A 553036-nucleotide genomic window follows, 5' to 3' on the forward strand; every position below is an offset into this window, starting at 1 on the left:
ATGGTAGCCTCCTAATTGGTCTTTCTGCCTTCAGGCTCTCTAATCCATTCTCCACAAGGCTGTCAAAAAGTTCTTCCTAAAAATAAACTGGACACGTCACTCTGCTTTAAAATCTCTAATGGCTCTGCATGGTGAGCTTGGTATTCTGTAGCTGCTCCTGCAGTCCCACTGTTTGCTCTCCTACCTGGCTGGGCCTCACCTTCATGGGCGGCCTCACCTTCATGGATGGCCTCAACCAGGCTCCTTGGCTTTGACTTCTCCTTGGGTGTGGGCAATGGAAGGCAAGGGAAAAAGAAAGAGGGCTGGAGTAGAGCAAAGTTTAGGGTGCTTTTCCTCCAGCTTCTTCTCTGCCAGGCAAGGCCAGCTTCATGGGTGTGTAACCTGGACAAAAGGCACAGGCCCCCTGTGCTCAAGGAAGGCAATACATTTGGTTTAACGCTCTGCTGTTGCCATCTTCAGAGTTTTTGAACACGGTGTCTTCATGCTCGTTTTGCACTGCAGATGCGTCAGCAGTTCTGTGTCCAGGCCACACGCTGCAGAGCCAGTGCTCCTCTGCAAAGGCACAGCTCCTACCTGATGCCCACCTCCTACAACAGGAGTTGTGAGGTTGTTGGGTTCCAGCAACGTTACCCACCTGCCTCTGCAGTCCTGGTGGGGATGTGGCGCCTGCTGCTTGTGACCCCGCATCATCCACCTTTAAATAGTCCCTCCACTGAACTCAGCTTCCCTGGTGGCTCAGAAGGTAAAGAATCTGCCTGCAATGCAGGAGACCCAGCTTCGATACCTGGGTCGGGAAGATCCCCTGGAGGAGGGCATGGCAACCCACTCCAGTATTCTTATCTGGAGAATCCCACGGACAGAGGAGCCTGGTGGTGGTGGGGGGTGTCCCACAGTGCATGGGGTTGCAAAGAGTCAGACAGGACTGAGGGAATTTCACTCACTCACTTTTCACTTTCATTGAACTCACTTCACCCCTTTCAAACTGTCTGCTTCCTTTCGGAACCGTCACTGATAAACAGTCTCCGGGATAATATCTGAAGTCTTGGCATGACAGTCTAAGACCCTTCTCAGGCCAGCCCCTCCTGGTCTTTGTAGCTGGCCCACCACTACCTTGTTCCTACTACCATATACCCCATCAGTCCTCTTGTTTCCACAAACACTATGTCTTTTCAGATCATTGCTGCTGCTGCTGTTAAGTTGCTTCAGTCGTGTCCGACTCTGTGCGACCCCGTATACGGCAGCCCACCAGGCTCCCCTGCCCCTGGAATTCTCCAGGCAAGAACACTGGAGTGGGTTGCCATTCCTTCTCCAATGCATGATTAGTGTTCTGCAATTGCTAAAGATGCCCCAGTTCATGGTTTCCTCTTCTTCCACAGTGATGGCATTTTTAGCTGGGCACCAAGTTATCCAGATTATGACAGCACATCCCAGCTTCCCTTGTAGGCAGCATGGCCCTGAGATGAAATTCTGGCTAAGACTACAAAAGGAGAAGCGTTTGTATCTTTGGCAGGCCCCAGGAACCTTCTCTAAGAGATTCTGCTGACTCTTCTTTGACCCTTCCCCCATCCTGTGGCCTGAGATGTGGGCCATCTTAGACATGCGGATGGAAAACATGCCCTGGGGATGCAACATGATGATTTGGAAGGAATCTGTGTCCCTGAACATTTCTTAGAGCAAAAGTCTTACCAGATGCTCTGGGTTAAATGCCTAAAGGCCTAGGGATTAAATAAGAGAGGGAGAGAAACTCTTTAAGCCATTGATATTTGAGTTTTCTATTTCTTCCCGATGAACCTAACTAATTGTACACCCATCATTATTCACTAAAGAAATACTTATTGAGAACTCCTGTGCACCTTGAACTGTTAGAGCCTCCAGGGATGCAGCTGGAATAAGCAGGGAGCAATGGCGCCACGTGCGGGTGGAGGTGATGGCAACTTGAAGCGGTCATGGCTGGAGAGGGTGCACTTGGAGGAACAGGTGAGGAAGCCTGGAAAGAGCACAGACAAGACTTCAAGACAGAACGTGACGATGACATCAGAGCCAAAGTTCCAGGAACACAAGAAGTTATAACCTGCAAATGATAAAATTCAGCCTCCCAAATGTCAATCATCACACTAAGTGACCAGAAAAGGTGAAAAAAAAAATGAACAAAATATGTTTTGCAAATATAAGCACAAACAGAGCAGCTATTGGTTATTACTGACACTTGGCTATTAATACCAAATACCTAGTTATTTAATACCGAATGAAGACTTTCGAGAGGAATTCTTAACAGGACAAAGTGAACGACTTTTTCTCGATGAAGGAGAAGAAAAAAGACAAAGAAATTCCCATCATGAACAATTATTCCAGATGAATAACACCAAAATACAGAAACTCCAAACAGTTAGAGTTATGTCTAAAATTTTAGAAAAAATAATAATATTGAGAAAATTTTAATATACCCCTACTTAAGGATTCAGTTCAGTTCAGTCATTCAGTCGTGTCCAACTCTTTGCGACCCCATGAATCACAGCACGTCAGGCCTCCCTGTCCATCACCAACTCCCAGAGTTCACCCAAACTCATGTCCATTGAGTCCGTGATGCCATCCAGCCATCTTATCCTCTGTCATCCCCATCTCCTCCTGCCCCCAAGCCCTCCCAGCATCAGAGTCTTTTCCAATGAGTCAACTCTTCGCATGAGGTGGCCAATGTATTGGAGTTTCAGCTTTAGCATCAGTCCTTCCAAAGAACACCTAGGACTGATGTTTAGAATGGACCGGTTGGATCTCCTTACAGTCCAAGGGACTCTCAAGAGTCTTCTCCAACACCACAGTTCAAAAGCATCAATTCTTCAGTGCTCAGCTTTCTTCACAGTCCAACTCTCACATCCATACATGACCACTGGAAAAACCATAGCCTTGACTAGATGGACCTTTGTTGGCAAAGTAATGTCTCTGCTTTTGAATATGCTATCTAGGTTGGTCATAACTTTTCCTCCAAGGAGTAAGCGTCTTTTAACTTAAGGATTAGCAGATACAAAATAATTTTTGATAGAGAAGATCTGAACGATTTATTTTTTAAATGATTTGATGCAAACTCTATACCATAAAACAGATTCTAAACTTTTTTTAAGTACCTTATGCTCTGCCTGTGTGGGGGCAGCGGGTAGATGGGAAATCTCTGCACATCCCCATCAATTTTGCTCTGAACCTAAAACCGTTCTAAAAAAATTAAGTCTTCATATTTTACAAGGTACGTAAATGGAACATTTTCAAAATTCAACCACAAAAAGCATTAATTAATATATAAAGAACAGGTACAAGCACACTATCTAATCACTATGCTATCAAACTTGAAATACTGCAAAAAAAAAAAAAAAAAAAACTACCTAGTTTTCTTAAATGACACACATACACACAGGCATCCACATACACACATTAAATATTTTAAATATTTCTGGGGGTGAAAGAAGAAACCAAAATGGCATCAAGATAATGTTAAGAAAATAACGGTGGTGGTGGTTTAGTTGCTTGGTTGTGTCTGACTCTTTTTGACTCCAGGGACTGTAGCTCACCAGGCTCCTCGTCCATGAGATTGTCCAGGCAAGAATACTAGAGTGAGTTGCCATTTCCATTTCCAGGGGATCTTCCCAACCCAGGGATCAAACTCAAGACTCCTGCATTGGCAGGTAGATTCTTTACTGACTGAGCCACCAGGGAAGCCCAAGGAAATAACCATAAAGAGAAGTTTTCAGACCATTAGCTAAGGCATGAGGAGTCTAACTGGGCTTGGGATGTGGAGAGCCACAAAGGAACCTTGCTTCCACCCTAACGATGACAATCTTGGTGATTAGCAAAACCATAACACTGGTTCAGCCCATCTCAGAGTTAAGATTGCAGGCAATGAAGTGAACCAAATTCGGTGGTGACAAGCCCTCCAAGGAAAATGGAATGTGAGGACTATTCCACCCATGTGGGAGCTCAGAAAGAAGAGGTGGCCGTCATTAACGCCAGGGGGAAGAAAACAACTCAAACATCATGGCTTCTTTAAGGGCCAAGTGCAGACCTCCATGAGGGCTGTGAATTCCTGGGAGCCTAAACACGGGCTATTCAAACCCACTCTGCAACTCTTTTCCTCAGGCTCCCTCAGAGACTCGCAGACAGGGTGGGGCGGGGCAGGGACCCGGGGGCACTCCCTTCCATGACACACGGGCACAGGATCCAGCTCTCATGCCCCGGGGACCCAGGCAAAGATCCTGGGCTGCTGGGGGAGGCATCATGGCCAGAGCTGGGCGATGCCAGGGGTGGGGTGGAAAACGCTCAGTCCCAGAGGAAAACTAACTGATCCTTGAGAGAGGGACAGAGGTGAAAACTGACTGCCGCTGGAGGAGGGCGGGGAGTTCTCTCCTACCAGGGCCACCTCCACACTCACTGCAGAGCTGTGTGTCCTTGGGGGAAGGCACAGGACCAACTGAGCAAGCCCTCCTCCAAGTTCAGACGCTCAGGGTCTGCCTAAGACTGAAGCCAAGACCTCAGGTGACCCAAGAACGTTCCCCTTCGCCCACCACCATCTCACTGAGTACACAGGCAGCAGCCACATACCATGGAGGGAGGGCAAGGGTGATGGGAGCAAGGGGTCTGTGGACCACATGTGCAGAACATACACCCACAGCAGCCCAGTCCCACAGTGAGTGCAGGTGACTTCACCTGAGCGCTCTGAAGGTGTGAAGCACTGCAGATAACTGCAGGAACAGTAAAATAACATGTTTGAAAAACTGATCCCTTCCCAGGAGCAGCTGGCGAGCGCTGCTCTAGGCTTGGCAGAGGACGCCTAGCTAAGATGAAACGAGTCTTTTCCTCGTCCTGGTTCCCGCTGCTGGCCAGACACGTCCTCTCCCAGCAACGGCAGAAGTGCAAGACAGCTGGCCGCATGGCACCAGCACTTTTTAAGGTTTCTCCTTGTACCGCTTCTGTCAACATACAATTGGCCAAGGCAAGTCACGTGGCTGAGCCCAGGCCCAGGAAAACTCACTTTGCCTGGACAACTATGTGGCTTAACGTTGGCTAATTAGAATGAGGAAGAGAGAGAGGCTAAGATCTCTCTGGGCTTTGACATTTTAGAATTGAACCATAGGGCACCTTTTCCAAGTGCGGGGCAAACAATAAATAAGGTGAAGAGTGAGAGTTTTGGGGCTGCCTCGGCCCACTGGGGTGGTCAGGATGGTCCTGACAATAACGCACAATAACACCCAAGAGGGGCTTCCCAGGCAGGAGACTTGGATTCCATCCCTTATCTGGGACGATTCCACATGTCTCAGAGCAACTAAGCCCGCGTGCTACAACTACTGAGCCTGAACTCTCGAGCCTGGGAACTGCAGCTACTGAAGCCTGCGCACCCTAGAGCCTGTTCTCCGCAAAGAGGAGCCAACAAAGAGGAGCCCAGGCACCGCGACTAGAGAGTAGTTCCTGCTTGCTGCAAATAGAGAAAAACCTGTGAGCAGTGAAGACCCAGCACAGCCAATAAATAAATTATATATATATTAAAAACGAATACACCAGAAGTGCCCCCAAACGGAGCCTTCCTCTCTGCCCAAGTTACCAAAGAAAAATAGTCAGGACTTTCTTATAAATACATACCTACTTCCAGGCTTCTCCATTCAATTTGTCATTCACAATTCAGTGGAATCAGTGGCACACATTAAATCGGGTAGAGGAAGATATACAATAAATGCGTATACTTTTAGAAGGCTGCTTCAGTTTCATGGGGGAAAAAAAACAATGGAGAGCCAAGGGACGTAATTGGGAAAGAGGTAAAATTCATAGTCTAAGTCAAAAATGTTAATTCTAGTGTGAATAAGGGAACGGTGCAGGGCCTGCAGGTTTCGAGCTTGGTTTTGAGTGATTCACAGGTTGAGTCACCTTAGTGCGTTGCCAGTTACATCGGAGATGGATCGGAGGTGGCCAGGTGCCCCTGTATAACATCAGAACGAATCAAGTTCACATCACAGGTTCTGTCACAACGCGGCTGGCCTCTGCAGAGCTCTGGGTGCAGCCACGAAGGAGAGCAGCGAAGGGCGAGGCAGCGTGGAACGAAGCCTTACACATCTGAAACTGAGTATTATGGACTCTAAATATAGGTGCAAATAACCGCTCTGACAGGAAATAATATATCACTGAGTTACACTTTCTATGTTTGAAATCTGAAGAGACTTTTCTTTTTCTCTGCTGTGATCTATCTTTAGAAGAAAAAGAAAGCCCTTCACAGTTTGGAAATTCAAGGGCTCAGAATTTAGACACAAGGGATTCCGTGACTTCTCAACCTAGGTCATTAAAAAAAAAAAAATGAAACTGAACTAGTGAGAGTCATTGGGTCCTTTAGCTAAGAATAGTAGTGAGTCTCTGCTATCATCTTGGACCAGGGTTCTGGGGACAGGGTTCCCAAGAAGCACGTGTCTCCAGCAAAATGCCTGCACCCTATCCTCACCTCACCTTCAGCCAGCGCTTTCATCAGAGGAGTACAGTAAGTCCTGTACGTGCGAACAAGCTCCCTTCTGAAAGTGTGCGGAAGTCCAGTTTGGAAGTCCAACAAAGTACTCAAAGTACTCAAAGTCCAAAGTACTCAACTAACACTATCAGCTGTATAAGTACTGTCCTATAATAGGTTTATGATACTTTTCACACAAATAATGGGAACGTAAAAAAAACCAAACACCAAAATAAAGAAAACATTTTTAATCTTACAGTACCTTGGAGTACAGTAGTACAGTAGCTGGCGTACAGGGGCTGGCAGGCACGTTTGCATCTTTGCAAGTTTAAACCTTGAAGATTTGTATGTGAGGGACTTACTGGTATTGTAAACCAGTCCTTTTGAGTTACAGATGATTCAGATGCAAACTAAGGAAAATGATGAAGGGAAGGGGAGTGCTATGACTGAGTCATGTCTCCACCAAAACTCACATATTGAAGCTCTAACTCCCTAGTGTGGCTGTGTTCAGAGGGAAGGGCTTTAAGGAGAGGATTAAGGTTAAGTGAAGTCATCATGGTGGGGCCCTAATCCAATAAGACCAATGACCTGATCAGAAGAGAAAGAAATACGGGGCCACTCACGCAGAGAAGCGGCCACGTGAGGACCTGGCAAGAAGACGGCCAGCTGCAAGCCGAGGGGAGAGGCCTCAGGAGAACCAGCCCTGCTGACACCTTGACCTTGGACTTCCAGGCTGCAGAACTGTAAGAAAATAAATGTCTGATGTTTAGGCCGCCCTGTCCATAGTAATTCGCTATGGCAGTCCTAGCAACCTCATGAGGGAAGTAACATTAATTAATCATCCTCTAGGCTTCCCAGGTGGCACTAGTGGTAAAGAACCCGCCTGCCAGTGCAGGAGACGTAAGAGATGTGGATTGCATCCCTGGGTTGGGAAGATCCCTGGAGGAGGGCATGGCAACCCACTCCAGTATTCTTGCCTGGAGAATCCCATGGACGAGGAGCCTGGCAGGCTACAGTTCATGGGGTTGCAAAGAGTTGGACATGACTGAAGGGACTTAGCATGCACCCAGATGGCCAGCCCTGAGACAAACAGCCCATTAACTTAGTCCTCTCAACAGCCCAGGGAGTAAGTGAAAAGAGAGAACTAAGTTTTAGAGACAAGCTTGCTCAAGGTCACAGGATGATGGCCTTTGAATCTCAATTGTCTATTTGATTTTAAAATTCAAAAGGTTTCTCAAATATTAGTGTGCTTCAGAATATTCAAGGGAATTTGTTTAGATTTTAGATCCCATGAAGATAAGATGTAGGTTCAATCCCTGGGTCAGGAAGATCCCCTGTAGGAGGAAATGGCACCCCACTCCAGTATCCTTGCCTGCAGAATCCCATGGACAGAGGAGCCTGGTGGGCTACAGTCCATAGGGTTGCAAAGAGTCAGACATGACTGAGCACACACACACTCACACACACACACACACACACACACACACACACACACACACACATCTGCTGACTAAGCTTGATGCCTGGGACCTGAGCCTCTGTATTCCTGTTGTTGCCATTGCTGATGTTTGGGCCTCTGTATTTTTACCAAGGTCCCAGGGGATGTGGATTCACACTATTGCCTTGGTTCATGAGGCTGGTCGTTTTTTTCACCTTTCCAGGGTAGATAAGCAGCTGTCTAAGACTAGTAAGGCTAATTCAACATCTTTCTTAAGCTCTCAGCTTTATTAGAACTCTACCAGCTATCACTTTCATTACCTTTTATGGGGGAAATCTCCAACAACATCAATTTTTAAAAAATTATTTATTTGGTCTTAGTTGCAGAATGCAGGATCTTTAGTTGTGGCACGTGAACTCTTAGTTGCAATATGTGAGATCTAGTTCCCTGACCAGGGATTGAACCTGGGCCCCCTGCATTGGGAGCTCAGAGTCTTAGCCACTGGACCACCAGGGAAGGCCCCCAACAACATCAGTTTAAAAAACATTTTAAACACGCAATCACACGACCCTGAAAGTCTTTAGTTTCTGAAGGTATGTCTTACTCTACATTCTGAGGCATTCACATATGAATCTAAGAATTTTTAGCATGGAGGTGTCTACAGTCTCTGACCTGTTTATTGTCAGCCTCATCCCATAAAACAAAATATCACCAGGATAAAAATGCCGAATGGTTTTGGAACGCCAATAACTATGCTTTACTTAATGATGTTTTGTAAATTTGGAGTTCAGTTTATTGCATTCAGTTTATTGCATTCTCAGAAAATACGTGTACCCACAGTTACCTCTGGTTGTTGGGTTATCATTTTGTGCACAGAACTAAATACCAGATATTCCTTCCTTAGCCAGGTTTCCAGAGCTTTCTAATTGGTCTCAAGGAGAAAGATATGTGTGCAGGCCAGCCTATTTTCCAACTGTCAAGCAATATCCTTCTCAGGGAACATCAGATCCCGCAGGCATGGACTGCCAGCCACTTCACCATCAAATAGGAATGTAATTTGCTTCTACGGGATCCTTTTGAGGCCCGGTTCTTGATTTCTTTTCCACTGTTTTAGGAATGCAGTAAAATCAGAAACTTTGTTTGGCTGCAAGGATTGTTAGCTATTTCCTAACTGTTCCTCCAGGGGAAAGGGGACAGTCAGAGGAACGAGAAGATGGCAAAAATCAATAGAGTCTACCTAAGTGACCTCTCTCTCTGCCCTGACATCCGAGCCTGTGCTCACAGCAAACGGGGAAGCCGGTGGACCTGCAAGGCCCCGGTCAAGGCAGATCCACGGCCGGAGGGGGCAGGCACAGGGGGAGCCAGACCTGCTTTCCTCCAGCTCATCCCTGCTGGAGGGCAGGGGGCACTCACAAGAAGAAGCTGCTCCCCAAAACAGCTTCTGCAGAGCCTAGCCAGAGGCACCCAGAGGAGGCACTGGAGGAGGCAGTCTGCCCCGAGGCCACCAGATTGTACACTTGAAAAGGGCAAATTTTATGGCATGTGGATTATTACACCCAGTTTAAAAAGGCTATATGAGGGACTTCCTTGCTGGTGCAGTGGGATAAGAGTTCACCTTCCAATGCAGAGGGTGTGGGTTTGATCCCTGCTTAGGTAGCTAAGATCCCAAATGCCTCCTGGACAAAAAAACAGAACATAAAACAGCAGAAGCAATATTGCAACAAATTCAATAAAGACTTAGGCTATATGAGAAAAAAAAAATCTCCACCAAGAGCTTCCAGTTTAGATACGTTAAGAAGTGAGAGAAAGGCAACAGGCTTGCAAAGATGACCTTGGAAACACCAAGAGACAGGAGGTGGTCACCATCTGGGGAGCAGAGGTCCCTGTTAGCAAGCTGGGCGGGTTGACAGGTCGGCTGTCACAGCTTCCTGGTCTTGCTTCGAGAGAGTCCCATTCCTGAGAAGTCCGAGGAGGAGGTGTTTTGTCCCCAGGGCAGATACAGAGTGGCAGGCTCCCTGAGATCTGATACACCTCCCACTGCTGCCCATGGGGTGAAGGGGGACCCGTCTTTAGGTTGGGCTATAAGTCCACGGCTTCACCCCTTCTATGTCATCCACGCTGACCCTCATTAGTGAGTCACCCAACCCAAGGCCCCTGCAGAAACCGCCTCATCTCAGGCATGAGCTGTCTGCACACGCAGCCTCTTGAGAGCTTCGCTCCTAAAACCAGCGTCTTTGCCCGGCTTTGTCCTCTTTGTGCCTAGGTCATTCAGACTCCGCTGTTCAGCTGCCCGCCCTTAAGCCAAGGGACATGACGGTGCTCCAGGCATCATGGACCATAAAAGGGTCCCAGGTCCCCAGCTGGGGACCGCTGCCCCTCGGTTCCCTCACTCTGACTATTCTGGGCAAGTTTGTGCACACAGCCTAAGGCAGAATTACCAGGCCATGCTCCCTTCTCTGAGATCACAGCCGTCCTCTCTTGATTCAAGTCTTCCTCTCCAGGATTCCTATTTCTTCTGACCCAGGACATCGGTTCTTTCTTCTTGTTGACTGTAAGCGATCAAAGCCAAGGAAGGATGCTTAGGTCAAAGCTGACACTACATTTGGAAGCACAACACGTGAATATGCCTACGTGTGGATATAGAGAACATCTGAAAGGGCATGCTGAAACAGAGTGCTCATCTTTGGGAAGGGGAGTGCAATTAGTAGAGGAGGCCAGAGGACTAGTGCGTTGTCTTGGCTATTTGCTTTATATATATCTTTATGATTTTAATGTTTGATGAGTGGAGAAAAATTTAATTGTATGAAATGATTCTCGCTGGAGCCAGAAAGAGTACACAGACCTAAATAGCTTAAGATGACTGAATCACTTTGCAAAGCCTGCAGAGTCAGGTCTGTTTTCCTTAAAAATAATATACTATCTCGATGTTTAAGATATGCTAAGAATAGGAATAAAGAGTAATAAATGCACATGCCCTCATCAGGGCTTCAGTGGTGAAGAATTCGCCTGCCAATCAGGAGACCTGGGTTCCATCCCTGGGTTGGGAAGATCCTCTGGAGAAGGGAATGGCAATCCACTGCAGTATTCTTGCCTGGAGAATCCCATGGACAGAGAAGCCTGGAGGGGTACAGTCCATGGAGTTGCAAAGAGTCAGGCATGACTGAGCCACTAACACACACACACACGTCCTCATCACGTGGCTTAAGACATCAAACACTGTCCACAGGGCAAAAGCGGGACCCACGACCCTCCTTGTTCGCCTTACTCTAACTTCACCGGGAGGTGGTCCTGCGACTGCAGCTGGGCGACACTGCTGCTTTCTGGAAGCTAGAAATCAAAGGGAAGAGAGGTGGCTGGTGAATGAGGTCTTCTGTGTTCTCTGTTATGAGCACTTGCAATTGGGCTTCCTCTAATAGGTTATGTTCTGCAGACTCAAATGTGATGCATATGTCTTAGAAATTAATGATGCAATTAAATGATCTGTCCTCTCCAGAGTGCTTGCTGGTGGTTCCAGGAGTACTTCATCTTCTTTTTCTTCCAGCAGAATTGATGAAGCCCAAGTTGATTTCATGTAGATAAACTATAAAGAATGCTCACAAAGACTGCCTATAAATAAGAATCACAGATTGAACCTTTTCCTAATGGTGTAGATTCTGTTTCTGATTGTTCCAAAATCCTTTTTTTTTTTCTTTTTGATCAATGATTGGTTTATGTTTTTGTTGTTGCTGCTTGTTTTCCTGAAAGAAATGTAATTTAAGTAGTGCTCAGCATGTCCATTTGTTAATACCTGTGTGTGAGTGTTGGGTGATAAGGCCCGGTTCCCTTCAGTTTAAAAACTGTACTGAGACTAAGACACGTGCATTATCTGAGAAAGAACCCAGTGTTCTGCCAATTGGCAGCATCAGCTCCACTTGTCAACATGAAAAGGTTTAAGTGTGAAGGGCTGGTGTACCCAGACTGGAACGGTCCTTCTTATGTCTGTGCAATTAAAGAGAGGTGCTCCCTGGGTCTGCCTCGTCCATCCATCTCTGGGAAGGGTAAGGACTAGAAATGGCTCACTGCTCAAAATATCAAAATTAGACCCATCTGGCTCACCTCCCTCTCTTTAATGTCATTCAGGGTGTTTGTCTGACTTGGACAATTAAAAAGACCAAAAAAAATCCCTTAAGAACTAAAATGTGTTAGCTATCTTACCCATCCAAAATCATAATACACAATATATACCCATATAGATCATAATATGTTGTGAAATTTACTGAGTTAAATTTAACCAAATATACTACGGATTTCAAACAACAGCTATGTTTTCAAAATATCGCTCTCCCTGATTCCCCCCACGCGCCGTGCCACCCTCAACCTGGGTGGGAGTCAGTTATCTGTCCTGGTTCCAGCCTCTGCTTTCACCATCTCGATCAAGAGTGTCTGATCCATTTCTCAATTCCAGCTTCATCCAGATTTCATGCCGATGTGGTCATGAAATTTGTCCTAACAAATCAGATAATACAGATGAGCCATAATTATTTTAGAGATGGAAAAAAATGAGGGCAGAGAAGCTAGGACTTGCCCAAGATCCTCTGAGTCAGAGATGAAGTCAGACCTAGAATTCCACATTCCTGGTCCCTGATGTGCCACGCTTTACTCAGAGTGCTTTGTGTCTCATAAAGAAGATTGAAAGATGCTAATTAAGAAAACGCTAATTAACCAGTGCAGTGGGTGGGTGGGGCTCTCAACAGGACATGCAGCAAAGTCCAGAGAAAATGTCTGCTTCAGAGACCTCATCTTGACATCCTGTATCTTTTCCTGTATCTTCTTTATAGTGAAACCATCTTTTTGGGACATTTTTACTGAGAATTGAGGACTGATACTTACTTGAGACAACTGTTTCAGAGAATCCCAGAGACCCCAAAGTCCTGCAGATCTGGGCTGTGTTTGGATTTGCCGTGAATTTCTCAGCTACTGTGTTAGCATTTCAAGCCAGCTGGAGATAAGCCAGGAATGAGAAAACGAGCTAGAAGAATCTAATGCCCTTGGTTTAATAGCTGCTTTAAACTCGTAATGGAGTTAACAACAGACTGTTTTTTGGCTAGTGATTAATTCTTGTAATGACTTGGTTTTCGTTTGCCATGGCTTGTCTAAAATACTTTCCTTGCATAATCTTCTGTCATAAACTTTTCTGGTTTAAAGTTAAAAGATGAAGACAGCTAACAAATAGGAAGGGGCATTTTTAGCCATTTCCGTGGAGTGAGGTTAAACCCAGAGTCAGTTTCACCTTGACCTTGAACTGGACGAGTGCTGAGGAGGCTCAGTTCTGCAAGCAAAGCACAAATGTGTTATTCTATCAGACTGAAGCTGCCTGTCCTTTCTAGCTGAGAGAGGGCACTCCAGAAGCAGCTTCCACGCAATGTGCCATGTTTGCCATTGCTCCAAAGGGAAAGGGTTGATTGATCCCTGAGCCTGTAGCTCACAGCCCATGCTTTGGTAAATTCTCCCAAGGCTGTCCTCTGGAAGGTAATTCAGGAGTGGGAGGTATTACTCCTTTGTTTACCATAATAGGGCTCTTGATGAGAGAAAGTGGATGTACCCTCTTTATTCCTACTGCATCTTTGCTGTTGTTTAGTTGCTAAATTGTGTCCAACTTTTTGTGACCCCATGGACTGTAGCCCACCAGGCTCCCCTGGTGAGAATACTGGAGTGGGTTGCCATTTCCTTCTCTAGGGGATCTTCCCGGACCAGGGATCGAACCCAAGTCTCCTGTGTTGGCAGGTGGATTCTTTAAGTGGTCCAGGTTGTTTCTAGACTCCAAGAGTGATACCTTCTGACCTTTGCAAGTTTACAGGGCTCTGGCTGGTTTCTGGGGTGCCACATTCCAGGCTTCGTTGTCCCTGACCTGAAATACGACATGAACGGATGGCGCTGGCCACTGCAGTGATGCACACGTCTTTAGGAAAGGACTCGGGGCTGCTGGAGAAGAGGTTCTGGAGTCCACAGTCCTCGTGGAGACCAGGGGCGTTAAATCAACTCTGTGCATGAAGCACACAGACCATGTCGTCCTGGGATATCAAGAATAAATCTAGTTGATGGAAAATGGTCTGGAGGTTCCTTAAGAAACTAAAGCTAGAGTTGCCATATGATCCAGCAAGCCCACTCCTGGGCTTGGGCGAAAACACTAATTCGAAAAGATACACGCACTCCTAAGTTCACAGCAGCACTATTTACAATAGCCAAGACATAGGAGCAACTAATGTCCACTGACAGATAAATAAAGATGTGAGATATATATGTATACACACTATATACACTATACATACACACTAAAACATTATTCAGCCACAAAAAAATGAAATGATGCCATCTGCAGCAACACGGATGGACCTGGAGATGATTATATCGAGGGAGTAAGAGAACGACGAAAACCGTATGATATCACTTCTCCGCTAAATCTAAACTACGGCACAAACGAACTTACCTGTGAAACAGAAACAGACTCACAGACACAAAGAACAGACTCGGGTTTGCCAAAGGGTGGCGATGGAGGAGAGATGGATAGGAAATTTGGGGTTAGCAGATGCACACTATCATACACAAGACGGATAAACAGCATGGTCCTACTGTATAGCACAGGGACATTCAGTATCCTGTGATAAACCATAATGGAAAAGAACATTTTATATATATATATATATACACATACACACATGTATATATACACACACATGCATACACACACACACACACACACACACACACACAGGCTTCCAGGATTCCAAGAATCCCCCTGCAATCCAGGAGACCTATGTTCGATTCCTGGGTGGAGAAGATCCCCTGGAGCAGGACATGGCAACCCACTCCAGTATTCTTTCCTGGGAAATCCCATGGACAGAGGAGCCTGGGAGGCTATGGGTCCACGGGGTTGCAAAACATGACTTAGCGACTAAACAACAACATTTGAGATGGTGGTTGCTCTGTCATTTGAGTCACGATGATGAGGAGAAGACTCAGCCTTTCCATTTGCAAGGGTCTTTTAAAATGAGTCAGAAATAAACCTTTTTGCATTTATTAAAAACTAAATAAATGATTTAAAAGTGACAGAAAAGGCTACATCAGCTACTGGGGATTTCAGGTGGGGACGAGAAAGAAACAATAAAAGAGATCTGGAAGGCCACGAAGGGGAGAGAAAACTGCTTTCTGCCTGCCCTCTTTGGAGCCCTGGAGGAATAGATGAGTTATGCAACTTATTGCCAGACTGCTTGCCTGTTTGCCAAAACAAGCCATAGCAATTCACACACCTACCTGCCACACAGGAAGATGCTTCTTCATCTGAAACTTTGCCAGGACTGCTTGCCTTAACTACTGCCACTCTGCTGAATAAAATTCTATAGTGTCAATTTGCAGCCCTAGGTTCACAAACAAGATCAAGTCCATCATGGAAATTTAGCATTTGGAAGCCAGACTGGATGTTAGGAATTCCTGCAGCCTTGGGACGTGGAGTGAGGGTCAAAGTCTCAGAGTGAACTGCGATGACCCTTTGGTAGGACAGTTCTCAGATCCATGCTACCCATTAGATGCAAAATTATTCCCAAAAATTCACCTGTAAAAGGAAAGATGGACTTCCCTGGTGGTTCTGTTGCTAAGACCCCAATGCAGGTCAGGGAACTAGATCCCACATGCCACACTAAGAGTTCCCACACTGCAACTAAAGATCCCATATGCCACAACTGAGACCCAGCACAGCCAAGTAAACAAATAAAAGGAAAGATGACCTGCTATGACCCTAAACTTTCTGGCAGTACGATCTCATCGTGATCAAGGCCATTGATTACATTCAGTGGCTACAGGGCTGCGTCTCAAATACTTGGTGTTTGCTGGGCACTAATGTCCAGGTCTATTTAATGGCATCTTGCAGGCTTCTTGTTGCAGTTTTATTTTTTAACTTTCCATATTTGAAGACCTTGGGTTAACCACTTTTTTCTGACAATCTGGTTAGGCCTGTTTCCAGTAGGACAGACAAGTGTTGAGTACACAATGACCCCCACCCCTGAGGCAAATGGCTTTGGAAAAAGTCCAGTGACCAGAACTCACCTACTTTCCAAAAGCTGTATGTAGGTTAGTGAGTTTCACAGCCTTGCATTGCGTGATTTCCAAAGCCCTTCACCTGTGAGGTGGGAGGGGGAGGTGTGGCCCCACGGTCATCTTCTTTCCGTGGATCAGAATATGCTGGCCAATCACACCAGAAAAACAACCATTGGAGAAGATTTCTTCACATATACTGAAGTTTTAATTCATTAATGAAAAAACCACCAGGATGACAAAGTTGGCTCAAGAGGGACTATGCGGGCTTCCCTGGTGGTTCAGTGTTAGAGTCCGCCTGCCAATGCAGGAGACACTGATTAGATACCTGATACAGGAGGATCCTGGAGCAATTTGGAGCAACCAAGTCTGTTCACCGCAACTGCTGAACCTGTGCTCTGGAGCCTGGGAGCCACAATTACCGAGTCTGCGTGCCCACAGCTACTGAAGCCCATGCATCCTGGAGCCTGCGCTCTGCAACAAGAGAAGGCACTGCAACTCGAGAGGAGTCCCTGCTCGCCACAACTAGAGAAAAGCCCATGCAGCAACGAAGACCCAGCAGAGCCAGTAAATAAATAAATAATTTTTTAAAATACATTAAAAAAAGGGGAATATGCAAGTTGAAAATTATAAAGTCAATGGATAAAAAGAAATTCTGAAATAGCATTGCCAATTTTGATAGAAAACTGGCTAATGTCCTACAGGGTGAAAATGATAACACTGAAGGGTCTCTTCTATTAAACAGAAAAATAAATCATCCCCCATTATCCATTTTAGAGAGTTGTAAAATTTCTGGGCTTTAATCAACTGCAAAGTTCTGTTTCCCAGAGAGGCAGAGTTTTTGCTAATATGAACAACATTACCATAGCCATCTTTGTGCACATGTGTGACTCTATCTAAAGGATAAATTCTTAGAAATGAAATTTCTGAGTATACTCATTTTTAATTTCCTGAGTATATTAATTTTTTATTCTGAGGAATCTTGAAGAGCAAAAATATGATAATTTTATTCTCACTCAAAGGGAATAAGAAGCAAAAACCACAAGAGCCACCATCTGTGTCTCCTTCAGCAAGAGCTTAGCTGATCCTAAGTCTCTCGTATATTATGTTTCTCTCAGAAAACACAAAATCACCCCAGTTCAGCTGGTTTAACTTCGGCCTGCTCTCTTAAGATTTCTTTATGCATAGCATCCACAAAGATGAGATTGTGCATGGGTTTTTAAGGCTATTTTACACAAATAGCATGCTTCCTGTGCATTTTCTCAGGTTAGTCTTCCTCAAAATCGTATTATTATCCCACTTGAATTTATCATATAAACTTTTTTTCTTTTCCCTAATACAATTCCCTCTCTCCAATGGCAAAGTTAATTCCCAAGTCCTGCTATGGAGATACAGTGTAATAGAAAGCCATCTATTTTGAAGAGGCATTCACTATGCATTGTCTAGGCAGAGGCACAGATGGCCTATGGCCATAGTTTAAAGAACATGTTTCTAACTGAAGAAAATTACTCTGGTTTTCACAGAAATACAGTCGCTGATAAAGCTGAGGAGGGCACATCTAAAAATGAGAACATGGCCATTCCCCCCGGTGTTTATTTGGTACTTGCTTTATTGCATACTCTTCCAGCTGGACCCCTACTCCTGTCTCCCTCTGCACGTTTAGCCAAAGTCAATATCTCTGTTTCTCCCCACTCCCTGCCCCGAGTCTCTCCTTCACCGTGGGGAGGTGTACACCATCATGTGGGCACGTCCCCCTCTGCCTCCCCCAGACATCACAGCATCACTGATCCACATACTCCCCTTTCCTGAGTCAGTCCTGTCTCCTCGCTCTTCCCCAGTCCTGGAACCACTCCTTTGCTTCCTTCTGAGCTGGAAAGCAATGGCTTTCTTTCCCCTTCCCTTTACTGGCATATGTTTTATTTATTGATGCTTTTTTTTTTTTTTTTTTTTAGATTTCAAAAGCAGAATACAAACCTGTAAAAACATCAAACAGACCGGAAGCAAATAAAACGTAAAAAAGTGCCTCATCCACTCTCCCACTGCCTCCCCATCACTCACTGTTAACAGCTGAGTGTGTATTTTTATCAGGCGTTTGTAACATATAAACAAACATATATTAATAGCTATTTCTGTAAGTTCTGCAACTATAATGGGAACATAGCAAACAGTTCTATATCTTGCTTTATTATTGTTATTTTAAAAAGTTGCTTGAAAAATGTAAACAATACAGAAGCTTTGAAGGCATGAGTAGCACACACACACAGTCAAAAGACGGAAACACATTTTAGCTTTAAGGCCTCCCAAGTAGCTCAGTGGTAAAGAAGCCACCTGCCAAGGCAGGAGACGCAAGAGGCTAGGGTTTGATCCCTGGGTTGGGAAGATCCCTTGGAGAAGAAAATGGCAACCCACTCCGGTTTTCCTGCCTGGAAAATCCCATGGACAGAGTAGCCCGGCTACAGCCCATGGGGTTGCAGAGTCAGACGTGACTGAGCACACATACATATTAGCCTTAAAGGCATAAAGCATAACATGGCTTTTCCAGAAACCCAACCCAATGACTTTCACTTAAATGATCTAAACTAGATTCTAAGGCCACATAACTGTAAAGTCACCTGGGAGAGTCAGGGTCTTAGCTGGACACATTCATACTCCACTGGAAACCAGTGTTTTGCATACAAGAAAGGCAGACTGAAACTGGGGAGGCAACTAACTGTATCTGCCACACCTGCTTGGTTTCTACTTCTCGGAATATCGTGCAGATTAAGAAGTAGAGTTTTGAAAAGTCTATGTAGTTTAAATTAGTGGGGCACAAGTTTTACGAGTCAATCAAAAGAAGCTTGCTAATAGTACTTTTATTTTCTTAATCACTGCTGTCAAACGAAGTTTGATAAAGTCTCTCACCATGATTCTGTATTTTACCTGGCAACACAAGGACTTGAGAATGCTTTATTGAAAATTATTAAAAATCGTAGCTCGTACTTACAAAACACTTGCTACATATCAAGCGTGGTTCTAAGTGGTTCCCCATATGTTAACTAATTTAAGCATCATCAATAACCCTATGAGAAAACACTATTACTCTCCTCATATTAAAAGATGTAGATAGACATACAGAGAGATTAATAAACTCGCCTAATTAGGCTTCCCAGGTGGCGCCATGGTAAAGGTTCAGGATGGGGAGCACGGGTATACCTGTGGCGGATTCATTTTGATGTTTGGCAAAACTAATACAATATTGTAAAGTTTAAAAATAAAATAAAATTAAAAAAAAAAAAAAGAATCTGCCTGCCAATTCAGCATACTGCAGGAAACTCAGGTTTGATCCCTGGGTTAGGAAGATCCCCTGGAGGAGGAAATGGCAACCCACTCCAGTGTTCTTGCCTGGAGAGGAGCCTGGTGGGCTACAGTCCATGGGGTGGCAAAGAGTTGGATGCGACTGAGCGACTGAGCACATACAAAGCAGGGTAGGACATACCAGATAATTAGCACCAGGGTTGGGATTTGAGCCGAAGAAATCTGTATTTAGTATCTGTTCTCTTAACTCTGAAGCACCACTCATCCAGTTGTTCAATATTTTAGTTGTCCTCTATTACCCACACTCCTAAATTAGACACTCTTTTATACCATCTGTATTTACTTATATTTGCTGATACCTTTACTCTCAATTTCTTCTTGTCCCTTGGACATTCCACCAGAGGTTTTTCTCCATATATTTGTAATATGTCCTTTTAATGAGTGTCTCTTAGAGAAAAACACTCCTAGTTTTTAAGTCAGAAAACATTTTTATTTAACCTTTGCTTTTAAAGACAGTGTCAGTATAGAGCACTGTGGGTAACTCTTCAGTATCTCTGAGCACAGTGAAGTCACTGACTCTAATACCACAGACACTGAAAAATAAGATTTTACTCTCACTGCCATTTCTTTGTAAGTAATCTAGCTTTTTTTCTTGGATGCTTTTAAGATCTTTTGTCTTTCTTAATGAATGAATTAATTTTGGGCTGTGCTGGGTCTTCATTGCTGCAAGCAAGCTACTCTCTAGTCACAGGGAGCAGGTTTTTCAAAACGGTGGTTTCTCCAGTTCCAGGCTTTAGGCGTGTGAGCTCAGTCACTGTGGTGCACAGACTTAGGTGCTCCTTGGCGTGTGGAATCTTCTTGGACCAAAGATTGAACCAGTGTCCCTTGCTTCGGCAGGTGGACTCCTATCCACTGTACCACCAGGGAAGTTCAAGACCTTTCATTTTTCATGTCCTATAGCTTCTCTGTGTTGTTTCTAGTTGTGGACTTTTCCCTACTTAAAGTCCACTTGGATTCTTATATTTTAGCATTTAAATCTTATCTGTATTTCCTGGAAAAGTCTTAGTCTTATGTCCTTAAATCTTGTCTCTTTATATATGCTAGAACTTACTACACTTCTTTATTGTTTAATATAGTTCTTTATTTTGCATCTCTGCCCTTTTAGATGGTGCTCCAAATAACTCCTTCTGTTCACGACGTCTCTTTTAATTCAGTGGTGTCTAACCTGCTCTGTAATCTTACAAAGTGAAAAAAGAAAGTGAAGCTGCTCAGTCGTGTCCAACTCTTTGTGACTCCATGGACTGTAGCCTACCAGGCTCCTCCGTCCGTGGGATTTTCCAGGCAAGGGTACTGGAGTGGGTTGCCATTTCCTTCTCCAGGGTTAATTTTACAGACCTGTGACAGACCCCAACTGTGGTTGCTTGAAAGAATTTCCCTTTGGATTTCTGTAGTTTGACTATGGTTGTTTTTCTTTGTCCTGCTTCTGGTTTGCTGGGCTTCTTGAATTTACAAGTTGATCTTTTTTCATCAAGTTTGGAAAATCTCTGTCATTATTTCTTCAGACAGCTTTTCCAGCTAAGTGTATAATTTAGGGCAGAACTGAGTTTATCTTTTGGCCCTACAGTGTGGTGAAAGGACCTGGGTTTAGACTGAAGTCCTTTTGGAAAGTCACTTAACATTCTGAACATCCAGTTTCCTCTTCTGCGGGAAAGGAAATTAAAATCCCCACCTTGTGGGATTTCTTTGAGAGTTAAGCAAAATGGTGCTTTTAAAGGATACATAAGGTGTGCAAGTATTAATAAAAGGTGGGCCTGATGGGGTTTAAACTATTTCTTCAGGGAGCCCAAGTTCGAAAAGCACATATGCTCAATTATCCTCTATTAACATCCTAAAAGACTCTTGTTGAATCACCTGGCAGAGAACAGGGAATTTAGGTATACATATACATATACATATATATATAGGCTTCTCTGATAGCTCAGTTGGTAAAGAATCCGGCTGCAATGCAGGGACCCTGGTTTGATTCCTGGGTCGGAAAGATCCACTGGTGAAGGGATAGGCTACCACTCCAGCATTCTTGGGCTTCCCTTGTGGTTCAGCTGGTAAAGAATCTGCCTGCAATGCAGGAGACCTGGGTTCGATCCCTGGGTTAGGAAGATCCCCTGGAGTAGGGAACGACTACCCACTCCAGAACTCTAGAATTCTCCAGTACTGGAGAATTCCATGGACTCCATGGGGTCCATGGGGTCGCAAAGAGTCGGATACGACTGAGCGACTTTCACTTCATATATGTATATTCTTCTGTTGTCTTTGGAGCGGAAAGCACAGGGAAAGTTCCCAGCATGGGCGCTGAAGGTCCGGGAACGTTGGCACAGGTGAGTGGACACACAGATTCCAGTCATGAGTCATCAGCAGCCCGCCTTTTCCCAGACACTGACCTGTGGGCAGGAGAGCCAGTTTGTTTATCCTTATTACCAGATGTGTGCGGCACAGGAGAGAATGCAAAATGAATGATCTCCATATCGTTACAGACTGTGTGACAGCAAAACAAAATGGTTGAACCATAGTACAGTTAGAACTCACATCTTCTGGTATTCTCAGTTGCTGTTGATTTCATCTGAGAAGTGTTTGCTTTAGACCTGGGCACTCTGTGCGTAATTTTGGGCACCAGAAAAACAACCAAGTCATAACTGGTACACAAGGTCTCCCATGGACTGCTTCTTTCCTTTATGTGGGTGGAACACTAATGCCAGCCTGGAAAGGTCGGTTCACTGTGAGGAGAGGTACCCATCTTGGAGAAGAAGGCTCCTGAGGAATCACCTGTGATAGGTAGGTGGCAGTCTACCTACCCACTCCCTACCAACGCTGGAAATGAATGGGAATGGATGAGGAAAGATGTGCAGATGAGGGGGTCAGTGATGACATGAGTCAGAGGCAGAACAAGAAGATGCTCGCCAGGTGAGAGGGTGGGAACCTGGCCGCCACAGGCATTTGCGTGCTCTTTCCTTCTTTAGGGGTGAATGAGTATAAGAATGAGTGGAGGTGCTGCTCAGGTGGTGCTGCTCAGGTGCAGCACCTGATGCAAATAGATGTTGCACATGTTGCAACATGTGTCTGCTTTGCATCTATTTGCATCTAACTGTTTCTTTTGAATGGCAGTACATCCCATGAATGGGGAGATGGAAGGTCAGGCGCCACTGTAAACATACTTAAGTTGCCATAGTGTCAATCAAGGTATTTTTCCTTTGTTTTAAAAAATTCTACCCATAGTTAATTAGGAAGTCAATGGTTAAATTGACTGCTATGTCAACATTTTGCATATAGGGCTTTTAAAATAATTTTTATTTAGTTTTAATTGAAGGATAATTGCTTTATACTATTGTGTTGGTTTCTGCCATACATCAACATGAATCAGCCATAGGTATACACATGTCCCCTCCCTCTTGAACTTTCCTCCCATCTCCCACCCCATCCCACCCCTCTAGGTTGTCACAGAGTACCACTTTGAGCTCCCTCAGTCATACAGCAAATTCCCACTGGCTATTTATTTTACATATGATAATGTATATATTTCTATGCTACTCTCTCCATCTTCTCCTCACACAGGACTTAAAAAATTTGATAATAGATGGAGAAATATACCGTGTTCATGGATTGGAAGAATCAATATAGTGAAAATGAGTATACTATGCAAGGCAATCTATAGATTCAATGCAATCCCTATCAAGCTACCAATGGTATTTTTCACGGAGCTAGAACAAATAAGTTCACAGTTTGTATGGAAATACAAAAAATCTAGAATAGCCAAAGCAATCTTGAGAAAGAAGAATGGAACTGGAGGAATCAACCTGCCTGACTTCAGGCTCTACTACAAAGCCACAGTCATCAAGACAGTATGGTACTGGCACAAAGGCAGAAATATAGATCAATGGAACAAAATAGAAAGCCCAGAGATAAATCCACGCACCTATGGACACCTTAACTTTGACAAAGAAGGCAAGAATATACAATGGAGAAAAGACAATCTCTTTAACAAGTAGTGCTGGGAAAACTGGTCAGTCACATGTAAAAGAATGAAACTAGAACACTTTCTAACACCATACACAAAAATAAAACTCAAAATGGATTAAGATCTAAATGTAAGACCAGAAACTATAAAACTCCTAGAGGAGAACATAGACAAAGCACTCTCCGACATAAATCACAGCAGGATCCTTTATGACCCACCTCCCAGAATATTGGAAATAAAAGCAAAAATAAACAAATGGGACCTAATTAAAATTAAAAGCTTCTGCACAACAAAGGAAACTATTAGCAAGGTGAAAAGACAGCCTTCAGAATGGGAAAAAATAATAGCAAATGAAGCAACTGACAAAGAATTAATCTCAAAAATATACAAGCAACTCCTGCAGCTCAATTCCAGAAAAATAAATGACCCAATCAAAAAGTGGGCAAAGAACTAAATAGACATTTCTCCAAAGAAGACATATAGATGGCTAACAAACGCATGAAAAGATGCTCAACATCACTCATTATCAGAGAAATGCAAATCAAAACCACAATGAGGTACCATTTCATGCCAGTCAGAATGGCTGTGATCCAAAAGTCTACAAGCAATAAATGCTGGAGAGGATGTGGAGAAAAGGGAACCCTCTTACACTGTTGGTGGGAATGCAAACTAGTACAGCCACTATGGAGAACAGTGTGGAGATTCCTTAAAAAACTGGAAATAGAACTGCCATACGACCCAGCAATCCCACTGCTGGGCATATACACCGAGGAAACCAGAATTGAAAGAGACACGTGTACCCCAATGTTCATCGCAGCACTGTTTATGATAGCCAGGACATGGAAGCAACCTAGATGTCCATCAGCAGATGAATGCATAAGAAAGCTGTGGTACATATACACAATGGAGTATTACTCAGCCATTAAAAAGAATACATTTGGATCAGTTCCAATGAGGTGGATGAAACTGGAGCCTATTATACAGAGTGAAGTAAGCCAGAAAGAAAAACACCAATACAGTATAATAATGCATATATATGGAATTTAGAAAGATGGTAACGATAGCCCTGTATGCGAGACAGCAAAAGAGACACAGATGTATAGAAGAGTCTTTTGGACTCTGTGGGAGAGGGTGAGGGTGGGATGATTTGGGAGAATGGCATTGAAACATGTATATTATCATATGTGAAATGAATCGCCAGTCCAGGTTCAATGCATGATACAGGATGCTCAGGGCTGGTGCACTGGGATGACCCAGAGGGATGGGATGGGGAGGGAGGTGGGAGGGGGGTTCGGGATGGGGAACACATGTACACCTGTGGCAGATTCATGTCAATGTATGGCAAAACCAATACAATATTGTAAAGTAATTAGCCTCCAATTAAAATAAATAAATTTATATTAAAAAATACATAGCTAAAAAAAGAAAACTTGAGAGTTCTATATGAGAACAGAGAACCTCTGCCCTGCACCCTCCCCTCCCCAACCCCAGAGAAAGAAAAGAAGAAATTTATATTTCTTTGTTCCTTGTGACAATCACTTAGAATACCACTCAGTCAGCCTGATGAATGATCAATGGTTAAGTAATAAGCTATTCAGGGTAACTAATGACTAACTCTGGTGACACTTACATAGGAAACTTAATAAGAGACAGAATATTCTCCTCAAAACAAGCAGAGCAGAGGTCCCAGCTTGATATCACTACTGTGCTGAGTTATCAAGCTTGACCCAGTGGGAGGGTGTGGGGTTGGGCTGCCTGAAGCGACTTGGTGTGGAAACTTCTGGGAAGCAACCAACCAAAGCGGAGAGTCCACATGTCCGGGTCAAGGCCGGCCTGGAAGGGGAAGGGCTTTTCTCTTTACAGCCAGTTTTCTCATATGGCATCCTTCAGTCCATGGGAGAGGAGACTGATTAAAAGAAGGGTAAATGAGAACAGTTTCTCTGGGCAGTGGGAACACAGGCAGTGCTGTCCTGTGGCATGGTGTCCTGGGACCATGTGATAAAACCAGCACAGTTGGATGCCAGGCTTGTCTCCCTACCTGGGGCTGGATCAGAGCACAGGAGTGGTCGCTGGAGCCGGATGGTGGTAACACACGAAGAACACGTGGTCCGGATTGTTGCTTATGGCAGCTGTGTGATTCTACTTGGCAGCTGGGCTCATTTCAGGCAGTAACACAACCTGACTTACCCCTCATCTTTCCCTTAGTCCTGAATCCATAGGTACCCCAGTTATTGACTGCTCCCCTCCCCCTCATCCCATGTTGGGGGACTTCTCTGGACATAGATCAGATACCAGGGGCAACACTTCTGGATGCCTGTCTTTTAATAACAGGTGGCCATCCCCACTGCCAGCACCCTGGGACCCAAAATCTGAAGCCGTCCTCTCGGGAAATATGGGGTGTGTACCTCACCCCGGAGCCTAAGGTACATCATCAAAAGTGGTGTATTTCTATTTACAGAGATACCTAGAGGAGAATCACCTCGTAGAAGTTGCTCTGGAAAAGTCCAAAAGTAGATGAATAGCTTGTGACCATCCTTCATGACAAGCTGTCTACAATGTCATTCTGTACTATGATTGGGGAAGATGGGGGAGAAGGTAGTGGTGGGTGAGAAGTCCATACCGGGGAATAACTGGATGCCTTTGAGGTAGAATAATTTCCACCTGACTACTTTGAGCCACCATGATGTTCCCCCCACCTTTTTTTTTTTTTTTTTTTTTTGGCATGTGAGATCTTAGTTCCCCGACCAGGGATCCAACCACGCCCCCTGAAGTGGCAGCGCGGTGGAGTCTTAACTTCTAGACCACCAGGCAAGTACCGCCATAATGGTCTTGGAATGAACTTTGTCTTTGCTACACGAACAACTAAGATCTGCTTTCATCATTGCTTCTTTAAAGAAACTCCCGGCTAAGGCTCAACCATGCAGGAATTATAAGAAGCATATTTAACAAGCATGATGCTGTAGGTACCAGTCCATTAGAAGGGGTAAACAGTGGTCCAGTTGAACTGGTGCTGACCAGCTGAGGTTGAACCCTGCCTGTCAGGATGGCACCATCTCTATTCATCCAGCACCCAGTGCAAGACGATCAGACGTCCCTCTAGGCTAGCAGCTCTCAAAGGAGGGAGGGCAATTTCTGCCTTCTAGAGGCTTTTTGCAACATCGAGGGACATTTTTGCTTGTGTAAGGGTGCAACTGGCACCCAGTAGGTAGAGACCAAGGACTCTGTGGACATCCCTTCCATGCACAGGGTGACCCCCTGAAACACAGCTTTATTTGGCACAAAACATCAACAGTGGAGCGCATGAGAGAGCCTGCTTGCAGTAATGTCCTTCTTCTGAGTTGCCCATGCTCTGGATTCTAGCAAAGCTCTTGCAGATGGGATTGCGGGCTAGTTCCTACCCCCGTGCCAACTTAGGGAGGGTGTGGTGTTGGTGCACCATGAAAAGCTATCTGTAAATACCATTGCTCCTGTGGCTCCCCCTCCACCCTCCTTAGTGACTCCTCTTAGGAGCCAAAGAGTAAAACAAGTGCTGATAAAGTCATCCCTCTGGTATTTGCTTGTATCAGTGGAGCATGCATTAGGTGAAAATCATTGATGAGTATTAACAGTAATCAGTAGCCTTTATGGAGTCATATTATTATAAGCCAGGCACTTCACAGGGGGCTCTCATTATCTCAACTCTTTCAGCAGTTCCTTAGAGATCCCATTTTTCAAATGAGAAAACTGAGGCCCAGAGAGCCTCAGTTACCTGGTGCCAGTCCCACAGATGCTCTGTCTCTACTGTCTGTGTTCTAGGCCACTGCACTATTGCTGTGATGGCCCATGCTCTGAGCAGGGAAGTTCAGCACAAACCATGAGGCCACAGAAGCTCAAGGTAGGAAGGGATGTTGAGGGATATGGACAGAATGTTTAGAACCTGAAATGTCTTTGCATAAAGGTTGTACTTTTGCTTGACAAAGTTAGAAACATCTGGAATGTTAGTGTTAGTTGCTCAGTCGTGTTTGACTCTTTGCAACCCCATGGCCTGTAACCCACGGACAGATCATTGTCATTCATGAAACTGTTAGTCGCTCAGTTGTGTCCCACTCTTTGCAACCCCATGGACTGTAGCCCGCCAGGCTCCTCTGTCCATGGGATTCTCCAGGCAAGAATACTGGAGTATAGTATAGCCATTTCCTTCTCCAGGGTATCATCCCGACCCACAGATCGAACCCAGGTCTCCTGCATTGGCAGGTGGATTCTTCACCATCTGAGCTAACAGGAAAGCCCCTGATGAAACATCTGGGGTGTTAGGGTGAGCTGAGACCTCATTCTTTTTTTATCCTAATATAGCAGGAAAGCGTTATCTGTGATGAGAGCTTTCAGAGTGCAGTCACCACTGTGTCTAGGTTTGATTGAAAATGGTGTATCGCCACACCAAGTGGCACACCCTTTTAGAAATCCAAAGAACGGGATGGTTTTTGTCAAATCAAATTTCTGCAGGAATAAGCTAAGCCCTATGAATGATGGGTTTGATCCCTGGGTTAGAAATACACCCTGGAGAAGGGAATGGCTACCGACTCTAGTATTCTTGGCAGGAAAATCCCATGGACAGAGGAGCCTGGTGGGCTACAGTCCATGGGGTTGCAAAGAGTCGGACATGACTGAACAACTAACAGTTTCACAAATGACAATGATCTGTCCGGGGAGCAGTTTCCAGGTGCCACACAGAACCCCAGGATTCACAGGTGGGGGCCTTACCTGGTTGAGGGGAAATGTAAAAGAATCAGAAACCTGGCTCCAGGGCTGGTGACACTTTCTTCGATTTCATATCTTCCAATGAGAAGGCGGAGGAAGGGACAGTAGAAGCACAGAGGAAAAGAAGATGAGGTCGGGGGCAGCTTGAGTTGTTGACCCCCTCCTTTCACAGGTGATGCAGCCCAGGCTCATGGCCACGTCCAGCTGATGCCAGAGAGCTGTTGTGCCTACTGGCCTCTCTGCTCACAGTGGGGACACCAGCCTTCTGCAGTTGGACCTTGGTGTTCGTCCCCATCTAGGGCCAGCGCTCCTTGTGTTGGCAGCATAGCTATGACACTGCACTGTTTGAGACAAGGAGGCGTCGGAGAACCTCGACGGCTTTCCCACCTTCCACACTAGGCACACGGGACAAGAGGGAGGAGAACAACTGTGGGAAAACACTGAAATCGCTACAGATTGCTAAATAACCCCAACAGAGGCATGGGTCTTCTGTGGTGAGGAGTTCAGCGCTGTCAGCGCCAGGGCCTGGCTGCGTGTGCTTCCCTGTGGTCCTGCAGTCTCGAGACTACGTGGCCTCCAAGCATAATTAGTTTTCTGCCAGTTCACATTCGTTCTTTCCTACCAGGGAGCTGCTAGCTAGAGGGCCTTGTCACAGAGGGTCTCCTATCACCTTTCTGAAGGCGAAGTCTGCTGGGTGGGACTGCTGAACTGGGCACATTGCCGAAAATCTCCTGGATTACGATGACCCATACATCCACCAGGGCCTGGAACACTTGATCTCAGAATTTACAAACACTAACTCTATGTTCCATGTCGGCCACACAAGCAGAGCATCTCTACAATCCATCAAATTTTGTTTTACTTAAAACAAACAAACAAAAAATCCCACAATCTTATTTCAGGCACTAAGGGATAGTCTGCTAAGAACACAGGTTTATAAGCTCCAAACAGAGGTGAGATAGCGTGCAGAAAACCCTACAGGAATGAAGTGGTAGAAAGTGAAAGTCGCTCAGTTGTGTCCGATTCTTTGCAACCCCATGGACCATGGAATTCTCCAGGCCAGAATACTGGAATGGGTAGCCATTCCCTCCTCCAGGGGATCTTCCCAACCCAGGGATCAAACCTAGGTCTCCTGCATTACAGGCAGATTCTTTACCAGCTGAGCCACAAGGGAAACAGTAGAATTCAGATTCAAATCCAGATCAAGGGCAAAGGCAAACCAGGCTTCTTTCTGTCTGTCTGTGTCAGCGTTAAGGAAACTCTGGGATTCAGGAAGGTGGGATTCAGACGGTGGGATTCTCCTCTGCACAGGAGACCTCCTTAATGCAACTTGAGAGCATCACATCACCGACAGACAGTTCCAATTGAAACGTACTGTTTTAAAACAACGCCTATGCAGTCACTCACTATGATTTGAGCACTGTTCCAAGTGGGAAAGTGAAAGTGTTAGTCCCTCAGTTCTGTCGGACTCTTTGGGACCCCATGGACTGTAGCCTGCCAGGCTCCTCTGTCCATGGAATTCTCTAGCCCTGTGCAAAGTGCCTTGCAAATACTAACCTATTTTTATGCATTCATGAAAACATTTCTGAAGCTGGCACCCTGCAGTTACATGCTTTATAAATGAGTAGTAATAGTGTATGGCACTCTGTGACAATATTGCTCTGTGACAATGAGCCCCCATTACTGACCAAGGACATTTGTTGGGGGGGGGGCAGGCGGTTAGGAAGTGTGGAGAGTATTTAAAGGTCGTGGACACCACGCTATGGTTTTTCCTTCTTTCCTACAAAGTTAGGAGGCCGGAAGGATTAATTTATGACCTACTTACCTCTTTCATGTCAAAGGTTACTGGAGTTCTAGAGATCGTGATTCTTGCTTGGGTTTTTGGAGCAAAGAGGAAGCCTGCGAGGTGAGCACGGGGGTAATTCGGTCTCTGCTACCTCCCTCCTGGGGACAGCAGGTGCGGAAGTAACCTCGGTGACATGCCTGCAAAGGCAGGCGCTAGTCCCGCCGCCGGGACACAGGCGCACTCGGGCTTTCTGGTTCTTCCTGACAAGGGGCGAGGATGTGATATTTATTAAAAATAGGCAATAGTCATAAATATTCCGATGACAAAGAAAAGATTTACAATAATACTTAAAAAAAACCCAAAACACCTTCACGTGTCTCCCCAATATTTTCATTTAAGAGGAGGCAAACTGGCCGAGAGCGTGGTGTCTGTCCACTCGCTGGGGCCCGTGATCGGGGGTGGACAGTCCGGGGCGGGGGGTGGGTGTCACACCAGCTTGGTCCACGCTGGGGTGGGGGCGGGGCTGCGGGTAGGGGCGGGCGACGGCCGCCGCGTCTGCAAGCGCCGCCCACGGCGGGGGAATCCCAGGCCGGGGCCCCGTGCGCGAAGCAGACGAGCCCCGCCCCGCGCCCCGCCCCCACCGCGGTCGGCCCCGGGAGCAGCGGCCGCGCCGCGCTGCCATTGGTGCCCGGCGGTGACGCGGGCCCGCTGGCCCGGGCGGCGGGCGGCGGGCGGCGGGCGCCGGGGTGGGCGGGCGCAGGGGAGGGCGGGCGCGGGGCGCGGCTGATGAAACTCGCGCGCAGGATGCCTCCCGCCCTCCACACTTCATTCACTCCGCGCGGGCAGGTGTGAGCCGCGGGTCCCCTGCTAGCGGAGCGCGGGACTACCAGCTGTCGGCTACACCAGCCTCCGATCCCGCGCGCCGTGCCTCCGCCAGATCATCCGGCAGTCCCACCGATCCTCGGCCGAACGTCCGTCCAGTCCAGCTGCGCCTCTGTCCGACCGAGCGTCCATCAGTCCAGCCCTGGCTAGGGCGTCTGTCCAGCGACGGTCCTGCCCGCATCCTGCCTCCCTGCCGGTTCGGTGAGTGCCCGGCCTGCCGAGTCTGGGTCACCTTCGTAGGGTGGGGTGGGGGGGGGGTGATCCCGGCGCTGCGTGGGGCCGCGGCAGGGCAGCGCAGGGTCCGCGCGCGCGGGGGGTCGGGGGTGGGGGTGCGCTGGCACTCTCTGGGTGGGCGCGCGGGCCGGGCTGGCAGGCGGGCGGACGGTGCGCGCGGCCGGTGCCCATGCGGCTGTCTCAGATACGGAGTCCATTTTGCTTCCCTGAAGACGCGGCGTGGTGCATGATGCAACACCCCGTGAGTAAGCGTGGGCGCCCTGGCGCCTCGGGGTGGGTGCCACGCGTGCCCTGCCTGGCACTGGGCGCCGGGACGCACCGGTGGTTACGGGCCGGAGCGGGTGGGTGGGCGCGCACAGGACTCGGCGGGCATCCGGGAGACCTTCCCTTACATGGCGCACAACGGAGCACCCCACCCCGCCACGAGGTCCGCGACGTGTCATCGGCCGCGCGTCCGGAGCCAGCCCCGGGGGCGACGCGGGGTGGTCCCGCGGCAGGTGGCCGGTTGGTGACGGCGCTGCGTACCCCGTGCACTGGCCGCGGCGCCCACCTCTATTCCTCCCTGGAACCCCTGTAAGTTCCCCGGCCTGCCTCCACCTCGTACCCAGTCCCCCACGGGGGGTTACTTAGGGGAAGTTCCCACCCCCCCCACCCCCACCCCCGCACCGGGTGGGCTTCCTTGTGACCCGAACTGACCTCTCCGGCCGGTGATCACGGCTCCCGTATGGTTTTTTTTGGTGGGAGGAAGTTCCGGCTTCACCGAGACGACCTATTCTCCGTGTGTTCCTTTCTACGTAGTAGAAAACTTCCCAGGCCAGGCGGTCGGCGGTCATCCTGAGACCTGTGTGTACACAGCAGCCTCGCGCTGTAGTAGTACTACCGCCGCGTGCCCTGTTCGCTGGTCTTATCCCTTTTCCGTGGCTCTGAGAACCGGAGGGGAGAGGTGCTTGACCTGTGTGATTAGGACAGCCAGGCAAGTGCCCCTGGAAGAAAACCACACTGCCCAGCACCCACCCTGAGGCTCTCAGGTGTAACCTGGAGTAGATTTTATTCCAGACTCCTCGACAGAGGAGGGGGCCAGGGTTTCCATCCCAGGTGTATTTCCCTAAATGAGCTCTTAAACATATGACCGGGGAGAACTGTGTTTTGGCCTCTGGCAGAGCTTCCTCATTGTGCTTAATTTGAATTGCAATTTCTGTGGGATTTATCTTAACAGTTTCTTGCCACTTGTGTGTGGTTCTGATATTAGGAAACCATGATACATTTATCCCCACCCCACCCCAACATTTTTAGTTGATCTCAGTGGAAATGATTATTTTTACACTGAACACACCCATCTGTCATTAAAACGAAAGGCCTTTAAGTCCCACAGTCAGAATAGAAACTTAGGGGGACAAAGTAAACAATGGATTCAAAGAGTTTTGAAAGGTTTTAGCATATTAAGATCATGTTTAATTATTGGAGATAAAATTTAAAGCGTGCCAGAGGAGTTTTCACTTGAACAGGACAAGCATGAATAGAGATCAGAAATGTACTCTCGGTTGTTTAAATCTGGATTGAGCCACATGGATGCTCTTATGCATATAATTATTTGCTTTAAAGGAAAACAGGGCTTGAAACATGAGATTGCTGGCCTTGGGGAGCTTGTTTTTTAAGACACATGTTAATTATATCTGGTAGAAGCTTTCATTCTTTGATGGAATTAAACACATGTCTACTGACTGTTCTAGTCTGTAGTTTCTTGTCTACTCAGGCCAGTAAAAATATGTAATTATGTTGGAGGGCCCTGCCTTGTGTCTAATTAAATTAATCCCTTTCATTATTAACCATGTATTTGGAGGTATTGGTCCGTTAATCCCAGGGAGGAATTTGAAGCTGGAATAAGTGTGTCCTTGTTTGGGGAAGAAACATTTTCCTCTGACCCTGGAGTTGTCTGGACTTCCCCGATGGCTCAGACAGTAAAGAATCTGCTGGCCAATAAGGAGACACAGGTTTGATCCCTGGATTGGGAAGATCCCCTGGAGAAGGCAATGGCAACCTGCTCCAGGATTCTTGCCTAGGAAATACCATGGGCAGAGTGGCCTGGCAGGCTACAGTCCATGGAGTCTCAAAGAGTCAGACACGAACGAGGGAGTAACACTTTAGCTGGAGTTATCTGGGCCATAGGCATCTTCTGAGATGGCCATTCTTCCACCTGGAGTGCATCTGCAGACGGGCCCGCCCCCATCTGCTCCAGCTGAGGGCAGGCCCCTGGGACGGGAGGACTTGACTTTTTTTCTCAGGGACGGAGAGTGGTGGGCAGCTGTCCCAGAGGGCCAGGGTCCCTTCAGACCCGGTGTGGAGAAGAGATGGGGAAGGGGCGGGCACAGAGGCGGGCAGGCCAGCGCAGAGGCTGGTAGTCAGGTCTGGGAAAGAAACGCAAGTCGAGCTTCCTTCTGCGCAAGCGAGAGTGACCGTGTGTCACTTCTGTGCAGGCTGGATGGTGGCAGCTTGGACAGGGTGGAACTGGTAGAAACGTGACTGGTTGAGCTCTGCGCCATCTGTAGGCTGGTGTCCTCGCTCCCTCTGTGGATTTAAAGGAAGAATCCAGGTGAGGCCGGAGAGGTGGGTCCCAGGAGAGCGGAGCCACCGTCCTGGTGAGGTCGGGAAGAGCGTGTTGGGAAGGACTTTGTAACAGGCACAGCTGGCTTTTCTCAGACCCTTGCATGCTCACAGACAGGACTGAGCCCCACCTGCCCTGTTGCAGTCGTGTGCGATACCCCGGCCTCCTGTGCCCTCCAGAGGGCTTCCGGGCTGTGGTTAGTTGGTCGGCCCCGCAGCGGGACAGCAGCCATGGGGTGGGCCTGCTTTTTCATTCCTGGTCTTCAGGATGCCTGCCTTCCAGGGGTTTCTTGGGCTTGAGGCCGCTGGCCCTGGGCTTCAGGCTGAAGTTGTATCCACCCCCAAGGTTTTAGGTCACTTCCAGTGGGAGGAGAAGAGTAGCCTTTTTGGCGGCAGGTTATCAGCCCTGTAGTGACTTCAGCGGCTTCTCTTTCTCTGTATTCTGGTATTCCCCCCAAATTCCAAAGCAGCTTTGACACCAGCCACCCCGACACTTATGCAAAGCGAGTCACAGCCTACCATGGTGGTTCAGTGCGTTCTGTGAAGCTGCTGGAAGGACGGGCAGCACGTGGTGAAAGGACTGGGCGGGCTGCTGTCCTCATTTCCCTGCAAAGGTGTCACGATTCGCTCATCCAGGGGACACAGGCCACATGTTGGAATAGATTCTGACCTGAGGTCCCCCATCACGCCACACATGGGTCTGTCACTTGGCTTTTCCTCTGGTTGTTATCACTAGCAGGGGAGGAGGGGGCACCGCCAAGTGGTAGATTCGGGGAAGAGACCACGTCAGTGTGGAGTTCGAAGGCTTTACAGCTTCAGTGCAGCCTCAGATCATTGCCCTGAAGTGAGGATGCTGCTTCCAGGAGCTGGGGCCTGTGGTCCATTGCCAAGAACGGGGTCCCCGAGGCCCCTGCGGCCAGTTCCGTCGCATCTGTATGCGGCCTCTGGAAGGTCCTGTGGATGGTCCAGCCCCTGCAAACGTGTGAAGCCTCCCTCTCAGCTTTGTAATGATGCAGTGACTCCTCTGGGTAAATACCAAAAGACTGGCGTGCCGGATTGAGTGTGCCTGTGTGCTTAATCGCTCGGTCGTGGCTGACTCTTTTGCAACCATTTGGACTGTAGCCCACCAGGCTCCTCTGTCCTTGGGATTATCCAGGCAAGAATATTGGAGTGGGTTACCATTCCCTCCTCCAGGGGATCTTCCCGACCCAGGGATCGAACCCGTATCTCCTTCATTGACAGGCAGATTCTTTACCATCTGAGCCACCAGGGAAGCCCAATAAAGGTACTAAGTCAACACATTTAGTGTCTTTCGTGAAATAAGTTCTTTCCTCTGCCAGCCTCCTGATAAGTGCAACCAGAAGTCAAGCTCCAGAAAGGCTTCACAGGCTCCCGAGAGGGTGGGTTTAAACAGAGGAGGGAGAAACGAGGTCTTGCGTTAGCAGGACAGTGTGGATTTCCACCCTGTCTCCCTTTTCCCGGAATCACCTTTCCCCTCTGGACGCAGTTGTGTCCTTAACACTCTGTCTTCCTGCCCTAGAGCTTCCAAATATCTGTGCAGATAAGATTCCTGTGTAGGAGAACCAAGTGCTTTCCTACTTACGTAGGAGTAGAGGCTGCTGCGCACGTGCTGGGCACACAGCGGGCTCTGCCTCGAGACCCGCTTACGGTGCCAATCCCGGGCGGCCCCCCCACCCCCGCTCTCTTCATGGCCCCCCTCCCCAGAGCGGGCTCCACTTCTCTCTAAAATGCCTTTTTCTAAGATGTTTCTCAGAGCCGCATTTAAATTCTTTTCTGTATTGCCTGCAGAGTAATTGACTTCTGGTACCCACTGTGTAGGGTTGAGGGGATTTAAATGAGGCCATAATCCAGGTTATGCACCTCACAGAACTCTGATACACACCAAGTGCGTCATGTAAATATTCGCTATTATATGGGAGAGAAAGCTCAGTTCTTTGATTTCAGCATGGAGAAAAACAAAATCAGCTTTGTTTTGCTCGCCCACTTTCCCGAGATGTTAACGTGTAGTCCCTTCTCCTTGGAGCTGGGTCCGCACTGCAGGGGGTGGTGTAGGGCCTGGTGTCAGGGAGGCCGGTTCTGCAGATCTCAGATCCACAACCTTGGGTTTGAATCCTCCTCATGTCTCGGGCTGGCTTCCCTGGTGGTTCAGATGGTAAAGAATCTGCCTTCAATGCAGGAGACATGGGTTCAATCCCTGGTTGGGGAAGATCCCCTGGAGAAGAAAATGGCAACCCACTCCAGTATTCTTGACTGGAGAACCCCCTGGACAGAGGAGACTGGCGGGCTACAGTCCACGGGGTCACAAAGAGTCAGACACGACTGACGAACACTTCCACTTTTTTTCCATGCCTCTGGGAGGCAGAACTCCCGGCCCCGTTCTCAGTGTTTGCCTGCCTATGTCTGTGTGCATGTGCCTATATGTGTGCTTGAGTGAGAAAGGCTGTGCATGTGTGTCTGTTTGGAAGGTGTTCACCCTCATCCATCCCAATCCCAGACATTTTGTCCAACTTACCCTGAGGGCTTTGGGGTTAAAAACTTGGGCCATGTCTGTTTCCCACCGTTTTTCCTCCTTCCTGGAGGGGTGATGTAGATCCTTGAGAGGGGTGGGGTGGGGTGGGGTGGGGTGGGTGGCGGGCCATCACTGGGGATGCTGGCGAGGGGAAAGAAGGGATCGCGGTCTGACTGGTGTTTCATCACATCCTTGTCACCGTTGTCTTCCCGCCCGTGAAGATGCTTGTGCTGACCTTTTCAGGTTGGCACGGAAACGCTCTCTTTCTCTGAATCCTTTTATCTGCCCAAATCTTTTTATTTGCCATTAACCAAAGTCTCTTAGACCAAGTAGGAAGGAAGGGAGAGGCCCTGGGGCTGAGTAAGACTCAGACTACAAGCCCTTGTGAGCGCTCACTGTGGGCTTCGCGCTTTCTGTGTTTTTTATTTAATCCTCACAGCCACCCAGTGAGGTCAGTTCTGCTCTTTGGCTGATGGGGAGGGGGCCTGGAGAAGGGATGCAAGTTGTTAATGGGCACAGGTGTGGGTTGTAAGCGGCAGAGCGTGGATTTGCCCCTGGGACCTAGCCACAGGGTCCTGACACCGAATGTGCCCAGGGCCGTGGGCATCACGGCCTTGTCTGGGGCTGCAGCTGTCTCGGGGCTGTGGTTTGGCATCCGTGTGTGCGCGGGCCTGAGGTGGACCCTGAGATAAGCACATGGACCTGGAGATGTGAGGCCCCCCGGGCTCTGTGGGTTCCAAGTAAGTTCTGGAGGTGCAGGAGCCAGCTGTCCCACCGCTGTGGGGCGGCCCGCGTTATTTCTGTATCTGCCCCTGCGTCTTTGGCGTGCAGCCCTCTTCTCTCTGAGCCCTGGCTCCTGGTGCAGCTGGAGCTCTGGAGTCCCGGGACAGCTGTGCTGGCCAGTGGTCAGACCTGGCGCTGGCACGTGTGTGACAAGGCTGGGCCACGTTCTTTCTGGGTCAGCAGCAGTCTGGCGTTGGCATCACCAGAGCTGGCTGGATGTGGGGCTTCTGGCCAGGCCCCGGGGAGCCCTGCTTCTCTGGTCTGCATCAGTCCTCTCTGCTCCGCCTCCAGCTCTGCTGGGGTGGGGGGCTCTCCGCAGGGGCTCTGATTTGCAGGGAAGCGTGGTTTCCCTCCCGGTTCTGCCCCCGCCTTCTCAAGGCCGGTGGCAGTGGTCCTTGGGCCCAAATCTTTACTTCAGTAGTGTGGGAGGTGGGGCGGGGTCTCCTTCCTTGTGAGATGCTTCTTTGACACCCTCAGAATGCTGGGGACGGGGGCTGTCTGAGCCAGGGTAGCCAGGGTAGCAGCAGTCCTGGAGAGACTGGGCCCCAGTGGCTGGGACCTTGGTCTTGTCGTGAGGCCTGGAGTGCTGCCTGCCTCTCTCCTCTCTTCTTTTACTTTTCAGCTTTTCATGAATAATACTTCTGACTTAAAGAAAAAGTTGCAGGAGTTAGAGGAGCTCCTCAGTTTTTTCAAATCACCCGTTGCTTATATTTTATTCCTTTTTTCTGTTTATCTGTCAATCAGTTAATCTACACACACACATATATGTATTTTTTCCTGAACCCTTTCAGAATAAGTCGAAGACATCATGTCATTTGATTTACCGCCCTGCAAGCTTCAGTGTGTTTCCTAGTAAGGTTATTCTCGTTCTCTTACATGAGCACAGTACGACATCAAAACCAGGAAATTTAACGTTATGACATTGTCATCTCGTCCACAGTCAACTTTCCGTTGTTCAAATAATGTCCCTTCCATGTGCGCATAGGTAGCTTGTTTCTGTTCCCTTTTTCGGGAGAGGCTTTTTCAATGGAACTGTGGTCTAACTTTCTCTTATAAGCCTCTTTAAGGAAAAAATGTTTCTAAAAGTTAGACTGCATTATTGTGAAGAACTGGGAAACTACAGAAAAGTAAGAGGAGGAGGACACGAGGAGGCTGAGCGCCCGACAGGTTAGCGGGCTCGCGGGAAGGTGGGTGGTCGGAAGTCTTCAGCTCAGGGCGACCTGATCCCTCAGACCTGCGCCCCGAACACGCAGGGCGGGAGCCCCGAGCAGAGACTTGGGGCCCCCGGGCAGCAGGCGCCCTGTCTGGAGCCGAAGCTTTCACGCCCCTGCCCACCCCCTGGCCGGTTGCCCACCTGAACAGGCAGTTAACCCCCTCGGGGTGGGGAAGGGTGGAGATCATTATTAAATACCCAGAACTTGTTCACGACTTGAAAAGAAATGTTGCAGGCCCTCTCTTGTCTGCTGTGAAGCCCTGACTCCCCAGACTCAGCAGAGGGTAGGGGCATGGGCCTGCAGGAGAGGCTAGTGGAGAGAGAAAAGGGGACACCCTAAATTGTGCATCCTAGTCTTTGCTGAGGTTCCCGGGGAAGGTTCCAAACTGCTGGATGAGGCGTGGATCTTGCCTGTGCGTTTCGGTTATCGCAGACATCCCCTTGATCATCACCAGCAATGCCCCCAGGGCTCCACTCTGCCAGCTTAGAAGACCTCCTTACTGGGTGGGGCTGGTTTCTTAGGACCTGGCTCCCTGGCGTTTGTGCCTCAGTTTCCCTGGGCTGTGAAATCCACACTGTGTGAGAAAGGGCCTCTGAAGGCCACGATCAAAAGCCTCGAGTATTTTTCCAATGTTTGTTTTTTCTTCTCCCGCACCAGACCCTCTCCTTGAAGGAGCTGGCCTGGAGAGGGGCTGCGGTGGGCAGCCGCCCAGACTCTGCACGCCCCGCTGGGGCCGCGGAACTCCTAACCTGGACCGGCCAGGGCCGGAGGCTGCTCTTCAAAGGAACCCTTTGAAGTGCAAACATTTCCTTTCCTGAAAAGAAGGGAAATTGAAATGAAAACGTATTGTTCTGTGCAGACAATGTTCTCTTGGATCAAAGAGGGAGTAGGGCTTATAAAAAAGGGAGATTCACGAGTTGGGCCTTACCGTGGCCCACGGGGAAGCCGTGACTGTGTGCTTGCCCTCCGTCCGTGATCGGTAAGGTTGTATCTTCCTTTTCCCCGTTAAGGTCCTAAATCTGGGTCTAACATGCTGTGTTTAGCTGCGTCTCTTGTTTGCGTTTTTATCGTGAGGTCAGTGAGCGTTTGAAAATACCTTTGGGCAAATTATGACACTGTCCATGTGGAATATTATGTAGTCAATAAAAGTGTTTTCAGGGAACATCTGATCTTATGGGAAAAACTTTACTGTTAAAAGTGAAAAATTTTCAATTTTTCATATTCAGTGTTATCTCAACGAGTTGCCTGTATTTGTACAGAAAGAAAACACTTAAAAATCAGGCTTTGTTTTGTTCACTCCTGGGCATGTAGCCCCTGAACGAGTGCTTAGCAAATGTTTGTTGAAAGAATTATTTTTATAATTAGTGAAACAGCAGTACAGTTTAAAGTGGGGTGAAGGCGGGGGAGGAGGATGTCTTTAAATGGATAACCAACAAGGACCTAGTGTATAGCACAGGAAACTCTGGTCAATTTATGTGGCAGCCTGGATGGGAGCAGAGTTTTGGGAAGGATGGGTACGTGTATGACTGTCGACCTGGAGCTATCACAGCATTGTGAATCAGCTATACCCCAATATAAGATAAAAAGTTAAAAAATAAACTATGCTAAGATAGAAAAAAAGGAGGGGTGCCTTTGAGCTATGTAGTAACACTTTGGCAAGTGGAAAGAACAAGAAATTATTCTAAATTTAATTTTAAATTATTTTTAATTAACTCTGCCCTGGCATCTTGATTTGGGGTTTATTTGGGGCTTTTTTTGGTACAGACACGTACCACCTTTTGTGCTTTGCTGCAGACCGTCCTGTGACGTTTCTGTTTTGGGAATAATCAGGTCTTGTTGCAAGGAGGGGTTTTCCTGGGTCTGGCCACTAGGCTTCTTCACAGATGGGGCAAGATGACAGCCTCTCACGTGCTGTGTCTGAGGCTCTTTGCATCGGCCTGACCTGTCCTGTTGTTGGGAACTTTGCTTGACTTGCCAGAAGCGTCTCATCTTCGAGCATCAGTGCTACCAAGCTACAATGGTAGGCTGTCTGCCGCCGTGTTTCTGACTTAGAAAGTCCTTTAATAACGCAGCATCTCATTTCAGAGGTCAGCTTGGAGGAACGACCCTGGTCTCAGGGATTGCATGTGCCTGCCCCGGTGAGGGCATTTCGTTCCTCCTTCCAAAGGATGCCGGCACTTGGGTTTCGGAGCCCGGTCCACACAGGGCTCTGGAGGCCCCTGGGGAAGGCATCCTTTGGGCTGGGGAAAGGCTGCTGGGGCCCGTGGTTGGGTGCTCCTGAGGGTGGTGGCCGTCTGTTCCTTGGCTTCAGTCTCTAAGAGGAGATAAGCTGGCATGGCTCAGGTGCACACCCGGGGACACGCGTGTTTACATAGAGATGAAGACGAAACTTCCCCCGCACAGCACGTGTTCTTGGACCTGCGTGTGCTCTGAGAATTCTTACTCTTCTCTGTGGCCTTACAGACAGCCCTGGGGGCGACTCGAAGTTTGCAGGGAGAGCTGGGCCTGGGAGGAATTCTCTGTCCACACTGGTTTGGACAAAGACAGTGTGAGGGTAAAAAGGTTTCTTTTTGTGGTGACTGAGGTTCTCTGACTGAAGTGGACATTATTCTGTGTGAGGACTCCCCAGAAATCAGACAGGGGCACAAGGCAGGATCTGTGTGCATTCCCGGGGTGGTTTGTGCTGATGTAGACGTGGGTCGCTCTGTCCTAAGCTGACCCCACACGCTGGCGTTTTGAATGTGGCCTGGCTGGGCTGTGTGATTTTTTTTTTTTTTCCCAGGGATGGCACAAACATTTGTTAATTTCAACACTTTGATTTTTATTCAGTGTGATTTGAGGAAGAGCCCATCTGAAAGGTGAGCCTTCTCTTTCAGAGTTGAGGATTTGTGGGAAGAAGAGTAAGAAAAGACACTCTTCTTGGAGACGTTAAGTTTTGGACTCTGAGGTCTGATGGATTAAAATTGAGCAGGGCATTGAAAACACAATATTAGCAATAGCAATCATACCATTAAAGTGTTCTTCTTGAAAAGGTTGAATGGATTTTGTTCTCTTGCTTGAGAAGTGTTTGAATTTTTTTGCTAAAAAAATTAGTATTCTGTAACTTACAAATCTGTATATGTAATTTATTGTTGTAATTCTTCAAACAACTGTAAATCAAGGGAATTGATGTATGGAACAAAAGCACAGGGACAAGAGAATTGGAACAGGATAAACTGCCTAGGTTATTGAAACAGTGTACAAATATCTGTCCTTGTTTCTTGTAACTCATTTTACTTACTTTGCTTCTCACCAAATTTAAGGATTGAGAGTGCTAATTTATAGTCTTATTAAAATTCATTTATAAGTTACAAATATCATCACCACTGTTGTTACTATTTGAGAAGAATCCTCAGGAGCTTGATTTTATGCTGTTATATATGTTATTATTATGTGAAATAGGAGATAATCTGTAATTGTAATCGCATAACATATCTCCCAGGGACTTCCCAGGTGTCGCTAGTGGTAAAGAACCTACCTGCCAGTGTAGGAGAGGTAAGAGATGTGGGTTCGATCCCTGGGTTGGGAAGATCCCCCTGGAGGAGGAAATGGCAACCCACTCCAGTGTTCTTGCCTGGAGAATTCCATGGACAGAGGAGCCTGGTGGGCTACAGTTCATGTGATTGCCAAAAGAGTCAGACACAACGGAAGCAACTTGGCAAGCATGCATACAATGTGTCCCTCATAAATCTATCACTTCAAATTTTTAGCAGCAAATTTGGTCTTTGTAGAAAAAACTTTGTTGGGAGACATTTCTTTCTCCCTTGAGGGCAGTCTTAGGAAATGTTAGGCAAGAACATTCCCCAATTCTGTGAGTAATCTGTATTGAAGTGGGAAGAGCATCTCGTGAGTGTCAGAGTTTGATGCACGCAGAATTTTGGAAAATTATCGGATCCAATTTGCGCTAGGATTCAGTCCTCATCCTTGAAAGACTCTTGGGTCTGTGGTCTGATGAGTTCTGGCGAGAGCTCAGCCACCATGAACTTGTCTACAGCTCCCAGAATCGCCTGGAGAGCCTCCGGGTGGCGGGAGATTTTGGAGCCTCCTGGGGGTTGCTGGCTCAGCGCCCTCGCCCCCTGGCAGGGTCTCCCTTTCCAGCAAGGTGTATGGCTGTGCACAGGCCAGAAACACTGTCTTGCCCAGGTGAGGCGCTGGCACCCAGGATGGAGGGAGAGCTCTGAGGCTCTGCAGGAGGAAGCAGCATGGTCCCCAGTTCCAGCGAGTGATGGTGCAGGGACTTCTCCTAGAACCGCCGTCTCCCCCAGACTGCCTCCAGCCAGCAGGGCTCCACGGCTCACTTTAACATGCGTGTGGTCCGTGGGCTTCATCCCGCTCCATGCAGACTCTCTTAGTGTCTGGACCTGCAGAGTGTGCACTAATAAAAATAGAAATTTAAACCGAGGGGGCAGGCCTCACCATGCCTGGGCAGATGGTGCACAGTACAGGAGACCCATGTTGCCTTGTGCCACGTGGCCTCTTCTTTGCTACAGTTCGCCTTCCACCCATAACTGAAACTCATGTGTTGGTGCAGGCGGGGCAGATGTGGCCGCAGGGGCGACGTCAGGATGGAGAAAAGGAATACAGGTGCATTAAGTGTGTAAGTTTGCATGAGATCCCAGGGCCTTTCACATCCTGAAATCAGCCCTCCAGCCCTCCAGTGTCTCAGATGCCTGCACACAGACCCAGGGATCTCCCAGGCCTGCAGGTCTGCGTCTGAAGGCCAGGGGCAGAATTCCTAGCAACTCCCCATCCTCTCGGGTCACTGGCATCTGTCAAACTCCTGGCAGCCGGACCTCATCAAGGAGACCTCAGTGGTGCTTGGACCACAGTCCCCTGAGGCCAGGCTCTGGCACCCGGCGTGGAGCGTGGTGTGGAGCAGACACTCAAAAGATGTCCTTCCAGGAACCCAAGCACTTGCTATTCCTGGACCGTTTATTTGGGCGCCCTTGTGATGGGAGGGGCCAGGGCCCATTCATCTCTGACCGGCCTGGTTATCTGTTTGCCACCAACAGCAGAGAGGAAGTCGTGAGTCAGGCTGCAGGGGTGGAGCTCCAGCCGGGGAGAGGCCCTGGGAGGGGACAGGACGGCCCAGAAAGAGCTGCGAGAACTCCGTGTGTGGGCCCGCCAGCAGCTCTCTGCCTCAGTTTCCCCATGTGGAGAATGGGGACAGTAATAGCCCCCACGTTGCAGGCTGTGCTGAGGATTCAGGATGTAAAATGAGTTTAGAACATTGCCTGGTGTTCATGCCTGTGAGCTCTAGGTCAGGTTGGTGTGCAGAGGGTTAGTCTTCAGGAGGTTTCTGTCCAGAGAAGAGCCCATCCCAGGGGTGGCGGTGGAAGAGGTGATGGAGGAGGCATGGACTGGTATGTAGGGTATCCCTGGAGGCTGCGGTGGGGCTAAGGAGAGGCTGCCCCTTGTTCTCTCCTAGTTGGGAGGTTTTTAATGGAAGAGGAGCTATCAGGACCTTTTGTTACGGGTCCGGTGTTGCTGGACCTGGGGCGGGCCGGGAGGCACGGTGTTAGGGCCCCCTGCTCCTGAGACCTCAGCCCAGGACGCCACTTGGAGAGGTGGGGCATAGGCCCGGGTGGGCGTGCAGGTGCGAAGCCCCTGCAGTTTCCTTCCGTCGGCCTTGGAGGAAGTTTCCAGAACGGACTGGTGCTCAGGTGTGGGTCCATCCTCCCCCGGCAGCCCTGAGGCCCCAGGGGTGTGGCCTTGGTCACTGGCCTTTGAATGGTCAAGGGGAGCTTGGCTGTCTTTGACAACCGTCCAGGTGGGAGCTTCTTGCCCAGTGCATGGATTTGTGTTGGGGGATGAAAGGCAAGCTTGGCCACCAAGCAGATCAGCTTCTTCTCAGCAAGCTTTAAAGGCGGCCTGTTTCCTCACTGCACATGCTGTGGAGACGCCATACTGGAATAATTCTTCAGTCTAAATGTCCCCCCCACTCCCGGGGAGATAGCAAGGGGCACAGTGGTGGAAGTGGAGTATTGTTACATTCAGTTGTAGTCGGGTTTTATTTTTGCTTTATTATCTGGCTCATTAATCCACGTGTTCATTGGAAGGCTAAATCGTACATAGAAACATCATTGATGTTTTTTCTTTAAAATTTGGAACTTGTGATCACTTCTGTAAAGAACCATGAGCCATTACCGGATGTTCTTGGAGGGCTGTGGACGGCAGTGTCCATGGCAGGGTCTGGTGGGGGTCGAGGTGGGGGACTGACCCCTGCCCTTGATCCCATGATCGTTAGTAGCTTCTTTTATATCGTCACCACAGTGTTGTTTCTCGGGCAAAATCAGATTTCATTCCTGGCGCCTCATGCAAAGTGTCTTATAAACAGCTTTCCTCCTCTCTTCTGTGTCTGGAGACATTATTTATGTGTCTCACCAGGTGTTAGGATGAGCAGCGCGTCACATGGGTGAGACCTCGTGGCTGGGCCCTGAATAATCCCTCTGCTTTTTGACACTTGTTACCTTGGCGGAGGGGATGTCCGTCCACTGAGGGGGCCCGGTCTTGACAGCTCAGGACAGCAGCCAGCGAGGAGACACGTGTTAACGTGTGAAGACTGCTTGTGGAGGAGGACGGACCACCCCCCGCCTGCTCGCGGGTCGTCTCCGGGGCCGAGGGCTGACTTGTGGCAGGAAGAGGAGTGTCGTGGATGTCTTGGGTTCCAGGTGTGGTGTCATGAGGGCCGCAGGGGCTGGGGCTGGAACCCCCTGACCCTGCTGCCTCGTCCTGGGGTCCCGCCTGGGGACTCACCACACTCTTCTCTCATGCCCCGGGGAAGGCCTCCCCAGCAGTTTGAGGGGCCTGCAAGTCCAGAGACCTCCTTGCCACTGGCCAGGCCACAGATGGAGTGACCCTGAGCAAGTCTTAACCCTGACCCCTGACTCCTGACCTCAGGGCCACGCTCTCTGCTTCTGGGTTTGAAAGAGATCGAATCAGGATACTCACTTTAGGGGTTCCAGCCCTCAGCAGGAAATGGGTGATAGTGGAGACTAAAGAGCTGCATGGAGCAGTGTAGTGTCCACAGTGTAAAAGTAGGGACAGTACAAATCCGATGCAGCAGAAAACAGAAGCTCTCGAGTTAGGACACTGGCGAAGGTTTTGATTGAGAAGTGCCACTTGGCCTGTGTGAGCCCAGAAACGTAGAGTGGGGTGATTTGTACGACTAGAAGGAGCAGAGTGGCTGTTATTAAAAAAAACACAACAACAAAAACACCCCACCTGGTGACCGGCATCCACATGGACCGCCAGACTTGGATACTGAAGAATCACCGCTTTCCTAGTGTGGGTGGGCCCTCGCGGTGCCACAGGAAGTAGTAGCAGGCGAGAGGCGTGTCCCACACATGGGTTTCCCTCTGCCTCCAGGCCGCCTTCCATCCACCGCTGCTCCTCTGTCTTTGCTCCTCTGGGGTGGATCAGCCTGGAGACAGACCCCGGGATGCCTGGCTGCCTTTCCTGGGTCTCAACTTCCAGGAGCCCCTTGAAGGGCGGGCTTTCTGCCTAAGGTCCTTTAGTTTTTGCCTTGGTGGACAGGATCGGAGATGGCCGAGCACGCCTATTTAGGCACGCAGGTGCGTGCGTGTGAAAATAACACACCCTTGCGTCAGGCCGTGCACACTCAGCTGTGGGGTCAAGGTGGCGTCAGCGTCAGCAGAGACAGAGGATGGCAGATGGTCAGATCTGCAAGAAGCCTTCGATTGCACAGCCGTGGTTCAGATGTCTCGAATGTCTGCTTTCTGGGCAGAATCTGACAAGGGTTGTGTTACAGGAGAGGGGAAACTGCTAGTCTGCAAACCGCTAAGAAGGCTCGGCTTCTGTTTAGGGTGGAGGAGAGCACGTCGGTGGGCTGGGAGGGGATGATTTGGGAACGCCCTGTCTGGCAGTGCCAGCGGAGAGAGAGGTGACCCGGCGGGCGAGGCGACCCTGGGTTCCTGGCCCTCCCCGATGGTGGGCTGGGCCCTCGTCAGGACTTGCAAGGGTCTCAGTGTAAAGGAAGAAAACACAGTGCTTTCCGCGGCTGGTCACCCACAGGCCCAGAAGGAGCGGGGGCGGAAGAGGAAAAGTGGACGTGAGAAGGATGTGATTGTCCTGGCCCGTGGGGCCGGGGTTGTTGCGAATCTCTGGGAATGCTGTCATGGGACAGGCCCCTGTACAAAGCGTGCTTTGTGAGCTTCCCCAGGGATAGGACTCTGGCCAGAGCTGCCCCGTGTGACTGAGATACCCTTCTTTCTGTTCTTGGGACTCTGAGTCAGGACTGTGTGGGCTTTGGGGGAGCAGGACACACTTGGTGTCCATGGTGCCCACCCGAGTCATCTTGTTCACACCCTGGGGTCCCCCTGAAGCAAGCTGGGCACAGCCCTCTGGTCTGAATGAGGAGCCCGCTCTCGGAACCACAGTCTGGAAGGTTCCTTGGCTGTCTCCAGGGCGTCCTCCACCCCCGTCCACTCCCCTATAGTCAGTGCCCCATTCTTACTTCTCTGACCTGACCCAGACGGGCTGGACCGTCGCCAGGTCAGCACGAGAGCAGAGTCAGCCGCAGAGGGGGCAGCCCAGAGGAGAGGCGCGGGGCCCTGTCTGACTGTCAGGGTCACTGCACCTTAGCCGTGTCAGGCCTCGGGAGAGCAGACCGTGTTAAGTATGGAATTGCAGTTGAATTCTAGAGTTGACCTTGTGTTGCTCTGTTGATAATTCGTGAAGGTTCATCTTGGCATTTAAATTGGGCTTCCATGGTGGCTCAGAGGGTAAGGAATCTGACTGTAATGCAGGAGACCTGGGTTTGACCCCTGGGTCCAGACGATCCCCTGGAGGAGGGCATGGCAACCCACTCCAATGTTCTTGCCTGGAGAATCCCATGGACAGAGGAGCCTGACAGGCTACAGTCCATGGGGTCACAGAGTCAGACAGGACTGAGCGACTACCACGCACGTACACGATCGATAAAGAGATTCGGCAGTGGAGGTGACCAGCCGGGGCAAGGGTGGCTCCCACCAGAGCCACCAGGGTGGAGGCGGGAGGAGCAGGAATTGTGTTCCCGGATGGACCCGGGTTCCAGCCCGGCACCTGCGTCCTTCAGATGGACACTACCTGTCCAACTGTCTGGGGCCTGGGTCGGGGGAGCGGCCAACTGGAGGCATCGGCCGGGGGCTGCGCTCTCAGCTCCCGGTCAGTGTGTGCCGGTTCCCATTGGCTGAACTCTTCCTTCCTCTGTTCACTCCTTGATGTCGACAGACCCGGCATGTTTTCATCTGGGAAGACCATGTGCCTGCATCAACGGGTCCTTGGTGGCACGGGGGAGCTGGTGACCCCCAACAGATGGCTTCCAAGCCTGCATCCTGCAGCCCCGGGAGGTCCTGTAGGTCTGATCTGAGATCGGTGTTGTTAGCCTTTAGTGGGGATTGGGGGCCCCGGGAAGCAGTGATGTGGTGCATGACCAAGCCCTGAGATGGACTGAGGCGGTCGTGTGGGCCTTTCCCCCCATCGAAGAGTCTTGTTTTCCTTGACTCGGCCCTTCCTGTGAATGTTTGCTCTTATTCACGGCAACTCTAGGCAGCACAGAGCCTTGATGACGTTTGCTGAAAATTAATGATAAACGTGTATGTCCAGCTCAGAATGGAGGTTGCAGGCAGCAGGGGGATGACCCGAGCTGGCACCTGTGTCCCCCACGCAAGGACAGAGATCGGTTCTTTTGGGCTGAGTCTGAAAAGACACGTTACTGTACTAACAGCATAGACCCCGTTTGAATTTTAACTCTTCAGACATTGGTATGAAAAACCTTTGGCTTGATTTGTACATTAAACTCGCTTTTAGCCATTTTTTTTTTTAACCCCATCATGAAATACTTGAATGTTTAGCAGCAGAAGTAAGAGCAGGTTTGCCGGACACCAGGTGAATTGTATCCCAGGGCTCCACCCAGCGTCCACTGTCCAGGTTCGAAAGTGTCTGTAAACCCTAAGTTATCGGTCTGTTAGCAGAATGGGAAGTTCATAGTTGCAGAGCCAAAGTTTCTTTATAAAATACTCAAAATACACCAGGGATTTATCTGGGAAACAGTGTGCAGTACCCTCTTTTAAAAATATATGTCGTCCTCTTTTTTTTGAAGTTTTTTGTTTGGCTAGGGCGTCCTTGGGACACTTTCCAAGCCAGAGCAAGGGAAATCAGAACAGGGTTGAATAATACTTTTATGTATAAATAAGAAAATTGTGGTGTTCTCAGATGTTTGTTTGATTAGGCGCTCCCGTAACTAAAGACCAGCTACAATGGTCACACAAAGGACCGTAGGAAAAAAAACGTTTTGGGACCAAGGTTCTCTCTTGTCTGGGAGGGGGTGGCCTTGCCCCTCGGCTCTGCGTGTGAATCCTAACAGGTGCTTCGTCGGGTGGACGAGCAGGTGTTTGGGTTCGTTTGTTTGGTTTAGACCCAGCACAGATGCTTGTAACTCGTAGTACAAATAATTCTCAGCTGACAAACTGGCTAAAAAGCAAAGAATATCAGCTGCCCTGGTGAGGTGTGCCAGGGAGTGGAAGATTTACCCTAGACTTGGATTTTTCGATGATTTTAAAATTTCATTGAACAAGTTCTTCAAGAAGTCCAGATTCACTCATCCACTCCCTCATTCGCTCACTCAGCAGACGTTGGTCAGCTGCCACAGGCGTTTGGCCGAGCCACCCAAGTGCTGACCCTCGTGGGCCGCGTTCCGGGGGGTTGGTTCCCCGCAGATGCTGCGAAGATGTAGGCCGCCAGCCAAGGACCCATTTCTTTGTGATTAAGCCAACTGGAGAGGATGCCAGGCTCTTAGCAGCTATCTTCATCCCTCCTGAAACTGCTCCCTTTTAGCCAGTCTTTCCTAATTAGACCCAGTTGTGTGCTCTCAGGAGCCCCCCCACCCATTTCCCCGATGTATTTCATATACTTGGCGGTTTTCCCTTTTCTTGCAGATTCTGTCCTTTTCTGGGTCTGTGATGGGGGCGTCCTCCATGCACACTATGTTGGAGGTGGGGCAAGGCCTTTGCAGAGAGGCCGTCTGTGGGTCAGAGCTGAGGGTCAGGGGCAAGGAGGGTCTGGGGTGGGAGCGAGGTGCTCAGGCCTGGGCCGCGGACACCAGGCTGGGGGTCACCAGGCTGAGCAAATAAGAAGACTGGTCGGATGCCCAGTTAAATTTGGACACGAAGAGAAACTTGAGTTGTAGACAGTCGATGGATCCATTTTAGTATTCACTTTTTTAATACTGAAAAAGAATTTACGGGCGGTATTTGGAACGAAGTCATGATACACTTGGGGCACACTTACACTGAGCCATTACTTGTCCTTGCTCACGTGACAGGCTGGGGTGAGTGGTGTCCCGCCTGTGGTCTGGCCTTGTTTGGAGGGGGGAGGGTGGGGCCCCAGGGGACACACGGAGTCACACCCCTTTCTCCACGTCAGGGGAGTCCGCTGCTCAGGGCCCCTGTGTGGCTACCACATGGCTGTCACATGCCTCCGATCACTTGTATTTTATAAACCAGAGCGGAGGGGACTGGGGAGCCAGAACGGCAGGTCACAGCATCTTGTGTGGGTCTCACCCTCACCTGGAATGCAGAAACTTAGATTTTTGCACCCGAAAACGTACTGCTGACGTTGCCTCTTCATGGTCCTCGGTCTCCCGGGCTTGAGACATCAGTTTCCTTGGCTGCCTTTCCATCTCTTGCCTCCAGTATCAGCGGTTTAGCGCATCCTCCCCCACCGCCCTGTCTCAGCCGTCTTTTCTTCTGTGCAGTAACCTTACTGGCTTCTTCCAGCCTCTCCCACCTCCACCTTTTGGAAGTCCTCCCACGTGTTCCCTCTGTACATTTTTTTAACAGATCCTTTCTGTCTGTGAAACGAACCTCCAGAACAGGGAGCACAGAGCTTTCTCTGTCGCCTGCATTGCCTAACAGGGTGTGTGTGCGTGCGTGCGTGCAGTGGGTGCTCTGTGAGCAGCTCTTGGATGGAGGGTCCCGGGGGGTCTGGGCGGGTGGACCAGGCTTCTCTGGGTGTGGGTGTGGCCGGCGGTAGGTCCAGGGGTCCAGCCTCCTGCCTCTGGCGCCCGAGTCACAGGTAGGCTCAGCTCTGGAGCCGGTGCCCCTGGCCACTGGCCATCTGGCACTCTTCCTAGTGACATTTCACACTGACCTCTCCTTTGAAGAAGGGTTTTGAAGCAATGCTGTGCACGGAAAGGTCAACAAAGAAGAGTGGATGATACGCCGACAGAAACATAAGTTAAAAGGCAGGAAGTGGAGCAGCGTGATGTAACCAGGTTAGAGGGGGATGAGCGGAAAAAATGCCCTTGAAATTACTCTTTAATCACTTGTCTGCAGAGACGTAAAGCGGGACATGGAAAACAAACATTTCCATTCAATGTATGTGCAGTTTGGCAAAACAAACCACAGGGCTTTGTGAGCATCCAGACCTCCTGGCAGGAGGAAAGCGGCCTCATGACTGGGCATCGCTTTCTGCCGGGGTTCATGGTGGGCGCGGCCGCCCTGCCGAGAGCAGGTGAAACAGAGCATCTCGTTTCCTAAAACAGCCGGATTGGGCCCAAGGGCCAGACAGGCAAAGAGGCCCCTGGGTGGAGTGGTCTCAGCCCACAGCCCCCTTCACAGGTGAGCCATCTGACCCATCACCTGCGAAGAGGGTGCCCGAGCGGGTCCCGGCTCCTAAAGGACAGCGGGGACCAGGAGGGTCACCGCCACGGCCAGCCCCAGACCCACGCGCCACAGACCCCGCGGCCGTCAGCTCCGTGGAACCCGAGATGTTTACAGATCCAGAAATAAAAGTCAGTGGTTCTAAACTCAATACTGATTATAATGTGTATGTCCATTTCTTCACACAGTTCATTTCCTTGTATATATATATTCTTAATAGTTTTAAGTCAGTTTACCTATTTTGAGGCAGTAGTCCTCAAACCTGCAACTATCTAAACAGGTGCAGAGGGAAATACGTCAAACAATAAGCTTATTTTTGTTTTTTAAACCGCATGTTTGCACAGCGCTTAGTCAGCTACGGAACCCCGTCATAGACTAGAACAGGTATTGTTTGGAGGACCTGCTTACCCTCTGGCTCGTCTTGCACGGGGGCTGCTGGTAAGATCCCACATGGATGAAGAAGGTGCTCATGACAGCACTGGTGTGCCAGCCGCGCTCCGGGCACCGCGGTGTTAACCCCTTCCTCCCCACCCTGCCGTCGCTGGGAGGTGACCGGAACCAGGACTGGTCTCAGCCTGCAGTGGGGAAAAAGGGAGCCCACAGAGATTAAGTCACTCACCTGCCATGTTCTGAACCCAGTTTTGTCTGAGACTTTAACCTCTGTCTCGCCTCTCTGGTCTCTGGTCTTCACAGTGGGAAGCAAGGCGGGGTGGGTGGGTAGGGAGCTGTATCAGAGGGGTAAGACTGGAAGACTTGAAGGCAGGAGGAGAAGGGGACGACAGAGGATGAGATGGTTGGTTGGCATCACCGACTCAATGGACATGAGATGAGTGAGCTCCAGGAGTCGATGATGGACAGGGAGGCCTGGCGTGGTACAGTCCATGGGGTCACAGAGTCAGACACGACTGAGAGACTGAACTGAAGACGCTCTACCCGGTTTTCAGGGGGTGAAACCAAGACAGAAGACTCTCCCTCGGGGAATGGGGGACTGGTGCTTGTCCGAGCTCACGGTGTCTCCCGTGCGGTCAAGACGTGGCGACCACACCTGCCCAGGGGTTCATATGCAGGCTGAAGCCGCCAGGGGGGTGGGTGTCCACCCTGTGGGCCTGTCCAGGCGGTGCGGTGTGTGAGTGAGGCTGTGGTGGCTGGGGGGCCTTCTGTGTCGCGTCAGGAACTTTCTGCCCCGACCCCCCTGCCCCATCCCCACCTCTTCTTTGTGTCAGCCTAATTCACGTCATGTAACCGGGCTGTGTCTGTGACATACCAGCTGCTCAGGTTTTATTAAATTCAATTGAGAATCTCTTTTAGACGTCTTTATCCTACAGTGTGTTGGAGGAGCCCCTGTGGGCATTTTCGAGAGTAAGGTGGGTGTCAGGTGTTGCAGAGTCGGCAGACAGGGCTGTGACCCAGTCTCGGCAGCACCCTGAACACTCAGCTCGGGAAGTGGCCCCCAGTTGGCCTCCTGTGCGTTCTTCCTTGCAGCTTCTCAAGCTGGGTGTGTCGTCCCCACCTCTCGGGTGGTTTGTTTGTCCTGGTGGTGCACCTTGGCAGTCTTAGAAAATACTCTCCTGGTGCTTAGAGACCTGGTTAGATTTTTTTGCTGCCTGATGATGGTCTCCTCTCTGCTGATTCTCTATTAAATTGGTTGCTTTCTCTGAGGTCCTGGACCATAGTCACACACAGAGCGAGAGGGGTCCCCTCTCCCCTGGACCCTGTGTGAAAGGTGTTAGTCACTCAGTCAAGTCTGACTGTTGCGACCCCACGGACTATAGCCTGCCAGGCTCTTCTGTCCGTGGGATTTTCCCAGGCAAGAATACTGGAGTGGGCTGCCATTCCCTTCTCCAGGGGTGTCTTCCCGACACAGGGATCTAACCTGCCATCTCCTGCATTGCAGGCAGATTCTTTACTGTCTGAACCACCAGGGAAGCCCAGGCCCTGTGTGAGCTGGAATCTTAAACCGTGTGCATCACTTAGACCAACCTTTGTTGCAGGTGTCCTCAGTCAAAGTATTCTGTGCCCTGTGACCATGAAATCTTAAGCTCTGGATTGAAACTGGAGCTTGTGTTCAGTGTCACAGAATGAAGGACGAGGGAGTGCAGTGTAGGGAGGGACTCATGGAACAGGAGCTAAGTCCATGTTCGTGAAACTCTCAGAGCAAAATGACTGGTACGTATAAGTGGCTTGTGCAGATAGAGTGGAGGTTGTCCTACCAACTGCAACCAGAGCTATAATTACTGATTTTGGGGGGAAGTGGCAGAGTTTTGACTTGAGCAGAATTAAAATATGGGGGACACAGTGCTGCTTTTGCAACTGAACTCGTATAGAAGGTGCAGGGTCTGCTTGGCCACCTTTGATAGAAAAGCCATACTTTTCTTGTGAATTGGGTGCCTCTTGTCTTTTAACAGCTTTACTGAATATAATTTAACAGCATAAAGTTCGTCCATTTGAAGTACAAATTCAGTGGCTTTACTATATCCACAATTGGGCAACCATTCCCACAATTTCAGAACATTTTCATCACCCACTCAGGCAAGCCCTCATCTCCTCTGTCTTTATTCCGGATTTTTTCGTGTCCCTGAACTGACACAGCGTGTGGCCTTTTGTGACTGGCTTCTTTCACTTCGCATGTTTTCAAGGTTCATCCATGTTGTCGTTCCTCATCCACGTTCATTCCTCTTTAGGTTGAATAATATTCCCTCATGTGGATAGCATCACTGATTCAGTGGACCTGGATTTGAGCAAACTCCGTGAGATAGTGAAGGACAGGGGAGCCTGGCATGTTGTAGTCCATGGGGCTGCAAAGAGTTGGACACAACTTAGTGACTGAACGACAGCAAATGGATAGACTACATTTTGTTTATCCACTTATGAGTTGATGGGCTTTGGGGTTGTTCAGCCACTTTTCAGCCATTGTGAAAAGTGCTGCTATGAACATCTGTATGCAAATGTGTGTATTAAAGTGTTTTTATAGGCTTTTGTTTATCTTGGTTAGATATCTAGGAGCGGTTGTGTCCTATGGCGATGACTCTGATTTTTTGAGGAATCTTTTCAGTTTTTGAATCATATGTATTTTCTGTTGTACATTTTGAATTACACATTTCAGTGGCATTCAGCCCATTCACCTTGTTGTGCCGTCATCACCACGTTCCCCTCCTAGGCTCTGTTGACGTAATAGGCATCGTCTCTTGGGCCCCAGGAGGGGAAGTTGCTTTGGCTTTGATCTGTCAAAGCGATGGGTTAGTCGTGAGCCTACCCATTGCCCTCTGAGAGTGAGAACAGGTAAAGGGTTCTTGGCCCCAGACCATAGGGTCTCAAAGACAGGAGACGTTGGTTAAGAGGGCAGGAGAGGGTAACTTGCCGAGGCTACCCAGAAACCGGGAGTGGGGCCTGCTGTCTCCTCCTGGGGGGCCCACCCAGTGTGGTGGAGAGACGCCATCCTCCCCGCACATGGGCGTGTTTTCCTGGTCATGCCCAGATCTCCCTTGGCCCTGGCAGAGGGCCTCAGGGAATCCCGAGCATAGAGGCCATGAGGCGTTGTATTTTCTGAGTCTCAGGAGAGGGTATCTGCGTGGGGCCAAAGTGTGTGTTTACGGGGGAACCATCATCAAGTCAGAGGAGATCTTGCAGGTCAGCCTGGACTGTGGGCGCCCCGACCTTGGCTCCCTCCGCCCGCTTATCTGGGACTCCATGTTCCTCACGCCCCGTCCTGTCCCGGGATGCCTGGCCCGGCCTCCCCCTGGCCCACCCCGACAACTCCATCCTGAGGTTCCCCAGGCCTCCTCTCGGCTGCTTGTTTTGGAGAAAGCCCTGGAGTTTTCATATTGTGTTCAATTCTTCCTGAGCAGCCCTTTCACCTTTCCAGCAGTACGTCACTTCCTCACTGGCAGAGATGCTGTTTTATTAAACTCTTTGGGGTAAGTCATTGGCAGACAGAAGCCACAAATGTCCAAATTCAGAACAGGCATCATTGTCGACCTAACAGCTCATTCATGAGCGGATTCTTTGAAAATAGTGACACACTTTGTAAGGGCTGATGAAAAAGTGAAAGTTAATCGCTCAGTCGTGTCTGACTCTTTGCGATCCCACAGACTGTAGCCTGCCTGGCTTCTCTGTCCATGGGACTCTCCAGGCAAGAGTACTGGAGTGGGTTGCCATTTCCTTCTTCAGGGGATCTTCCCGACCCAGGGATCGAACCTGGGTCTCCTGCATTGCAGGCAGATTCTTTATCAAATGAGCCACTGCGGAAGCCTGACTGAATATCAGTAAGGGCTGATATTCATAGTCAAATGGCTGTTCACTTGAATGGGAGGATGCCTTTAAATAGTGGCTCCCCCGGCTGCATGTGTGTGTTGGTGTTGCTCACGTAGCTGTTTGGGCTAGAAGTTCCAGAGTGCCAGCCAGGAGTCTGTGCAGTTGGAAAAACTAGGAAGCAAAGAGGAAGTATTTCTTCTTATGTCCCTTATTCAGAGAAAGTCTCCCTAACGATTCATTGATTTTTAAGAAGTGCTTGATGTAGCTATAGGGATAATAATCTCAATTTTTAATTATTTTTAAGCAATTCTGTGAGCTCGACAGTGGTTTCCGCATTGCAGAAGTGGGGAAGTAGGGGTTCAGAGTAACCTACGAGAGGTCAATCAGGTACTTGGGAGTCAAAACCCAGTCAGGTTGTCTTCAGAAACCATTTCTCCTCTTTCCATTGCCTCTGATGGTTTGCTCAGTGGGAGGAACGTCACTGTGTCTGATTTTACTGTAATTACATTATGGCCTGTTGCCCTGGGCGACCTATGATAAGTCTCACATAGAGTTTCAGAAGCATCAGAGCAGTTTTAGTCAGCTGAGCAGAGGTTTGAGCCACAACTCCGAGTTTCCCCCTACTTTATGAAGCTGCTTTTCTGGAAGTGGAATTGTGTTCCAGTGGGACAAAGTAGGCACTTCACGAAAACGTCAGCCGTCATGATGCTGCTGTCCTCGTTGGGGAGACCCCTGACCCCCAGATGCGTGCCCATCTTTGCTGGGCCAGCGGTGGAGTTCGGAGTCTGGTTGCTGAGCGTGTTTGCAGTGTTGGAGGGAAATGACTGAATGGAAAGCCTGCATGCTTTCTATGCCCCTCTTCCTCTCTCTCTCTGCCACACATTTCCTGCCCTGCTCACTTTTTCCTTTTACAGTCCACGAGGACTTCTGCATCAGGTGGCCATTTGGTCCTGTTCAAGTCGTAGAGTCTAAGATTTCGTCACTTGGATTCTCAGGTGTTAACAAATCGAGACTGGCTGCAGGCTCACAGGTGGAGCTTTTCTGGGGCGGAAGCTGCTGTCCCCACCTGCGGGCCTCGCCTCCTCTGTGCTCATCCAGAATCTCAGAGTCATAGCAAGAGTGGCGGTGGATCGCCTCCTCATGTTCATCCAGAATCTCAGAGTCCACGGTCCTCCTTCCCACTCAGACTCTGATGCAATGACCTTTTCATAACAAGAGTGGCAGGGGAGCCTGAGAATAGCTTGAGCTTCTTACCTGCTCTGAGCCTCACACCCCACCTGTGAAGCATCAGTGGGAGATGCTGCCTGGTTCCTTTCTCTCTTGGGGGCGGGGATGCCTCCCAGCAGCCCATCCCCGCTGACTTCTGAGCATCTCACGTGACTCTCAGTGAACACGCTCCCACGCGTCTTCAAGACCAGGTTCAGTCTTAGAACCACTGTAAGGAGTGGAGCTTGGTCATCAGTTCATTTTTTTCATCTTTTACTTTTTTCCCTTAATCTGCCTGCCTCTTAGTAATTCTCAGTCTTGGTTTGGGGACAAGGTATTGGTTTCTTTGTGAATACGTGCTTATCCCCAGAATTGTTTGTAGGTTTTTAAATTTTGAAACATTACTTTAAAAGATTTTTAAAAACCAATTCATTAAAAATAAACGCATCTGCAGAGCACTTGCTCTCAGCTCCACACTGTGAGGCGGGTTTCCCCTCCTCGACAGCATGCAGTCAAAAAAGACTCAGTCACCTTGTTGTGAAGTATCTCTCATCTCAGAGGGAGGGTGAATCATCAGACTGTGGGCTTTCCTTGCTCCAGAAAAGGCTGCAGTGATTTTAATTATTGCAGGGTTGGGAGTTGGATGGACATCTTGCTGCTTCCTTGACCGCATTTCCTTTAGAGTTTGTAATTTTTTTTCCCCAGTAGGCATTGTAGAACCACACTCGTCTGTATATGTTGTAAGGTCCTTCAAACAGCTTTTATGCATAAGTGTTGTCGCTGCCTTAGGGGGTGGGCAGGAAATGGTGTCGGCCCCAAGTAAAGGTGGCGTCAGGGTGGACACTGGAACTTGGGGGAGACTGGACACTGGAGTCTGCTCCATGAGTTTCTCCGGGAAACCACTAGTAACAGCAGTCAGACCCCCTGTCCTCATGAGCCCCCATCCCCCGTCCTCAGGTGGAAGCCCATCCTTTCTCACTGAGAACCTGTGAGTGAGTGTGTGTGGTCCTGCTGTGGTGGAGATCCAGGTGGCAGGCGGTGTGGGTCGGGGGAGGGCAGGGGCCACGATGTGTAGAGAGTACTTGGGTTTCTGGTCCTGGCCAGGTCTGCCCTCGCGAGCGTATTATCTCGGTTACTACAGTCTGCTCGTTTCTGGGTAAATCCCAAATGCAGAGCCTCAGGCTGGAAGGCTCAGGACAGAGGGGATGGCTCCCAGGTTCCTGTGGTTGGGAAGGCCCTGTGGAGTCACCAGCACGAGGCTCTGGCGAGCGTAGCTGCCGTGATGTCAGTTCTGGACGTATCCCCACGGTGCCCATCCCACAGGGTCCTAACGGAAGGAAGGACAAAGTGCGAGGGTCTCAGAGGACAGTTTTGGATCCTGGGTGGTGCCTGGAGGGCACCCTGCTCCGGTTCTGGAGACCCTGAGGCTTCTGTCCAGCACTCGGGCTTTGAGCCCATCATCCCCTCTCTCCTGGACCAGGAAGGATATTAACTCCTTCTCAGTGATCACCAGCCTCTTTGCCCATGCTCCCTTTAATCATGCTGGAATTTCAAAACTTTTCACCAAAGGAAAAATTTAATTAACATTTGCTTTTTCAAATGAAAGATGCTCTCCTTCCAGGATCCCATCCCCTGCGCATCCCCTCAGGAGATCCTCATCTGTTCTGTGGGCTCCTGGCTGTGGTACTTGGCTGGAGTCAGAAGACTTGTTAGAACCCCCCGTAAGGCCTTGAACCATGTTCCTGTAGCTTCATTCCTTACCATGACCCTCGGATCTGACCTGGCGGGATGAAGCGCTGGCTTGTGTATTTGGGGCTCATCTTATTTCTAATAATTTCATGGAATTGCTTTAATGAATCAGAAACATGTTCTTCCTGTTGATATTTCATTCATCCATATGTTTCAAAGATGTTCCAATCATAAGAGGTACATAAACTCTCAGAGGCAGGAATTTGGTCTCATGAGTTCACTGCTGTGTCCCTGGGTTCCACGACTGTGTCTGACACTCAAGACACTTGTGGCTTGAAGAACAAAACACAGACTCATTCAAAGGCAAAGCAGCTACTTCAGCTGGACAGGGAAGCCCGGCATGCTGCAGTCTATAGGGTCGCAAAGAGTCAGGCAAGACTTAGTAACTGAACAACACCAACCAAAAAAAATTGTGCATTATGTTTAATAAGATAAAGCAAAAAAACCTGTTTAGTAGTTCCTATCAATGTACCTAATGGGAAGGCCTGATTCCTCTTGATTTATAAGTTATTCAGTGGAAGTGTGTTCACTGATGTTTCCAGGTGACTTTGCATAAACACATTTCCCATCAGTGTGCGGGTGTCCCCTGTTGCACAGACACGTGGTGTCGTGATCACACTTGTGCCCTTGGGAGCCTGTCCAGGATGGTGTTGGAATACGGCCTGCTGTATTTATGATGAAATAAGTGAAATAAGATGCTTTCGGTTTGAGGTGGTTGTAGCATTCTTACTACCCTGCTTTTAACAAGTGAAACTTCAAATCCGAAGTAGAATGAATCGGTTGGAACATTCTTGGAGTAAAGAAAAGCAGTGCCAATGAGTTTACTTGCTTTTCATGCCAGCCCCAATAATCCTGGTGGGCTCAGCCTGGTTTAATGTATGGCAGTCTTCTCTAGCACTTAAATTGAGCATCCCTTACCTGCTTTGCTGCTCTGACAGGGAGACACGGGCAGGGAGGCCCTCAGTCAGGCTGCTTCACCCTGCCTGAGGAAGCTGGAGAGCAGCTTTCCTGGGGGGCCGGTGTCAGCCTGGCTGTGTCCACGCCTTAGGGCAGCCCTAAAGCAGTGGTTCTCAAACTGTTTGATCTCGGAACCCCCTACGGTCCTAAAGATTGTGGAGAACTCCACGGAGCTTCTACTTATGTGGGTGGTATGGATCAGTATGTGTCTGACTCTTTTGAACCCCATGGACTGTAGCCAGGATCCTCTGTCCATGGGATCCTCCAGGCCAGAATACTGGAGTGGTTGCCATTCCCTTCTCCAGGGGATCTTCCCGACCCTGGGTCTCCAGGGATGGAACCTGGGTCTCCTGCACTGCAGATGGATTCTTTACTGTCTGAGCTACCAGGGAAGCCATCACATGTATATGTTTATCTAAAAACACATTTGTTAATATCACCACCAGTGTCCTCAGAAAACTCTTAAGTCTTGGGAAACCGTCAACTGAGACCTTGGTGACAGATACAACTTTTCCACAATTCTAGGTTTTTTTTTTGATAGTTCAAATCTTATCATTGTCCCCAAACATCGTCAGTTGTTTTCCTTATCAATTCTGTTCCTTTCATTCCAGGATTTTCCTCCTAAAATATAGATCTAATGATGGCTCTTGGCGGCCAAACTCCATGACTTGTTCCCAGCCCCCAGCACTTGGATGGATTCCAGCCTTGCTTCAAGCCTCTACATTAAAAAAAAAAGAAAAAGAAAATCTTTAAAGAACACAAATTTACTATTTTCAGTTCTGTAGGTCAGAAATCCAAAATAGGTGTCACTGGGCTCCAGGCCAGGTGTTGGGAGGGTGTGTACCTTCTTAGAGCTCTAGGGAGAATCCAGGGCCTTGCCTTTGTTGGCTTCTCGAGGCTGCCTGCCTGCCTTGGCTCCTGGCCCTGGGCAGTTTGAGGTTGGCAGTGCCCCTAGAGCCTCTCCATCCCACTCCTCTGACCGGGACTCCCCCATCCTTCAGGGACGCTGGGGATTACATCAGACCCACCCGAGAACATCTCACCAAAGGTCATCTGGCTCCTCTGTTCGTCTGCAGCCTCCTTGTCATGTAGCCTGCTGTAGTCACATGAGTAGGACCTGGACATCGGGGTTGGGCGGCATGGTTCTGGCTGCCGTAGTCTAGCATCTCCGTCTTTATGTTCCGACCCTGCTCTCTGAGTGATGTCGGGTAAACTCGTCTTCTGAACAGCATCCCCTTGTGGCAGAAGCCTTTCCTGAGGTCTCCAGGTGGAGTTGCCTCTTTCTCTTGGGCCGAGATAGAGACTGGTGGGTGCCCCATCCCCGGGAAGGATCGTGTGTCCATCCGCCCTGTGCTGTGACCTGAGCCTCACGCACCCTCGCTCCTGCCACTGCCCTTGTACTTGGCACATGATAGACAATATCTGGCAATACTGTCAGTTTTGGACGTTTGATCACGGGCTGCGTTTTAGAGGCTGTCGAGCGAATGTTCGGTTTCTTGTCTGTAACAGCAGCGTTAAGAGTTACGTAGGTGAGTGTCATCCTTGTGGGCTATCAGAATACTTAGAGGTCAAGTGTCATGGTAGCCACTGCAGCTCACGCTCAAGGGGTTCGGGAGAAAAGTGTGCATGTATGTAACGATACAGCAAATGTGGCAAAATGTTCAGTGTTGGAAAATGTAGATGAAAAGTACGTAAATATGCCAGCTTTTCTGTAGGTCTGAACATCTGCAAAGGAGGAAGTGGCAAAGAATGGCATCTTAGTGTAGGGTGAACAGAGGAAAGGTGCTGGTTGGGATGGAATAGTTGATTCCAGCTGCTGGAAACTTGGCTTTTCTGAAGTCACAAGCTGGAGCTGTTGGTGAGCAACTTCACGTGTGTGTTTGGCTCAGAGCTGATCCTCGCTGGGGTCACGAAGCATAATAACCAAACCTCTCCTGCTCCTGAGTGAGTGAGGGCATGAGTGCGTGCAGAGTAGAAACCCTGCGGCTAGGAAGACAGAGGACTTGAGGCGTCTCATCCCGGAGGTTCTTCCTGGACGCCCCGTGAGGACTGGCCGTCTCCGCATCTGTTCCTTCTGGGACCGCAGGCACACGGTGACAGGGCCCGCCCACATCGGAGCAGTCTGGGGCCTGCCCCGAAGTCCCTGGGGCCGGCGGGTACTTAGTGCCAACTGAATGGGGTACTGGAGCCATGCCATGGTCCCAGCGAGGACAGGAGAGCGGATGGTCACAGATTGGAGTCCCGAGTTCCCTGGAGGATGCAGCTGAGGCTCTCTGGCCCTGCTGACCTGGAAGTCTCAGTGCCAGCATCCCAGAGGACTCACTGCCCGGCTGGCCCTTCTCAGGGCCTCTGAGTGTGCACAGGCCGGCTCTGTGCCCTTGGTGTGTGGGTGTGGCCTGTCTGGATGATGCTCTGCTGCTGTTCTTACTTGAGACGTGACCCCATGTTTGCAGTGGTGGCAGGGTGGGACCCCTGGTTTGGAGGCCGTCTTGTCCAGTTTCCCGGGTTCTCCCCAGCAGTGCCCCACAACGTCCCCTCTGCACCCCCCACCCATGCTGCTCCATCTACATTGGGACCTCGTCTCCCCACCATTTGTCTGCCCTCTGATGCTGAGCTGAACAGAAGCTTTCCTCCCTGTGTCGGCCGTGGGCTTGGAGGTTCTGGGCCCCCAGATGGAGTCTAACGCGGTCTCTTCCCTTGCCTCCTAGGAGCCAGCGGCCCCCTCTCGAGGCTCCTGAGACGCCATCGCTCCAGGACCAGGGACCCCCCGGTGACGAGGCGACAGTCCTTACATCGTAGTCCAGGTGCAGTCCAGCAGGAGGGTCTGCTCTTGGTGCCGGGATGTTACTCATTTAGGCCTTTCCTTGGCTATTGGCTTTTTAAGTTAACTGACAGCTAAGCCCTAAGTCTTCTTTTTAACATCTCACTGGCCTGCCTCAGTCAGCTCTTCTGTCTCACCTGGAAAGGCTTGTCTTCACTCTCATGGTCTCTTGAGTTTCTGTGTGCACTTCTGCTTGGTCCAGACTGCTTGATGTCCTGGGATGGCAGGGCCTTCGGTGCAGGGCGCGTGGTGGGGAGCAGGTGTCTCCGCGCTCAGGGCTTTGTCTGCGTGGCCTGCCGTCCTCGGAGGGACTGGGCCCCGCGGGCGGCCATAACGCCATGGCCTCAATGTATCTTTTCCTCATCTGCCTGTGATTCTTGGAGCCGTTGCGGTCTCAGGTTCAAGGGCCTGTTCCAGTCTGCATCCTGGCCCCCATGCCTCTCAGTCCTCAGCCTTTCACTCTACTCCTCAAGAGTTCTCCCACAGCTTGTTCCTGGGTGCCGTAACCAGTGTATTTCAGGTTGGTCCTTGGAGCCCCAGAGTCCGGGGGTGGGGGCAAGGTGGGACAGGAACAGGCATGGAGAGCAGGCATGTGGTACAGCCAAAAAATTAAAACCTAATAAATATAGTGAGAGTGGGTCAAGTTTCACCTGTTGCTTATATTTTCATCTGGCAGAGGATGTAGTTTGGTGAAAAAGAATCCTACTATATAAGTGCTGGACAGTTATTGTTCAGGTTATTTTTAGATAAGAAACTGGTCACTGAGTATGGAGGCTTCACTTTTGTCACTGTTTCATTCATCACAAAATTTTTCAGAGGGGTGTGTGTGTGTGTGTGTGTGTGTGTGTAAAAGAACTGCAGTTGCCCACTCACACCCCCGCCCACATTCCTACAGTCCTCTGGGCCCTTCATATTCTTAATTTTGAGTGTGGAGCTGCGTTGAGAAGACACAGTAGTCAGGATCAGTGGCCCTCGCTGAGTCCTTCATCAGGGGACTGGGGGGCGCATAGCTGTGACCTTTGCCACGTAGAGACCTCCCTGTGGGCATGGGGATGCTCTGAGTGAGCCCCGTATGCCTGAGCTTTCCTGTATCACTGAGCGGGAACCAGTTAACTGCAGGCCAGAAAATGAGCCCTGGCTTATGGCGAGGCCCGGGGTCAGGTTCCAGTGGCATTCCGGAGAGACAGCCTGTCTTCAAGGTCATGGCCCTGGAGCTTCCATCACAGCAGAGCCAGGGGCTCTGCCTGTGACGTCGGTGTAACCACTGTCCATCCTTCACACTCAGTACCGCAGGCTGGCCCTGGCCTCCTGTCCGCACTCTTGGCCACTTTGTCCATCTCAGGCTTCACCGTGATCCTCCGCTGCATTTTCTCCTGACTCTTGATTGTCAGTCATGCGTTATGGTGTCCACAGGCCCTTGTGCACTTGGCGGCTTGCTCCCAAATCTGTGGAGTGACTTCAGGTCCACGGTGGCATGTTCTCTGTGAGGGAGACAATTCTGTTACTGCCCGCTGGATGTTTCCCCACGTGTGTGATGTAACAAAAGTCCCCACGCTGGGGAAGTGTACAAACAAGTGCTTGGGAGTTGGCCTGCAGACAGATGGGGTGTGGAGCCAGGAAGGGGGCCACGGTGTTTCCTTCAGACTTTAAATGCTTTTCTCTTGGGGGCGAGTGTCTGAAGTCTTGGCCACCAGAGAAGCAGGCTGTACACACACCAGCACGACCTGTCACGAAACATGCTTTTCCTGCTGGGGCTTATCCCTGCACAGTAAGCCCTGCACAGGTAATCCCCATGGTAACCAGGGGCTCCAAGGGGAGAGGACAGGGATGGAGTAAATGCAGGAATATGGGAAAGGATAGAGTATCTGCTTGCACACAGGCAATTTGTCAGCTGGATCAAAATACCCTGCTCGAAGGCTAATGTGTCGATTCTCCCCAAATAAAGGCGGGTGGCGGTTTGGGACCGTCTCCCCTCGGGTCTGTCCTGCCCAGTAAGACCTGATTAATCCTCCTGGTGGTATGTGGTTGATGCCCTCAACCCTTCCTTTACATAAAAGGTTTACATCTCAAGTGCACATCCCTCAGACGCTCAGCCACAGCTCTCCTGGCTGCTCCCCGCAGCCCAGCCCAGCCTCACCTGTTCAGCCTGGTGGGCCTGAGCTGTGTCTCTTGGGCAGGTGAGCGTGTGACCTGCCAAAAAGTGGGGAGGGTGAACCTGAAATTTCACATATGTCCCGCACCATGGATGGCACAGAAACACGTGTCTGCTGGTTTCTCTCTCCCAGCTTTTGAATAACCTACAAACCACTTTGTTCTTCGCTTTCCTTTAACCTCTTCTTTGGAACTCACATTGGTTTCTGTAATTTCAGGCAAAGTCCCCAAATGGTACAATTTAGGCCCAGAGAAATGTCAGGGACATGGTCCACGACTGCCTATTACAAATCCTTTACTGTTTTTCTAGTTAAAAAAAATTGGCCGAATATTGATAGTTTCATATAGCTCAACCTAATCACGCGTAAGAGACTTTGTACACAGCCGTGTCTTAGCATCAAGGGGCTGCCCTGGGGGTGCAGGTCTCCAGAGGAGTTTCCTTGTTGTTTTCTGGGTCAGCCCAACAGGAAATCCTCTCTCTTGCTTTTGGGAATTTCTCAATGTGCATGTATGCAGAGAGAAAACGTAATGAAACTCCATGTACCCAGGTACCTCCCAGGCGGACTCTTTAAGAGATTTCCTTCCCCTCAGTTTAGAAGCAGTAAGCAGTCACTGAAAGAATGTTAAAATGCTGGTGAAAATGCCAGTAATCTGTCCAGAGACACTGCCTTGATTCTCCTTCCAGTATACACTCACACTTGTGTGTGTTACTGTTAATTTTCTACCAGTCTGAGTATATACACACACATGTGTTCCTGTTATTTTCAACCAGTCTGAGTATACACTCACACGTGTGTGTTCCTGTTATTTTCTACCAGTCTGAGTATACACTCATACTCGCGTGTGTTCCTGTTATTTTCTACCAGTCTGAGTATACACTCACACTCATGTGTGTTCCTGTTATTTTCTATCAGTCTGAGCATACACGCACACTCGTGTGTGTTCCTGTTATTTTCTAGGGCTGCTGCCAGGCTCATTTGACTCTGTCCTCCCCCTTTTCTCAGAGACACGCACTCTCCCAACGCAATATTTGATCTGTCTCCTTGGCAGCTCTTGCTCCATATGATTCTCCAGGCCCCTGCCCTCTGTGTGATTTCCAGAACTCTCCCCTGAGGCCCCTGCTGGGCTTTGCTGCCCCAGTTACCTCCTTGTCCTCAGACCCAGAGAAAGCGCCTGTTGCTTCAAAGCCAGTGGCTCCTGGCCAGCGGCTGCGGGAAGTGGGTGGGTGACGCAGATCCACCCCACCGTGTGAGTAACTCATTGACTGGACTTGACAGGAGTAGTGGCATTCAGAAAGAGGTTGTCTTAACTCATGTGACTCCCTTATTTGTAGGATTTCAGATAAGTGACAAAGTTGAGTGTTGTCAGACGGGAAGAAGAGTATATTTGGTCAAAGTTGTGTCACTCTGGCACCTGCCATGGAACAGGGCTCCTGGAGTCAGAGGACGTGGGTTCAAATCCTGGCTCCCTACTTAAAGTGAGGTGACTGTGGCTGGGGGTCTACCCATCCTCCTGGGAGAGGAGGGAGGCCTGTGACTCGGCTGGTCTCTGGTGAGGACAAAGTGAACCCGTGTGTGTGTGTGTGGCGAGGAGCTGGTGTGTTGGGTTGGTTTCAGGTGGACCCCAGCTCCCGAGAGAGTTTCTTCTCCAGGTCGGTTTGGGGAAGCTGTCCCTGACTTCTCACAGCTACTTTACTTTTGAGCCAGTGCATTTTCTAGAAATTCTGAGTTTTTTCAGAGTAGCCTGTGGCAGTGGGAAGACTGGGGGAAGGGAGGAAGTGACAGGTATTTGAGGATTACAGTGGCCCCAAGCTTACGGGTAAGTAGGTGAGTCTGTGAGAGTTTGCTGAGTGAGTAACTGAGTAAATGGGAAAATAATGGTCTGTGACCGAGCAGTGTGGTCAGATCTGCTGGGCAGGAGTCCCCGCCTTGCTTGGTTCCAGGGGCCGGCTGTCCTGGCGCTTTGTGAAAGAGGACATTTGGAGAAGGAGCCTCTGAAATCTCTAATATGCTTTTCAGGATTCCTTAGAGCCTGGAGAACTAAAGAAACAGTGTTCTGCCAGTAAGTCTGAATTCTGATCCTGGGGGAACTTTATTTAAGACATTTCCATTTGAGGTTGGAGAGCCAGACGAAGTGTCCACAGTTCACACACACGCAACTTTACAAAGCCCGCTCACCAGCCCCTCTGCACCCGCACCCCACTCAGGTCCGGGCCCCTGCTGGGCTCTGGCTCATGGACCCTGCCCTGAGGGGGGGCCCGTCCCCCGGCCCCGGGCCTACCTACAGAGTTTGTCTGTCACTGGCTTCAGTGAATCAGGTGGCACACGTTTGCTTCTTTCCATCCCAGAGAAGTGAGAAGCACTAAGGCACATGTTGGAGGAACTCTGAGCCCCTCACGAAACACAGGTTTCTGTTGTAACGCGTTTCCACACGCAGAACCGGGGCGTGTGTCTTGATAAAGCACAGCTTCCCTGGTGATGGAAACACTGTTGGGAGACGAAAAGACTTAGTCACATCCTGCTGGCTGCAGGAGGAAGCGTTCCTAGATTTTATCTGATTTTTGTGAGGATGCACTTACTGGGTCGTCCACTGGCTTCTTGTCTGCTGTCTCTCTTGGATGTGGGCAAACGCTGTGGACAAGCTTGAGTGTGGGTAAGCCAGCAACGTTGACAGTGTCAGGCCAGGCGTCAATTCATGACCGCCGTGTGATGGGGACCTCAAGCTGCCAGAATTTGTCTGCCTTGCTTCTGTGAGGGAGAAGTGATGGGCAGGTGCTGAGACTTAGAAGAAAGAACCAGAGCTGACTCTGCCTGGGAAGAATTTGCCTCTGAGCATGCCTGCCTGTGTATGCTGACTTGTGTCTGACTCTTTGCGACCCCATGGACTGTAGCCCGCCAGGCTCCTCTGTCCATGGGATTCTCCGGGCCAGAATACTGGAGTGGGTTGCCATGCCCTCCTCCAGGGGATCTTCCCGACCCAGGAATGGAACCCGTATCTCCTGCATTGCAGGCAGATTCTTTACCAAGCCACCAGGGAAGCCGTCTTAGTATACTCCTTGTGCCTTATCTGTCAAGGCAGGACCAGAGAGGCACCCCATTTTTCAGATGTGGAAACTGAGGCCCCAGAGACATGCACTACTTTAACCCAAGGAACCCTGGGCAGAGATGACAGGGACACCAGCTGTCCCCACAGTGGAGCACCTCCCACGACACAAGGAACTGTTGGGAAACTTTCAAGGCCTCAGAGGCAACTCCTTGTTGCTTGGGTTGAATGTTAACCCAAATAGCATCTTCTTACATGTGTATTCATTTAGAGAAACAGAACCGGACTCTTTGGTGATGCGAACCTTTGAATATTCAGCAAATGAGATCTCCTTTGATGGACAGACCCTTTTAAGTCATTGAAGGCAATGGTGAAGATGTTGCCTAAGATGAAGGACAGACGTCCAGCCAGTGTCCTGTTAAGTTTCCTGAAATTAAATCAGTGATCGTACTGAGTGTGAGCTATGGGCCCTGTACGTGTTCTGGTCCCGTACGTTCTGCTCATGGGCCTTGTAGGTGCTGGGGGCAGAGGCGATTAGAGGCGGCCCTGCCAGTGGGACGTGTTGACGCTTAGCTCCGAGATGGGGGCTTACACCACCACCACCCTCCTGCCCACTGCCAGTTAGCTGCCCAGCCTTTCCCCCAACCCCCTCCACGCTCCCGGGGCCCCGGGGATCCTGACTCAGAGGACAGCAGGCTCTGCAGGTGGTGAGGCGTGGGTTTGAGCCCTGACTCCCATCTTTTGTTGGCTGCATGCCCTCCACCAAGTTACTGGCCCCGACTCTGCCTCTTCGGCTGAGATTGCCTTTCTGCTTTCCCCAAGCCCAGCTGTGTCAGCCCAGGGCATCATACCGGGAGTGAGATCCCTGAATTCAGGAGGAGTTCCATTCTGCCCTCAGCTTGTCCATCGCTGCCTGGGGTCAGATGAGTGTAGATCCTGGGAGACTTTAAGAGAGTCCGAGTCCTGAGGTCACATGTCATGGGGGTGTGGCTGGCCCCCCCAGCCACTGCAAACCTTCAGCGCCCTGTGGTCCCCTCCTCCCCTTGCCTCTCCACTGCCCTGCTGTGCCCCAGCTTCAGTTCTGTCGTTTCCTTAACCTCCTTCCACATGCCCATGTGTTGGGTCTTCATCTGCGTCAACCAGTCCCCTCCATCCTTGTTTCTTTTTCTTTAAAAACTTAAAAGTTCTTGCACCTGGGCCTCCTGACACCTGGGGGAAGTGAATCTGGCTTGGAGAACAACTTCCTTCAACGCAGATTGCATTCCTTGCGTGCATCTCTCTTCTTCCGCCGTGGCCCGTGACCTGGAATGCTCTCGCTTTGAACCACGTCTGGTTGAGATGGCTTCACTTCTGCTCCCTTCCTCATTAAAGCTGCAGGTGTTCCGGAGCTTTCAGGACTCCTGGGCAGCCCTGCCCCACGCGGCTGAAGGGGACCTGGGGACCGCCCGTCCCCGGTCAGCGTCCTGTGTAGACCTCAGTGCGTCTGTCTCCTGCTGGAATGACGGGGTTTATTCTACATGACTCCCCTGCTTGGGACCACTCCCAAATGTAATGACCACTTAAAAAAAAAAAAAAAGCAGACGTATGAAGAATCAAATGTCAAGACTTTCTCCAAAGCATTTATGAACTTGGTGTCTATCACAGCCTCCGTCTGTGACCTCTTTCCCTCCCTCCATGAAGCCATTAAGCTCTTCTTTTTCGGTAATGGGACTGTCATTAAATTTGAGTGGAAAAAAAAAAATCATACAGTTCACACCTGCCTGCCTTTGTCAGACGCCTTCAGCACCGCATCCTAAAGTCTTTATCTCAGCAGTCTGGACCCGTTGGGCCATCTTGCTCCGACTGTTATATAGTGATCACTGGAATCAAACTTGGAGTTAGAAATTCTGTGGGAAAGGGACAGATTTCCTTTGCTTTTCTAAGAGGACATTCTTTCATAATGTGTGAGTCGGGAGTGAGAGAGAGCCAAAGCTCTTGCTGTTACAGGATTCCTGTCAAAAACTGGAATGAAAGTGTAGCTCTCGACTGTTGCAGAAATTTCTCCCTGGGAGACAGGATAACGTAATTTCCAGATAATGCTTTCAATGCATATTGGGGACTTTCTGCGTAAATCCTGACTGCAGGAAGTCTGTCCGAGCCTGACACTGGTGAGGCTGGTGTGCTTCGATTGGTTTTACGTGGAGAAGTTTCATTTGTTTTCAGCTGTTGGCTGAATGAGCAGCTCAGGAGCCCGGGCACGAACGTGAATTGTGGGGTAATGTGCACAATACCGACAGATGATGCTGCCTGGAGAACCCAGATTTTTTCCATTACTGCCAAGGGGAAAGAAAGGATGTTACTTTAAAATAAACCCAGGGCGGGGTTAGTGAGCATCTCAATCTCTCCCGCCCTGGGAAGTAGAATTGGACACGGCACTCGTGCTGTCCGCACTCTCAGCCCTGGGGTTCGGCGGCGACTGGTTGCGTTCCTGCCCCAGTGGTTTCCAAGGGACTGGGTTTGCCCTTTCCCCAGACAGAGAGGGCGTGCTGGAGAGGCAGCCCAGGAGGAAACAGCCAGCCCTCCTGCGCTCCTGTTCACTGCACCCGAGCACTTCCCTCCAGCCCAGGACTCTTTCTGAGAAACAGTGGCTGCTGTCTCCCCACTTACAAGAAGTCAGCTATGTCCAGGGAGTCTCAACCAAAAAGTCCCTTTCACGTGTTTGCAGTCCAGTGTCTGGGTCTGAATTTACAGAACTCAGTGCCCCGGCCCCTTTATGTTAAAGATGGTGCTGGGTCCCCAGGGTTGGTTAAGTGGGTTCATGGACAGGGGTAACCAGGGGCATGTGGCATGTTCACTGCAGCTGCAGTGTCCAGGGGGGCTCATTTCAGCCTATAATGAGGTCAGTGGGCTCTCGGAAGGTGTCCCCTGGCATGCCCTTTGCCAGGTGTCCCAGCACAGTCACTCTGGCAGCTCTGGCTTCTTCCTCAGACAGCAGCCCCTGTGAGAAAGGTGTGTGGACTGTGGACCAGCCCTTCCCAGGGCCCAGGATAGAGTGGTCTTTCAGAGGAAGGTGGTGCTCGCTCTAGCCTCCTGGGTCACTTTGGGAAGCCAAGGAGAGACCGTGCTGTCCAATTGCAGTGTCTTTGCTTTGCACTTGGCTTCTGTCGTTTTGAGGAGAGAATCCATTTGTTATGAACTAAAAACTACATCTAGGAGAAAATTCTTAAAGAGATGGGAATACCAGACCACCTGACCTGCCTCTTGAGAAATCTGTATGCAGGTCAAGAAGCAACAGTTAGAACTGGATATGGAACAACAGACTGGTTCCAAATACGGAAAGGGGTATGTCAAGGCTGTATATTGTCACCCTGCTTATTTAACTTATATGCAGAGTACATCATGAGAAATGCTGGACTGGAAGAAGCGCAAGCTGGAATCAAGATTGCCAGGAGAAATATCAATGTCAGATATGCAGATGACACCACCCTTATGGCAGAAAGTAAAAAGGAACTAAAGAGCCTCTTGATGAATGTGAAAGAGGAGAGTGATAAAGTTGGCTTCAAACTCAACATTCAGAAAACCAAGATCATGGCATCTAGACCCATCACTTCATGGCAAATAGATGGGGAAACAGAAACAGTGAAAGATTTTATTTTGGGGGGCTCCAAAATCACTGCAGATGGTGACTGCAGCCATGAAATTAAAAGATGCTTGCTCCTTTTAAGAAAAGCTATGACCAACCTAGACAGCATATTAAAAAGCAAAGACATTACTTTGCCAACAAAGGTCCATCTAGTCAAAGCTATGGTTTTTCCAGTAGTCACGTGTAGATGTGAGAGTTGGACTATAAAGAAAGCTGAGCGCCGAAGAATTGATGCTTTTGAACTGTGGTGTTAGAGAAGACTCTTGAGAGTCCCTTGGACTGCAAAGAGGTCCAACCAGTTCATCCTAAAGGAAATCAGTCCTGAATATTCATTGGAAGGACTGATGCTGAAGCTGAAACTCTAATCCTTTGGCCACCTGATGGGAAGAACTGACTCATTTGAAAAGACCTTGATACTGGGAAAGACTGAAGGCAGGAGGAGAAGGGGATGACAGGATGAGATGGTTAGATAGCATCACTGACTCAATGGACGTGAGTTTGAGCAAGCTCTAGGAGTTGGTGATGGACAGGGAGGCCTAGCATGCTGCAGTCCATGGGGTCGCAAAGAGTTGGACATGACTGAGTGACTGAACTGAACTGAGGAGAGGGTGGGAGTGGGTGCCTGCTCTCTCTAAATGTCGGTCCCATTTACCAATCACTTTAGAAGCAGGACGGGTCGTCAGGTGCTCTCAGGCTCCACTTCCCTTCTGGGTTTTCCCCGAGATGATGCTGCCAAGTTATTCACTGCCTTTCCCACCGTCCCTGGCAGAGCCCTTCCGCTGAGAGTGGTGTTGAAATGGTGCATCTTCCCTTTTAACTTGTTATCCAAGCAGTGGTTTATTATAGGCTTTGTTGTGTTTCATAGTCTGGCTTGAATGAATTCAGGGAAATCCTGGAAGGAAGAAAGAAGAAGGCAGGACCAGGAGGACTTGCACCCCGGGCTTTCCAGCCAGTTGGTCCCCGGCGGGTCCTCAGCACCTGCTGCCCCAGCCCGGCCGCCTCGCTGGAACCCCTCAGGGCTCGGGGCTCCCGACCCAGCGCCAGCAATGGGCCAGCGAGTGGCTGCAAGCATCCTGGGCACTGGCGCTCTCTGTTGTGTCTCCTGTTCTGTCCCTGCCCTCTCAGCTCTTATCAGACCTCTGACTTTCCTGCTCCGCTGCTGTTCCACTAATACGGTCATCTTCCCTCATTTCCTCCCACTTCCGCCCCCCTCACCAAGGGTGATATCATTTCCTACCTCCCCCACCCACCAATGCCAGACCCAGATATGGAGCTGGCCCCCCTGCACCTTCCGAGCTCGTGACCCCATTTGACTCTTGGCTCTCTGCGTTATTTTTCGTCATCTTTACATGAAGGGTTTCCGACCGGAGGAGTTTATTCCCCATTCTAGCTGAAAACTTTTGAGTCTCGAGAAACTGTTTTTTTCTCTTCTCTTGGCCCATCAGATAAAATGTGGAGAGGACCCCCCACCCGTCCCTCTGTGACTCGCAGGGGGCCTGGCCTGAGGCCGGGCAGAGGACCAGCCCACAGGGGTGTGGGCAAGCAGTTCAGGGTTCCAGGTGATTAGGTACGGACTCTGCCAGATCTGCTGTCTCCGCTGAGACGATTGCACTTTCCGGTCACTTAACTGCAGCAAAGTGAGGTAGATCAGGCAACACCAATTGGTCATCAAGGTGAATTTCTCGTGGCTCAGAGTCATAATGGTAGCTTGTCTCTGCACACGTTTAGGTTTGCAGGAAAGCCGTGAGGGTAGTTCCTGCACGCCCACATCGTTTCCTCTGAGATTAGCATCTTAACCCTGGTGTGATATTTCGGCTGTGGCCAACCGCCTGGTATGGATACAGCTGGAGTCCGTGCTTTGTTCAGGCTTCCTGAGCTCTCCCCGCTGTCCTCCTCCCATCCCGGGGCCTCATCCCATCCTCTAGGCTAGTGTCCTGTCTCCCGAGGCTCCTCCTGTTTGCACCAGCTCACGGACTTCTCTTGTTCTTGATGACACCCGAGGACTGGGCACAACTGAAAAGAACGTGCACACATACACCAGGAGCGAAACGCAGGTGTTTCGTAGAGTTCCTCTTCTGTGATTTGTCTGATACTTTTCTCAGGATTAGCCTGGGGTTACGGCTTTGGGGAGGAAGCTCTCTCTCCCTTCTCATCGCATCATACGCTCGAGTATAACCTGTCACTTCCTGATGTGGACCTTGGCCGCCTGGCCGGGGTGATGTTCTGCCAGGGTTCCCGCTTCCCACACTGTCCTCTTTGGAAGGATCGGGGCTCTGGTTCCCCTTCCTTGGGGCTCCAGGCAGGCCCCACTCCCTCGGGATGAATTCTCCTGTGATTGGCCGGGGTCTCCCAGAGGGTGCTGACCAGGGACGTAGTTCAGAAGGTGGGTGGCATCCCGGGCCCCATGGAGTGATAAGGTCCCTGTGAAGGTCAATGACTGGACCCATGTGCACCGTCTGGACTGTATCACATAGCACTCTGCCCACATTTTCATGCAGAGGAAAAGTGCTTCCCAGAGTAGCGGCAGTTACAAGGGCCCTAACTCATAACAGTTCAATGCTTTTCTGCTCTGGGCATACTCTTTGTTAAGCTGGAGACAGCCTGGCTCCTGCTTGGTCCCGGGAAGGTCTGAAAAGTATTGTCACTGCCATTGAAGGCCTCTGGGCTCTGATAGTTAAATTCATGTTTAGTTTGGTTTGCCTTCCACAACAGCACACTTGGAATGTTGTTGTTGTTGTTTAGTCGCTCAGTCGTGTCCAGCTCTTTGCAACCCCATGAACTTGTAGCCTGCCAGGCTCTTCTGTCCCTGGGATTCTCCAGGCAAGAATACTGGAATGGGCTGCCATTTCCTTCTCCAGGGTTTCTTCCCGACCCAGGGATCAAACTTGCGTCTCCTGCATTGGTGGGCGAATTCTTTACCGTCTGAGCCACCAGGGAAACCCATACCCTTAGAATAACAGCTTACTTTTCCTGGTGAATTGTATGACTCTCAGCAGGAACAGTGGGCTTAATTGCGCTTCTCTTGCTATTTCTGCCTGGAGAAGGCTCTCGATTGGGAACTGAAATCAGTGTGGGGGCTCAAGAGACCAGAGTCCCATCAGCAGGTGGGTTGGCCTCTGGGTGTTTCTCCCGCTGGTCACACCTGAGGCCGGGAATCCGTGGGTGGGTGTTCTGCCCGCGGGTGGTGGGATCGTGAGAGGTGAGGGCTTAGCGGCCAGTGACAGTGGGGGACCGCGTGGCCCACCTGCTGCGGTGAAGGGGTCCCTGGGTGAGACCAGAGCGCTAACGCAGCTCCTGCCTCTGTCCTCCCCTCCGCAGACCTGCAGCCGCGGGATGGGGTGCACCATGCTGAAAGGCGTCGGGCAGCAGATGCTGCGGCGGAAGGTGGTGGACTGCAGCCGCGAGGAGAGCCGGCTGTCGCGATGCCTGAACACGTTCGACCTGGTGGCGCTGGGGGTGGGCAGCACGCTGGGGGCCGGCGTGTACGTGTTGGCTGGGGCCGTGGCGCGGGAGAATGCCGGCCCCGCCATCGTCATTTCCTTCCTCATCGCCGCGCTGGCCTCCGTGCTGGCTGGCCTCTGCTATGGCGAGTTTGGCGCGCGGGTCCCCAAGACGGGCTCGGCCTACCTCTATAGCTATGTCACCGTGGGTGAGCTCTGGGCCTTCATCACCGGCTGGAACCTCATCCTGTCCTACATCATCGGTAGGTCTCTGCGCCGGGCCCCACCTCCCTCCTGGTGTTCCCGCCCCAGCCTGGATCCCCAGACCCACGGGGTCTGGCTGCCCCCCTAGCTCGGCACCTCCCGCCTCCCCTTGCTGCTGCAAGCTTTCCCTTTTCCTTTGGTGCAAGGTGGAGGCCTGCCGCACGTGGGACCCAGTGGGAACAAGCCCAGCCCCCAAGAGGCCAGTCTTGTTAGCACAAAAGAGACACAGAATCAGGCTGCTCGTAGCTAGTGAAAAAAGGACCTCGTCTCTTTCAGTCTTTTTCCTGATTACTCAAGTAAATACATCACTGATAACAGAAAAATTTAAGAAATGCAGAAAAGCACAAAGAAGAAATTAGAAATTACCCAGCCTGACAGCCCAGCCTCTTGGTGGGAATGCGACTACTTTAAAAGGGCCTTTACGTTTCCAGAGAGCTTGCCTGCGAATAAAACAGAATGGTGAGCGTGAAGCTCCTGCCGTTCCTAAACCAGCAAGTGACAGTCACCAGCAAGGCACCCTTTACAAATAAAGGAAGACGCCTTTTGTGGTGACTGGAACTTTAGCAGCATTTCCCGGGAAGCGTTGCTGGAAAAGCAGTGACGGGTGTTACTCGGATTGAGAGAACAGTCGGGTGCTCTTGGCTGTTGGGGTGGTGGTGGGGGGTGCTGGACTCCACACCTGTTGTTCCATGCAGTCAGAGCCTCTGGGCCCATGGTCCCCCCAGGCCTGGCACAGAGCGGCAGAGGTGGCTGACTCTGGCGGGGCGGGGGCGGGGGCGGGGGTTGGTGAGCCAGCCACTTGGCTGCTGGGGAGGGGCCAGTCCTGAGCCACCGCCCTTGGCCCTCCGGCCCCCTCTGGGAGGCAGGCCCTGTCAGCTCGGCTGCTGAGGGTCTTCGGGGAGGAATGTGGCCCCCACTGCCTACTGCAACACAGGGGTGGGTCGTGAGGTCCCCTGAATGGTCTGTTCCCAGGATTTCTTGTTACAGTGAAATAAAATAGGTAGAGTCAGTACTGTCAGAGCGCCTCTTGGTGGTCAGGATGGTGTTATTTTGTTAAATTTTACTATGATTCAGCTACACGTAGGTTCAAAACACATGGTACACACACACACACACACACACACACTCACACTCACACACACTCTCACACTCACACACATTTGTGTTGGTTGTGATGGAGAATGCATCTCGTCCCAGGCCCTATGTCTGGCTTCTCTGCAGACTCCAACCAGCGCTCCCTTCTTGGTCAGTACATCCTGGGGTGTGGCGGCTGCCCCGGGGTTCCCTGCTCCCCAGCACCCAAGGGCTGTGAGCCCCCGCGGGTGCTGCAGATGTTGACAACAGGCGCTGTGTTGACTGTTGCCTTCTCTTCCATCTGACAGTGTGTTTCTTGGCAGGTACCTCGAGCGTAGCGCGGGCCTGGAGCGCGACGTTTGATGAGCTGATTGGGAAGCCCATTGGGGAGTTCTCACGGAGGCACATGGCCCTGCATGCACCCGGGGTGCTGGCTGAGAACCCGGACATATTTGCCGTGATCATCATTGTAATCCTCACAGGTACAACCACATGTCGGGTGTGTCAGGAGGGGGACCAGGAGTCTGGGGTGAGGCTCAGGCTCCCTCCTTTTCTCTTTCTCCCATCCCCCCGTTTTCTTGTCTTCTTTAATTGATGCAGACATCTTTTTTTTTTTTTTTGTCAAAGTGGCTTCTCAGAGATTCACATAGGGTTGGCCTATTGAATAGGTTGAGTTGTGCGCTGTTTAATTAAGAGAGACTCTCAGGTGTTTGCATGTTTGTGGAGTAGGATTTCATTAGGGCTGCAGGCTTTGTATAGAGGTGACCTAGGAATACAAGTTCTTCTGACTCAGCGGATGACCATTTAGAAATGAGAGTTGGCCTTTGTCAGCCAGGACGACATGGAGGAACCAGGCCCGATGCTCACTGCACCTTGGGGTTGGAGACAGCTCAGGTGATTTGCACCCAACCAGCCGGCAAAACACCTCCTTAAATAATGAAGTTTCCCCACAAAGTTGCTGGTACAGGATTTTTAAATTGCAGACAGGGCTTGAACACAGCTGATGGCAGCTTCTTCTTAGTGACATTGACCCGAGTCTCAGCCACCAAGTTGGGAGTTCTGTTAATATACCCATTAAGCAGAAACTCAGATAAATTCTCTTTTGAGGTTAGAAGATTTGGGATGGGTTTTAAAAACATCCGTGCCTTGTTTTACACACCATGTAATTGAAATCGTTCTGCACAGGGTCAGTTTCAGTGGTACATCTGGTCCAGCTGGCAGGAACATGGATCAGAAATTAAGTCTTCACGAGTGAGGTTTTCATAAGAACAGGAGGGTGGGAGGCTGAAGAACAAGCACAGCGGAGTGTGATGTGTTCCCTGAATTGCTCCATGCCCTTCTAATGTCTGTATTTCAGAAATCAGTCTATGACGTAGGGCATCTTTTATGCTAAAATGTGTAAGAGACGTCCAGTCAGATGGGTGGTCCCGTGTCACTGGGCGCCTTCCCTGACTCTTCCCTGGCCGAGGGTTCACCACAGACGTGTGTCCTGTGTTCCCCAACCTGTGCTTTTTCACCCAGTACTTTTTTATCTCGAGTTTTCGAGGTAGAGCTGGTCTGGCTCAGACGTTCTACGTGCACTGAGTCCCAGGAGGGGGACTCTGTGGCAGGACCCCCAGGTGGCCGTCACTGCGGACACTGCTAATACCCCACAGAGCATCTGAATGATTCCATGTCTGGAGAACTTTTTTTTTCTCTCGAGACACTGAACAGAGTGTCTCCTTGGAGGAAATGAACTCCTACTCACTGAGTGGTTCTCAGTGATGGAGGTTCAGGGAGAGCCTCCCTTCATTCCAGAGAGGGCTTTGCTATTGAGGGGCGCCATTGGCTCAGACGTCCCCAGCCCTGCTGTCCCTGGGGTGCTCCTGGTTGTTGTCTCAATTCCACAAGCTGGCTGGAAGTCCAGCCCTGATGGCTTTGTTCAACACCCCGCGGACTTGGGTTGTTTTGTTCCCTGCCTCTAGGATGAGAGTCACTGCAGCCTCGTTCCTCTTCGGAGGTTTGACACTGCTCAGATTCTTCTAACGTCACCTTCTCGTCCCCACTCCCCATCCCAGAGGGACTTGTTGGCCCGAGGTCAGCACTGAGGCCGTTTCTGTTTATGCCCTTTTGCAGGACTTTTAACTCTGGGTGTGAAAGAGTCAGCCATGGTCAACAAAATATTCACGTGTATCAACGTTCTGGTGCTGGGCTTCATCATGGTGTCGGGGTTTGTGAAAGGATCAATTAAAAACTGGCAGCTCACGGAGGAGGACTTCCGGAACACGTCGGGTCACCTCTGCCTGAACAAGTGGGTGTCCCTCTGACTCTGGGCGCCTGGGCCTGGTGCGGCTAGGGCGGACCTTGGCTACCACAACACAGTCCAGTACGGTCTCTGTTAAAAAATGTAATTTGAGCTAGGATATTTTGTCATTACTGAATTGTTTTTTTTTTTTTTGCAGTCAGATAGCTGAGGGTGTCTCGTTTGTCTGAAATTTGTGTTTTCTTGCCTTGTATTTGACTGTCTGTTGTACGACACAGGAAGATGCTGGGGGAACAGCGGCATCTCTGGATGCTGATTCCAAAACCCTGCCTCGGTGAGGACCGTGGTCAGGCTCACTCAGTTGTCCCTGTTTCCCCGTATCCTTTTTGATGATGGAACTCTGAATTTCCTTTTCCGAAAGGAAGATTTTCCTCTGCGGTACCACGTGGATGCTGCTTTCTTTTGAAATGCCTTCCTATCTGATCACCTTGAACGAAGAAGTCGGTGGAACTTTTTATCTCAGGTGTTCTTCAGAGTAGTTTTTCAGAACAACTGAAGTTATCACAACGTGATGTTGACAACCTCTTTCACTACCACTCCACGGGGGTGTGTCAGCCCTGAGACGCCGTGGCCTCAGCGTCCTTCCACATTGGGCTCAGGACGCCCAGGGCTGGAAGCAGGTGACCAGCCGGCTCTCCACCCTGTGCCTTTGCAGGCCTCTGGGCAGGCCCTTACCAACAAGCTCACCTTGTTTCGGGAAACAAAAGCCAAACATTGGAATGGATCTCTCTGACCTTTTTTTTTTTGGTCAGATTTTTTGATACATGTTAGGATCTTGGGATGAAGAATGGGGAGTTCTAATTTTGTTTACAATTCTGTTTTAATTGTGGCTAAAGGTTAAACTGGTGCTTTGAAGAGATCCTCCTAAAATGCAGTGGCTTTACAAGGATATCTCAGCTCCAGGAATGATCAGTTGGGGGTGGCTGGCCAGCGTGGACACATGCAGGCTTACAGGGGCCCGATCGTCCACCTTGCTGACCCATTATCCCCAAGGACACAGTGTGGTCAGAGCTGGGCTATGGGTGGGCACAGGCATGACCCAGCTCTCCCACCAGGGACCAGAGTGCAAGGACCATGCACTCAGATCTGGAAGATGTGTTCCTCCTGCCCACATCCCCCTGGCCAGAATCCAGCGGGGGGCCGCGTTCAGCTGCAAGAGAGGCCGGAAAGCCGAGTGGTCACATGTTGCGTTGACCTCTGATTAAGGCCCGGGTGCCCGGCGTGTCCTCCGATGGCCTACTCTGTGGGCAGGCGCTTATCAGCAGCTGGTTCACTAACTGGAGCGCAGACAGGAAACGAACCCATGAAACTAGCTCTAACACCATACGGTCAACAGTTCAAACAAAAAGAGCCTTCCTTTTGGGGACGAAACGTGACTATAGAGAATTGAGAGCTTTTAATAAGTCACTCCCCAGCATTCCTGAGTCTTGTTCGTGCCAAATTTATCAGTGCCCATTAATTCCGGGCGGAGTAGAGCCAATTTGAAATATGTTTTGGAGTAACCCAGTCAACTTGGAAAGCTTCACGGCCCCCTCACCAGTCACTGTGAGCCGGTAAAGAGTTGAACGGAGATGGCGCCTCTTGTCTCCTGGTTGTCTGTCTAGATTTAGTCTTCTTGATGTTGTTTTTTTTTTTTTTTTAATTAATTAATTTATTTTATTTGGAGGCTAATTACTTTACAATACTGTAGTCTTTTTTGCCATACATTGACATGAATCAGCCACTGGTGTACATGTGTCTCCCATCCATACGGAACCCACCTCCCTCCCCATCCCATCCCTCAGGGTTGTCCCAGTTTGATGCATGACACAGGGCATTCATACTGTTCTGAAGAGACTGTTTCTGCCAGCTGATAGAATTTCCTGTCACTGGCCGTCCTTGTGCTCTGTGTCCCTGCGGTGATGACCCGTGCTGGCCTCTGGCCAGAGAGGCATTTGTTTCCCGGCCCCTCGATCACCAGTGAGGTCCTGGAGTTACATCTGCCCACGGCCCTGGGGCTGCTGTCCTGCCAGATGGGGGATGCTGCAGGGCCGGGCCTAGCTGGGCCTCAGGGTGGCTCCTCTTCAGGACCATGAAGCAGGGGGCTGTGACCCTGATGGCAGCTCTCTCTTTCAGTGACACAAAGGAAGGGAAACCCGGTGTTGGTGGGTTCATGCCCTTTGGGTTCTCCGGCGTCCTGTCAGGGGCAGCCACCTGCTTCTACGCCTTCGTGGGCTTTGACTGCATCGCTACCACAGGTAGGTCCACCGCCCTCGGGACACCTGGGCTTGCCTGGCCAGGCGTCTGATTCCCCTCCCCCAGGTATATGCATGCCTGCCGCCGCCCATTTGCTCCTGAGTGCCCGAGTGTGGATTTGCACCTTCCTGCCAATCCCCCTTTCATTGCTCCCCAAGTGGCCTGCCTGTCCCCTGCGGGCCTGGGGTGACGGCACCGTGGCTGCAGCTGATGGCAGACCTCATATGCCCTCCGGGGGAGTGTGGCTACCTAGTCCAACGTTGTCTGGGCGCTCGAGGGGGCCGGGCTCCCAGCCTCCAGTGTGTTATCTTTTCCTCGCTGACCCTCAGCGCAAAGGCTGAGAGCACCTTCCCTGGGTCCGTGGGTGTTGTGGTTTGTGGTCTGAGGGCCTCTCCCCTGGGCTCCCTGGAGCCTGGAAGGGCCCTGGCCCCTCAGGGCCATGAGCTGCAGGGTGGTCTCAAGCCCTCTGGCTGAACTCCTCATGGCTTGCAGGGGAGGAGGTGAAGAACCCACAGAAGGCTATCCCCGTGGGCATCGTTGCATCCCTGCTCATCTGCTTCATCGCCTATTTCGGAGTGTCGGCCGCCCTTACCCTCATGATGCCTTACTTCTGCCTGGACAAGGACAGCCCCCTGCCGGATGCCTTCAAGCACGTGGGCTGGGAGGGCGCCAAGTATGCGGTGGCCGTCGGCTCCCTCTGCGCCCTGTCTACCAGGTGAGGGGCAGAGACGCTCGGGAAGGCAGGTGTGCCGTGACCACTCCTCTCTCCCTTTGAAGTAGAGCCCAACCCAGCCCTGATCGTGGGACTTCTCCCCTTGGGCTGCTCTCCATCAATCCCTGAGGCTGTCTTTGCATTACGGACATTTCATCTCAATAGCCCGAGGCCCACATTTCAGCATTGTCGGCTCAGCAAGGGCTGCTTCTCTTGTCCCTGACTGTGGCCACTGGCCGGACCAGGCCACCTCTGTGATCACTGTCTCCGGCCCTTATTTTGGCCATAAAGCAAAGGCTACCGTTAAAAAGGAGCAAGTGCCGCAAATGCCTTTTAACGAGAGTCATTTTGCTCTCATGCTTCCTGCTAGCTTGTACACACAGGAGGCATTTGTGGACCTCCGGGAGATCTTCATGAAGGCAGTGACGCTTTTCTTTTTGATTCAGCCGGAGATAATCGCAGGAATAAATGCAGAATGTCTCTTCCATAGAACTGTGTCTAGATGCCACGCTGGTTTACTTAGGCGTTTCCCACTCACGCACATGTGCAGACTTGCTGCAAGTGCTCCTCCAAGCTTGGTGTGTCGATGCCTTTATTCCCCCGAGCTTTCTTACGGTTCGCTTTTCCTCCCATCTAGTCTTTTAGGTTCCATGTTTCCCATGCCTCGAGTTATCTATGCCATGGCTGAAGACGGGCTGCTGTTTAAATTTTTGGCCAGAATCAACGACAGGACCAAAACACCGATAATCGCCACCTTAACCTCGGGTGCCATTGCCGGTAAGAACTAGAATGTCCTATCCAGGATTTTAACAGTTGGGTTATTACTCCCTAAGGAAATGTCTTGACCTGTGCTGGTCTGAGAGAAGTTGCGACTGGTCTTTTTAACATTTGGTTTTTACCCTTCGAGTCTGGTTTGTCACAAGGTAACTGAGTGCCTTTTGACAAAAGGCAGATGCCAGTTTCACAGAGGATGTGATGGAATTCTCGAACAGGTTGCATTTTTCAGTGATTACCGTCTCACTGGACTGAGCTCAGCATGCACACTGTCCCTTTAGAGCTGTGTCTTTCCCCTTCCCCAGGTGTCCCTGAGTAGACCTTGGTGGGGTGAAGTCCTTCACGGTACATGCCGTGTCTTGTTGGTGCTGGAAACTCACCTTCCATGTGTCTTAGCTCATGAATTCTCTGGGAAGCGAGAATCCCTTATGATCAGCGTTTTATAAAACATGCCACCTCTTCCCCAGGGGACACTGGGGGTGTGATTGGACCCTGAGCTTATGGACAACAAACGGCAGGACGAGAGGAGGTGGATCTGACGGATCGATATCAGGTCCCTTGCCAAGAGGACAGAAGCGAGCGGAGGGCTGGAGAACCCTTGGGCCTCTGTGTGTGCCTTGAAAGCCAGGGCAGCCCTGGAAAGAGACTCTTGGTTTTCTGTTTCCTCTTTGAGTCGTGTTTCACAGCCCAGAGGCAGGTGCACAGAGGAGAGGCAGAGGCTCAGAAGAGGGTGTGAGGATGCACGCCCAGGGAGGACAGCAGTGGTTCTTGGTTCCCGGTTTGTGTTGGGGCCAGACTGGCTGGGTCCTCCCAGCCCATGGGTGGAGCAGGAGGTCTCCATGGTGAATGAGGACACATGCCAGCCACAGCTGGATCACAGGAACTTCTCAGATAGCCACAGGGGAGGCGTTTGACCCTCTTAATGAGTGAATTGTTAACAGCATCCACACCCTTAGCAAAATTTGCTTAGTTTTATGGGTCAATGTTGTTTAATGAAAGGAAGCCAGTTTTTCTTATTTCACACGCATGCTGTATGAGTCTGCATTCTCAAGCGTGATCACTGTGGGCAGGTTAAGTGACACTGTGTGTCAGTATATGATCCGTGTGTTTAAGGGATTAAGGAACTGGAAATAGCGAGTGTTTTTTCTTTTTTTTTCCAATATTTACATGTAATGTGATCATACTGAAGACTGGCTTTAATTTCCTTCCTGTGCTGATTAAGGGAGATGAAACTATAATCTTTAAAGCCACTGTAAAGTTCTTGTATTACCAGACCAAGGGTTTGCTCTTTTTATTTATTTGGTCAGAGTGATATATAAGTCTTTAGTTTTCTAAGAATCACCTCCCATGGAAGAAATTTGGCTCAGGTTTCTCTGAGTGAGGAGGACGTGAGCATTTGATACACACACAGTGGGTTTTCTAATTATCCAGTAGTCCCTCGCGGCTCTTTAATTCTGTTAGTTAACCTCAGTTTGAATTTGTTTTAGTTGCCATGGTTTGTGTGGATTTGAGAAGTATTTGTGGAAAAGTAATGGCTTTGTGTTTATATTTCAACTTGTGTTGATTGCATGTGATTTGAAAGTATCCCAAAGTAGATTCAGCCAAGTTATTTTTTAAGTGGGAAACTTGACACATATATCCACATAAATAGACGTGCATACACTTATAAAAATCTAGGAATGAAAAAAGAAATCTAGGAATGATTTTCCAAAAAGACTGCGTGTTTTGCTTTGTGTTAAGTGGGGTTGCGGTGAAGGGACTGGTATTGTTTGGGAATAACATCGCTTTCCATGCCCACATTCTGGGTTAGGAGCCCCTGTCAGCCCTCCCAGGGCACCGGACTTGCCCTCACCCAGCTCCTCATCATTGTTGCCTCCTGATGCAGGCTTCAGGTGGTATTCTTGGGAAGACCAAAGTTCAGTGGCATATACCTAGCACCCATTGACTGGTGTGCTCAAGAGTGCCATTGAATGATGGATGGGTGGACGATGGATGGATGGTGGATGGGTGGTGTATGGGTGGATGGATAGATGTGCATGTCTCTCTGTGAGTCTGCATAGTGTAGAGGAAGACATACTGCCCCAGAGCCATAAGAACCTAGCTCAGTGCCTGACTTTTCCACTTATTAGCTATGTGCCCTTACTTAGGTAAGTCTCTCAACATGTCTGGACTTTGCTTTCTCCATCTGTAGTGTAGGGATGGCTGGCAGAATTGCCATGGGGGTCAGCAGGGTCATGTTGATAAAAGTGCTCTCTCTATATAAATGTTATTTATTGTTACTGTCTGTTGGGAGCTGTGTATGTGGTTTAATCCCAAGCTTTCCTTCCTTTTAAGCAGTGCTGCCGTGTTTCTTCATGGAAAGGGCTGGCAGGGGGAAGGGGAGGCTCTCCCTGGTGCCCTGGGTCACGGGTGGGTGGTGGCTCTGGCTGCCAGTGTGTTCAGGCCCGTCCTGATGTTCGTCTCCTCCTCCCCAGCGGTGATGGCCTTCCTCTTCGACCTGAAGGACCTGGTGGACCTCATGTCCATCGGCACTCTCCTGGCTTACTCTCTGGTGGCTGCCTGCGTGTTGGTCTTACGGTAGGTGTGGCTTTCTGGGTTCCAGGACAGAAGAGCAGACGCCCCCTGCCAGCTTCCTGCTACCAGTTCATGTTAACGGTTTATACGCTATAAACTTGAGACTGTGGATCGTTCCTTTGGGAACTGCATGGGAGAGGGTGGGACCTGGTGCTTGAAAGTCTAGTTATAGAGAATAGCCTTGCAAGGAGTCCGGGCTGGCTCCACAGCTGTCGCTCTCTCACGTGCTCTGATTTTTCTGGCTGGATGTCTGGAAGACAGAGACAGGTTATCAACTTGATGGCTGGGGGCTGGATCTTTGGATCAGAATTTTTGAAGGCTGAGGGTAACGATCTCAGTTTGGACTGGAGACTAGGGCCTGGCTCTGGTGGGCACAGGGAGAACTAGGGACACTGTGATGCTTCCGTGGAGGTGAGAGTCCCGTTACAGGGCCTGGAGAGCTGGGGGTAATGTGCAGGAAAACTCTCCAGGTTTTGCTTTGAGTCTCGTCCGGATGGAGCCGGCCCTGTGGAGGGCCATGACACAGCAGATCCGGGCCGGGGCTTGGTGTCCTGGGGTTCCTGGCCGCCACAGCACCCCTCTCTCCATGCTCACTCTGCTCCAATTTTCCTTTGCTCTGGGAGACAGGGCTCTGCTTCCTTGCTCCCAGGGGTGACCTCAGGTAGCATAGACATCCAGTGTGGTCTCCTGGCGAGAGGCCCCCTACTTTGCAGAGCTTTAATCTTGCCAAGTCATGGATTCCATCCCTAACATGCTCTGCAGCTACCGTCCCTGGGCTGAGCCTCAGTAGTGGCTCTGGAGAATCAGCTAGAGCTAGTGTTTCCGACCACGTGTTTCTTCCCAAGAGCTCAGTGCTACAATCTTCTCTGAGTCTCCCCCAACCTTCTTGTTAAGTGAGTCAGTGAAAGAAAAAAATGGTGAAGTATCTTCATACTCACTCGTAGATTATATGCAGAATAATGCAAAAGGACTGCCTGTTTTGAAGCTGGTGGAGGAGATTGGAGCTCTGTTCCTTTTGGCTGGGGAGATAAGTAGCCTCATTTAGAATGAATGCTTCACTTGCAGGTGGCTTGTGTCTTGGAAATCATGCCATAGGGTTGGTCCTTCACCCAGCTTTAAAGAGTTATTTATCCCAAGGCACTTAGAGTTTTTAAATAAATTGATCCAATTAAATCATGCAAATAGAATTTCTCAAATCCATCAGCCTGCAGACATGTTTCTCTGGCTCTCTGCACGGAATAGGATCCTAATATGATTGCTTTCTATTTCTGTCTGTATTTTAGCTTCCTACAACTGCAGTTTTGTTGTGAGTGGCCTCATATCTTAAGGGCTAGTGCTGCTTTTCAGAGTGAGAGAAACGGTCTTAGCATCTTCCTCTGGGCTGTTTCATGGTGGAGGTCAAGTTGCCTCAAAACAGAGACATAAAAGGAAGAAGGTGTTGCCCTGAGGCAGGAGTGAGGCCCAGGTCTCCTCTGTTTCTATTTGCGGAGAGTTAGTGGTAAAGAACCTGCCTGCCAATGCAGGAGACATAAGAGATACAGGTTCGATCCCTGAGTCGGGAAGATTCCCCTGGAGGAGGGCACGGCAACCCACTCCAGTATTCTTGCCTAGAGAATCCCATGGACGGAGGAGTCTTGTGGGCTGCAGTCCACAGAGTCGCAAAGAGTCGGACACAACTGAAGCATCTTAGCATACACACACGTATCATTCTGACCATCTTCTTCCCATTATATGCCTTGTGTCCTAGGCAGCTTCCCTTTGAAGGCTTACTATGAGTTAGGGTGTGTGTACTTCTGCTGAGTTAAAGCCTAATCTGATGGCTAAACAGTATGCTGCCTCACAGATATCAGCCCGAGCAGCCCAACACGGTATACCAGATGGCCAGGACTAGTGATGAGCTTGATCCAGTTGACCAGAATGAATTGGTGAGCAGCAGCGATTCTCAGACGGGCTTTTTACCAGAAGCAGAGAGGCTTTCTTTGAAAACCATACTCTCACCCAAAAATACGGAGCCTTCCAAATTCTCCGGGCTGATCGTGAACATCTCAACCAGCCTCCTAGGTAAGAGACTGCCCTTCCCTATGTGGTGTTTGGGGTCCCAGGGTGACCACGATGTCAGTTATTCTGCCCTAATTGGGATTGGTGCTCGCAGAGATGGAGCCCAACCCTCCTGGGGTTTTGGGAAGGACTGATCTGTCTGTGGGAACCTGGGGAATGACTGAAGTGTGGTTTTCTCTGTCTGTTCCTCTTAGCACTTCTGGTCATCACCTTCTGCCTGGCAGCTGTGCTTGGCAAGGACGCCCTGGTGAAGGGGGAGTTGTGGGCAGTCTTTCTACTCATGGGCTCTGCCTTCCTCTGCTCCGTGGTCACGGCCATCATTTGGCGGCAGCCCGAGAGCAAGACCAAGCTCTCATTCAAGGTAAACAGCTCAGCCTGACAGTTGGAGGGACCCACCCCTTGGAGACCATGATCCTGACTCTCCTGCAGGAGGCCACCCTGCTCTGCTGGGCTCCGGCAGGCCTGGGTGTGCGGAGTGAGGTGCTTGCTGGCCAAACTCAGGGGCATGTGAGCCGGGCACAGACAGTGCTGCTGAGAAAGGCTGGCCCCAGGCCCTTGGGTGGGGCAGTGCCCCGCATCCTGTAAGCTTTTCACAAGTAAACGTCTGCCTGGTGGATCGTGTGTCATTACCAGGCCTCAGAGATGACCAGGGCCTCTTCAGGCGTAGAGTCTACAAATAATAAGATCGTTCAGCAAGCTCAGAAGTGAGACGCAAGTTCACTGTGGCAATTAGTGTCGCTCGGAACAAACTCCCACCTGCGAGGGTTTGCCTGTGGGGTGTACTGGGGGTGCTGAGGGGATGGGGGTTGCTGGAGTGGGGCCTGGCACTCAGCCCCTCCCCACACAGCCCCGCCCGTCCAGATCAGGCCTGGGAGGGCGCGCCCCTCGGGTGGTTCTGCTGTCTCATGCTCTCCGCCCGTCACACCTGATGCTGTGCTGCCTGTCCCCGCAGGTGCCCTTCTTGCCAGTCCTTCCCGTCCTGAGCATCTTCGTGAACGTCTATCTCATGATGCAGCTGGACAAGGGCACGTGGGTCCGGTTTGCCGTGTGGATGCTGATTGGTACGTGAGGCGTGGGTTTCGAGGTGACCAGCACGTGGTGTCCCAGCATCTCTCAGGCCCCCCACTCACCCACTCGCCTCCACCCCGCTCATGCCCAGCAGCTCGTTGTCCTCTCTGCTACTGGCTGGCTGGCTTGCATCCTCCAGCTGCCCCCGTTTCCAATTTCAAAACACAGTGAAAACACGTGTAGTCAGTGGTTTTCTCTCTGACAGTGAGGAACACCTGGTAGGCTGTGGGTCCTCCCTCCCTCGTAGATAATTGTAAAGCCTTTGCCTGAACCAGCTGTCTATTTGGGAAAGAGCTCAATGTTCAAAGAACCAGCCCATGAGTCTGCTGTTGACAGAGCACCACCTTCTTCACCCCAGACAGCATCATCTAGACAGCCCCGCCCTTGGCCCCCTGGGCTACAGGGACTGGCTGGGCCCGTGGAGAACTAGAGGTCCCCCTTGGGGCCTGGCCCTGCTTTGCACCAACCATGGCCCCTCTGCAGGCCTCCAGCAGCCTGAGCTGCAGAAATGGACCCAGTAGTGCTGGTGGCTGGGAGACTGGCCTGACTGGGCTATACCCCTGATGAGAGCAGTGGCCTTCAGGCTGAGTTATGGCCAAACCCCCATTCCCCAGTGACTGAGGGGTAGGGAGGTTAGCTCCCTGCCTCCCTGCAGAGGTGGGGGATGCCTGCTTTTGAGCGCCCTCCACAAGCTCCTCGGCTCCAGGACTGCTCTCCCTTGTCACTGGCACAAAGGTGGCACCCCGCCAGTGTGGGGGGCGGTAGTTAGGGGCACAGATCTCTGGGTCCCACCACAGACCCCCATGGCCCCTGAAACTCACCGGAATGACTGAATTGGTGGGTTGCATGAATTCCCACGTGACCTGGGCGTCTAAGCCACTCATGGGAAAAACAGAAGCTATAACAGACAGCGTGAGGAGCCCAGGGAGCCCTAGTGCCCTTGGAAACCCAGCTCAACTTCTGGAGGGTCTGTCCTGGCTCCTCCAGCAGCCGCAGGGCAGCCGCCCTGCCAGGTGGGCAGTGGATGAGGCAGAGGCACCAGCGCCCCTCCAGGGGTCCCCCCCAGTGGCTTGCCAAGCATGAGGCTGCCCAGAAAGATGCGCCTGCCTTTGCCAGCTGTAGAGGTGACCCTGCCGGAAGTCATGTGGGCTTACTTGGGGGGCAGGCTGCCTGCAGAGGCCTCTCGTGAGGCCCTGACCCCGGGGCCACCTCCCGGACTCACACCCCGTCTCTGCCCTTGGCCCACAGGCTTCTTCATTTACTTTGGCTACGGTCTCTGGCACAGCGAGGAGGCGACCCTGGCCGCCGACCCCTCAAGGACTCCTGACGGTCACTTGGATCATTGCAAGTGACACATGGGCCAGCCCCCGAGAGACCCCCGCAGCACCTTGCACCACCACCCCACCCAGCCCACGCGCCCAGAGCTCAACACAGTCCACGTGTGGCCCGTGGCCCCGACCCCCCGGCAGCTCTCTGCGGGGCCACTTGGCCAGGGCCGGGACTGGCCACCGCCTGCCTCCGAGCCTCCTCCCGGACAAGGACGGCAGCCATTCTCCTCGCCCATCCGGCACTCCGGCTGCTGCGGCCTCGGGCAGAACGGAGGTCACCTTGGGAGCCCGGGCCTCCATCCCGGGGGTGCCGTGCCGGGTCCCGTCCCTGCCTTGGCCCAGCCCCAGACAGCCGCCCCGGTGCCGGGTGTCTGTCCCCTGGCTGTGCCCATGCCCCGCCCCAGCGGTTTAGTTTACTGAGAGAGGAAGGCCAGATCATCTCCTCCTGCTCGGCCCTCTGAGCTGCCTCCAGAGGGTCGCTGGACTGTGACCGCCCCCTCCCTCCAGGCAGGGGGCTTGGCCCGCACTCTGCACACTCCTGCCAGGGGACCAGGCTCCCCCCTGCCAGCCCTCCAGCAGGTCCCTGCTGCTGCTTCGGCTGAGTCCTGAGTAACTGGAACGTGACACTATTTCCGTAGGACCTGCCTCAAAAGAGCGGAGCTTAGCTGAGTGCTCCCCATGGTCCCGGCTCCTCACGGGGTCCTGCCCTCCTGCTGCTCGTGGGTCTCAAGGTTACCCAGGCCAGTGTCCTCTCGTCTTGAGTGGCGCACAGCCCCCCCTTGCCCCTCAGCTGCCTCTGGCCCCTCATGCGTCTCATCGTCACATGGAGTCCTCCTGTCCCTTGGCTGTGAGTCGCCACGCAATCCAGCTAGTGCGTAATGGTGATGTGGAAAACGGCCGAGTCGTTCCCTGAATCGTTCAGGGTGTGGGGGTCTGCCTGCAGGGGACGGTGTGGGGTCCCATGCTGTCCCTCTCGCGTGCTCTGTGTGTCATTGGATGCTACGGGTTGGTGACCCTAGGCCCGGACCCCTGCCTCCGTGATGACTGCGTGTCCCTGTGTACATGGCGCTCCCTGCCAATGCCCCAGGGACACTCCTTGGAGGTGGGCCGTGCCTTCCTTCCCAAGAGTGGAGTCAGGGGACGGAAGGGCCTGCGTTGGCAGGAGGTGAGGGGGCTGGCATTTCTGACTCCACACAAAATGTAAATGCTGCTTGTGAAGCTTAGCTCCCATTATCTTCCCCCTCTGCCCTTTGACACAAAACTGGTAGAAAGAAGCCTGATAAACTGATGGCTCTTGGCTTTTCTCCCTCTGCCCCAGAAAGTTCTTGGAGGAAAAAAAAAAAAAATGCAAGAATGAGTGAAGCAGGGTTGGCCCAGGTGGGTGAGGGCCCAGCCCCGGTTGCAGGCTTCGTCGTCCCCTCTGGTCGCTCGTGGGAGCTTTATTCACAGTCTCACTTGCGAATCTTGCAAAGTGGGGACAAGAGCCCGAAGCTCGGGTTTCCAAAGAAAAGTATTTAGGTTTATGTAGCTGGTGCTGTACCCTATTTTGATGAATCTTAACTTATTTCGTTGAGGTGTTTTGGTTGTCTGCTCTCCTCCTGGGGCCCGCTAGCCACCTGTCTGTTGTCTGCTGTTCTCCACCAAGGTGGAGAGTGTAAGGGAACGAGGGTATCCAGGAAAGGTGGCGGGTAGAGTTTCTCTCACTTTTTTATTTCTGGCTGAAATTTCTGAGCCTGACCGCCCCCAGCAGACTGTGCACAGCTGACACTTGAGTCAGCTACACGCCTCGTCCTCCAGCTGAGAAGGTGTGTCTCAGCATCTCACGGGCAGCCTGTCCTGACAGATGGTCGCCCTCCTCTCCTGGAGCCCAGGGGCTGTGCCGAAATGCCCCCCATTGGTATCAGAAGCCCCCACCCTCCACGCCGGGCCAGAGCCCCATCTGAGGAAAGGATCCCTGGGTCATTGGACGGGGTTCAGTGACCCGTGCTTTTGTGAAGAGAGGCTTTCATACCGTTGCCAGGGGTTTCTGTGCGGGGGCCATGCTGCCAAGAGACTGAGCAGTGTCTGCAGACAGTGGCTCTATCACACCCCCTCTGGGTTTGTAAAAACTTACCTGGCCCAAAATCGGGAGGAGGTGTAAGTGGGGTGGGGGGTGCCATGTAGGGGGGCCTGATTGCCCCTGAAATGTCCTATCCCCACCAGGGATGGGAGACATTGTTACCACGGCCTGCCTTCCTGTGCCTGAGATGGACACACGCGTATACACAGCGACAAGATACACAGACAACATACATACATACACAGACACACATACACATGTATATACACAGACAACACACATATGTATATACACATACATATACACACAGATATACACATATGCACACTTTTCAGATATAACACATACACATATGCACACAAAAGTGTGAGACACACACAGAGACAACACACACACATACAGACATTACACACAGAGACATAACATACCACATAAATACACACACACACACACACACACACACACACACAGGCAGAAAATAACCACTGGAAGTGCCCAACAGTCTCACATCTCAGCCCCGCCCAGACTCAGTTTCATGGCTTGGCTATTATTTTCCAGAGACACTCCCTGGGGATGTTGTGTCCTCGGTTCCCTGGGCACCAGCCCCAAATACTCACATTGGAAAGACCTGCTTGTGGGGAGGAAGTGCCCCTTCCCACCACTTGTGGGCCCCTCCCTGCACGTGCGTGACCTTGTGAAAACCTGGGGTCCCCCGGGCCCTGTGTGGGAGAGTGAGGGGCGCAGTGTCTCTGGAGAATCAGCTGGGCCCGTGGGCAGGGGAGACGTGAGCCCCTGGGTGGGGATGGGACCTTTTGGGGGCAATCAGGACCCTGCATGGCCCCCAACCCCCGCTGCCTACACCTCCTCCCTGATTTTGGGCCAGGTGAGTTTTTAGAAACCCAGAGGGGGGGTGTGATAGAGCCATGGTCGAACGACTGCTGCTTAGTTGATACAGTATCAGCATCACTTGCATCTCCCCCGCTTTGGGTTTTGTTCCATTGAGCCCCTTGGTCTCCATCAAGTGATCGACCACCTGGTCCCGTGGCGTTTGGATACCCGCAGGTTGACTACAGCCTTGTGGGGCTTCTCTGCCCACCCTGAGCCCCCCGGGGCCCTTGTCACTCCCTTCTGCCCCTTGGTCACATCTGTTCTCACCGGGAGGGCTGCAAGCAGGAGCCTTGCGCTTGTGTTTGCTGTTTTGTGCATGGGGTGAGGGGGGGTGGGGAATGGGAACCCAGGCTGGGCTAGGTCTCCTCCCCGCCACCCCCACTGCCAGGCGGGTACGGTGAGCTGACTGGGTCCTGCCTAGGATGGCGACTAGCCTGACATTGGAAGCAGATCCGTCAGCACAGGATGTGTGGACACAGCTTGTAAAAGCCCCACCCTGTTGCAGGTGAGCCCACGGGTACTCGGGGGCCTCGCTGCTGCAGAGAAGAGGCCTGGCCCCGCGCCAGGGGTGGACACTCCACTTTGACACACTAAGAGCCGCTTGTTCTGTTGACCCCTGAGAACCACCCCCATGGAGACCAGAGGGAGCGGCTTCATGCCGGTCCGTCGCCCCAGTGTGTGAGTATGGACAGAGAGGCAGGGCTGTGGCATGTCCACGCAGGTGTGTGAATTCAACTTCAGATGGAACTAAATATGTGTTGTGTATAATTTTATGTATAATTTAAAATATATTAATATCTGTCTGCCTTGGTAATGAGAGCATTATGTAAGGCTCCTTAGTGGGAGCGAGATGTACAGTTTATCAGACTCTTGTGGACTTTTTGGGGGACAAAATGCTTTATTGATCCAGTGGTGCAAGAAGCTACAAACACTCCGTATCTCATCATCGTAGTTATGATGCCTAATGGGTGGTTAAGGCGAAAAAGAAAAAAAAGTCAACTGACCTTCCTGTTCATCACTATGATCCAGTCTTTCTGTGCCCATTGCTTCACTGGGTGGCAGTGCTCTTTCAAGAGGAAGTGGACCAGCCAGGGGTCTCGGGGCGCAGTTCTCAGGAGCCCCCCCTTCTCCAGGACCACCCTGTGAACGTGCCAAACTGCTGGCTGAACACTCCACCGTGAGACCTCGGCTTGAAGTCCAAATGAGATTTCTCAGGGTCGGAGCATGGCTGGGAAGAGGCATTCAGGCCTTGTTAAATTATTAACAAGGTGTGTATGATGTTGTGTTTCTTGATGACAAACTTTTTAAGTTTGGGACTTATTTTCCCATTGGAGAAGTTTATAATATCTATTTAAGATAAGTTTCCTGCTTACGTTGTGCCTTTAAGCGTGGATTAGTCTAAGGAGCATACAGGGGTGACAGTCTCCACGAGGGTTGGTTTATTGTCAAACCTGAAGGTGTGTGGGTTCTCCAGTGTACTTTTTCTTCTACTGAACATGGAGCCATTATTAAGAGGATTGTGTTTTTTATTATGTAAATTGTGTAATATTTTTTTGCTCGTTTGATGTTCTATTTTTCTAATAGTTTTCTTATAGTTTCTTATAATTGCAATACTAGATTTAGATTCTGACAGCTAACTGCAAATCAGATTGGCCTCTGCTGGTCCTCTCGCCGTCCCCTCATACCTCCCCCTACCCCCACCCCCCATTTTTATTTTAAGGACAAAAGTAGACGTTGTCCATTGCCTTTTAAAAATGTGAACCTGTGCTCTGTATCCCAGTTTTGCTGGTACATTGATGCCATAATAGTTCATGTTATAAAGTCAAACTTTGTTGGTACATCCCGTCATGCTTCTGCAAATCCTAATAAACTCCCATCTACGGCCCTGGCTGTCCAGTGCGGTCTTAGGAATTCTGGTAGCTATGGGAAGGGTGGTGAGGGGTTGGGGGGTGTGGCTTGGAGAGTCCCAGAGCCTGGTCTTTGCTTCTTGAATCTCACAGCCGGATGTTGCGTTGCCTCACAGCTGGGGTCGGGGGGAGGGGGCGGAATCCGCAGCCAGGGGGGCCCCTGGATCATCTCCCTAATTGCCCACTCTTCCCAGGTCGCCTCGGGTTTGGGGCCCACAGATCTCCCCGCCACCCAGATGGTGGGGAATGAGGCTGCTGTCATCAAGTGCAGCAACACCCACCCCCGCCCCGCGACCTGTGCCCAGAACCCCTTGGCCTCGCACTGCCCTCCACCTCCCCCATACACACTCGTCGTCAGGGATGGCATGCTTGCAGGACAGGGGTGGAAGGCGGGGTGTGTGGCTGTTATAAACCTTGAGCGCTCACCATCACCCCCTCCCCCGGCCCCACTTGAGAAAGGAGGCGTTTTTCTGCATTAAAGGTGCGTTCAGTCGAGTGGCCCCAGTTCTCAGACCCCGAGGCGCGGTGTGATCCCAGCAGGAAGATGCGTAGTGGCATTTCCTCACTAAGAGGAGGGCAGGGAGCTGCTGCTACAGGCCCCGCCCCACCCCGCCTCCGCATGCCCACCATCAAACAAGCGAGGACCACCCGTGGGCCACGCGGCTTGCCGCTCGCCTGGGCTGGACGGCGGGAGCGCGCGCAGGCGGGGTGCCCCTACTTGCCTCCCTAAGCCAGCACCCCACCACCTCCCCCCGCCCCAGGGCGATCTGTGCCCTGTGCTGTCTTGCAGGCACCGCCGAACCCCAGCCCTTGAAATCTGGGCGGGCTGACTGCTCCCAAGCGCCCGGACCTGGGGGCGACCTGGCCGGGTCCACGCGTGGAGCCCCCCTCAGCCGGGAGAGGCCGGTGCCGCGGCGCCACGCCGCCACCTAGAGACGGGCGCCTGGAGAGCCCCCTACCCGGCTCCAGCCGTCTCCCAGGAAACCCGGACAAGGGCCTCTGAAGCCACTCCCGTCTGGAGGCCGGGGGTTGGGCAGTCACCTGGAGAAGCTCGACTGGTGAGTCAGAGGCTGCCCCCGACAGCCCGGCCTCCGCAGTGGGGAGGAATCACGTGGATTCCTTCAGGACTGCTGAGTCACCAGGCGGCCAGGAGGGCGGGGACCTCTATTAGGGGGGTACCCCTGTGCGCCCCTCTCCAAAGGGGCATCGTGTCATTTTGCCATCCAAGCTTGTCCATGAAGCCATAAATGCGATGTGAGCAAGGCTTAGGGAATAAAGCAGACAGTGTGTCTGTTGATGCAGCCAGTCTCTGGCCTACTTCTCAACACCCATCTGGGACTGCGAGGGAGTAGGGGTGTCGGGGGAGGGGTGCAGTGGCGGATAGAGAGAAGGTACGGGGTCGGACTTTGACACTTTTACTCCCTGAATCCCTGCGGTTGCCTCTTGAGCGCCTGCTGATGCGCTGTGCTGCACAGATTTGAATGCAGTTAAACCGATCAGCAGCAGCTAAGCCCATGGGCTGGCTTGTCTGTGGGGAGGTGGGACCCTGTAGGGAGGGGAGGGGCCCACTTAGACAACTCTCTATCCCTCGTGATGCCTGCGCTGGGAAACCCAGACAAATTCACCTGTTCATCCCTCACGCTGAGGGGGCAAAAAACCGAGCTGGTAGGTCAAGACACCCCAAGTGTCCTGCTTTTGTTTATAGAGAAGTTCCAGAGAAGCAGACTGGTTCCAAAGGGAAACAAATGGGGAAAAAAAGATATTTAGCAAACTTAAGTGAATTAGCTCTAGCCTCTGGCGATGTTTTTTAAGCATTTGACCCAGATTCACCACCCCCTCCCCCACTGTGGGCAAGGCCCTGCCTCTTGCTTGGCAGGAGGGCTGTCCCATCCACCAACCGCCCACCCAACACCCCCCTCCCTGGCCCCACTGCTAGGTTTGCTCTCAGATGCATCCACAGCATAACAGCCTTCACCTCCAGCAGCAGGGGAGACACATTTGCCCTGGTTCTACCCGAGCCTCACCCTCCACACTCCTCCCCGCCTCCCAGGCAGTGGGGGAGCCGCTGTGGACTCCCAGAGACCACAGAGCGGAGACTGAGTGGTTGACTTCGAAGGTCTCTCTCTCGACTGCTGCCTAGCAACCGTCGGGGACACGGTTCTCTGTTGCCAGGAGGCTGTTCCACCTTTGGTTCCTCCACGGGGCCCTGGGCCAGGCGCCAGCATCCCTTTGCTAAGTGGCAGTACTGATGCATGGTGGGGGGAAGGATAATGCAGGGTGGTTCTGATTAAAGTGGTGGCAGGAGGCGCCAAAAGACATGAACAGATTGGGATGTGTTGATGAGTAAATCGTTAATTGGCAGCCGTCACCAATATCTGGAGGCATGAGTGAGCCAGGGGGTCTAGGATGGTGTTGGTGGGTCCAGAGTAACTCAGGGGCCTTTATCACCTGCCAAGGGGCTCCTGGTCAGCAGCAGCTTGGGGGAACAGACTGACTGGAGTCTTCCCATGGCCCCTGGTGCCCCTGCTAACTGGCTGCAGTCCAGCCTGAAAGCCCGTATTAAGGGGGTGGGAGGGGTCGAATGCTTTCAGGTTAAAGGAGTGTCCTGGCTCAGTGCTTTTTGGGGTCCTGTGAACCCCGCAGGCATGAGAAAGCGCAGGACAAGGAAGTGCTGTGACCATGGCCCCCATGCTAGGAGCCAGTGGCCCCCTGGCCACTCTGAGAGGAGAACTCTGTGACCACCCAGACACAAAGTGACCAGGCCCATTTAGGGTAGAAAGTCAGGTCAGCATCTGAATTTGAAGTTGACGGTGAGGGGCTTGTACTTGATCTCTTGTGTCCTTTTTCTGACGGTCTCCAGTCCAACCTGGCTACCTGAAGACAAGGAGCAGAGCCACCGAGCCCCCAAAGCTTGGGGGAAGACTGCTGAAAGTCCCAGGCTACAAGCTGGGCGCAGGGACCCTGCTAAACTGGAGCAGAGGGTCTCAAGACTCAGTGATGACCAGCTGACCCTGGCGTGCACACAGAGGGAACCTGGCCTTCGGGCCTCCCAGTCCACTCCTGACCTCCTGAAGCCTGAGGGGGGCCAGGCCAATGGTCACATCAAGTGCATATCACAGAAGGTCCCTCAAGTTCATTTTAATATGCTTCAAACACAAATAATGCAACACAGAAACCGCAGGGGCCAAAAAAGGAACGAGTGACCCCCTTCAGATGGTCACCAAGTATGCTGGCTCCACGGCCTGTCCGCGCTCCGACACCCAGCCGGAACCTCACAGGGCGTGTGGTGGGCTGGGGGTGAGCAGGGCACCAACAGCATCCCACACGCCAAGGAGAGGTTGGTGAGGTTGGGTGGGTTTGCTCGAGACAGGTGGGGAGGCTGTAGCATTTCTCTGTGGAAACAGCTCCAGCCTGGGAGGTGGACACCAGAGAAACAGAGGTCCAAGTCCTAACAGTGTTGGGAGTCGGGGAGAGAGAGGTGAAGTGGGGGAGGCGCTGCTGCCCCTAGAGTTTGGGGATAGGAGCCATACATGATGGGCGTCCATGACAAGGAAAGGAAGCCAGGGCATTGTGGGAATTAGCTCAGGTACCCAAGGTCAGGGATGGTTAGAGCCACGCTCTAGTCACCTAGTGGGGGATTACTTGGTTCTAACACCACTACAACTGTGACTGCAACAGGCTAACACACCAGACCACATTCTAACGTAACACTGACATCTGTATTGCTGTGTGACTGCATTTAGCAGGTGCCGTTATGGAAGCAGTTCCTAGTTCGGAGGGCTGAGCTACTGTGTCTGCAGGTGGTGCCTGCTAAAAGAATACATATTCGTGTATTTTAGTCAACGTGGCATCATCTACTCTAACGGGATGCCCAACTCAACATCACAGCATCATGCAGACCCACTAAACGGAAAAAGAAATGTTTCTTCACTGGGTATCTCCTGTCTATGTCCCCAGGATGGGCAAAAACCTGGAGGTTTGCTAGAAATGAGATGTATGGGAGGCCAGGAAGCCCAAGCTTGACTCATGCAAGGAACACAGACCAGGTCTGTCTTCATGCTGGCCACATATGCCACGAGCAGGCAGGGGCTCTGGGCCAGGGGACCCTTTCTTGAGCCGTTTCTTTCCTGCTCTGTGACTGACCCCACAAAGCGTATCTACATAAGTCTGCCTATCTCGGGTTTGCTCAGAATCAGTCTTGTGCTCAGGACCACTTTGAGGGGCCTTGGGGAGAAAAGTACAGAGTCTTCGTCACGAACAGTAAAGACGTCATTATCACCACTGTATTAATGGCTGAAACTACTTTGTGTGTTATGCTTCTAATGGTCCACAGCACTACAGGAATCTCTTCCCCATTCTAATCCATTTAGGAGACAAATGCCAGTCCAGAAGCCTATGACCACTGGCTGGCTGTTTCCTGGGGCTCCTCTCTTTGGAAGAACCTCCTGAGCCAAAGATGAGACCTCTCTTAGCTGTGGTATAGCTTGACCATCCAGCAGAAAAAGACACCTGGGTTTCTGGGAGGTCATGCAATGATCTAGCACAACCAGGAACTGATCCCCCCAGGACAAAAGAACTGGTTTTCTGGAAGCCCCTGCTAGAACCCCTGAGCTGCTCAATGTACAAGAATGAGGTTGGGTTACAGAACCTAACTGAAGTGGGGCGGGGCAATGAAATAGGGCTGAGGGTCGTATTTTGGTAGGTTGACCACTTATAGCATCACATCAAACAGGATGCCAGAGGACGTTCTTCTCCTCTACGCTTAGTCAGAATACAGCCTCTATCAGCAATTTTCCTTCTTGAGGATGGAGCGTGAATAGTCTTGGCAAACTCCAAGGCCATTCTCACCCTCATTCTCTAAGGTCATGTGCTTCCATATTTTCCCAAGGATGCAATAGCCGAATGATGGATTCCAAGATGCCATTTAGGAAAAAAGCAAAAACTTGTGTTTACAAGACTATAGGCGATCCACTGGTCTTGAGTTAACATCTGCAAAACTGCTCATCCCCCTCAGGGTTTCTCACTGCTGCCCCTTATCCACTCAGGACAGGAATGTCGATAATTAAAATCTGTGGATGGAGTAATAGTGACCTCACGTCATGTTGACTAAGAAGCTGATTGTTTCAAAGGTAGTTACCGACGAATGGCTGGTGTTTGTGTTAAACAGAGTACCACATGGTGGTAGGTCGAAAGGCGCTTCTTCTCTGTATCTTTTTTTTTTTTTTTCCTTTTTCTATTTTGGGTAGAAATATTCCTGGGAAGGTAGATAGAAATGCATTTTCATTTCCCAATAATTCTTAGGCACGAGTTAGAAAACTGCTGACCGTCACCAAAATACGTCAGCACTTCATGTTATAAAAAATGCAATTCAGAACCGCTGCATGTGTATATACGTGTATCTAAATATACACACATACCGGTGCAGTACACAAGGATTATTCAATGGAGAGTCAAAACTGAGCTGTTTGTTAACTAACCTGAAATTCTGCAGTGAAAGTTCATTGCTCAAGGACAACTGGCATTTCCTTCTTTTGGCTCTGACTATGGCCAAACGTTTGCACATGAGACACTACCGTTTACACGTTCCTAAGTGCCCGTCCCGGGACAGTCCTACACACGAGGGTTAGAAGAGGGCTCGGCCTGGGATGCGGCTATGCAGCGACTGGGCATGCGCGCATGGGAGGCCGCCACGTAGCGACTGGGCATGCGCGCGGGGCCAGGCGGGCCGGCCCGTGGCGGTCACCACTCCCCATGGGTGGGAGCCCTCGTGGACCGGGCGCCGCAGCTCGGCCCGCAGCGTGGTGGCGTCATCTGGGCGTCATGCTGACTCTGGCGGGAGAGGAGGGCCCGGAGGAGGAGCTGCGATACACAGGGGATGTGGGGGACAGTTTAATGGGGCTGGTCGGGTCCCCGGTTTGGAGCTTCCATAGCAGCTCTTCATTGGTTCGGCTCAGTCTCTTTTTCTCCTGCGTTTCTTTCTCCACGTATTCCTGGAGGTTAGCGTTCTCCTCCGACAGCTGTCTGCACGGGGGTTGGGGGTGTGGTGGGAACAAGCAACAGTCAGAATAGCAATGGCAGAGCAAGACACTGAGGCTGAGGTCGGCCAGGCCCAGGGGCGCACAGGGAACGGGGTGGGTGGTGGGTTCCTGTGGACCTCAGGGACCAAGACCCCGGGGGCTGAAACATGATCGCCACCTGTCCCACCCACACAGTCCTCTCCCAGAGTCTCTCTGCCAACACCTGATTTCGCCCACAGTCCCTCTGCCCTGAGTCAGGGGAGGCGCTGGTGGCCAGTGGACAGAGCAGAAGCTGCAGGCATGAAAGAAGAGGCAAGAGGGGCTTGGTGTGGGGGGTGCTGAGCGGCGCAGACATAAGAGGCGATGACGATAAGGACAGCCCCGGGGAATCGGTGGTGCCATCAGCCTCCGCAGCCTGCCCTCGCCCTGGGCCTCCCTGGCAGCAGTCAGCTCGCGCTGTGACCTTCTGGGCAGTGCATCTGGTCGCCTGCTGGAGCTGGAGCCCTGGAGGACGGGGCCAGAGCGGTCCCTCCTCCAGTGTTCGGCATCCAGCCTGGGGCCCGGCCCTAACAGATGCTCCATGGATGTTTGCAGCTGATGGATGCCAAGTAGAAAGGAACCCGATGTGTTTTGTGCCTCTGTCCTCACTGCAGCCGGGTTGCTGCTCCTCCCTTCCAGAAGTCGGAGCCTCGGAGCAGGTTAGGAGCACGGAGATGAAAGCGGCTGCACGGCCAGGTCCCTCCCTCCTGCCCTCCGGCGGGGAAGCTCCCCTCTGCCATTGGCCGAGCGCCAGGGCAGCAGTCGAGGGCCCCACTGCTGGAGCCCAGGGTCGGCTGGCTCACATGGCTGTTTTCTTTAGCCTGGAACTCCCAGCTGGCAGCCCTTCCAAAACCTCCTCCACCATCCCCACCGCTCCTGCCCCCGCCCCTGCCAGTTGTGCCACACGCTTTAGCCCACCCCACTCCTTTCCACCAAAGAGGGTGCTCCGTGGAGCCAGGGCATCGGCTGGGTGCTCAGAGCAGTGTGTTCTACGCTTTCCTCCACGTGGGGAGCGCGGAGAGCCTGCGTGGGAAAGCCTTGGGGCTCGGAGGAGCGAGGACAAAAGCAGAGCCCTCCAAGGTCAGGAACAAAGCTATTCTATCTGGGACACGCGCTTCCGAGGCTCCATCACCCAGGCCCACCTACCTTGTGACCACGGTGTTCTGGTCGATCCTGGCCTTGAGGTCTTCGTTCTGCTGCTGGAGAACTTGGATCTTCTCTTCCAGGATAATGTTCTTTTCTGCCTATAAAAGATGCAGTGTCAAGAGCTCTGCAGCCAGGCCCTGGGGGAGATGACAGACCAGTGCCCTTGGCTTCTGGGTTTTGGAGGATTATCTAAAACAGTGTTTTTCAAACTGCAGTTTGCAATGCATCAGCTATAAAACCAGGCTAGAGGGATGTGACCAGCATTGCTTTTTTAAACAAAAGAACAGAATAAAAAATACCAGAGTGCACTCTAAAAGTACTGTTTTATATATATATATATATATATATGTATATCTTTCTTATATATATGTAGGTATATAATATGTCTGTGTGTATATATTATGAATTATGGGGCTTCCCAGGCAGTGCTAGGGGTAAAGAACCTGCCTGCAATGTAGGAGACCCAGGTTCAATCCCTGGGTCTGGAAGATCTCCTGGAGAAGGAAATGGCAAGCCATTCCAGTATTCTTGCCTGGAGAAACCCATGGACAGAGGAGCCTGGTGGGCTACACAGTCCATGGGGTCGCAAATACTTGAACACAACTGAAGCAACTTAGCATGCATGCATTTCCTGGGAACAAAGATGAGGCGGGCGTGGGAGCCTTGCTGAAGAGCTGGCTAGAGCCCAGTCCTTCCACTCTGATGCCTCGGCCCGATGCACGGAGGGGTGGTGGTTTTCCTTAACCACCCTACGCGGGAGTTCTTCACAGTCTTTTCAAAAAAGAATTTCTCAGTTCATCTTAGAATGGAGCTCGACTTCAGCTAGGTCTCAGGCCATGGGGACACACGGACAGAGAGCGGGCATTAAGTCTCAAAGGAATAACCACCATGGAGGAGGATGTTATTTTCTGTTCGTGTGCAAAGCTGGGCTTGAGCTGCACGTTCCTGGCTGCCCAGAGCCTCAGGAGGGAAAGTGTCCACATTACTGATATTTTCATCCCTCCATTAATTCAGAATGTGGTGCTGTGCATACAGGTACTGCCAGAGGTGCCAGTGCAGGGCGGAGGACCCGATAGGGAGAACCAGGGGACCCACCAGCCAAACTGGACCCTGGGGGGTGCTCATGGCTCATCTCTGACAATGGCAGGGGCACGGAGACACTCACTATGAGAAGTGTATTCTACACAGGAATCCAATATAGGCACACACATAAATTGTGCATATGTAATTCACTATGCCTGTGTGTGCTAGGTTGCTTCAGTTGTGTCCAAACTCTTTGCGAACCTATGAACCACAGCCTGCCAGGCTCCTCTATCCATGGAATTCCCCAGGGAAGAATACCGGAGTGGGTTGCCATTTAATTCTCCAGGGGATCTTTCCCGATCCAGGGGATATTATGTGGGTGTCCTGTATTGCAGGCAGACTCTTTACCATCTGAGCCACCAAGGAAGCCCTCCTAGGAAATGGGAAGTGATTCAATCAATTCTCCCTGCCCCCACCCCTGCCTGGAAAGGTTTCTGGAATGAACTCTTGCATGCCCACAGAGTGCCTAGAGCAGGGCTAAAAATAGCCTGATAAACCCAGAGGCTGCTGGTTGACCAGATAAGGATGCAGACAGTCCAGCCTGGAGGAGGAGGGCTGCAGGGCTGAGAGGGGCAGGGCTCTGTCTACTTCAGCTGGCCCCACTGGCCTTCAAGCTAAGCTGCTGGAAGGTCCCAGGACGCCAGCATCACCCAGGATGCTGTAATGGGCACTCACAGCCCCATCTGCTCCCATCCTAACGGATAAGCATCTGTGCAGCTAGAGATGCCCAGAGAAGGATGGTGCTAGATCAGGAGAGCAGACATGATGACTGAATGCAACAGGTGGTCTGGGACCAGCTCCTGGTTTGGATAAACCAGCTGCCAGGACATTTCCGAGACATGCAGAGAACTTTAAAAGCTAAGAGGAGATGATCACTTACTGAGATGGTGAGTTGAAGATGTGCTAACTGAAAAGAAGCAGGATGCAAAATCTGTGTGTGTGTGTGTGTGTGTGCGTGCGCATGTGCCTGTGTGCGTGCATGCGTGTGTGTGTGTGTGCACGTGCTGTTTATTGGGGTGTGTACACTTGTATGGAGGAAAGCCTTCAGAAAGTGTTAACAGTGGTAGAAATATGGCATTTTAATTTCCTTATTTTTATCTTATAATTAACTATAATGCACATATTTTCCTTCTATAGTATCAAAAATTTAAAAATAATGATAAGAAAAAAAATGACTCTATATGAGTCCCTTGGGCCAACCTTCCCATCAAGATAGTATCTCTTTGGAGGCAGGCCTCCCTGCTGCTAACTTTGGACTACTATCTCAGTTGCAACACTTGTACCCACAGGGTCTGGCAGTGAACTCTGAGCACTCTATTCCCCGAAAGGCACGCCCTTTGCTAGTTCTCTGGGAACCAGAACCCGGTGGAAGCCGAGGCCTGGAGCTCTGGCTCATGGTTCCTGCCTGGGCTGGGCCACTAACTGGCTCTGGATGAGACAAGACCTTTTCCTAAGCCTCCATCTCTGCATCTGTAAAAGGAGACTCTTGACAATGGAATCCCACTCAATGGATTGCTGTCGGAATTACTGAACAGACACAAAGTGTCTGCACAGTGCCTGGTGCCCATCAGCGATGCCCCCCGGATGCAGGCTCACTGCACGTCCTCCCCTGGGAGGGGAGAAGTTAGCAGTTCACAGTGATGGATGGCGATGCAGACAGGGACTCAGATGCGCTCTAGACTTGTACAAACGAGGCCACGTCTGAGATTCCTGAACTCCTGGCTCCCAAAACAAGGCCTGGAGCCTCATCTGTGATCTTTTCTGCTCAGGTGCAAGCAATGGACAGGTAAGGGCCGGGTGTTCCCTCAAACACTGTTAATCCTTTCACCCACAAGGGCAGCGGGAATATCATGCCAGTTATGGGGGCCTCCCAGGGTTACAGGCAACTCACCAGCTTTTCCAGCTCAAGAATCTTCTTTTCCTGCTGATGTATCTGTTGATTCTTCATCTCCAACACCTGTTTCAGACTCTTCATGTCTTCTTCCAAGTGCTGATAAGGAGCCAAGGCAATCTGCAGGGGCAGAGAGTAAGGAGCTGTTTCCCAGGCACCCCGGCAAAGCCCAGCATTCACCAGTGTTGTGAACTCAGTGAAATCTAGTCTCTGTTAACAAGCTTAACAAGAGCAAAGGGGCAGGTGGGCGAGAATGCTCACAGTCCTCCCTGATAAAGATGCCCAGGAGTTTCCACTGGGAGTGAGACTAAAAATCCAGCTTCATGGGGAGCAGAAGAGGGGAGGCCATCAGTCCCTGAAATGTCAGATACTGGGGTGGCTGGATATTACCAGCCCAGCCCCCCAAGGGAACTTAGTGGGCAAAAACACTAAATTCAACATTGGCCTTTAACATTCGCCCAGGCTACTTGGTTCAACACACAGGCAAAGATTGGTACAGGTCCCTACCTGTGCCCATGGTCAGCCCCGCCCGCTCCACACCCTGCGTAGGAAATGAGCAAAGTAGTTTAAAAAGGCATTGTGGAAAAAGAACTGTTGGAGTAAGTCTGCCAGATGTGACAAATAAAATGACAGGATGTTCAATTAAGTCTGAATGTAACATAAACAACTTTTTTGTACTGTAGGAGACGTATTTAAAAAGCTCATTTATCTCACATTTCACTGGGTGTCATGGATTTCACCTGGCAACCCTACATAGAGGGAAGGAATTTTGCCAGGGTTTCTGGAAAAAGAAACCTTCAACCTTCAGCAATGCCTCCCTGTGGAGTTGGGGTTGGGAAGGAATGAGAGGTTGGGGTGGGGGTAAGGGTGAGGCAGAGGCATTTCCAGGTCCAGCTTGTCCCAGGGGCTCATAGACAGTGGCTGGGGAGCCCTGTGAAATGCAGCAAGAATAACACTCAGATGGAGAACCCACAGCTGTCCTGACTCAGGACAGGTGCCTATGGATGTATGTTTAAAATCCTGGCAGGCCCCGACCACTGTCGCTCTGGAGTCAGATCAGCACAGGGGCTCTGTCTTTGGGGTGATGCTGGGGGAGCACCAGGCTTGCAGGGTGCTAGGAGGCTGAGAGCTCATGGTACCTCCAGCTGCTCCTCCGTGTTTTTCCTCAGAGCCTCCTCGAAGCGCCGGGCTCGGTCCCGCAAAGACTGGCTCTGGAAGGTCAGCGTGTCCACTTGGTCCTGCAGGTAACGCATGAGACATCTAGCTCGATCCTCACAGACACAGCCCCTGGGAGGCACCCCCTGCCCGGGTTGCTCCTCACGGGGCAGTGAGGTCAGGGGGGCCCCACTGGGTCCCACAAAAAGGGCATCACATGCCAGGGGGAGAGGCCCCCAAGTGCCCACTGTCTCCCCACCTTGGTGCCTTGTCCAGAACGGACCACAAGACACTGACAGGTGAATGTTGCTGCCGCACAGAAAGTGTGGGGGGCGGGGGGTGCCCAAAGCAGGAGACCTGACTCTGAGACGGGAATGCCGTCTCGCTTCTGCCCCAACAAGAAGCCTGCAGCAAGGGGGGCATTTAGTAATTCAATAACCAACCTCACAGAGGCAAACCATCAGCAGAGAGGTGTCTAGTCTGGCCTCTAGCCGCAACCCCCGGCCCAGACTTCAAGAAGGACAATTAATCCATCTCAAAGAAGAACTCTCTGTATTTGTAAAGTTCAAGCCAGAAGCTGTCAAACTGACCCTGACTCCTTGCTCTGCCTGAGCCCCGAGCACACCCCACCCCCACCCCCGCCCCCGCCAACCCCACTAAACACGGTGACAACAGGTCCTGAAGGATTCTGCCTCCTATGTCATTACTATGGTACCATAATGATGATGATATACGTGACATTGCCTGGAACTATTATAAAGAAGTAGCTGTTGCCTAGTGCTCTATACACCTTACACGTGATGAAATGTATTTATTTTTAAGGCATGACCAGAAAAATTTTAAACATAAAATACCATCTCTGCCCATCTGGGCCACTACCCCTCTTCAGTGTGCATTGGGTACCTGCATTATGCATTAATTGGATCCCCTTGGAAGACACAGGGATGCCTGCTCACCAGACCAAAAAAAAAAAAAGTACATTTTCCAGGTGCCAGCAAGGTAACTCCTTAGGAGATAAGATTCCTTTCTCAATCCTTTAAGGTGTCATAGTGACCTGCTGCTCACCCTGTTGGACCATGTGCACTGACAATGTGTTACTTTGATGCTATGCTATGCTATGCTAAGTCACTTCAGTCGTGTCCGACTCTGTGCGACCCCAGAGACGGCCACCAGGCTCCGCCGTCCCTGGGATTCTCCAGGCAAGAACACTGGAGTGGGTTGCCATTTCCTTCTCCAATGCATGAAAGTGAAAAGTGAAAGTGAAGTCTCTCAGTCGTGTCTGACTCTTAGCGACCCCATGGACTGCAGCCTACCAGGCTCCTCCGTCCATGGGATTTTCCAGGCAAGAGTACTGGAGTGGGGTGCCATTGCCTTCTCCGACTTTGATGCTAGATCTTTTATTTCAAAAATTTATACAACTGTGCATTGACCTATAACAGGTGGGACAATCTCAGGGATTTTTGTCTTTGTTTAAATTAAAAAAAAATTTAGATACAATTTTGAAAGATTACTTTCCATTTTACAATTTTTAAAAAATATTGGCTATCCTCCCCATGTTGTACAATACATCCTTGAGACTGTCTTATACTCTGTCTCCCTGCCTCCATGTGGCCCCTCCCCACCACTGCTAACCACTAACTTGTTCTTTATACCTAAGACTCTGTTTCTTTTTTTTTGGTGATATTCACTAATTTGTTGTATTTTTTAGATTCCACATCTAAGTGATATCATACAGTATTTGTCCTCCTCTGCCTGACTTATTTCACTTTTAGCATAACACCCTTCAAGTTCATCCATGTTGCTGCAAATGGCAAAATTCATTCCTTTTCAGGGCTGAATAGTATTCCATTGTATATGACTGTATTCCACATGAAGATTGTCTCCTGGGTTCTCATCCTCAGGTTGGCTTGAATAAAATTATCCATTTCTTTCTTAGATTGACTATTGATTAGTTTTCTTCGTTGACACATATTTATTTCCCTTAAGCTGCTCATATCTTGAGGAAGGAACTGGTATTATCCCCATTTTACAGATGAGTAAACTAATGTTTACAGCTTATGTAACTGTCCATGATTTAAAATCTATTAAGAGGAGATACAGTGGGATTTAAGCCCCAAACTCAAATCTTTTAACTCAAACCTGTTTCTCTAGTAGCCATTAGCCCAAGAAAATTGGTTTAAGCAGCTGCACCCACCTGGTACCTGCAAGTCTCCAGCTCAAATGGGTTCTGCCGGTGAGTCACCACTAAAATGTGCACGGTTCATGACTGTGTGACGTGGCAAAGTGAAGACTCACTGATGAAACAAAACTCTGTCTTTTGCTTTTGGACTATTGTGGGGTTTTGATACATTACAGTACTGCTGTTACATTCCTGGTTTGTGTTCCCTAGGGTAATGTATCTGGGTGGTGTGGAATGGCTTCCCAAGTGGCGCTAGTGGTAAAGAACCCACCTGCTAATGCAGGAGATGTAAGAGACGCGGGTTAGATCCCCTGGAGGGGCACAAGGCAACCCACTCCAGTATTCTTGCCTGGAGAATCCCGTGGATAGAGGAGTCTGGCAGGCTACAGTTCATGGGGTCACAAAGAGTCAGACACAACTGAAATGACTTAGCACAGTGTGGAACGTAGGGGACACAAAGAAGGCAGTTTGGGGTAAACCTGCCAAGGATAAGCCACATGAGGGGTATGGGGGCATATGCAGGCCCACTGATGGATCGATGGATCGGGGGTGGGCATGCAGCAAGCAGCTGCATTTAAAATTTTTTGCAAAGTCCACTCAATAGTGTGACACTCCATAATCCTAGATTTTCTGCTTGGCAGGGCAGACACTGTGTAAGAAACACTGCCTGGGGAAAGTGAGCCATCCAAAAAGCAAAATTCCCGCCTTTCTGTTTGAGTTATGGTCTTCGCCTTCCAAACCTCCAAATGTGAGTGTCCCTAATATTTCAAAGGTAATCTTTCTAGGACTGGGACACCCACAGCTGCCAACGGAGGCAGGGCCACCAACCTCCCCCTGGCTTCTCCGACAGCCCTTCCCTAGGCCTGGGGACAGTCAACAGCTTTTCACAGAAGAAGTTGGCCAGGGGGTTGGGGGTGGGGGTGGGCATCTCTGGCAGGCTGGAGGGAGAGGCAGGCAAGTGATCTGAGAGGTCTGTCAGTCTCCCCTCAAGGCCAGGAGGAAGCCAGGTAGCAGCCCCGGCACCTGAGACCCATGCTTTGTGTAGGTTGGAAGTGGGATGCCCCAAAGCAAGAAGCTTTTGTCTCCAGGGTATTGAAGTTGCTTTAACAATGCCCAGAGCATCTGCTATGTCTTCTACCCTGAATGAATCTTCTTACCCCATTCCTCCTGCCTAGAATACTCTGCCCCCAATCCTCCCCCTCCCCTAAACATGGCTCTGACCATAGCACATGGGGAGCAGTCCGTGGCACCAATGGTATTATCCATTCTGTGCAAGGATGAGCTCTGAGCAGACAGAAAACTCCTTAAGGGCAGGGAGTTAGGTCTTATTTATCCCTCATATTCCACTGCTTAGTGCAGGATCCAGTACACAGCAGGTGCCACATAAATGCCTGCAGACAGGAAGAACTGTCAGGAAGAGATGTCTGCTGCCATTGCCTGAAAGTCAGAGTTAGGAAATACTAACCTGTAATGACAGCCGCAGCTTTTCAAAGTTTTCTTCCAATTCTTTCTTTTCGAGCTCGTGGGTCGATATCAGTTCTGCAGAGGAGACATCAAATTGTTAAGCTGATCTTTCTCTGGAAAAGGGGTCAAACAAGATTCTTTTGCCAGAGGAAGACTGGTGACAGAAGTGACTAGCGGACACCAGCATATAGCAGACTTAAGCCAAAAGAGATCTCTCCGTTAGTTTGAAATTGCATGTGATGTTGTTTAGGAGAGAGGGAGAGAGGATAGGAGGGAAAAAGAAGAAAGAGTGAGAGGAAGAGGAAAGAAAGGAAGGAGGGAAGCAAGCAGAGCCGCCTACACACACACTCCCTTTACATGCAGCTCGACCACCACCCTAGCCGAATCAGCTTCTCCATTCACAACACTCATTGATTTTCCAACTCTTCCCGATGGTAAAACCACTGAGTGATTAACGTTAAATCTCCACTTTCTTCCCTCCCAGGATCACTTTTCAGGTTGAAGGAGGGAGTCTTCCAAGGACAGCAGCGTGTGGCTTGCTGCAGAATGGACAGGTGAATGGGACCAGTGCGGTGCTTGCAAGGTCCCCTTGGTGGCTTCTGGACCACACTCTGGAAACCACAGATTGCTAGGGTTTGCTTGAGCAGAGAGTCAACGTTGAGACATTCAGGCAGAATGAAGGACTCACTGGATGGAATCCTCTTGGAGTGTTTGGAACAATTTTATTCTGTGAAAAGTGACATTCCAGTAGTAATTTGCAAGTTAGGCAGAAGAGATGTTATGTGAGAATTATTAAGCAAATGGATTCTATTTTTCTCCAGATGGGAATGGTCTTATTAGCTGGATGAAGCCCGTCTCATTCTAGCTACAGAAGCAATTTGTTTTCCAGTTATAACTGGAGGGAAGAAAGGTCTCATTAATCAGCCTGTATCATATGCTTTAGCACAGGAGAGTACTGGAGACTAATAATAATCTTCCTGGCTGGCATGAGCTGCAATTAGGAAAAATTCTGTGGTTCCCGTTGACCTAGGTCTTTTAACTAATGATCGTGAAGCTCTCTAAGAAATCCAGTTGTTACAGCTGAAGTTTACATTTGGAGGGAAAAAAAAAATTTATGATTAGTTCATTGCCATAAAACCATGTGGCCTTCTGGTCTATGTGCCTCTGTCTAAATGATTACTGTTAATAGCCACTGAGTGCATCAACCATAATAATGAATATTTTCGTTACCGTTACATATGCCTGCACTGTCTGCACATTATATATAATTCAAAGTCCCTGGATGTGGTGTCTAGGTGAGACTTCATTAATCAGAAAAATCTACCAGGTCTGTTTACATGAAATCCACAAACAAAAGGCAACGCTCAATGTAACATTTCCATTCCTGTCCCCTCTTCTGGGACCATTTTCCTACAGCACGGTGATGGGCTTTAGGCCATTTTCAGGAGATCCCAGTACCTCACCAGCAAATTAAAGTCAGCATCTATCCTGGAGACAGCATAACCATGGCAACTATCTATGTACCCACGATGTACATTATTCCGAGGTCATGGCACTCCGTCCCATACTTAACACGATGCTCTAAGTGATTCTCAGATTTTTCTACATATTAGAATCACCTGGGCAGCTTTTAAAAAAACCCTGATGTCTGGGCCTCATCCCCAGAGCAATCGAACTGGAATGTCTGTAATGGGATCTACACAACAGTACTTAAAAAAAACAAACAAACAAAAAAAAAAACAGGTGGTTCCAGTGTTCATCCAAGGATGGGAACTGGTACTCTAAGCATAAGATGTGCTCTCAGGACACAGGTAATACATTAAATTGGTTCTCAGGAAATTCCTCTCCTGCCCTCTCCTTGCCTCCAGCTTGGACTCTTCAATGCATCAAGAGTTCCCAGAGGTGGTGGGGCTAGAGCTTGAGGAGGCAACCACATGAACACTGACTGCTAACACAGTGTGGCTCATTATTGACAAAGAACACTTTAAAAATGATTTTAAAACTCTGATACTCTGGTTCTTAAAACGTATTAAGCTTCACCATCAGTCCTTCCAATGAATATTGAGGACTGATTTCCTTTAGGATGGACTAGTTGGATCTCCTTGCAGTCCAAGGGACTCTCAAGAGTCTTCTCCAACACCACAGTTCAAAAGCATCAATTCTTCAGTGCTCAGCTTTCTTTACAGTCCAACTCTCACATCCATACATGACCACAGGAAAAACCATAACCTTGCCTAGACGGACCTTTGTTGGCAAAGTAATGTCTCTGCTTTTTAATATGCTGTTTAGGTTGGTCATAACTTTTCTTCCAAGAAGCAAGCATCTTTAATTTTTTTTTAATTAATTAATTAATTTTAATTGGAGGCTAATTACTTTACAATATTGTAGTGTGTTTTGCCATACATTGACATGAATCAGCTAAGGGTGTACATGTGTTCCCCATCCTGACTCCCGCTCCCATTTGCCCACCTGATGTGAAGAACTGACTCATTCGAAAAGACCCTGATGCTGGGAAAGATTGAATGAGGGAGGAGAAGGGGACGACAGAGGATGAGATGGCTGGATGGCATCACTGACTCAATGGACATGAGTTTGAGTGAACTCCGGGAGCTGGTGATGGACAGGGAGGCCTGGCGTGCTACAGTCCATGCGGTCGCAGAGTTGGACATGACTGAGCAACTGAACTGATATATTAAGAGAATTTGTCCTTTGCTGTATAGATGCAGAAAATATTTTCTAATTGTAGTTTGCCTTTTGAAGTTGTTTATATTTTTATAACAATTTTTATTTAGTTGAATGTATCAGCCTTTTTATTACTATATTTTGGTTTTATATTGCTAACAGAGGCCTTTGCAACTACAAAAATTACACATTAAAAAATTCTGGCATTAAAAAATGTATTAATCTATTCTTACATTAATTATTTTCCATCTAATTTAGCAACCAGCTGACTGGAGAGAGAAAAAAAGGAGAGGGAAAATTGAAAAAAAAAATTACAGATAGTAATGTATATGCTTACTATCTGTAGTAATGTAAAACACTTTCTAACACCATAGACAAAAATAAACTCAAAATGGATTAAAGATCTAAACAAAAGACCAGAAACTATAAAACTCCTAGAGGAGAACATAGACAAAACACTCTCCGACATAAATCACAGCAGGATCCTCTATGACCCACCTCCCAGAATACTGGAAATAAAAGCAAAAATAAACAAATGGGACCTAATTAAAATTAAAAGCTTCTGCACAACAAAGGAAACTATAAGCAAGGTGAAAAGACAGCCTTCAGAATGGGAGAAAATAAAAGCAAATGAAGAAACGGACAAAAAATTAATCTCAAAAATAAACAAGAAACTCCTGCAGCTCAATTCCAGAAAAATAAATGACCCAATCAAAAAATGGGCCAAAGAACTAAACAGACATTTCTCCAAAGAAGACATACAGATGGCTAACAAACGCATGAAAAGATGCTCAACATCACTCATCAGAGAAATGCAAATCAAAACCACAATGAGGTACCATTTCACGCCAGTCAGAATGGCTACGATCCAAAAGTCTACAAGCAATAAATGCTGGAGAGGGTGTGGAGAAAAGGGAACCCTCTTACACTGTTGGTGGGAATGCAAACTAGTACAGCCACTATGGAGAACAGTGTGGAGATTCCTTAAAAAACTGGAAATAGAACTGCCTTATCACCCAGCAATCCCACTGCTGGGCATACACACTGAGGAAACCAGAAGGGAAAGAGACACATGTACCCCAATGTTCATCACAGCACTGTTTATAATAGCCAGGACATGGAAGCAACCTAGATGTCCATCAGCAGATGAATAGATAAGAAAGCTGTGGTACATATACACAATGGAGTATTACTCAGCCATTAAAAAGAATACATTTGAATCAGTTCTAATGAGGTGGATGAAACTGGAGCCTATTATACAGAGTGAAGTAAGCCAGAAAGAAAAACACCAATACAGTATACTAATGCATATATATGGAATTTAGAAAGATGGTAATGATAACCCTGTATGCAAGACAGCAAAAGAGACACAGATGTACAGAAGAGTCTTTTGGACTCTGTGGGAGAGGGCAAGGGTGGGATGATTTGGGAGAATGGCATTGAAAATGTATAATATCATAAATAAGACAAATCACCAGTCCAGGTTCGATGCAGGATACAGGAAGCTCGGGGCTGGTGCACTGGAATGACCCAGAGGGATGGTATGGGGAGAGAGGTGGGAGGGGGGTTCAGGATTGGGAACACGTGTCCCCCTGTGGCAGATTCATGTTGATGTATGGCAAAACCAATACAATATTGTAAAGTAATTAGCCTCCAATTAAAATAAATAAATTTATATTAAAAAATGCATTACTACAGATAGTAATGTTTTCATTCCAATTCCAAAGGCAATGCCAAAGAATGCTCAAACTACTGCACAACTGCACTCATCTCACACGCTAGTAAAGTTATGCTCAAAATTCTCCAAGCCAGGCTTCAGCAATACGTGAACCGTGAACTTCCAAATGTTCAAGCTGGTTTTAGAAAAGCCAGAGGAACCAGAGATTAAATTGCCAACATCCACTGGATCATTGAAAAAGCAAGAGAGTTCCAGAAAAACATCTATTTCTGCTTTATTGACTATGCCAAAGCCTTTGACTGTGTGGATCACAATAAACTGTGGAAAATTCTGAAAGAGAGGGGATAACCAGACCACCTGACCTGCCTCTTGAGAAATTTGTATGCAGGTCAGGAAGCAACAGTGAGAACTGGACATGGAACAACCGACTGGTTCCAAATAGGAAAAGGAGTACTTCAAGGCTGTATATTGTCACCCTGCTTATTTAACTTCTATGCAGAGTACATCATGAGAAAGGCTGGGCTGGAAGAAACACAAGCTGGAATCAAGATTGCCGGGAGAAATATCAATAACCTTAGATATGCAGATGATACCACCCTTATGGCAGAAAGTGAAAAGGAACTAAAAAGCCTCTTGATGAAAGTGAAAGAGGAGACTGAAAAAGTTGGCTTAAAGCTCAACATTCAGAAAACGAAGATCATGGCATCTGGTCCCATCACTTCATGGGAAATAGATGGGGAAACAGTGGAAACAGCGTTAAACTTTATTTTTTTGGGCTCCAAAATCACTACAGATGGTGACTGCAGCCATGAAATTAAAAGACGCTTACTCCTTGGAAGGAAAGTTATGACCAACCTAGATAGTATATTAAAAAGCAGAGACATTACTTTGCCAACAAAGGTCCGTCTAGTCAAGGCTATGGTTTTTCCAGTGGTCATGTATGGATGTGAGAGTTGGACTGTGAAGAAAGCTGAGCACCGAGGAATTGATGATTTTGAACTGTGGTGTTGGAGAAGATTCTTGAGAGTCCCTTGGACTGCAAGGAGATCCAACCAGTCCATTCTAAAGGAGGTCAGCCCTGGGTGTTCTTTGGAAGGAATGATGCTAAAGCTGAAACTCCAGTACTTTGGCCACCTCACGTGAAGAGGTGATTCATTGGAAAAAACTCTGATGCTGGGAGGGATTGAGGGGCAGGAGGAAAAGGGGACGACAGAGGATGAGATGGCATCACCAACTCGATGGACGTGAGTTTGAGTGAACTCCGGGAGTTGGTGATGGACAGGGAGGCCTGGCGTGCTGCAATTCATGGGGTCGCAAAGAGTCGGACACGACTGAGCAACTGAACTGAAATGAACTGAACTGAATGTATACGCATGTGAATGTGTAAAAAGCTTCTTTCACAGAGTCAAAAATCTCAGCTCTACTTACTAAACACTGTTACTGTTGTTAATGACCGAATTATTGGGTTGGCCAAAAAAGCTGGTTTGGGTTTTTCTGTGACGTTGTAAGGAAATACCCAAAGGAACTTTCTGGCCAACCCAATAAAATCCTAGGTACCCAAAGACAATTCAAAGTTACAAAAAAAACGTAAAAAAGCAAGATCCCGAGAGTCCACTTCTGCCCATGGTGAATGTCGTCTGAGTGCCCAGTGTAGTCAGCCAGGCCTCATCAGAGGCTGGAGTGGTCCTGACCATTGCAAGGCCACCACACAAGACAAAGCCCAGGATTTCTACACCTACTTGAAAATGGTGGTTCTCAAGCTTGGCCGCCCATTGGAATCACCTTCGGGTTTCCCTGTTGGCATGGGAGACCCGGGTTTGATCCCTGGGTCGGGATGATCCCCTGGAGAAGGAAATGGCAACCCACTCCAGTACTCTTGCCTGGAGAATCCCATGGAGGGAGGGGCCTGGTGGGCTACAGTCCATGGGGTCGCAGAATCGGACACGACTGAGCAACTTCACTTACTCACTCACCTGAGCTTTAACAAGTTGAGGCTGTACCCCAGACCAGCTGCCCCACACCATGGGGTAGGACCATGGCTCCTTGGGGAGTCTAGACTTCAGGGTTGAGAGGATCAGCTTCAGAGGAAAGAAGTTACTCAGGCCCTGGATTTTGGTGTTTTCTTAACACAAGAAGCAACACAAAGGACATACTAGGACGAAGAGCAAGGGAGAAAGGATAGAGGAGGGGGAGGTGAAGGGAGGCCCCTTGTGTCTGCAGCGGGAGAAGTGGGTGCACACACCCGGCCCCGCTGACCACACACACACACACCCCCCCAAGGTCAGCTACCTTGGGCCTTGTGCTCGTGGTCATCTTGCAGGATCGCGAGGGTGAGCGTGTGGCTGTTCTCCATCTCTAGGAGCGCAGCCTCATGGCTGGCGGTGATGTCCTCCACCTGCAGGAGATCACAGCTCTGGTTACTTGGAGAGCTGGGGCCCGAGGCTGCGACGCCCCACTGCCTGGAGGACAGAGGGGGACTTGAATGAGGGGAAGGGTCCGTGGCCCGGACGTCTAGGGAGGGACACTCTGCTGAGGTGATAGCTGCCCTCTCCAGACTTCACTGAGGCAGAAGACAGGGTCTGGTGGTGACGTGGGAACCCTGGAGCCGGGGGTGGGTGGGTGGGGGAATGTTACGGGGAGGTCACTGCGGCAGGTCTGCTGTTCACGCAGGAGGAAGCAGCTCCCGGCTGGAGGTGGGGGGCCGCCTAAGCCACCTCCTCACTGCCCTGGGCCTCCTCAGGACCATTTTCTCACCCCCGCCTCCATTCCTGCCCCTTCCACCAAGCCCTCCACCAGGTAATAAGGAAGAGAAGAGGGTCCTCCCCGACCAGACGGTCCGTCCTGCCCCCCAGCGGCAGGTGGGAGCTACAGCAGGCAAGGTAGCTGGAGGGAACCAACACGTATCCAGCTGCCTGATCCTCCACTCAACCCTCACAGCAATAAAGTCAATATTTTCATCTCCATTTTCCAGATGAGGAAACTGAGGCTTCGAGAGGTCTGAAGCGTTTTGCCCAAGGGCTAGTAAGTGGCAGAGCCTGAGGCTGCCTGACTCCATGGATGAGGCTCTCAAATGCCCGGCCACTGCCTCCCCTGCAAGACCAGCAACCAGCGCCCAACAGCCTGCTCACCAGCCCCAGGCAAGCGGGTAGATGTGTGCTCACCACCCCTGCTCCTCAGCCATGAACGTGCTCCCCGCCGATGGCGGAGTGGACCTCCCCTGCCCAGGCTGTGGGAGCTGCCCCCGAGAAGCTGCTCTTTCTCTGGCTGAAGATGCATCTCCAGGAACTTAATCCTGGGAACGCAGCCAGCCCAGGATGCTTTGTTTTCCCCTCCCGACCTCCGCAGCCACCGCCACCGCCACCGCCCGTCCACCACGCACCTACCACCTTTACTGTTTTTGTTATTTTTGTTGGTGGTGGTGCTTTAGCCCCTCGGTCGTGTCTGACTCTTGCAACCCCGTGGACTATAGCCTGCCAGGCTCCTCTGTCCATGGGATTCTCCAGGCAAGAATATTGGAGTGGGTTGCCATTTCCTTCTCCATTTGTTGTTGGGGTATTATTTTAACTTCAAGTGTATGACTTACAGGAATCATTGCATAAGGTGACCTCTCCCTATGACAGCAAACCAGAACAATGTTTTTCCAAGTTCTCCGTCGGTGACCCGTTGTAAAAGCACCATTTTACATTGTTACACACACACACACACACACACACGTACATGGGTGCATGTGTGAAACTAAATTTCATGGATCGGCACTTTCCTTTCTTACCTGCAATAACCTGGCTTTAAAATTTTCATCCTTTGTAACTTTATATTTTTCAAAATGCTAGTTACAAACCACTACGTTCATTTTGTGGTATACTCATGTGTCAGAACCTGGCATTGGAAGGATATGTGCCCAGACCCCGGAGCTGTTGTGGGGGGCAGTTCAGAGCACTGTCCAGCCACTTCTCAGAGGGTTTCATTTCTCAGGGGGTCATTCACAGGCTGATCTTTGATTTGTTAGGAGGAAGAGCTTTTCACAAGAAAGGAAGCCCACTTGTAAAGGGAATGCAAAGGACTATCGTATTTTAAAACAGGACTGGTTCCCATTCTGGACTTGTCATTGCTTGGGGAGGTTTGCCCGGCTTCTCTCTCCTATGGTAATTGAGACCTTCATCCACTAAAACAGACTGGCAAAACCAACAGTGAATCTGACAAGTGATAGGAAATCTGCATTATGACATGAAAATGGACTTGGTATGCGATGATTCACTTTTATTTACTGGTCACTCTTGATTAAATAATATTTTACTTGAGGCTCAGAGCTATGAATCCACTCAGCAGAAAGGCTGATCGCCACAGTATTTAATTGTCCAAATCCTGTTTATATGAAGGTTTTTAATGGATTTGTTGTCCAAAGTCTTTCAGTCTCTTGGAAAAATAAATCACTGGCTTAAAAAAAAAGGAACTAGCTTTCCTTTATGCTCCACTGATGATGTCCCATAAGCCCAGAGCACGCTGTCCATAAAAAACAAGTGCCCACACATTGTTAGGAGGTGTCTTACTCAGCTCAGTATAAAGAAAAATCTTTCACTGGTGCTTGGAATGATTTTAATTTATTGGGTTCTGACCCAAATTGCTGTGGGTGGCTCCAGAAAAGAGAGATGGATGCCAGGCCTAGGTTCCAGAAGAATACCTTGTGTCCTGGTGGTGGGTCTGCCCTGACTGGCGAGGGTGGTGGGTAAACGCATGCCCTTCTGGCTTGCTGGAGGCAGGTCTCTGATTCAGTGGTGATGAAATGCCATACCCAGTATATTAAGGATGATGTAAGGGCATGATCTATCTATTACAGCCTCTCAGAGGGGCTTCTAGGAAGGCAATACTGATTCCCTAATTTCTCCATATGCAACAAGAGGAGAGCCCAGAATGTTCTGAAGGAAACCAGTGAGAGCCGGGGCTTCCCTGGTGGCTCAGATGGTAAAGAATCTGCCTGCAATGTAGGATACCCAGGTTCGATCCCTGGGTCAGGATGATCCCCTGGAGAAGGGCACAGCAAAACCCACTTCAGTATTTTTGCCTGGAGAATTTCATGGACAGAGGAGCATGGTGGGCTACAGCCCATGGGGTCGCAAATAATTGGACATGACTGAGAGACTAACAGTGAGAGCCAGTGAGCCAAAATTAGGGCACCGTGGTCCTTCCTCTTGTGTGATTTGGGTTTCTAGACCTGTGGATGGTTTTTCAAGGCCATTTCCTCTATGAGGAAGGGGCCGTGCACTCTTGGCCTTCCTCTTTCTGGCCCCAGTTTCAATCCCCATAGCTTCTCCTCCATGGCTCCTGGCTTCTTTCCAGAACATGGAGCAGCAGCCTGTCTGAGTGCTCAGCCTGAGAAGACCTCCAGGTTGGCAGGCATTGGAAAAGGGTCAGATAAGTGGACCCAAGGAACACACAAGGTCCGTTTTTTTTTTTTTTGCATCATGTTAGTAGCTTAGTCGTGTCCGACTCGTTTGTGAGTCCATGGACTGCAGCCCCGCCAGGCCCCTCTGTCCTTGGAATTTTCCAGGTAAGAATACTGCAGTGGATTGCCATTTCCTCCTCCAGGGCATCTTCCCAACCCAGGGCTCAAATCTGTGTCTCCTGCATTGGCACGCAGATTCTTTACTGCTGAGTCACCTGGGAACACCAAGAAAGAGACAGAGGTGCTGAATCATTACGTGCCACAGCAAACTTATGCTGGGTGAAGCTTCATTTTTTTCCTTTTAGAACCCTGAGGAATTCTCTTCCCAGCCACCCACCCCCAAAATAAATACCCACTGCTGGACCAGCCTCCTTCCTCCTCCCGGAGCACAGAGTTCTGAGCTGCCACAGAGAGATCTGTCCCCATGCCCAGCAAGTAGTCCCAGTCATACAGAGAAGCTGCTCCCTGCACCAGGCTGTCTCCGCAGCTGCTTGCTGTTTAGCTGAGTCCTATCAAAGCAAAGGCCTGGGAAGCCACCCTCTTCTCTTAGACAGTCAAAAACAGAGCTGTGGGCTTACTTCATCCAGCCACTTGCAAAATGCAATTAGGGGAGGCTTCGCCAATTCACTTAGAGAAGACTTCCATTTAGAATGAAGAAGCATGGCTTTACATATTCTCATTAAAGAAAACCAGATTAAACTCCCATTTGCCCCCCACCCATAACACGTATTCCTATCTGATGAGACAGAGGGGGCCGCCCCTGTCTTTTCTCTCCAGGGCCCTCTAAACAACGCTTTCCAGATACCAAGGCAACTCACCATCCCTCTGACTCCGCCTTCCTGCTATAGCATCTCTGGTACCAACTTGGAGCTGACGGCCAGCCCTGCCCGAGCTCCCTGGCTGACTGTATCCCCTGCCTGGTGGTGCCTTTGCCACCCGCTGGGTGGGCAGGTGTCCACAGAGGCCCCCATCTTTCCTGTTCGGCCATGTCTAAGCATCCGGAGGCCCCGTGCTATGACGGGTGGGGCTCTCACACTGGAAGATGGAGGGTCCCTTGGGACCTCATTCTCTTTGATTAGAAAGTGTGGTTTCTGCTGATGGTGACTGCGTGCCTGCTGTGTGGGACGAATCAGAGTCAGGACGCAAGACGACCGCCAAAGCGGCCTCTGTACATGTGATGAAGCGTGAGGATGCTGTGGCCGCCAGTGAGTCTAAAAGGATCATTTCTTTAGGAAATGGCAGAAAGTGTATCCTGGATATGAGACAAAGCAAACGTAAACCCAGAGGATGAACACTTAGGCTCCTCTCAAAAGGCATCTCTGCTCAAAATGCAGAATCCAGAACATCAGGGGGCCCTGAGCGAGGGGCTTCAGGGCCAGACCAAGAGGTCTTGGAGGCAGGGGTCAAAGGTCACAAGTCAGATCACTAAATACCAGGCTTGGTGCATGAGTACGTTTGGAGCAAAAATGAAAAGCATCTGTGTTTACAGTGAAAACTCTGCCTCGTGTGCTTTGAGATGGGGAAGCTCGGGCAATCTTCGCTTCTGTTAATGCACGATGAGCTCCAGAATGAGCACCAATTTGATGAAACACCTCTATAATCAGACTTTTAAAATAAGAGTCACGCTGTATCTTTAAAGGCATAGGCCAAGCCATGCCCCTGCTTGTGCCCTAACTAGGCTGCAGGGCAAAGAATGAGGCCCAGTTCGTCCCCTGACACCAGACACCTACAGCTCTGGGCCCCAGGGACCCCTACTTGGCGACTCCAATTCCCAGGTGCGGACAGAAGGGGTGTTTCATCAGCAGCTCCCCCATGGGATTCCCACGTGTGGCCAGAGACATGGCCTCTGCCTCTTGCGGTGAATGGACAGCTGGATTTTCCTGGGGGGGTCCTGTGTTGACATCAGAGGTCAGCCTGCCTTAGCAAGGGAGGACTGGAGTAAAGTTTCAGGAAATCCAGTGTCCGGGGCTCCCCTGGTGGTCCAGGGGTAAGAATCTGCCTGCCGATGCAGGGGACACGGGTTCCATCCCTGATCCAGGGTGATCCCACGTGCCGTGGAGCAACAAAGCCCGTGAGCCACAACTACTGAGCCCACGCCCTGGAGCCCGGGCTCTGCCGCGAGAGAAGCCGCCTCAGTGAGACGCCTGCACGCTGCAGCGGAGACTAGCCCCCATGCTTGGCAATTAGAGAAGGCCTGCACAAAGCAACGAAGACCCAACGCCGACAAAAGCAAAATAAGTAAGTTAAAAAAAAACCTCCTAGGTCGGAACAGAAGCAGCCTCCCAGCACGGTTGGGACACTAGGGCACCAGGGAGAGGCTGGGTCAGTGAACTCAAGTTTCAAGGCTCGAGAAGGACAGAGGCGGCAGGAGGTGTGGGCATTGCCGAATTTGACCACCCCAAGGGGAAGACCTGCTTGTGGAGGGTCTGCACACATCACCGAAACCACAGACCTTCCTTCCAGATCCCACTGTGCTCAGGCACCGAGTCCCGTCCTGGACCAAGCACACGGACGTCTCCTCTACCTGGAAATGGTGCTCATTTCGCCTTCTTCCTTGTTGCCACGTGCTCCCTGCCAGAGAAGCTGAAGGCCAGGTAAACAGCCAACATCCGGCCGCAGAAGCAGACTCAAGGGTCTGAATAATTCACAGATTTAAACCATCCATCCCTGGCCTCATCCCCAAACCAATGGGTTTCTAGAGGAAGCGAGTGAAAATCACTCAGCCGTGTCTGACTCTTTGCAACCACATAAACTATAGCCCCACCAGGCTCTGTCCATGGGATTCTCCAGGCAAGAACACTGGAGTGGGTGGTCATGCCCTCCTCCAGGGGTTTCTAGAGGAAAGGTCTGCTCAAATGCAAAGCATGCAGATGAAACCTCCACCACACAGCTTTCCCGCATCTTCCCAGCTGGAAGCAAACTCTCAGTTCCTGAACAGAGCAGCTGTATCTCCCACCCAGTATTACATTTTCTGGAGCACGTGCTTCAGAGACTCCCCGGATCTATAACCAGAGGCTATGGAGCAAGCAGGTCCACATTTTATAAAGCTTGGCATCTTTTGCAGTAACATGAGGCCTTGTGTATGGAGGGCATTCACAACTATTCTTCGCATAGGTGAATGAATAAATGAATGAACCACTTTAGCTATCATAAAGGATCCAGAAGAACAGAACTCAGAGCCCTCATAAGACAGAGCTCTTTAAAAATATAACTAAGTAGCTCAGGTAACTCACTCTCAAGTGGAAAAGTCAGGGCCTCCAATCTCTCCCAGTATGAAATCTTTAGGTTCCCTGGTGGTTTAGAAGTAAAAAATCTGCCTGCCAATGCAGGAGACCTGGGTTTGATCCCTCGGCTGGGAAAATCCCTTGGAGAAGGGAGAATACCCACTCCAGTATTCTTGCCTAGGAAATCCCATGGACAGAGGAGCCTGACGGGCTACAGTCCATGGGGTTGCAAAGAATCAGACACAACTTAGCAACTAAACAATAACAAAATGAAAATCTTTTAAAGCCTATGGTCTCAGCTTAGAGGTAGGTGAGACCACACCCCCCAGCACGTGCCCAGCTTACTGAGCTTCTGCCTGGGGTCCCTCGGCTGGTGGACGGGCTCCATTCAGCAGGGGCCCCGGCTCAGTGGTTTCCCCACACATGACACCCCCATGTGAGCCTTTGTTCAGAGGCTCCTCTTCCTGCTGGGAGACCCCTTCCTGCCCTTCCTCCCATCTCTTGACATCTTCTCAACCAACCAAAATTTTGGACCCAAAATCAGTGAATATGGGTATACGTATAAAACTGGGCCTGACTACCCCAGGATATAGGACACAGGACAGCCGATCTCTGCCCCAGGACTGACCCGTATCAGGGAGTCAAGAAGCAGGTAAGACTACAGACAGCAGCTGAGCGAATGTCTACTTAGGGCAGATGCTGCAGGTTCCATTTCTAATCTTAGCCTAGCAGGTAACCTTACCTGTAACCTATCTGTTTCTGGCCTCTAAGTACACTACCTTAAAAAGGCAGGTGTGTCTGGTTTCCACAAGCTTCTAAAAGGAGGAGGATGCTGAACAGAAGATGCTGAGATGCTGAATAGAGGAAAGTGTTGTCAAATCGGAGACTGCTCTTTCCAACGACAGTACTTATTATTACTCTAATATCTCTCCCCTATGATTGTCAAGCCTCTGGGGACCATCGCTGTCAGGGATACCTACTGGGGATGCAGCCCAAATGTTCATGGCTGTGAAAGGCCACTTGGCATTAGCCTGAGATGTGAAGAGTGCTCTTCATGAGTGCAGTTGACCTTAGGGATAGCGAAGCAGACTCTGGGCAACAATACACCAATTAGAAGGTGGGCACTAGGGCATCAGAGCCTTAGGGACTTAGGAAGAAGAGAGAAGGGAGAAGCAGATGAGTTTCATGGAGGCAGAATGGGCTCACCTCACCCTGGTGCCAATGCAGTAATGGACCCTGCAGCCGGCTATGGGGACAGGCATGCCTGGCTCCCACCCGCTTTCACACTGACTGGCTCCCTGGGTATTCTTCCCCAGCTGTTCTAGGATGAATGACCCTCTCTGGGAAGACTGCCAGGCTAAGGTTAATGAGCAGAATCCTTGTTTCATCAAGCAAATACACACTGAAGGCCTACCCTGTGCAGGCAGGCAGTGCCAAGCCAGAGACTCGAGAGTAAATCCAGCAGAAAACCCTAGTTCAGGGCTTGAGGGCACGGACCCTGGGTTCAGACTGGGTCCAACCCTGGCTCTTCCATGAGCATGAATTCCGGCAAGGTATTTAACCTCCGGGTCTCAGTTTTCTCACCTGTAAAATGGGGTAATAATGGTCCCTCCCTGGTAGGGTGACTATAGGGGTTAAATGAGTTAGTCCAGGAAAAGAGGGAGGAGCAGAGTGCAGCCCACAGCACGTGCTAGATATACGTGTGTCTGTTATTTCCACTGCCCTCATGGGCTATGCAGAAGATCAACAGGGTACAAAGTCAAGTTTATCACACATTAGGTAGTAATAAGTGCCCAGGAAAAACTAAAGCAGGGAGGAGGACAGGAGTGTGTGTGTGGGGGGAAGGAGCTGTAACTCTGGGTGAGGAAAGGCCTCAGTGAGAAAAGTCTACCAGGGAGGGAGAGAGGGAGCCATGGCATGTCCAGAGGGAGAGCATTCCAGGCATTGGTGTGTTGGTTTAGTTGTTCAGTCATGTCCGACTCTTTGAAACCCCAAGGACTATAGCCCGCCAGGCTCCTCTGTCCATGGAATTCTCCAGGTAAGGATACTGGAGTGGGTTGCCATTTCCTCCTCCAGGGAATCTTCCCGACCCAGGGATCCAATCCAAGTCTTCTTGCATTGCAGGCAGTCTCTTTATCGACTGAGCCACCAGGGAAGCTTACCAGGCAGTGGGCACAGCCCAGCAGAAAAGCCCAGAGGTGGGAGTGTGCCTGGGAGGACATGGGAGGAGGCCAGAGTGGCTGGTGGGGATGACGGAGAGGGGACAGGGGACAGAACCGAGGCGTGAGGGTGGGGACCGGGGAGCTCACCTGTGGCAGGACTCCGGGCTAAGGCGGCCGGCTCCCCTCCACCTCCGGCCTGTGGCTCCCCAGGGCAGGGCGGGCCAGGTGGACTCACCTGCTCCTGGTGCTGACACCCGATCCGCAGCAGCTGCGCGCGGTGCTCCTCCTGGAGTCGGGCCACCTCGGTCTCGAACTGCAGCTGCAGCCGCCGCTCCAGGTCCCGCAGCTCGGCCTCCTGCTGCCAGCCCAGGTTCCGCACCTCCGCCTCGCAGCGCCGCTCCAGCTCTGCCTTCTCCCGCTGCAGCTTCTCACACTTGGCCGCATGGAAAGCTGGGGGGGATGGACAGCGCACGGTCACAAACCTGCCAGGATGCGCCCAGAGCCTCGCGTCTGCAACCCCTGTGCTACAACATCAAGGTGTGGGCAGAAGGACCAGGGCAAGATCCCCTTCCTTCTGCAGAGCTTCATGGTTTGTAAGATGCTTCCCTGGGCTTCCCCAGAAGCTCAGTGGTAAAGACTCTACCTGCAAAGCAGGAGTGGCAGGAGACTCAGGTTCCATCCCTGGGTCAGGAAGATCCCCTGGAGGAGGGCATGGCAACCCACTCCAGTATTATTGCCTGAAGAATCACATGGACAGAGGAGCCTGGCGGGCTACAGTCCATGGGGTCTCAAAGAGTCGGACAGGACTGCAGGGACTTAGGACACACGCAAGCACACATAATGCTTTCCCACCTACAGCATCTGAGCCTCAACACAGACCCTGGATGTTGGGGTGAACCTGCTCCCAGGGAGCTCCTGTGACTGGCCCAAGGTCACACAGTGTGTAGAGTAAGAGCTGCAAAGGCAGGATATGTTTAAGGACACTATTTCCCTGGTGAAATGAGTGGTGGACAGGCTGGGTCTTGCTCTGTGTGCAGTGTATAAGAATATGGCCCAGCCCAGCAGCCTAATGCTGTCCCAAAGGCCTTCCTGGTCCAGGGTTTCAGTTGGCCTGTGTCCTGGGTCCCACTGTTTGACGGAGGATTCTGATACACAATCTGAGAAAGTTAGGATCCGCTGGTGTACTGAGAACAAGGTGGTGAGCTGCCCACGTCAGGTGTGGGCAATAAAAGGATATAATGTCTGTAGAGAATTTAAAAGCAATAACCAGACTGATCAGAAAAGCCCTCTGCTTTTTACTACCACCAGTGCCAGCAACTCTAAAGAATGCTGATGACAAAAGTACTTCTCAAAAGTCTTTGGTTGGTCTACAGTTTAAGCAATTGCTATACTCTTGAGGCTTTTAAAAACTAGTTTTGTATTTTATAAAAAATCACAAACAGAGGAAAGCTGGAAGTATTAATATGCACAAGGACATTATTGTACAGACTTTTTCTCCCCTGTGGACCGCAGTCCATGGGATCACGAAGAGTCAGACATGACTGAGCAACCAAACGATAACAACAACAATATACATGTCAGGATGAGTGTGCACTGGGCTTTCCACCACGGGTGGCAAGACTCGCTCGCTAACAAATACAGCAGGAATGGCAGAAGTAGACTGAGGTTTTCTGGTCCCTGGCAGTGAGATCATGGAAGAGGGAGGTCATGGGCCTCATAAAAACAGCCAGAACCTACCAGGAACTGAAGGTCACAGTGGCTCAGGCTTGGAGGCAGCGGTGAGGAATCACCTATGCCCCAGGGTCTGAATAGAGCTCCAGTTTTCCCCAAAGACCCTCCAACCTTGGCAAGTTGTTAGAATTTCACCAGGGACCCTAGTTAGTGAAAGAAACAACCAGGATCCACAGACTACGGAAGAGATGTACACGCAAAGACAGGTTTATCCTGGAGTGACTGGGCTTTAACAGAACGACCATGGAATATCCATTAAAAACAGTGCTCGATGGATTGAGACATAGTCAAACTGAGGCCAATAGAGGAGCAACATATATACATTTAAAAAAAATTCTTTTCCATTACGGTTTATCACAGGATAGTGAATATAGTTCCCCGTGCTATACAATAGGACCTTGTTGTTTATCCCATTTTATATGTAATAGTTTGCATCTGCTAATTCCAAACTCCCAGTCCATCTCTCCTCCCCACCTCCACACAAACAGCAATCATTTCACCTATACTGGGGGAAGGTGAAGGGTCCTCCGACAGAAAAGGATGGGGGATGGACAGGAGACACACGGTAACTATTGGTGAGCCTCGAGCAATGGGCTCCAGGGTAAGTGTCCGGGTGCACAGGGTCTCTTTGGAGAGTGCTCTTGTTTCTGAAATTCAGGTGAACTAAAGATCCAACCAGTCCATCCTAAAGGAGATCAGTCCTGGGTGTTCACTGGAAGGTCTGATGCTGAAGCTGAAACTCCAATACTCTGGCCACCTCATGCGAAGAGTTGACTCATTGGAAAAGACCCTGATGCTGGGAGGGATTGGGGGCAGGAGGAGAAGGGGACAACAGAGGATGAGATGGCTGGATGGCATCACCAACTCGATGGACGTGTGAGTGAACTCTGGGAGTTGGCGATGGACAGGGAGGCCTGGCGTGCTGTGATTCATGGGGTTGCAAAGAGCTGGACATGACTGAGCGACTGAACTGAACTTCATAGTCTTTGCCCCGTGTACCGTGCCACGGTGAATGGGATAAAAACAAAGCAGTGACAACAATGTTTGTATTTACAACAGGCCCACAAGGCAGTGCAGAGATGAAGCACAGTCTACAAACACAAGAACAGATGGTCGGCACCATTCATGATTCAATACATGCAGATCAAAGCAAGAGATTTTTTTTACCTCCAAGGTTGATCGAGATGAAATATTCTGATAATACAGGGAAGGTAGGAGAAAACTGGCCTTTGATGGAGCAACGGTGGGGGTATAAACTGAGGAGCTGCTTTGCAGGTTCAAGTTTTTTTCAAAATTGAAATCCTAGGGATGGGAGCTTGGGAAGGGTGACAGCTGAAAAGTTCGGGGTTTCTTTTTGGGGTCATGAAAATGTCCTAAAACAGATTATAGTTACAGCTGCATAACTCCGTGAATATACTAAGAATCACTGAATTGTTTTCAAACGGGCGAGCTGTATGGCATGTGAATTATATCTCAATAAAGTTTTTACCAAAAATGGAAAGAAAATCTGCAAAATAACATGACAGGAAAAATATCTCAGAGGATAAATTTAGACGTGTTTGTAGAAGAAAAGTTCATATTTGGATTTTGAAACTCTGTATAATGATGATGAAGATGTATGTTGACAAAACAAAAACCTCACCACTACACTGTTTTATACACACACACATGCACACACATGGAATGTGGAGCTCGTGGAATCTGAGAACCATTCTTACTGTTTCTTAACTAGAAATACAGCACACTGCACTCAAATGAAAATAATAAAAAATGCTCACCATGTACTATTCTTTAACAAGTACTGTTTTATATGGGGAAAATGTACTTTTCATATATTAATACTAATATCAGTATCTTTAACTCTAGTAAATCTAAACAATAAGTTGATGATATAGATTGCATACATGGAATAAAACAGAAAAAAAGGTCAAGAAATGAATAACAACAAATCAGTTAACACTGGAGAAAAAAAATTAAATGCACATATCTTTTAAGTCAACAATTTCACAAGAGAACCAAAAAAATCTGATGAAGGATAATTAGTTCAGCATGATTTGCCTTTGGGAAATAGTTGGTGGGGGGGCTAGTTAAATAAATGATGATAAGTCCACTATACACATAGGACAAATCCCATATTCAATGGGATACAGGTAACTAAAAAAAAAAACACACAAGGTCAATCTTTTCCTGGAATGACCTGTAATACATCGTTAAACAAAAAAGGCAAGAAGCAGGATGAGCAGGACAGCAGAATTCTACTTGTGATGGAAATGCATCTGTGTGTCTGACCTTCCATCTGTCCTTCCCCCCTCGGAGGTTGTATGCTTAATTGACAGGACTCACTTCCCAATGAACACCTGCAACAATATGTATATAAGAAAATCCTATGATTTGTTTCAATGTTTTATGAGTTAAAATATTTTTTAAATGACTACCATGATTAAGAAGACCGGGTTTGAAAAGGTTATGGTCTCCTGCAGTCAGAAAGGATAGGACACTTCCATCGAATGTGTGATTTTGTACATGTTTGCGGCGGGATGATTCAAGGCCTGGGATTCTATTTGCGGGGGCGGGGGGTCAGCAATGATTGATTGATTTTCATCCTAGAGCTTTTCCTGAACTGTACTGTTGCTTCAATAAATCATGAGCTGTGCGGCCTCAGTTATCACTGTTCAGTTGCTAAGTCATGTCTGACTCTTTGGACCCCATGGACTGTAGCAAGGCAGGCTCCTGTGTCCTTACTATCTCCCAGAGTCTGTGCAAATTCATGTCTGTTGAGTCAGTGATGCCATCCAACCATCTCATCCTCTGTTGCCCCCTTTTCCTTTTGCCTTCAGTCTTTCCCAGCATCAGGGTCTTCCCCAATGAGTTGGTTCTTTGCATCAGGTGGCCAAAGTAATCACCTTTCCACATCTAGCACCAAGCCCCAAATTCCCAACAGCTATTATATACAAGAAGTGATATTCTATTCTTCCAATGACCCTGTGTCACAAGCCCCAGGCCTGCAGAAGATATTGGATAAGAGCTGCAGCTGAGGCACCAGGGAGCAAGTTCCAATAACAGAGTCCCTAAAGAAATAAACAGCCTCTTGCCTCTGGTAAATTCTCAAAAATGTATCTACTGGGGCATTTTGTACACAGAGGTTAAAGTAGGCTAATTTTTATGGGTAACCTCTGGAGCCTTGCATACATTCTTCCTTTATTTCTATTCATGAGAAAACATTTAGTACTTTATAATGTGAGAGGCAAACACACCAATAATAAATCCCTGGAACCTAAAATGCTGAGAAAATAGTTCCTAAAAGAACAGGATTATGACAGGCCAGGAGCACTGATTACATTTCTAATTCATAAGCATAAGTTTGAAAAGCAAAAACAGGATTAGAGTCTGCAGTAGTTTTCAATAATTGAACATATGTATGTATGAATATATAGAGTGCATGTATGTAGTACATACATACACACACACACCACAGTTCATAAATCAAAATTGAAGGGAAAAACTCAGTAAGAGCAATTTTCTTTACACAATTGCCCAAAATGTCCCTTGAATAATTACAACTTGTTACTGGAAAGAGGTAGCAAGGATCAGTAATTACCACACTAGACTTAAACTGAAGAAAAGAATCTGGTTGCAGTTCATGATAAAGCATAAGGAATAATATCATACTACCTTTTACATCACAGATAATGCTTAAGCTTTGACAATTATAAAATAAGTCATCTAAAAGGTGAAGACTGTATACAAATATGTGGAATTATTATAATAGTCACTGTTATGGGTTCAGTTGTGTCCCCCAGAATTTATATGTTCAAGTTCTAATCCCTAGTGCTTCAGAATGTGATCATGTTTGGAGACAGGATTTTTGCAGCTAATAAAGTTAAAATGAGGTCATTTATAGGGTCAGCCCCAATCCAATATGACTGAAGTCTAAGGACAGACACCTGCGGGGGGTGGGGGGGAAGGTAGCCATCTATAAACCAAGAGGAGAAGCCTCAGAAGAAACTCACCCTGCTGGCATCTTGATCTCGATTTCCAGCCTCCAGGATTGTAAGAAAATTAATTTCTGTCTTTTAAGCCCTCCAGCCTGCAGTACTTTGTACAGCAGCCTTAGTAAGTTAACAGTCAGTATTGTTACATATTGATAGGGGATCCCACAGTCAGATAAATGATTAAATTGTTTCTTTGAGATATGGGGAGTAATTGAAAAGACAAAATAACTTTCAAGGGAAAAAAATGTAATTTAAAAATTACCCATAATCTCATGACACAAAGAAAATGAAAACTTTCCACTGAAAATCCCTTCACAGCTGTTGCAGTAGTGTGACTTCAGTATCCCTGGTAGGAATTTTCCATGTCTTCCTGCTTAATATCTTTATGGTCCCCTCATATTTTCATGTGTGTGTGCTTAGTCACTCAGTTGTGTCCGACTCTTTGCAACCCCATAGGCTGTAGCCTGCCAGGCTCCTCCGTCCATGGAATTCTCCAGGCAAGAATACTGGAGTGGGTAGACTTTCCCTTCTGCAGGGGATCTTCCCAACCCAGGGATTGAACCCAGGTCACCCACATTGCAGGCGGATTCTTTACCATCTGAGCCACCATATTTTCATGTGGATGCACTGTAATTTATACATCCTTAGTATTGGACATTTGATTTGTGTCACTCACATATTTTTTTTTTTTTTTTTTTGCTTTCTTCATTAGGATACATTCTTAAGAGTGGAATTATGTGGGCTTAAAGATTATAGCATCTTTGTAAACTTCAGTTGATTGTGTGTGTGTGTGTGTGTTTGGTCCTTTTTGATGGCAGTGATCCTGTGACAAATCTGTGTCCACCAGGGGGAACTATAATGCCTGGAAAAGCCCTCTGGTGGCAAAGGCCTCTGTCCACTCTTATCAGATCACAGCGACCCACGGCAGGCGGCAGGCTCAGTCCATGAAACATGCTGCCTGGGATCCTCGGCCACACTGCCCTCTACTGCCCTCTTTTTTTTAAGGACCTTCTTTTTGATGAAAATGTCAAGAAGAGACTTCCCTGGTGGCTCAGATGGTAAAAGCGCCTGCCTACAGTGCGGGAGACCCTGGGTTCAATCCCTGGGTTGGGAAGAGCCCCTGGAGAAGGAAATGGCAACCCACTCCAGTACTCTTGCCTGGAAAATCCCATGGACGGAGGAGCCTGGTAGGCTACAGTCCATGGGGTCACAAAGAGTTGGACATGACTGAGCAACTTCACTTGGTCAAGAAGAGAGACAAGGAGGGGCTGAGACGGAGGAAAGGTTCAGGGACTAGGAGTAGAAATGTGGGTGAAAGGCCAGGGTGGGGAGTCGGGGGTCTCTGGGCATCTCTGCAGGTCCACACAGTATCCCCAGGGCCCTGGACCAAAGAGCTGGCATTAGTGCAGTGCCTCCTGGGTACTATGCAACTGGCATGCCCTGGGCCCCAGGTGGGTGTTCAGTAGGACAGGAGGTTTGAGAAGGGATAACTCAAGGATCCAAAGCCTCCACGGGAGGGGGCGAGGCTTGCAGAGCAGGGGCTGGAGCCCGGGTCCCTCCGCACCTGGGTGGGAGTGACGGCTGCACCAGGGTTTCAATGTCTCAGAGGTGAGGCTTTGGTAAATCAGCCTTCAAGCCCTCACTGCTGAGAATTGCAGCACATCTCTTTACCCATCCGCCTCCCTCACCAGCGGGCAGGGACAGCGTCAGAGACGCTTGAGTATTTGTGGTCAGACAGGCAGGCGGACTATCAACAGACAGTAGTTGAATTTACTGAGCAGCTGCTACATCCCATGCCCAATCGTGCGGTGAGAACCAGACTCACTGCCAGGAGGGTAAATAAAGACACAGGCAGAAGTTTTAAACAGCAAGATGTCAGATCATGAAAACCTGAGATAACAGCAGTTGGAGAAAGTAAAATGAGAGCAATGTTAGGGGATGGCGGATGCAGGGGGCACCTGAGAAAACCCCATCCAGATGGATGTGAATGATGGGGAAGGGGAGGGGCCCAGAGAGCTGGAGGGAGGGGGTTCCAGGAGGAAGAACCGCAAGAGCAAAGGTCCTGAGCTGGGAACACGGGGCTCACTTAAGGGACAGGAAGATAACAAGGGGCCTGAGGGTCTGTGATGGAGACAGTGGAGGTGGAGAGAGGTGGTGTCGGATCTCACGAGGCCCCTGGTCCCCAGGGAGGAGTGAGGCTTGTACTCCAGTAACTGGAAAGGGCCCCCCTACCCCTCAACAGTCTTCAACTTGGGATAACAGGAGCTTATGAAGTGTTGATTACAAGAGTGCCCTGGAGGCTGCAATGGTGAATGGGCTGGCGGAGGCAAGGAGAACAGAGCGGATGACATGTCTGGGGTCCAGGTGGACATAACCCGGGGCTGAAGCTGCAGTCCTGGGTGGGTATGCAAAGCATTTGGGAGGCAAAGCCACCTGCACTTGCCCCTGGCTTGGACGAGGGAGGTGAGGGAAGGGCAGGGATCAGACCCGAAGATGACTCAGGCAATTGGTCTGAGTGATTTGGGTGGTGGTGCCCTTTAAGAAGAGGAGAACATCAGAGGAGGAGACCCACTGGGGAGACAAGCACACACTAGACACCAAATAAATCTCCACGGAACTAACAGCCAGATTTATGTACATATAAGGGCCCCTGGTTCACAAATGTGATGGTGGATTCGCCTCTGGTCCACGGTACTTAGGAAAGGCTTTTCTGGATGTTGTCAATTAGTATGAAAAACATGAAATCAAAACTGCTGAATTTTGACAAGTTTTGTGACATGTTAGTGATGAACGGTAATATTCCATTTCACATGGGCATGTGCTGTGGTCTATTCTATAAAAGTGTTGAAATCTTAAAAGCATGAGACCTCAGGGTAGACTCTCATTATTAAATCTTCCCCAGTGAAGTGGGGCTGGATTGACAGATGTGTTTTCTCCTCTCCATGGATGTGTAAATGGTTAGTGGGAAGATATAAGACGTGTGGCTGCAGTAAGATGAAGCGCATTTTCCAGCTGCTAGGCATTCCCAGTGCTACAGAACAAACACAGAAGAGTTCTTATCAAGGTGACGCTTTGAAGTGCATTAACAAGGGTCTTCCCTGGCTGTCCAGTGGTTAGAACTGTATGCTTCCACTGCCAAGGGCCCAGGTTCAATCCCAGGTCAAGGACCTAAGACCCCACAAGGCTCGGGGCATAGCCACAAAATAAAAAGTGCATTAATACTTTACTTACCTGTGGGTCACACTATGGGAACATGGCCCCCAAACTGGATGACTGCATATAGGAGCCTCAAGATCCCCAAATACGTGCCCTGAAGTGCCCACTCACGTCCCACCCCTACACTACTTAAACTTCCGCACAGTGACGGTGAACAACCCTTCCCATGGACGGAATCCAGACCGCCAGCATGTCCAGATTAGGAGGGGTGGGGAGGCAGGGTGGGGGAGTGACAGCCCAGGACAGGAGGTGGGCAGGTCACACCTGGAAGGGGCAGGAGACAAAGGCAGGTGGGGGAGGGCAGGAAGAGTCCAGGTCTTCCCGGGTCCTGCAGACACCAGCGGTGGGAATTTTGGCAACTAACTCAACCTCTCTGGATCTGAGATTCTCACCTGGAAAATGAGGAGGTGGGGCACTGCTACCAGCTGAAGTGTATACCCCTAGGGTCACGGGGTGAAGCCACACTCCCCAGGACCTCAGAGTGTAACCGTATTTGGAGGTGGGGGTACTTGAAGAGTTGATTAAGTTCAAATGAGGCCAGGAGGGTGGGGCCCTAGTCCAACATGATTGGTGTCCCTCTTGGAGGAGGAGGAGCCACTGGTGAGGTCTCAGAGGCCAGGTGAGAACACAGCAAAGGGGCGTCCTTCCACAGGCCAAGGACAGATGCTGTAGCAGCCAAACCAACCAAACCAACTCTGCCAGCCCCTGGCCTGCACTTCAGCCTCCAGAACCGAGAGAAAATAAATGCCTGTGTTTAAGCCCTCGGGCCTGGGTATTATTTTGTGACAGCAGTCTGAGCCGGCTAACACAGGCACCCTGAGTGTGAAGCCCCCTTCTGCCCCTGCCTTCTAGAATTCTATGGATATTGTAATGGTGACTGAGGGTCATCAAGGACAGTTTTCCACTGTGCTTTTTTAAAGAAGACCGGGAAGGCTATACTATTTTTATTATGATTTCCCTCTGAAATGGAGCCCTAAAGAGAGAAGCTTCATCTACAGAGAAAATGTGCTTTGCAGAATGACTCGCTGCCCAGCGACAGGAGACATTAGCAGTAACATCAATGACAACATCTCTGTGCTTCATTAATGAAGTTCTCTAACATACAATATTGGGGATTCCCTGGTGGCTCAGGGGCGAAGAATCCATCTGCCAATGCAGTAGACATGGGTTTGATCCCTGGGTTTGGAAGATCCCCTGGAGAAGGACTGGAAACCCACTCCAGTATTCTTGCCTGGGAAATCCCATGGACAAAGGAGCCTGGCGGGCTACAGTTCATGGGGCCACAAAAAAAATTGAACATGACTTAGTTACTAAACAACAACAACAACAAAATACACAATATTAATTTGCTTAATCTTTGCAGCCAATTTTAAAGCTGGAGAAAGTGGGCAGTTTTGCTCTGATTTTACAGAAGAGCAATGGAGGCTCAGAGGGGTTAAGTCACTTGTCCAGGCTGACCCGGCAAGAACTGCAAAGGTGGGATTCCCTCCAGGTGCCTTGAATCTCAGCAGAGCTCTTTCGAATACTAACACGGCTATTCTGCCTTAAGTTCTGGAAGAAAGGAAACAAAGAAGGAGAGGGAGAAACAGATACAAAAATCCCAACAAGGTTAAGGTGCTTTTCAAAGTCATAAATACTTGGAGCAATTTTTATGTGGTCTTAAGATAAAGGATGAGCCTTTCAACAAATGGATAATGACTGACCCTGTGTGTGAATGTAATCGCAATGCTTAGAAGTAACCTTCTTGGTCGAAGAGGAGAAAAACGTAACAGTGATTTGTAGGGGCAAAAGAGGAAAGAGGAAGTGGATTTAAGACGATGGTTATGATGGGAAGTTTTGAGGAGAGAAACAAATGCCGTCTACATGAGAGCTAATATGATACTACTGCCCATAAACGGGAAGCGGCTTTCCGGGGATCCTGCATGGCGCCTGCCCCTCCCTCTCCTCTGGGCTAATTTGGGCTACAGAGCTGGCAGAGCTCATCCAACACACCATGGGGACCTCTCTGAAGTCTGGCTATGGACAGGTCAGACGGTGGGTCTGTGTGGCTGCAGTGACAATTGACTGCTTTTAACTTTTTTCTCCTGTGCAAAACGGCATTGAAAAGATGACCCTTAAATTTTACCTCCAATTAATATTTGTTACATAAACTGGACAGTGTACACAATTCCCAGGTTGGACATCCCTTTTAGAAGGAGCTTTTAATAACTTTCTGAAAGTTGAGATTCCAGACTCCTCTTTCATTGGGTAGAATCCACCCTACAAAGCTCTAACCAGTGAACTCCTGGGACCCTGCTCCTTCCTAAGCTTCCCAGCGAGGGGAGGCCCAGCCCATGGCATGGTGCTGACTGCCACCCTCTGTCCCATAGTCTGGGTGGCCGCATTCCCCTTAATTGCCCATGAGAGGAATAGAGACCAAGGGACTACTGGGTAATATAGTTTAATCCATTTGATGGTGATGACAAATGCATGGCCGGGGTATTCTGTTTTCTCCATGGGACTTGGGGCATTTTCTCTGAGGTTTCCCTAGACTGATGATTATGTTTTATTTGTTGTTCGGGGGTTTCCTGCATAGGAATGAAGGGTTAATGTTTGAAATCCATAGAATCTAATTTTTAAAGAGGTGTGCATTTCCCCATGAACTCCTCCCAGCCTCTTGCTGTCTAACTTCCAAATATATCAAATCAACTCCAAGGAATTGTTTCTTGAATTGTTTCTACCCACTGATTTTAGGCACAGACACAGAAGAAGTTAAGGTTTTAGGCAATTTATAATAGTCCAAGAGTATTTTGTGATAAGTAGAAATATTTGTCTATTACCCTGGCTAGATCCTGTGCAACTTTCCTCTGTGGATATCCATCTCTTACTGCGATTCCAGGCCCAGGCAGATTTCCATAATTTCCCTTTTCCTTTTAAAAGGAGAGATGAAAAGGACACAAGTAGGACCTACTTCCAAGTAGGTAAAACCTGGGGACTCCCTGGACATCAAGAATGAAGGAGACAGAGAGGCAGAGATGGTAATCACCTCCACTGTCCAGGCTGACATCCTCTGCAAATTTTGGTGTCAACACGGAGCTTAAAATTGTGGTTGAGCCTACTTGTTCCCCATCTCCTCCTCTTCTTTTATTCAAAATACTCTTTAAGCGTTAACAGAAATGACTGCCCAGCTGGACATATTACCTTTCTGTCTCCCTTGCAGCTCTGTGGGGTCACGTGACTATCCTTAAGTCAAGGGATGTGAAGAAGTGACGTGGCAACTTTTAGATCAGAGTCTTATGAGGGAGCTGCCTGCCCTCGACTCTGCCTCCTTTCCCCCTCCCTCAGGCTGAAACCTGGGGCCTTTCCTAGGCAGACAAGGACACAAGAAAAATATCCCCTATCTTATTTATTCCATCGCATTTGGGTGTCTTTGTTACAGCAACTTAGCCTGTACTTGAAATAAATTAGGACTATAACAGAAGTGGTAATTCGGTTTTACTTTGAAGTAGAGAGTGTGGGGTAGAGATTCCCAGGGGGCGCTAGTTGTAAAGAACCTGCCTGCCAATGCAGGAGATGCAAGAGATACGGGTTCAATCCTTGGGTCAGAAAAATCCCCTGGAGGTGGTCATGGCAACCCACTCCACTATTCTGGCCTGAAGAATCCCATGGACAGGGGAGCCTGGTGGGGTGCCGTCTCTAGTATAGCACAGCGTCGGACAAGACTAAAAGTGACTTAGCACGCATACACACAGAGAGGATGGGGTAGGTGGAGATAACATGAATTGGCCTCAAAGAGCTGAAATGCCTGTGGCTCACCAAGAGGTGACCTCAGGAGAGAACAGGGCTAGAGACATGGACCCGGGAGGGTGCAGCTTAGGGGGCAGTTGAAGCCACAGGGGTAGACTGAGATCACCAGGGAGACCACAGGGAGTCAGAAGGAAAAGGGGCTTGGAACAGCGTCAGGGACAAATATTTTAAAGAGAAAGTCACTAACTTAATTTCATGCTACTATCATTCGCCCCCACGCCCTCTTTTCCAACTGATTACAAACTCTTTGAATTCTTGGATTATAGCATACTGATCTCAAAATAAAATAAAATACCTAGAATACTTTTATGCAGAAAAGGCATTCAAATTTATCTTAGAAATGACACTGTTAAAATGCTTTGTATCTTAGCAATAGACTTGCTTTCAATTGTTTGATATTCGTGGCTGTATACTTAGGCTATCCTGAGTCAGTACCCAAGTCTTGGAAACGAGAAGGCAGACCAGGAACACAGTGAAGGTGGGGCTATGGTGGCCTTGAGGTGAAGGGGGCGGCTGCCATTCAGTAAAAAGACAAACCACTCGATAAAAAATGGACAACAGAAAACTCACAGAAGATACCCACAGAGCCAACTAGCACACAGAAGTGCTCACCTTCCTTAGTGAGTAGGGAAACACAAATTAAAGCCACAGTGAGATGCTCTTCACACCTACCAGAATGGCTAAAACAATGGTAATAATAACAAAGGTAACAATGACATTACTGACAATACCGAATGCTGGCAAGGTTATGGAGGAAGTGGAATGCTCCAAAATGTTTGAGGGATGGTGTAAAAATGGAAGAGCCATTTCCAGAACTGTGTGGCAGCTTCTCCTAAAGTGAAACTCCCATCTATCCTCTGACCCAGTCATGTCTCATGAAGGAATTGAATGGAGAGAAATGAAAACGTATCTGTCCACAGTAAGACCTATGCAAGGATATTCACAACAGCCTTATTTATAAAAGCAAAATGTGGACAAAACCCAAGAGTGGATAATTAATATTGGCATATGCACGCCAAAGGAACACGAGTCAATAAAAAGGAACAAACCACTGACAAGCTCGGTAACGTGGATGAATCTCTCATATGGGGCAAAAGCACCCAGACATAAAAGACTGTCTGCTCCCATTTGTAGGAAATCCAAGACCAGGCAAAACTAATCTACAGGGACAGAAATAGGCAAGTGGTAGGTGGAACAGACTGAAAGCAGCCTGCGGCAAATATTCAGATGATGTAAATGTCCTATGTCTTGTTTTGGGTAGTCATGATATGAATGTAGTCACAGACAAAGAACATCAAGCTCAACACTTAAAAATAGAAAACTTTTAAAACAAAATGAATAATCTTGTGTATTTATCCACACATTTACCATTTTGATAATCTCAATTTTTCCTGTAATTCTAAGTTTCTATCATTCATAATGTTTTCTTTGGACATTAAATTCTGATGTTTTTAAAAAATTATTTCAGCCCTTCAAACATGTCATTCCACTGTCTTTGTCTGTTTCTGATGAGGTTAACTGTCACCCACATCTTTGTCCCCTGTAAGTGATGCGTGTCTTTATCTGGTTATATTTCATTAATCCTCTTTATCTTTGGCCTTCAGCAGTTTGACTACGATGTCTTAGGCGTGATTTGTGGATTTGTATTTATCCTGTTTGGGGTTCATTGCTTCTTGAGTCTGCAGGTTGTTTTTTAACAATCAAATTTGAGACATCTTTGCACATCATTAAAAAGTTATTTTTCCTCTCTCTTCCTTCTTCTGACAATCCAATTATGCATCTGTTAGATTGCCACAGGTTCCTGACACTGTTCATTTTTCTTTTTATCTTTTTTCTCTCTGTTCTTCAGATTGGATAATGTCTATTGATTGTTTTCAACCCACTGACCCTTTTCCCCTGCAGTCTCCAACCCGCTGTAAAGCCCATCCAGTGAATTTTTCATTTCAGAGATTTAACTTTTGGGCTGTAACATTTCCAATTGGTTCTTTTGTAGTTTTCATTTCTTTGTTGGGCTTCCCCATCTGGGTTACTATGTTCCTCGCTTTCTAGAAGTGGCCAACATGTTTGTAACAGTTTTTAAAAATGTCTTGTCTGCCAGTTCCAACATCTGGGTTACTTCAATACCCATGTCTATTGCCTACTTTTCGCTTAATTATGGGTTCCATTTTTTGTAGGTCTAATTTTTAAATGGATGGTATCTAGAGGAGGGCTTCCCAGGTGGCGCTAGTGGTAAAGAACCTGCCTGCCAATACAGGAGACATAAGAGACGTGGGTTCGATCCCTGGGGCAGGAAGATTCCCTGGAGGAACGCATAGCAACCCACTCCAGTGCTCTTGCCTGGAGAGTCCCATGGGAGAGGAGCCTGGCGGGCTACAGTCCCTGGGGTCGCAGAGTCTGACACGGCAAGCAACTTGGCACACATGCACACTTACTGAAAGGAGCGTGTATTACTTGAACAGGCAGGTAAATTACCCTTGACTCCACCAGACTTAGATTTTACCCTTTGTTAGGGTGGGTCCGCTTCAGTTTTCCTAGAGACCCTTATTCTCAGTCCTGGTCCTCACTCCTGAAGCCTGGCCTTTCTTGGGTCTTGAGTCGAGGTGCTCAGTGAGGTCTCTCTGCCCTGGCTCAGCTGCAATTCCAACATCTCCCTGCACCGCACAGTGTCTGGTGCCTCCACCCAGCTCATCCTGCAGCGGCTGCCCTCTGCCAGGCCTCCCCAGGCATTCAATGCTCACACTTCATCTCCGAACACACAGGAACACCCTCCCTGTGCAAATTCCCAGGGCCTCCTCTGCCCAGCGGACTGCTCTCAGTGCTCAGTCCCATGACTTTAATCACTTGGAACTGGTATCTGCTTCTGCAGCACAGCGAGACAGTCAGTGGTCACTGCCAGACCACCTCTCTGGGCTGTGGTCTGGTCAGTGACCCCAGGCAGGGAGTCGGGGCCAATAGGGGGCTCAGAGTGATGTCCTCATTTTTTTTTAAGATTATGTTTTCATTATTTACCTGGCTGCACTGGGTCTAGATAGTGGCAAGTGGGGTTTTTTTAGATGTCGCATGTGAACTCTTTGTTGAGGCATGTGGGACCTAGGTCCCTGACCAGGGATTGAACCTGGGCCTGCATTTGGGAATACAGAGTCGTAGCCACAGGATCACAGGCCTGTGACATCTATTGCTTAGGAACAGCTGCCTCATGTACTTGGTGCTTACAGCTGTGTACAGTCTACCGTAACTAGCTGTGTGAGGTACACTATAACTAGTCCAATGCTACCGTAACTAGCTGTGTGAGGTACACTGTAAACAGCCCAATGCTACGGTAACTAGCTGTGTGAGGTACACTGTAACCAGCCCAATGCTACCGTAACTAGCTGTGTGAGGTACACTGTAACTAGTCCAATGCTGCGGTAACTGGCTGTGTGAGGCACACTGTAACTAGCCCAATGCTACGGTAACTAGCTGTGTGAGGCACACTGTAACTAGCCCAATGCTACGGTAACTAGCTGTGTGAGGCACACTGTAACTAGTCCAATGCTACGGTAACTAGCTGTGTGAGGTACACTGTAACTAGCCCAATGCTACGGTAACTAGCTGTGTGAGGTACACTGTAACTAGTCCAATGCTACGGTAACTAGCTGTGTGAGGTACAGTGTAACTAGTCCAATGCTACAGTAACTAGCTGTGTGAGGTACACTGTAACTAGTCCAATGCTACGGTAACTAGCTGTGTGAGGTACAGTGTAACTAGTCCAATGCTACGGTAACTAGCTGTGTGAGGTACACTGTAACTAGCCCAATGCTACTGCTGTTGTTCAGTTGCTAAGTCATGTCCAACTCTTTTCGACCCCATGGACTGCAGCGCAGCAGGCCTCCCAATCCCTCACTATCTCCCAGAGTTTGCCCAAGTTCATGTCCGCCGAATCAGTGATGCTATCCGACCATCTCATCCTCTGCCACCCTCTTCTTTTGCCTTCCATCTTTCCCAGCATCAGGGTCTTTTCTAATGAGTCAGTTCTTCACATCAGGTGGCCAAAGTATTGGAGCTTCAGCTTCAGCATCAGTCCTTCCAATGAATATTCAGGGTTGATTTCCTTTAGGGATGACTGGTTTGATCTCCTTGCACTCCAAGGGGCTCTCAAGAGTCTTCTCCAGAACTGGTTACTCTACAAAGGTTGGAAGCAGGGCAATGAATGCATAGTTGAAATAAGCTCCCAGGTGGCTCTAATAGGCTTCCATCTCCCTCCATGGGGATCCCTGGCTAAGAACTGAGGTCCCAGAAAAGAAAGGCATGTAGATAGCTGCCCAAGGCTATCTCAGCGAGATGCCATTATTATTTATAGCATACTATCGAGTCTGGTCCACGAAGACATCTTCTGATTACAATTTCAGCTTTCTAAGTAGATCTGCTTTTAAGAAGAAATATCATTTCTCACTGGAAATTAGTAAGTTGGGATTTCTGTTTTCTATATTGGGCTCTAGTAAACCTAGTTAAAAGGCGTTTCCTTGAAAGTCAAAGCCATTCTTGTTGCACTAACAGTGTCCACACTTGGCAGCCGCCCTGGTCTCTCCATCTGGAATCATACTCCTGATTAGCTAAATTCTGACCAAATTCTTAATTTTTTCTTTTCTTTTTTTAAAGAAATTAGCTATGTCAAGGAGCCCAGAGGCCATGACCAGTTTCATTATCACTGAAACCTGCTACGTCTTTACATGGTTCCTTGCAGTGCAGAATCGGTCAAGTTCCTTGTTCTTCACCAGAGTTAACCTCCTGAAGACCTGAAATTCAGATGAAAAACTACAATTCTGATTAAAAAAAAGAGTGATCTGAATATAACAGATGCATATATTGCAACTTATGTATTGTTGTGCTTGTTTAGTCACTAAGTTCTGACTCTTTTGTGACCCCGTGGACTATAGCCCATCATTCTCCTCTGTCCATGGGATTTCCCAGGCAAGAATACTGGAGTGGGTTCCATTTCCTTCTACAGGGAATCTTCCCAACCCAGGAACTGAACCTGCATCTCCTCCCTTGGCAGGTAGATTCTTTACCACTGAGCTGCCAGGGAAGCCCAACTTACATTATTACTTTGTTCAAATTAATGCCAAATACAGTAAATTGATGGACAGTATTCTTAAATCTGGCTTTGGTGGTATTTGTGGATACTTTTTGAATGAGTGAGAATAATTTCATAATGGCATTGGAAAAACTAAGAAAAACTAAATGGTAAAAAAAAAATCTCTGAAGGGAGAATCATCGAAGTCTAATAGTCCAAACACTGCCCTGCTTTGTCTGCAAATAGTTTAAAGAGTTTCATGCTATGCTATGCTAAGTCGCTTCAGTCGTGTCTGACTCTGTGTGACCCCATAGACGGCAGCCCACCAGGCTTCCCCGTCCCTGGGATTCTCCAGGCAAGAGCACTAGAGTGGGTTGCCATTTCCTTCTCCAATGCATGAAAGTGAAAAGAGAAAGTGAAGTTGCTCAGTCATGTCTGACTCTTAGCGACCCCATGGACTGCAGCCCACCAGGCTCCTCCATCCATGGGATTTTCCAGGCAAGAGTACTGGAGTGCCACACAGACAAGCTCATTTGCCCTTTTCCTCTGGTTAAGGGATCACCCCAGGAAAACACTTCTTTACTATTTTTCTCATTTCCCAAACGAGATAAGTCAAGGACTTCACTAACCCTGTTGCTGTAACTGATCAAGTGTAGAAGAACCACTTCTTCACTGACTCCTTGATTTCCTTTAAGCTTAGCTGTTTTACCCCAGAAGCCTTTCCCAGACCCCTAACTGGGTTACAAACCATCCTCTGAACTTCCAGACCTCCAGCACCTTACTCAGCACACTGGGTTTTAGTTACCTGCTTATGTACCCGTCCCTCCAGTGCACAGATGTCCCCCGAGCTCAGAGACCACATCACACCCATCTTTACTCCTGGCACACTAACAGGTGCATCTCCTGGATTCCAATCACATTTATAAAATGAAACAATGACATAGTTCACACTTAATGTGCTAACAAGCTCTGGGCTGGGGCTCAAGATACAAAGAAAAATAAAAGGGATCTATGTGACTGAGAAACTCACAAAGAGGCGATGATTATATTTGTATAATTTGTATGTGATTGTCTGTCATTTAAAGCATTACGTTTTTTTGCAAAACTGCTCTTTGGCAATTTTCAGGTTAAATCTATACAGCATGTCACATCTTTTTCTTGCTTTTTCTTATCTTCCCCAAGACACCAACTGAAATCTTACAATACGAAGGCAGCATGCTATGGTCATGGTGGAACAAGATAAAGACCCAGCTCCGTTATCCTTAATAGCTACATGATTTGGGGTTTGCTTTTATTCTCTAGAGCCATGATTTAGTCACCGTTAAACCGGTGATTGTATCATCTACCTTACCTGTCTGTCCCCTAGGGCTGTTGTCAGGATCAAATGAAATAATACGTGGAAGAGCTTTGTAAATCATACACCGATCTAAACATTAGATTTATTATGAAGTCAAAATTTTGCAGAAGCAGCTGACTCCAAGTTTCAAGAAACTGCTTGTCCTCTGGGTATTTTATGGGCAGCCCTTAGTATCTTGACTTTTATTCAGTCAATTCAGGTTAAGAATTAAAACCACAGATTTAAAAATATTAACATATATCAGAAAGGATTATCTTTATTCACAAAGGAGCGAATGTTTTAGAGGGTCACAAAATAGACATCTCCATCTAAAATAATCAGATGGTGCTATACACCTAGCAACCTTAAAGAATTTTATAAATATCAAAAAATGTGCTGCTGCCGATTGGAATAAATCATTGTCTTTAAGAAAGTAGTTCTTTGGAACTGTATCTGATGGTGTAATTTTCATGGCAACCAAACCCAGTCTCTGGTACATTTAAGGGAGTTTGTAGTTTTGATATTACTGTGCACGGTTAAGCACCTGTCTGAGATAGAAACTAAAATAACTTTAGAAAATTACATTTACTGGGATAAAAATCTAATCTTGGCAGCTGACATCACTGATTTGAATTTTTCCCAGCTCAGAACATCATTTACTTACAGGAAGGCCAGGTAACTTCTGGACTTCGTCATGTTGAGAAGTTATCTTGCAAAGAGAACAGTATATGTGAAGCTCTATAATCACACTCACATTTCTGACATCGGACTAGATCAAACCTTCTTCTAAATAACACTGCCTGCTCTCCGCCTTAGAACCTAGAACAGTGACAGTTAAATAGTGAACATTAATATGTATTTGGGTACCCGGCTGACAAAGCTGCTGAGAAAATTGAGTGAGAAGATTCAACTCCCCTGATCAGAGAGAATTTTGCATTCCACAGATTTTGTGTTTGTGTTGTCACTCAATTCAACATAAGCTTCTAATTTACTGGTGGTTTCCTCTCTGACTCATGTATTAGTTGTATGTTGTTTTATTTCCAAGTATTTCCAGCTTTCCAGGTTCTTTTCGTGTTACTGATTTACAGTCTAATTCTGTTATAGTCCAAAATGATCTGTATAATTTCAGTTTTTTAATATCTGCTAAGGTCTGTTCTATGGCTCAGCGTATGGTCCACGTGGGTCAACATTCCACGTGTATTTGAGAAGGATGTACGTCCTGTTTGTTATCTGGAACCTTCTGTCAATGTCAATTAGGTCAACTAGCTCAACTGGTTGATAACTGCTATTCAGGTCTTTTAAACTCCAGCTGATTTTCTGCCTGCTCCTTCTCTCAGGACTGGGAGAGGAGTGCTGAAGTCTCCAACAGTAACAGTGGGTCTGTTTCTTTCAGTTCCACCGTGTTTTGCTTCGTCTGATTTGAAGCTCTATTTCTAGGCACGTAGGTATTCAGCATTGCTATCTTTTTTAGGTGAACTGACTCCTTGATCCTTACGTAATGGCATCTCCATCTATAGTAACGGTATTGATCTGAAGTTTACTTTGCGTAATATTAACACTGTTATTGTTGTTTAGTTGATAAATCACTTTTGCAACCCCATGGACAGTAGCTCCTCTGTCCATGGGATTCTCCAGGCAAGAATATGGGAGTGGGTTGCCATGCCTTTCTCCAGCAGATCTTCCCGACCCAGGGATCAAACGCACATCTCTTACATATCCTGCATTGTCCGGCAGGTTCTTTACCACTAGCGCCACCTGGGAAGCCTGGTGTTAGCATGCTGCTGCTGCTGCTGCTAAGTTGCTTCCGTCGTGTCCGACTCTGCGACCCCATAGACAGCAGTCCACCAGGCTCCCCTGTCCCTGGGATTCTCCAGGCAAGAACACTGGAGTGGGTTGCCGTTTCCTTCTCCAATGTGTGAAAGTGAAAAGTGAAAGTGAAGTCGCTCAGTCGAGTCCGACTCTTAGCGACCCCATGGACTGCAGCCCACAAGGTTCCTCAGTCTATGGGATTTTCCAGGCAAGAGTACTGGAGTGGGGTGCCATTGCCTTCTCTGTGTTAGCATAGTATATCTTTTTTCTCTCCTTTTACTTTTAAATATCCACTCCTTTACATTTGAAGTGGATTTCTCTTATGCAGCCCATAGCTGAATCTTGCTTTTTTATCCAGTCTGGCAAATTGTCTTTTCATTGGTGTGCTTAGAAGAGATATTTTTATACATAAGAAAATGTGCATTATTTTTGTGATCCCAAGATTAGTTATTTTTTCTGAGGTGCCTTCTTGGGTTTTGCATTTTAACTTAGATTTTTTTTAAGCTGTGAAGGGAAGGAAGACAACAGAATCTAATCTGAAACCTAAGGGAATTAGCATATACTGTGCCCCAATTTCCTGCCAAACATTGCGCTCCATCCTTTCCTCTCATTCAGCTAGTGTGACAAGCACTAGGGTTCCATCTTACTGATGGAGGAAAGTGAGGCCCACAGCACATTCTCGCCTTCCTCCATAGCAGTAAAATATCCAGGCAAAGTCACCAAAGAAGAGCACAACTCCAGGTCCTTCTTATGACTAGGTTTGCCCTGTGACTTAGAGCTGGGCAATGAGATAGAAATTCCTGGAAACGTTTTTCCCAAGGAAAGAGCTGACCTACTGTCTCTGCTTTTTTGTTCATTCCCTCTTCCATCCTACTAACTGGACTAGAGATGTGATGACCAGGTGGCACTTAGTACTGACCACAGCTACCCTGGCCCACTAGATGAAGCACCACTGTCTTGGGAATGGGAGAATGCTGAGCTGTAGGAAGCCTGCCCACCCCCTCCGTGGACTTAGTGGAACAGAATCACACCTACCCCTGGGTGCTCACATGCATGCTCAGGTGCGTCCAACTCTTTGCAACCCCATAGACACAGCCTACCAGGCTCCTCTGTCCATGGGGATTCTCCAGCAAGAATACCGGAGTGGGTTGCCATGCCCAGCTGGGATCGAACCAGCATCTCCTGCATGCAGATTCAATGGATTGGCAGGTGGGTTCTTTACCACTGAGCCACCTGGAACTCCTCCAACTTTTATATAAGGGAGAAATAAACATCTACTTTGAGTAAACTCCCATTCTTTAGGGAGTTTGCTATTTGTTCTAGAACCCAATCCTAACAGCTATAGCTTACTGATGAATTAACATAATTATACTCTAACCTATGTCTGGACAGATGCATACTAGCATCTTTCATCCTTTTGCGTGGAAGTCACCTGATGGGAAAAGCCAACTCATTGGAAAAGATCTTGATGCTGGGAAAGATTGAGGGCAGGAGGAAAAGGGGGCAACAGAGGATGAGATGCTTGGATGGCATCATCAACGATGGACATGAGTTTGAGCAAGCTCTGGGAGCTGGTGAAGGACAGGGAAGCCTGACGTGCTGTAGTCCAAGGGGTCGCAAAGAATCAGACACAACTTAGCGACTGAACAACAACATATAGAACTGGAAGAAAAAGCTATTTTATTTTGTTCACCTGATTTTTTAATCTATTAAATTAAAAATTATCACCAAATGTGATGGTGATGCTGGAGATGCTGTAGTAAAATCACATACAATGAGTAGAAGAATTCTAGACTCGGGTTTAAGACTCGACTCTGTACACACTAGCTGTATGCTCTTTTGGAAGTCATTTAATCTTTCTGAGCTTCAATTTCATATAAGAGACACCAGCACCTACTTCACAGAGCAATCTGAATGAATGAATAAATAAAACATATCATATGACAGAGCTTGGTAAGTACTAAGCTCCTGGTAAATACAAGGGATTATGATCATAAATTGGAAAACACATTTTCTGTATAAACCCCAGGAGGTAAAATCATCTCACAAATATACTTACAGTGGGGTGTGTATATGTAAGCTGTTAGTTATAAACAAGAGCAAATTGACATTTTCATTCTATTTAGTAACTTAAGAACATAATAAATAACAATCCAGTGCTTACTATCACAAACTTAGATTACTATCATACCTTTGTATCAAAGCTCTTGGAATTCTTTAATGTTTTTATTTCATGTTGCAGAAAACATTCAGGTATTGTTTGCTCTGTTTCAATATGCCAACTTGAATCCAAATGTAGACTTAACCACTTAGCTTCCTGTACAACACTTAAGAAGCTTTGCCAGAATGACTGCTTTATTAATCACTGCTTTCGGTTTTAAAACTACATTTCACATTAACGTTTCTAAAGTTTTCGGGTCAGATGAAAAACGCAAGTGCGAGCTAAGTCACTTCAGTCTGACTCTTGGTGACCCCATGGACTGTAGCTTGTCAGGCTCCTCTGCCCATGGGATTTCCCAAGCAAGAATACTGGAGTGGGTTGCCATTTCCCTCTCCAGGGGTACCTCCCGATCCAGGGATCAAACCTGAGTCTCCCGTATTGGCAGGTGGATTCTTTACCACTGAGCCACCTGGATAGCCCTCCTGGCACATACTAAGTACCTAATAAATAACTGTTTAATGAATGGATGGACTGAGATTAAGGAGAACTAAGCTCTTCTTCTTGGTCCTTCTTACAGACACTCAGCTTTAGATAAAATCTTTGACCAAGTCTGGATTTACTGATCTCTCAAGTGCAGTGAGTAGACAGACTATAGTCACTAAGGCCTGGACCTCCATCACAATGTGCTGACTGCACCTGCTACATAAAGTGCTCAGAAAACTGCTGAATGCAGGAGGGGTTCTCTATGTCTGGGCAGTACCTTGGCCAGGTGCCTTGGCTAGGTGAGGTACTGGTCTTTGTCCCCTGGAATTCCTAAAACCCTTCTGAATTCCTGGGTGACAGGAGTGTCTCTCATATTTATAATGAGTCCTTCTGTGACTGAATTTATGCTAAGGAGGTGACTCCCTGAGGCACCTAGAAAGCCTCAGGATGGGTGGGTCACAGGACAGACCAGGCCATCAGAGGGCTGGAGCTTCCGGGCCCCCTCACCAACCTCCAGGGAGAGGGGCACTGGAGGATGGATTATAAAAACTCTGGAACAGTGGGCTTCAGAGAGCTTCCAGCTTGGTGAACATAGCCAGGTGCCCTCTTCACTTCAAAGGAACACCGCTCAGGTCAAGACACCAGAATTCATGATGTTACAGTTAACGGCTGGTCCCCCCGTCCCCCTGTCTTTCCCCCTCACAAATGCCGCCTCCACAGTGGCTCAGGGACTCACAGCTAAAGCGCACTCTGGAGCCGAATGCTGGGCTGAATGGCCTTCCTTTCCCCACACCCCATGGCTTTTTTACTTTGCAGGTGAATTCTGGTGCTCCTCTTAGCACTAATGCAGAAATCAAAGAAGACTTCCATACAAAGCCCCAATGTGATCCCTGAGGGGTTCCTCCTGCACTCAGAAGCTTCGGGAAAGCACAGGGGGTAAGGGCACTGGGTTTGGTACATTTCACCCGCTGGGTCAGGACGGACACCTGGATCTAACGTCTGCCCAGGGGGAGCAGACATCTCTCCTGGCAGGCACTCACCCCACAGTGGAAGAGTTTGTCCTCCGTCTTCAGACTCAAGGTGCTACACACCTCAGAGCTATGAGTCACCTTGCAGACTGCCCTGTCATCACTCTCTTCTTTAATCAAATTTCTTTTTGATGAAGGAGAACCCGCGGACACGGACGTGAGCCAGCTCACTCTGCCAGGACCTCAGTCATTTCCTCCACGGCCCAGGAACCACCCAAGAGCCCGACCATTGCATGAGAGAGACACGCGTGTGTGGACTGGGGCTTCACCTGAGACCCTCACCAACACTGCCGCTTCCGGTCCTGCGCATCCATCCCACTGGCGGGCGTGTGGGCGCCGCACAGGTGAGGCTGGGGAGGGGCCATGACGTGAGGCCTTCCCCACAGGACTGCTCCCCTAGGAGGGGAGAAGAGGCCACGGCCGCCCTGTCTCGATGGCAGAGGAAGTGGAAAACTCATGGTGAAGAAACAAAACACAAACTTGAAGGTAAAAATAATGGCTCAGATGGTAAAGAATCTGCCTGCAATGTGGGAGACCTGGGATTGATCCCTGGGTGGGGAAGATCCCCTGGAGAAGGAATTGGCAACCCACTCCAGGATTCTTGCCTGGAGAATCCCATGGACAGAGGAACCTGGAGGGCTACAGTCCATGGGGTTGCGAAGAGTCGGACACAACTGAAGCAGCTAACACTTTCACTTCTAAAAAGAAAGGGTGGGGGAAACTGAAAATCATGACCCCATCCACCATGCATCCTGGGGGCCCGTGTTCTCCAGGAAGTCTGGCCTCTACACTCGATGCCTCACAGCTGACCCCAAAATGGGTGCCACCCACCTAGGATGGATGGGCCTGTTCAAGGGCCTTGCTGGCGGAGGACGCCACACCTGCACAGGTGGTCCACCCCCAGGACCACACTGGATGGAGGAGAATCGCTCCTCATAAAGAGAAGAGCATGCTGAGGGAACTAGGTCATGTTCATGTCACCTCTGCTGGAGTAAAGGATCCCAAGAACAGAATGGGATCAAGTAATCGGAATGTGGCAGATCCTTGGTCTGACCTATGGCCAAGAGTGAAAGTCTATGATAGAAGATATCCCAGGGTCTAGGGGTCATCCCGTCACTGGCAAGGTCTCCTATGGTTCAGCCAGAATGACACCATCCTATCGGCCAAAGAGGAGGAGTTTCGAGATGTACCCTAGCATTGTTACAGCCATCCAGATTCACATTCTAGATCACAATGTTTCACGGCGGGGTGAACAATGGCAGGAAGCATCTTACCGGGAGCGCTCCAGCTACCCACCAGAGCTGAGCTGCTTCTAGGAGCTGTGCCTTCCCTGGGGCAGAGGGAGGGATCACACGGGGGGTGCGTGTCACCCCACACAAGGCAGATGCAGAGATGCGCTGCCATCTGTGAGAAGTGGAGTCAAGCCTGATTAGTTCCACTGTGAACTGTTAGCAAGCTGCCTTTATGATAACAGAGATGCTGCAGAGAAATCAGTGCCCCGCCCCCAAGACTACAAGAACCCACCACTGCTCTGGGGAAGATGCTCCCATCTGTCCAGGCAGGTCTGCTCTGGTTATTAATCGAGACACAGCTGCTTTTGTTACATGTTCACATACCAGGAAAAAGACACCCTCTTCCCATTCCTCATGCTGAGGCCCCACTTACCAACTTCATCCCTGATGTTTGCAAGCTCGATTGACAGCTCTTTCTCTTTCACAAGGGCACTTTCATTCTGAAAAAACAAAACGGACACCGAGATTCCCCTCGTTTGAGGCTGGATAAGGATTTTCATATGTTTAACTAATGAATCACATTAAGCAAATATTTATAAGTCGAGTCCTTAAGGAGATAATTTTCTCATTAGATAAGCATATACAAAACTTAACAAAGCCAAGTATGACTCATTCATTTGTACCACATTCAAATCACAAAGCTTGTCATATAATATTAATAATACCCTGTAGTTGCACTTTTCTCTACATTCTACTCTGTGGGTATCAACCTACAGTAATTCTCTGCATGTCTACACATTAATCTACTGTTACATATTATTTTTACATTTTTAATTATTGTCACTATTAACGAGATTTTTGACCATGAAAATGCCAATGCCATAGCTCTCTGACAGACAGATGTTTATTTTACCAAGTCTCCTTAAACTTACCCTTTCGTCCATACACGCACGGCCAGCTACCTAATGAACACTGAACAGAAAACCTAATACGAAACATTTCTCTTTGTCATAAGATCAACACCTAAATTAGAGGTCTCCAAGTATTTTGTTCCACTCTGTGCATTGGAAGAAGAGGAAAACTCCCACTCGAAGTATTATTTACTGCAAAGAATGCCATTTGTCACTAAATGACTGCTTACTTGTTTTCAAATCAAATTCCTATTAGGACATAAAACAGAGAAGCAGTTGAAGATATGAGTCAGCATCAAGACTTACATTTGTTATGATTTTATTATTAATAATAACTAGGAAAGATGTGTTCTGTAAATTCTCTTCCAGTGAGAGATGCCAAAAATACAGGCCTTCAAGGAAAGTTTCTTTCACTCTGTAGAATGCACACCCAACGCAAACATTTCCCAAGAGGGAATTTTGGCTTAAATGGATACCAAATATCTAGCAGAGATATCATCAAGGCTGCGTGAACCCTCTTTCTTTCATAACCTCCACTGACTTTGATGTCAGCACCTCCGGACAATCTGGGCTGAACGAGAATAGACAGTTGTCACGATTGTGTCCCTGTGTCTTCTGCATTTAGACCCTGGTGACATGTGAGCTACTCTGGGCCCATGGCAGGGTCTCAGGTCATACAAAGGGCATGTGCTAAGCAATACCAGAATTTCATGCCAAAATAAAACTCTGAGAGCTATTTTAGTCACAAGCATTAACAGTGATTAAGTCACGGATCTCTTGAGACTAATGCAGCAACGATATACCCTTTGGGGGACAGTCGACCCCACCTCACTCATGAAGCTCCCACCTCCCACCCCAGCCTGCGGCATCCTTGCCCTCCAGGAACTTGAAGGCAGGAGACCACCTCTGAGAGCGCATACCCTTCCAGTGCCATGCCCACTGCACAGGGTTATCCTGATGGTTAAATAAATTAACATAGGTGAAGCAGTCAGAACAATGCCTGGCACTTATACCCTCTATAAAAAGCATTGCTTGTTATTACAACTCTGCCATTTCCTTTGATTTTATTTGCAACTGGATGACATCCTACAGATAAGAGGTGCTTTTCCATATTGAATATCTGAATGTGTTGAGAATTTGCATTTATCTCTTTTCTCTCTCTCTCTCTTTTTAAAGCACCTTCCTGGCTCTGTTGTGATTCTACTCTAAGTTCAAAGACTAGAGAGTACAACACGGGGAAAACATTTAATCAGACTGATCACAGGGACAGGTCCTTGTTCGAACATCAGCAGAATACAGCCAGCTGACTTGTTACTACAGATTAAGAGAGCCTGATATTCCAGAGAGGGTAAACTTCAGTATTTACCCTGAAATGATCTCAAACTACTGAAAAAACTAACTTGTTTCTGCTCCTTCAATATCTCCAAAGTCACTTCAGTCATGTCCAACTCTGTGACCCCATGGACTGTAGTCTGCAGGCTCCTCTGTATTTTCTAGGCAAGAATACTGGAGTGGGTTGCCATTTCCTTCTCCAGGAGAACTTCCCAACTGAGGGATTGAACCCTAATCTTCTATGTCTCCTGCATCAGCAGGCAGGTTCTCTATCACTAGCGGCACCTGAGAAAGAGACATTTTGAATTATATCCCTGGTACCTCAGCTGGTAAAGAATCCGCCTGCAATGCGGGACACCTGGGTTCTATCCCTGGCTTGGGAAGATCCCCTGGAGAAGGGAATAGCTACCCACTCCAGTATTCTGGCCAGGAGAAGAATTCCATGGACTGTATGGTCAGTGGAGTCGCAAAGAGTCAGACACAACTGAGGGACTTTCACTTCACATCCTCAATTTGAAGCACAGTCAGAGAACTGAAATACTAACCTTATCAGAACAGAAACAGCATCACTCACGATTCACTCTTGAGCTGCTGAGAGTTGCAAAGACTTAGTCAAGGTTGCAAACGGAACAACCAGAACCTAACAAAAAATCCATAAGCCAACTCTGACTGCTAATCCAAAGCCAAGGTTTCCCTCAGCTCTTGTAGCAGCCCTGGGATGAAGCCCTGGGTGGATGGTACCCGTACGTGGGTATCCCGCATCACCAGCCATCACACCCCACTTTCCAGCCACGGAAGCCTTGGGGACATGGGAAAGGAGGGGCTTGAAGGTCCAGGGAGGACAGGCTTCAGGTAGAGACGGTGCTGATGATGTGGGTGAAGATCCTTAGATTTGAATCACTTGGATGAAAACGACACTGACATGTATGGTCAGGCCTGCCCCACCTATCTTTGCTTGAGGAGAAATGCAAATGAGGGAGCGAAAGAGAAGAAGGAAGAGAAGAAAAGGAGGAGGCGGGAAGGGAAAAGAGATGCAGGGCAAACAGGAGGGAAGCCAGTGAGATGAGAGACTTGCACCCTCTACATTCTGGGAAGCAAAGATGAGGATGATCAATGAAGATCCATCCTGCCCTCATGCCCAACCTTCTGCAAAGGCAGATGACCAAACCAATGGTCTCAAAGTCATCAAACAGCTCATCAAGAAGTGTCAGCTGCCAAACAGAAGCAACAAATCTGATGGCTAAAAAGTCAAGGGAAATAACTAAACTCGGGAAAGGTGTGCTGATTGTGTGTCTGCTCATTTGTGTATGACTCTTTGCAACCGATGGACTGTAGCCCAGCAGGCTCCTCTGTCCATGGGATCTCCTAGGCAAGAATACTCGAGTGGGTTGCCATTTCCTTCTCCAGAGGGATCTTCCCAATCCAGGGATGGAACCTCTGTCTCCTGCATTGTCTGCATTGGCAGGCGGATTCTTTACCACTGAGCCACCTGGGAAGCCCATGCTGATTACTAGATCAACATTAACACTGACCTTGATCAAACACTGGCGATCAAACCAGTCAATCCTAAAGAAAATCAGTCCTGAATATCTATTGGGAGGACTGATACTGAAGCTAAAACTCCAATACTCTGGCCACCTGATTGGAAGAACTGACTCCTTGGAAAAGACCCTGATGCTGAGAAAGATCAAAGGCAGGAGAAGGGCATGACAGAGGATGAGACAGTTAGATGGCACCACTGACTCGATGGACGTGAGTTTGAGCAAGCTCTGGGAGTTGGTGATGGACAGGAAAACGTGGTGTGCTGCAGTCCATGGGGTCACAGTCAGACATGACTATGCGACTGAACTGAACTGACCAAACACTTCCTAGACACCAGGCACAGCACAGGGTAAGCCTTTTGCTCACTTACTCCTCCAAATATGGTCAACCGGCTCCATGGTTTATTTTCCATTCTGGAGGACAAAATTGAGGCTCCATGGTTAGGAAATCAGCCAAGTAACATGCACAACTATCCAGGAAGTGGCAAAGCAGGAGGTTCAAGCCAAGGTCTACACTCTTCATCAAACACTAACACAAGGAGGTTCTCCCTCCAACCCACACTTATAAAGACCCAATGTTGACACCCAAATCACACCGATCCCCAGCTTGGATCCAAGCACAAGTTACCAGCAAGCTTTCTACATCTAACTGGAGGACAGGCACTGCCAGCCCCTGATGACTCTGTTTCACTGAAAATATTCCCTGGCTACATTCACATCCCACCCACCCCTGCCCTCCTTGGCAGGGTATTTGTCCTTGGTGTGGATTTGCGGGTTGCACTTCAGTTCATTTCCCTTCCAGCCTACATGGGGCTGTAATACTTGATAGGGTAGCTGTTTAGCTTTTCCTGGTCAGCTTTCTCTGACCCTTTCCGACCGCCTCCCCACGCGTCCCTGCTGAAGATGCTGGCGCAGCTCTGCTCCAGGGGACTGGCCAGAGCAGTCGAGCTGCAGCCCTTCTTCCTTAAGTGCCTGTTTTTGAAATGACATAACTCTTCTAATTTATGAATTCTCTGCATCAATTAAGTTCCTCTTGGTTTTCTTCGAGCCAAACCAGAATGACGTGATGGAATGAGTCAACAGCTTGGACTCCGGGGACACTGCTCCTCAGGCAGGATGAGAACCTATAGGGAATTTCCACTCTCCACTCCCTGCCTCGTAGAGTCACCCTTCCAACCCTTTGTGGCTCAGCAGAGCCCAGCATGGCCTGAAGTTCTGCTGAGTTATCAGGAGTGAGGCTGCCCCGAAGGTTCCCTTGGAAAGGCTTTCACACACCATCCTCCTTCCCCCATCTTCCACCCTAAGCCAGATCCGGGGTGATGACACAGCGGATGGCTGAAATAGGAGCAAGGTCTCCTCGATGGGCCAGCGTTAGATTAGTGCTTCCCTACATGGGGACTGAGTGGAAAATTCCTCACTGGTGCCAAGCACACGAGCCCCTGCTTTCACTCCAACAGGCTAAAAATAGAGCTCAGTATTAGGCATCCAAGCTATCCTAATGATACAGTCCAGAAATCGCCAAGTCCAAGAAGGTTGTTCCTCTAAAACAGCCATTTACTCCACGATGGGCTTAACTGGAAAGGGGACGCTTGTAGAATGTTCGTCTTGGCCCCATGGCAGGAGTGTGTCTTTTTAGCTGCCTCTGTGATTCGGCATGTCTCCTTGGCACTCCGAGTCCTCTTGTGTCCCCAGCATGGCCCGCTGCACCCGCAGACGGAATCCCAGAGGCTCCCCTCCATGAACATCTCAGGCTCCCCACCACCTCTCACCCTATCAGTATGCTACAGGGAAGCCCAGTTTCTCCTTAGCCATGGCGCTGCAAAGTCTTGGGGAACACTGCCCTCGATCTGTCCTGGTTACAGAAGCCTGGCAAAGTATACAACCTGCTCATCACTCTGTGAACTCCAAGCAACTGAATGTGAGGCCAAGCCCCAAGCAAGCCTGCCACACTCTTTTATCCTAACATGCCTGGTCAACAGGGCTGTCTGTTTAGGCGGCTAGTGCCGCCCGTGTGAAACTGGGGATGACAGGAAGTGAAAAAGCCCATTCTTGTTAGTTAGCATCGCCCATGTGACCCTCTCTTGGGCATCAGCCACCTAAGCCCCTCCCCACATTAGGAACCAACAGAACAGCCTGGTTTTTATTAAAATTGAATATATGTGTTTTGAATGATCATCGACATATAAAAGGTTGAGTAAATCTGAGGAGTTTTCACCCCAACTGATCCAGAAACAGGAAATGTATCCAACATGGCACATATTTACTGAGCACCTATTACGTAGCATGCTTTCCTGATGGCTCAGGGGTAAAGAACCCTCCTGTCAATGCCGGAGATGCAGGAGACTTAGGTTCGATCCCTGGGTGGGGAAGATCCCCTGGAGGAGGGCATGGCAACCCACTCAAGTATTCTTGCCTGGAGAATTCCATGGACAGAGGAGCCTGGTGGGCTACAGTCCACGGGGTCGCAAATAGTTGGACACGACTGAGCACACACATACACCACTGGCAGGCAGACAAGCCAGGCAGGATATTTCTGCCTTCAAGAAGCTGAGGAGTCTCCCAAAGAGTCAGTAAACAAACAAGTAATTACAAAACAACATGATAAAACTCAACTCGGCAGGGCCAGCCTGGGGACTTCCTGAGACCAGAGGATGAGTAAGCAGGGGGCTAGGAAGGGAGCGCCCCAGGCAAAGGTCAGGAGGGCCAGCAACACCAAACAGCACTTTGGCTATTTCTGGGGACCTCTGTCACCCCATAAGATGGGCCCTTCTTGCCAAGTCTGCCTCTGGTTGGCAACTCTCCCGGAAAGAATGCTTGACCAGCTATAAGCCTGCTGATGAAAACTTCATAAAATTCACTATAGTTTTGAGTGTTTTTGTCAGCTTCCTCCTCCCCACCTAATAGTTTTTTTAAAGGACATATGTATGTACATTTAAAAAATATATGTTGTTGTTGTTCAGTCGCTCAGCTGTGTCTGAGTCTTTGCGGTCCCAGGCACTGCAGTATGAGGTCCATGGACAGGCTTCCCTGTCCTTCACTCTCTCCTGGACTTTGCTCAAACTCATGTCCATTGAGTCGGTGATGTCATCATATACATGTATGTATGTATGTGTATATATATGTATACATATATATTTAAGTTTAAATATGCCCAACTAAACTTCCTTTTTAGCCTGCCCTGAAATCAGTGTAGATCAGGAAAATTTGATCACCTGAGCTGGGCCCCTTTTTCCCAGGCTAAACACAAGAGCCTTAACAAGGAGTTAAATTTAAAAATCTATACAATTCTGGTATTTGAGGAAACATCCAGATCCTTTTTATTGTGAATTTTTGAAACCCAAAGTGATATACCTACACATGTAATTACAAAGAGCTTAAAGGAATTTTTTTTCATTCCTCCACAAAACAATATTGCTTCTCACCCATGAGGGTTAATTCCACATGGTAAAATTTTGTCTTAACAGGGAAACATTTTCTTTTATATTTCAAAACAAACCAGCCACCAGGTGACGTCAACAGAACACGTAAGTCTTCAGTGTCGCTTTCATACTGCCTTTGGTGAATACAGCATTCATTTTCAATATTAATATTGTGAAGATGGGCCAGATCCCTAATATAGCACTGTGGAAAATTCCTTTGGGAAGTGGACTGACCTTTTATTCATTTCAGTTATTATGGCTTTAAGGGAGCACTGATGCCATGCTTCGACTTAATCAATAAGTACTATTTCTTTCACATATAATTAGCACAGGCCACTGTATTTTATGTCTGCTTTTCTACTTGGAAATCAAATTTAATACAGACCGGCTGAAGGGAAAGCATCATTCATGTTTAATATTCTTAAATACATGTCAGTGTCTACTCGTGTGGAAAATGAGCAAGGCCATATCTGGTTTCCCAAGAAATCAGATGAAATTCCAAGATGCATCATTCCAGCCTTTGCCCTTGTGCATGTTGGGGTGTTGGGCTCCCAGGTGGCTCAGTGCAGGAGACACAGGAGATGCTAAATTGATCCCTGGGTCAGGAAGATCCCCTGGAGGAGGAAACGGCACTGCACTCTAGTATTCTTGCCTGGGAAATTCCATGGACAGAGGAGCCTGGCAGGCTACAATCCATGGGGTCAAAAAGAGCTGGATATGACTGAGTATGCATGCATGCTGGGGCATTGGTAGCTGGGAAACATCTAGCTTACCTAAGAGGCTGCAGTTAACAGGGGGTGTCAGCCCACATGTGGATTACCAAGGAGCAGTTAGGAAGGACAAAGACTCAGGGGCCTCAAGGAGAAGAACTGTGAACTCAGAGGAGTAAGGCTGGAAACTTCTGGATTCCAGAGCAAGCAGAGGGAAGGAAAATTAGCCAGAACCATGATTTTTTTTCACCCATTTATGACTCACAGAAGAAGTCTCTTGACCTTTCTGGATTCTATGTTCTTTTAATGACCTTCCCAAATTTATTACTGTCCCATCACCTAAGCGTAGCTGGGAGAAGCAGTGAGGTGCCTTCCCCTAATTCACACCCCTCCCAAGAATTTAGAGAAAAGGTAAGTTAGATTAGCCTCTGAGATGACAATCAACACAGAAAACATCAGGGTAGAGATATGCAAAGTAAGCCCGAAAGGGACAGGACTGTATCTGAAGCAGGAAGAGGGGGTGTGGTGGGGCGGGGGGATATGTAGTAGAAGAAGCAAAGCTGTGGCAGCCTGGAAGAGGCGGTCACCAGGGCCAGTGACAGTCACACATCACACAGCCTCCCTGGTAATCTCAGGCAGGGCGGGTAATGAGACCTGAGGGCACTGGATGCCTAAGTAACTTGTTGACTCAGACTCCATCCTTATCAACTACCTCTTATGAAGCTAGACTTTGACGCTAAAAAGAAATCACCTGTCTAATCAGGCTCGTAAGCATTCATTTGCTTGTCAGTTATAGTTCTTATTGTTAAAAAACGGGCTGGCATTCTAGTTGTACATCTAGTTGATTTCCCTTAGTAACTCAATGTTTCTAAGAAGGACCAGCTCTGGGAGGTGTCTGTATGTGCAGAGCTGCTGGCTTCAGCCTGGACCACACTGAATACACCGGTGGACGGACTCCTGGGGGTCCATCTGGGCATCCCAGGGGGCTTCATGGGTCACAGCTTTCCCTTACAGATACCTGTGGAATGAGTCTCTCTACAGACTGGCTTCCTGCTCAAATCCCAACATGGATCCCTATCTCTTCTTAACTCAAGTTAAAAATCAGCCTGGGTTTCAGCCTGGTAAACATTCCCCACACTCCCTATGAGCTTGTATGTACCAATATTGACTCTCACCTTTCACCTACGTGGGCTAAAACATCTTTACTCCAGCTCCCTTTGCTTAGAGTTACTGTCCTTCTCAAAATTCTACCCCATTCCTCAACATGCAAGTCATGATCCACTTCTTCCAAGAAACCTTGCTTTTGATTCCAGCACTGATTTCTCCTTTCACTGGATTCCAGAAACAGGAATGGTAAGGACCACATAACTTTCACTTAACGATATTTCAGTCTCGCTCTACTGGTTTTATTGCCCTGTATGTGTTACTGCTGCCTGCCCCACTCGCATTTTCTCTGGAAAAGGTGGAAATACAACCAAATAACTGGTAAACTCCATAGGGCAGGCTGTGCCTTTTAAGAATTCTTTGCTAGTCCCCAAAATAACTGGGCACAGAGCAAACCAGCAAGAAATATTGTTGATGCTTTTACTCGTGTTTTTAAACTTAAAATACTTAGGCATGATCAACTTTTAAAAACCATTTGTTCATTTAACAAACTTTTCATGCATTTTATACTCCAGGCAAAATTCCATACTTCCTCCCAATAAATTAATGTTAAAGAATCATCTTAAGATTATTATTTCTTAGCCCACCTCTGAAACTGATTACCTAAAGGTCTCTTTAATTGTTTAAAGATGTTTCAGAACATCTTTGCCCACCCTAGGAGCAACTGTTAAAGGCATTTTTGCTTCGCAAAATAAAGTTTTCTATTTTGTATTTGTACACAGTATGGGTCAGTGGGGGAAGGGATGTTCCTTTTATTTTTTTAAGGCTTATTATGATGGACTAAGGGCTTCGCTCGTGACTTAGTGGCAAAGAATCCGCCTGCCAGTGCAGGAAACACAGGTTCGATCCTTGGGTCAGGAAGACCCCCAGGAGAAGGAAATGGCAACTCACTCCATCATTCTTGGCTGGGAAATCCCACGGACAGAGGAGTCTGGCGGGCTACAGTCCACAGGGTCACAAGAGTCGGACATGACTTAGCGACTAAACAACAACAAGATGGGCTGAAGTAATCAGAAACAACTCAATGACCATTTCATCAGGTCTCTTTCATGTTGATCCTGGGATTGTCAGAGCTGATGAGCAGACTACAGGATTTTATGGTGGAATTTAAAGAATAAACTAATTTCCAGAGTTTGAGATTGGACTGGAATCCCGTAACAGTCCTAGAAGTAGCATGCCTGGCCCAACAGGTAACTACTGAATAAACTACCAATTCTGGCATACCATTTAGGAAGTTATGCTGAAAGGTGGGTAACTAAATAAAACAAAAATTTTAATTAAGAATGGAAAGCCCTAATCCCTGAGATAAGCACCTATGGACATAACATCTATAAAACCTGCAATGGGCATATCATTCTAAAATATAGCAAAGATACAGCAAGAAATGTCACTGTAAGCTTAAGGAGAAAGTTGAAAGTTCTGTGCAAGTTTTCATTAGGAAAGAATAACTAGCCTTAAGTGTGACATCTCAAAGCTAAAACATTCGAAAGTCACTTACATCACACTGCTAAAGAGAAGAAACAGCATTTATCTTTCTTAAAATCTCCAATTTAAAGACTGACACAGGGATAATATTTTTCAAGGACTTGATGTGAAACAAAAAAGGAGGACGGATTCACTTTAAAATATATTTTCTTGAAAAAGACTTTTCAGTTCAGTTCAGTTGCTCAGTCATGTCCGACTCCTTGCGACCCCATGAATCACAGCACACTAGGCCTCCCTGTCCATCACCAGCTCCCGGAGTTTACCAAAACTCATGTCCATCGAGTCGGTGATGCCATCCAGCCATCTCATCCTCTCTTCCCCTTCTCCTCCTGCCCCCAATCCCTCCCAGCATCAGGGTCTTTTTCCAATGAGTCAACTCTTCGCATGAGGTAACCAGCTTTTATTTCTAAAACTTTTATATCAGAGCTTAGAAATACGAACATTATAATACTGCTGTACATGTAGCATATCCTTCCCTTCTATAATTATTACTGTTACAAGGCTTTCTTCAAAACCACTTGGTGACCATTTCTCTTGAAAAAAGGGCTTAATCACTTCAATGTTGGATTCAAATGCAGAAAACTGAGTACAAATGCTGCATATTTCTATTTGTCTAAAGCACATAAATGTGTACATAAATATTTTAATTCAGTCTTGGTGGCAAAAACCAATCCCATTGAGATAGTCATTTCTACTGGAAAAGAAGGAACAGGTGACTTTTAATGTATCAGTTTAATTTTCCTAGGTGGTGTATAACTCTACTTTGGGTCAGAGTTCACCCACAGAACTAGTAACCAATTTTTCCCAAGTGACCTCCTTCTAATGAGTTTTATATTAAGCCGTTTATTTCTCTTCACCTGGTCACACACTAGACCTCAAGCTATATAACTGACGCCCACAAGTAGAAAGGAGGCAATTTCATCGTCCCGCTAAATTCCATTTCATGCATCTTTGAGAAATCCAAACATGTGTGATAATAAAACATATCACAGAGGCAAGAGTTCTTGCCAGTACATTTCTAGTTGTGAAATTAAAAGCATCTCCGAATCCCTCTGCAAGCTCGCAGTCAAATGTCAATAGCAAAGAAAGGCTTTGTGTTGGAACTGTCATCCGGCGCTTGCTCACACTCTGGTCTCCGTCCCCTGGCTGTGAATTTCCCTTCCAGTGAAATCTGGAACACACCCTCAGACTCTCTGGCTCCTTAAGTCTTCACCTCTGTGTTCTGCATCCCTACGTAATGCAAACACATACAGAGAGCAGAACTAGACGAGGGATAGTTGGGGGGAGGCTTGCATCTCTGACCTTAAGCACAGAAATTACAAGGATAGATGCTGTTTGTCACAGAGAGTGGCAAACTTTCAAAGTTAGCGGTTGGCCAAGAGAAACATGTCTAGCTCATCTAAATTCCTCCTCCCCCCCCACCCCCACCTGGAATGTCTCAGCTCTAGCAGGTACATTAAAAGGCAGTCAGAATATTCCAAGGATTTCTTGGCAGTTTGGATTTCACGATGTTGGAGCAGAGCCCTCAACATTTCAGGAGAATGCAACAGTTACATCGGAGGCTGCAGAAACACAATTATGTAAGACACTGCAGAGTAACAGGGCTCACGACTCAGCACAGGGAAGTATACTGCCAGCTAGGGCAGTATATCCTGTTCCACTCACAAGACAAGTGCACACACATGCCATGGCGGGGGACAGAGACAGAGGCGGCTGGCCCTTTGGAAGGAGAGGGGAGGGGCAGGTGTGGGAGGCAAAGTACCGTCTTGTCCAGGCACTGAAGGCAGTTATAAGGCTTGCAGCAGCAGTGGCCCATCCCGGCAGGCTGGCTGGCAGGGGGACCTCCTTCATTCAGCGTGTCAGCGGGTAATCCCTAAGGCGAGGTGATGGCTCAGGAGAGAGGGGAGCGCCGCTGGGAGCTGTCACAACTTCCATGTGGTCCCCTTATTTCTCCTAGTAACTTCAGGAATCCGGGAGCCCGAGGAAGGAGAAGAGGAGGAGGAGCGCAGGGCGGCCGCGTTAGGTTCCTGCTGCGGGGAGACTGAGGGCGGGAGCCAGGGAGGGAGGGGACAGGCGGAGGGGAGGGTCACTTTGCCACTGGAGTCCTCCCCGTGAGGCGAGTCAATAGTCGCATAACAAGCAGGTACCGATGCCTCCCTCCTCCTGGAGGGGATCTCCGGCACGCCACCCCCACCCTCCCCCGCACGACGCAGACACGCCTGGAGAGGACGCAGGAAACACAAAAGAGCCGGGCGTCCAGGGATGCTCCGGGCTGAGGACCGCGCAGAGGGCTGGCAGAGATGCAGCTCTGCTCCAATACTGGCTTTCTGTGTTCCCTGAGAATTAAAAATATTTTTCAACGCGATGTAGATGGCCTTTCCTCCCTGCAACCCGCCTCTCAGGGCATCGTTGCCTGGCCGGGAACCACCCCATCGCTCCCTTTCAAATGTGTGTGCCAAGAACAGTTTCTGCTTCATTGGAGGAAATCTTTATATTTGAAATATAATTGTGAAATCACTTGTCTGGGCTGACAGTCACAAACTGTTCAAGTGGCTTAAGTAATTAAATTTGGGGTGTGGGGCAAACACATTTCCTGGGCATATCAGCATAAAAGTCTTAGAGGACTTGATCTTTCTGGGCAATCCGCAATTTTTCAAGCAGCTGAAAATCAAAAAGGGAAGGGGGTGAAGTGAAGGGTTTTCTTTCTTTCTTTTTTTTAATTTCAAAAGAGACATGGTATTTTAAAAATATGTTTGTGTAATCCTTAAAACAAGAGATTCATATATTTATAAAATTAACTTCAGACTTCCTGATACCTCAAAGGACCAATCCTGAAATTTACCATCTGCAGAAATATACAGTTACATTTTTGCCCATCAAATCTGCCTAAGACAGTAAGCAGAAAACAGTTAAAATTAGATAATTTTACTAACTTGAGATTTTCCAAGAAGATTTTAACTGAGTAGCACAGGCTATTTAGATTTGCTTGTAGAGAGGTCAAGGATATATCCAGTGATTAAATAAGAACAGACAAGAACGTTTGCCCTAAACTTGAAAGAATAAGCTCAAATCTTTAACGCTAACAAGTAAACTGACATAATTCTTTCGGCTGTTTATATTAAGATTTTAAACGTACATACACTTTGACCCAACAGATTGGCTTCTATTCAACAATGACACTCACATATATAAGTTGGAGTAGACTCTTGAGAGTCCGTTGGTCAGCAAGGAGATCAAACCAGTCAATCTTAAAGGAAATCAACCCTGAATATTCACTGGAAGGACAGATGCTGAAGCTCTAATGTTTTGACCACCTGATGAAAAGAGCTGACTCACTGGAAAAGACACTGATGCTGGGAAAGACTGCAGGCCAAAGGAGAAGGCCACAGCAGAGGATAAGATGGTTACATAGCTTCACTGACTAAATGGACATGAGTTTGAACAAACTCTGGAAGATAGTAAAAGACAGAGGAGCCTGGCATGCTGCAGTTCATGGGGTTGCAAAGAGTCAGACACAACTAAGTGACTGAACAACAACAAATACACAAGAGTAAATGCAGAGGCTATATACAAATATACAAGAGTATATACAGAGGATATCCAGCACCTATCCATCGTATGGAATTGTGATACATTGTTTCATGAGATAATACTTTTATAAACTACAAAGCAAAACTATACACACATATGCATTTGTACAATATATGTCTACAATCAAGTACAAAGCCACTGGAAAAAATGCCATTCATCCAACAGCAGTTGGTCCTTGGGGAATGGAATAGGAGTGAGGGATGGAATTTCCACTGTTCACCATCTTGCCAGCACCTATTCCTTTAATTGTTTTCAGACAAAGTGTATTAGGAGAAGGCAGTGACCACTGCCTGGCTCTGTGATGTCAGGAGGTACAGAGCTGCTGCCCTCTCACAGGCTTGGGCTTCCCACATGGCACTAGTGGTAAAGAACCCACCTGCCAATGCAGGAGACATAAGAGACCCATGTTCAATCCCTGGGTCGGGAAGATCCCCTGGAGAAGGGCATGGCAACCCACTCCAGTATTCTTGCCTGGAGAATCCCATGGACAGAGGAGCCTGGTGGGCTACAGTCCATGGGGTCACATAGAGTCAGACATGACTGAAGCAGCTTAGCACACATGCACACACACAGACGCATGCATGCACACAGGCTTGTCCTCCTTGGGAGGGAGCTTGGGCAGACCTCTCAGAGAGAGAGGAGCTAACAGGACCTGGGCTGAAAACTGTTGCTGGGACTTTCAACACTTTGAGAGAAAAACCTTATATTGCAAAAGCGATGGCTTGGTACCCGCATCTTCACAGCAGCACTGATCACAATAGCCAAGATGTGGAAGCAACTCAAGTGTCCATTGACAGAGGGAATGAACAGAATGTGTCCATCCATACAATGCAGTATTACTCTGCCTTAGAAAGGAAGAAAATTCTGTCACATGCTACAGTGGATGAACCTTAAGGACACTGAAACTAAAAAGTGAAAGTGTTAGTCACTCAGTCGTGTCCAACTCTTTGCAACCCCACGATGTGTAGCCCACCAGGCTCCTCTGTCCATGGGATTCTCCAAGCAAGAATACTGGAGTGGGTTGCCATGCACTCCTCCAGGAGATCTTCCCAACTCAGGGACTGAACCCAGGTATTCTGCATTGCAGGTGGATTCTTTACCATCTGAGCCACTGCGGAAGCCCACTTATACTATGTGAAAGAAGTCAGTCAAAAAAGGCAGACGCTGTATGGTTCTACTTATACAAGGTAGCCAGAGTTGTCAAATTCATAGAGACAAAAAGTAGAATGTGGTTGCCAGGGGCTGGGGGAGGGGGAATGGGGACAGAGTATCAGTGTTCCAAGATGGAAAGAGTTCTAGAGATTGGTTATACCACAATGTACCAAATGCCACTAAACCGTACACTTAAATGATTAAAATGGTAACTGGTTTGTCATGTGCATTTTACCACAATTAAAAATAAGAAAAGTGGTGGCCTGCATTCCCCCGGGTATAGCCAGTCCTTGCACAATCGGTATCTGATCACATGAAGACAGAGCAAAACCTCTACTGTGGGCAGAGAAGCAGGACACGGAGGTTCTGAGAAGATGACCGTCTCCCCACAGCCACATGTAGAAGGCTTTCTTTAGGCAGAATTGTCTTTCTGCACCCGAAGAAATGGTTTCCATCTAAATTAGGATTTAGATTGCACTGTCCTAGAAAATGATGGCTTATTCTTGTGTGAGGTCTGAGTGTGCTTACTCCAGCAGCGCCCATAGGAGACAAGGAAGAGAGGGGAGGCTGCCCCAAAGAAAGATGGATTCAGCTTCTCTTCTTGGCGCATAGAAGGTGCTAAGGGGCCGGGGACTGGCTTTGCTCAAATGGCACATGTGATGAGGTCTCAGAGCAAACAACCCAGATTTTGAGAAATGTACCAGTGTCCTAGAGTTACACCGTGTTTATTTTTTTAGAAGTTAAAAAAATTTGTAAACATACTCAAAAACAGAGGGATAAATACAAAGAACTTTCCTATATCCATTTCCAGGTTCAACAGTTACCAAGATTTTGGAACATTGGTTTATCAATCCCTTTTTAAAATGTTTTCATATATCCATCACTCAGATTCAGTCAAAATGTATCAAAATTTAAAACTTTATTTTCACTTGTCCCTTTCCTTTCTTTCTTTCTGGTTAAGGAACTTTAAAGCCAAGCCCTACATACTTTAGTATGCATTGGTGAAAATTCTGAGCATTTTTACAAACCACAATGCTGTTAAAATCCCGAAAAAAACGGACAATATTTCTTTGTCATCCAATGCCGAGTCTCTAACAACATTTTCCTGGTTTCTGAAGGAAAGTTCTTTTACAGTTGGTTTTCTTGAATCAGGCTCAAACTAGGTCTGCATGTTGTATTAGGTGTTAAATCTCTTTGCCTCCGGTACTGACAGCAGTGCCCTCCTCTCCCCTTCCTTTCTCCCCACACCCGACCCAGCCATTGATTTGTTCAGAAACTGGGTTGCTCGGCTCATAGACTGTCCCACATTCTGGACTTGCCAGTGTGCTTCCTTGCAATGTTGTTTGCTTTGTTCCTACAATCCTGTCAATAAAATTTAGTTCGTGAGACTGAGTGAGATTCCGGGCAACAATACCTCAGATGTGACCTCGTGGGCATCATCCTGTATCCCGTCCGGAAGCACACAGGGAGTTCCATCTTCGGGGATGCTACAGTATAGACGTGATGGCTTCATCTCCTCCATCACAAAGTGTCCCGTCACTGGCTCATCTGATAGTCCCGTTTGTTACTGATTATTACTGGAATCAGTGATTTCACTGGGCGTTACAACATGATGTTGTGATTCTACCACCCTTTTACATTAGCTAGAATTTTTCTATAAGAGAAGATTTTTTTTCATCAACCAGGGCAATTTCAATTCCCAGCAATACAGGCTGTCCAGGAAAGACTGGATAAATGCTCACAAAAGTGACAATTTTCTGAATGAAGACTTGGGGTCCTAGTGGTACCCAATGAGGTTATTTGCTTTCTCTCACTTTTTCAAAGCATCATGATAAACTCCTATTTTTATGTTAATATATACAATGTGTTTTAATCAAGTACCCTTTTTAGATGCTCAATTGATGCTCATCTCTGACCAATGGGAGCACCTTCTTACTGGCCCCTGTGTCCTTTGGACACAACTCATTTGTCCCCCTTCTCTGCTTTCTGACACAGTTCTGTATCCTAGGCTTATCTAAAAATCTTGGTGATTTCCTGCTACAGACCTGGGACCAGCCATCCCTCCCCTCAGGCACCCTGGTTCCTTCTAGCTGGGGATGGGAATTACACGTCACAATCTGGTGTTGCCTGTTGTCTTTTGAGGCTGAGATTTCCCTGGAAGGAAGTGGTCTTTCCCACAGACAAAACGTCCCTGGAAAAAGTCACTGAATAAATCAGGATGGGGTCCTAGGACAGGATGACACAGTGACAACTCCTTCTCTCCGGTCCTTTATACATGAAAAAATGCTCAGTGAAACTCACTTTGGAGGAGATAAACTGGACTATATAACATGGCCAACCCAAAGGCTGACATAAGAATTTTCTAGAGTTCCCCTAGCGCATGGATATCTGATAAAAAGGTTGAACTTCTTGAAGGCATACAGAATGAGGGGTTAGACTTCTGTAATGCAGCACAACAGGAAGCTGTGACCTCGCAGGCTGAAGAAATCTGGGACACTTTGATTGCTAATATTTAAAAAAGTCTGAGGACTTTCCTGGTGGCTCAGTGGTAAAGAATCCACCTGCCAATGCTGGAGACACGGGTTCGATCCCTGATCCGGGAAGATCCCACATGCCTCAGAGCAACTAAGCCTGTGCACCACAACTACTGAACCTGTGCTCTAGAGCCCGGGAGCCGCAGCTACTGAGCCCACACACCCTAGAGCCTGTGCTCCACAAAAGAGAAGCCACCCCAATAGGAAACCCGAGGACCACGACTAGAGCGTGGCCCCCGCTCACCGCAGAGAAAAAGCCCACACAGCAACGAAGACCCAGCACAACCGAAAATAAATAAATAAAAATAAAATTGTAGATCCTATCATTTTTTAAAAAAATAAAAAAGCTTGAGATGGTTTTCATCCCTGCTATTTTTGCACGGGAGTAAGGAACAAACATTTAGAAAGGTTACAGAAAGGTCTACTGGGATACCTCTTTAGAGAAAACCTCACAAACACTCGATGTTTTACAGCAATAACTAATGACGAACATTAACTGATCATTAGCAGATGCCAGGCACCATGCTTGCATGCGAAGTGCTCATGTAACAGGGCCATGTGAAGGCAATGTGAAACAAGCCCTGCTATTGTCTTCATTTTGCAGATGAGAAAATGACGCTCAGAGACTGTACATCCATCCGGTCAAGTGTACCTAAGGCTGTGAAATGACGAAGCAGGGTCTTGAACTCAGATCTGACTCCAAAGCCATGTCTTTAACACTAGGCTTTTATCTGTAAGGTTTACACAATTATAAGTTTGTGTTATAATCTGGATAAGGGATGTGGGTATGTGTGTGCTCAGTTGTGTCTGACTCTTTGCAACCCCATGGACTGTAGCTTGTCAGGCTCCTCTGTCCATAGGATTTTTGCAGGCAAGAATACCGGAGTGGGTTGCCATGCCCTTCTCCAGGTGATCTTCCTGACGCAGGGATGGAACCCATGTCTCCTGTGTCTTCTGCACTGCAGGCGGATTCTTTACCCACTGAGGCATCAGGGAAACCCGAGATTTCATTTGTGCTATAATCTAGATAAGGCGTGTGGGTATATAAAAATATAAACGGAAATTCAAACACATCTATGAAGTTGCCCCACATTTTCAGAACTTAAATCAAGAGCCTCTACTGTACTGGTTTTCTTTTTTTCTTCAAGGAACATTTACAAACCTATGTACAAATAACTTTAAATTGACATAGTAGAGATCAAAGGCTAAGTCATTGTTAAAATAGTCAACTTTATTATTCCTGTTTCTCTGTCTTCCTTGAACTTGGAACTCTTTACCCACCCCTCACCCCAATCACCTGTCAGATCCAAGGCTCCCTGTGCTCAAACCCACCTGCCCAGTCCCACCACTTCACCTCCTCTGCCTGACCCTCCCACTGGAGTGAATTTTCTCCTCTGTGATTTCATGACATTCTGTTCCATGCAATCATCATTGTTTACATTTGTCTTCCCCCAAATACCATGCCTCCTTGCTGAGCCTCACTCTCGTCCACACCCACAGCACCAGCCACCAGCCTGGGGATGAGGGCCCCGTGACCATCTCCTCAAGTGATGTGGGAAGGACCTCGCCAGAGTGGACTCAGTGGTGGTGGCTTCTTGGCAGAGGTGTTTTCTCAGCCATGGGGCCTCTGGCAGGAAGTCAACGAGATAAAAACTGTCTATCTCACTATGTATTTCAAAAGAAAACCATGAAATACGATCATGAAAGAGTCTCTTACGGATCGTCAAGGCAACCATCTGTTTATTTTGGTTCCACTGTCCCTGTTCCTCCTTTTTCCATGCATCGAAAATGTGAGCTCCTGAGCTGGATTTTGTAAACGGAGCCGCCAGGAAAATATGCGTAGTTTTTACCAAACACAATCCATCTAGAGATTTCAATGCGGTGAGAACGGGCTGGAAAGGGAAAATACAAACCAGAATTCTTTAAACTGGAAATAGTTGATGGTTAGGATCATTTGCATACAGATAACAGATGCTCTGAAACACCTCTGATGTAATAACCAGGATCTAGAATATTAAGGGTATATATAAAAAAAGAAGCAAATGACATATATACTATTCTGTTTTTAGATGCTTGTCAAAAGAGAACTATAAAAATGTCACCTTTCTGTAATAGCAGAGTAGGAAGGCTGCTACTTAGGTATGACAATCTTTTTTGTTTTTCATTTGTTAGTCTTTGACAGTATCTCTTTTTTTTTTTTTTATCTTTTTAAGTCAGTGAATAAGATGACTACAGGAGAGAGGTCCTCATTAGGTTTCTGCATTATATTCAGAAGAGCTGATTATTCTTGTAAGAGGAGTGAAATTCAACATGATCTTTACTAGCTAGATAAACAGGAAGAAGGCAATGGCACCCCACTCCAGTACTCTTGCTTGGAAAATCCCATGGACAGAGGAGCCTGGTAGGCTGCAGTCCATGGGGTCGCTGAGAGTCAGACACGACTGAGCGACTTCACTTTCACTTTTCACTTTCATGCACTGGAGAAGGAAATGGCAACTCACGCCAGTGTTCTTGCCTGGAGAATCCCAGGGACAGAGGAACCTGGTGGGCTGCCGTCTATGGGGTCACAAAGAGTCGGACATGACTGATATGACGCAGCAGCAGCAGCAACAGCTAGATAAATAAGCTAGACAAGATTGGATAACTGATAGAATCAGATACTGAGATGGTATGCAGTTGGCAAAGCTACCAAGTGTGTCTGTCTATCTGACAAACGTTAGGTAAGAAGGGTGGTCACTGTGGACCACAAGCAGAATATTAATCAGCAATGTGACTGACTGGCCATTATAGAAAAAGGATGAAAGGATTTGGACCAATCCAGGTGTCTGCCGCAGCGCTCTAACCCTTCTTACTATACTGCGGTGAAGCAGCAGCCTCACCAAGAGCGGACCAGGATCACTGCAGGAATGTGAGGGATGTGTTACTGATCTCAGCATATGGCTTCTTACTTTTGCTTCGACAAGCCCCCAGCATCTCAACCAGGTTAAGTTCTCCCAGAAACCTCTACTCCTCCCTTGTAGCCCTTCTCACCCTGGCAATGAAACAATTCTCTGACCTGTCTATCTTCCCAAACAAGGTTACCAGCTCCATGAGAGCCTTATCACTTAGCACAGGACCAGACACACAGTAAGTACCAGGACATGTTGCAGAAATACATGAAAGATTGAGCAGACTCAGGGACTTCCCTGGTGGTCCAGGGGCTAACACTCCATACTCCCCATGCAGGGGGCCCAGGTTCAATCCCTGGTCAGGGAACTAAATCCCATATGTTGCAACTGAAGATCCAGCATGCAGCAACTAAGAGCCGGTGCAGCCAAATAAAATGAATAAAAGTAAATATTTAAAAAAAAGATTGAGCGGACTCACCCCAGTTAAAGTTGAAGAACTTCAGGGCATAGAGACCTGCTAATACGCAACAACACAGCTGTCCCTCTAACATTTGTGGGGTCGGGGGCTTAAGACCCCTGCAGGACACTAATCCTTGGGTCCATCTGCACAGATAACGTCAAGCAAAGACAGAGGAACCGCTCTGACATCCACCTGGACTCTTTTTTGGATTTGGAGCTCTGAAGAAGTACAAGATGGTAAAGGGGCTGCTATCCATTGTTATCTTCACTACATAAGCATGGGAGAAAGTGGACTCTCACAACCACCTTACCACTTTCCTCTCTCTCTCTCTCCACAGATGATAAGACCCTGATGAAAGTACAAAGGCAACCACTAAAATAAAAATGAAATGTTCCTTAATTCTCTTCTTTAAAATGATTGAACAAGGATTTAACAGCTTTGGGAAAATAAACACAGCAAGTAGAACCTAACAGATATAACTGTAAAACATTATGATTGAATTGAGACCAAGCATATCAGCTGTCTCAATGAGGATGGCGGGCTAATTTCACCAACGATAAGAAAAAAGATCCTCAATTCAGCTCACAAGGTGAGACCCAACTATATGCTATATTCATGAGATCTATAAAACAAAATGATTCAGCAAGATAAAATATAGAACGGATGGATGAAGGTATTCCAGGAAAATGAAAACACTATGAAAGCAAGAGTAGCAATCTTGATAGTCAACAAATAAGAATTCAAGCCTAAAATGAACAAAGAATGGTACTTTTTAATGCCCAAAGCCATATTTATAATACAGATAAAACACTTATGAATGTCTATACTTAGAATAACACAGTAACCAACTTTATGAAGCAGATTTATCACTCTTAATTCAAGACAGGTCAGGCGGACAAACAAGCAGAGCAGAGCAGAATTAATTAGGAGGGTCTTATGGGTATATACTGAACTTTGTATTTTGATAATGTAAGCAAATATATCTTTTCATCAAGAGCCTTTAAACTGTTCATAAAAACTCATCATAAAGAAACATCAGTAAGTTCCAAGAATTAGAAATAAGACAGACAACATTCTGATCACAATGCAATGAAAGTAGAGATTATTAACAAATAAAATGAACGTGGAAATCATTAACCAACACTAAAAACAAAAAGGTCATCTATTGAAAATTTTTGAAAGCCTCCTATTAAACACCTCTTGGATGAAAGAGAAACCACAAACTGAAATTTTAAAAAGTTTTAAAAACCACTAAAACCTGCAAAATCCCTAAAATATGGGATATTTTTAAAGCAGTTATGAGAGCACAATTCATAGCAGGGAATGCTTTCATAAGTGAAAAATGAAAGCATATCAATCAATGGCTTCTATACCTAGCTGGAAAAAACTGGAAAATGGGAACAAAGCCAACCAAGAAAAGGCACTAGGAATGAAAAAGTAGAGACAAAAGCAGAAATTAATGAAGTAGAGAACAGGAAACCAGTAGATTTAGCTGCAAGAAGTTAACAAAATAGCAAACCACTAGCCAACTTGAGCAAGGAAAAAGAGAGAACACACAAATAAACTAAGAAATGACAAGAAGAAAACAGAAAAAATAATCAAAAGTCGTTAACAGGCCTCTATACAAACACATTTGAAATCCTTTATTATATGGATAATATTCTAAATAAATATAGATTACCAAAATTGGGCCCATTGGAGAACGTTTAAACAGAGCAAATTTCCACAGAGGTTACAGCAACAATTATTAAAGAACTACCACACCCACAAAAACATCAGGCCCAGATATTTTCACCATTGTCTTCTCTCAAACCTTTAAAGACCTGACAGATGGAGTGTTCTGCAACGTGCTCTAGAGCACTGAAGATGATGGCAGCAGAATAATGCCTTCCTTCCCCAGAAAGATGTCTACTGTCAGAGTCCCTAGAACTTTTGACTATGTTATGCTGCACAGCAAGAAGGAATTAAGGTTGCTAATGAGCTGACCTTAAAATAGGGAGATCAGACCACCTGACCTGCCTCTTGACAAATCTGTATGCAGGTCAGGAAGCAACAGTTAGAACTGGACATGGAACAACAGACTGGTTCCAAATAGGAAAAGGAATACGTCAAGGCTGTATATTGTCAGCCTGCTTATTTAACTTATATGCAGAGTACATCATGAGAAACGCTGGACTGGAAGAAACACAAGCTAGAATCAAGATTGCCAGGAGAAATATCAATAACCTCAGATATGCAGATGACACCACCCTTATGGCAGAAAGTGAAGAGGAACTCAAAAGCCTCTTGATGAAAGTGAAAGTGGAGAGTGAAAAAGTTGGCTTAAAGCTCAACATTCAGAAAACGAAGATCATGGCATCTGGTCCCATCACTTCATGGGAAATAGATGGGGAAACAGTGGAAACAGTGTCAGACTTTATTTTTCTGGGCTCCAAAATCACTGCAGATGGTGACTGCAGCCATGAAATTAAAAGACGCTTACTCCTTGGAAGACAAGTTATGACCAACCTAGATAGCATATTCAAAAGCAGAGACATTACTTTGCCAAGAAAGGTCCATCTAGTCAAGGCTATGGTTTTTCCTGTGGTCATGTATGGATGTGAGAGTTGGACTGTGAAGAAGGCTGAGCGCCGAAGAATTGATGCTTTTGAACTGTGGTGTTGGAGAAGACTCTTGAGAGTCCCTTGGACTGCAAGGAGATCCAACCAGTCCATTCTGAAGGAGATCAGCCCTGGGATTTCTTTGGAACGACTGATGCTAAAGCTGAAACTCCAGTACTTTGGCCACCTCACGCGAAGAGTTGACTCATTGGAAAAGACTCTGATGCTGGGAGGGATTGGGGGCAGGAGGAGAAGGGGACGACAGAGGATGAGATGGCTGGATGGCATCACTGACTTGATGGACATCAGTCTGAGTGAACTTCGGGAGTTGGTGATGGACAGGGAGGCCTGGTGTGCTGCGATTCATGGGGTTGCAAAGAGTCGGACACGACTGAGGGACTGAACTGAACTGAACTGATCCAGGGGGCCCAAAGTAATCACAGGCATCTCTAAATGTTGGGGAGAGAGCAGGAGAGGCAATTTCAGAGAAACGTGGTAAGAGAAACAGCACTGCTGGCTTTGAAGATGGAAGGAGACCATAAATCGAGTACTACAGGTGGCTTCTAGAAGCTGGTTCAGGAAGGAAGAGGAGCTTCCTTTAGAACCCCCAGAAGTGAATGCAGCCTGCTAATATCTCAGTCTTAACTTAGTGGGGTCCACCCTGGACTTCTGACTTCTACAACAAATAGGTAACAAATCTGTATTGTTTTAAAGCACTAAATTTGTGGCGATTTGTTATAGCAGTAAATAGAAAACTAGTTTAAAATACTGATACAAAAATAAAGGAAAATATCCTAATTCCTTTAACAAACTGAGTATTTTAATATCTAAATCTGACGAAGACTCCAAAGAGAGTTAAAAAAAGAAAAACTTGCTGACCATCCAGCATCACTCAAGAATATGGATACAAAAGGACTGAAAAAAAAAATCATCAAATGCAATCCAATACCACACTAAGAAAATAATACACCATGAGTAGTTGAGATTTATTCTATTAACTTAAGGTCATTTCAATATTAGGAAATCAATATTGATAATTAATTATCTCCACTGATGCTGAACTGAGTCTTTGACAAAAATTCAATACCAATTATTATTAACAGCATTCAAGAAAATAAGAATTGACAAGGTAAATTTGATCTGGTCAACATGATAAAAAAATTTTGTTCTAACACTATTGTTTTACTTAATGTGGAAATACTAGATTTCCTGGCTTGAATTTCCAGTCAAACCAGGAGCAAGGCAAGAGTATCTATTACCTCTACTTTTATTCGATAGTATGTTAGCAATATTAGCTGACACAATTTGAAAAGATAAATTAATTAGAGACAAAAGATTTGGTAAAAAAGCAAAGCTATATCTTTACTTGATATAATAGTGTAACTGGAAAGTTCTATAAAATAAATGGTTAATGATAAAACCGATTCAAATAGTACCAAAATTCATCAAAGCAGCCATATATAAAATTAACCGATAGATGTCAATATCCTTCATACACATAAACAATAACTAGAGAAATAATTGAAGTGAAACCCCAATTTACAATAGCAACTAAGAAGATTAAGTATGTAGGCATAAACCTACCAAAAATATGCAAAACATAAAAAAAAATTATTCTGGAAAGACACAAAAGTAGACTTAGACAAATGGAAAACATTTCATATTCTTATAAGGATGACTCAGCATCATAAAGATGTCAGCTCTCACTGATAAATTTAATGTAGTACCATTAAAATGAAAGCCCCAGCACAAAGGACCCAATGCAAATATAAATAAATAGTTTTTTTTTTTTTTTTTAAAGAACAGGTTGTCAATATTAGAGCTGAAAATTTTGTACAGGTTCTGGTAAGATTACTTAAGAAGCAAATCAAAATGCTTAAGCTGTAGCTGTTTAACATGATTATAAGTGCTGATTATTCAAATGAAATTAATTAGTCACAAATTCCCCAAGAACATTAAGCTACTCCTCAGTGGCAGAAAAACCGGTGATTTTACTCTTTTGTTGAAATATACGCTGGGTTTTTGAAAATATGAACAATTCCTGGAAATATGAAAGCAACTGAAGATTTCTTGGTCAGGATTTAAAGAAAGATCAAAACCCACTTAGTTCCACAATCAATATAGAGTGTGAAGGCAGGAAAAAGCTGAGGAGCCATCTTGAAGGCAGCCAGGCAGAAAGAATTCTCTGGTACTCGACCTTTTGTAGTAAAAGGCCATTTTGGATCTACTGATGGGATGTGGCCCACCCATGGTGGAAGCCTCCTGCAGCTTTAAGGACAATATTAAAATGGGACCTCTGTGGAGAGAAATGAAGCCAGGGACGCAGGCAGGGGCCAAATCATGGCCTAGACTTTCAAATCAAGGAGCCTGCTCTTTATTTAGTTGACCCCATGACCCTGAAGGGCTGCTAGAAGGTTTTCAAGAGGGAAAGAACATGGTTATTGGTGTTCCAGGTAGCTCCCTCTGTGAAGCAATCAGGACCAGAGAGGGATGAAGTAAAATCACCTGCCTCTTGGCTTTACTACGTTCTCTTTTTCAGCTTCTTGACTCCACCACCTCTGCTGATTCTATTGCTGTGTGTTGGGGTAGTCGCTCAGTTGTGTCCCACTCTTTGCAACCCCATGGACTGTAGCCTGCCAGGCTCCTCTGTCCATGGGATTCCCCGGGAAGAATACTGGAGTGGGTTGCCATACCCTCCTCTAGGGGATCTTCCCGACCCAAGGATCGAACCTAGGTCTTCTGCATTGCAAGCAGATTCTTTTACCATCTGAGCCGCCAGGGAAGCCTATGCTGATTCTATTACTGTATCTCAAAAACAACACCCCTAAGAGAAAGGCTCTGGCTGGTTCAAGCAGACACTCTTACAAGACAGAGTTCTTGTCTCAGTTGATGGTCAAATGTGTTGGGGCCAAGATTATGGAGTTTGGGTACCAAGCATAGTGATATAATCAAAAGGCACTCAAATATCATAGGTAATTCTTATACAGGTAGTTGCTGGCAGGAAGTTGAAAGAAGAACAAACCCATGCACAAAGTTAATAGTTAGAAATGTGCAGAACCAATACAAAAAAGGGCTATGGTCATGGACAGAGGAGCCTGGTGGGCTTCCCTGATAGCTCAGCAGGTAAAAAATCTGCCTGTAATAAAGGACACCCCAGTTTGATTCCTGGGTCGGGAAGCTTCCCTGGAGAAGGCATAGACTATCAACTCTAGAATTCTTGGGCTTCCCTGATGGCTCAGATGAGCCATCTCTGGGTTGGGAAGATCCCCTGGAGGAGGGCATGGCAATCCACTCCAGTATTCTTGCCTGGAGAATACCCATGGACAGAGGAGCCTGGCAGGCTACAGTCCAAGAGGTCTCAAAGAGTCAGACATGACTGAGTGATTAAGCACACACATGGGGATTTGCACAGAAACACGTGTGTGCACACACATACACACACACAAACTCAATTCCTGAATAAATGAGGTAATACCATTTTTTGTTCTTGATTGAATGATCCTATATTGTGAGGGGCTTCCCAGGTGGTGCTAGTGGTAAAAGAACCTGCCTGCCAGTGCAGGAGACTTAAGAGACACCAGTTTGATCCCTGGGTGGGGAAGATCTCCTGGAAAAGGAAATGGCAACCCACTCCAGTATTCTTGCCTGGAGAATCCCATGGACAGAAAATCCTGGCAGGCTACAGTCCACAGGGTCAGAAAGTGTTGAACATGACTGAAGCAACTTAGCATAGCATGTATTGTAAGGATATCAATTCTTTTCAAATTAATCTCTAAATCTGGGGCAATTAAAATTTAAATCCCATGAGCTTTCCCCCCCACCAAATTTGACAAGTTGTTGTAATAATTCAACAGAAGGAGAAAATGCCTTAGAATATCCATGAAAAAAAATTTTTAAATAATAATGAGGAGGAAATGCTTGATATCTCTATTTCTATCAACACTATTATAAAACTACAGTAAATAAAACAGTTTGGTCTGGCCCAGGTAAATTGATCTATGGAAAAAAGGGAGTCAGACACAGAATTCTGTACATTTTGGAAACTCAGTGATCTAAGAGAGGTGGCATTTCAAGTCCATGGGAAATAATGGAGTCTCCATCAGTGGTGCGGAGACAACAGGCAACTTATGTGGAAAAGCAAAAAGGTGACCCCTCTACCTCAAATCACATATCAAAGCAAATTTCATATGGATTTAAGATCTAAACATTAAAATTAAAACTATCAAAGTATCAGAGGTAAATACATAATATTATCATTATCATCTTGAGGACGGAAGGTCTTCCCAAGTATGAAGTCAAACCCCTAAGACAAAGGGAATAGTAACAGATTTGACTATACAGCAAAGCAAAAATCGTCTGTGTGTTAAAAAAACAGCATAACCAAGTACAAAGAAATCTACAGCTTGAAGAAAATATTTGCAACACTTATGACAGATAAAATGCTTAATCTCTAATATATAATTTTTCATAAATCAATATATAGAAGACAAACAATAGAAAGGAAAAAAGATAAGCAGGCAGCTGTGGACAGCTGGCATGTCCCAAATCTTTTGAGCAATAGCAAAGAGTGTAAGATTTGAGATTTTAAAAACGATACCCAGTCCAGGTTCGATGCACGATACTGGATGCTTGGGGCTAGTGCACTGGGATGACCCAGAGGGATGGTATGGGGAGGGAGGAGGGAGGAGGGTTCAGGATGGGGAACACATGTATACCTGTGGCGGATTCATTTTGATATTTGGCAAAACTAATACAATTATGTAAAGTTTAAAAATAAAATAAAATTAGAAAAAAAAAAACAAAAAACAAAACAAAACAAAACAACAACAAAAAAAAACGATACCCGTGCCCACTCTGCCAAACACCAGATGCACCTCTGAACTGCTAAGCATGCTATTTCCTGGAGTACAGTGTGCTTAACTCCTAGGAATGAATAACTAACGGATGATGATGTTTTAGCCTTAAACCCGGCTATTGTTGACAAAGGGTCATCCTATGACCTTCCATTCAGCCCATGGAAGAGGAAAAGGCCAGATTTCAGAGATTCCAGGAGAGATGATTATCTGCTCTGATTAGATATTAGGACTTTTCAGTTTACTGAACAGATGTCACAGTATTAATAATAATATCACAGGATCTCCTTTTTTCCAAAAAAAAAAAAAAAGAGTATCGTTTCAGTGCTTCTTAGAGATGTTCTTAAGGTCTCAACTAACCCATAAGCTCTTCAAAGGCAAGGTCCATGTCCTTATTTCTTTTTTACTGCCCCCCCCAACTGTTTTACTGGGGTTCTTCCCTCCTTCTTAATAAATGCTAACCACTTACACTTACATCACATCCATTTCCAGACTCAACATTCCCTCTTTCACATCAGACCTGAGATTTTTTTTTTCTCATTTTGTCATGTGGAAGTTTCTTTAATGAAAGTTTGTAAACCTTGTCTAAAAATGTCCTTATTTTCCCCATGTTTTGGAAGACAAATTCACTATCAGAAACTGACAGTTATTTCTCCCCAGAACTTTATTCTACTGTCTTCTCTCCATCTTTGTTGCTGCAAAGTTACTTCCCAGTCTGTGTTGCTCCTTTTTATTCTTTTTTTTTTTATCCCTATGATTGCTATAAAAATCTGCTGTTTGTTTTTTTGTGTTCTGCAATTACGCCACACAGTACATGGGTGTGATGGAGAAGGCAATGGCACCCCACTCCAGTACTCTTGCCTGGAAAATCCCATGGATGGAGGAGCCTAGAAGGCTGCAGTCCATGGGGTCGCTGAGGGTCGGACACGACTGAGCAACTTCACTTTCACTTTTCACTTTCATGCATTGGAGAAGGAAATGGCAACCCACTCCAGTGTTCTTGCCTAGAGAATCCCAGGGACGGGGGAGCCTGGCGGGCTGCCGTCTATGGGGTCTCACAGAGTCGGACACAACTGAAGCGACTTAGCAGCAGCAGCAGCAGCACATGGGTGTGAGCTGCTTTGTATTCATCCTGAATCATTATTCTTTTTAAGTCTGAGTGTTCATGTCATTTATTAATTCTGAGAAAATTCTTAGTCATTATTGCTCATCAGAATGTTTTGCCTATGTTCTCTTCCAGGAGTTTTATTGTGTCATGTCTAATATTTAAGTCTTTAAGCCATTTTGCAAGGAGATCCAACCAGTCCATCCTAAAGGAGATCAGTCCTGGGTGTTCATTGGAAAGACTGATGCTGAGGCTGAAACTCCAATACTTTGGCCACCTCATGCGAAGAGTTGACTCATTGGAAAAGACCCTGATGCTGGGAGGGGTTGCGGGCAGGAGGAGAAGGGGACGACAGAGGATGAGATGGCTGGATGGCATCACTGACTTGATGCACATGAGTTTGAGTGAACTCCGGGAGTTGGTGATGGACAGGGAGGCCTGGCATGCTGCGATTCATGGGGTTGCAAAGAGTCAAACATGACTGAGCGACTGAATTGAACTGAAGCCATTTTGAGTCTATTTTTGTGCATGGTGTGAGGATGTGTTCTAACTTCATTAACTGACTTGGCTGTCCAGCTTTCCCAGCACTACATGCTTAAGAGACTGTCTTTTCTCCACCCTATATTCTTTCCTCCTTTGTCTAAGATTAATTGACTGTAGGTGTGTGGGTATAGTTCCCTGGGATGTCTGTTCTATTCCCTTGACCCATATGGTCATTATCATTTTGAATGGTATCTGCCTGCAATGCAGGAAACCCCAGTTTGATTCCTGGGTTGGGAAGTACCCACTCCAGTATTCTTGGGACTTCCCTTGTGGCTCAGTTGGTAAAGAATCCACCTGCAATGTGGGAGACCTGGGTTCGATCCCTGGGTTGGGAAGATCCCCTGGAGAAGGGAAAGGCTACCCACTCCAGTATTCTGGCCTGGAGAATTCCATGGACTGCAGTCCGTGGGGTCGCAAAGAGTCGGACACAAGTGAGTGACTTTCACTTTCACTTTCCCTTAATCCTCTCCTTTCTTTCTGAAAGTCTCCTTACATATGTCAGCCTATTTCATTCTACCCACCATGTCTCTTAGCCTCTTTGATATTTTCTATTTCTTTGTCTTCCTGGGCTACATTCTATACAATTTCTTCAAATCTCAGTTTCATGAATTATCTCTTCTGTAGTTGACCTCTTTATTATAAATTTCAATGAGGGTATGTTCAAGTTTGAGAATTTCTTTCTGATTCTTCGTAATTTTTAATAGTCTTTGAATCATATTTTGGACTGACCCTCTTCTAAAGCACGTCATGCATATCTTTTTTGTTTTTGATCATTTTAACACTGAAAGTCCTTATGCGGTTCTGATGTTTGTTGTTTCTGCTGACTCTAACATGGGACTTTCTGTGTGCATGTTTTGTGTTTGTTTTTTTTTTTAATTGCATGCTCCTCTTTTTGGAACTCCATCTGAAAGAATTCTTTGAGGCCTGGTTTGAGAATGCATTCCTTTTGGGACATTTTTCTTTTATTTGGACCCAAGGTCATATCAAATTTAAATTCTTGGCTTACAGTTTTTCAGATTAGGCAAGTGGTATAATGAGAGAGACATGTGGGCTGGCCAGTGTACAAATGATCAGGGGAAACTCTTAAATTTTTCTTTGCACCAGCACAATCTTTAAGTTTCATTTGAAAATTATAAAACAAACCAAACTCACAGAGAAGTACAGTAATAGAACATATATGTATAAATATATAAATACCACAATCAAACAGGTGATTTTTGTTCTGTTTACTCTTTTTTTCTAATATCTATTTCAAAATTCTCTTTCTTGGAAAAACATTGTGCTGATCTGTATTAAGAAAATAAAACAATTATACTCAAAGAGATGGAAAACATGAGCAAATATTTCACTCTAATACATATTAACAAAAACTAGTTTAATTTATAAAGGGGAGTAGGGGTTTGAATCAGAACCGAAGGAAATGGTAAGCATTTGGAAAAGCTGCTGAAACTAGAGATGACAAAACAGATTAAAGGGTTGATAAGCAATAGCCCCTACTGCTCAACCATGACTGGAGGCACAGACTGGCCAAGGCTCTTAACTGGGAGTGTCCAAGTTGCAGTGTCCTCGTGTGACCGGAGTTGTGCTGGGTGGGTCTGGCAGGACAACAGCTAGGGAAGCCACAGGTAGAGTGGCTTGCAGAAACACTCTTGGGTTTAACGTGCATGTAAATCACCCAGGGACCTTGTGAAAATGCAGACTTTGACTCAGGGGGTCTGGGATGGTGCCTGATACTAAACATTTCCAAAGTTCCCAGGCGGTGCCAATGCTGGTGGTCTAGGGACTCGCCTTCTAGTAGCCAAGAGGACCTGGTCATGGAGGGAATAGAGATAAAAAGGGTCCCCACACAGAGGAAGAAGTAGGATGGCCCGAGAAACTGGAGGGAGGTCTCTGCATGCTGAAGAAGAGGATTAGCATGAGTCAGAGATGAGAGCAGGGCAAGGACAGCAGATTGGTCAGAATGACACGTGACAAGTTTAGTGTTCGGGGTGTAAAGTGGTTCTCGCTGAGGAAGGACCCGGGGCCTATTCGTGGAGCAGGTAGCTGAAGTGGAGTAGTAAAAGCGTCTGGAATTCAGAAGGTCTGAGAATTGTAGGTTTAGTTGTTAGTTGTGGATCAAAGTGAAGTCACTCAGTCATGTTTGACTCTTTGTGACCCCATGGACTGTAGCCTGCCAGGCTTCTCCATCTGTGCAATTTTCCAGGCAAGGATACTGGAGTGGGTTGCCATTTCCTTCTCCAGGGGATGTTCCCAACCCAGGTGTCGAACCTGGGTCTCCCCCACTGCAGGCAGACTCTTTACCATCTGAGCCCCAGGGAAGCTCAGTTGTGGGTGAAACCTACAGTAATTATGGGAGGAGTTGGGGTAGCAAAGACAGGCACCTGACTGTAGGTCTTTGATGCTTGGGGCTGGGTGTGGTGGTCATGAGAGCATTTCAGAGGTTGGTGGCTGAGACTGGCAGGGTGGGGTAGAAGGCAGACACAGCCTCAAACTAGGATGAAGTTTGAGATCTGAGTGAAAACATGAGAAAGAGTTGGTATGTGCACAGTTAAGAGAATTACTTGATAAGGAAATGCAGAGAACATTTTAGAAAAAGGCAGATGTGGCTGTCCTAAAGCTCTTTACCTCCAGACAGGACAATACTGGGGGTGGTTGATGTCCTAGAGTCTCCGTGTGAAGAGGCAAGATTGGATGTCACCGAAGTCCCCCCCGGGCTCAACTGCTGCCCCCAGTTTCTTGCCCTGTTTTCCTAATGGTTCCTTCCTGAAAAGCACACCCTTGATAAATCCTGTGCACCCCAGTCTCTGTCTCAGCTCTGCTGCCAGGGAGATGGACATAAGGTGGGTGGTCCCAGAAGTAGTCCTGGGAAGTCCAAGGACAGATTCTGGAGTGCATCACCCCCAAGCCCCAGTGATGATGGGGTGGGAGGAGCAGTGACAGTCCCCAGAATGCTACGGCTCATGTGCTGAGCTGGAAAAGGGTGCACGTGCGGAGAGACACCCAGGGTTGTGTGCTGTCTCCGAATCTGCAAGGTCTGAAGGGACACAGATTCGGGGACCATTCATCATGAGTTTCAGCCTGGTCCAGCAGTCCTGCCATTTCCCTTATTCCCTTATGGGCTTTCTTGGAGCACATTTCCCCATAATTCATGCGCTCTGAGATCCCTGTCTCAGACTATGCTTCTAGGAAACTCAACCTGAGACCCAGTCATAAAAGGGATGAAGTGGTCACGCATGAAGGAGCAGGGCTGGCTTTTACATGATGGCCGTGGAGAACAGGAATGAACACAAACCATGGTTCGATGTGACTGGCCTCAAGCATCCTAACTGGATGGAGGTCCCAGACAGAGGCTGCCCACCCGACCCCCTGCCCCAGGGCCTGAGTGAGGGCTGCTTCAGGGTGAGTGAACAAGAAGGAAAACTAGTTCACTCCCTCGACACTGACCTAGCATCTCCCTGGAAACGTTTGATTTGGGGGACTGCAGACATGTGGCTCCCGTGTGCTATTTCTCCAGACATATTTGGAGAAAGTATTTTGACCAGAGACGCCACAAGCAAGCCCTCCACATCACACTACCTACTGAGAACGTACCTAATGACCTGGATTCCTTCTTTGGGTTCCGTGCAGGCATGATGGTGGCTATACAGACAATGCTTCCTGAATTTAATTTCATTTAAAAGGCAAATCTGTACCACGCACAGTGTGACAGTCACAATCTTCAATCCTAATGCTACATTTTTAAAGGTGTATTCCAAAATGTATGGCACTTTGTAATAATTCTTTCCATGCCATTAATTCATTCAACAAATGAATTGATGGACCTAGAGATGATCATACTAGGTGAAGTAAGTCAGATAAAGACAAATATCATATGATATTACTTATATGTGAAATAAAAAATAAAGGCTATAGTTTTTCCAGTGGTCATATATGGATGTGAGAGTTGGACTATAAAGAAAGCTGAGCGCTGAAGAATTGATGCTTTTGAACTGTGGTGTTGGAGAAGACTCTTAAGAGTTCCTTGGGCTGCAAGGAGATCAAACCAGTCCATCCTAAAGGAGACCAGTTCTGGGTGTTCATTGAAAGGACTGATGTTGAAGCTGAAACTCCAAATCTTTGGCCACCTGTTGCGAAGAGCTGACTCATTTGAAAAGACCCTGATGCTGGGAAAGATTGAGGGCAGGAGGCGAGGGGGACGACAGAGGATGGGATGGTTGGATGGCATCACCGACTTGATGGACATGGGTTTGGGTGGACTCCAGGTGATGGACATGGAGGCCTGGCGTGCTGCGGTTCATGGGGTCGCAAAGAGTTGGACACGACCAAGTGACTGAACTGAACTGAACTGAATGACCTTATTTCCAAAAAAGAAAGACTCATAGACATAGAAAACAAATTTATAGTTAACCAAAGGGGTAAGAGGTTTAGGGTAAGGGATAAATTAGGAGGTTGGAATTAACATACATACCCTACTATACATAAAAGAGATGACCAACAAGGACCTATGGTATAAAAGCACAGAGAACTAACTCTATATTTTCTAATAACCTATAAGGGAAAAGAATCTGAAAAAGAATATACAGAAAATATAAAGTGAAAGTGAAAGTAGCTCAGTTGTGTCTGACTCTTTGCGACCCCATGGTCTATATAGTCCATGGAATTCTCCAGGCCATAATACTGGAGTGGGTGGCCTTTCCCTTCTCCAGGGGATCTTCCCAACCCAGGGATAGAACCCAGGTCTCCCACATTGGAGTCAGATTCTTTATACCAGCTGAGCCACAAGGTAAGTCCAAGAATAATGGAGTAGGTAGCGACTTCACTTTCACTTTTCACTTTCATGCATTGGAGAAGGAAATGGCAACCCACTCCAGTGTTCTGCCCTGGAGAATCCCAGGGACGGGGGAGCCTGGTGGGCTGCTGTCTATGGGGTCGCACAGAGTCGGACACAACTGAAGCGACTTAGCAGCAGCAGCCTATCCCTTCTCCTGAGGGTCTTCCCAACCCAGGAATTGAACTGGCATCTCCTGCATTGCCACCGGATTCTTTACCAACTGAGCTATGAGAGAAGCCCCACAGAATATATATAAGAATATAAAAAAGAATATATAAACATATATAAGAGTATAATAGAATATATGAGAATATAATACAGTATACATATACTATAAAATATATACATTTTACATATTGACTAGTGGAGTGGGTAGCCATTCCTTTCTCCAGGGGATCCTCCTGACCCAGGGCTCAAACCCAGGTCTCCTGCATTGCAGGCACATTCTTTACCATCTGAGCCACCAGGGAAGCCCATATAAAAATATAATTACATATATTTACATACATTATATATATTATATGGGGCTTTCCTGGTGGCTCAGATGGAACAAAATCTGCCTGCAATGCAGGAGACCTGGGTTTGAGCCCTGGGTTGTAAAGATCCCCTGGAGAAGAGAATGGCAACCTACTCTAGTATTCTTGCCGGGGTAATATAATCCCATGGATAGAGGAGCCTGGTGGGCTACAGTCTGTAGGGTTACAAAGAGTCAGACATTGCAGGCACATTCTTTAGCATCTGAGCCACCAGAGAAGCCCATATAAAAATAGACATTATATATATTCATGTACATTATATATATTTTACACATTTTGTATAAATATAAAACCGAATCTCTGTGTTATACACCTAAAACATAAAATTGTGAGTCAACAGTATTTCAGTTAAAACATAAATTTAAATTTTTTAAGATTAAAACAAATATGATGAAGGCCTCCTATATATTAGGCATTATTCCAGACTAAGCTAATTATGACTTTGGGATTTTTTTAAACACAGCATTTACCTATATAGATTTAAATGCCAGAGAGCTGAAACATATAGACCAGGAATTATTAAACACACTGATTATATGTTCCCTGTGTTTGCGTTACCTAGTGTTTTGAGAATGGGCCTCTTTCCTTCTTTGGATTATAAGCTCCCAGGTGATGCAAATTATGTGACTGTTCTTTTAAAGAGCCTTTCATCATATCTGGCAGTGTTCTCCCCAGGGACGTGACCGAGTGACATCCTCCCCACAGCCCAGCAGGAGCCCACAGAAATACAAGGTCATTAGTCCACAAACAAGCGTCATTAGTTTCATGAAGCTTGGAAAGCAAGACTCCCAAACTGTATCATTGCTGGAGTCCTGGCTGGCTGTTAAGCATTTCACTTCCAATCTGACAGCATGAGAGATAGACCCAGACTTCTTTCTCCTTTTCTTGGACGTCTGCTATTGAATTTTGCAGGACGGCAGATGTAAAATGATCCGATAGACATCATATTTTGGAAACATGACATGACGGTATTCCCCCAACATAATGAATATATGAATGAATTCTGACAAAAAGAGTTATGTTCTGGTCTCCTTCAAACCGCCACTTAAGCAAAATGAGTAGCATCCCCATAAGGGGCTGCTAGGTGGCAGGACAGCATGGCCTAGCGGACTGATGACAGATACGGGTCTCGGGCATTCTGATTAATAATCCTGGCCCAGCCGTGCATCAATGCTAGGGATTTTTTTAATAAGGCAAAACTCAGCCTGATTCTCTGTGTGCCCTTGGAGCGAGGAGATCCCACCTTCTCATGGCACTATTTGCAGCAACTCTGTTTCCAGCCAACATCTATTGCAACTCGAAACATCTTTTCAGATTCAATGTAAAAGCATCTTACAAACGCAACACATCAATTGATCTGACTCATAAGCTATTCTTGATCTGCTTATGCATCTCTCTCCCTACAAATATTAATTTGGGGCTCATTCTTCCTTACTCTTCCCTCCTTCCAGCAGTTTCTCTTTATTAAAAAAGTAAGAGATTATTGTCAAAACAACCTTTGTTTTCTCCTTTCTGTCAGTAAAATGAAAGTATGATTAAAATGATTAAAATCCTGTGCCCAGGAGCACATAGGCATTGCGTATGTAACAGTGTCTATGAGATGTTAATCAGTTTAATTTATACATCATCACTGCTACGAGAACAAGGAGGGGTGGGCAGCCTAGATGCTGGGGGACCTTTACGATGAAAGTTCTACGAGGAAAGACGGCTGAGGGTGAGACAATGGCCTTAGGCAAGATACACACAGACCTCAGATATGAACCTGTCCTTCTCAGTTCAAATTGAGACAAAAATCAAGAATGTGCCCATCAAAAATCATATAATAATGGAGCTAAACTCAAATTCTACTCAGATGTGATAGTTCAATAGAAGTGCTTCAAGGACAATGTGTCATAAGGCATTTCCTTCATTTTTAGCCCAATTCACAGTGTCTGCAAAGGTAGCATAATTATTTTTCAGTGTGAAGACAAAATGATCTGCCAGAGGAAAGTCAGAATTGACCTTAAGATTATAAGCAATGAATCTGGCTCTTAGCTGTTTCGATAACTATGAAGCCAAAATAAAGATTTAAATCCAAACTCCACGTGTGTAGACAGAGGCCAGACTCTGGACCCTAAAGAACAAAGTTTAGTCTGAGTATACTTTCCGTTTGAGGAGATGGCAAAGGACTCCTCTGTTTAGAAAGCTTGGCGTGCCGCATTTTATCAAACGGTGCTCCTTTTACCCACAAAATGAAACAGGGAAGTCACACAAGACAACGAGAAGAGGACAAGGCCAGCCTTCCAGATGCACCAGTGAGGTCAGCCACTTCCCAGGAGCCTGGGAACCCTGAACGCCAACCCCGGGGGGATGCTGAGGTTGACGGCAGTCCTGAGATGAGCTGTGGCTTCTCCATCTTGTTGCCTCCCAACCACAGGGGGTTTCTCGTGGGCTGGTGGAACTGCTGGAGCTGGGGACGATCCACCTGGGGATCTGTGGGCAGGGGCTGTGCTGGGTCCTCGAAGTGGCACAGCTGTGATGATACAGGGCAGCACGACACAGTTCTGAGCTCCAGTAAATGACACATGGGGTGAAGCGGTGCCATCATCATGCACGTGCTGTTACATCTTTTCTTTTTTAAAATCTGAAGTGCAGTTGATTTTCAGTGTTGTGTAATTTCTGCTGTACAGTGGAATGTATCAGTTATACATATACATATATGTATAACTTTTTAAGATTCTTTTCCATTATGGTTTATCGTAGGATATGGAATAGAGTTCTCTCGGCTGTACAGTAGGACCTGTTGTTTATCCATCCCACATATAATAGCTTACATCTGCTAACCGCAACCTCCCACTCCATCCCTCCCCAACCCAACTTCCACCCCCTTGGCAACTGTCAGTCTATTTTCTATGGCCCTGACTCTGCTTCATAGATAGGCTCGTTTGTGGCATATTTTAGATTCCACATACAAGTGATGGGCTTCCCTGGTACCTCAGATGGTAAAGAATCTGCCTGCAATGCAGGAGACCCAGGTTCAACCCCTGGGTTGGGAAGATCCCCTGGAGAAGGGAATGGCAATCCACTCCAGGATTCTGGCCTGGAGAATCCCACGGGCAGAGGACTCTGTCGGGCTACAGTCCATGGGGTTGCACAGAGTCGGACACGACTGAGCGACTTTCATACAAGTGATACCACACAGTATTTGTCTCTTCCTTTCTGACTCATTTTACTTAATATGATAGTCTTCAGTTGCATCCATGTCACTGCAAATGGCATTCTTTCATTCTTTTTAATATGTGTACCACATCTTTATCCATTCATGATAGCTGGAAATATCACAAGGAGAATTTTTAAATGCTGACTGCCATTGACAGGACCTGCCTTCCTTAGATTGTGGAAGGTACCGTTTCAGTCTCAGTAAACAGCACTGCCGTCCACCCAGGTAAGCAATCTGAAGCCAAGCTCTCCCTAAACACTCTTCCTAAGAACTCCCACACCCCGTAGCCAATCCTTCACCCAGTCCTACTGGTTTCCCATCACACAAGTATCTCTTACCTTGACCTGCTTCTCCTCCACCCCAGTGGGGTCCGGATGTCATCACCTCCTGCCTCATCACTCTATCAGGCCCTTTGCTGGTCTCCTTGAGTTCACTCCAGCCTCCTGCCCATCCTTCAGTCAGTCTGTGCAAGATAACCTTCGTGGGCACACAAAACTGATGGCAACACCTTTCCCCCAAAGCTTAGCCTGCTTCCTGCTGCTCTGGGACAAGACTGTACTCATTAACCTGCTTCACCTGTTCTTGTCCCTGCCCTGCTCCTCTCTGCAGTCCCATCCATCCTTCATGCTTAAGGTCCTACCAGGCTTCTCCCCACAGAGGACTTAGGGCCACCACGCACACTGCCTGTGATACTCATCCTTTCTCGTCCTCATCTACTGAATGGATCTTTCAGTTCTCAGCTCAGTCCTTTCTTCCTTACAAGCCATCTTTTCCCTCCCTTCCCACGAGAAGCCAGCTCTGAGTCTGCCCTGCACAGGGAGCCTCGCCACTGGCCACCCGTGACAGTCCTGATTATCCACACATCTGTAAACTCAATCAGTTTACATGTAAATTGTTACCTGCCTTCTCTCCAATTCCATCTCCAGGGATGGCCACCTTACCCAGCATGTCAGAAGCCCTCAATAAATATCTGTGGACTGAGAATATGAAAACGTTAAGATTCCAGGGCTTTAAACCTTTAAACCCTTGGAGTGAGAAATCTACAAAGATGCAAGTGGCAAGACATTAGCAAAAGGCATGGTCCCCGAGCCCCTCCCCTTGGAGTGGAGGGACTAGCCCATCAGAGACAGTGACTCTGCTATCCCTGTGGCTCTGAGCTTTGCTGACAGTCAGGGAGGAGCTGCAAAGCCTCAGCCACTTCTCAAATCTCTGCTATCTAGGAGACAGGCTTGTTGGAGTTACCTTCTTGCAGGGGAGAAGCCAGGCAGCTGGATCCAGTTGCTCAGGGATACGTACACTAATAAATGTAATATACATACATTAATAAATATAGGGGAAAATGAGTCCCTGTTAAAATGTGCTAACAAACACAAAATGACAAAGGCCAAACTTTAGTCAAACTTTAGGATTCCGCTGAGCCCACTTGATGACTTGGCCTCACCCTTGGGTCCTGTCCTCCCCATCCTGCTGAGCATCTTTCATCGAGTAAGAATCCTGATGTTGGGACTTCCTGGTGGTCCAGTTGCTAAGACTCTGAGTTCCCAATGCAGGGGGCCTGGGTTCGATCCCTGGTCAGGGAACTAGATCTCACACGCCACAACTAAGAGTTCACATGCCACAACTAAAGATCTTGAATGCCACAACCGAGATTCGGTGCACCCAAATAAAAAAAATTTATTTTTAAAAGAATCCTGATATCTTATCACCCTCCACATCTGATCAGATTCCTCATTCCCCACCCTCAACAATTGCTCACCCTGATCTGCCTTCAGCAAGAATCCCTTGTCTCTGACATCTCCTCTTAGTAACTTCCCATCCACTGACCCCTACCCCCGACCCCTGGCACCTTGGTTCATTGGTGCTAAACCCCAGCTGTCTCTGCTCTACTTGGAGTCGAGCCCTATCTCTTCTCCCTCCTGTGACAGTCATGACAGCTATCACAAGTCCTGAGTAAAGCCTTCTTACTGTTTTACACGTGTCAGAGCAAGTTTTTTTCTCTAGTAAGAAGAAAGATGTTATCCACTGAGGGTCCTGCACCTTGAGGTGTTCATTCATCCATCTGTTTATCCCAAGCATTCTAAGTGGGTCGTGCTTTCAGCCTTCCCGCATTTAGTGGGGACCTCTTGTGATAAGAAGCTTCTTCATAAACGTTCTCCACACACTGGAACGGGGTCCCCTGTTTGGGGCAGAGGCAGGCAGAGTTTACCTTTCCCAGTGTGGGAGGGTACTAAGAAGGGCTGGATCAGAAAGCTGATCAAATAACCACGTCTCTCTCCCAATGGGTGAGACTCTTTCCCCTCTTTGGGAAAACCTCACATCAGGCTGGGATGGTGTTCTGGGTGCTGGTGACTCTGTCCCTGACTTGGCACCTGGCAGCTCCATCCTGCCGTCCATCTGTCTGGGTAACTGGACAAATGACCACCAGGGGAAGGAGGGCTCCAGTGACGCCAGGCACTAAAGACTTTGGTGCTGGGGAACACGGGGGCCCCTGCCCAGCACCAGGGCAGAGGCGCTGAAGGAATGCGCTAGCCCCCTTTCGGATGGGAAGAGGAGGACCAGGAAGAAAGGGGCTGTAGAAGGAAGCAACTGGGACCTTCTCGTCTGTCCCTGCCATCTCTGCTTCCCACCCCTTCTCTGCCTGGGCATTTGCACAGCGAGGGCGGGTAATTCAGTGATCCGTGGTGGGGGGCTGCCCCAAGCCCCCTCCTCAGACAACAGGGACAGGCCAGAGGAGCTCTCTGTGGGGCCCCTGGGAAAATGAACCCAGAATCGGTGTGACCTGACCATAAAAGAATATGAGTTGGGGTAGTATTTTGGAAGAATCACCTTGTATTTCTTACAACTCATGACACCTTTTCAACCTGCCTTACGACACTCCTGAGACTTTATCTCATCCTACAGCCCAGAAGCCAGGGTCACTCTTGTTCCCTGAGGGACACCAGTGCCCCAGCAATGTGACCAGCACCCAAAGTCACTGCAGATGGTGATGCAGCCATGAAATTAAAAGACACTTACTCCTTGGAAGAAAAGCTATGACCAGCCTAGACAGCATATTAAAAAGCAGAGACATTCCTTTGCCAACAAAGGTCCATCTAGTCAATGCTATGGTTCTTCCAGTAGTCATGCATGGATGTGAAAGTTGGACTATAATGAAGTGCCGAAGAATTGATGCTTTTGAACTGTGGTGTTGGAGAGGACTTCTCAGAGTCCCTTGGACTGCAAGGAGATCCAACTAGTCCATCCTAAAGGAGATCAGTCCTGGGTGTTCATTGGAAGGACTGATGCTGAAGCTGAAACTTCAATACTGTGGCCACCTGATACGAAGAGCTGACTCATTTGAAAAGACCCTGATGCTTTTGGGCATCAGGGAAAGATTGAAGGCAGGAGGAGAAGGGGATGACAGAGGATGAGATGGTTGGATGGGATCACCGACTCAATGGATATGAGTTTGAGTAAACTCCAGGAGTTGGTGACGGACAGGGAGGGCTGGCGTGCTGCAGTCCATGGGGTTGCAAAGACTCGGACACGACTGAGTGACTGAACTGAACTGAACTGACACTTAGATGTTTACAGGCCGTCATTACTATCTGAACAGAAGGTGTAGTCTCTTTTCAGCTGGGAATCACAGTCTCAGGCAAAGTGGCTAAAATGCAGACAGGCTGGTCATGGGAGTGGGGGCAGGGCACCACTGGCTAGGCCCTGAGGCTGGGACCCGCCACGTCTGAACGATTTCCAGGCGCTGGCTGTCTTTGGCAGCTGTGGCTAGACAGGTCCCAAGTATGCAAGCTGCTGTCAGAACCAAAGATAAGTGAAACAAACCACACAGAGCAGAAGCCTCAGCCAACGCAAATGGCAGGCTTTGTTTCAACCCTGTTGCTCTTGGGGGCTCCAGACTGTTAGTGATAATGGTTTAGTTGCTAAGTTGTGTCCACCGCTTGTGACTCCATGGACTGCAGCCTGCCAGGCTCCTCTGTCCATGGGACTTTCCAAGAATACCGAAGTAGTTTGCTATTTCCTTCTCCAGGGGATCTACCCGACCCAGTGATCAAACCCAGGTCTCCTGCACTGCAGGCAGATTCTTTACAGACTGAGCCACCAGGGAAGCCCCAAGACTGTTAGAAGAGGTGGAAATCCAGAACACAAGTTTGGGCCGAGCACTTCTCCTGGACTATCTGGACATCCTCCCTACGTGCCAACACAGTGGCCAGCGTGGGAACAGAACGCGTGTGCTTCTGCATCAGAAGCTTCCGGAGAGAATGTAACAGATCAGACCCTGCGCTAGAGAAAGCTGGTGTTCTTCTCCTGATTACAATCTTGATTATATCGGAAATTTCAGCTAATGTCACAAGGTCAATGAGCACAGGGTTCCCCTGCACTTGGATAAGGAAATAGAATGACTCAATATGACTTGCGGGCATGCATGCATCAGTCGCTCAGTCGTGTCCAACTCTTTGCGACCCCATGGACTGTAGCCCACTAGCCTTCTCTGTCCATGGGATTTTCCCAGCAAGAATACTGGAGTGCGTGGTCATGCCCTTCTTCAGGGGATCTTGCCAACCCAGGCATCAAACCCGCGTCTCTTATGTCTCCTGCATTGGCAAGTGGGTTCTTTACCACTAGAGCCATCTGAATTTGGTTTCATTATTAAAAAAAAGTCTCTTCCTATGGAAGAGAAGAGTATCATTTTGGCTGTAATATTTCCCCTTGCTAGCCTCCTCTCACAAAATATATTCTTCCAAAGAGGATGCTTTATAAATACACACAGATAGTTTTTCTCACTTTCTTTGGGGATTCTGCTGTGGTGTACTGAAAAAGGATTCATTAGCTAAAAAGAATTTTTCAAAATGTAACCCCATGCCAGGTTTAATTATAGACAATTTAGGTCAACTTATTTTAAATAGGCCCCAAAGTGGTTCTCCCTGAACTATTTCATATGTTTCACATGAGTCTGTTTCCCTATTCCTGAGAACAAGAGGACAGCTAGAAGCAGACGAGCGCTTCCTGTCTGTGAGGAGCCTGTGGACAGTTTCCAGGAATGGTAACAAGCAGATGGAAATAGAAGATGCTGACTCCGCGGGCACTGGGTCTCCTTTTCAGCAGACCAGGAGGGTGAGCCCCTTCTTCAGTGAGGCCCACACCCATGCGGTATCTCCTATGTTCCCATGCGCATGCCTTCTGATGGGCTCTGAAATCGCAGGGCTGGTTCCCACTCCCCAAGGAGGTGAGGGCAGATGGCAGGCTGGTGTGGCAGGGACGCAAAAACCCAGAGCCCAGGACGAGACACCTGCCCTGTGTGGACACACATGTTATTCAAATCAGAAGTCAGCCAGGTGAGCGGCAATTCGAGAAGGGTCATTCACTCGGTTTCTGCCTTGGCTCTCCAGGGCCATCCACTCGCTCCCACTGCAGGGCCTCCAGGCTTGATTCCAGGTCACCCCAGCTGCCCCCAAGAGCTGGGATTAGGATGGAGTGGAAACAGACATCACTTTCTTGAGGTGCTCACATCTATTTTAAAATATTGTTTTTCTAAGCTGGCTGTTAAAGATACTGTGCAAAGCCTTCCACTAGGGTGAAAAACACACACATACACACTGAATTTTCATGTCATTTGAACTTAGGTTTGCCATTTGCCATGACTGATTCTTTAACAAGACCAGCCAATGAAATTAAAAGTCACAATTCCAAGAACACAATTATCATCTTCAAACACAGCTTTGTGTTCAGAGCTGGACGCCATGCCGCGAGGCCCTCTGATAGAAACACAGCAAGCTTCAGTCTCCCGCCTCGCTCCCCACCCCCACTTGGCACAGAGCTGGATTTATTCTCACTTCTCCTGCTTGCATCACTGTGTCGCTGTCTTCCCTCCCACCTGTCCCTCAGCCAGCCAGGGGTCTCCTGTGTGAGCCTCACTTTTTCCAGGAAGGTTCTCCACTCACTTCCCGCACACTCTGAGATCTTATCAGCAGTCAATCACATACCAACTTGTATTTTCTCCCTGTGCCACGTGTTCATCTGATCTCACACAAATAAGGCCAACTCTGGAAGGAAGGGCACTGTTTTATACCCCAGAAGAGTCTCTTTGGAACCAGACCATGAAGGTCCCAGCAGGGACTCTGCCACTTCCTTTCACAAGTCAATGTGCACCAGCTGCTGGTGTCAAGAGCACCAGTTCTATTTAAACTACTGGACATTTTCAGAGGATGTCTCAAAGGCATCTCAAACTCCACATGTCTGAGAACTGGGTCCATGAACCTCTGAGGAGCCTACTGGTCCTGTCTTCCATCTCAGTGTGGTGGTGGAAGTTGCTCTGTTGTGTCCGACTCTCTGCAACCCCATGGACTGTAGCCCGCCAGCCTCCTTGTCCATGGGATTCTTCAGGCAAGAACACTGGAGTGGGTTGCCATTCCCTTCTACAGGAGATCTTCCCAACCCAGGGATCAAACCTGGGTTTCCTGCACTGCAGGCAGAGTCTTTACCATTTGAGCCACCAGGGAACCAGCCACCAGGGAACTCCATCTCAGTGAGTGGGACCCTATTCACCTCATCCCCCAGCCCAGCCCTGGCAGCCCCCTTTTTCCTCACCACCCCTTATTCCAAAACATCACCAATCCTACCCAAGTTACCTCCGAAACACCTCTCCCACCACCACGGACATCTCTCCATCCCTACGTTCATCACACTGGTCCAAGCCACCACCATCCACGCCTGGATGGACCACAGCCTCATCTTCCCATGTGGTCTTCCTGCCCGTCTGCTTTTGAAACCTGAGTCTGCCCAGATCACCCTCCACACAAGGGCTTCCTTCTGCTTCTCCATGAGGAATGGGTGTCCCCTCACTTCTTAGGAGGCCCTGCAAGGTCTGGCCCATCAACCAGCTCCCCAGCCTAGGGGTCTATTGACCCCCACCCCAACTGAGTGAGCATGCATATGGATATCCCCTCCTGCCACTGTGATTTTTCAGGCAGCCCCCTTCCCCTAGCACACCTGCTGCCCCTGTGTTCCTGACCTCTCCACCTTTTTCTTCTCAGAGTCCACATCCCAGAGCACCGAGATGAGGTCGCAGCTTCCAACCCTCCTTTTTCTCTTTAAAAGACTTGCTCAATCCCTGCGCCGGAGCCCCATCTCCACCAGGGCACAGACCGAGTCTGTTCCGCCCTCTTGTGTATTTCCAGCCCTGAGCATGGCTTCTAGTCTAGAGCAGGCACTTGACTTGAGGATTATTTTCTGAATAAACAGGCAAGTGGTAGAGTCTCCAGACCACTTCCGCAGGTATCCCTTGGCTCACCCTCAGAGCAGTCTCCATCTCCAGGAGAGGAGACTGAAAGAGAGGGTCTGTGGCCCTCTCAGATCACGGAGCTGGTAAGGCAGACTGAAGCGGGCTTCTGAGCCCAGTCCTGTGCTTTGCAGACACGGTGTTTTCTCACTTTATTGTACGAAGTATCATCCCACATATAAGCTCCTAGGAGGCCACGGAACGAAGCAATGAAGTCTGAACGACCTTGCCCTTGGGTCCGACTCCAACCTGGCTCTGGGTCACTTGTGTGACTTCAGGTAAAATGGCTCTTCTCTCTAGGTTCCAGCAGTGGCCACCCACAGGGCTGTGTTGAGAATTAACCAGGACTAGCGGTGGTGAGCCCCTGCCAAGTGCTTGGCACTCGGTAAGATACACAAGCGTTAGCTAATAACAAGGAGTGATAAGCAGTACACGAGCCCTTCTTACTTGCAGTAGCTCTAACTAACTCCCCTAGGCTGGCAGGCAATTTTGTGCACTGTACCCACGTCACGAGATGGTGACTGCAGCCACGAAATTAAAAGACGCTTGCTCCTTGGAATAAAAGCTATGACAAACCGAGACAGCATATTAAAAAGCAGAGACATTACTTTGCCAACTGGCCCATATAGTCAAAGCTGTGGTTTTTCCAGGAGTCATCTACAGATGTGAGAGTTGGACCATAAAGAAGGCTGAAGAATTGATGCTTTTGAACTGTGGTGCTGGAGAAGACTCTTGAGAGTCCCATGGACCACAAGGAGATCACACCAGTCCATCCTAAAGGAAATCAATACTGAATATTCATTGGAAGGACTGATGCTGAAGCTGAAGCTCCAATACTTTGGCCACCTGATGCAAAGAGCCTACTCATTAGAAAAGACCCTGATGCTGGGAAAGATTGAAGGTGGGAGGAGACGGGGATGACAGAGAATGAGATGGTTGGGTGGCATCACTGACTCAATGGACATGAGTTTGAGCAAGCTCTGGGAGATGGCAAACGACAGGGGAGCCTGGCGTGCTGCAGTCCATGGGGTCGCAGAGAGTCACAGACACAATTAAGGGACTGAATAACAACAGTCTAAGCTCTACACTTGGAGAAGGCAATGGCACCCCACTCCAGTACTCTTGCCTGGAAAACCCCATGGGCGGAGGAGCCTGGTAGGCTGCAGTCCATGGGGTCGAGAAGAGTTGGACACGACTGAGCGACTTCACTTTCACTTTTCACTTTCATGCATTGGAGAAGGAAATGGCAACACACTCCAGCATTCTTGCCTGGAGAATCCCAGGGATGGGGGAGCCTGGTAGGTTGCCATCTATGGGGTCGCACAGAATCGGACACGATTGAAGTGACTTAGCAGCAGCAGCAGCAAGCTCTACACTATAAGCACAGTCAGCTTCTGATTATGTAACATCAAATCCTTTTGCTTCACTGTGTTAGGAATTTAGCCCTTCTTTGCTTGCCCCAGATGCAAACTTGCTCCTCACCCTGGCTAGTCTACATTATATACCCCAGATTTTTTCCTGGCACAGAGCTTTCTCTCTTCCTCAACTCTAGGACTGCCTGTGTCTCAGGAGAAGCTGAGAAATCTGCCCCTTGAGGTCACCAGCTATAGATTCCAGGCTCAGGAAGGATTCTAGCCAGCTATGGAGTCCAATCTGGGTTGTTTTACCTCTTTATTCCTTAGCTAATTTTAGTCCTCCTAAAATCAATGCAGATTTTCCTAGAAGGGAATAAAAAACAGGTGGTCAGGGCTGTTCCCAGGCAGGCATGGGCTCTGTGGCAGCCTAAACTAACCTGTTTCTTCTTTGCTGAGAGAAGCACTCTGTGAAGCCAGCACTCTGTGAAGCCTCCCTTCCTCTATCAGAACAACCTAACTACAGTAAGTCCCCTACATATGAACCTTCAAGTTGCAAACTTGTGAAGATGCAAACGTCTGTTTGCATGTCCAATCACGTAGGTTGGTTCACGAGTCTGGCGTGCACTGTCCTGTGTGTGCATCTTCTGCAAGCGGTTGTGCTTTTGTGTGCTTCACTGTACAGTATAAAATACAGCTGGAGAGCATCTTCATTTCAAGCCCAGGAGGTCCAGAATCAAGGGTAGAAGCAGCGGTGATGTACAGTTCAGAACTCTAGAGCCGACGGTTAGCTGGGTACCTAGGCTAACTTTGTTGGTCTTATGAACAAACTGGACTGATGAACCTGCTCTCAGAATGGAACTCATCTGTATGTAGAGGACTTACTCTACTGCAAATAGAAATTAAAGATTGAGACCACCCACACGGGACAGCTCACTAGCAAGGCCAAAGTCCAACCCATGGAGAAGTGAGTCCGCTGGGGGTAGCCCCTTTTCTCTTGGGAACTCCCCCACTTTACACTCTGTTATCTTTAAAGCAAGTGTTACTATACGCAGCTCGAAATCACAATACAAACTCAGAGTACAGGTGAGTTCGTGGTCTGAGACTGTTCTCCAGCATCATCTGAGATTCACAGCTACCCACGTCAGGACCCGTGCTGGCCACTCTGATGCCAGCACGACTGTGTCCCCTGGGCCTCTCTCTCTCCCTGGCCATGGGACAGGGTTATCCTGGGATCCAAATGACCAGCTGCCCTTGTGTTTCTTCCTGTTGTGAGAGGCGGTGTGGAACACAGGGGCAAGGAACGCTGGTTGAGAGTCAGATGCCTTCAAATCCTGGCTGCACTGTGCAGCCTTTGCTACCAAGCCTCTGTATGCTCCTGTTTTCCATCTGTGAAAAGGAGACTGCCTCACTTACAGGGTGGTTTTTATAGCCCCGGGGCCTCATCTGGAGGCTAGAACACATTACCAGCTCAAAAAACACAAATTCCACCATTCCTTCTTATTTTCAGTCATAACAACAACAAAAAGACTGTTATAGATGTGAACGTCAAAAATTCAAATCATCACAAGTATACTTTTCCTATTCTCTGACCGCCCTTCATCTCTACTTGGTGCCTCTGATCTTCCTCAGTTTGGAGAAATGTAGTCTTGTGGCTTTTAGGTCAAAAACCATTGTTGCTCTTGTTCAGTTGCTCAGTCGTGTCCGACTCTTTGCGACCCCATGGACTGCAGCACGCCAGGCTTCCCTGTCCTTTACTAGCTCCCTGAGTTTGCTCAAACTCATGTCCATTGAGCTGGTGTTGCCATAATTTCTCAATTTAGGATGACAGAAATCAGCCACTTTCCAGTTGAAGCCCCCCTCTCCTGGGTTTTCTTCTCTCCCATGCCACCTGGCTTGATTCCAAGCAGGTCCTGGTGCGGCTGGGCTGGGTGGCCCCCGGCTCTCCTTCCATGTGCCCCGGGGCTGGCAGCCTCTGAACCATGGCTCATCTGGAAGGACTCTGGTGTCTCCTTTCACCTCACACCTGCTGTGTGCACAACCACGCATGCCGTAAGGGCTGTGGTGCCCAGCCCTGTCCTCACAGCGTCCGCACTGCGGCCCCTGGTCGTCATGTACACGCCGATCTCCCGCTCCATCTCCCGTGGGTGGTGTTCTCCACACCCTAAAGCTGCCAGGGTCCTCATCCGGCCCTCCGCCTTCCATCCACCTCTGCTCTATCACCCTCAGTCCACCGTGGCTCGAAGGAGGTCAGGAAGGTCTGTGACCACCAGGAGTGCACGTGAGATGAGCAAGGCAGAGAGCTCCATCACCCTTTCATCATCGTTGTTTAGTCACTCAGTCGTGTCTGACTCTTCAGGGACCCCCATGGACTGCAGCCCCCCAAGACTCCTCTGTCCATGGGATTCTCCAGGCAAGAATACTGGAGTGGGTTGCCATTCCCTTCCCCAGGGGATCTTCCTGACCCAGGGATCAAACCCATGTTTCCTGCATTGGCAGGTGGAGCCTTTACCACTGAGCCACCAGGGAAGCCCTCCCCCCTGCCATCATCCTGAGACCTACTGAATTCTGGAGGCTCCACTGAATTTTCTCTCTCCTCTTGGATTCATCCTGAAGCAGGTGCAAACTGAGTAAGCTTGATCTTGCAATTCTTCTGGTACTCTCTTCCCTTCCCAGCTTGGATAATTTCCCTTCAACTGAGGAAGACCAGGAGCCTAAGATAAGAGATTCATTTCTGCTCAGATTAACTGCCCTTTTCAAAGTTTTCTCTGCCTCTTGGGCTTTTCAGGCTGAAGGTGAGAATCTGAGTCCTTGTTAGCTCCGAGGCTGAGCTACAGTGAGGAGTGTCTTGTGCTGGGTGGACCAAATCTTAGGCTGGGCCGGAGCACGTAGATAAATGCTCTGAATATGACGTACTGCAAATCGACATTCTACACACTGTCCCATTACAAATATAACCTATTCCTGTGAAGAAGTGAGAATGCATCTCATCAAACACTAGATATATCTGCCTTTCCTGTAAGTTTCTAAAAAATAAGACCCACAGGACAATAAGAAAATGACATATGGATTGCAATTTTTAAAAATTTACTTTAAAAATTAACATATAATAACACTGTGTTGTGTGTGCAAGCGATTTTTTTGTGAAAATGTGAAAGGTCTATAAATGTGAAAACGTGCATAGGTTTCTGTAACCACCACAACTAGAATATAGAACAGTTCCACTGTTTCAAAAATCTCCCTTTACCTACTGTACAGCACAGGGTTATGTGGCAGCCTGGATGGGAGGGTAGTTTGCGGGAGAATTGTTGTTGTTCAGTCTCTAGGTCAGGTCCGACTCTTTGTGACCGCATGGACTGCAGCACGCCAGGCTTCCCTGCCCTTCACCACCTCCCAGAGCTTGCTCAAACACATGTCCATTGAGTCGATGATGCCCTCCAACCATCTCATCCTGCCCTCAATCTTTCCCAGTGTGAAAGTCTTTTCCAATGAGTTAGCTCTCTCCACTGGGGGAGAATGGATACATATATATGTATGGCTGAGTCCACTGCTGTTCACCTGTAATTATCACAACACTGTTAATCAGCTACACTCCAATATAAAATAAAAATTTGTTTTTAAAAATCTCCCTTTGTACACCCTTCCCACATCCCTGACCCCTGGCAACTACTAATCTGTTCTCCATTGCTACGGTTTTGCCTTTTGGAAGATCTCACAGAATCAAAGAGCACGCCATCTCAAGTGTAGCTTCTTGAACTCAGCATAAAGCCTGTGCAAATCAGGCGAGCTGTTATGTGCACCAACAGATCATCCCTTTTTGATACCTGTGAGATCTGTGGTGATTTCCCCTCTTTCATTCCTGAGGCTGCTAAGTTTGTCTTTTTGTTTGCCAGACTTACATTTATCAATTTTGTTGATAGTTTCAAAGAAACAGCTATCAGCTTCATTGATTCTATTATTTTTCTGTTTTGTTTCACTAATTTCTCCTCCTGTCTTTATTTCCTTCCGTTTTCTTGCTTTGAGGTTATTTTTGTACTACCTATGACACAGGCTACAAACATATTCTTCTTTTAGTGTTTTGAGGTAGAAGCTTACTGATTTAAATCTTTGGCTTTTCTGAGTTTTTAATACTATAAATATCATTTTAGGCATGAGGTTAGCAGTGCTGCACAAATTTATAAATGTTGCAATTTTTCATTTAAGTTTAAAATTTTCCCTTGAGACTTCTTTTTGACACTCGGGTTATTTGGCATGTGTCATTTAACTTCCAGATGGTTAAAGATTTTCCTGTTATCCTTCTCTTACTGACTTTTGTCTAATCTCATCAAGGTCAGACAACATATTTTGTATGATTCTAACTACTTAAAATTTGTAAATTTTATGACCCTGAATACTTTCTATCTTGGTGAATGCGCCATGTGCACTGAAAAGAATGTATATTCTGCCACTGTTGGGTGCAGTATTTTATAAACATCTATAAGTTCTCATTGGTTAATGATGTTATTCACTTCTATATCTTTGCTAGTCTTCTGTTGACTGCTTCTGTTTATTCCTGAGAGAGGAGGTGTTGAAATCTCCCAAGCATAATTTTTTATCTGTCGTCTTCTCCTTTCAGTTCTGTTTTTGCCTGGTGTGTTTTAAACCTCTATTGTTAGACAGACACATTGAGGACTGTTATATGTTCTTGGTAAATTAACCCTTTTACATTGTATACCGTCCCTCTTACCCCTGGTAATTTTCTCTGCTCTGAAGTCTACCTTGTCTGCTACCAACACAGCCACTCCATGACTTTTGATTTGTGGTTCCATGTTCCATCCTTTTATTGATACTTTTAACCTGCATCTTTCGGTATTTTAAGCAAAATTCTTGTTGACAGCAGACAGCTGAGTCATGTTTTTTAATCCATGTTTCCACACATACCCTGATGATTTTTTTAAAAGATTTTTTTGATGTGGACCATTTTCAAAGTCTTTGGTGTATTTGTTATGATATTGCTTCTGCTTTATGATTTTTTGGTTTTTTGGCCCTGAAGCATGCGGGATCTTAGACCCCTGACCAGGGATCAAACCCATGTCCTCTGCATTGCAAGATGGATCCTTCACCACTGGACCAGCAGGGAAGTTCCTTGGTGCTTTGCAAATGTCAGGAAGGATATTTGACTGGATTTATTATTTATTTCATTATTCTTAGATTACCAGGTGTTAAATAGTAGACTCTGGTGTTGGAGAAGACTCTTGAGAGTCCCTTGGACTGCAATGAGATCCAACCAGTCCATTCTAAACGAGGTTAGTCCTGGGTGTTCACTGGAAAGACTGATGCTAAAGCTGAAACTCCAATACTTTGGCCACCTCATGTGAAGAGTTGACTCATTGGAAAATACTCTGATGCTGGGAGGGATTGGGGGCAAAAGGAGAAGGGGACGACAGAGGATGAGATGGCTGGATGGCTTCACTGACTCGATGGGCATGAGTTTGGATAAACTCCAGGAGTTGGTGATGGACAGGGAGGCCTGGTGTGCTGCGATTCATGGGGTCGCAAAGAGTCGGACACGACTGAGCGACTGAACTGAACTGAAATAGTTGATGAGTGAAGTAATAAGCAAAATAGCTGATCAAGGCAACTTGAGTTATCTATATAATGGGCATCAAAACACCTGCATCAGAAGTTTAATGTGAGGATTAAATGAGATGATGCACATAAAAATATAAAGGGCAGAACAGTGTCCAGGACACTTTGGGTATTTACAACTAATTTTTCCCTAAATCCTGGAGGCTTTTCAGCAGATTTTTCAAAAGATTAAAGCGACAAGGTTCTCTGTACTGGAACAACTGAGCAATTCCTGAATGTAAAGTCACTGGATCCAAACAGAGTCAACCTAAAATACCAATAATTTGTTAAGTTGCTCAGTCATATCCTACTCTTCATGACCCCAAGGACTGCAGCACACCAGGCTTCCCCATCCTTCACTATCTCCTGGAGTTTGTGCAAAGTTAACTCGTGTCCATTGAGTCAATGATGTCATCCAACCATCTCATCCTAACTACCTTCATGTTTTTTATGTCTCTTGGAGAACTGATCCCTTCATTCATAATATCCTCTTTATCTGTGATGATCTTAGTCTGAAGTCTGCTTTGTCTAAGATTATAAAATTATAGCTATTCCAACTTTCTTTGGATTAGTGTTAGCATGGTATGTCTTTCTCCATCCCTTTACTTTGGTAAGAGTCTTTATACTTGTTTACTTTTTAAGCTTTTTATTTTATATTGGAGTACAGTGGGTTAACGATGTTGCAGTAGTGTCAGATGTATAGCAGAACAACTCGGCCATACAAATCCATGTGTCCGTTCTCCCTCAAACTCCCCTCCCATCCAGGCTGCCACTTAACATGGAGCACAGAGTCTTTATATTTAAATAGGTTTTCTTTTTCTTTCTTTTTAATATAAATTTATGTATTTAATTGGAGGCTAATTACATTACAATATTGTATTGTTTTTGCCATAAATCAACATGAATCTGCCACAGGTGTACACGTGTTCCCCATTCTGAAACCCCCTCCCACCTCCCTCCCCACACCATCCCTCTGGGTCATCCCAGTGCACCAGCCCTGAGCATCCTGTATCATGCATCGAACCTGGACTGGCGATTCGTTTCACATATGATAATATACATGTTTCAATGCCATTCTCCCAAATCATGCCCCCTCCCTCTCCCACAGAGTCCAAAAGACTCTTCTGTACATCTGTGTCTCTTTTGCTGTCTCGCATACAGGGTTATCGTTACCATCTTTCTAAATTCCATATATATGCATTGTTATACTGTATTGGTGTTTTCCTTTCTAGCTTACTTCACTCCGTATAATAGGCACCAGTTTCATCCACCTCATTAGATTTTTGATTCAAATGTGTTCTTTTTAATGGCTGAGTAATACTCCATTGTGTATATGTACCACAGCTTTCTTATCCATTCGTCTGCTGATGGACATCTAGGTTGCTTCCATGTCCTGGCTATTGTCAACAGTGCTGTGATGAACATTGGGGTACACGTGTCTCTTTCCATTCTGGTTTCCTCGGGGTATATGCCCAGCAGTGGGATAGTGGGGTCATATGGCAGTTCTATTTCCAATTTTTTAAGGAATCTCCACACTGTTCTCCATAGTGGCTGTACTAGTTTGCATTCCCACCAACAGTGTAAGAGGGTTCCCTTTTCTCCACACCCTCTCCAGCATTTATTGCTTGTAGACTTTTGGATCGCAGCCATTCTGACTGGCGTGAAATGGGACCTGATTGTGGTTTTGATTTGCGTTTCTCTGATAATGAGTGATGCTGAGCATCTTTTCATGTGTTTGTTAGCCATCTGTATGTCTTCTTTGGAGAAATGTCTGTTTAGTTCTTTGGCCCATTTTTTGATTGGGTCATTTATTTTTCTGGAATTGAGCTGCAGGAGTTGCTTGTATACTTTTGAGATTAATTTTTTGTCAGTTGCTTCATTTGCTATTATTTTCTCCCATTCTGAAGGCTGTTTTTTCACCTTGCTTATAGTTTCCTTTGTTGTGCAGAAGCTTTTAATTTTAATTAGATCCCATTTACTTTTGCTTTTATTTTCCATATTCTGGGAGGTGGGTCATAGAGGATCCTGCTGTGATTTATGTCAGAGAATGTTTTGCCTATGTTCTCCTCTAGGAGTTTTATAGTTTCTGGTCTTATGTTTAGATCTTTAATCCATTAAATAGGTTTTCTTGTGGATAACATATCAGATCAGATCAGTCGCTCAGTCGTGTCCAACTCTTTGCGACCCCATGAATCGCAGCACGCCAGGCCTCCCTGTCCATCACCAACTCCCGGAGTTCACTGAGACTCACATCCATCGAGTCAGTGATTCCATCCAGCCATCTCATCCTCTGTCGTCCCCTTCTCCTCCTGCCCCCAATCCCTCCTGGCATCCGAGTCTTTTCCAATGAGTTAACTCTTCACATGAGGTGGCCAAAGTACTGGAGTCTCAGCTTTAGTATCATTCCTTCCAAAGAAATCCCAGGGCTGATCTCCTTCAGAATGGACTGGTTGGATCTCCTTGCAGTCCAAGGGACTCTCAAGAGTCTTCTCCAACATCACAGTTCAAAAGCATCAATTCTTCGGCGCTCAGCCTTCTTCATAGTCCAACTCTCACATCCATACATGACCACTGGAAAAACCATAGCCTTGACTAGGCGGACCTTTGTTGGCAAAGTAATGTCTCTGCTTTTGAATATGCCATCTAGGTTGGTCATAACTTTCCTTCCAAGGAGTAAGCGTATTTTAATTTCATGGCTGCAGTCACCATCTATAGTGATTTTGGAGCCCAGAAAAATAAAGTCACCCACTGTTTCCACTGTTTCCCCATCTATTTCCCATGAAGTGGTGGGACCGGATGCCATGATCTTCGTTTTCTGAATGTTGAGCTTTAAGCCAACTTTTTCACTCTCCACTTTCACTTTCATCAAGAGGCTTTTGAGTTCCTCTTCACTTTCTGCCATAAGGGTGGTGTCATCTGCATATTTCCTCTATTTCTTTGCATTGATCGCTGAAGAAGGCTTTCTTATCTCTTCTTGCTATTCTTTGGAACTCTGCATTCAGATGTTTATATCTTTCCTTTTCTTCTTTGCTTTTCACTTCTCTTCTTTTCACAGCTATTTGTAAGGCCTCCCCAGACAGCCATTTTGCTTTTTTGCATTTCTTTTCCATGGGAATGGTCTTGATCCCTGTCTCCTGTACAATGTCACAAACCTCATTCCATAGTTCATCAGGCACTCTATCTATCATATCTAGGCCCTTAATCTATTTCTCACTTCCACTGTATAATCATAAGGGATTTGATTTAGGTCATACCTGAATGGTCTAATGGTTTTCCCTACTTTCTTCAATTTAAGTCTGAACTTGGCAATAAGGAGTTCATGGTCTGAGCCACAGTCAGCTCCTGGTCTTGTTTTTGCTGACTGTATAGAGCTTCTCCATCTTTGGCTGCAAAGAATATAATCAATCTGATTTCAGTGTTGACCATCTGGTGATGTCCATGTGTAGAGTCTTCTCTTGTGTTGTTGGAAGAGGATGTTTGTTATGACAAGTGCATTTTCCTGGCAAAACTCTATTAGTCTTTGCCCTGCTTCATTCCGTATTCCAAGGCCAAATTTGCCTGGTACTCCAGGTGTTTCTTGACTTCCTACTTTTGCATTCCAGTCCCCTATAATGAAAAGGACATCTTTTTTGGGTGTTAGTTCTAAAAGGTCTTATAGGTCTTCATAGAACCATTCAACTTCTGCTTCTTCAGTGTTACTGGTTGGGGCATAGGCTTGGATTACTGTGATATTGAATGGTTTGTCTTGGAAACGAACAGAGATCATTCTGTCGTTTTTGAGATTGCATCCAAGTACTGCATTTCGAACTCTTTTGTTTACCATGATGGCCATTCCATTTCTTTTGAGGGATTCCTGCCCGCAGTAGTAGATATAATGGTCATCTGAGTTAAATTCACCCATTCCAGTCCATTTCAGTTCGCTGATTCCTGTATTGTCGACGTTCACTCTTGCCATCTCTTGTTTGACCACTTCCAATTTGCCTTGATTCATGGACCTGACATTCCAGGTTCCTATGCAATATTGCTCTTTACAGCATCGGACCTTGCTTCTATCACCAGTCACATCCACAGCTGGGTATTGTTTTTGCTTTGGCTCCATCCCTTCATTCTGGAGTTATTTCTCCACTGATCTCCAGTAGCATATTGGACACCTACTGACCTGGGGAGTTTCTCTTTCAGTATCCTATCATTTTGCCTTTTCATACTGTTCATGGGGTTCTCAAGGCAAGAATACTGAAGTGGTTTGCCATTCCCTTCTCCAGTGGACCACATTCTGTCAAATCTCTCCACCATGACCCGCCTGTCTTGGGTTGCCCCACGGACATGGCTTAGTTTCATTGAGTTAGACAGGGCTGTGGTTAAAAAAAAAAAACAAAAACCCTTTTGACCATCTCTGCCTTTTAAGTAGTGTGTTTAGACCACTCATATTTCATGTGATTATTGTTCTGGCTGGATTAATATCTTTATAACTTTTCTATGCATTGCACAGGGGCTTCCCAGGTGGCACTAGAGGTAAAGAACTCACTTGCTGATACAGGGGACATGGGTTCGATCCCTGGGTCGGGAAGATCCCCTGGAAAAGGGAATGACAACCCACTCCAGTATTCTTGCCTGGAGAATCCCAAAGACAGAGGAGTCTGGTGGGCTGTACTCGATGGGATCCCAAAGAGTCAAACACGACTAAAGTGACTTAACATGCATGCATTGCATTTATTCTTCATTTTTTTCCCTCCTCTCCTTCTGCCTCCTTTATGCTTGTAAAATAGATATATATTTCTGGCACTGCAACTCTTTCACACTGAAAAAACAATGGGGGAATACTCCTGAAGAAAAATTTGAGAAATGAGACCCCCTCTACCTATTTTGTCAGCACAGTTTTTATGATGCCTCTGTTTTAAAGAGAACACTGCTATGTTCCAGAGTCAATGTTTTTCAGTTTTAAATATTTCTCCTTCTGTTCCTGGTGGAGCAGACATCATGGGCCTTTATAATCTCTAGGGACTGAATTACAGACATAGATTGTTGGACTCTCAATATGTAATTGCTTTTATGAATGATCTCCTAGTCAAACTGCTTGCAGTGTGTGACATCCATCTTATTCTTGCTGTCTTAGTACTTTGATTGTCAGGAATAAAATGAAAAATGAAAGCAGTTGTGTGATTTTCATTTCAAACCTAGTATCACTTACGTGTGTAGAACAGGCAGGCTTGCAATTCGCACTTTAGTGAACGAGGGGAGGAGAGCAGCACCTGCTTTTGTAAAACACTCTGGAATTTAAGGTAATACTTGGCCAGCACTCTTCTCAGAGCACAGACTTCATTTGCAGCCAGCGCCCTGTAGATGTCACCATTGCCATTTCTGATGGGGAAAAGCACCAGCTTCACAAGCTTGTTCAGTCGCTCAGTCGCGTCCAACTCTTTGCAACCAAATGGACAGCAGCATACCAGGCTTCCCTGTCCATCACCAACTCCAGGAGCTTGCTCAAACTCATGTCATCAAGTCAGTGATGCCATCCAACCATCTCATCCTCTATCGTCCCCTTCTCCTCCCACCTTCAATCTTTCCCAGCATCAGGGTCTTTTCCAATGAGCTGCCTCTTTGCATCAGGTGGCCAAAGTACTGGAGCTTCAGTTTCAGCATCAGTCCTTCCAATGAATATTCAGGGTTGATTTCCTTTAGGATTGACTGGTTTGATCTCCTTTTGGTCCAAGGGATTCTCAAGAGTCCTTAACAGCACCACAATTTGAAATTATCAGTTCTTTGGTGCTGGGTCTTCTTTATGGTTCAACTCTTACATCTATACATGACTACTAGAAAAACCATAGCTTTGACTAGATGGACCTTTGTCAGCAAAATGATGCCTATTTTTTATTAGACTGTCTAGATTTGTCACAGTTTTTCTTCCAAGGAACAAGCATCTTTTAATTTCATGGCTGCAGTCACCATACTCAGTGATTTTGGAGTCCAAGGTGATGGAGGCCAAACCTGTTGAACCATTTGGTTGTTAAGGAACTAGGGGAGTCTGCTTGCTCTGACCCATTTACAGATGCTCCTCTGAAAGTACCAAACTCTGGATACTTTCTCATTCTGTATCATTCTCATTTACTGTCTGGTACCTGGTTTTACAATTCACTCCTTCCTTCAGAAACTCCTCTCTCATTTGGCTTCTTTGAGGAGGGACTCTCCTGTTCGCAATGACCTTTCTCCTCATCGCCTGCATTTCCTTTCTTTCCCACTGCTTCTCCTTGGGTCCCTACAGAGGCTCTGTCCCATGTCCTCCTGTACACACGCTCCTGTCAACCTCTCCTCTAATGTCACTTCTACACAAATGACTCCCAAATCTGCTTTTCTAGAGCTTCCTTTTTCTCTCCTGACATTTAAACCCACGTTTAACTTCCTCGTGGAGCCCCCAGCATCACAGAGAACAAAGAACCTTGGAAATCGAGAAAGCAGGACTAGGCCAGGTTGGGGGAGGGGATGTTGCATATGGGAGCAGGCTCCTCTGTCCATATGTGCAGAAGTGACATTAGAAGGGACCTGGACCCTGAGGGTTCATGGATGCACAAAGTGTGCAGTTCCAGAGAAAACAGTTAAACAGAGAACCCGCAACCTCTTTATAAATATTCCTGAGCCATAAACACAAGAGTCCTACATGAGTCTAACATTCCTCAGTTTAGTGATTTCTGTTTGGGACTTGTTGGGGCCAGGGTGGGAATGGTTTACCTCTTACCACCTGGAGCCTCTTGGACTTTTAAACCCCAATGGACCCCCTAACTGGCTCACAGGCTGGATCCTGGGATCCTGTATCCACCCTCTCCTTTGTGTCAGACCCTCCTCCTCACCCTCCCACCCTTTGCCCAGGTTATTACTACACTTCCTAAGTGTATTCTCTGCTTGGGGTTCTCTTTCTACCTTCCATCCCATACTCTGCTATCGTATCAATTGTCCTGAAATGCAGCTTCAAATGTACTCTGTCCAAAACTCTCAAAGCCTCCTGACTGCCTCAAATTGAGCCTCTCTTTACTTTGCTATTTGAGTCACCAAACCCTTCTGCCTCATTTCTGGCTACTGACAGTCCAGAAGCTCCACATTTTAGGCAAATCAGACTCTACTCCTGGCAGACCCAGCCTGGTTTGTTCCAGGGCTGTGCCACCCGCTATGCTGGGCCCCCCACCTCTGCTATGGAAGCCTGATTTACTCTCGAGGGCCAGTCCATCAGCATCTGTCTTCTCTGAACGGCCATGTGGCCCCGGCTGGAGTAATCGCTCCCTGTGGGACCCCTGAGAGCCACATCAATACTCTGTCCTCCAGGGATTCGAACCAGTGTCTTTCCCCTCTGGAATTAGAAGGCAGGGTCTGAGACTGAGTTTTTAAATCTTCCTTTTTAAATCTTCTAACCAACAGGTGTAGAATTAAACTGAATGGCTAGGGTGCATGGTGATGTATATCTGGGGTCAGAGATAATCCAAAGAGTGTGTGTGGAGTAAAGAGGTGAGTCTCACTGTAACTCACTCAGGCCATGAGGGTCCTGGTACAAGTGGACGATGTTCCCAATCCTCCCCTGAATGTAGGCACAGTGCAAATCCTCACAACCTTGGAGGCTGTGCAGAGACGGAGAGGAAATACCATATCATCCTGGAAAATATGGGCTGGACATGAGCTGATACAGGTTGGACATTGGCTGGACATGGGTTGATATGGGTTGGACATGGGTTGATATGACATTACTTTGCCAGCAAAGGTCCATCTAGTCAAACCTATCATTTTTTCAGTAGTCATATATGGATGTGAGAGTTGGACTATAAAGAAAGCTGAGCACTGAAGAATTGATGCTTTTGAACTGTGGTGTTGGAGAAGACTCTTGAGAGTCCCTTGGGCTGCAAAGAGATCAAACCAGTCCATCTTAAAGGAAATCGGTCCTGAATATTCACTAGAAGGACAGATGGTGCAGCTGAAACTCTAATACTTTGGCTACCTGATGCGAAGAACTGACTCATTGGAAAAGACCCTGATGTTGAGAAGGATTGAAGGTGGGAGGAGAAGGGGATGAGAGAGGATGAGATGGTTGGATGGCATCACTGACTCAATGGACAGGAGTTTGAGTGAACTCCGGGAGTTGGTGATGGACAGGGAGGTCTGGAATGCTGCAGTCCATGGGGTCAAAATGAGTTGGACACGACTGAGCAACTGACCTGAACTGAACTGAACTGATATGGGTTGGATATGGGTTGATATGGGTTGTATTGTGGCTCCATCGCTTTCTAATTCTATTGTCTTGGGAAGGCTACAGAACCTCCCTGAGCCTCAGTCTCCTCAACTGTCCAATGAAAATAATGTCAACACCAGGCAGGGTTTTGTGAGGGTTAAAATGTTATATGTAAGCTGTCCAGGACACAGGAGATGGTCAATAGACAAGAGTGATGTTGTTATTAAAATGCTTTGTCTTTTACTTTTTGAACTCTACAGACCCTTTCGTTGGTGGAGGCAGGGTTGATTAAAACCTACTAACATAAGTGAATTGAAGATGAAAAGTTAAATATATGAACTACATTAAAAAATATGTACACCCTTAACTGGGGCTTCCCTGGTGGCTCAGACGGTAAAGAATCTGCCTGCAATGCAGGAGACCCCAGGTTTAATCCTTGGGTCAGGAAGAACCACTGGAGAAGGAAATGGCAAACCCACTCCAGTATTCTTGGCTGGGAAATCCCACGGACAGAGGAGCCGCAAAGAGTCTGAGAAGAGAGCAATTGACACTTTCACGCTATATACTTTAGGGAAAAGGAGGCTGATGCTTATTAATTTTGATTAAGCTTAGAAGATACACAAATGCTTGACATTAATTTTCATTCTCTGTATCCTAATAATATTTTCAGTAATAAATAAAAATAAATAAAACCAACATTTGTCACATTCATAAAGTGAAATGATAAATTATATAAACCAATATGAAAAAACTGAATAAATATAATAAACCTGATTAAAAATTAAATGAAAACAAATACACTCTCAGATGTAACTTGTAACATTTGATGCTATGGGGCGAGGCATGCCGCTTAATACATTAATATTAACAGGACCATCATCTGTGTTGTTTCCTGGATTAGCCACCAGGGGCTGCTAAAGAGTAGTGTTTCTGGGAACCAGGCAGAGAAAGATATAAAAAATAATCTTTCAACATGACCCTGAGAAGTGCAAGTCCCTGAGAATCACACTTATTACTACACCCCGCAGAGGTCTGAGACCACAGATTTCAGCAAAGCTGTCTGGCTGGTGGTGACGACCGTGCCCTGTTGGCAGAGCGGAGCTACATTGAATCAGCGTAAATGTGAGGCTTGTGTTGGCACTTAAAGGTGACATCTGAGCGTCCCCGGACGCTGGGCTCAGACTGAAACACAGCTGACAATGCTCACAGCCGCTGTGCCATGAGCTGTGGAGCACAGGGCAGAAATGGAAGATTCTTATCTAGGCTTCTGATTCCTTTTTCTAGTGACTTCCCATCCTTAATGGAATCAGCACATTCTGGAAAAAATACATAGCCCCAGCTGAATAGCTGGACTAGAAAACTGCTTCTATTCTTAAAGGACACCCGAGTCAAATCCTTTATATACATAAAATGAAATAAGAGGGGTCTGTGTTTTCACTTTACATTTCTCACCTGTCTTACTCATCCCACTTGAGAGTAAAATATTTGTCAGATTTCCTTGTCCTCAGAAAGGAAGCTTTACTGAATACTGTTCAAAGTACCTTTGCCCATTAATTCATGACATTCTCTCTATAACCTTGTGAAGAGTTATTAACGATCCTATTTGCAACTGAGGAAACTTTGAGACTCAAAGATGACTGCTCAGAGGGGACTTGGCTGCAAGCAGCTGAGTAGGGCAAGGATGTATTAATTTCCCGTGGGTGATGCTGACAGGGCTCCAAGGGAGACAGTAACTTGCTCAAGTCTTAAGGGGGATGAAGGTGCTGGTGGGACTGACCCCTTGCCAGCACGGTGCCCTTGCTCTACCACGCCAGCCTTTGTAGACAAAATGCTTCAGCAGAGAAAAGATGCAGGTGTGGAGCTCCAGCAGGGTCTTTAAGGAGAAGAGCAGAAAGAGCTTGTTTTTTCAGGCTGGCTGTGGTGGTCATGCTCTGCATAGCTACAGTATGCTGGGCTGTGACCATATCTCACACATTAACGCATCAGCTTCCCACAATAGGATACAGGGAACGTGTCAGGGTCACGATATCTTGTAACAGAGGGCTCCGTCACCCACACTTCCTGGCTTGCCTGGCCTCTTATTTCCCTGAGTGCTCCACCCGGGTCACAAACTCTCAAATCAATCATCTTAAACCATGTGGAGCAAATCCAGCCTATGTGGAAGCCGCTTATGTTCAATTACAGACTTTTAAAAAAATGTCCGTTGTTTCTTCTGGAGCTTATCTGGAGAGACAGTTGCGATCAGGACAGAGAAAAGGACACACTGGGTGGGAGGTGAAATGCCATGGTCATCAGGAGGCCTGTCTGGAGTCACTGGTTGTGATTTACTGAAAAGAGAATGAAATTCAGGCCCACCATCTATCTTGCTGAAATGTCAAGCTGAGTGTGGCTCCAGCCAGTAGGGGGCTCTGATGGACATGCCTGCAAATTACCTCCCAGCCCTTTGGGATCTCCGACCGAAGAGCCATGCGGATGCTACAGTGAAGTACAACTAGTGGCCCCTGGACCAACAGGAATTCTCCTGGGGCCCAGAAATGCACCGTTACAGGGAACCGACCCTTAATTTCATCACAGAAAACTTTTTCTCTGCCATGATGCCATGAGTAGGGTCCAAAATCTCCAACTTGAAAACACACTGCATGTTAGGAAAAAAAACAAAAACAAAACAACAACTATGAAAGTGTTAGTCACTCAGTCATATCTGACTGTGTGCAACCCCATGGACTGTAGCCTCTGTCCATGGGATTCTCCAGGCAAGAATACTGGAGTGGGTAGCCATTCCCTTCTCCAGGGGAATCTTCCCGATCCAGGGATAGCACTTGGGTCTCCTGCATTACAGGCAGATTTCTGACCATCTGAGCCACCAGGGAAGCCCTCACAGTGCATGTGACCAACGTGTTAAGCTGGTGTTCGCTGGCAAATCAATCCACAGCAAATCTTTATCACGGATTCGTTACGACACTGTGTGCTGCACAGAAGTGACGGTGGACAGAGTAACACAGTACATGTTATCACTGAACTGCAACGAACAGCCCGGATTTCCTCTCTTTATTAAAGACCTGACTGTCAGTGGAAAACATACATCCAGCCGAAGAAAAGAAAATACGACTCTCTCTAATAAGAAAACTGCTCAATATTTAACACGGCAAGCCCTGCCCCTTTTGGTGCCTCAAAAACGTGTCTGTAATTTTAATTCTTACAAGATGGGAACACAGTCATTTCAGCTCGAGGTTGACCCCAGGGGTACCAGACCAGAAGGGAAGACATAATATTCAAATTGGTCATTGATTGCTGGTGTTAACATTTTGACAAGGGAGGAAAAGGAAACTATTGATAAAACTGAAATCTGTTCATCTTGTCTTTGATCACAACTATACCCTGGGAATTAGCTCCTTGGGCGAAAAGCTTTAAGCAAAAAAAGGAAACAAGCATTAAACAGGGCAGCTGAGGCTTCTACACTGGGAGGGAGGGACAAGAGAGGCTGCAGGCTGCCATAAAAGGCCAGAGTCCTCTGCACTTTAAGGTTCAGATAATAAGGAAAACCAGTGGACATGGTGTTGGTTAATATTCTTTGGATTTTTCTTCTTTAGCTAGAAATTTAGTTAGTTCATTTTCCTGGTTGGGGGACATTTCTATAGCACTTTTACTTTCATTTATAGATCCCAGGAGGTCCATACATGAAATTAATGCCTTATAGGTTATTGATATGATAACTCGTAGTGTTTAAACTTCAAAGGTAAAGGTTCAAGTTCTCCCCCAAATGCTCCTTGGTCACCCCGGGATGGGGCAAGAATGTACAAAGTCAGACCCAGGCTCCCACCACCTCCCTTCTCCATTGAGAGACAGGGAGGCCGAACTACGTTTGGTGAATGTTACCATCGTGAATGTTACCAGACTGTACCAAGGGCTCCCCAGGTGGTGACAGTGGTAAAGAATCCGCCTGCCAATGCAGGAGACGCAAGAGACGTGGGTTTGATCCGTGGGTCAGGAAGATTCCCTGGAGAAGGAAATGGCAACCCACTCTGGTATTCTTGCCTGGGGCATTTCATGGACAGAGGAGCCTGGTGGGCTACAATCCAAGGTGTCACAAAAGACAACAACAACAAACCAAATCTGATAACAGACCCAGCGTCCGGATGAGCCCAGGAGACTCTGAGTGGACTCTTAGGCTGAGGAACCCAAGGCCTCTCTGCGTTGTCAGAAGAATCAAGGGGTCAGGGGGACACCCCCTCCCCACGCTGCCCACTTCACACTGAGAGCGTGGCCCGGAGGACAGACCCCAGGCCTGGCAGCTCCCAGGTCCCCTCAAGGGCCACAGTGGCCTGCTCTGCCGCCCTGGGTTGCTCTGTGCTTAGAGGCACAGACGTCTCAGAACCTGGCCGTCTCGGGTCCAAAATGCAAACCACCACATGTCCCATTCTCACCTTCCAAATCTCCCTTTATACCTTTTCATTTTTTTTTTTTTTTTCCTCTGGAGAAGGAAATGGCAACCCACTCCAGTACTCTTGCCTGGAAAATCCCACGGACAAGAGGGGCCTGGTAGGCTACAGTTCATGGCGCTGCAACGAGTTGGACACAACTGAGCGACTTCACTTTCACTTTTTCACTTTTCTTTTTTTTAACGTAATTTTCCCTTTTGGAATCAAGGTTATGAATCCGTCTTCCCAGACTAACGTCTTTCACATGCAAGTCTCAACTCGGCTCCTAAAACATCCCACGATGCTGGCCGAGACACTGCAGCACCTGAAAATCAAACCATCTCTAACCCCAAACCCGAATTAAAGCTCACACACTAAGAACCATTCCCGCCGCTGCCCTCCGCTTCCACAGTCAACAGGCGTGGCCTCACCTTCCCGAAGAAGAGCTGCGTGGCCACGGCGAGCGCCTGGAAGCCGCGGACGGCGGTCCTCAGCTCCGCCTGCGCGAGCCCCAGCTGTCGGGCCTGCTGCTCACAGCGCTCCTTCAGCCGCTGTACCAGCAGCCGCTCCGCCTCGCGGGCCTGCGGGTCTGGCTTCGGGGAGAACCCGTTGCGGGGGGCCGCGGTCCTCTGCTTGGGGTACCCTAGGAAGCAAGGAGGGTCACCTGTGAGAAAACAGTCAGCCCAGATGTGACAACTGCTCTTTATAACACGAGGATGCCGGCAAGGGGCTGAGAAGGAATGGCCCGCTGTGTGTCATTGTAAGCGTTAAAATGAAAAGACAAGGACTGTGAAGTGTTGTTCTGTTGAAGTGGTTCCAAGTGCAAGGTTTCACGCTTGGAAGCAGAGGAACAGACAGAAATGCCCAATTCCTCCCAGCTGCCTACATTTCTTCCCGGTCTGCTTAGAGAGACTTGGAGCAGTTGGCTTTTTTTTTTTTCCTTCAAGGGGATTCCTCTTAGAAAACATCTAAAGGGAAATCACTCAATCCAGGTTGAAGCCAGACTTAAAACCTAGCAACCCTTTCACTGATGGGCTTCCCCGATGGCTCAGCAGTAAAGAATCCAGCAGGGCAGGAGATGTGAGTTTGATCCTTGGGTCAGCAAGATTCCCCTGAGGGAGGAAACGGCAACCCCCTTCAGTATTCTTGCCTGAAGAATCCCATGGGCAGAGGAGCCTGGTGGGCTACAGTCCATAGGGTGGCAAAGAATCAGACATGACTGAAGCGACTAAGCACGCACGCATGCATGCACCAAGCACCTGTTCAGTCAATGACATGTGGGAGGCCCAGTGGACTTGCAAAGAAACGAGGCCCTGCCCTTGACCATGGGCAAGCCAGCGTCAGCATCTGGGCTTCAGGTTCTCTGATTCCTCGCCAGGCATCTCAATACCTAAGGACACTTGCTGATCCACTCTGCAGCATCTGACTGAACTCGCAGGTTTGGGGGCACACCCTGAACCTAGAACATTCTCCCATTCCCCCAGTCTTGTCCCAATCACATCCCCTGGTTGCATTACTCTGAGTAGGGGCACATAGAATCTATGGTGATCCCAGTGACCACTGGCAACTCAGAGCAAAGAAGCCAGTCACCTTCTGTTCTTACAAAGATGAATGCAAGCAGTTTGCGTGCAAAGGCTGAGTGCCAGGATGAACATGGGCCTTCAAAATGCAAAGAGAACATGAAAAATTCATCTGTAGTCATCTGGTCACTATCCAGAGGATTCTAATGGATGGAAAAGCATGGTTCAGTCCTGAAGCTGGAAGCTCAACTGACATGATAACAAGCAAACTCTGCAGCCTTGGGACCTGCATATTTCCAACCTCAGAGAAGGCCCATGACCTTAACACTTGTAAACAAGAGGGAGAAGAATGAAAGGACGCAACTTTGATAGCCCTCCAGCTTAAGGAAAAGCACTTCGTGAGTTTGGTCCACCTCCCAACAGACAGGAAGTCTGTTTCCTGCAGGCTGGCACCAGCATGACATCCCAGGGAGCACATGGGCTGAGTTCTCCATCGTTAGACAGGACTTTATTTTTCTTAAACTGATCTAAATTTATTTCAGAAAAAATGTGCCCAGTAGCACACTACTTTCTACTCCCCACTGGCACTTGTCTGTCTGGAGTTGGCTAGTGCTGGGGAGAGTGGAGAGCAGACAGTGCGAGAGCAGGAAATTCCCTTCTGGCCAGCACGGAGCACAAGTGAGGCAGGAATGACTGGGCTGGCCAAAAGTTCGATCTACAGAAAAACTCAAACGAACATTTCGGCCAACCCGCCCAATCATATCATACATAAGTATTCTAGAAAGAAGAAGGGCCTCTCAGGTGGCTCAGGGTTAAAGAACCCTCGTGCCAATGGAGGAGACACAAGAGACGATCCCTGGGTCAGAAAGATGCCCTGGAGAAGGAAATGGCAACCCATTCCAGTATTCTGGCTGGGGCAATCCCATGGATAGAGGAGCCTGGTGGGTTTAGTCCATGGGGTTGCAAAGAGTTGGACACAACTGAGAGACTAATCACACGCACTAGAAAGAAGAGGGTTACCTTTCCCATTCCAAGGAAAGAGTGGATTATTTTCTATTTTGATGTACAGAAAATAGGGGAAAAAAAAAAAAAAGACGTTACAGCCAGAGTTTCCCAAGCCAACTATAAGAATTGGTTATGATAACACATGCTTTAGACAAAAATTTATGCAAAATAGTCTCAACTTTGGGACATTTATTATCATTTATTATTTACAAGAAGTATGAGTGTTATTTATCAAAGTAAATCTAAATGTCTCCTTTCTCCAAGGGTGAAAAATCTTGGCTTAATGGTGTTATAACAATTGCTTAATGTTTATATTAAAAATTATAGTTACATCTGGCTTCCCTGGTAGCTCAGTTGGTAAAGAATCTGCCTGCAATGCAGGAGACCCCAGTTCGATTCCTGGGTTGGGAAGATCCACTGGAGAAGAAATAGGCTACCCGCTCCAGTATTCTTATGCTTCCCTTGTGGCTCAGCTGGTAAAGAATCCACCAGTGTGGGAGACCTGCGTTCGATCCCTGGGTTGGAAGGATCCCCCGGAGAAGGGAAAGGCTACCTACACCAGTATTCTGACCTGGAGAATTTCATGGACTGTATAATCCATGAGGTTGCAAAGAGTCAGACATGACTGAGCGACTTTCACTGGTGAAGATGGAGTAAGAAAGTAGATTTATTTTCTCATCTGAAACTACCCAAAACACTCGACCAAAATATGTGTCAGTGGATCTCAAGACATTATATTAGGCAATGAAGCACAAGGAACCAAAGACTCAGAAACACACGGTATGACCCCTACCACCCCGACGGATGCCTGCGCCTGCTCTCTGGGTGGTCTTCCAGGCTGTAGCACAGAGAGTCAGGAAACCCAGGGGGAGTCTGGTAGTCTTCCCAACTTGGGACGGTGGAGCTGGGGGCTCAGGAAGTTCAAGGCTCAGCGGTTACAGGGCAGAGTAGCGGAGAGGACAGCTCCACAGAGACACAGAGTGACACAGAAGGGCCCCTCGAGTTTCTGGACAACTTACATCAGTGCAGCCGGTGAGGACAGTGTCCACAGCCAGGGAGAGAATTCTACCCAGGACTAGCGGGAACACTACCGGGAGCTCACAGAAGGCCAGATCAATTCCTGTGCCCACCGCAATTCCCAGGGCAGCAGAACACCTGGAAGGCTCATATCATGGTGCTCTGGTGAAACCAGTGCCAGACTAACTGCTGGTCAGGATCCGTTTAACAAAGCTGATGAGAAAGATTCAAGATGATCGAGCTCTTTCCAAGTCACATAGTTTCACCCAAGAACAAAGCTTAAGAATATTTATAGAATTAAAAAAAAGATCCAACAAGGAAAAATTCACAATGTCAGTCATCTAAAAAAATTCTCAGGCATGTAAATAAGCAGGGATGTACAAGCCATGATGAAGAGGGGATGCAATCAATTGAAGTCAGCCAAAAAAAGCATCAGCAATTAACAGTTATTATAACTATATTCCATATATCAAGAGGCTGGAGGAAAGACTGAGTACATCAAATAGAAACAAAGATAAAAAGAGACTTAAATAAAAATTCTAGAGATTAACAATTCAAATGTCTGAGATAAAAATACACTGGATGGGATTAAGATTAGACATTGCATATGAAAAGATTAATGGCATGGATTTGCATAGCAGCATTACTCATAGTAGCCAAAATCTGGAAACAAATGCCCATCAACCAATGAGTGGATAAACTATGATACATTCACATGATGTAATATTATTCAGCCCAAACCAGGAACAAAACACTGATCCAGGAAGGAAATACTGATCCTTACTTTGACATGGATGAACCTCAAAAACGTGCTAAGTGAAAACAACTGATGAAAAAAGCCACACAGAATATGATTCCATTTATACGAAATGTCCAGAATAAACAAGAAACAGAAAGTAGACTAGTGGTTGTCAGCGGCTGGGGAGCATGGATAGGGAGTGACTGCTCATGGGTATGAGTTTCTTTTGAGGGTAAAAGAAACTGCTCTGGAAGTAGTGGTGATGGCTGCACAATCTTGTGAATATACTAAAACCCACTGAATTGTATACTTTAAAAGAGTAAAATTCACAGTATGTGAATTACTAAAGAAGCAGCTGAGGCTTGGAGAAATTCTGCTATTTGCCCCAGTTCATACATCACGTGAGCCACTGAGCCAGGATTTGAACTCAGTTTGGTCTATTCTCCTGGGCCAAACTGCTTGGCAACATTTAGAATTTGCCGAAGAGTTTCTAGTGAAGACAACTCCATGCAAGCATTTCCAGAAGCTGGAAGAAAACCAGCAAGAATAGGTGTCACAGAGTTAAGGGAAGGAAAATTTCAGGAAAGGAGTGATCAGTAACGCCAAAGGCCACAGAGATAAGGACCAGGACGTGTCACTTAGACTTAATAACCAGGAGGTCATGAGAGGCCTTTGCAGGATTGGGGGAGGGGAGGCAGTGGAAGAGGGAGGGGGTTGCTAGCTGGCAGGGATGGGAGAAATCATCCGTAAGCAAGGGACAGAGACGAGAATCACAAGATGCCTATTCCTCAAGCCTGGCTGCAAAGGTGGGGAGAGAAATGGGTCAAGACCATCCTCAAGGAAGTTCCAGATCAGCAGGGGAGGGAAACACACCTGGGCTTCACCTGCCACTCCTGTCAGGTGACAGTCGAGGGTCCAAGGCTTGACGTAGGCACCACCGACCAGTGCAGCTCAGCTTATTTGATGTTCAGTAATCTGAAGAAAGGAGAGTTGCCCTCAGAGAGGGATGGAGGAGGCAAGGAGAGGAGGTTGGGGACAGGAATGCTGTGCTCCCAGACCTGTCCACTCTCATTATATACGTTTCTCTTCACCAGAGCTGGCTTGACATTCTCCTGTGGTAGCCTGGACTCCAATGTTTCTGCTCCTCTGCACACATATGCAGATGCTTTGAGCTGTTCGTGTTCTCCCAAAATTCATGTGCTAATCCCTAATCTCCAATGAGATGGTATTTTGAGGAGGTGCTCTGGGGAAAGCATTTTAGGTCATGAGCGTGAGGCTTCCATGAATGGGATTAGTAGCCTCATGAGAAGAGACACCAGAGAGATGACCTTGTTTTCCCCGCATGCTGACAAAGCAAGATTTAAAAAGATAGCCCTTGTTGTGTGGAGTATCAGACAAGTCTCAACAAATTTGAAAGGACTCTAATCATCCACCTTTGGCCACCCAATGCGAAGAACTGACTCACTGGAAAAGACCCTGATGCTGGGAAAGATTGAAGGCGGAAGGAGAAGGGGACGACAGAGGATGAGAAGGTTGGATGGCATTACTGACTCGATGGACATGAGTTTGAGTAAGCTCCAGGAGTTGGTGATGGACAGGGAAGCCTGGCATGCTGCAGTCCATGGGGTCACAAAGAGTTGGAAACGACTGAGTGACTGAACAGCACTGAACCAAACAAATTATCCAAAGTATGTTCTCCAGCAACAATGGAATTAAATTAGAAATACAATCAGAGAGACCTCTGGAAAGTCCTAAATATCTGCAAACTAAAAAGAATGCTGCTAAATAATCATGGGGAAAGAAGAAATCAGAAAGGGAAACCTGAAAATATTTTGAACTCAATGAAGATGAAAACCCAATATATCAAAATATGTGAATTACAGTTAACGTAGTATATGAAAGGACATTTACTGTATTAAATGTACATTAGAAAATCAGAAAGACTTCAAATTAATGATATCAGCTAATTAAACTCAATGCAAGCAGAAGAGATAATAATGATCACAGTAGAAATCTACTGAGAATCAAGTAATATTTTACACTACATACAAAACAAATTAAGTGGATCACAGATGTAAATATAAAATCTATAAGTATTTTAGAATAAAATATAGGAGAAAATATTTATGAACTTGGGTTATGTAAAGATTTTTAAAGATAATACTAAAAATACGGTCCATAAAAGAAAAAATCATTAATTGGACTTCATGAACATTAAGAACTTCTAATCTTCAAAAGACATTGTTAGGGGAGTAAAAAACAGCACATAAATTGTGGAGAAAAGAAAATTGCAGATCACATACCTGAAAAAGTTGTGACCAGAATATATAGAAACTCTCAAAATTCAATTAAAAAACACTTCCAATTGAAATGGCAAAAGATTGGAATATTTTATGGAAGAATATACACAGATGTCAAATAAACATAAAAAAGATGTTCAACATTTTAATGTCATTAGTTGCCAGGTAAATGCAAATTAAAACCATGAGATACTGCTATGTACCCATTATAATGTTTATTATCTAAAAGACTGACCATACCAAGGGTTGGCAAGGACATGGAGGAACTGGCTCTCTTGGACATCACTGACGGGAATATAAAATGGTACAACTACCTTGGAAAACAGATTGGAAAACTTTTAAACAGATTTTAAAGCTAAACACATAGCTACCATATGACTCAGGCATTCCACTCTTAGCTATTTGCCAAGAAAAATGAAAGCAGAGGTCTGTACCAAGGCTTGTACAAATGTGCGTGGTAGCTTCATTTATAATAGCCAAATCCCTGGGGGAAATCTCCAAACTGTCTCAATAGGTGAATGGATATATTGTGGTACGTACACAGTGGAGTTCTATTCGCCGATAAAAAGGAATGGACTACTGCTTCAGTAGAGCTCAACCCCTTCCTCTCCTTTCCTGTTTTCTTTTTCTTTTCTCCCCTCTCTTGGCCTTCATTGACATGGATTTAAATTTTTTAAGCCCTCATTTCAACCTTTCCCTGCATATGTCTTGTTGGAAGTTTACAGGAATATCCTGACTACCCACATGGACAGCTGCAAGAGCAAAGGATTCCCACACCATGAAGTTTGCAACAACTAACCATGCCCCTCCCTCAACTTGCCCTTAAAAGTGCTTTGCTGAAATCCTTTGAGCAGTTCTGGGTTTTCAGAGCACAAACTACCAGTCTCCTTGCAATTAACCTTTTTCTGCTCCAAACTCCGACGTTTCCGTTTGTTTTGCCTCATCGTGCATCAGGCACACAAATCTGCCTTCGGTAACAGGCTCTGCCTCCTGACCCTCTTCATGTGTGACTTTGGATTACTTCCTATACATTTTTAGAATTTACTGGAAACATTATTAATAAGGTCATTATTCCACAAGGTTTCTGGTTCATAGTGTAGCAAGTAAGAGTGCAGTTTTGGGATTCAAAGTGCCTGTGTTAAAACAAAGGCTCTACTATTTATTTCCTGTGACTTTTGGGCAAGTTAATGAAAATCTATGAAGCTCAATTTCCTCACATACAAAGGAAGAGGCAATATCGTACCCATCCCCCAGTTACTGTGGGCGTTACGTAAATGAATACATTTAAAGACCTAAGGGCAGTACCTGGTATACAGTAAGAACTCAAACTTTAGCTGCTATTATTGCTACTATTTTTGTGCTTAAAGGTTATACTGCATTCTGTTCTACAAAGAGGCTGATGTCTTACAATATGAATTTCCATAATAGGTAGTTTTCAACTTTCACGACATTACATAGCTTGTTCATATAAGTATGTAAATAAATAACAAGTGTTTGATATCCACGGTTCATCTTTTTCTCCTCTTTTTGGAAAATTTATCTCTTGAGGTAAGATCTCCAAAATCTGTTTTTCAATTATAAATTATCTCAGGTGCTGTTGGAATAGCAGATACTCCTACACAGAGCAGATCCTACCCTCTAAATGTAGGATTAATAACATTTTTTTAAAGACGAAATGATGCCAACAGCTGGTTCATTTCAGCTGGAGTCAGAACACAGCTGCACACGCACGTCAAGCCCTGGAACAGTCACGCGTACCACGTGGGCTGGCAGTGCTCCATTAATGACATTTGAACAAAATGAATTCCAAGTTCAAGTCTCCTCAGATAACATAGTTCACATTTCTTAAATACCTGGCGAGTGAAGCTTGGTGCTTGAAGCCGCTGTCCTCTTAGGAGATGAAACTGCAGGTTTATTGGCATCTTGCTCTTTTTGTACTTCTTTCTTGGCTCCTATAAATAATTAGAAAAAGAGAGAAACAAACAAAAGAGAGCTCATTACAATCAAAACGGTTAACACAAATTGTTTGTGGAAAGGGAGGCTTAACAAAAGGCACACAGAACAAAATAATATTTGGGTGATTTGTTGCTATAGTCACCACCTCCTGTGCTTCAGGAATGACATGCTTGTTTATAGCAAAGGGAATTTTGTTATGAGCAGTCAGAGGAATAAGTACACTGCTGTCTCTGACATGATGAAAACCGCCCCTGTCTCTGGGGGTCACCGCACCCCAAGGGCCCTGACAAACTATGTGGGAGTTAAAATTTCACTGTCCTCAGCCACCAACTCAGTCGGCCTGTCTCCTTGCCAAAACAAATTTTCAGAAGATGGAGAAGGAAGCTGTAGCCGAATCTAACTGCTAATGACTCCAGCATCATGAGAGCTGAGCCTCGGGGGACTTGGTCTGCCTCTAATTAATTTCCATGCAGCTGGTCTGCAGAGGTGACCTGGAGAGCCTCCGAGTTCTATCTCTGCAGCAGCTGAGCCTTTGTGGGACCAGATGGCAGAGGCGGCTGCAGCAGCACAGGACATCTTGAACTTGGGCTCAATCTAAGAACGGGCACTCGGGACATGGCCCCATTTCTCCCTTGTGTGCTGGGCACAGACCCTCACCTCACATCCCCTTCATCAGAAAGTCAAAGAATGATGGATGGAAGATCAGAGAAGTAACACCAACCTGGGCGTACCTAGACCTGTCTCCACCTCAGGACCATTTATTATGCCATTTCTAAAGTAAACCCTGGGCTTTCCTGGTGGCTCAATGGTATAAAGAATCTGACTGCCAATGCAGGAGACAAGGGTTTGGTCTCTGATCTGGGAAGATCCCATGTGCTAAGCCCACATACCACAACGACTGAAGCCTGTGCACTTGGAGCCCATGCTCAGGAACAAGAGAAGCCATCTCAATGAGAAACTCGTGTACTGCAATGAAGAGTGACCCCTGCTCGCTGCAACTAGAGATAACCCACACACAGCAGCAAAGACCCAGCACAGCCAAAAATAATAAATAAATTTTTAAAAACCCCAAACACTGTGATTAAAAAAAAAAAAACCCTAGTAATGGTGATGGTCCCTTAGAAGCAGAATACAAACTTCCCTCTTCACTCTCAGCCCCACATCCTTACTCCCCCTTCAGAGGTAACTGCTGCTAGCAGTTTGCATCTATTCTTCCAGACATTATTCTAGTTATTTTTAAACATACCTACACAAACACATACATGGTTATTAATTAATTAAATGAATCGCATACGGTGATTTCTTTTTACCTACCCACACTTTTCAAGATCCTTTTCATATCAGTGCATTTATAGATCTTTTAAAAACGTCACATCATATTAAGGGGCAAAGAAGCACTATAATTTACCCATCCTCTGGTTGATGAGCATTTAGAGTGTTTGCAGGCGTCAGCTATTAAAAAAGATAAATGTGCTATGTAAACAGTTTTCTACTTCTTTGTAAGCATGTATCGGCCTCTTTACAGAATAAATGCACAGATATGCTTTTGCCAGATTAAGAGTCTGCTCATTTGCAGTATCGCCAGACATAGCCCGGTTGTCCTCCACCCAAAGCTACTAATTGACATTCCCAACCAAGTGTGGGAGACCAGCTCTTTGTACATCTCCCATGCCCCACTGACACTGAAGTCTCCATCATTTTGATTTTTTGCCAAACGCTTGGAATCTTTTTAAATTGGTCATATGCATTTGAAAATTGCCTCATTAAACCCTTCACCCATTTTTCTTATTGATGTGTAAGAATTCTTCATCTATCCTAGATATTAATCCTTTGCCTTTTCTACACATTACATTTTCCACATTTCACTTTTTACAACTTATTTATAGTACCTTTTGTTGTACTGTATTTTTAAATTTTCAATATGTCCAAATATGTCGATTTTCCCTTACAGTTTTAAAAGCACTATTTGAGATTATTTATATGCATGTGTGTATGCAAGTGTATGCACGTGTGTGTGTGTATGTGTGCACGCGCGCCCATACACATGATTGGGGAGGAGTTATTTCCGGGCTTTGCAGAGGGAGGCAGGTATTTGCAACCAACCTCTCTCTACTTTTCTGACCTGATTGGGCTCCTGCTTCTCCTGACCCCATTGGGCCTGCTTCACCCCCTCCCTCCATGTCCACTTGCCTCCTGCTCTTCCTCCTACATCTTGCTGGTGCTCAAACTTGCTGAACTTCCTCCCATTGCAGGCACATTCTCTTGAGTGCACATTCCTTCTGCATGGAATGTACCTCCCTGAACCTTGAGCTTGGTTCACTCACCTGCTCATTCAGGTCCTGGCACAGCTAACAGTCTCCAGGGAGGCAGTGCCTGGCACAACAGGTAAAACAGCCCTCCTGCCACCTGACACTCTCCCCTTACCTGCTTCATTCTTCTTTACATCACTTACTACCATCCAAAACAGATCTGTCTGCTAACTGTCTACCTTCCTCACTAGAATATAAACTTCAGCCAGACAATGCACCCTGCCCTGGACAGCATGGCCATCCAATCAATGCCCACTGTCCCCTCCATTTCCTATTGGGCTCTGTTCAAGACAGCTCATGCCAAGGCATGTAGGGGCTACAGGAGGCTGGACCCTCGGGGGACCCGAAAGCCCAGCCCCATGCCACTCCACTGAAGCCACACCCACCCCACAGAGGATCCAATTTGTGGCTCATCTCACTCTCCTTCCCTCTGCTCAGATCTTAGGTTTCAAGTAACACAGAAAGTCACCCAGACTCCTGGGAGCTCAGAAGGACAGTGTTAAAGGCCAAAGTTTGAGCTAAACACACACTTTGAAGGGAAACAAAACATAAATATTTATTCAGAGTTTCAATACTTTCCATCCAGCCTTCATGGAATGCTCTTTGGCAGCGTTTATCAAAAATTTAAACATTGATAGACTTGATTCAGCAATTCTGCTTCTAGAGATCTCTCTTCGGAATACAACTGTGAAAAGATGTATGTTCAAAGACACTTCATACATCATTCACAATGATAAAGACATGAAAATGACCAAAATGCACATGGGGAATGGTTAAATAAACTATAGTATGTTCATATGATGTAGCACTATGCTGCCAATAAAAACAATAAGGTTGCTTTATATTATACTGGCATGGAAAGATGTTCATGAGAAATAAATTAAAAAGCTATTTGTTGAAAAGTATGCATGGTATTATCACATTTTTAATACACAAAGATATTATCTATATTACAGCTGTAAATGGGATGTTCTCATAGCTCAAACGGTAAAGAATCTGCCTGCAATGCAGGAGACCAGGGTTCAATCCCTGGGTTGGGAAAATCCTCTGGAGAAGGGTATGGCAATCCACTCCAGTATTCTTGCCTGGAGAATCCCATGGACAGAGAAGCCTGGGGGGCTACAGTCCATGGGGTCGCAGAGAGTCAGACACGACTCAGCAACTAACACACACAGCTGTAAATATATAAAAATTTCTGAAAGACTGTTTCCTAGTTTTGTTGTTGTTGTTTAGTCACTTAGTCGTGTTGAACCCTTTGACTCCATGGACTGTAGCACACCAGACTTCCCTGTCCTCCACCATCTCCAGGAGTTTGCTCAAATTCATGTCCATTGAGTTGGTGATGCTATCCAACCTACTCATCCTCTGCTGTCCCCTTCTTCTTTTGCCTTCAATCTTTCCCAGCATCAGGGTCTTTTCCAATGAGTCAGCTTTTTGCATCAGGTGTCCAAAGTACTGGAGCTTCAGCAACAGTCCTTTCAATGAATATTCAGGGTTGATTTCTTTAGGATTGACTGGTTTTATCTCCTTGTAGTCCAAGGGACTCTCAGGAGTCTTCTCCAACACCACAATTCGAATGCATCACCTTCTTTGGTGCTGAGCCTTCTTTATGGTCCAACTCTCACATTCATGCATGACTACTGGAAAAACCATAGCTTTGACTAGACAGACTTTGTCAGCAAGTGATGTCTCTGCTTTTTAATGCACTGTCTAGGTTGGTCATTGTTTTCTTTCCTAAGAGCAACAGTCTTTTAATTTCATGGCTGTGGTCATTGTGCACAGTGATTGAGGAGCCCAAGAAAATAAAATCTGTCACTGCTTCCACTTTTTCCCCTTCATGAAGTGATGGGACCAGATGCCACGATCTTAGTTTTCTGAATATTGAGTTTTAAGCCAGCTTAAAATATTACTAGTTTTAAAATATTTTTGATAATGGCTACTACTTCTGAGCAGTAGGATCAAGGGAATTTTACTTTTTGTTTTCATATGCTTCTGCATTATTTCCACTTTTAATGAAGATCTCATACATTGTTTTTATAATAAAAAACAAAAGCCATGAAACCAAAAACAAAATGAAAATAATTTGTCTGCTCTATGAAGGAATAAGGAAAGCAACCAGCTGAGTACAAACAATTCCACAAGCATAACTTTGATCGAAAGTTTCACGATCCTGTCCCCGTAGGAACATGGAGCTGCCGAGAAAATTTCTCTGTGGTTCAGGGAACTCTTGATGGCACAGAAAATTAGGGCAATTAGTCAAGAATACAGTGGCTTCTGCAATTTTCTTGCAATGTGGACTCAGAGTAAATAATTTTTAAGTACACTGTAAACTTTCATTTTACTCCATAAGATCCCAGAGTACCTACTGAAATGGAGCAGGACCCGATGGTCCTTGCCCCCACATCCCATCCCCTGCCCCAGGTCCTCTGCCTGTCTTCTGTCTGTGGAAAAATTTAGCCAAAGAATAAGTTTAATCAGAGAACTGAGACCATGCAAAAACAGAGGAAAACAGTCACAGGAGACCAAATAATGATAGTTTAGTCTGTAAGCATAGCCAAGGACCTTTAGGTCCTTCTCAAGAGCTATAGATAATATTCTGAACCATGTGCCGTGAGCTGTCTCATAGATACTGAAACCTCCACCAGGTGGAGGCTAACTATATAATGACTAGACTGTAGCCGTGACATAAGCTGTAACAATTCTGAGAACCGGCCTCAAGGAAATTGGGAGCATGCCCTGGAACTGAAGGCTAACTGTACTTAAAACAAGATGGTGCTGGTCAGACCCCCAATGACCAATTTCAAGATGACTGTCAGAGCTGACTGTGCTGTTTCTGCCTACAGCCCCCTCCCTCCATCTATAAAAGCTCTTGCCCCCTGGTTGGACTTTGGACAGGCATCTGCCTTCCCACCCCTCAACTGTGCCCCATCCTGCCCCTTACCCCACGCGGCTGTGTGTGTGCAAAGTCCAGAACCCTGTCACTGCAGCTCTTGGAGCGGGGGCAGAAGAAGGCGGCAGTGGGGAAAGAAATGCTGGTCTCCCTCTGGTCTCAGAGGAGAAGTCATAGAGTTTCATTTGAAACTGACAGTCACTGACAGCAGTCACCTATTTCCAGACAATCCCTAAAGCGTTTCACCATAAACAGAGCAGCAAACAGCCTCTCAGAGGCTTAGGTCGAAAGGAGCTCCCTGGCAAAGCTCCTGGACACTGCTCCTCGGTGGAGGAAAGAAGAGCGTGTGAGCTCAGCTTCTCCTGGACACGGGCCTTCCACATGCAAGACTCCAACACGTGCTGCTCCAAGACCCACCTCGTGTTTTCTTACAACTGCTCATCACGGATGCTTAACGCCAAGTCCACCTGAGCAGAGCCCTGAGCCCAGGACCAGAGCCCCCCAGTCAAGAGCGGTGGATGAGCACGAGGCTGTGCTCTTAAAAATGTGATGACAAATGACAATGCTTAATTCAGAATCCTCAGGGAGCACATCAAAATGAAAAGAAAAAATTCGATTATAGATAATGGTTAGAAAAATGCTCTATTTTTTTTTCATAAAAAGAAAAATGCTATATATATTTTTTAATAAAATGAGCATATCAAGAAAAAAAAAATCAAAGGGAATTTTCATAGGCTCCTAACCTCACACACAATGGGCCACCAATCCCTGAAAATAAATCTCAGTAGAAGTAAGAAAAGATAAGAAACAAAAAGGATAAAGAAACCTGCACAGCCAGAGACTTTATGCTCCAACTGTCTAACTTTCTCATTCTATCCACTTGTGAAAGTGGAATTAATGGGGCTAATTCTAATTCCCCTAGCCCAACAGACCTGGCCCAGATGTCATGAAAGGCCCCGTTAGGAAGATGAAGAGGAACAGGAAGAAAAATGAAAGGTAAATGTGACAACAATGTAAGTTATGATTATCAGGCAATGGAGCTGCAGAAGGCGAATAGGAAAACATGAGTGATGTAACCAGGAAGCAGGGATTCTGTTGTCACTTAGGAGATGGATAGAATGAGGGGCCATTTCAAGGAAAGATTTATAGGGACTGAATGGGATGAAGAAAGGAAATATTATCTAGATAAAAACACAACAAATAAAAGAGGAACCTGGATGAGTTATAAATGAGAGGGGGGAGGTGAGAGAGGACTCCAGAGGGGTTGCAGAGATAAGAGAAAGAAACAGCTTTTAGCTGCCAATAGTAATATATTTTTTTACTGCCACTCTTGGCTTGCAGAATCTTAGTTCCCTGACCTGGGATCGAATCCATGCCCACTACAGTGGGCTCTCAGAGTCTTAACCACTGGATGGCCAGGGAATCCCCATGCCAATAGTAGTTTTAAAAAATCAACAGAAATATCTGACATTGGTGGAAAATGGAGTTAATGAGGGAAACAGTCTAAATATACCTGAAATGAGGCTAGATTGAAACTATTAAAGGTTCATTCCATTTCCTCCACCCTTTATTGCATGTGTGAGGGAAGTGGAAATTCAAAGTAGAATAAAGGAGATTTCTGTGCTCAAATAAAGACCTACAAAAATCAGACTTGTAACAGAGATCTAATTATTTCCTGGGATAAGAGCAGGGATAATTTACTTTTGAAGACTGTTGTGAAAAGGTAAGAATGAAGGAGTGAGGTTTGGGGGAAAATACCATATCTATTTAAAAGTTTTATAATCCCCAAGTATGGACTTCCCTGGTGGTTCAGACAGTAAAGAATCTGTCTGCAATGCAGGAGACCTAGGTTTGATTCCTGGGTCTGGAAGATCCCTTGGAGAAGGAAACAGCAACCCACTCCAGGATTCTTACCTGAAGAATCCCATGAACAGAGGAGCCTGGTGGGCTATAGTCCATGGGATTGAAGGAGTCAGATACGACTGAGTGACTAAACCACTACCACCCACAACTGGCCTCAATCTTTCAGAGTAACTTTCTCAAATGGTCCTCATCATCCTCACCCAACTTATCTTTCAGTCAGGAGATCTCTTTCAAACCACCCAGCACCACCTCACCGGAACTCGAAGCCCTATGCTTGTGTTAAACTCTTTTTCCTTGGAGGTACCTAACTATTGGCTGATATACTCTAACACTGTTCCTTGCTGTCACTACAGCTATAGTTACTGACTTTCACTTACTCCTAGACATGGTCTTCCTCTTACCTCAGGTCCTGCCATCAAGCTGGGAAATGTCCATGATCCCATGCACAACTCATTTGACATCCCAGCCTTTCAGTACTTAGACAACTGCCACTCTTCTAGGGTCTTCCCAGTAGTCATGTACAGATGTGAAAGTTGGACCATAAAGAAGGCTAAGCACCAAAAAATTGATACTTTCGAGTTGTGGTGCTGGAGAAGACTCTCGAGAGTTCCTTGGACAGCAAGGATATCAAACCAGTCAATCCTAAAGGAAATCAACCTTGAATAGTCATTGGAAGGACTGACACTGAAGCTCCAACACTTTGGCCACTTGATGTGAAGAGCTGACTTATTAGAAAAGACCTTGATGCTGGGAGAGAGTGAAGGCAAAACAAGAAGGGTGGCAGAGGATGAGATAGTTAGATTACATCAGGGACTCAATGGACATGAATCTGAGCAAACTCCAGGAGATAGTGGAGGTCAGGGGAATCTGGTAGGCTACAGACCACAGGGTCACAAAGAGTCAGGACATGCCTTAGCGACTGAACAACAACAACTCTTACTAGGCACCTTTAATCAGGAAACCTGGGTATCACCCTGCACCTTGGATCACCTAGAACCTTACCTCTGAAATTCACACACCCCACTTTGGCCGCAAATTTCTTCTTACAGTTGGTCACTTGGCTAAACCCAGAATTCTGATGCGGCAATCATTCCCCTGGGGATTGAGAAGGCGTCTTTCTTTCAGTGTTCAGGGGTGCTTTGGGAAAGTTAGGTACTACTCTAAAGTTCAACCTTGGTGCCTCTTCTTTTCCCCAGTCTTATGAAATCTTATGATGTGCCCGTCCCGTGAGGGTCTTTTTTCATTCATTATGCTGGGCACCTGGTAGGCTGTTCCAGTCCCACAGCGGAGGGAAATTTTCTTAAAATGTTGCTTTCATCATTTCCTCCCCTCTGATTTTTCTATTTTCTTTAAATTGGGTATAGCTGCTTCACCACGTTGTGTTCGTTTCCACTGTGGCACGAAGTGACCCAGCTCCATGTACATATACAACCCCTCCCTCCTGGACCTCCCGCCCGCCCGTCAGGAGGCACCAGGGAATTTTTAATCTTTTTACTTGGGCACTTTTAATACTAAGCAGATCATATTTGTATGGGGGAAATGCTAGCCCTGAAAGGCACGATTTTATTGTGTTCTTGAATTAATGGGAAAGTAAATTACTGGATAGAATAAGACAAATAATTCAGACCATTCCTTTCATTTGAACTTACCTAACTAAAACTGCCACGGTGAATAAAACCCAGTTTCTATTTAGGAAGTTTTGAAAAATCCAAGTACTTTTCCCACCACGATTTACTTATTCACATGTTCTCAGGACCTAACAGATCATGCAGAGTCTTGATTCCCCAGGAGAACTGGATTATTTTCCTCCCACAAATCCATCACAGGAATAGCTTGACTCATTATGTTCTGTGTGAAAGTGATTTCTCATTACTCACTTAGGACGTCAGGCCTGTTTATTATGTGGGGAGAAACAGATACTGGAGAAGAAATGAAAAAAGGAAAATAAGAAGTGGTTTCAAAATGTCAGGAATTCACCTGACTGTAAGGATTATTGTACTATAATTCTCTAATTTTTTTACAGCCTATGTTATGATTGTCTTTTATGATAATATTCATCTTTTTCTTCAAAATGTAAACTACCAATGTGGTAAACGATAACTCACAGTTGAGACAGTGGCCACTATAAAATAGAAGCTATGGTGATAAAATAAAAGTTTTGCAGCTAGATTCCCAGGCTTGAAGTCAACCCAGAAATCTTCCGGTTTCATTACCCTTAGAAAATGACTTGATCTCTCTAATCCACAGCTTCCTAATCTATAAAATAAGGTTAAGAATAGTATCAGCACATCATAATAAGTAAGGATGCAATGAGATGGTGGGTCTGGCAAGCATACAGTAAGTACTCAAAACATGCTGGCAATTATTATTCTACTTGACGTCATGAACCATGACGTCATGAACCATGACGTCAGGTTGGCCACTGTCCAGCTTGGATACACAGCAGGGTATTGTCACACTGCTGTTGTTCAGTTGCTCAGTCATATCTGACTCTTTGTGACTCCATGGACTGCGGCATGCCAAGACTACAGAACGAACTTCAGCTTCAGCATCAGTCCTTCCAATGAATATTCAGGACTGATCTCCTTTAGGATGGACTGGTTGGATCTCCTTGCAGTCCAAGGGACTCTCAAGAGTTTTCTCCAACACCACAGTTCAAAAGCATCGATTCTTCGGTGCTCAGTCTTCTCTGTCACATTACTTATTCTGCTGTCATTCATCCCTATCAACCTGCCATGTGGGTTGTTCAACAGTCAGAGCTACTTTTGAGACTGCTGCTGCTGCTGCTGCTGCTGCTGCTAAGTCGCTTCAGTCATGTCTGACTCTGTGCGACCCCATAGACGGCAGCCCACCAGGCTCCCCCGTCCCTGGGATTCTCCAGGCAAGAACACCGGAATGGGTTGCCATTTCCTTCTCCACTTCTAAGACTGGGGGACTCTATATTTCATACTCCTGCATCTGGTAGTCATACACTGGCTTCTCATGTCCATCATGGGCTTTAGACTCTGATCAGCTGCTGAAGAGATTACTGATAACAAAGTGTGGGGCCTGAAATAGTGCTTGACACAAATATGCTGATCGATGGATCAAAGATGAATACACGAAGACTCTGCAATGTCCAAGAAATGTGTGATGTTTTGCCAGTTATCTTAGAAAAGGAATGGCTGGCATTTGTTTTTTCTTACTATATTTTCATTTTTCCTAGCTCCCCCCAACGTCATCACCCAAAGACAGTAAACAGGGTATTTGGTATTTCATCAGCATAAGGTAGCTAGTAAAACATACAAATCTGGAGAGAACTGGAAAGTTTTAAACACTGACATGTAATTAAAAGTGCCGTGCTCATCAGGCTAAGAGACGGGGCTACAGCATGGAAGCATTTTGCATAACAATGCACTTACAGTTCAGGAGGCAGAGTTATGAGGCACGTAAATGTCAGAAATCACAACGCAAAAGCAGCTCCACAGGACCATTGGCACTAATTACTGCTGGCCCAGCTCCCATAGCTCTTGGAGGCTGACAAGCAGAGTGGGCACAATACCAGGTGTGCAACCTTTGAGATGCAATACGTGCATATACTCTTACGTGAGAGTTAGGGTTTTCTGCCCCACTTTGGAGGGGCCACCACATCATTTCAGGTTTCACACCAGCCTACACGGGGCTTAATAGCAAGTGAGTCGTGGTATTTTACAAATTCTCGCTGGTACGATGGGCGTGTCCCATTGCACCTCCCAAATCATCAAAAATATCATCCGTGCTTCCATGAAAGAAACGGCAGATTAAGAGAAATATATCTTGTCCCTTACCTGGATCATTCTGTGACACTTCGATGATAATTTTTAAACAGCCCTCGAGGCCACTAAAGTGCCCAGAGGATGAGGTTATCAGAGCTTTAAACTCAAGTGTCCACACACAAAATCAAACTGTCCCAATGAACCACCTAAGGGGCAATGCTTGTGTGATGATGAAGAGGGGACCCACCAGTAAAAGCAGTGACTGAGGAAGCAGCTGTACATTTTCTGTACTTTTTTATTTTTGACCCTGTCTTTTTACCAGCTTTCCAGTTCTTCCACAAAAGGGTTGAAAGGGGAGAGGAGGCTGCACGTTTTCAAATTAACAAGCCATCTAGTGGTCAGCAGCCTAGGTTCAAGACTTTCAGTGGGGAGGGAGACCTGGGAACCTCTAATATTTACAAAGAGGGGATCTACATGGTCACCTGCACAGAACGCCATCCCCACTCCTGCCGCCTGGCAACTCGGACTGACTGGTTAGGTCTCCCCTGCATGCTTTTTGCACACTGTGTTAGGTCTGTTAAATACGCCTCCACCGTACACTCAGCGTGGGTGTGTGTCCACCCAGCCCTGTCCAACTCTTTGAGACCCCGTGGATTACAGCCCTTCAAGCTCCTCTGTCCAAGGGATTTCCCAGGCAAAAACACCCGAGTGGGTTGCCATTTCCCACTCCAGGGAATCAACCCAACCCAGGGATCGAACCCAAGTCTCCTGCGTACATTTTTTACTGCTGAGCCACTGGGGAAGCCTGTTACACTCAGCATAACCATAATTAAATACGTGTGTAAGTATGAGTTTTATGCTTTTTTCTCCTGTGACACCAGCAGCCCTGTAGAAACAAGGACTGTGTCTGTCCCATTCACGTGATGTCCCCCAGCATCCAACACAGAGCTTAACTCAGAGAAGGTGCTCTCGAAACCTCCATGGAATGAATGGAAGCCCATCCACACCTCCCCTGACTTTGCCCGGCCCAGAGTGACTGAGCTGGACTCTGGGGTCATAGCATGGGACTCACAGGGCCTTCTGGCCTGGTGGGGAGGAAGCTCTCCACCCACTGCTGGCCAGAAAGAACAGCAAACAGGCCTTCCAAGACACCCACAAACACCACCCTCTGAACCATGCAATGGATAGTCACTCCATCCATCATCCCGCCATATTTTCCTATCTCTGGGACCTCATGCAAAGGAACAGGCCTCAAATGTATCACCTTAATTTTTCTCCCACTAATGTTCTTTCTAACACTTCTACTCTCCTGTAAACGCCTCCACCCCCAAGCCATTGCAGGTCCCTCTGTTGGCTTCACGAGGACTGATGAGCTAAAGCTGGGGGAACCATGGGGACCCCGTCTCAGGGAGAACACAGCCAACACCAAGTGATAACACCCCCTGTACTGAAGAGCCCAGCGCAACCTAATTGCTCTGGGCTTGTCCCCTGCAGGTCCCACGCCTGGGTCAGCATGGGCTTCCACACTGTGCGGTGCCATGACTCTCTCACCGTCAGAACTGCCTCTCAGAGTCATTTCCATTAAAGGAGCATACGTCACCTGCTATGGTGAGAACAAGTCCCCAACCTCCAGATCCAAGATGCCCGTGGCAAAGTGAGCCCTTTACCTGTCCTGTCTTGTCCTAAAGTTGCATATTTTGTTTCAGCAAGTTCTTACTGAGTCTCTTTATTTAGATGTGCCCAGAGAGGGGAGATGATGCTTGGCCAGACTGGAGGGAGGGTGAGGAGACATGTTAGAGCAGGCTGTTTACAGAACCCAGAACATCCAAGTGCTCGGTAAAAACATTCTGACGGTGCAGACACGCTACTGGTATTTTTACACTATGAAGAAAGAAGAAAGTGTTAGTCTGTCAGTCGTGTCTAACTCTTTGCAACTCTATGGACTGTAGCTCACCAGGCTCCTCTGCCCATGGAATTCTCCAAGCAAGAATACTAGAGTGGGTTGCCATTCCCTTCTCCAGGGGATATTCCCGACTCAGGGATCAAATCCGGGTCTCCTGTATTACAAGCAGATTCTTTACCCTTTGAGCCACCAGGAAAGGCTATAGTATACCCAGAAATAGGAATTCTCAGGTGATGCAGTGGTGAAGAACCCGCCTGCCAATGCAGGAGATGCAAGAGATGCAGGTTCAATCCCTGGGTTGGGAAGATCCCCTGGAGGAGGAAATGGCAATCCACTCCAGTATTCTTGCCTGGAAAACTCTATGGACAGAGGAACCTGGTGGGCTATAGTCCATGGGGCTGCAAAGAGTCGGACGCAACTGAGCGAGCACACATACACGCCAAAAAACACCTACATCTGTGATTTTAATACAGAAATAATAACCTGCTTTTAAAGAAGTAAAATAATTTTTGTGATACAAGTGGAGCTTCTGTACCTATAAAGCAACAGCCTCACTATTCCCAGAGAATTTTTTCCTTAGGGGGAGAGAAACCGAAACAATAAGACATCAGCTGTTCATTCTCTGTATAGCCATACGAAATCCTTCTATATAGCTGAGTCTGAATAAAGGAATTTTATTTTCCATAATACATCGTGTCAACATGACACAATCAGAAGGCATATTGACCAAGCAGTATCCTATCATCAGATCAACACTTCAACTGAAAATATTCTCCCCTTTGCTACAACAACTGCAGACCAGTTAGAAAAGTCAATGGGTAAAGCCTGAATATTTGTGCAAAATTACGTAGATCAACATCCTGGTGAGATGTTGTATTTGACATACGAACAACAGAACAGCTTTTCATGAAAATTCAGAGACAAAGAGTCACTAAAAGACTAAGGTTAAGTTTCTAAAATTCTTCTCTTTATATAGCAATGGAGAGGGTGTTCCATACTTTTTTTTTTTTTAACCATTAGCACTAAATCCATGACAGTTTCCTTTGTCATCATACTGATGTCAAAGAAGCTAAGATCTTTATTAACTTATAGGAAGATGATATTCTGGGAGTAGATCTTGCTCAGTACAGTGTTATTAGTTCTCAGCCTGTGACTGAAAGCCCAGGGAAAGAAGGGACGTGGACAGAATCCAGAATGGATTGTAGGGGATCAGGGTGCGGTGTGTGCATAACTAGCATTGTCCCAGAAAGAAGACTCACTCGCTCAGTTCTAAGGCGGTGGATGAACCTAAAGCCTATTATACAGAGTACAGTAAGTCAGAAAGAGAAAGATGAATACTAACACATATATATGGAATCTAGGAAGATGGGACCGACGATCCTATGTGCAAGGCAGCAAAGGAGACACGGATGTAAGGAACAGACTTTTGGACTTAGTGGGAGAAGGAGAGGGTGGGATGATTTGAGAGAAGAGCATTGAAACATATACACTACGAGCCAGCGGGAGTTTGATGAATGATGCAGGGCACCCAAAGCCTGTGCTGTGGGACAACCCGGAGTGATGGGGTGGGGAGGGAGGTGGGGGGGGGGTTCAGGATGTGGTGGACACATGTATATCTATGGCTGATTCATACCGATGTATGGCAAAATCCATCACAATATTGTAAAGTAATTAACTTCCAATTAAAATAAGTTAATTTAAAAAAAGGAAGACTCAATCTCAACCTTTATTTTTCAATGACAGTTATTTCAATAAAATGTAATTAACTGGCTTCCATCTGAGTAAGAATGCCTAAGCAACACAGCACAGAGGTTAGGTATATAGGTTTTAAGTGAATTTGAATATCTTTTCATATATTTATGGCCACTGACCACTTTGTTCTTCTATGGTCTAAGTCACCCATTCATATATTTTACCTATTTTTTCAAATTAAGTTGTATTTTTTTCTATTGATTTTCATATTAAAACTTTGTTGCAGCATTTTCATTCAGTCTATCAACCTTCTTAATTCTATGATGTTCATTATTGCAGACAATTTAAAATTTGTATGTAGTTAAATCTTTTTTTTTAAAGGTTTCCAGGTTTTATATCATGTTCAGGAAGGCCTTCCCTATTCCCAAATTTTAAACTATTTCAATTATTTTATTATGAGAAAAGATATGCTTAAAAATATACTATTAAAGTTGTCCATTATGTTGTTCAACGTAATTTTTTAAAAATTCACAAAATTAAAATCGTACATACACATTTGTGCTAAAAAACAAGTTCTCTCTTCTGATAAAGTGCCACACTCTATTTTTTCCCCCCCTAATTATGTTTTTTCTTTCTTTCTTTCTTCTTGCAGCCAGGAAGCTCTGAGTCCAGTTTTATCAGGCTCTTCTCTTTTTTATTACTTGGATTTTTAATCCTCTGGGCCCTTTACTGCATGCTACCTTGTATCTTTGCTGAAATCAGAAAGTGATTACAAAATAAACAAATCAGAAAATGATTAAACAAATAAAGAGAAAGTGATTAAGTGATTTTAAAAGTCTATTATATTTAATTTAAACTTTTTTGGGTCATTTGTTTCTTAACCCATCTTTTAAAAAAAATATTGTTTTATTTCAGCTGCACCGAGTCTAACTGCAGCACACAGGCTCTTTAGCTGTGGCATGTGGGACCTAGTGCCTTGACCAGGGACAGAACCTGGGCCCCCTGCACTCGGAGCACAGAATCTTAGCCACTGGACCACCAGGGAAGTCCCTCTTAATCCATCTTACAATGACTTCCTGGTCTGCTAGAAATAACTGACAGCCAGCGGATAAGATTACAGATCTCTTGTTCTCACTCTAATTGTTGTTCAGTCACTCAGTTGTGTCCAACTCTCTGACCCCATGGACATCAGCACACGAGGCTTCCCTGTGCTTCACTATTTCCCCGAGTTTGCCCAGACTCATGTCAACTGAGTCAGTGATGCCATCCGACCATCTCATCCTCTGTCATCCCCTTCTTCTCCTGCTTTCAATCTTTCCCAGCATCAGGGTCTTCTCAGATGAGTCCGTTCTTTGCACCAGGTGGCCAAACACTTCAGCTTCAGCATCAGTCCTTCCAGTGAATATTCAAGGTTGACTTCCTTTAGGATTGACTTGTTTAATCTCCTTGCTGTCCAAGGGACACTCTAATTATTAGTGTACAATTCTGTTTACCTTATTGTGACTGTTCTAATTATTCTTGAATCTAAGTCACCTATGGCTTAAAGCAAGTGTTTAAAATGTTTCCTGAATAAACAAACCAGAAAAAAGTTACTCACAGAAAAAACTCACATCAGAAATCTAGGTTAAAAGAAACAGCCCAAGCATTCCCCGGGCATGTTCTATTGTGGGTACATGTTGCATTTGAAGACATGGATGACAGTAATTGAACAGTTGACCCAAAGACACAAGAGCTTGCCATCATTAGCCTGGAATCACCAAGGGAAAGAAGTGACACATCACAGTTTAGAAATACCAGCATGAGTTAAAACAAGGGTTGGTGTTACCCAAGTAATTAGAATAACCCAAATACCCTACAGTCCCAAGAAACCCAATTATTTGGAATTTAACTGTAATTTGCATGCCTGCCTTCTGCTTTTTAATTAGTCTGATGACAGAACAAGGCAATGGGAAAGCTGATTTGGTATTAGGAACTACATTTTATTTAAATGAAAAATTCATACCTATGGGATAAATGCAAAGTTAAAATTCAGTAATAAAATGTATCTTTTAATCATAATTTTTAAATTGTTATTAAATTAGGTGTTGGAGTGAGATGCAAGTTAGAAGAGAATGTCCTGAAATCTCTCATCTTCTGCTCTATTTTCCCAACCACACTTTCCCCAGATGAGTCCATTTCACAGGGGCCACAGCCAAGGGTTTACACAGAGGCTGGGGTGGGGTCCTCCACCTAGCAAATGGTGGTAATTAACTCTTGTTCTAAACACCTTAACACCTCCTCCTTGTCAATAATGGGAAAATGTATAAGAAGTTTTATGTCTTTGGAAAATCAAATGCAGAGCCTTATGTGTATTAAGTTATGTGCTATGTGCTCAGTTGTGCGCTCTTTGTGACCCCATGGACTGTAGCCCACCAGGCTCCTCTGTCCGGGGGATTTCCCAGGCAAGGATATTGGAGTAGGTGCCATTTCCTTCTCCAGAGGATCTTCCTGACCCAGGGATTGAACATTGGCAGGCAGATTCTTTACCACTGAGCCACCTGGGAAGCCCAGGAATTTACTAGAAATGCAATTTCTGAGGCTTCACCCCAGACCCACTGAATAAGTCACTCAGGACGAGAGCCAGTAATCTTTTCTAACAAGCTCTACAGGTAGTTTTGAGGCACTAAAATTTGATAAACACAGGTCTACAGGATTTATTCAACACTGTATTTTAACTCACTGTAGGCTTGTCTACTTATTTTCTATTTAAACCCAAACCAAACATGTTAAGAAACTGGAACTAAAAGAGAGTCATAGGTCGTTGACATTCATTCACTGATTCGTTGATTCATCCGACTGTTAATGAATAGATGCTAAGTAGCCACTGGGAGTTAGTCACTGAGGCGACTGCAGGATCAGGGATACTGGGCTAAATAAATGGGACAAGGTCACTGTCCCCGGGAGCTTTCCCTCCACTGAGGAAGAAAAAACCAAACAGGTCAATTTACATGTCCCCAGCTGGGAGGGACTGGGGGCAGGAGGAGAAGGGGACGACAGAGGATGAGATGGCTGGATGGCATCACTAACTCGATGGACGTGAGTCTGGGTGAACTCCGGGAGATGGTGATGGACAGGGAGGCCTGGCATGCTGCGATTCATGGGGTCGCAAAGAGTCGGACACGACTGAGCGACTGAACTAAACTGAACTGAGAGGGGATTATGAGGTGATGCTCCATTGAAGTGATCAGGGAAATGCAAATTAAAATAACACTGAAATATAATTTCACTCCCATTAAATGGACACTTTTTTTTTTTTTAATGATAAGTATCTATTCTTATTAGCGATATGGGTGGAAATGAAGCCTTTGAAAAGGAATCCAGTCATATCCATTAACACATCAAGCACAGCCATCCCACTCCTGGGGATCAATCTTGTAGAAAGAATGTCACCTGTTCAAGGACATGTACCGAAGCATCAGTTAATAGTGGCAAATGCCAGTTACAAAGTGAATGCCTGCCGGTAGGGGAATGTCTGAATAGATCATGGTATAGCCACACTAGGCAACCAGTGGAAAACAGCCATGCACTGACTTTGAGGGCAGCTCTATGACATGCCTTCAGTAAGGAAAGTGACATGTAGAAAAATGTATAGGACTTCCCTGGTGGTCTGGTGGTTGACTCCGCCTTCTAAAGCAGGGGATGTGGGTTTGATCCCTGGTCAGGAAGCTAAGATCCCACATGCCTCTTGGCCAAAAAAAACCAAACAAACAAAACATAAAACATAAGTAGTATTGCAACACATTCAATAAAGACTTTAAAAATGGTCCACATCAAAAAAAAAAAAAAAAAAAGGTACAATGCAATTTTACTTTTAGGAACCAGGCCCATCTATGTGTACATATCGCTGGTACATGAGCACAGGAGCATAGAAGAATAACACGGAGGAATGAACACCGTCAGAGGTGAACCATCTAACGTGGATTCAGGCTCAAGACCCAGGCTCCCTCACTCTCAGTATCTTCCTACACATAGTGCAGAAGATGAGGCTAAGCCACATGCTGGATGCTTGGACATCCTGAAGGCAAACACGCATGCGTGAGACACGGGAGGAGAAGGCAGGCGGGGGCCACATCCAGCAGCTTCAGCTGCTGACAAGCACCTTCACGTGTCACACGTTTACATCAGTTGAGTCCCCTGCGTCTGTCACTAGCTTCCCAGGTCAGGAGGGGCACTGGCTTTGCTGGCCTGGACACGGCAAGCACAACATGACTCTGGAGCCAGCCTTCTGCCATAGCTGCTGATCCCTGCATCCTGGCCTGGATGGAACCAGCCTGGAATGTGCAGGGGGACAGAACCCCTACATCCCTGTTGAGGCAGCAGTGTTCCCCCAGGGACCATGTGATCACTCCTGGGTTGCAGAGTCTGTAGCTAGCTCCTACCATTCTTCCAGTGATAGATTTCATCAGCACCTGCTTCCCTAAGCAAAATGAGCCTAAATGAGCTTGACCCCTTTTTTTTTTTGGCACTGGAATCTGTGATTTGATGGGTTACCAGTCACTAGGAGGAGTAAGAAGGAGTTTTAAGAATTTAAACACAGGAATAGATGAAAGTGCCTTGAGAATCGTGGTACTATTATTACCACTAATATTAAAAGCCACCGGAAAGACATCTGTCATCCCGTCTAAACAGCTGATGTACCCAGAGGCTCTCAGAAAAAGCTCTCCACTGCAGTTTCTCTGCAGCATGAGTCTTACCAGCCGGTGTGGATGTGGATTTCGGTGCCGGAAGCAAACTCCTGCGGGGTGTGGTCGCGCTGGAGGAAACTGGAGGGGCTGCCCGGCCAGCCCCCTTGGGTGTGTCTTTGGCAGGGAGAGCTGCCTTTAGAGGTGGCTGGTCTTCAGTTCCAAAGGATGAACCTGCAGGAGGCAGACTGTGCGTTAATGACAGTGTCATGAAAAACGGGTAGACCCCCTTGCTGGGCACCACCACCTATCTATCCCTGAAGCCTCCACCTGCATCAGAACTTGACCCAACTCCTGATGAGTGGCCTTGAAAAGCATTTCTCTGGGATGAGGTGTGGAAAAAGAGGTTGCCTTCAGTCACTGCAGGGAGGTCTGTCCTCCAAACCCACACGCCACAGGCTCCACCAAAACCAAGAACAGCTTCGCTCCACGGAAGATTTTACACACACACACGCACACGCACACGCATGCACACACAATTTGCTTTTCTGGATGTGCAGCTGCATACACAGGCTTCCCAGATGGTTCAGTGGTAAAGAACCCACCTGCCAATGCAGGAGACACAGGTTTGATCCCTGGGTCAGGAAGAGTCCCTGGAGAAGGAAATGGCAACCCACTCTAGTATTCTTGCCTGGAAAATCCCATGGACAGAGGAGCCTTGTGGGTGATAGTCCATAGGATCACAAAAGAGTCGGACATGACTGAACAACTAAACAACAAGCTGTACACACATATGATAAGCATTCATTTTATAACTGTCAGAGGATGAGCAACACTTTTCTGAAAACCAATGTAAGTGTCCCAGAGGAGATGAGAGTAAGGACACACACACGTACACCGCTGGTCCAGAAGAGGATTCAGGGCTCCCTGAAACCCAGCTCATTTCATCTTCAGAATAAGGGCCTTTGGATAAAGGGAGATGGGTGAGAAGCATGCAGGCAGAGAATCCCCTTGAAATTCACGAAGCTTTTGATCTGACAAGCCGAGGCTTCATCAAACTAAGGGGGCTACCCTAGTGGCTCAGTGGTAAAAAACCTGCCTGTCAATGCAGGAGATGCAAATTCCATCCCTAGGTCTGAAGATCCCCTGGAAAAGGAAATGGCAACCCACTCCAGGATTCTTGCCTGGAAAATCCCAAGGACAGAGGAGCCTGGCAGGCTATAGTCCATGGGGTTGCAAAGAGTCAGACACGACTGAGCAACTAAACAGCAGCAACAGCATCAAATTAAGAGGACCCTGCATTAGAGCCCAGTTTATTGCAAAGGCAGAAGATGTCTATTGGTCATTTCAGTTTTCTATTCAACATAGAAACAGGCTCTGTGTCAACAGAATAGCTTCTTTATGATGGGCTGCTCTGAAGACAGGGCATACTGGGATTTGTGTCAGATTTAAATGCCAGAATGGTCGTGGCCCATTTTTTCTCCTCTATAAATTTTTAAACCTACTATGCTGGCTATATGTGTAATCTCTTAAAGACAATATATGACACCACCATCTATTCCTATTAAAGGATAAATCTTCTAAATGCACCTCTGAGTAACAGCTGCAAAGACTAATCTACCAAATTAAATAGAAAGCCTGAATATACTGAGATTACTGCCTGTTGGGATGAAAACTATCCAGTTAGGAACGTGACTGTCTACCATGGAAAATACACACTGACAGCTGGAAGATATGTATGTAATTGTAGTGAAAGATTAAAGTTTTTGTTTCTATCATTTTAAAAGGATAGCCCTAACATTCTATGCAGATAGGGCCTGCATCAAAATGATAACATTATTAAAATGGCTTTAGTGTTCAAATGTTCAGGAGTTTAATTCAACCCCTCAGAGTAAGAGATGGCTGCTTTCCTCCCTCTGAAGACCTGAAAGTCTGTTTAAAATGAGTGAAATCTGTTTTGTCTCTTAACAAAACAGTATTTAGGAAGGAAGAATAAAGACGGCTATTTCCTAACACAGAACCTATGCCCTATAGTTCTCTGAAGGTCCTGTGTAAGGTTTTAAATAGTTCTAAACAGGGCTATCACTTTGCCAACAAAGGTCCATGTTGTCAAAGCTATGGTTTTTCCAGTAGTCATGTACGGATGTGAGAGTTGGATCATAAAGAAGCTGAGTGCTGAAGAATTGATGCTTCTGAACTGTGGTGCTGGAGAAGACTCTTGAGAGTCCCTTGGACTGCAAGGAGATCAGACCAGTCCATTCTAAAGGAAATCAACCCTGAATATTCACTGGAAGGACTGATGCTGAAGCTCTAATTTTTTGGCCAAGTGATGCAAAAAATCAACTTATTGGAAAAGACCCTGATGTTGGGAAAGATTGAGGGCAGGAGAAGGCGGTGACAAAGGATGAGATGGTTGGATGGCATCAATGACTCAATGGATATGAGTTTGAGCAAACTCTTGGAGATGGTGAAGGACCAGGAAGTCTGGCATGCTGCAGTCCATGGGGTCATAAAGAGTCAGACATGACTTGGGAACTGAACAAAAACAACGAAAGACAGGGATAGGAAATACATTTGATTCACACAAACAGTACAAAGATGATGAAACTCCACTGAAAGGAGGCACACTGTACCCTGAATTTCAGATTTAAAAGTAAGCACAGGAGCAGAAAAAATGAAACCAGACCACTGCCACACAGTACACAAAAATCAGGTCAAAATGTATTAAAGACCTGAATACAAGACCTGAAACCATGAAACTCCTAGAAGAAAGCACAGGCAGTACACACTCTGTGACCCCGGTCTTAGCAGTATCGATCCACAAATGTCTCTTCAGGGAAGGGAAACAAAAGCAAAAATAAACAAACAAGATGATATCAAACTACAAAGCTTCTGCACAGCGAAGGAAACCATCAATAAAATTAGGAGACAACCTACCAAATGGGAGAAGATATTTGCAAATAATACATCCAATAATGAGTTAATATCCAAAATATTTAAAGAACTCATACAACTCAACAACCCTATTAAAAATACGCAGAGGAGCTGAATAGACATTTTTACAAAGAAAATATATAGATGGCCAACAGAGGCATGAAAAAATTTTCAACATCACTAAATTCACATGGAATTAGCTAATGTTCAGCCTCCTGCTGACATACTGCCAGAATAATCTACCTACTGAAAACTGCACTGGAAGTTGAACATCAAATCTTTCACACGGCATCTTTTATTTAACAGTTTATTAAATATTCTTAAGAAGGGGAATATTTTGTATCAGAGTTCAAATACCCTTTTATCAAATCCTTTTGTGCTCGGTATTATTCTCTTACATGAAATTTATAATTCAGTGAACATCTCAATTTGGAAATTCTGCTGTTATCCAGGCTGGGAAGTAATTCATCTGTTCGAAGTATGAAGTGTCAAGGAAGCTTTGTACTCCCCTTTGAGAGAAGTCTTGAATTACAAAAAAAATAAAATGAAACAAAATAATATAATAAAATAAAACTGAACTCCCTTCTTGTCCATTATTGTGGGAGACAGTTGGCAGTAAAGAATACCCCTCTTTGAAAACCAGCTGAAGTTGACCAGCACTTAAAGACACTTTACTGAGTAAATGACAAGTCCTCTGAATTTGCAAAGGGCTGCTGAATTCTGTAACTGCTCTAGTATTTGACAACAATGCAGACAATATCAAACCACTGCTCGATAAAAGGAGAAAGCAACTGGAAATGAACCATGGCTGTGTGAGCCAGAGATGCTCCTGAGGACCCAGCCAGTGGGAGTGGTCCACGCGTGTAACTAGCCATCCCATTCTCAACCAGCCCGAGTCTCCTGCAGTGGATAAGCATGCACGAATGATGAGTCTGAGTAGATGTGGGCCTGCACCACGGACAGAGGAGGATGTGTGAAAATTCAGGCCAGACAAGGCGGCACTGCAAGAATAAAAGTCCCTGGAAGGATCTGAGACACCAGGAGGAGGAAGGGTAGATATACAGGAGCCCTGAGAGCACCCCACAAAGTGATGAGTGTGTCCCCCCAACCTGCTGCAAAGGATGATTCTGACCATGACTGAAGCCAGGGTTTCCGTTCCATATCCCTACCTCACTTACTGGGAATGTGGATAGCTGAAGCTGAGCTTTAAAAGAAGAAAAGAATGGATTGAGAGATGAACATCAACTAGACTAGAATGAGGTTGGGAAGACTGTACAAAAATAGCAAATCTGTTATTAATACCATGAAGGCATTACAGCCAAACTTGAAGAAACATCTTTCTTTGATTCTGAGTATTTATCTGTATTATAATGATTAATCTTCACTGATTTTTTTAAACAATCCCAAGCAATCAAGTTGTATAATGTTCTGGCTGCACAATTGCTTCACTGATGCATATTTCATTGACTTAGCCATATTTATCACTTGGCAGCAAAATTTAGTTTAATTATTAAAGTACCAACTGAATGTTTTATTTCCTGCCTCCCACATATTTTAACTCAGGTGTATGCTTTATTTCTCACTGAAGTGCTAAGGTAAACCTGCTAGCTTATCATTTCAGCAAAGATGTATCTTTGTCTGAATGAAGAAGATCAAGACTCTGTGGCAGGCTCTGCCCTGGGCAGGGGGCGCCTGACAGACATGGTCCTGTCTTCACACCACTTACATTCCAGTGGGGGGACATCCAGACCCAAACAGGTACAGATAAACAAGATCATCTCTAACTGCCATCAGTTATGAAAGAAACACAGGAGCAGGAGAAACTCAAGGGTGAAGGAGGGGACATCACTTTAAGTGGAGAGGCTGGGCAACAGGGAATGTCTAAAGTAAACATTTCCCTCTGCTGCACACTAGCCCCCACCCTCCTTTATTACTATTATTTTTTTAACCTTTGTTTTCTCAACCTAAGCCATCCCCCCAGGGAACAAGCATTTTATTTACTTATTTAAACTTTTTATTTTGTATTGGAATATAGACCAATTAGGGTCTTCCCTGACAGCTCAGTTGGTAAAGAATTGCCTGCCATGAAGGAGACCCCAATTCAATTCCCGGGTCGGGAAGATCTGCTGGAGAAAGGATAGGCTACCCAATCCAGTATTCTTGGGCCTCTCTTGTGGCTCAGCTGGTAAAGAATATGCCTGCAGTGCGGGAGACCTGAGTTCGATCCCTGAGTTGGGAAGATCCCCTGGAGAAGGGAAGGGCTAGCCACTCCAGTTTTCTGGCCTGAAGAATTCCATGAACTGTATAGTCCATGGGGTTGCAAAGAGTCGGACACGACTGAGCGACTTTCACTTTCATAAACCAATTAACAATGACAGTTTCAGGTGGATAGTGAAGGGATTCAGCCATACATATACATGTATCCAGTCTCCCCCAAACTCCTCTCCCATCCAGGTTGCCATATAACACTGAGCACAGATCCCTGTGTACAGTAGGTCCTTGTTGGTTATTCATTTTAAATATAGCAGTGTGCACATGTCCATTCCAAACTCCCTAACTATCCCTTCCCACCATCCTCCCCCCAGCAGCCGTAAGTTCACTAAGTCTGTGAGTCTCTTTCTGTTTTTTAAGGGAGTTCATTTGTAACATGTCTTTTTAGATTCCTCACATAAGGGATGTCATTTGATATTTATCCTTCTCTGACTTACTTAACTCAGTATGACCATCTTTTTGATTATTAATGATCATCATTGCTCTTGAAACTTAGAATTGAAGTGTCGGAACCCTCCTGACTCTCTCCCTTTTATCAACCAATTCAAGGCAGTGTGCTTCCATTTCCGTTACAGACTCCAGATTTATACCCCTTGTCTGCCCACGTCAGTCCCTTAGCACCTGCTGGGGACACAGTGGTAGGGCCCTACCCTTCCCCTCCCACCCCCTTCAATGCTCCCTCGTTCAGTGCATCCCCTCCCTATACTTCTACCAGATTTTCCAAGTAAATTCCAAAGTTGTCTTTCTGGTACTCCAAAGAGAAAATGAAAGTCGCTCAGTCATGTCTGACTCTTTGCAATCCCATGGACTGTGTCCATGGAATTCTCCACGCAAGCATTCTGGAGTGGGTAGCCTTTCCCTTCTCCAGGGGATCTTCCCAACCCAGGGATCGAACTCAGGTCTCCCGCATTGCGGGCAGATTCTTTACCAGCTGAGCCACAAGGGAAGCCTAAGAATACTGGAATGGGTAGCCTATCCTTTCTCCAGCGGATCTTCCCGACCCAGCAATTGAACTCGGGTCTCCTGCATTGCAGGCAGATTTTTTACCAACTGAGCCATCAGGGAAGCCCTTCTGGTACTCTAATTCTTCCACTATCTGGTCCCACCATATTTTTCTGACAGTTCGACTGCAAACTCCAGGCAGGCAGGATTCCGCACTGTGACTTCCTGTTCTACTATCAACAAGGCTGTGCTGGAGAAGTACTTGCTGTATGGATGAAGGACGGACTAAGTGCAAACCTATCCCATGGGGACAGTGCTTCCCTTCGTAGCCAATTCCTTTTCTCCATTTCTGAGCCCAGAGATGCTCTAAAAGCTTCGCACTTTCCTCAACAGCTCCCATGAACACAGACATACTAAGCATAAAAGGTGTCAACTGGCTGTGATGTAGTAAGGTGCTTTTCAAACATTTTTAAAACAATATGCAGAAAAATAAACATCAGAATTTAACAGTTTTGGGGTCCTTTGCCCAAGCATCCCACCCCTCTCCCCGAGAGTGTACTGTTTACCTATTATTTTTACTCTGTATCATTTCAGTTCTTGCTTCGGTCTCATCTTAAGCATTCATCTCGGGGTTTGATAAAGTTTGAGAGGATAATAGTTAAATGTTAAGATGGCCTAGATTCAAAGCCTGGACAAGAGGTTCACTCTCTCTCTGTTTCATTTCTTCAGCTGTAAAAGGGAGGATAACAGTGGATATCATCACAGTTATTGCTTTAAAGGAGTTACTATTATACATATTTAGACTAAAGTGCTTAGAATAGTATTGGACACATCTAAGCCCTCAGTAAAGGCAACACTGACCCTATGCCCACTAAGCCAACACTGAGCCTCATTCAAAGCATATTAGTCTCATCAGGCTACTGCCTCTTGTTTTTCTTCCAACCACCAACATCTCATGGCTTCACGTCTCTCCAACACAATGACTGGGGTCTAGCTCTGAAGAGGTACCTCTAAAGAATCGTGCTCCTTTATCCATCTCTCCCCAGTAACCGAAGTCCTAAGGAAAGAAGGAAAAACACGCGGCACGCCTCTCACTCCTCCCACCTCACCTAGAGCAAGTGTGTCGCTGCTGTTCTTTAGTTTCTCAGTCGTGTCCGCTCTTCATGACCCCATGGCCTGCGGCCCGCTAGGCTCCTCTTGTCCATGGAATTCTCCAGGCAAGAATACTGGAGAGAGTTGTAGTTTCCTTCTCCAAGGAATCTCCCCGATCCAAAGATCAAACCCATGTCTCCTGCACTGGCAGGTGAATTCTTTACACTGAGCCACCCGGGAAGCCCAGAGCAAGTGTTGACTTCTCACTAATCCAAGGCTGGCCTGCGTATCTTCCTCAGTACAGTCTTCCAGGAGTCCAGTAAGTGGTTCCAGGAGACATCACCTACACCGCCTCACCATGAGGCGGCAGGATGCAGTTCTGTGGGTCAGTGTGGGGCGAAGAGGGTTCACCAGGTCCACAGGAATTCTCTGGATTCCTGCTGCAGAGTTCCTCTTCCTGAGCTCTTCCATCAGAGCCCTGACAGCAAGTCTTAAGAGTAGTAATAATAAGAGCACCATGTAGCACAGTCATGGACTCCACAGGTTCCGCCCAAACTCAAGACTGGATTTGAACCTTCCTAGTAACATTCTCCTTAAAATGTTAACTCATTCAGCCTCTTTAATGATGTAGTTTATTTATTTATTTGCCCTATGTCATTAGCTTAGCCTGAGACTTCAATGAGATAATGCACATCACTTCGTAAAACGCCTGGTACTCAATAAACGTTAGCTGTCATCCACGGCGTGTGCACCAACATCATCAAAAGCAGCCCTGTTTCATCAGCTGTCATTTCTTCAAGAGCCCCCTCTGTCCCATGTGCCACCTGGCTTTGTGAAATCCTGTTCCATGCAAGCCCTATGAAAATACCCTCAAGACATCTCTCCCCTGACACACCAGACCAATCAAGGAAGCAGATGATATCTGCAAGCAGCAGATGCCGACAATGCCAGCCACCTCTACCTTCACAGGTTCCCAGGGCTTCAGTCGGTAGCTGGCACAGTGACCCAGGGCTAGGCATTCTTTTCCCCCAAATTTCCTTCTTTTGACAATGATCACAACTAAATTGTCACAGAAGAGAACAAGAAACACCTCTGTCCCCGCTTCTTACTCCCCACCCAGACATTCCAGGAAAACCTTCCTGGAATCCATTCTAACATATAGCAAAGAGGGTCTTCTTTCTTAAGTTTGCTCAGGAACTGGGGAAATATGGGTGCAGCTCAACTGGTTAAGTGAGGTTCATAGTGCAGGGACACGAATGGTAAAGGCAGGGTGGGTCTGTGTGAGTGGTACCATTCCCTCCCATCTGTGACACCCTGAGACATGGGCCAGCCTTCCCGTCCTCCGTAGCCTCATTAAATGCCATCTTCTCTATAACATCTTCTCTCAATTTCCTGCTAAGTAACAGACTCTAAGAGAGACCAAGCTGGTTATCAAAGTGAGCAAAGGTTGGGGTGATCAGACCATCTCTCTTAAGATCATAGATATAATCGCAGAGGGTAAAAGCCAGCATCTCCCAGCCCAGGGCATGTGAACTCCCAGCACATAAGTGACTGAAAGTTTCCTTTTGATCTAAGAAATTCTCTTTAATATTTACCAAGTCACATTCCCAAAGGAGAGAGCATGGTTAGTGACTGATGCAGGTTAGTGACTTAAAAGATCAAGGGCTAATACGGTTTTTCAAGAGACTTTTGAGTAATTAAAAGCAATCTCTTACCATTCCTCTTTTATATCAATTAGACCAGTTATCATAAATCCCTTTTCCCTACCTGAAGTTCTTAAAAGCTTGAGCCCTCACTCGTGAAGACTCTGGTTCATCACTGTGTGAATCTTTTAGGAGTTAAAACCTTGGGGAAAATATTTAAACTGGAGCATTTTAATTATATGCTTAATATAGGAGTTGTTAAAAGATAAGAGCATCTGATTTGAACTCAATTTAAATTCTGCTAAAGTTATTAATATGGTACAAGAAATTATAGAAATGATCAAGGACTTACCTACCAGTTTTTATTAACAGACCAATAAGAAAGGTTAGTTGTTCCATTTCCATAACTTGGATTTCGGGCTCTACTATAGTTTGCTTTTTGTGTCGTAGGCCTGTTTAATTAATTGTTCCAAAACATCTGAGGGTTGTGTGTTAGTCACTCAGTTGTGTCAGACTCTTTGCGACCCCATGTACTAGCGCACACCAGGCTTCCCTGTTCCTCACCGTCTCCCGGAGTTTGCTCAAACTCATGTCCATTGAGCCAGTGATGCCATTCATCTCATTCTCTGTTGTCCCCTTCTCCTCCTGCCTTCAATCTTCCCCAGCATCAGGGTCTTTCAACTAAGTCAAATACTGAAAAGTGGATCATGGCAACTGAGCCCCAACCTTCCATTCCATATATTTTTAAACAAGGCAGGGGTTGCTGCAAAGAAGTCAGAATTGTTCCCCGAGTCATGATTTCTTACACTCTTAAGAAGAACCCTTTCTTTCTTTTCCTGGTCTGTTACTGGTTCTCACAATCTTTTGTTTTTAATTGGAATGTAATTGCTTTACAGCATCGCGTTAGTTTCTGCTGTATAAGAAAGCTAGTCAGCTATATCTACACATATATCCCCACTTGTTGGACCTCCGTCACCCTCACGCCCAAATCCCACCCATCTGGGTTATCACGGAACATGGAGTGAGCTCCCTATAGAGCAGGTTCTCACTAGCTATGTATTTTACACATGGTAATGTATATATGTCAATCTCCCAAAAGAACCCTTTCTACTCAGGAGCTTCTGGAGAAAATGAAACCTTAAAGGGAAATAACTGAACAGCCTCTTCACAAATGAACAGCCTATTGGCCTTAAGGTGGTTTGTCAACTTGTAAATCCAAATATTCATCCCTTGAACTCTTAAGAATTTTCTCTGCCCTCCTGGGAGCTAGAAAACTCTCTCTTTTCCTTCAGGGTTCAAGAGGGTAGGTGCGTCCCCTTTTATTTCTCTTTCAGCACAGGATTGGTTTTGTTCTTCAGTGTCATCTTCATTATTCTCTCCCTTTAGCCCAGAGTTTCCCAGCAGGATATCATCCACGTCTTGGACCAGGTAAGTCTTTGCTGTGGAGGCTGCCCTGTGATCGTAGGATGGTCAGCAGTGTCCACGGATCCGGGAGCACTCTCTCTCCCTGCCCATCCCCAATATGACTGGGATGACGAACAATAAACGTCTCCAGACAGTGTCAAATGCCCTCGGGGGCAAAAACCATCCCCAGCGAGAACCACTGCTCTAGCTGAATGGAAGACGGAAAGATTTAGTCGGAAGACAGTACTTAACTTGTCTTAGTGGAAAATGAGACTGAAACATCTAAAATTCTGCTGAGTTAGCTTGATAGCTAATTCTTTAATAGTTCTTGATAGTTAACTTTTGGTTACTTCTTTAGATAAACTAGAGTTATATAAAAATACCTTCATGGAGACTGTCACACTGAGTGAAGAAAGACAGACAGAGAAAGACAAACATGATGTTGCTCATGTGTGGAATCTAAAAAAATGGTGCAAATGAACTTCTTTGCAAAACAGACATAGAATCACAGATGTGGAAGACAAACTTACGGTCACCAAGAGGGAAAGGGGAAAGGAGGGATAAATTCAGTTCAGTTCAATTCAGTTCAGTCACTCAGTCATGTCCAACTCCCCACGACCCCATGAATCACAGCACACCAAGCCTCCCTGTCCATCACCAACTCCCGGAGTTCACTCAGACCCACGTCCATCGAGTCGGTGATGCCATCCAGCCATCTCATCCTCTGTCATCCCCTTCTCCTCCTGCCCCCAATTCCTCCCAGCATCAGAGTCTTTTCCAATGAGTCAACTCTTCGCATGAGGTGGCCAAAGTACTGGAGTTTCAGCTTTAGCATCATTCCTTCCAAAGAAATCCCAGGGCTGATCTCCTTCAGAATGGACTGCAAGGAGATCCAACCAGTCCATTCTGAAGGAGGGATAAATTGAGAGACTGGAATTGACCAAAAAATAAAAAAGACAGAAGGAGGAATGAATATGTGAACCTAATCTTGTTCTCCTTCAAATTAATTCTTACTTTTGTCAATATTTGATTGGAATTGTCTTTTTTTCACATGTCTGAGTTAGATATCTGTTATATATATTGTTATTTCCAAAGACAATGTGATTTACACTTATGGGAAAATCTTTAATTTACAAATACACATAAAACTATTTAAATTAAAGCAGAGGAGGTTCCATTACTCGACAGAAATTAAAGCATTGTTGAGTATTGAATATTTTTTTTCAGTATGTATAAAATTTATTATTATTTTTGCCAAGATAGGCCTACTTAACTTTAAAAATACTATATGTTTCTTAAATAGGATTATCTTGGAAAAACCAGTAATAAATTTTTAAAATACTGAACAAGTACCTTCAATATTCAACAATGCTTTAATTTCTGTAGAGTAATGGAACCTCCTCTGCTTTCTGTATGTATCACTCTGATCTCTGTCAATCAGGAACTAGGAAAATGGACAGAAATCTTCCTGATTCCCAGAGCCTTGATCCAAAACCATGAACTTCCGGGAGCTGTACTAACGTCCAAATACAAGTATCTCAATAACATAAATAGCAACTGTTTTCAATTGAAATTGTCTGGAGGAAACTCCAATAGAAAACAGATGGTAACACACTTCAAGCACTTTAAATTATCACGGTTTAATGGAGACTACATCATTCCTTGGAAGACTCCTAGGGTTCTAGAAAGCACGGAACAGTTTCTTTGAAGTACTATAATTATTGGACTTATGAATCAACATGAAATAAAGACAGTCCTCCTTTGCTTCGCTCTGGCTGTGCCGGTCCATCTCTGATGAGAGAATGTCATGGTCCCTGAAGCCTGTGGTAGGCCCTGACTGAGAACATGATCACCTGGGACAGTCATTCATTTTTCTTCCCCTGCATCCTCAATTGTGACCTCAGAAGAGCAAGTACCGCAGGGACCATGAAATCATGTGTAAAGTATCTGATATGCAGTAAACACTAAATAAATTGTCTCTCTTGTCCTGGCCTCTGAAGCCATTTGCTCCTTACTTCATGAACACAATCCTTTTCCTCAAAGTCCTTCCCGATAGAAAAGTTCAAAAATCAAAAACTCTATTTCCATTCATTTTTATGGGCAATGCTATGACTGGTAGTTGCTGTCTGACCATCATCTATATGAAATAAAATTGCAAGCACTGAAAAACCAATCATAAAATCACTTGGGCAAACGGTATGCAAACTGGTTTTTGCAAAGTATCAACAGGCTAGTAAATGAACTTTATAACCCCTGTAAAGCCGTCACATTTCATGAGATGTGAGCATAAGCTTCAGCTGACCACTTCCCTTAGGGAGATTCTCCAGAGGCAGTGCCAGCTGCCTCCACACTGAGTCTAAAGCAGTGAAGCTAGGTTTGTCTCCTGGATTATAAGAAGCTGTGATCCCAAGCTTGTGGTTTTGAGTTTCAACTCTTCTGCATCTCCTTTTTCCAGGGGCTTCCCTCACCAATCCTCCAACCAAGACGATATCTTATGCTGGGTAACCATGAGTTGCAAGCCAGCCACAGGTGAACCCTGGGGTCACCCTGCATCTCCAAGGGGCTGAACATCCCACGTCTGCACTGGACCACGTTCAGCACATGCCCCCGCCCACTCGACCCCAATCTGAGCAATAGTCAGCTCGTGAGTTCTCTTTCACTTTTTGCTTTTGTTGTCGTTGTTGCTATTTAGTCACTCAGTCGTGTCTGACTCTGCTGTGACCCCATGGACTGTAGCCCACCAGGTTCCTCTGTCCATGGGATTTCCCAGGCAAGAAAACTGAAGTAGGTAGCCATTCCCTTCCCCAGGGGATCTTCCCAACCTAGGCTTCAAACCTGTGTCTCCTGCACTGGCAGCTGGATTCTTTACCACTGAGCCACCAGGCAAGGCCCTTACAATTCCTAAATACATGCTTATAAGCAGAAGCACTTCAATCAATAGCAAAATCTGGATTCTACATTAGTCAGAATTTGTGTCTCACGGGCACAGAATTCTGAGAAAGCTTCACCTTGACTGAGTGGCAGTAGCTTTGGGCCAGGTAGGCACAGGGAATGGTGACTGGAACCGGCTTTGTTTGCCACCCTGAGCACGGCACCTAAGCCTGTGTTCACAGAAAGGAAAGAACAGGCCCGCCTGCAGCCTTAGGGCTTAAGCAGAAGTGGAATAAATCGTTTCCTAAAATATGAATGAAATGCAACGTCTGCTAAGGTCTCTTTCCCTAAGGACAGTTCTGGCAGTGTTAGGCCGCAAAAAGGCACAAACCCCTGGGCTACTCCAAGGAGGAAATTTTTTATATTAAATAATCGCAAATTCTATACATAAACGAGATCAAGGGACGTGTGTGAGCAGCATGCTGAAATGTCTCCCACGAGCCCCATCCCCTGATGTACACCCCGCTTCAATGCTGGGACAAGACTTCCCAGGGTCGGCCACCAGACTCCTGCTGCCCAAGTCACTGTCTGGCAGACACAGAGACACATGCCGGCTGGTCACTGAGCCCCCCTGGACTCCCTGCCCTGTCATTTCATAACCCAGAGTCTTGGATGCCCCGGCAAGCACCTTCTGTCTCTGACTTAACTGCCTGATATGATGCGAAGACTCAGAACCCCTCCCCTGTCACTGCCCAGACCTCAGAGAAACAGAAGTGAACATCAGCCAAGGGCTTAAATCTGACAAGTAACTTTTATTAAGTATTAGCAAAGACAAACTCATTTAATCTGTGCAATCTTCTGTTCATTTTGCAAAAACAGAAACTCAGGCTAAGTAATGTGAACCAAGACAGATTACAAAGATGATGAATGCAGAGTCAGCATTCAAAATCAAGACTGGTCTGGCTCCAAAGTCCAACTTTGTTCAACAATTCAATACAGTCTGCCCGGAAACTGTTCCTGAACCCCAGCTGTCCAGCGGCTGGGCCCAGGAGCATTGGATCCATCTTCTAGAAATCACCCTGCCCTCACCTGCAGATCCCATGACCTCCTAACCATGCCCCCACCTACAGACTCTGGCTGATACAGCAGATACACAGCTCTGTCTCACACTGGAGTTAAACAGTCCACGAACCATAGAACCATGCTCTCCTGTCTTCAAGTCCACAGGGTAGATCCTGAGATTTCAGAAGTTTGGTCCTAAGAGAAGCCTTTGATCTGGTCTATTTCTGACAGTGTTAATTAGCCTTAGGTTGTATTTTCTAGACAAATATAAAACCTTTGGAGAACAATACCCCAAATGAACCAAAAGAAATTTTAGAACCAATATTGAATATAAGTGAGATCCTTTACCTTTGTGTAAAAATAGACAGTATTTCAACTCTAGGATGATGACAATTTGACAGATCGACCAGAGGGATCTGCAAGCAACCTTAATACAAACTCATCTAACATGGATCCCGCAGAATCTCCTCTGAAATGGAAAAGCCCCAGGATTAGTCTCAAAAACACAGTCCAAGGTTGATCTGCCATCGCTGACTCTCCTGGGTCCTTCCATCTCAGCTCCCTTAGCTAGTTCAGCTTACACGTGCCTCCAGCTACGTGGGCTGCGATTACAGTGGCTGCAGTCTGGAAATATCCACCTGGGAATGACTTCTGCCAAGGCAAGTGTGCACTGTGGGCAAAAATCATTTTACTTGTGAGCTAGGGGATACTCGGAACTCGGCATCTTTCAGGAAAAAAAAATCACAGGGGACATTTAATTCAAGTCAGCAACTCTCTGAGAAAAAAAAAAGTAAGTGGTGGTATGAGTACTATAGCTTTAAAACTGTTTGCGGGAGAGAGAGAGGAGAAAGCTAGGGAACGAGAGGTCCCTGGTTATACAGTTTGATTACCAGCTCAGCCAGCAGTTATATACTTCCAGATCAAATACACAAAAAGTTGGAACACGCAGAATGAGGTGAGGTGGAGGTAATCTGAGCTGACAGTGTTTTCATATTTCTGTGAAGTGCTACTCAATTTTCCTGTCAGAGTGAAGGAGTCACTGGTGCACAGGGAGAAAGCTAAATGGATTGGAAGGTTAGCAGAGGGAAGAGACACTTACTTTTAAACCAAGATGGGGTTGGAAGAGTCTTCCTTGAGTGACCTAAAGCTGTGTTTCTCAGAATGCAGGCCCCACTGCTGTGGCGCTCTGGACATGTCCACTTGCCCCAAAGCTGTGGCTCACAGTCAGGTGGTACCAACCATCCAAATAAGAGACCATGCTGGTAAGATTCAGGGCTGCCTGGCACCAGGGCGTGTCCAGTCAACCGGGTGGCCAAACGCCGCTACCTGCTCTTCCATTAAACATTTTTTTTTATCTTAATGAAGTTTTTAATTTTATTTTTTAATTGAAGAATAATTGCTTTAGAGAATATTCTTGTTTTCTGTTAAACCTCAACATGAATCAACCATAGGTATACAGATATCCCCTCCCTTTTGAACCTCCCTCCCATCTCCCTCCTCATCCCACCCCTCTAGGTTGATACAGAGCCCCTGTTTGAGCTTTCTGAGTCATACAGCAAATTCCCATTGGCTATCTATTTTCCATATGGTAATATAAGTTTCCATGTTACTCTTTCCATACATCTCACCCTCTCCTCCCCTCTCCCCATGTCCATAAGTCTATTTTCTATGTCTGTTTCTCCATTAAATCTACTCTTCCATTCCCGTGCCAATGCCTGGGTCCTGTCTTTTCTCTGTCTTCACTTTCTTTGTTCTTTCATTCATTTACTTACTCATTCATTCACCTCATTGAATAGACCCTTCTCTGAGCCTGAGGGAGACCATACTATGTAAGCCCTGGTGGAATGAAACATTTACTAAGGAAGACATAAAGCATATGAAGACATTAAAAAGCAGAGACATCACTTTCTGACAAAGGTTCATATAGTCAAATCTATGGTTTTTTCCAGTAGTCATGTACGGAAGTGAGAATTGGTTCATAAAAAAGGCTGAGTGTCAAAGAATTGATGCTTTCAAACTGTGGTGCTGGAGAAGATGCTTGAGAGTCCCTTGGACTGCAAGGAGGTCAACCAGTTAATCCTAAAAGAAATCAACCCTGAATATTCATTGGAAGGACTGATGCTGAAGCTGAAGCTCCAATACTTTGACCACCTGTTGCAAAGAACCAACTCTTGGGAAAAGACCCTGATGCTGGGAAAGACTGAGGGCAGGAGAAGAAGGGCGTGAGAGAGGATGAGATGGCTGGATGGTGTCACCAACTCAAGGCACATAAGTCTGAGCAAACTCCAGGAAATACTGAAGGACAGGGAAGCCTGGCATGCTGCAGTCCATGGGGTCGCAAAGAGTTGGACATGACTGAGAGACTGAACAATAACAACAACAACGAGAATCTGCTGTAGAGCACAGCGAACTCTACTCAACAGTCTGTGGTGACCTAAACGGGAAGTAAACCCAAGGAAGAGCGGATACAGGTGTGGCTGCCACAGGATATACGTGTGGCTGACTCACTCTGCTGTAGAGCAGAAGAGAACACAACATTGTAAAGCAACTATATGCCAATAAAAAAGAATCATTCCTTTGCTATATTTGCTATGGTAAAAGAGACAGAGACTTGTTGCGTCACAGTGACACTCACGTCTTGAGTCTCTCTCTCTCCGCATGCTTCCCTGGGAAGCAGGGCTCAGAGATGATTGAGGATGGAGGAGTTAGCCATGCAGGAGGGAATGACCAAGTAATTCCCAAAGATGGATTAAGATAAGGGAGTGGCTCTTGTTTTTCAAGTGCGGGAGAAGTACACCGTTCTGAGCAGCTATCATCGAAAGCACTGTTCCGAGGCCATAATAAAGGGCCGCTGTTGAAGCTCATTCATTTTCCTGTCCCCAAATCCTACAACCAAATTCTTTGGGACTCTGGCGATACAAATTATACACAAATTTGTGTGAGACTAAGAATAAAAAGAAGGGAATTCCCTTGCCAGTCCAGTGGTATTAAGACTCCGTGCTTTCATTGCAGGGGGTGAGGTTTTGTATGATCTCTGGTCAGGGAACTAAGATCCTGCTTGCCACGTGACACGGCCAAATAATAACAATTGAAATAATATAGTAGTTTAAAAAATAACAACAAAAACTAATTTAAATAAATTTTTAAAATAACCAAAAAAGGAGTACTGATACCTATTTGGTGGGGAGGTGACCTTGAAAAAGTGATTTTGGAAGGCCACTTTGAAGAATGAATTTGCAAGAATAGCTGGGGGTGTGGGAAATAAAAGAAGAAGAGTTAAAGAGGATATACCACCACCAGAGATAAACGCTATATAGAAATGTTGTAGGATTACACAGTGTGAAACTGATAAATCCATAAATGAAGAGTCCAGAGGAGATCCCAGCAGGTAACAAAGAAGGCATTAATATCAGTTTAAAAAGAAAAAAAAAGGAGTTTTTTCCTAAGTGTTTGTACAACTGGCTAGAGAGTTGGCTACAAATGAAGCTTGATCCCATTCTTATGCTTTCCACCAAAACACATTCCAGGTGAATCAAATATTTTAAAGACTAGAGGAAAATATGGTTAGGTAAAATCCAAGGACAAAATCAAAATAAATTACTGAATATGTTAGGAATGGGAAAAATCTGTTAGCAATATTAGAAACAAGAACAACAAAAGAATTAACAGTAAATGTCTACACAATTTATTGTAAAAGTAAAAAACTCAACAAAAATCCTATTAGAAATAAAGTTTAAAATATAAACAACACGCGTTTGGAAAAAACATCTACAAAACATAAGATAAACAAAAGTTTACTAAACTTTATATTAATTATTAGGAAAAAATGAACATCCACATAGAGAAATATAGTAGATGAAATATTTGTAGGTAATAGAAGATAGAATCATGGTGGAAAAAAATGCAGTTAGAACTGTAGGATCTTTAAAACTGTAGGATCTCTTTCTGCTTATCTAACTGGCAAAGATACAAAAGTCTGATAATAGTCAATGCTGGCGAGGGTCTGCGGAAACCGGCAAAGTCATCCGTGCTGCTGGGAGTATAGTGATTTCACCATAAGGAAATTTGGCCAAATATAAATCAATTAGTATATTTTCTATAACCTTTGATCCACTTTGAGAACTCAGTCTGCAGAAGGCAACTGTCATTACATGCAAGGTCGCAGCACCGCTACTAATAGCGCAAAACAAAATTAAAAACTCGTAGCACAGACACACAAAATTTTTAAAAACAAAATTAAATAGCAACTTCAGTTTCCAGTTTGAGATGTAAGAAACTTAGAAGTCCTTCACTCACACCCACATAACAAGAAAAAAGCTAAAAACCTTAAAATCAGCAAGTCTTCTTAGATCCATCCAAACTGCTGCTCCCAAGATCTAAACAGACATCTCACCAAAGAAAATATGCAGACGGCAAATAAGCATATGAAAAGATGTTCAAGATCGGATGTCATCAGGGAGTTGCAAATTAAAACAACAATGAGATACCACTAGACATGGCAAAAATTCAAAATACGGACACCACCAAATGCTAGTAAGGATGTGGAGAAAGAACCTTCACCACTGGTGAGACTGCAAAATGGTACAGCCAATTTGGAATACAGTTTGACAGTTTCTTACAAAATTAACTTTTTACAGACTACTGTACCTTTCAAGGTACTATTCTGTAAGATTAGAAATGGTTTTTGTTTTTCATGCATTATTTGTGTAAAAAGTATTATAAACTTATTACAGTACAGTATTATATAGCCAGTTATGTTAGTTGGGTATCTAAGCTAAGTTTGTTGGACTTATGAACAAATTGGACTTAACATGCTCTTAGAATGAAATCCATTCATATGTATGGAACCTACTGTAACACTGAAGCCCTGGCACTCAACCTGCACACAGGAGGTACCCAACAGATACTTCTCAAGTGAAAAACTGAAACCAATTTCCTTTGTGTGGTTTTCTCTATTGTTTGAATTTTCTCTTCACGTGCAACCCTACTATCATTATAATGGGACAGAGCCTGGATGCTATTTTCTGTCTAGAAAAGTCCATCTATATACTTCAGGGCAAAAATCATGCTGGGTTCTTGACACTGTTTGAAATTCACTGAATAACTGCTCAATTCCCCATTTTATCTTGCGAAGGTAGGACCAGTCCTGCATAGCTTTTCTTTTAAGAAGAACCTGCAAAAATAATTGCCTATTACTTCTTTTCGCTATGAGAGGTATGGCAATGGAAATATTCCATTTCAGTCTCTCAAATGTCTTTCAGATGAGAATAACCTTCTGAAATGGGAATAACTAAAATGGCCCATTTTTCCCCTCCTTCCAAAAGCATTCAAAAAAGCTGTTTCCCTTTTTCTCCCATCAGCCTCCAGGCAGTATCAGATTTACCTCTCCCTTTGCAAATCATGTCAGAAATGTTTCCCTGGAAATAGCAATTTCTTAAGAATTAAAATCTGAGATTGCATCACTGCAAATACAAAACGTCTGTGGACAGGTGGAAGAACAAAGTCATATCTCTCTGAACACATGCTCTGAACGACGGCTTGTTATGGCATCACCAGCTGATCGCTGTTAACCACTGTTGGTCATAAAACTGTTTAGTTTTGTGCTTCAGATGATAAAACTTATATGAAAAAAAAAACCCCTAAAATGATACCCACGTTGAGTACAATTTGACCTATTATCCTTCTGGGTAAATTTATGTGGGGCACACTCACTGACTGGGTCCCAGGAAGCCAGTGAGCTCAGTGTCACTGCCCGCTACTCGTATCACCTCTATCCTCCTTTCTGGGACCTGCGCAGAGGCTACATCTTGATCACCTACTTCCCACCTGCCCCACGATGCCAGGCTCTGAGTGCTTCCACACTGCCCAAAGCTGTCTCTTTTTTTAATGCAAAAACCTCTCAATAAATGGCCCCAGACAATGGTTGAATCACATCACAGCTGGAAGGAATGGAGTGGAAAGAAAGATGAAATCTTGTTAAACCACAGTACGTGCTGGCATAAGGAAAGATCTGTAAGAAAAGCATAATAAACTGAGAAAAAAATACCACTTTTTTTTTGTTTCTAATCAAAACTATCAAATTGGTTTCTAATAGAAACAAAGTGAATGAAATAGTTGCAACTGTAAAATAATGAACTGAGACAACTGCTTAGCAGTGAACCTTTTAAGGAAGGTGAGTTTATAAGAATGGTTATTGAATACAGCTGTAAGTATATAGCCTACCAGACAGACGTAGCCTTATGAAAATGTAAGTGTGATCCGAAGCACTGTTGTTCAGGGTATTGAGGAATTAGTGGAAAACTTGCAGGAGAAGTTGCATTAAAAAGATAAACCATTCGTGATGTTTTTTCTTGCAGCTGATGAGAGTACTGTGAGCTACATTTACTTGTGAGTTGAAGAGAACATTGATGTGATTGAGAAGTGTTGCATATGGTACCCATGACATAGACAGAAGGAAATTATTTATATTGGTGGGTTGGGGAAAGAGTTTAAGTGGTTTTATTTTAAGTAATTTAAGGCAGTAAGCATGGCTAAAGATAGTCCTCCCATGGGGAGCAATTTCACACATGATATAAAACATAACATGTTCATGTTATGTTACATAACATTCAACAACATTTATAAGAATAATTTGAGTCAGTTCACTGAATCTTTCACCAGAAAAGGCTTTTGCACTGAAAAATTAAAAACAGAACATAATAAAATTATGAACTAGATATACTCCTACAGCTTGAACCATAACAATTCACAGCTTGGCTGGATGGACCAAGTGTATAATATAGTATTTACTGACACTGTAAAAAGTCAGGTGGTAATTTGTTGTTCAGTTGCTAAGTAATGCTTGACTCTTTGTGACCCCGTGGACTGTAGCACACCAGGCCTCCCTGTCCTTTACTATCTCCTGGAGTTTGTTCAGACTTATGTCGATTGAGTCAGTGATGCCATCCAACCATCTCATCCTTTGTCACCCCCTTCTCCTCCTGCCTTCAATCTTTCCCAGCATCAGGGTCTTTTCCAGTGAGTCAGGTGGCCTAAGTATTGGAGCTTCAGCTTCAGCATCAGTCCTTCCAATGAATATTCATGTTGATTTCCTTTAGGATGGACTGGTTTGATATCCTTGCTGTCCAAGGGACTCCCAAGAGTCTTCTCCAGCTCCACAGTTCAAAAGCATAACTAAAGGTGGAACCACAGAAAGAACCAGGCGTCACTGCAGAAAGCTAGCAACCAAATCAGGTGATGCCTTAAGAAGTCAGCAGAACTCAAGCCTCTGAATAAAGGCACCCATGTCCAGGGCAACTTAATGGTGTCCACAGCCTGACTCAGTCAGGAAGCCCCTTCACAGACACATCATGGCAGAACCAACAGAACCTCCCCAGAAGACAGGCACTCCAGCCGGATGGAGGCACGTGGTGGCTCATCCCCCTTACATCTCCGTACTACGCGTACTGCCATGCCATGGTTCTCAGCGAGACTACCACTGCTCCCAGGGCTATGCCATAATGAGACAGGAAGAGAGCAAAGCCACTCAGCAGGAGACAGGGCAGCTTCCAAATTTACAAGGAGAGAGACAATTGGCTTATGTATAATTTGTATTACACAGATCGCACAATCGTATCTAACTTCAAATGATTAAATAATGCAAAATTCCTTTTCCTCTCCTTCTTCTCTCATCCCTCCTACCACAGGCAACCCGGTGAGCAACTGAGCTCCTCATGCTAATATGATTTACAAAACATATAGAAACATATACAATCATTCTGTTCATGTTTACATAGTATGTGTATGTTAACGTAAAGAAGGCTGAGGGATGAAGAGTCGATGCTTTCAAGTGGAGCTGAAGAAGACTCTTGAGAGTCCCTTGGACTACAAGGAGATCAAACCAGTCAATCCTAAAGGAAATTAACCCTAAATATTCATTGGAAGGACTGATGCTGAAGCTGAAGTTCCAATACTTTGGCCACCTGATGCACAGTGGGAAAAGACCCTGATGCTGGGAAAGATTGAGGACAGGAGGAGAAGGGGCTGACAGAGGATTAGATGGTTGGATGGCATCATTGACTCAATGGACATGAGTTTGAGCAAACTCCAGGAGATAGTGAAAGATAGGGAAGCCTGGCGTGCTGCAGTCCATGGCGGTTGCAAAGAGCTGGACACGACCAAGTGCTTGAACAACCATGACTGTTATTGTCATTGTTTTATAAACATGGCTCTTAGATGTATTTCATGCATTTTGCTTTACTCACAGAAATCCCTTCAAGTCTCCTGACAGAATTCCAATTCATTCTCTTCAGTGGCTGCACAATTCCACATATGGTGGCTCCACACTTTACATTCAACCACTTCCCTGTTGAGTGCCATTCATTTTACTCCAATTTTTGCTATGGCATGTGGTCATATGTATCATTATACATGTATCTTGATGTACTGATGCTTTTATTTCTATGAGACTGATTCCCAGGAGTAAGACTGCTGAGTGAAACAGTACATACATATTTAATGTTTACAGATATTGCCAAATTGCATTTCAAAAAGACTGTAGTAATTCACAAACGTGACACCATAATTCTATTAATATAAAACTGGATCTATTTTGGAATAAAATGCAAAATCTACATGATGTTTTGGAAAACAGGTAAGCCTTCAACAAAATGGGACTTGCAGCCAACACTTCCTAATATTATGTAGGTTGTTGGGTCTCTCTTCTCTACCAAGTTCGAGGGATCCTTGTGGAATCCTAGATCCCATGAGAGAAGCAGTATAGGAAGAGCCCATAGGAATAGTGGGCAATTCTTTTTCTCTTTTTTAATTGGAGGAAAGTTGCTTTACAATGTTGTGTTAGAATAACTTAACAGGAATAGTGAGTAATTCTTTTTTTTAAATTTTTTTATTGGAGGAAAATTGCTTTACAATGTGCTGGTTTCTGCAGTACAACAACACGAATCAGTCATAATTACACACACACACACACACACATAACCCCTCCCTCGTTAGCCTTCCTCCCTTCCCCCATTCCACCCCTCTAGGTCATCACAGAGCACCAGGCTGGGCTCCCTGGGCTATCACAGCAGCTTCAGTGGGTAACCTGTTTGGCAGAATCACAGCAGCAAAGCCTGACCCCAGTTTATTCCAAAGATACAGTAACGTCTCTCCCAGAGGTTGGAGGACCAACCCTGCCTATAATTTTATCCTCCTGTGCTTTTCACAGAAGGAAAGGAATTCAGCCCAAGTGGCAAGAGGGAGCCCTCAGAGTCTCTTCAGCACACCGGGAGAAGATGCTGTCTGGGGCCAGCCTGAAGAGGACTACTTGATGGGCTTCTTGGCTCCTGCCCAGCAGGAGAAGAGACGCCAGCAGGCTCAGTCTCTCGCTATAGCTCCTGGAAAGGGACCTCAGGTTACGTGGCCCCAGGTCACAGAGCCCTCCAAGATGGTGGACACCCCCATCTTGCTCAATTTTTGCTCAATTTTTCATGACCGACAGGGAATTTTTCTGTGTGGATGACGACAGCTCTCTCACCTCCAAATTAGGGTTCCTGTCACAGTGAGGAAACAGAAGACCCAGGGATGCTGCTATTATTCTGAAACCTGCAACCTTCTTGAAGGGGTTCCAAAATCAAACATCATCTTCACGATGGTTTCATTTTGGCACTTGAGTGAAGATTTAAAAGTCACAAAGCTTGTCTGTGTGGTTGTTATCTCTATTTTTATAAATTTCTTTCTTTGACTAAAAAGGCAAAAGGATAATTTTATTATATTCAAAGATAAAGGTAACCTTTCCTTAGCACAGATGTTAATATTAAAAAGGCTCCACATTAAAAAGAATGAAATAATGCCACTTGCAGCAAGGTAGACGGACCTAGAGATGGTCACACTGTGTGAAGTAGGTCAGACAGAGAAGGAGAAGTATTGTATGATGTCCCAAAGAAACAATACAAATGAACTCATTTGCGAAAGAGAAACAGACTCACAGGCTTAGAGAACAAACTTACAGTTGCCGGGGGGAAGGACGGGGAAGAGGTAGTTAGGGAGTGTGGGATGACATGCACACACCGCTATGTTTAAAATGGATAACCAACAAGGACCTACTGCTCAGCACAGGGAACTCTGCTGGATGTCATGTGCCAGCCTGGACGCGAGCGGAGTTTGGGAGAGAATGGTTACGTGTATATGTACGGCTGAGTCCCTTCCCTGTTCACCGGAAACTATCACAACATCATGAATCGGCTAAAACCTAATACAAAATTAAAAATTAAAAAAAAAAGACTCCAAGTGTAAATAAAAGCAACTCAAGATCTGAATAATTTATGTGGGAGGGGGGTTCAGGATGGGCGCACATGTACACCCGTGACTGATTCATGTCAACGTATGGCAAAATCCACCACAATATTGTAATTAGCCTCCAAGTAAAATAAATTAATTAATGAAAGTAAAAAAAATTAATGGAAATAAATAAAACAGATGAATGAAAGTTTATAAGTATTTGTTAAATGAATAATTTTTTACAATGTGTCCAAAATTGTCATGTCTTGATTATAACAATAAAACTACTCAATTAAAAAAAAAATCTAATGCCATCATCATCTGCTTTCCACAGCGTGAGAACCTAATAAAGCCACTTAGCAGCTGAGCATTAAATGTGGCCATAATGTCAAATATTATTTGGCAGAAAGCACAAGGAACTAATACTCCCAAAGTACGTTATACCATTTGCATCTTTCAAACAGGCTATCTTTTAATTTAGGCCAAAAATGAGTGCAAATCTGAAAGTTCCATGAGGCATCTGTAACGTTATCTTTTCCATCTGAGGGCGGCTGCTTCATTAGCATCTTCTCGATTGATGGCTGATGATAATAAGATACGGGCTCACATTAACTCAGTGCAACACTGGAAAAGGACAGGGGCACTAACTTAAATTTAATATGGCATCTGGAAGACACGGCCCTAATTCTACAGGACAGTTCGATTCCAGCTTGATGTTACTATTGTGCCAGAAGCATAAGTCATGAATAGAGAGAATTTACTAAAGAGAAAGCACAATTTCTTATTTACTTAGACTGTTGACAAATTGTTGAAAAAGATTACACAGAGTACGAGACATCCCAGAACAATATTAACATCATATTATCATTCTTGTTCTAAAAGGGATACTGGATATTTCAGTGTCAGAAACTACTCTTTAAGTCAGCATAAGGACGGTGATAATTTATGACCAGCAAAACAGTTAGACTTTCTGACACTGCCTTACCTAAACTGGTAAAATCATTTTGATGTTAATTTAGTAAGACAAGAAAACTAAAGAGAATTCATTTCAGTTATATAAATCCTGTCACCGATGTCCATGCCTTATGTCTCAGATAAACTATTCAGATGTCTCTTTCTAATCATGTTTTCTGAATTAATCTTTCAGCTGGTGGATCATGATATGATTCACTGAAAGAATGTCACCCTTAATTCTGTGATCATGAAGACAGATGGGAGCAGGGTTGAAAGGAGGCAGGACTGCACTGTTGTGATGGGCAAATGTTATAGCAACACCACATCGCTCTGAAAATTATCTTTAAAAAATATCAGGTTTGAGGACTAGTCGAGATGGCAAAATACGATCACATTTTGATGTATATCCTCTGCTTCAAATATATGCCAAAGACAGATTTCAAATATAAATAGAAGGAACCACAGTCGTCTTGCAAATGGAGATAGAAGAGCGAACAGACCATGAAGGCGTGGGAAGGGTCCATGAGACTCCCAGTCCGGAGGCGGGTTCCTATGGGGACAGGGATACCCTGCACTGTACCGTCCAGAGTGGTCATCAGAAGGGAGAAAAGAAAAAAAGAACATCTGATCACATCAGTCATTTTCAACGGTGCCACCTTCAGACTCTATAGCAAGCACACAGGACTTCTTTGATGCGGCCCAAGAGTCCATGTTCCAGCCTTGTCTCCCTGCCCACCTCCTGAACCCCCACCATCATTTGCTGCTTCTAAAATACTCATTTCTTTCAGTTCCTTGAACACAGGGCTCGCCTTCAATGTCCTTCCTCTGCCCCCATAGGGCTTTCAACTCTCCTCTCTTTTGGAAGATGACACTCGACCATCTTTCAACACCAACCCAAGAACAGTGACCTATTAACTGTGGACACCTCTTAAGACTCTTGAGACTTCAGGAGTGCTGAACAGAATCGAAAGGTGAGTTCTACACACCTTTTCCCCCATTCTAGTTTTCCCTAACTGACTCAGTACTCCACATCACTCAGTGAGAAAACAAGAATTAGACTCAAGGCATATCATTCTCGGATCAGCTTCTGCATTGTTCAGCAATCACAAAGACATCTCTGCTGACCTGAAACAAACTGACTGCCAGATATTTCTCCAGCAGAGATGGGTTTATGCAGATAAGAAGACAACTGCAGTTCAGGGACCTCAACCCTGGGGAGCCACATGGAAGTCCCTGCTCGGCCATGGAAGGAGAAAGCTTTTGTAGAGGGGAAAGGAGGTTGGGGGGCTCTGGTAAACAGTTCACGGCTTTCCGTTGGCTGAGTCCTTGCCCGGAAAGAAGAGTCTCACAGGTCCTGAGAGCTTCCCGTTCTGGCCTCCTGGCTCTATTTCTTTAAAAATATTCTGTATTTATTTGGCTGCACCGGGTCTTAGTTGTGGCACATGGGAATCTCTGCTGCAGCACGTGGGATATAATCCCTGACCAGAGATAGAACCCAGGCCCCCTGCATTGGGGGTGCAGCGTCTTAACCAATGGACCTCCAGGGAAGTCCCTGGTCTCCTGACTCTATTTAAATGAGGTTTCCATTTATTAATTTTTTTTAACATCTTCAAGATATATATTGGACTTCCCAGGTGGTACAGTGGTAAAGAATCCACCCTGATAATGCAGGAGACACAAGAGACTCAGGTTTGATCCCTGGGTTGGGGAGATCCCATAGAGAAGGAAGTGGCAACCCATTCCAGTATTCTTGCCTGGGAGATGCCATGAACAGAGGGGGTTGATGGGCTACAGTCCATGGGATCACAAAGAGTCGGACACGACTGAGCGCAAGGACAAAGTATATACTAACAGGGCTTCTGTAGTTAGAGTGCTGGAAATAATCTTTTCAATGTTCTTCTCATTAGTCTAAACTGCAAATGTATGCTATTGATTTGGCTATCTCAGTGAGTTAATCCCAGATAAAAATACAAAACGGTTATATCCTCTCTTTCAGCACTTCCTCATGGCATCCTCTGCCCTAGCCCTCCCTCTCACACCCAAGGCACCTGACTGTCTTACATCTTAATTTACCACCTCTGCTTTTCATCCACTCTGGGATTAATAAATTTAAAACATAAAGTGTTGTTTCTAAGTGTTGTTGTAGGTAGGTTGACTATGGCCTCAGAGATAATGCAACAACTTGAGTTGAGGAACAAATGACTGACGTTTCAAGTGGAGCATGGGAGATGTGACATGGCTAGCATTTTTTAAAAGATATTTTTTGACGTAGATCATTTTTTTAAAAGCCTTTATTGAACTTTTTACAATACTGTTTCTATGTTTTGGCTTTTTGGTCACAAGGCAGGTGGGATCTTAGCTCCTCCACCAGGGATCAAATCAACAACCTCTGCGTTGGAAGGAAACTCTTAACCACTGGACAGCCCGGGAAGACCCATGGCTAGTATTTTTAACAAGCAGGTTTCATGCCCTGAACAGAAACACACATCTATCATTCTGTATAGTTACTAACCTAGACATTTTCTCAAACAAGACCTCGCTATATCCCAAAGAGTCTCAGAAAATTCGAACAAAATATTTAAGACCTAGAGGAAATTTATGAGCCTACCCACAAACTATAATTACTTAATTTAGTAATGATTTACTTATTTATGATTTACTACTCATTAAATTTTGCCCAAGTTCTATCGATGCTCCAATAAAATATTTTGGCACAAAGCAAATTTTGAGATTTATGACATCCTTCTGGACTTAGGGTGTTAACAGCTCTTCCCAGCTTTATTTACCCTGTGGGAAATAACTCCCTGCATTCTACTCACCACATCTCTGAAATATTTCATTGCAGATGCCATACAAAGTCCTATTCTGTGTGGTCCTGAAGACTGTGCTGTGGGAAAGGGGCCAGTAGAAGAAACTGATGATTCTGTGATTTCAGAGTCATTACTGTACAACCACACCCATTCAAAAATGTAAGAGAGACACTCAAGGAAAATTTTACACTGACTGATTTCTCTTTCTTTTCAGGTCTAAACATGAAGGCTCTCAAGATCAGGGAATGGTAGGTTGACAACTGAGCTCCCTGGTGGCTCAGTGGTAAAGAACCCGCCTGCCAACGCAGGAGACACAAAATGCAGCTTCTATCCCTGGGTCCAGAAGATCCCCTGGAGGAGGAAATGGCAATTCCACGGACATAGGAGCCTGGTGGGCTGCAGTCCGTGGGGTCACAAAGAGTCAGACACGACTCAGTGACCAAACAGCAGCAGGTTGACAACTAGCCCCCAACCCCCAGGATTTCCCAGGATGGTCATCCACTGACGATGATGGTCTGAGGATTCAGCACTGGCTCAGTCCAGCTGTGATCTCTCAGGCGCAGCAGCCCTGACACCCCCCTAGTCCACAGCCCACCATTCACACATCAGTTAGCCTCCTTCACAAACACTGCGAAGCAGAGAGAAGACAGGCTCATGCCCTAGCTGCCAGGATGTCAAAATCTCAATAGTGCTGGTACCCAGGGAGATGTGTTAATTATCGCCTGGGTCCTTAACTACTGCTGCTCATCACTCTTCTTTACCTGTGGTTCTCCTCCTAAATCACATTCCCTCTCAGTCAATTACGTGAAAGAGGCAAAAACAAACAAAGAACCACTGATACCTTGGAAATCCGAATGCCAGCCGTGAAATGGTGAAACCACCGAGAGACTGAGATTTTTTTTCTGACACTTTCCCATTTTCTATGGCTCCTCATTGTCTAAAGAGATGCTTTCAAGCTCAAACTGGATTTCTGAACCCCTACCAGCACTGGGACTAACAATGAATAACGACCTGGACAAGCTGAGGCACCCTGAGACTCCAGAGCAGTGACTCTGAGGGTGACTACAACTCAGAGCTCCGGGCCCCCACACCCGGCCACGTGGCAGCGGTAGATGGTGCTCCGACTTCTCTGCACGGAGCCCTTCTGTAGTGACACACCTCAGCTGGTGTCGTCTCAGGACAAATCATTTGAATCCCGTTGTTTCATTAAAAGGGAAAAACATGTAGTTACCAAAGTCCACTGGGCTTTCCAGGTGGCACTAGTGGTAAAGAACCTGCCTGACAATGTAGGAGACACGAGACAGGAGACACTGGTTCGATCCCTGGGTCAGGAAGATCCCCTGGAGGAGGGCATGGCAATCCACTCCAGTATTCTTGCCTGGAGAATCCCATGGACAGAGGAGCCTGGAAGGCTATGGTCCATGGGGTTGGGTCTCAAAGAGCTGGACATGACTGAAATGACTTAGCACGCACCAAAGTCCACTATGGTGATGATGTAAATGCCTCTGGGCCAATTGTGGTCAAGGTTTCAGAGTCCAGGGATGACTGAAAAGCAGCCCCTGGCTGACAGAGTGCCACAACACTCTGACACCCCAATAACCTCGGAAGTGCTACAATGACAAGGCACCACCTTACACACTCGAAATGCTCGAGCTTGAGAACGAGAGCTCGGTAGTTAGGAAAGCACACCAAGCAAGCACGTCTCTATTCAGCAGTGCTAAACTGCGGTGTCCAATCAGTGAATCAGCCAGGTCCTGTGCTCACCTGTCCCCCCACCCTCAGGCGCCTAAGCTCTGCTTGGAGTCACTGTCAAGCCCACAATGTCGATTCCAAGACAAACGAGTGTCCCGAACACCTCCACAGCCCGTGGCTGAGCAGATATGGCTGAGCAAACGGACCATGGATTCTGGAGCCAGTGACCCGGGTTTGAACCCCAGCTGCACCACTTGCTAGCTTTATAAATCTGGGCATTTTTCTTTGCCTTGGTTTCCCCACCTGAATAATGGGGTTAAATAATATTTAACTCCATAGATAAGCAACAAGAGCTTACTGTATAGCACAGGGAACTATATTCAGTATCTTGTAATAACATACAATGGGAAAAAATATACATATATACACACACATATATACATACACACATATATACATACATACATTCATATATATATATACACACACACACATATATATATCACTGTATCACACTGTTGTATACCTGAAACTAAGATAATATAAAACAACTATACTGCATTTACTAAGTATTTAATGCCACTCATGGGTGGCATAAAATTGAGTTAGTATGTGAAAAACAGATATTAACATGCTATAAGTGCCATATAAGTGTCGGTAACACAATGTTACTTTTCTAAATTTACTTTTGGCCGCGCTGGGTCTTGGCCACTCCACGCGTGCTTTCTCTCGTTGTACCCAGTGGCGGCTCCTCTAGCTGTGGCTTCCTGGGCTTCTTTACTCTTGGCCGCGCTGGGTCTTGGCCGCTCCACGCGTGCTTTCTCTCGTTGTGCCCAGTGGCGGCTCCTCTAGTTGTGGCTTCCTGGGCTTCTTATCGCAGTGGCGTCTCTTGTTTTGGAGCATGAACCCTAGGGCACGCAGGCTTCCGTAGTTGTGGCACATGGACTCAGCTGACCCGAGGCACGTGAGAGTCTTCCCGGACCGGGGATCGAACCCATGTCCCGTGCATTGGCAGGTGGGTTCCCAACCACTGGAACCACCAGGGATGTCCTTGCTTTTCTTTACCAGGGCACGTGGGAGAAGACAAAAATAAGTGAACCCTCTGAGGATTAATCACTGAAGACACTGTCTCCTCCCACCATAAGAAGGACCGGGTCGGGGGGTCCACTTCAGCTTGAGATGGAGCTGCCTAGCTTAATTCAATGGGAAATAAATTATATTTTAAGTGTAATAAAGGAAAACAAAAAGACATGTGGCTAAGCTACATAAAAGAGCAAAAGATAAATCAGGTAAATTGGCAAGTTAAATAAATAAAGGGGAAATTTTTCTTTTTTTTTTTTTTCCAGTGAATTTCTTTTTCAATTGTCTTCTTGCCTGGGCTAGAGAAAATGATTTTCATCCTAAGTGGATATTACCAGTTTTAATGACTGAACTAAAACAAAGATAGCTTTACAGCCTTAATATTGTGAGGATAACATGAAGAACTATTATGAGAATTTAACACATGGGAGGAAGTCTCTCCACTGAGCAAGATAAATACTGAAAATTGTTTCTTCCTTGGGGACAAAAAAGATCACCATAACAAATTACTCTTGGCTTTCTATCCTCTGAAGAAGTTTCCAATAAGTTCCCAGTGATGAGTTTCTTGAACCTAATGTTTGTGAAAAGTCCTGAATATTCTTTCCCATGATTCTGTGCACCACACCTTCTAGGGATGAATGAACTTATAATTTACAAGTCAGCTAAGCATCCCTGGCTGGTGCAAGGGCCCCTGGAGACCCAAGAACCACTGCACTCCCCCTAATCCAGCGGGTCCTGACCTCTGAGCTGGGTGGTGCTTTCCCAGGATCAGAGCTGACCTGCATCTCATCTGTGCTTCTCATGTTTGTTGACTTTCGGAATCTACATGTTGTCTGTTTACGCCTATGTGCCTGTGTAAGGGGCTTGAGGGAGGGATTTCAGGACTTCCCAGGTGGCTCCGGTGGCAAAGAATCTGCCTGCAATGCAGGAGACCTGGGTTCAATCCCTGGTTTGGGAAGATCCCCTGAAGAAGGGTATGGCAACCCACTTCAGTATGCTTGCCTAGAGAATTCCACAGACAGAGGCGCCTGAATTCATGGGGTCACAAAGAGTTGGCCATGACTGATCCACTTTCACAGGTGAGCAAAGAAAAAAGACATGAATACAGGTGGGAGCAGCACACTCGGGTGCTGCATGAAGATGCTCTGACGGCCTGCATGCCAGAGACGGTCCTTCCCAGTCTCTGCTGAGCGGCTCTGTGTTGCTGGCACAGACCTTCAGTACTCAGCCAGGCAGTTTCCACTCCTCCTCAGCCTTCACATCCTGCATGCCCAAAGCCTCAAGTTCAGCCAGAGGTGAGAGGTTAGGGCCTCCTTGGGTCTTTTCTGAGCATACACACAGCCCTGGAAATATGCACAGATCTAACTAGAAGCACAGGTTTTCTCAGATGGTTCAGACAGTAAAGAATCCACCTGCAAAGCTGGAGTCGTGGGTTGGATCCTTGGGTTGGGAAGATCCTCTGGAGAAGAGAATGGCCACCCACTCCAGTATTCCTGCCTGGAGAATCCCATGGACAGAGAAGCCTGGTGGACAGAGGACCCCATAGTCCATGGGGTCGAAGAGAGTCAGACATGACTTAGCAGCTGAGCAGGAGCACGAAGTATGAACACAGTCTTCTAGATTCCCAGTAACATATGTGAGCTTTTTACAGCTCCCCATGGATACCTTCTTCCCCAAGTCTTCCTTTTTAAACTTCCTGGTTAGCCCATTGTTTGTTCAACTGCTATCCTCTGCCTCAAGCCACCTTTGTGATTTTGGAATCAAAGTACTTGGAAGACTTTTTAAAAATTTTTTGGCAGCAGTGGGTCTTCGCTGTTGCACGTGGGCTTTCTTAAGTGGCAGTGAGCAAGGGCTACTCTTCGTTGTGGTTCGCAGGCTTCTCTTGTTGCAGAGCACAGGCTCTAGGAGTGTGGGCTTCATCAGTTGTGGCCCATGGGCTTAGTGGCCCCATAGCATGTGGAATTTCCCGGGGAATGAACCCACATCCCCTGCATTGGCAGGGGGATTCTTAACCTCTGGACCACCAGGGAAGTTCCTGGAAGACTGTAAGACCAACTAGATTTGGCCTATGAAGGTGGGAAGAGAGCTCAGTCCTAGGAGAGGTAATGATTTTTTTAAGGAGATACTAAAATGGGGAGACTTAAAATCAAGTGGATATAAATAAAGTCTCTTTTCAATTAGGTTTATAAGTTCTGTTTGCATGTGCATGCTCAGTCATGTCCAACTCTTTGCAACCCCATGGACTACAGCCCTCCAGGCTCCTCTGTCCATGGGATTCTCCAGGCAAGAATACTGGAGGGGGTTGCCATGCCCTCCTCCAGGGGATCTGCTCGATCCAGGTATGGAACCCACGTCTCCCCAGTCTCGCAATGTTAGGTGGATTCTTTACCACTGAGCCATCTGGGAAGCCCTTTTAGTTCTGTTATGAATAGCTATATATTGAGGAGAACATGATTTATGGAAAAATTATACCTTCATCAGAAGACCAGGACATGCATGTACCAATAAATTCAGAAAGCCTACCCTGAGACACCTCCTCTCACAGGGCACTGTCCCACCACCAATAGCCAAATCTAATATTATGCAAACAAACCTGTCTCCCTGTTCATAATGGACTGAACCAGAGAAGGCTACTGGAGTCAAAGGAAGCTAGCACATCGGCTGACCAGTGACCCGACACCTGGAGACAAATGATGAGTTGGTATAACTGAAAGTTTAAAGAAAACAGAAAATAAATGATGAACCACTGGGTCAAATGCTGCAGTTTTGTCTGAAGATACAGATATATGGTTATGGATACCCAGGGAAGTCCAGTCTCTAGGAAACATGTCAGGCACTTCAATTCCAAAATAAATGAACTTAAGCACTTGCAGACTGGGACCTCCCTGGCAGCCCAGGGGTCAAGACATAGCCTTCCAATGCAGGGCATGTAAGTCTGATTCCTAGTCAGGGAGGTAAGATCCCACAGGCCTCATGGCGAAAAAAAAAAAGAAGCAATACTGTAACAAATTCAATAAAGGCTTTAAAAATGATCCACATCGAAAAACTAAAAGCTTTAAAAACAAAGAAACACCTTCAGACTTAGCGCAGTAGGGCTGTGGCTTAATTTGCTTTTGTGTGCTTAGTCGCTCAGTCATGTCCAACTCTCTGCGACCCCATGGATTGCAGCCCACCAAGCTCCTCTATCCATGGGCATCTCCAGGCAAGAATACTGAAGTGGGTTGCCACGTCTTCCTCCAGGGGATCTTCCGAACTCAGGGATCGAACACAGATCTCCCACATTTCAGGTGGATGCTTTACCATGTGAAAATGTGCTTTTAGTGAAACACAATTTCTATCTTTGCTCTACATTTCACTTTTCTTTCCTTATCTTAGGGTATGTGTTTCTTTCTAATACACTAGAATTAATATCGTGTATGTGCCTGTGTCCACACAAGCCGCTTCTTACGTGCCCAGTACTGGAGCTAACCGACCATGGGGCTGTGTGCTTGGTGGAGACGTAGCCTTGTGAGTGGAGAGGTCAATCAGCCATGGCAAAGTGGTTATGAAATGCCAGTCTTCGAGGAATAACTTCCCTCTCCAATATTAAAGATGCATAAATTATTCAATCCCATTAGAAGAGGGTTTTACAGAGAAGTTTTCAAAGTCACTAAAATTCATTTTTCTTTTTAAAAGAGCATCTTCATTTGGAAAACAAGCAAAGACAAAAGAGCTAATCAACCAAATTTAGGGCTGAGAAAGTTTCCTCTTCATTTAACACATTTCATGTCCCTATTTGTCGATAAAGTTTGTTCACCTCACACATCTACATAGTACTGATGCGTAGAAACACAGCAACTGTTACTAGTTTTTAAAGAGTTTATTTATGGTCCATCCATAAAATTTCTCCTCCGTCTGAGGAAAATCTTCCCACAGATATCTTCAAAGGAAGGGACTAGCTGTTTTTATATACCAAGTTAGATAAACCAGAAAACCTGGGAACCTCAGTGATCATAGGGTCAGAAATCATAGGTACAATTTGAAGCAACAACATACGTACTGAGATCACAGTGCAAATCAAATGTAGTTTCAGATTTTCCAAATAAATTTTTAAAAAATACTCAACTTAAATTTCAAAGTTTGCCTTTAATTGTTCAGGAAAGATATTTACTTTGTGTGCTTTTATTCCCCTGGGTTGAGGACACGGAGCATCACTGTATAATACTCAATTTGTTGAGAGTAGGTATAAAAATTTTAGACAACTGGACTGAAAGGGCCCTCCGCAGCCATCCAGATGGTTGCTCTGCATCTCTGCTCTAAGGAAGAACCTCTCCCTGCTTACGACACGTATTTCCAGTGGTACTGCCTCAAACAGCATCTTTTGACAACATTCAGGCCGGTAGTTGATCTGTTAAAATCGTAACTCCCTTTACATTTACTCATTTCTTTCCAATTCTGTATAAGTTCTTTGTATCTTACACACAAACCCATCTTAAACAATTCCTTGCTTTAACATCTCACTCAGACTTGGAGCCTATAATAATTTCCTTTAAATTAGGATCATTTCCAATTTTCTTTCCTTCTTTTAAATAAATCCACCTTCTCTGTCCACTTTTTTTCTTCACTTATTCTCTTTACAGTCTTATTCAGGTTTGTGGCTGTTAGCACAACCGAAAGGCTTTGTTGTTGTTCAGTCGCTCAGTCGTGTCGGACGCCTTGCGTCCCCATGGACTGCAGCACGCCAGGCTTCCTTGTCCTTCACTATCTCCCAAAGTTTGCTCAAATTCTCATCCACTGATGACCTCCAAAGTCTTATCTCAAGCACAGACCTCTCCCCTAAACACTAGATGTGTATATTCAACTGCCGACTCTTTGTATGTCTATTAGCATGCCAAATGTAAGATGTTTAAAAGCAAACTTCTGATTTTCCCCTCAAACCTGTTCCCTGCCCTAATAGGGTGGCCGTAAGGAGAGTGAGGAAGACACCTGGGCAAATCTCAAGGTGAGACAACCCAGACCCACCATTGCTCCCTCCTTAGGTACTGGGGCACGGAAAAGATCTGAAAACCTTCCCACAATTTAAGGTAAACAAAGCAGAGTTGAGAGTAGAGAGCCACATGCCTCCTGGGGACAGCCATGATCGAGGGCACGGGGACCCTTTTAGCAGAAGCTCCAAGAGAAGATAAGAATGATTTTGGGGAAACAGCAGAGCCAATGGAAGATGCAGAGATGACCCAGTCAACACAAAGAGCTGGTCCTGCCCTGGAAGCAGTTACTAGGTACCACTTGCACCAAGAGAACAGACCATGAATGACACAGTTCAGCTATGGAAAAACAAAGAAAAATATGACTCTCTTCATGACCAAGTTGGGACTGTAAATGCAAACCCACTAAATATATAGAGGGAACATACAAACACATGAGGTTGTTGGGTGAATCTGTCTCTGTAAATGTGAATGTTTACATAAATTATATATTTAAAATATGTATGTTACTTAAAGGCTCATCAGCCACAAGAGGATGCAGGCAAGTCTCCATTGTAAGTTTCAAGGGAAAAAACCCAAGAGCATATTTTTGAGACCCTGCATAGCTGAGCTTTGTACTTCCAGGTAGTAATTGGTGGCCACGTGCACATAAAGCCAAAGTCTATTTCTGTTAGCAAATTGTATTGCTGTGCTCCAAGGCAATCATTAGTAAGTTCCATACATCCAGCAATCTAAGCAACCACCAGAAATAACCATAGCCCTCTAAGCCACAATGCTCCCCAAAGTTATCGACAGTCCGTACATATGACAGACACCTACACAGGCTGCTTTCTTTGTTACCATCCTAAAGCGATTTTTTCCCTAGCACATATATCAAGTGGAGAACACCCATAGTCTAATGGCAATTGCAATGGAGCATTGTCATTTTCTCCTCTGTCACTGCCTATGGAAGTTTCAAGTGAAAATGACTGTAATTATGGAGGGAGGGACAGGAAATTCACCTCCCCCAGGGGTAAGTGGAGTCAAAACCCTTTCCTTTATAATATATCCATAAATATTTTTGCTTTACCATCCATTAGCCTTTGCATTCTGAAAATAAGAGGCACAGTCTTATAATCAGCTTTCATCATTCAAAGAATTAGATTTTATCTTTACAATGTATAAGGAATACTGGACTTCAGGGTCAATTTTTCTGTTTCGAATTCTTTTCAGCTTGGAATAAAGAATGTAAATTTTCTAAAAACAGGATTAAACAACAAAAAGTTAAGAACCGCAAAAATATGACTCGACACAAAAAGAGAGATATAGATCAATGCAACAGGACAGAGAGCCCAGAGATAAATCCAGGTACCTGGGGTCACCCCGAATACACAATGGTCAAAAGACAGCCTCTTCAATAAATGGTGCCGGGAAAACTGGACAGCTATGTGTAAAAGAATGAAATGAGAACACTTCCTAACACCACACACAAAAAATAAACTCAAAATGGATTAATACTTAAATGTAAGGCTAAAAACTATAAAATCCTTAGAGGAAAACATAGAACACTCTGACATAAACTGCAGATTCTTTTCAACTCATCTCTTAGACTAATGAAAATAAAAACAAAAATAAACAAATGGAACCTAATTAAGCTTAAAAGCTTTTGCATAGCAAAGGGAACACACACAGGATGAAAAGACAACCTTCAGAATGGGACAAAATGTTTGAAAAAATACAATTCTCAGGGTGTGTGTGTGTGTGCGCGTGCACACGCACACGTGCACACGCACACGTGCACTTTGCTGCTCAGTCGTGTCTGACTCTTTGCGACCCTTTGGACTGTAGTCCACCAGGCTCCTCCATCCATGGGATTCTCCAGGCAAGAATACTGGAGTGGGTTGCCACTTCCTCCTCCAGAGGATCTTCCCAACCCAGGGATCAAACCCATGTCTCCTGTGTCTCCAGCACTGGCAGGTGGATGCTTTACCACTGAGCCACCTGGGAAAACTATATATATATATATGGCTTACATATTCCACTCAGATTCAAACTATCCATTTGATTTATGAACATGTTATTGGCTGAAAATATAATTGATGCGTGAAGAGGCTGAATGACTGTCAGCAGAGGAAGAACAGGCTGCTTCAATTTAGGGGCTAGAAAGAAGGTGGCCAGATACTGTTCAGTATTTCACATTTTCTCTGCAAACAGTTAATCCTTATAAAACATAAATCACAGGGAATTTAATTTTCATGAAATACTGACCATAAATAATCCCCATCTGTCCCACTGGGACAAAGGAATCAGCTCTCCAGTTTATTCCACGCAATCCTATGCAGAAAGGAAATTCCTATGCACGTGACCCTGGGGGTGTTAGAAGAAAACTATAATTTGTGGCAAATCAAATCAGATGACAGAGTCCCTAATCAATGGAGGGCGATATATTTATTAGGCAAAGAGACTAATTTTAGAATGCAAAACAGAATGAAGCTTGACTGACCTTTCATTGTGTATTGCTCCTTTTTACAGTTCAAACTCAATGTTGTTTCCACGGAGTCAAAGGCCTTCAAATTCCATAATTCAGTATGGACAACCATGACAAACACTAATGAATCGAGCATGCCAGCTACCGTTCTGCTTGTGATGGCTCACTGGTTATTTTAAATGTTGAGGTTTAAACAGTGTGAAGGATTTCTCAAGGGTAAAACAGTAGATAGAAACATGCAAACTACCATGGGACCCTCCTCCTTCTGTTGTCAGGAAATTGGTTTCGTGATCCACTCAGAGGTAAACAGAATACATTATGTGTGCTCTGAAACATGCAACGCGTCACGTTATGCAAAATAAATGGTGTCGGCATGTCATTGGATGTCCAGGGAGCATCAGAACATCTGGGATCAGTGAAGCACACTTTCTAATAAAGTAAAGAAACGCTGGTTTAAGCGGAAAATGAGAGGGAAACAACTGGTAACTTGTAGGTGTGCTGTTTCCAATTAATATAGAAGCAAATGAAGGCAGGCTGCCCTTGCAAGTACAACATCCCCGTTCACAATCTGCCTTCCAGGGAAGGGAGTGTAGAAGGCTGTGCTCCCTCAGGGACCTGGAAAATATCATCGAAACAGGGCAGAGGTAAAAAAAAAAAAAAAAAAAAACCTCAATTAACATCTAATTTCAGGCCTCAGAGCCGATCAGAAGGTATACAAAAGATAGCTGCAATTTCAACATTGGGATATACACAGAGGGGAGTTTCAGAAGTTTATGTAGGTATTTGAGCCACAAAATGAAAGTGGAAAGAGCAATATCATTTCTTTGAATGCAGTACCGAGCCAATCATCTTTTCGGAAGGTTCAGATAATTCATCATCCTGATCTTCTCCGGGAGAGAATCAATATGCTATTCCCATCCTAACCATTCACATCGAACTATATCTTATTTCCTAAGGAAATGGAAGATGTTTACCACTGTACTAAAGGCCTGATATTTCTGATTACCAAGCCCTTCCACTCACATCTGAAAGTTGTAGCTAGCCAGGCAACAGATCAAAAACTGGAGCTTTATTTTATTTATTTTTAAAATTGTATTTATTTATTTGGCCACATTGTGCAGCATGCGGGATCTTAGTTCCCTGATTAGCAGTGGAACCCACGTCCTCTGCATGGGGAGCTCAGAGTCTCAACCACTGGACCATGAGGAGAGACCCAAATTGGGGCTTTAAAGGCAAATAAATTAAAATGTGAGGGTAAAACCAACATATAAAACATTTAGCATCACATAAGACTCTGGAGACTCTTGAGAGTCCATTGGACAGCAAGGAGATCAAACCAGTCAATCCTAAAGGAAATCAACCCTGAATATTCATTGGAAGGACTGATGCTGAAGCTCCAATACTTTGGCCACCTGATGCAAAGAGCTGCCACCCGATGCAAACAGCTGCCACCTGATGCAAAGACCCTGACACTGGGAAAGACTGATGGCAAAAGAAGAAGCAGGCAGCAGAGGATGAGACGGTTGGATGGCATCACTGATTCAATGGACAAGAACTTGGTCAAACTCCAGGAGACAGTGAAGAACAGGGAGGCCTGGCATGCTGCAATCCATGGGGGTCGCAGAGTTGGACATAATTTGGTGACTGAACAACAATAATACTTTGGAATTTTAATTTATTTCCTTAAGATCATTAACATTTAGGCCTAAAGAGAAAACAAAATAAACTTGACAACTGAAGCAAATGACTCAGCTACTTACATGTCCTGGGACTCGAACTTACCAAGGAACATCATCCTTCTCAATCTCTTTGTGAACAGACAAAATCTTACAGCAGAAGGGCTGACTCCAAGGAGTAAAAATGGAGTATACAAATATTTTAACACAGCCTCTGTTCAGTTGCTCAGTCGTGTCTGACTCTGCAGCCTCATTGGAGGCGGCCAGGCTCCACTGCCCATGGGGTTTCCCAGGCAAGAATACTGGAGCGGGTTGCCTTTTCCTTCTCCATGAACACAGTTTACCAAATATCAATAAAGAAAAGAAATATAGGTCACAGGGAAAAATCTACCATAAAAACAGAACAGGTACAATGAGTCTGTAAACAACACAGACAGATCCCAAATCAAAGAAAGAGCTGCCCAGAAGGGCGCCTGACACACAGTAGGACATGTTCAGCGGACAGTAGAGGGAAGAATGAATGAAAGGATGAGGATGAAGATGTATGGAAAATGCGATTGGACGATTTCTACGATCTTCCTGAAGACAGGGGCAGCAGTTGCAGGCCCAGGGCAGAATTCCAAACAAGGCCCCTTGTTCCAAAATTATTAAAAATTCCAAGATGGTGACAACAGGACGCGAGACTCTATGAGGCAGCTCAGCTGTTCACCCCCGCAGCTGGCCCAGGTACCCCAAGCTGTTCCCGGGCACCCAGTGCTGTCAGGCCACTGTGGTCCTGAGTTCAAACATGCTCTTCCCTCTGTCTTGCCTCAGGTTCCAAACACACACAAGGGCTTTGTTCCTAATGTGCTCCTTTGTGTTTGGCCCTTAAATCTCTCACTTTGCCTTTTGGCCCCAGAATAGAGCAGTCATGTCTCCACTTCATATCCTGTTCACAGCTCACCGACCCTAAAGCGGTGTCACCCCACCTCAAAACTTCAGCACCCTTCAGTCCCCAAACCCAACGGATGCTTTCTAGTCCTTACTTATGCATATTTATCTGCTCATCATACATTCATTCCTTTATTAAAATGAACTTTTCCTGGAATATAGGTGCTTCACAAGGTTGTGTTAATTTCTAATGTACAGCAAAATGAATCAGCCATACAGTCATTAAGTCCTGTCTGACTCTCTGCAACCCCATGGACTGCAGCACACCAGACTCCTCTGCCCTTCACCATTTCTCAGAGTTTGCTCAAACTCATGTCCATTGAATCAGAGATGCTATCCAACCATCTCATCCTCTGTTAACCGCTTCTCTTCCTGCCCTCAGTCTTTCCCAGGATCAGGGTCTTTTCCAATGAGATGGCTCTTCACAACAGGTGGCCAAAGAATTGGAGCTTCAGCATCAGTCCTTCCAATGAATATTCAGGGTTGATTTCCTTTACGATTGACTGGTTTGATCTCCTTGTAGTCCAAGGGACTCTCAAGAGTCATCTCCAGCACAATTCAAAAGCATCCATTCTTTGGTGATCAGCCTTCTTTAGGGTTCAACTCTCACATCCGTATTGGAAAAACCACAGCTTTGACTATACTGCCAGCGAAGTGATGTCTCTGCTTTTTAATACACTGTCTAGGTCTGTCATAGCTTTTCTTCCGAGGAACAAGCATCTTTCAATTTCATGGCTGCAGTTATCATCTACAGTGATTTTGGAACTCAAGAAAATAAAATCTGTCACTCCTTCCACTTTTTCCCCTTCTATTTTCCATGAAGTGACAGGACTGGATGCCATGATCTTGGTTTTTTTAATGTTGAATTTCAAGCCAGCATTTTCACTCTACATATAAAGAGATACTTAGGAAGGGCTGCAATGACCCTGATTTTATGCTAGCCACTTTCCAGTGTTTACATTGGTCGACAAAACCATCTCTTTCTCTCTCTCTCTCTCTCTCTCTCACACACACGAACAACCTCACCTTGACTTCTAGGAAGCACTGATCTCCCAAGCATCTTCCTCCCTGTCAGCTCCTCCCTGACTCTCTGTGCTGATTTTCTCCACCATAAATGGTGTTGTCACCCTGAGTCTTTAGCCCAGGCCCCCCTCCTAGGCGGGCTTGGACCGTCTCAGGACTGTGTCCTCCACTCATACAAGGATGGTTTCTAAACTGACGCATTTACCTTGAACTCACGCCAATGTTCTCTGCTTGTATATCTCACCTGCTGTATATGGACCACACAGAGCTCACACGCAACCCACCCAGATCTGAACTCGTGACCACTACTTCCCTCCTCTTCTGCTCTGTACACACCTCAACCTGACTGTGTGTGCTTGTCCGGGACGCTGCGCTAGCCCAGAAATGTCCCTAATACAGTGCCTGGAAGTTGGCAGATACTCAAATTTTTGTTGAAACAAACAATCCTCCTGCCTAGGATTCCTTTTGTAATTTTATCTCCTTGAATGATTTCAAGCTTGAGTGTGCAATTGAATCTTATTATAATAAATTAGAATGCTAAATTCAGTCAGAGCCCAGAACCTCACATTGAAGAAGACGCTGAACTGGACATTGCCAACATTTAATTCCCCATGAAAAATTAGGTCTGACTAATCCTTTAATTCATTACACCATTTTATTCAGTTTATTAAATGCTTCGATTTGCAAGGTGACTTTTTTCTCTTCACAGGCCAAAGAGCATTCGCATGGACAAGAGGAAATCCTTGATGTATTAAATCCTAGATAACTAGAATCATAAATCACTTTGGTCTTGCTTCAACCAAGTACTCTCAGGAGGAGAGGAGACAGAGCATGTTTGAAGGGCAACAATCTTACAGAGGGGCTTCCCAGGTGGCTCAGTGGTAAGGAACCCACCTGCCGATGCAGGAGATGCAGGTTCTGTCCCTGGGTCAGGAAGATCCCCTGGGAAAGGAAATGGCAACACACTCCAGCATTCTTGCCTGGAAAATCCCATGGACAGAGAAGCCTGGAGGCCTACAGTCCAAGTGGTCATAAAGAGTCAGACACGACTTAGCAACTAAGGAGGCATGCAAGAATTTTACAGGGCATCAGGTTCAGCACCTACACTTTAAAAACAATAGGGCTGAAGCTCAGTTAAGTGAAGTTGCCCAGCCATGTCACATGGGAAGTCAATGACAGAGTCACGAGATTCTGGACACAGATTCCTACTAATGTGTCCTGTTTCCATGCTGCCTCAGTCATCCAAGGTCTCCAAACCTCATGGCGGAGACTGCTGGCCGTTTCCCCACGTGCATCTCTCCTTTCATTTTACTAATGGAACCCCATAATTCTGGTGGAATGTGTGGCCACCTGGAAGAAAAAAAGACACTCCCTAGCCTCACTTATAGCTAGGAAGGACCAAGTAACTAAGCTCTGATGCCTGAAATGTAAGCAGAAGTGCAGACTGCATCTTTTAGAATTTGCTTTGAAAGAATGGGACTAGCTGATGTTTGGCTCCTCTTCCTTCCTCCTGACTGGAATACTGACATAATGGCTGGATTTCAAGCAGCCGTTTTGGGCCATGATGTAAAAGCACTGAACTGAAGCTGGCAAAGCAATGTTCAGCACTTGACCCCCTAACATCTATTAATACAAACCCTCCAGATTCCTTTAACATGACAGAAAAAATAATTTTGCCCCATGTAAGCTGTAATTATTTTGGATTTTCTATCATCTTGCAGACAAATGTAATCCTGACTGATATAACCTTTCTGCTCTTTCTTCCATTTGACTCCCTGCACTTATAGATCTCAGCTCCACTATTGTGAATATCTGGTCTACTCCATCTTCCTCATGACTCGAAGCAACTCCGTATGTTCCCCATCCCACCCTGCAAGTCTCATCACTGCTCAGTTATAAGAGGAAGTTCTCAAGCAGATCACATTTCAGCCCAATTACCTGTGCTTTCTATGTCAATAAGATTCTTATTCATTCAACCACGATTTAATTGTACTTGAAGGAAATGGAAACCTGAAGAAGGAAATGACAACCTACTCTGGTATTCTTGCCTGGAGAATCCCATGGACAGAGGAGCCTGGTAGGCTGCAGTCCATGGGATGGCAGAGTTGGACATGACTGAAGCGACTGAGCACACATGCACACACAATATCTATAAGCCCACTCCCAGGTGGCACTAGGGGTAAAGAACCTGCCTGGCAATGAAGGAGACGCAAGACACATGGGTTCAGTCCCTGGGTGGGGAAGATCTCCTGGAGGAGGGCACAGCAAAGCACTCCAGTATTCTTGCCTGGAGAATCCCAGGGAGAGGAACCTGGTGGGCTATAGTCCATGGAGTTGCAGTCAGACACAACTGAAGTGACTTTGCACAGCACAGATGTTCTATAAGGTAAAGGAGTGTACAATGAAACACTGGAGAAAGGTTTTTGCCTAGAACCCAAATAAAGAGAGATTCTTGCTAGCTCTACGTTAACCCCAAAATTTAATTCACTAGAATCCTCCCCTGCCCACTCACCAAGTCTTCTGGCTAAACGAAGAGTCAGTGTTTACAAATCTCCTTGTAAGACTATGCGCCACCATACAGCTTACAGATAGAGAAGAGAAACTGGAGAAGGTACAGCAAGTTTCTAAAAGTCAAATGCCAGTCAGTGAACATTTTATTTCATGATGCAAAGACTAGTGTGATAGAGAGCCTTTCTCTCTTAGTGCAAGCCTGGGACTCCTGTCACATTTTAGAGAAAATGCGCCACCCCCCCAAAAAAAAAAAAAAAAAACAAACCACACAAGACACACACTTAATAGGAAAGAGACCCTCACTGTCTGAGGCTGGAGGACCAATGGGGTACCACAACATTTCTCCAAGCTGCCTATCAGCCCCGATACGAGGTGTGAGCCCCACCCAGGCCACCAGGACCCAAGTAGACACCCTGCCCCATGTGGGAGGCCTCAGGGTGGAGCGGCAGTAAGGACACCAGATAGGTGGGCTCCCCTGGAGACGCACTCACGTTGGTAAGCGTTTGCATCCAGTTCTACAGCACACAGGCATCTTCTGCTTTTTTATATTAACATTTATTTATGCATATGATCATGTATTTATGCATTTTTAAGTTGGAGGATAATTGCTTTATACTATTGTATTGGTTTCTGCCACCAACATGAATCAGACACAGGTATACATGTGTCCCCTCCTCCTGAAGCCTCCTCCCCACTTCCACCCACCCCATCCCACCCCTCTAGGTTGTCACAGAGCACTTGGTGGAGTTCCCTATGTCACACAGCAACTTCCCACTTGCTAGCTGTTTTACATGTACACGTTTCCATGCTATATTCTCAACTGTCCCACGCTCTCCTTCCCCTCTGTGTCCACAAGTCTGACCTCTGTCTGCGTCTCCACCGCTGCCCTCCATTCATCAGTACTATCCTTCTAGATTCCATACGCATTTGTTAATACACCATATTTGTCTTTCTCTTTAACCTGTCATTTGATTAAAATAATTCAGTCCCAGAGTTTCCTTGCCCCCCCCCCCCCGGCGCCACCCCCGCCCCTAGGTCTCTTGGAAGCAGAAGATGGTAAGAAGCAGCAATGATTACTAGGAGCATGGAACTGATGAACCTCGAGTGGGAATTCAGCTCTAATTCACTAGTGCTCGATGTTAATTCTGGTGTCAGTGTTCACGGGAGCAGAGTTAATAGCGATGCAGCCACAATAATAATAACAGCAATAGTGTAATCATGCAAGCTGCCTTGCCTTTTAGAAGTTCTCCTTTTAAGAAAAGCTTTCTGCACTTATCCTAAGTTCTCCTCTTCTCAGAGTCATTGCATCCTTGTACATTTTTCTAATCAGTTGGTCCCTCATACCTGAGCATCTTCCTCCCCAATGCTCTCTGTCCCTGTTTCCAGCTGCCACCTCTGCAGACAATTCATATCAGGACTTTACCTGCTTTTCCAAACCCTTACTACCTGCTTCTATGCATCTTCCTCAAACGTTTCTTTTTTAGATTTATTTTTAACGTGGACCATTTTTTTTTTAAGTTTGCATTGAATTTGTCACAATACTGCTTCTGTTTTATGGTTTTGGGTTTTGTTTTGTTTTGTTTTTGGTGGTGAGGCATATTGGATTTTAGCTCCCTGACCAGGGATTGAAACCACACCCCATGCATCAGAAAGTGAAGTCTTAACCACAGGACCACCAGGGAAGTCCTGAACCTTCCCTAATATATCAGCATACTCCTCACAGTGAAGGACCCAGGGGTCTCGTGACAGGGCAACACCCCAAACTGACAAGTCTGGATGATTCAGTAAGAGGTAGACAATATGAAAGGCAGGTGTAAATCATCAAATCTTTGTTCTCAGCACATCTGCAACTTTCTTAGCATCAACTTTACTTTCTAAAGATTTGGCTAATCTGTCCTTGTGATGGAAGAGAACAGTTTTTATGTTTATCACAGGAGAACTGGCTGGCAAGGTCCTCAACTGCAGGCCCAAATTCAAAACAATAGAAAATTGGATACCTGCAGAGCAAATAGGAAGATCAAAAGAGGATACCCCTAAATTGAGAATAAAAAAAAAAAAGGTGTATCAAATACATACACATAATCATCTCTGTGTGTCTATCTATTATGATCTATTATTTATCACCTATTATCTATCTGTATCTATTTCCTATCATCTATCTACCTACCATCTATCTATCCATCTATCTGAAATCTCGCCCCATGCCAGCACTATACCCTGTAGAATACTTCTATAATACTTCTATTAAACCCTATATAATACTTCTATAATACTTCTATTAAACCCTGTAGAATACTTCTATAATACTTCTATTAAACCCTATATAATACTTCTATAATACTTCTATTAAACCCTGTAGAATACTTCTATAATACTTCTATTAAACCCTATATAATACTTCTATAATACTTCTATTAAACCCTGTAGAATACTTCTATAATACCCTGTAGATACCTCACTAATGCACATATAAATTGAAAGCCTGCCTGATTATGATATAAATTCACTGTTGCAAGTACCGCCTCTTATATTCCAATACAAAAGGATGAATCACACACTGAAAACCACTTCACTTTCCAAACAACTTTTTCTTTTACTTTTAAATGCTTAGAGGCTGTGTGACGCATGCTATCCACTTCACTTTTTTTTTTCTGTGAAATGAAAGGTCATTCCACCAAAGGACCTAATACACCACTTTCCTATTAAACCCCACTTTCATAAATGTGAACCATTATGCTTTGCTCTCTGAATCATCTATGCAGTTTTATGAGAATTGGGGAGCCCTATTTTAGATTTCATTTGCAGTTTGGCCCCAACAAGCCTGGGGCACAGACATCAGAAATGAGGCAGCTGTCCTACTGAAAGCCGTGGTCAGGGCACAAACCTAAAAAGAAAGTCACCTCATTGGTGAGCACTCCACAGCTGATTCCGCTGCTAACATTAAGGCAGGATTGACATGCGCGTGACCTAGAAAGGATACCGGCGGTACAACACACACTTTTCACATCTACACACGGATTCATAAAGTGAAAGGAGTCATGTGTGTGGCGGGGTAGGCAAAACAGCAGCGCTCTCGTGCCGGAAGGCAAGGCTTAAATTGCAGAATCAGGATTTCCCAGCTTGACTTCTTCCTCCCGCGTTGAACTTTAATATAGTGATCCTGGAACAATGGTAATAAAGATGCATGGAGATTAAAGAAGGGCTGATTTGTTCACAAGCCTGGAAATAAATTATGTTGGCTGTCGGCGGTGTCACATCTGAATGCCTAGCCTATTTTCCAGCCTGAAAATGAAGGCTTCCTGACCTGTTCTGGAAATTAGCAGATAAATGTGGGTAAAATTAGATAAGCAAGGGCATGGACAGAGATTTCTGAACTGTGACTTCTGACCCCTGCTCTGGGCATTCCTAAGCACTAGTAGGTTATTTAATCCATTCAAGTATAAGATGATGGCAAGTGCAATTACCTTGCCTGCAAGAGTGCTGAGAGAGAGAATTCAGCAAAGAATACTGATGGCTAGACTGTCACATCCAATGTTTTTTATAAGAACAGAGCCATCATCTAAGAGAATTTATTGAATGAGATGCTTTTTTTACATCTTTTATTTTTAATTGGAGGATAATTACATGGGGCTTCCCTGGTGGCTCAGATGGTAAAGAGTCTGCCTGCAATGCAGGAGACCCAGGTTCAAATCTCTGGTTCATGAAGATCCCCTGGAGAAGGGAATGGCTACCCACTCCAGTATTCTTGCCTGGAGAATTCCATGAATAGAGGAACCTGGCAGGTTGTTACAGTCAGCCCATGGGGTTGCAAAGAGTTGGATACAACTGAGCAACTAATGCTTTCACTTTTCACTTTACAACATTGTGATGGCTTCTGACATACATCAACATGAAGGGCTGTATATGTGGCGCTCAGCTGAAATCTGAAACATCACCGACGTCCATAAGAAGCACAAGTCACATTCAAGGGCTACTGTGAGTATGGAAAGTCAACCATTTCTTATTTAATGACCAAAGTCAAAGGCAGTCATATAAAGAAAGCTGAGCGCTGAAGAACTGATGCTTTGAAATTGTGGTGCTGGAGACGGCTCTTTGAGAGTCCCTTGGATTGCAAGGAGATCAGCCCATCCTAAAGGAAATCAACCCTGAATATTCATTGGAAGGACTGACGCTGAGGCTGAAGCTCCAATACTTTGGCCACCTGATTCAAAGAGCCAGCTCGTTGGAAAAGACCCTGATTCTGGGAAAAATTGAAGGCAGGAGGAGAAGGGGACAATGGTTGGATGGCATAATGACTCAGTGGACATGAATTTGAGTAAATTCCAGAAGATAGTGAAGGACAGGGAAGCCTGGCATGCTGCAGTTCACGGGGTCACAAAGAGTTGGAAACGACTTAGTGACTGAACAACATTCAGACAATGTTCAGGATAAACTCTCCTTTACATTTTCTGGGATTCAGTAAGTTGTTTTGTCTTGTTTTCAAAGTTTAATCATCAATGTTGTTGCTGTTGTTTGGTGGTGGCTAAGTTGCTAACCTCAAAAGAGATTCTCTGCAACATTGTCTACTTATCAAAACACAAAACCTCTACCTGAAATACAGCAGGGGCTTTAAACGAAATTTCGTGGGCTTCCCTAGTGGTCTGTTGCTGTTCAGTCTCTAATCCATGCCCAACTCTTTGCGACACCATGGACTGCAGCACCCCAGGCTTCCCCGTCTTCACCATCTCCCTGAATTTGCTCAAACTCACATCCATTGAGTCAGTGATGCCACTCAACCATCTCATGCTTTGTCATCCCCTTCTCCTCCTGCCCTTAGTCTTTCCCCACATCAGAGTCTTTTCCAATGAGTCCATTCTTCGTATCCCCAGTGGTCTAGTGGTTAAGAATCCTCCTGTCAATGCAAGGTACCCGGGTTTGATCTCTGGTCAGGAAAGATCCCACAATGCTGCGGGGCAATAAAGCCCCATGAGCCATGACTACTGAGCCCACGCACCATAGTGCAGGTAATCACACCTGGCTTCACTTGCTCCAAAAGAAGAGAAGCCACTGCAGTGAGAAGCCTGTGAATGCAACTTAAGTACTCCCCATTTGCTGCAAGCAGAGAAAGCCCTCAAGGAGCAAAGAAGACCCTGCACAGCCAAAAATAAACAAAAGTAAAAGAGCTTATGTCAAATAAAAGAGCCATTTGTTGAAAATCTGGAACCCAAACTTGGAGTCTCAACTTTAATATATATTCTTACCTGGGTCTCTTCCTTTGCCATCTTTTCTCTTTGCTATCAAAATCTGTTATCTTTTTAGGACCAATAAACAAATTCATAAGAGTTACAGTGAAAAAAATTAAAGATAAAAGAGGACCATTAAAAAGGACCGATCTCACATGGAGTGTCATCTCTTCCTTCCAAAATGTTTATTAAGGCATCAGGGTAGACAGAAGGGATATCATGATAAGCAAAACCCAGCTTAAGTCCCAGCTCTGAAGCAATTCACAGGCCATACAAGGTTGAGAGAGGTTATTAAACAACCTTAAAGGAAATTGTGAAAGTGCAGCTCTGATAAGAACTATGAAAGAGAGGAACATGAAAGGGTACTGCGTGCATGGTTGGGTGGAGGGAGTGTGGGTTAATCTGGTCAAGAAGTTCAGGACAGGCTCCTCTGAAGATGAGATGCTATGACTGAGATCTCTACTTAGTGTGAAAAACAAAGGGAAGGACAGGCCTGGGGGCGGTGCAGAATGTGCAAAGGAAGCCTGCAAGCACCTGAAGGGTGGTCAGGGCTGCTCAGGGAAGGGCTGCTTGAGGTCAGCGCGCATGTGATGAAACCAGAGGAGGGAGGGCGGAGCTCACAGCATCTTGCACCTCCTGCCCAGAAGTGTAGACTTTACCCTAAAAGCCACAGCAAACCCTAGACTCAAGCTTCTCAACATTTTCCTGATGCCAGACGAATTAATCCCTGTTCCTAAAGTTAAACCTTTAAGAATATTTTCAGTATTTCATAGTGATACATTTCTTTTTTTTTTTAGTATTTTTATTTATTTATTTATTCATGAATTGGCGGCTCAGTGGTAAAGAATCCACCGGCCAGTGCAGGAGATGCAGGAGACTCAGGTTCAATCCCTGGGTCAAGAAGATTCCCCTGGAGAAAGATTCCAGTATTCTTGCCAGGAGAATCTCATGGACAGAAGAGGAGCCTTGAAGGCTACAGTCCATGGGGTCGCAGAGTCGGAGATGACTGAGCACAGCACATTCATTAATTGGCCATGATGATGGAGCATGTGGAATTTCAGTTCCTGGACCAGTGATCAAACTTGCACCCCTTGCATTGGAAGCGTGGAGTCTTAACCACTGAACCACCAGGGAAGTCCCACATAATGATACGTTTCTGTCTTAACTGAAATTTCTTTTCCAAAATTTCAATGTTTAAGTAAAAAATATATCATTAATTTTTTCATTTATGACTAATAATAGAGCAGCTGATCTTAAATTATTTTTACTTAAGGTGGACAAAAATTATTCCCTCATACCAATACATAATTACACGTGGTGTCAGGATTTTCTCAGAAAATGTTTTTCATGAGAGCACTCTTTTTGTTAAATATTCTATAAAAGGATCTTATCTCTAGTCTTTTTTCTCTTTGTGGGTTCCTACTCCAGTGCAAAAAATGCTATGAATTAAATTCACATATCTGTTATCCAAAGACAAAGGATGGTAATACCTCAAACCATATGACATGATAGAAAGGCTTTTCTCCAAGAACCCTGTCAATAACCAATTTTAAAGAGATCATCTTTGTGCGCCCAGGTGGTTTATAATCACTGAAATTATTAAGATTTACGTAAGGCACCTGTCTTTTCACAGAGCTCAGTAGCCTAAATCGCTGTCAAAAATGTAAGCTCAATGCCCAGGGAAGCTAAATTTAGGACAGAAATAAGGATGCAAACAGAATGAGCAGACGGAAGAAATGACACCAGATGAAACAATGCTGCATGGAGCCGGGAAGGCAAAGGAAGAGGGGCATTTCAGTCCATCACCGGCACAGGGTCACTTCCGGTCTGATCCACAGGGCAAGTGTCTGGGACTGTACTGGGGCCGTTCACAGCATCAGGAAGGGAAATGCCCCACAATTCTTTTCTCGGGATCCTCTGTTCTCTTGGGGATGGCAGAGGCTGCCCCTACAGCCTTGCTCTGGCTTTTCTGAGCTGCTTTCAGTGCAGGTAAGAAAGGATGCGAACTAGAGTTTTTAGCCACGCTGGGGCAGACGAGGTCCAGACAAAGGTGTCCTCCTCCATTCAGGGAGCCAGGACTCATGATTCCCTGTGTGGAGGAAAGATCATGGAGACTCTTCAAAACACTTTCCCTAGTGCATGCCCACATTCATTGTGAAGTCCAGAAGAGCTCCTTGGATGGACTGCAAGGTCGGTTCTGACTGGCAGGAAGTCTGGGCTGCACCACTGTCCATGGGCTAAGGGACACCCTGGACCACCTTGGAGTCAGTCTGGACGGGCCCACCCTCCCACTGGTAATTAAATGAAGTCAAACCCGGGGGGTCCTCTTAACTGAAATTTGACCAAGCACCACATGACCATCCAGAGCTGTCCTAGAATCAAAACCTAGAACAGGAAGTGAACACACAAACACATACATGCACAAATAAGCATGAACATGCACACAGCCTGGCATGCTGAATATATTGGAGTGTGAAACGAGAGGAAACAACTCATGCCAGTGTTTCATCTGTTCTAAACCAAGTGGGAAAGTTAGTAAGTCTACAATAAAAAATGACTGCATGTAATACCCACTTTGCCCAATCTGTGCCCACAGGATGATCAGCCCTTACGAACCCATGCAATGAGGGACAGAAGGAGACCCAGAACAGCTGGCTTGGCCCAGACACAACGATCTAGGGTCATAAAACAAATTAGCAACAACCTGTTTAATTTTTAAATTCGGCATTTTGTTTGCTGTGGATTTTGTAACATTATTTTTAAAGAATATTGCATTAAAATATTATTTACTTGACTTCTGAGCTTTCTGGTGTCCAAGGTGAAGGCTTCACTCACATTACCCTAGTTCTGGTCCTGTGACACACGCCACACACGCCCCCCGCACAAAGGCTGGGCTGGACACGATCTAACTTTTAGGAAGTTACATCCATGCGATGGAAAGCAAAAACCCGGAAGAAATTTCTGGCCAACCCAATCTTTTCTTCAGGCCTTAAGAATCCACTTGACTCTCTGCATTCTCCCATAGCCCCCAGTAGACAAGGATCAGATCCCTCAACGACAGCCAGCCTCGAGCACACTGAGTTCTAGACCCTCAGGAGTCTCATCTGACTCCAGTAACTCCAAATCCATCAGAAAGGAAAAAAGCAAGCAGCCTTCCCTCAAACACTTTGTTGACAGGTATGCTCCACCCTGAATCTTGTCACCAGTAAAGAAAGCAGTGTTGGAACCTGAACTGCCACCCATGAACTCTAGATTCATTTAGGACTTACTCTTTTCGGCCACAAACTAAAAATCAAATTTATAACTGTTTGTAGTCCAATTCTTATAAAAACTTCAACATAATTTGTTCACTGCATGAGTGTAACGTTAAAGCATAGTAGCACCCTAAATTTCTAATGGTGGGGCAAGGTCTAGGTGACCACAGTTAATCGGATCGTTAAAGTTTCAGTCTTCAAACTCTGTAGTAATGGGTAAGAATAGTATTTAGCCAGTGTGCCTGGGTCTGGGTGAGGGCCTGCTTACGGCTGGTGTCCAGTCTGATCAACTACTGCCCATGACTCCTATGGCAATGCCTGTGTTAGTATCACCCTTCTTTTCTTTTTTTTAAATTTTATTTTATTTTTAAACTTTACAATATTGTGTTAGTTTTCCCAAATATTGAAATGAATCCGCCACAGGTATACCTGTGTTCCCCATCCTGAACCCTCCTCCCTCCTCCCTCCCCATACCCTCCCTCTGGGTCGTCCCAGTGCACCAGCCCCAAGCATCCAGTATCGTGCATCGAACCTGGACTGGCGACTCGTTTAAACATGTATAATATCATGTATGAAACGAGTCGCCAGTATCACCCTTCTTATGATGCAACAATAAGTGGGTCACAGCAGAAATCAAATCATAGGACATTATGCTTGCAATCATAGAAATACTTATAGGAAAACACACACACATATAACTGAGTTAGGTGGCTAGAATTACTGGTGGGTTTTTCTCTATTGCACAACTTTTCCACAACTGGATACTGATTTTATTATATGAAGATCAAATATTGGAATCTTTTCTTACAGTACCTCTGTCCTGAGTGCCACTTCATGACCTAGACTTTTCACTCCATTCTGCTCTCCGCAGAGGCAGTGAATTGTGATGTGTGGCCAAAAGAAAAGACACAATAGCTTCACTCTGTTTTCAGATAAGATCAAATGCACTAGACTCATTTTATGTGTTTCTATTTTGCTAAGGGTACTACAGACTATATAGAGATATGGACAGACCAAATGCTATCAGCTCCTTTTAATGAAATTCTGATCCTCTTAAACCCCTAGTTCACTCAAGTCTTATTTTTCCTATTGGGATGTTACAGAAACCCACACAACTCTTCAAGGCTGAAAAAGCATGCTTAGTGCTATCGAAGAAAGTACACTTTTCATCAAATACAGGTAAACCTTTCAAATCTTATAAACCCTTGTGATGGTATTATATTTTATCTTTATCAACCTTCCTTACCATGAGAATTCATCCTTACCATTCAGAAGGATGTAATTGGAATTTTTTTTAAAACAGGTACAGGTTTTTTTTTTGCTACAGATCCATAATATGTTCAGGATTCTCGCTCATGGCATTTCATTCTATCAACAGGAGTTGACATCAGTTAAACTTACCTTCTTTTCCACTCACCCAGATGAAAAGGGCTATTTTAATGTGACTTAAATCTTTGTACCACTAGCTACTTTTTCTCTTTTTGAAATGATCAGTTTCTTTAAAAAGTATAGATTCAAAATATATCGGATAGCAATGAGGGTTTGAATTAAGAAGCAGAAACACCAAACAATGGATGATTTCACTGTATGTCATAGCTAACACATAAAACCCAATCCAGCTCAGTCATATTAAATGATTTCAGTGGGATAAATCTGTCAGGCAATTAAATATATTATGTAAGCAAAAGCTGTAGCATATGGCATGATGATAGGTAATTTGAATTTTTTTCACGCATAGCTTTTCCTGCAGAAGTATCTAGCAACGTCCCAACACTTGGCTTTTTATCTGGCATGAGCTGTACAGAAATCCCATTTTTCACTACCACTGCAAAAGTATATCACTTATGAAATTGATTTCTGACACATGGTGCTGTAAGAAGGTTAATGGCTAATTGATTCAGCCAGTGGTAGGATTTGTTACGTTGAATAATGCATGAGATAATGGCCTTTTAATTTGTTTGTATTTCCAGTAAGACTATAAACTTCTGCAATATTATGAGAAAGATATGTAACATGATTATAAGGATTAGTTTATGTGGTTTTCAAGCATCTGAAAAGCCTGTACAGATTCAAGGGTAACCAAACAAATGAGAGTTCAGATATTTAACAATGATGTTGGTCACGATGGAAATCCATGTTGTAGTTCTTCATAAATCTTAAATGCTCTCAACTAAGAGTTTATTTTCTATTAAGCAGATCTATGAAACCTAGTAATATTGCTCCCTTCTAAATTCTGCAGTCAGATCCAGTGAAGATGAGAACAAAGCCAGGGTTGGAAGAACATATAATAATCATCTGACCTCCAACATCTGAGTGTGCCTCTATGTGCCATCCGTCAATGCCGTTCAAATGGGGAAGATTAGATTCATGCAGGAGCTCTTGGCTGGGTTTTCTTGTTGGATTAACTGATTCATCTCAGTTTCCAAGTCAAGATTTTTCTCCTGGAATGTTTGCCAAACCTTAAGAGTAAACAAACACTGTACAATTCTAAAATTAAGATGGCAGGGGATTTCCCTGGTGATCCAGTGGCTATGACTCTGCACTCCCAGTGCAGAGACCCAGGTTTGATCCCTACTGAGGGAACTAGATCCCACATGGCACAGGTAAGAATTCGCAGGGTGCGACTAAAGATCCCCCATGCTGCAACGAAGATGGAGGATCTCACGTGCTGCAAATTAACTAATTAATTAAAATAAATAAGACACAGATGACAGCTGCTAAGGTTGGATACATGATGGTCTATAATATAAATTGTCTGGTCATTTTTGTTTTAAAATATCTGCATAAAGAGACGAAATCTTTGAATCAAGAAACGGGAGTATAAATGTATTTTATAGTAACCACTTCTCAAAGATTTAATTCTTAATTTTTTCCCTACAGTTATCTTGCTTCAATTATCTTGTTCAAATTGAATTAACAGGCCATGGATATAACCAAAGCCCCAAGAAAAGTGAGTAAACAATGTGTCTGATAACCTTCCAAGGATCAATCCTAAAGGAAACCAACCCTGAATATTCATTGGAAGGGGTAATGCTGAAGCTGAAGCCCCGATACTCTGGCCACCTGATGTGAAGAGCCGACTCACTGGAAAAGACCTTGATGCTGGGAAAGACTGGAGGCAGGAGGAGAAGGGGACAACAGAGGATGACGTGGTTGGATGGCATCACTGACTCGATGGACGTGAGTTTGAGTAAACTCCGGGAGATAGTGAAGGACAGGGGAGCCTGTGTGCTGCAGTCCATGGGGTCAAAGAGAGTCGGACACGACTGAGCAACTGGTGGTTTTGCAGCTTCATCTGTTCCCTGCTCCATCCTCCTTACTGGATGGTGAGCTGGTTTACAGAACGGGCCTAGACTGCATCTTGGTTCACTTTTTTTTCCTACTCTCCCTGGTGCTGAGCACACTTACCTGACACATAGGAAGTGTGAACTGAAGGAATAACCCAGCCAACAGACAAGCGAGTTAAAGAATATAGCATCTTGGATTCCGGTGTCTGTATCAACCACACACTGCTTTTTCCTCTAATACCTCTTGGTTAATCAACATGCTGAGGAAACAGTATTTCCTTTCCTAAGCAAGCCGTTTGTCTTCATTAAAGAGCTGCTGTCCTATTTTCTGGTCATACTGTTTGATTAGACCCTTCTGGAATATTTCATAGAATTCTCTATGGTTTGCAACCAGCCTACATAATTCTGTGCCATCAGCTACTTCAAGGAGCCAGCTTCTTTTCTCCAACTAATTATTTCAAATGCTAGGCACCAATTCCTCAGGCACCCCATTAATTTTTTCTATGAAGGGAATTAGCACAAATTTCCTTTCTCTGAACCAATTTAAATCCACACGAGAACTCCATTTCTTATTCTGTCATTAGGAATAATAATTATATTCAGACTTTCAGACGATGAAAGCACTTTATACCAATTATTTTGTTTATCTGTGGTATACCCAGAGGTAGACTATGTACATAATCCCTATTTTCTTGAAGAAGAAAACAGAGGTTGAAAAACGTTTTCTACCTATAAGTTATTTATTTGTTCAGTCAACAATTTATTAAGCACTGAGAATATGTGGAGGACTGATTTAAAGAAAGTGGAAGGAAGGAGGAAGGGATGGAGAAAGGAAAGAAGGGAGGGAGGAAGAAAGGCAGATGTGTCTTTTTCGCTTTATTAAATTACAGGTTCTCCATAGTTTCAACTGTGTTTTTTCTATTTTTTTTTCCTACTAGTATTTTCATGCACAAAAGCTGGGCACAAGTCTTCATCATCTAACACCTAGATAAACACAGCAGTCGTCGGATAGTCTTGGTGCTTCTGGGTTTTCCCAACTTCTATTTAGCCAACTCAAGACTCAGAGTTATCTTGTTAAGCTCCATCTTATTGCTTCTGAGGTTCTTACAGTGATTTCTTGTGACTCTTACTTAAGATTGGGCTTCCCTTGTGGCTCAGCTGGTAAAGAATCCACCTGCAATGCGGGAGACCTGGGTTAGATCCCTGGGTTGGGAAGATACCCTGGAGAAGGGAAAGGCTACCCGCTCTAGCATTCTGGCCTGGAGAATCCCATGGACTGTCGCAAAGACCCATGGGGTCGCAAAGAGTCGGGAGTGACTTTCACTTTAAGATTTGATCACTCTGGCTTGGTTAAAGACCCTTTTTATTTCATTCACCCTTCCTCCAATCTAACATCCTCTGTTAATGTCTTCCTTATTTCATAACCAGTTATCCTCGACATCAACCAAGGTAACTTGTTTATTGCCCCTTTAAACAAAACTTCTCCACCATTTGTTTTTGTTTTTTTTTTTTTAGTTCTATACAGATTAAAAAAAAACAAAACATTTATTTATTTACCCGGCTGCCCCAGATCTTAGTTTTGGCATGCAAACTCTTAGTTGCAGCACGTGGGATTCAGTTCCCTGATCAGCTATTGAACCCAGGTGCCCTGCATTGGAAGCACAGAGTCTTAGCCCCTGGATCACCAAGGAAGTCCCTTCATTTGTTTTTTATATGCCATTTCTTCAAGCCATCATGCTCTCCTGGCTCACAGTGGACAACCTGTCTCCTCTCTCCTCCTTTAAAAGCAGGTGAAACATTCACCTCTGATTCACCTTATCCTCCTCTGATTAGGACTGAACTCTGTGCCTCTCAACACCTGAACTTTTTCAATGTGCTGCATTTATACCCAGTGGTTGCCGAACTAGCAGTATTAGCACTGCCTAGGAACTGACTGCGGAGAAGGCAATGGCACCCCACTCCAGTACTCTTGCCTGGCAAATCCCATGGACGGAGGAGCCTGGTGGGCTGCAGTCCATGGGGTCACTGAGGGTCGGACACGACTGAGCGACTTCACTTTCACTTTTCACTTTCATGCATTGGAGAAGGAAATGGCAACCCACTCCAGTGTTCTTGCCTGGAGAATCCCAGAGACAGGGGAGCCTGGTGGGCTTCCGTCTATGGGGTTGCACAGAGTCGGACACAATTGAAGCGACTTAGCAGCAGCAGGAACTGACTGGGCTTCCCAGGTGGCACTAGTAGTAAAGAACCTGCCTACCCAAGTAGAGACTTCAGAGCGGAGGGTCTGGTCCTTGGGTCAGGAAGATCCCCTGGAGGGCATGGCAACCCACTCCAGGATTCTTGCCTAGAGAATCCCATGGACAGAGGAGCCTGGTGGGCTGCAGTCCATGGGGTCACAATCAGAGACAAGTGAAGCGAGTTAGCACAAGAACAAGGAACTGATTAGAAACACATTCTCAATCTCAAATATACTGATTGAATCAGAAGTATTAACAGTGCATCCCAGAAAATTATTTTCACAAGCCCTCCACATGATTGTGGTGCTCTCTAAAGTCTGAGAACCAATGATGGATATGTGTAACTATAAGTAAAATACACAGACACACACACAGGCACAGGAACACACACATTCCCAAAAGGGCATGACCCTGAAAAAAACTTATCAGACCCCCATTTAGAATACGAGCTATTTCAGATGACTGGAAGCACATGATCCAATTTAGAACGCTATTTTGCACATATTTTGCATTTACTACATGTTTAGTTAAATACCACTTTTTTTTTAATCCTGCCTTGGCTTTTTTGTTAATAATTTGACCAAAAGGGCACAAAGAAAAGAAAATGAAACCCATTAAATGAAGCACACTATTCTTATTAAGTATGTATTTGCGGCTCTGATTAAGACTGGGAAATTGGTCCTGCACACAGAGGGCTTGCCACGGGGCTCCTGTGCCCCTGCCATAGCTACACCCTGTTCCCAAGGCTCCAGTCAAATTGACTGACATGCTGAAGCTGAAGCTCCAACACTTTGGCCACCTGATGCAAAGAGCCGACTTACTGGAAAACACCCTGATGTTGGGAAAGACCGAGGCAGGAGAAGGGGGCGACAGAAGATGAGATGGTTGGATGGCATCACTGACTCAAGGGACATGAATCTGAGCAAACTCCAGGAGATGGTGAGGGACAGGGAAGCCTGGCATGCTGCAGTCCATGGGGTTGCAAAGGGTCAGACATGGCTGAGTGACTGAACAATGGCAACAAAGATTTGATAATGAGGTATAATTCAGTTTTCTATGCTTTAAGTTCCTCAACAACCAAACAGGAATATATTTTATGCCAGCAAGCAACTAAGTTGAGAATTAGAATCGAGTTCGTCTCCGCTGGTCCCTGAAAGGGTTGGGGGACCCTCGAGGCAGTTTCAATTCCACTCCTGATGTTCAGGGCACACTGACCCTGTCTTTCTTTGGCAGCTACACTAGTGATCCAGAAGCATAAACATCAGACCTGGAAGAAGAACCAACATGGACTCTGTTGTATTTCCAAGCACAACCTGCAGCTCCTCTGGGAAAGGGTGCTCCCCAGGAGGATGGCCCCCCTGGATGGACAGAGAGAATCTGACCACATGCGCTCTGCTTAAAACTATGCAGAGGACAGGTCATCATGCTCAGGAGAGAAAAACATCATTTTCTAAGGACTGGTGCCTCCTCTTCGCCTAACAGGGCACTGGGCCAGGCAGAGGAGAAAAAAAAAAAATACCTTTGGGTGATCGTCTTCCAAGCCAATGAACCCCCTTCCTATTGTTGAAGACAGAGAACAATTTGTCCAGAACACCACCAAGCACCAGCGACTTGGTTTCCTACAAAAGGAAACCATCCCATAATTAGCTGCAGCATTTAGGGCTAACTCCTGCTCTCCGTCACCATCTCTGGCATGCTGTCTGACGGGACACAGGGCTGCAGAGAGCCCAGGCTCACGGCAAAGCCCTGTTTGCATGGACCACAACAGCTGTGAGAAGAGCCAGGAACTACAGTGGTGCCAGGGACAGCCTGGAGATTCCTTGGTAACTGGCATTTCTACAAGAAGAAGACCTTCCTATCCTCTGGGCATCATCTCCTCACAGCTTGTTCCTAAAAGTCTGAAGGTTCCAAATTTAACATGCTTCCTCACTTATTTTTAAGTGAAGATATTCTCCTCATTTAAGAAACTGCTTATCTTGATGAAATCAGGAGAGATTTTATGCATATATTCATAAATAAATTTCACCTTTCTGTTTTGATGGGGAAAAGCTAAAGTGAGGATTTAAAAATGGCATCTGGTTAGCAGCCCCCAGTAGTTTCTCATCTGTGAAAACTCAGAAGAAGAAGAAAACCCTGCCACTGACACTCATGACAACCTAACATTTCAACCGGATGTTTGGGGAACAGTCGCCAATTACAGGGCACATGATACTAGACACAGAGAATCTGACCCATGACATGCCGGCTGATGGAAGACGGCAGAAGAAGGGGACAATGGCTACTCCTCGACCCTCACCCACCTCTGTCTCAGAGACCCTGGACCTGCACAAGCCAGAAATTCAAGACCGCAACAGTGAGAAAGTCATGACCCAAAAGGACTAGAGCCAAGTGTCAAACCAATGAGAACAGATATGACTCTAAATAATGGTTGCGTGCACTTGCAAAGTGGGCAGTGTTTCTTACATGGTGGAAGTCAATTTCATGATCACCTAGATCTGAAGTCACGAAGACCAAGAAAGGGAGTGGAGAAGAGGAAAATAATAGGATACGGAACTCCTTGTTTCAAGAGGGACAACTCAGTAGGAGAAACACAGTCAACTAACATATATCAACTGATAAAAGAATATAGTATGATAATAACATCTCAAATCAGAGGGGGAAAGGATCCTTTTATATGTTATTTACAAAGCACTGTTTGTAACTGTTTACAAACTAGTTGTTTACAAGCCGATCATTTACAAATTAAAATTAGAGTCGACTAATTGTGCCCCAAATTAATTCCAGATAGCTTAAAGATTTCAATATAAAGACTGTAAAGCACTGGAGGAAAACAGAAGTGACTGATGCAGAAAAGAGCTTTCTGAGCATTAACCCAACACAACGTGAAGGAGGAAAAAACAGTAATGTGTTGGACAGCTCCATGTAAGAGAGTGAAATGAGAACATTCTCTTAACTCCATACACAAGAATAAACTCAAAATCAGTTAAAGACCTAAATGTAAGACTGGATACTATAAAACTCCTAGAGGTAAACATAGGCAGAACACTCTGACATAAATTATAGCAATATCTTTTGGATCCAAGAGAAACAGAAATAAAAGCAAAAGTAAATAAATGCACCCTAATTAAGCTTGAAAGCTTTAGCATAGCAAAGGAAACCATAAGCAAACAAAAATACAACCTACAGAATGGGAGAAAATATTTGCAAACAATGTAACCAACAGAGATTAATCTCCAAAATATACAAATAGCTCATACAGCTCAATATCAAAAACAAATAACCCAATCAAAAAACAGCCAGAAGATATAAACAGAGATTTCTCCAAAGAAGACACAGAGATGACCAAAAGGCACATGAAAAGATGCTCAACATCGCTAATTATTAAGGAAATGCAGATTAAAACTGCAATGAGGTATCATCTCACACCAGTCAAAATGGCCATCACAAAAGTCTACAAATTATAAATGTTGCAGAATGTGTGGAGAAAAATGAACCCTCCTACACTATTGGTGGAAATATAATATATTCTCCACAGCCACTATGGAGAAGAGTATGGAGGTTCTTTAAAAAACTAAAAATAGAGCTACCATATGAGCCTGCAATCCCATTTCTGGGCACACATCCAGAGAAAACATAATTTAAAAAGATACACACACCCCAATGTTAATAGCAGCATATTTACAGTAGCAAAGACATGAAAGCAATCTACATGTCCACTGACAGAGGAATGGATAAAGATGTGGTTTATATATATATAATGGAACATTGTTGCTGTTGTTGTTTAGTCGCTAAGTCATGTCTGACTCTTTGTGACTCTATGGACTGTAGCCCACCAGGCTTCTCTGTTCATGGAATTCTCCAGGTAAGAATATGGAGTGGGTTGCCATTTCCTTGTCCAGGGCATCTTTCTGACCCAGGGATCAAACCTGCATCTCCTGCATTGGCGGCAGATTCTTTACCACTGAGCCACCTGGGAAGACCCAATACCTATAAACAAATTACAAATTAAATACAGAGAGTGAATAAGTATGCCAGTAAGTGTTGTTACAAAAAGAAGAGTTTGTGTGTCCTGAAGGCAGGGGAGGGTGGTCATTACTGTGGGGTCATCAGGGAACTTGGGGCCAAGGCTGGAGACAGGAACTGCAGGTCTGTGGGGAGAGCCTGCTGGGGGTGGAATACACAGTGATCAGGCCACAGTGGCCAGAGCACAGGGAGTGTGGGGGACAGAGAAGAGCGACCGGTGACATGGGGCTATAGTGCCCATGTCAGTGAGGACATGGACTTAACTCTGAGTGGGAATATCTGGAGACTTGGGAGTGGAGGAGACCTGGATCTGACTTCAGTGTGTTCAAATTGGTCACTCTGGCCAATGTGACCATTATTGGAGAGCTTCAGCTCAACCTCACGCCCCGCCATGGTCTACAACTCTGCCAACCACAGCCATTCTAGGATGGGAGATGGTGTAGAAACCACAGGCTCAGAGTCTATACATGTGCCTGCTCCTGTCCACAGGGGTGCTAAGGGAACAGCTAAATCCTCCTCCCTCCTTGACCCCACTCTGCCCTCCTGATGATGGGGGCAAGACCCTAAGCTGGTCCTCCAACCTGTGGCTAAGCAAAGCTCAAGGGCAGAACGCTTCCTGAAAACAGGAAGGGTGAAGCTCCCCTAAGAGTAGCGACTAACCAACCAGAAGACTGGACTGTCCCAGCATCAAGAAACATCCTGGGGATTCATGAAAGTGTAAAAATAAAGCCAACCCTCCTTGGGAACTTCCCTGGCATCCAGTGGTTAAGACTTCGCCTTCCAATGCAGGGGGTGCAGGTTTGATCCCTGGTCAGGTAGCTAAGATCCCACATGCCTTGCTGCCAAAAAACCAAAACATAAAACAGAAGCAATACTGTAACAAATTCAATAAAGACTTTAAAAAAAATGGTCCACATTAAAAAAAAATCTTAAAAAAAAGCCTCCTTGTTCTTACTATAATGAACCATGACTTCCCCTATCCCCAAGCCAAATTTTATTTTCTCCTTTTTAAATACATCCCCAGAGCTGATTTCTCTTATAAAATTTCTCTGGAATTTTGTGCCTTTTGATCACCTTCACCCATTTCCCCTCACTCCCCACCCACCCCCTCCTCTGACACCCACTATACCTTCTTTGGGAAAGTGTCTACTCAGTTCCTCTGTCCATTTCTCATTCAGACTATTTGGCTTATTTCCCCCTACTGAGTTGTATGAGTCTTTATACACTTGGGATATTAACCCCCTGTTGCATATATGATTTGCAAATATTTTCTCCCATTCCATAAATTGCATAAATACTCTCTTTTTTTTTATGCTTTCCTTGGACATGCAGACACTCTTTAGTTTGATGTAGTCTGTTGTCTCACTTGCTTATGTTTGTGACCGCCTCTGCCTTTGGTGTTAAGTCCAAATAATCACTGCCAAGACTGATGTCAAGGGGATCACCCCCCTATATTTTCTCCTGGGAGCTTTATGGTTTCAGGTTTTACGTTCAAGTCCTTAATACATTTCGAGTTGATTTCTGTGTATGGTGTGGAGCAGTGATCCCGTTTCTGCATGTGGCTCTCTGGTTTTCCTAACACCACTTACTGAAGAGACAACCCACTCCCCACTGCATATTACTGGCTCCTTTGCTCTGAACTGACTGACCGTATCTGACCCCAGTATGTTCTGAAAAGAGTATTTTCTCTCTCCCAGCATCAGCACCCACACCACACGGAAGCAAAGGGGCCACAGAGCCAGCATCCTGGACACAGCACATCCTCCAGCCCAGCCACGGCTCATTCCATCCTCCTTCGACTCAGAGTCAGACTCCACCAGCTGTCAAAACAGCAAGCTTTCCCAAACAGGCAAAATCTCCTTGTTTAAAGAATGACCATATGGAGAAGAAAAGGGAAGCGTATTCTAAACAGAAAGATCACCTGCGGTCCACGGCATGGGGGATTAGTTCAAGAAAGGTTCCATGGTGAACTGGAATGTTCAGTGCTGTTAACTCCAATTGTGAAAAGAGTATCGGCATATTATTCCACAAAGTCTGGGCCCTGGCCCAAGGACAGAAAAACGGAACTACAGTTCTCCCAAATAACAGAGCCAAATGACAGTCAGTGCTTTCTGAATCTTAATGTCATTCCAGATGAAAAACCAGACTGCCAGGAAAAAATAGCTACACGGCGATCCCTGGATTTATGAGTAATCATGGTACTAAATATTCATAAACCAGGGCAAGTGCACACAGTGTCCATCATTCTGTAAAACCGCGCTTGCCACAACATTCAGAAAAGCCGAAAGAAATGCTCAACAAGACCCCGTGTTTAGGGCCCGTGGATGGAATCCAGTCTCTGTTTTAGCATGCACATTTTCCTTTCAAACTGGGCTCATCTTTTGATTTCAAAAATAAAGGCACCAAAGACGAAGAGTTTTCTCTTTTTCTTATTTCCCATTTAATCACTGAAAATATTCAGTACTTGTTCGTTTTTACATATGAGCAAAACACTGAGGGTCAGAACGACTCAAAGCTGTAAGATGGTCCTTTCTGATAAACACAGGTGAAGACAACTGGCATTTCTTTATCCACGGACTAACCGCAAAGGTACTACAGGCTGTTTCAAAATTTCAAACAGTGTAGGAAAAAACAGAACAAAATTGCCTCAAATGCCACCATTCAGGGATATTTCCTGCTGATTTGGGAAGTGATGGTTTTTGTCTTTGCTCTTGCAGGCATCAACAGTTCTTTTTTTTCTTTTTATTGACATATAATTCACATATATGATAGCTCTTCTTTAAAATCAAGAGGATGGATACTTAGATAACTAATGAGAACCAACTGTGTAGCTCAGGGAACCCTACTCAGTGCTCTGGAGTGACCTAAATGGGAAGGAAATCCCAAAAAGAGGGGATATGTGTGTGTGTGTGTGTGTGTGTGTACACATACACATATATATAGCTGATTCACTTTGCTGTTCAGTAGAAATTAATATAACATTATAAAATAACTATACTCCAAAAAGATCAATTTTTTAATAAAGAGTACTGAGATTTAATTTCCATGCAATGATATTAATATTTGGTTTTGACTTGAGTGACATGGTTGGGATTCACACCCACACCGTCCAGCTCTAAGTTCACATTCTTTTTTTCTTGGCCACACCACACAGCACGCAGGGGGTCTTACTTCCCCGACCAGGGATCAAACCCATTCCCCCTGAACTGGAAGCGTGGATTCTCAACCACTGAGCTGTCAGGGAAGTACCTAAGTCCCCATTCTTTTTAAGAGGCTAAAGCCAGCCTGAGCTGCGGGCAAGATGGGAAAACTTGCTTATTATTCCAGTTCTCTTACAGAATTGTGTGGCAAACACAGTATCTATTCTTTGACAATTTGCATGGGGCAATTAGGGCACAAAGGTCATCTTCTAGCGAGGTTAACATTGTTGAACGTCTCAGTCGATGACTTAAGTTCAAACCCAGACCACTTTCCCATCCCGAGCCCTTCTTTGTCTTCAGCCCTGTAGCTACATCCCCACTTTCCGCTCTTTCCGACCTGGATCGCTCAATCATCTCTGACCCCATGGACTGTAGCCCACCAGGTTCCTCTGTCCATGGGATTCTCCAAGCAAGCATACTGGAGTGGATTGCCATTTCCTTCTCCAGGGGACCTTTCCTACCCAAGGACTGAACCTGGGTCCCTCCCACTACAGGCAGTTTCTTCACCATCTGAGCCACCAGGGAATCCCCCTGGATTGAGGCCATCTCTCCAAAGCTCTGACCTTTCCACGAGGGTCAGTCTCCTCCACTCCTTTTTGGTGCTAATTCCTTCTCTTTTAGGGCCGAGGAGGCACAAAGACTACGTGGAGGGCATAGGACAAGCCTCCGCTGTCTGACTGTACTGTGGCTCCTCGGGGACTGGGGACCAGAGACACGGTTTTCCAAGAATCAGGCGACAAGAGCAAGTAGAGCTCCTTCCTCAAGGGGAAACGCCCAGGGCGCTCCTCTCACCACCAAGCTATTTTTAGCTCCTTCGAGTGTCTCTGAATCCAAACAATTCAAGGAACTGCCCGAGTTCATAGTTTCCGCGTGTTCCAACTTTGAAAAAATACACTGTGTCATGTGGAGAGACAGCCAGCCAGCCCTGACTGTCTCCCAGACGCACAACGCCTGCTAAGAAATAGGATCCTTATCAGCGCTGGCAGAGACTGAAGACAATTTCTGGGGACGAGTGGTCCTCTCAGCAGGATGGAGAAAAAAGCAGGGATTGGGTTTGTGCCAGGCAGATCAAGCCAACTAGGAAAGAGTAAAAAGTACCAGTGCAATGCCATTTCCACACTAAAAATTAAAATGCTGTACAAAGCAAAAATGATAAGAGAATTCTGGACTTAAAAAGATTTGGGAGTAAATTCACTTCCCAAATCTACACCAGCATCTTCATATGGCCTCAGCCTGGGTTTCAAGACAAACCTCTTGCCAGAACTTACAAGAATCCAACAGGTGAAAAATACTAACGAAGGATGAAATAGGAAAAAAAGTCATCCAGCTCTGAATAGCTGTTTATGAACTGTTTTCATTCAAATGCTTCACCTGTGTGTGTTAGTAGCTCAGTTGTGTCCTACTCTTTGTGACCCAGGGACTGTAGCCCACCAGGCTCCTGGAATTGGAATCTCCCAGGCAAGAATACTAGAATGGGTTGCCATTTCCTTCTCCAGGGGAGCTTCCCAACCCAGGGACTGAACCTGTGTCTCACACATTGCAGGAAGATTCTTTACCGTCTGAGCCAACAGGAAAGCTGCATGTGTAGCAAAATTAAAGCGCTAAGTCCCCAGGTGGGTGGCTCAGAAATGAAAAGAATAAATCACAGCCTCAGGTACATGAGTGATTCTATCTCTGAAACCAGCGGGTGAGGTGGAAGGTGAGGGTAAAAGCCAATGTCCTTAATGGCTGAGACAGGAGAAAAGGAGACAGAATTCTGTACGGACTCTGTTTACACGGGTGATAGGAAATCGTCTCCCAATTAGGAAAGTTAGGCTTTTTTATTTTTATTCTTAATTAGAAGTTAATCGTTTTACAATGTTGTGTTAGTCTCTGCCATATGACAACGTTAATCAGCCAAAGGTGTTCCTATGTCCCCCCTACTCTTGAACCTCCCTCCCAAGGAAAGTTATTTTTCTTTCCATCACTGTTTTTGTTATGCTCAAGGATATGGTAATAAAATTCTGATGGGCTTTCCCAGTATTCGTTTATTCAAAACAGACTGAGCAGACTGGCAGGTAGGGAAACATGGGTCCCGCCTGCATACAGCTGTCAGAGCAGCAAAGATGCAGAGAGTAAGCGGGTGTGATGCAAGGTGTGAGCTGGGAGAGGCTGAGCCAGGGGCTACTGCAGGGAAACCTATCAGAATCTGAACACGCGCATGGACGTGAGCACAAGAGAGGGAATGGATACATTTTCACATGCATACACAAACACACATGGGGTTGAACAGACACACGGACGTGAGCGCGAGAGAGGGAATAGATACATTTTCACACACACACACAAACACACACAGGGTTGAACACACACGGGGTTGAACACACACATGTATGTGTGTGCGTGAGAGGGAATAGATACATTTTCACATGCACACACAAACACACATGTGGTTGAACACATACATGGTTGTGAGCACGGGAGAGGGAATAGGTACACTTTTATATGCCCATACAAACACACATGGGGTTACTTCACAACACTGACGTACACAGTGATGGGGGCTGGCCAGTCCAGAGTTTACCCTGCAGCCTGTGAGGGGGGACCCCAGGCAGGAACTAATGCTGCTGTCTTGGGGAAGACTTTCTTCTTCTTCAGGGAAGCCTCAGTTTGTATGTGTGTGTGTGTGAATTTTTTTTTTTTAATTTGTATTGGAGTATAGTTGCTTTATAAGGTTGCATTCCTTTCTCCAGTACAGCAAAGTGAATCAGCCACATGTATACATGGGTGTGCTCAGTCATGTCTGACTCTTTACAACCCTGCGGGCTGCAGCCTGCCAGGCTCCTCTGTCCATGGGATGGTCCATGGGGTGGGTTGCCATGCCCACCTCCAGTGATCTTCCCGACCCAGGGGTCAAACCTGTGTCTCCTGCAGATTGGAAGGCAAATTCTTTACCTGCTAAGCCACGGGGGAAGCCCTACATTTCCTCTTTTTTTGGATTTCCTTCCCTTAAAGCCTTTGAAATGACTACACGAGGCCCACCCAGGTTATAGGGGATAATCAATTTCCTTTACTTAGAGTCAGCTGATTACAGACATTAACCACATCTACCCAATGCCCACAGAACAACACCCCCACAGAACAATGCCAGGATCGGTGTCTGAGGGACCACAGGGGCTACACCCCAGTCACACTGACACGTAAAACTGACCATCACAGGGGGCTGGGAGGGAGGTCTAGGGAGACCTGCAGTCACACTTGGGCCTGGGAGGAGGCGGATTATCAGGTAAGGTTCCTGGAGGAAACGCTGATGAAGACTGAAAGTTGAGGACCTCCCTGACAGTCCAGTGGTTAAGACCTCACCTTCCAGTGCAAGGGGTGTGGGTTCGATCACTGGTCAGAGGAACTAAGATCCCACATGCCTCGCAGCCAAAAAACCAGAACAATAATATAACAAATTCAGTAAAGACTTTAAAAATGTCCCACATCCAAAAAATCTTAAAAAAAAAAAAAAAAGACTGAAAGCCTAGACAGCAAGTAAAGAAGGGGTGTGGGAACAGGTGGACTGCTGGATCGGGGGCGGGTGGCCAGGAAACCAGTAGGCATGGGAATGGACTCCTGGTCCCCAGGCGGAGGTCCCAGAGCCAGCATTCGTGGCAGAGAGGTGAGGATGCTGAAGTCGGGCATCTCAGTGCTGAACGCTGATGGGGCACCATCTCCCTGCCTCACCATGCTTCCCACCCATCACCTCCCACCCTCAGAGGTACCCTGAGACCGGGGGCCCACCAACCACAGGGTGCTGGTGGGAAGCTGGTGTACTGCAGGGCCAGCTGGCTCCTGAGTCCACAGGCAGGACCCCAACCCAAGGCACCCCACCAGAGAAGGGGTCTGCAGGCTGTGCAAGGAGCTGGGGTCAAGGTCACAGACGAAGAAGCTACTTTAGCTCTGGACAGAGATGTGGAAGACAGAGTTCAATGGGAGCATGGAGAGAGGGCTGGGTGAGCAGGAGCTCCAGGGAGTGGGAGAGGTTTGGGGCAGCCACGGTGGGCAAGACGGCAGGAGCGGAAAGTGGGAAGGATGATGCAGATCATCATGGAGAAGCAAAAGCTCCTGCTGGGACCATCGGGGGGCAGCTGTTGGCATGGAACTGAAGTCTGCTGGTGTCACAGAGGCAAGGAGTCGAGAAGACCAGGGACTGGATGCATCGGCCACGTGGGCTCCAGGGAAAGAGCAAGTCCCCATCACCTAGTTTTCGGCATTTGGAGAAAGCAACGGAGAGTCAGAGTAATTCACATGCTTCACTGTATTCCTCCTCGGTCTGCTCCAGATCCTGTCAGTCAAACACCGTGAAGACACGCAGCTCTTGCTTTAGAAGGAAAAAGTATCCCTTCTCTTCCCTACATAACCTGTGCACAGGCTTCCCAGGTGGCGCTAGTGGTAAAAGACCCGCCTGCCAATGCTGAGACAGAAGAGACACGGCTTCAGTCCCTGGGTTGGGAAGATCCCCTGAAGAGGGCATGGCAACCCACTCTCGAATTCTTCCCTGGAGAATCCTGTGGACAGAGGAGCCTCTCAGGCTATGGTCCATGGGGTCACAAAGAATTGGACACGATTGAAGTGACTTAGCACGCATGAAACCTGTGGACAGTTAGCTGAATCACTTCAGTTTTGAATGTTTCCTACTGATTCTGTTCTGTGGATTGCAAGCGTTAGAATGAGAATGCTTCGCACAAAAGGCTCTCTTGTGTAGGTCTGTTCCAATGCTCTGTGCAGAAAGTACAATGAGCCATCTAACTACTGTCCTTCTTTTCTTTTGCCTAAGCTTAACTAAAAGAAGTCCCCTGGCTTTTTTCTTTTCAAAAATCATTGTTAAAGAGAAAGTTTGCCATTGTGCAGGGTTATTCTGCTGAGTGGCTTCAGAACATCTTGGATGTACATGCACAGCCCTCAGAGCAGTGTGAATCTGGCAGCAGAGACCCACTGGTGGCCCCTCGTCTCCGAAGACACTTTGGCAAAAAAGATAAAACATGGGAGCTGCAATGCGAAACACTGTCCTGATGGAAACAGCACAGCATGTGACAATGCAGGTGTTTATACTTTTCATTACAGTAGGTAGAAACAAAAACATTTAGATAGAACATGTATCATTTTAGGCAATTATAATATTAATGTTAGATTTGCTTCTGTTGGCAGTAGTCGTACGTTGCTTGGCAACCCCAAGTGTTTCTGGGGTTTAACTGCAAACTACTGGAGGAGCCCCTCATTTTTAAACTGATGAAGCTGCTCAAGAAGCTGAAAGTGCTACCTACACACCCAGACCTCACGCTGATACAGGATATTTACACGTAAGACACCCCCACAATGAAATGTAACACCAGAAGCCCCTCTGGTCCTACAAGCTGTCCTGAAGTCATCCAAATGACATCCTGGCCCACTTGATCCAAATTTCTATTTCCTTAGCAGCTACTACATCACTGGCTCTCACCAGATTCTTTTAAATTGATTTTTAAATTGTGGTGAAATACACATAATGTAAAATTTACCATCATGCCTTTCCTCAAGTCTACAGTCCTCTGGCATCAGTACAGTCTCCTTGCTATGCAACCATCACCACTATCATCTCCAGAACTTTGTTCATCTCAAAAAACCAAAACTCTACACCTATTAAACACTAACTCCTCATCCCCCCAACCCCAGCCCCTGTTAGCTACCATTCTATTCTCTGACTCTGATTTTGACTAGCCTAGGTAGTCATGTATGTGGAGTCATACAATATTTGTCCTGATTTCTCTGGAGTATTTCATTTAGTATAATGTCCTCAAGGTTGTCCATGTTACAGTCTATGCCAGAATTCCATTCCTTTTAAAGGCTGGTTAACATTCTATTATATGCATATACCACACTTGGTTTTTCCATTCATCCATCAATGGACATTTGGGTTGCTTCCACCTTTTGACTATTGTGAATAATTAACATTGCTATGAACGTGACTATACACACATCTCTTCAAGACTATGCTTTTATTTCTTCAGGGTATACACCCAGAAGTGGATTACGGGATCATGTGGTAATTCTATATTTAATTTTTTCAAAGAACCACCACACTGCTTTTCATAATGACCACACCATTTTACATTTCCAACAGCAATGTACAAGGATTCCAGTTTCTCCCCATCCTCACCACTCCCTACATAAAGTAAACACTATTCTTTTCTGATAGTAGCCATCCTAACAGGTACAAATTTGATTTTATATGTGCTTTATTTTTTCATACTTCTCCTTCTGTAGGTACTGTACTATACTGGAATGATTTACCATACACAGACTGTCTACTCATCCACTACTACCTCCTCAATGGCAGGAACCAATTCTTTACATCAATGGAATAACACGGCTTCGAGGAATAAGTTCACAGTAGATTGAGGAATATCTTGAAAGCCAGGCTAAACTATTTACCCCAAGGGAGACCACCTATTTGTTGTTTCTGTAAGAGGATGCTACCATCATCGCCATTCTTTTTTTTTTTTTGGTCATGCCACATGGCCTGGGGGATCTTAGTTCCCCAACCAGGGATTGAACTCATACCCCCTACAGTAGAAGTGCAGATTCCTAACTACTGGACCGCCAGAAAGGTCCCAGTCTGATGCTGTGGGTGACAGGAGCACGAGACAATAAATCAACAGCATTCTCAGAGCAGAGCAACAATCCTCTCCCAGTCCTCTCTGCTTCCTTCTTTAGGCTTCCATCTTCATCCAGACATGCAATGCCCTCAGCCCAGGTGTGACTGCACAGCCAGGTGGTGGGACTCCTTGCTCCTCTAGTGCTCAGCCCAGGACAAAAGCAATGTGTACCTAATGAATATTTCTGGATTGAGGGCAAGAGGAGAAGGTGGCAACAGAGGATGAGATGGTTGGATGGCATCACTGACTCAATGCACATGAATTTGAGCAAACTCAAGGAGATAGTGAAGGACAGGGAAGCCTGGTGTGCTGCAGTTCATGGGATCGCAAAGAGTCAGACGTGACTTAGCAACTGAACAGTAATATACAAAATAGATAACAAGGACCTACTGTATAGCACAGGGAACTATACTCAGTATTTTGTAATAACCTATAATGGAAGAGAATGTACAAAGAAAACTATATGTAGATATAGAGATATAGATATGTATAGCTGAATCACTTTGCTGTATATCAGAAACCAACACAATGTAAATCAGCTATATTTCAATAAAAATTAAAAATATTTCTGGAGTCTGGTTGAATGTGAGAGTGATCAAAGGCATTTTGAGATCCACACCTGAAAACCCATCTTTTCGACTTATATGGAGACCGTTTTCTTAGGGGTGAGCGAGACTTATTTCTTATCACTGTCTCATAAAACATCCATATGGTTACCTCCTGAGAAGTAGTAAGGAATCATGGGAAATTTTATCATCACTGAAACAACACTCCCGTGAGAAACAGAGAAAGATGGGAAATTTCAAACGCTCTCACACTCGATTAGGGAAGTCATCTGGCGTTTTGTTCCATGTCTTGTCTGTCCCACAACACGACATAACTTATAAGAGAGGCCTTTATCAGAGTCTTTTCTGGAGACAAGCACGTTCTGCTTTTTCTCGCGAGATTAATTATTTTATACAGTCTCCTTTCATCTTTTAATTTTGTCAGAATGTTGTAGAGATTATTTCTGCCCCACTTTGATCTCATTGCCAGAAGTAACTGAATTCAACCATAGAGGGGACGGTAACACACGGCCGACCCCAGGAGCGCTGGGCTATCCTTAGGTGGTGAACTTCCCTCTCACCGCCTACTGAAATTTCAACTCTTTCTCTGGTCTCTGGTAAGCATGAGACAATTAATCCTTTTCCCCTTTTTATTCATCTCATCTTTTAAAAATGGGATATATTTCCATCTTCTTTTTTCTACTCTTTTTTCTTTTCCTCTCACTTCATTCCCCATGTTTAGAAAATACAAGTGAACAAACATATTTAAAAGTCTCCAATAATTTCTAATTATTATTATAGCATTAAAGTAGAGAGAAATCTAGGCATTTATCTTTGTATTTTTTGCATTGAGATGCAATTGACATATGGGCTTCCCTGGCGGCTCAGACAGTAAAGAATTTGCCTACAATGCAGGAGACCTGGGTTCGATCCCTGGGTTGGGAAGATCCCTTGGAGGAGGGCATGGCAACCCACTCCAGTATTCTTGCCTGGAGAGTCCCCACGGACAGAAGGCCTGGCGGGCTACAGTCCATGGACTGTAAAGAGCTGGACACGGCTGAGTGACTAGCACACACAACCGTATAACTGACATTATGACATATAAATGACATATAACATTGTACACGTTTTAGGAATACAACATAATGATTTGATTTATGCAGATACTGTGAAACGATCCTCACAACAAATTAAGATCCATCACTTCATATAGAAATTTTTTTAAGACTTTTTTTGTCAAAGTATAGTTCATTAAAATGTTAGTTTCTGGTGTACAGCAAAGTGATTCAGTTACATGTATGTATATGTAACTAAATACACATATAGTAACTGAATATATATATATATATATATATATGTATAGCAACTGAATATACACAGTTACTGAATACATATATAGACACATCATATATATATTTTTTCATATTCTTTTCCATTATAGATTATTATAAGATGTTGAGTATACTTCCTTGTTGTTTATCTTTTTTATATAGTAGTGGGTATATGTTAACCCCAAACTCCTACAGATCTCTTTTCTTGCAATGAGAACCTTTATGATCAACACTTTTAGCAACCTGCAAACACTCAATACAATACTGTGAACAATACTATATACAGACAGCATAACTCGTATGCCCTAAATTGTAACAGAGGAAAAACATAGGGGAAATGTTACGGGTCTTTCCTTATAGCTTCTGAATGAAAATGTAAGAAGGAGCAAACGTGTGTCCTAGGGGCCCCAGAACCCCTAAGAACCTTCTGCTCCAGAGACACAGAATCCATAGAAGGCATTTCAGGAACCACGGTAGCATCCCTCATGTGGCAGAGAGGACACCGATGCCCACAGGGACCTGTGATTTGTCCCAGGTGATGGCCCCGGGCAGCAGGTAGATCTGTCCTCTGAGCCCCCAGTGGCCCTCACCGCCTCTGCTGGAGTCTGTGAGCAGGAGCTCGGGGTCCGCCAATGTCTGTGCTCAGAACACAACCCTCGCACCCCCGCCCTCTCTAGTCTCTGGGGACTACTCACAAGGACCCTCAACCAGTACAGACCTAAGGCTAACAGGCTCCCGGGTCCTGGGGCAGCTTGACTCCACTTCCTCTGGGTCCTCAGCAAAGAGATGTCACAGGAAACTGCTGGATTCTAGTCGCGGCCAACTTACACTGTAGGACCTCAAAGCTGGAATCGCTTCGTCCGAGCCGCACACGGAACAAGTATACTTTTCTCCAGTAAACCCTCGAATGACATCCAGTGCCTTTCAGCCTCATCAAGAGATGAGGCATCAGACTGATCCAGCCCCAGGCTCATCACTAACTCACCCTGGAGTTGGGGCAAGTCATCTCACCTCTCCTCACACCCTCTCCTTTTCTGCAGAACAGTCAGGATCACTTGGATAATATCTAAGGCACCAGTTGGACACTGCAGGCTTCTGTGATGGTTAACCAAGGCTGGCTGGAAGGAACAGACAACTAGGGACATGAGAAGAAGGAAGCGAGTGCAGTGCACAGAGACACCCAAGGCACATAAAGGTCCGGCTAGAGGAAACTGACCCTTTCTGGACAAGGAACCAGTCACCAGGCAATGAGTACACTTACTCCGCAGTTGCAATAAAAACCAGAAAGAACTGGACTGCTTCGTGTGCACTGGCAGAGTCACTGCTGCACACAAACTAACGGCACCTGCTTGAAACAACACCTGCTCCCTGACCCCCGGCTTAATTAGTGTATCTGCTCAGTGAAACCACTGTGACAGGTCCAGGCAGCCTCATTTGCCTTCATTAGCAAATCTCGCTGGTGGCCACAGAAGTCTACTGCGTGGGCACCGACTTTAGAGGCAAACCTCAGGGCTGACAGCGCCCAAGATGCTTTGGCATTTTTCATTTTCTAATCACAGGGGTCTGAGTAAATGGGTGTTGGCAGCTGACAGCTGAGGTGGTCTGCCTGTCACCTCATTGCCGTACGCGGTTTCTAAGAAAGAGTGCTGGGAAAAGATTCCAGCCTTAGATATCTGCGACAGCAGCCATGGTGGAGGAGTCTGGGGTGGCCGTTTCTTGTCACGTTTATTTGTGGCAAGAGCAAGAGATGCGGGTGGGGAGGTTTCATTGTGGCTCTGGGCCAAGTTGTAGTAAGGTCATATTTGTACACACACGTCCAAAATAGGCTTCCCAGGTGGCATTTGTGTAAAGAACCTGCCTGCCAATGCAGGAGATATTGGAGACACAGGTTCAATTCCTGGGTCAGGAAGATCCCCTGGAGGAGGGCATGGCAACCCACTCCAGTATTCTTGCCTGGAGAATCCCATGGACAGAGGAGCCTGGGGAGCTACAGTCCATGGGGGTCACACAAAGTTGGACATGCCTGAAGTGACTTAGCATGCACACATTCCTAAAACTAAGACAACTTTGTAAATCGACTATACTCCAATTAAAAATGTTTTACAATAAAGAACAAATCACTCAAATTAGAGAAAATATCATGGGCATGGAGAAGACATGCTCTAGTGTGGAAATGGAAGTGAGGGAATTTTCTGGAACTTACTGGAAGAAGTAAACCATCACTTCATGGAACAGATGGGGAAAAATGCAAACAGTGGCAGATTTTATTTTCTCATCTCCAAAATCACTATGGACAGTGACTGCAGCCATGAAATTAAAAGGCACTTGCTCCTTGGAAGAAAAGCTATGACAAACCTAAACAGCATACTAAAAAGCAGAGACATGACTTTGCTGACAAAGGTCCAACTAGTTAAAGTTATGGTTTTTCCAGCAGTCGTGTACAGATGTGAGAGTTCGACCATAAAGAAGGCTGAGTGCCAAAGAATTGATGCTTTCGAACTGTACTACTGGAGAAGACTCTAGAGAGTCCCTTGGACAGCAAGGAGATCAAACCAATGAATCCTAAAGAAAATCAACCTTGAATATTCACTCGAAGGACTAACACTGAAGCTGAAGCTCTAATACTTTGGCCACCTGATACAAAGAGTTGACTCATTGGAAAAGACACTGATGCTGGGAAAGACTGAGGGCGGGAGGAGAAGGGGAGGACAGAGGACGAGATGGCTGGATGGTATCACTGACTCAATGGGCATAAGCTTGAGCAAACTCCAGGAGATAATGAAAGACAGGGAAGTCTGGCATGCTGCAGTCCATGGGATTGCAGAGTTAGACAGGACTTAGCTACTGAACAACAACCCACCTTAGCAAGGCTGTGCTTTTCAGAGGCTCCACTCCCTGGATGACCATGCCTTCTCGGCTGTGCCTGCCCTGTCCCCCTCTAGCTAACCATGCCCTCCAGAATCTGTCCCCACGTCTCTTCCATCCCAGCCTACTCACAGCCCTCAGTGCTGACGGTCATGGCACCAAACATCATCACCTATTGTCCACGACTACTCCTTCATTTCATTCCAGCATTTCTGTAATACTGCCCGATGTATTTATAGGAATGCTTTCCTGGGAACTCAACAGACCCAGAGGCCCATACACCCACTCCTCCTCCTGAACCCCTAGTTCTGCAAGAGGCCCCTCTCCCTTGTTGTCACGCCCACCCTCTCAGGCGCTCCTGCCCTCTCGGTTCTGTCTCTTTCTCATTTGGCCTTTTCTCTCTGTGCCCACTGCTGATGCCTACTTCAGGCTCCCACCAGCCCTCGCCGCTCAGTTGCTGCCTGTTAGGGGAGTCCAAGAACCCTCTGACATCACCATTAATTGATTTTCTTTTTTATGGAAAGCAAAAGGAAGTATCGATCTGTGACCCCATCTGCTGCCTTAAGGAAGACACTGTTAGGATCTCTACGAACCTTTACAGATGACAGTCTGTGTCTGTTACAGGATACAAGGACACACACGCTATCAGCAGAGGTCCCGGGAGAAGTCACTATGAGTCTGGAAGTCATCACTTCCTGATGCCCAGCATGAGGCAGAGGGCAGGACCAAGAAGCTGACTTCCAAGAATCTCAGCTCTGTAATTTATAGCAAAAATTCAGGGCATTAAAACCTTTCAGCTGTTCTCTGTTACTGTCCTGAAACGTCCATCTCATATAACAAGAGAAAACTAACAAAATAAGGTAAGGCCAGGAAGGGACGGATCCCTAATTTTGACAGAACTAAGATCTCTCACCCTCTACTCTCTTCTCTAAACTAACTTACATTATCATATTTATGCTTCTCAACTAATACAGTTCTGATTATCCACCACTTAAGAGCCATAAATGATTCCATACCTTTATAGAATTCAGCTGCAAGATGCCAGCTCTTAAGAGCTTGAAGTGGTCAATTCAATTAATTCAATCCCTTCCCACCTTTGTAATAAAAATCTGAGTTCAGTGAGGTTAACTGACTTTCCCAATGATTATCCTATTACCATAAAGGCTAATTTTATTACATATTATGTAGCAAGTGTGGCATATTTCTTATCTTAGTTCATAGTTCAAGGTATTCTTTCTTCATTAAGTATCTTGAATGTGCTAGAACAGCGTAAGAATACAGCACCTATAAACCTTTTGAAAAGCAATGTGATTTCTAAAAGTTTTGCTCACGTATCTGATGCAAAACGAATAAACTAGGTGTTACTTGAGCACTAAAGAAAATATTGTCACTTATAAGCAATGCCAAGTAACGCCCAGAAGCACCTCATTCTAATGTGTGTGTATGAAGGAAGCAAAACGGGAGAAAAAAGAAAGAAGTGCACGTGTGGGAATCACTGGGAAAATTAACAGCAGGATTCAGTGAAAATGGTTCTATTTTTTCCTTACAAAGAAGGCTTTAAATTACATAATTACAGGTTCCAGGGAAATAAGTATTGAAATCTATCAGAGGCACGTGTCTCACTTCCTCATTTCCAGAGCAAATCAGGAGCTCACTTTGGTTTTTTTCTCACTGTTCTTTCCCTCCCACCCACATCGGGTTGAGCTATCCGACAAAGTAAAATCCTAGTACAATGGAAATTAGACTCCAGCAAAATGAGAAACGGTGTGAGCCCTTCAAACACTGCAAGATCAAATGTTCCCATTTTTTCCCCGCAGACATTACAGGCACAGGAACAAAAGTCAGATCCAACACTAGTTTCTATTTTGAGCAGAGGTTTTAAAAGCCATCAACGTAGATTAATGTGCTATGTATTAGTCACCTTGCATATAAATACATTTCGTTTCAAGGGAACTCAACACAGGGAGCTCAGCTCAGTGCTCTATGACAATCTACAGGGGCGGGACTCGGGGAGGGGTGGGAGGGAGGCTCAAGAGGGAGGGGATATATGTATACATATTGCTAATTCACGTTGTTGTATGGCAGAAACTAATGCAACGTTGTAAAGCAATTAGCCTCCAACTAAAAATAAACATTAAAAAATACAATAAAAAAATAAAGTGAACAAAACTGAATGTATTCTCTCAAATGATAACATGCTAAGGGTTTTAGGAGAGTGAAATGAGGGAGATTTTGAACTATGATGTTAGAGAAGACTCTTGAGAGTCCCTTGGACTGCAAGGAGATCCAGCCAGTCAATCCTAAAGGAAATCAGTTCTGAATATTTACTGGAAGAACTGATGCTGAAGCTGAAGTTTCAATACTTTGGCCACCTCATGTGAAGAGTTGACTCATTGGAAAAGATGGGGGAGGGATAGGGGGCAGGACGAGAAGGGGACAACAGAGGATGAGATGGCTGGATGGTATCACGGGCTTGATGGACATGAGTTTGAGTAAACTCCGGGAGTTGGTGATGGACAGGGAGGCCTGGTGTACTGCAGTCCATGGGGTTGCAAAGAGTTGGACACGACTGAGCGACTGAACTAAAGGGTTTTAGATAAAGAGATCAAAACCTGACTCTCCCAGCCTTTGTCTTATGGGTTTCCCTGGTGGCTCAGACCGTAAAGAATCTGTCTGCAAAGCGGAAGACCTGGGTTCAATCCCTGGGTTGGGAAGATCCCCTGGAGGAGGGCATGGCAACCCACTCCAGTATTCTTGCCTGGAGAATCCCATGGACAGTGGAGCCTGGCCAGTTGCAATCATGGGGTCAAAGAGTTGGACACAACCGAGCGACTGAGCACACGTTGGACAATTAAACAACCCCAAGCTTATCGCCCAAAAGCAAGTGACTCCCACGAGAATCAACTGGTTAACTTCTAGAACTGCCACCTTACTGTTTTAGAAATGATATAAATTTACTTTAACACTCAGAAAGGCATTCACCATACATGACAGAGCTGATGACAACTGTGAATGGAGTGAACGTCATCTCCCTGACTTAGGTGTTATCAATACCAGTATCCCTACTCCAGGCCAAACACGCTTAATCCATCATGGTGTTTTTCCATCCTGAGCTAAATCTTTCTCAACACAGAACTTTCTGCACATGGCAAATGGATGGAAACAGTCATAGAGATATTATTATGATGATGGTGATGATGATGCAAGGCCCTGTTGGCAATCATTACTTTCATTTAATATTCCATCAATCCTATGGTGGCTTCTGACCATATTTATTAGTAGTAATATTATTTTAGCTTCCCCGATGGCTCAGTGGATAAAGAATCTGCCTGCAATGAAGGAGATACAGGAAACGTGGGTTTGATCCCTGGGTCGGGAGGTACCCTGCAAGAGGAAATGGCAACCCACTCCAGTATTCTTGCCTGGGAAATCCCATGGACAGAGGAGCCTGGTGGACTCCAGTCCATGGGGTCACAAGAGTCAGACATGACTTAGCGACTAAACCAATATTATTTTACAATGAGGAATAGAGGCACAGAGTAAGTGGCTTGACTAGAGTCACAGAACCAGCAAGTGGCAGAAGCAGAATGCAAACCCAAGGGGTGCCTCCAGAGACCACGTTCTTCACCACTGTGCTATACTGGCTCTTAGGAAAGCTGAAACAGAGAAGATGAGAGTTTAAACTTCTTCAATGGAAGGTTAGATTAAAATGAAAAATTTTCAAACATAAAAAAAAAAAGTGAAGTTAATAGTGGCCTGAATCCTCAGAGCTCCATCATCCAGCTTCAAGGATTATCAGACATTTGCCTGTCTTTTCTCATCTATACTGTCCCCTATCCCAGGATTTTTTTTTTCCTTTGCTGGATTATTTCACAGCAAATTTAGAAAACTTTCATTACCTAAAAGCAGTGTGAAATAATTTGATCTGAAGATATAATGCCTTAGGGCTGAGAAGGCTGGGGGGAGACTTGAGGGCAGGGTTCTTTCCTCACCCCCTAGTGGGGAGGATTTGGGGCTCCCTCCTTCAGGCACCTCCCCCCACCACCCCGCCCAATCACAGCCACACCAACAGCTCCCTGCAGGAGGCACTTGCATCCTCTCACCTCCCCACTGGACTCCAACTTCACAGGGGGTCCAGGTCACTGCAGCCCCAGGACTGAGCTCCACACTTCCCTATAACTGATACTGAAAGATTGCGGGTTTGGGGAAGAGAAAACTGACAACCTGATCTTCACAAAACAACACAGGGACCCAAAACAGGCAGTTCAGTAAGACATTATTTTCACTATGAATGAAAATATGAACTCCCTCCCACCAGTTTCAGTTGTTTTACTTCCAACCATAAACGGTCAGCTTCCTTCAAAACACATTTACACTCTAATCTCATCTCCGGGTAGACGTGAATCACTGCCCGAGTGTTTTGAAAGGGAATGTACAAGGACATGAATAAGGCTCAACCTCAAAGAGGCAATAGCTTCTCTGAAATTTAAGCTCACAGGTCCCTTTCAGCGCCTTTTCCCATGAATAAAGAATGACTTCCTTTTTGCCAATGGAACATGAGTGAGGTTGATGGCTGCCTCGGCAGGAATTATTAATAATGCTTCTCATCAATTCTGATCTTATTTAGAAGGCATGTCAGATATAGAAAGTCAAACATGCCATGTATGTAAATATACTTTGCAGCATTCGTAATCATAAACATTGGATTTAACATTGCAAAATGCTTTCACACCAACCCATACCTTCATTGATTAACCTTCCAAAAAGGCTACTGATTTTTCACTTCAGATCATTATTGCAAAAACCCAAATTATATTCAATAATTAAAAGAACACTTACTTATTTCAAGTATTAAAATAAGAACTAAAACTTTAGAGTTTAATGAGACTAACCAATCTCTCTAAATGTTGATAACTAATTTTGGAAACTTTGAAATTCTCTCATGAAAACCCTCAGGGACGTCCCTGCCAGTCCAGTGGTTAAGACTCTCAGTTCCCAATGCAGGGAGCACAGGTTCAGTCCCTGCTTGGGGAACGAAGATCCCACATGCTGTACATGGTACAGCCAAAAGAAAAAAGAAAACCCTCAGCAGCTGGGTTTCGGTTCAATTCATTTAACATGGCTAATTATATGCACAGAGATATATAAGGTCTTGGATATTTGTGAGACTGGTATGTCAGTTCACATGATGATATAGGTCTGAACAGACTGAAGTTGCTCAGTCATGTCTGGCTCTTTGTGACCCCATGGGCTGTAGCCTACCAGGTTCCTCCGTCCATGGGATTTTCCAGGCAAGAATACTGGAGTAGGTTGCTATTTCCTTCTCTAGGAGATCTTCTCAACCCAGGGATTAAACCAGAGTTTTTCCCATTGTAGGCAGATGCTTTACTGTCTGAGCCACCAGGGAAGCTCTGAATATAATTATACTGCTGCTGCTTCTGCTAAGTCACTTCAGTCGTGTCTGACTCTGTGGGACCCCATAGACGGCAGCCCACTAGGCTCTTCTATCCCTGGGATTCTCCAGGCAAGAATACTGGAGTGGGTTGCCATTTCCTTCTCCAATGCATGAAAGTGAAAAGTGAAAGTGAAGTCGCTCAGTCGTGTCCGACTCTTAGCAACCCCATGGACTGCAGCCTACCAGGCTCCCCCGTCCATGGGATTTTCCAGGCAAGAATACTGGAGTGGGTTGCTATTTCCTTCTCCAGGAGATCTTCTCGACCCAGGGATTAAACCAGGGTCTTTCCCATTGTAGGCAGATGCTTTACTGTCTGAGCCACCAGGGAAGCTCTGAATATAATTATACTACAAATGCCCAATTAACTTTTTCAGTTGTTATCTATGAGCAGATCACAGTCAGGCTTCCCTGGTGGCTCAGTGGTAAAGAACTTGCTTGCCAATGCAGGAGACACAAGTTTGGTCCCTGGGTCTGGGCAGATGCCCTGGGGAAGGAAATGACAACCCCTGCACTTCAGGAGGTTTTCTGGATGTACCAACGGTTCCTCCCAAAGTATCTCCTAAATCAAGCCCATCTCCAACTCTCCAAATACTGTCCAGTTTACAACCCCTCCAAGAAACTCCCAGATCACCTTACTCAGAAATGAACCCTCCATGGGCTAAAATGAGAGAGCAGCACTGCCATATAAACACTTGCATGTGTAAAACAGGTGGGAAGCTGCTGCATAGCACAGCGAGCCCAGCCGGGTGCTCTGTGATGACCTAGAGGGGTGGGAGGGGGTGGCTGGGAGGGAGGCTCACGACGCTGGGGACACTTGTATAGCTCATTCATGTTGCACAGTTGGAGAAGACTCTTGAGAGTCCCTTGGACTGCAAGGAGATCCAACCTGTCCATCCTAAAAGAAATCAACCCTGAATATTCCCTGGAAGCTGAAGCTGACACTCCAATACTTTGGCCACCTGATGCGAAGAGCTGACTCATTTGAAAAGACCCTGTTGCTGGGAAAGGCTGAAGGCAGGAGGAGAAGGGGAAGACAGAGGATGAGATGGTTGGACAGTATCACGGACTCAACGGACACGAGTTTGAGTGAACTCTGGGAGTTGGTGATGGACAGGGAGGCCTGGTGTGCTGCAGTCCATGGGGTCGCAAAGAGATACGACTGAACAACTGAACTGAACTGAACAGCAGAAACCAATACAATACTGTAAAGCAATTATCATCCAATTTTTAAAAAGCATGTTATATGAGAAAACCTAATGGCTGAGACAAATGTTTTCAATGGATTAAACGGGGGCAAAAAAGATTACAAAGAGTACATATGACTCCAAAGTTGTGAAAGAAGAAATGTGTATATGCATATGAGAATAAACTAGAAAGATACACACCAAAAAAGAAAAAGAGAAATGAACCCTCCACCCCAACTCAGTTTTAAGGCTGCGAGCACAAATATCCACTGGTCATGATTATTTATCTCCATTTCAGTTTCTCTGTTCACGTCCAGTTCTACCCCTACTTTCCCAAACATTCTACTACTTCCCTGAACCAGAGACAAAAACAATAGAAAACCCTTCCGATTTCTGCTTTCTCTTTTCAAATTCTTTATTTCAGGATTTCTGGCCTCAGCTCGCCATAGAGAGAAAACATGAGCTATCACAGAAGAGAACAAGACGAGGAGAAATTGAAAAAGACAGCTGCAAATGTCACCTTCTTCATGATATTTTCTATTTCTTGAGCACCAATAGGTTAGATGCTATTCAGAATCCACAATGAGAGATGAACCTTCACATAAATTATCCTATCCTTGGGTGATATGATCTATTTTCATTAATGATTAATTCATGAAACTGTAAGTTTTCCCATCCGTCCCCCCTATACACACACATCCAAAGGTTTTAACTTTTTTAAACTGGTATTTTTATTTTTTTAATTTATTTTTAATTGGAAGATAAGTGCTTTATAATGTCATGTTGGTTTCTGTTGTACAACAACATGAATTAGCTATAAATGTATGTATATCCCCTCCCTCTTGAGCCTCCTCTCACCCACTCCCATCCCACCCCTCTAGGCCATCACAGAGCGCCAAGCTGAGCTCCCTACGCTATACAACAGCTTCCCACTAGCTATCTATTTAACACATAGTAATGTGTATATATCAGTGCTATTCTCTTAAAAAACACCTCCTTATCCACTGGGAAAATCAAGTCTACAAACCTAACTGCTGATAAATTTGACAACCCTGTATACTCTGGGCTACTACTAACACTAAATTCCACAGCCATTGTTTTTCTCAAAGCTTCTACTGCCTAAAGCATACTGAAGAGTCTTTTTCCTTTCTCTGATAGCTATTAAAAAAATGATGAGAAACATACTGGGTCAGACCTGCTGAAATACTATGATTTTAAGGTAAAATTTAACATTTAAGTTAGAAGATTATTTCCTTCCTATTCACTTTCAATCTTTAAAAAAAAAAAAAAAACAGTGGGTCACGACCTAGTGGAATTTTAAGTTTTATCTGTGGTTCAAAACTGGCCAACCTCATCACCTTCCCATGATGCACCTATAGAGGAGGGGCGAGGGGGTCTCCCGTAGCACACTGAGGATAAAGGTCGCGTGTTAATCCAGAGAGACCAGGTTACTAGCAGGGGATTTCAGGGAGCCAGGCTGAACCTACAAGGAGCACCGCCTCACCATAGCGGCCTCCACAAATCCAGTCATCACCCGGAACACACACGTGGGAAGGGGCGGGGCAGGGAGAGGTGGGCTGGGTCTAAGGGCCCTCTCATGCCAACTGGACTCTAAGATTTGCTTCCCTAATAGACAGAAAAGACTCCACATCATGGGTGTGTCTTTACCATATATGGCAGCTTTAAGAACTAACCAGAGGAAGAAGAACATGGTCCCAGGATGGGACCAGGTCATTCTCAGTCTGCTCAGCTATAAAATGAAGGGGTGGACAGGATGGTAAAATACCCTCAGATTCTAAGGACCAACAGATGATTTATTTCCCTGTGTTGGCTCCACCTGCCAAAACTTTGTGGAGCAGGTCAGAAGACACAAACATCAGGGCACCTGCCTTGGGAAGCCTCTACCCTGGGGGGCTGAATGAATGGTGCTAAGTCTGAGCCCCGGGTAGAGGGCAGACTCCATGTGAGACCACAATCAGGGCTTCCAGGCCACCCCTTTACAGTTATCACTGCTTGCCCATCAGGACACAGAAAACCCACACAGAAGAGTTGCAAATAAGCCAAGGTAGCCCAGGAGACACTAGGAGATTCATAACAAAACACTTAAGTGTCCCCCATATACAGCATTCACAGTCACATGGACAGTGTCAAGACTACTCAGAGGCATGTGAGCATCTAAAATCATGAACTGCACATTTGCAAACAGCTTCCCATTATAATCATGTTTCAGATTTTGAGGGATCTCCTGCCTGTTGTGCAATCCCTTATTATAGCCATATTCCTAAAACAAACCCTAGGTGAATATAATGCCTAAAGAAAGGTACACAGGAAACAAAAAGGAGCCAACTCTGATATCATATTAGCTGTTTTCATGAGCTAAACTGGCAACATTTGCTCCTAGGAGTTAATCTAAGGACTTTCAGCTCTCCCAAGAGTTTTGTATTTTACTTAATCCTTGTCATCAGAGCATCAGAAGCAAAAGTTTTCCTGACATTAGATCTAGTAACAAGCAGAACCATAATATTAATAGCTAACAGTATTAAGACATAAATAAGTGTGAAGTTTTTCTGTGATTTACTCAAGGTCAAATTTATATACAGTTAGGCAGCAAATCGGAGAAGGCGATGGCACCCCAGTCCAGTACTCTTGCCTGGAAAATCCCATGGACGGAGGAGCCTGGTGGGCTGCAGTTCATGGGGTCGCAAAGAGTCGGACTCACTTCACTCACTGAGCGACTTCACTTTCACTTTTCACTTTCATGCATTGGAGAAGGAAATGGCAACCCACTCCAGTGTTCTTGCCTGGAGAATCCCAGGGACAGGGGAGCCTGGTGGGCTGCCATCTATGGGGTCGCACAGAGTCGGACACAACTGAAGTGACTTAGCAGTAGCAGCAGGCAGCAAATAATTAAAAAAGCATTTCTAACACATTGTTTTTTAGAAATAGAAAACAGTCCTGAAGAGAGTAAATACTGCTTTTACAATGAAGTTTGTAAGCTAAGAGTTATTTTCTCTGGCACATAACGGCTCTCGTCTCCTTGGGTGTTCAGGGAGTCCCTGGCCAGCATCCTTTGATGCACAGGTGAGAAGAAATGCCCTAAGCACATCTGGAATTATTCCATTCACACCTGTCACCTCTCGTTTTGAAAAAGCGCCTGCTGTGGGGACAGGGCTCAATTTACCTTTAGGTTAATTTTTTTTAAGAAGTCAAAATCTTAACTCCTTCTTTGGAAAGAGACATACCATATGAGATTTTTTTTTTTAATCATTCATGCTCCATCTAAGAGAAAAATATGCCCCTGGGAATCTCTATTAAAAATGATGGCAGATCATTGCTCCTCTATTTCAAAACCTTTGGACTGTTAATATGCACACGCGTGCACACACACACCCCCCTAGAAATAAGACTCACACATTTACAAACAGTTCTCTAGTATATTTGTGTTAAGATTTTGAGACATGTACCATACCGTGATGCAACCCCCGATCCCAGTGGGATTCCTAAAATGATTCCCAGGTGAAAGCAGGTCACCTTCAGGGAACCAAGTGAGCAAAGAACCTCTCAGAAATGCTTACAAACACATTAAGAGGAAGGAAAATATAACCCATTACTTTTAGGAATAATCAGGCAGGCCAAAATTTAGAACAAGTATACAAATGCTCCACCCAAGAAAGAACAGGGGAAAAAAACAAGCTTAGAGAAAGGAAACTGAACAAATAATACAAAATCAATCTCATTCTTAATCTCTCTTCCTCCTCTCTCTCTCTCCCTCACTATCTCGTGTTCCAACTTGATTCAACTCATATAATCCTTCAAACAGCTCTCCGTAGGAAAGCTGCTAAGTAGTATGCAAATCATTACTACTTGACATCTGAGGTGTCACAGCTTCAGATCCAGTCGATGAGGCTAAAAAGCTGCTTGAGCCTTGATGGCTCGGGTGAACAGGGCATCCTCCAAGTCTTCTTTAGGGACAGGGGCTGCTGGGACCTGCTTGAAGGCTATGACTTCATACTTTCAAATTCAGCTTACAACACCAGTGTCAGGACCATCTCAGCTCACGGGGACCTTCCTTGGCACAGACTTAGAAGAAGCTTAGCTGGGCTTCCCTGCTTCTAGCATCCTTGAGTTGACTTTTAGAAACTGAGTGCTCCACCAACAGGAAGGCATAATGGATAATCACAAGTGACTAAGATGATTCTTTCCACTAATATTTCACATCTAATATGCTTCACGATAGCACAACAGAGTAATAATTTTTGGATTTTTCTGTGGCTTCTTACCTTGAATGCACGAGGCAAAGGGCTCCTGCAATCAGCCACTAGAAAGCAATAAGTCACTTTCTAGATTTAAGAGTAATTTAGAAGTCCTTTTCAGGCACATTTACTCCCCATATAACTTAGAAAATGGTAGTGCCAAACAGGCTTTTTTTCCCCCACAGTAGATTATTTTTAAAGTCCCAAGCATGGTAGAGTAAGGTAGTCAACCCAAATTCTTACTTTATGCACACAGAAATTGCAACCCTGGGTACATGTGCTGATTCGCTCTCTGCTGGTCAGGCCTGTCTGGGAACGGCAGCGTCGCCCACCCACCCCTCCACTCCACTTACGGTTGGCCAGCCGGCTGGGCTCGGGCTGGGTGCTGTCCGCCGACTGGGTGCTGGACACTGAGGACACACTGGAGCTCCGGACAAAGCCAAAGGCCGCCAGCTTGGCTGCGGGGAGACGCGAGTAGCCAGGAGGACGAAGTCCAGATTTGGGTAGGTTGGATTTTGCAGCATTTGAACTGGAAGTTTTCTTTAAATCTGCTAAAATGAACCCAAACCAGAAAAAAAAAAAAAAAAAACACCTCAGTTGACAGCAAGATAGAGAATGCACAAATTGTGAATACTAACCCAGCTCCAGCATAAACAAACCAAAAATTTACTCTTTTTAAAAAATTTATTTATTTATTTTGGGCTATGCTAGGTCTTCCATCCCTGGGTGGGGAAGAGCCCCTGGAGAAGGACATGGCAACCTACTCCAGTATTCTTGCCTGGAGAATCCCATGGACAGAGGAGCCTGGTGGGCTATAGTCCATGGGGTCACAAAAGAGTTGGACACAACTTAGTGACTGAGAATGCATTCAAAACTTCAAAATTAGTTCCCAGTTATATGCAAAGCCGGCTAATGTTGAAATAATAAAGCATTATTATAAATCCATGATTTAAGCACCTTCTGTGTTTCAGCCAAGCTCCACACCTAGCCACTGCAAGGATCATCCCAATACTAGGAGAAGTCTCTCAACACCAGGTAGGACCAGAACATTATCAACACACAAATGCTCTTGAATGACACTTAAAGGGGGAAAGGGCCAAGCAGCCTGCTGTTTTGTATAATATTCCTAGTCAAGCCACTTAACTTTCACTGCAGCCATATTTACTGTGTTCAGACCCTTCATCAGTGTTCTTATGCTACAATTAACTCTTCATTATCGATTGAAAGCTCAATTGGGTTGCCTATTAATTTAAGAAATGGACCATTCGTTTAAAAAAAGAAAAGAAAATTCAAGGTGTAAAAATTTCAGTGAACAGTCTATAAATAGAAAGCATCTTGGACATGAGTTTAAGAAAACTCCAGGAAAAGGTGAAGAACAGGAAAGCCTGGTGCGCTGCAGTCCATTGGGTCACAAAGAGTTGGACACATGACTGACAACAACAAGGTGTGGAAATACAGAGAGAACCAACAGACTCTAGGCTGGCCTATGGAGCCCCTTCCTCTGGCAACAGCTCCCCTGAGGGGGAGGCTGGGGTCATGCCTGTGCCCAGCGCAAGTGAGGTCTGTACAACTGTGGTTTCCTGACTTCTGCTTTTAGGAACAGGACTATGGGATTGGACTGGGGCCCTTCTGAGAGTGACCTTGGGTCACGTATCTTTGCCAGGACCTATGTGCATGTCTTGGAAAGGAGTTGGGATTGATGCTTGGCTCAGGGGAAAGGCTACCTTGTCATATAGGGGCCCACTGGGTAGTCATTCATGAAAAAGCAGCCATTCGGGTGAAAAAGAAGAAACAAGGCCAAGTGGTCTGTACTCCTAAGAGCAGACGGCTCAGCAGTACCTGCGCCACCTATGTGTCCATCACACAGAAATCCTGATCCCCAGGTGCTGGTGGTTGCTTAGTTGCTCAGTTGTATTGACTCTGTAACCCATGGACTGTAGCCCGCCAGGCTTCTCTGTCCATAGGATTCTCCAGGCAAGAATACTGGAGTGGGTTGCTGTGCCCTCTTCCAGGGGATCTTCCTGACCCAGAGATTAAACCCAAGTCTCCTGCACTGCAGGTGGAATCTTCAGAGCCAAACCACCAGGGAAGCCCAATCCTCAGGGTCATCAAAAAGAACACCCATGGCATCTCTGTGGACACCAAAGAGCTTAACTCAAACCCACCCAGGGTCCTGGCATCCCATAAAGCAACCACTGCCATAGGGAGGTCCCACCCCAGAGGATGTTGGTTTGAAGCTTTCTGGAAGAAACGTATCGATACAAGCAGAGCACAAGAACCTCCAGGAAAAAATAACAAAGGGAAAAAAGACTGAGGGTAGAGGAGAGGAGCGGGGAGAGAGAGAGCATTTGCATAAATCATAAGGGACAAAAAGTGGAAGCAACACAAAGGTCATTAACTGGGGAAGGCCAACACACGCAGCATTTCTCAGCCATAAAACGGACCAAGGCCCTGATATGGCTACAATATGGATGAATCGTGAAAACACTAAGGCAGGAGGCCCCAACCTCCGGAATCTAATTCTTGATGACCTGAAGTGGAGCTCACATCATAATAATATAATAATAGAAATAAAGTTGCACAAGAAATGTAACACACCTGAATTATCCCAAAACCATCCCCCCACCACCCCCCAGTTCATAGAAAAACTGTCTTCCATGAATTCCATCCCTGCTGCCAAAAAGGTTGGGGACCGCTGCATTACAACCAATGGAAGAAGCCAGACAGAAAAGGCTGCATGTTGCATGATTCAATTATATGCAATGTCCACAGGAGGCAAATCTATAGAGACAGGAAGTAGGTTAATGGTTGCCAGGGGCTGGAGTTTGGGGAAAAGGGGAGGGTTTGATAACAGGCACAGGGTTTCTATAAAAATGCTCTAAAATTGATGGTGGTTGTGGTTGCCCAATTCTGTGAATAGACTAAAAACCACTGAACTGCATCCTTTAAAAGGGTGACTCCTATCTAGCCTATGAATTATATATCAATGGAGTTGTTATATTAAAACAGAAGCTTTTTAAAGAATAAATAATTCTTGTGTTCAGTAACAGGCTTACACTGAGCTGCAGCAATGAATGTCACAAATTCTATCAGCATCTTCACTTTCAAAGGGCCATGGCAGATGGAGCACTTGGTCTGTCATTGTGAGTTCTCCACAAAAACCTCTTCTAACAGGCAGATGGAAGAGATGCTCTGTATGGCAGATCAAAGTCTCTTCCAAATGAATATGACCATAATGGGGAAATTAAATAATTCCAAAAATTAATTTAAACACTTACAAAAAGACCTCTAGAATCAAATATTCAAATCCCATGCAAAGGAGCTTATGTGTGCTTACGTCTTTTATTTTCATGAAGGCTCTACATTCTGTCAAGATTTTGCCGCCCCCCCCGCCCCCGCCAAAGATACAAACTCCTGTGTGAACGACAAAAGAGATTTTGCTGCTATTAAGTGCTAAAAAGACGTGTCACTGTTTCAAAGTAATCCTGGTTTTCTTTTGAAAGATGAATCCTTTGAAGAACGCAAATCTTCACATTTAGAGGAAAAATGAAAAGTTGTTATTTGTTCTTACCTTTTCCCCTTTTGTATTGATTCTCCTTCAAATACGACTTTGGAACGCTAGAAATATCTCAATCAACTAGAATGAGATTATAGTGCTTTATGGCTCAATACTATATTGAGAACGGTCCATCCATTGTTGTCCCAGGTCTCTGACATCCCAGGTAGTAAAAAAAACTTTAAGAATGTAAATGGATATCCATCCAATTCAACATGCGTTGACAGGCACCACCATGGCCAAGGCACTTTAGAAGGCACCATGGGAGACTCAGAAACAAAGCAGGGGTCCCCAAGAGGGGCTTACAACCTACTGGAGTAGAGACATTTGTTGATAAACAACCATGGTCTAGAATAAGGGGTCAAACAGGCCCAAACAGAGGCCAGACCGAGTGCAACGGGAAGCAAAGAGTGGAAGAAAGGCAAAATCTTCAAGTGGAATGACCCAGGGTGTTTATCCAAGGCCCATTTTCTCCTAATTTTGCTTCTGAAGTGGGTTTTTTTCTGGTATATTTATACACATAGAACAACACATTATATGAACCAAACTATCCTTTTTTAAAAACTTTTATTATAGTTCTTTCCAGTTGCTTTTAAAAACAGGTTTTTTTCTTTCACAGATATTTTGTAGAGAGGTGGTTCACTTTGTTTAAGTAGCTAAGAAAGAAATCCTCTCTCACTTTACTCTCAAATAAGAATAAACAGCAACTGCTTTTTCCTCCACCTTGGGAAATAATAAGCAAAAGCTTTTAATGTTAAACCTGCAACCATCCCACAGGAGACGAGAAAGACACAATTAAAGAAAGAAAGGAAGTGGCAGGTTTCAGGATTGTACTAAAGATCTGGGTTTGATGGTAACATCAAGTGTATAATCTCAGGACAGACTCAAACTCTCTGAATCGGTTTCCTCAGATAAAACATGAGGACAGGACTTCCCTGATGGTGTAGTGGGTAAGAATCCACTTGCTAATTCAGCATAGGGATTGCTCCCTGGTCCAGGAAGATCCCATGTGCCACAAAACAGCTAAGTCTGTGAGCCACAACTACTAAGCCAGAGCTCTAGAGCCCATGAGCTACAACCACTGAAGCCCCTGAGGCTAGAGCCCATGCTCTGCAACAAGAGAAGCCACTGCAGTGAGAAGCCCGGACGCAGCAACTAGAGCGTATCCCCTGTTCACCGCAACTAGAGAAAAGTCTGCTCGCACAGCAAGGAAGAACCAGAGCAACCAAAGATAAATACATAAATTATAAAGGAAAAAAGAAAAATGAGGATAAAACCATCTACCCATTATAATGACAGAAACGAAACTGCATCTAAAAATGTATATCCTGGGGCTTCCCTGGTGCTCCAGTGGTTAAGACAGCCGCACTCCCAGGAAGGCCTTTGAGGAAGCTGTTGGTGAGGGTTCAAAGTGAGGGAACTGATGGAAAGTGAGTCCTTGTTAAGGGTGGCTGAAAGTTTAGCAACAATGTTACCTGCTGTGGCATGGAATGTAGAAATTGTATCTAAAAAATTCAGGACTCTGGCTAAGGAGATTTCCAGGCAGAGAGATGAAGATGCTACCCAGCTACTTACTATTCTGGTAAAAAAAAAAGAACAGTGGAGAGACAAGCTAAAGATGTGAACATAAAGTAATGGTTAAACATTAAGAAGTTACAACACACTGAAAATTCAAAGCATCTCTAAATGATAAACAAGATCAAAATTAAGAAACGGCTTCTGGGCCAAGATGAGACCCAGGTCACTGTCAGAAATACATGTCCAGTGATGAAGCAAAGAGATGACAATAAAACCCTTTGGTGAGACTTCAGGAAAATCTAAAGCAATGCCTGAAATTATTTTTAAGTTTAATGCTCACCTCATGACAGGTGTGTCTGTTCACAATCCAGGTCATTGGCATTATTTAATACCCAGGCTAGAAAGGGAACTAGTGAAAGTTGTTTTATTTTGGTTTGGTTTGGTTCATGTTTTTAGAGCTGCAAAGGGATGGATCTAAAGGTAAAGACAGAATACTGCTAACTGAGCAATAAGTAATCTGCAAAACCAAATAAACCTACATATGCAGTATGTCTTTAATTGAGGTCCAAATCTTGAGTTTTACTTTCTTATAGTACTCTAAAACACTGAGACCAAGCATTTTTGCACTATCAGGCTCCTCCGTCCATGGGATTTTCCAGGCAAGAGTGCTGGAGTGGATTGCCATTTCCTTCTCCAGGGGATCTTCCCGACCCAGGAATAGAACCCAGGTCTCCTGCATTGCAGGCAGACACTTTACCGTCTGAGCCACCAGGGCCATTCATTTTTGCATTATCAGAGTCTAACTAGGATCTGAGTATCTACATCCTCATTTCTGTTTAGATCTTGCTGCCTCACCTGAAGTGGCTGGATTTAATCCAGAGATTCACAAACATCCAGTGATGTATTTTCCACCGTAGAATTAAATCACCACTAGGGCTCAAGTGTTCTTGCCTGGAGGATCCCAGGGATGGGGGAGCCTGGTGGGCTGCCGTCTATGGGGTCGCACAGAGTCGGACACGAATGAAGCGACTTAGCAGCAGCAGCGGGGAGCGCTGACCTCTCTATACATAATTGGTGAGTGTATAAATTTCTCAAAGGCTTTGGGTAAGAAATGGGAATTGGAAAGCGGAGGGTTGGGTGCAGGCTTGAGAGAGTGCTGCAAACAGAAGGACATTGGAGGAAGGGACAAGTAATATAAATTCTACAAATGCCATACTTTTGATGGACAGATCGGCATACATTTAGAAGTTGTTTAAACAGAGATATCAAATACAGGCGACCTTGTATGGGGACACCTTACAGAAATGGCAGAGTCAGTCAATTATTTGTAAATGACTCTAAACCTACCAACACTTTTAAACTGCTGTGGGTATACGTGTGGATGGAGAAAGCCTTAGATTCTATTTATATCCGTGATTCTTGGGGAAACCATCAGCATCTCAAAGCTCACTGAAAGGAACAATATTTTTATGAGCAAATGCCCTTGAATCATCTGCTTTCTGATAACCGGCTGTCACACTGCAAAACAGAGGAAAAAAATCAAAGCCCTTGCGTTCTTGGCTACAGAAAAGACTCAGGAGATTATGATGATACAGCATCTCTACGGAATGCGTTTAACAGCACAGTTCTCAGAATTCTTCTGCAAGCCTGAGGAAACAGCCATCTCACACTACTGAATAGCACCCTACGAGGTGCTGGTGACTAGACTTACATGGAAAAGGAGACTTGCCAGGTCGCGGTGGTGGACAGAACGCAGGCAGTTTGTCCCTTTCTTACCAAAGATGCCTTAAAGTCAGAGTCATTCAATTTGAAGAAGTACAGTTCATAATAAGAGCTAACATTTATTGACTTCTTTCTCTTAAGCAATTTACATATTTAAACCTAGGACAAGAGAGAGAAAAGAGCTACTTACTGAGGCAGCTATTTCAACAATTTCTGGAACAGAAACAGAGGTCCCTGGCTGGCGGGCAGAGGAGATGTGCAGGCTGCAGCAGACAGAAGAGCCATCCGTGCTGCAGTAGAGGGAGTGCGCGCTGACCTCCACCCAGACAGCCAGGGCCACAGAGCCTCGGATCCCGGGAAGGAGGGGGGAGAGGCTGAGACAGGGAGGGAGACAGGGGAAGAACCCCTGGCCTTCATCTGCCCATGCAGCACCCAGAACCAGGAATTTACCTTCCACCTGCCCACCAGGGCCAAGCCCCAGGGTGAGGGGAAACAGACTCCTACAGAGTGCGAACAAATGGACTTCAAGTTCATCCAAGTCAATAGCAAGTGTGACTGATCACAAAGACTTTAAGAAGCGCTTCCTGCACAACCCAAGCAACCAAAAAGTCAAGAGAAACAAAATCTGCCCCTGAGACTACAGAGAGAATTTAGGCAACAGGAGATGTCTTGAAAGAGGCACCCTTAGAGAAATTTGGGAAGATGTTGCAACAATAAAAGAAACAGAAATCGGCTATGAAAAGACGCAATCAGACATCAGGAAGATGTGCCAAAACAAGGCTTTCAAGAGAAGCATTAGAAAATAAAGCCCAGTGAGATTGTCTAAAATGAGGAAAAGCATGAAGAAAGAGAGAACACATAAGAAAAACTATAGACGCTTCTCTGGCAGTCCAGTGGTTGCGACTTGGCCTTCCAATGCAGGAGGTACGGGTTTGATCTCTGGTTGGGAAGTGGCTCAGATGGTAAAGCGTCTGCCTACAATGCAGGAGACCTGGGTTCAATCCCTGGGTCAGGAAGATCCTCTGGAGAAGGAAATGGCAACCCACTCCAGTCCTCCTGCCTGGAAAATCCCATGGACAGAAGAACGTGGTAGGCTACAGTCCATGGGGTTGCAAAGAGTCGGACACGACTGAACGACTTCACTCACCGGGAAGTGGAAACAGTGACAGACTTTCTTTTTCTGGGCTCCAGAATCACTGCAGATGGTGACTTTAGCCGTGAAATTAAAAGATGCTTACTCATTGGAAGAAAAGTTATGACCAACCTAGACAGCATATTTAAAAACAGAAACATTACTTTGCCAACAAAGGTCCATCTAGTCAAGGCTATGGTTTTTCTAGTAGTCATGTATGGATGTGAGAGCTGGACTATAAAGAAAGCTGAGCACCAAAGAACTGATGCTTTTGAACTGTGGTGTTGGAGAAGACTCTTGAGAGTCCCTTGCACAGCAAGGAGATCCAACCAGTCCATCCTAAAGGAAATGAGTCCTGAATATTCATTGGAAGGACTGATGCTGAAGCTGAAACTCCAATACTTTGGCCACCTGATGCAAAGAGCTGACTCATTTGAAAAGACCCTGATGCTGGGAAAGATTGAAGGCAGGAGGAGAAGGGGATGACAGAGGATGAGACGGTTGGATGGCATCACTGACTCGATGGACGTGAGTTTGAGTAAACTCCAGGAGTTGGTGATGGACAGGGAGGCCTGGCGTGCTGCAGTTCATGGGGTCGCAGAGTCGGACACAACTGAGCAACTGAACTGAACTGCCTGGGAAGTTAAGATCCCACATGTCTCTCAGCCAAAAAAAAAATCAAAACATGGTAACAAATTCAATAAAGATTTCAAAAATGGTCCACATGAAAACAAATCTTAAAATTTTTTTTTAAATGAAAGAAAAACTAGACATAAGTCACCACTTTGGGAGGTCCAAATACCAAATAACAGAAATCCCAGGAAGACAGAGAAAACAGAGAAGTTGGACTGAACAAGAACACAAGATGATGAGATGACTGTCCAATGCTGAAGGGAAATAGAGTTTAGCAAGTCCTAGCAAGATAAATCAATTTACCCTCTCTTCCTTCCTCCACCTCTCTGAGTTCCTGTCTCTGTCTGCTGTACTTCTGTCTCTCTGTCTCTCTCTCATGTTCTCTCACACTCTGTACGACACAGAGTGTGCACGCACGCACACACATACACACACACAGGGAATTTTTAAAACACCAAGGATAAGAGACGATTCTAAAGCTTTTGGAGAGAAATAAAAGCAGGTCTCCTACCCCAACCCCCCAAAAAAATTCTCAGATAGGCACCACGTTTCTTTTGAGCAACACTAGGAAGTCTGCATGTTTTGAAAAACTCATTTTCAACCCAGAAAATGCTATTTGATCTAGTGAATGAAGACTAAAGATAGTTTCAGAAAGGCAAAATCTCAGCGAGTTTGCTTTCCTTGAACTCTCTCTGGAAATTACCAAGGATGTACTCCAGCAAAACAAACAAGGAAACAACACATCCTTCCCAGGAGAAAGAGGAAGGGAAGTTACATAAGAATAACATCAAATCCTTCACTCCTTCATACCACACTACACCCGAAAAACTTTCCTGCCCCCCAACTTAGGGTTAGATCCCCTCCTCTGTTCTCCTGGGCCCAGAAGACTTTGTGGTCGCAGCACTAATCAACTGCATCCTAACTGCCTGTGGATCTCATCTGTCTTGTTCACGGTTGTATCCTAAGGGCCTAAAACAACTTGACAAACAGTAGGTGCTCAATATTGATTATGTATACTAACAGTGTTTGTCCAAATAAGTAGAATAGTTGTTAAGCCTGTGACCCACCCCAGAGCCACTGAAGCTATCTCTGGGTCCTGGCTGAGGAAATTTGCCCTTGTACTAATTCCTGCAGGGCATTATTAGGCAAGCTCAGTCGCAACAAAAGTAAACCAAAGTTGGGATGGCCAAACGCACAGTAAAAACACAGCCACTCCCAAAGTCCATTTCAGCAGTACGTAGTACCAGTGATACTGAGAGACAAACTGTTAATAGTACAAGTGGCAAAACAAACTGAATGTTCTTCGGAAGCCTCCAAGATATGTCCCAAGGTCATCCGGTGTCATTAAGACTCCAAAGGAACCACAGTTACGCCACATGCTCCTTGACCACGTGTGCACGTGTCCGTGCTGAGTCGTATCCGACTCTTTGTGACCTCAGGGACTGTAGCCCACCAGTCTCCTCTGTTCATGGGATTCTCCAGGCAGGAATACTGGGTGGGTTGCCATTTCCTTCTTCATCTCTTTGACCATCTCAGCAATCTCACTGTTGGTTTATCTTTACAGGGATGTTTTCCCACTGGATTTAAATTTTTCTTGGTAGATGCTATGTAGTTCTCATGAAATTAAGTAAAACCATGATAAAAATGGTGATTGCAGCCATGAAATTAAAAGACGCTTACTCCTTGGAAGGAAACCTAGAGAGCATATTAAAGAGCAGAGACATTACTTTGCCAACAAAGGTCCGTCTAGTCAAGGCTATGGTTTTTCCTGTGGTCATGTATGGATGTGAGAGTTGGACTGTGAAGAAGGCTGAGCACCAAAGAATTGATGCTTTTGAACTGTGGTGTTGGAGAAGACTCTTGAGAGTCCCTTGGACTGCAAGGAGATCCAACCAATCCATTCTAAAGGAAATTAGTGCTGAATATTCATTGGAAGGACTGTTGCTGAAGCTGAAACTCCAATACTTTGGCCACCTCATGTGAAGAGTTGACTCATTGGAAAAGACTCTGATGCTGGGAGAGATTGGGGGCAGGAGGAGAAGGGGACGACAGAGGATGAGACGGCTGGATGGCATCACTGACTCGATGGACATGAGTTTGGGTGAACTCCGGGAGTTGGTGATGGACAGGGAGGCCTGGCGTGCTGCAATTCATGGGGTCACAAAGAGTAGGACATGACTGAGTGACTGATCTGAACTGATGATAAAAATAATGATACGGCACTTAAATGATGCCAATAAACTATTTTCATTCTATTTTTTATTTGGCAGGGGGGAGGCTTCCCAGGTGACTTGGTGGTAAAGAATTTGCCTGCCAATTCAGGAGACATGGGTTTGACCCCTGGGTTGGGAAGATCCCCTGGGTCACAGTCTGAACGACAAAACAAAACACAACCCCCTCCCCTGGCAGCGAGCACCGCGCTCTCTTCTTCACTGGGGCGTTTTTAGAAACAGGAGTCTATTCTCATTGCCTCCATTCCCTCACTTTTCATTCACTTCTCAACTCACTAATATGTGACTTCCGCCCCCACATTCTACTAAAATTGCTCATTCAAAACTAGGTCACCAACTGCTTCCTAATTTCCCATCCCAACCACCTCTTTGCATTTTTACTTGTCCTGTCTCCTGTGAGACAGATTTGACCATTTTTCTACCTTGGATGCTTCCTCTTCATTAGACTAAAACACTGCATTTTCCCCCTTGTCCCCCACCAGCCACCCACCCTGAGGTGGGTGTCCTGCCTTTTGCAGGCTTCTTCCTTCAGTTACCCCTCAGATGTGGGCACACGGTCCCTTTGTGACCTTTTCCTTACTCTGTTCTCCCTCTCTAACCCATTTGCTCGCATCAAGGTGGGGACAACGACTCCCATGTTGACCTTTGGCGTAGACCTCTCTCCAGTCCCCATTTCTGCCCTTTGGAGATTTCTACCCAAATGTCCCCAAGGAACTTCGAGCCCTGCCTGTGTCCAATGACTAAGTGTCCACCCCCATCCCCACCCTATAAAGCATTTTCCGGTACTTCTGACTGAGTAATCGGTCCCTGTAAGGGATCTGCATCACCAAACTCATGACCTCTCTCTCTGACAGGTATATGCATGCTACCTTTACCCCTTCTGGTAAATTCCTATTCATCCTGCAAAACTCATCTCATCTCCTCATCTGGAAAAGCCTTCCAGAGTCCCCACCTGCCCAAGCTGAGTTGGGTATCCCGCTCATGTGCATTCTGAAAATCTCTATCAAATGCATCTCTCTTCCTATTGTAATTACTGATATCTCTCTATATATTTTTGCCAAGTTTGGGCTATATAATCTGTGCATCCCAAACACAGACCAGCACCTGGCCCACACCAGAAAACCTCTGCTCAACAACAGAATGAATAAAATACTGGATAAAGGAACGATGTGAACATCTCAAACACTGGTGACTCTCTGAAACCGCATTCGGTCAGCAAACTACAGCCCGCAGGTTGGCCGTTTATTTCTGTAAAAAGAGCTTTACTGGAACCTGGCCACACTCGTTCACTTGGCGTGGCCACTTCTGCTCTAATGATGGCAGAGTGGAGTAGTTGTAACAGAGGCTGTTTGGCCCACAAAGCTTAAAATATTTACTATCTGTCCTTAATTTGCCTGCTTTCTGCTCCAAATCATCTCAGCACTTTATCAACTTTCCCTAATGATGAAAACAAACAAAAAAAAAACAAACACAAGAGCTCCCACTGCTACTGCTACTCTTAACATTTATTCAAAAGATATTGCAGTTCTAAATGCCTGTTCTCACGGACTGGGCTTCCCTGGTGGCTCAGATGGTAAAGAATCTGCCTGCAATGCAGGAGACCCTGGTTCAGTTCCTGGGTCGGGAAGATCTGCTGGAGAAGGGACAGGCTATCCACTCTAGCATTCTCAGGCTTCCCTGTGGCTCAGCTGATAAAGAATCTGCCTGCAATGTGGGGGACCTGGGTTCGATCCCTGGGTTGGGAAGATCCTCTGGGAAAGGCTACTCACTCCAGTATTCTGGCCTGGAGAATTCCATGGATTGGATAGTCCATGGGGTCACAAAGAGTCAGACACAACTGAGTGACTTTCACTTTTTCTCATAGACTATGCACTGCAGTGGGGTGAGAGATGGCCAGTGTGCAAAGGCAAAATAAGAATCACAGGCCATGATATAAACTGGTGAAGGAGACAAACAGGAAAATGTGTTACAAAGTACCTGATTGGGAAGGGGCCCTGAATAGGGGGATCACAGTCAGGTCTCTTTCCAGGGCCATGACATTTATGTCTTTTTAAGATTTTTTTTTTTTGATGTGGGCCACTTTTAAAGTCTTCACTGAATTTGTTACAATATTGCTTCTGTTTTATGTTTCGGGCATGAGGCATGTGGGATCTTGATTCCCCAACCAGGGATCCCTGCATTGGGAAGTAAAGTACGAACCATGGGACCACGAGGGAAGTCCTTGGAGCCATGACATTTATGTTGAAACCTGAAGGAGAAGACAGGGCTAGTCTTGGAGTGTGCTGGAGGAAGTGTGTTCTAGAAGGCGTGCTGACCACAGGAGCCTTTTGTCAGGAAGGGGTTGAAATGCATAAAGAGCTGAAAGCAGGCCATGAGGCGGGGGTACCGAGACCAGCATGAAAAGAAAGAAAGATACAAACAGGCTCCAGCAGGGAGACCTGACCTTGGAGACCTGGGAGGCCAGGTGAGAGATACTAGATTCACTGATTACATTCCAAACATTGGTCACTATACGAAGAGCTTCCATTCTGACATTATCATGACTACTCAGGCTTTTCAAAAATTAATACTATGCTTCTGTGTTAAATTGTTCCAATCAAGTTTACTTCTCCTTCAATATATGTGACATTAACTTGATTGCCCTACATTTTAAACTTTGGCAGGATTCAACCTGCCTTTTGAAAAAATTTACCAAAGAGGCAAGTTTACCCAGTATGTTGAGCTCCAAAATAAAATTTCCTTTTAACAAGAAGAATTCATAACAAAATAAGCTGAAAAAAACTGTCTCAACTTACCTTTTCTGACTGAACTTCTCTGATTATTTCTAGAGTAAAGTATTCTCATCTCATCTTTTAAAAACTGTATTCTGACATTTAACTATCCCTCTCAAAAAATATTACAGTTCTCTCAGGGTGCACCAGTTGACATGAAACTGCCAGGCTTTCAGCAACGTTGGGTATACTTATTTCCATGAATACAAATTATATCCTGACACGGCGTACACTATATAAGTTAACAATTTTTACATAACATATTAGGCCATGAGAGATGTTTTTCAGAAAAAAGGAACATAAAACATATATAAATCTACTAAAAATGCAGTACAGTAAAGAACTGCCTTTTTATTTAGTAGTGAAGTCGCTCAGTCTTGTCCGACTCTTTGCGACCCCATGGACTGTAGCCTATCAGGCTCCTCCGTCCATGGGATTTTCCAGGCAAGAGTGCTGGAGTGGGTTGCCATTTCCTTCTCCAGGAACTGAACCAGGGTCTCCTGCATTGCAGGCAGATGCTTTATCGTCTGAGCCAAGTAGTGAAGGATCTAATAAAAAATTGTGTTTTCTTAACAAATTGTTTTTATATTCAATCTTAGGTTTCACTAAGACAGATTTTATGTCCACCTAGAGGGAGGTAAGTGGGGCTTCCCCAGTGGCTCAGTGGTAAAGAATCCACCTGCCAGTGCAGAAGACACAGGAGACTTGGGTTCAATTCCTGGGGTCAGGAGGATCCCCTGGAGAAGGGAATGGCAACCCATTCCAGTATTCCTGCCTAGGAAATCCCATGGACAGAGGGGCCTGGCAGGCTACAGTCCACGGGGTCACAAGAGTCGGAAAGGACTGAGCGACTCAACAACAAACAGAGGTAACTAGCCGTCTTGCTGTTGTCCTTTGAGAACTTAAACAGCATCTTGAGTTTGACAGTGAAACTTCATAGGTTTATGCCTGACTGTAGAGTCAGAAAACACCATACACAAAGCAAGAAATTATGTACAAAGTAAGGAAGTGCTTAGGTTTATTTTTCAGCAGAATCACTTTAAGATCTGTAAAATTTTAAGGGTCTTAGGAAAGAGTACTAATTTATAACAAAGAAACTGGGAGAACATGCTTTGTGGACTAGCTTGTATTTATAGCATATCTGGTTCTTTTAAGCCACACTAAAGCCATGATGCTCTCCACATAGACTGGTAAAGAACCCGCCTGCCAATTTAGGAGACATAAAAGATGTGGGTTGGATCCCTGGATCAAGAAGATCCCCTGGAGGAGGGCATGGCAACCCACTCCAGTACTCTTGCCTGGGAAATCTCATGGACAGAGGAGCCTGGTGGGCTATAGTCTACGGGGTCATAAAGGGTCAGACAAAACTGAGTGACTAACACACACACACACACACACACACACACACACACAGGAAATGGGTAGGGGGTCCCAGTGGGACAGTCTATCATGGAGGACTCGGAAGAAATTGTGCAACAGCCAACATAGGAATGTGACCCTTTGGAGAAGGAAAATGAAGAGAGGAGCCTGATCACTGCCACTCCCTCTGCCTGGAGGCATGGTCCATGCCAGAGCAGCTGCTTGAGGGGCTCAGAGTCTGTCCATCACAGGGAGCTGAAATACAGATCAAGGTCTGTAGAGTTGAGGGCAGTGTGTGGGGCAGGGAAGGGAGATAACACAGACAAACTGTCCCCTTAGAGCGTGCGCTCAACCTGGGACTTGAGAGAGGTCCTGTTGATGCAAAACTCCGATCACACTGCCTCACTTCCCCGCTTCCAAAGCCTCCAATGGTTTCCTCACTCAGAGTCAAAGGTTGATGACCTTCTGAGGCCTCCTGCAAGTCCCCTCCATGCTAATTCACCTGTCTACTCACATTCTCAGCCCGTCCTCCCGCCCCCTCACTCAGCTCCAGCCTCCCTGGCCTTCCTGCCACCCCAGGGCCTTTGCACTGGCTCTTTCCTCCCTGCCCTCCTTTGGGGACTGGCTTAAAGGTCATCTCTCAGGAAGGCCTTTCCCAACCACTTTATTTAAAATTGGAATCCTGGGACTTCCCTGGTGGACCATTGGTTAAGACTCCACGTTCCCAATGCAGGGGGCTCAGGTTCCACCCATGGTCAGGGAACTAAGATCCTGAGTGCCATGGAGCATGACCAAAGAAATATATATACAATAAATGAAAATAAAACAACAGCCAAAAAAGCCATAAAAACATAAAGGGAGCAGAAAATGCAAGTAGATGCTTAAATAAACATTTAAAACTACTTCTTCAAAAAATAAAATTGGAATCCCCCTTCTTCCTGACCCAAACTTCCTACTCATCCTTCTCTGATTCATTTTCTTCAATACTAGTAAAGCCTGGCATGCTGCAGTTTATGGGGTTGCAAAGAGTTGGACCTGACTGAACAACTGAACAACTGCTCCTGATAATGTGATTTATTTATCCACTAAAATAAAGAAGTGTGCCCACTCCCATCCTGAAATTCTAAAACAAGGACCAGGACTTTTTTCTGTTTTCACAGCTTTATCCCACACCTAGAACAAGGTTAACACGTAACTGCGCCACAGCACTAATTGTTGAATGAGTGACTGAACACATAATTAACCTGCAGCAGTCCTGTAACAGCAGGTAGATCCATCATAATACACACACATCATGGGAACCAGTAAAAAAATTATCTGATTTTTATAGCAGTGCTTGCCAAGAAAACAACTAACCATTATGACGACCAGTAATCACCTGAGTAAATGACAACTCACAAAATGACAAACAGATTAAAAAATGTGTTCTTCCACTAATGATAAAAGAATTGCAGGAAGTTGCCTGGTGCGCCAGTGGCTAAGACTCCATGCTCCCAATGCAAGGGGCCTGGGTGTGATCCCTGGTCAGAAACCCCACATGCTACAACTAAGAGTTTGCATGCCACAAGTAAGACCCAATGCAGCCAAGTAAAATATAACATTTTTAAAAAGAAATACAATAATAACAGCAGTAGTAGTGATAATCACTGTAATGGTAATACTCAACACTGGCAAGGCTGTGGCATTGAGAAGTGTTTCAACAACAGTATAAAAATAATTATTACACATTTTCTACAAAATAAGTCAGCCTTAAAAAATGTTTGGAATCTGCATTTATGCAACAATTACACTTCAGATAATCTAAGAGAAGAATATGAAAGAAAACAAATAAATTCAAAGATCCAAATTGCAACATTATGGAAGACAGTGGGGAACGAGCAAAGCCCAATTTGCATAAGTAAATTCTGATTCTATTCCCCACCCATTCTTCTCCTCCTCCAAGAGGCTGCCCAGAATTGCCCAGGTTGCAATTTCTCAAAGCACTATGTTTCTCGCTTTCCTAACACTTATCACAATCTCTAATAATGCATTTATCTTTGTGCTTTTTTACTGTCTATTTCATCCATTAGACTAAGTTGCACAAAGGCAGGAGTTCTCTGCTCAGTGCTGCAGCCCTCGATTTACAACTATTAGCACATAATAACCACCCAGAATTTGTTAAAACAATAAGTAAGTGAATAAAACAGAATCTCATGCTGCCATTAAAATATTTCTAAAACACTGACACCATAGGAAATGCCTACAATATAATATTAGTAGGAAAAATCAAAATTCATATTCAGTATTAATTCAGCTATTAAAGCATGCACAGAAAGAAACACGTGGGAAGAACAATTTCCATAATATTAACTCTGGTTGGATGCTAAAAATGTAAGTACAGTGACTTTCTATCTTTATATTTTCCTATATTCAAAATTTTTTACAACAGGTATGTATTATTTCTGTAATAAGATAGGACAATAAAGTAAAACTTAGAGGAAATGACATGAGCAGAAGAAGGGACAGACAGACAGAAAGAGAAGAGCAGAGAACATCAGTGGAGGGACATGGTCCAGCCAGGGCAGAACAGGACGGGGCTGGGGCAGGGCCATTCTGTGGGCAAACATGGGTTGTCCAAGACGTGTAAAAGCTGAAAAGAGTGAAACGGTCACTGCTGTACTGCAGGAAGGTCTCTCTCCACAGGCCAAATCCAGTCCCCTACAGACATCCCTCATTTTACTGCACTCCACAAATGCTGCATTTTTAAATAAATCACAAGTTTATGGCAACCCCCCTCAAGGACTCTATCAGCGCCATTTTCCAACCAGCATTTGCTCACTTCATGTTTCTGTGTCACATTTTGGTAACTCTCACAATATTTCAAACTTTTAAATTACTATTATGCTTGTTATGCTGATCCGTGATCAATCATATTTGATGTTATTAGCATGACTTGTTGAAGGCTCAGATGATGGTTCAGATTTTTTATAAATAAACAGCTCTTAATTAAGGTAGATACACTGCTTTTTAATACATAATGTTATTGCACATTTAATAGACTCCAGTGCTTCCCAGATGACTCAGTGGGTAAAGAATCTGTCTGCAATGGAGGAGAAACAGGAGACATGAGTTCAATTCCTGGGTTGGGAAGATCCCCTGGAGGAGGGCATGGCTACCCCACCCACTCCAGTACTCTTGCCTGGAAAATCCATGGACAGAGGAGCTTGGTGGGCTACAGTCCATGGGTTCACAAAGAGCCGGACACAACTGAGAGACTGAGCACACACAGCGTGAACATAATTTTTAGGTGCACTGGGAAACCACACACACACACACAAACCCTCAAAACTCGCTTTATTGCGTGAAGCAAATACTGAACCCACAGCATCTCCCAGGTGTGCCTGTATCTGTGCAAATTAAGCTGTGTTGAAACACAGTTGCACCCATGCATGCACATACTGTCTCTGGCTACTCTCATGCTAAGTAGTTACAACACAGATCATTATGGCCCAGAGAGCCTAAAATACTTATTAATACTATGTAGCCCTTTCCAGAAACAATTTTTTGAACCCTGGTCCATAAGATGCATCAGGGAAGGGAGAAACTAAAAGCTGTAAAGTGGTGATTATAAGGGCCGTCATTTTAAGGGTGACGCAGAGGAAGACAGTGGTAGACAGAGGAGTCTTGACCAGTGTCCATATCTACAATCAAATGGAAGAAGGGGAAAAGGCCCTTCTAAAGAAGGAGAGGCATTCCTACTTCAGACAGCTACCTTCATTTTATTCGCTCACTATTTTAAAGCACAGCAGGAAAAGCAGTCCCTGCTGCATTGGTTACCTGCAGGGTCGGAACTGTAGAGACTGGCAGCTGCGGCTATGGTTCCCGGTGGGTGGATGGCACTCGCTGAAGACCTCTGACTCGCAATCAGGATCCTGCTCTTGGCAGACGGTAAACGTGACATCGCACCCAATCCCAGCTGGGGCTTAAGGAGCATGGCTGATCGATAGAAAGTTGGGGGAACTTCGTAATGAGTATAGGGAGGAGAACAAAATTCTTCTTTTCCAGGGCGTTCTGCAACCTAGGATAAATGAACAGAAGCTCAATCAGAAAACTGCACATCATAGGATGAGCATTGAACCTCGTCCTACGACCAAGGCTCCAACAATGACCACTCTGGCATCACTGAGCTGCTCCATCACCCATCACTTACCTTCTCTGGGCCCAGGGTCTTCATCTCTAAGTTGACCACAATGGGATGATCCCTTCGGTCTATGCTGGTTCTAATACTCTATGAATCTACATTCCACTGGGAGAAACAAGAACTCCCTCCATAAGATTTTAAAATTATATCACTACGAAATCATTGGAATTTGTGCAAGTAGTCAATCTATAAATAATGTCAATGATGCAAGGCAAGAATTTAGCAAATGTTCATGGAATTATGAAAGTTTCCTTATTCCCAAGGAGAACAGGCAGTTTTTCTGGTGACCTTGTCTTACAACAGGTTGATGAACTTTATCAATTTAGGTTAAGTCTTTATTAGGCTACTTAGGAAATAAACTATGCATTGTTAATGAGGGAGGAAAGGTTATTTAATGGAAGAATAGAGAAGTTAATGGAAAGATGTGTTTTCAGGCCTCTATATTCTGTTGATATAATTAAAAATGAGAGACTCAATTACCTCTGATTGTCTTCCCTAGTATGGTGGTGCCTCCAGGAATGTTTGAGCAAGTTTCGCTAGAATGGAAGTTTTGGGGCAGAGTCTTGTTGACTGTTGAATTCATAGCACCTAGAACAATGTCTAGCACAGAGCTGAAATCAACAAACATCTATTAAATAAAGGAATCATGTTTCATTCTTTCCTGAATCCAATAACATAACATCATGTTATCATGTTACTACTTCCTGTGATTAACCATTTGGATTAGAACACAATGGATGGCTACCTTACATATATGCAATCATATGGCTACCTTTTATATATGCAATTCTGTACTCACAAAGCCTGTTCATAACATCAGTGTTTCCTCATGCTAGAAATGAAGAACATAAGTCACCGAAAAATAACCTTACTTCAAGTTAAAAAAAAACAGAGTCAGAGGCTTATGAAAAGACATACATGTTAATTAAGTCTACTCTAAATCACAATACATTTTACAAGTCAAACCTCTTTCTATTCAGGAATCACAGGCATTTAACAACATTCTTTAATAGGGGCTATAAAGCTGTGATCCAGGCTGCTGAAGAGATAAACCCTTAATTTAATACTCTTTTAATGTCGAAATAGATAAAAGTTCTCTTTAAATTGACATTATTGAAACAAAAGATGAGGCCTTTAAAGTTTTATCATAATCACATTGTAAAATATGTATGATCGCTATAGCCGATAGACGGAACTCAGGCTCCAGCAAATTATATTCCTATGAAAGAATATTCTACATCTGCTCTCTGATAAAATTTTTACTATTTCTACTTACTCTCTCACTATCAATCTTTGGCATTTCAATTATACTCATATCCCCTCGATTTTTAAATTTTAGTGTCTAAATGTTTGGTGTCATTGTTCATGTCTTTCAGCAGGTGCTCTCATGAAGAAATTACCATTTCTAACCTACATCTGTTGGGTTTTTCAGATTGCAGTGTCTTATCTCAGTAATTATTCCATTTTTTCAAACTGGATACATTTCTTGGGTCAAAATTCATCATGCCATCGTTGGAAAACAACCTTAACGATTACAGGAACTTCGGTGCCGATCATTTTGTTGGGTAATTTGTCTCTGGTAAGATAACAAAAAGTATTCCTTAGATGCCTACTCTGTGCATTTTTAATAAAACAAGAGCGTCTACAAAAAAGCATCACACTCTTTTCTTTCATCTTTATTGACAAAACACAGCAGGTGTCACTGCACAGTCATAGACATAGGGAGATTAACCTCAAATGGAGGTTTTTTCCCCCCTCCTTCTCCAATGGAGTATTTTTAGAGAAATAATTTAAAAGCAAACTAAAGAATCCTCGTGATTTCAAATTTCTAAAATCATTTCAGGCACATGAGCAAATAGGTTCTTACTGTAGCCTGAAGAAAGGGTCTGGGCCCTAGATTCTCTGATTAAGGCAGAAAACAGTCCTCAGATCAAGGGGCTGGTGCCCAGCAGCACTTCTATCCCCGTGCTAACGGGGTCTCTCTCAACCCCTCAGAGCTACTAAAGCTGCAGGAACACTCAAGCCACTTCGTGAAGACTTGGGATGGCTTCCAGACGGTTAAGACTTCAGAATATCTGTGGGGGTGGGCAGGGAGGAATGTGCATCTAATATAGAAATTACTCTATATTTTATGGAAGGACCAGAAGCAACAAAGATGGAAAATATACACAAGAAACGATAAGACAGGTCAGAGAGAAAGAACAGGATTCTTGTCTACATCTCTAAATACAGTTTTTCTCACAAACGTGTTTCTCAGAGAAAAATCTGGGGTATCTTTTTTTGGGGAGAAGGTGGCACAGAATTACTTTATTTGAAGAACTGAATGAAGCGTGCTCAGTCGTACCCAACTCTTTGCCACCCCGTGGACTGTAGCCCATATGGCTCCTCTGTCCTTGGAGTTTTCCCAGCAAGAAGACTGGAGTGGGTAGCCATTTCCTTTCTAGATCTTTCCAACCCAGGGATCAAATCCTAGTCTCCTGCATCTCCTGCACTGGCAGGCAGCTTCTTTACCACAGCATCACCTACACTTCCTCAAATGAAACTCCATAATGAAGTGATATTTTGAACAGAGAACTACAGAATGTGAAGGAGAGTCTTCCAGGTATCTTCTGCTGCTGCTGCTGCTAAGTCGCTTCAGTCGTGTCTGACTCTGTGCGACCCCACAGACGGCAGCCCACCAAGCTCCCCAGTCCCTGGGATTCTCCAGGCAAGAACACTGGAGTGGGCTGCCATTTCCTTCTCCAATGCATGAAAGTGAAAAGTGAAAGGCAAGTCACTCAGTCGTGTCCGACTCTTCGCGACCCACAGACTGCAGCCCACCAGGCTCCTCCGTCCATGGGACTTTCCAGGCAAGAGTACTGGAGTGCGGTGCCACTGCCTTCTCCATTCAGGTATCTGAGATAAGAATATCCTGAGCAGAGGTACGTGCAAAGGCCCTGAGGCAGCAAAAGGAGCGGGAATGAAGGCCAGGCAGTCAGGAAGTGAAGGAGCCAGACGGAGGGCATCCTAACAGCTGAGCCATCCTACCAGCTCCTGCCCATGTCCACAGCGGCCTGGGAAGAACTGGAGGGTGTCAGGGGGAGCACTGACCTGGCCTCACTTTCCTCTCAGTTGATCGCTGGTTGTCATGAGATTTGAGTCCAGAGAAAACCTGCTCTCTGAGCTCTGGGAGAACAACTGGCCCCAGCCCCGTGGTACTGAGAGGGGCGGCACAGTGAGGACCCGGGTGGCTATCTCAGCGCTGCCCTTGTTTTGTGGCTTTAGATGAGGGACTCAGAGCTCTCCAAATCTGCTTCCTCATCCGGACAATGATGAGAGCACCACAATCCCACCCTGCAGAGAATCACAGCAAGGATTGGCAAAGATGGGCAAAAATGAAATGTGACGCTATGTGGTCCTAGGACATAGCAGGCACTCAACTAAATGCTAGCTGTAATTATTGTTTAGACTTAAAACAGAGCCCATGCCTAACACATTATTTTCTACTCACTGTACTGTGTACAAACACAAAAATCTCCCATAGGGAAATATTCTCCTTCAGAAGAGGATCAAGTCTGATCAATTTGAATAATACATTCATTTGGGGTTTTTTTCCCACTACTTTATAGAAGAAGTGTGCTCACTTATCAGCAAGGAGATCAAACTAGTCAATCCTAAAGGAAATCACTGACTCAGTGGCAGTTTGAGCAAACTCCAGGACACAGTGAAGGAGAGCGAGGCCTGGCATGCTGCAGTCCTTGGGGTTGCAAAGAATCGGACAGGACTAAGCGACTGAATAACAATAAAGGAAATCAACGCTGAGTATTTACTGGAAGGACTGATACTGAAGCTAAAACTCCAATACTTTGGCCATCTGATGCTAAGACCCAGCTCATTGGAAAAGACCCTGATGATGCTGGGAAAGACTGAAAGCAGGAGGAGAAGGGGATAACAGAGGATGAGATGGTTGGATGGCATTGCTGGCTCAATGAGCCTGAGTTTGAGCAAACTCCAGGAGATGGTGATGGACAGGGAAGCCTGGCGTGCTGCAGGCCATGGGGTCGCAAAGGGTCGGACACAACTGAGCGACTGAACAACAACAAGAACAATTTAAATACAGAAGCCAATTTAAATGCTTTTCTAACTTTTATGTATTATGTCAGGCAGAATTTAAAAGAATCCCTTTAGATGTTAGATCCACCTCATTCTGATCATCAGTCTCTTCCAGTGGAAACCGTTCATTCGCCTGCAATCTGCTCTAGTTCAAAACACCCCTTTCTATACAAATACATCCATCAGCATCTAGAATTTGCTAAGAGAGGACACTCTGCTTTCACAATTCATTGAAAACACCTCACGAACTTTAGGATGTTCAACTCACAGACTGTCTCACAATGACATTCTCTTACCTCCTGCAAAAACTTCTCACTCATTGGACTGAAGGGATGTCCTGGGGGCTTGATCCCCGACACCACTAGTCCAGAGCTGAACACCCGAGGCCTCTGCAGGTCCGGCTTGAACTTCTCGTAGAGGCCGGCAGCCGGCTTCAGGTCACCACCTGCCGCCTTGTCCTCTTTGGGGAGAGCCACGCTGCATGCAGGCGGAGCATAAGGGAGCCCCATGGGAACCAGTGACGCGTCCACCTGGCCGAGGGCCTGTGGGCTCCTCCGGATGTAGGTGATGATCTTGGGCCTCACGTGCTTGGGCTTGGGCATCACAACGGGCCTGGGGTCTGCCCGCTCTTCCCTCTTCTCAACCGGGGGGCCCATCGTCCCCTCCAGTGAGGTGGGTGTGTCCTCGGGACGGGGGAGGGCCCCAGGGAAGGCGTTCTTGGCAGGCACTTTGGGGGAGGCGTGTGACAACCCGGTGCTGTCAGCGGGAGGCAGGGCGGCCAGGGGGTACCCCACATCCACACTTGACGTGCCCAAGTCCTGAAAGCGGCTGCTGGGTGGCGGGGGCTGGCGGGCCACATTCACAGTTGTCTCTGGGTGGAGGGACGCGGGGACACCGAGAAGGACATCTGCCCTCACTGGGGAGGTGCTTTCAGTCTTCACTGCAGGTTCCAGATGGTTCCTGGTCTCTGCAACAGATAGACAGACCTCTTGGCCTTCCTCGGCTTCTGAGCGGCTGCTTGAAGGGTTGGGGGGCTCAGGGACCCGAGTTTCGCTCTCTCCAACAGAGGAAGCTGAGTCAAAAACCATAGTGTTGACACTGTTCCCATCTCCCAGGACGCCTTTCTCATCGCTGGCACCAGAGGGCTTGCTGTCAGTTGAGTTTCCAGGAACAAAAGCTACGTGACCATCCCCTGGTGACACACTGTTGGGCACCATTTCACCCAGCTTCCGAGCTGAGCCTGGCAAACTTCTGGACGTGGGTTGCTGATCCGCAGCTCGTGAGGAACCGGGGCTCGGTTTGGGGGTAGTTCGGAGAGACCCGTCCTCACCTCCCTTCTCCGGCTCACCTCTGTCTCTTCCTGCACCCGGGGGGTGGGGAACGCCATGTGCCAAGCTGCTCAACCCAGCGGCTGAGGCTCCTGGCTGCACCTCCCCAGCTGGCTCCTTTCTCCCGAGAGGTGACACGCCATGCCCCTGACGACACCCCAGCTCCCCGACCTGGGTGGACTTGAACTCCTGCACAGGTTTCAGCTCTGTCTTGGGCTCCACCTTCACCGGACCCACTTGTGCTTCTGGCCTTCTCGGGACATCCTTCGAGGCTGGAGAGCAATCGAGAGTGCACTCTGGATGGGCAGAAGGTGCTGTGCTCTGGGCGCTGACCTTGGGTACCCGTCCCCTCTCTGGCTGGATCTCTAAGGGGACGGTCTCCATGGTTACTGAGGTAGATGGTTTAGGATGATGTGCGCCCTTTCCCTCTGAGGTCCCGTCCGCCAGAGGACAAGGCGGCCCTGGAGAAGGGGCTGTCCCCGTCTTCGGCGGCCCCTTCCCATCACCGGGCACCAGATGCGGGGCTTCTGGGGACCCCAGCCCTGTGGGTTGTGGAAGCGGCCAGGCCAGGCCTCCAGCCCGCTCCTTTGTGAGCACATCCACTGCTGCAGCAGAACTGCTAACTCTTTCTAAAGAATGCCTCCTCAGTTCCTCGTTGTCAAGGGTCTTGGCCAACTTATCCTTGGGGACAGGCCGGGGGACATCAGCCTCCCGCTTAGCCGGAACCTCCAGGCTAGACTCGCCCATGACAGTCCTCCGACTCGGCAGACCTGGTCCCTGGAGACCCCGAAGGGCCTGTAGGTGGTCTGCACCTCTCTCCAGCTCGGACTCTTCATTCCGTTCTCTCTGAGCCATCAGAGAGAATTTAAAATCCTTCAGGCCGGTGGGGACAGCCTGAGATGCCTTCGCAAAGCCCTGAAGTGGGTGAAACTCCTTCGGGACACAGGGACTACTCTCTGGTCCCCTCAAATTTGCATTTCCAACTTCCTCTGGCACAGCACATGTGGCAGGCTCGTCAGAAGAGGAGCCAACCTCCAACATGATGGGGTTGGCATTGGCATCTCCCAAACTCAGGACTCGGTCATTATTATTTTTTGCTCCATTTCTGCTGTCCCGCAATTCGCTGTAACATGACTTCTTAGGAGCCACTGGAACACTCATTTTCCAGCCGTCAGTGGGGGCTGCCTGCCATGCAGTCCTCCTTAATGGAAAGGGGTGTCCTTCAAGCTGCTACCTGGAGAAGAGGAAATTCTCAAGCTGCTTGTTGCCCCCTGACAGCGTCACCAGGGCGATCCTGCTTTCATCATTTTCAGAGCAGTTTTAAAACCGAGCATTTTCTTCACACACAGAGAGACGACTTATCTGTTGGGTTCCCGGTGAATGAGAGCCAATTAGTCCATGAGACCTAGAGAGAAATAAAAAGAAAAGTACACTAGATTGACAGATAGAAACTCTCGGTAAACACAGATTTATTCATCACTTTCCTACCATTACTTCATTCACTCAATCCAGATACTATTTCTCCAAAACTTTTCTGATAGGGGCACGGGAGAACATAACATCGAAATGATTAATGTTAGAAATGGATTATAAACACACATTAAATCTTAAGTTTATATTTTAAAAATCCACAAGTTCATACTGATACTGATTAAAAAGGGCAGACGAGAAAGGAAGGTTCTTCTTCACAGAAGAATACCAACTGATACAAGAAAAATTAGACAATTAGAAAAATCACCACTTTGTATTCACCAGAGTAATAATTATCTTGGATGAGTGACACCAACGGTTGCTAAAATCACCAAGTGCAAAACTGCTGGGAAACAGGATATTTACACAGTCTTAGAGCTCCACCCTCCAGACTGCTTTATTTCTTACAAAGGAAAACTTCATCTGTACAACAGAGAAACCTGGTGGACATCATCAAATGTAACATATCGGTATAGAAAGCAATATCACACGCTCCCAGCATTAGGTCGTTCTCAGGCCTCACATGCCCCATGAGAGTATTCTTGGTATAAATATTCTTTTCCTTTCATTTGCTTGCATCTACACACAGCGTGTACTTTTTCCACTAATGAGATCATTTCCTATAAGCTAAGTTTTTGTCAGTCATTTTTTTAATTTGTCCCTTCTCCCTACTCCCCAGCACAGGATGCAGTAACATCCTAGCCTAAGTCTTTCCACTCTTTCCCCCCATATTCATAGAATCTTGTCCAAACCCACACATACACACACCTATGATTAACATACACACACAACCAAATCAAGATAGATAACCAACAAGGGCTGACTTTACAACACGGGGAACACGACTCAATACTCTATAACTACTGTATGAGAAAAGAATCAGGTAAGAATCAGAAAAGAACAGATATAAGCATATGTATAACTGAATTGCTGTGATGTACACTTGAAATGAACACAATACTATAAATCAACTATACTCAATAAAATTTTTAAATAAAAAACAGAATAAAACAAAAGACAAACACACACGCCTATACACAAGTATACACCTTCCCCTCCCTGCCGTGTTGCACTTCCGTTCTGTCCACTTTGTACTCACGTCCTCATCCTCCCACTCCTTAGGTCAGGCTGGTCCTGAGAAGGCCAGTGGACCTCCAGGTCCAGCCTCAAGCCTAACCCGGGTACTGACACTCTGATCCCAGCCTCAGTTCCCTGACACAGAGGGGAGTCTCAGTACATCCTTCTTTCTTTATTTATTCAGTTTTTAAGGTGTTTTCCTTGTGCCTCTGGCACAAATACAAAAAGCATGTAGGTAAATCAATAGGACAGCAGTTTAAAAGAGCTTCATGTTCTCTGGGTCGGGAAAGTCACAGACAGCAAGAATTCCACGAAGGTGAGCCAACCCACAAAGTAAGCGTCTCTAATTCTCTGAGGGCAGAATTATAAGCATGAAACCAACAGACCTCTTGAGCTTGAACTGCAGAGGCTGGCAGCAGGAAATCAGTAAATTCTCGGCAGTGACAACTCAAACCAGAGTATCAGCCACTGCAGCCCACAATGTGATTGCTAGAGAGTGACAAGTGACCAGTGCTTTCTAAAATGCAACACGGACTCAGCATCAGGCTCACTGACACGTCAGGTAAGCACCGCACCCTCTTCCTTGCCAACAAACAAAACTGTCTTTGTCCATCATTAACCATCAGGCATGTCTTCGGCTCTCCTGACTCTCCCTGGCTCTCAATCTCTGCTGATGGTTTGACCAACTTGTCCAGAACCTTTCAGTTGAGTGTATATATGTTCTCGCATCATTAAGCAGACAGATAGGATCTAGGTCCTCATAAACAATCTCTTCCTCTATCTTGCGCTTCAATTTCCTGTCACCATGTTTATTCTGTCTAGTACAGCAGGGAAGGCATGCCTGGACACAGAAGACCTCAGCAGACCCCCATCTCTGTGCTGTCCGCTAATGTGACCATACCACTATCTGAATGATGGGCGAAGGCCACATCTCCCAGCTTGACATTCAAGGTCTGATGAGCGCTGGGCCCATGTATGCTTCCAGGCTTTAATCCCCTTTACTGTTCTACTTGACATGTGCCTGCCAGTAAAACTGGCCTTCATATTCCATAGCTTCTTGCTTCCCAGGTGGCGCTGTGGTAAAGAATCCACCTGCCAATGTAGTAGACGTGGGTTCAATCCCTGGGTTGGGAAGATCCCCCTGGTGTAGAAAATGGCAACCCACTCCAGTATACTTGCCTAGAAAATTCCATGAACAGAGGAGTCTGGTGGGTTATAGTCCATGGGGTCGCAGAGTTGGACACAGCTGAGCGACTGAGCACAAGCACCCCACAGCTCCACCCTTTGAGCTCAGAATGCCAATCTTTCATTAGGCCTTTCCTGATTTCTCCTTTCTCCCCTTTCCCAAAAAAAGGTGAAGAAGTAGCTTGATATTACTTCTCCACATCCTGAATCCCTAGATCTTTCCTTCTGGCACTATCATACCATATTTTAAAAATTATATTTATGTACATCTTTTATGTACATAAATATAATTTTTTTTAAAATATGACTTCCCTGGTGGCTCAGATGGTAAAGCGTCTGTCTACAATGTGAGAGACCTGGGTTCGATCCCTGGGTTGGGAAGATTCCCTGGAGAAGGAAATGGCAACCCACTCCAGTACTCTTGCCTTGAAAATCCCATGGACAGAGGAGCTGGGTGAAGGCTACTATCCATTGGGTGCCAAAGAGTTGGGCACGACTGAGCGACTTCACTTTCACTTTCACATCTTTTATTGGGCTTCCCAGGTGGCGCTAGTGGTAAAGAACCCACCTGCCAATGCAGGAGATGTAAGAGATTTGGGTTCAATCCCTAGCTCGAGAAGATCCCCTGGAGAAGGGCATGACAACCCACTCCAGTGTTCTTGCCTGGAGAATCCCATGGACAGGCTACAGTCTGTGGGGTCACAAACAGTCGGACACGACTGAGTGACTTAGCATACACATCTTCTTTTATTATACTTAGATGAGCCTTTTTCTATAGTTCCATTACAGCTGTGTGTCTTCTTTACTAAACTACAAGCTCACTAGGCTGTAGGTTAACAGCTCAGATGCCTCTCTATTCCCTACAGTGTCTGGGACAGCATTTTTGTACATAGTTGGCGCTTGGGATTATCTCCTCCCAACTTCAGCTCAAAATGGTGAATCACTTTCAATACAGCATGGGCCCTCATTTTTTTTTTCAGTCTTTTAAGATGTAGATTACAAAGTCCACCTTCCCAACTGGTTAACCAGTAAGGCACCCTCTTCCCTTCCCCCTAGGAGGGCTATGCCAGAATTCTCAGGGCCTTCCCTGGTGGTTCAGATGGTAAAGAATCCGCCTGCAATGCAGGACACCCAAATTCAATCTCTGGGTCAGGAAGATCCCCTGGAGAAGGAAATGGCAACCCACTTCAGTATTCTTGTCTGGAGAATTCCACGGACAGAGGAGCCTGGCGGGCTACAGTCCGTGGCATCGCAAAGAGTCAGACACGACTGAGCAACTAACACTATATGGAAAAACACATTCGGATCATCATGATTGATTTATATTTGTCATAATATTTATTTTAATTAGAAGATTTAAAAACTAAAGAAAGTTTGAGGGATTTTATGTTATTAAATGGAGACATGGGTTTTAAAAGATATGAAAAATACTGTATTTTCCTTCTGAGCTGCCAAATCTGCTAGGGAATGCTTTATCAGTTGTGAATTTTCACATAAATATTCAAGTGCTGTGTCTTTGAATGTAAATGCGATTCCATCTGACTCAATAAAACTTAGGCACCAAAGAAGCTCCAGCTAAAATTCCTACCATGCAACAAATTATCCTTCAGAAAAACTTATGACTACAGAAAAATGTATAAGCTGTAAACCCAAAATGTAATGGTAAATACAATAATGATGCAAAAAAGTCAAAATCCCAACTTTCAAAGTTTGACATTTTTACTGAGCATCTATTGAGGTCTATAATTTAATAGGATAGTTTTATGTGAAGTGACTTACAAGCATTCACATACAAGTTAATGTATTCAACTATTTTAGAGAGTCTTGTGGTAATCACTCATCTGTGCTTTCTGCAATGGCAATTATTTAGAAATAGCCAGGTTCTTGGTCCTATTTCATAATGCTGTATCTGTTTATTCTCAACAGGTACAGGTAGTTTAAAACTCGATGCACTGCTGACTGAATAAACTTTACAAATTCAGTTTCATTGCTTGATTAAAAGTTGAATCACTGGTTGCTGCTAAGTCGCTTCAGTCGTGTCCGACTCTGTGCGACCCCAGAGACAGCAGCCCACCCGGCTCTGCCATCTCTGGGATTCTCGCAAGAACACTGGAGTGGGTTGCCATTTCCTTCTCCAATGCATGAAAATAAAGTGAAAGTGAAGTCACTCAGTCGTGTCTGACTCCTAGCGACCCCATGGACTGCAGCCTATCAGGCTCCTCCATCCATGGGATTTTCCAGGCAAGAGTACTGGAGTGGGGTGCCATTTTCTTCTCCAGGAATCACTGGTTGGGAGATGGTAACTCTTATGTTCCAGGACACTGTAGCTATCCGTGGTGCTGAATTCTGTGAAAGGTTGCTAAATTACGTAAAACTAGAACCATTCTCTGCAGCTGGCTTTACTCTCCTTATCTATGTCCATAATATGAGTACTACATCACATTTTATTCTAACATATAATCAGAACTGTGTTCAGAAAAAAATCTCCCTTTTCTTCTTAGCTAGCAGAGGCTATTTTATTTTTATTTTGAGTGAAGAATGTGTAAACAAAATGCTCTATTTTGTAAAGGGCCAGGAAAAGACATAACTTGGCTTTCCAAAGGCTAGACCAATCTTATATTTCATCAAAATATTAAATGAATTGATATTTTAGGTATCCCCAGTAAAAATGTTGCATGCTTCTCCAAAAGAAGCCTCTTTCACATTTGACAACAGAAAGCATTTGTTTTCCACATTAAAAAAACATCCTTACTTCCAGGACAGAGTATCACCTAGAATATATAGGGTATTCATTTTTGCCTATTATGTGTAATATTTATTTTTTGTCTTGAGTGATTTTTTCCTAAAATTCAAATACTTACATTGCCCATTATTTTTTTAATGGAATTTCATTGTGTAAGAAAATTAAAAAATATACCAAAGTCCCCTGCTCCCACCATAAAAAACAGAGATTAATGTGTAGAACCCCAGATTTTTTTTTAACACTCAAGGAATCAGCTTTTTAACTCCAGGTTTATACTTTGCATATCATGGACACCTCTCCACATAAATACATGTAATAAAACTTTATTACTTGTCATGGTCACTTTTACCATAATTTCCCTGTCAATCTCCCACTGTCAGACTTTAGGTTGTTTTCAGCTTTTGTCTTTTAAAATAGTTCTGCATATAAAATTGCTGAATGTATATCTTTATGCCCCCCTTACTTCCTTACAATACATTCCTAAAGGTAGCCTCATTGTGAAAACAGGAAAGCACATTTTCATCTTAATACACAACTTGAAGCCCCATTAGGGTTTTTTGTTTTGTTTACAGGCACAGTCTATGCCCAGACTATATACCAGGACCTGGCACATAATGGGTGCCCATAATTACTTGTTGAATAAATGCAAATTGCCCTCAAGAAAAAAGTGTCAATCAATCTTCCTTCTCTCTCTCAATTTCCCTACTATCTGTCCCATCTCCTCTCTTCTGAAATTCTTCATGACCACAATGACCAGATTATTTGCCATTTGAACAGCAACACCATTTTTCTGCTTAGGAATTTTTTCATTTTTAATTAAAGCATAATTTATCTATGGTAAATTGCACCCTCTTTACTGTACCGTTATGCACGTTTCAGCAAATGTAGTCAACCTTGTGATCACCACCATCACAATCAAGATACAGAACAGTTCCACAGGCTCCAAAATCCCCCGGTTTGCAAGTCAACCCTTCCCTTACCCAGCCCCTGGCAACCGAGATCTGATTTCTGTTCCCACACTTAGCCTTTTCCAGAATGTCATTTAAATGTAACTATACAGTGTGCAGCCTCTATGCCTGGCTTCTTTCCCAAGCACAGTGCATCTGAGATTCATCACGACCTGGGGTCTATCAGAGTTCATTCATTTCTATGGCTAAATACAATTCCACACTATGTACCACAGTTTGTTCACACCTTCCCCGGTTGAGGAACGTTTGGCTTATTTCCAGATTGTGGCAATTATAAATAAAGCTACTAAAAACATTCACTACAAGATTTTGTACAGAACTGGAACACTTTTGAGAATTTTAAAATGCTAAGACAGACAGAATGCCAAGACACCAAGCACAGACTGGACATCTGGACACTCTCTTCAGAACACACTTCTCACCACCCAAGGTGACCTGGTTCTTGTGTTTATTTGCCTGTGTATTATCAGCCTCCCCTTGTCCTATATAAGCTCCAGGAGAGCAGGCAACCCCCACCGAACCATCCCATCTTCTGTTCACCACTCTCGTCTCAAGCCCACAACAGTAGCAGGCACACGGCAGGGATTCAAAAGCACTTTTTTAAGAAATGAAGTTCACTCAACACTAGGAATTTATTTTCCACACTTGAATAGCATTTACCATTTCCAGGTGCTATTTGCAGTGCTTTGCTGCACTGAATCCATATAACAACCCTATGGCTAGATTTTGCTATCTTGTTTTTACAGATGAAGAAACTAAGGCAGAGAGACATTAAATAACTTCTGAAAGTATGAGGAAGAGCAGGAATGTAAATCCACAGTCCATGGTCTTAAGCCCCCAGGCCAAGCTTCCACAGAATCATCAATTTTTAAAGTTGACAGGTTTAAAGTCTTGCTATTTTATTTCCTTATTACTTTACCTCTAGTGACATTACACATCATTTCATATGATGTTCAGCTATTTGTACTTCTTATTTCATGCTGTGTATCTCCAAAGTGAAATTCTCTCTAGCCGTTATTTTTAATGGCAAACATGGGAGACAAGCTATTTCCAGATTTTATCAAGCTAACATATTGAAGACTAATATTCCATCTACAAAGTACTAGATGAGATCCAAACTCTTCCAATATTATCATATTCTTGCATTTATTAATAAGAAACTGAAAAGAGAGACAGGCTTCATATCTAGATAAAAGCAGATCCTTTCTGACGTACAGGAAAGGAAGAGTATCCATATATAGGACTCCATATATAGTATCCATATGTCTGACTCAACTGGCTGAGTCAGACAAGGCTTTGGTTATACTGTTGTTGGAGGAGTGAACAGCATTTAAAAAAAAAAAAATGAGCTCCAACATTCACTTGCAAGGCATGTCCTCTCTTCTCGTCCAAGGGCTATCCAGCCTATGAACTCATAACCTGGCTGCTTCACAACCTATGCCACCTGCCCGGCAGGTGAAGGGCAACTGAGGACCCACTTGCTTTGAAGAACAGTTTGAATTTAGAGCATCTTCTCCTATTCATCTACCTGCCCAAGTATTAATATAATGCTGTTGATATTCACAAGTTTGTTCCCTTCATTTCTAATCATAAATGGCTTATGTGAATATTTCAACACACCCTAAAAACACGCAACAAATCTAGAACGGGCAAGGAACACATCCCCTTCTTTCTTTCCCACGTGTCCTATGGCTCAATCTGCTCTACAGTGTGGATGCTGGGCCAGGCAGTTCCAGGAGAATCCTTAAGTCTGCTTTAACAGGTAGGGAGGGAGAATGCTTCCTGGAGGCTGGGGTTGGGGGGCTGCAAGTACAACTGGGAGACAGGACCAACACTTTCTCAAACTTCTCTGCCAGACCCTGCTCAACCTCTCTTCTCCAAGTGTGTTTATTTCAAAGCCGCAGAGGTGCTCAAAGCTGCAAACCTTGACCTCTTCCATGTACCTTAGACCCTGGCAATGGACTTGAGCATTCACAACGGGGGTGGCATATGACCCTTGTTTATCTGCGGGACTGTAGGCTGTAAACCTCAGGGATTGTCTGCTATCTGAAAGGAAGAAAGAACTCTTTCTCACAGCATCAGCGATAATTTGAGCATCACCTGCAGCTCAAAAGCCTGCACAGGTTGGGGGTAAGGAGAGGGTACCCCCCTTGTGAATTGAGAGAGCAGCACTGACACAGATACACTGCTGTGTGTAAAACATAGCTAACGGGAAGCTGCTGTAGCACAGGATGCCCAGCCTGGTGCTCTGTGATGACAAAGCGAGTGGAGGGGGGTTTTGGAGGGAGGCTCTAGAGGGAGGGGCTACATGTATACATAGAGTGGATTCACACTGTTGTACACCAGAATCTAACACAACATTGTAAAGCAATTATACTCCAATTAAAAAAAAAAAAAAAAACTCAAAAACAGTCACTGCCAGATTAAAGATCTTGAAATTTAAAAAAGCAGCAGCCTGCACCAGGTCACTGGAAATGGGTTTCTTTCAAATCAAGTCTTTTCTGGAAGGTACATTTCTTCATCTTTCATCAGAAGCATATAACCTTTTTTTCTGTCAAATGAACCAGATACCTAGAAGGATAAAGCTAAATATTTAACACCAAGGCAGCACAAGCAAAAAAAAAAAAAGTGTGTAACAACCAGAGAGCAAATAAATAAACGGCACAGTGACTGCAAAAAACAAACAAACAAACAAACTCCAATTAAATGGAAAGGGATATACTTTCAAGTCCCAAGGCTTTTTGTTAAGAGTCTCTGTATTTCTCTTAGTTATACTATGTAATGAATAAGGCATTTTGATCACCATGTTTGGAATGTCTTAATCTCTATGGGAGAGATAAAGAAATGAAGATAAATAGAAAAAGAAAAAAATATATTCCTTAGTTAGGAACCAACTTGGCCTAGAAACATGCAAGAAAAATAAATGACCTATGCTGGGGAGAATGACTGGTTCTTCTATACAATCAAGATGAATGAATAATATTGCCTTAGTGGACTTGTAGGATTCCTCCAACATTTCACCAAAACTTGCAGAAAAATAGTACAAAACAAAATAAGTAAGAAACCTTAAGATTTCCAACAAAATTCAAGAATGCTTCCTTAAAGAGCAACATGGTGATAAGTCTCTGAATCGCACCCAACTCAGGAAAGCTGGCCTGTAAGCATTTCTGGGATAGCACGGGGGCTTCACGCATCACATCTGGATGATCAAAACTGACAACTTCCATAAGCAACAAAAATCAAACACTCTCAGAAAGCACAGACCTGAGTAAGGATGAATTTTAATGCGCATGCTTTAAATATTTAACACCACAGTTTAGAAATTCACTCTTAAATAGCATGAGCTGCTCAAACATCCATTTTAATCAAAGACTCTCAAAGAAATACCATAAGTCTCATGCTTCTTATCTTTTCAATAAAACAGCCAAAAAGCTAATTAGTCACTTTCCATATAACGATTCACAATCATATCCTCTTAAATACATGACCTGGGTGCATAAGTTTCAGGCACAAGAAACAGAGCTATGATGCTAACTGCCCCTCTAATGTGTGGTCCAGACAGTGGCCAGGAAGGATCCTGACCAGAAGTCCCGTCCCAGGACCACTCTTCTGAACCGGCCATGCTTCAAGGCTGAGGGGGCACGTTTACACACTGACTACCCTCCTTCTGACCAGAGAAATAGGATCCAGTTGACTGTTAGGGCCTCTTCTGAACTAACACGGAAGAGTCCAGGTTAGAAGTGCCCAATGAGGACCTAATTGAGAAAACACAGACTATTGCAAACCATAGTATCCTGCACGTCCAGGGGCCTAGAAGAAAGAGAATTCCAGGGAGATAAGACAGGTCACAGATCAATGGAATCACTGGCGGCAGATCCCTGAACAGTAACAACAAGCATCTGAAGTCAGGGAGCTATGATACCGTTCCAAGAAATAATGATTTTCACCTTGAATTCCATATTTTAATAGACTATCAAGTCAAGTATGAGAATATATTCATTTTCAAACACACAATAATTTGTACATATACATATATTACCCAAATCTCTAAAGACTATACTTCTGCAAAATGAATATAGAGATGTAGGAAGATTGAGGGGTCCAGTATGGGCCACCAAAGAAAACAAGGGTGGGGCTCAGGCTGGGAGATGAGCTAATTCAGACGGGAGCAGAACAGGACGGGGTGGGAGCCAGATCCTGTGAGAAACAGGCAACTGCCGGTCCCGCTTGTGTTGAGCAACTGTTCTGCAGGCTCCAGGCTCTTTCTTCGCCAGTGAAGGGGGAGGCTACTTCTTCCTTGTTTGTCTCTAAGAGCAAAGAAACCTTCCCAGAAGCACCCCTAGGCTACCCCTTAAAGGGCAGGGGAACGGGGCCCTGGTGACTTGACGGCAACATCAGGAGTCACTGAGTCCAGTGGCCAGGGGGGTGGCCTAGTGTTAGAACAAAGTTAGGGTACACAAGCAAAGAGGAAAAAGATGTGGCTGCTGGGCAGCAAATAGCAACGTCCTGTTCAGCATCTAGGGGGAAACCCAAGGGGAAGAAAGTTGCACAGAACCCTAGTGGGCAGCTGCTGCTTCTAAGCCTTTTACTTCTATAATCAAGTAAAAGTTCAAAATCTTAAAACTACTGTTTCTGTGTGGCATATTTAAAGAAAACTGAAGCAAAATGTGAAGATTTTAATGATTTTAGTGAAGATCTAAAGCTACAAACTCACTGAAAAGATCTATGGAGTGACTTCTCCATTTAAATTTAAGTTTAAATTTTACAAGATCTGGGATTAACAGATACACACTTCTATACATAAAACAGATAAACAACAAAGACCTACTGTAAAATACAGAGAACTGCAGTCAGTATCTTAGAATAACTTATAATGGAAAAGACTGAAGAAAGATTATATAATTATATACATATAACTATAATTGAATCACTTTGTTCACCTGAAACACAACACTGTAAATCAACTACACCTCAATCAAAAAGTAACACTGACAAAATATAGAGAAAGAAACCGAGCAACCCCACGGACTATAAGCCCCGCCAGGCTCCTCCGTCCATGGGATTCTCCAGGCAAGAATACTGGAGCGGGCTGCCATTTCCTTTTCCAGGGGATCTTCCCAGCCTGGGAACTGAACTTGTATCTCTTATGTCTCCTGCCTCGGGAGGCAGTCTCTTCACACTAGCGCCACCTGGGAAGCCCCAAATAAATAAACGATAGTAGTATTGCATCACTGCAGTAAAAACGTGTGCATGACTCACTGCTACATGCTTGAGAGGGCCACAGAAGGGGTCCTGCCTGCAGACTTGAGGATGAGTCTTGCTACTGTTTGCTCCAGCCAGTGCCCACCAGCATCCACCACAGAGGACCCGTGTCTGCATCTGATTCCACTCGGAGCGCCTCCACTTTTCCCTGCTCCACACTCTGCCCATCTGAGCCCCAGGCCCGCCTCCCCTCTGCTTAGTGGTCACCCTTCTCTCCACTCCAGAATTTGCACAGCTCATCAACACTGAATAAATCTCTAGCCTCTGTTCCAGGGACCAACTCCCTACCTAGGAAGGCACTGGTGAAAGTGTCCCCTGGGCAGACTCTTATCTTTAAACAACTGGCTATCATCAGATAAAACAAGGAGCTGTTACTCCAGGCCAAGTGCCAGGACACGGTAACAGTTTCATTTTTGGAAGAACAGGTGACTCAGCACGGTTCCTCTCCAACACCATCTCCAGGCTGCATGTTCCTGGAGAGCAGAGTCTGGGCTCAGCAGAGTCTCAGTAGTCCAGAGAGGTCCCTGGATGAACACAGTCTACCAGGTTAACGGGACTAGATTAATCTGGGGCAGGAAGAAGCAGGGTTGCAAGACACTGGTATCATTACTAGAGAGCCGTAACACGCAGACCGTAACATGCACAGTTCACACCTGCCGAAACCAAGCTCCCCACGTAAGCAGAGCCACGGGCCAGCAGCCCACACTTCCTCCACAGGCACCTCACTTCCACCCTTTCTGATCCCATGGTTCATGGTTCCTTCTGTAGGTGCCTGTCTCCCAGCCCACCTCACCCTACTTCGTTCACAGAGTCTGGCTGCTCTTCAAGGCAGGGTCCTTGCCTTTCAGCATCATACATCCCTTTTCCAGGCCTTCCGCATAACAGGCGCTCAATAAAACTTAGCTGGATCCCAGATAAATCCTCGTGATTTCTGACAGGGGGGTGGGCAAGCACTGCCATCCAAGCCACGCGTGTGAATTCTCGCCCCACTGCAGCCGCAGAGCTGGCACTACCCACTCTGAGAGCTCCCACAGGCATCTGGACCCCATGGAGGGCTGTCCGGGAGGTCCCACTGACATTATGCTCATGGCTAAACCCTCACCAGTGTCCAAGGAGCTCTGCTGCCCAAACCAGATTAACTCACTCACTGCATATGTACCAAGCATCTACTTTGAGCCAAGGTGGCCAGGTGCTAGGAAGAGAGGGACTAAGACGGGTGTCCTGATCGCACAAAAGCCCTTCTGGTCCACAGGCTGTGTCCATCCCCAGGGCCTCGCGGGTTGCACCAGCAACAGGGAAATCGTGCTCACGCCCTCTAACATCCCCCTTCATTCCACACACCCTGCCAGTCAGGAACTGGGTGCCCGCAACTCTTCTGTACTCCTTGGCCCCTCTCTCAGGATCCTTACCGCCTTCCACCTGGCACGACTATTTTCTACATCCCTGTCTCTTCTTCTCAACTCGACTTTGAACCCTCTTTAGGGGCAGCACTGGCTCCTGGCTCACCCCATCTCCACCCCTCACAGTTACCCCAACACAAAGAGCAAGGTGGCTACATCCATCTGTGTGCTCCCAGGCAGATTCTCCTACTGGGACTCCCTGCCAGGCCCCTGTGGGCCCCCAAGTAGGTGTCCCTGGATTAGCAGACCCAAGCCCCATCGCACAGTGACCCAGATTCACTGACTCCTCCATTCCCATCATCCATAAACTGAATCCACGCCTCTTCCACATCTGTTCCTCCCGCCCCTTCTGGAAGTTGCTGGGGGGCGGGGGAGGGTGTTTTCCTGGGTGCAGGAAGCTGGAGATGAACTCTGTTACAGAGGCCAATTTTTTTTTTTTTTTTAATGTCTTAGCCACATACCTGAACTACCAGCGCTTCCCTAACATTTCCTTATACATGTATCCCTTTTCTGAAAAGGTGTCACTAGCCTGGCCTCAGTTTGGTAAGCTTCTTTTTGGGGTTTTAGGCACAAAGCGAATTCATCCCCGAAGGCCCCAATCACCAAGCAACGTCTTGCCTGTGGCTGCCTGGATCCTCTTGCCTCCTTCTTGAAACCAACAGCTGACCCAGCGAGCAGCACCGCAACCCCCCGGCACCCTCCCAGCCTCCAAGATTGCACAACACAGGCCCAGCGGAGCATCTTAAATTACAGGGAATCAATATAAATCTCCCTCAGCAAATACATCTAAGCCGAGGAAACTGTCGACAGGAGGCATTTGCATCTCTTGATTGGAATCAGGTCCAAAAACCCATTGAATCCAAGTACTGCAAAGCTGTTTTACAGACAATCGCTTCTGATTACAAGGGGAGTTGTGTGAGCCACATCTCCAAGCTGGAAAGGGGCTTGTTCTTATATTAAACTAATATTTTAGGCATGGAGCTTACATCACTTGAAACTACATTCAATCCAAGGGGGAAATGCAACTTCCATTTTCCCCCTGAATTATTCAAAACCCTCTCTAATTTTCAGTGCACATAAATACACTTCCCTTTAATACAAATGCTCCTCTGAGGAACACCTCTGGTCTTTTGTCTCCCTCTTCGAATAGCTGATAATTAATGGACTTTTAACATTTTGGGGTATGAAAAGTGTTAATTACATTCTTGGAAATAACCGTCCGTATTCAGCAAATTCTTTGGACTTGATCAGCTCACTGAAAGCTTTGTTAGCGGCTCTGTACAGTCAGACTTTCATCTTTTTCCTGGTTGATATCTTGGCTCACAAATCCATTTCTCTAATTTGCCGTTTTCTCCTAAATGAATCTGTGATGGCTCTGGTGGGCAGAGACCCTGAAAGGTAAAGCAGTTCTTAAAAGGTGGTCACTACCACACACCTTTGCTCACAACACTCCTGCCCCACCCCAGGTCTACTGTTGGTCGCTCAGTTGTGTCTGACTCTTCACGACTCCGTGCACTGCAGCCCGCCAGGCTCCTCTGTCCATGGAGTTCTCCCAAACTGGAGTGGGTTGTCATTCCTTTCCCCAGGCAATCTTCCTGATCCAGGGATAGATCCCAGGTCTCCTGCACTGCAGGCAGACTCTTTACCATCTGAGCCACGAGGGAAGCCCATTTGCTTTACAACACTCCTGTCCCATACCAGTTTCTAAGAAGACATTTGCAGACACATGGAGACAGATGACCATGCGGCCAGGCAGGTACACAGCTCCTTCCACTTGACACAAGAAGTTGACTCTCTGTTCTCTGACAGCAGTAGCCTCGTGCTCTTTATTTTCAACATAAAATGGAAAATATACAATTGAATATCATTCAATCATAAAAAGAAGGAAATCCTGCCATTTGTAACACCATGGGTAGATCTGGAGGGCATTTATGCCCTACTTTGGTTAAAATCCATTCATCTCCTGATGAACTTGCTTCCATGACTTGGCTATTTGTTAATAATGCTGTGTTGAACACTGGGGTGCAGACACATTTTCACAATAGAGATTTTGTTTCCTTTGGATAAATACCAAGAAGTACAACTGCTGGGTTATATGGCAGTCCTGGTTTTAATTTTTTGCGGAGCCTGAATGCTGTTTTCCGTAGTTGCTGCACTAATTTGCATTCCCACCAACAGTGTACGAGGGTTCCCTTTCTTCCATGTCCTTGCCAACACCTGTCATTTTTTGTGTTTTTGGTAATGGCCACTCTTAGCAGTGTGAGGTGATCTTTTATTGTGGTTTTGATTTGAATTTCCCTGGTGACTGGTGATGCTGGGCACCTTTCCCTGTGCCTGTTGGCCATTTGTAAAATCTTTGGAAAACTGTCTATTCAGAGTCTCTTTCCACTTGTTAATTGAGTTATTTGCTTTTCTGTTAAGTTGTATGAGTTTTTAAAATATACTGTGGATTATAAATCAATCATGTTGTTGTTCAGTCACCCAGTCGTGTCAAGTCTTTGAGACGCCATGGACTGCAACACACCAGCCCTCCTTGTCCCTCACTATCTCCCGGAGTTTGTCCAAGTTCATGTCCATTGCATCAGTGATGCTATCCAATCATCTCATCCTCTGAAGCTTTCTTCTCCTTCTACCCTCAATCTTTCCCAGCATCAGAGACTTTTCCAATAGATAAATTATACTCCAATATAAACAGAATTATAATAAAGTAAATAATAAACAGAATCTGCGCATATCTTCACGTGGCCCCTCTAGTTCCAGAAGCAGAGGGATTCCCAACACCTGGGGTCTTCTGGGATTCCTTCCCGTCTTGTCAGGGTCTTTATCCTCCATTGATCTCATCTTCTACACCAGAGGCTCTCAGTGTTGCCTACATATGGGAATCGCCTGTTCATTTTCAATAAGGCTGATGCCTGGGTCCCCTCCCCCATCCCCGAAACACCCTGACTTAGCTGTTCCGGGGCAGTGGCGGGGGGGGTTGCTTGGGTGGCAGGTCCCTACTGCTAGGCCAATGGTAAGGCTCTATGCCCCAGGTGAGGAACACAGACTCGCAGCCACAGTGGCCTCAAGACGTGTGTGTGCCTGTCTGTGCTTACGTGCAGGTACAATCCAAGAACACACAATTTACCATTCTGACCATTTTAAAGTGTGTGGTTGGTTCTGTGGCACCGACTACATTCACGCTTCTCTGGAGGGGAAACACCCTCTGTGATGTGCTTCTTATGGAGGGAGTAATTGTGTTGCTTTTAAATGTTTATAAATCGGGGACATTTCACATAAAAATGCAGATGTCTGGAATCTGGCAATGGAAAGGTAACACGGCCTCCTAGCCACAGTCGCCTGGGACCTGTGACGTCTGCCCGTTCAGGTACAGTGTGGGTCTCAGGGTCACTGGGGTTCCCCCACCACCTTCACCACTGCCCCCAAGTAACTCCCAGCCTGGTCCCTGCAGACAGGAGTAACCTTCATCCATCACCAGGGTCAAACCTCCTCACCCTGAAAACATCCTTGGTCTTCTGATCCACGTCTCTTGGTAGCTTCCCCTTCTGTTTCCCTTCTCTCCTTTGCCTCCCATTCACTCCCCAAAGCCTTGAATCTCAGCTTTCTGCCTTCCCCTGCAGTCCCCCCAGCCAAGATCACTGACCTCACACTGCATACCCCAGGGACACAGCGCCATTGCCTGACTCCCCACGCTGCACTGGACGTGCTTGAATACTGCGCCCTTCCAGAGCCCCTGTTTTCCACTCCCACCCTCCCAACTCCCCTTCTTCTCACCTGGCTTCCATCCTTGGCCCACAGCAATGGAAGACTCACCATGACCTGCTGGCTGGCAAGTCCAAACAGCGGGTTCCTATGGGCTCCACGAGAGTCTGAGAGAAAGAGTCTGAGTTCTCGCTTCTGTCACTTAGGAGCTGTGCTTTGGGACCAGTTATTTAGCCTAGGCCCCAGTATCTCACCTAAACAATGGGGGTAATCATTCCCACCCCAAAACCCTGTAGGAGGACAGAGAGGAGGTGTACAAAGCCTGACACTTAGAGCCTCGCTGTCCTTGAGAACTCTCTGTGGTGACAGAAATGGTCCACATCTGCACTGCCCAACAAGGCGGCCACGACCTCCAGGCGGCTACTGAGGACGCAAAATGTACCTAGTGCGACTGAAGAATTAAATGCTTAGTTGTACGTAATGTTCAGTTCAGTTCAGTCGCTCAGTCGTCTCCGACTCTTTGAGACCCCATAGACTGCAGCACGACAGGCCTCCCTGTCCATCACCAACTCCTGGAGTTTACACAAACTCATGTCCATTGAGTCGGTGATGCCATCCAACCATCTCATCCTCTGTCATCCCCCTCACCCGCCTTCAATCTTTCCCAGCATCAGGATCTTTTCCAATGAGTCAGTTCTTCACATCAGGTAGCCAAAGCATTGGAGTTTCAGCTTCAGCATCAGTCCTTCCAATGAATATTCAGGACTGGTTTCCTTTAGAATGGACTGGTTGGATCTCCTTGCAGTCCAAGGAACTCTCAAGAGTTTTCTCCAACCAGTAATGTTAATTAATTTTAAATTTAATGATTACATGGGGCCAATGGCTTCCTACTGGATGGACAAACGTGAAACCAGCATCAGTGAACAGCTATTACTACTGTCAGTAGGAACAAAGGGAATAATCATGATAAACTCCTCCAGCTCCAACTTCCCACCTGAGCCTCCGTCTCTGAGGAACAGACTCAGGCTGGTTGAGAGCTGGTCCCGCGAAAGAACTCTACGCTCAAAATTCATCTGCAGACACGGGAAACATTCCGGAATTGTCTGTCCAGCTTATTCATTTATTTGGCTTTGCTGGGTTTTAGTTGCAGCATGCAGGATCTTCATTGTGGTCCGGGGGATTGTTTCTTTTTTAGTTTAGCTTGCAAGATCTTTAGTTGCAGCTTATGGGATATAGTTCTCTGACCAGGGATGGAACCTGGGCCCCCTGGATTGGGAGCTTGGAGTCTTAACCACTGGACCACCAGGGAAGTCCCCTGTCCAGTTTTTGCACCTGGCGAGGAAGTGGGCTGTAACCACCATCTCAGGGACGGTCAGGAGGCAGCATCACTTCAGTCAAGTGGGGACCCCAGCTGCAAGGCACACCTCTGGGGTCCCAGCCTGGGAAACCCATTCCTCCACCGGGAGCAGAACCCAGGACCCAGCACAAAGGTTCTCCATCCTGTACCTGTTAACATCCCTCTGTGCTCCTCCCATCCTGTGACAGCCACAGTCCAGGTACCCACAGACACCTCTACGTGGACCCTCCCCAACTTGGGCCATCACCAGCTCTAAACTGAGCCCTGGGTCTCCACCTTCCTCACGAGGTCCCCTCCCTCTCCTACCCCATCCTCCCAAAGGACAGCTTGAGGCATCTTAGACAACATCTCAAGTCCAAATCCAGCTGCTTGTGACCCAAATAACTTCTCACACTGTGAAAAGAAATCTTGGAAGTCATCTTCTTCCATCCTCTTATAAATTAAGAAACTAAACAAGGTCAAGAGAAGGTATATTTGTCAGGGGCTCTAGAGAAACAGAACCAACAAGATTTGTGCGTGGGGGTGTATGTGTCCGTGTGTCCATATCTGTGTGTCTGTGTGTGTCTGTATGTCTGTGTGTTCATGTGTGTGAGTCTGTATGTGTACACGTGTCCATGTCTGTGTGTGTCCATGTGTGTCTATGTGTCTGTGTGTGTGTCCGTATATCTGTGCGTCCGTGTGTGTGTCTGTGGAGTGTCTGTAGGCCTACGACTGTGTGTGTCCGTGTGTGTCTGTGTGTGTGTGTGTGTGTGTGTGTGTTTAGAGAGGAATTTTAATGAACTGGCTCACATAATCATGGAGGTTGGCAAATCCCAACTCTGCAGGGTAGACCAGCAGGCTGCAGAAGAGCTGACACTGCAGTATAAACCCACAGGCCATTTGCAGGTAGAATTCCTTTTTGCTGGGGCTGAAGGGGGAGGGAGCAGGGGAGCAATCTTTTGTTCTGTCCAGGTCTTCAACTGATTGGATGAGGCCCCCTCACAGTAGGGAAGGCAATCTGCTTTACCCGAAGTCCACTCAGTTAAACGTCAATCTCATTCAAAAACACCTTCAAAGAAACATCCAGAATGATGTTTGACCACGTATTTGGGCACCATGGCCCAGCCAAGGTGACACAAAAAATTAACCATTGCAGAGGGTAACTGACTTGACCAAGGACACTGATTAAAATCTGGAGAAAATCTAAGATAAGCTTTTAGAAATACAGTACTATAATGTCCTCTACTGCTAAAATAGTTTAAAACACAAAAAGCAAATTCAGATAACCATTTTATCCAGCATAAGAATAAGCAGTGCATGCTCAGTCGCTAAGTCGTGTCCAACCCTTTAGTGATCCCATGGACCGCAGCCCACCAGACTCCTCTGTCCATGGGATTCTCCAGGCAAGAATGCTGGAGAGGGTTGCCATTTCCTTCTCCAGGGGATCTTCTGATCCAGGGATCAAACCTGCATCTCCTGTATTGGCAGGAGGATTCTTTACCACTGAGCCATCAACTATTCATATCTACAATCATAATAACAATATAATATGCAGACAACATTTCTTGAGTTACCAAGAATCATACTGCATGCTGTCTGCTTTGTATTCACCATCACATTCAACCATCACACAAATCTATGGTGCTATGGTATAATTTTGCAACAATGCTGGGTTTTATCTGCAAACAAATAAAACTTTGTGTAGCACACGTATATAGCCAGACTCAAGGAGGCAGCTGACTTGGGATAACTTTTTTTTTCTGTCTAAAAATCAAAATCATGACACGAGGCACCGACATCTGGGAAGATCTCTACATCCTTCTGAACACAACAGTCCAGTCCTTCTAGGTTCCTGGCATCAATATCAACTCTGAGAGGGTGACTGTGCATCAGCTCTTTGGAATCTCCTCCCAACCCAGAGCATTGCTCAGCCATTCCAAAGTAAACCAGAGTTGCACATTCGCTAATCTTGGTTTATTCCGTTACCTCAGACAACAGTCACTACCAAAATCCACAACCCCTTATCCACAGCCCCGAATACCAAAGGCCTCGAAACTAAAGGTTGTTCTCACAATTCATCTGACAGCAAAACCTTACCTAAACCGATAGGAAGCCATATAAATAGTCTTTTTTTTCCCCCCAATGTCCCACTTAGTGAGAATGTCCATATGTTTTCCTTCAGAAACACAACTGTATTTGATTACAGGATGTTGCCCCAGATCCTACTGGGAATGTCATGTTCTATATGGTGAGGCACAACCCAGAAATATCAGAAAGATACAAATCCCTGCACATATTTGATCCCAAGGGTTTTACAGGAAGTATTAAGGACCTATACTATCCTCATTTTACAAATGAGGCCACCCAGGTTCAAAATGAACCCAAATACAGCTTCATTAGATGCCAAAGTGAGTAACTGCTGTCCCATATCTGAAAGGCACTCCCAACTGCAATGGCGAATACGAACTGCAAACCACCAGGGGAGTCCCTTTATGTGACACTGGAAGCCATTAGAGGAGAGTGCAAAAGTTGGCTTAAAACTCAGCATTCAGAAAACTAAGATCATGGCATCCAGTCCCATCACTTCATGGCAAAAGATGGGGGAAACAATGGAAACAGTGAGAGACTTTATTTTGAGGGGCTCTAAAATCACAGCAGATGGTGACTTTAGCCATGAAATTAAAAGACACCTGCTCCTTGGAAGAAAAGTTATGACCAACCTAGACAGCATATTAAAAAGCAGAGACATGACTTTGCTGACAAAGGTCCATCTAGTCAAAGCTATGGTTTTTCCAGTGGTAATGTATGGATGTGAGAATTGGACTCTAAAGAAAGCTGAGTGCTGAAGAATTGATGCTTTTGAACTGTGGTGTTGGAGAAGACTCTTGGGAGTCCCTTGGACTGCAAGGAGATCCAACCAGTCCATCCTAAAGGAAATCAGTCCTGAATATTCATTGGAAGGACGGATGCTGAAGCTGAAACTCCAATACTCTGGCCACCTGATGGGAAGAACTGACTCACTGGAAAAGACCCCGATGCTGGGAAAGATTGAAGGCGGGAGGAGAAGGGGATGACAGAGGATGAGATGGCTGGATGGCATCACCAACTCAATGGACATGAGTTTGAGCAAGCTCAGGGAGTTGGTGATGGACAGGGAAGCCTGGCGTATTGCTGTCTGTGGGGTCACAAACAGTCTGACATGACTGAGCAAGTGAACTGAACTGAACCTTGTTTTGTGGACAGGAAGTTAGACACACTGAGAAGACACATAATTTGCTTCAATACATCTGGTCTCATCAAAACCAGATGCAGAACTCTCATAAAGATCCCTTTTTGTTTATACTAGAAAGAAACCAAAATTTCCACCAAAAGAAGTTAAGGGAAGGACTTATTTGGAGTCTGAATTTTTTCCCTCAAGATTCTCAACTATGTGAAATTTCAAAAACCACTGCAAATCCAGCACCTTCCCCTTCATTTATTCGTACGAACGTCTTTTCCTCCTTTGTAAGCAGAATGAAGGCTCCATTCAGAATCCAGCAAAGTTCACATGATTACTTAGCCATCATCAGCATCAAGTCAAGGGCACCACATGGCAGAAACAGCCCCTAATGAGTGGAAGCCTTTGTCCCAGGGAACAATAAAAGAGGAAAACCAAACTGTCATCAGGGCCACTAAACATGGAGCTGGAAGTGAGGAAAGAAACAAAGTGGGTCAGAGGCCAGACAGGCAAGAGGGAGAAGAAAGATGGAGGGAGTCCAGAGCAAAGAGAGAGCCCAAACAGCAGCTGCCATGTGAGGATGCCCGCAGCCCAGCCTGCAGGCTTATGACCAGGGACCAGTCTTTCGGCTCCAGTCATTGGTGCATGAATATTCCATCTTTATTCACAGACACCAGCTGGTTCTCCCCTTCTTATTCATTTCCTTTCCTTATTTCTTCCTTATTTCCTTTCCTTAAAATGCTTTTCATAAAATCACTAGTGACTTGGGGGCTTCCCTGGTGGCCCAGTGGTTAACAATCAGCCTTCCAGTGGAGTGGACGTGGGTTTGACCCTGGTCACTTTGGCCACCTGATGCGAAGAACTGACTCATTGGAAAAGACCCTGATGCTGGGGAAGACTGAGAGCAGGAGGAGAAGGGGATGACAGAGGACGAGATGGATGGATCGCATCACCGACTCAATGGACATGAGTTTGCGCAAACTACAGGAGATGGTGATGGACAGGGAAGCCTGGCGTGCTGCAGTCCATGGGGTTCCAAAGAGTCAGATACGACTGAGCGACTGATCAACAACAACAGGGAACTCAGATTCCAAATGCTTCAGGGTAACCAGGCCTGTGTGCTGCAACAAGAGAAAGCCTGTGTGCCACAAGGAAGGGCCTGCAACCACAACAAAGACCAAAAGCAGACAAAATAAATTTAAAAATAACGAGTTCTGTGGCATCGAGTAAACTCACATGACTGTGTGACCATCACACTATCTTCAGCATTTTTTCTTCTTCCTAAAATGAACCTCTGCGTCGTTAAACACTAACTCCTCCTTCCCCCTCCCCTAGTCCCCAGTCCCCACAGTTTACTTTCTGCCTCTATGAATTTGACTCCTCCAGTATTGCATACAAATGCATCATACAGTCTTTTTGCACTTGGCTTGTTTCACTTAGTGGAATATCCTCAAGATTCATCCATGCTGTACGATGTCAGCACTTGCTGCCATTCGAGGCTGAACAATATTCCATTGTATAAAGAGACCGCCTTTCGTTTATTTGTTCATCTGTCAATGGACACTTGGGTTGCTCCACCTCCTGGCTTTTGTGAACAGTGCTGCTGTGAACGTGGGTGTACAAGTATCTGGGTCCTTGCTTTCAGTTCTGTGGGAATATACCTACAGGTGGAATTGCTAGTAATTCGGTTATTCTGTTTAATGTTTTGAGGACTAGCCATGCTTTTTCCATTGGGAGCTTCCCCATTTTACCAAACGTGCACAAGGGTTCCAATTTCTCCACATTCTCACCAACACCTGTTACTTGTTTTTTATAATAACTATCCTAATGGGGACGGTCTTGATCACTGCCTTTTGTACAATGTCACTAACCTCCATCCATAGTTCTTCAGGCACTCTGTCTATCAGATCTAATCCGCTGAATCTGCTTTTGAACTGTGGTGTTGGAGAAGACTCTTAGAGACCCTTGGACAGCAAGGAGATCCAACCAGTCCATCCTAAAGGAAATCAGTTCTGAATATTCATTGGAAGGACTGATGCTGAAGCTGATACGCCAATACTTTGGGCACCTGATGCGAAGAACTGACTCACTGGGAAAGACCCTGATGCTGGGAAAGATTGAAGGCAGGAGGAGAAGGGAATGACAGAGGATGAGATGGCTGGATGGCATCACCAACTCAATGGACATGAGTTTGAGTAAGCTCCAGGAATTGGTGATGGACAGGGAGGCCTGGGGTGCTGCAGTCCATGGGGTCACAAAGAGTCGGATATGACTGAGCAACTGAACTGAGCTGAACTGATCCTAGTGGGTGTGAAGTCTCACTGTGACTGGATTTGCATTTCTCTGAGATCAGTGATGTTAAGCATTCCTTTGATTTTGACTTTTTTTTTAACTTAAAATTTTTTTAATATTTTTTTGGCTGTGCTGGGTCTTCATTGCTGCTCACAGGCTTTCTCCAGTTGCAGCGAGCCGGGGCTACTCTCTAACTGTGGTGTGTGGGCAGACAGGCTTCAATAGTTACAGCTTGCAGGCTCTCCAGTGTGGGCCCAGTGGTCGCGGTGTCTGAGCTTAGTCACCCTGCAACATGTGGGATCTTCCCGGACCTGGGATCGAACCCATGTCCCCTGCACTGGCAGGCAGATTCTTAACCACTGGACTACCACGGAAGTCATAATTTTTGACTTTTGACTGCTTTTGACTTTGGCATCTGCCCCCCAGGCTGAGCCCCCAGAAACTTTTCCACTTCACTCTCTTCATGACTCTGGACTGTGTGTGCCGGTGGGACCTTCTGTTCCTGCCCACCTAAAGGTTCTAATTTCTTGGCCCAGACACAGTGAATATTCATCTTGGTCATCAGGACTGGCCTCCTCTGTCACAGCCAAGACTGATTCACTGCACAGGAATCCATTCTTGACCCCAAGAAGAGACTGAATCCTCAGGGCAGGCTGGGAACCAGGACTGGGAACCAGTCCCCTGGTTGCCTCCTTCCTTCCAGGTAGACAGAGAACCAGACATATTCATACCCACCAGACCTTGTGATGATGCTCCAGGGCCAGACGAGCCCTGGACCCCAACGCTGGCATCTGCCAGACAGGTCCTCAACAGAGCCAGACTTCGCAAGGAGGCAGGGCCATGACCACAGATAGAAAAATGCAAGGGACATAAGTGCTCACCAGGCAGGAGGCCCATTGGCAAGTGCCACTCAAGGTCACACTGCCCTTGCCCAGACAAGAATGTCGTCAGGCAGGGCAATGTTCCCAGAGCTCCGGGGGAACAATTCTGAGTGGCTTTACTTTTCATTTCATTTGTTTTGTTTTGTTTTCTTTTTATTAAGGTATAACTTGCATACAGTAGCATGCATCCACATAGTTCAGCAAGTTTGACAAACACATAGAGCACACATGTCATGACCACAACCAACATGTATAACAGCTCCAGCCCCCAGGACTTCCTCTGCTCCTCACACTCAACCCTCCCCACAACCCAGCTCCTGGAATCCACTTATCTATTCTCTGTTCTACAGTTTCACATTTTCCAGAATCATACAATATGTAGGTTTTTAAGACTTTCATTTTGGTTAATTTGAGACTGATCTATCTAGTTTCAGGTAACCATAGTTTGTTTCTAATTTTTATTTTTTTAATTGTGGCAAAATCCATGTGACATAAAATTTACCATTTTAACCACATTTAAACGTACAGTTCACGGCATTAGTATACAGTTGGCTAGTATTAGTACATTCACAATGTCGTGAATGTACTTACTTACCCACCATTATTGGTAAATTTACTTTTAAAGTCTGGCCTCATTAAATGCTTATGTTTGAACTTTAATTCCATTCAAGGTCCCCTGAGAATAATGTGAAAGTTTGACAGCACATTCTGTTGGCAAGACTATGAGTAAGTCAAGATACGTCCAGGCTGCCAGCAAAGCCTTGGCCCCTGCCTGCTGCCCCACTATTTTTAGAGCCACTTGTGCTCTTAAGAGTGTCCTGGTTTGGATGATAAACCATGGCCACGCTTGCCATAGGAAAAGAGTTTCTCTCTGACATTCCTGGAGACAAATTTTTTTTTTTTTAATGTTTAAATAAAAATCTTCAGTTCAGTTCAGTTCAGTCGCTCAGTCGTGTCTGACTCTTCGCGACCCCATGAATCGCAGCACGCCAGGCCTCCCTGTCCATCACCAACTCCCGGAGTTCACTCAGACTCACGTCCATCCAGTCAGTGATGCCATCCAACCATCTCATCCTCTGTCATCCCCTTCTCCTCCTGCCCCCAATCCCTCCCAGCACCAGAGTCTTTTCCAATGAGTCAACTCTTCGCATGAGGTGGCCGAAGTACTGGAGTTTCAGCTTCAGCATCATTCCCTCCAAAGAAATCCCAGGGCTGATCTCCTTCACAATGGACTGGTTGGATCTCCTTGCAGTCCAAGGGACTCTTGAGAGTCCCTTCTCCAACACCACAGTTCAAAAGCATCAATTCTTCGGTGCTCAGCCTTCTTCACAGTCCAACTCTCACATCCATACATAACCACTGGAAAACCATAGCCTTGACTAGATGGACCTTTGTTGGCAAAGTAATGTCTCTGCTTTTGAATATGCTATCTAGGTTGGTCATAACTTTCCTTCCAAGGAGTAAGCATCTTTTAATTTCATGGCTGCAGTCACCATGGATTTTGGAGCCCAAAAGAGTAAAGTCTGACACTGTTTCCACTGTTTCCCCATCTATTTCCCATGAAGTGGTGGGACCGGATGCCATGATCTTCGTTTTCTGAATGTTGAGCTTTAAGCCAACTTTTTCACTCTCCTCTTTCACTTTCATCAACAGGCTTTTGAGTTGCTCTTCACTTTCTGCCATAAGGGTGGTGTCATCTGCATATCTGAGGTTATTGATATTTCTCCCGGCAATCCTGATTCCAGCTTGTGTTTCTTCCAGTCCAGAGTTTCTCATGATGTACTCTGCATAGAAGTTAAACAAGCAGGGTGACAATATACAGCCTTGACGAACTCCTTTTCCTATTTGGAACCAGTCTGTTGTTCCTTGTCCAGTTCTAACTGTTCCTCCTGACCTGCATACAGATTTCTCAAGAGGCAGGTCAGGTGGTCTGGTATTCCCATCTCTTTCAGAATTTTCCACAGTTTCTTGTGATCCACACAGTCAAAGGCTTTGGCATAGTCAATAAAGCAGAAATAGATGTTTTTCTGGAACTCTCTTGCTTTTTCCATGATCCAGCGGATGTTGGCAATTTGATCTCTGGTTCCTCTGCCTTTTCTAAAACCAGCTTAAACATCTGGAAGTTCATGGTTCACGTATTGCTGAAGCCTGGCTTGGAGAATTTTAAGCATTACTTTACTAGCGTGTGAGATGAGTGCAATTGTGCGGTAGTTTGAGCATTCTTTGGCATTGCCTTTCTTTGAGATTGGAATGAAAACTGACCTTTTCCAGTCCTGTGGCCACTGCTGAGTTTTCCAAATTTGCTGGCATATTGAGTGCAGCACTTTTACAGCATCATCTTTCAGGATTTGAAAGAACTCAACTGGAATTCCATCACCTCCACTAGCTTTTTTCGTAGTGATGCTTTCTAAGGCCCACTTGACTTCACATTCCAGGATGTCTGGCTCTAGATGACTGATCATATCATCGTGATTATCTGTGTCATGAAGATCTTTTTTGTACAGTTCTTCTGTGTATTCTTGCCACCTCTTCTTAATATCTTCTGCTTCTGTTAGGTCCATACCATTTCTGTCCTTCATCGAGCCCATCTTTGCATGAAATGTCCCCTTGGTATCTCTAATTTTCTTGAAGAGATCTCTAGTCTTTCCCATTCTGTTGTTTTCCTCAATTTCTTTGCATTGATCGCTGAGGAAGGCTTTCTTATCTCTCCTTGCTATTCTTTGGAACTCTGCATTCAGATGCTTATATCTTTCCTTTGCTCCTTTGCTTTTCGCTTCTCTTCTTTTCACAGCTATTTGTAAGGCCTCCCCAGACAGCCATTTTGCTTTTCTGCATTTCTTTTCCATGGGGATGGTCTTGATCCCTCTCTTGTACAATGTCACGAACCTCATTCCATAGTCCATCAGGCACTCTATCTATCAGATCTAGGCCCTTAAATCTATTTCTCACTTCCACTGTATAATCATAAGGGATTTGATTTAGGTCATACCTGAATGATCTAGTGGTTTCCCCTACTTTCTTCAATTTCAGTCTGAATTTGGTAATAAGGAGTTCATGATCTGAGCCACAGTCAGCTCCTGGTCTTGTTTAGTTGACTGTATAGAGCTTCTCCATCTTTGGCTGCAAAGAATATAATCAATCTGATTTCAGTGTTGACCATCTGGTGATGTCCATGTATAGAGTCTTTTCTTGTGTTGTTGGAAGAGGGTGTTTGTTATGACCAGTGCATTTTCTTGGCAAAACCCTATTAGTCTTTGCCCTGCTTCATTCCGTATTCCAAGGCCAAATTTGCCTGGTACTCCAGGTGTTTCTTGACCTACTACTCTTGTATTCCAGTCCCCTATAATGAAAAGGACATCTTTTTTGGGTGTTAGTTCTAAAAGGTCTTGTAGGTCTTCATAGAACCGTTCAACTTCAGCTTCTTCAGTGCTACTGGTTGGGGCATAGACTTGGATTACTGTGATATTGAATGGTTTGCCTTGGAAACAAACAGAGATCATTCTGTTGTTTTTGAGATTGCATCCAAGTACTGCATTTCGGACTCTTTTGTTGACCATGATGGCTACTCTATTATGGTCTATCAAATTACAACTGTCAGAATTACAGGGGCTTCCCTGGTTGCCCAGTGGTTAGAACTTCCAGTGGAGGGGGTACAGGTTCGATTCCTGGTCAGGAAGCTAAGATCCCATGTGCCTCCTGGCCAAAAAAAACAAAACATAAAACAGAAGCAGTGTTGTAACAGATTCAACAAAGACTTTAAAAATGGTCCACATTAAAAATTATTTAAGGAAAAAAAGAAAAAAAACTACAGATACATTAACCTTTGACCCAACAATCTCTTTCCTGAGGTTTTAATCTTACAATAGGGACACCAGCACATGAGCTTTGTAAAGTATCACAGCAGTGTTTGCAGAAGAAAAAACATCAGAAACCATCCAAGTGGCCATCCACAGAAGCAGGTCCCGTAAACGATGGTGTATCTACTGAGCCCTCCCCAAACAAGCAGTGAGCAGCTGCAGAAGGAGCAGAGAAGCTCTCTATGTTCTGATAAGGATAGAGCTCAAGGACACACACTTAAGTGAGGAAATCCCTGAAGGACAGTATGTATGAATTCAGGGCTACCTTGTATAGAAAGGGGCTAGTGGGGAGACAATATATATATGTATATTTGCTTGTATATGCATGAAAGAACTCTCCTAAAGATCCTAACTAACCTGTCTATCTATGGAGCAGGACGAGAATGAGGATGACAGCAAGCCCTCTAATGTCTTTTAAACTTTTCAACAGCGTTAGTGTATGACTGGTTAAAAAATAATTAGATAATTTTTTAAAATTTTTAATAATTAAATGAATTTCAAAAACCAGAGTGTAAAATATCTCCTGGGAAAAGAACTACTAAATTTGACGACATGGACTCATCATCATAATCAACTTAATTCCAATAACTGCAAGTCAATCAATGTACCTTCCAAGCCTTGAATATAACCCAAAGCCCTCAAATAACCTAGAAAGCAATTCCTTTTTGAAATTCATCATGTAGTTTGTCTAAGAACGAGGAAGTTCCTTCTGGTGATGTGCTTTTAAATTGGAACCTGTCACCACAAAAGAAAAAGTATGCCTCCCTAATTCTCTTCTGGATGCCATGTTCAATTCTTTGAGGGGAAAAAATGTTTCTTGATAATTGGATTCATTTTAAAGCCAATAAAAGTCACTAATGTCCCTGACAATGACTTGGGCAGATGGTGCAGGGTCCACGTGGCCAGTCAGGAGAGAGGGGAGGCTGGAAGACCAGGCACAGAGCCCACTGGGCCACGGGGACCAAGGATGTGCTGCAGTCTTAAAACAGAAGGACGTGATCACCAGTAATTAAACGCCACAGGACACAAGTTCCTGTAACTCTGCAGACTCTTTTGAAACAGGCTGTACTCGCAACCTTCATATCACAGTCATTTCCAACAGAGAGGAGCAAGCACTCTCTCAGTCAAGTTCCAATAGGAAAACAACACAATCCCAAATGGACAGGAATGCCATTAAGAATTTACACAAGCCCAGTACACGATTTCTACTTTCTAATGAGGAAAAATATATATATAAACAATGCTGCCTTTCCCGTTCTTGCAAACAGTGTTATTTAAGCTCTACTTGTATTTCTTAAACCAATAAAGTTTGCACCCCTGAGTTGGCTTCCCTGGCTGCTCTATGCTATTCACAAAGCAAAACTGTGAGGAACCAAGGCTCAGTCTAGTTCATCCTTGTCTAAACTCTTTTACGAAGCTATAAAAGTCTTTCTGGTGTGAGATCTTTAAACTTGGGGAGTAGTTTTCGCCAGCAGACACTTGCCTATTTCACTAAGCACTCTTAGCATACTCTAATGAACGTCAAGTGCAAGAAAAATGCTTAAAGAAAAGAAAGCACAAAAAAGAAAAGAAAGTGCACATGTGACAAGAGAGATGAAGTCGAGATGGCAGTTTTTTAACTTGGCAGAGAAGTTCTATTTCATGGAGCAGTGTCACCATACTTTGTTCAATTGTGATTTAGAAGTCATTTTTCTATCTTCTTGACCATTGCTGGGCACTGAACATCTTGCAGGGGGCTGTGGTGGTCTGGGAAACAGATAGAAAATGGATTATAACCCACGTCAAAGTGCGATGCTGAGAGAGGTTAGTTTTGTAACTCAGTATTTTCATCTTCTTTAATTTTTGTTTGGCCACGTCGAGTGCCCTACAAGATCTCGGTTTCTGAACTGGTAACTGAACCCACACCCGCACCCCTCCGCAGTGGAATCACAGAGTCCTAACCACTGAACCAACAGAAAATTCCCTGTAAATTAGTATTTTAAAACTGAAAACGGTAAAGAGGCAAAAAAGATAATTTTCTGTATTCAGAAACCCGACATCCCAGATGACTTCCTCACTCAGACCCAATTCATAAGCAAAAGACTGGAAAGCACAAGTAACCTACAGCCACAGCAGGACGTTCAAAAGGTTGAAGGATAACTTGGTGTTGATGAAACCAACATCCCAACTCCAGCCCCTCTCCCAACTACATAACTGTCCAGAAAGAGGCAACACCTTCCTCCCAGAGTGGGTCTATGCACATTCTTCCTTTACATCAGGGTTAGCACATATGCAAGTGGTTTTTATAGCTCTCTCCTCCCACACACTTCCACTATCTTGGAAGCTGGTGTCTGCCAGTCCACACAAAGCTGCCTATTTTCTCTGAAACAGCTGCTCATATGCCATTGTATCCATGTCAACTAATTTAATCATCCTTCACCAGGAGTCATTCAGATTATAGCCAATCTTCTGCCATTATTAAAGTGCTCTGCCGATTTTGACTTCTGAATGTTTCTCATGTCCACCTTCTCTAGTATCATCCCACTGACTCCATTCTGTATTCATCACCCCTCCCCTGGAACTGCCACAATATCCATGTAATGGATCCCCCTTGATTTGAACCCTCCCCTTACTGTCAATCTTAAAGAGTATCCACCCTGAATATTCACTGGAAGGACTGATGCTGAAACTGAAGCTCCAATATTTGGCCACATGATGTGAAAAGCCAGCACACTGAAAAAGACCCAGATGCTGGGAAAGATTGAGGGCAGGAAGAGAAGGGGGCAACAAAAGACGAGATGGTTGGATGGCCTCAATGACTCAATGGACACAAATTTAAACAAACTCCAGGAGATAGTGAAGAACAGGGGAGCCTGATATGCTGCAGTCCAAGGTGTTGCAAAGAGTGGGACACAACTGAGTGACTGAATAACCCACTGTGCATCCTCCAAGATGCACCATAATCTACTGAACTACAATTTCATATCTATCCCAAGTTTAAAATTCTTCACCAGCTGCCACTATGTACTCAGTGGGGGCCAAGCTCACTAGCACCTTATACAAGCCTCCTCCAAAGCTCACCTAGTGCAGGCACGTCCTCTTAGTAACATCACACTGTCTGCAGTCCACACACAACATCAGGCTGCTCTGTACCCCTCTGCCTTTGGCCATGCTGTGCCCTCATCCTGGAACATCCTCCCATCTTATCTCATCAGCCTTCCAGGCAGCTCTCCCACCCCTTTCCCCAGGATGACGTCTCTGACCCTCAGGATGGACAATGAGTTTCCACAGCTGCCTGTACCTACCTCAACCTTCCCTTGTACAACTCAGATGCAGTCACTGCAGAACTCTCCCCACCTCTGCTGTGAACTCAGGAGGGAAGGAATCCTGCACCTCTGTAAATGAAATACAGCAGGCACATACATGTTGATTGCAATGAACCGGTATGGAAACAGGACAGAAGCTGAGTTCCAAAGTGGCAAAGGGACAACAAAAGTTAACACAACACTATAAATCAACTAAGTGCTGTGCAGAGTCACTCAGTCATGTCCGACTCTTTGTGACCCCATGGACTGTAGCCTGCCGGCCTCCTTTGTGGGATTCTCCAGGCAAGAATACTGGAGAGGGTTGCCATGCCCTCCTCCAGGGGATCTTCCCAACCCAGGGATGGAACCCAGGTCTCCCGCATTGCAGGCAGATTGTTTACTATCTGAGCCACCAAGGAAGCCCATAAATCAACTATACATCAAGAAAAAAAATTTAAAACTAGGGCTGGTGATCAAGATGTTACTGTGCCTCAGCTTTCCCATGATGGAAATTAAAGTATGTTCCCCGCATGGTTGTGGTAAAAATTAAATGGGATAATATACACCAAATACTTAAAACACCACCTGGCATATGGAAAGCACTCAAGAGATGCTATTATGGTGTCAAAAAGGAGAATAAGGCTGAGTAATTAACATTCCATTGCACGTATGTACCACATCTTTATCCATTCATTTGTCGACAGACATTTAGGTTACTTTCACGTCCTGGTTACTGAAAACAGTACTGCAACAAATGATGGAACCATATAAAAAGAACAAAATAATGTCTTGGCAGCAACATGGATTGACCTAGAGCTTGTCATACTGAGTGAAGTAAGTCTGACAGAAAAATATCATATATCACCTATAGGTGGACTCTTTAAAAAAATGTTACAAACGAATGTATTCACAAAACAGAAATGGAGTCACAGAAATAGAAAACAAACTTATGGCTATGGGGATGAGAGGGAGGAGGAATAAACTGGAAAACTGGGACTAAGATACACATGCTGCTGCTAAGTCGCTTCTCGTGTCCAACTCTGTGTGACCCCAGAGACCGCAGCCCACCAGCCTCCACTGTCCCCGGGATTCTCCAGGCAAGAACACTGGAGTGGGTTGCCATTTCCTTCTCCAATGCATGAAAGTGAAAAGTGAAAGTGAAGTCACTCAGTTGTGTCCGACTCTTCGTGACCCCATGGACTGCAGCCTACCAGGCTCCTCCGTCCGTGGGATTTTCCAGGCAAGAGTGCTGGAGTGGGTTGCCATTGCCTTCTCCGAAGATATACATACTACTGTATATAAAACAGATAACTAATAAGGACCTACTGCACAGCACAGGGAACTCTTCGCAATACTCTGCAATGACCTATATGGGAAAAGACTCTAAACAAGAGTGGATATATGTGTAACTGAGGCACTTTGCTGCATAGCAGGAACTGACACAACGTTGTACATCAACTATACTCCAATAAAAATTAATTTGAAAAAAAGAAAGTGAATAAGGATGAGGAAAGACCTTCCAGCTGTTTGATCAGCTATGACCGCAGAACTGTAGCTATGACCACGGTCTTCAAAAGAGCTTTCCTACCATGAGAAGGCAAGGCTAGAAGGGTTGGCATGAGGCTGGCCCAGGGACCACAAACCTGCACTGAGAAACAAGCCTGAAGACCCTCTGTGGAGTGCTGAATGGGAGCCCAGAGACTGGAAGAACCACAGGGTCCCCCTGACCACCCCGTGCACCTCTGCAGTCCAGGCCAGGAGGGGAGCCAGCCAAAGGGGGAGTGGTCTGAAACTGCCCAGGAAGAGGGCCAGGTCTTCACGTGGGGACCCGGGGAACAGAGAGGAAGGAGAACCACAAACAGCTCTGAGTCAGATGTCACAATCGAGACACTTAAATAAATGTCATACCTTGATGACGCTGGCCACCAAGGCTGGAAAGGGCTGCGGCTAAAATTCCAACCCACTCAACACGGACAATCTCAATAAGGTCCTGCTGCCAATCCAGTCGGGAGTCAAGTGTGGAAGCCGTTAATTGCCCCAGAATTCCCCCAGCACTGCAGCTTCCTGGGCTGGATCACACGCCCCATATAGAACTTCGTTTTCTTCACTTATGACTGAAGGATTATCGCTCTGTCCTGTCACTTCCCTGCAGAGGCATAGGCTCCAGATGGGCCGACCCCCATTCCGTGCTTTTCCAAGAGCGGTGCATATTTTCTTTGTATACATAGCTCTGCCATTTATTATTCATTCTACCGACGATCTAACCTGTTAATGTGCTGAGCTTTCTTTATGAATCATGAATTAACTATGTGGCATTTTGGTGAACAGTAAAACTGTCGGGTTGTGACACGGGGAGAGTCATGTGTGGTAGAAATTTCCTTTTACTGTGACTCCTAGGGAAATAACCCAAATCTGACAAAGAGAAGCCACACTTTTTAAGCTGGTCAATTGTAAAGAACCCAGGAACTGTACGTTTTCATCGTTCATGTCTTCACTCATTTGATAAACATTAGTCTCCTGCCAATGCAGGAGACATGGGTTTGATCCCTGTGTCGGGAAGATCCCCTAGAGAAGGAAATGGCAACCCACTCCAGTACTCTTGCCTGGAAAATTCTATGGACAGAGGAGCCTGGCAGGCTACAGTCCACGGGGTCTCAAAAGAGCCGGATGTGGCTTAGCAACTAAATAACAACTATACAAGCACTGCGCGAGGTAGTAAGGAAAACATGAAGGGATGTAATTCCATATTTCACAGCTCCTTCAACGCCCACTCACACACCTAGGAGGAGACGGGCGAAACGACAAAGTAGGTCATAAGGAATCAACCTTAAGTGTTCATGATTTTTTAAAACTTAAGCCATTTCATAATTCACTTCTCCTAACACAGAAAATCAATGCAGGTCAGTGGCCTGGAGACTAAATTCAGATAGGGTTTGTTTGGCCAAAATGGTTTTGTTTTTTCCAAATGTGAGTCAGTATTTTAAAAACAAATCAAGAGATTTTCACAAAATTAAACTAATTTTTAAAAATATTTCTAACTTCTCTTAGAAAACACTTGAAAATATCTAGCAACGTTGGGACAAGCATTCCCACAAAACAAAAAAATCCGAAATAGGGGTCACATTTGTCCCATAAGATGAGCTTCACCCTCTGCAGGACACGTCCCTGTCCATCCATCACTCAGCCTGGACACCCCCTGTCAGGCTCCACTCATGAGCCCTGTGAGTTCTCTGCACCCACACGTGCATCAGAGGTAGAGAATGAAAGACAGACTAAGAGGTCATCTGGACCCAAGAAAACTAGGAGGGGAGAACTGTTTGAATCCTGCTGAATGTGCAAATACACTTAATATATAATAAAACATTATCATCAATCTTAAAGGAAATCAACCCTGAATATTCATTGGAAGGACTGATGCTGAAGCTGAAGCTCCAATACTTTGGCCACCTGATGTGAAGAACTGACTAACTGGAAAAGACCCTGATGCTGTTTAAGATTGAAGGCAGAAGGAGAACAGGACAACAGAGGATGAGATGGTTGGATGGCATCACTGAATCAATGGACATGAGTTTCAGCAAGCTCTGGGAGTTGGCGATGGGCAGGGAAGCCTGGTATGCCACAGTCCATGGGGTTGCAAAGAGCTGGACACAACTGAGCGACTAAACGAAGAAAGCAACTCTTTTCACCCTCCGCCCACTGTAACCATTGTTTATACTCAGCAGTACCATTCCCATCACATTCTGGACAGCAGAGAACACCATAATTCCAGTCCCTTTCTAAGGCTAAAGTCCTTAAAATTAGATATGAGAATATTAGCTATTTCTCATTTTCCTTCTTTCCTATCCACCTGGTAAGGAACCAAGCCTCTACTTGGCACTTGCCTTGGTTATTTTTCTTGTGACTACACAGCACTGTACTAAAATTAAAAATACAAACCTTCTCCTCACTTGTTTTCAACACTTAGAAATGAGTCATGATCAGTCTCACTAATAATCAGGAAAAGCAAACTAAATTTATAATTAGAAACCCTCGTCACAAAATCCCAGGGCTAACATGTGGCTAAACAGGAAGAAACACTGCAAATATGATATAGCCACTTCCAAGAGCGGTGCAGCAGCAATCAACAAAGCTGAAGACACACACGGCCTGGGACCCAGCAGTGGGGCCCACAGCACATGCCCTGAGTGGTGACCCCTGACCTCGCTTTACTATGACCCTCAGTAAGAAAGGCATCTGACATCAGACCCAGTGCATCCACATATCAATACATACTCATCTAACTAAAAGAAAAGCCTCACAAAACCTACCCACATAACACAGTGCATTTTGATATTACTCATATCATATGTAACAGCATAATCATTATTAATTTTTAATGGGGATAGCAATCCATTAAATCACTTTCATGAGACAGAAATGTGTAACAGTTTGAGAAACACTAGAAGAAGATAACTTTGGGTGTTAGAGGATACATCTGCCATGTGTCCGTGGACTTATCCATCAGAAATCTTGTGGCATTACTTTTGCTAAAATTGAAAAATGTTTAAATAATCTCAGTGTCCATCAAAGCAGATAGGAAGAATAAAACTTCACGTTCATATCACAGAACAGTGAAAACTGAATAAATTAAAACCAGGTCTTCATTTTGAAAAGCTTGCAATTAGTGCTACCTCTTTATCTAAAAAAAGCAAACTGCATACGCAGAGTGTATGTAGACTTTAAACACTAAAAATAAGGTGTATATTTCTTTGGATACACACACATACTGACTACATGGTCACTCAACCCTGTCTGACTCTTTGCAACCCCATGGACTGTAGCCCGCCAGGCTCCTCTGTCCATGGGATTTCCAAGGCAAGAATACTGGAGTGGGTTGCCATTTCCTCCTCCAGGGGATCTTCCCAACCCAGGGATCAAACCTTCCTCTCCTGTGTTGCAGGTGGATTCTTTACTGCTGAGCCGTTGGGGAAGCTCACACATGCTCACACACACACACACACACACACACAGTAAAGACATAACACCATGCAAGGAAAGAATGCACACCAACTTCTGCACAGAAGTTTTCTTGGGGAGAAGAGCACAGGGAATCAATTAAGGTAGGGGTGTGAGACTATGGCTGTATCTGAAACATCTTATTTCTTTAAAAAAAATTTCAGCAAATACAAAAAAAAAATCAACATCTCAAGTGTGGATGTGCATATAAGATGAATTATTTTATGTATTTATATATGTTTGAAAAAATTCACAAAATTTTGAAATAATTTTTAAAGAATTACCTTTTCAAGGTACACACTTCTCCCATAAGACAGGAGGCGAACCTCAAGGGATACAAAGGCGATGCTCTAATGTCTGCAGCGCTCAACATGAGAGTGTCAACGGGAGGTCTTGACTACACCGTGGACCAGAAGGTAAGACTAACCTACGTGGCTGTGCTTCTAGAATTTCTAACAATTGACCCCTTTAAAAAATGAAGATCATTTGGGTTTTTTAAACATCAAAATATTCTACTCCTAAATGCATCCTGCTTATTCGGAAGCTCTGGTGGTTGAAATGCTGCCGGGTGCTGAATAGGCATGAATTTAGCTGATTCCTCGCAAGGCCACCTGCTAAAATAATGTAGAAGGACTTCACAGAGACCAATTATTTCCTGGATTAATGATGCTGACTACTTCTGTGGCAGAGGATCCTGAAAGAGCAGGAGGGTCACTTCATCAGAGAAGCCAAATGGACTGTAGCCTGCCAGGCTCCTCTGTCCATGGGATTCTCCAGGCAAGAACACTGGAGTGGGTTGCCATTTCCTTCTCCAGGGGATCTTCCCGACCCAGGGATTGAACCCGGGTCTCCTGCACTGCAGGCAGACTCTTTACTGACTTGAGCTATGACAGCTCTCTCTATACTCTCTCCATACCGGCTGTGATCTAAGGGCTGGTGTCCCCCAACTTCCTATGCACCCCACTCTGCTGTCCATAGACAGTCTTTTTCGTGCAGATCTAAGATACTGAGATTTTTCGAAAGCGGTCTGATTTAAGCAAACATTTCTTTGTCTGCAATAGTCAGTCTGTACGAACAGTTTTAACACCCTCCAGCTCAACCCTGTATGTATCTTGTGAAACTCGTTAAGTTCTCATTAAAGTCACAACTCATAGTTGGGACTTCACACTTGGCTATTAACATCTGGCAGCACTGTCACCACGGTTGGTGCCATATAGCTGTTTGGTGCAGCTCATGGACTTCACCTGGAGCTTAACTGACAAGGGAAGCGTCGGTATCACAGAAAGAACATGACAAATGGGACACTGTCATTCAGTCGCTCAGTCGTGTCAGGCTCTTCGTGACCCTACAGACTGCAGCACGCCAGGCTTCCCTGTCCTTTACCATCTCCTGGAGTTTGCTCAAACTCACGTCTGTTGAGTCGGTGATGCCACCCAACCATCTCATCTTCTGTTGCCCCCTTCTCCTTTCACCTTCCAATCTTTCCCAGCATCAGGGTCTTTTCCAATGAGTCAGCTCTTCACATCAGGTGGCCAAGTACTGGAGCTTCACCGTCAGCATCAATCCTTCCGGTGAATATTTAGGGTTGATTTCCTTTACGATTGACTGGTTTGATCTCCTTGCGGTCCAAGGGATAAGAACACCTGAATCCGTGTCCCACTTTGGTGTCACAGAAGCTTTCAGACCCCGGGGAGTTTCCTTCACTGTTTGGGGCCTCAGTTTCTGTCTCTATTTTCTCGCATGTTTAAATGAGAACTAAATGATTTGAAACACGTGGGAAGTTCTGTGTAAAACAAAGGCATTGCTAAAACATAAGGTGGAGTTGTTATTAGAAGTAAAAGCAATAAATGTAATTTCTGCAATTACAGTATATATTGTAATATAATGCAAATAAACACCCAAGATTGTTATTATGGCACACTGCAATCCGTTCAATTTTTCTATTGCCCTTTTTGCTACAATCCTAATGGGTTTCATGGTTCTCTCAACTATTAATTCAAATTTTTTATTACAATGTCTTTCTTGGCTTCAGAGAAAGGACACTCAATTTGTTTCTTAAAATGAAAACCTGTGAATTCCTCTGTATGCTTGCTAATAAGCCTCTAATCCACCAGAGACAAACAATGCGTGGCGTTCCAGACCAAAACCACAGGATTTGTTCTTAAGAAACAGCTCATTTTGCTGTGTTTCAGCAGCCTTGGACCATGCGTCCAACCTCAATTCACAAACATTAAAGAAAAAGCAGTGCCGATAAGTCACTCTCGTGCTCTTACTATTTTTTTCAAAGCTGTTGCACTGGGACAACCCAGAGGGATGGGACGGGGAGGGCGGTTCGGGACAGGAGGATACACGTACACCCATGGCTGATTCATGTCAACGTATGGCAAAAACCACCACAATATTGTAAAGTAATTAGCCTCCAATTAATATAAATTAATTTTAAAAAATACTCTTAATCCAAGTATTTTTTAAATGTTTTCAAATGAATGAAATGGTGACGCCTTCCCTAGCATTTTAAACATCCAAAGTCCAACACCAATCTCCTTTCTGGCTTTATTTTTCTGTGTGTGTGGGTGGGTGGGTGTCAGGGGTAGAGAAAATAACAACATGATCAGCAAACAAAGTCCGGAATAAAACACAGGTGATTTAGCAGACTAAATAAAAGCACTATTCTTATGCCCATAAGCATCAGCTGTGCTCGAAAATCACAAGTCCACACAGATGCCAAGTGAGTCCTCTGTCTCCCTGGATCCTGCCCTCCGTTGGGGCACTGTGGGACCTACAACCCAAAGCATCTCTGCTGGCCACTGGCACCATCCAAGCTCCAGGGCTCCTGCCCCACGGCTCTGAAACTGAAGCCCAGGGTTTGTGGCCTGTGCTGTTACTCTGGGTGGGAGCTGCATCAGGGGGCCAGAGCGCCAAGGTCAGAGGAATGACTGTTCAAATTCTCCGTCTACCGTACACGAGTGTGATCATTTCTCAAGTAACAGACCTGATTTCTCAGTAAGTTATCCAGCCTCTTTACCTTGACTCCCTTCATGTTCTCATTCACAGTTCTAGAGCAGAGGTAGGCAACCTTTTGCTGCCAAGGGCCTTATGTTGATGGCGCAAAAAATGTCATTCAAGTTTTTCCAAAAGATGGCATTAATTAGAAAACCTGAACAAACTTTTATGGTCAACCCAACAGTGTTAGGCTTTCCAGGATGTCCATTTTCTCTAGTGACTACTCTGCTGCTTTCATGGAAAATAATTTTATTTATAAATTTGATAGCACAGCCTGTAATCTGCACATTCCAGTCCAGTTTTTGTTTTGTCTGACACACTCCAGTGCTTTTTTTCTCTTTTCCCCTCAGCTTTTTAAGACACAGTTGGCATATGATCACCATGTCATGGGTTAGTCTCTGAGTCATGTCCAACTCGTGATCCCATGGACAGCAGCCCGCCAGGCTCCTCTGTCCATGGGATTCTCCAGGCAAGAATACTGGAGTGGGTTGCTGTTCCCTTCTACAGGGGATCCTCCTGACCCAGGGACCGAACCGGGGTATCCTGAGTGGATTCCTTACTGACTGGGCCACCAGGGATGATATAATCACCATGCCACACCCTAGACCCCCAGAGCTGACTCATCTTCTAACTGGAAGTTTGTACTCTTTGACCAACACTTCCCTATTCTCCCCTGCTCCCCGGCAACCACCATCTCACTCTCAGCTTCCCCGCCGCAGACATTTCCTTTAGACATACACCCCGAAGTGGAGCTGCTTCTACTTTTAATCTTTTGAGGAACCTCCATACTGTTTTCCACAGTGGCCGTACCAATGTACACTCCCACCAATGGTGCGCAAGGGTTTCCTCCTCTGCCCAACTTCTTCAGCACTTACTCTTTTTTCTTGTCTTTCTGACAGTGAAAAGTGAAGTGAAAGTCACTTAGTCGTGTCTGACTCTGCGACCCCATGGATTAGATAGTCCACTGAGTTCTCCAGGCCAGAATACTGCAGTAGGTAGCCTTTCCCTTCTCCAGGAGATCTTCCCTACCCAGGAATCGAACCCACATCACAGGCAGATTCTCTACCAACTGAGCCACCAGGGAAACCCAAGAAGACTGGAGTGGGTAGCCTATCTCTTCTCCAACGGATCTTCCAGAACCAGGAATCAAAGCAGGGTCTCCTGCATTTCAGGCAGATGCTTTACCAGCTGAGCTATCAGGGAATCATGAGGCGATAGCTTATTGTGGTTTGGATCTGCATTTCCCTGAGCATTAGTGATCTTGAGCGTTTTTTTCACGTACCTGTGGGCCATCTGGATATCTTCTTTAGAAAAGTGTCTAAGTCCTCTGTCCATTTTTAATTAGATTGTCTTTTGTTTTTTTGCTGTTGGATTGTCTGAGTTCCTCTATATATTATATATATTAACTCTTTACTGGGCTTCCCTGATAGCTCAGTGGTAAAGAATCCATCTGCAATGCAGGAGACACAGGAGACAGCGGTTCAATCCCTGGGCGGGGAAGATCCTCTGGAGAAGGGAATGGTAACCCACTCCAGTATTCTTGCCTGGGAAATCCATGGACAGAGGAGCCTGGCAGCCACAGTGCACACAGTCAGAAAGAGTCAGACACCACTGAGCACACACAAAAGTCCTTATTAGATACACAGTTTGTAAATGTTTCAGTAGGTTGGCTTTCTTTTTTTTTGCCTTTTCATTTTGTTTACTGCTTCTCTTGCTGTACAGAAGCTTTTTAGTTTGATGTGGTCCTACTTTTTATTCTTGCTTTTGGTGCTTGTGCTTTTTAATTTTATGAATAATTTAGAAAAGAATAATTTTATTTTGATTAAAATTACTGATTTTTAATTGACATTTTGATAATATATTTACAAACTGCATACATTAAATACAATTACATTATACTTTTTAATCCTTTAGATGACTGAAATAAGTGGAAATTGTTTTAGAAATAGAAATTATGAAAGTAGAACTCAGAAAGGAAAAAGTTAACAAATTTAAAATCTTCAAAGAAGCAATCTGCTTAAATTTTTTAAATGTTGAAACTGAAAGTGAACAAGCTTCTGGAGAGCATGACCCACATAAAATTCATGAACAGAACATTACAAATTCTTTATTTAATGAAGATACAATTACTGATTAAAGCACTAAAAAGGAACAAGGATGGTACCCACATTAAGTCTGAGTTCTGAACTAGTAAGATGAAATCCCTGAACTTTATTTCTTTATTAAATCATGATTTAATTATATCCCTGGGCCATTATTCTACATGTAATAATAATAGTACAAAATAATTCAGTGAAATTTGGTATCTTCCTTGCTTTCGCTCATATAAAAATCATAATATTGTACATTTTTAATTTGCCATTGCAATAGCATGTCTGTTAAAATAGGGGAATAGAATATATTTTATTTAACAGGTTGTTGCCTCAATTATAAGTTTTAAATGCATAAGCATAGAATATGAGGTCTCTATCTGTACTTTGCCCCAGTCTCCTGGTATCAAATAGATGTTGGTTCACACAAATAATGAAAAATATACAAACATTAAAAATTAATTTTTTCATACTATTTTTTGTGTGGAGAAAGATATTTGAGATGCAATGTTAACTATAAACATAAGAATTGCTATAAACTGTGGAAAATTCTTCAAGAGATGGGAATACCAGACCACCTGATCTGCCTCTTGAGAAATGTGTATGCAGGTCAGGAAGCAACAGTTAGAACTGGACATGGAACAACAGACTGGTTCCAAATAGGAAAAGGAGTTCATCAAGGCTGTATATTGTCACCCTGTTTATTTAACTTACATGCAGAGTACATCATGAGAAACGCTGGACTGGAAGAAACACAAGCTGGAATCAAGATTGCCAGGAGAAATATCAGTAACCTCAGATATGCAGATGACATCACCCTTATGGCAGAAAGTGAAGAGGAACTAAAAAGCCTGTTGATGAAAGTGAAAGAGGAGAGTGAACAAGTTGGCTTAAAGCTCAACATTCAGAAAACGAAGATCATGGCATCCGGTCCCACCACTTCATGGGAAATAGATGGGGAAACAGTGGAAACAGTGTCAGACTTTACTTTTCTGGGCTCCAAAATCACTGCAGATGGTGATTGCAGCCATGAAATTAAAAGACACTTACTCCTTGGAAGGAAAGATATGACCAACCTAGATAGCATATTCAAAAGCAGAGATATTACTTTGCCAACAAAGGTTCATCTAGTCAAGGCTATGGTTTTTCCTGTGGTCATGTATGGATGTGAGAGTTGGACTGTGAAGAAGGCTGAGCGCCGAAGAATTGATGCTTTTGAACTGTGGTGTTGGAGAAGACTCTTGAGAGTCCCTTGGACTGCAAGGAGATCCAACCAGTCCATTCTGAAGGAGATCAGCCCTGGGATTTCTTTGGAAGGAATGATGCTAAAGCTGAAACTCCAGTACTTTGGCCACCTCATGTGAAGAGTTGACTCATTGGAAAAGACTCTGGTGCTGGGAGGGATTTGGGGCAGGAGGAGAAGGGGACGACAGACAATGAGGTGGCTGGATGGCATCACTGACTCGATGGACGTGAGTCTGAGTGAACTCCGGGAATTGGTGAGGGACAGGGAAGCCTGGCATGCTGCGATTCATGGGGTCGCAAGGAGTCGGACATGACTGAGTGACTGATCTGATCTGATCTGATGCAGAAAAAGAAACTTGAAGAGATTTGAAGATATTACATTGTAATCTCAGCACCAGTATTGTTAAAAAGTGGCATCAGGGATCATTTCTACTTACTCCCTTTATAACACTGTGTAAACAATAAGCCATTATGTAGATAATTTTTAAAATAAATCTTATTAAAATATATATCAGAGTGAGGTATTGTTCTTTCCATATCTCCAATGTCTTTGTGTTTGTAGATGGTTTTTGTATGATGTTTATAACAGACAGAAACCATGGCCACATGCTTGCTTTAAAATAAAGTGTTCTCTTCATATATACAGACTCATGATTCCTGGAACATATACATACATATGCTGGGCTCCTTTTTCCAGTGATGATGAAAGTTTTGCACAGACCACAACATCTGAGGGGCAGGGGGAAGTGGCTGGCTTGGAAAAGGGAAACGAGAGTGGCCATGGGGCTCACCCGATCATTTGAAGGCCTTAAGAGAAAAGACCAGGATTCTTCGAGGAAGACAGAATTCTATCTCCAGCTACCCTTCAGACAAGCTTCAACATCAACCCTCTCCTGGGTCTCCCACTTGTCTGCTCACCCTGCAGATTTCAGATCCATCAGCCCCCTTGGTCCCATGAGCCAAACCCTTAAAATACACCTTTCTCTTTGTATATAATACACACATCCTATGGGTTCTGTCTCTCTCGAGGCAATCACAGAGACACACAGGTCCGAACTGCAGACATTCAAAGCCAAGAGGCACCCGAGTACCCTCTCTCAGAAACAATGTTACAACCCAATACGTGCCCCTGATAGGAATCACTGCACACCTATAACAGGTGGACAGGGGTGGAAAACGTACTGGAAAGCATACTTTAAAACACCAACACAGGGACTCCCCTGGCAGTCTAGAGGTTAGGACTCCACCCTTCCAGTGCAGAGGGCACAGGTTTAATCCCTGGCTGGGGAACTAAGATTCTGCAAGTCACACACTGCAGCCAACAAATAAACACATAAAAAATAAAACACAGAGACTCAAGATCTAGGCCCACCGCTTACAAACAACAGAACCTGGACGGCGATTTAATGGCCACGCTGCGGTCTCCCCATGTACTGAATGGGACCCCTGCCATCACTCCTGCTTCCCTCTAGAGGCTCCCAATTAGACATGATATGTTGAAAGAACTCTACAAACTCTAAGGAAGTGTAACATTAACGGCAGGAGTAGAAGGGTGCAGATAATAAATCACAACCACCCATCGGAACCTCATCACAGCAACAAGAGTGATAACAAGAGCCTCTTCCCACTTTGTCACTAAGATGGAAGGTGACACATGTGCCACAGGGTGACTGCAGTCTCGGGGCTGCTCACCCACTAAGGGAGCAAGCACATACAAACCGCGTGTTTCTAAAACGGGAGCCACACGAAAACCGACGGAACATATGGGACCATCAGATACACATGCACAGCCTGAGACCTGCCAGAGAGGAGCTCAGGGATGCAGCGACTCTGTTCAGAAACGTACCAACCAGAAAGGCCAGCTGTTACTACAGGTACTGAGTTGGGCATTTGGGTTCTTGCAACTCAAAAGTTGTTGTTGCTTAATCGCTAAGCCATGGCCGACTCTTGTGACCCCCTCGGACTGCAGCCCGCCAGGCTCCTCTGTTCATGGGATTCTCCAGGCAAGAAGACTGGAGTGGGTTGCCATCTCCTCCAGGGGATCTTCCCGACCCAGGGATCAAACCTCTGTCTCATGCATTGGCAGGTGAGTTCTTTACCACTGGGCCACCAGGGAAGCCCTCCTCCACCCCAAAGCCAGGTGTTGAAAATACAGAGCCTTCCTGCACTTGACAAAAGCTCAGACTCACTGGGACACTGATCCTGTCACTTGAGGCCCCCAAAGCACACAGAGAAGAGTGGAAACAGAATTGTTTATCTCCAGTATCGGTTGTCACTCTGTAGACATACCTGCAGTCAGTGTCCTTTATAATAATTAAAAAACTCTTTTGAGTACCTCCCAGATGCCAGCAACTGCTCAGGTATCGTGGCTGCAGCAGTGACCAAGACAAGCCAGGCAGGTTTGAGCAACATGTCCCCAAGGCAGGCATGCAAAAGGCCAAGAGGTACATAAGATGGTGCTCCACATCACTGACCACTGACCAAAGGCAAGTCAGAGCCGCAATGAGATACCACCTCACTCCTGTTGCTGCTGTTCGGTTGCTCAGTTGTGTCCAACTCTTCTCAACCCCGTGGACTGAGCACGCCAGGCTCCTCTGTCCTTCACTATCTCCCACCTGTTAGGATGAGTACTGTCAAATAAATAAAACCAACCAACAACGATTTACAACATTGCTTCTGTTGTTTTCTATGTTTTGGTTTTTTTGGCCAAGAGGCATGTGGGATCTCAGCTCTCTGACCAGGGATTGAACCTACACCCCCTGCATGAGAAGTCTTAGAAGTGGTTACTGGAAAGAAAAAGAAAGTGAAGTCACTCAGTCGTGTCTGACTCTTTGCGATCCCATGGACTGTTGCCTAGCAGGCTCCTCCAACCCCCTGCACAAGAAGTCTTAGAAATGGTTACTGGACTGCCAGGGAAGTCCCAGAAATAGCTTTAAAGTGAAAAATGCACTTTCTTATCCTTCTGAAACATAAGCCACTACAATTAGCGTAACCTTATGACAAGGCTCAATAATAAAACATCCACAGTTATACATTTATTTATTCCACAAGACTCGTTTCCAGCTGACTATGTGATAAGCACTCTCCCATTCCATTAAATGGGTCCTGGTGACCCAATTCTGGAAGTTCCTGTGGTCCCCGGCTCCTTTTTCTACTTCTCACTTTTGTCAGCGTGGCCGCCTCCAGAGAATCCCCCACACCTTTCATTCTGCTACTCCTAACAGTGAGCAGGCTGAGAAACCAGACAGTCAGTTCTCTCAGAGATATTTTTAAATCATAGTAAACAGACGGAGACTAACCGACTCTCTATTTTATACACAAATTCACCAGCATCTCTTTGGGCTACTCCAGCATCCTTTTAGTAGCCCAAAGAGATGCTGGTGAACTTGTGTATAAAGTGGAGAGTCGGTTAGTCTCCCCTGTTTACTATGGTTTAAAAATATCTCTGAGAGAATTGACTGGTCTTTGGAATACTCCAGCATCCTTTAGGGGCTTCTCAGGTGGCACTGGTGGTAAAGAACTGCTCGCTAATCCAGAAGACATGAAAGATGCAGGTTTGATCACTGGGTCAGGAAGATCCCCTGGAGGAGAGCATGGCAACCTACACCAGCATTCTTGCCTGGAGAATCTCATGGACAGAGGAGCCTGGTGGGCTCACAAAGAGTCGGACATGACTGAGCGACTTAGCATGTAGCATCCTTTTGGTTCACAGGTTCCTCATCATATCCCAGTTAGTTGAACTTGGAACGTCTCTGCCTCCAACCTGTGGAGGGCGAGAACCCCAAGGGGGCTGGGAGTGGAGGTGGCAAACGTGGTGGGAACTGTAGCAGAGACGGGCTCATGCTGGAATCAAGAGAACTCATGAATGCCCAGAGTCCAGCAAGGCATCCAGATTCCCATGGCGTCCCTGGGCAGAAGAGGAACACACCACCCATGCCGGAGCTGGTCCTCTTAAGCATCAGACTGGGCTGCAGTAGGCACTTGTCTGTCAGTGCCAGGCCAAGTGGGTGGTGGAACTGTGGCTGGGATGTGAGACTAACAGTCAACTACGACCTCAGCACAGATGCAGGCAGACAGCAAAGCTGGAGACCCTGGGATCTGGAGGGAGGAGGGGTAAGAAATGATTGGCTTGGAAATTAAGCCCACCTTTCAGCATTGAAAACCATCTCATGCCAGAGTATCCATTGTCCCGGACACAGACACCTAGAAAAACATCATATATATGGGTCACGTTGAGCCCCTCAGTCATATCAGAGTCTTTTTATGGCAGCATCATTAGGCTATTTATAGTGAGCAATTAAAGATAGCCTAAGTGGGCCACCACATTCCTATGCGGCTGGCTCTGACTGGTGTGGGGTAATGCTAACAAGGTACAGGCTTTTCTTAAACACTGTGCTACACAAAAGCCTTCTTTAAATACTTAAAAATCCACCTTTCGTTTGTATTTATATTTTATTTTTAAAGGCAACTTTAAGTATTTGTGGGATGCATTCTCCATAATGTGAGCCACACTGCGGGAAACGTCACACAAACTGGTCACCGCCCGGCAGAAGGCAGGCACGTGGACATAACAGGGGGGCAGCGGACGGCGTGGGGAAGCGGGGGTCGAAATAGGGGGCATAGCCTTCACACTCGAGCAGACTGGAGTCAGAATCGCATAACAGCAGGTAAACACTACACAGGCAAAGTCAGCCTCTCAAACCGCACTTTTCTGACCTTTAACTCAGGGGAAAAAAAAAAATCTAGCAACTGACCTTTGAGTCCTTTTGTATACAAAGTGCCTAATGAATATGGGTACCTGGAGCTGCTCAGGAAATGACAGCAGTCCTAGCAACAGTCAACGGCACAGGAGAAATGAAGTTAGCGTGATGAAGTAACTTCTGGATATATTCCATCCCACCCACCCTCGAGGGGTATGTCCAGAGACAACTCAGCCGGCTACGTGGGTCCCCGGTGTGAGGACCCCAACTCTGATCATTTCTCCCAGACCTGATCACTCCCTCCCCACCCTCACATATCCAAACCTCCTTCTCCAAACTACTACACATACACATCTGTGTCTGTGGCTCATGGTCCTGGAAGACCACGCTTTCCAGGCTCCAAATATCTACCTGCTCAAAAATCACAGCTCTGCTTCCCTGAAACAAGATCTGTTGTCTTCAAAGAGACGCCCAGCTGGAAACCTTCCTGCCCAGAATCTCTGAGCACTGGCCACTCGGCATGTTGATCATGATGAAAACATCAAAGAACACACAAATATCTCCTCCTCCTGAGCCAGCCCAGCTATGTTCATCTAGAACATGACACTGAAGGCTCTGGACACACGGGATAACAGCACAGAAACTTAAGAGAAGGCAGCAGTTGGATTTTGTTTTTCAGGACAGAAAGCTTGAGCAGTCTGTATAAAGCGCAATGCTTTGAAATTCAGAAATGACTCATGGCGATCTTAGCTGAGACGTGTCAGCAGCACTCGTGATGGGAAGCCAGAAACAAGTTTTCACTGTCGAGTTCAGGGAACGACACTGGAGACAAGCCACAATCTTGAGCAAAGTTTCCATATTTTTCTGCGGAACTTATTGGCAAATGGCATAAAAATTCATCTGCGTGTTTAGCAAAAGTGAATGTACTCTGAAGATCCTTTCTTCCCCTGAAATTTTAAAGAAATGGCTAAAATAAATAGAACACTTTCTACCAGTAAAATGTAAATGCCACTTTGTCATATATTAAAATTTTACTTGTACTGAGATATTTCTGGAGTCTGCATTCTGGCTCATGCTAGGAGCGTTCATAGTCTGTTTTCTCGTCTGATAAGGGAAGTCTCAACTCTCCCTTCAATATATATATTTTTAAACAAACAGTGCTGGCACTTTCAGCTGTCTATTTGGAACAAAATAATTTTCTTACACCATATGTAAAAATAAATTACAGATAAAGTGAAGGCTAGATGCCAAAAATAAACTAATAAACTCTTAAGAGAAAATCTAGGGGACTCTGTGTACAACCTAAAGATGTGTGGAGACTTTATCTCTGAAAATAAAGAAACATAAAAGAAAAGATGAATTTTGCTATATGAAAATTTTAAACTTTTATAGAGCAAAAGCTATCATAAGCAAAGTGTACATACAAGCAACAAATTTAGAAAAAATATTTGCAATAAAATGTTTAAAATAAAATGTTAATAATGTGTAGAGAACCCTCTTAGAAATGGATACAAAAAATAATTCATAAAATACATGCAAAAACAGGTGAATAGGCAATTTTCAGAAAAGTCAAGACTCAAAAGACCAAATATATGAAAAACTACTCAAACTCACTCTTTCGATCCAGACTAGCAAAAATTATACAGACTATTAACACCTATCACTAACAGAAATGTCAAAAAAAAGGACACTTTCATAAATTGCTGGAGGCAGTGTAAATTGTTACAGAAATTTTGGAGGCAATCCAGCAACATCTATGGCTAAAAATACAGTTTGATGATATTCTAACTACTGTAACATTTTCTTAAAAGCAAAAAAGTGCAAAAGAAGAGATGTAAAAATACATTTATCGTACCATTACTAATGGCAAAAAAAAACCCCACAAAGTGAATTAACAGGATAACAGTTAAATAAATAAAGATGGATAGAGACTCATACCATGGAATAAAGCCATAAAAACAATGATCAGAGCTATTCTCTACTAGCAGAGTTGGAGGTAATTTCATGAGGTTTTGCTAAATGGGAAAATAATACAGAAAAGTGTACTTAATATGATACCAGTTAATAAAGTAATTAACTCCAAATCCTTATATATGTATACATTTATGTGTTCATATATGGTTATCTGGACAAAGAGGAAAGCTCAGGAGGACACACACCAGGTAATTAACATGGGTTACCTGGGATGACTGAGGGAAAGTAAGTCAAAAGAACATCCAATGTGTATATGATCTTATATGTGTATACAGATAATACATGTGCTAAGTCGCTTCAGTGGTGTCCAACCCTTTATGAGGCTATGGACTGCAGCTTGCCAGGCTCCTCTGTCCATGGGATTCTCCAGGCAAGAATATTGGAGTAGGCTGCCATGCCCTCCTCCAGAGGATCTTCCTGAACCAGGGATGAAACCTACGTCTTGTATGTCTCCTGCATTGGCAGGCAGATTCTTTACCACTAGCACCACCTGGGAAGCAGAGATAGATGGAAAGATGGATGGATATATTTCTTTAAAAAGAAATTTTTTAAAAAGAGATAAGGTTCGGCACTGCCCTGGTGGTCCAGTGGTTAAGAGTTCACCTTCTAATGCAGAGGGTAGGGGTTTGATCCCTGATCAGGGAGCTAAGATCCCGTCAAAAACCAAAACATAAACAAAGAAGCAATACAGTAACAAAGTCAATAAAGATTTTTAAAATGGTTCACATCACAAAAATCTTTAAAAAAAAAGAGAGAGATAGGGTTATATCTGTATGTAGCAATTTTCAGGGGCGTACATGTAAATTACTGTTAAATTCAAAAAGCAGATAGCATAATAAGATGTCAAAAAACATTCTGCTTAGATAAAAACAAAATATCAGTATATTTATAAATAAGCTTATATATTTACCAGAACAAGGAGAAATATTTGGAAAGTTACACACCAAGCTATAACAAGAATGATCTCAAGGAGGCTGTGATGGTTGGGGAGAAACATTAGATCGATAACTCTGCCTGTGTATGATCTATGATCTTTGTACAGAACTGCTTCAGTCATCAAAGCAACTGTGCAGCAAAGGTTGAAAAACACTTATATTCACTTTTCTAAAAGTCTGAACACACATATCTTACTACCAACCACATGATCTGTTTTATATTCTTTAAAACAGAGGTGCCCAACCTCCAGAACCTAATGCCTGATGATCTGCTGATGGGGCTGATGTAATAATAATAAAGTACACTATACGGGCAAAGTGCTTGAATTATCCTGAAAGCATTCCCCCTACCCCGGTCTGTGGAAAAACCTTCTTCCACGAAACTGGTCCCTGGTGTCAAAAATGTTGGGGACCTATGACTTTAAAACATACATATACTCTGTAAGGTGAAAGAAAAATAAAGCTCAGAGATGCCAATCAAATTCCAAGATTTACAAGTTGATCACCCAAAGTGGTAGTCGGGAAGAGCCCTCTCCACCAACCCCCGAGCTGTACTTGCATCTTCACTGTTTGTGATGTAAAAGATGCAGCCGAGGCAGTGGACAGAGGCATCTGCTATAACAGAGTCAAGTGCAGGCCCAGGAAACGGGAGTTCCCCCCACGCCTGTGACATGAGCGGTGGCCAACATCATCTTCATGAAAGCGACATGTCCACCATGGAGTGCTGAAATACGTTGCCAACCACGTCATAAGGTCTCCTCTGACATTTAAACAGACTGGAAGCAGCAATTTTATGAGATGATAGAAATAAGGAATCTTGAGATGAAAAAAATTTTCGAAGCCAACAAGACTAGTTTCTCACAGGACAGAGGAATCCCACCACAGACTCCCTGGCAGGCAGGAATGCTTCTAATTGTTGGGGTGTCACTACCTAATGAGACAGCCCCTTCTATTTCAGAATAGCCCCAAAGAATTATGAAATGCCTTCCTATACAGAACCTAAACTGCCTCCTTGTAACTTCTACCTCTTGGCCTGAGCCTTACTTATCTTCTTAACGGAGATGATTTCAAGTTCTTCAGGTGAGGATCATTTGAAAACACTCCTACCCACCATGGGGTAGCATATTACTTGCTTAGAGGTAAATGTAAGCCACAAACCCAGTAGGCATTCATTCAGTGAGTCCCTGGACACAAATTTCCAGCTCTGAAAAAGCTTAAATCCTGGAGGTCAGGGCAACAGTACAACTATTTTGCTAACACAAAATAGTAAACATCATGTTCAATAATTTTGATCGTGTAAGTATCCTAACTGTGAAAAGGAGCTGTCATCTTTGAACGAGGAAATGATGGCCTGTAAATTCTGTCTGAATTTCTAAAGAAAATTTCCCTACAGGCATAAACAATATACTTAAAACTAACTATAGTCTCAATCAACCTACTGAAATCTACAACTGTCAAGAATAATAAATTGTCCCTATCTCTCAGGAGCTATTCCATGTTCAAGGTCAGAAGGGACGGCGGTGAGGAGATACCCCTCGTCCAAGGTAAGGAGCAGCGGCTAAGCTTTGCTGGAGCAGCTGTGAAGAGATACCCCATGTCCAAGGTAAGAGAAATCCAAGTAAGACGGTAGGTGTTGCAAGAGGGCATCAGAGGGCAGATACACTGAAACCATACTCACAGAAAACTAGTCAATCTAATCACACTAGGACCACAGCCTTGTCTAACTCAATGAAACTAAGCCATGCCCGTGGGGCCACCCAAGACAGGCAGGTCACAGTGGACAGGTCTGACAGAATGTGGTCCACTGGAGAAGGGAATGGCAAACCACTTCAGCATTCTTGCCTTGAGAACCCCATAAACAGTATAAAAAGGCATAATGATAGGATACTGAAAGAGGAACTCCCCAGGTCAGTAGGTGCCCAATATGCTACTGGAGATCAGTGGAGAAATAACTCCAGAAAGAATGAAGGGATGGAGCCAAAGCAAAAACAATACCCAGCTGTGGATGTGACTGGTGATAGAAGCAAGGTCCGATGCTGTAAAGAGCAATATTGCATAGGAACCTGGAATGTCAGGTCCATGAATCAAGGCAAATTGGAAGTGGTCAAACAAGAGATGGTAAGAGTGAATGTCAACATTCTAGGAATCAGCAAACTAAAATGGACTGGAATGGGTGGATTTAACTCAGATGACCATTATATCTACTACCGCGGGCAGGAATCCCTCAGAAGAAATGGAGTAGCCATCATGGTCAACAAAAGAGTCCGAAATGCAGTACTTGGATGCAATCTCAAAAACAACAGAATGATCTCTGTTCGTTTCCAAGGCAAACCATTCAATATCACAGTAATCCAAGTCTATGCCCCAACCAGTAACACTGAAGAAGCTGAAATTGAACGGTTCTATGAAGACCTACAAGACCTTTTAGAACTAACACCCAAAAAAGATGTCCTTTTCATTATAGGGGACTGGAATGCAAAAGTAGGAAGTCAAGAAACACCTGGAGTACCAGGCAAATTTGGCCTTGGAATACGGAATGAAGCAGGGCAAAGACTAATAGAGTTTTGCCAAGAGAACGCACTGGTCAGAGCAAACACCCTCTTCCAACAACACAAGAGAAGACTCTACACATGGACATCACCAGATGGTCAACACCGAAATCAGATTGATTATATTCTTTGCAGCCAAAGATGGAGAAGCTCTATACAGTCAACTAAATAAGACCAGGAGCTGACTGTGGCTCAGATCATGAACTCCTTATTACCAAATTCAGACTGAAATTGAAGAAAGTAGGGAAAACCACTAGACCATTCAGGTATGACCTAAATCAAATCCCTTATGATTATACAGTGGAAGTGAGAAATAGATTTAAGGGCCTAGATCTGATAGATAGAGTGCCTGATGAACTATGGACGGAGGTTTGTGACATTGTACAGGAGACAGGGATCAAGACCATCCCCATGGAAAAGAAATGCAGAAAAGCAAAATGGCGGTCTGGGTAGGCCTTACAAATAGCTGTGAAAAGAAGAGAAGCGAAAAGCAAAGGAGAAAAGGAAAGATATAAGCATCTGAATGCAGAGTTCCAAAGAATAGCAAGAAGAGATAAGAAAGCCTTCCTCAGCGATCAATGCAAAGAAATAGAGGAAAACAACAGAATGGGAAAGACTAGAGATCTCTTCAAGAAAATCTGAGATACCAAGGGAACATTTCATGCAAAGATGGGCTCGATGAAGGACAGAAATGGGATGGACCTAACAGAAGCAGAAGATATTAAGAAGAGGTGGCAAGAATACACAGAAGAACTGTACAAAAAAGATCTTCACCACCCAGATAATCACGATGGTGTGATCACTCACCTAGAGCCAGACATCCTGGAATATGAAGTCAAGTGGGCCTTAGAAAGCATCACTACGAACAAGGCTAGTGGAGGTGATGGAATTCCAGTTGAGCTCTTTCAAATTCTGAAAGATGATGCTGTGAAAGTGCTGCACTCAATATGCCAGCAAATTTGGAAAACTCAGCCTGGAAAAGGTCAGTTTTCATTCCAACCCCAAAGAAAGGTAAACTACCACACAATTGCACTCATCTCACATGCTAGTAAAGTAATGCTCAAAATTCTCCAAGCCAGGCTTCAGCAATACATGAACGGTGAACTTCCAGATGTTCAAGCTGGTTTTAGAAAAGGCAGAGGAACCAGAGATCAAATTGCCAACATCTGTTGGATTGTAGAAAAAGCAAGAGAGTTCCAGAAAAACATCTATTTCTGCTTTATTGACTATGCCAAAGCCTTTGACTGTGTGGATCACAATACACTGTAGAAAATTCTGAAAGAGATGGGAATACCAGACCACCTGATCTGCCTCTTGAGAAATCTGTATGCAGGTCAGGAAGCAAGAGTTAGAACTAGACACGGAACAACAGACGGGTTCCAAATCGGAAAAGGAGTATATCAAGGCTGTATATTGTCACCCCGCTTATTTAACTTATATGCAGAGTACATCATGAGAAACGCTGGGCTGGAAGAAACACAAGCTGGAATCAAGATTGCCAGGAGAAATATCAATAACCTCAGATATGCAGATGACACCACCCTTATGGCAGAAAGTGAAGAGGAACTAAAGAGCCTGTTGATGAAAGTGAAAGAGGAGAGTGAAAAAGTTGGCTTAAAGCTCAACATTGAGAAAACTAAGATCATGGCATCTGGTCCCATCACTTCATGGGAAATAGATGGGGAAACAGTGTCAGACTTTGTTTTTTGGGGCTCCAAAATCACTGCAGATGGTGACTGCAGCCATGAAATTAAAAGATATTTACTCCTTGGAAGAAAAGTTATGACCAACCTAGATAGCATATTGAAAAGCAGAGACATTTATTTGCCAACAAAGGTTCGTCTAGTCAAGGCTATGGTTTTTCCTGTGGTCATGTATGGATGTGAGAGTTGGACTGTGAAGAAGGCTGAGTGCCGAAGAATTGATGCTTTTGAACTGTGGTGTTGGAGAAGACTCTTGAGAGTCCCTTGGACTGCAAGGAGATCCAACCAGTCCATTCTGAAGGAGATCAGCCCTGGGATTTCTTTGGAGGGAATGATGCTGAAGCTGAAACTCCAGTACTTTGGCCACCTCATGCGAAGAGTTGACTCATTGGAAAAGACTCTGATGCTGGAGGGATTTGGGGCAGGAGGAGAAGGGGACAACAGAGGATGAGATGGCTGGATGGCATCACTGACTTGATGGACGTGAGTCTGAGTGAACTCCGGGAGTTGGTGATGGACAGGGAGGCCTGGCGTGCTGCGATTCATAGGGTCGCAAAGAGTCGGACACGACTGAGCGACTAAACTGAACTGATCTCTCCCATTATCCCCCACAATTAACATTCAAAAGTTGTCTTCAAATTCTGGGTAAGGTGGCTCAGTGGTAAAGAATCCGCCTGCAACATAGGAGACTCAGGTTCAACCCACATTCTCTCCAGCATTTATTATTTGAAGACGTTTTAATGATATTCATCCTGACAGGTGTGCTGTGCTACTTCACTGTTGTTTTGATCTGCATTTCTCTAGTAATTAAAGACGCTGAGTATCTTTTCATGTGCCTGTTGGCCATCTGTATGTCTTCTTTGGATAAATGTCTGTTCAGGTCTTCTGCCCATCTTTTGACTGGGTGGTTTGTTGTTTTGATATTGAGTTGTATGTGGGGATCAAGAATCTGGGTTTCTAGCCATTCCCACGTGATACTGATGCTGCTGGTCCTGGTTCCACTCCATGAGGCTCGCTGGTCTGTAGCAGTGCTGCTCAAACTATAAGATGCTTGGAAATCACATGGAGAGCTTGTTAAAATGCAGGGTCTGATTATTGAGGCCCAGGGTTTTAACAGATCTCTGGATGGAGCCATGTATATAGGATATTAGAGGCTTCCCAGGTGGCTCAGTGGTAAAGAACCCACCTAACAATACAGGAGACCTGGGTTCAATCCCTGTGTCAGAAAGATCCCCTGGAGAAGGGAATGGCAACCCACCCCAGTATTCTTGCCTAGAAAATCCCATGGACAGAGGAACCTGGTGGGCGTGGTATATGGGGTCACAAGGAGTCAGACTTGACTAAGTGACTGAGCACACAGGATATTAAGCAAAGAAATATGCTTGGGCTGGTTACAGTTAGTTTTCACTTTATGGGGATATTTAATTTCCTCTGCCACTTAGGTACATCTCTGAATAAGCAATAATAAAAATATTTTTACTTAACTAAATGTTTCTTTACTGTGATTGAGTTCACTCTCATTACTGTGGCTTACATAAGGTTTTATATTACTTTATATGAGCATCCTAACTGAGCTTTGATTAGTTAATTAAAATTTCACTGGAATTTCATGCTTTGGGATATTTAGGAATATAGCTGAAAGGAGAACTCGCTTCTTGAATGCAAGGGGTGCTTTTAAAGTCCTGGCGTTCTGCTTAGTAGGAGCTTAGTGATGGTTATGGGCTTCCCTGGTGATTCAGTCAGTAAAGAATCTGCCTCCAATGCAAGAGACCTGGGTTTGATCTCTGGCTTGGGAAGATCCCCTGGATAAGGAAATGGCAACCCACTCCAGTATTCTTGCCTGGAGAATCCTATGGACAGAGGAGCCTGGCGGGCTACAGTCCATGGGGTCGCAAAGAGTTTGGACATGAGTGAGCAAATGAGGGACTAAACCACCACTGTTAGGAAGCATTTAACAGGAGGCTTCCTGTGTGCCGTTTTGGATCTGTCAGGAGTCTGCTCCTTATTAATTCCTGAATACTCAGGAATTAAGAGGAGAGGCAAGCCTCTCCCGGGACTGAGGAATCCAGGCATTTCCTTCATTAGTTTTTCTATACGGTGATAAGTACCCTCTTCCTTCTTGTGAACCATACAGGTAAAAGTGATTGTTTACAAATCTCTCTCTTTAATATGGATCGCCTATGTTTTGTAAGTCTGGAATTTTAATCTTTATCTTTGCTGAGAATAACTACTTTGTAAGACAGTATATATGCCCACACTATGTTGATTAAAACACCTTTGCTCATCACCTTTGCTCTGGTCCCCATGTCTCTCTCTCTCTCTCTCTCTCTCACTCATCCCCTGGATGGATTTCCCAGGAAAGAATACTGGAGTGGGTTGCCATGCTCTCCTCGAGGGCACCTTCCCAATCCAGGGATCGAAATGGATTCTTTACCATCGAGCCATCTAAGAAGCCCCAGCGACATCTTAGTTATTGTCAACCTTATAACGAAACTTCCTATCAGGTAGGAATTCTTGGGGCTCACACAGCCTACATCCCGGTCAGGTGATTTGCTCCACTCGGGAAAGGACCCTGAACTTTGATGAGATCTGGCCACAGCCTTCAAGGGAAAATGAAGCCAAATAATTGATACTGTGTGGTTTAGAGCTTATCTTCTCCCACAAGTCCTTGAGTTAACCCCAACTCAATCCGGTGGATGGAGAGACACAGACATCATACAAGGGAAATCAGCTACTCTGATCAGGCAGATGGTCCAACTAAGTACAGACTTCATGATGACTTCTCATAACCTCAGAATTCAGGGATGGACTGAGATGTCAATAATCTACAGAAAGCAAAATGTAAAAAAAAAATTATTCCAATTGGTGGCTAATCAAGGAGTCATGATTTGTTAGGGCAGAAGTATTTTCTAGGTCCTATTTTTAAAAAGAAGACAGAGAGAAAAAAGAAGGAAGGAAACAGGGGAGGGAAGGAGGGGCAGAGGGAGGGAAGGAGGAATGGAGGTGAACTAAGCAAGGCTAAGGGTAAAACGATAGGCTTAAGGACTTAACCACAGTCCAGAGGTTAGGACTCTGCACTTCCAATGCAGGGGGCACAGGTTCGATCCCTGGTCAGGGAGCTAAGGTTGTGTGTGTCTGCACGCGTGCACACGGGCGCACACGTGTGTGTGTTAGTCCCTCAGTCGTGTTTGACTCTTTGCAGCCCCATGGACTGTAGCCCGCCAGGTTCCTCTCCATGGGATTCTCCAGGCAAGAATACTGGAGTGGCTTGCTGTGCCCTCCTCCAGGAGATCTTCCCCACCCAGGGACTGAACCCAAGTCTCTTGTGTCTCCTTCACTGTCAGGCAGGTTCTTTACCCCTAGTGCCACCTGGGAGTGGGCTTATAGATATTGTGCACGCACACGTGCTCAGTTGCTTCCATAATGTCCGACTCTGCAATCCCATGGACTGCAGCCTACCAGGTTCCTCTGTCCATGGGATTCTCCAGTCAAGAATGCTGGAGTGGGTTGCCATTCCCTTCTCCAGGGGATCTTCCCAACCCAGGGATAGAACATAGGTCTCCTGCCTTGCAGGCAGATTCTTTATCATCTGAGCCACTAGGGAAGCCCTAAGATTCCACATGACTTGGGGCCAAAAAACCAAAACATACAACAGAAGCAATATTGTAACAAATTCAATAAAGAGTTTAAAAATGGTCCACATTAAAAAAAAAAAAAAAAACTTAAAAAAATTTTTTTAATGATAGGCTTGAATATCATCAAGATTTTCAGCCAAGTAATGTATCAAACTCAGGTGAGGCTCTAACAGCCACACACGTAGCAGCTTCACTACACTGAGGGGCACCCTTACTGCACGTTCATTAGGCCCACTTGGTCTCTCCTTTGTCGCAATGAGACTGACCTATCTTACCAGACCAGAAGATGCTGTTAAGAAAATGAGGATTTCCTTCTAAGAGAGATTTTACTGTTTTGTTTTGTTTTTAATTCTCTTCTCCCTTGACAGGCATTTTTCCTTCCACGTTGTGTGAGTGTGTGTTTTAAGTTTAACTAACTTTACACATTATCTAAGCCACTAAGGTCAATATTTACAAACGATGTGGAAGAAACATGCCCATATTTGTGGGCTTTGGGATATCTTAATTTACCTTGAGACCTACTTGCAAAGTCCACAAGCAAATTCTGCAATGACTCAACACAAGAGCATCAGAGTGGATATTCAGGCAGGAAGAGAAGCAATCGGCCATGCAAGACTTATGGTGAATGCTGAGAAATTCAGAAAGGGTGGTCTAATAATAAGGGAGGGTAGCCTGAAATTTTCTACACCAAAGAGGGGAGTTGAACAGCCCGATCAATGAAAACATGTATTCTCTTCAGTGGAACTGATTCAAATAGGCATGGGATTCTGTTTCAGTTGTCTCCTGTAATAAACCACCTAACAACCCATGAGCAGACAATAGGAAAAATACATAGGGACAACCTCACAGGCTGGCCTCAGGACAGAACTTAAGGGAAAACAATTATCTACATGAATAAAATGGCCTGTGCAGTCTTCATTATAGTTGAATATTTGTGATGCATTTATAACTAGTAATTATTTAAAATAAATCATTCCTCAATGGGGAAATTTTAAACACAGTTATAATGCAGTTTATAAAAGTCTTTATAAACATGAATAATCATGGACAGATGGATTTCCATTATAATTAGAGTGATTCTGTTTGTTTTCAGTTGATAGAAAACCCCGAGGAATAGGTTGGGAAAACTGGCAAATCTCAGTCACATGGATGATTGAAAAAGAACTTACTCTCTCTAGGGTGTGCTTCTTATTCCCTATAAACCCAGGTTTCCATATTTGTAAAATGTAGTTAATATTACAACCCACCTGACAAGTATGCTGTAAGCATCAAATGAGGTAAGAGATGGGAGACATGCTCTGGAATGGCACAGCTCTCTACAAAGAGAATCCTTTACACATGGGGACAGTTCACACAAGATGAACGAAGGGCAACAGTTTAAAACTGTTCACTAATTTCTGTAAATGCTATTCCATTTAAACCAAGTGATAATATCTGAATTTCAAATTGTTTGAGACAATTGCTAATTATTCTTTACAGCAACCTCTGGAACACTGAAACATTTTCTGGTTACATAAATGATCTGCCTCAGGGCAAAATGCAGGAACCGGAGACAGTGTAGGTGATGCTACTGGATATATTCGAGAAACACTCATCATGCTGATCAATTCATGTCCTCAAAATCCAGCCACAACCTCCTTATGGTCCACTGAAGGGTACATTTGTGAATTTCCACAGCATACAAAAGTGCTACTCCCCCTTACGTCCTCAACCCCACTCCTTAGCCTGTACTTACACACACACACACACACACACACACACACACACACAGAAATGTCAGGGAAGTAGTAGTAAAAGTAAATGCAATTTTAGCTAGGCTAATTAATTTAAAGCTGCCTCCACCTGCTAGTTATTTCTTGCTTTCTGAGTCTTCCGATCGATAAAATGTCAATAACAAAACTTCTCCTGATAGCTAAGACTTGTAGATGAACCAGGCACTATGAAAGTACACAAATGTCGATCTCAAAGGATGGTCACACTGATATAGAAGATCCTTTTCACTCTCTGTGGCGATGCACTAAACATACTACCGAATGAATCACCATCCATGAAAGACAGAGGGCTTTCAAAGCACTGCAAGACCAGCACATACATTTTCTAAAGACATACATCTCTTAAGCGAGTGATGTTTATAGTTAATACCATGCCAGCCCGAACCTCAGTGACAAGCCGTATGGTTTGTCAAGCCTGCTCGAACCACTTGCGAAACCTATGTAATCATGAGTTTCGATTTTTAAACATAGAATTCAATTTTCAAACAAATATAGAAAGAGAATTAAGTAATCATGAGTTTGATTTACACACACAGAAAAATAACTTAAAATTTCTGTGGCATAAAATAAACAAGGTTATATCAACATAAGAAAATGTACTACAACAGAACTAATGACTCAGATAAACCTCATTATATATAAAAATGTAATTTGTGACAAAGAATCCATCACCAAGAAGGGAAACATTGTTTAATAAATGGTTTGGAGCATACTAGCTAATAATTTGTTTACATGCTGCTGCTGCTGCTAAGTCGCTTCAGTCGTGTCCGACTCTGTACGACCCCATAGATGGCAGCCCACCGGGCTCCTCTGTCCATGGGATTCTCCAGGCAAGAACACTGGAGTGGGTTGCCATTTCCTCCTCCAATGCATGAAAGTGAAAAGTCAAAGTGAAGTCGCTCAGTCGTGTCCGACTCTTAGCGACCCCACGGACTGCAGCCTACCAGGCTCTTCCGTCCATGGGATTTTCCAGGCAAGAGTACTGGAGTGGGGTGCCATTGCCTTCTCCAATTTGTTTACATATATAAATACAAATATAGCTCAGTTGGTAAAGAATCCTTCTGCAATTCAGGAGACACCGGTTTGATCCCTGGGTCAGGAAGATCTGCTGGAGAAAGGATAAGCTACCTACTCCAGTATTCTTGGGCTTCCCTTGTGGCTCAGCTGGTAAAGAATCCACCTGCAAGGTTGGAGACCTGGGTTCAATACTTGAGTTGGGAAGATACCCTGCAGAAGGGAAAGGCTACCCACTCCAGTATTCTGGCCTGGAGAATTCCATGGACAGTGGAGCCCATGGGGTTGCAAAGAGTCGGACACAACTGAGCGACTTTCACTTTCATAAATTTTACACATGAATATATATCTGTAACAAGTATTTGTTATGTGGATGTATAAAATTTAGGCATTCCATTCTAGACATACAAAAATTAACTTGACACCATTTTATACTAGAAAAAGTAAAAATAAAACAAAATTGAACATGTTTCAGGCTCTAGAGGTGACACCTTCTATGCTTACAAACCACAAAGGAAAAGAGGCACAGACTTTTCTCCATAAAAAATGCATCACCACTGCAAATTTTTTAAAAAAGATTAGGCAAAATATTTTCGCTAAACATGAGTTTTATTTCTGTAAGGTAAATTGATAAAAGAAGCATTAACTCGAGAAATAAGTGAGTCAAAGATAAAAAGGCCTCTTGAGTGTCCTCCAGAATGGCTCCTTAACTGGGCGTCTCAGGCCCTCCAGGACCCCGGCCCCGTCTTTCCTTTCAGTCTAGTCTCCTGAAGCCGGGACTCCTGCCAATCTACTTAAACGCTGAACTATTAACACTTCAAGTTACTTACGATCTCCAGGAGAGTCAAAGCTTCCGAAAGCCCTGTGTCTTTGTGCTTTCACAGTACTGGAGTGGCTATCCCTGCCCCCTCCTCCATTCACCCATCTGAAAATTCATCTTTCAAAACACTCCACTGCTCATCTTCCCCAGGACACTCGCCAGGGCTCACCTCTATCACACTGCTGACCTGCCCTGCCCTGCCCAGCACTGTCCAGAAGAACCTTCTGTGATGACGAAATGTCCCGTCTCTGTGCTGTCCAGCACGGCAGCCACTAGCCACGTGTGGCCACAGAGCGCTTAGCATGGACCCAGTGCGGCTAAGAAAGTTTATTTCCATTTAAACTGTCACACTGAGTAGTGGCTCCCCACATTAGACAGCACGGCCATCCAGACTGAGCCTTGAGGGGCTCCCTAACTTTGTCTTATTTATCTCTGTATCCCCATCACCAGCTCACTGCCAGGTACATGAGTAGACACTTGGTAAATGTTTTTGAAATGAATAATTTTAGGTGTCAATTATGAACCAAACATTCTGAATTCATTCAATGTATTATGTACTGACACCCTGATTCCCTGTTATGGTTGAATAATATTCCATAACACATATATATCACAAGCTGTTGACCTATTCATCTGCTGATGGACACCTGAATTGTTTTCACCTTTTGGTTACTGTTAATAGCACTCTTCTGTATATGCAAATGCAACATAGATTTTTGTTTTGTTTGAGCTTTTGTTTTATTTATTCAGTTTTTTTTATTTTTAGCAGGTGAATTGGTTTACAACAAATCAGTCCACCATTGCAAGAACTCAAATTTAAATTTTATTTGAAAAAATACAATACAGAAAAATTGATCCTAAACTAGTTACTAATCGGAAGACTTCCTCTTCACAGTGTAAAATAAATATTCAATTTTAAATAATTTGACAAACATTTGGAAACTGCTTTGTTAGTGCTTTTTAAGCCTATAAACTTTTCTTAGGCCTAAATATGGAAGCAATTAGTATAAAAACCTACTCAGCCCCAGATACATATACCACATAAATTAAAACATGAAAATTCCCTTTTACACAAAAAATAAAAACAGATAATCTTTAGTTGTTCCCCTTTATGTCTCAAGTTAAAAATGACTTGTTTTTTAAAAGCAGTACGTTACTCCCACATTTAAAAAGTACTACAGTGGCTACAAAGACACTGACATTTAAAAATTAACATCTTTAAAATTATTAAATATATATTTTATTTATTTTTACTATTTTTATTTTTATTTCTTGGCTGCACCATACAGCATGCTGGGTCTTAGTTCACTGACCAGGGGTTGAACCTGTGCTCCCTGCAGTGGAAGCATGCAGTCCTAACCACTGGACTGCCACACAAGTCTCTAAAAATTAACATTTGACAGAAAAGGAATAACATTTTAATACAAGGAATATCAACTGGGCACAGGTAACCCAGATTCACAGCCCAGCTGAGAAGTGTGTGCGTAAGAATGATGAAAGCTAAATGTAAAGTTTATAAGACTATAAAGTTTGAGAGGAAAATAAAATAGAAATGCAAAAATAGACTTGCCCAAGAAAGAACAGAAAGATGGCTCTAAGTCTGTACCAGATTACTTTGGTGAATTCCTAAAAAGTCTAGAACTGTGAAGTAGAATGAAGAAATTACAAGTGAAAAAATCTGATTTCACAGCTTATCTCATTTCCCTACACCCACACTACTGCAACAAGTGCCGAGTTCATTTGAAAAACACAACATTAAACTATGTTCACTTTTATAGATTCCCATTTTTAAGTAAATAAGATTATCTCAGATGCCTTTCAATGTCTTAAACTGAAAGCTTTAATAGCTCAGGAAACCCACTGCTCCTTTACTCTCTAATGAGAAAGGTGCCCAGGGTAGCTAAGCAAAACACTTGGCCTTTTTATGGCTCTCTGTGCCTCAATTTCTCCAATAATAAATTCCTCCTTTTTATTTCCAGAACTGAAGATTCCATATAGGATGTCTGAAAGAATCTTGTAGTTGCGTACTACATATGCTAGTGTGAAAGTGAAACTCACTCAGTCATGCCCGACTCTTTGTGATCCCATGAACTCTATAGTCCATGGAATTCTCCAAGCCAGAATACTGGAGTGGGTAGCTTATCCCTTCTCCAGGGGATCTTCCCAACCCAGGAATCGAACCAGGGTCTCCTGCATTGCAGGTGGATTCTTTACCAGCTGAGCTATCAGAGTAAGAAAAGGAAATGAGAAAAAACTACTTTTAATATAAGATATAAGTGTTTTTGTTTCCTCCAGACTATTCCCTCTAAAAACTCTAACCTTCTTTGTGATAAACCAACTTGCATGCGTGCTCAATCATGTCTGACTCTTGCAACCCTGTGGACTGTAGCCCGCCAGGCTCCTCCATCCATGGGATTTTTCAGACAAGAATACTGGAGACGGTTGCCAGCTCCTCTTCCAGGGGAGCTTCCTGACCCAGGGATCAAACCCACATCTCCTACATCTCCTGCACTGGCAGGCGGGTTCTTCACCACTAGCACCACCTGGGAAGCCCTGATACACCAACTACTGGTTTTTAAAACAGCAAGAAAACATTATTATTGTCCTGACATCATAAAACCCAGAGGCTAAAGATATCCTTCTTTTACTAAATCTTTTAGCAAAACACAAATACATTCTTAATGAAGTCAGTCATGCTTAACGGTAAATCAAACTTGATTTTTCACATTCTCAGAAGCTGCGTGCTTCAAGGGGTTGGATCAGGGAAACATCCTGATTCCTGAGAATTCAGGACCACTGGATCAACAGGGAGGTGTGGGTCAGTGGTTAGGCATCCACCAAAGTCCTCCTTCCTTTAAAGGAGGAGGGTGGCTAAGGCCCTGGTCCATCCCAACTCCAGGCCTTCTCTCAGGAAGAGAGTCTAACCCCTGCTTCCTGTCCCAAGGATTAGCTGACCCGAGTACTGGCCTCCTCTGGGGCACCCACTCTGTTTCTCCAGTCTAAAGTCACAAGAATCAGGGTACTCCCTGGTGGTTCAGGGGTTAGGACTCCACATTTTTACTGCCAAGGGTGCAGGTTCAGTCCCTGGTTGGGAAATTAAGATCCCCCAGGCTGCATGGTGAGGCCAAAAAAATAAAAAGGTTACAGTCACAAGAATCAGATGACCTCAATTCTAGCTATGCCCCCATTGCCTCCACTCCCCTAACAGCTCTCCTTAAGTGCAAATATATATCTATATACGATATGACATGCTACGCTATGCTATAATATGGGCTTCCCAGGTGGCTCAGCGATAAAGAATCTGCCTAAAAATGTAGGAGACACCAGAGACTCAGGTTCAATCCCTGGGTCTAAGAGATCCCAGGAAAATGAAATGGCAACCCACTCCAGTATTCTTGTCTGGAGAAGCCCATAGACAGAGAAACCTGGTGGGCTATAGTCCATGGGGTTGCAGAGAGTCAGACATGACTGGGCGACTAAGCACATACGATGTGATATATTGATATATATATATAGAGAGAGAGAGAGAAAGTCACATCGTATTCTTTTAGCACAAAGGAACGAACCAGAACCACCAAGCAGGGGGAGTCACATGATACCCTGAACTATTAACAGAGGGGGGGTCCCCTCTTCCTTCTCCATTCTTTCCCCCAGCACAGGATCCCCACTCAGGCAGCTGGGCATCCAGCACCATGTCCTTGAGATCAGTGTCCCAGAAGAAAGCAGAGACACCCAGGTCAATCTGCGGCCTTCAGGTCACAGGCGAAGCCCAGACGAGGGAGAGACTAGCTGAGCACGCGGCATGACCCCAACACCGACGCTTTAGGCAGGACAGGTCCTCAGTACGTCGGGAGGAGAAGGGGAAGCCAGGCACGGGTGGGTACCTGGGTGCCCCAGACGGTGCTCTCTCTCCTCCCACAGACCATGCTGGGCCCCTGCGGCCTCCAGCCTTGGGGATCATCAAAAGGCACGGGCGCCCAGGAAAAGGAAAAAGCCACTCCACCATTTTCTCCACTGCGAGCCAGACATCCCTAAAGACTCCGCGAGATAACAAGTGCAATTGGAGGCAAAAACTAGGTCAGGACAGAAGTAAGAGAAATCATTTTTATCTCCAAGTAAAATGTGTAGCCAAGGGAAACCCATATTACAATGGTAAAAGGAGGGAGGGGTGAAAGTCACCAATCAAGTAGACTTTCAGGCTCCTGGTGGGGTGGGGGGTGGGGAGGGATGGGGGTTGACAGGTGCCACGCTCCACCTGCCTTCCTGACAACAGCACAGAATCAGGGGACAGCGCAGCATCTAACACAGTCTCCCTCGAGGGGGAAAGGAACGTGGGAAGAGGTAACTCCAAGTCAGAGCACTTCTCTTGATTCCCCCAATACAAAATCCAGCCTTGATAAGCATGTCTGGTCTTGAGGCACTGCCCAGAAGAAAAGCAAGTGCAACTGTGTAAGCACATGAACTCAGCCTTGGCATCCAAACACTTGCAACGTCACAAGAGGGGGTCATCGGAGAATAATCCATGGAAATTTACGCAAAGGGCTTGCCAGGAACTGCATAAAATCCAAAAAGCTCATCATAATGGGATGGCACGTGGTCATCATCGCTGTCGGTCAAGTCGCTTGGGCAACTCCATACATCTCTTTAAGAGAACTCGTAGAATAAAAACCAAAACTTGAAAGATAGCTTAAAACCAAATATACAGCAAGTGTTGGTGAGGATGCAGGGCAATAAGAATAATCACACACTGTTGATGGGAGTACAAACTACTACACACGTGCGTGCTCAGTCACTAAGTTGTGTCTCATTCTTTGAAACCCATGGCCTGTGGCCTGCCAGGCTCCTCCATCCATGGGATTCTCCAGGCAAGAGTACCAGAGTGGGTTGCCATTTTCTTCTCCAGGGCATCTTCCCGACCCAGTGATCGAACTCTTATCTCCTACATTGGCAGGCAGATTTTTACCACTGAGCCACCAGGGGAGGCCACAAAAACTGGCAAAACCACTTTCAAAATCTGTTTGGCAGTGTTTCTTAAAACTAAACCCTACAACCCAGCAATTTCACTTCTGAGTATATACGAAGAGAAACGAGTACCTAGGCTGAACAAAAAATTATGCACAGACGTGTTCATAACAGTATCGTCCATAACAGCCAAAAAACTGGAAACAATCCAAATGTCCCTCAACAGCAGAATGGATAAAGAGGACTATTCATACAACAGAATGCTCACAGCAATGAAGAAAACTACGAATGCCACATGCTGCAGACATACGTGCAGCAAAGAAGCCAGACACAAGAGCACAAGTCCTGAGATTCCATTTACACGAAGTTCAAGTACAGGCAAAACGCTTCTATGGTGACAGAACAGTGTCACCTTGGAGTGGAGCACAGCCACTGGAGTCCTGGAAATATTCTGTATCTTGATGTGGACGGAGGTTACACAGACTTACATGTATGTGAAAATTCACTGTACTGGACATTTTAAGATCTGCACCTTTATTGTATGTAAGTTATAACTCACTACAAAGGGCTTCCCAAGTGGCACAGTGGTAAAGAACCCACCTGCCAATACAAGGGACATGGGTTCAATTCCTGGTCCAGGAAGATCCTCTGGAGAAGGAAAGGGCAACCCACTCCAGTCTTGTTACCTGGAGAATCCCATGGACAGAGGAGCCTGGCAGGCTACAGTCCATGGGGTCACAAAGAGTTGGACACTGCTTAGCAACTGAAAAATGACAACATCACCTGTACTTACCATGGTTTCCCGCTGCTCCCTGAATGCGGTATGGACCCTCAACATCTCTGCTCATGCTGCACTACATCTTAGCCGAGAAGTACCATTCCATCCATTTTCTCTTTTTAAATACTTATTTGACTGTACCAGGTCTTAGTTGCGGCATGCAGGATCTTTAGTTGCAACATGCGAACTCTTAGTTGTGGCATGTGGGATCTATTAGTAGTTCCCTGACCAGGGATCAAACCTGGGCTCCTTGCATTGACAGCGTGGAGTCTTAGCCACCGGGACCACCAGGGAAGTCCCTCCATCCATTTCTACTCAAAATCCTTACTTCAGGCCAAGCTCAAACATCAGGTTTCAAGACTTCTCGGTGTTTTTTTTTTTTTCCTGTTGAAATAATTTTATCTCTGTTTGGAACTTATTTCCTATTCCAAGTGCTTTGTACTATCGTTTATCTGTCTTTTCATTATAGAGAACTTAGAAGTAGAGCCTTAAAAAAATTACATCTTCCTTGTGCTTAACATGGTATTTTGCAGGGAGTAATACATAAAAAATGCTTATAACATAAAATCGCAGTCTGTGGTAAAATTTATAAAATATACTTCTATTTGCAGCAACTGAAAAAATAGTTTTATGATATATATGCTGTACATTAGCGGTGAAGAAAATTTCATGACTATAAACTATAACACTAGCTGTACCCCAGAAGTATAACAAAATCCTGATTATCCGGTACCTTCCTGCCCCCGATATCCTGGTAAAACAAGAATCTAGTACACTAGCAAATATCAAAATTCTATTTACATTCATATTGCAAAAACAAACAAATATACAACAAACAGTACCCGCAAAACTCAAAAGTTTAATGGTCTTCAGAAACGGGCTTCCCTGGTGGCTCAGTGGTAAAGAATCTGCCTTCAGTACAGAATAACACAGGAGACGCAGGTTCGAACCCTGGGTCAGGAAGATCCCCTGGAGGAGGAAATGGCAACCCACTCCAGTATTCTTGCCTGAGAAATCCCATGGACAGAGGAGCCTGGTGGACTACAGTCCATGGGGTCTCAGAAGAGTCAGACACGACTGAGCACACATACTCTAGATCTATTGTTATTTCATCAGCAAACAATTTCACTGATACAAGTTTCTGACCTGAGATTTTATTTTTCATAGCAAATTGTATTATGATTTTTCAAAATATTTTTTGTAAACATGATTCATGAGGGGTTACTAGACAAAATTTAAAATACTGAAATTTCAAATACTGACAAACTATGCTCATGAAAGAGGCTAATTCACAATGTGTAGTCAAGTACAGAAGTCAAGTCTACAACTAATTTTTAATGCCTTAGAAAAAGAAAGCAGAGTGAGACAAGATGGCCGGCCGCTGGCTTCCACACCACCCGTGACTGAGTTTATGTGATTAAAACGTGAAGGGGAATTTACCTAATTAAAATTAAGTACAAGTTGTCTTATTCGATTAGTTCTCTCCTTCACACTCCTGGGCCCCGTGACTAAATGCCCTGGTGATGCTCTTCCCCAGCTGTCATTTTAATGGAAATATACTTCAGTAAATTCAGCAAATTTCTGTCCACCACTGATTGTTAATCCATGTCAATCCCATTTAACAAACAGAAGAGCCGCTATGAATTTGTCAGCACTTTAATTTCCCTAAATGCATTTAATTGACTTTTCATTACTCAGTGGGTATTAACATCATCTTCCCTTAATAACAAGGTACAACAAAATTAACCATCATAGACGCTCACTATTTTTAAAGCCCTACCTTTCAGAAACAGATGAGATGGGGATTTGTGCGTTCAATAGCTCATCTGACTGTTGTTATGAAGAACAGAATAATGATGGGCTGAAGAGACTTTCCACCCTGGGGAGGGAGGCAGGGAGGAGGGCATCAGATGCGGCGGAAAACAGTGATCAGAGCAAGACTGTTAGGGCAACATGGCATCGAACTAAACATTAATACACAGCATTTTAAATGTTTCATTATTTACTTATTTTTGGCTGTGCTGGGTCTACACTGCTGCTGGTGGGCTTTCTCTAGTTGCAGGGAACAGGGGCTACGCTCTAGTTGTGGTGCACGGGCTTCTCACTGTGGTGGCTTCTCTTGTCACAGAGCCAGGTTCTCGACGTGTGGGCTCCAGAGTTGCAGCTCCCAGGCTCCAGAGCACAGGCTCACTAGCTGTGGCACTTGGGCTTAGTTGCTCTACGACCTGTGGGATCTTCCCAATCCAGGGATCGAACTTGTGTCTCCCACACTAGCGGGTGGATTATTTACCACTGAGCCACCAGGAAAACCCCAATATGCAGCATTTTTATTATTCATCCAGCGTATTGAGATCCTGGTGATGGATAACAATGCCAAGGTGGTTTTAAGTCTTTATTAACTCCCACAGCCAGTAACTACCTACCACAGGAAAAGCTGACACTTTTTCCATCTTTGCTATAAGCAAGACACTGTTCTCTGTGCTCTGCATACATTATTCCATTTTGTAGCCAAAAGACCTTGATACAGAAGTGCTCCAGTTAACAGATGAGGAAGCTGGGAGCAGAAGTGAGGTCCTTACCCAAGGCCCCAGGTTTGTCAACAGTGGAACCGATTTAAAAACAACCTGTGGACTCAGACCTAGGTCCTAAAGTTCCACTGACTTCTGCAAAGTTAAGGATGGGCAACAGCTGCTTATGTCAGAATAAACAAACATATTTGTTTATTCTGGGCCCAATGTAAAAACAATCCCAAAGTGTCTTGCTTGACCCACACCATGCCAGGACCCAGAGGCTACCCAGGCCTCTCTCATCTTCCAGTCCTCTCAGCAGGAGAGAAAGGATCTAATATAGGGCACGAAATTATTTCCTTTACAATACAGTATATAATGGAAGCGGTCTCACTAACAGAACGGATCTTGCCTGGCAAGACAAATTTGGTGCTGGTTTTATCTTTCCAAGCAGAAAGAAATGTATGTGCCCTTTTTTACAGGGAAAAAAAATGGCCATCAGGTAAAGCTCTCATCTGCCTCTCTACTAATCCCTGCATGTGTGCATGCTAAGTCGCTTTAGTCGTGTTGGACTCTGCAACCCCTTGGACTGTAGCCCACCAGGCTCCTCTGTCCGTGAGGATTCTCCAGGCAAGAATATGCAGTAGGTTACCATTTCCTTCTCCAGGGGATCTTCCCAACCCAGGGATCGAATCCATTGGTAGGCAGATTCTTTTTCACTGAGCCACCTGGGAAGCCATATATATGGATGTGCTGTGCTGTGCTTAGTCAGTCGCTCAGTCCTGTCTGACTGTGCAACCCCATGGACTGTAGCCCACCAGGTTCCTCTGCCCATGGGGATTCTCCAGGCAAGAATACTGGAGTGGGCTGCTAAGCCCGCCTCCAGGGGATCTTCCCAACCCAGGGATTGAACCAGCATCCCTTGCATCTCCTGCATTGGCAGGTGGGTTCTTTACTACTAGCACCACCTGGGAAGTGCTAATTTCTACTAATCGTAAAGTGATTTCCACACTTTTCCCATTCTTTTTCAGTGCCCAAAGTAATAAGAAGTACCTTGAGATGATCCAAAGACAGTCCCCTGACTGCGGGCTGCTGGGCACTGCTGCAGGTGTGGGACTGGAGACCAGGTAGACACGACCCTCCCCTTATAGGCAGGACGAGTACTGACCACAGACACGGAGCCAGGGAGGAAAGGGCATGGTGAACCCGGGCCCTCGTCCCCTCAGGGGGGCTGCAGCATCCCCCTCCCCTTTATTCCCCACACACGTGGGCTTATTAGACTTCTGTCTCTATCTTTTCAGAATGAAATGAATCCACACTGGCAAAATTAATTCTACTGGAGTTCTCACCTTGTCAGATATATCTGTTCCCAAGAGTGAGAGGATACCTCTTGCCTGCAGGATCAAGCATTTGATAAAATTTCATAGAACTAGACATACAGATACAAATAAATACAGGTAAAACTGGAGGAAGCTGAACAAGATCAGTGCGCTATACTAATGTCTTGGTTGTGACACTGTACCCTAGCTTTGCAAGATGTTAATATTGAGGAAAACTGAGTAAAGGGTACACGAGATCTCTATTACTTCTTATACCTGCACAAGAATCTACAGTTATCTCAAAATAAAAAGCTAAATCATGCCAAGGGGAAATGCGTTTACTGCCTGGAGAAGCGAAACTGAGGCTCTACTTACTCATGCTGGGCAAGAGTGGTTGTGATGGGGACCGAAGAAAAGGTAGCAGCAGAGTTTAAACCTTGCCAAATAAGCAGTGTACACCTTCACAGTCTGTATTATTTTATTCTTATTCTCTATATCCACCCATATAGTTGGCAAAGACAGACAAATACCTCATTATATGGCACTTTGCTTTATTGTGCTTCACAGATGCTAATTTTTTTTTTTTTTTACAAACTGAAAGTTTATGGCAAAGCTACATCAAGCAAGTCACTGGCACCATTTTTCCAACAACATGGTTTTTTAATGAAGGTGTGCACACCACCTTTACCTCCACAGTGATTTCTATTTTACTTTTTATTTGGAGCAATAAATCCCTCTGAGGCATTTTAACCAAAGAGGGCAGTTCTGGTACAAGTGTAGACTAATGTGTTAATAAGCACCAAGCCTAGTGGGCATGTCATCAGGTGGTACTCTCTAAACTGCCTCAACCTTTTCCTCGAAGAGACAAGGTTTGCCCCCAGCAAAGATGAAGAAGTCGGCCACGCACAATGCTTTGCACTGTGTCCAGAAGAAAAACACTGTCTTTAGTGTCAGGCTTAGGATGAAGCACAAGTCACCAGGTGATAAGCAGGGTTTGTCTGACCCCAAACAACAACCCAGGATGCCTTGGGATGGTGAAACTGAGAGAGAGAAAGGTGCTGAAGCTTTGATCATGCTTCTGGTCATACTTCTTACTACTCCTCATCTGTAGAACTCAGTAGAATTATCAGTTTGATGTATGCATCATCCCCTGAATCAGAGCCAGCTTAATCCTGGCAAACTATACTGGGGCTCCCATGCTCTGCTGTCACGGTCTGGAGATGGTCAATCACTTTTAACAAAGAGACCCCACCTTTTCATTTTGCTCTGGGTCTCACTAACTACATAGCTGTTCCTGCCTCGAACACACCTTTCTTTAATATTCATTTTTATTTATTTATTTGGCTATACTGGGTCTTAGCTGCAGCACGCAGGATCTTTGGTTGTGGCATGCGAACCCTTAGCTGCAGCCTGAGGGATCTAGTTCCTCGACCAGAAATCAAACCCGGGCCTCTTGCACTGGGAGCAGAGTCTTAGCCACTGGACCACCAAGGAAGTCCCTCAAAACACCTTTACTGCCCCCTCATTCCGCTTCTCCATAAAACTTGGAGAACATTCTTCTAGAATGCCTCCTGCTTCATCTCCACCTGTCAGAATCCTACCAGTTACGTGAACATCGAATAAAACTCACAACTCCTCCCTGGCCATCTCAGCCTAACGTCTTGTATCATTTATAACCTATAAAATTATTCCACTGTGACACTGCTGATAAAGTGTTGATTACAGTTTCTTTTGTCATCTCCTTTTTCAGACATTTCCCCCCCTGGATCCCAAATACAGTGAAAGTTTATGGGGGCAGAGAACACCCTGTCACACAGCCCTCTCAGACAGAACTGACCACCATGGTTAGAAGGTTCGGTATCCTTGCCATGTCACAGGGTAACCACAGCTATCGTAGCTGTGATCACCTGAAATGTGTCTGGTACAACTAAGGAACTGCATGTTTTATTGTGTTTAAATTTAATTCACTTAAATTTAAATTCACACATGTGCTAGTGGCTAGATTCCTGGACAGTACAAGTCCAGTGCTTCTCTGTAGCTTCCTGGTGCACAGACATTGGGTGTTTTGATTTGATTTTTCAAGAACTTAGTGCTCACCTTCAAGGACTTATAGAAAGTCAATCAACTTTTTTAAGAAAAGGAGTTTTCAGTAAGTTATATACTAAATCTCCCTGCTGCTTAAACTATTCCCGGCAACAACAAATACATAGTCTATTAATATTATTTAATCTAAAGGAATGAACTGTTGTTGATTTTGTTGTTCAGTCGCTAGGTCGTGTCCAACTCTTTGCAACCCCCTGGACTGGAGATGCCAGGTTCCTCTGTCCTTCACTATCTCCTGAAGTTTGCCCAAACTGCTGTCCATTGAGTCTATGATGCTTTCTAACCATCTCATCTTCTATCCTCAATCCTTCCTGCCCTCCTGCCCTCAGTCTTTCCCAGAATCAGTGTCTTTTCCAATGAGTTGGCTCTTCGCAGCAGGCAGCCAAAGTATCAGAGCTTCAGCTTCAGCATCAGTCCTTCCAATGAATACTCAGGGTTGATTTCCTTTAGGATTGACTGGCTTGATCTCCTTGCAGTCCAAGGGACTCTCAAAGAGTCTTCACCAGCCACCACAGTTTGAAACCATCAAATCTCCGGTATTCAGCCTTCTTTAGGAATGAATGTAATCCTCTAACTGCCTGAAATACTACTGGGGAGTTATATGGTTTCAAATTTAAGATATTTGTGCATAATTTTCTTAAGATTAAAAAACTCTTCAAAATATCTTTTGGTATCCTAAAACTTTAACAGAAGCACAGCTCACGACTGCACAAACAAGAAAAAAAAGAAGCCAAATAAAATCCATGAACTATTGCCTGATATTAGCCCAGTAAAAGGCTCTTCTGACAGGGCCACCGCCTTGGAGACCCATGAACCATATACTCAGGAGATCCCACTGTATTTCAGATCTGAGAGGTATGAGAACCTTGCTGGGACCACCTCCACATACAGATACGAGCTTCTTTCTCCCTCTTCCTTTGTTTATCTAAACATACCTTGGTGCACTCGAGGCTGGCCTTCAACCGTCATGCGTAGTTGATTTTCAGGAAAGCCAAAACTGACAGAAGGATTCTGAGCTCTTTGAAATGCTTTCCTTACTGTTCTTGACCTTTTCTCTGTTTTAAAATGTTTTGTCTTAGGAACTTCTTTTACTGCTATAGGATTCTGACCTCCAAAATTGATATGAATCATAAACTAACCAATTCATTCATCTGTCCACATATCCAAGAACATTTGTACTTAAACGTTAAGCTTAAGCTAGTTAAAAACCCAAATGGCTCCAAGTTTCCATACAAAGAGTGTACTATGATCCAAGCTCCAAAGATTATTTTTTATTCTTAAGCAACGTATGCCCTCCCCCTTTGCTAGAATCCATCATACAGGCAGACCCTGGTTTTCATCTCAGTCTATCAGACACTTACACGCCAAAAATGCATGACAGAACCAGCCTCAAAAGTGACTGGCATAGCATTTCTATGTAGTAAACACATGATCTTGAATCCTCAGCTGTGCTTTTACAAATCTTACTTCCAGCAAGGCTGTATGAGTCAGCTCAAATCGCCATAAAAAAATATCACAGACTAGGGGGCTTCAAAACCAGATATGTATTTTCTCACAGTGCTGGAGGCTAGGAAGTTCAAGGTCAATGAGTCAGACAATTTGGTTTCCTTTAAGAGCTTTTCTCCTGACTTGCAGATGCACTTCCTTCCGTCTCACAAGCCAGGTAGAGAGAATAAGCTCTCTGGCATCTCTTTCTCTAAGGGCACTAATCCCACCATGAGGGCCCCATCCTCGTGACCCCATCTTCAAATACCATCCCATTGAGGTTTAGAGCTTTCAACAAATCCTCTGTGCATTGAATTCCCCAGGGAAGAATATTGGAGTGGGTTGCCATTCCCTTCTCCAGGGGATCTTCCCGACCCAAGAATTGAACCCAGGTCTCCCACATTGCAGGCAGATTCTTTACCATCTGAGCCACCAGGGAAACTCAATTTGGGTGGGGGGAGGACACATTTCAGTCCATAGAAGGGACAGTAATAAAGAGAAAGATAAATAGTGAAGAGTGGCCCCCAAAAAATAAATGAAACAACTCTAAGAGCTCTCAACAATCTCCCATTCTACACGCCTTTCTCTCCATCACTGAAAAACCAAGTGTGACTTACTTGCCATAAATGCAAAATCCCAATCTTCAGCAAAGGCAAAATGATGTCTCTTTGGATCTTCGCTTTACGATAAATCTTGAGTCATAAAAAATTTGCAGATCTGCACATGGAAGAAACTATGCCTCACAACTCAAGGATAAAAATAATTATAATCATGTTCTATTCACATGGAAAGTCTGTTTAACCTGTCTTCTCATTTAGCCAGCTGAAGCTTTAAAAGCCATTTGGAGGGTATCTCCATATGCACACAGTCTTTCTCTGATGTTGCTGAGATCCAAGCTCCTCTAGGCAACCAACATAACACGGAGTCTCGGGAAACCCTGGGCTTTGTGGAGTACTTCTGTTCCTTTATTTCAGAAAGAGCTTCAGAAGTACTCACTATCAAACCCAAAACCATAGAAAAAATGCCATGCACACCAATGCCAATGGAAATGGATATAATGAACTAATGAACTCAGTTTACACCAGGCAGAAACAAGACTCTTCTAACCACAGATCAAATTAGCTGACCAGTTGCTTTGCCTCTGACTCTCAGGAAGAGATGACCATTCTGACTCTTTCCTTTGGTCACCTTCAAGCTGTATCTTCCCTGTGCCACCTTCTGTATTAAATTGTGCACAGAAAGGTTCCTGGAAGATCTCAGAGCACCATGTGGCCAGAATCATTTTCTTCCTGCTTCTGTAGGTTCTTAGACTTAGTAAGTAGCTTTTCTAACTGTGTGTGTGTGTGTGTGTGTGTGTGTGTGTGTGTGTGTTTAATCTAGATAGGATACCTGAGTCTGATTCCAGCTCTGACATATCAACTAAAGGCCAAACATCTTCAGAGACACTCCCACTCCCACTGTCTAAAGGAGAAAATCCAAACCTCCCATGTGGCATTTAGGAGCCTCCTAAGTAGCCTCCTTACTACTCCCAGTCCTCTCCAGCCATCGTTTTTTGAATACACACCAGGGTCTCCTGCTTGTAGACTTTTGCCCCTGTGGTCTCCTCCCCTGGAAATGCCCACCACCGCCAGTACCCACCGTGAATCCCACATACTAAATAAGTGTGATCCACGCCAAGAAGCCTCCTCTGCTGGTCTCTAAATGGAAGATCTCCTTCCTGTAGCTTCTGTTAATACTAGAACCCGGCGAGGGTTCTCCAGCAGCTCATCCCTTTCTGCCTTGTATCCTGTTCATCTGAAGACCATAAACTCCTCACTCAGGTCCCCCCAACTGCCTGAACAATGTCTTTTACATTGTAGATTCTTAAAGAATGAGAGAGTGAAACGAGAAAGGTAAAAGGGAGGGAAAAAGTGGGTCAAGAAGGAAAAAATACCCAACCCCGTGGACCCCTCATCCATCCATATTAGAAGATTCAAAATATAACCTCAAACAAATTAAAGAACGAACTCAGAGTCATCTACTTTCTGAAATAAAAATTAAAAAGCACAAGCCATAGTAATTAGTTTAGTCGCTAAGCTGTGTCTGATTCTCTGTGACCCCATGGACTGCAGCATGCCAGGCTCCTCTGTCCTCCACTATCTCCCGGAGTTTGCTCAAACTCATGTCCATTGAGTCAGTGATGCTAATCATCTCATCTTCTGTCACCCCCTTCTCCTTTACCCTTAATTTTCCCCAGCATCAAGGTCTTTTCCAATAAGTTGGCCCTTCCCATCAGGTGGCCAAAGTATTGGAGCTTCAGCTTCAGCAACAGTTCTTCCAATGAATACTTAGGGTTTATTTCCTTTAGGACTGACAAAGATTGATCTCCTTTCAACTAACTACGGTAAACATTAGATACGCTTTGCTACGGTGAATTGGATGTGTTCTGGACTAATATTTCTTTAGAGTGGGCAGCTGTTCTAAAAGCAAGTTCAGCAGTGCCTCTGTGCCTTTGACCTGGCTGGTCCTTCTGCATGGAGGACTGTCCCTCTCCTCTCAGTCTGCCCAGTGTTTATGAGACATCAGGATGGCTTGAGCCTTGCTGCCCCATGAAGCTTCCACAGCACCCACACCACCCTGCAAATGCACAGCCCGTGCATCCTCTATGCCAGCCATCACCACAGATGCTAGGCATATACATATTAATGAGGAGGCCCCTCCCTCAAGGAGTGTGGGGTGTGGAGTTTAAGGGGTAAGCAGGTAATAGGCTATGGTAAGCAGGCTTCTCATGTGGCTCAGTGATAAAAAATTCACCTGCCAGTGCAAGAGCCATGGGTTCAATCCTAGGTCGGGAAGATCCCCTCAAGGAGGGAATGGCAACCCACTCCAGTATTCTTGCCTGGGAAATCCATGGACAGAGGAGCCTGGTGGGCTACAGTCATTGGGTTACAATCAGACTCGATTGACTGATTGAGCATGCGCACACACTTCTAGACGGAGGTGCTCCCAGGGTTTATGAACACTGATTAGTAACCAGCAAAACGTGTCTCAGGTGATCTAGCACGACTCTTTTCTCCTGCAGTTTCTTTCCATGGAAAGTGTAACATGAGAGACAAGCAAGGCAGTGGGATTAAAGGGAAAGCTGACCTTGCAGGGCTGAAAACAGAGAAGACTCGGGAAACACCACAGCTTTCCTCAGTGATATAAAGGACTGTGACAGAGAAGACAGACTGGATGTGGCCCTGGGTGGGTAAACTTTGGGCCACGTGATGTCGGGCTGTTCTAACCGGCTAAGATGCACCGGAATCCCTGGGGCCTCAGTCCCCGGTAACGCAGGCAAGAATCAAGCACAAAAACAAGGCTGGGACCAGATGACAAGATCAAAGCTTCTCAAAGCCACATCCATATCCTGCTGGTAGAATGTCATCTAATTTTAGCTGGCATAAAAGGGACTTTTTTTCATGGTAGAACATTTTCATGTATATTAGGAAAAAATAATTATTAAATTATTAATAATAGTGTTTTGTGAGCATTTACTATATGCAAGGTACTGGCGTAAGTCTTTTACTTTTTTTAAGTGTAATCCCCACAAAACCCCAATGAGACAGCTGCTATTATGATTTCCATTTTGTACCCGGGGAAAGACAGACAGGGAGAGGTGGCGTATCTGCTCTACTCACTGTGCCTGTGAAAGGTGGAGTCAGGATCCGAACCCAGGCAGCCTGGCTCCAGAATCTCATCTGCAGCCTTACCAAATACCAACCTTAACCATCCTATACTTAAGATGAAGCCAAACCCAACAGCAGATGTAATCCAGAGAAAAAAATATTAAGAGTGTGGGTAGTTCTCAAGTATGGTAAAAGATCATGAATCCAGCACACCAGTCACTTATGTTTGAGATACACTTGCCTACACGTTTCAATACAGTCCCTTCCAACCCATCTCCTAGAATTATAACCACCAAGAGCTCCTATAACTTAGGCCATTCTGTGGTTACAGAGGGCAAATCATCAGAAGTGAAGCTGCAGGGCCAAAATAAAGCACGTTCCAGGGACAGTACTATGCTTTTTAGTCTAACAAAAAAATCGCTATGTTGCATAGACACTCTGGGGCTTCCCAAGTGGCGCTAGTGGTAAAGAACCCGCCTGCCAATGCAGGAGACTTAAGAGACGTGGGTTCAATCCCTGGGTCAGGAAGAGCCCCTGAAGGAGGGCATGGCAACCCACTCCAGTATTCTTGCCTGGAGAATCCCATGGACAGAGGAGCCCGGCGGGCTACAGTCCATGGGGTCGAAGAGAGTTGGACACGACTGAAGCGACTGAGCACAGCAGACAGACTGAGCACAGACAGACACTATGCTGCCAAGTCCTCCAAAACCGCCCCCAAGGCACAGGTGTGGACAAGCATAGCAGAGACCCTAGTTAATATCATCGGACCATCCCTAGCATCCTGAATCCCCTCCCCCGACCTCCTCCAACCTCCCCCACCACCGTAGTGGAGTATATATGTCTTCCCACACTCAAACTCCACTTAAGAACGGAAAAAGCACATACACACTAGACAGGGAGCTTGAGGGAGGTCCTGCCAGGTTCCTATTTGCTTCTTTTTGAGGACTCTATCCTCCTTGCTACTGGTTATACATGGAAACTCCTTGCTACATGGAAACACTGAGAATCACAAATCAGAGCATCTTAGAGGGCAACATCCCCCACCAGGTCTCCCCAGGCATGTACCCCTCTCTCCAAGAGAAAACTTCCCATCCTGCCCTTTGAAATGCAAATCCCAGCACACAGCATAGAGCACAGCTCCATGTATCAGATGCATGTGCGCTCAGACCTACACCTAGGGAAACCGAGAAGCCTTGCAGACCAGACACGCCTGCGCTCATGGAGCATGGCATCTGAATGACAATGCCAGCTGAGAGAGAATGATTATCTAATAACCAGGTGGCTCACCAACACTAACATTAGAAAGTCAGAGATGATGAGCATCTACCTGCAGGCCGATGCTGGCAAGGACTACAAACCGCCACTGTACACATGAGCTTAAGTGCTCTGGGCTAGGCAGATGGTGTCTCAATTCTGTCATCTTTACAAGTCAAGTGACCGCCCCTAAAATGCCACTGACTTCTTCACACTTGAATGGAAAGCCACCAACATGAGACCCTTTCTCTTCTTGCTGAAGCATGATCGGGAAGCATGTGAAGGGCTGTTCCCACTGGGAAGAGCCGAGGACAAGTGAGCAATGAGCCTGCCAACTCCATCATCACAAAGAATTAAAAAGAAATTAAAATAAATGGATTTTGTGAAGCACCCTTGGTGAACGCTAATTACTTCCAAGTAGATTCTTGGTTATTAGACTTCACTATCAATTACATTTTTTATTGGGAGAGGAGGTGTCCATTTATCCCTCAATTTTACTTCTTTTTCTCTAATCAGTCTTTTCAAAATGCGGTGATCTGTTACCACTTGCCCTAGACACTGACAGTGAGATTTTAAATGTAATGATGCGACCCAAAGGTTGACAATAATATCTCAAATGACGAATACTCTCTCAAAATATCTCTTGTTTTTCAGATTTCATAAGAACTGTGCAGGGTCTTCAACCAGAATAATAATCCAAGATGCTAAGGGCAGATCAGAAGGGTGGGAATTTTACATATTATCATCCTATACAAGACATGACTCTCTTCGCCTTCACTGGCCTATTTATAGCATTCCCACCCATGTTTCAATACCTATGTTTATTCTGCTTATAAAGCAGTTATTTAGTAAAATTCTAAGTCCCAAATATCATGCAAGGGCAAGCAAGGAAATAAGGTCTAGAAGGACCTATAAGTCACTGGTCAACATACAAACCAGTCGTGTTAATAAAGGAATGGACAGCGTTTCCTGGGGGCACAAGATGCATTCATTTGCTGCATAACACAGGGGAAGGGATAAATCCATACAGAAAGTTTTGCAGAAGAATAACATTTGAGCTGTGCTTTGATAGGAAAGAGCAGAGAGAAAAGCGACGAGGAGAAAAGCATGAAGAAAAGTAAAGCCTTGACTTCATAACCTGTACATGAGAAACGGTGAAGTGAGAAGATCCTTCCTAGAGTTCAGGACACACTCTGACTAGAAGATACATCAGTAACCCACTGCTTCTGCATCCTCAGCAGCATTTGATATGGTCACCATTGTTTTTAATTAAGCTCACCATTTTTATCTTCAATGTCACTGTTTTTTATGTAGCCATTCTGATAGGTATGTAACCATCTCACTACAATTGTAACGTGCATTGCCTAGATGGCTGATGACTGAATATCTTTTCATGTGCGTATTTGCCATCTGCATATCCTTCTTCCGTGAAATATCCATCAAGTCTGTTCATGCTTTCGTCCTCTGCCCATTTTCCAATTGGATTTTTGCTCATTACTACTGAAGTTTTGAGAGTTCTTTATATATTCCAGATAGTGTCCATTTTTTTAAATGCACTTTAGAAAAATGTTCTCCAGTCTGGAGCTTGTCTTTTCATTCTCTTAAGATCTTTTGCAGAGTGAAAATTTTTAATTGTGGCTTGTCTTTTCATTTTCTTCTGTTGTTTTATGAAAAGCAGAAGTTTTTAAGTCTGACTTATTCATGTTTTCAGGAATGTGATAGCTAATAAATCTTTTCTAGTGCAAAGTCACACACAAAAATCAAACTGCTATGAGTTTTACAGTTTTAATTCTTAAATTTAGGTCCATAATTCACTTTGAGATCATTTTTGTGCTTGGTGTGAGGTAAGAGTCCAAGTTCACTGTTTTGCAAGTGGATGTCCGACTGTTTCAGCAACATCCACTGAAAAGACTATCCTTCCCCTCATCGAAATACTTTGGCACCTTTGTCAAAAATCAGTTGACCTTAAATGTGCAGGTTTACTTCTGGGCTTTTTATTCTGTTCTATTGATCTTTATGTCTGTCCTGAGGTCAATCCCGAATTTAGTAGCATGAGTCCTCCTCATGCTATGAGGAGGAACTGAAAGTGTTAATCCACTCTTTCGTGATCCCATGGACTGCAGCCCACCAGGCTCCTTTGTCCATGGGATTCTCCAGGCAAGAACACTGGAGTGATTGCCATTCCCTTCTCCAAGGGATCTTCCTGACATAGGGATTGAACCCACATCTCAGGCAGATTCATTACTGTCTGAGCCACCAGGGAAGCCCCCTCCAACTGTAATCTTTTTCAAAATTCTCTCACTATTCCAGGTCTTTTTGGGTCTTTTGCCTTTCATTTTCATAGACACAGGTCTATAAAAATGTATTAAATAAAAAACCAAATATGTAAGCATAGTCTTTTCTAGAACTCTATATAAGATCCTCTCAATGATAAACCATACTGTACACTGTTAACCATGGGTGACACTGTCACTTTCTCTCCAACTGTCCACCTTATCTTTTCATGTAACATGTGGTTGAAACTTGCTAAAAATAATCCCAACCATAATAATAAAAAAAACCTATACACAGGAAAACAAAACCTAGAATAAAATACCCAAAATATTATCCAGGATTATTGTTGACTAGTATGACAAATGGCAGTTTTTCTTTTCCTTGATAGCATATTGAAAAGCAGAGACATTACTTTGCCAACAAAGGTCCGTCTAGTCAAGGCTATGGTTCTTCCAGTGGTCATGTATGAATGTGAGAGTTGGACTGTGAAGAAAGCTTGTGCGCCAAAGAATTGATGCTTTTGAATTGTGGTGTTGGAGAAGACTCTTGAGAGTCCCTTGGACTGCAAGGAGATCCAACCAGTCCATTCTGAAGGAGATGAGTCCTGGGTGTTCATTGGAAGGAATGATGCTAAAGCTGAAACTCCAGTACTTTGGCCACTTCATGTGAAGAGTTGACTCACTGGAAAAGATTCTGATGCTGGGAGGGATTGGGGGCAGGAGGAGAAGGGGACGACAGATGATGAGATGGCTGGATGGCATCACTGACTCGATGGACGTGAGTTTGAGTGAACTCCGGAAGTTGGTGATGGACAGGGAGGCCTGGCGTGCTGCGACTGATGGGGTTGCAAAGAGTTGGACACGACTGAGTGACGGAACTAAACTTGTATATATATATTTGTTTTTGTTCAGTCACTCAACCGTGTTCAACTCTTTGTGACCCCATAGACTGGAGCATGTCAGGCTTTCCCGTCCTTCACCATCTCCCGGAGTTAGCGCAAACTTATGTCCTTTGAGTGTGTGGTGCCATCCAACCATCTCATAGTGTGTATACATATTCCAAATTTTCCAAATTATGCACGTTACATTAAAACTTATTATTACAAAACACAAAGATTTTTTTTTAAATATATAATTTTCCTTTTCTTCTAAAATTTGCTGTTTGGTAGAGAAATACAGAGTCACCATCCAAATTATTAGCATGCATATGTCAGAGTATTTACTGTGACTCCTGGACTTTGCTCTTCCATTTCACCAAATCCAAGGTGGAACAACGGACTTTATTAACCCCTGCCTTTATTCGTTTACTGCTGTGTTTCATAAATATTCAAGGGTCATCCTTGCTATATTTATTCTTATCTTGATAAAAAAAATTTTTTCTCATTAGCCTGGAGTGATTTGTAATAAGAAACAACAAGGAGCAGACAGGAAAGAAATGAGATTTCAATTTCACCCAGAGCAAACGCTTTTTCATGATTTTTCAGAATGGCTGTGAGTTGACCACAATGAATACTGATCTCTTCCTTAAATCATATTATTAACCAGAGCTGAACAGAAATGTAAGACCAAATATTAGTGAAATAAAGCTTCAGCAATAGTTGCCTAAATGTTTAATGAAATGATGAATGGAGTCTTAAATCATAATTCAACTTCATTTCCCACTGGTTCCACAGATGTTCAGAGGAAGAGTCCATTCTCTGAGTTTTCCTATCCCCCGCTAGACACTTATAGAATAGGTATTAATATTTAAGCCACAAAGCTCAATGTCCGAAGGTATCCCAGGCCATTAGACTAAAGGTCACCAAAAAGGTAGGTGTGACCCTTACATACATCAATTAAAATCTTGCAGGACCACAAAGTACGCACCCTAATCCAGCAGCACTCGAGTGATTAAGTACAAACCTTGCACCATAACCAGAGAAAACAAGCAGACCATGCTCTATACTCAGCAGGTCAGTAGCTTCATTTCCACGAGGGAAGGAACACATGTTCAGCTATGATACAACAGAGAAGCCAGCACCTCTGTGGACTGTGCTGTCTGTGGGGCAAAAAGCACCAGGACAGAGAATCAGCCAGGGAACCCCTTATCTGGACAACTGACTCAATGGACATGAGTGAGAGCAAGCTCCAGGAGATGGTGAAGGACAGGGAAGCCTGGCACGCTGCAGTCCATGGGGTTGCCAAGAGTCAGACATGACTGGGCAACTTAAACAACAAAAACATACATATTTTAAGTAAATATAAGAGTTCAGTTACAGTTTATGACATCACGTGATAAAATATCCATGCACCTTATTACTACAGATCATGTACTACTTATTACTGAGTGTCTTCTTAGGAGATTCTTTTGCTAAAGCAACATCATCACCACATTAATTACAGGGTTTATAGTAATCTCACACTAAATTCTCTCTTCTTTTTTTTAACTGAACAGGTGTTGACAAGTAATGTGAGATAATCTGGTCCCTACCGTATGCCAGCATTATAACATGACATTCTCTGTTACACTTCCACTGGCTTACACATTATAAATAATGGATCAAAACTGCTTTCTTAGTTTCACTCACAATGAGCCCTTAGACTGGGATACACTAGCAAAACTGTCCGAACACAAATCTCTCAAATTGTTTTCATTATATTTTATTTTTAATAATTCTATGAACTGTGAAATAGCAACAGGCTATTTACATAAGTGGGGCTTCCCAGGTGGTGCTAGTGGTAAGCAACCCAACTGCCAATGCAGGAGACGTTGGTTGGATCCCTGGGTCAGAAAGATCCCCTGGAAGAGGGAATGGCAACCCACTCCAGTATTTTTGCCTGGGAAATCCCATGGACAGAGGAGCCTGGTGGGCTACAGTCCATGGGGCCGCAAAAAGTTGGGCATGACTAAGCGACTGAGCATTTACTTAAGTGTTTTTTTAAATAGCATTTAAAAGTAAGATACTAAGCAAGGTATAAATGTTTGTGGAAACAAACATTTATGGGAAACAAAAGAAAAGTAGAGTTTGATAAATGACACCAGAAGGTAAAAGAACAAATTAATACATATTTACGGACAACCTATGTGCCAGGCATTGTTCTAGGTACCGGGGATAAAGCAGGGAGTGTAGCAGACACTGTTTTGGTCACTCACCCTCCTTAATAAACCTGACTTTGTTCCGGTATTCACTTCTCCTCCAATGCATCCCCCCAGGAAAAGCTGGCCCTATCCCCAGCTTCACGGTTGGTCCTGATTGATTTCATTCCCATCACCAAAGACGGCTTCAAGAATGGGTCAGTGACTCAACCAAGGTCAAAGACCCACAAAGAGTCCTTCCTTGGGAACTTCTGGAAATGACTTTCCTCCACCTTATGGGACCTCCAGGAATGCACTCTCCCTTCCTCCAGATTGTGTGTGGAGTTGAGAGGGCTGGAGCTGCAGCAGCCTTCTCTAGGATGACATGAGGATACAGAGGAGGGGAGAGCCAAGACTTTCACATGGAAATGGGTCTGGCAGCTCCAGGTGAGGTTGTATAGACTCCCATTCCATTTTCTGGCGTCCATACTTATGTGTGCTAATACATCTCGTTATTTAACTAATCTTAACTGGATGTTCCCCACAAGCATATGAAGGCAACTCTTCAAGGACAGACAGAATCTCTGTGCTTCAGAATTTATAATCTAGGGAGGGGACCAAAACAGTGATCCAATATCCAAAATCAGGCTCCTTAATTCTGAAGGAAGACAGAGATGGGCAGGAGATTAGAAAGGCTATAACACCCTGGAGAAAGTCATGTTTCAGTTCTTAGCTAAACCACTTAGATAACAGCATCCTGTGCAAACTATTATATATAGAATGAATACACAACAGCCCTACTGTACAGCACAGGGAACTAAATTCAATATCCTGTGATAAACCATAACAGAAAAGAATATGAAAAAGAATACGTAAGTATAATTGACTCATTTTGCTATTGTAAATAACTACTACGGGTGTGCTCATTTGCTCAGTTATTGCCGACTCTTTGCGACCCTATGGACCATAGCCTGCCAGGCGCCTCTGTCCAAGGAATTTTCCAGGAAAGAATACCAGAGTGGGTTGCCATTTCCTACTGCAGAGGATCTATCTACCTGATTCAGGGATCAAACCCGAGTTCAGGGATTGAACCCGTGTCTCCTGCAGTGCAGGCAATTCTTCTCACTGAGCCCCCAGGGAAGCCCTAAGAGTTAAACCACCACAGAAATACAGATTTCAAGGCAAGAAACAGATGACTCTGTCACACAGGACATCAGTACTATACGGTAATAAATCATACTTTATTATACGGCAGTGTGAATTTTCACCTGAGTAGGCTAAAATGCACATCCCAAACTGACTAGGTTCTTAATTGGAGAGAAAATGCCATTCTTCTGACATCCATTCTCTCCTATTTTCCTTAAAGAGGTTACCCTGTGACCCCTTCATGTCTGTTCCAGGCAGACAAAGATGAATGATATGAATTCCTTAGAAGCAGGTTCAAAGATTATACAGTCATCTAACTATTCATGTGAGTCTCTTCGAGATTCCCTTTAAAGGATCCTAACTGTCCTAGGGCCCTGGAGTCTGAGCCAAAAGCACACATGTGGGCGATGACAGCTGTGCAGAAAAGACTCAGCACTCACAGTCACTCCCCTGGGTCCCTGCACCAGTATTTCAAGGGAAAGATAAGAAGCTGCCACCGTCAGTCACTGGAGCAAAACAGCAAGAATGGGGTGCAGGTGAGACAGCCACCCATATCCTCGGGACAGCTGGACCCATGCTTTTCAGCTGACACGAGAACTGCCAACATTATCTTAGTACTGAAGGGCACCCCAAAGCACTGATGCCAAGTTATCAGAGGATCTATATGTAAGGTGAGTCTTCTCATATTAGCCTTCCCTCCCACTAGATATTTTCTAAGCAATCCAAAGTGATGTTGCACTTACCAGGTGGCGCTAGTGATTAAGAACCCACCTGCCAATGCAGGAGACATACAAGACATATGGAAGAGCCTGGCAGGCTACAGTCCATAGCGCTGCATAGAGTCGGACATGACTGAAGCAACTTAGCACTCACGCAAAGTGATGTTTGGCAGAAAAGTGGCAAAGTTTTGCAAAAGAGATTTACTCAAAGTTCTAGATAACATTTCTCCTTTCCTAGAAACCCCTGGCACAGTCAGCGGTCTGTGACTTTCACTCTGCATCACTGGTCAATACATTTTTTAAATAATTTTTTCTTAAAGTTTTTAACTGATATTAAATCAGATATGAGGGGGAAAGTGAGAAGAAAAAGAGCTGTGGTTACATACCCCAAAGAGTGACAGCCATAAGCAAGCTCAGCAGTAACAGAGAGAGGAGGGTTTACTTACTGTAAAGACCAGAAGCTAAATGTTTTGCCATTGTTGGCACCAATCTCACACAAAACTAGACAGACACTTTCTTTCACCACCATTCTGCCCTCCCCCAGTTACCACTGCAGGACAGTGTGTGTGCTAATGTGTGTGCTAAGTTACTCAGTTATGTCCGACTCTTTGCAACCCCATGGACTGTAGCCCACCAGGCTCCTCTGTCCATGGGATTCTCCAGGCAAGAATACTGGAGTGGGTTGCCATGCCCTCCTCCAGGGGATCTTAAAATTTTAAATTTCTACATCTTCATGGGCTGACAGGGACTTAGGGATTATTTATGTAACTCAAACATTTGCTTCAGGTGGCAGAAGAGATACCGCACTTTAATTCATTCATGATCTGTTACTGTCCTCAAGAGTAAGAGAGTTTTAAATTTTTAAAGTTTCAATCAACCCTCCATCATTAAATATACTTTTTAAAGGAGGATGAGGCAACTTGAAAACGCAGGCCTGGTAAGTCCTACAAGGGAGGACATCTAACCCTCCTATCAAATCCCTGTATCAAATTATACAAGACAGAAAAACCCACCTGCCTAGTTCTCAACCAAAAACACAAGCTAAATCAGACCTCTACAAGTTAAAATGAAAATTCTCTACAGTTTGTCCCAAAATCATTCTTTGCATACCACTGTCCTAAATCTTATGTCGACTACCTTTAGTATAAGAATTCTGTGCAAAGAGTTGATAGTAAATCTCAGTATTCACTACAAACCACCAAAATAAATGGGAAAACCTAGCTGGAAAGCAAGAATTAGTCATTTTAGTATTTTCACATGGTATGTTCCTAACCCACAGTTTTCCACAGTCCAGAAGCACAGATGCCACTGGGATCAATAAGAAAACCATCAAAGGCCACATGTGCCGAGAAGTGGGAGGCAGCCCCCAGCGCTTCTTTGTTCCTGCCATCCCCTTACCTGAACACTGCTACCATCATCTCTGCTTACCAACTTCAAGTGCAGGGAAATGATGCTTCAATCGCCTGAATTTCACCAGAAGAGAAAAAAAAAAAAATCACACAGCTTCAGGTGAGCTATGGCTAAATTAACACTTAAGCTCAAACAGGATCAAAACAATGAGATGGTGCAGTAAACAGCACCAGTAACACGGCCACTGACTCATATGCAGGCACAAAACGCGGTGCACACATACTCTCCAGCGTAGACAGCCAGCATCGTCCCACTAATTAGCATCAGAACCACCTAGCTGGCGAAGCACTCAAATGCACTCCTCATGAAAAATTAAACACGCTGTCTGTGGACACCGCTCCTTCCGTGTTTACTCCTGGAAGAAACTCCCAGAAACAATTTATTAGCTTTTGAAATAAAGAAAAGCATTCCAGGAGTTCTAAGCAGAGGTCTTCAACAGCCTCGGATGGTTTGTTTCCAGCTTTGTGTTCAAGACAAGAGATGGCTCATTCATCGAGAAAACCATGAGAGGAAAGCAATTACGGAGAGTGTAGCAGCTGAGCAGCCCGGAGACAGTCACTCAGGGTCCTCCCCAGAACGTCCCCATGGGAAAACCCGAGAGTCTGTTCCCGAAGACGCTGCTCTTTCTGCGCCAGCACAATCAACGGGCTAATTTGGAGTGGAACACACTGGAAATACCACAGCCCATCTCAAGGCTGCCCTGGTGGCTCAGACAGTAAAGAATATGCCTGCAATGCAGGAGACCCAGGCTCGAACCGTGGGTCAGGAAGATCCCCTGGAGAAGGGAACAGCTACCCACTCCAGTATCCTTGCCTGGAGAATCCCATGGACAGGGGAGCCTGGCGGGCTACAGTCCATGGGGTCGCAGAGAGTCCGACACGACTGAGTGACTAACACACACATACATCACATGGCACAGGAGATTCCCCCAATGGCCAAAACCATGACTGTCACACAGCACTGGGTGTATTTTCTTCCTGTTGAGGATGCCCGTGGTGGGTACATGGTGTTGAAACCACCTGCATAACCACGCGAGGCCTCTCACCATCAGCACTTGGAAGGGAACCGAGAGACACGCCTTTGAAGCACACTCGGCTGAGAACAGCAGGGCACTCTGCCAACCAGTTATGAAGATTACACATTTTCTATGTGTTTCATCACTTTAATTTGACTCTGACACACGAGTGAGGGTCTGACCTGGAGGACTGGGGAAAGAGCTAGAACCAGGGTGAAAACAAAAGGGGCTCCATTAGCTCCAAGTTCACGTCTCCAGCACCGTGCTTCCTGGGACTTCCCTGGTGGCCCACAGGTTAAGACTCTGTGCTTCCACTGCAGGAGGCACAGGTTCGATCCCTCCCTGGGGAACTAAGATCCTGCACACCCTGCTGCTGCTGCTGCTAAGTCGCTTCAGTCGTGTCCAACTCTGTGCGACCCCATAGACAGCAGCCCGCTAGGCTCCTCTGTCCCTGGGATTGTCCAGGCAAGAACACTGGAGTGGGTTGCCATTTCCTTCTCCAATGCATAAAAGTGAAAAGTGAAAGTGAAGTCGCTCAGTCATGTCCGACTCTTAGCGACCCCATGGACTGCAGCCTAGCAGGCTCCTCCATCCATGGGATTTTCCAGGCAAGAGTACTGGAGTGGGGTGCCATTGCCTTCTCTGCTGCACGCCCTGAGGCCTGATCAAATAAATAAATCACAGGCCTTTGTGTCATGTGCAACCCAATCTTTAACAGTACTTATGAGAAACACAGATTTCTGAATCCCAACCCAGAGCTACTTAGCAGTCTCAGGGACCCTGGAAGCTATACCTGTAATTCTTACAATTGTTACAATTTCCACTATGAGCTATCAACTGCTTCAGACAGCATGTGCTGCTAAACAGACACACTCACACACACACACACACATACACACACACACACACACACACACACAGAGCCACGTGCATACAGCTCTGCAGCTTTAGTCACCTGAAAGCTTTTTATATTTTATTTCAAATTTTTAAGTGAAGAGTACAAATATGCTTTCATGGTGTCTAAAAGTAACGGTGTCTACCAAAAAATTCTAGTAACCGTCAACTACACACAAGAGGGCAAAAGCAAATGTTTAAAATAAAAGGACAACGCAATGAAAATAAACTGTTGCTCTCAGACTTATAACCATGGTTCATATTTGTCGTCACCAGCCTGAGCTTCTCTTTCTGGGGAATCACCCAATTTTTCCCATAAGAGAATGAAAATGCCCAGAAGTCCTAAAGGAACTGGCATCTTAGGTGTGAAGAATCAGAGTGTGGTGTTTTTGTTTAGTGAGTTTAAAACCCTACAACTTCCTGACCAAGCAAAATTTCAGGCCCACACCTTTTATTTATTTATTTATTTTTTTTAGTTTGGTCATTGTGGGATTCCCTGGTAGCTCAGCTGGTAAAGAATCTGCCTGCAATGCAGGAGACCCCAGTTTGATTCCTGGGTCAGGAAGATCTGCTGGAGAGGGGATAGGCTACTCACTACAGTATTCTTGGGCTTCCTGGTGGCTCAGCTGGTAAAGGATCTGTCTGCAATGCAGGAGCCTTGGGTTTGATCCCTAGGTTGGAAAGATCCCCTGGAGAAGGGAAAGGCTAACCACTCCAGAATACTGACCTGGAGAATTCCATGGACTGTATAGTCCATGGGGTCGCAAAGAGTCAGAGATGACTGAGTGACTTTCACTTTCACTTGGTCATTATACTACTACAATAGTGTTTTAAAAGTCGTGTGTGTGTGTGTGTGTGTGTGTGTGTGTGTGCACGTGCTCAGTCACATCTAACACTTTGTGACCCCATGGACTATATGTAGCCTGCCAGGCTCCTCTGTCCACGGGCTTCTCCAGGCAAGAATACTGGAGTGGGTTGCCATTTCCTCCTCCAAGGGATCTTCCCAACCCAGGGATCAAACCCGTGTCTCCTGGATTGACAGGCAGATTCTTTACCATTAGTGCCACCCAGGAAGCCCTTAAAAGCCATGGTCTTTAGCTATTAATTCAATGAATATTAACTGCTATTTTTATTAATGATGACTTGTTTGAAATCTACTAAATGGTAAAAAAAAATAGAATGGCCTTTTTAAAATTTTTTGTTTTGCTCAGCTGCTTGTTATTACACTTTTCTCATAAGGCTGGAAGCAAAAGTCCCCTAATTCTTTGCAGGTAAGCAAAAGAGCTGGATTGTAAGTTATAAAACAGTTTAGGCTTTATCCTAAGAAACTGGATTTAGGGCTCCATGCTGCTGGTCCTGAAACATCGGTCTGGCCTGCCCCCACAAAGCTTTCTCACCTTTTCCTCCCACCACCCCACACCCACACTCCTCCTAGGAGCATACAGGACACAGTGCACTCATGTTGACACGTTTACAACCTGAAATTGCCATCTTCACTATCTGTTAATTTTTTATCTCACTTCAAAAGACGAATGGAGGCAGCTTATATAATGTCATTATAAACACTCCCACCTCCAGTAGACAATGGGCTTCCCCAGTGGCTCAGTGGTAAAGAATCTGTCTGCAATGTAGGAAGATACAGGAGTTGTGGGTTCAATCCCTGGGTGGAGAAGATCCCATGGAAGGAAGCGTGGCAACCCACTCCAGTGCTCTTGCCTGGAGAATCCCACAGACAAAGGAGCCTGGCAGGCTACCGTCCGTGGGGTAGCAAAGAGTCAGACACGACTGAAATGACCGAGCACAAGTATACAATAAACTCATTTAGAGTCCATGGCTCTCAGGTTTATTTTGGCTCAAAATATTTTACTGAACCCCAAGAATATTCCATTCCCTCTAATTCCTGTCTGCCCACACACAGCACTGCAGGAAACACGGTTTTATTTTTAGAAGCTATTTTAAGGAGAAATAAACACCTTTTCCCCTGTCCCTCTCCATCCTGGAGACGCCTGCTGTGTTGATAGTTGGCTTGTTTAGTTCTGAGGACACAACAAAGAATTGCTCATTCCCTTCAATGTTTTCATGGGACACTCTCCATCAGACACTGTTCTTAATCACTCGGAGGATAAACTCCTAGAGAAACGAACCCAACAGAACATAAAGCTCTTATTCCATTAGATTATTGTGAAATGGAATATTAATTCACGTTGCTGCCCTTTCTTGTCAAAAAAAAAAGAACTGCAAGAACCTGAAATGTGCTTTCCAGAGATGGTAATGAACTGACCAAGCCACCCATCATCTAATTTGAGTCTCTTGGTGACCAACAATATTCACTGGCAAGACAGCCCTCTGCAGTCAAAAGTACTATCAGGAAACATAACACAGGTCTTTAAAATGGCACCCATGAGGGCTGAATAGAGTTCCAAAAGTTAATCAATGCCCTTTTCTAATTAGTTTGGTTGGCCTGCTTAGAGATAAGTTCAAGACAGTGGAAAAAGAACACAAGGTTAGTGATAACAAATAAGGACTCAGTAAATGAATACTGAATAAATGAATGAAGTCAGCGTCTAAGAAACAAGTGTATTCTTCAACCTCCTATACCCACATCCACCTCCCTTCAGCCTTTCTGTTCCATCAAACCACCCAGATGCCGAGTGGGACCCAGTTAGCAGTGACAATGCTAACTAGTAAATTAGAAACCTAGTAAATTACAGCAGGCATTCCTCACCCGACCAACCAGTACAGCTCCTGATGAACCAGGAAGCCTGGGAATTTCAGTAGCTACAGGTGCCAAGCCCATGCCTTGACACATTCTTACAGCACAGAGCTCTCCCGTCCAGACACAAACACAGCCAACTTCTTATCTATGTAGGTTGGCCCAATAACTGGAAAGCAGGTTAACCTTGTCCTCTGCAAAAAAATAGTGCAGGAAACAATGCCACCCGCCTTTTACTCTAAGCGGACCATTATACCTGCTGTGGTTACCCTGTAGTTACTGTATAGTTACATTCGTTACATTGTGAACTTACAACTGGAAGATGTTTATAAGAAAACTTCCTGCATTGGTGAATATACAGGGGAAGAGGTGAGGATGGTTGCTGCTAAGTCACTTCAGTCGTGTCTGACTCTGTGCGACCCCCTAGATGGCAGCCTACCAGGCTCCCCCGTCCCTAGGATTCTCCAGGGAAGAACACTGGAGTGGGTTGCCATTTCCTTCTCCAATGCATGAAAGTGAAATGTGAAAGTGAAGTCGCTCAGTCGTGTCCGACTCTTAGCAATCCCATGGACTGCAGCCTACCAGGCTCCTCCGTCCATGGGATTTTCCAGGCAAGAATACTGGAGTGGGGTGCCATCGCCTTCTCCGAGGATGGTTAGGTCACCTAAATGAATCTTTACAGATTCTCACAAATGAGCAAAGTGGCAGAAGATGAAAACCAGAGCCTCAAGGATGTAATTAGTGACTCCTAACCAGTGACTCTGGAGAAGGAAATGGCAACCCACTCCAGCGTCCTTGCCTGGAAAATTCCATGGACAGAGAAGCCTGGAGGACTAAATCCATGGGGTTGCAAAGAGTCGGACATGACAGAGTGACTAACACAAACACACACACACAACTCATGGCTTCTAAACTCCAAAGAAGGACTGTGTGGGGGCTGGAGGCTGAAAGTCAACTTCTTTTTTGTTGTTGTTGTTGCAATAGTTTTGTTCTTTATCTGGTGGCTACACACCTTTGCTTCTTCAGAATCCTGTAGTACAAAGTGGCAAATCAGCTTTATTAGGCTCATTTCAGCAACAGAGTCGATGAGTCGCCAAGAGATTTCAGGAGGAGGTAAAACCGTCAGAAGTGGTTTCCAACACACAGACACAAGTAACTTCTATCTACAAATAATAAGTCACAGTCATTCCCTCTTCATGATATTTGTCTTTTCTATTAGAGAGAAATCCTATGGATGACAAGGAGACCTATATCAGTCCAAACAGCATCTTTCTTAATAGCAGAGCTAGTTCTGATCACACATACACACACATACCCTTAATCCCGATGACGAATGCTACTTTTATGTTGCCTAAAATGTCTTCAGGGCTTCCTTGGTGGTTCAGTGGCAAAGAATATGCCGACCATGCTGGGTGGGCTACAGTCTATGGGGTTGCGAAAGAGACACAAATCAATGGCTGAACAAAAACAACAAAATGCCTTCAACATTTTAGAAATGATATAAAAAGCCAAAATAAATATATTTTTCTCTAGACACTAAATATGATATCTGGCATGTAATAAGAATTCACTCTGTATTTGCTAAATGAATAAAAAATGAAATGATCAAATACACACTCTTAAAATTAGCAAAAGGATAGATTAAGCTTGTGTTTTTTTCTCCATGTCACACATATGTTTTTGCCAAGTTCACTTCCAATTTCAGGACTGCACTAACTTAGGCTTAATTTCTAGGTAAATACACTATGATAAAGCCTGTCATACTAGTTTTCTTTATCTCTAGTTCCATATTACAACATTAGACATTTGTACTCTGTAATATTGATTTCCAAGGCAATTTCAATCATGACAGATGGAGGAAGATGGCATACTACCTTTTGAAAGTGATGCAGAGTAGGAGGGAGCTATATGTTTACAATTATGTGGATTTCCAGAGGAATATAAACACAGAATGGGTAAGAATACAGCAGGCATGGCCTGTGAAGAGCCAAATTATTCATAGATGTGTCCTTATCACAAGCTGGCATGATAACTTGATCCTTTTAAAGACTCACTCTTTTATCTGTAATTCTAAATCTAAGAATCTACCTTACAGAGATTCAGAGATGTGGAAATAGATTTGTATGTGAAAACGTTCATCTCAGGAATAGCTGAACTGCCAAATCATTAGAAACAATATAAAATGTCCAACAAGAGGGAATTTGTAGAAGATACTATTGTGCAGTCAAGCTATGGAAAACTATACAGCTATTAACATTTATATCCTTGAAGAATATTTAATACTATAAAGTATCATATAAGAGAATGAGGTTCATGTAATCAGATATGACCAGACATGAAAGTCAATTTCATATTTTCTAGTAGAACTTAAAATCCTTGTGGCACTTGTGAAACATTATTCTGCTAAAAATGAGTTCTCTTTTCCCCTCAGGAAAGCCTACTCCAGGCAAACATGGAGACAGGTGCACAAAGCTTACTTTGCACCCACTGCCGAGGAACAGAAGTGACAAGGTGGTTAGTATTAAACTCCAAGGTCAAAGCCCCTAAGCTCTGGGCTATGTTGCTGCTGCTAAGTCACTTCAGTCGTGTCCGACTGTGTGTGACCCCATAGACGGCAGCCCACCAGGCTCCGCTGTCCCTAGGATTCTCCAGGCAAGAACACTGGAGTGGGTTGCCATTTCCTCCTCCAATGCATGAAAGTAAAAAGTGAAAGGGAAGTCGCTCAGTCGTATCCTACTCTTAGCGACCCCATGGACTGCAGCCTACCAGGCTCCTCCACCCATGGGATTTTCCAGGCAAGAGCACTGGGCTATGTTAGAGGGTTTGCAAAGTTTGCGGCACACATGCCTCTAACGGGACTGTGGATTCCTGCACGAGGACCCAGGGTAGAACCACTGGGCTAGGTGGCGATTCGTGTCTGACTCGGCAGTTTTCCAGGGGGCAAGGTGTGTCCTGAAACCCACAAATTGTAACTGAGTGGGAGGGCTCCACAGAACTTGAAACTGTTCATCAGAAAAAGGAGTGGATTTTAATATAGAAATAGTCATTTGTCTGGAGGACAAAACAGCCTCTAGGCTAGCTCCTGAGGGTCAAGGAAACCAACCACTTAGGATATGAGACGGAAGCTGGAGGTGGGTGGGAAAGCAGAAGATGGTTTGAATTCTATGAGCCTGGGGCTCTGCTTTAACTATCTGTGGATAAAGATGGGACTTTACTATCAAAGTTCCCTCTTACACAGAACTGGATTGTGCAGAAACAGGAGGACAGGTTCCCTGCAAATGACTTTTACATGTTCATAAATTCTGCAGTTTCTTCTTCTTTCTGATCACCCTTTGTAATGATAATCACTTAAACACATAGCTTGAAACTATAATGCAAATGTTAGCACCATCACTTCTATTGGAAATATCTATTATTACATATTTCTTCTCCTTTCATACATGTTTAGCTGAAGTCCTTTTGTATATAAAGAGTATTTCTATTTTTCAGTCAACATCATAAACATTTTCCATGTTATGATCATCTTCACAATCACTTTTAATGACTTTAGAATTCATGCAGGAGATGTGTCTCGCTCTCTTAGCTTCTAAAATGTTTCCATTTTCCACAATTTCAAGAGAAACTACAACAAACATTCCGTGTATAAATGGTTTTCTTTTTGTACTATCTCCTTCAGGTAAATTCCCTGAAGTGAGACCCCTAACTCACCAGATATTCATGCCTTTATTGATTTGGGGATTGCTGTCAACCTGCTTTCTAAAAATTTTACAGTGATTTACAACACAAACAAATACATACCAGAGTGTATCTTTGCCAGCCCGAAGTATTATTTTCATTGAGTGTCTCCAATGTAGTAGATAAAAGTCGTAGCTTCTTCCATCAGCATCTGTTTGATTCCACTGAAACTGACCTATTTACATAGCTTTATCAGCTCCAGTTCTTCCAAACAGTTCATTTTTCCCACTCATCTACTATTTATCAACCTAGATAAGCTCTTTGTATAACAAACATTAGTACTTGATCATACCTGCAGTCAATATATTAATACTTCCCACTCCAGCTACATTTTGTTCTCACATCAGACGATTTCACTTTTATGACTTCAATTGATTGCTTCTCATCCTTGAACGTCATCTGCCCTCCAGGGGCCTCGTGAATATCACATTGTTTTCTTCCAGTTTTTCTAATGTTTGATTGTATTGTGATTGTTGGTCTTCACTATTTAACCATCTGGAATTTGTGTATATCTTATCAGGTGTCACCCCAAACGAATGCTTTTCAAATTTCAAACCAGCAAAGCCATCAGTATTGTTAAATAATTCCACTCAGATTGATTTGTGTTACTTTCCTTGTCATACATGCACATTAAAGTCAAATGTGGGGGAACTTCCGTGGTGGTCCAGTGGTTAAGAATCCACCTGGCAATGCAAGGAACACGGGTTCAATCCCTGGATGCAGAACTAATGTCTCATAGCAACCAAGCCTGCTGGCTACAACTACTGAAGCCCGTACGCACTGGAGCCCAAGCGCTGCAAGGAAAGAGCCCGCATGCTGCAACTACGACCAGATGCAGCCTAACTCAATAATTTTTTTTAAAAAAAGTCAAGTGTAGGGTGGGGAGAGGATGTGCTTGGAGCATGGTCTACTTCTGATTAAGTCCTTTTATAAATGTTAGTCTCTCTCTGTTATGTTAAGGATGCAAATATAAAGGGTTTTCTTTCCCACCTACTTTTGGGAGCTAGGTGTGTACAGGGAAGAGGGCTGCAACAAAAACCCAAGGGAGGGAACCCACAGGGAGTCCTCTGGCAATCTTCAGGGACAGGTCAGAAAACCACTTTCCCAACAGAAGTGTCCCATGTGATCACACCTCCCTTCACACTTCCAGAGCCACTCCCTTTCATAAAAGCAGTCTACTGGACACACAGAGTATCCATCTCCTTTCCAAATTCTTCCACAACCTTGTGGAAGTACAGGTGCCCCTTGGTATCTGCAAGGGACTGGTTCCAGGACTCCCTTGGGTACCAAAATGCACGGGCGCTCAAGTCCCTTAAGTAAAGTGATGGGGTATCTGCATATAACCTACACACACGCTCCCAGGTGACACTAGTGATAAAGAACCCACCCGCCAACGCAGGAGATGCAAGAGAGGTGGGTTGGATCCCTGGGTCAGGAAGATCCCCTGGAGGAGGAAATGGCAACCCACTCCAGTATTCTTGCCTGGAGAGTCCCATGGGCAGAGGAGCCTGGAGGGCTACAGTCCATAGGGTCGCCAAGAGTCAGACACAATTGAGAGACTAACACTTTCCTTTCATACCATTTTTTTAAAGGTTCCTTAAAGACTGATTAACTCAGAAAGAGAAAAACAAATATTGTAAATCAACACATATACGTGGAATTGAGTGCATTTTTCTTAAAGCGACGTCAGAATGTCTTGTCCTGGAACTGGTGCCACGTCCACCAGCATCCAGCACACAGGGAGAAGCGGAGGGGGAGAGAAGGGATCCACCAGACCACAAACCTTCACCCGGCACTGAAGGGCTCAGCCCCAAACACGTCTGGTTCACGCTAAAATGGGGAGCCGGGCGGTGCGGTGTGAGGACACCCTCTGCTGTCTGCCCTCTTCTTAGGACTGAAGGCAGAACGGCCCAGCCCTGACCCAATCTCCCTGCTCTTTCTACGATACTACATCTCTCCTCCAGTTTCACAAGTGGAGTCTGTGGTGTCTGACACAAGTGGTGTCTGAAAACATCAGATCTAGTTCCTAGTCTAAATCTCTCATCCCGGCCCCTCAGCTCAAGGGATGGTACCCACCCAGGTGGGTGACCATCCTCAGGTGTTCTCTGCTCACGTCTTTTCAGACCACACTATCCTTTTAGGAGGAAGAAAATCAAACTCCTGGATTCTCACAGAAAAGCCGACAAAGGGCTGCCTGCGAGGAATGCTGACTCATGTCTCCTCTAACAAACCAGCTGTTTTCTTATTTCACAGAAAATGAAAATAGTTACCTGGAAAGAAGAAATAATGGTACTTGCCTTAGGGAGGAGGACCCTCAATAAAATCTAGGAAGATTATTTTTATTGTATTTCCAAATGAGAGTTTTCCTTACAGAATGCATAAAAGATAAAGTGTTAAGTCGCTCACTCATGTCTGATTCTTCATGATCCTACGGACTGTAGCCCACCAGGCTCCTCTCTGTTCTTGAGATTTTTCAGGCAAGAATACTGGAGTGGGTTGCCATTCCCTTCTCCAGGGGATCTTCCCAACCCAGGGATCAAACCCAAGTCTCCCGCATTGCAGGCAGATTCTTTACCTAAAATACCATTTTGATTGTATTTCCAAATGGAAGCTTTCCTTATAGATGGCAGACCATCGTAGCAAACAGCGATTAAGCAAATTCTAAACCCTCTTGTCGAAGCTATCTCCACTTTGCCTAACTGATCACAACTAAATGTAATTTAGATCCCTCCCCCTAACACTGCCTCTCTCCAGGCTCAAGGTTTCACCACAAAAGTAGGCAGAATGAAGTTTATTAATCAGCAAGATTAATTCTGAAATAAGACTCCCCAGTCTGTCTCTTGTCAAGTTCAGGGAGAGTGATCAGGAAGGCTTGTGCCCCTCCCCACCTGCTTAGCAGACTGTTTTCCGACAGGAATGTTTTTCTCTTGGGCAACAAATGCATTTCCTGTTCCAGATCTCTTCTCTCCATGTGATGTCTCTCTGCAACGCTCCGTAAATAAACACAGTCTTTCTTAAACCCGTTACAAGATGATCTACCCCATGCCTGTAAAAAGCTGATGTGTTTCATGAAAATAAAGCTTTACCTCCGTAGTTAAGCTGAATAGTAGCTACTTGTTCTCTGCCTTACAGTGAGTGCTGCTAACTCAGAAATGCTTTCATTACTATAGCTTGGAAGCTGGCAGACAGCCACAGGCATGGGGCTAAGGAAGCCAGCATCCGCCTCGTGGACTCCAAGTCCTAGAAAGCAGAGTATTTCATAGACAAGCCCAGCTCAAGAGGGGTCTGTACACACACATTCCCACAGAAAGGACTATGCCACGGGGATGAGGTTCCTAAGTGGCCCCCAAGTCCTTTTGGTTTGTGGTATCTCGGAAGAATCCAGCCAGGCCAGGCAGGTCTGGGGATGGTCTGCAGACACCCAGCCCAGGACAGACCCCCAGCAGCTCACAGGCCTCACCCCAGCCTTGCAGGCTTGACAAGGGCAGGGCAGGGGGACATCCACCCTGGTTTCTACCCCACTGGGCCTCAGATTCTCATAATATACAATGGAGGCAGCGACACCTTATTCAGAGCATCAGTGCAGAGGGCAAATGTGACGACATTCCCTAGAAGAAACTGCTGATCTGATACCCCAGAGCGGCTCTTTGAAACAGCTGTTGTTGTTGTTAAGTCACTCAGTTGTGTCCAACTCTTTGTGACCCCATGGACCACAGCATGCCAGGCTTCCCTGTCTTTCACTATCTCCCGGAGGTTGCTCAAACTCATAGCCAGTGAGACAATGATATCATCCAACTATCTCATCCTCTGTCGCCTCCTTCTCCTGACCTCAATCCTTCCCAGCATCAGGGTGTTTTCCAATGAGTTGACTCTTCACATCAGTTCAGTTCAGTTGCTCAATTGTGACTGACTTTTTGTGACCCCATGGACTGCAGCACGCCAGGCTTCCCTGTCCATCACCAACTCCCAGAGTTTACTCAAACTCCTGTCCATCAAACCGTTGATGTCATCCAACTGTTTTGTCCTCTATCGCCCCCTCTCCTTCTGCCTTCAATCTTGCCCAGCATCAGGATCTTTTCCAATGAGTCAGTTCTTCGTATCAGGTGGCCAAAGTATTGGAGTTTTAGCTTTAGCTTCAGTCCTTCCAATGAATATTCAGGACTGATTTCCTTTATGATTGATTGGTATGATCTCCGTGCAGTCCAAGAACTCTCAAGAATCTTCTCCAGCACCAAATTCAACCTTGTCTCAATACCCTCGACACCAAGGTCCTCCCTTTCCAAGGGATCCAGGCAAATGGACACCAGCAGCCTCGGGAAATGGCAAGAGCTCCTTACAGAGTCCGTGGCTAACAGGCTCAGGTGTTTTGACTCCGTGGCTGAGAGCTGGGTTCAGGACCCAGGATGCCTGGTTCAACTTCAGCTATGTCTCCTATTAGCTGTGTGACTCTGGGCAAGGAACTCTACATGACTCTCAGTTTAACTGTCAATAAAATGGACTCAGTGCCAATATCCACCTGGTAAGTTCACTGTGAGAACTATGTGCTTTGAGAAGCATGAGCTCCAGGGATGTATCCAGCCCCGTCCCACCAGCCCTCCACACACAATAGAGCCTCCCTCTGCAGAAGCATCTCTTCTGGTCCTAAGGTTTGTTTTTGTGTTTATCTGTTGTTACTGTTATTCAGCATTTTTCACTCTACCCATGGAGGGACTGAAGTTCAGGACATATTTGCAACTTAACAAAAACCACAGCAAAAAGCAAAGATGCTAAATAGCACTCTTCTGGCAGGGGAAGGACTCTGTTCCATGGCCAGTGAGAGCAGTTGTTTCATATAAGTCTTCCTTAGGCTATTTCCAGATTAGCTGGCTCACCGATAAATGCACTTGATATTCTGTAAACAAATTTGTCAGAGAGATTTCCCCAGATAAAGGGCAGAGTTCCAGGGCCAGGCGGCAGACGCAACAACTGCAGACCTCAGCACCACCACCACTGCTGCTGGCCCAGCCAGCCTCCAGCTGACCATGAGATTGCCGGGCTTCCTACCTGCCGCCTGCCCTTCCTCCCGGCTGCTCTACCTGCTCAGCTGGGGCAGGTCCTTGCAGAAGTCCAGTCCAGCCAGCTACCAGCTGGGGCCACAGGACGTGTCAGCCTCAGCATACGTGTCTCTGAACTGGCCTGAGTTTGGGGCATGTGAGTGAGAGAGAGAGAGACACCTGAGACTGTGGGACACAGATGGTCATCCATTTACTCCAGCAGCATCTCGCAGGCCAACTCAACATGCAACGTGCCTGACTTCTCTCTGCTTCACAGATGTGGACATGGAGTTTGGACACTCAGGGAGCTGTCTGAGGTCAAGGTCATAAGTGACAGGAGGAAGATTCAAAACAGAACTTGTTTAAAAATTCCACACTTCCCTGTATGGGGAAATCACAGAATCACCCCGATGTCAAAATCCCAGAAGAAGTCTGTTAAAAAATGCATCCTAGAGTAGTGCTTCCCAAACCTTAAGTGTTAATTGCTCAGTCATATCTGAACCAACTCTTCTAGAACCCATGGACTGTAGCCCACCAAGCTCCTCTGTCCATGGAATACTCCAGGTAAGAAAACTGGAGTGGGTTGCCATTTCCTTCTCCAGGGGAATCTTCCCAACCCAGAGATCAAACCCAGGTCTCTCATGTGGCAGGCAGATTCTCAAAGCCAGAGAAGTCCTCAAAGCCAGCTGCTTCTGCAGTGAGCAGGGTTCAAACCTGCACCAGGAGACCCAATTGAATTTCAACTCCAACTCCTTAACCACTCAGCCATCCCAAACCATAACGTGCTTACAAGTCACCTGCAAGCCTGAGATGTGGACGTTGATTCTAGAGGTCAGAGGTGAGGGCCTGAGCGTGTCCATTTCTAAGAGTCCCCCGTTTGGGGACCACACTTCTGAACAGCAGGACCCTTAGCAGCAGACACTGAGCTTTCTTAAGCAGACACCACCAACATTTAAGACACTTTGAGCGTGCATCCCCCAACACGTGTGCACTCAGTTATTTATGAATTGTACATACCTGTATTCTGACCAGTAACTAATATAACATCACATCCAGTTAGGACAAGATACAGTGTTACAATCACAGCTCTAAATCCACATTTTAATAATCTTGGTGATGCTCAATTTCTGTCCAGCTTATTGTCATTTCCCCCCGGCCCCTTGGCTAAGAAAACTCTCATACAAGGAACAGGAGAAACCATATCAATGCTGCCACTTTCTTGTATTCATTGTATTCAGAGCAAGCAATTTCACTTGTTACTATGATAGTCAGTTTCTGTTTTTTAAGCCATTTATCTATTTTATGAAGCTTAATTTAGGGTGCCTCAGATGGTAAAGAATCTGCCTGCAACACAGGAGACCTGGGTTTCATCCCTGAGTTGGGAAGATACCCTGGAAAAGGAAACAGCTTCCCACTCCAGTATTTTTGCCTGGAGAATTCCATGGACAGAGAAGCCTGGCGGCCTACAGTTCACAGGGTCACAAACAGTTGGACACGACTGAGCACATGTAGATAATGTTTGTGTACATACACACATAGACACGTGTATGCATGTGTGTGTGTATATATACACATAGACACGTGTATGTATGTATATGTGTATGTATACACACACATGTATACTTACGTGTGTGTGTGTGTGTATATATACACATCCAGATACAAATACAAATGGCAGTGTTTTTGAAACAAGTACTCTAATTTCTTTTCTTGGTGGATCAGATTCCCCAAAGCTTTCAGGCACACTCAGTCATTCAAGATGAATTCCATCAATGTCAAGGCACAAATGCATGTGCTTACACAATGGCATTTAAAAACACAGTTTAGACTCTCAGCATTACTAGCCCTGCATTTAAACTATGCAAACATTAATGGGCTTTTTTATTCCCGGAGGTCCACTCCAGACACATTTCCTCAGTTTTCTCTACTTCCTATACCAACATAGGGAGAGATTTTCTCTAGAATAGGAATATACCTCACTGCTAAGACACAGGAAAAAACACAGCATAGAAACAGCCCTCAGAGACACCTCACAGCTCTCATGGAACAAACAAGCTTCAGGCAAGAATAAGCTTTCATCCTTTTCAGAAGATATTTTAACTTGCAGATAAATGATCATCCGAATTTAATAGCGATATTCCACTCCTCTTTGGCAACTTAGAGACATAGTCAACTTCACACAAAAAGGGGAAATTTCCACCCAGAAATAAATGAAACCATGGTAAACAGGTAACTGAATATTCTGAATACAAATATCAAGGTAAATCTTCTCTTCCCAATGGTCTCATATGAATAGAAAACAAGTATCTGTAATAAGGAGAGGTATGATAATGAAATTTTAACACCCAGCAGGAGGCTTTAATTTTAATGGATCTGAGTTTTTGCTGTAAAATGAATCAACTGTCTAAAGACCGACCTCTGGGATGGTTCAGAGGCATCCTTAAAAAAATTGCAGCAGAAAGAATAAAAATTCTCTGTAGCAAAATTAAGCTTCATTTTCACAAGTCTCTTCTTCCTTCTACTGCTTGACATGTTAATGTTAAGCATACCCTCTGGGCAATTTCTGTTTGGAACACTGTTCTTCTAAACAGAACTGATCACAACCCACTGCTCTTGGGCATTCTGCACAATATTGCAAGGTTCCAACCTGAATGCGGAGAGGGGGTCCCTGGTGAGCCCGACAGGAGCACCTGGCCGGGGGGAGTGGGCTCTGGCCAATGAGCAAGCAAGTCCTCTCTCCTGAGCTCACGGCCAAGACAAGACCCACACACTTTCCCTGCTGAAGCTGGACTCTAAGAAAACAAGCACTGGTGCATTCCAACCATGTCCAAAACCATCAGACGGGGTCTTGTACGAAGAATGGGGGGGCGGACTTTCCCTGTCCTAATGTCAAGCTGGCAGTTACATTTCTGTCTGCCTCTGGGTCTGGGGTTTGCAGACACATTAAAAGGCCTCCTTCACATCCCTTCTTTATCTGCAGGGACGGTCAGAGTGTAAGAGTGAAAGTGTTAGTCATTCAGTCGTGTCCGACGCTCTTCAACCCTGGACTATATATAGCCCACCAGACTCCTCTGTCCACAGAATTCTCCAGGCAAGAATACTGGAGTGGCTGCCATTTCCTTCTCCAGGGGATCTTCCCAACCCAGGGATCAAACTCAGGTTTCTTGCACTGCAGGCAGATTCTTTACTGTCTGGGTCACCAGGGAAGCCCAGGGACTGTCAGAACCTTCACTCAAACCTTAAGCCAGCAGGCAGGTGGCTATGTTCAGACTCTGGCCAAAATCCCTTGCCTGGAGGGTGTTCTTCCAATGGGCTTCTGTGGCCAGAAGGGGGATGCAGTTCTGTCCCTAGTGTTAGCGTCAACAACCACAGAAAGATGAATTACTCCCCAGATGATTTTTTTTTAAAAACACCTGAAGTTTCTATGGAGTGCGACCTCCTGGTTTTCTCCATATCTCTACCCAGCCCAATCCTGGGACTCAGGATCCAGATACAACGAGCTGACGGCAGCCACCCTGAAGCCCTGGCAATAATCCAGGCCTGCAAGTTGCCTCCTGAATCTGGAGGAGTAGAGATGGGGTGGGGGACGCAGACCGGTGAAGATTTCTGATGCAGAAAAACTCAGGGAGGGATTCATGAAGGGCCGAGAACCTGAGCTGGATTTTGTAAAAGAAAACCCGAAGGCAGAGAGGATAGAGCGAATAGATTCCAGACTGAAGGACACGGTGAGCAGGCAGGGAAAGGCGTGTCTGGAGAACCGGCAGGGACCCGTGGCTGGAGCGAAGGGTTCACAGAGGGAAACTGGTAATAGCTTTTTTTTTTTTTTAATTTTAATGGGAGGCTAACTACCTTACAATACTGTAGTGTTTTTTGCCATACATTGACATGAATCAGCCATGGGTGTACATGGGTCCCCCATCCTGAACCCCCCTCCCACCTCCCTCCCCATCCCATCGCTCAGGGTTGTCCCACTGCACCAAGCTTTGAGTGCCCTCTTTCATGCATTGAACTTGGACTGGTCATCTATTTCACATATGGTAATATACATGTTTTAATAGCTTCTGTCAACAGAATCTGCACTGGTGGGTCCCCAAGACAGGTCCTGAGTGGCTCTCGCTCCATCAGCCTGCGTTGTTGGCAGTGCGACCGCTCAGCTGAGCTCCTGTCTCCTCTGAGGACGGCACATCCTGCCTGCTGGCTTTCCTGCCCTAGCTTTGTGTCGCGTTTGCTTTTCAGTACAGCTGTCTGCTTGGAGCAGATTCCTCTGTGGCTCCAGACCAAGCGGGCTCTTCTGAACTTCGGCCGCGTTTCTGCCCGTTGAGCTTTCCCAACAAGCTGTACTGAGTGTTGAGAACGTCTCCCTCTTGGGGAGCCAGCTGTCTGCTTTTTCACTGACCTTAATGCTCTCTCTGGAGCTACGGAATGACTGTCATAGCTCTGGGAGCACATTTTCCTTTTCGCTCGACGTGGACAAATGAGAGGAGTTTATAGAAGACAAACAAAATGTTCTCTCCAGAAATACATGCTTCCGTGCAATCGTCCAACACGTGTGTTAATAGTATACTTTGTTACAGGGTCTGTGCTAGACACTGGACGCACTAGCAGTGGTCTCCAAAATATGCTAAGCGATCATCAAACAATTTATCTTACAGATTAACTAATAAAAACAAGCTTGTTACCAAAAAAAAATAAATTTGCAGAACAGCCAAAAAGGAAAAGAGGCTAATAGTGAAAATTCACCATCACCATCCCACCCCCTACTTAGCCTCCAATCCCCTCTTGTTCAAAATCATCTTTTTTAAAATATCCTTATGGGCATTTGATTCTGGATCTTGTAAATTTTTCTAGTGAATACGAGAAATACAGGCCATTTATCCAGATCAGAGAATCTCCACTTTGCCAACAACTGACATTTGGGGGTCAGAAAATTCTTTATGGGGGACTGTTCTTGCCTGGAGAATCCCAGGGACGGGGGAGCCTGGTGGGCTGCCGTCTATGGGGTCACACAGAGTCAGACACAACTGAAGCGACTTAGCAGCAGCAGTCCCGTGCATTACAGAGTGATCAATAGCAGCCCTGGCTAGTACACACTAGAGGCCAACAAGCAAGGATGACGACCAAAAATGTCCCCAGATGATGGCAAACAGTCTCCAGGAGAGACAGCAAAACCACCTCCATCAAGATCTAGCTCATTTGGGCCAACGTAATTCTTTCATCAACAGCTGAGCAACTGGAAGGGACTAGAATGTCGTGAAATGGTAACTCATAGGAAAGCTTACTGGAAGACTCTTCTGACTAATTTAATTTCCTTTTAAACTCAATGATCACATCCCCCATTACTGAAAATATTTCCAAAATACCCGTATCTTTTCCTGCCATACTAGGTGCTATTATCTGAGAATAATTCACTTCTTTTGACTATTGGAGTTCTTAGAATACCTAAAGTTATTTTTCAGTACAGCAACTATTGTTAAGTGGTACTGCAGGTATAAAATTCTAACATCAGACCAATACTGATCAGCCCTCAAATATACTCACTGCAAATGACTCAGAAAGGATGCAGAGAGCGCAGTCTGGGAGCTCCACACCTCTGTGCCTCCCTGGTGATCTTCCCTTAAACCATTCTTTTGACACTGTTTACTTACTAGGCTATCTCATTAGACTGTAAGGCAGAAACCTAATTTTATTCCTTTTATGGTCTCAAGATTGAGCATAGTAAATATTACAAGTCAGATGTTTGATAAACATTTATGCACCTAAATTTAAAAAAAAGAGTATATACTAAGAAAAACAAATAAAACATGGAACCACAGCACGCATGAAGAGCCCTGTATTTCTGCTAAGGAACCGGGGTGTTAGACTGTAAGTAAATACCAACAAAGGCCTGTACAGTCAAAGCTATGGTTTTTCCAGTAGTCATGTATGAATGTAAGAGTCGAATCATAAAGAAGCCTGAGTGATGAAAAACTGATGCTTTCAAACTGTAGTGCTAGAGAAGACTCCTGAGAGTCCCTTGGACCACAAGGAGATCAAACTAGTCAATCCTACAGGAAATCAACCCTGAATATTCATTGGAAGGACTGATGCTGAAGCTGAAACTCCAATACTTTGGCCATCTGATGTGAAGAGCTGACTCACTAGAAAAGACCCTGATGCTGGAAAAGACTGAAGGCAGGAGGAGAAAGGGACGGCAGAGGATGAGATGGTTGGATGGCATCATCTATTCACTGGACATGAGTTTGACCAAACTCTGGGAGATGGTGAAGGACAGGGAAGCCTGGGGCGCTGCAGTCCATGGAGTCTCAAAGAGTCGGATACAACTGAACAACTGAACAACAACAACAAAGAAACTAACACAACACTGTAAATCAACATCATAAATCAACTATACTTCAATTTTCAAAAGAGCATAAAGAGGAACCCAACTTATGAGGGGCTCTACCACAAAGCCAAGGCTTCCACTGAGTAACATATGCCATGAATAAAGGTTTTTTTCTCTTTCTAGTTTCTTAAACAAAGTGTGGTCTTACCGTGGTCTCTCAATATATCTCTGCTGTAGAAAGAAGGACTGTGTGAGTCTTCCTTTCCTTGAAATGAGTTGAAAGAGAAAGGACTCCTCCTCCCAGAGCCACAAGCTTCCAAGTTGCCTTGTTCATTCTATAAAGAGTCACCGAGCACCCAGCACGTGTCAGGCGTTCAGTGGTCCAGGTGCCAGGAAAATAGCAGTGCATAAACAGGCTGCCAGCCCTCACGGAGCGCACATTCTGTTGACAAGCTGGACCTACAGGAGCAAGATTACAAAATGCACAGACCTCCCTCCCTCCCCTACATACCAAGGCTGCTCCTCAAGCCACAGAGAGTGACAACTACTTCTGCAAAGGCCGTTCAGCCTCTCCTGGCATCTAGAGGAATGTTCCATCCTAGCACCTGGACACTAAGCACACACAGCATTTCTAATAATCAAGAAGTTAAGTACAATGAATAACGACCATAAAAATATGAAGATGAATTAAATACAAAGTTCTTTTCAGGCAAAAGCAGATCTTGAAAAGCCATTTAATTCATCCTCCTATCGTTGAAAGTGAAAGCATTAGTTGCTCACTCATGTCTCTTTGCAACCCCATGGAACCAGGCTCCTCTGTCCATGGGATCCTCCAGGCAAGAATACTGGAGGGGGTTGCCATGCCCTTCTCCAGGGGATCTTCCTGAGCCAGGGATGGAATCCAGATCTCTCGCACTGCAGGCAGATTCTTTACCTTCTGAGCCACCAGGGACATTCTCTGCCTCTCCTGGCATCTAGACAAAGGTCTCCATCTTAGCACATGGACACTAAATACACACAGCATTTCTAGCAATCAGGATGCTAAGTACAAAGAATAACAACCACAAAAATATGAGGATGAATTAAACACAAAGTCCTTTGCAGGCAAAAGGAGATCTTAAAAAGCCACTTAATTCAAGCTCCTGTTGTTGAACAGAACCAAACTAAACCTTCAAAAGAAGAGCTAGAAATGGATCTCCATGTGACCTCTCAACACAAAGTCCTGACCTTCTGCCCCAGGAAACCACTGCCAACTGGCTGATGTCCGTACAGGTTCTCAGTGTTTCTGACAGGAGGGAAGATGGGGCTGGAAATCCACATTGTATGAAAAATGTCCAAGCTAAAGCAACGTCAGAAAATGTTTGAATAACCCATTCATTTTTAATCCTTCTGTAATTTCTGTGATCATTTTAAATGTGATGAACTCATCTGACATAAAGTGAGGAACGCAGGAACTTTTCCAGGATTCCTATTGTAATTCATCACAAACTGGACGCCTGTTCAAATATTACACAGTTCCCTGCTATCTGTCTCTAATAGCAGGAGCGAAGCCATCGCATTTGCCTACTGGCAGCTTACCCATTAATTACCAAAGATGGCACACTGCCAGTGAGATCCAGGCCCCTCTGAGCGTGCCCCGATGACCTAGTTTAATCAAATCTGGCCTCGAATCCAACAGAACACAGATTTAATTCATAGCTAGAGGGCTGGATGACAGCATGTATCTAACAGTTTGAGAGAGCAGTGCATGGAAAACTGAGCGGTCTTATGCACCATTTAAAACAGACAACAGAAAAGACTAAGTGATTTCTTATCATCTTGATGGGATTGTCCACATGACTTCTATTGACTCTGTACCCCCCTCACCCCCAACAACCAATTTCCTAACATTCTGGGCTCCGGGCCTGTGGATTTAAATATTGAAATATGGTTGGTCTCTACTCCTATGTTTTCTTCCTAAGGACAAGATGGATTGGGAAAAAGATTAACCTCAATATCCCTGAAATAATGGACCTTGATACCCTGGTGCTTCTAATCTATTCCTGAGGATCATTTTAATGCAGAAAATAAAATACATGCACTGCCAAGTTTCTTTACATATTCAAAATCTGAGTGTATTTCAGTCCTATTTGACATTTAGATATTTCAGACTCACAGGACTTTCTTTGGTGGGAAAAAAAAAACATTAAGTCCTTAAAAATCTCTAAGTCTTTAGGAAACAAATTATAACCAACAATTCCTCACATCTCACTATATGATGCAAGTATTCTTTTCCCTTTGGCCAAACTGTGCGGTTTATGGGATCTCAGTCCCCCAACCAAGGATGGAACCCAGGCCCCCAGCTATGGAAACTCAGAGCACTAACCAAGAGACTATAAGGGAAGTCCCACAAATTTTTGTATCTAGGATCCCTCTGGCCTTGTTCAGTTGGTGCCTGCTGATGACAGAATGATCTGCTCCATTTTCAAGCAGTTCTGTCTATGACACTATCAAGCTTCATACAATGGGGGATACAGAATTCCGGATACAAAAAAGACTTTCAGGAGGGAACCCAGTCCCATGTCCAGGCAGGCAGTAGAGGCCAGTGGTTAAGGGCACAGCTGGCTGCAAGATCCAGCTTCAACCCTCACCACTTGTGAGCTGGAAAATGAGGGTGTTGGCAGCACCTACCTTATACAGTGTTCAATAAACAAACAAAACAATGAGGTCAGAGAAGCCTGGTGGGGTACAGTCTAAGCGGTGGCAAAGATTCGGACATGACTTAGGGACTGAGCATGCACACACAAACACACATACACATGGGCTCACACAGTACTGAAGCAAGTGAGCACTCACCAAAATGGTAGACAGAACCAGCATTTAAACACTGTAAAGTCACATCACTCCATTTAGCAATGTGCTATGTACATGGTGCTATGCACCTAACCTAACACCTTCTACCATATGATAACCCACTAACCCTGCCGTTTAAAAAGCTACTGTTTATGTCCACATCTCTCCTGCTGCAGTGGACCTACCTCCTTACATAATCAGCGGAAAGGATCTCTTATTAAAATAATCAAGGCAATTATTTGGATCACAGAGTGATAAAATATGTCAACTCCAAATTTATGAAGATTAATGATAATGAGAGTACTGGATTGTTCTTAAATATCATTGTTTCATTTTAACATTTATGAAGCTGGTGTTTTCACAACCTTTCCTAGTAGTAAATATCATTCTCCCTATGAAAATGAAAGTGTTAGTCGTTAAGTCATGACCAATTCTTTGTGACCCCATGAAGTTAGCCCACCGGGCTCCTCTGTCCATGGGATTCTCCAGGCCAGAATACTGGAGTGGGTTGCCATTCCCTTCTCCAGAGGATCTTCCCAACTCCAGGATAGAACCCAGGTCTCCCACATTGCAGGCAGGTTCTTTACCATCTGAGCTCAGTGGAACAAGAAATTATTAGCTCAAAGTCACAGGTACCAAATACTAGACCCAAAACATCATATTCTCATTCTTTCCTTGGTATTCCAAAGGAAAAGAAAAAAACATATTATCTACAAACAAAGTGAAACACACAGCTAAGCAATTATCTAGGGGGGAATTAACTCACATAAGCCTCCCTAATCCTCTTTCCCCTTTTCCTTCTGCCACTGAACTCATTAAAAAAAAAAAAAAACTACATTGTTTCTTTCTTCAATCATGTACATATGGTGGGAGCCAGGAAGAGAGGTTTCAGATATAAATAACACCAGGGCCTCTTTCCATAAATCACATAAACGGTTCTTTTAATTGATCATACATTCTTCTACCTTGTATTCAGAGGATCAACCCCCCTCCACTCCCCACCCGCCGCCCCTCCCACCACACACACAGGAAAGAAATGTGGGCCTTGGCAGGGGTAAGGGAAATAAACACCAAGGTTCACTGGAATTACAAGTATTCTCTGAGGTCTCTTTTTCCCTAATATTTATTTTTATTTATTTCTTTGCACCCAGTCTCAGTTGAGGCATGTGCAATCTTCCATCTTCACTGTGACACGCGGGATCCTCTAGCTGTGTCGTGCGGGATCTAGTTTCCCGACCAGACATCGAACCCGGGCTCCCAGAACAGGGAACACAGAGTCTAAGCACTGAACCGCCAGGGAAGTCCTTCTGAGGTCTCTTTATTGTTATTCTTATGTTAAGCGGGTTTCCTCCAGGGGAGGAAGAGATGGATAACTGACACCATAACAGAATGTGTTTATCATTCCACAGAGAAGCCCCTCAGAGCTCCCTCTAATCAGTTCGGTCATCAGCACCCAAGAAAGAAAAAGCTTTTTCCCTGGCCACATATTTTGTGTCTATGGCCCAGCTTCATTTCCATTTCCCAGTCCTTTCCTCTGTATGATTCATCAGCGTCCCAGTGGCTGCCACCACCATCTTGACCATGCCAACAATCACCATGACCTCTACCCATGACCTCAGCTACCAAGAACACTAGCACCATCACCTATCTGTCCTTTTTTTAATCTCAGTTACAGTTCAGTTATCAGTCACATTCTCCACCCACAGCCCTCTCTCTGGGCCCAACACTTTGCTGTATCTCTCTTACCCTGTATTTGTCAATTAATAGCCCCCATTAACAACAACATAACAGCTTTTTATCTCATCCAAAGATTAATTACAAAAACCCAGCAGTAAGGAAAAGTCAGCCATTATGGATACGCCCAACAATTCAGTTCAGTTCAGTTCAGTCGCTCAGTCGTGTCCAACTCTTTGCGACCCCATGAATCGCAGCACACCAGGCCTCCCTGTCCATCACCAACTCCTGGAGTTCACTCAAACTCACGTCCATCGAGTCGGTGATGCCATCCAGCCATCTCACCCTCTGTCGTCCCCTTCTCCTCCTGCCCACAATCCCTCCCAGCATCAGGGTATTTTCCAATGAGTCAACTCTTCGCATGAGGTGGCCAAAGTACTGGAGTTTTAGTCTCAGCATCAGTCCTTCCAAAGAACACCCAAGACTGATCTTTAGGATGGACTGGTTGGATTTCCTTGCAGTCCAAGGGACTCTCAATAGTCTTCTCCAACACCACAGTTCAAAAGCATCAATTCTTCAGCGCTCAGCTTTCTTCACAGTCCAACTCTCACATCCATACCTGACCATTGGAAAAACCATAGCCTTGACTAGATGGACCTTTGTTGGCAAAGTAATGTCTCTGCTTTTCAGTATGCTATCTAGGTTGGTCATAACTTTCCTTGCAAGGAGTAAGCGTCTTTTAATTTCATGGCTGCAATCACCATCTGCAGTGATTTTGGAGCCCAAAATAATCAAGTCTGACACTGTTTCCACTGTTTCCCCATCTATTTCCCATGAAGTGATGGGACCGGATGCCATGATCTTCATTTTCTGAATGTTGAGCTTTAAGCCAACTTTTTCACTCTCCTCTTTCACTTTCATCAAGAGGCTTTTTAGTTCCTCTTCACTTTCTGCCATAAGGGTGGTGTCATTTGCCTATCTGAGGTTATTGATATTTCTCCCACCAAAACTCAAGTTTAAATAGTCCTTAAGAATAAGAATATTACAGAGACGATGACCTACAGAATAAAACCACCTTAGAAGTGCTTGAAATTTGAAGCACACATTCTCTATCACTAAATTGCATTCAGTTCAGTCGCTCAGTTGTGTCCGACTCTTTGTGACCCCACGAATTGCAGCACGCCAGGCCTCCCTGTCCATCACCAACTCCCGGAGTTCATTCAAACTCATGTCCATCGAGTCAGTGATGCCATCCAGCCATCTCATCCTCTGTCGTCCCCTTCTCCTCCTGCCCCCAATCCCTCCCAGCATTAGAGTCTTTTCCAATGAGTCAACTCTTCACATGAGGTAGCCAAAGTACTGGAGTTTCAGCTTTAGCATCATTCCTTCCAAAGAACACCCAGAACTGATCTCCTTTAGAATGGTCTGGTTGGATCTCCTTGCAGTCCAAGGGACTCTCAAGAGTCTTCTCAAACACCACGGTTCAAAAGTATCAATTCTTCGGCATTCAGCTTTCTTCACAGTCCAACTCTCACATCCATACATGACCGCTGGAAAAACCATTGCCTTGACTAGATGGACCTTTGTTGGCAAAGTAATGTCTCTGCTTTTGAATATGCTATCTAGGTTGGTCATAACTTTCCATACAAGGATTGCATTAACTTGGTCATTAATTTGGTTTAAAACATGGTTTAGGTTTTCCCTCCTGAGTTTTACGCCTAGAAAACCCAGGCCACCCCTCTGGCCTCCAAACCTACAGTAGCCACTGTCCCTCTGATAAGTTTCTTTCAATCAATCCAAGTGTCCAATCAAAGCCACACCCCAAGCTATTACTTCTTTCTCCTGTCTTTAAGGAGTAGAACTCAATAAAAAGCCTCCCTTCCTTACAATCTGTCCAGAGAACAAAACAACAGTTCACAGAGGGCTGTAAACTTTGCAAGGCCACCGCATTCAAGGGGACTCCAATCACGTCATTTAAAAAATTGTCTGTATTTTTATCGCAACTTTAATGACTTAAAGATGGGTAATTTATTTATATTACAAGTTTCCAGCATATGGCAATAAAGTACCTCGTTCTTAAAATTAGTGCAGTTCTACCATTCTCCATCAGATGGAAGTAAAAGGTCCATGGAAGAGATGCTTTTGTCAAATTTGGACAAAATGCCATATGGGCTAGAACAGCCCTCAGAAAAGTGTCTCTCAAGTGTCTCAAATGTTTTAAACTTTCCGCAATCTTGGTGGTTCAGTAAAGCTTCTATGCATCATTTAATGAACTCTGTTTGCATTTCATTAACTTTTTCCCTCCCAATCTGGTCTCTCTCTCTCAAGAAGCACATTCTCTAATCAAAGCAAGCCCTTAAAAACGACTGCATCATCTCGTCCTATTTCTGTCAACTGATATTACTCAACACATGTTAACAACCACACCACAACCTTTTGTCGCTGAAAAAGATTAATTACCCCTACGAAAAAGATGTCTTTATAGACACACTCCTCAATTTTAAAATCATTAACAAGACACGTTGCTTGAACTGGAGTTCCAATCCATGTCTGAATATAATTCTCACGTCTTAAAAAAAGCAAAACTAAATTACGCTTTCACATGAAAACCCAGTTTAATTCACTTGCATCATTAATAATATTTACCCAAATTCACCACCAGCGATTTACTTGGAGTACCAAGAAGTCTCACACAACATTTAAGAGGCAACTGCGTGTCCCAGTCAAGTGGAACTATAAATTGAATAGAAACCCACGTAAACTTACCTTGACGCACAGAAAAGCAGTGTTACTGCCATTGGTGACAGTTGGCCCTAGTTGACAATTCACGTGTGGAAACCTTAAAGGGAAAAGGGACAGGAAAATTCAGAAGAAAGGGGAGGATCCGGGGATGTGTAAACAGCACTCCACTACACGCTGCGTCTCACTAGGAAAGTACAGTCAGTGCAGGAGTTCTTGAATCTAGACAATAACTGCGCCACAAATAAGCTCTTCATAATGGGAGTTGTTTCAATAAACGCACCATGTTTCCATTGGCTAGGATTTCAGAGATACTTAATCTTACATTGAGATTAATCCTCAATGGATTACATGACTTCAATTTTCTTTCTATCTTAATCCCTCAAGTAGTTAATGATCTGAAAACCGATTCTTAAATACACCATATAAATGAAGGATCTTAAGGACTTAAAGCTTTTATCAAGGGAAGAATACCTCTGATACATGAATAATCATGTCCATTTTCCAGATCTTAATTTTCTTAAATTGCACCAAATTTATACTTGTTATGCTTCTTATATTCTTAGAATTCAGGAGAAATAAAAAGCCAGAGCAACTATAAATCCTACAATATTAACAATATTAATATTAATTAAATCCTTAATAAAACTATATTTCAAAATAAATCAGCAAAATTTATTTTCCTCTCTAAATTGCCCAGCGAGAGGAATAGTTTTTAGGTGGTAGAAAAGACGCAAATTTTCCTCCCAAATGCTACTGCAAGAGACCACAGAATGCCTACTATTATTGGGCTGACTCATATAAAATTACTGTTACTCAACCATTTTATTACCTGCAGAAATGACAATTTTACCATTTTTCCAAACAAGCAAATAGACAGAATTGGAAAACCCAGTGATTATGAAACAATTAAATCTTCAAAACTACCTATCGCTGTGCACACGTCATTTTTCTGAGAAGCATCAGGGAGTCTCGGTATAAACTGTTTCCATTCCAACCCAGCACATCTTCAGGGCACCTAGAAGACAAGAAATGAATCGCCTCCAGCATTTGGAAGGGCTGAGAGCACGTTTCTGGTTCCTTCTTCCCACCTGGTCCCTATTGACTGCCAACTCCCTCTCGGCTACGTTATTACATTATTTTTAATAATATACTCAGTAACCCGTCTATCTCAGGACCTTCCCAACCAGCACTCCCACCACCTCCTACCGCTATGAACCCCACCACAACCACCCCTACCGCTATGGATGTCACACGGGGCGCCCAGCGCTGCCGGGACTAAAACCAATGGCGTAGAGGCCGTGTGAGAACCGGTGTACAAAAACCCACATGTTCACAAGCCGTGCCTTCTTCCAAAATGGAGCAGAAAGCACCTAAATAATCTTCCCTCCTACCAGGAGACCTGTTAAATGAGCTCCTATTGTTAAGTTGCTTTGTTTGTTTGTTTGTATGAACTTGCAGTCAGTTGCAAAATAAACCTTTTGACCTCTTTTTAGACCATCTATCTATCTCTCATTCCCTATTTTTAATATCACTTATCTGAAGACAATATTTTGGATGGATTAAGTTAAACAAAATATATTTAAATTCATCCTATTGTTTTCCTTTTTAATATGGCTACTAGAAACATTAATGTGGCTCACACTGTATTTCTGTTGGACAGTGCTACTCTGTAAAGTATAGTCTGTCTCCTCCTTATTAAACAATCTGCTCCACAGACTTTGAGAATGAACGAACTTCTGGTAGACAGGGAGAAGGGACAGTTAGGGAGTGTGGGATGGACATGTACACATTGCTATATTTAAAATGGAAAAACCAACAAGGACCTACTGCTCAGGGAACTCTGCTCAATGTTATGCAGCAGCCTGGACAGAAGGGGAGTTTGGGGGAGAATGGATACATGGATATATACAGCTGAGTCCCTTGGCTGTTCACCTGAAACTACAACATTGTTAATCAGCTATACCCCACTATAAAATAAAAAGTTGAAAATTAAAAACAAATATCTGTTACGATGCTGTTGGCTTTTCCCAGTGATTACACAGCCATGAACACCAGATGGCATTCCCATGACTGATACGCAGCAGGGCCCTGCTGGACGCACAGATTTTGCACACATGCTAAGTTGCTTCAGTTGTGTCTGACTCTCTGTGACCCCATGGCCTGTACCCTACAAGGCTCTTCTGTCCTTGGGATTCAACCCACTGGAGTGGGTTGCCATGCCCTCCTCCAGGGATCTTCCCAACTCAGGGCTCAAACCAATGTCCCTTATGTCTTCTGCATTGACCAGGTGGGTGGGTGGGTGGAGGAGGGTGTTCTTTACCATTAATGCCACCTGGGGAAGCCCCCACTAAAAGCTCACACAATGTTGCTCTCAGTTCAGTTCAGTCGCTCAGTCATGTCTGACTCTTTGCGACCCCATGAATCGCAGCACGCCAGGCCTCTCTGTCCATCACCAACTCCCGGAGTTCACTCAGACTCACATCCATCGAGTCAGTGATGCCATCCAGCCATCTCATCCTCTGTCGTCCCCTTCTCCTCCTGCCCCCAATCCCTCCCAGCATCAAAGTCTTTTCCGATGAGTCAACTCTTCGCATGAGGTGGCCAAAGTACTGCAGTTTCAGCTTTAGCATCATTCCTTCCAAAGAAATCCCAGGGCTGATCTCCTTCAGAACGGACTGGTTGGATCTTCTTGCAGTCCAAGGGACTCTCAAGAGTCTTCTCCAACACCACAGTTCAAAAGCATCAATTCTTCAGCCCTCAGCTTTCTTCACAGTCCAACTCTCACATCCACACATGACCATTGGAAAAACCATAGCCTTGACTAGATGGACCTTTGTTGGCAAAGTAATGTCTCTGCTTTTGAATATGCTATCTAGGTTGGTCATAACTTTTCTTCCAAGGAGTAAGCATCTTTTAATTTCATGGCTGCAGTCACCATCTGCAGTGATTTTGGAGCCCCAAAAAATAAAGTCTGACACTGTTTCCACTGTTTCCCCATCTATTTCCCATGAAGTGATTGGACTAGATGCCATGATCTTCGTTTTCTGAATGTTGCTCTCAAGGTTCTACCAACTCACTGGAGTTTCCTTCTCTAGTATCAGTTGCTGCTGCTTCACACATAAGGACCAACCTTCCTGAGGTTTCTGATCTTCTGACCTAGATATTTGACTGAATTGAAAGGCAACAAGCCTGTTGTTAAGCAACACAGGGGTCAGGTCTAAGATGAGACAAAGCTTTTGCCTCTGGCATGAAATTTAAGAGGAAGCAAAAAACGCAGTAACCAAGATGAATACATTTTTAAATAACAGCTTAACTGATACGCAACTAACATACCATAAAATGTACCATTTTAAAGGGTGCAATTCAGTGGTTTTAACAGACTTACTACATTTGTTACTATCAAAATCGAAGACATGTTCACTGTCCCACAAAGAAACCCTGTCCCGATTAGCAGGCACCCCATTATTCTCCCTACGCCCAGCATCTGACAACCACTGATCTATTTTGTCTCTACAAATCTGCCTATTCTAGATATTTTATATAAATGGAACACATAACATGTGGCCTTTTATGTCTGGCTTCTTCCACTTAAAATGTTTCCAAGTTCACACGTGTTGTATCATGAGACTGTACTTCACTCCTTTTTATGAATGACTAACATTCTACTGTATGAACATGCCACATTCTACCCATTCATCAGCTGATGGACACCAGGGCTGTTTCCAGTTTGGGGCTATTACACACAAACTGGTATATAAGTTTCAATTCTCTTAGGTATATGCTTAGGAAGGAAATTGCTGGCTATATTATATCTCTATGTTTATAATTTGAGTAACCAGCAACAATTTTCCAAAGTGGCTGCACTGTTTCACAGTTCCACCAACAACGGATCACGGTTCCAATAGTCATCAATACTTGGTGTTGCCTGTATTTTTTATGTCAGCCATCTTAGTGGAGAGTAGTGATTATCTCGTTGTACTTTTCATTTGCATCTCCCTAATAACCGAGGCTCACCACCTTTTAATAGGTAGAATTGCCATTAGTATATCTTCTTTGGAGAAATATCAACTTGAAGTCTTTGCTCAACTTTTAATTGGGTTGTTTATCTTTATATGGGCTTCCCTGTGGCTCAGCTGGTAAAGAACCCTCCTGCAATGTGGGAGACCTGGGTTCGATCCCTGGGTTGGGAAGGTCCCCTGGAGAAGGGAAAGGCTACTCACTCCAGTATTCTGGCTTGGAGAATTCCATGAACTATATAGTCCATGGGGTCGCAAAGAGTCAGACACAACTGAGCGACTTTCACTTTCTATCTTTATATAACTGAATTGCAACCATTCTTGATCTATTTGATCTATCTATTACATACATAATTTGTAAAAATTTGCTCCCCTTCTATGGGCTTTTTGTTGATGATACTCTCTAATACCCATTTTTATGAAGCCCAACCTAAATGTGCTTTCTTTTGCTACTTATGTTTTTGGTATCATACTAAGAAACCATTGCCTAATCTAAGATTACGAAAATTTACTTCTGTGTTTTCTTCTAAGAGTCTTTTTGTTTCAGCTTTGACAATTTTTGCCTCACTCAGTGAAATTTTGTTCTCATACTGTTTTGGAAAAAAAGAATTTACAGAATGTCCTTACTCTAACATTCCAGAGGTGGTTCTAAGATAAATGATATTTTTAAAATTAAAAATTAATGCAAAAAAATTCATGAACAATACCAAAAGTTTAAATTAAAACACAATCAGCAAAATTTTTTTTAAATATGATCAGTAACATGATTAGTCATCATATGCCATATTGGAGTCTTACACAAAAGACTCTTTAAAATGTTTGTCTTTTTAAAATGTTTGCTAATTAGTTCATGAATTTTTGCATTATTTTTCATTTTTTAACCATATTAAAATATTGTTTATTTTTATTGCTTAGGTTTTTAGCACCCCCTTACACTTTGTGGTTGAGGCAACTGCCTGACTCATCTCTTTCTAGTCCCAACCCTGCACAAGGGTGATTTTCAGACCACATATCTGCTTTCTTCTGTTTTAACTCTTCAAACTGAGATATTAGTTCTAACTCACATTTACATTCCATTATAATACCTTGGATAGTTGTCAAAATGATAATTCTAAAACACAGCAGAAAAAATTCAGTATGAAGTTTGGGAGCAGAGCTCAAAGTAGTTGTATTAAATTAACTTCCTCTGCTGGTAGAAGCATATTGACTCTCTCAGTATAAAACATATTACTAGCTACCAGTTAAACTAATATAAAATTTGTTAATACTAGAGTCTTTAGGAAATTAAATGCAATTTTTGGCATGTCTGTCATACACACTTCCTAAGATATTATGCAACACGAAGACAAAACGCATCAAGCTTAGAGATATTCATTTCAACTACAGTTATTCTGTTGCATGATTTCAGTTCTCAAATTGGCTTCCCCATAAAATAAGTTGATAGAAATATAAGAATTAGGTACAAAAATATGCTTGGTTTAATATGCAGCAACATTTACAACCCGAGAAGGCAATTATTTGTGTGTAAAGAAGGGTTGTCTGCTTTCAGAAGCTATTTTGAGTAATTTCAAACAGCCTTGTACAAAGACAATTAATTCTGGATGATTTGAGATTACTTCTCTTACACTGTCATTTAACAGCAATTGTGCTCATATTAAGTTTTCAGATTAGTATTTTGCAGTAAGTCTGGTCAAGCATAAAAATGTAACTTCTCTATGAAGTGTTCGTTATTTGCTTCTGCTGTTTCGTTGCCATTTTTTATAATCCAAGGCTCTGTACTCCATGCTTCAGCCATATTACTTTTGAAAAGCACTTAATATCACTATATCAATACTAGCATGCTTCTGGACAAATGCATTTGCCTTATTACGGTCTTTATAGAAGCTAATACACTATGTTGGCTTTTCATTTCTGCAGGTGAGTCAAAGTTCTCCAAGTCAACATCAACCTGTCATCAATACTGGCTCAGTCCTCATCACGTGCACTGCTGCCTCACCTCTAACGACTACGTGTACACACTGCTTTGTTTGTCTAAGGAAACTGAACTTCCTGCACAGTGAGTCTGCAGGTGCACGAAGCATCACAAGACTAATAACGAGAAATCCTGAGGGGCCATACAACCTACCCGCTACGGGACAGGAGAAACACACCAACCTAGAGAACAAAACTCAATCTTATATTTTAAAAAATCACTCAACAGACTGAGTTAACAATCTCTTCTTCTATCTAGTCTCAACTCTGGCAATAAAACATGAAACAGAAATAACAAAAGAAACCAAAATAATAATTACCTATAAATGATATGATTGTCTACCTAGAAAATTCAAGAAAAATAACCAAAAAGAGGTTAGAATTGATCGAAGCTTGAAAAGTGCCCAGTTACACAATTATATCTTAAAATCAATACGTTTCCATACATAAAGTATTGGTTAAATATATACTACAGTCTGAATGTTTGAGTTTCTCCAGAATTCATATGTTAAAAACCTAATGCCCAAGATAATGGTGTTAGGAGGTGGGGACTTAGGGAGATGAGTGGATCATGAGGGCAGAACCTTCAAAAGAATGAGATTGCATGAGCGTGCTAAGTCGCTTCAGCGAATCTTTGTCCAATTCTTTGGGACCCCATGAACTGTAGCTGGCGAGGCTCCTCTGACCATGGGATTCTCCAGGCAAGAATACTGGAGTGGTTGCCACATCCTCCTCCAGGGGCTCTTCCCCATCCAGGGATCGAACTCACATCTCTCACGTTTCTGTATTGGCAGGCAGGTTCTTTACCACTAGTGCCACCTGGGAAGCCCATGAATGGGATTGGTACCTTAATAAGAGAGGCCCCAGAGAGCGTCTGGCCAGCTCCTTCCATCAAGTGAGGACAGAGCAAAAAGCAGCCCCTTAGAAGACCTGCCAGCACCACGATCCTGGACCAACCAGAACCCACAACAGTGAGAATAAATGTCTGCTGTAGATAAGGCGCCAGTCTGATGTATGTTGTTACAGCAGTCCAGAGGGACTAAGACAGTGTCATATTACCACTATGCACAGTATATGTAACTGATTCATTATGTAACTGTGATGCTGGGAAAGACTGAGGGCAGGAGGAAAAGGGGGAAACAGAGGATGAGATGGCTGGATGACATCACCAGCTCAATGGACACGAGTTTGAGCAAACTCAGGAGATGGTGAAGGACAGGGAAGCCTGGCATGCTTTGATGTCCCAAAGAGTCAGACATGACTTAGTGACTGAACAACAACAATTACATAACAACAGCCAATAAGAAGAGAGCTCGCTTACAAAAGCTAAGGAAAGAGTATAACACAGCCAGGAATAACCTTCAATCCCCCATTTTCCAAACACAGTAGGCGACGTGAGAAAAGCCGGCCATGTGAGAGACCATGCACAGCAAATGAAAGGCACAGAGAAGAGGTAAGCCCACCAGCCTCCTACACACACAACCTTCCAAATGCCACCTGTCAACCTCCTACTCATGCCATCTTCCTAATGCCACTTACCTGTGTGCTCATTCCTCCAGGCCGCCCTTATGCTCCAACCCGCCAGCGAACAACCCCAGGAGACTTAATCTACAAGGAGGATTTCCTTGGCTGTGTCAGGGATAGAAATGATTATTCGCTAATGGCTTGATGAAGTAAACAGCTGTGGATCCTGTCCCCCACCCCATCCCCCGTGCACCCTGGAAGGCTAGGCCTTTCTCCAGCAGAGAGTTCCTGCTCGCTGCTCCCCTACTGGCTTCTCAGCTTTTCCACTGAGGGATCCATGACCACCTGCTGCCAAGTCAACACACACGTCTTCTGATTAGTCACACGGGGTGGCCATCCGAGCACACAGGAGCCTCACCAGCCAATGAGCACTCGCCCCCTCTCAAACCCTAACCAACCCCAACACCTTCAGGCCCCAGAGGTTCTCTGGGGTTCAGTTTCACCTCCAAAGTTGCTCTAAGTTCTTGATATCCCCCAAGAAAGAGCCGTGGAGTTCCCAGTGTCAGCATTTTTCACTTAACCACTTGTTCCAAGGGAACTGCAGGAATCTGGGCTGAAATGAGACTCTCCTGCCAGCCGCTCTCCTACAAGCCAGTGGGAACCATCAACGAAGACAGACAACCTCCCCTCTACTCCTGGTTTATGTAGTGGTGTGGACTGGACTCCAGCTGCCCTGCACAGCCCTCAGCCGTACCTGATCCCAAACCAAAACACCACCCAAGGCCCAAGAGGAACACAACCTCACATGACCAAAGAGGAGGATCCCAGGGCAGGTCTGAGAAATCACCGCAACAGAATTAGAGGGGTGAGTGCTATTGTGGGGAAGCACTGGCCATGAGCCTGCCTACAGCACCAGGTCCCCCTCGTAAGCACCAACACAGTTCCAGAAGCCAAACTAAAGTTTGGTTAAAGGGAGTGTCTTTGTGGATGGATGGATGGATGAATGGATGTTTGGATGGGTGGATGGACAGGTGCATGGGTGGGTGACAGGTGGGTAAGTGGATGGATGGGTGGGGAGGTGATGGGTGGGTAGTTGGATGGATAAATGGGTGAGTGGGTGGATGGATGTATGGGTAGGTGAGTGGATGGATGGGTGGGTGGGTGATAGGTGGGAAGCTGGATGGATGAATGGGTGGATGGGTGAATAGATGGATGGGTAGATGGATGGGTGGGTGGGTGGGTGGGAGGTTAGGTAGGCAGGTAAATGGGATGGGTGGGTGGATGGACAAATAAGCGGCTGGAAGGGGTATGAGGGTTGGTGGGAAGGGGTCAAGATGGTAAGATCTGAGGAATCTTAATTCAGATATGAAGTAGAAATACTTCAGAGAAAAGGAAAACCCTCCACCCATTTCAACAACCAACCCCCTCCCAAACATTCCTGTGGTGGACATTACAGTCTTCCATTTATCCATAAAACTGCTAATGGGAACAATTCAGTAGTTCATCCCAGCCCTTCCCAGCCTGCACTTGTTTCCTGCAGGATATTTCCCAGGCCTGAGTTTGCTCCCTGTTTAGAATTCATATTAAAGACAGAGCCTAAGGAGTTTATAGGAAGGTCTCCTATGGAGCTGATGCTATCTGTTGCTATTAACTTTATTAATGAAGCAGCTTCTGGTAGTTCATTTTTTTCTCCCTTTCCCCTCTGCAGCCATCTCTCTGAGATGTGGAAGAGCTTTAACCCACTTTCTTTCCTTACCCGCCTCCGTCTCAGCTTTTCTCTGCCTCTGGCTCACACCGAGATCCAAAAAAGTCCCTGTGTGTGTGTGTTCACAAGGCAGAGCTGGTTCTCCAGGTAACCACCTGATTCCTGATAATACCACTCAGCCCTGGTATTAGCAATCTGCATTTTCTCGGCAGCTCAGCTACAATATTGGCCAGATTTTTGTTTTTTTGTCTTTTCATAAGACTTCAGATGTTGAAATAAGAAAAAGCATTTTTGAAAGTTAACATTTGAACATAATTAGGAAACAGGGGAGATTCAGGGTTTGTAGAGCCTTACATTTATATGACGTACGGGAGGTGAGAGGCAGAGAGTGTCTTCCTTATTTTAAAAAAAAAAAAATCCATAATTACAAATGCAAACTTCTGTGGCCATGGGAGCACATTGCCAGTGTCCCTCCTGGGGGCTTGGATGGAGCCAGAGTAAGGGACCCTGAAGCTTAACATTCATTAGCTTTCCAGTCAAGGCACCTCTGCTGGGAGACACAAAAGGCTAGAGAGGTTAATACGGCAGCATTAAAATCTCCAGAAAACCGCTAAGCAGAACTGTCGTCTCTTACATCGGTCCTCTGGACGCTATTCTTATCTCTCTTTCACAAACCTCCGTCCCTGCTGTTCCCTCTAATTTGGCAGCAGCGATTCATTATGAAAGCGCCTGTGCTGGGCTGGGCTTGTACATCCTTTCCCTGTTTGGGCTTCTCCGATCCAGCACTGTGTCAATTATGTAATAGCCAAAACAGGGAGTTTCACAGAATACGAAAAGCATAGTCGCAGCTCTTACATAAGCCTTCACAAACCACCCATAAGATCCACCCCTAGACTGCAATATTGGGAATTACATAAGGTAGAAAGAAAACACTGATTCAGCAGCCAGGTTTTTTTCCAATCTTAAAGACAATAAAAGCTTTTATGCACTTTTTTGGCTAGTATGTATTCACTCAATGAGTGTTGAATGTGATAGAGAGAATGATCTTTTAATAAGACTTGACTGTCTTTCCATATAAACAGAAAGGAGTATCTTGATACCACGACTCAATGTCACTGTCACTTCTGCACAGAGAAATGTCTCACTCCCCAACTTAGTCAACAGGGGACCATGTGTCCCGATAAACATCAACTACTGGGGGACTTCCCTGGTGGCTCAGTGGTAAAGAACCCAGCTGCCAACGCAGGAGACACAGGTTGGATCCCTGAGTCGGGAAGATCCCCTGGAGGAGGCAATGGCAACCCACTCCAGTATTATTGCCTGGGAAATCCCATGGACAGAGAAGCCTGGCCTGTTACAGTCCATGCGGTCACACAGAGTCGGACATGATTTAGCAACTAAACAACAATATCAACTACTCCTTGTGGATTTTTAAAAAATCAAGAAAATATTTTGACAAAATACAGAAGTGAACATGCTATAATTCTTCAACATATCTCCTTTCCTATACCATTTTTCTCTCCCCATATTTCTAACCACTTATTTTTTACTTTCTTTAAACCACTGTAGCCACACCTTGGGGTGCTGCTGCTGCTGCTAAGTCCCTTCAGTCGTGTCCGACTCTGTGCGACCCCGTAGACGGCAGCCCACCAGGCTCCCCGGTCCATGAGATTCTCCAGGCAAGAACACTGGAGTGGGTTGCCATTTCCTTCTCCAATGCATGAAAGTGAAAAGTGAAAGTGAAGTCGCTCAGTCATGTCGGACCCTCAGTGACCCCATGGACTGCAGCCCACGAGGCTCCTCTGTCCATGGGATTTTCCAGGCAGGAGTATCCGAATGGGGTGCCATTGCCTTCTCCGACACCTTTGGCTACAAAGTGACAAATTAGAAGAAACAGTGCTATCCTATGGGTCTCACCTCAGCTACAGATTAGAATCACTAAGGAGTTTTTAACATTCCAAATATCACACCATCACCAAAACCCAATTAGAATAGAACACTGAGGTGGGGGTCACAAAAGGAAGCACCCAGACAACAGTACACTTGATATTCCTACTTCTGTCTTCTTCCCTGAAAAAAAAAAATCCATAAACACAAGTAGAGATATTAAAGGTTATTTAAATCTTTAATAACTGGCAGCTCATAATTACTAAGTTTCCATCAGCTATAAAAAATAAAATAAGTCACTAGTTTAAAAGCCACAAAGAATATCTGCGGGATCTTTTTTATTACTATCAATACGTAGTTAAAGAATTTTCACCAAGTCTCTCAAGAGCCTTTACAAAACTATTCTATTTTTTTTTAACGTTTTACAATTTTACCTAATGAGTTCAAAGAAAGGACTCTATGTTATCTTTAAGGCTATCTCCAGCTAAGACCATGTTCATCTTCCTGGAAAGTTTTGGTTTAAAGCAGAAATTGTGGCTCTGACTTCTCTTCACCCTCTTCAGAGATGCTCTGGTAATCCCTTTTATAACTTTACCAATGAGCAAATATTTTTTTTAAAAGCACTTATATAACAGAGAGTACAGGCGCCTTTGGTACCCTGCCAAGAGTACTTCTTTCCGTGTTTGTATTTAAAATAGAATGGTAGTAACATCACTTGTGCGCCTGAAATTCCTTCTGTGCACAGGCTCAGAATGAAGAAAAAAAAAAAAGAAAGAAAAAAATGGATGTAGCAAACCGCTTCGCTGCTTTACCATTACACAGCTCAAAGGAAATAACACATTCATACTAAATTAAGACGAAGAGGCAGAACAAATTATCCAAAGCTGGGGGTGTTGTGGGGTGGGGGGGATGGAGAGGTAGGGATTCGGTTGAACCAACCTACCAGCCCTTAGAAAACAGAGGATGTTTAACCTGACAGCACGCGAAGGTGCCGGAGGAGCTGCAAAAAAAACCTCAGCCGGAGCAGGTGATGCAGGGAGGAGAGAGCAAGCGCTCGGATGGCAGAAAAGCCCAAATCCACCCCGCGCCGCCCAGCGCCCCCGCAGCGGGCGCTCCCCGGCTCCGCGCAGGGTCCGAGAGCGCCGGCCCCGGGGCCCCTCCAGACCCAGACGGACGGGGCAGAGGAGATTCCGCTCACCTGGGTGGGAAAGAGCCTCGGGAGGTGCCCAGGAAGCCACGCTGCCCTGATGGAGAGGCTCATAGCGGACCGGCTTCCCGCACGCCTCCTCCGCCTCCAGCTCGAGTTTTCCTCTTTGGCGACAGGTCTGGACCCGGCCAAGCGGCCGCGCAGATCCGCAGACGGGGGTGGGGGGGCCACAAACTTGCGGGGAGAAGCCGGCGGCAGCGGCGGCGCGGGCGGAGGAGGCAGGGGCGCCCCCCGCGCGCGGTCCCCGCCGCCGCCCGCCCACGCCCGCTCGCGCCCCGCGCTCACCCCGCGCCGGCACCGCCCAGGCTCTGAGCGCGGGGGAGGCGGGGGAGCGCGGACCCAGAGGCTGAAGCCCCCTCACGGATGCAGCGGCCGCCCCTCCGGCCGCCTTGCCGGGACAAAGAGAAGCGGCGGGGCGGGGTGGGAGAGGGGGGCGGCGAAGCGCGGGCCTCGGAGCGCGCCGCGCACCCCGCGCGCCTGGCCGGAGAGGTGCGGGCGGCGGGGACCGCGCGGGCGGGCGGGTGGAGAGGCGCGCTCCCCGTCCAGGCCTCCCCGAGACGCACACGCAGGGACCCGCGCCCCGCAGCCCCGCAGCCCCGCCGGGGAGGCCGCAGCGCCCTCTGCCGGCCCCGGGGCCGCCGTGCGCGCGCCGTCCCGCTCCGGCTCCGCGCCGCCGCGGCCCCCCGACGTCCCGGCGCCCCCGGGGGCAGGGGGCTTCGAGGAGTGGGGTCTGCTCTTCTCCCCTGGGGACAGCTTCCAGTATGAGCTGCAGCAGGAATTGGGACCCAGCACGAGGAACGTGGAGGGCACGGGGACTCCTGATGCAGGAGGGGCCCCAAATTGACCTCTGGAAGGTTTGCGAAAAATGCAGGCGTTTCTTTCGAGAATCGGGTTCATCTGTGTTTAATAAACACCAAGTGCGGCTAACACTCGTCGAGGGGTGCTAGAGAGCCTCTCAGGAATAAATATGTTAATTTATTTCTCAAAGAAGTGCTCCCGGCTTCCCGAAGCAGTGCGCGTGGCAGGCTTCAAGAGGTGAGCCAGGTCAGAGGACTTCCGCTGCCTCGGGTTCAAATGTCAGTGGGATAAGCATTTGCGCTTATAAAAATGAAATGTGGGTGCTGGTCCCCGCCCTAATTAGAAGTGTTTTCTTGGTGACTCAGTTGGTAAAGAATCTGCCTGCAATGAGGGAGACCTGGGTTCGATCCCTGGGTCAAGAAGATCCCCTGGAGAACGGAATGGCCACCCACTTAAGTATTCTTGCCTGGAGAATTCTATGGATGGAGGAGCCTGGCAGGCTTCAGTCCATGGGATAACAAAGAATTGGACAAGACTGAGCGACTAACACTTTCACTTTCAACTTTTTAGGAGTCTTTGTCCTAATTACCCGAAGAAGGCAATGGCACCCCACTCCAGTACTCTTGCCTGGAAAATCCCATGGATGGAGGAGCCTGGAAGGCTGCAGTCCATGGGGTCGCTAGGAGTCAGACACGACTGAGCGACTTCACTTTCACGCATTGGAGAAGGAAATGGCAACCCACTCCAGTGTTCTTGCCTGGAGAATCTCAGGGATGGGGGAGCCTAGTGGGCTGCCATCTCTGGGGTCACACAGAGTCGGACACGACTGAAGTGACGCAGCAGCAGCAGCAGCAGCAGCAGCAGCAGTCCTAATTGCCGCATTAAGCAGTATTTTACACCAGTTAATATTTGAAGCACCACTGGACTACTTGGTAAAGGGAAATCACGAAATGGTACAGTACCTTTTCCCACACCACTGTCTTTTAAAATTATTCTAACAGATCTCCTGTCTCCTCGGGAAGAATCTAGGGCAGACTTCATAGCTTTTCCTGTCACTTTCAGCTGTTAATAAACAGTCTGATTCTCTGATATTAAAAAGTCCAGTACAATCCAAGTCAAACTGTGGTCTCACTGCACCTGAGCCTGCCTGCCTCCCGCCTCTCCTGCCAGCCACTAGCTCCCAGTGGGCCCATAGCTCACACGCCTGCCTGGGGAAGGGAAAGGCCGTTTTCTTCTTTGTTCACCTCTTCCCCTGGCTTCGTGCAGACTAGCTGCTCCAAGATGGCTTAGTGGGGAGCCTGTTCTGGTCCTGGCTTCCAGGTGAGCTTCTCACTGAACGTGCACCTCTCTCTGCAGGCATCACGTGTCCAAGCAGGTGGACCCAGCTGCCTTCCACCCTGTCCATCCAGGTCATGGCCACAGCTGCACACCCTCCTCGTTCCCTGGTCGCAGGCAGTTTTGACCAGCCTGGCTCTTTGAAGCTTACCATGTAGGAGTCAGGACTTTCTGAGTTCATACATGTCCCCAAACCCCAGCTGATCCCTGCCAACCTTCCCAGGTAGTTCTCCAGACCCCTTTCTTTGCATGAAGTGACTGGTCTGCCCCCTCTCCCTCAGAGCACCCTATAATTCTTGCTACCAACCTTCTCTCTAATCACTCTCTCCTCTACCTAAATCTCAGTTGAAAACAGCAGAACTCTTACTCAGCAAAACCTACAAAGCTGGCCCAAGCCTCTCTTTTAAATGTGGAGACCCCTCTCTCTGTGGTGGCCATAGACATGTGCTTCTCACATTTTGAGAGTAACTGATGATGTCACATCTTCAGGTCCATGGTGGTACTCACCCCTGGGTCACGCCTCACCCCGGAAGTTCCTCCATGGTGGGAGCACTGGGGTTGCGCCATTTCTGCCTCATTTAAGACCCATCTACGGGGCAGCCTTAGTTCCAAAACTCCTCTTCATCCTGCCAAGGCTTTCTCAGAACTGCCCCCTGTCTATAAGTTTGCAACATCTGGTTATTTATATTCAATCTGACAATCTCCATCTTTTCATTTGTAAATATGCTTCATTTAATTACTAAATAACTAGTGTGTAATTATAACCATTATTTTTATAAAGAAAGCTGAGCACTGAAGAATTGATGCTTTTGAGCTGTGGTGTTGGAGAAGACTCTTGAGACTGCAAGGAGATCCAACCAGTCCTTCCTAAAGGAAGTCAGTCCAGAATATTCATTGGAAGGACTGATGCTAAAGCTGAAACTCCAATACTTGGGCCACCTGATGCAAAGAACCAACTCATTAGAAAAGACCCTGATGCTGGAAAGGATAGAAGGCAGGAGGAGAAGGGGGCGACAGGAGAATGAGATGGTTGGATGACATCACCAACTCAATGGACATGAGTTTGAGTAAACTCTGGGAGCTGGTGATGGATAGGGAGGCCTGGTGTGCTGCAGTCCATGGGGTCACAAAGAGTCAGACATGACTGAGCAACTGAACTGAACTGAACTTCTGCTATTTAATTGTGAACCTTCTACTGGTCTTTTTTTTTTTAGTATCTTTTCTGCTTCCCTTAGATTGATTAAGGGAAATTTTCCATTGTTTTATATTTCCTGTTATAAGAATTAGACATTCTATTTTTTTCTTCCAGTAATTATTCTTAAGCTTGTAATATGAATAGGTAAATGGAAATTCTAAATTTTTATATCTCTGTGCTTCTCTTGAACAATAAAGGGCTTTTAAACTCTTCAATTATCATTTCTCCATCTTACATGACATCATGCAACATTTTAGTTGAAATTTTTCCTTTGAAAATTAGAATTATTATTATTATTATTATTTTACAGTCAGTGTTTGCTTATTCTTCATTCTTGACTCTCACATCTTCTGGGATAAGTTTCCTTTTTTCTGGAATACATCATCAAAAATTCTTTGTGGACACCTTTTGGTGATAAATACTCTTGCAGTTTGGCTCCCTAAAGAAGAAAAAGTATAGTTGCTCATTCATGTCTGACTGTTTGCGGCCCCATGGGCTATAGCCCGCCAGGCTCCTCTGTCAATAGAATTCTCTAGGCAAGAGTACTGGAGTGGATTGCCATTCCCTTCTCCAGGGGATCTTCCAGACCCAGGAAACAAACCTGGGTCCCCTGCATTCTTTACCATCTGAGCCACAGGGAAGCCCTAAATATGTCTTTATTTCATGTCTACCTTCACATGATAGTTAACCCATGTCCACAACTCTAGGTTAACAGTCACTTTCTGTTTGCATTTCCATTGCTCCTGCTGTGAAGTCAGCTGCCAATTTTGTCGCTATTCCTTTGGGAGCGACCCATCACTTCTGTCTGCTTTTACTGTCTTCCCATCATCTTTGTTGTTTTTCAGTTAACTTCTTTATGTCAAGGTGTGGATTTCATTTTATTTCTCTTTTCTGTGATTTATTGTGCTTCCTGCATCTAATAATTCTTATCTTTTATCAACTTTAGAAAATTCTCCAACACCGTCTTCTAATACTGATTTTCCCCATTCTATCCATCGGAATTCCAATCACATGCACATTATATTTTCTTATTCTATCCTGTGTGTCTCAGTCTGTTTTTCTTATTTAAGACTTCTTACTCTCTTTGGTCCAGTCTCTCTGTCTCTCTTCTGCTCCCTCTCTCTCTTTCCCCCTGCCTCCTCTGTCAGCTCTTTTAGGCGGCCCCAGGGTACTGGTCTCGGTCTCCCGCAGCCGGCCGGAGCTCTGAGCGCCCAGCCAGGCCCGGCTCCGGCGGCGGCCGCGGCTGCTTCCTGCTCACCTCCGCAGGGGCGTCCTCGGCAGCAGTGCCTGGAGCGTTCTGCGGGTCCAGGCAGGCAGCATGTCGACGCTTCTGGCAATGTCCCTGCCTCTAAGCCAGAAGCCATGGAGGAGATAAGGTAGCTCCCGTCCCTGGATTTAAAAATAATAATAATAAAATAAAGCAGAAATAGATGTTTTTCTGGAACTCTCTTGCTTTTTCGATGATCCAGTGGATGTTGGCAATTTGGTCTCTGGTTCCTCTGCCTTTTCTAAAACCAGCTTGAACAACTGGAAGTTCACGGTTCACGTATTGCTGAAGCCTGGCTTGGAGAATTTTGAGCATTACTTTACTAGCGTGTGAGATGAGTACACTTGTGCAGTAGTTTGAGCATTCTTTGGCATTGCCTTTCTTTGGGACTGGAATAAAAACTGACCTTTTCCAGTCCTGTGGCCACTGCTAAGTTTTCCAAATTTGCTGGCATATTGAGTGCAGCACTTTCACAGCATCATCTTTCAGGATTTGAAATAGCGAATCAAGGTGAAGTGCTCTCTAATTCTACAGAAGAGAAACTGGTCTAAGCCTCCTGGGCTTGGTTGCTGCAGCAGCGGCTGGAGCCAATGGTGGGACCAGGAGAATTTAGAGAGAACCCCATGCAGAGCCCAAAACAGACACTAGCTGCATATTTTACAGCAGCATTAAGTGTTTGAGTCAGAAGTTGCTTGCTTCTTCTTTCCTTCCTACATATGGAAAGGGAATAATCACACTGGTCTCTGTGCCTGTCGAGTGGAAAGAGAAATCTCACAGTATGATGGGAAAAGCAGCAAATGTATCACAAATCAGAAGGTGTGCCATTGGTCACATAACCTAAGCAGGACACTGAGCTCCTACAAGCCCCAATGTCTGCATCTTTGGGGGAGATGATAACAAATGATTTACTGACTTTATAGGACAGGATCAAAGTGATAACAAATGTAAAAGCATTTTACAAGAGGCAAAATGCCCCCAACAATATAATGTATGATAATTGTGAACGATAAGGCTTATTCCTGGTGTCCTGGCCGCTCTGTGCACCCAGGTCCCAAGCCAAAACTAAACCAGCTGGGCTTTTAATAGGAAAAAATCGATGTGAGAGAAACATTTGAGAGAAGCAGGGAAAAGATAAACCAGCTATGATGTCAGTTTTTGAAATGAAGTAGATTTGGAGAAGGAAATGGCAACCCACTCCAGTGTTCTTGCCTGGAGAATCCCAGGGACGGGGGAGTCTGGTGGCTGCCGTCTATGGGGTCACACAGAGTCGGACACGACTGAAGTGACTTAGCATAGCATAGATATGTCACGGTGGTGTACTTTGTCTCCTAACATGTAACTAGGGGCAGAGATGCAGAAACTCTGGAGTCCTTGTGCACTGTTGGTGCACGTTAAAGTGAGGCAGTGTTAGAGAAAACAGTATGGCAGTTCCTTGGAAAAAAAATAGAATTGCAATATGATTTAGCAATTCTACTTCTAGATACATACCCAAAGAATTGAAAGAGACTCAGAGATATTTCTGTACCCCTGAACAGTATTCACAACAGCAATAAGGTGGAAACAACCCAAGTATCCCACTGACAGATAAATGTATAAACAAAATGTGGTATGTACATATAATGGAATATTTTCCAGTTTTGGAAAGAAAGGAAATTCTGATAAGTGTAACAACATGGATACACAGTGCTATATATGAAGTAGATGGTCAGCAAGAACCTACGGTGCAGCACAGGAAGCTCTACTCAATATTCTGTAATAATCTATATGGGAAAAGAATCTGAAAAAGAATGGTTCTAGTATATGTATAAATGAGTCACTCTGCTGTTCGCCTGAAACTAACACAGTATTGCGAATCAGCTTACTGTGATATAAAATAGAAATTAAATTTTTAAAAAACACAACAACATGGACAAACCTTGAGGACAATATGCTAAGTAAAACAAGCCAGACACCAAAGGACAATTATAAGAGTCCACTTATATGAGGTCCCTAGAGCAGTCAGATTCGAAACAGGAAGTGAAATGGTCACCAGGGGCTGGAGGAAGGGGAGATGAGTTGTTTGATGGGGACAGAGTTTCAGTTGTACAAGATGCAAAGAGCTCTGAAGAGGGATGATGGCGATGGTTCACAGCAATGGGAACACGTGCCACAGAACGGCACACTTAAAATGGTGAAGATGACAAATTTTATTTTACCACAGTTTTTTAGAAATGGAACCCACAATCAAAATAGTATAGGAAGCCAAAGACGGTTTTCATAATGAGAGCAGCCGCCGCCTCAAGGATCAGAGGGCTCCTCCGTGCCTCCTTCCCTGGTCAGGTGGCTGGAGGCTGCAGGCTTTGGGACCTGCCTAATGGCTCAGATGGTAAAGCATCTGCCTACAATGTGGGAGATCTGGGTTCGATCCCTGGGTCAGGAAGATCCTCTGGAGAAGGAAATGGCAACCCACTCCAGTACTTTTGCCTGGAAAATCCCATGGATGGAGGAGCCTGGTAAGCTACAGTCCGTGGGGTCGCAAAGAGTTGGACACGACTGAGCGACTTCACTCTGTATAAAGGCTCAAGTGATGGGTGCGGACATTACCCATCCATTGATAGGGACCACACCTCTGCACACACTGCCCAGCTCCCAGGCAAGTGACCACACACAGCCTTAAAGCCTGTCTCTCCTAAATCCTGGGCTCCACACGAGGCGATCTGGACTCCCAGCTATTCCTCATCCCGCTACTGCTGCTCTGGGCCCACCAGCCTGGCTCCCAGGAGTGTGAAAGCCTTTCACCAGGGCAGAGAGAGACAAGCTGGAAGACGGGGGGTCCAAAGGCAAAACCCCTCAGGCTTCTGACAGTCTACAGGAGCTGGACGTACCTGTCCATCTCTCTTTCCTCGGCATGTTCACTGGACATTGCCCGAAGCTCTCCAATACTGTCAACACTATCTCCAGTGTAGAGGACATGGTCAGTTCCTGTTCTTGAAAAATGGCTCTAATGTCCAAGAGTTTAAAGACCTTTTTTCTCCTGAAATTTGTAGCCGTTCCCTCCTCCAGGGAATCTTCCCAACCCAAGGACTGAACCCCAGCCTCCCACACTGCAGGAGGATTCTTTACCGGCTGAGCCACGAGGGAAGCCCCATAGTTTAGAGTGTTGTAGTTAAAAGACCCTGGCACAAACTGGGTTTTGCCTCAAATATGCACTCCCTCTTCTCACGTTTGCCCTAAAGGTCAGTCTTTCCTCCAGTTTGAGGCTGCTCAAATGGTACAAAAGTCATAACTCCTGTCCCTAAATGTAAGATAAATTCTCCAGGCAATTGTATTTGGCATGGCAGAAACATGGGTAGAATAAAAATGGCTGCAATCCTTCTGATGTGACTTGAATTTCTAATGTATTTATGAAATTAGAACTCTCTTGAGAACATGACATTAATTTAGGGCTATAACTAAAATACTATATATCGAAAGACATATGCTTTGCTTCCCTTGGCTTGCTTTGTGTACTTATGGTGAGTACACTTACAAGCTTCAGATATTATGGCAAAGCCTATTGAAAAGTGTATGCATACATTTTAACACAAAATGGCAACCCACTCCAGTGTTCTTGCCTGGAGAATCTCCGGGATGGGGGAGCCTGTTGGGCTGCCATCTATGGGGTCGCACAGAGTTGGACACGACTGAAGGGACTTAGCAGCAGCAGCATGGCATACAATGGAGAAGGCAATGGCACCCCACTCCAGTACTCTTGCCTGGAAAATCCCATGGACGGAGGAGCCTGGTAGGCTGCAGTCCATGGGGTCGTGAAGAGTCGGACACGACTGAACGACTTCACTTTCACTTTTCACTTTCATTGGAGAAGGAAATGGCAACCCACTCCAGTGTTCTTCCCTGGAGAATCCCAGGGATGGGGGAGCCTGGTGGGCTGCGGTCTATGGGGTCGCACAGAGTCGGACACGACTGAAGCAACTTAGCAGCAGCAGCAGCATGGCATACAAGTGGGCTTCCCTGGTGGCTCAGTGGTAGAAGAATCTGCCTGCCAATGCAGGAAAGGTGGGTTCAATCCCTGAGTTGGGAAGATCCCCTGGAGGAGGAAATGGCAGCCCACTCCAGTATTCTTGCCTGGGAAAACCCATGGACAGAGGAATCTGGTGGGCTACAGTTTGTGGGATCACAAAAGTGTTGGACACGATTTAGCAAATAAACAATAGCAACAAATAGCATACAAAGAATCTTTTTCAAGAAATCTGATATATTCAAATCAGTTTTCCTAACCTCCCAAATCTCTTAAATTTATCTTATGCTGTAGTGTCTGAAAGCCTAATCACCGAAGACCTTGCAAGAAGCTTTTCAGCAAAAAAGAGACTCCCCTGGCATTTTACCTAGGATCTCAGAAAGGTGTTTCTCTGGAGAACAGTGGATATTGACCAAAAAGTCAGACATGATTATTCTATTGGCACAATACTGGAACACAAAGCACTTCTATTCCTTCAGGCCTTCCATATCTTGACCAGTTTAGTCCAAGAAAGGCTGTTTTCTCTTTGACGAGGCATTATTTCCCCACAGGTGCTTCCTGGACACCTACTTGACCTTACCCCGGTGTGAGGCCCAGGGTGACCTGGTCTCTCCTCTCAGGGAATTTACATTCTGAGTGATGACAGGTGTTGTGAGGACCAGGGGGGAGAAATAAATGGGACAAGGTGATGGAAACTCAGAGTGGGCGGAGTTTGGGGCATGAACCACCCCCTCATGGGCGCTGTGTTTCCCTAGTCATAGAGTTCAGAGGGAAGGGACAGTAACAAGTGCCCAAGTGGGAAGGAGCTTGCTGACTATGTCTGTGTGCTCATAACTTTTTTCTGATTATGAGAACTAATTTTGAAGGTTTTTTTTTAATGTCAGTTTCTTTTTAGACTTTATTTTCCCAAAATTGAATTAAAGAATATTAACTAGTTTATGACTAGATATGAGCTTACTAGCTGGCACTTATGCTAAGAAACCAGCCTGCCAATGCAGGAGACACAGGAGACACAAGAGACGTGCGTTCAGTCCCTGGGTCAGGAAGATCCCCTGGAGAAGGGAATGGCAACCCGCTCCAGTATTCTTGCCTGGAGAATTCCATGAACAGAGCAACCTGGTGGGCTATAGTGCATGGGGCAGCAAAGAGAAGACACAGCTGAGCACACACGCACTACACTACATGTGTATGCATTATATATAGATGTTTGTATGTAATTATATGAGATTTTGTGTGGCATATATATGATATATATAATATTATATATTTTTCCTTTATATTTCATATATGCCACAACATATACATAAACAGAGAGAGAAATCCAAATAAAAAGGTTGCACCAATTTATACTCCTATCATTAATGCATAAGAAAAGCTATTTCACATTTCTTTTAATCTCCCTTAAAAATGTTTGCAAATTTGATAAATATAAATAGTATCCAACTTCTCTCCTTTTTCATCGTATGTTTAAATATAATATTAGAAAACATAGAAGAACATATGTAATATGTTTGTAAGTTATAAAACAAAATAAAACAGGTGATTTTAACACTTCCTTTATAAATAAGTAGTGATTACTCCCTCCATGCAGTCTTCATTTCCATGTTTTATATTCCTAGTGGAGTTGCTCATCTTTCCATGTGTCAATTAATTGTGGGTTTCCTGTACTATAGATTTCCAGCTTATTTTTCTTTCCTACTGTGATCATTTAGATTAATTCAGCTTCTCGCCCAACAGTGGATGGAGTACCATTCCCTAACCCAGTGACAGGGCTTGACCACATGACCTCTTTGACCAACAGAATGTTAGCAGACATGACACAAGCTAAAGGCTTTACTTATGCTTGCTCAGACGGGCTTATCTCTTGCACTGGTGCTATCATCTTGATAGCCAGCCCTGAGTAATCGCTGGCCTTAGAGTGATGAGTGGGGACTGGTTTCACTTGGGAAAGACCTGTACCCACACTGCATTCCAGAGCCAAGCCCAGTGAACTTGCAACCAGAAGCAGAGTCACCCAGCTCAAGTCAACCTAAGTCAGCCAAATCAGAGTCACCGGCAGACTTGTATGAGAATAAAAGCTGTTGTTATAAGCCAGTGAGTTTTAAGGTGATTTGTTATGCAGTAATACTGTAGTTAAGAGCTGACTAACACATCTATAATATTAGGCTCCAGAAAGTTTGTTTGGATTTTTTCCATGACAGCTTATGGAAAAACCCAAACGAACTTCTTGGTCAACCCAATATTTATCTATCAAGGTGTTAGAGAATGTATCACTTTCTGTAATTTATCAATTTATATAATGTAATAATTAATATTTAAGAAAGTTATATAATTATTAGTTTATTCTGTAACTAACCCCCCCATGCTAGAGTTTGTCTTGTATTTTGATGGTGTTTCTTAATTTTACATAGGGAAACTTTCATTTTTAAGTTTGTACACATTTTTTTCCTCTTACTCTTCTACTACTTTTAAACCTTAACAGTCTCCCCAATTCTGAGACTTAATAAATAATCAATTCCATTTTCTGTTTTTCTAGAACTTTAAAAGCGTAGTATCCAATTTCTTTCCTTTTTCTTAATCATATGTTTAAATATAATATTGGAAAATATAACAGTGGCATATTAATCATTCCTAGATCCTCTTATTTTATTCCTGAGTTCAGTGTGATATATCTGGGAGCTCTAAAAATTAATCCCAATTCTAACTGGAAAAATGTTTATGTTGAAAACTCATTAAGATTATGTAATAGCCACCCTCTTAGCTAACATGTTTGTTTTTGCCTTAAGTTTTAAATTAAATTAGCACACCAATTTAACGATCCTAATTACTTTGTGGTTAACCAAGCTAAAATTACACTTTCATTTGCTGTCCAATCCTCTAGAGAACTCAAATCTACCATAGTCTTCTGCTGCTGCTGCTGCTAAGTCGCTTTAGTTGTGTCCAACTCTGTGCGACCCCATAGAGGGCAGCCCACCAGGCTCCCCCGTCCCTGGGATTCTCCAGGCAAGAACACTGGAGTGGGTTGCCATTTCCTTCTCCAATGCATGAAAGTGAAAAGTGAAAGTGAAGTCACTCAGTCGTGTCCAACTCTAGCGACCCATGGACTGCAGCCCACCAGGCCCCTCTGTCCATGGGATTTTCCAGGCAAGAGTACTAGAGTAGGGTGTCATTGCCTTCTCCGACCATAGTCTTCTAGTAATCCACATCTCTGTTCCTTATTAATCAAAATAGCTTAATTGCTCCCAAAATTTTTTATGACTTCCAGCTCCTAGATTGTCTTACGATTCTTTTATCTGTACTAGTTGTAGTTGAAGGAGGCATAATGGCATCGTGAGCATGGAACAGCATCACCCTATTGAAGGTATCCTCCCGTGAGTGAAGGTGGGTCTCCGTGGACCCTTCCCTGATTCTCTGGGGTCGGGGGTGGCGGTTGCTGCTCTTCTCCCTGTGGTCCCATGACAGTGTGTTCTAGAACTTGCATTGCAACGTGCTTTTGTTTACATGTTTGGCCACCCACTTGACTGCGAGTCTCCCGTTGGCACTCACTCATTTCCCGTTGTCTAGCCCCCGTCTTGATACTTGGCTCAGAGAAAATGCTCTGTACCTATTAGTTGGTTGATCAATTGATTGGAAGCTTGCGCTGGCTGATAGTGAAGTGACAGGGGCCAGCCTATTCGGTAAGCTTCCTTTCTCTTTCCTCTCTGTCAGACCATGATCAATACATAATTCATTTACACTCTTATGCCACATCATTCTGTTACATCTCTCACTCTAGGTAGTTACTGGAATGCCCCAGGAGATATGAAAGTGAGGACTGAAAAAATTATCCCAGGACTGCCCTGGTGGTCCAGTGGTTAAGAATCCACCTGCCAATGCAGGGGACACAGCTTCAGTCCCTGGTCTGGGAAGATTCCACATGCCTCAGGACAGCTAAGCCAGCGTGCCTGTGCTCTGCAACAAGAGGAAATACCACAAGGAGAAGTCCCATGCACCACTACTGGAGACTAGACCCCACTCGCTGCAGCTAGAGAAAGCTTTCATGCAGCAATGAAGACCCAACATAGCCATGAAAGTGAAAGTCGCTCAGTTGTGTCTGATTTTTTGTGATGCCATGGACTATACCATGGAATTCTCCAGGCCAGAATACCGGAGTGGGTAGCCTTTCCCTTCTCCAGGAGATCTTCCCAACCCAGGGATCAAACCCAGATCTCCCGCATTGCAGGTGGAATTCTTTACCAGCTGAGCCACAAGGGAAGCCCAAGAATACTGGAGTGGATAGCCTATCCCTTCTCCAGAGGATCTTCCCCACCCAGGAATCAAACAGGGGTCTCCTGCATTGCAGACAGATTCTTTACCAACTGAGCTATCAGGGAAGCCCAACACAGCCATAAATAAACAAAAGTATCTCCAGTTTCTATAACTAAGTGACGCTAGCACTGTGATATGCTGGCAAGAGCACTGAGCAAGGGGTAGGAGGACTTAGGGTCCAAGTCGAGCTCTTCTCCTTAATATCCAGCTTAGAACTGCTCACGTCCATGACCTGGGACTGCAGTTTTGCTCTACAGATTGTGATGTGCCACCACATTGCACAGTCTAAGTCCTTAGGACTTTAGTTCTGAACCAAACTAATCAGGGTGAGGGGTTCTCAGCAGGCAGCCACACTGCACACAGAAGGATGGCGGGGCTTTGCGGTCAGGCGGTGGGGGCATTGAGTCCAAACTGTCAGTTACTAGATTAACAACCTTGGGAGAGTTATTTAACTTCACTGATTGCTTGGTTTTCTGTGGGACATAGAATACCTCTCTTGCAAAGCTGCTGTGAAATTTCAGTGAGATGAGGCAGATGAAGCAGGTAGCACCGTGCTTAGCCTGCGGTGGAGTCTAGACGGAAACCTCAGTTGTGTTCATGGCACACAGCTTCCTCTGTCCTTGCACAGAAAGGAAGCTCATCTTGCATCCTTCACTGATGCTCTCATACACTGCACACACACACACACATGCACACACACACAGCAGAATAGGTAAAGATAGCAGAGGTCCAATTTTAGTGACTTTTCCCCATGGTTTTGGTACCAGGAGGGCCAAAAAGAGACGCTACCTTAAAGGCAGTGATTTAATGGTTAAATGTTTACTTCTTGATGTCTTACAATAATTAAAGAGATCTTCTCTAGGCATCTCCCACTATGTCCAATAAAAGGAAAAGTCACCAGATACATGGAACTCGGAAACTGTAGTAATTGGGTTCTTTAAATCCTGCACAAAGATACCATTAAAGTATAGGTCCCTCCCAATAATCTTTTTATTTTAAAGAACATTTCACACTCAGTAAGCAATATTACATGATAATCCAATAGAACAACATCACCAACTGTCCCAAATGTTGTTTCTGCTCCACTTTACCTCTTAGATATGGATACTAAGGTTTGTGATTGCTGATTTTGTAACAAAACCCATCTGCCTACAAGGCAATTCACTTAGAAATTGGGTCCTCAAACCTGCAAGAACCTTCAGAGCCCAGAGGAAGAACATCATTGACTCAACCATTGCCTCAAATTGCGTCTTGAAATTTCATGGTTTGGAAATGCTGTCTTCACAGATTATGAGGCCGGGCTACTAATGCCTGATCTGCCCAGCAGAGGGCAACAGGCCCCATGGAAAAGTAGCGTGAGTCTCAGCCAGGTTTTAAAATCAGGCTTCCCAGGAGAGGCTGCCCAGGGCCATGGCCAAGGCGGCCGGCGCTCTCCCCACGTGGAGGAGCAGCAGGGCCAGTGCAGAATGAAAAGATGGGCCCCTTGTTCAAAAACGCCTCAAGTCCGCTCCCCTGGATTCTCAGAAACTGTGGGGTACCCTCCTCCATTCACTCAGAACTCTGCTCAGTGGTCACCTTTTCAGGGAGGCCTTCCCCGGCCTAAATAGCATTCCCCTCCAAGGTGAGGCCTGACCCTTTAACCAGCTTTACTTTTTCCTCCCAGCACTTGTCACCAATACCTGATATCTAATATGAATTAGTCTGCACTTACTAGAATGTCCGTGGGAGCAGGAATTGTGGGGAGATTTTGGTCCATGACTGTATCCCCAGTTTCTGAAATGGTGCCTCACACTGGAATGTGGAGATGACCCTCTGATGAGACAGAAGTAAAGACCAAGGAATAACCAGGGCGAGGCCTGTGGGGGGCATGTCCGTTAGCTCAGCAGAGCGGATGGGAAAGAAGATCCCTTGTTTGCAGACTTACTCTGAAAATAGAATGCTGACTCTGAATAGAACCATTGTCTTCCCATCACCTAATCTATAATGCACTTACCACATCCTTGGGGAGTGACAGCTTCGCTCCTTATACAGGTGAAATGAGGAAAGCCCAGAGACGCAGAGACTCTTACACAAGATTCCGAAGTCACGTAGCTCCCCGTGGCAGAGCCTAATCTGAAAGACCAGAAATCAGGCAAGACTCAAATTTATCCTCGTGCTTTTTCTGAGATCACGCTGTCCCAGAGTTGGGGTCTGCCACCTGACCTTTTCATTCCACCCTAGTGTCAGGAAGATAGACTTAGTGGCCTTGGAATTGACTCATTTTGTTTACAGAGATCAAACAGCTTTGTCTTGAATGCTGTTCGGGGTCAATGTATCAATCACTCTTTATTAATAAGCCCAAGTGTATGGTGTTTCTGAGCTATTGAATGTCAAGAGAAAAGATAAGGGAGTGTACAGTGTGTTGTGAAATACTGCAATAGACAAGCATATTCCGAGTCATGTGAATCTAAGCATCAGCTTCCTAAATAAACATTGATCTCTGGCCCCTGTGGAGTTCATTGTCTAGCCCTGAGCTGACAGTTGTTCCAGCCCATGTACTGTAGCTAATTACCCACAGCTACCATCTCACATGAGGTTTTTCTTTGCCGTGAACTTTAATATTCAGCAGGAGAAGAGATACTCTTATTCCTTTAATTGTGTTTTTCTAATTAAACTGCAAATTGCAATTGCTTATTCCCTTGAAAGGAAGATCTTAGACTTACTCACTGAGTGCCTATGCTCACATATCAACAGTTTTTTCAGAACTTGTCGTGACTAAATAACCCAATAGATCTTACCCCATAGATAACTTCTGGATAAATGTAAAATTTTCCATGTGACCATAAGCCTTACTACATGGTTCTCTAATAGTGTCTGATGTATAATTATTATAAAAGGGACAAGAATAATACTCGATCGATCCTGTGAGTACCTGAATCTTCCCAGTAAACTCCTTCTTTTGCCTTTTGCTGAAGTCAGTTTCTGTTGCTATTGACCAAAATCTCTCTCTGGTACACCTGGCTTCTAGACTCTCTTCTGATTTGTTTCCCCGTGCGTTTTCTGCTCCTCACCCTCTTCTGTTATCTCAATGCAAGTCCCATTTCCTGCCAAATTAGCCTCCGAATTGAGCAGCTGGGCAAAGGACTGCAAGGACTTTGTGACAGAGTGGATGGTTCAGCTCCGTCTGTCTGGAGAGTGGAGCCCCAAGGAAGGACTGCAGCTGCTGTGGAAGTCATGCTGCCCCTCCCTGGCCAGCCCAACAAGCCAGGGGGAGAAGCAAGCAGCTGAGTGGACATGATCCATGGAGAAATGGCTTTGCATTTCTGTACGTGCTGTGTTTGTGATCCATGATGAACCTCATGTGGGCTAAGACTGGTCCTGGGTTTAAAAGAGATAAGCAGAAACAGCAAGAAAGGGAGGAGCTGTGCCGATAGGATTATTGTGGCCAGTGTCTGGTGATGAAGTAACTGAGATGAATACTGAAGACTTACGCACAAGAAGATGCTCACAGACTTCCAGACAGGATATAAACAGAATTCGAACTATTACTGTGTCTGGGGCCTTTAATAAACTAGACAGCGGGTGTGGAGTAAGGCCCTGTGTTACAAAAAAGGTCAGCTGGCTCTTCCATCTCTCAAGAGTCCTTCCCAGAGATGCTTATAATGGCTAATGTGAAGGGGATGCCTGTTGTATGCCAGACCAGACGATGACTGTGCTAAATGACCTGCATGCATTTTCTTATGTGATTTCACAAACTTCTGGGGTAGGTTCTACTATAATCCCCCACTTACAGACCAGGAAAGTGGTGTTTACAGAGGTTAAGAACTTGCTCAAGGCCACACCGCTAGGAAGATTTCAACTGGATATCAAGGGACGCTAGTCTGGTGAGAGGGAAATAGGATGAAGGAGAGAGGCCAGTGAGATCCTTGTATCTGCCCCCACAGTGGGTGTGAAGGAGACATTTCAGGAAAAGATCAGGCAGAGAGAAAACCATCGTGTGTGTGTGCTCAGTTGTGTCTGATTTGTCATGGGCTGTAGCCCACCAGGCTCCTCTGTCCAGGGGATTTCCCAGGCAAGAACACGGGAGTGGGTTGCCATGCCCTCCTCCAGGGGATCTTCCCAACCCAGGATTTAAAACTGCATCTCTTACATCTTATGCATTAGCAGGCAAATTCTTTACCACTGAGCCACTGGGGAAGCCTGGAGAAGACCAGGGTGGAATGCAACAGTATTCAGACTTAATGGGGACCTGGGTGTGTCCTGAGTGCTCCTGGGGATGGGGGGAGGGGGCACTGCTCATTTCCCACCCCGCTTCCTCTCTCTGCTGTTCCTTCCAAACCTTTCCTCATCCACCCTTACCCAGCAACACCTGCGCTCCCTTGGTAGCCGATTAATCTGACTGAGAAATTTGCAGGAGTAATGTCTGCTGGTGTCTCGTGAAAAAATGATGAGAAGTGTTTTTCTCACCCTCCTCTTAGAAAGTAATCGTGGCTTTGAGTCTTGGAAACTTGCGTTTGCTCTTGACCCAGGAAAGAACAGGTCTTTCAAGTGCCCCAAGGTTTGAGGATGGTAGGGTGTGACCCCTCCCGTCTAAGGAAGAGTAGGACCGCCTTAAGAAAGGGTCTCAAAACAGTCCCCCCTGGTATCCCCGAGACCCTTTCAGTGGATAGAGATGGTCGAAATTATTTTCAAAATAATACAATTTTACTTGCCTTTTTCACTTTCATTCTCTCACCAGTGTACCTGGAGTTGTCAAGAGGCTATGCAATGTGTGACATCACAACAGACTGGATGAAGAAGCAGGTATGAAAACCCAGCTGTCTTCTATTAAGCCAGATATTAAAGTGATTTCTAGAAAGGTAAAACAATACCATTCTTCTCAATATTATTATTATTATTACATTGGAAAAGGTCTAAAGCTGAACTTGAGGAAAGTTTCATTTGGCCCTAAATTTATTTTTATTTTGATACAGAAAAAAAAAAAAAAAAAAACAATTTGGAGACAAAGTATCTACCTTCAGAAAAAAAATTCTTTCCTTTTGTATCTTCCTCCAAAAAGTCATATGATTTATGACTAAGCAACCCTGTTTGCATGATTGCTGTTTTGTTTTGGTCACTTTTCCTCCCTTCTGAGCATCCCCAGTCCTGTAATCCAAGACACCCTGGGACAGAATGAATTACTGAAACACAGGTGGCAGGCCACCAGAGAGCAACTCAAATCGTGACAACTTATTAATCAGTAGGGTTATTGGGGTTTTTTATCATTTTACCTTCAACTATCTAAAATATCACTGCTCATCCGTTTCATGGCTGATGAAGACTGCCTCATGCTTGTACTCAGTTGTCTGACTCTTTGAGACCCCATGCACAGAAGCCCTCCAGGCTCCTCTGTCAATGGGATTCCAGGCAAGAATACTGGAGTGGGTTGCCATGCCCTCCTCCAGGGGACCTTCCCAACCCAGGGATGGAACCTGCATTTCCTGTGTCTCCTGCACTACAGGAGGATTCTTTCCCGCTGAGCCACCAGGGATGCCATGGAGGCTTTCTGGTGTCTACTTCTGTTCTTCAGACTGAGAGCTATTTATGGGCTTTATTCAACACCACAAGGGCCTCATGAGGCCTTATGAAGTACCTGGTACAGAGAGGCACTCGGTTAATCTAGTTGGATTGGACTGAAAACTCTCAGCTCTGCCAATCCAGGAATAACCAGAGAGACCTGATGAGCTGTGACATACTGCCAAGTCAACCGAGCATCCCCAGCTGGCACCCCAACTTCTTCTGGTCCTCCTCATGGACCCTGGTCAATGCCTTAGCCTGTGGTATCCCCCAGCTGCCCTGTTCTACCTACTTCCCTCTTCCAGGCTGTGAGGAGATGGGAGGCCAGAGAGGGGATGGGAATACCCAGAGAGGCCTCCACCAGCATCGAAGTGGCTCTTCCTGGCCTGTGTGTATCCAGAACAGAATATTCTTTCAGTGATTGTCTATCATTTACAAATGTTAATGAACACATAACCCACTTCACCAAAAAAAAAAAAAATCTATTCAACTAAAATGTTTCTAATTCTGGTCAATATGGAATCTTGAATTTTTATACAGTTGTAATCAATGAGTCACACTCTATAGAGTATGCTCATTTTTACTGACTACAATCTGTACGCTTGCCACATTAACCATTACACAGAGTTTTATTGTACTCACATACTGTTGTTTGCTTACCACTTGCAGTGCAGTGGTTACTTTTTTTTTGCTGTGCTGTGCTCAGTTATGTCTGACTCTGTGACCTCCACAGACTGTAGCCTGCCAGACTCATTATATCATTTTATCAGTTACTTGAGTCGCTCCAATTTTTCATTACCATGAATTGTGCTATGATACACATATTTATGCAAATTTCCTTTTTTGTCTTTTAGTATTCCTTAGAACCTATTTCCACAAACTATACACCTAGTAATAAGGTTATCAGGGCAAAAGAATGAATGGATACACACACATATACATATTGCCCTGCTGTTTTACAGAAAGATGGCAACAAATTATTGGTTTCAGTTTGGCAACAATTTTTTAGGCAAGAGTTTTTAAAATCTTACTTTAAAAAAATTGAGATCTTAGAATTTAAGGATTGGAATGGAGGACTTTTTAGAGGTCATCTCAGCCAACTCCCCCAAGAGTGCAAAGATGCCCTCCCTCCTCTTCACAATTCTTCTTGTCACAACATATTTGTTAGGTCATATGTGGTGAAGTATAAGAGAAAAATCCAACCTCACAAAAATATGCAATTATAACAGGATGAGCATTAATAATCTTTCAAAAAAAATTGTTGGTATTTTCTTTGATATAACCCCCAAATACAACAAATGGTTGGTTGCAGTGTAGAATTTGAAACTATATAGTGAGATTTTCATACTTTGTAACATTAAAATGCACTGATCTATCTTGCACTTTGAATGACACTTTTACTCAGGCATGGTTATATAGCATCATGCATCAGTCAGTTGAAAAATTTTGATTCACTAGTAATAGGGATCTTTCCAATGTAGACACCTTTCATTATATAATCAAAAAATCACACTGGCCCAGGACCAACCAAATGGCTTCACTGGAGAATTCTCTCGAACATTTAAAGAAGACTTGACACCAATCCTTCTCCAACTCTTCCAAAAAAAATTGGAAAATAAATAATACTTCCTAACTGATTTTACACTAGCAGCCTTACCTTGATAATAAAATAAGATAAAGACACTGTAGCAAAAGAAATTACAGCTCAATATGCCTTATAAATACTCCAAAATCCTCAACAAAATACTAGCAAGACAACTTCAACAGCACATTTAAAAGATTATACACCATAATCAAATGAGATTTATTCCAGGGATGCAAAATAGTAATATATATATATATATGTGTTCATTTTCAGATTCTTTTCCATTCTAAGTTATTACAAGATATTGAATATAGTCCCGTGTGTAAAACTTCAGTGTCATTAGAGGAAACATATGAAATATTCTGGTATTCAAATACTCAGGACTGAAAAATAGTAATTTGACTGTTACTCATTCTGTAAATAAAAGTAATGTGCTGTGGGGAGGGAGTGGCTTACTGAGCTCACATCTCAACTCAATGAATGTTTTTTTCTCAAGCACTTAACCGTCATACAGCAGAAGCACTTTAACTGTGCTTCCATTTCATCACAGAGAATATTGAAAAGACAGGTACTCAAGGGCTGACATTTGATAAACCCAATGTTTCAACTTCCCTAAAGACATTCTTAAGTGTCCAATGGCTACTGGCATGGATTGGTACCACTGCAGCACTTCAGAGAGTGAGCTGGTCAGTACTGTTGATCAGCACCCCTTTACAGTTTACAAAGTCAATTTTTCTATTTTCCCCCATTTAATGCTGACACTTATCATTATTTGCTATTCACAGACCAGACACTGAGAAATAAGGGCTTGAGAAACTTCCCCAGAGTCTTCATGTTGTCAACAGGCAGCACCAGCTTTACTGACATAAAATCCCACGCTGTCTTCATGGAAACACCACCTCTCATCACCACCTCTGACTGACTCGACCCCCAGAGCCTTGCATCTGTCTCAGGCCTCCTCACTTCCTTGCTCCCCTTTCTTGACACTGAGGGTGCTCACCCATCCAGACGTCTATCCCGCCCCTTGCCCCGCTTCATTCCCCTCTCCTGCAGCTTCCTCCTGTCTGTCTCCATCAAAACCACACTAGTGCCTGACCTTTGTTCTGTGCCCTGGAGTTTTATGAAGCACTTTCCCATTTATCATCCTTGGATTTTGATCTTCAAACTGCTTTGTAAAGTAGTTTTCCATTCCCCTGTTTCACAAGGAAAATGAGGCTCTGTGAGGAGCTTATCTGCCCCAAGTTCACACAGTTCAGCTTTCTTGTGCCTCCGTTCCTTAAGATCCTTCCAATCTCTAAGAGATTTATTTATGCATGCGTGTGAGCTCAGTCCTTTCAGGCATGCCCGACTCTTTGTGTCCCTGTGGACTGTAGCCTGCCAGGTTCCTCTGTCCACAGGATTCTCCAGGTAAGAATACTGAAGTGAGTTGCCATTTCCTCTCCAGGGGATCCTCCCAACCCAGGAACCAAACTCACATCTCCTGCATTGGCAGGTGGGCTCTTTACCACTATCACCACCTGAGAAGCCCAGATTTACTTATAAGGAGGTTTGAATGATGGGTAGCTTCTTTACACGTTCTCTCCAAGAATCATTACCTTTATGAAAGGAAGTTTAAAAAACACACATACACACACAACACTTGTACCTATGAAATGATTCCCTAACCTTAAGACTCTTAAACATCACCATTGTTTGTGCCTCTCCAGGTGAATGACTACATGTAGAACTGAAGGTGGGCCACGGAGAAATAGAAATGATCGTAATTTTGCAAGTGAACTTATAATGGGTTTTGCCAATTGTAATCAATGAATCTAAATATCTACATTTGGAAGTGATAATATCATCCACTGTGTTCCTTTCATTTCACAAGCACATCTGAACAAGGCATGCATTCTCCTCTGAAGCCACAAACCACAGGAATAATCTAATCTGTGTGTTCAGGTTGGATACATGCAAGATTACTAGCAGAAATCAGTTGAATAGCATTTAAAGGTGGTGTTCTTTCAACAGCCACAGACCGTTCTAAAAGGAAAAAGCAGAGAAGCCCAGCTTTGAAGTTTTTACAAGAGTATGGCCACGGGAGGGAGTACTTTAAACTGAGGAAACGGGAAGTACCTAGATAAAAAGTTTATTTCATTTCCTGAAGTGGGGGGGAGGATCTTTCCAGAAGTGCTCTTCCAGGAAACCAGGCCTTTCCCACCTAGATGTTTAGGTTTCCTGAGAAGAAATAAATAACCTTGCCTATCACTATGTGGAGGATCAACTAGTCCATCAAGAGCTGCAGAAATTTGAATTTGCCCCAGTCGATGTTATCAGCTCAAAGAATGAAGACTTTGAAGAAAGGTCAGAGAGAGAAGTGGCTACAATTCGGGGTCCTTCTGGAGACCTAAGCAGAGCACAGACGGAGAAGCAGAGATAAGGAGCAGGTAGCTGAAGGTATTTATTCATGAGTGTGTGCAAGGCCGGGCTGCATCCCCTGACACCTCAGAGATGATGCTGAGGATGGTACCTCAGAGATGATGCTGAGGATGGTACCTCAGGGTGGGCAGAGGACATCCGTTCATATACCAAGCCCTGTGGAACTGAGATCTTCCCTTAAGCCATTCTCACATCATTCCATTCTGTCTGCAGCTCCACCGCAAGGACCATAGCTGGAATGGACTGGTGTGTGTGCAAGCTGCCACCCACTTGTGATCATGGGGCTAGGCCCAGGAGGTACACTTGGAATGAGGTTGTGGGACTGTGGCTTCCTTCACCCACACGACTTCTCCGTCTTCCCAAATATCAAATTATTCAGTTAAGATACTCTGGCTGCAGCTACCCATGCGCCATGCTTCCTTTTCAAGATGACTTTCCCCCACCGACTCGTGTTCACCTGAAGCAGACTTCCATCACATTCAGCCTGCTCTACACTTCCTTCCCACGAATGCCCAGCACTCAGAGGTCCAGGTTTTTTCACATGTTCCTGAGTCAGACGCCGATTTCCCAGCTCATCATTCCCCATGAAGCCTCTACCACCTCTTCCATTCTGATCTGAATAAACCCAACCTGGCTGGTCCTTGGTCTTTGTGGGCCCCCTTCTGACAATGAGTGGTGGAGACCCCACCAAAGTATTTAGTGATTTGGTATTTGTTGAAGTTTCAGAGAGAGATTTCAACCAGAGACATTGCTGGCATTTCAGAGAGCCCTGTCCAGTCACAAGGGAGGTGGTGAACGGCCAGGGTGCCGGATGAACTTTGCAGCACGTGGCTTCGTTAGAAACTGCAGGTTCGTGAGTGCAGCCAGGCAACGTGTCAGCAGTTTTCTAAAAGGGGAATGTTCTCAGGAGAAAAGGAGCAGAGGCTTCCTCCTCAGGAGTGTTCGTTACTGAATGTGTGTGAGATTGTTGTATTCCTGAATAAACTCAGAGGTAGTATTTTGAGAGAAGTAACTTGCCTTGATGGGCTTTTCAGGTGGTGCTAGTGGTAAGGAATCCACTTCCCAATATGGGTTCCCATCTCTGGGTGGGGAACATCCCCTGGAGGAGGGCATGGCAACCAGCTCCAGTGTTGTGGCCTGGAGACTCCTATGGACAGAGAAGCCTGGCGGGCTACAGTTCATGGAGTCACACAGAGTTGGACACAATGAAGTGACTTAGCATGCATGCATGCAGCTTGCCTTGAACAGAGAAAACTGTTTATACACTTAGAGTTAAGAGGTAAAAAGAGACGCTGTTTTTCTCATCGTAAATGTAAATGTGTGGACATCGTAAATGTCTATACCTACAGATACTTGTAGAGACCTTTTTGACTCAGGAACTGAGATGAATAGGGTGTTTCTCGGAAGTGGGAAGGTGCAGTAAATAGCCTAATTCTGAAACACCTGGAGACTTCACCGAAGACGACTTGAAATCAATGCCCTTTTAGGGACTGGGAAATAAAATAGGGACCAGACCTGAATCAATGCATAAGACAGAAAAACAAGTCGCTGTAGTCTAAACATAAGACACAGGTAATTCTTCTCAACTTCCAAAATAAAATACACCTCAGACCAAAAAGAATGTACTGAATGAACCCAAATAATTCTCATCTTAGATGTCACAGCATGCAGTTTCTGGCAGAGTATTAGGGTGTGAAGGAAAATGCTAGCATCTGGGAAATGAGTTATAAGGTATGTTTAAGAAATGTCAATCCACTCCAGTGTTCTTGCCTGGAGAATCCCAGGAACGGGGGAGCCTGGTGGGCTGCCGTCTACGGAGTCGCAGAGTCGGACACGACTGAAGCAACTTAGCAGCAGTAGCAAGAACTAAATGGAAGCCTCAAATTTATTTTTGCCCCTAAAAATGTTTGTGTTTCGGAGAATTTCTGGGACTACATTAGATCATAAAAAAAAAATTCTTAGGCGTTGCCCTGTTGACAGCCAGCATAAACAGTGGATCAAAGAAACTATCCCATCAAAGAGAAACCGGATACCAGAAATTCAGTCTTTCAAACTGTTAGATAAATCTGTGATGTTTCTCTATGGCAGAACACTGGGACAAAAATGACCTCTCGTTCCTGATAAAATGTAACTAACACTCTTTTTGTGTGAAATAAAAGAACGGACAGGACCAGGAATATGTGGGGGAAAACAGGAGCTCATCACGAGAGGGAAATGTCCGTGGCACCACCCATCCACAAGGGCTTCTCCCCAAAAGAGGATGTTGTCTGTAGGGGCTGGGTTTCTCTGTAAAAGGGAACACTGTTGTCTCTGATGAAGCCGACCAGTCATCCACCATCCATACCAATCTCGTTTGCACTCTCTAAGCCCACTAGAAAGTATAAAGCACGATTTTAAATCTCAAAGCAAGGACTCAGTTTGATAACAGAGCCAAGCAGGTTGACAGCTGAGAGGGTGCAGGTTGTGAGCCACACGCATCTTCAGAGCAAAAGCAGCGCTTTCTGCTCTGCAGCTGTGAGAGACGCAAATCTTCTTGGCGACTCTGGGTGCGGATCCAATGTGCTCCAGAACAGCCAAGAGACAGCACAACAAACAACTCTAGTCTGGCCGCTCAGTGTGTTCCTCCCACCAGTAATATCAGCGTTACCTGGAGCTTCCTCCCAGTGCAGGCTCTCAGACCCCACCCTGGTGGCTCAGTGGGTAAAGAATCTGCTTGTGATGCAGGAGACCTGGGTTCGATCCCTGGGTTGGGAAGATACCCTGGAGGAGGGCATGGCAACCCACTCCAGTATTCTTTCCTGGGAAGTCCCACGGACAGAGAAGCCTGGGGGGTTCCAGTCCGTGGGGTTACTTATACATGACTGAGCAACTAAACACGCACTCTAGGTGGTATGCATTCACATTACTTTGAGAGATGCCATTGCTACTGTTTTCTGTTGAACAAAATTAGAAATGGAGGCCAGGTGTCCTTGGTGGCTCAGTGGTAAAGAATCCGACTGCCAAAGCAGGAGACATTGGTTGGATCCCTGGTCTGGGAAGATTTCACACGCCGTGGAGCAACTAAGCCCGTGCACCACAGCTACTGAGCCCGTGTTCTAGAGTTCAGGAGCTGCAACTAGGGAAAAGCCTGAGCAACAAAGAGGACCCAGCATGGCCCGAATTAAATAAATAAATAAATAAAATTATTTTCTTAAAAAATCAAGACCAACTTTTCCCAGCCTGTCTTCCCTCCCATCTTGTTGTCAGACAGTCAAATGGACACCAAATGCCCAATTAATAATTCATCTGCCTCAGAGTCTTTCACAATAGCTGATATTTGCATGAATGGAACTGCACTTACTTTAGAAAATTCCATTTCAGTATGTCTTTATAGGAACTAAAACATACTTTTTTCCTCTTAAAAAGAAATCGATTTTAAAAGTACACATATTTCTCTCAGACTGTTGATTAGACACACATCTGACCATTTTATTTCTAACTTTCTTCTCTCCCTCCGTCAACATCTGCCAAGTACAAACAGGAATAAGTGACAGTTTACATAACACGTGCAGGTATTTCTATTTGCAGGAATTCATTGGGATGTTGGCTTTTTCATTTGCTGTGTTTGTTTTGCTTAAGACAAACTGGGCAGTCTGGACTATGGCCTGCTTTACGGTGTTCATCTAGTCTAGTCGAACATCCATATCTGGGGGCATCAGTGGAAAGCTGATCACCGGTAAGAAAGCTAAAGCGATCTAGTCTCTATCTTTTGCCAAGTTTTGAACCAGCACATTTTACCTTAAAATGTTCATGCTTAATATCAGGGCAGTCTAATTTGAAAATAAGGTTTTACTGTGCTAAAGGAAATATCATGACATGTGTGTTAATTGCATCGCCACCTGCTTTGAGAAGTTAAGTGAAGCAGGGAAACAGATGTTAAACTCAAGGAGTCTGCATTGAAAAAAAAAATTGCTTTTCATTAGCATTTACTTCTTAATGCAAAGCTCCATTTTCTGCCCTCAAAAAGATGAAGTAGGTACAGTTGATGCAAAAGTGTATTTTAACAAGACTGGTAGAAACCCAGAAATGATGTTCTCTGGAAGGTTTCTATGACACACTGTTCTCAAAAACCTTTAAAAAGTCTCTAGTAAAACAGTTGAGGGGATATTTCCAGGTGACAATGGGGCTGGAAGTGACATGACGTTTGTACGTGATGAGCTACTCCTGTTTCTGAAATAAAGAATCTTGTGAAAAGAGGAATTATGACTAGTATTTACAAGAGCATTTCATAAACATCCCCAAATTCCAGGCACAAGACAAAAGGCATGAGTCAGAGGCCAGTAGGCGTGATGGCCGGGGAAGTGGTCCCAGGGAAGATCGCTTCCCTGAGGCCCTAGAATAGCTCTGCAGAGACTCTGTAGGAAGCTGATAATGGGCAATCTCATGCGAGGATCACCAGTAAAAATCGGGTTTCGGTCAAGAGCATTTCCTTAGCTAAAAATGTCATGTTTCCAGGCCCTGACTTGACGTTTTAGTAGATCATGGCTGAGAAGACTGAACTGAAAAAAAACAATATGAATGAAGGTGATTTTTTTTTAAGTGTGCTGCCATTTGATGCTATGTGGGGAGGCTATCTTTTTTTCTAGGGTTGTTATTCATTTTTTTTTTTCAACTTTTTAAAACTAACATTTAATTGGAGGATAATTACTTTACAATATTATAACTAAACTTTTTATTTATATTGGATCATAGACTCTGATGCTGGGAGGGATCGGGGGCAGGAGGAAAAGGGGACGACAGAGGATAAGATGGCTGGATGGCATCACCGACTCGATGGATGTGAGTTTGCCTGAACTCCGGGAGATGGTGATGGACAGGGAGGCCTGGCGTGGGGTCGCAAAGAGTCTGACACAACTGAGCAACTGAACTGAACTGATAGCGGTTTAACAGGGCTTTCCTGGTGGCTCAGCTGGTAAAGAATCCGCCTGCAATGCGGGAGACCTGGGTTTGATCCCTGGGTTGGGAAGATCACCTGGAGAAGGGAAAGGCTACCCACTCCAGTATTCTGGCCTGGAGAATTCCATGGACTGTATAGTCTGTGGGGTCGCAAAGAGTTGGACACGACTGAGCGACTATCACTTCACTTCTTCATAACTGATTAACAGCATTGTGGTAGTTTCAGGTTCACAGATGAGTGACTCAGCCATACTTATACGCGTATCCATTCTCTTGACGGGTGTGGCTTGAGTTCTCCTCCAGGCTGTGATTGGGGCAGGGCTGGGGGGCGGGGGGAGAGTTTATCTCTCCCCAAAATTCTCTGCAGTCCCACTTGTAAGAGGTGTTCTTGAGAGTGCTTGTGGCAGCTGCTCACAGGAGTTTACTTAAAAGCTCATCCTCTGAGGTCTCACACCTGGTCTGAGGTGGGATTACGTGTCTGCCTTTTTATTTATTTTTATTATTTATGTATGCTGCTGCTGCTGCTAAGTCGCTTCAGTTGTGTCCGACTCTGTGCGACCCCATAGACGGCAGCCCACCAGGCTCCGCCGTCCCTGGGATTCTCTAGGCAAGATCACTGGAGTGGGTTGCCATTTCCTTCTCCAATGCATGAAACTGAAAAGTGAAAGTGAAGTCGCTCAGTCGTGTCCGACCCTCAGCAACCCCATGGACTGCAGCCCACCAGGCTCCTCCGTCCATGGGGTTTTCCAGATAAGAGTACTGGAGTGGGGTGCCATCGCCTTCTCCGATTATTTATGTATAGGAGTCTGCATTTTTATAAGATGGTTCTGAGGAGGTGATCTTCAGAATGAGTTCAGAGAATCGCTGATTACAACCCAGTTAATTCCTCATCTTAAAAAAAAAAATCCATACCCCCCAAAAAAAACAAAACCCAGAAAATAACAACTGTTGCTGAGAATGTAGAGAAATTAAGAAATCTTGTGCGCTGTTCATGGGATTGTGGAAGGGTGCAACCGCTGAGGAAAACAGTATGGAGGTTCCTCAAAAAATCAGACAAAAAATTACCATACGGCCGGACTTCCCTGGCCAGCCAGTGGTTAAGACTCTGTGCTTCCACTGCAGGGGGGGCATGGGTTCCATCCCTGGTTGGGGAAGTTCCAGATGCCGCATGGCACAGCCAAAAAAAAAAAAAAAAAAAAATCTGTTACCATATGACCCAGCAATCCCACTTCTGGGTAGACACCCAGTGAACTGAAAGAAGGGTCACAAAGAGTGAAAGGGCCAAAGTCTCCTCTCCACCCTTTAGCGACTAAACAATAACAACATAATACTAATTCGCACATATATATAAACACACATTAAATAACTACATCTTTATATGTAGTGCATAGTCGTCTGGTTTCATATGTGTATCTATATACATGTCTGTGGGTATGTGCTAAGTCACTTCAGTTGTGTCCAACTCTTGTGACCCCATGGACCCCGCCAGGCTCCTCTGTCCATAGGATTCCCCAGGCAAGAATACTAGAGTGGGTTGCCATGCCCTCCTCCAGGAGATCTTCCCGACCCAGGGAGTGAAGCTGCATCTCTTATGTCTGCTACATTGACAGGTGGGTTCTTTACCACTAGCGTCACCTGGGAAGCCCCATATATGGTTTCTTCACGTCTATAATGTTAAACAGATGATGGTTGGGAGTGGTCTCTGCAAGAATATCCCAACATGTGAATGCAGTGTATTTTCATTATGCATCATTGGGTGAATGGGCTCGTTCCTCCTCATCAAACTTACTGCACAATGCAGAAGAGCCTGCTTTCCCCCAGAGGCTAAAAGGGGTGTTCTTTTACAAAAAAAAAAAAAAGTTACAAGAAAATGACTCCTAACAACAGAGGTTCAGTTCAGTTCAGTTGCTCAGTCATGTCTGCTTCTTTGCGACCCCATGGACTGCAGCACGCCAGGCCTCCCTGTCCATCACCAACTCCCAGAGTCTACTCAAACTCATGTCCCTTGGGTCGGTGATGCCATCCAACCATCTCATCCTCTGTCGTCCCCTTCTCCTCCTGTCTTCAATCTTTCCCAGCATCAGGGTCTTTTCCAACAACAGAGGACATATAGACAAATGTATGTCATGAGGAAGAACTGAATGTAATTTGAGTACTAAACCGTTAACAATCTGGGGTCAACAGTCTACACAAAGACCCAAACTCTGCCTAGCGCCACCTAGTGTGTGAAAGTGTGAGTTGCTCAGTCGTGTCTGACTCTCTGGGACGGTCTCAGAATTCAGGCCAAGGCTCCCTGGGGGCTTTGGTTAGACTTGGGTGGGGGCTTTGGTTAGACTTGGTACCCAGCTCTGCAGGAAGCTGATTCTCCTGTGATGTCTATGGCAGATAAGCTTCCGGAGGAGAGCGGAGACAGGCCCTTCTCTTCTGAGGCTCCTGCCTGAGGCGACAGAAGGCAGGGAATGGTCTTGAGAGCCCCATGCGGCCACTGTCCCCATCTGAGTCTTAGGAGGTCTTTTAAACCTTTGAGCATTTCCTGTACTCACTGCATAGGTTCTGGGTTTGGATCTTTTCCCGAGCGACACGCGTAGGACTCTTAGAGGAAACAGGACAGACATAAATATACTAACTTTTTATTGAGGCTATAGATTCTGTGAACAATAGCCGTTGCCAGTATGAACAGAACAACTGAGAAATGTGTTACTCTTTGTGTATACATATTGCAAACATGATCTCTATGTTTTCTCCATGTCTGTTTCCAAAGAACTCCAAAGGCTTTTCAGATGGTTTTAAGAGGTTCCCATCCCACTGGTTGCACCCAGATTGGCATGGGAAACCATGGTCCAAGGCAACTGGAGACCCATTCTTCCCTACATCTTCCCCCAAGGGAAAAATACAGAAAAATTATCACAGATCTTTAACTGGTGCCTCCTAGAGGGCATGTGGTGTTTAATGACCCGGGGAAGAGACATACAGAGATTTTCAAGGCTGGAGTTACCCTGGGTCATAGGACCTGGATTTTCCAAGTCCTGCATCATCAAGTCCTCCCCAAAGTGTCCCATGATAATGACAAGTTTTTGTCCAAATATAACTCACCCCTCCACCTGCTCTGCAATGACTCTATTTTTTGGCTGTGCCACATGAGGCTTGCAGGATCTTAGCTCCCCAACCAGGACTCAAACCCCAGCCCACGTCAGTAAAACTACTGAGTCCTAACCACCGGACTGCCAGGGAATTCCCTTTAACAACTCTAGAAGAAGGGTTTTTCTTCTACTTTTTTTCTATTCCCCATGGTGGAATGCCCCATATAAGAGAGTTGTTCAATAGTCAATTCTCAATGACATTCACTCTGTTGTAATTTTCATTTCTGCAGTTTTAATGACCGGAGATCTTTCCTTAATTTATACAAGAAGAGAGAAAGTGGAACTGTTTGGGGGCACCTAGAAGCCTGGGGAAGGAGCTAAGTTTGGCCTAAGAACCACAGAATCAGGTACAAGAAATGTAGTTTTCATGTTTATTCAAGCCTCTGCTCCCTTTGACTATTTAAGGAAGAGTTATCAGGTGACAATGAGTTAGAACAGAGACGTCCCATAAAAGGGACCTAAGAGCTTACTTGGTCAGACTGTCTGAGAGTTCACCTGATCAGAACATCTGAGAGCTCCCCTAATCAGACCACCTGAGAGCTCACCTGACCAGACCACCTGAGAGCTCCCCTGATCAGACCACCTGAGAGCTCCCCTGACCAGACCACCTGAGAGATCCCCTGATCAGACCACCTGAGAGCTCCCCTGACCAGACCACCTGATAGCTCCCCTGATCAGACCACCTGAGAGCTCCCCTGACCAGACCACCTGAGAGATCCCCTGGTCAGACCACCTGAGAGCTCCCCTGGTCAGACCATCTCTTTCTACTGGAGCTTCTCCAGCAGTGGTCATTCTTTATTCTATGAAGATGAGCATTTATCTATAGCCTTCTGGATATGCTATTAATACCAAAGTGGTCCTCCCCAGAAGAGAAATAAAGGAATGAAGGCAAGGTGAATGGCACATGTCTGGGGGCCAGTTCCCCAGGAAACAGACAGAATGTTTTGGAGCCTTGGGAGCAAGGATGTGTACTGAGAAGGGCTCTGGGTGGACACCTGAAGGGGAGTGGAGGCTGTGGGAGGAGTGGGCAGAGCAGAAGCAGAGCAGCAGAGGCCGTGGCTGGTGTCTAGGAAGCTCTGAAGCCTGGATGATTCAGTCCCACAGCTCATATGTTGAAGCCCTAACTGCTAGAACCCTAGAAAACAACAGTTTTTGGAGATGCAACCTCTAAAGCGGTTGTTGTTGTTGTTGTTGTTCAGTCACTCAGTCATGTCCAACTCTTTGCCCCCCCATGGACTGTAGCACACCAGGCTTTCCTGTCCTTCACCACCTCCTGGAGTTTGCTCAAACTCATGCCCATTGAGTCAGTGATGCCATCCAACCATCTCATCCTCTGTCACGCCTCTTCTCCTCTTGCTCTCAATCTTTCCCAGCATCAGGGCCTTTTAAGGTTAAATGGGGTCATAAGGGTAGGGCTCTAATCCAATGATTGGTGTCCTTCTAAGAAAAGGAAGGGGTACCAGGAATGAGTGATCAGAGAAAAGGCCACATGGCCACAGCAAGAGAACATCCATCTACAGGCCAAGGAGACAGGTCTCAGGAGAAACCAACCCTCCCTGATCTTGGATTTCCGGCCTCCAAACTATGAGAAAACAAGTGTGTGTTTGAAAGCCACCTAGCCTGTGGTGCTTTGTTTTGGCCTCCAAAGCAGGCTGATATACAGGCCCCTGGCCAGTGCATGGGTGGCCTGTTAGGTGAGGAGCTCCCTTCCCCTGAGGTATTTCTTTTGCAGGCAGGGCTGGGTGCTGTGGGGTCAGGGCTGCACCCCTCAGCACCCTCTACAGCATGGCCCCAGGGTGGTGCCATGAGCCAGATAAAGGACTGGAATTATGACAAGGCAAAATTGCAGGAACGAGGGCAATATTACAGGAATCATCTCAACGATCTGCCATCAAATCAAGCCTTTACAATTTTGACCTTTAGCATTCACAAAACACTTCAGAATCTGAAGTCAATTTAAAGATCGTCTCATCAAACTCTGTATTTAAAGGCTGGTGGCAAAGAGGCTTAGAGAAACAGAGATTCTCCCAAGATCGGGAGGCCACTGGAAACCCAGCTGGACCCAGGACCCTGGCTTCCCAGGGCTCCCTCTGAGATGCCTGATCCAACTAGAACTGATCAATAGTCCCCACAACTATAAAGGCTCTAAATACAATGTTTTTAAAAAAAATCTTTTAATTTTGTATTGGCATATAGTAGATTAACAAACAATGTTGTGATAGTTTCAGATTGACAGCAAAGGGACTCAGCCATATATATACAGGTTCCATTCTCCCCCAGACTCCCCTCCCATCCAGGCTGCCACACAATATTGAGCAGAGATCCATATGCTGTACAATAGGTCCTTATTGGTTATGCATTTTAAACATAGAAGTGTGTACATATCCATCCCAAACTCCTTAACTATCCCTTCCCCCTGGTATGAGCTCATTCTTGAAGTCTGTGAGTCTCTTTCTGTTTTGTAAGTAAGTTCAAATTGTATCATGTCTCTTTTAGGTTCTGCTTATAAGGGATGCCATACGATATTTCTCCTTCTCTATCTGACTTCACTCAGTATGACAGTCTCTAGGTCCATCCATGTGGCTGCAAATGACATTATTTCATTCTTTTTAATAGCTGCGTAATATTCCATAGTATGTATGTGTCACATCTTCTTTATTCATTCCTTTGTTGATAAACATTTAGGTTGCTCCCATGTACTGGCTTTTGTAAACAGTACTGCAATGAACATTGGGGTGCGTGTATCCTTTCAGATCATGTTTTTCTGCAGATGCCCAGGAGTGGGATAGCAGGGTCATATGGTAGCTCTATGTTCTCCCTAGTGGCTATACCAATTTACACTCCCACCAACAGGGTAGGAGGGTTCCCCTCTCTCCACACCCTCTCCAGCTCTAAATAAAGTTTTTAATTAAAGGTCTCAGCCTTAGACTTGAAAACAAAGACAAATGTAAACTGCACTGTCTGCAAACCTGGCAGCGTTATTCACAAGCTATGACTGTGTCCTGGGGGGAAAACCCACGAGACTTCAGTGCTCCTGTACAACACGCTCCAACTGGCCCCAAACAGCAGAAACAATCACTGGAACTGCTCCTGGTGGGTTTGTTCCACAGACGCTTCACCCAAGTGTGGCAATCAGTCTCACTCTTAGCCTCTGAACCTTTAAGAGGGACTGAGTCATCAATCTGAGATTCCTGCAGAGGCTGAAGCACCATGGCCAGTGTCCCAGGGCCATTCCTGTGGCAGCTTCTTCATTTTGTTTTTTCTCTGACTCTCCTGACTTCCTGTCAATTCTGTGAGCAACGTAATGCCCTTCCAGAAAATTCCTTCTCTGCTTAAGTGAACCAGAGTCAATCTCTGTTGTTTGTACCCAAGAACTCTGACTAATACAGCCTGGAAATTGGCTTTTGACTCAAATATCTGTTTAGTTTGGCTTCTTGTATTTACCCATTTCTTTCCTCCTGAGAGCCTACTGCATTCATTCATCCATTCGTTCACTCATCCATGGAACATTTACTGGTTGCCTTGTATGTCAGACAAAGTACTAGGTGCTTGGAATACATAGCCTATAAAGATATGGCCCCTTCCCTTAAAAGACCCACAGCCTAGTCCAGGGCAGAGGAGTCAAAAAAAAACAATGATGATTATACTACAGGGCGGTAATTACTATGATCATGAGAAAAAGCACCTGACTTATACGTTAGTGGCGGGTGGTGGTGTTGGGAGGCATCCTGTGGCCACTGCTCCCTGAATTGTGTCTTCAGTGATAAACTGGATGGCAAGACAGGATGGGGAAGAGGAGGGACATTGCATGAAGAGGAGGGAATTAAGCTGGTCAGCACTCTGAACCAGAGTTCCATGTGTCTATACATAATATTCTAGGTGGGGAGTGGTAAAGGTTGAAGCCATAGAAACAGGTAGAGGTCATCGCTCTAGGTCTCACTTAGGAATCTGAACTTTTTGTAATAGCAATTATTTCTGCTTTATTGACTATGCCAAAGCCTCTGACTGTGTGGATCACAATAAACTGTGGAAAATTCTGAAAGAGATTGGAATACCAGACCACTTCACCTGCCTCTTGAGAAACCTATATGCAGATTATGAAGCAACAGTTAGAACTGGACATGGAACAACAGACTGGTTCCAAATAGGAAAAGGAGTACATCAAGGCTGTATATTGTCACCCTGCTTATTTAACTTATATGCAGAGTACGTCATGAGAAACTCTGGGCTGGAAGAAGCACAAGCTGGAATCAAGATTGCTGAGAGAAATATCAATAACCTCAGATATGCAGATTACACCACCCTTATGGCAGAAAGTGAAGAGGAACTGAAGAGCCTCTTGATGAAAGTGAAAGAGGAGAGTGAAAAAATTGGGTTAAAGCTCAACATTCAGAAAACGAAGATCATAGCATTTGGTCCCATCACTTCATGGCAAATAGACAGAGAAACAGTGGAAACAGTGGGTGACTTTATTTTTCTGGGCTCCAAAATCACTGCAGATGGTGACTGCAGCCATGAAATTAAAAGACACTTATTCCTTGAAAGGAAAGTTATGACCAACCTAGATAGCATATTGAAAAGCACAGACATTACTTTGCCAACAAAGGTCCGTCTAGTCAAGACTATGGTTCTTCCAGTGGTCATGTATGGATGTGAGAGTTGGACTGTGAAGAAAGCTGAGCGCCGAAGAATTGATGCTTTTGAACTGTGGTGTTGGAGAAGACTCTTGAGAGTCCCTTGGACTGCAAGGAGATCCAACCAGTCCATTCTGAAGGAGATCAGCCCTGGGTGCTCTTTGGAAGGAATGATGCTAAAGCTGAAACTCCAATACTTTGGCCACCTCATGTGAAGAGTTGACTCATTGGAAAAGACTGATGCTGGGAGGGATTGGGGGCAGGAGGAAAAGGGGATGACAGAGGATGAGATGGCTGGATGGCATCACCGACTCGATGGACATGAATTTGAGTGAACTCCGGGAGTTGGTGATGGACAGGAAGGCCTGGTGTGCTGCAATTCATGGGATCACAAAGAGTCGGTCACGACTGAGCAACTGAACTGAATATGCAACTGGTGGCTCAAAGGTAAAGAATTCGCCTGCCAATGCAGGAGATTCAGGAGATGAAGGTTCTATCCCTGGGTCAGAAAGATCCCCTGGAGGAGGAAATGGCAACCCACTCCAGTATTCTTGCCTGGGAAATCCTATAGACAGAGGAGTCTGACGGACTACAGTCCATAGAGTCACCAAGAGTCAGACACAACTGAGCAACTGAGTATGCATACGTATAACCACTGAAACAGAGAGAAAGCAGCCAGTTTTATATTCGAGATTGACTGTCTTTTTAGCAGCAAGTCAAAGAATCGCCCACACTGATTCTGTCCTTGGCCTTGTCCGATCTACTGTTAAATCCATGAAGGGCAGTCTTCATTTCTGTTACAGTGGTTTTTTGCTTGCTTGCTTTCTTTTCTCTGCGCCATACCACAAAGCTTGCAGGATCTTTGCTTCTGACTTCTGGCATTTCCTTTTGATGCGTTTTAACAATTCCACCTTGCTACTCACATTACCCATCTGTTCTTACAAGTTGCCTGCTTTGTCCAAAAGAATTCTTAAAATATTAATCATAGCTGTTGTAAATTTGTCTGTCCAGTAACGCCCAAATCTCAGCCTTATCTGCAGTCTGCTTCTAGTGCTTTTCAGATTGTGCTTTTGCTTGCCTTTTTAAATGCCTTGCAATTTTTGCTGAAAGTTGGACATGACTCGTCAGGTAAAAGAACTGAGCTATCTAGGCCTTTAGTCTGAGCTTTTATATTAGTCTGGCTGGGGTTTTTGTGTGCCGCGCATGCTCAGTCCCTCAGTCGTGTCTGACTCTTTGCAACACCATGAACGGTAGCCCGCCAGGCTCCTCTGTCCACGTGGTTCTCCAGGCATGAATACTGGAGTGGATTGCCATTTCCTCCTCCAGGAGACCTCTCCAACCCAGGGACTGAACGTGTGTCTCCTGCATTGGCAGGTGGATTCTTTACCACTAGCCACCTGGGAAACCCGGCTAGGGTTTTAGGCTGTGTTTAATCTTTGTTGTAGCTGCAGCTTTCAGAGGCTTGAGAGTAAACAGAGCTGGCTCTTTCCTCTGTAATCCACTGTTTCTTACTGGAGCTCTGATGCTGATGACCAGGTGTTGGGGAGGAGAAGCTTGCTTATATAATCTTACGATTCAATAGCAGTCTTTCACTAGACACATGTTCCTGGGCTATGACCTTCACAAGCATTTATTAACTTTGCTCTTCCTCAGGTGAGACAGGAAGGCTAGAGGGGGCTGGAATCAGGGAAGGGCCCTTCTCCAGGTGGTTACAGGTGCTTTCCCTAAGAGGTAGGCCTTTGAGGATGCTCTAGGCATATTTCAAAATCTTCCCCACCCCTCTGCCAGAGACAATAGCAACTCATTCTGAATTCTTCATTGAGAGAAACCAGTGGGTTTCCTGTAGACAACCAAAAAAGCATGGAGCCCCATTTAGGTAACAGACCCCAAGAGCTTCTTACTCTCAGGGTAGTCCATACTTAGCCTCCAGCAATTCATCAAAATGCTCCTGCCAGCATGTAACTCCAGCACCATCTGTCTGGCTAAGGAGATCTTGATTGTGATTTGGGCTTTCCTGATTCGCCAGATCATGGGATGTTGCTGTGCCCTGTGCCCTGGGGCTCTGAAGGGCACAAGATAAAGTGCCGATTTCCAGCTCCTTCGGCTCCTTTTGCTCTAGGGACAAGAGTGACGATTTCCAAGTTCTTTACATGCTGGAGCTGAAACCAGTACCTCAGGCTGTTGACTGAATACAGCACAATCATCAGGTCTGAGTGAGCATCTGTGGAGGAATACCGTGGAGCAGGGAGTCCAGGATGATACCTGGATCTGGCTGGAGTGAGCATGGAACACAGTAGGGGAGGGAATACAGTGGAAAAGAAAGTGAAAGTCACTCACTCGTGTTTGTGACCCCATGGACTGTAGCCCACCAGGCTCCTCTGTCCATGGGATTCTCCAGGCCAGAATACTGGAGTGGGTAGCCACTCCCTTCTCCAGGGGATCTTCCCAAACCAGGGATCGAACCCAGGTCTCCAGCGTTGCAGGTGAATTCTCTAACATCTGAGCCACCAGGGAAGCCCAATACAGTGGGGAGCAGATAATTTAGGGAAGGAAAACGAAAGGCTAACAAACAAAAAAGCTCATGAATAAGGAGTTCTGCTTAGTTTTGTCCTGAATACTTTCAGATTACCTGAAGGTTTTCTCCCCGCCCCCCCCCCCCTTTTATTTTCTTTTTTTTGGAAACAACACAAATCTATTCACTTAAGGTCTAGAGGTCAGAAGTCTGGAATGGGTCTCCCTGGGCTAAAACCAAAGTGCTAGTAGGGCTACACTCCCTCGGGAACCTTTAAGGGAATAATCCAGTTTCCTGAATTTTTCCAGCTTTTAGATACCAACTGTGTTCCTTCGTTTATGGACACTTCCTCTGTATTTAAAGCAAGAGGTGTGTGTGCTCAGTCACTTTAGTCACGTCCGACTCTGCAACCCTGTGGACTGCAGCCCACCAGGTTCCTCTGTCCATGGGATTCTCCAGGCAAGAACACTGGAGTGGGTTGTCATGCCCTCCTCCAGGTGTCCTCTGACCCAGGGATCAAACCCACATCTCCCAAGTCTCCTGAATTGGTAGGCAGGTTCTTTTCCACTAGTGCCACTTGGAAAGTCCAAAGCAAGTAGTTTAGCATCTTCTTTCTCTGGTTGTTACCCTCTGATGTCCCTCTTTCCATTGTTAGGACCCTTGTGATCACACTGGGGCCATCCAGAAACATCACATACCTGAAAGGTCCCTGCAGCTGTGCAAGATAACCTGTCCTCAGGTGCCATCGACGAGGACCTGGCCTCTCTAACACAGGCGCTATTCTGCCCATCACAGAAGGCACTGGTCAGGAGGTAACGACTGGATTTACCCTTTTATATACTCCAGAGAGTGTAGGGAGAGAGAGAGAAGCCAAGAAAGGTGATGAGATAAGACTTTCCCCTTGGGACTTCCCTGGTAGACCAAGGGCTAAGACTCTGCGCTCCCAGTGTAGGGGGCCTGGGTTTGATCCCAGGTCAGGGAATTAGATCCCACATGCCCCAACTAAGAGTTCTTACAAGCTGCCACTAAAACCTGGTTGGTGCAGACAAATAAATAAGTAAACTTATTTAAAAAAGAAAAAAAAGGTCTAGCACAGGGAGGGACTCTCCTCAATACTCTGTGAAGGTCTGCATGGGAAAGACTCTAAAAATGAGGGGAGATATATATATATGTATAACTGAGAAATGTTGCCATATGTCTGAAACTAACACAGTACTATAAATCAACTATACTCCAATTAAAAGCAAAACAAAACAAAAACTCTCCTCTCTTAAAAGTTTTCTCTTTTTCCCTATTCCCTCTTCCCCTTTCTCTTCTCACTATCAGGGTTATTCTCTTGCCCTACTCTTTTCCCTCAGCTTGAAGGTTTTCTGCAGATTAGAAATCTATGGTCAGAGTTACACGAGATATAAAATAAGAAATACCCATCCGGTTGGGCGGGACTGGTGTGAATGCTGACAGCATAAGTTATAGTTCCTTTTATTCAAAAATACCTAAGGGCTCGCTCCCCATCAGTGTCACAGAGAAGGTGGTGTGACCGCCCTGTTTTCATGGAGAGTGCAGTGGCCTGGAGAAGGGCAGTAAATACTGAGCAATGGTGGGAGCAGCTGCCAAGGAGAAAGATAAGAGGATACATTTCACCTTCCTGTGGCACATGTGTACATCAGAGCTTCCCCTTTATAAAGTCTCCTTCTTGGACTTCCCCGGTGGTGCAATGGGTAGGAATCTGCCTGCCAATTCAGGGGACACAGGTTTGATCCCCAGTCTGGATGATCCCATATGTGGCAGAGCAACTAAAACCTGTGTGCCACAAATACTGAGCCCGCGCAACCTAGAGCCTGTGCTCCGCAAGAGAAGCCACCGCAATGAGAAGCCCATGTACGGCAGGGAAGAGTAGCCCTCATTTGCCACTACTAGAGAAAGCCCTTGTGCAGCACTGAAGACCCAAGGCAATCAAAACTAAAATAAATAAGTAAATTGTAAAAAAGAAAATAAGTCTCCTTCTTTAACTTCCAAACTGCCTTCTTAACCACTCCCCTGCCCTTAAAAACTCCACTCATTTTTTATCAGGAAAATGAAGGAAGAAAGACAAGCAGTTAGTAGGGCCTGGATTCCAACTAGAGTCCTTTTCTTATCTCTCTGAGCAGATGACTAGAAGACCGCAACTAATATGTTCCAGGAAGAATATGTCGACTTAAAAAAAAAAGCACAATGTGAGAGTTTCAAGTTAAGTTTTATTGGGGGCAAAATGAGGCCTGCAGCCCAGGAGGCAGCACCTCAGATAGCCCTGAGAAAATGCTTCAAAGAGGTAGGGAGGAAGGACAGTATATGTGTAATTTGAGGTTCCATCCCTGGTGGGAAAGATTCCCCTGGAGAAGGGAATGGCTACCCACTCCAGTATTCTTGCCTGGAGAATTCCACGAACAGAGGAGCTTGTCAGGCTACAGTCCATGTGGTCCCAAAGAGTCAGACATGACTGAAGCGACTGAGCACGCATGCATGCACAGGCAATTAAGCACATGTTTTCCCAGAACGTTTCTGCTAGTCATGAGGCACAGTCATCATGGGTTTTAGTCCTTTTCTAGATATGAGGAGATATAAGAATTGGGCTCATAAAAGTCTTCTCCTAAAAATATCTAACTATCTGAAGACCTGTCTTGCCAGTAGCCATTCCCACCCCCAGCACAGAGTGCCTCATTTCTCTCCACCTTGATCTTCTTCAGGGGATGTTGAAGGTCAGAAGCTGCAACAACAGATGAGGCAATCCTTGTAGAGGTAGACGGCAAGTGCCAATTTGTCGTTGACAAATAACACAGTTACTTTGGTTTCAGTTTTCTTAGGGGTAAAGTCAGGAGCCTAGACTAGAAGGTTTCTGTGGTCTATGAGTCAAGCTGTTTTGTGAGTCTGGTTTTAAATAGGTTGATCCGGGTCACCCAAACAGTTTACCCTGGTTCTCCCTCCATTCCAGAACACTTCTTTCCTGGAAACCTCTGCAGGTTTCTGGAAAAGACAGCTTTTGATCCCCGCCTGGTCCCCTGAGTATGCATCCCTCCCCCTTACAAGTAGTAAGTTCAGCTCGTTCATCTTCAGGGGTGTTTCTGGCGGTTCGCTGGAGGGAAGGTGCAATCCTCGCTTTGCTCCAGGGTTATGCTTTGTGTCCACCTCAAGGGTTTCAGCAATACGATCCTGTGAGACTGTTCTGTCCACTTGACAGATAAATGGAAGCTCACAGAGATGAAATAATTAGCTCAAGTTCGTACCACCAGGAAGAGCCAGCGACCACACTCGACCGACCTAACTCTGCTTGGAGCGCTCTCTCTCTCCTGCACCCTCCATGGGCACCCCTACCCGGTGCCCCTTTTCCGCGTTTCCCAGGGCACTTGCCCAACCCACTGAGCGGCTAGGGGCGGGGGTGGTTGCAACCCAGAATGTCACTTCTGCAACAGATCTCCTGTGTGCTCCCGTGAGAAGCGCTATTCGGTCCCAGAAATGCTGTCTACCCACAGTCCTTGAACTTGCGGGGGGGCTGCGGGGGCTGGAGAGGGACCCGCGGGGGTGGGCGGGCCTCTGGGGGCGGGAGCTCGAGAGTGGCGTCGGAGCGGACCAATCCCCACGGGGGCGCTGGCCACGGGGCCCAATCGCAGGAAATCAGGACAGTGCCCGCCCCGGCGGCGGGGGTGAAGGGGGGACTAGCACCCCAGAGGCGCGTCCCCGGGGCTGGCGGCGCCGCTGAGTCACTGCGCGCGCAGGCCGGGGTGGGGACTCAGGGACTGCCGGCCGGGGTCGCAGGAGCCGCTGTCCCGCGCGGGCCCCGGGACCCGCCGGACCGAGATCGCACGCAGGGCCGCGCCGGAGCCGAGCGAGGGCTACGCGGTGGACTGTAGAGCTTGTCCCCTGGACGCGGAAGGGCGCTATCTTGGTTTGCTTTAAAATAAGGGCTTGAGGTTTCCCGAGCAGGTGCATTTGGTCGAATTCAACGGACTTTCATTCCCCTTCCCGCCCCAGCGCGGCGGCGCAGACCCAGCCTCCGTGCGCACCTGCTGCCCGGGAGGCGCTCCAGGCAGGCATCCCCAAAAGGAGACAGCCCCCAAGACTCCGGGCCCCGACAATGGTCAAACCCGCGCCCAGCAGCCTGGCAGGAAGACCGTGACCGTGGGGTGAGTTAAACAGAAGAAACAACCCCTCATTACGACTGGGAGCTGCTTCGTTAAAGGCCCCCTTCCTGCCCGCTGTTCACCAGCAGCCAAAGCAATAATAAACAATTACGTAACTGTCGTGTCCCAAGAGCAACCTCACTGTTTCGTTTATGAAAACCAGCTGGCAGTATATAACGTGGGAGTTATAGTGTGATCACTGGATTGCCCAAGTGGGAGATAACTTATTAAGACTATTTTAAAGAATCTTCTTAAGGGTCCTTGGACTTCCCTGGTGGCTCAGATGGTAAAGAATCTGCCTGCGGATACAGGAGACCCAGGTTCAATCCCTGGGTCAAGAAGATTCCCTGGAGCAGGGAATGCCAACCCACTCCAGTACTCTTGCCTGGGAAATCCCATGGACAGAGGAACCTCGAGGGCTACAGTCCATGGGGTCACAAAGGGTCGGATAGGGATGAGTGACTAACATACTTAAAGATCCTTAAAGGTCCCTTGAGTTCTTAAAGGTCCAAGTTAATCATCCTGAGTCCTTAAAGGTCCAACTCTTAGAAATGAGAAGTATGACAGTCTCAGGTTTACTGAGTACTGAAAAGTTATTTTCTTCAGAAGTGCTTACTGCTTTCTGTTCCCTAGTGTGCTTGTTTACGCCACAAAATACCCCTAACTTCCCCATCGTTGAAAACCTAGCCTATCCTATAGGAGTACAACTGATTTTCTCCTTTTCTCTTTAATAGAACTCCAGCTCTCTACCCAAGCAAGATGAAGATTCCATTTGTAGAACCTGTCATTTGCCTTAGTGTATTCGCTGTGACTCTGAACAGCCCACTGACGACACAATATGTGTACAGGAGGATATGGGAGGAAACGGGCAACTACAGCATTGCACTTGAGAGCAATACTTCTGAGTGTGCAAAGAACAAAAGCAGCCCGATTTTTGCGTTCCAGGAGGTAAGACATGAAAATAGCCCTAAAGTGTATTATAAAAGAGGAATGTGCAGCGGGGTTTTAAAGGAAGGCGGATACTGCTCTCATCATACATTGATCTCTGAAGGGTCACCCTAAAACCCCAAAGTCCCAAAGCAAGAGCCTTTATTCAGTTCTCTTTTTGTTTGAAGCTCCCTGACACCTCTAATCTGCCTCTTCTCCTTAAAACCCCTTTCTTCTCCTGTGATTCTGGCTCTTCTCCTTTCTCTCAGAAGATTTCAGTGCAGTCTCCTCTCCTGTGTGGCTGCCTCTTTCCTCCTTCCCCACAGAAAGCCTGAAAATCAGGCAGGGCAGGCTGGAATGAGTGCTCGGTGGACACAGGTGGAGTGAAACATGGGTCTTACCTTTCCCTTGTCCCCTCCCCCCACCTCTTTCCACTGCCCACATGACCCAGTTTTTGGTGACCCCAGAACGTAGCCCATCCCTGAAGACTGTGGGCCCCGGGCCAGTGTCTGTCATGGGGTATGGGTGGCATGTGCCATCCACCATTTGGTGTTATCAAATCAGCTTTGACCACCCCCCCGCAAATGCTGAGGAGCATCTGTATGGGGATGTGGTGGGTCGAGAGCTCCCACTTGTGCTCTAAGGTCAATGAAAATGTCCCGCCAGATACCACAGAGCCTGTCCTTCTCCCCCACCACCCTCCACCCCCAGGAGGGACACCGCCAGTCTCCTGCTCTCTTAGGCAGTTCTTAACAGAGCCTGCCAATGTCCAAATGCAAAGGAGAGAGCAGCCAGATTGGGAAATTCCCTGCCCCACCCCGCCCCCAGCAACAATGCCTGAAAAACCACCACACTTAGGAGCTTTGAATTCTTCTGCTTGGGAAGAGAGGCAAAAGAGTGGCACTGCCTCCCCAGTCGAAAGAGGAAAAAACCATCAAGGGACTCTGGGTCACCTGCACCCTCAGAGAAAAAGAGATTATTTCCGAACAGCCATGTGGATATCAAATTTCTGGCCTAGAAGGAGGTCATAAAAACAGAAGGGCCAAGGGTCTCTCTTCTTGGTTTTGTCTCCCTTCAAGAATGTTTCTTTGGACTTCCCTGGTGGTCCAGTGGTTAAGATTCTGTGTGTTTCACTGTGGGGGCCACAGGTTCGATCCCTGGTCGGGGAAGTTCCGCATGCCAAGGCCAACAAACAAACAAAAAAGAATGTTTCCTGTTACATGGGTGTCATTGCCAGGGAGTGAGAAGTTTCGAGTCTCATCAGTCTCTGCATTTGATTCTGTGTGTTCCTTCACCGGAGCCCTGGGAGCAGAGCGGGGGATGGAGGAGGAGAGGACTCAAGTGTCTGAAAAGTCTTCTGCCCTGGCCCTCCAGCTGAGGGGAGACAGGCCTCGGTCCAGCTGCCGCGGTGACCTCTGTGACTGTGTGGTCATGAGTACTGGCCCCCCTTGCCGCCTGGCCCAGCTGCTGAAAGCCCCTCACTGCCCAGAGCAGTGGTCTCATTTTGAAGATTTTTGCCAAACTTTTTCACTGACTGACTGTGGTTTCATTGAATTAATAGTCAGGAGAGCCCATTGCCCCAGTGTGGTTTCATTGAATTAATAGTCGGGAGAGCCCATTGCCCCAGTGTGGTTTCATTGAATTAATAGTCGGGAGAGCCCATTGCCCCGGATGCCTTGGTTCATAGTCAGTGCACTGGAGCTTTAGGTGCTTTTTCTCAAACTGGGGAACTGGATACCACCCCGCCCACAACTGGGACGGGGTGTGGCAACCTCCTCACCACCTGCACCTTAGGACCAAAGAGCACTTCCTTCTGGGCCCCTCCCTGGCCCTGTTCAGCTTTTCAGAGAATATTCTCCCCTCTTTAAATCCAGGAACACATGTTGCCCGTTTCCTGAGTGGCTGTCTCAGTGCCCAGCTCCCTAGGTGTGTTCTGGCCACATGCAAGTTGAGAGGTTTGTGGACTGCTCTTATCCCTAAAAATAAGAGACAAACCTCTAAACTTGGAGGGGACAATTTCAGGTTACCCAGCAGATCATGAAATTGTTCTCGCCCAAGAATTCGTGTATAAACCTTTTAATAACTAACAGAGTCCCTTGTTACCAGCAGATAAGGAGTATTTTCTACTCAACTGAAATTAATATATACATTTTAGCCTATGAAATTGTGACTTCCTTAAAACTGACAGTACCTTCCTTAGTTTCTCCTGTCTCAGTACATTGTTATTCTGTTCCATCTTGTATAGGAAATAGCTTTTTTTCCACTCTGATTTCCATCATCTACCCTTATATGACATATAATTATAATTCTCCAGAGTTTAAAGCATACAGACACACAAGGATTTCTTCTGTCTCAACATTTATGGTTGACAGATGCTTTGAGTTTGCTTTGTTAAAATCTGCATTTCAAAACATGGGTTGCAGATGAGAGCAGTCTGTGTAAAAGACTGGGTTGAAATGACAGTTGATAGAAAGGAGAGGAGACCAGGACATAGGAGGAGGCGTGGAAAAGGGAGGAGAACCCCAAATTGGAACATCTTGTTGAGGAGTTGATGAAAAGATAACTGTTTCACTTGTTTGTTTATTCAATAAATATTTACTTGATGGCTCCTATGTCTGTAGGAGGTACCAAGATGTGCTCAAGAAATTTATTCTAGTATAGACATAAAACAGGCAAGAGTGATTTAGCACTGACTGTACGAGGGCCCTGTGTGGAGCACCTTATATTTAATTTTAAGTCTCCCGGCAGCCTGCGAGATTGGGACTGTTGACATTCCCTCTCTTGTCAGATGAAGAGACTCTGGAGTTAAGTAATTTGATCAGGTTCACACACAGCAAGTTACAGACTCCTGCTTTACTTGATGGTTCATTCATGTCATCCATCTGACTACTGAGTACCTGGAAGCACTGTTCTTGGAGCCGGTGATCCTGTGGTGAAAGAACAAGGTTCCACACCTGCCCTGGGAGCTTAGGTTGGAGTAGAGAGGTCATGCAATGCACACCCAGAGTAACATATCATGTCCTGTCAAGGGGTGGTGGGTCTCTAGGGAGAAAAACAGCAGAATGAGGGGCTGGAGCGTTGGGTGGGGGTCAGTGGGATTGCTTTAGTTGGAATGATGGTCAGGGAAGGTCTCTCTGAGGAGGTGGTTCTGAATTAAGGAAGTAAGCTGTGTGCAGATCGATCAAGCGGAGAGAACAGCAAGTAGCCTGGAGGTTTACAGAGTCTGTGCTGGGGGGCTGCCCCCCACCCCCCACCACCACCTGCAAGGAGTTTGCATTTACTCCAGTGGAAGGAAAGTCGTTGAGGGACTGTGACATGAGCCGACGTGCTCATGATGAGAGGAGTGACATGAGCTGATGTGCGTCTACCTTCCTTGGTGCACTTTTTAGCGGTTATACCACACTTCCGGGAGTCCCTTTTGCCTACATAGTTGATCAATGTTAAGAAAAGTAGGAAAGAATGATTCAAATTGCCATAATTGACTTCCTGTTTGGAATTGTCAGTGGATTAACAGGACTGTCTTCTGTTCTTCTGTTTAATTAAAAAAATTTTTTTTTATTTTTTGTTTTTTACACTGTTGTATACTACAGCTCAAATCAGCCATATAGATCACCCAAAACTGCTATGTACAGAACCAACTGGATGGAATCAAGGTTCCTCTGACTCCAGAGCTCAAGCTCTTAATCATTACACAGAAAGTACAGCTAGGGGATGATAACTGTTGTGTGAGAAGCTTTGGAAGGAGGAGTAATGACATGGGTTTGGGAATTTCAGGGAAATCCAAGCAGGACTGACTGTGGATGGTGCCTGGAACATAGACTGTACTGGGAGTGAGTGGGCATGATACAGAGGAGTGAGGCCAGGCCACATCTCGGGGACCCCAGGTACCAGGCCAAGGAGCGTGGACTTTTCTCAGGCAGGCTGGGGAGACACTGCAGCTTTGAGAGGTGAGAGACACACTGACAGCGTGCTCTGGGAGATGTGCCCAGCATCCGGGTCTGTGATCTGCAAGTGATCTGATAAGTGATAAGTTACACGTGAACTGAGTAAAGAGACCAGTGAGATGCCAGAGTAGTGGAGAGGAAAACCAATGGGAGTTGTTCACATGGCAACTATGGGAACATCAAGAAGATAAAGGCATGAGAAAGACTGGGGCGGGGAGGAGGGGAGGGCAGGATAGATTGTGCTGGTGGACATGGACGAAGGGAAAGGTTAGAAGCAAAGATGACTCAAGTTTTGGCAATACAGAATGGCTTGAATTGTATAAATATATAAAAATAAAAATAGGCTCACTATTTAAAAATTAATTCAGTATCTGATATTTTTGTGGTTCATCAGGGTTTTAGGGTGCCTTCTAAATATGACATGAATACATTTTTTAAAATGAGTTTGCATGTGTGCTAAAACACTTCAGTTGTGTCCAACTCTTTGCAACCCCATGGACTGTAGCCCGCCAGGCTCCTCTGTCCATGGAATTCTCCACATAAGAATACTGGAGTGGGTTGCCATGCCCTCCTCCAGGGGATCTTCCTGGCCCTGGGACTGAACCTGTTTCTGATCTTGCCCTGCCAATGAGACATATGGCAAGTGGGTTCTTTACCACTGGTGCCATGTGGAAAGCCTTTAAACTGAGTTTAGTCATCACCATTATAAAAATGGCACCCAGCCTTAATATAAAGTTTGGGAAATACAGAGAAGAGGCAAGAAGACAATGCTTTTAAATCACCCCAAGTTCTTTACATTAAATAACTAGTGCAATGATGGCCGTGTCCACCAATCTGTGTGCTCATAATTGTGTCAGCCTCAGGAAAGCGGAGTTCATCTCACTCCTTAGTTCATGGCACACTACCATCTTTTGTCAATACAGAACTCTTCTTTGGGTTTTATCTTAATTTTTAGTAAATAAAGGAATACTTGTGGAGACACATGTAAAAAGGACAACTGAGCTCTGCCTAAATAAAAGTCTGTCAAATATGACACTTACATGTGATATTCATTCCCTTAGCGTAGACAGAAAGATGTATCATGGGAAAAGGTATCCTTTTTCCTTTAGAACGCAATCTCTTAGGGCGAACTGTCCACAGAAGAAAGTGAAAGAAAATGAAATTTGCTCAGTCGTGTCTGACTCTTTGAGACCCCAGTCTGTGGAATTCTTCAGGCCAAAATATTGGACTGGCAACCTTTCCCTTCTCTAGGGGATCTTCCCAACCCAGGGACTGAACCCAGGCCTCCCATACTGCAGGTGGATTTTTTTACCAGCTGAGCCACAAGGGAAGCCCAAGAATACTGGAATGGGTAGCCTATCCCTTCTGCAGGGGATATTCCCAAGCCAGGAATTGAACCGGGGCCTCCTGCATTGCAGGCAGATTCTTTACCAGATGAGCTATCAGGGAAGTCCACAGAAGAAAGAGAAGTCATTACATGGCCAGTCCTGAGGCCTTGAGCTCTGTGAATCCTTGATGTGAGTCAGACATACACTAATACACACATTTTATTTTTATGGGTCAATGTCTCCACTGTGGAGCTTGAACATTATGACTGAGCATTGATGATTATATCAGCTCTTGATCTTTGCATTGTAAACTGGATAAAGATTCAAGTTGAGAGCTTCCCTTATGGTCCAGTGGCTGAGACTTCTTGCCCAATGCTGGGGGACCGGCAACTAAGAGTTCACGTGGTACAACAAAGATCAAAGATTCAGCTTGCCACAACTAAGACCCAGGGCAACCAAACAAATAAATATTTTTAAAAAACAAAAAACTCATGCACTATAAATTCCCCATCCCTGACTTACCAGCTCTTGCTTGATTTGTCAAAAGTCTATACCAAAATATTTCCAGGCACATTGTAAAAACCTCTGTAAACACTTTGTCTTCTTTTTCTTTGCAGGAAGTCCAGAAAAGGTGTCTCTTTTTAACCTGGAGATGGACATAAGTGGGTTAATTCCTGGTCTCGTGTCTACGTTCATGTTTCTGTCGCACAGTGACCATGGAGGAAGGAAGTTTCCTCTGATTTTGTCTTCTGTCGGCGCTCTTGCCAACAGCGCTTGGCTCTGTCTGCTCTCCTATTTTGCCCTTCCAATCCAGCTTCTGATTGCATCCACCTTCATTGGTGCACTTTTTGGCAATTACACCACATTTCTGGGAGCTTCTTTTGCCTACATAGTTGATCAATGTAAAGAAAAGAAACAAAGAACGATTCGAATTGCCATAATTGACTTCCTGTTTGGAGTTGTTAGTGGATTAACAGGATTGTCTTCTGGCTATTTTATTAGAGGGTTAGGTTTTGTGTGGTCCTTTTTAATTGTTACCGTGGCTCTTTTTGTGAACTTGATTTATATTTTACTTTTTCTTGAGGATTCGATGAAAGAGTCTTCATCTCAGAATATTTCTGTATCATGGACCGAAACCTTTAAAAACCTATTTCACCGAACGTACATGCTTTTTAAAAATGCTTCTGGTGAGCAACGGTCTTTGTGCTGTTTGTTGCTTTTCACGATGATCACTTACTTTTTCGTGACCATTGGTGTTTCCCCCATTTTTGTCCTTTATGAACTGGATTCGCCACTCTGCTGGGATGAAGTTTTAATAGGTTACGGATCAGCTTTGGGTAGTGTCACTTTTTTCAGCAGTTTCCTAGGAATATGGCTTTTTTCTTACTGTATGGAAGATATTCACATGGCCTTCATAGGAACTTTTACCACCATGGTGGGCATGGCTATGACTGCTTTTGCCAGAACAACATTGATGATGTTTTTAGGTAAGTTACAAGTTACAAGTGTATCCTAGAATTTTGTATTTGATGTTTATATAAAATGAATGCAGTCTGATGGTTGAGAAACTTTAATACAAAATTCTCTATTTAATGTATTCTAGTTTAATTAAAGGTAATTTGTTAAAAGCAAATTTGCCAGAGGCTGAAAAACAACTGACTTAAAATTTTTTTAATAATCACAATTTTCTAAATTTGCATATTTGCCCAAAAATTGTCTTGAGGAAACTTCTTCTTGTGAATCAGTTCTTCAATATAACATTCACCAACTTAAAATATTTCTTAAAGCACTACTAAGAAGGCTACTTTAAATTAAAAAAATATAAGACTATTATGTAAAGGATGCTCAAAAGATTTATAAGAAAAATGTTTATTGAATATATTCAAGCCTATGACCATACCACCCTGAACATGCCCGATCTCATCTGGATGTATTCAAAAAGGCTTTGCAAATTGAAATTTCAGCAAATTGGTCATTTCATGAATTGACTTTTGATGAATCACATTCTGGCAAGCTGGACTGTTTCCTTAACTACCTGCACCCCATCAGTGGTTTTTGTAAGGCTTGAGTGAAAATACTGCACTTGTAAAGGTTAAAGGATCTGTAAAGTAAGACCTCAGGAGAGGTCCATTTAGTCTTTTTCTACAAAGGCAGTATTAACCTCTTGCTACCCTGCAGGAAGGCAGTATGACCAAGCAGAATTGTGCTTAATTGCCATCTGCAGAGCCAGGTGATCTTAGGCTAGTTACTAAACTGCTCTGAGCCCTTATTTTTTAATCTCTAAAATGGGCATCGTGGTGCTTGATTCAGAGGATTGTCACCAATATTAGAAGAGATAACTATAAATCACTTAGCACAATGCCAAGAGTTCAGAAAAGGACAGGTCCCTCTCCCCGTCTCCCTTGGAATTGCCAAGGCCAAAGTCAGTTAATATATGTGAGAACTTTACAGTGATCTGCAAATGTAATAAAACTGTTTTATCTTATAATGAAAAATGCTACTGACTCTTAAGGGTCAGAATTTAAGAACAGAGGCAATTTGCATTCCTGAAATTTTTCAGCCACAAAGATGAACAACCAAGAAGATAAGGAATCAGTTTACCAATGAGCAGATCAATAAAAGAATTCTAGCACCAAAAATGCCGAGTCTGAAAGAGCAAAACCAGAAAACAAACAAAAAACTTATTACCAAACAAAAAGCTTATTGTGAATCTGTGATACAAATACATACATATACCCACTCTTTTTAGATTGTTTTCCCATAGAGGCCATTACAGTGTTGAGTGGAGTTCCCTGTGCTCTACAGCAGGTCCTTATTAGTTATCTATTTTATATCTAGTAGTGTGTATGTGTCAGTCCCAATCTCCCAGTTCCTCCTTCTTCTCTCCCCTTACCCCCAGGAACCCTAAGTTTGTTTTCTACATCTGCAGAAAGTAAACTCATCTTAAACTGACCTGACCATTGTCTATCTTCCTTTATTAAGCAGAATTCTTCCATTAATTAATTCAGTCATTAGAAGCAATGAAGCAGGATGCTTAGAGAAAATGAACTATTTAGAGGGAAACTGTTTGAGGCTTAAAACTGACCCTGAGTTTTCCGATCGACCCAGTTAATTGTTATCTCTTCCTCTCACAGTCAGGCTGCCGTTTCTCTTCACTGTCATGCCGCTCTCTGTTCTACGGTCCATGATATCAAAAGTGGTTCATTCTACTGAGCAAGGTGAGTCTACTTTGCTCAAGAAACAGAATGACTCTATAATCTGTACCACCTCATAGATGTGTACAATCGGTGTTTGTTTCTTCAGAATATTCTCAGCCCTTTTCCTGCACAGAACTCCTTTTGAATCAAGCAGTAAGGTCTGTGTTAGGAAGAGCTGATATTCAGGCAAGGGAGCCCCTGCCCAGGGCCTGGTGCTGCAGAGGGCTTGCTCTGGACATGCCCCGCCCCACTGCAGAAGATTGCATAATTCAATACATTTAAAAATTATTTCTGGATTCTTTTCCACGCATAAGATGTAGCTGTATATTCACACAGATGTTTGTTGATTGTGTGATGCAGAGTAATTGGAAAATCACTTAGGAATATAAAAACTACAGTATGTAAAAACCTAGCTGCTCCCTTGAATTATGTAATGGTTTCTTAGATACAACACCAAAAGCACAACAACAACAAAACAGATAAATTAGACTTTTTCCAAATTAAAAATTTTTATACTTCAAAGGACACCATCAGGAAAGTGAAAAGAATATGTAACTTTGTTCTGTATTTTCTAAGTCTCCTGTAAATGTTTTACCATACTTCCATACTTTAAAAAATAAAAAAGAAAGAGAGAGAGAGAAAAAAAAAAAGGGAAGTGAAAGGACAGCCCACTGAATGGGAAAATATATTGATACTTGCAAATCATATGTCTGATAAGGAACTTGTGTCCAAAATATACTAAGTGAAGTGAAGTGAAGTCGCTCAGTCACGTCTGACTCTTTGCGACCCCATGGACTGTAGCCTACCAGGCTCCTCCCTCCATGGGATTCTCCAGGCAAGAGTACTGGAGTGGGTTGCCATTTCCTTCTCCAGGGGATCTTCCCCACCCAGGGATCAAACCTGGGTCTCCCGCATTCCAGGCATTTAACCTCTGAGCCACCAAATATATACTAAAACTCAGCAATAAAAAGATGATCCAATTAAGAAACGGGCAAAGGATTTGAACGGACATCTACAGAGAAGATGTACAAATGGCAAACAAACACGTGAAAAATTATCAACACCATTAGCCATCCGGGAAATGCAAATCGGAACCACACTGAGACCCACTGGGATGGGTGAAATGAAAAAGACAGACCGTAAGAAGTGTTGATGAGGATGTGGAGAAGCTGGAACCCTCATGCTCTGCTGGTGAGAAAATCATCTAAAATGATGCGGCCATTTAACAAAACAGTTTGATAGCTCCTGATAAAGTTAAATAGAGTTACTGTATGACTCAGCAATTCCATTCCCAGGTATACCCTGAAGAGAAATGAAAACATATGTTCACACAAAATCTTGCACACAAATGTTCATAGCAGGATTATTTATAATAGCCAAGAAGCACAAACAATGCAAATGTCCACGAATTGGTGAATACGTAAGCAGAATGAGGTGTATCTGGCTCACGGAATATGACTTCACAATAAAAAGAAATGAAGTCATGATACACATTACAACAGGAATGAACCTTGAAATCATTATGCTAAATGAAAGAAGCTGGTCACAAAAGGCCACACATTATTATATAAATATGATTCCATTTTACACAAAATTTCCAGAATAGGCAAATTCATGGAGACAGAAATTCCACCAGTGCTTCCCTACGAACTAGAGAAAAGGGAGTGACCGATAATGGGCACAAAGAGTCTTTCGGGGAGATGAAAATGTCCTAAAATTAGATGGTGGTGATGGTTGCCCAGTTTCTGTGAACATAGAAGAACCATTGAACTGTACAATTTAAAAGGGTGAGTTTTATATTATGTGAATTATATCTCAATAAAGCTGTTCAGGAAACAAAAGAAATATCAACCTTCTTTGACTTAGAACTACAATAGACTTGTCAGAATGTATTATTTACTTTGGTTTAGTTTAGCTTGGTTTATGTATCAACTCTTTTAAGACGTGGTTTCATATTATTAAATACAGTGACATTTCAAAAGGTGTAGTTTGCATTTTGGCATGTCTTATTATGAGTTAAAATAATTTTATCAATTCCATTGTGATTCCATTGCTCCAGGATAGTAGAGTCATTTTGTTCTTAGCTGCAAATGAAGAAATCCTTCTGGTGGTATTGAAATGTATGAAAGCGAATGTACTTCCATCCTTCATTACTTCTAAAAATGGATATTTTTGTTAAAACATTAGGCACCTTAAAATAATCTGAGAAGGGAAGTGCTACAGAGGTTTTCAGGTGCTTCACCCTATCTCTATTATAATACCTTCTGTAAAAAAGAGGAGGAAACTGACTTTTGCTAATTATTTTGAAATCTCTGTGCTCCATACAGCTATGAAGTTCATTGCTAGAGCACCCTGGACTCCCTCTTTGTCATCTGGGTACTCCTTGAAATTCTATTAATACATGAATGTGAACTAGTGAAAGTCGCTCAGTCATGTCCAACTTTTTGTGACCCCATGGACTATACAGTCCACGGAACTCTCCAGGCCAGAATACTGGACTGGGTGGCCTTACCCTTCTTCAGGGGATCTTCCCAACCCAGGGATCGAACGCAGGTCTCCCACGTTGCAGGCAGATTCTCTACCAGCTGAGCTACTTTAATATATGGGACCCAGTAAAAACAAACAGACTTGACTTTTCACATCTATTGGATTTTTTTTAAGTTTAGAAAATAAACTCCATTGCGCTTTTATTTAATCAATTTATCTTTGGTAACTATTAAACAAGTTGCACTACTCAGGGAGTTGCAGCAAGAAGCTAGAGCTATTTCTTGAGAGGGTAGCTGTTTGTTTGCACAGCCTGACCGAGTTTCCAACAAGAAAAGACTCAAGCCACTGTGTAATAGGATTAGCACCATGGCACCATCCCTGGCTTTAGCAAGGAATCAGAAATAAAATAAAACAATGCCATAGTTAGATAACTAGGAGACTTCCTGTATTATCATAAATACCATAATATTCTGTATAATCCTGTATTATCATGGAGGCACCAAGTCCATATGCTACATGATGATGGATAACTGTGCCCTTGAATGAAGCTTTTGTCAAATCACTTGACAAGTACGTATTAGATGTCTACCATGTGCCAGCACGTCTAGACCCTGGGGACACAGCACTGAGCAAAGCAAATTGCACTTGACATGGGCAGAACTTTCACTGGGGTCAAAAGAAGACACATCTCTGATAACTTGGCATTCTGCAGAGAGAGTTTTGTTTTATGAACATATGTCCTGTTGTTCAATGAAGACTCTGAAGCGATATATGAGAATATGTTGGAGAAGGAAAGAAATGGCAACCCACTCTAGTACTCTTGCCTGGAAAATCCCATGGAGAGGGGCCCGACGGGCTACAGTCCACAGGGCTGCAAAGAGTGGGACATTACTGAAGCAACTTCACACACACACACCAGAATGTGTATAAAATAGAGTGAAGATATAAATAGACAAAAATCAATACACAGTTTAAAAAAGCAAGACCATGGGGAAAAGAAGAGGCTAGACACATAAACTATAATCCAGCTGTGAAAGGTGGTCCTCAAGCTTGTTTTTTCCTTCCTTATCAGTCCAATTAAGCACAATCATTTACATAAATAGCACTGTCTATAAGGAAAATGCATTACAGCTTATCATGGAAAAGGAAACTCGGCAAAGTAGGGAACAAATACAGCAGCTTAAAAAAGAAAGAAGAATCTGCAGAAACTGTAGGAATTTATACCACTGAAGCTGAGGGCTGAGAACAGTGATGTGAACTTTGACCAAGAGGAAGAAAAGTGCGTCAGGTTGCTCAACTGTCTTTTGGAGGTTTGCCTCTTCAGTTTAACTCTTCAGTCAACATGGTCTTGGATTCCAGACAGGACTCAAAACTTGTGGAATAAGGACCATCTCTCTGACTGTGAGCTTGAGCTGACCCCGAAGCCATTTTCAGTCTTCTTGAGCATGCTCCGAGACCTGCCCTTTCCCATGCCTGGGGTGTAGCAAGCAGGAAGGACAGCAGAGTCCCCTCCGAGGGGAGACAGTTGTAAGCAGGTTAAGACAGAAAAGTATGTTTTAGAGAATCACTTAATAACAGCCTATGGCATAACCTTCACTAGAGCACAGGGCAGTGATGTAATTACTGGAAGAGTCAAACAGGAAACTGATGTAACTGATATTCTTGTTACTCTAGAGGAAGGGATCAAATTCAAATTGCAGAACATGTGATAAGATTCCCAAGGGCTTCCCAGGTGGCGCTAGTGGTAAAGAACCAGGTTGCCAATGCAGGAGACGTAAGATCCCTGGGTTGGGAAGATCCCCTGGAGGAGGGCATGGCAACCCATTCCAGTATTCTTGTGTGGAGAATCCCATGGACAGAGGAGGCTGGAGGGCTACGGTCCATGGGGTCACAAAGAGTCGGACACGACTGAAGCGACTTAGCACGCAGGCACATATGATAAGATTATATCTCTCTGCCTTGCTTGTCACTCTTGCCAGATCTGACCTGACCTGGATGTTGCCCACAGGGAGCCATCCTGCCCCGCAACTGTGTCACAGATTAGCCCAGGGACCAAGACTGGCAGGGGGGGAGATTGGAACCTCAGGGGCAGGTGGTTCTGTGTCTGAGGCTGTGGTCGGGGCAGACACACAGCTGATTGCACACGCCTAAGCGGCTGGTGCTTCTTAGCTTTGCCCCGTGGATCTTGAAGTACTGATTGCAGCTCCTCTCTCGTCAGGTCCAAGGAGAACTCTTGACCTCAGTTTCTTCACCCACAAAATGGGTGACTGCCTCCGTCACCAGGCAGTGCCCCTGTGTTTGCGGTTTTCTGTGTTAGTTTTGCTTGTTGTTTTGTAACAGCCTTTTCTCTTTCCCTCCACACCCCGACCCCAAACAGGGACCATGTTTGCTTGTCTTGCCTTCTTAGAAACACTTGGCGGGATCACTGCGGTTTCTACTTTCAATGGAATTTATTCAGCCACCGTTGCTTGGTGCAAAGGCTTTGTCTTTCTGCTCTCCGCTGTTTTATTACTAATTCCAGCCATCAGTCTCTGGTAGGTCATTACTTTTTTTTATCCTTTTATCAAAGCCTAGATGGATTGAACGAATTCCCTGACTCCACCGATACAATAACACAGATCTGTTGAAGTTTTGCCTCAGAATGTATTTTTCTCAAGAACTTTTAGACATTATGACATCTGTCAATAATGTTGGAAACTTAGGAAGAAAGAGATAGTGGCATGGCCTTCCAGGACTAGGAGGAAGAAAGACTGGATTAGACGGAGACACTGAGAAGCTACCCCTTATCTTTAAATGAACAACTGAGGAATTTAGTGTTTAAGAATATATATCAATATGTATATTCAATATATATATTCATATATATATTCTAAGAATATATATATATTCACATATACATATATGTATTCAAACTATGATTTCCTATAGTATATTATCCCCTGAAGGTCAAAGATTGCTCTGAGAAAATATACTTTAATACAGATTCTTGGGTAAATGATAAGAGCAGATAGAATGCACTGGATATTAAGAATTCTCTTTCCTTTCCTGAGAGTTGGCTTATTAAATGATTTCCTTTTTAAGTGTAAATATCCAAATAAATGCCAAATACAGAATTCTATTTATGAACAGTACATAGAATAAAACGACCAGAGGCACAGACTCGTGAGAAATAATGTTTCCTCCTCTGCCTTTCAATGAACAAAAAGTGTAAGCCATCTAGGCAAGTGGTTGTGAAAACGCACGAACAAGTATACTTGACACGTTCTGTGGGGCCCAAGACTTGAGCCAAGAGCCCTTCAACCAGCCTCTGCTGGGCCTGCCCGTCTCATGCAGCTGAGAACAGGAAAGCGGGGTGTAAGCTGGGGCACAGGGCCTGGGATCTCCGCCCCCCGCCCCCAAGTGCGTGGGCTGTGGCCGTGAGGGAGGGAGAGCAGAGCCTGTCCGCACAGGCTCTTAACTCCTTCAAGGGCGGGCAGGCGCCTTATCCGAGTAGGACCTCAGCACGTCTCTCTCAGTGGAACGCTGATACTTAGACCTGTAGAGGCTGGACAACAGTAGAATTTACCAGTCCTCTGTAACTGTGATGAAAAGCTATTCTTACCAGATACCTTTTTAGAAGGAGGCTATTCACCTGTTGAATTGGCAATACTAAAACTCCATGCTGAGCCAGTGAGCACTTGATGAGACCAGCAACCTTGTTCTTTGCTGGAAGTAGTGTTATCCCGCATTATCATTTTTGGAAAGCAATTCATGAACACGTATCAAAAGTTTCCCCCCAAAAGTTCATGGCATTTGAACCAGTGATTCCACTTAGAATCTTACCCTAAGGAAATGATCAGCAATGTCAAAAATTTATATATAAAAAGTTCATTATGGCAAAATATTTTAATGACCAAAATGGCTGGTGATAGGAATTGGTTAAATAAATGACAATGCATCCATATGGTTAAAATGACTTTTATGAGAACTGTATTACATGGGAAGCAGAATAATGGCTCATTTAAATTTTATTCTTCATTATATTTAGAAATATTCTGTGGTGGACACATATTACTTTTATAACTGGAAAAATTAGTGCAGAGAGATAACAGGTTGTTATCCTTTTAATAATGCTTCTAATGTAAATGCAGATGGTCTTCTGAGTTTTACTTTTTAAATCTGTTCAATATTTTTAAAATTAAAATTACCTGCTATTTTAATTATGTCTAGATGCCTTCTGTCCAAGTTTCAGTTATAGGCATGAAACATGAACTTCACTAATAGCTTATAATATTTTGTGGGCACTACGCAGGGTAGACAGTGGGAGATGGACATCTTAGGAATCTGGAAGAGGTAGAACTCATGTAGTTTTTTTAATTAATATTTTCAGAAATCTATGCATAAAAGTCTGCTAGATTCAAAATAACCAGTACCCTCCTTCTTTGCATAATTTGTTAAAAAATCATGTAACAAGAGAAAAGATAGAACACAGGTTATTTATGTAGTGCCTTCATCACAGGTTTTTAAATGTCTCATTTGCTTTGGCAGTGTTATCAAGTACGTCAGCAGGAATACGGGAAGCTATGTCCTTCTTATACAAGAAGAATCCAGCGAAGACACTTCGGACAGATGATTAATTGTGATTAAAAAAAAAATCCGAATGCACATATCATACGCTCTGACTTCTGAAGGATCTAAATTAGCTCCGTGATCAGGACTTCATGAATAATCAATGCTGCCGGTCCTTTCTTCTAAACTCTCAGAGAAAGAGTCCCTCCTCTAGCTTCTTACAGTACCAAGCACTCTGAGCACTTTATGAAGATCAAGTGACATATTTCCAGTAGACAGAAGAAGAAATCTCAAAACACCTTCCACTTTGGGATTTACAAAACAAACTGAAACTTACCGGTCTGAGAAACTTGATACGATCAAAAGCAATAATCTCCCTGATGTACTCTGGTCTCTCACATTGACACCAAGAAGAATCCTGTTTGCTTCAGTTTCTTCATCTGCACAATGGATTTCTGATCTCCTTCAAAGATTTTGAAGGCATAACTGTTGAAAATTATGATGAGTCAGTCACTGATCGGAAAACTATAGACGTTTCAAGCCTTTATAATTCTCCTCTACTTGGTAATGCTTTGTTTCATCTAGGTGTTAGTGGTGTTAGTGGTAGTCAAACCTTTCAGTAGCTGCAAAATCCTTAAGAGAGAAGCACTTTAGTGAATATGTTTACATTTTTCCTAATATGTTTCATCAATTATAATATTTCCATAACACTGGAAAAAAAAAGAATACAAATAGTTCCTAAAGAAATGTAAACACCAAGTAGACAGCCAATCATGATGTAAATTAATTAGTGCTTATAGAGCCAATATTCATTCCTTATTTCTGTGAAAAGTAATCCATTTCCTACTGCCTTACACTCCTATCCTGGGACCTCCGTGGTCCCTGAAAACACCACATCCTTTCCTGCCTCCTGTCTGCACGCAATGTTCCACTGGGCCTTCCTCCCTCCCTCCCTGCATTGAAACTTTCAAGTCTCAGCCAAGGCAAAGCTTCTGCTTTCTCCATGTGGCTTCCAAACATTTCTACTCCCCCCACCACCACCGTCCCCCTAGTCCCTTCAGGGCTCCCCAAGCTCTCTGTGGGCACTGCCCTCCCAGCGTCTTCCCTTGTCTTGTAAAATTTGTTCCCCTACTTGCAAATGAGCCCCTTGAGGACAGGGACAGTTTGATTCCTCATTATATCCTCAATAAAAGTTGAATTCAGTGACCACAGAATTTTGTTTTCACTTGTAAAAAATCATTTTAAGCTATATATTTAATGCAGTATGAGATTAACCAATGATATGCCATAGTCATGAAGCCAGCCTTGCAAAGAAATTGAAAAATGCGCTAACCCATATGCATTTTAAATTGGTTTATGGTACTTTTATGGGTCCTTCAATATCTCCCATTTTCTAAGTTTCCGTTTGTAATAACACAAATGTCCTGAAGTACACCTAGATGATTAACTCCTTTGTAAGCTCTTCAAAGCAGATAGAGTCTTGTTTATAGCACTGCTTACAGTTTTTCCCTGTAGGATAATCAATGATTGCTTGACCAGCGATAACACTCATATTTTAAAATACTAGAAATTCTTATTTCCAAGACTATTCCTTTTAGGTTTAGCTAAGGTCTTCTGGGCTATTCTCAGATTGATTGATTGATTTTTGTTTTACTTCCTGTTCAGTGCTCTTCCCAAACCAAAAAAACAAAGAAACAGTACTTTACAGTTTACAAAGTGCTTTCTATATCAACTTATTTTATCCTCTTAATAACCTTGCAAAGTAAATTATACCTCAGTAATGTTCAATAATGTTCATGGTGGCTCAGACAGTAAAGAATCAGCCTGCAATGCAGGAGACCCGGGTTCAATCCCTGCGTTGGGAAGATCCCCTAGAAAAGGAAATGGCAACCCACTCCAGCATTCTTGCCTGGAGAATCCCATGGACAGAGGAGCCTGGTGGGCTACAGTCCACGGCCGGGGGGGTCACAAAGAGTTGGATGAGTCAGACATGACTGAGTGCACGAGCACGCGTGTACACACACACACACACATGCACACTACCTATAAGAAATGATGTTCTTTAGGTTCAGTAGGTTAGTTTGGAGACTTGAACGTGCTGTTTACTTGCTTTAAACTTTCCACTGCAGGCAGGAGCAGCCACCCCACCATCCTGACTAGTTCATATTCTGGTTGCCCAGAACCTTGCTGTAAATTGTGCAACATGAATTCACGTGACCGGGTGGGGTAGCTATTTCACAACTGCCTGCCAGAGACAGCTGGATTTCCTACTTGGACTCTCTGCCTAATCCCACTCAGTCAGATAATTCATCCCCAATCCCACAGTTCTCTGGAGACGTGTCTCCTACAAAACCAACTGTCTAACGTCAATTACTGAATCATCCAGAGATCCCAACTGCAGGCAACAACTTGCCAACTTGCACTGTTTATTTAAGCACATAGGGATCTACTGAAATGATAGTAGGAGCTCACAGCTCCAATAAAAAGCCTAAACGAGGCTCCGGTTCAGAAAACAACCAAGAACCGGGAGGCTCCAGAGATAAAGTCACAGCAACACAGCTACCATCATGCAGCACGAAGCACGAAGGGCATGGCCTCCACCAGTGACGAGTGGCCTCACTGTCCCCTTCCTGGCCCGCTCTGGAGTCCAAGTCCAGGACTGAGGTTTGATCAGCTGACCGGGATCACATGCCTGCCTCCAGGAGGCACCAGGAGCAGAAAGGTGGACCCTCCTAGCATTTTAGAGAGACAACAGGCACCACCTCCCCCAGACAACACAACACAGAGTTCAAAGTCTCTCAGGAATTGACAGTGGATGCCAGACACACAGAATAAGACAGACAAATCCTGCACAGTGTGGGGAAATTGAGAGAAATGGCATTTGTGTGCTGACTTTGCCTACCTTTCCCTTGAAGCCAAACCCTGGAGGTGTTCAGTTTTCATTTTATTGACAGAAGAGAGAGGCTTCAAAAGCCAGGCTTAGTCCCTAAAATGGTAACGTGCTCTGTGTTCAAACCAGCAAACCAAAGCAAATCAAACACTGATTAAACAATATGCACCTTCATTGTGATACCGGCAACAGCAACAAAAATGAATTGGTTTCTGGACAGGGTATTACAGAAACAAAAACTTGTTATTTTGAAAATGGACAAAAATAAAATTAAGAAGAAAGCACATTTTCCCTGTCTTTCCTGTATCAACTCTGTCCTTGGGTAACCAAATGGAAGGTCACAGTAAGTTTCCTTCAAAGGAAGTATCCTGATTGAAAAAAAAATGAATGACAGATTTAGAATTACCATTTTGCAGATACTCACAAATAAGTGGATCTATGCATTGTATCAATGGCCACAAACATCACAGAATGAGAGCCTATTAGGTATGAACATCAGTTTTTGGCTGTGCCAGGTCTTAGCTGTGGCATGTGGGCTTTTAGTTGCAGCATGCAAGATTTAGTTCCCTGACCAGGGTTCAAACCCAGGCCCCTTGCTATGGGAGGGTGGAGTCTTCAACAATGGACCACTAGGGAAGTCCAGGCATTAATGTCTTTTTATGGAAGAACGTAGCACTGATAAGGGGATCTTCCCCAAAATAAGGAAGCAGAATCTGAATCTGATCAAGTTCACAGACTCAACTAGCAATTTACAGGAAATACAGGGTTGAGAAGGATGTGTTAATCTACACCACAAAGATGTAAACAGTGAAAACTAGACTGTGGGAAACCAGAGAACAAACAACTTGGTTTCTTCAAGAAACAGCAAGAAAACCAGGAGATAGAACCATAAATCATGAAACAGTTGACACAAGAGCCAATCACTTGTGTGTAAGTTACTTGGATCTGATTCAAACAAAACAGCTTAAAGAAAATTATGACAACTTTTTGGACCTTCGAAAATCTGAATACTGACTGATATTTAACTGTAAGGAATTATTATTAACGTAAGTATGATAATGATAGTATTTTGGTTATGTTTAGCTTTATAAACTGAAATATTTATGCCTATAAATTATATCTGGAATTTCTTTCAAAATAATCTTGAGGGGAATGTGGGTAAAAAAAACAGATGAAATAAAATTGGCCAAGGATAAATTCTGGAAGTTAGATGAGAGAAACATGAGATTATGTTGTATTTTTCCATCCACTTTCAGGTGTTTGAAATTTTCCATAATAAAAAATGTAAAAAGAAGAATGATGCAAAGCTTCTTGGGTGTTATTAGTTTCCTGTGTCTTCTGTTAAATTTTCATAATATAATGCTCAGTTCAGTTCAGTTGCTCAGTTGTGTCCAACTCTTTGCGACCCCATGGACTGCAGCATGCCAGTCTTCCCTGTCCATCACCAACTTCCAGAGCTTGCTCAAATTCATGTCCAGTGAATCGGTGATGCCATCCAACCATCTCATCTTCTATCATCCCCTTCTCCTCCCGCCTTCAATCTTGCCCAGCATCAGGGGCTTTTACAAGGAGTCAGTTCTTCGCATCAGGTGGCCAAAGTATTGGAGCTTCAGCTTCACCATCAGTCCTTCCAATGAATATTCAAGACTGATTTCCTTTAGGATGGACTGGTTTGATCTCCTCACAGTCCAAGGGACTCTCAAGAGTCTTCTCCAACACCACAGTTCAAAAGCATCAATTCTTCGGTGCTCAGCTTTCTTTATAGTCCAACTCTCCCATCCATACGTGACCAATGGAAAAGCCATAGCTTTGACTAGATGGATCTTTGTCAGAAAAGCAATGTCTCTGCTTTTTAATATAATGCCTACTTAAAAAAATTTTTGTTTGTTTGGCTGCACCAGGTCTCATTTAGTTGTGGCTCTTGGGATCTTCACTGGCTCCTGTGGGATTTCTGGTTGTGGGGCATGAGCTCAGTTAACCAGCAGCATGTGGGACCTTAGTTCCCCAGCCAGGGATCAAACCTGCATCCCCTGCATTGCATGGCAAATTCTTAACCACTGGACCATCAGGGAAGTCCCTGTAGTGACTCTTTTAAGCCACAATGCCAAGGGGAGGAAGGCTCTGGCTCTGCTTCTTGTTCTGATCTTGTGACTTTCTCATGTGATCAGGATTGGGCGAGACGCAAATGGGATTAAGGGTAGCATATTTCCCTGTGGCTAACAGGGATCCTTTGGTCATAACTTCTATGATAACTATGATTATGATCACTAATGTGTCTCAAGTATATTCAATATTTTGTGAAATAACATTATTAGTAATGCTAAAAATTAAATAGAGCACTTTAACACCAATGTAATTTTCTGTTCAAATGGAAAGTCTATGTATTAATTAAAATGATTTGATTTAGGGCTGTAAGAAAAAGAATGATAGAAATGGATTATAAAACATTAAGTAAGAATCCATGAGTCCATAAGCATACCTTAAAGAGGAGGAGAAATTGGGATGGGGGTGGGGTGGGAAAACTGGCCTTACAAAATTTGTCAACCAATAAATGCAGAAGGAATAATAAGATCACAATTTTTCAGTCCTTTCCTGTCCCCAGTGACCATGTTATAAGTGATTGAGACAAAGATTTTTCATGGATGCTAAAACCTCTGGGTCAAAGATTCTTGAGGAACAGGACATACATGGGGTCTCAAACTATTACTTCACCTAATATTAATTATTATTAATTACAAAAGGAAAACTATACTATTACAATGGAGAGCTCTGGCAGCCACCACTTGTCAACGAATCAATCGCAGTTAGTAACACCAATAAGTGGGACAACCTGACCTCATATGGCTCCTGGTATGACACATAAGTACATACATCACCGTTGCAGCCTTCTTGCCAAAAACATTTATCCTGAATCTATTCATGAAGAAATAAAGGCAGTATGCTGACAACTGGTGAATTTCATGAAGTTTATGCTGGGTGTGCTATTTTTTTTTTCTTTCGGCCATAACACGAGGCTTGCGAGTTCTTAGTTCCTCCACCAGGGATTCAATCTGGGACTGCAGCATAGAAAACCCTGAGTCCTAATCACTTGACCACTAGGGAATTCCCCTCTATTCATTCTATTTCTCTTTAAGTTTCAAAATTAAAAGTTGGAGAAAAAAATAATATGGTTTCTGTTTTGCAAGGTTTATATACAACACAGAAAACAAACAAAAAAACAGTGGTCGAAGTCTTGACTTAAAATCAACCCATCTCTCCAAAAGTAAATAAGCCCAGCCAAAGTGAAAACAGAATTCCTTCTGGTCCCTCACTGATCCGAAGCCATACCCTCTATATGACTTCTGTTTTGTCACAGAGATGAACAATATAGCTTTTTCTTGTCTCCACCAGGTTAAGAAACCAAAAAGAACCAAAGGACAAAGTACAGCAGACGAAGCACGTCCACCGGCTCCAGAAATAAATTCAAGATCTGGGAGCAAACTAACTTTTCAAAAATTGATTTTTCATTATGAAAAAAAAAAACCCTCCTGAAATTCTGTTAACAACCCTAACAGTAAGTTCTAATATTTTAATAATATTTAAGGGCATATACTACAACAAACTAAAAGTGTAGGTTTTTTAAAAATTGAAATATTGTTGACTACTACATTATGTTATTTTCAGGTGTGCTGCTGCTGCTACTGCTGCTGCTAAGTTGCTTCAGTCGTGTCTGACCCTGTGCGACCCCAGAGACGGCCGCCCACCAGGCTCCCCCATCCCTGGGATTCTCCAGGCAAGAACACTGGAGTAGCTTGCCATTGCCTTCTCCAATGCATGAAAGTGAAAAGTGAAAGTGAAGTCGCTCAGTTGTGTCCGACTCTGTGTGACCCCATGGACTGCAGCCCACCAGGCTCCTCCATCCGTGGGATTTGCCAGGCAAGAGTACTGGAGTGGGGTGCCATTGCCTTCTCCGATTTTCAGGTGTACTACATAATAATTTATTTCAATACGTTACGAAATGATTATCATGGTAAGTCTTAGTACCAATCTGTCCATCTATAAAAATTATTATAGTGTTATTGACATATTCCTTATGCTGTATATTACATCGCTGTGGTTTATTTATTTTATAACTAGAGGTTTCTACCTCTTAATCCCCTTCTCCTCTCTTGCCCAACCCTCCAAACTCCTCCCCTTTGGTGACCACCAGTTTGCTCTCTGTACCTATGAGCCTGTTTCTGCTTTGTTGCGTTTGTTCATTTTTTATATTCCACAATAACTGAAACCTTCACTTACCATAATACCTTCTGGGTCAACCCACATTGTCACAAATGGCAAGATTTCCTTCCTTATGTGGCTGAGTAGCATAGCATTCCATTATCTTTGTGCATTCCTCTGTTGATGGACATTTCAGTTGTTCCCACGTCTTGGCTACTCTAAATAATGCTGCACTGAACATAGGAGTTCACATATCTTTTCAAATTTTTGTTTTCTTCAGAAAAATACCCAGAAGTAGGTTGCTTGATTGTATTTGTTGTTGTTGTTTAGTTGCTAAGTCATGTCTGACTCTTCGTGACCCCATATTCACCTGTTCACCAGGCTCCTCTGTCCACGGGATTTTCCAGGCAAGAATACTGGAGTGGGTTGCCATTTCCTTATCCAGGGGATATACTGACCCAAGGATCGAATACACATCTCCTGCATTGGCAGGCAGATTCTTTACTGCTGAGCCATCTGGGAAGCCCACTGGATTGTATAGTAGAATGATAACCTTGTCAGGTAGAATATTCTTGGTTGTAAGTTTTTTCCTTTCTTCACTTTGAATATATTCTTTCTGGCTTGCAAATTTCTGCTACAAAGTCAGCTGAAAGTCTTATGGAGGTTTCCTTGTATGTAATTAGTTTCTTTTCTCTTGTTTCTTTCTCTTTTTTTTTGGCCACTTCAGTTATAATGTGTCATGCTGTGAACCTCTTGGGGTTCATCTTGTTTATTACAACTGACTCTGTGCTTCTTAGACCTGGATGTCTGTTTCTTTCCCAGGTAAGGAAAGTTTTCATCTTTTTTTTTCTTCAAATAAGTTCTCTCTCTTTTCTCCTGGTGCCACTGTAATGCAAATGTTAGCATGTTTGATATTGCCTCAGAGGTCTCGTTAAAATGTCATCAATTTTTAAAAACTCGTTTCTGTTCAGTTTTTGGTTATTTCCACTGCTCTGCCTTCCAGATCTCTGATCTATTCCTTTGTATCATCTAATCTACTGTTGATTTCCTCTAGAGTATTTTTTGTTGCTGTTTTCTTCAGCTCTATTTGGTTCTTTATATTTTCTAACGCTTCGCTGAAAATCTCACTATGCTCATCCGTTCTTTTCCCTAGTCTGTATCTTTACAGTCATTACCTTGAACTCTGTATCAGGGAGATTGCGTATGTCCACTTCATTTAGTTCTTTTTCTAAAGTTATGTCTCATTCCTTCACTTGGAACACATTCCTCTGTCTCATTTTGCCCAATTTTGTGTTCATTTCTGTTGTGTAAGTCAGCTCCTTTCCTAATCTTGGAGGTGACCCTATGCTGCCGATGTCCTGTGGGCCCAGCATGCTCCCTGGCCACAGAGCTCTGTGCTCCAGGTTGTCCCTGTGTGGGCTGTGTGTGCCCTTCTCCTGTGGCAAGACTGACTCCTGTAGGTGTGCTGGCAGGTGGGGCTGGCCCTGGACCGCTTGGTTTTGAGGCTGTGCCTTGTACCTGCTGAAAGGCAGGGTAGGCCTCCCACATGGTTGGATATTTGACCCAGGTGGGGGCAGGGTTCCTGCTGGCCCACTGGTAGGTGGGGCCAGGCCCCTGGCACTAACAGGCTGTGAGAATTCCAAATGGTGCCTGCCAATGCTGCTGTTATCATTATGGAGCAAGTTCTCCAAAGTGCCAGCATCTCCTGCCCAGGGGGAGTCCCAGCTGCCTCCTGCCTCCCTGGTTCCGAGATCAGCAAGCAGGCCTGACCAAGTCCTTTCAAATTGACAGCTACACTGGGTTATGTATACCCTTTAAGAGAAAAGTCTGTTTCCTATAGCTCTCTGGCTCTTCTGAACCTAAGCCCGACTGGTTTTCAATGCCAGATGTTCTAGGGCCTTGTTTTCCTGGTGTAGGTGCCCCATGCTAGAAAGTCCAATGGGTGCAAACTCCTCACTCCTTGGGGAGGATCTCTGTAATTGTGATGTTCCTCGTTTCCTCACCAACCTCTGGGTGTGGGTCCTGACTGTACTGTATCTCTGTCCCTCCTACCTGACTCATGCCTCATGTTTTTACTTGTGGGGAATCTTTTCTGTTATTCTTCAGGTTGTTTTCACAGATACTTGCTCTGTAAAGAGCTGTAATTCTGGCATGTCCAGGGGTACATTCAGGGTCTCTCTACTCTGCCATCTTGGTCACCTCCCAAACCAAAGTACAAGTTCTTAATTAAGGATTTATGGTACATGAAGGAACCTGAATTTCATTTTGAAATCATGAGCTAAATAAGTTCAATGAAGTATCACAGTTTTGGTTTTGCTTTATTCAGTTCAGTTCAGTTGAGTCGCTCAGTCATGTCTGACTCTGCGACCCCATGAATCGCATCACGCCAGGCCTCCCTGTCCATCACCAACTCCCGGAATTCACTCAGACTCACATCCATCGAGTCGGTAATGCCATCCAGCCATCTCATCCTCTGTCGTCCCCTTCTCCTCCTGCCCCAAATCCCTCCCAGCATCAGAGTCTTTTCCAATGAGTCAATTCTTCACATGAAGTGGCCGAAGTACTGGAGTTTCAGCTTCAGCATCATTCCCTCCAAAGAAATCCCAGGGCTGATTTCCTTCAGAATGGACTGGTTGGATCTCCTTGCAGTCCAAGGGACTCTCAAGAGTCTTCTCCAACACCACAGTTCAAAAGCATCAATTCTTTGGCACTCAGCCTTCTTCACAGTCCAACTCTCACATCCATACATGACCACTGGAAAAACCATAGCCTTGACTAGATGGATCTTTGTTGGCAAAGTAATGTCTCTGCTTTTGAATATGCTATCTAGGTTGGTCATAACTTTCCTTCCAAGGAGTAAGCATCTTTTAATTTCATGGCTGCAATCACCATCTGCAGTGATTCTGGAGCCCCAAAAAATAAAGTCTGACACTGTTTCCACTGTTTCCCCATCTATTTCCCATGAAGTGATGAGACCAGATGCCATGATCTTCATTTTCTGAATGTTGAGCTTTAAGCCAACTTTTCCCCACTCTCCTCTTTCATCAACAGGCTTTTGAGTTCCTCTTTACTTTCTGCCATAAGGGTGGTGTCATCTGCATATCTGAGGTTACTGATATTTCTCCTGGCAATCTTGATTCCAGCTTGTGCTTCTTCCAGTCCAGCGTTTCTCATGATGTACTCTGCATATAAGTTAAATAAGCAGGGTGACAATATACAGTCTTGATGTACTCCTTTTCCTATTTGGAACCAGTCTGTTGTTCCATGTCCAGTTCTAACTGTTGCTTCCTGACCTACATCCAGATTTCTCAAGAGGCAGGTCAGGTGGTCTGGTATTCCCATCTCTTTCAGAATTTTCCACAGTTTATTGTGATCCACACAATCAAAGGCTTAGGCATAGTCAATAAAGCAGAAGTAGAGGTATTTCTGGAACTCTCTTGCTTTTTCCATGATCCAGCAGATGTTCGCAATTTGATCTCTGGTTCCTCTGCCTTTTGTAAAACCAGCTTGAACATCAGGAAGTTCACAGTTCACATACTGCTGAAGCCTGGCTGGGAGAATTTTGAGCATTACTTTACTAGCGTGTGAGATGAGTGCA

General features: G+C 45.4%; 3 protein-coding genes, 1 long non-coding RNA gene and 1 other non-coding gene across 11 annotated transcripts; 2 read left to right on the plus strand and 3 right to left on the minus strand.

Moving 5' to 3' along the window:
* Positions 1–1249: 1249 nt before the first annotated feature.
* Positions 1250–32840, minus strand: LOC113902346. Its single transcript, XR_003513783.1, has 3 exons — positions 31610–32840; positions 29837–30057; positions 1250–1987 (listed from the first exon to the last, which is right to left on the minus strand). It is a non-coding gene; the product is annotated as an uncharacterized LOC113902346 (long non-coding RNA).
* Positions 8348–8420, minus strand: TRNAG-CCC. Its single transcript has one exon. It is a non-coding gene; the product is annotated as a tRNA-Gly (tRNA).
* On the plus strand, positions 30560–93201 carry SLC7A1 (solute carrier family 7 member 1). 5 transcript variants are annotated; one of them, XM_027557500.1, is made up of 13 exons: positions 30560–30880; positions 61614–61709; positions 73860–74244; positions 75643–75801; positions 77435–77609; positions 79737–79858; positions 80349–80571; positions 81206–81345; positions 83817–83919; positions 85745–85977; positions 86169–86335; positions 86927–87035; positions 88291–93201. In XM_027557500.1, exons 3-13 carry the CDS (start codon positions 73875–73877, stop codon positions 88392–88394), a joined length of 1905 nt encoding a protein of 634 aa, XP_027413301.1. In that variant the 5' UTR covers positions 30560–30880; positions 61614–61709; positions 73860–73874; the 3' UTR covers positions 88395–93201. The 5 variants fall into 5 exon arrangements, with proteins under 5 accessions (XP_027413301.1, XP_027413303.1, XP_027413304.1 ...); XM_027557503.1 differs by having other exon boundaries at positions 30561–30880; positions 85760–85977; XM_027557501.1 differs by lacking the exon at positions 30560–30880 and adding an exon at positions 38970–39020.
* A 3146-nt stretch (positions 93202–96347) lies between these two features.
* On the minus strand, positions 96348–484373 carry MTUS2 (microtubule associated scaffold protein 2). 3 transcript variants are annotated; one of them, XM_027557497.1, is made up of 17 exons: positions 484099–484373; positions 472782–472872; positions 471882–471954; positions 354099–356535; positions 349347–349587; positions 330962–331159; positions 242583–242744; positions 223356–223454; positions 215353–215564; positions 149645–149711; positions 123620–123834; positions 114848–114953; positions 108200–108273; positions 104540–104638; positions 103401–103520; positions 100427–100524; positions 96348–99245 (listed from the first exon to the last, which is right to left on the minus strand). In XM_027557497.1, exons 4-17 carry the CDS (start codon positions 356289–356291, stop codon positions 99032–99034), a joined length of 4098 nt encoding a protein of 1365 aa, XP_027413298.1. In that variant the 5' UTR covers positions 356292–356535; positions 471882–471954; positions 472782–472872; positions 484099–484373; the 3' UTR covers positions 96348–99031. The 3 variants fall into 3 exon arrangements, with proteins under 3 accessions (XP_027413298.1, XP_027413299.1, XP_027413300.1); XM_027557498.1 differs by having other exon boundaries at positions 330962–331156; positions 484099–484317; XM_027557499.1 differs by lacking the exons at positions 215353–215564; positions 223356–223454; positions 242583–242744; ... (4 more) ...; positions 472782–472872; positions 484099–484373 and adding an exon at positions 161536–162005.
* A 41113-nt stretch (positions 484374–525486) lies between these two features.
* Positions 525487–543565, plus strand: SLC46A3 (solute carrier family 46 member 3). Its single transcript, XM_027557063.1, has 7 exons — positions 525487–525923; positions 526655–526868; positions 528222–528282; positions 532737–533606; positions 535254–535337; positions 540181–540337; positions 542331–543565. The coding sequence occupies exons 2-7, from the start codon at positions 526680–526682 to the stop codon at positions 542413–542415; spliced, it is 1446 nt and encodes a 481-aa protein (XP_027412864.1). The 5' UTR covers positions 525487–525923; positions 526655–526679; the 3' UTR covers positions 542416–543565.
* The last annotated feature ends 9471 nt before the right edge of the window (positions 543566–553036 follow it).

Source organism: Bos indicus x Bos taurus, chromosome 12 (assembly GCF_003369695.1).
Source record: "Bos indicus x Bos taurus breed Angus x Brahman F1 hybrid chromosome 12, Bos_hybrid_MaternalHap_v2.0, whole genome shotgun sequence".
NCBI classification, from domain to species: Eukaryota; Metazoa; Chordata; class Mammalia; order Artiodactyla; family Bovidae; genus Bos; species Bos indicus x Bos taurus.

What these genes read in the sequence shown, in the direction of transcription:
- SLC7A1 (XM_027557500.1), top strand. Translation starts at nt 73,875, where the DNA reads ATGGGGTGCACCATGCTGAAAGGCGTCGGGCAGCAGATGCTGCGGCGG. An exon ending in TGACTGCATCGCTACCACAG is followed by an intron (nt 79,859 to 80,348) that starts GTAGGTCCACCG and finishes CATGGCTTGCAG; the next exon opens with GGGAGGAGGTGAAGAACCCA. An exon ending in AACCTCGGGTGCCATTGCCG is followed by an intron (nt 81,346 to 83,816) that starts GTAAGAACTAGA and finishes CCTCCTCCCCAG; the next exon opens with CGGTGATGGCCTTCCTCTTC.
- SLC46A3 (XM_027557063.1), top strand. Translation starts at nt 526,680, where the DNA reads ATGAAGATTCCATTTGTAGAACCTGTCATTTGCCTTAGTGTATTCGCT. An exon ending in AACATTGATGATGTTTTTAG is followed by an intron (nt 533,607 to 535,253) that starts GTAAGTTACAAG and finishes TTCCTCTCACAG; the next exon opens with TCAGGCTGCCGTTTCTCTTC. An exon ending in GGTTCATTCTACTGAGCAAG is followed by an intron (nt 535,338 to 540,180) that starts GTGAGTCTACTT and finishes GACCCCAAACAG; the next exon opens with GGACCATGTTTGCTTGTCTT.
- MTUS2 (XM_027557497.1), bottom strand. Translation starts at nt 356,291, where the DNA reads ATGAGTGTTCCAGTGGCTCCTAAGAAGTCATGTTACAGCGAATTGCGG. An exon ending in CTACAGTTCCGACCCTGCAG is followed by an intron (nt 331,160 to 349,346) that starts GTAACCAATGCA and finishes GGTTCATTTTAG; the next exon opens with CAGATTTAAAGAAAACTTCC. An exon ending in AGCTGCGGCTGTCATTACAG is followed by an intron (nt 104,639 to 108,199) that starts GTTAGTATTTCC and finishes CGTTACCTGCAG; the next exon opens with GACCAAGTGGACACGCTGAC.